The following is a 481,672-nucleotide window of genomic DNA, read 5'->3' on the forward strand; positions in this document are numbered from 1 at the left end:
TAAGCTAGCTGATATTTCGTAAGTCAAGATAACTACATAATCTTCAATCGATATTGCAAAGAGATTGAGAAGTAGACCTGCAGACATTGATAATTATCGAATTAGTTCTCATAATGACTGTTGTCTGAAGATCTACAGTCTATATGAAAATATTTTTATTTTCATTCGTCTTAATGCAACTTGAAGGATTATTGAAACTGCGTATCGCGTCCATAATTCACGGTGGACAACTTATAGAGCACTTTAATTACCTTTGAGATTTGGGAAATAAAATGACATATTTCCTGTCTGACCCAGTTCATGATTTTCGGCTCCCGTAACCAAATTCGCCTTAATTTGACATTAAAGTAAATAAGCAGATGACGGAATGGTAGTGAAAAGCTTTGGTGTGGCAGTTGTTCTGTGAAACAATAATGTGATTCTCCATAGTTTTGGAAAATATGTTGTGGCCCCGATGCTACTAAAAACTTGAATTTACTGACGCAAAAGTTCTGGAATTATTAATCTCATACCGGCTTTGATAAATGAGTGATTGTCTAATCATGCTTCACCGTGAGTCGCAAGCCAATTTGAGGTGTCTGGTGATCCATCATCGATCGTATAAAGATGGCAAAATGTACCTGCCAATAAAACGCTAATCTAAGTAGAATCGGGTTTACGAAATAAAATCGCAAATCAAAGGAAAGTGTTACAAAATTTCTATACCGTAGAACCAGGTCGACAGTAGATCCACATTTTGTTTTGTTTTCTACCTTTAGGAACCAGAAGAAAGTTCTCAAAATAATTATTTATTGCTAAGGCTAACAACAGTCGCACAAAGAACAAAACTCACGGAGCCATTTTTCAATACGTTCATTCTTGACTGAATGATATAATACCTATTGTGTAACGAGTATGCACATCTGACACACGATATTTTTTCCAACACCTGTTCGGAAAGTTCATTTTTTGAAACCTCTGAAGCGGTCGTAAAGGTCGTACTGTGTGTTTAGAGTCGTAACCTCTAAACAATGTGGTAATACGACGTTGGCACATGCGCGCAAGCAAGATGCTATATCCTACACACTAGGGTTTTCTTTGGCACATTTATACTCTGGAATAACTACTTTTTACGCACTGTAATTATAAGTGTAAGTTGTCTGATCCAAGTTCTGCGCGATGTCAGGCGCACATTCACCTTTTCTCGAATAAAACTTTTCATCAAAAGTGTTGGGAAAAACAGTAAGTAACATACCTGCGGATATACGATGTCTGACTCGTGTTATTACAGCGCTCGTCTTGGCTTATGGTGCGTTCACGCTAGTATTCGTGTAATTCCTGTACTAACCTTCGACTCGTGGCGCCAACTTCACATTCGTATTCATGTAATGAATATTTTTAATCCTATTTCTGATATCAGTATGACACAATTAGCAATCAGGGTTTGCTTGGGTTATAACCGAAAAGGTCCCTCATTTGTTGCAGCCAAACGTTAAGGTCATGCGGTATTCCTACCCTTACTGACCGAGCAAACTCACTCTTTCTTTCTATATTGAATAAAAAGACGAACGGAAAAGATACAAATTTCGACGGTACATCGCTCTTTTGGAACGGAATTCAGGAAAGTGTTACTCGCATCCGGAAAATCGTCAAAGAGATGTGTGGTATTTTGGCACGTGTTACTATTTCCATATTTCTCGCATTTTGGGGGAAAAAGTGCGTAGCTAAAATACATACTTAGCGCAATTTTCAAAAGAATGAGGGGTAAAATGAGCCATCCTGAGACTGTTTTTATGCAATATTGAAGTTGCCAGACGAGAACTAGCAATTATAATAATTTCGTAAATACATAAAAGGTACTCTCACGATGAGCCGAGCCCATTGCCGAGCATTTCTTGGTTGGGAGTAACTTGCTTATAAGTAACCTCCCTGAATTCCGTTCCATAGGAGCGACGTATCTTCAAAATTTGAACCCTTTCCGTTCGTTTGTCTATTTAATATGGGAAGAAAAAGGGTGAGTTTGGTCGGTTGGTGAATGTAGGAGTACTATATGACCTTAAGCTAAAGAAATATCGTGGCAAAAATGTATTTGATACAATGAGTATATTGGACAAGTAAGTGTTCTCGTTCCAAAGTCTTGAGACAGCCGGCTGTACAATGACATGAGTTGGCTCAGTAACCGCAAAGACAGGGGCAAATAATGAAACAGTTGAAAACGAATATTGAGTGGTCCAGATGAACGGCATCAACTCTGCAGGGTGGTATAAGGGGTGAGAAAGCACTTCGCTACTCTCCCTCCCCCCTCCGCCCCTCTTTTTGAAAAGAGTCGTCCCTTTGTGCACATTAAATAGTCATAAGTATAATGTAACATTATACCGAATGGCCAAGACGGCCGTTGGAATACTCTCGTCCCTCGAAGAGATTGAGCTGTGACTTTAGAGTGACGAAATCTCTCCAACTCTGTATGGTATTCACCTTCCTTTTCACATGCAAACTAGTACCATACACATGAACAAACTGAAAATCCATTTTGAAGTTGGCGTGAATGGTTTAACGTAAATCGAAAGTCAAACATTTATATTAGCAGTTTTCGAACACCGATTGGGACGTTTTTAAGAAAAGTTTAAGAACTGATATGCCAAAAACGAGTTATTCAAAGAAACATAAAAAACATTTCATATAGGGTTTCGGCAGTGCGCGATGGTGGTAAAAATATAAAAAATGTCATAATCAATCGTTTATTGAGTTGGTTCGGAACAGCCCGTGTCAACTGTTATCTTTTTTAAAATTCCGAAAATTCCCCGAGTTATACGGAATGTTTTACTGAAAAATGTAACAACATTATATAAATAGCAGCACTGCGACCGGTCACAAATAATTTCTCCCCTAGTTATTGGTGTGTAAAGGGCCTTTCGCATCGTTTCAAAAAAATTTCCGACAAAAGAACTGCCATGCCTTCCTAGGAAAATAAAATTGCGCTGCCGTTTTCACTAGTTAATGAAGAATAATACATTTCTAACTTAACAAATCGGGATTAGTCATTGAAAAGCAGTAAGAAATTATTGATTTTGCTCTATTAAAATAGGTCACCAATTTTTATCTACGAATTTACGACCTGTACACGAGTATAGATATCAGGTTCTTACACGTCTATGTCTACCCTGGTGAAAATGATCTCTATGACAAAGTAGGAAAAAGGGCAAGACGTAACAATTCTTTAAGAATTGTAGTTTTTACTAATCGTTTCATCCAAAACTAATGCTCTAGGAAAATTTCACCCTGGTGAAAATATTTGTATGACTTTCTTTGAAAGTTTCTATGCAAAATTGTGGATCTAGGCTGATTCATAGTTTATTATAATATTCAAGATTATAATCTACGAAAAACTACGAATTGTCAACAGATCCAAGTTCATAAACTATGAATAGGCCCAAATCCTACAATTTTGCATAGAATTTTTTAAAGAAATTAATAGAATTATTTTCATTAAGATACAATTGCGTACATCCTGCTAAGGATGAAGTCAGCCTCGTATTTTTTATCAACGCTTACTTTGTTCTCGCGCTTTAGCGTACATATAATCAGGATTAATTGTTTGCGTAATGGCTGTATTATCTTACCGTTATCGACAGGTAAGAAGAGCGGAATGCATTCAGATATAACTGATCACCGACCAAAGATCGATTGGAAAAACGAAATGGTCTGTTACGGTGTCAAGGCTCAAGATGAGCGCTTATCAGTCATAAATAAATTACCGATCTTGTAAAAAATGCTGTTTAGATAACACATATCACTGCGTGCATATTACATATTTACATAATGCATGTCTAATGGCATAAGGTCGTCTTTAGATAATCTGTTGTCATTTGAAAAGTTGAAAGGTTGTATAATTTTTTCCGCAAAGTTAAAGGTATTCACATGAGGAATATTGAAATACGATCTTTCGTTTCCAACTTTAGAAAAGTGATCTGAACTTCCATGTTTTCAGTACTTATTTCAAATGAAAAAGTTTCAACTGCACACGTAATACGTATTTTTAAAAACTATTGTGAGATATTTATGAGATTTTTGACAAAGATTGACGAATATGTCTGTACATAAAATATTTTATTCTTAGTCAAACTGCAAATCATATACTACCTACGTAATGATGGCGGCAAGATTTTGACAACAATCGTCTGTATAAATTTTTGACTCACCTGTAATAAACTAGTACATAAAAATTCTTTCCTCAAAGCGGAAAGTATATATATTTTCGGAACAGAATAGTTTTGAGAGAATTGAATTGGACTAGCGTTGTCCTCCTCACCCTTACAACAGAGCATAAATCATGCCTGTTATTAAGATTGTTAGGTGACGAGATATTTCAGCGATACGAAGCTATCGCCATTTGATCATGTCAAGAGATCTTGTGCAACAATGTAAGAACTTTATCAGTATTCAAACAGGTTGAAAGTATCGAAATAGCGGATGAAACAGTTAAGTTAGTGAACGTTCGTTTCGACCAACACGCTGAAAATGTGGATTTCAATATCTTCATATCTTCTCGGCTGTTTCATACCACGAACCGTTGTGGTTTTTTTTCGCCCGCCATAATATTCACAAGTAGCTAAATTTATTAGGCTATTCGGGATTGTAGATAGATTCATCGAAATATTTATACATATAGAAACAATTATGTTGTTGTTTTGACTGATACATAAATTTTAATCAAGAAAAGTATTTCCAATTACTTGAATTATATTTTCACTGACTTTGATCAACAAAACAGGTGAGACCTACAAGATATAGATTTGTCTAGACTAATCGTATGAAAGTTGAGTTGTTTAGGCTAAGAAAGTTAATTTGTTTAGTCCAATCATCGGAATTTTCTGACGGTAGACACATTTGCTATTCAGTTCATTCAACCATAAGTATTCAGCAATGTATAAGTGAACGAAAAAAAATAAAAGTCACTTCGTTTGGGCAAACTCATTTTGTTTACTGAATGACGTATAGGAGTTGATTCAAAAAGGTTGAATTTGATTCCGAAGATTACTATATTCTTCAACGACATTAAAATATTTCATTGATGCAAAGGCACGCACTCAATCGCAGGTACATCTTTCTTCAACCGGAACGTTCGGGTTAGTGCAACTAAACATTGTTTGGAAACGTCAAATTTTCAATGAAATCAGCTGAAAGTTGAAATAATTCGTTTAGCTTAAATCGATTTGGGTGATTCTACGATTTTTTTTACTCCCTGTGTCACACTATACGCATATCTAATACATGCCATCCGCAGCGTAGATTAAGGTACCGCTGAACTGTTTTGTCATTTATATATTCCATGACGTCACAAGCGGGGAAATTTCCTCGTTGAAGTGTGCGATAACGGGGGTACGAATCTAAGTAGGAAAATTTTTAAATCGTACCTTGAATAAAAGTGTACGTCCCTAATTCAGTAATTGCTCATCTAGGCTGCTGATAATGATTATTATAAATAATGATGAATAAATAAAATTACGTCATATCAAACATAAAAGACTGGAATGTTCGACTTGTCGAACGTTTACTATTTCTACGATTTCAGAATGTATTTCACTCTCGACAGAAAGTCAGGGACGTATAATAACACCACGCAATTCGGGAAAACCTATTCCATCGGTTAGCTTTCCGTAAATATGGCACGCTTTAACGAGAATTTTTTCCGGTGACTGGAACCCTTTCATGATTTACGTCAATTTTCTGGTACAACACGATACTAAGTAATTTTATTGGACTATTCCGTTAGATCCGACCAATCAAATCACTTGTTGTTAGTGTCGAGTCATTAAGTTCAATTTAAACGTCCAGAAGCACTGTGGTGATTAAGACGTCACGTAATATAATATAACAACCCAGTTCAACGGCGCCTTAAGCGCCTGTCTACTGGCCACCGAACATACTAGTAACCACATATTCATGCGTTTTAGCGCGCACTGGCAAACGGTAATCACCCAGTGAAAGGATAATTAGTTCAATTTCTTTGGCACGGAGCGTTAATAAGACAAGGGCACTTCACATCTGCAATGAACGGTAAGGTAAAAATTCATCCGTTCAAAAATTCTGCGCGAAGCATCCGTCGAAAAATGGCATCTTCAGTACGGCGATGCTTAGAGTGATATGGCGATGGAAATGGGTAATCAGCTGATCGTTTTAATTGGATTCTACAAAAACATCGAAGCACAGAGAACATTGTGGATACTATTGGACCTTCTTCATATGACAATCAGTGAATGCAGTGTGAAACATGCTATGAACATCCATTTTCACTATTAAATATGACTTAGGTAATGTAGTATATTTACTGTCACCAGGTAACGTAACGTCTGTTGTGCTTAAGGGTTACTGGCTATACATTCTCAACCAAAAATGAGTTTCGTCGACAATATTGAATACTTTATGATAAGGTGAGAAATGGAAAAAAATCAAATAATGCTCAAAAATTATGAACAAATTTTTTAAAAAAAGCATTGCCTGACAAATTTTTAGGGATTTTTTTTTTTTTTTTTGTCACATGAAATGAATTCGTTAATTCTTCTGGATACACATCAAATTTTAATAAATTTTTCCAATATTTTGAAATTTTCGTATACGAAACTTTTCGTTCAATACTCGGGAAACTTTTTAATTGTAATGTACAACTTTTTTACGGACACATGTCCAAAATTCGGTATTTTTTCTCTATTTTTAAAAAATTCGAAATTTCGAAAACAGAAATTTCAAAATAATGAGAAAATTCTTTGAAAATTCATGTCTATTCACATGAAACAATTTTGTTAAATTATTGCATACCGGCAGAGATTTCAATAAAATTGATGAAAGATTTTACTAATTTCGAACGATATGTCGAATACGCTCGGTGAAAGAGGAATTCTTGAACCAACAAAATGGATTTTGTTGAAGCTCATTCTCTTCAATCTAGTATCCCTTATTTGTTTTAAGTACGATGACTTCTATTCAACAATTTTGATTTAGTCAGTTTGTTAAAATGATTTAGTCAAGCGAGTTCCTTGATTCAACGAAAGCCTTTCTCGTCGCGATCGAGTGAACTTTTTTATGTGTTTCCGGAATTGGGTCTACTAAATATCATTTCATTTGAAGTTTATGTATTGTTCCTCCGGGCCGCATGTTCAATGACAGAAACAATTAGTACTTCAAATAAAATGAGTACATGAATCTAGTCAACAAAAAGTTTACATCGATTGAATGCAACTTAGTGGATCCAATCGGAGCTTGTTTGGCGTAACTGGTTGAATTAGTAGCACTAATTTGCTTACGAGGTAAAAGAAACACTACATGCTTTGAAACAAGTAGAGAATATACTCATCGTAAACATCAGTATACTAGTACTGTAAGCGGCCACTAGGCAGTGAACTTTCTCGCAACGGAAGCAGCTTTAGAGATTGTTATAAAACGGGGTAGTCTGCCAGGAAGTCAGATACAGATAACATATGATAAGTTTGCTATCAGACCGGTTACAAACGTACAAAGTATAATATCAAGATTCGAATCATCGAAATTGATATCGACCACATATATACGAATCTACTGACGGATGGTCAATTTTTACTTCTTCGTATAAATCAATAAGTTTTCGCGTTTAACCCGATTACAATCAAGTAAATCCCACAAAATTTCGAGTCAACAGAATTACAAATGATATCATTCGATGAATGCGTTTTGTGCGCTTGAATAACTCTAATGTTCAGTTAACACAAGTTTCATTACCTGCTTCAACCATTGAACTTTTGAATTTTCTTGGTACAAACTTCACATTGTTGAAAAGAAACCCAGCCGTGTTATCTTGAATAAATTAATATTCAGCATAATCATTCAAAGACTTGATTCAATTCTATATTACGTTGTCACAAGTATTGCGTTCGACATAACTATTTTGTTGAATTAAGTAAGTATTGTGTTTGTCACATTTGACTATGACATGTATGGGAATCAAACAAATATCACTTGATTTAAATAATCCTTTCCTTCCGTGAAATTGTAGCTTTGTGTCTTTCCTAACATTGGGTATTTACCCATTCAATGCTGATGTCACGTTGTTTATTTTGTTTATAGCCTGACATTCCCAAACACAAAGTATTACAAGCATCGAGAAAAAGTTGCGATCGTCGCTTAGTGCACGTTGCGGGTCGTTTAGATGAAATCTTTATCGCCAACGTCGGTCGCCCCGCGAATATGGGGGATCCTCATCGTCGCAGCTGATGGGACATCAGGCGACGCCAAGGACTTTACTGCTTTGTGAGGAGAAAATCCTCCACCTCGGGGGCGTGAATCTACGTTGTCATACTCTCGATGATCCTGCAGCAGCCAAGAAAAACTGGTAAACAGTATGGACGCTGAAAGATTTGTAGAAAACCTTGCGAGCTGAGGTTGACGGAAGAGATTGCGAGCTACGATGGCTGGACGAAGAGAGACGAGCCTTCCCTCCGGGGATCACTTCTTGTCCTCGTCGGACTGTCAACCTGGTGTGAAGACAAGAAATGGCAAAAGCACAAAGAGGCTGTCTGTGTTTATACGTGCAAGAATACTCGGGCGTAAAAGAGGCGCATCCATGCCAGGTGTATTACTTACATAGACTTCGCGGGGAGATGGAAATATTCCTACGCATACGGCAGAGGCGAGGGTAAAAGTACTGGGGAGATTTTTACTCCGAGGCTGCTGTCAGAATCTAGCTCCTAAAACAATGGTGCGAATGCCATGCACCCCGAATTCGTATGCGAAATACAAATAAGTAGAAAAACAAAAAACTCAACAACGGTGAATTGGCATACAAATGTATACAAGGGATGAAACAATACCGGTGAAATAATAATTCTTTGTTTACTAAGGTTTTAATTAAAAACGTCTCATTTTTATCTCTCCTGCGCCGAATGCGCTTTAATACACGGAGGGAAAGGATTATTTGAGTCAAGCGATATTCGTTTGATTCAACTAAATATTATAGTCAAATGCGGCGAACACTATACTTGCTTAATACAACAAAACACTTTTGTCGGACAAAATACTTGTGACAACTTAATATAGAATTGAATTAAGCCTTTGAATGATCATGCTGCCTATCAGTTTATTCAAGATAAGAAGCGAGAGATCTTTGCAATAATGTGAATTTTTTAGTAAGCAAATGTCTGATTGAAATGACTAAAACCTTGATTGAACGTACCTCAATCGTTTTGTTTTAAAATTATGAAATTATATCAAAACAAATTAAACTTGTTCTGATTCATTTTTGTTGAGTCAAGAGTTCAATGGTAGAAATATGTAATAAAATATAATGGAAAAAAAAACTTCTGCGTTGACTGAACATTAGAGTTATTTTGAAGCACACAAAACGTATTCATCGCATGATGTCATTTATGTTGTTGACTCAAAATTATGTGAGATTCGCTCGATTGTAATCGGGTAAGACTAGTAAGCTTATTGTTGTATATGTCGAAGTATAACTATATTTTATATTAATTTATATCGAACATGTGTCAAAAGTATTTTCTTTTTGTGTTATTAATATCAAATTTGATGACTCGAAACTTGATATTATGCTGTCTTAGTTTGTAATAGGTTTGATGTTAAATTTATATAACGTTATTCGTATCTGAGTTCTTAACTCACTACTCGGTTTTATAACTATCTTTGAAGCTATTTCCGCAGCGAGAGAACTCACCGCCTAGTGGCCGCTCATAATACTAGTACATTGATGTATACGATGAGTATATTCTCTACTTATATCAAAGCATGCGGTGTTTCTTTCATCTCGTAAACAAATTAGTGCAACTGATTCAGCCAGTTACACCAGACAATCTCCGGTGAGATCAACGAAGTATGTCATACAATCGATGTAAATTTTTGGTGGCTAGAGTTTCGTATTTGTTTCATTCGAAACACCTAATCGTTTGTGTCAACGAACCTGTGACTTGGAGGAATAAGACATAAACTTTAAATGAAACGATATTCAGTTGACTCAATTTTGGAAACACATCAAAAGGTTCAGATGAATCAATACTTCACTCGATCGCTACAAGAAAGATTTTTGTTGAACCAAGAAATTTGTTTGACTAAATAACTTTGACAAACTAACTCAATCAGAGTAGTTTAATTGAAGATACCGTATTTGGAACCAATGAGGGATACTAGATTGCCGTGAATGGGTTTCAAAATCTATTTCGTTGGTTCAAGAATTCTTTTCCTTCGGTGTATGTGCTTGAAAATATGGGCGTGCCGAACACGAAGTTGTTCTAATGAAATAGAGGTTGCTCAGAAGTCAGGTTATACAGTACTTGACTGCAGAAACTGGGTTGTACTCCGTCTGTAGTAGTATTGCGTGGACTGAAGTGAGTGAAGCCGTTTATTTGCAAAGATCATAATCAAGTTAGGGTGCTCGAAGCAGCACGCAAATAAAATCCTTGGCAGCGGAGCCTCCGCAGGACCAGCAGCAGGCCGCGTCTCTTGGAGAGGACCAAAGCTTTCAAACAGCCACATAATATAATTACTGAGGTTCTGCCGTCGAGGCTTCGAGAAGCAGTGGCAAGTAGTCAATGCGGGAAGCCTGCTGCATCCCCTTTCGCTGGGCTTCCGCTGATTTCTCTCTGCTGAAGCATTAATAAATGCGTTTCTCTCTCTCTCTCTCTCTCTCTTCCTCTCTCTCTCTTTCTGCTGGCAGGTTGGTTGGACGGACGTGTCAAAATGTGCTCTATGCCTTGTAGTATATATAAAAGCACGAATTACTGTAAAAAAGTTTTGGAGTGTACCATCGGATGGGTATAAGTTGTGCGTTTCGGCTATCGTGATCTCTCCACACTAACAGTGCAATATCAGTGAAATGCAGTGTTGAACTTTCTTGTTTCGAATCTTTGTGATGCGTATCTTGACGGACCGTTACTTTATCGTAGGTTATCGATACTGTTATTGTTGGTTTGCATCTGTGTATGAAATTCTTAGAAGACCGCGATTGCGTTGAGACTGCATTATTCCTGGAAAAAATTTGGTTTCACTACCGTATTTTATATCCTATAAAGAGTGCTTGATGCCATCTAAAATCGTATGATTTGAAAATTTTAAACTGATTTTACTGTAGCTCTTGTCATTTGGAAGTGTGCTGTCACTTGTAGTTTGTATTTGACCTACCTCTCTTTATAAATTTTGAAATCTGACGTGTATATCCCTGCCGGATTTTCAATTCTACGTGCGTGAGCTGGTATGTGGTGAGCGCCGTGCTAAGTTTGACGTATATGTATATTCCTGTTGGCATCTAAATTCTATCTATGCGCGTGTTTAGATGTGTGGTGGGTGAGTGTGTGTTGGACTTTAAGTGGACACTGACCACGTGTCTATCCGGCGTGTATCTTGTTAAATACTCTGGTTACTCATCTTTTTAAACTGTCCCTGCTAATACCGTGATCTGCAGCCTTGATTGACGAACTTCCCACTACGCAGCCATCGTCATTGCCCATTTTCTGCAGGGGCTGCGAAAAGGAAGTCAAGACCCCCAGTGTCTGCTTTGCTTGCTTTGGTCGCTATCATCCAAAGTGTACGGTCTTTACAAAAGCTACTGTAAATGTAAATCTTTTTAAGTGCAAAACATGTACAACAGTGACACTTGCGACTTCGCTGTCATGGAAAATGGAAACCTTATAGGATCACTTCGTGGTTCGCCCGTCTGTCTGTCTGTCTGTCTGTCAGTCTGTCTGTCAGCCAAGACCTTTTTCTCACGAACGGGTAGAGGTATCAACTTGAAATTAACACCAAAATCTAAGGTCTACGGTACTTCAGAGGTTTAAGAAATGTTGAGATTAGGATCAGTATTCCTACCAGAACTACTTGTGATGTAATTACAGCCTGAGAAGGAAAAGACGGGACACGCGGAGACAAAGCTTTTATAACAACGCGTATTTTTTGTTCAAGAGAGAGAGAGAGCAGGGTGGCTAACGGCCTGATACAAAATATGATTATATTTAAACTGGTTACAACCCTTATAATTAGATGTTCTCAAGATTTCAACAAGAAATGCAAGCTTCTAAGTCAATGCAATCAAAATATATGGCCATTTATGTCACATATTTTGAGACTGGTAAACTCACTCATCAAAACTTATAGTGTACTTCCCATTAGCCTAAAATCATGTAATTTGGGAAAAAGCAAAGTCTTACAGCACAAGTGAAGGAAAAACTTCGAAAATAGTTAATTTGTAGTGTAAATATTTGTTTTTGTATATATTTGAATTAATGGACGACATAAAAACAAATGTAAATAAAGGGACGGTTAAGAATTTGAGTCTATGGTCAAATGTAAAACGGACAAGCTTACAAGAAAAAAAAACGAGAAAGATAATAATTGTGACATTGAGATGAATAAATTAAATATAAATAAAATATAAATAAAATTCAAATTAGATCTACATAAAATATAAATATAATACAAAGAAAATATAAAGAAAATATAAAAACTCTTTAAATCCCGTCTATTGTCATAATTGTCATCGTCATAAATCATGATTAAAATTACACATTCAGGATATAAAATTGTCTGTGATGATAACACAAAAGCTTAAAAGTCATAAATAGATTAAAAATCACTCATGCCTTTGTTTTATATTTGGCAGCAGCTCCGTGGTGTAATCATCCAGGTGATATTAAGAATTTTGCGATGAAGTTTGAAGTCTTTTTCGTGCTGACTCAGCGATGTGATAAAGTTTAAAATTGACGATTCCGTCGATTTCGTGACTTCGTTTTATTATTTATTATTAAATCATACGTTATTGTTATTACAGAGATCAACTGGTAATAACGATGTGTTAAAATTAATTATAATGGTATTAAAAATGACTAGACAATTTCTATGGGAAATCGAAGATCGGTCGGCTTGGCGTATTCCCGTAGAGTGTTGCAAATTATTAGCCGTTTCTCCCACCTGACGCCTAAATCTAGATGGCTGTGTGGCGCAAAATTTCGCGGGCACTTTTGAGATCACCTAATATTGTCACAGTAGTTATATCACATGAAAAAATTTATTAAGTTTGTACGGAACCCTCAGGGCGATAGTCCTGCTCGTACTTGTCCGGTTTTTCCTGAATGCCGGGATTTATTCATTTCCTTTTGCACAAAAACTGAGTTTCGTATACTGAAAGGTTTTGAATCATGAGCGTTTTCATTATATTGAGCCTTTGGGTTTGCTGGTCTATTTAACAACTGTTCTTTAATTTGTATATAATCACTATGTTTTCTGTCGAGAGATAAATTATGTCACTAGAAGATAATATATCTTTCTCAATAGGTGTGTTTCTGTACCGTAACGAAGCTGAATGTGAACATTTTTTGTCCGATTTTACCTTTTTAAATAAGTTCTGTACTGTCTGGACATATTTTTTCATCATTCCGTTGAGTCCGGGCCAAAGTGGACTAGATGTTTCATGTTCAAAATCCCCATCTTGAGTAAAATTTTGAAAATTGCACTGATCAATTGCACTGCCCATTATCTGAACAAACTACTGTGGGTATTCCAAATCTTGATAAGTGACTTCAAAATTGTTATAATACTGAACCATCTGTGTATCTCAATTGAAAAACTTCTGCATGTTTTGAAAGTAATTGATGACTAGGAAATGTTCAAAGCCTTTGCAATTAAAAAAAAAGTGTGTGTGTCAGCTCCGACGCACGACTGGAGTTTACACTTTACGAACGATAATTATGATATATATCGAATAGAAAAAGACGGTGAATGAATGCATCTTCCAAAATGATAAGAGAAACAAACATATATCTGTAATTATTCGGATTATTTATATTACTTCAAAAATTTCCAAATTTTGAGTGCGTATTCGTAATAAGTGACCGCAATAAGTGACCCTGAGTACCAACTTTCGTTCCCGTCAAACGACTTTTTACATTTTCGGTCAGCCATATTGGATCCGCCATCTTGAATTTCTAACTTTTGAGTGCGGATTTATAATTAGCGACTCCGAAAATTTTTGGGTGCTAACTTTTGCTTTCGTGAAGCGACTTTTTGCGTTTTGGTCCGCTATATTGGATCCGCCATCTTGAATTTCTAACTTTTGAGTGCGGATTCGTAATTAACAACTCCGAAAACTTTTGGGTGCCAACTTTTGCTTTCGTCAAGCGACTTATTGCGTTTTGGTCTGCCATATTGGATCCGCCATCTCGAATTTCTAACTTTTGAGTGCGGGTTCATAATCGGCCACCTTGAAAATCCCTGAGTACCAACTTTCGTTCTTGTCAAACGACTTTTTGCGTTTTGGTCCGCCGTATTGAATCCGCCATCTTGAATTTCCAACTTTTGAGTGCGGTTTCATAATCAGCGACCCTGAAAACCCCTGGGTACCAACTTTCGTTCTTGTCAAACGACTTTTTGCGTTTTGGTTGGCCATATTGATTCCGCCATCTTGGATTTCTAACTTTTAAGTGCGGATTCGTAACGAACGACTCCGAAAACCTTTGGGTGCCAACTTTTGCTTTCGTCGAGCGACTTTTTGCGTTTTTGTCTGCCATATTGGATCCGCCATCTCGAATTTCTAACTTTTGAGTGCGGATTCATAATCGGCCACCTTGAAAATCCCTGAGTATCAACTTTCGTTGTTGTCAAACGACTTTTTGCGTTTTGGTCCACCATATTGGATCCGCCATCTCGAATTTCTAACTTTTGAGTGCGGATTCATAATCGGCCACCTTGAAAATCCCTGAGTATCAACTTTCGTTGTTGTCAAACGACTTTTTGCGTTTTGGTCCACCATATTGGATCCGCCATCTTGAATTTATAACTTTTGAGTCTGGATTCGTAATCAGCGACCCTGAAAACCCCTGGATACCAACTTTTTCTCTTGTCCAATGATTTTTCGCGTTTTAATCCGCCATATTGGATCCGCCATCTTGAATTTCTAACTTTTGAGTGCGGGTTCGTAAGCAGCGACCCTGAAAATCCCCGCGTACCAAATTTTGCTCTCGTCAAACGAGTTTCTGCGTTTTGGTCCGCCATATTAGATCCGCCATCTTGAATTTCTAGCTTTTGAGTGTGGGTTCGTAATCAGCGACCCTGAAAACCCCTGGGTACTAACTTTTGCTCTTGTCCAATGATTTTTCGCGTTTTGGTCCACCATATTGGATCCGCCATCTTGAATTTTTAACTTTTGAATGCGGATTAGTAATCAGTGACCCTGAAAACCTCCGAATACCAACTTTCGCTCTCGTCAAACGAATTTTCGCGTTTTGGTCCGCCATATTGGATCCGCCATCTTGAATTTCTAACTTTTGAGTAGGGGTTCGTAAGCAGCGACCCTGAAAACTCCCGCATACCAAATTTCGCTCTCGTCAAACGAGTTTTTGCACGGTTGGTCCGCCACATTGAATCCGCCATCTTGAATTTTCAAATTTTGAGTGCAGATTCGTAATCAGCGACCCCAAAAACTATCGAGCACAAAATTCAAGTCGATAGTAAGTAAGGAAAAATGTGTGCCGCGAAGGGTTAATATAAGTAATGAAAATAATATATAAATATAAAATATATTAAATCAATTAATCAAAAATAATAAAAACACTAAATAAAAGATCTAGTTGTTCGTATTTGAAATGTATATTATTCATAAATGTAAACGATAAGCTTACCAATCAACCGCAACCATTTGTTTTTCGAATTCCTCTTCATTATCATCTAAATCAATTTCTTCCATATTTTCAAATATTTTGACGTGATAACGTCACGTCTTATAAATTCATACGCAGGCACACAACACACACGTACAAGCATACGCACACATTCAACTCTCAGGCCAGAGGTAGTGAGACTATACCGTGAGACTACGAAGCACCGCACAAAGAGGAGACCCCGAGTATAGGGTACGCTGTGAAATGTATTTCATCTCAATCTTTTGCACGTTCAATATATATGTTTGTCTCTTTCTATAACGCCTCAAGTTTTCGTGATATGGAACTGCTCTGGGTAGTCTGGGTATGAGAATTTCTTTAACATTCCTTTTGTAATATTTTAAAGATGCACGAAAATTTCAAACCATATCATCAATCTCTTTGGACATGAATGGCCAATACAATATTTCTGTAGCTCTATTCTTTCAATTTTCTAGACCTAGATATCCTGTAGAGTGTGTTCTTTCTATTATTTCTGCTCCTAAAATTGCTAGTACAACTAGTCTATCATTTTTGAATATCAAATAATCCATTATGGTCAAATCGTTTGGCAATGATGTAGTACTTTCTAATAGAACGGGAAATCAATTGTTTATGTGCAGGCCAACCATTTTTAATATAACTTTTAACCACAGGTGGAACTACATCTTTGCTGGTTTCTGTTTGAAATATTAATTTTTTCTCTCTAGATGTAGAAAAGTCTTACATTGCCATACGGACTTGTTCTTGTATCTTAAATTGGATACCACCATATATATTTCACCTTGCAGGTATGCTTTTGATAAGGCATCAGTAAGTAATAATTCTTTGCCTGGCTTGCACTTTACTTTAGTATTATATCTCTGTGTCGTCAGGCTCATTCTTTGGATTCTAGGCGGTGTTTGATTTATTTGTTTGCCAAATATAGATTCTAATGGCTTATGGTCACTTTCAACGGTTATTGTTTTGACAGAATATAATGATAGAGTTTAGAGCATGTAAATACTACAGGTAATGCCTCTTTTTTTTATCTGGGGATATTTACGCTCTGTGTCAGATAAAGCCTTACATATACTTGGGGACAATGTATCTGAGATGGCTAATTTTTTACACTAGACAGTTATGTTGGCAACACAGGGAATCCTACATCGGCATAGTCAGCCGAGCGCAAAACAACCTCAATTTCAATGAACGTAACATAACCCATGACCGTCGAATCTAACCTTAGAATACCGCGGGGATAATGACACATAATGACTTGATGGATTGACACGTCAACGACGGTCGTGGGTTATGTTATGTTTATTGAGATTGAGTTTGTTTCGCACTCGGCCGACTATGGCGCTGTAGGTTTCTGTGCAGCCAACATAACTGTCTAGTGTAAAAAATTAGCCGTCTCAGATTCATTTCCCCCAAGTGTATATACGCAACTGGTAAATTCTCCTGTAAAAAGACTGCACCGAGACCATTCTGTGATACATCGACACTCAATGTTACTGGTTCGTTTATGTTATAATATCTTAAGACTGATGCTTTCATTAACAACTCTTTTGAATTGGGAAAAGCCAACGTTCCATTTGCATGCAATTTCATTCGCTATTCTTCTTGGTTAGATTTCTTAACACTGAGTTGACTTCTAATAGCTGTGGTATGAATTTTCCAATATATTTAATCATACCTAAGAAAATTAGCAACTACTCTTTGTTCTCTGGTGGAGAAAACTCTACCATGGCTCTCGTTATATGATCACTCACTTGTATGCCTTTTCCTGAAACTACGTGATCTATGTATTGCACTTCTTCTTTTCTAAATTGACATTTTGCTGACCTAAATGTAACATTTCTCTTACGAGCTCTTGCAAAAATTTACTTCAATCTTTTGTCACGTTCTTGTTCGTCTTTGCCCCATATTGAAATATCATGAATCAGAACAGCAACACCTTTAATATCACCAAACATATCATCAAAGCATGACTGCAAAATTTCCGTAGTGGACGAAACCCCAAATGTTATTATTTTGAAATTTAAATCTACTAAATGGAGTTATAATTGTTGTATATTTTGAATTACTTTCTGACAATTTTATCTGCCAGTGTCAGTATCTAAAGTGCTAAACACTTTTGCACCATCCATTTGTGATGTGTTTCCTCAAAACTACGGATTACATAATGTTGACGCAGAATACACTTGTTTAGGTCAATGGGGTCTATCCATATTATAATTTTCCAATTTTTTGTTTAGTAATGAAAAGGAGATTTCCCCACTGTGTAGGTTCACAAATTTTTTTCAATAATGCCTTTTTCATACATACGTTTCAATTCAGAGACGCGTCTGAATTCTGCCATATACATATACATATAGTGCCTTTGGAGCCTTCTTTGATTTTCTACATTATACTCAACATTTTTAACAATCGTTCTGTTAAAATAAACATCGTTGTATATTCAGTTATATCACTATATTTTGGTTTATCTATGAAATATACTATTCTGATAAGATCAAGTCTTACTAGTATAGGTAGACCTATGATGGTGCGGAATTAATCTTTACCTTCTGCTGTTATGACATATTTTACCCAAGTTCTCTACTTGAAAATTTACACTTCAGTTTACAATCTCTCACTCCTCTAATATAAGAACCCACCATAGAGGCCTAACCTAACTGGTTCCATTTTGATTTCATCTCGTGCTGGACGAATTTTATTCTGTAATTCTTTCAATGTAATGAGGTTACAATGAGCACCTAAATCAAGCTTAATATTTAGTTTATATCCATCTATAGGTATGGTTTCATACCAGACACATACTTGGTCTGAATCATTGTTCTGGTTACTTACTGCATCTAGACATAATATATCCTGGCATTTTTCTGGCTCACGTTCAACATTATTAACATAATTTTTATTTTCATACGTGTAAAAAAATGATTTACTTTATTACATAAGTTACATGTTTTACCAAATGCAGGATACTGTCTTTTCGTGCGAGTTTTGCCGCACTTGTTGCATACTTTGTTCTGGAACTGTGAGTTCTTGGAATTATTTATTTCAACTGAAACTTACAGAATATTCCTTGAAATCAGTAGAAGGTTATTAGACAACTAATCGAGAAAACAGTCGAACGTGCTTTACTTGTCACAAAACGTGTATTTGGTGTATTTTCAGTTTAAATACGTATGCGTTATTTCTTTTAAACGTAACTATGTTCTGGAACGTTTCAATTTTTAACTTCACACTCGTAACAATTTATCCATATTTCTATACGCGACGACAAAATCCTACTTATCGTTGCTGTGCAGTTTTATAAAGTCGATCACATCAAGCCGCACACCAAGAATCTACAACAAGGGACCGCGCAAAATCCTTATGGCAATTGGCTCTCACTGAAATTGACTGGATTTTTAGTATGCTAGAGTGCATATCTTCCCGAAGAAAAGTTCTCATGAACACAAGTTCCAAAAATCAGTGGTTTCCGAAATACAGGATTTGGCAGAAAGGTGTCGAGATTTTTTATATGTATGAATCACGCGAATTTCACGAATAATATAGCTCCAAGGGGACTTGAAATCAAACAAATCACTCAAAAAGCTGCATGGTTAATTCTCAAAGATGGGCAGAAAGCTGTGATTGATTTCATCTGTGAACTCGCTTGTTTACCGGAAGGAGATGCAACGTCAGATTTCGCCGAAAAAACGAGACCCGCCGACGTTTGCAAAAATCGACTTGTCTTGTTTTTCACGTATCTGCAGAGTCTCTGCGATTCGGCTGTGCAGTTTTTGAGTGATATATTCGATTTCAAGTCCCTTTTGAAGCTGTGCAATTGATAAAAATCACGTAATCCATAGATATCAAATAATAAGTACACCCCCCTTCCGAAGCCTATATCTCAAGCACCGCTAATTTTTGGGACACGTGTCCATGAGAACTCTTCGGATCTGAAGGATATGTACTGTACCATACTAAAAATCCAGCCAATTCGACCGAGAGCCAATTTCCATCAGGATTCTGAGGGATCCTTGGCGGATATAATTACAATTTGGAAAAATGCAGGTGAAAATCGAAAGATGTTGTAATGATCTGATGTGTATCGTACAGCTGTGCTGTGAGATGAGACGTATCTTCCTGCTGTTGGTGGAGCGCGTGCAAGCTTCCCGTCGCATCGCGTAGAAGTTCCTACATTAAACTTTGTCTATGATGCGTCTCATACGTGCGTTGACCGCGGCAGACGCGATGGTAAGGGTATACAGAAACATTCGCGTCTCAACGGATATTCTGCTGTGGGAGAATGGTGAAAGGACGCCGGTAGGATATCAAGAGAGCGGTGAAAGGAAGGGCTAAGCCTCATCATCCTCCACTAATATTTACCCACGTAGACACAAAGGCCTGACGACACAAAACCGGCGCGACGCGACGCTTTTCGCGAAATCGCTCACAACTCTCCCGCGGTGTACCGGGCAAACACGCTACCACACACTCGGACGAGAAGAAAAATGCAGACCAGTACATGATTTTTTGATTTTAACTCTCTACTCAGAGAGATAGGGACCTTCACAATTCGAGACCATATGCAAAGAATTTCAAATCAATATTAGATGAATTTGTACGTCCATGTATACAAGAGGACAAATATTTTGCCCACCGATAACGTGACAAGGATTGGACTAATTTAAATATTATTTCGTCCGCTAATTTGACTCCACTTGACTTCAAGCTAATCAAATTTTGAGCAGAGTTTCTGAGTCGTTCGTAAAAATAAAGTATTTGAGCCATCAAAATGCTGGCAATACCATGTACCATAAAGCCAAAGTGATGGGAATCTGGTTAAAACTGAGGACATTATATGTAAAATTTGGTATAACGTTATCAGACTGCTTCAGGGGCCGAGATCAAACGATGAAATTCTAGAAAAAACTGTGTTCGTCAGTGGCAAGGTGAATCTCTCGGTTTTCATAAGATACGTACTATCGAACAGTGTATCAGTAATTTTTTCACGCATGCCGGTAAAAAGTTGCTGAACTTGCCAATAGCGAGCCATCAACATGCTGGCGACGCTACGTCCGGCAGTGGCAGGATGATGGCCCCTCGGTTGTGGTGAGGTACAGAATGTCCAGCAGTAAATCCGTAATGTATTGCGGAGACCTGGGAATTAATTGTTGGATGCTGGTAGAAATGTACCGTATTGTCACATCCTCAGATGTACTGGCGAAGCAAATGCTTGCCTATGCCTTCACATTACCCGCCCATGCGAGTCTGTGTTTGCTGAGGACTGTCAATTTGTTTGTTGACCACTAGTAAGTTCGGGAATGCTGCATTACTGAACTCCGATGAACACATCGCTAGCGAGTGCTGAAACATTACACTTACCTAGAGGGTAGGCAGTCAAAATGGGCCTTAGTGGACAAAATGGGGCCGCTGTATAATCAGATGGGATTTCAAAAAACGCCGATAACGATTAAAATGTATTTTTAGGCCCAAGATAAAAAAATTGCCTTGCCGACATTGGTCTAATGTTATGCCTCCCTCAAGGTTCCACGTTACCCATCTCTCCCCTAGTCCTAATAATATACAATCCTTGATATCCTTTGTGATCCTCATAATACTTTTGTTTCCTTCGTGTTATATTTGTAATATTTAAAATATTTGTAACAGTTGCGATCCTTGTAATCACCTATCGTATTTGAAATTCATTATGATCATGTAATATTTCTAATATTTAAAATCCTTAAAATCTTTGTTATCACTTGTAATATTTGGTATCACCTACTATTTTTATAATCCCTTGTGATCTTCTGGATTTCGTTCATAATTTTTTTAATATCTTGTAACGGTGTACCGTCCTGTTCGATTGGAATTACCGCCTTCGGTGGTGGTTGCAACCCCCTCCAGCTCGATGCTCAGAGTCAACCAGGGTTAATTTTAGGAAGGAGTAGAGTATTTGTAATAATCGGACACTTGATCAGTATTTGGATCGTTGACATGGGATCCGCGAATTATTGATAGATGGATATAGCGAGGAAGCGGGATGCTTATAATAATCGATTGCTCAGTAAAAATTCTTTATTTGAGAGAGATACACAGGTGATGCGATATGTATAGCGAGAGAAGAGAACGATAACTGACGATTTACAGGCGAGAATACACATACATTATACACAGATTTCGCAACAGTATAGAATAGGACATGGGTACAGATTTGAAGTAGAGACGGACAGGTAAAATAAAATATTCTTGAATCAAGAATAGTTTTCTGTGTGTGACATTATTGTGAAATAGTTATAAAGGAAAGGAAAAATATAGAAATATGTAAAAACGTCTGTATAGTTATTCGTTATTACTGTCGGTTGTCGTTTTCTTTTTCTTACGGGTGGAAACATCAGTCGTTGAGTGTTTCGATTTGACCGCAGAATTTCTAGCTTCAATTATTTTATCGAGTGTCACGAATCGGAAGTTGTCGAGCACGTCTGGAGTATACTATTGCTGGCAAAAGGCAGAACTTTACGCTGCAACAATGTCTTCGATAGCACGTCAGGTTTTCAATTCATTAGTGTATTCTGCATTGACCTTGGCAAGTAGATGTCAAACATCACAATCAAATAGTCAGTTAGGTAGATCAGTGTGCGGTAAAAGTCATCGGTAAGTTTGTAATCGTGAGTGGACGAAAGATGGAAAATGATTTTCCGAAGAATAGGTTGACAAAACACATTGAGAAAGGGACGGTAAATAATAATTCGAAGAGATTGTTAGGAAAATACGGTGTTCTGAATTAATAAAACGTGCATGGTAGTTAGTCCGTCTGAAAATGAAAACAATCAAGTCTATGTAAGCAAACTTGATGCCATTCTATTTACCTCAACCTCTCCCGCTGATAAGCCGCCAAATTTTTCCAACCCTGGCCCTTTTTCTTACTTTTCCGTAACACTTTCCTTATCTTAGTCATAGCGAATGACCGATGAACACTTATCAAGGAGTTTTAGATACTTTACTAATATTTATTCACGAAGAACACACCGAATAACGCTCACGGCTCGCGGTTTGAATTACGGGTTTGCACGTGTTGAATGCAGACTGCTGCTATGGCCGTTAGTTCGTACGACGGGCGACTTAAGCCAGAGATGGCGCTAGCAAGCAATCGCTTTTCGCGGCGAAAATCCGATGTTTCATGCTTCAGCTCGTGCAAGTTTTCTCGCAACTCTTGAGTTCGACTTTATTGCTCTTAGTCCTAAATCAAAGGTGAAGGATCTATCTGTGTCGTGTATTTCGTAGAATTGTGAAAAAAAAATTCGTTCTTGTTTTATTATAACGGGAACTTTTCTCACTTTTAGTGCTGTTTTTTACGACTCTGAAAAAAAAAAATTGAAATTCGGAAAAATACACGACACAGATTGCTCCTTTGCCTTTAAAATGCTTCTAATAGAAGTTCGATATCTTTATAAATGACGGAGAAAACTTGCATCGCGTGAACGTCTGCAAGCAGCAGATCCGCCGGGAGTAGGCAACGTCCTTAATATATTAATATACATACGCATAAAACGGTGTTAAAATATTTTGATACGATTATAAATCGCTAGTAGACGGTGGTGGCGGTATTAATATATAAAGGAACAGTCTGAAAAGCATACGGATTAAACGATTCTAACTGGACATACCTACTATAGTCTAGTATGTTGGTAAGGCCTTACATCGGCGGAAGGCCGGTCCGGAAGCTCCCATGAGTTTACGGTTTACGCAGCCATAATTGCTAACATATGATTGCGTACACCAGCGTTGTCAACTTATCCGAAGCATATTTATTTGATTGGCGCCAAAACAATTCCTTAGATTTCATATTTACGCGGCACCACAATAATTCTTCAGATGTTCTAATGGTGCCACAATAATTCTTCGTATTTTTCATTCACAAGAGTGTTATTTGACGGTATTGGAACTCAATTCATACAGGAATACATGATATATTTCATTCTTCGCTTTATAATATGAACAATTTTCCTCACAATATATAATGATAAATAGCCAACGAGGTAACACAGAGAGATTTATATCATACAATCTGAAATGTAAGTATGAATATATTAGAAACTTTTACTTATGTGACGTGTTTTTATTTTTAATATCTAGGACCACCAATTTGTTTAATAAAGGGCGTTTGAAAATTGCAGACGCTATCTAATCGGTGAATATGTTCACAGTAACCTCACAATTCGTTGATCTCGAGCCTGTTGTTCTCGATCACAGACCATATTTAGAGAATTCGCTTTTAGGCAAGAGATTTCGTCAAGGATCTTCTGATTCTGGCCCGAACAACGGTATTTCTTATAAAGAAAACAGCTTTTCTTTTTCGAACGGACGCTAATTTCTATAGACCTAAAGAAACTTCAGGGTTGTTAACCGCTGTCGTACACCTCGAAGCCATGGCATAAAACGATCGACACTGCGAGGTGGCGGCAGCTGGTCCGTTTCGAGAATCGGTAAGCTGGCTGCCGGCTCGGCTGACAATTATCTCGTCGCAATCTTTGTAATCTTTTGTAAAATTTTGTCATTGTTTTGTATTTTTCTCAAGTTTTCTCTGTAAACCTTGAAGTCGTTGTAATTTGCCGGATGGATTGCAATGTTTTCAACCACAATTATAATCTTTTTTAAATTCTTTTGTATTTCGCACGTTATCCTTGTAAACCTTAATTTTCTGGCAATTCTTGTAATCGCTTCCCAGATTACACAAAAGGCAAGATGCCTGTACGTGCAGTCGACGTTTTTAAGTCACCTCTTATTCGACTTGAATCTTGGTAAATAATCGACTTGCGGAGTCGTCTTTCATTTGAAATCTAAAAATTTAACTAATGTAACGCATAATTATTATTTTTTTTTTTTACTATTTGTACCAACAGTGGCGTCAAGCGTGCAAAGTGTAATGTACAATCAATAATCGCGAAATTATCAAAGAGCTTCAGGAAGTTCCAGTTCAAGTGTACTCAAGTGTCTGTGAGTGTTGCCTGTCTGAAGATACTTCCGAAGCACATGAGAATTATTATTCTAGCTTACTACGCGGCTACGCAACAATCAGGATAAGTTTTTTCTCAATTGCAAAAACCTCTTCTCGCGTGTCTGCAATATGTTGCTTCCCGTGAATTTGCGATACACAAACCTCGGGTTGCCAATAAGGACCGTCAGCACCATCAGTGAGGGTAAGTGAGAGAACCGGGAAATTGTTATTTTGGAAAATAGTTCTTCTGAAAAACGTTAATTGAAGTCTTACCGGCGAATATTTTTTCTGCTGCAACTTCGCCGTTTTAAGGCCAGAACGGGAAAGCGACGTCGAAAACAGTCGAAATCCGACTTTTTTTGCACTTACAGGAAGTGGAAATTCGTCGAGATTGTATGGTATGATGTGACTTTTTTCTCATATATCAGCGCTAATGCCCACTAAAGTCTCGCGGTTACCCATTTCTTTTTTAACATTATTACTTTTGTAATAAAATATACTGAGAACGTGTCCGAAACACGTATATTTTAAAAGAGAAAATCCACCCTGTTATCGGCACGGGTTTGAGTTGAGATAAAAATCTGAAAAAATTAGGCCAAGGATTTGAATTATTTGAAATTAATTTAGGGAGTATGCCTGAAAAAACCCTAAATATGGGACACCCTAATCTCCACGTTACGCAAAAACTTCCTAAGCCAGTTAAAAGGCTAGACTAGAGAATGTTCTTCACTAGTCCTATTAAATAAACACAATAGTAGATGGTCACAAAATTTTCCGGAGAATGGTATTCTATGAGTGAGACGGACAGATTAATTTCTACGGTACACTAAACTGTTTTTTTCAGTTAGTGATCCTTCTTTAGACGATATTGTTCAAATATTGAGTCAGACTATTTATCTCAATTACATTAATGTAAATAATAAATGAAAGAAAGTCTTGATTGCCATAAACCAGACCTGGAAAATATCGTAATCTTAGAACTCTGTAAAGGTGGCATTTGTTATTTTGTGAAAAAGGGCATCCGGATCGAACCTGTATTCACAGAATTCTATTGCCTGAAAGAACCTTAGGCTAACTTCTATACTTTTTGTTGAAACCGCCGCGCGCCGCCATTGTTTCACTTTTGATAAAAAAAAAAAGAAAAAAAGAATCTTCATAGCAAGATAGCGGCTTTCGTACTGATTAATAATCTTTTTAGAAATTTTGTTTCAGACAATATTTACGGCCATAATCGTGTACACCGTGAGGACTCCTTTTTTTCTAAGTCATTCACAGCCTTATAAAATAAACATAAATAAAATGAAAATAAACGTATGAAAGTTTATTTTCTATTCTTCACGAGAGCTTCGATTGGGCATACAAAAAATCAGACGGATCATCGTTTTTTATCCATCGAAAAAAAAAAAAAATCGCGAAAATCAGCTACTCTTCGATCCGTTACACTAGCATGGTCCCTCAAATTTGTCTATGATGAGAGAATCGAGATGGATATTCACCCACATCAAATGTGTATCGAATCTGTAACACGGTGATGATTTTATTAATCTGTGGTCGAACGCACGTTTCGCCCCCCGCTTCGTAAGGGGCATCGCGCATCTATCAGGAAGCGCTTGCGCGACGTCGTCGCGGAACTGACGCGCGTCGTCGGCGACGTCGGAACGCCGTTGACGCTCACTTGAATTCCCGTCGCGCGTCCGTCAGCCAAACCACTCGGTGAGCCTAGCCAGCTAAGGACGAGCATGTCGGGATTATTTTTGGCGCGTCTTTTTGCGAATTTCATAATAACTTGAAGAATATTTTCCCACCCAAACTTTTCTCCCCGATTCAATCGTTCGTCCGTTGCACAAACTCAGTCTTCCTGATAATTTATTCGCGTTTGTTTAAAACTTTTCTTTTGCATTCTTCGCACCTGCATATCAAAATCGAATATGGGAGTTCATGACTCGCGGTGTGTTTCGCGTTCAAATCTTCACTTGTTTGTTTTGCATTTGAATCAAGTCACGCGTCCTTATATCACTGATCGTAATAAATGTATATTGTTACCAGTATAATAAACCTTGAAATTGCTCATCGCTACTAACTTTGTAATTGTACGGAAACTAAGAAAACAAAATTAACCAATCCATATCATTATAAGTATGCGGGCTTGTTGCGGTAAAATATTTGAAATTCGTTAGCTGTGGAGCAGTATTGGTACATAACTTATCTCATAAATGCTGTGGAATTGAAATCAAGTTAATTTTGAAAACTGTGTAACGTTGTCTTAATAAGAATTGGCGAGAAGAGAAAAAAAAAAGAAGGGAGAATCGATGAGTATTCTGGTGATGAAGTATTTTGAAGTTGCCGTTTCCCTGATGACGGAAAACCCGGAAGAAAGGAAACGCGTTTAATGTATGAATAAGTGAATGAATATCGCGACACGCAATAAGACCCTATATGCCCTTGTTCTACCATATCACGCAAACGCTTTTATTTTCGTTATTATTGTCTGAAATGCCTTTGTCCGATTACTTTACATTGGAGTGATAAGTTACAAATGATCGAAAGTTTAACTGTCGAAAAGTGAAATAGGAATCAAACTGTTTTACACGACGCACGGAATGGAAGTTTGATCGACGAGCTACCCCCTCGGGACGTTCTCCGTTTCAATCACAAGGTAAATTATCAATCGATCACTATTATTTTCCCTAATATTATCAGAATATACATTCCAGGTTATCGAATAGAATGAGGTTTTTTCCTTATTATTATTCTTCTGCCGGCTCTTCTATATATTTACGTTCGTTGGATAAAATCATTGAACTCCATTTCGGCTAAAATACCAAGCTAATTGATTTGAGTTATATGCCAAATTTGGTGAAATGGTACGTTGGGAGTGACAAGAATGAAACGAAAAGTAGCGATCTGACAATGCGATTTTCGATTTCAACGATGTAACTCATGTTATGTTTCATGTATTCTCCACGTATACTCAACATAAATGAGAGGTCTACTTTTTCAAGATAAAATTTTTCTCTGGTGTGTATTAAGTTTGTGTAAAAATTGGCATTCGGATTTTGATGGTAGATTAGCAGAAAATTCTTGTTTTCGTGGAAAAGTACGAATTTCGAGCATTTGTTTGCATGTGCTGTAATTGCAATAAGTAAATAAACAAAATTTGAATTTTTTTAGACTCACAATCAGAAATATTTCGGGGACCACGTGGTACCAAAAAACTGTTGTTACCAAAAAAGTAGTTTGAGAAATAAAAATTGATTGAAATGAATTGGAAGGTTAAGGACACAGTGACATTTTCGTTACAATTCAGTCAAGGTGTACTTTATTAATTAATGATTTCGCGTTTTGGGCGAAAATATTAATGATACGTGAAAGACGTTGACGAGTTTGCGTATCATCATAAAACGCTTATTCAAGCTTTAATTCTCACAATTAAGATTTTGTATTGTGATAGAATCTCATTATTATCCACTTCTTAAGTCTTATGTTCATGATAACAAGGGAGTTTCGATGCAGTTAGCACGCAGTTAACTGAGCGGCTCAGGCCTAATTACATAGGGACAATAAAATTAAGCTGAAGTGTAAGCACGCCTCAAGCGCGTATTATGCTCTGCCATCAGTTAAAATTTAAATTAAGTTCTACTTAAATTCGAGTCAATACGTTGAAAGAGGGTTGGGGTAAAAATATAGAAAGATCGAAAAATTGACGGGCCAAAATATCGAATTTTTAAAGAAGCTAAATCTTAATTCATAGAATTTAAAAATGTTGAAGGTGTGGAGAAGTAAAATAATAGGAAGGTCAGAACATAGAACGCCGAACTGTAGAATCATCAGAATCCCTCTCGATACTAAAGAATCGTGTATAGAATCTCGATTTTGTCGTTCTATGTTTTGTCGTACTGTATTTCGACTTTCTGTACTTACAATTTTCTATACTAGGACTATCCACATTTTTAAATTTTATGAATAAGATTCTTGCGTGATAATTTTCTTGCGTGTATGAAAATTTAATATTCTGGTCCTTTTGTCGATTGACAATTCTAATTTCTCACTCCTTACCGAAAAGTAGGTTTCAGCAAGTTTGCATTACGGACGTATTTGCAAAATTGACAGAAGTATAGATAACGCATCGAATTCATCAAAACTGCGTTCACTCATTCCGAACAAGTTTCCAAAATTTTGCATAGTTTCCATAGTTTATTGTTATTGCTTGAATTTACACCGGATTTATAATTAATATTGACACAGTCCTTCATCACATGACAGACAAATGTTTGTAATCCAACAAAATCTATATTTTACATTATTTTTTCGGTATTCATCGTGAGCGAGAAAATGTTTGTGGAAGACGTCGTTAAAATTCAACATAATCTCATACAATTCATTCACAAAGAACGAATATTGAAAATCAAATTAAATTCTGTAAGGCATGAGAAAAAGTCCTCACTCGTATAATTTTCATTGGTTCAATTGAACGTCTTAGAGTCAGCAGCGTGTTAATTTTTAGACTATGATCAAAATATCAAGAGATGAATCGTTCTTCGCAGTGAAAATCTGTTTTATTTTGTGAGGAATAAATTGTTAAGGTATTATTTGGAGTAAGCTGTATCGGAAGACCTGACATAATTTAGAATTCACAAAACGATCAACCAGACTAGAGGTAATGTCATTTCTGTGATTGAATGCCACTGTGAACAAATTTGTCTATGTATAGGATTAAAAGTTACGTATTAGGTACATCGTGTTCTGTTCAATATGTAAGGCGCGACGAGGAGAACGTATATTATTCTGGAACAGTTGTCGGAACCGTAATATCTATGAAATCACATTAGGCGGGTGTAACCACACGGAGGGAAAGAATTATTTCAGTCAAGTGATATCGTCTGATTCAAATAAATACTATAGTCAAACGTGGCGAACACGATACTTACTTATTTCACCAAAATACTTTTGTCGGACGAAATACTTGTGATTTAATGTAGAATTGAATCGAGTCTTTGAATGATCATGCAGACTATCAATTTATTCACGACACAACACGGCGTCAGTTTCTTGCGATAATGTGAATATTGTATAAAGAAAATGTGTGGTTGAAATGACTACAAATTTGATTTAACGCACCTCAATCTTTTGGTTTTAAAAGTATGAAATTGTCGTGTCAGAACAAATTAAGCTTGTTTTGATTCATGCTTTGTTGAGTCAAGAATTCAATGCTGCAATCGTTGAAACAGGTTGTGAAATTTATTCTTACAAAAATCTTTCGCACTGACTAAACATTATAATTATTCAACTATTGTTGAATCAAGGGTTTCGCTTGACTAAATTATTTTTACAAACTGACCAAATCGAAATTGTTGAATTGCAGTCATCGTATTTGGAACAAATAAGAGATACTAAATTGAAGGGAACGGACTCCAACAAAATCTATTTTCTTCATTCAAGATTTCTTTCTATGTACGAATATATACTTAATGCAGCTACCTCTCACTCACTTTTGTTTCCAAAATTTGAAACAATTTCGTCATTCAAAAAAGAAGGAAAGTGTGAGAAACACGCAATGAATGTTTGGACTAAAAGATTTATTGCTCGAAAAACTGCTGATTTTCCGTCCGACATTAATTACGTATTCCATAACGCTCGCAAAAATTCATATTCATGGTAGTCATGTTTTCATTTCTATTTTTAATTCATTCGAAATAAAGAATGCGAGATATTTGCGGGATAATTTCTCTGAAGCGCTGAATTTTCCGGCAGATCGAGATATAGCAGTGAATGCAGTAATATCCATTACGCTCACGGCGTATTTTACGCATGAGAAACCGTGGTGTTCGTGAGTAACGAATCGGCTAAAAAGTGATATCGCGTGTTTCAAATTTTGGAAAATTTTCGGTGTACAATTTCTAAAATCCACGACCCTGAAAATCGTAGAATTGGATAGTATGCCATCTCAAACAAGATTACTGTCAATTTTCATCTCTTATAGACTAAGTCTGAACAGTTGTGTCAATATTCGAAGAGAAGAAATACTTTGTGAACATCGGATATAAACGAAAAATAATGGATAGATAACATAAAAATCATCGTGGTCTTTGAATGTTTTTATTCATTTTCGTTTACAGTGTATTTACAATTTGAAATACTACGAATTAGTATCGCAACTTTCATTGCAAAATAGCGTGTTTCTCTTATCTATCAAAGATACTGATATAGTGATACTTACCTCATGTGCTCACTTCAAATCTTTCAGTTTTTTGTTATAAAATTCTTCATTATGTTTCAATTATCAGTTGTGGCGAACGTCAACAACAGAGAAGAGTAGTAATATAAGGCCGCTTCTGGCTCAGTAATTTTTAAAGAATTTTAAATTCAGGGATATACTTTAAACATTCCATAATATATCTACAAATAATCTGGAACCAAAAAAACTCGGCAGTTGTTACCAAAAAAGTATTTTATTGAATAAAAAAATTTGCAAAGAAAAAGGTGGGACGCTGAGCACCTCAGGGTGCATTAAAGGATTAAGGGCATGTACACAAAGGATTATTTTTTCCGAGAACAACATATTTGAAAAATCGATTTTTACAATTCACATAGATTTAGTCAACCCTTTATGTTAAATAATGGAGATATTTCTGAAAAGTGGGTATCATCGAAGAACAAAGCTTACGTAAGGATTCTGAGTTTAAATCCATAAGGATACCGAATGATTTGAAAAGGTGTTTGATTTCGATGTCAAAAATTGAGGTTATTTTACGTTACGCGTAAATAATTTCTACGAAAATTGGACGACTTGCCACGTTGGAGGAAATCAAATAATCTTCAAATGAATGAAAATGAAATTGAATTCTTCTAGGATATATCAATGAACAAACGAACATTGTTCACCTTTTATTGCTGGTCGAAAATCTGTTAATTCACACAATACTTAAGTCATGCTGTGTTGACGATAGATCTTACTTAAATGAGAGTAGCAACAATAACAATGCGTTCAGGTTATAAGAAAATTAGAAGTAACAATTATTCGAAATATTAGGTAAACCAAAGTTTTATATGTAGTGCAAATCAACTAAATTTAAACTGCAATAAATACAAATAAAAAATTTCTACCCTTAAGGTTGATAAGTTGACACAGAATAATGGCTGAAGTTTAAATACGTTTGCGTGATTGTGTAAATGCGTGAAAAAAACGCCGGAGCGCTCAGCGTTTCTTTTTTCTCAATGCGGCTGATATGAACTTGGCCAGGAAACATTGAAATATACAATCTGCTCAGATACGAGCTGCAAGCTTCGTACAGGAAGCTGTTATAAAGATATATGTCATTGCAGAGATTATCAACTCGCCGATCTTTCAACAGGGGAAGTTATTGTAATCTACCCCGAAAATAAAAAGTTCGTTTTTCACTTGAATTCTTTACCCGACGATATTTCGAAAACTAACAAATGGATTTAGATGATCTTGATCTCAATCGATGTGTTTCATTCCGATTTGGAACTGAATAGATTCCGATTAGAATCGGTCAAGTGGCGCCCAGGTTATTTGTAAAAGTAATTTTTTTTTCAACAATAAATGGAAAATGATCAGATCAATTTTAATGAAATTTCATTAATGGCTTCGACTTTGATTAATTTACAACTGATTATTTTTTTAGTAAAACTGGCAAACTGCACAAGTTATTTTTTGCAGGAAACCTCTTGTTAAACAGCAGTAACATTAACTAAAATTTCAAAACATAGTATGTACAATATTATACTGTATATGGGGCAGTCCATAGCATTTCGACCTGTGTCTGACCCTTAACCTCTTGGATTTGCCCCGCGATTTTTATAAGATTGTTCTCTCTTTGAAAGGCACTCGATTTTTTTTTAGGCCTTTTTAACACGACTTCAATTCTGAACAATTTTTTAAAACCATTCTATTGATTGATACAATTTAAAAATCTGAAAAAAATTCTGAAAAATCATGTGTCAGATATCAATTTTCTTAAGCTTAGAGCCGGAGTATAGAGATTTTTCCTTCTTACAGTTTTCAAACTTTTTCCGAAAAAAAAAACATAGTAAATTAGAAGCGGAAGTCATTCTACTATAGATGGCTGCTGAAACAATTTGATGTCACACAAGATTTTTGAAAATCGTTCCAGATTCTTAATTTGCGTCGATCAATAACATGGTTTTGAAAAATAGTAGAAGATTAAAACTCTGTCGAAAAAATCTTTAAAAAAACAACGTGTACCTTTCAAAGTGAGAACAATCATAAAGAAAACCGCGGGCCAAATCCGAATGGTATAGACTGTCCCATATAGATATACATCATCTCTAGTAATTAGTTGTTGCCCATCTGTCTACAAACAGCATGGTCCTCATTGTGCTATAGCGATCAAATTAACATTGATATGCATAGATATCGTTCAATTCACGGTTAGATTTACGCTCAATGCGGTTTGATTTACCATGTATAAAATCTCTCCTGTTGACTACGTTCATTCATACTGTACGGAAGTAAAGGAATTCTTGAACCAACAAAATAGATTTTGTTGAAGTCCATTCACTTCAATCTATAGTTAGGAAGCTGGCTGCCATTTTGGTAAATGATTTCTTCGTCTTTCATATCGATAGGGATGAAAGTTTAGATTAATACAAATCGGTTTGGGCCAGTTAATTAAGGTCCTACATCCCTGCGTTTTTGAGTTACAGCGCTTCAAAAATTTAAAAAAAAGGGGGTAATAAATCATGTGTCCGTGTCTGCCTCTTGGACTGATGGTCAGAATCGTCCTCAGAACGTTGAAAATCCAGAGGCAGACATGCAGGGCCCTGCATTATCACGGGACGTAGTTGTAAAAATGTAAAAAAAAAAGCTCTACTAAATCAATTGTTCGTCGTTCTAGTTGCGTCCATTCGATTCAATAGGGCTACCCGAATACAAAAAAAAGTTGGCAGACATTTTGGTCACTGATTTTGAGGTGTACCATTTTTTGAAGTTCACGCTGAATCAAGGGAAAGTGGGTATTACGGCTATTTATTGTTGGTATTAATAGTTGTAGTATTAATATATTGTTCAATCTTTTTTATTGAATCCAATTAAAAAAATGAAAAAAAAACAGTTTATTACAACGTTAGAAGACGCAAATAAATTTAAGGATGTATGTCATTGAGCGTCCCAACCAAAAATTGTATACGATCAGACTTTTCGTACTTTGTTACTTAATAAAAATCTGAAAAAATTAAACAACATTCGGCAAGCTATGAACAACAATCATCAATAATAATATTGCCCAAAAGTTATTAACAAATTGTTTAAACTAATAATTATTTAACAATTTATTATATATGTATAGGTATATACCTGCACATATATCTATGTATGGGTATGCCCCAACTCTCTACGAGTTATAACGATCTCACTTTCTTCTCTCTAAGAAAGAAAGACAAACTATACAGTTCATTTTATACCTGCGGGACGGCAGGTAACAGATTTAGAACCCGAATATTTGAAATATGTTTTTATAATTGTTCCTATCGATTGCTTGTATGTAACATTAATTATTTTTATTAACATTTTGTAGGCGCAGAATTTTTTACTTGTGGCTTGGCGCGAGCGTAGAGTTGAAAAAAAAATTTATATTCAAATGGTCTGCCTTTGGAAAATCAGGGGTCTGGATGTCTGTCTCTGGATTTTCAACGTTTTGAGGACGATTCTGACCATCAGTCCAAGAGGCAGACACGAACAAATGATTTAGCACACCATTTTTTTTACATTTTTGAAGCGCTGTCAATTGACAACTCAGCGCTACCATGGTGGCAGAACATTTTTCTGTGGCCCTTCACATTGTTTTTAATCGAACAATTCAGGTCTGCCGAGCGAACATTTCATATACTAGTTTTTAAATCATAAAAAAAACTTATAGTATATTACACTACTAGGGCCGAAAGTATGAATTTCCTGCACTGCGCGGAGTAGGGCCCGAGGCGAAGCCGAGGGCTCCACGGCGCGCAGTTCCGGGCTTTCATACTATCGGCCCGTGTGATGTATACTATTTTTCTTCATAGCCGGTCGAAAGTACGATAGATAAATATGCATATCCTTTTTTAATGCCTGCCCGACATTTGTGCACGAGCAAAGCGAGTGCTGCTGGTCGGGGGCAGGCATCAAATACAATTATACTGGAAGAAAAATATAAATTTGAACAAATATCTTTATTAATGAATTAAAATTATAATTATAAATAAATAACAAATATATTATTTATTGTATTAGCATAAAAAAGAATGAAATTATTAAATTTATATGATAGTACTGTTATAAATTATTATTTTTGTCATCTTTCTATTTATCGCAATCGAAATAAAAGTTGTTGATGATATTTCCATGAAATGTACAGTTTTGATGAATATTACCCGGATTTTGATCAGTAGTTGGATTAAAAGAGATTGATTGTGACGTTTGTTCGCTAATACAATAATCGGTTCCGATGATTTTAATCGGATTTTGCGGTAGTTTATTGTCTTTGTTTTTTGAAAAAACCGAAATTGGTTGTTTTTTTAAATGACGAGGTTTTATCATTTGTTTATTCCTAGGTTCAAGAATTTTTTTGTTGCTCGCGGTTCTGAAAAACACCTGTGGTGACTTCGATATTTCAGGTTCATCAAGTTCATCAATGCTAGCAAGATCCTCATCATCAATTTCAAAATCGTCAGAAAAGGTGTGCAAGTCTACTTTAACATGTGAAGGTTCATCAGAATTTTTTGGATTTGTTATTTTAACTGAACAGTCGTTTTTCGCTGAACTTGTTTATGGTTCTGGATCAGTTACAGTGGATGCGGCTATACATATAGGTTATGCTTTCATAAATTTTTTCTCGATTTTTCATCGAATTCTCCACGTATCCTATAAAAAGTTGAATAAGATTTTCAGAAACAAAATAAGTATCATTTCAGTACCTATTCAAGAACTAAATATGAATATAATAAACTCATTTTTAACGATCATATTATAAATAATCTGATTAAAAAAATAACCTTGTGCAATATTTATAGATTTCCATCCTCCTAACTGTTTCAGCATTGTTATATTAGCACCTGAGTTAGATAATAATGTCGCGCTAGTTCTCCGAAAACAATGTCCAGTATACTTTTTAGAGTTGGGCAATTTTAAATAAGATGCTATCAAGTAAGGCGTTTCACCGATTTTTTTTGTTACCGATGACTTGCTTCAGGCATTTTCCATTATAATATTTGATAAAATATCTGTTGGTAAAAGGTTCCTCAGGTCTCAAAGAGCTGTATTGCTTGACCTTGGGATAAAAATGTTCCCCAATTATAAATTTACGAGGAACATCATTTTTCGTTTCGCTAACAGAAACAAGATACTTATCACCAAGATCTTCGATATTATCCAATTCAATTTTACTAAGCTCATCACATCGTATGGCCCCACAAATGCCAAGTATAAGAATCACCTGAAATAATAATAATAATTATTATTATAAAAATGAGATTTTGATTTAATGAAGAGCTTGATAAAATTAATTTTAGTACCTACCTTTGTAACTAAATGTGTGAGGTCTGGTGCATTATTTATAAAGTCCATTATTTGATTCCACTCAAAGATTAATGACTTTTTAGATTTATGTCCTTTAGAATTGTTTTTAATAAAACTTGTCAAATTTTGAAATTTATTAATGTCAATATTTTCGTTTGCACTTAAGGTCTTTTTTAACATTGATCGAAAGGACCATAGAGTTGGAGGACTTAACCTCTTACTCAATTCTTTAAAATATACAATCAAATTAGTCTCTTCTGAAGTTGACACAGAACTTGTATGGTCTATCTTCCATTTTTTGTACGCATCGTAGACCAATTTGTACCTGTCTGCTGACTTGTTTGGTAATGTGCCGGTTTGTATTATTAAGTCAGCCTCTGCATCAAAATTTCTGATCACTTCTTCCTCGTCCATAGATTCGTCACTCGAGGTGATTTCACTCGTTGTATTTTATTTTTGAGTATCTAATTAAAATCTAATCAATATAAATTAAAGAACTTTAAGGTTATCTCTCGATCCTGCGGAAAAACAATAAAACAGTTATGGTTAACTATGTGGTAGTAGCCAGCAATGACGGCAGTTGTGGCAGTCTCGCGTACCGGCATGCACGAGAGATATGTTTATTTCCGCTGTTGTAGAGGGCGCATCCATAGCGTTAGCAAGGCGCAAAAGTTGGACTTTCTGCCTTGAAATCAGGGCCGAAAGTACGTACTTTCGACCGAGGTATGAAGAAAAAGTATTTTATTGAATTAATTAAGTATTGTGTTAGCCGTCTTTGACTATAGCATTTAGTTGAATCAAACGAATATCACTTTAAACAAATAATCCTTTGCCTCTGTGAATCAATGGTGCATCGGAGAGAAAAAAATCTATAAAGGATTTTCTTTAAATGGCGTCTCGGTGATTGTGCTTTTTTGAATGGAATGTAATCCGAGACCAACATAAGGATCGGTTGGGCGAATTCGATTTGGTCATAGGGTCTTGATAGGATAACTCGATTGGAACCTGCTTTGTAACAACGTAATGCGGAAATGGCAGGGTAAACCTCGTCAGGTTCTCGTAAGGTTATTCAATTTGATTCTCGTAGAGTAACCCTATCAGATCAGTACTTGTACGTCTGATTGAAATTCGGAGATACAATGAATCTTACAACTAAACTTCTGAAAGTGCAACATACTTGATTTATTTACATCTGTACAGAACGACTCCAGATACGGCATGACACCGTATAAACCGCATTTGGGAAACTTCATCACAGTCGATGTCGAATAGAATGTCTTACCTGGGACGAGACTTTACCGAGTTTCTAAACGACTTCAGGCTGACTTCCGGAAATCACTTGAGCACAGGCTTAACGGCCGTGTGAGCCATGCGAGAATCAAGGCCCGGACATGACGCGTTAGCAAACACCCAAAACTAGATGATATAAAATCAGTCAACTGATGAGAAAAGAAAGAGGCGGAGAAAATTGTATGGAATAATAGTGTTAGGTGCAAGGCAGAATTGGGCAGCAGAAATTACTTTCGTCATTTCATTACCCGTAAATTACAATTACTGTGAATAACTGTAATATTTAGTAACTAATTACAATTGCGGGAAATAATTATAAATTTTGATTCACCAATTACAATTAGTATAAACAATTGTAATTTTATGATTATCAACTACAATTACTCTAAATAATTGTAATTTTTTTGTTGTCAATTAAAATTACTTGAAAAAATTGTAATTTTTTTGCTATTAATTACAATTACTTGGAACAATTGTAATTTTTCTGTTATCTATTACAATTAATGGAAATGATTATGTTTTTTTTTCTAATTTCAATTGTTTTTCATAATTTATTTAAACAAATTACCTTTGGAAACGTAATGTCGAATTCTCAACATAATTTCAAATTCCGAAAACATCGGGAACTTCATGGAGCTTACATATTCACATTGACTGGTCAAGCAAATTATTTAAACAAATTAATTTTTCAAAGTAATGTGAAATCCTCGATCAGCTACCCAAAAAACTTTGGTAACCATAGCCCATTCACATATTGACTGTAAAAGACTCGTTCCGATCACACCATTTGAATACTCCAAAAACGGAGTAAATTTATTTGTCTATTTGTTATTATTTCACAGGAATAACGTTAGAGAAAAAAATTCAATTGGACCACATCGTGTGGTTTACAATTACTCAAAAGAATTTTAATAATGTCTGAATTAATTACAATCACTGAGGATAATTGAAATGATTTCTAATTAAATTCCAATCACTGAAAGTAATTTTGATAAACTTTGATTAAATTCAAATTACTCAATGTAATTTTAATGAAATCCAATTCAATTACAATTACTGGAAATAATTTCGATGGACTCTGAGTCAATTACAATTATCAAAAGTAATTTCACTGAACTCCGATTCAATTATTATTACTGAAAATAATTTCAATGGAATTCGATGTCATTAAAAATTATCCTTAGTGATTTGTAATTGTTAATTTTTTATTACAATTTTGCCCAACACTGAGTGCAAGGATTTTTACTTTTCAAGTTCAGAGTATAAAAGTAAAAAATTACTCAATACTGATCAAATTATCGATTACCCAGTGCAGATGGATTTTGTATTCAGCAATGCAATGAGTACTAAGTAATGATGTGCTTTGTATTTATAATTCTAGTAATTTCAAAGTACTGCGATATTGATGTACTTGGTACTTGTCAGTGCTGTAATTACAAAGTACATAAATAGAAAAATAGGCTGACTTGGTAAATCCATTTTTTTCTTTCAAACATGATTACATGTGATCTTATCATTTTAAATTTACGCGGTTGTATCGTTCATGCTAGCAGCTGTTTTATTGATGTATACATAAAATTTCAAATTAGTTCTGATATTCACCATATTTGCCGGAGAAACTTTAAACTTCTTCTTTATTATTGTTATAATTTCTTGATCATTTGTGTTTTTACTGTTATATTTTTCAGAAAATGAACAAATTCTTCCCCAAAAATGTACGTTGCAACTAGTTCGAATTTACAGCTGAATATTTTCTCATATAAAATAATCTTCAGGTATTTAAGAATGTCACAAAATGCTAAATTAGCATGTTAGTTTTTACACTAATTGTACAACTTTAATTACTATTTCCTAATTCACAAAGTACAAAATATAGTTGCACTTAGTAGTTTCTATTTCAAAAAGTCCGATATAAATTTGTACTTAATATTTTGTATTTCATAAACTGCGAAGTACATCAGGACTCGATATTTAGTCAATTTCAAGTACATAAGTATCATTCGTAATTACTGAGGGTAATTTAAGTACAAATGTACTCAGAGGTTGCCCATCCCTAGTTGGGTGAAACGCACAGAGTGCCAACGATGCAAAATCAAATGAGTAGGTAATAATTAAACGAAACTATAAAAGATCTCGAAAATGATGCCGACCAATGTGTACTTGGGGATAGGACTGAAAGGAACACACGCAAAAAAACTAAAACTAAACGAAATTTGTTCGAGGCTAACGGATCTTACAGTATCTTGTACAAACAGGCTCGTGAAAGGTCGATAATATAACATAAAATTCACGGTAACTGACCTTAATAACTAATACAAAAATAACTTGTAAAACATAACTCACGATAAAAATAACTTGTGGCAAGAATAACTCGTGACAAAAATAACCTGTAATAAAAACAAACTTAACCAAAAATATTATTGAATAAAAAAGAACCGAAATCACAACGCACCATCCCGTGCGAAAGACGCGGAAAGTGACTGTCGCAATGCAAAGGTTAGATCAAGTTCGGCCTCCGTATTAATATTGTTGGTTAAGGTTCTTTTTGTTGAAGATTATTTTGTCATAAGTCATTTTGATTGATCTAATATGGCGGACTGAAAATGTGAAAGTGATCGGAATGGCTCGAAAATGCACACTGAGGAGTCTTTTCAGCCACCAAATATGACCCCAGAAACCCCCGAGTAACAAATTTCAATTGAATAGGATCAAGTTTTGTACTTTCAGTGCAACATATTGGATCCAGCATCTTGAATTTTGAATTCCTGACGTTGGATTCGTTTTTGGCAACCCCGAAAACCCAATATTACCGAGTTACACTTCTCTAGTCCACATAATCTTCCCACAATTACATTTATTCTGTCAAAACAGGCTTTCAAGACTTTTTTATTTATAGCGCTCATTATATTCGCGGAATCTTCATAATATCTCTTAAAACCTCAACATTGACATCCTAGAAGCTCAAATATGCAAAAAAAAAAAAAAACGCCAGCAATAATATCTCAAAAATTAAATGTAAGTTTTGAATCACCGATTGAAAAAAGTTGTCTCATATATATATATATATATATATGAGACGCTGTTTCGCAAAGGGTTAAGAGGATGCTGCAGTCAGGTAACTTATTTTGACGATCATCAAAGCCTACGTATCACGAATGTAAAACTGCCATAGTCAGCGCAATTTCATGTGCAGTGCCGAATGAGAATACCCGAAAAATGTTGCCAAGAAGTGTATTCCTGTACCATATATTATAGGAGTACGGAAACTACAGAGTTTTTGGATACACTTGATCGGCATTTTCACTTTATTGGTGCGTAGGCCTCGATGATGCCACGACAAAAGCAGTGACATTTTACTCTCAGTAAAAACTGACTGTAGCATCCTCTTCAGAGATACACTAGCTTTCACGTTATCACCAGACAGAGGTTTCTCCCTCTAATCCTTTCTTCGTTCCACTCCCTTCTTGTATAACTCTCTCTTTCTTTCCTTCTTCCTGTCGCCTTTACTTCTTTTTCTTTCTTATCCTCTTGTGAAATTATACGTACTTGATTGAGTTTCGGTGATCGGTGCCAGGAAATGAGACTCGGGCCAGAACCATAAAGACCTACCGGGAAAGAAGATGACCGTCCAAGCGAAGGGTAAAAAGCACGGCGTGAATCTGAAGAAGGGAAAAACAGCAGCGAGTGTGTGTCTGTGTGTATATGCGCGCGCGCGTGTGTGAGAGAGGGGGGCGGGGGAGAGAGAGAGAGAGAGAGAGACAGAGAGAGAGAGAGAGAGAGAGAGAGAGAGAGAGAGAGAGAGAGAGAGAGAGAGAGAGAGAGAGAGAGGAACAGATTTATTCGACGCCCTGTGACAAAGTCCCCTCAAGCGCGTAATCCTTGTGTGCAATGTGTATAGACAAGTTTTGTAAAACATAGTATCAAAGAATATACAATCTTACTGCTGCTGTATAATAGATAATAAACTATAAATAATATGAGCCGAGGAAATATATTAGTCATACTGCAGTAGTGATACAAGATTTCGATTACAACGTTCATGAAAATATTATAAAATAGTAATAAAATTATAAATAAACGATTTGAATTGGAGATAATGCAGGGTAACGAGAGAGGTGCTCACTTATATCCAAATTGATACGTCCATACGATACAATATGAGATCAATAAAAATATTATAAAAATATTATCAGAGTAGTGCAACTCGTGGAAGTCGTGAAAATCGTGAAAATTATGAATATGATGAATATTGGATTTCCGAAGACATTCCGATACCAGTCGATTTAATGTGAATCGTACAAAACAGAGTAAACGAGTATAAAAATAATTGCATGGATATATTCAAAAAGGCAGGGCATTGCAAATGGGAGAGGATAACCAAGACATGGATAGGAGCCCCTGTCAATGCAGGTGCAATTACGGTAATTTCACACGTCGATGGATTGCAGGAACGATTTCGTATTCAATTTCTAATAGCTTCATTTTTTAACTATTTCCAATAATTTAATTTCGAAAATTCAGAAAATCGCGTCAACGATATGGTACACTTAACACGTGAATCCCAGAACGAAAAAATATCCTCGCTAAGAGCTAATTACACTTGATAAATCTCGGTTTGATACAGATTTTCACCATGAAAAATTTCGTGGAAAAAAAATTAAGTGTAAAGTAGAAAACACAAAATCTCATGCTATTGTTATGGCGAAAGAGTCGTGACACAGCATAAGGAGTTGAAGTAAAAATCCGAAAAAATTTGGGACGGTTTTTGAATTATTTGGGATGGATTCGAGGGTCCAGATGAAAAAATCATCAACAGTGTACTTAAAGACCATCCTAGTATAGATGTTATTCAGAAAATCTGCATGATCTATGGAATATTAAATTCATGCATTTGATCATGATTCATCTATCATTCCAGTCTACAAATTTAAGAAGTCAATCAAAATGTTCAACTTTTCGTACAAAAAAATGTTCCAAAAATTATTATTTTGCACTTCATTCATAAAGCGGCAAGTATAAGGCTATATCGTACTACAAGGTAAACCGTAGTACTATTCTTTAGGAAATGATATATAGGTTAGGTTATAGTAGGTTGGGTGAGATAACTATTAAAGTAATGTATTTACACGATACAGCCTACTCTCTCTTAAAGGCCAAAATATATCTAAAAATATCGAGTTTTCAATCTATTTTCCGTGATTTTATTGAAACTCACAAAGCATAGTTTTTTTGAAAATTAAAGTATAATATTTTAGTCGCAGAAAAATAAAAAACTTCATCTCTAATACGTAGTTGCTTGGTAGTTTGTGGGATAATCCATACACTCTCGACGCAAGCATATGACCGAGGAAGCGTGTGGATGAAACGATATATCAAGTTTGTGTTTTATTCAAAAGCAATCTACACGATATGTCGTTCGTGAAGCGAATTTGTCGCGTCCCAGGTTCATTAATCCGGAGAATACAGCGAGCCTTTCGCAAGTGAAGCGACCGAGTTGCCCCTGTGCTGTAGCCGGAAAATCTCCAGCGTTAAAGCAATAACACAAAAATGTAATTAGCGCGACGATTAATCTGTGATTACAGTTTCGAAGCTCGATGCGAAATCGCCGATAGATATACCGACATATTACTCAGCTACGTCTGGGGCTAAAAAACATGCACCGTGGACGTTGGCCGGCGAAAACAATTTATAACTCTTGGCCCTCCAGCCGCTCGCGTGTCACCCTTCTTCTTGCATGCTGCGTCGGAACCTAAATGCTTTTGCCATTTTTCATTCCCTTGCCGTTGACGCGCCGCGAAAGATGGATTGCCTATTTTTCTTCTTGTCAATATCAATGTCTGCACATTGAAATACACGGCGTACAGGTGACAGTTTTTGTCCTTCAAATTGTCAACTGATGGACGGAATCAATCCAGCGTTGATGTCAATTGAATCTTGGGGTATAAAAATCTTTTCCCACGGTAGGGTCGAATAAGAATCAGATCTAACCTCACTACCCATGATAAACGAAGGTAAAGGATTATTTTAGTCGAGTGATATACCTTTGATTCAACTAAATGGTATAGTCAAAGTCGTCGAACGCAATACTTACTTAATTCAACGGAATACTTTCGTCGGACGAATTACTTGATCGAATGGAAATAAGCCTTTGAACGGTCATGCTCTGACTGTCAATATATTCATGATAACACGGCGCGAGTTTCTTGTAAGAATGTGAATTTTGTATCAACAAAATGAGTGTCTAAAATTACTGAAAATTTGATTGAATACACTTCAATCGTTTTGTTTAAAAAATGTGAAATAGTTGTATCACTACAAATTAAGCTTGTTTTAACTCATGTTTTGTTGAATCAAGAGTTCAATGGTTGGAGCAGATAATAAAATTTGTTGCTGCAAAATCCTTTTGCACTGACTGAACGTCAATGTTATTTAAATATAACGTGTCCGTCAAATCATATCATTCATAATTCTGGTGACTCCAAATTTTGTGAGATTTAGCCGACATTGAATTGAGAATACCCGAAAACTCACTGTTGTACATGGAGAAGTATAAATTATAACAACATATATAGTTTTATAATAGTTTCTGTTCATTCGTCGTCAATATCAATTTCAGTGCTCGAAACTTGGTTCTAAGCGTTTGACTTCGTAGTAGACTCCCCGGTCTTAAAACTATCTCTAAAACTATTTCCATAGCGAGAGAGTTCACCGCCTAGTGGCCGTTTATAGTAAGCGTATACCGACGATTACAATGAATATATTCTCTACTTATTTCAAAGCATGTGTTGTTTCTTTTAGCTCGTAAGCAAGTTAGACTGACTGATTCAATCAGTTCTGCCAAACAAGCTTCGGTTAGATGAATAAATTATGGCTTTCGACCGATGTACATTTTTCGTTAGATTCATGTACTTATTTTATTTGAAGTACCTAGTCCTTTCTGACAACTAACATGCGACTTAGACGAACAATGCATAAACTTTAAATGAAATGATATTTAGTTATCTCAATTTTGGATACACATTAAAAGGTTCACTCGAATCAATACTTCATTCGATCGCGACAAAAAAGGTTTGTGTTGAATCAAGAAACTCGCTTGACCAAATCATTTTGACAAACTAACTAAATCGAAATTGTTGAACTGAAGTCATTATGTTTACAACAAATAAGGGATACTAGGTTGATGTAAATGGACTTCAAGAAAATCTGCTTTGTTGATTCAACAATTCCTTTTCCTCCGTGTATTTGCAAGGAAGGAAATGAAGCCGCACAAACTTTGCCCGTAGAAGTCGTTAGTGGTTTTTGAGCTGCTCTGAAATCAGAGCTGAGAAAATTTAACGGGATATGAAAAGTAGCATGGTGAAAGGCTCTCTAAGCTCCGCGGTCAAACCTCAAAAGGCTACTTGTATAGAGGATGCTTGGCAGAACCACAATAATCTCTTGCAAACTGTCTGACGAAAGAACAGAAGTCTTAAGAGGATCTTGGTCACTAAATCTTCGCTATTTTAATAACGAACTTGCATGTGTACTTTCGGACACGAAGAGAAACAAATCGTTAAATCAACCAAATCGATTTGGTTGGGTAAAAAATTGTTACTTCAGTCAATATTTTGTGCGAATAAATATACCGTATTTGACGTAATAAATTCTGCCAGATCAAATCAACTAAACGAGTTATTCGGACCATGCGGTTAATTAGATTGAAAATTTGATAGGTCCAAACAATATTTATTTGTGTCAACTCAATGATCCTGTCGAATAAGAGAGTACTTGCGGTTGGATGCGCGCAATCGCTTCAAGTAAATATTTTTTTTATTAAAACAACTTTGATCCTCTTGAATCAACCTATATATGTGATTCAGTAAATAAGTTCATTTCGTCAAACTAAGTGTATTTTAATCTTTCCGTTCAAACTTATGTATCATTGACTACGTACGGTTGAATGAACTTACCGTGCTTTTTGTCAGGAACTTTTGATGATTGGAGGAAATAAATTAAGTTTCTCAGTCAAAATAAATCTACACCTTGCAGATACCACTTGTTTCGTTTCCAAGTCAGCGAAAATAATTCGACCAACTGCAAATACTTTTCTTGATTCAAATCTACGTATCAGTCGAAACAACAACACAAATGTTTTCATTGCAAATAGTTCAATAAATCCATCTGCAATTACGAATAGGCTAATAAATTTTGCTACTTTTGAATATTTTGATGATCGAAATAAAAACCTCAACACCCACTGTGTGAAGCAGCTGGAAAACATGAAGGTAAAGAAAATCAAGTTTTCAGTGTGTTAGATCAATCACATAAACGAAATATTTATGTCGAATAGATATTTTGTTGATCGGGGGCATTTCGTTCGTTAAATGAACTATTTCATCTACTTTTTCACTGCCTTAAAATTGTTGAAATACTGATGCAATCGTTGTATTTTTTTATAAAATCTTTTTATGTTATCTGGCAATAACTTCGTATCACTAGGATAAATATATCTCATCATCTAAGCGAGCAAAAGTTGACCCGAAGTCTGTGCGATAGTCTGGCGTAGTGGCTAATCGGAGATTGAAAATGCGTTTTATCTGACTTACGAAAAATTATATTTGCAGGTTATTCGCGTTAGTGTAAAATCTACCAACTGCCGTAATTAGGCTAAAAATTTCAATTTTATTTTTGATTATAACCATTCCAAATGATTGCAGGACTTCCTTTAATTCTATTTAGTCTCGTAAATCGAAATTTATAGTAATCCTAATAGAACATTACCTTACTTCATAACCTGAGGATTTGTTTATCCGAACGATATGAGACTACAGTCAGCAAATAAGTTGTTTCAATTAATGATTGAAACACTATGCTGAACTGGATGTTTAATTGCTTGTAGATAACGGTAATTTTTTCAACCAAATATTCAGTTCAGTTAACTGAGATTTTTTTAAACTAACAGAACATGATGTTGCGTTGATCGAACATTTGACGGATAAAAAGTAGGATATTCAGATCGTCAAAATGATTTTCATATCAACTATATAATACAGCTCGTTCAACTTAATATTTCGTTGACTGAACATCTTCCTATTTGTGTTAGATAATAATTTGGTCAATAAGAGTAGTTGGCGCAACTTATAAATTGTTGTCAGAACCAAATATTCGTTCCGCTACCCGTGAACGCCGCATTAACTTGATCGAAACCAATTTTTTTTTTCTTTTTTTTTTCTACATTCACTGATTTTTTTCTCTCAGTGTAGGCATTCGAAAAGGTTTTAAAACCAACTACGCAGATCTGCCAAAATGCGTCGCATTAAATATTAGCTCAGTATTCAACTTTTCATTGAGCTTCTTAAACTTGGAGTGGAACTAAGTCGCGTATATAAGATTAGCACCGTGCAGAAATGAACGTTGTAAGATTTAACTGTGTAGGATTGAACAGTGTAGAGCATTCCTTTAATCACGTGTAGCTCGAATTGCGCGTGGAACAATTTTGTGTCGGATTAAGCATCTAATTTGATGAATTATCAATTTCGAGTTACCTACTTTTCTCGTAAACATAATACTTAATGTGATTTTTGTGACGATATATATTACATTTTTCGTTGAAAGAAATTTGCATTACGCAGTTTCAAGCACATTACCTGCGGCAGAAAAATTTAGTTGGTAACATTTACTGAAATGTGATACAGAGTTCATCTGGTAAAACATGTGGAAATGATGGAGATTGACAAATGCAGCCCGCTATCGGAACGATTGAGATTAATCTGGCGTGATTAAAAACAGTTAGGACAGCCCTGTGTCTGATCAGAAATGCGCCCACGCAATCTCCGTCCCAGTTGTATCCACCGATTTACCCCTTTCTACGGCATCGGATTCTACCACCTTGTATAATGATCGCACCCTTGCACCGGAGGTCTCTGGTGAAACACGGAGGGAAAAGAATTCTTGAACCAACAAAATAGATTTTGTCAAAATGATTTATTGTTAGTCAAGCGAATTGCTTGATTCAATAAAAGCCTTTCTTGTTGCGATCGAGTAAAATATTGATTCGAGTGAACCTTTTTATGTGCTTCCGAAATTTTATCAACTAAATATCATTTCACTTGAAGTTTATGTATTGTTCTTCTAAGTCGCACGTTTTGCGATAGAAATAATTGAGTACTTTAAATAACAGAAGCACATGAATTTGGCCAAAAAAAAATTTACATCGATCAAATGCCATACTTTGTTAATCTAACCGAAGCTCGCTTGGCGTAACTGGTTGAATCAGTAATTTGAAATAAGTAGAGAATATATTCATCGGAAACATCGGTATACTAGTACTATGAACGGCCACTAGGCGGCGAACTTTCTCGCTACGGAAGTAGCTTCGTAGATACTTATGACACCGAGTAGTCTGCCAGGCAGTCAGGGACGACTAATGTAAAATAAAGTCGATATCAGACCCGTTACAAACGGATAGAACATAATTCCAAGTTTTGAGTCATCGGAATTAACGTTGTCAACTGTATGTGAATGTTTATTATCGAATTTGGTCGAGAAAAGATTCAGGAGTTGCAACAACTCGTTGCACAAGGAAGGAGATTCAAAGGTCGCTAGTTGTGAAATTTTCGAATTATTCGCTTTTATGCGCTCTCTATTAAGACGCAAATAAAATTACTGGTTTAATAAAAATGTGATTAATTTTAAAATTATAATTATTGAGCATTGGTTTTGTTCTGAATTGTGTTGTTACATGGTGTAACATATATACGAGCACGCGCGTAGGCTCCGATCGAGCAACTGACTCAGAGGTCGCAAAGTAAGGTGGAGTAACTTACAGTTACATCGAGAATCGATATATTTTGACGCGGAAATGCAAAACTTCGAATCTTATACAAAATACGTATACGAATCTTATACAACGACAATAAATAATAAAAAAAATTTCACACACATTTAATTTATGGTTCTTCATACACAATCATAAACTTTCGAGTTCAAGCCATTTAGGGGTAAGGCAGATTTTTAAGCATTTTGGTCACAGGGATACCTAATTAATAGGGTTCCGCATTTTTGGTATTTTATTAAGTGTATATTGAACTTGTTTTTTTAATCAAATTTTTAATAAATCTATTCAAAATTAACAAAGATATGGGCCTTGACTTAACAACTAATAAAAGAAATTCCCCTCCATCGTGGCGTCGATATATATATATATATATCTCGGTGAAGGGCTGTCTGAAAATAAAAAACAAAATTTTATCAATATCTAAACAAATATAACTGTGGTTGTCCGTGGCCGTTTTTTCTACAAAACAACGACGGATTAGAATTTTTTTCCAATTTCCGTTTTTTTATTCAACCTGTTGCCATTTTGCAAATAATCGAAAAACAGCCACGTACGATAACTACATTTGTATAGATATTGATAATATTTTGTTTTGTATTTTCAAATAACCCTTCACCGAGATGTAAATGCTACGGTATAGGGAAAATTTTGTTATTAGTCGGTCGTTCAATGCCCACATCTGTTAATTAAAAAAAAATTTCGATGACAATTTATATAAAGCAAGTTTGATATACACCTCATAAAATACCAACAATCGGATGCCAATATTAATCAGTTATCCCTGTGAAAAAAATGTTCACATTCGATTATTTTTTCAGTCGTTATAGTCGGCTTCTCCATTGAGTATCGGGTAAATCCCACAAAATTTTGGGACCTCATTTTGTGCGCTTGAATAAGTTCTGATGGTCAGCACTGCAAAGATTTTTGTAACAACAAATTTGATCAACTGTTTCAACGAGTGAACTCCTGGCTCAACAATACATAAATAAACAAGCCCAATTTTTTTTGATACAACAATTTCATATTTCTAAAGCAAAACGGTGGAGGTACGTTCAATAAAATTTTTAGTCATTACTGTAACACATTTTCTTGACACTAAATTCACATTAATGCAAGGAACTTACAGCGTGTTATCTTGAATAAGTTGAAAGTCAGCATGATCATTCAAAGGCTTGATTCAATTCTTTATCAAGTTCTCCCAAGTATTTCGCTCGACAAACGTATTTGTTGAATTAAGTAAGTATTTTGTTCGCCGCATTTGACTTTATAGGATTTAGTTCGATGAAACAGATATCACTTGTATCAAATAAACCTTTCCATCTGTGTAATTTGTTATCACATACTGAGTTAGGTGTTGTTGTCGTTTTATTGTCAATAAAATGGAAGTTTTTAACGACTGAGAGAATATGTAGGTAGCATAGAAAAGGGATGATTTTATTCTCTACAGTTTTCACCATGAGCACATTACACTGCCCAGTTTCTGCGGCCATGATTAACATTCGACTCATTTTAAAAAACATGCGGAACGACCGATTGTTCCCGCTCAGCTTTCAAGTTCACATATGAGGGATTCTCCGTCAACTCGGCCACTTTTTTTTCGACCATCTCAGATCTGCCCCATTAAAAAAATGAAGCCACACAAATTCTGGCGATTTTTCGGCGATATTGTCACACATATTGGAAGACTCTGTAATTTTTGCAGTAAAAAAAAGGATCCTTTTTGAATAAAAAAAATTATTTCTTCCATTTTTGGTAAAAATGCAGCGTTACCGGAACGTAAAATTTTTTTTTAAAAATTCCTCTCGAAAGCTAACAAAAAACTACAACTTTTATGTAGACTCATTTTTTTTTTCAGTTACTTCAAGTTTCCGAGATATATTCATTTGAAAAAAAACGACAATTTCTCAAATAATGAATTAAAAAATCTGAAAAAATTCACGTAGAGTACCTTTTAGTAGTACTTTGATATAACCAATTATGGGGCAGATCTGAGATGGTCGAAAAAAAAGTGGCCGAGTTGACGGAGAATCCCTCATATAAAGTACACGTATAACGTTTATTCGTAGAGTAAGTGTATAAAATTCACACTCGGTTTTTGCCATACTCACACACGCAACATTAGGTCTCACGTCTTATTTTAGCAATTTTCTCATTAAATGTCGTATTTTTTCCAAGTACGTTCTCAAATTGCTTTTGCACCGTTAATTCGGATGCTTTGAAACTAAGGCGGAGGAATTGTAAGACAAAGGTCTGCGAATAATTGAACAAAATATGTACGTAGGTATACAGACGTTGGTACACGGTTAGAAAAAAAAGTAGAAACTGCAGGTCTACTCAAAGCTTTGGGTTCATTCAACTACTTTGCAATGTATTACCGTGTGAACAAAAAGTAAAAATTATAAATTGAGTTTTGATACCACAATTTTAATGTTAAAATTTCAAAGAAGTCTGTCATATTCAATAAGAGAAATGTAAAAAATAATGCAAATATAGTGGACCAGCTGGGCCATTATGTTTAGTTAAATTTTTCCAACAGTGTAGATGTGAAACAGAATCAACTCATTCAGCAGTTTTCCCTCATTTCAAACCCATATTCCATGTGTTCCGAATCCCGTTTCACGAGGAAAAGGGTTGATATTCAATCTACACAGTACAGCTTATAAAGTCTGCCCGGAACTAAAGTTTGGAGGCAAACATAAGAGTTGTGAATTATGGGCTTTCCAGAACTGCACCACTGATGAAAGGTCATGTCGAATGTTTTCAAGTTGGGGTGGCTTGGGCCACCCGTCATTCCATTTTACCCGCGATACTCAGAGTCTGTACGAATATATAGATCGCAAAATTGCTACTGCAGTTGCAGATCCAGCCCCGGATTAACCGTAAGACTAAAAAGGCTATAGCCTTAGGCCCTCGAAATCTTCGGCCCTTCAATTTGCAAAGTTAAATCTTTCAAAATAGTACCTGGATTATAAAAAAATTGGGGTAAGTCCGATTTCGAAAAATTTCCCGCATAAAGTTCGAGAATTTAGTACAGATGTGGACAAAATATCGTGAATGGCCAATCTTTTCCCCAGTCGATTACGTTGGCAATGCAGATTCATGTAACTGCATGCTGAGTCTGCATTGACAATTTAATCGACTAGGGAAAAAATTAGCCGTTCGCGATATTTTGTCCAAAATGTGTACGGGTTGAAACGGAACGCTTTCTCAAACTATAGCGCAATAAACACGAATTCAGATTACACGGGCAAGCCTCGAGCTAAGAACACAAACCTTGGAACACAAAAAATGTGAAAGATGAAATTATATTAAACAATCATTATTCAACTTAATACTCAATGTTGTAATACAAAATATGTTTCCCAATACAATACCATTTTATCCAAACTTAAGTACATACGAGAACTATTATAATAAGACGTTTTTCTTGACCTCAGTGGATTTAATTTTCTGTCTGTACTTTTTAAATTTAACTTATCGGACCTTGCACGACCGACTTTCGGTCTTTTTTTTTTTTTTTTGTAGAGCAGCCTTAGGTATCGTGCCTCCTTAATCCAAGCCTGTGCAGAGCTCAGTGTTTTCGAGATAAAATGCAATTTTGATCCGGTATTATCTGTGCACGCCGGCAAAAAAATGGGTTCTTATTGAACTACCAAAACCGAATTTTTCTTGAATCCCGGACACAGCTTCGAAATAACATTTCAATGGTCCTTATCCAATTGACGCCCGAACTGCTTGTTCGAGACAAGAACGATTTTTCGTCGAGCTTCGAGATATTTTTATTATAAATTAGTTGGATTGAAAAGAAAATTATATTACAAAGTATCTACTTTCAAAATTTTTATATTAGTATTGTAGTAGATGAAAAAAACTTCTCTTTCTTATCAGAAGTTTTGATAAAATTTAAAATAATTCCATGAAGCAGAATAGTAATGTTACCTAAGTAAGTATGAAAAGAGTTTATTTATTATACAATATATGGTAAGCAAAGCTAGAAAAGATTGTAATGCTCAATCCCCGACTTTGCGGGCCTGAATATTTTTAATTTTTTTCATGATTGTCCTCACTCCAAAAACCACAAAAAATTCGATTTTCAAATATTGTTTTAAAATTATTCAAGTTATCGCAAAAACAACAATGACTTAATTCTTGAGAATATTTACACAAAACTTATGATAAGAAACGATGATTGCAAAATGAAAACGCGAGTGAGCTGCAATTTTTTCTGTTTTTTCCAGAGGGGTATGAGGTTTTCATGCTATCAATTTTGAGGTAATTACTAATACAGTTATTTTTTCAACACCTGCTTGGAAACTTCAATTTTCGAAGCCTCTGAAGCATGCGCGAAATGCTCCATTTTCAAACAGTGCCGTTGCTTTGGATTTCTCGAAATTGAGTAATATCGCAGCACAGAAAAAAAACTTTTTTTTTCAACTAATTATATGAACCGAGATAAAAAATTTCAATCCTTTCGGAGAAATTCGGAAAAAAATTGACTGCTACTATCGTTATTGTCCTAAAATCGTCGTTTAATAACGTGTTTGTGTACATTTTCTCAAATATAAAGTCAGTGCTGTTCGTGAGGGAACTAGTTACTTAATTACTAAAAAAATAGTGTCCAAACAAAAAATTATTTTCTGCAAACTCTCGTAGTTCTTGGAGCGAGAGCTGTCATCGATCAGAACAATGAATAAAGAAAAAAAATCCGAAATAGTCAAGGTCATAAAGTGGGTGGTTAGGAAAAAAATGTTTATTTAGAATTATCCTGATTTACATTGAAATAATGTGACACGAATAATAACATGCTACAAATATGATAACTGATACGTCAGACTCTCTAGAAAACTTGCCAAAAATCACTAGTTTGTATTCATTAAGGCAAACTTCACTTCTCCTTTAACCCTTTAAGTCACATATTATTTGCCGAGTTAACTCTTACAACAAGATAGTAATCCATGGTTTTTGGGTCGCTGGTTACGGATATGAAATCGGATTTGAAAAATTCACGATGGCCGATCCAATATGGTGAACGAAAATTTCAAATTTGATTGAATACGGTCAAAAAACTTTATACAGAAATTATTGGGGCTACTGATTCGATTCATCATACTGAATTTTCAAAATCTGATTTCAGATTCACAATCACTGGTCAGAGTTATATGGTCCATCATATTAGATCCGTCATTTTGAATTTTCAAAATCTATTTTCCAATTCGTAATCAGCGACCCCAAAATCTTATAATTTATGTGAAAAGTGTATTTGTGTAGAGGGGTAAATTTTAATTTTCACCATTTTTTGTCATCATTTTGTTTCTAACAATAATATTTTACATTATATCGAAATAATCACTCTTGAATATTGGAAACCTACTATTACACTATCAGAAATGGCAGAAAACCGCAAAGAAATATTTTGAAAACTTTTCTAAGTATACAAAATATGGGTATAAAATAGGTAAGCATACTTAGCACTATTACTCAAGGGGTTAATTGGAAGTTAATTGTCTTATGTACGTATATTGAGTTTTCATTTCCACGATGCAGCCATGCTCTTTTGAATTTTCCAGTCCTTCGCCTTTCGCCGCCACTCTTCCACCGGCAATCTATCTCCGCGCTGGAATTCAATCAACTCTGAGCAGCTTCCTCTGCAAAGTAAATAAAAAAACGTTATCGACAGTACATCAAATTATTTGTAATTGGGAAGGACTGGGAAATGGACGGTTTTACCCGGCATCGCCTGGAATTCCTAACCTGCTTAATAAACCTGCTTTTCTCCCCAACACTACCTTCTATGCTGTTCTTCATCTCAGCTACGAGATCGTGTACCACTAGAATAAAATTTTCTTATATCACGCAAAACTAAAAGCTAGGATCTCTTGGGCCTTTGATCGATCATTTTATATGAACTGGAATTTTCGCCGAAATTTTTGAATCTGAAATAATGATAGCCTGAAACTCTTAACCCTTTTATGCATAAATTATTCTTTACATGCAATTCTCTTAAAATTTTGCATGCATGAGCTTTTGGGGTCTCTGATTACGAATCTAACCTCGAAATTCGAAAATCCAAAATGCCGGATTCAATGTGGTGGACGTAAATTCAAAACGTTGTTTGATTTTGATAAAACCTTATGTCACACGGTTTTTGGGGTCACTGATTACGAATCTGAACTCGAAATTCGAATATCCAAAATGGTAGTTACAAAATGGCGGACAAATAAAAGTAAAAAAAAACAAGCAGAAAAATGTTGAATAAATACTGTCAAACTTTTTGGTGCGTATTAAGTTTGTGTAAAAATTGGTATTCTCATTTTCATGGTAGATTAGTAGAGAGTGCTTTTTTTCGTGGAAAAGTACGAACTTCGACCATCTGTTTACATGTACTATTTTTTCAATAAATAAATAAATATATTTTATATTTCTTTTAGACTTAAAAGTGATTCAGGGACCATGTGGGATCAAAAAACTCGAAAGTTGTTACCAAAAAAGTAGTTTAATAAACCAAAAGCTGGAAAAAAAAGATGACAGGCTGAGCCTCCTGGCGTGAATTAAAAGGCTAGAATAATCCCGTAAAGAAAATATCCTGAGGTAACAATGATTCAAATATAACCGCGCAATGAGCACGAAACGAGCGGATGAGGTCAGACCCAGAGAGTGGAACACCTGGTCACAAATTTCAAATTTAAGAAGAAGGAGTTGCTTGGTTTGCGTCTCTCTAGGAGGAAGGAGATGCGGAGGTTCCCATCTCCGAAATTGAGCATTAACAGATCGAAAATCGACGAACTTATAAAAAAAAAGTAAATTTAAACCACGAAGAAGAAGATTTAAAATTAATTATTGTAAACTCCGAAAGTCAAGTCAAATTTAAAGAGAGACGATTAAAACGAAGAAGCAACAAAAAACACTACGAAATCCAAGAATATAGTGCCTCGACGAAACACAATTATTTACACTTATTTATAATTTTAACAATATACACCATTTTTAAACAATATACACATGGAGCGAATGAATTGTGGAATGGATGAATGAGTGAATTTTAAACCAAATGACGGCTCGTGTTTTAATATATTCATAAATAAATTAAATTGTACTCTGCTATTCGTACCTTATAAAATATATTCAATATTTAGTAATTGATTACGCACAACTTTCAAATTTCAGAAAAGTCTTATAAGGTGTTCGAGCAATTCCGGAATAAAAGTTTCATACATACTAATATGAAGCGCGGAAAATCTTAACTTTCTATATTTGTCAGAATAAATGATTGAAAACTGTTAAAAAGTGGAATTCTTATTCTGACTAATACTTTCATAGCCGATATTGTTCATTACCACTCACACGGCGAACTTCATTTTATCTGCTTTGAAACTTGTGAGGCTCGCAAGATCGAAATTATTATTATGGAGTACATTGCACTCTTTAAAAATTTATTATTGTCGGGTCAAGATGCAACAACGGTCGAAAAGCAATAACCAACTTCGATTGTGTTAAAATAGTACAACAGTGATGAAGTAGTTTCAAAAGTAAGATTACCATTTATCGAACGTGATTTAGAAAATTCTAGCTGCTACCACAAAAATAACTGTCGACAGAATCGTGCGAAACTTTCAAGTCAAAGCCAAAAGTTCAAAAACTGCCTCAACTTATAATATCTCAACACCGGCCACTGTGAAACAATAAAGTATTTTTTTTTTTGCGTAAGCGATTTGACTCCTCGTTAACATTTGCTCAATTAAGTGATTCTTATCAATTCCCCACCGGATTAGATGAACTAGAACAAATTCTGAAAAGTAGTACGAGTATCGATGCACCGAGTCGAGAAATTCGTTAATTTGAAGGCTCATAATGTATTCTGTTTCTCGGAATTCCTTTTGTCCAAAACCAGCGTTTTTCTTAGATTACGCTATTATTTAATTATAAATAACTTTCATCAGCTACTGAATACAGATATCATTTGGTCCGCGCAAATCATTGAATGAAGACTTGTCAGTTTTTGCTCTTATTGTTAGAGGAAAAAATACTTCAAGCAATCTCGCCACAAAAAATATAGTGATTCGATTTGTGATAAAGAACTTGTTCACACCATTGAATTGCGTTGAATAATTGAAAACTGTTGTCGACATGATTCGTTTTCGAATCGCGCACACCAACTGTTGACGTAAAAATGTGAACAGTTGGTCACATTTTTTTGGCGTTAACGAAATTGAGCTCTTCAATTTGCGTGATATTTCGTAACAACTATCATTGAATCTGCTTATAATGAAAAGGTTCATCCGAATTTTCGACTGCTCGATGATTTTGCAGTCAGTTGCACGTTCGGGCGCAAAGTTTGAATGATTTATTGGACTAATTAGAATATGTTATAACAAAATGAATTCAAACGTAAAAAATATTTTGCCTGCTTTGAAATTTTTCACTATTTTCCATTGAATTTAATAGTAAACGTATTTTTACGGCACATAGTTATTCAGACATAAAATAACGCTGGCTAGCAGTGGATAAACTTTCCAATAAAAGTTGGCATTTTCTTGAACTTCATCTGATTCAACTAATATAGCTCTACCTTTGAATTATATTTGATTGTTTGTTTTGTGGATTATTTTTACCCGGCATTGAAACGACGGAACAGGTACCAATCATAATGCAAAATACTTTCACCCTTTAATTCACACTGGGAAGCTCAGCGTCTGAAATTTATTTATTTATTTATTTATTGCAAAAATATTATGTGTAAACAGATAGTCGACATTCGTACTTTTCCACGAAAAAAAGCATTTTCTGGTAATCTACTATGAAAATCTGAATACCAATTTTTACACAAACTTAATACACACCAAAAAGTTTGACAGCATTTATTCAACATTTTTCTTCTTGTTTTTTTTTTTTTATTTGATGGCCATTTTGTACACACCATTTTGGATTTTTGAATTTCGAATTCAGATTCGTAATCAGTGCCCCAAAAACCATATGACATAAAGTTTTATTAAAATCAATCAACGTTTTGCATTTGGCTTGTAAGGGTCTCTTTCGTTATCGCGGTTTGCTCCGACCAGGATTCAACTCCAACTGAGGAGCCTCTCGCAATTAACAAAATCATCCGCTATCAATTTACTTTTTATTGGTTTTTTTTTTATTTAAAACGGAATTTCGAATGTTCGGTATGACCTAATGACATGCATCTATAAACTTAAAACCGAATGAAAGAAGCGTATCACATAAAAGAAAATGATAGATAAATTGTATAAATAAAATGGGCACGGCGGACATCTATGACAATAACAATTCCATAAACGGTATACTCGTAAAATTACAAATAAAAAAAGAACAGGTCAGAATATAAAAACTTATCATAAGTGTTTCTTTTTCTGTGATTTGCTTCACATTCCAGTTTCCATTTTCCATGTTGCACTCGCTAATTCCGTGCCCGGTCAATTGGACTCCCCTCGTCCGTCATATCCAGGTGGTTTTCCTTTATCGGGAATCCTTAAAAGATGGGTCGCTGCTAATTTTCCTTCGTTATCGCAAAGGTTATCCGTACGCATTTTATTTCATTCCGTCAATTTTATCAATTCGTTCGATATGATTTCTTTTTTTTTATAGCACACTCTGATAACGATCGACCGCTCAACCGTCGTCTATAGCTTACACTTCTCGATTGATTGATCATACATATATCATATAACCGCTTAGGCGAAGGCCCCCCCCCCCCCCCCCCCTACGGACCTACCTATTACTGAGTCCCGTAGTCACTGCTTTGGCGGCTTATTCGAACTGTTACAGGCTCCGCCATTTTGAATTTTCGATTTCTCGTTTAGATTCGTAATCAGCGACCCAAATGGCCCATAGATGCAAAATTTTAGGAGAATCGCATGTAAGGAAAAATGTATGCATGAAATAGTTAACTATCGTACCTATAATGCGCGTGCCTTACAGCAGACCAAACCGAAAAATGTGGTTGTTACGAAAATCTGTCGAGAGACAGGGCTTTTAAGGGTATTACAATTGCTCGTAAAACTCGGCATCAATTTCCACGTTCGTTAAATTCTTTCAGAATAAGCCTGATTGCGAAGTATTTAATTCAGTTAGTGTCGCATGTTGGGAGAAATTTGTGTTACGGATATACACCAGTAGCTACGATGGTGGGGAAAGGCCTTGAGTTATACGACGGGTTCAATTATGGAACGTTCTAATTTCAGGACGTATGTCCAAGGATACGAAAATATCGATCTGCTATAGAATTTCTTTCTTCCCCTTGCCGTGATATCGCTGCACAGACAAGGCTTTTTTCCCCGACGAACCCTTGACGCTATATAAACATCCGGTAGACAAAAACGATCCATGCAAGTTTTCGAGCCAACAGACAGTCGACCCACGGCGTTGTTTACACGTCTGGAAACGAACCCAATTTTCCGATTGCGAGGGAACCCCTCATTTTCAGACCAAAACGTGATGTGATTATACATGGTGTGCCTAGAACTCCTACGCCCCCTTACTTCGAGATCAAAGTCTTGAAAGAATTTTGTACCAACTGTCTGAAGAAATCCCCATATTGTTAGGGAATTATTTATCTGGTGACCGCTACCCTGCTGGACAACGCTATCGTCATGGAGACTAGAGGTAAGGAGGCCGAACGCAATGCTGGCAAAATGACTGTGAAAGTGATGAACGATCCATGGATTGTACCAGCCTGGCGGCCCTCCCACTGCGGGCCCCATCAGCGCGGTGATTTTGAATCTTCGACCCTCACGTATGTATCCTATTCGTAACCAGGCGCTGGTATCGCTTGCGGATACATGCCGAACTACAAGATCTTTCATCACTTTCACGATCCACTTTTCGACGATTCCGCCATATGCGTTCGGCTTCCTTACCTCTAGTCTCCATGGCTATCGTGTAGAGTACACAACACACAACGGTCATTACAGTTTGACGGTTATGTGTTATGCAACATACGGATTGTTCGTGATGTAAATCAAAAATAGATTACTTCAAATGTTAATTGTAGATAAATAGTAGACTACCCCTTGGCACAACTTTTTTTTCATTCTCCCGCTAATTTGGTTCCAAGTAAATGGAAAAAAATTTTGAGCCCAATCACAGTCCTCTATCATTTATTTAGAAACAAATTAAGGCACGAATGAAAAAAGGTTGTGGTAAGGGGCAGTCTGATGAATAGATATAAAGTTTATAGTGGAAATGGTGCATTCGTGTATTATGCAATGTTGCGGAAATAATTGTTCACATTGGGTAACACTTAATTTCTGTAAATTCATTTTTGCACCTCGCACTAATATTCGAATTATTAATGTATCGAAAGATAAACATATTTTCCACGGACGAATCCCGTAACATTATCGCTACAATTCAGGAGCTACTTAAAAGACCTGCTCAGCTCTTCACCACGCAGATTCAACGTCACAAAAATCCACACCACCAATCTAGGTTATTTTGGCGCCGTTGGTACCGAATTTACTCAAGTCCGGTCCACCGCGAGAGAAAAACTTTTTTAGAGAAAGAAGCTGCACTCCTAGGCACACCATGTATATCCACGACACAGGCCAAACTGATAGTTCCATCAACAGCCACTCGGATCACTACGTAGGCAGGGGTGTAGTTTATGATATTCATCGTTATCTTGACGTTTTACAATGACAAATCGGAATCAGCGACTGTTATCCTACACAAAATAAAGCAAAAAATTGTGTGATCGAGTTTCAAAGTGATCGAGTAAAGTACAAATTGGATCTTTTCTAACGACTTGCCTAAAACCTGTACACATATTTTCACCAAGTAATAGGGGTTAAATGAATATCAAGGTAACTGGGATCAACGAAGTTAGCTTTTCACAGATTGTTCAGCTTTCGGCAATCCTGTTTTACGTTTATATTACTAATTGTGAGACTGGCACCGTGGTTGACAGCTTCTTTATGAACACTAAAAATACGGTCATAGACGTTTGATGGCAGAACATGCATACCCTTCAGCACTTTCCGCGGCCAGAATATGAACGATGTAACTAGCCACAAAATAAGGACCTCCTGCACCACCTACCGTTTCCAAACCTGCATACTAGACATGGTTAAGATAGGCAAGGCTTTAGTTTGATTGATTCTTCGAAACTGGTCAGCATTCGTGGTGGATACGTGCGGATATTCAAATGATAAAAGTGTTCGATTTGCGATAAATAAATTTTCGCAATATTCATTTGACATTTATTACGACCTAAAATTGCAAGATATCTTCTACAAGAATCTAATAATAAGAGTAATGGAATTACTCTGAAATATGCATTATTGTAAATTACATGTATTCGACCGTAAATGGAGACATAACCTGCAATACTGTTGTTACAATTAACACTATCGATGGCGAAGATTTTTACACAAAACTGTCCTTGTCAAGAAGTTACAAAAACAATTAAAACGAGGCATTCAATTTTTCTTTCGAACCATTAAATTTTTTCGTAAATAGAACGAATATTTTATACTTACATGGGTTATTTATTTTCACGTCAAATCAGTTGCCTATCGTTTCAAGCTCATTCCGAAACCTGTCACACTATCAGAGCATGTGAAATTTGTAAATTCATTACTTTTCGAACAAGAAAAGCATTATGAAAATAATTGTTATGTATAGTGCAAATATTCGATAGACTTTATGAGTGAAACTACTGGCATTCAAATTATTATATTGGATTGATACTTTTATTAATAGTTTTATCCTAACTTTCTAAGACACATGTGTGAAACATATGCACGTATTTACGTTATACTTGAGGTAATTCAATGAAAAACTCATACGGATTGTGTACTACGTAAGACTGTGCGTATACCATGGTTACCATCACGAGTCAAGTACAGTTTGAAGGTCCCACAATAACTTACAATTCAATGTCAGCGATTAATCGGAACGCTATTTTCCAGGGACTCTAGGCTAGAACAGAGAATAAATCAATTCCACCAAAATTTAACATACAAGGACCCCGTAGAACCCTTATGGAAATTGACTCACGGTTGAATCGGCTGGACTTTCAGTATGTTATACTACATATCCTGCCGATCAAAAGTTCTCATCGGCACAAGTCCCAAAAATAAGTAGTTTCCGAGATACGGACTTCGGGAGAAACGTGTCCAGATTTTTTGATATTTATGGATTTCGTGATTGGCGCAAATTATAAAACTTCAAAGAGACTTGAAATCACACAAATCAATCAATAAACTGCACGGTTGATTCTCAAAGATACCCAGTAAGATGCGATTGATACCATTAGTGTATTTATTTCATCCATGAACTCGCTGGTTTACAGGAAGGAGGAGCAACATTAGATTTCGCGTAAAGAACGAGACCCTCCGACTCTTGTAATAATCGACTTGTCCTGTTTTTCATGCGTGTGCGGAGTCTCTGCGAATCTGCTGAGCAGTTTTTAAATAATTCATTTGATTTCAAGTCCCCCTTGGAGCTTTGTAATTGATAAAAACCGCGTAATCGATAGATATCAACAAATCCATGCACCTCCTTTTCAAAGTCTATATCTCGGAAACTACTGATTTTCGGGACTTGTGTCCACGAGAACTTTTGATCGGAAGGATATGTACGATAACGTACTGAAAATTGAGCCAATTCGACCGGAACCAATTTCCATAAGGATTCATCGTAGTTCGAAGTCAAATTTGAAACAAGCTATATTAGCTTCAGTAGCGAAACTGTAACTGCGACGGACCATCGCGATCATCCATCATACCGCTCGGAAAGCTCATGTGTAACTTGCTAACTGTAAAGTCATTAAGTCCACCCTCGCTTTGACGCCCAACGTTTTCACGACCAAAGCCTGCAAGTATCCCGCAAGATTAAGTCTGGGCAGCGATCCGCCTTCGACGAATGAATCGCTCTTCCCTTGTACCGCACCCTCTTGGAAGTCAAGGTTCCCTCCTCCGTTCAGCTGGAGCAGATGAGCCGACGGCTCCTTGTGGAGGAAACGAGGCATTTGATCGACGGCTATCGAGTGCCAGCAATCCCGATCTCGGGGGCGAGGCGGCTGGACCAGATTCTCACCGGGTTGAGACTCGGCAGTCGTGAGAGTTAACGTCTCGAGAAGTCATTAGCCCAGTCCTCGCGCGACGACTGATCTGTAGGACCCTTCGATGTCGGCTCGTCTCAGGATTTTGACACCTCACCCGCGGCAACAGCCTTCGCTCTCATCCCTGCAAGCACCCCGCGTTTGCTCGATTCACCGAGCCCATATTCGCCTGTATCATGGAGTTAGCCACGCATGTGGCTCATGGAAGTCTCGTACGCTATGAGGACACACGGAGGGAAAAGAATTCTTGAACCAACAAAACAGATTTCGCTCGAGTCCATCCATTTCAATCTAGCATTCCTTATTTGTTCCAAGTACGATGACTTCGATTCAACAATTTCGATTTAGTTAGTTTGTTAAAATCATTTAGTCAAGCGAACTCCTTGATTCGACAAAAGCCTTTCTGGTCACGATTAAGGGAATTATTGATTCGAGTGAATCTTGTTTCCGAAATTAAATCAACTAAATATCATTTCCTTTGAAGTAGATGTATCGTTCCTCCAAATCGCGTGTTTGTCGACAGAAACAATTAGGTACTTCAAATAAAATAAGCATGTGAATCTAGCCAACCAAAAATATACATCGATCGAATGCCATACTTTGTCGATCCAACCGGAGCTTGTTTGGCATAACTGGTCGAATTAGTTGCGCTAATTTGTTTACCAGGTAGAAGAAACACCACACGCTTTGAAACAGTTAGATAATATATTCAACTTGAACCTCGTACTAGTACTCTAAACGGCTTTTAGGCGGTGAACTTTCTTGCTACGGGAGTAGCCTCAGAGACAGTTACAAAACCGGGTAGTCGGCTAGGAAGTCGGATACGGATAAGGTAAAATAAATTTGACCTGTTACAAACGAAGAAAGTATCATACCAAACAAACAAAAACTATTGACACAAGTTCAGTTCATACTTCTACGTATACAACAATAAGTTAACGGGCTTTATCCATCAAATATTGAGTAGATTCCACAATATTTTGAGTCGACAGAATTATAAATGATATCATTGTAAAAATACATTTTGCGCGCTACAATTACTGTGATGCTCAGTCAATGCAAACATTTTTTGTAACAGCAAATTTCATCACCTGCTTCGACCATTAAACTCTTGACTCAATAAAACCTGAAATAGAACAAGCTCAATTTTCGTTCAATCAAATTCTTAGTCATTTGAATCACACATTTTCTCGATACAAAATTCGCACTATCCCAAGAAACTTGCGCGTGTTATCTTGAATAAATTGATAGTCAGCATGATCATTCAAAGTCTTGATTCAATTCTATATATTAAGTTGTCACAAGTATTTCATCCGACAAAAGTATTTTGTTGAATCAAGTAAGTATTGTCTTCGCCGCATTTCAATATAGCATTTAGTTGAATCAAGCGAATATCACTTGACTCAAATAATGCTTAACCTCCGTGTAGAGATAGGAGTACGTTCGTTCACCTTCACTTGTAATAAAGTCTGCTCATCAACCGGGGCATTTCGCCAAAATAATTAAGGGACCGAGATGAAAGATGATAGATTACGAGTCACGCTATTCACTGCACGCAGATGTCTGTATAATGTACAATAATGTAATCTTATAAAAGATTGTTTTAAATTAGGACAATACATAATTTATACTTTTCAGCACCTGTGGTCGTACAGGAAAAGTGTTGGTTTTGGTCAAAAACGATTTCTTCGAGTTCTGATGATTCTATACGTTTTCGGAACTCTGGTGTCCGGAAAACTGGTTGTTAGAAAAATGTCAATCTGTCTGTCTCCTGCGATGATATCCAAAACTACTCGATTAATATAATAAATAAATATGTTAGTATTTTTATTAAAATAAAGCTAGTCCACGTTCAAGCATAAAAATGGTGTATTGTGTAACAAGTCTTTGGACTTTTATATGTTATACGAAACAAACGAATGGAAATCTCCTGTGAAGTTTGTCATTTGAAATATACACATTTTTGTTCAACTGTCATTGTTAGTATACGGACAAGTTGTCCCAAAACTTCCGGAACTGCTGTATAACTTGAATACTTGGAGTCTTAGAAAAAAAGCTGACTACCAAGTTTGTAGAATTTTTCCCTGGCTACCCAGTCTCGACGTTGGATTTGACGTTGAGGATGACGTTCAATGTCACTTCAAGGTCAAGGCGATTTTTTTAAGAGGGATTCTATGTTTTTGACCACGGAAATGAAAGGAGCGGAAAATTCAACGGTCGTCTATAACATTGGGCACTGCAAATCGTGACCTCTGAATCTGGTCCCATGAAACCTTCCAAATTTTGTACGAGATCTTGTCTTTTATCTCATTTCGTTTCTATCAATGAGATATTCACCTAAGGAGATTAAAACCGACCACTCTATGCAGAGTTCCATTGTATTACTGTCCTGATAACACAGATTTGCAACCAAAAAACTGCACGGGTTTTTTTTCATACTGTCTCTTACAGATTTTCACTCACTGAAACTGGGAAAAATACTCAAAAAGTTCCATCACGTCAGGTTCTTTCTTGAACTCGTGTTTATAGTTTCATTTACAGTGAAATTTGAAATATGGTATCCTATTCTTGGTTCTAAGAATTCTATACAAAAGCGATCGAGAATAAATACAAATAGGAAAACAGAAAATAGAAAGCGGACGCGTGTTCAGAGGTTTATCAAGGAGAAAAAAAGGTTTCGTGGTCGAAAAGAATGAGCACGGAATATCAAATACATTTCATAAAGAAATTGTGTGTTTAATTTGATAAGAAATATTGTTTATTTCGTTGTAATAAAATGGTCGTTTTTTAATTATTGTTATGCTTTTTTTATGCAAACACCTTGTATTGTTCAAGAATACTATACGTGATGGAGGAAAATGGAAGTCATTTTTGGATTCAGCACACTCTAAAACATAACGTGTACCAGAAACATTCCATGCAGCTGAAAAAAATTTTTGTTGCAGACCCGTGTAATTCCTTCTTGACGATAAACCAAATGGCTTACAATCACGTGAACAGAGTCAATTCAACGTATATGTCGTTTAAAAATGTACTTCCATAGTTTATAATTAACTCGTGAATTAACCATTTTCAAACCGTCCGATTGTGACGGCGTATAGTAAATATTGACCATAATGAAAGTATTATGATTTTTAAGTGTTCTTCAATAGGTTCTATGAAATTAAAAGTGAACACTCAATCAAGTTAGCCTTATTTTTTCAGAGTCCAGAGATCTGATGACCAACATACCGGTTAAAACTGAATGATCTTGGCATGGTTTTTCCAATCGTTACAGACTTTGGAAAATAATAAGGACTTTCATGTTTCATGTGTTCGAAAAAACTTCCCTTTATAATATTTGCTTCGATAAGCGCAGAGAAAGTGGTATCGGATTTCTCTTTCCTTTTCCTTAGATTTCAATCTGCTGTACGAGGGTGTCGTGCCATATCGAGCTTAGAATTTTTCACCAAATGAGTGCGTGACATTTATCACACGGTATTATTGAAATAATGATAGATCGTTAGGAACGGATAGGATTTCAAATCGCCTACGAAACAATCTCCAGAAAGGTAGAAGGTGGAAGTTAAATACGTCGTGACTAACAGCAATTATATGCGTGTAGAAATTGGCAGTAATAAACCACCTGTAACTAATTAGGGAGAGCAATGTGACCGTAACCTAATTGATGTGAAGTTAGTTAGCATGTGTTGATGCTTTATTTGATGAAATATTACGTTACGGCTAACTATACTAGCATATGTGCGCGTCTATGATGGGTGTAGAAATTGGCAGTAATAAACCACTTGTAACTAATTAGAGTGAGCAATGTGACCGTAACCTAATTGAAGTGAAGTTAGTTAGCATATGTTGATGCTTTATTCAATGTAACATTACGTTACAGCTAACTATATGACATACTATCATACGTGTGTGTCTATCACCGACAAACGAGAGTAAGCTATTAGATTGGGTATTCGGACGAGGGGCGGATGTAGCCATTACTACCGGCAGCAAATACCTTTTACCTTTCCTGCTGAAAAGCCAAGATAATGAGCTGGTTAAATTACGACGTCCAAAGACACTTAATGATCACAGGAGGACAAGATATTTATTTTCTAAAATGCACTTCTAACTTTTTTTTACTAATTTGGTGACCCCGATTACGAATTCACTATTCGTTTTGTCGTATCACATCAGGTTTTCAATAAAATTGATATAGTGATAGTTTCCAGTTTTTTCTGGAAAATAATTATTTTTTAATTATTATTCAATCTATTGAGTTTTGGCGCTTTTTCCACGAGTCAAAATACATCAAAAGTATAGAAACAAGGTACGAAGGTCGATGGAATGTAAATATGATGGCTGATTACTGTTGGTCCTTAAAACGTGATATTCCAGATAAAATCCATAAAAAATCACGTAATGTGGCTTAAAGGCGTAATGATATGGAAAAACACAAAGGATATCGCTCACTATCAGAAAAATCGTAATTTAACAATTGTAATTGATATGTTCTTTGTAAATGTTTGAGTATTTGTAAATATATTGTTGACTAAATAAATTGATTTTATTGTTACACTCGCGTAGGTTGTCTATTCCCGAACGGTAAGGAATAGCTTGGTTCGGCTTCGTTTCTACGTTCTAGGACAACCGGAGGTTAGGATGAGGGTTGAATAACTTTCGGTAAGCTCAGAATATGAGTTATATGTTTATTGTGAGAAACTTGACGAAACAGTAGAAACGAAATGTGCAGTTCGGAAGGTAGGTAAGGAGTCTATGATTTGAGGTTGTTGAAAGTTAGAATATGAGTGAGTTACAGACAGAACGTATGTGTCCAGGGAAGGTGTATAAATACAGATGGAAAGCAATGGAATTAGCTGAGTAAGTGTGATAACGAGTAGCGTGAGTCTGGATGGAGTAGTAGGACAGGATAAACACTGTGGGGCTAATATAAAAAATGTGAGAGAATTAGCAAGAGTAATAGACGGGTGGCGGCCCGACGTAACATTATCTTAAAATATATACGATAAAGTTTTTTTTTTAATTTCGTAGAAAAATCAAATGTGATGGCAAAAAAAATTCGGACACTTCTGAATTCAGGATACGTGAAATAAAGAACAATAGCTGTTAGAATTGAGTGTAATGGAAGGCATTTTCGGACAAGATGCTCAATTTCGTTCATGTATGAATTGGAAACAATTTGAAATATTGCTAGGGGATGATACCTAAGAACAATAACGAGCTCACTAATATTTTTATGACTAAAGTGCATAATTTCATGCTGGGTCTTCTCTCTTTTCGTTTAGTACATTTGGAGTAAAAAATTATGCGACGCCAAGCGAGCTTTTCAAATCACAGAGTTACTTAGCTCGACTCCGAGAGCTCATGATTATTTAATGATTAGGTAGGTACGAGTTATTAATCTGCCTTCGCAATTCCCATATCCTCAAATCGATTGTATACCCGTGTGGACTCTTCTACTTTGGGTTATAATTGCTTTGTTCCCGTCGCAAACTTAATTCATAGTTTATTCGATTGAACCTATAACTGAATCAAATCACCCTTTTGTAATGTCGGATGTCTCGTTCACGATACGTCAATTCTGAACTGTACAGTTCTACTGCGCAATTCATTTTTTGCGATCCTGATCTGGAGTTAATTTTGATTTCTATCACAGCCAAACAACTTGCTCCGTTTACATTGATCCGCGTGATTGGTCACCTCCGAATGAATACTGAATAGTACTTTCCCGTCTAAGTATAGATGGTTTGCATTTATTGTGACTTCCGACGATCTCGCAAATGTGACAAAATATTACATCAAGTACATCACTTCAAGTGTACTCAATCATTGAAGTACGTTGACCCTTCAGTTTACACCGGGACGTTCAACGTACCAATTTTTTTTTCTTCTTCTCTGCAGTGATTTATTTATCAAGCTACTTTTTTGATCACAACTGCCGAGTCTTCTGGGACCACATGATCTTTGAAATATTTCTAAGTCTAAATACGAATACAAGAATTATTTATCTCAAAAATATCATATGTAAATAAATAGTCGAAATTCGTATTTTTCCACGAAAAAAAGCATTTTCTGCTAATCTACCATAAAAATGCGAAAGCCAATTTTTACAAAAACTTAATACACACCAAAATGTGTTACAGAATTCTTTAAAAATTTTTCTTCTTGTTGTGTTCATTTGTCCACCATACTGGATCCGCCATTTTGAATTTTCGATCCAGATTCGTAACGAGCGTCTCCAAAAATCCACGCATGCGATATTTCAAGTGAATCGCATATAAGGTAAGATCTATGCATTTAAAGGGTTAACTGTTCCACGGGCCTTCACGAAATTGCTGAGAACTCAGGCCGTCGATACGATCAGGTACACGCGTTTATAAACTAATTTTATGTTAAACCTTGGCCGGTTGTCACGTCAGAACGAAGTGCGAATGCATGGAACAGTATGACTAATGCGTACGGTACACTTTTCAGCAAAACTAACTGCCTTCTTTCGAATGCAATACGCCACACGATGAATATCAAATCCTGTAACGCGTATTCGTTTCAACAGCAACACATTTTGGACAAACGTGTTGAGGAGGTTGGTTGGCAGAAAATCGATACTTTTCATCAATTTTGTATCAGCTAGGCGTACGTTGAGTATTCATATAATTGCCATATTTCTCAGTTGCGAAGATCTTTCCAAAGGGAAAAAAGTATGAAACTCTGGATCTACAAACAAAACACTCGATATCAATTCTACATTTCAAATCACCTCAAAATGGTTAAAAATTTAGTATAGTTCCGTTCGATTTAAGGTAGTACCGCGATAAATCACTTTTTTTACAATATCTTTCAATTTTTGAATACACATAATTTGAAGTGTTCTTTATACGCAGGAATTTTTTCTAATAGTCCTTGCGGTACTAAATTTTGCAATATTAGCGATCAAAAGTCGTACAACTTACATGTATTCCCTATCCCGACCGTAGTTAGAGTGAGCATTTCATTTAATAACAGCCATACTTTTCTTAGAATTTTTTTTTAAAACTGAGAATTATCAATTGAGGATATAACAAGTAATTTTTTTCAAAAAAAACATAAACAAGCAGTATTCATTTTTTTGTAAATAATTCTTAAAGTTTGTTGCTTTTAATGATTTTCAAACTTTCTCTCATAACCTGACCCGTAAGAAATAGCGACTTGGCAACGTTGCCCTATGCGGGAAGCTTAAAATGCCATAAAGGCCCAACGAATTGAAATAAATGTCAGAACTTTGCGGATATAGGTTACGGTACAGGTTTTAATCGCGAAGTCATTGTGTATTATTTTCAGTCTCCAATTATAACTAACCTCAAATTGATTTCATAACAATACATTTCTCTACAACACATGCTTGAGGGGCAAGAGATACTGAGTTAGAATGCAACGTTGCCAAGTCAGAAAAAAGACGCAATGGGAAAATTTTTATACTTCTGCGCATGTGAGAGGAGGCGCAAAGGTGTACTGTATCTCAACTACTTTTTACTTTAGTTATAATGTTTTATACAGGGGATATTTTTCTGGAAGTTGAGGACTGCTGCTATCACGGTACTACCTTAACTGTACGATGTCTCACTATACTCGATTTACTATTTTCTAAAAATTTATTGTAACGATTTCTCTAACATGTTGGTATCGTTAAATAATCAATTTTACAACATTGCACCGATATTGATTGTGATCAAAAATGACATACGGTATTGAATATTCAAGTGACCGCTAAAAAAAATGTGTTCTAGTGACTTTGTACGAAATATTATTCTAAACAAAGTGAACTGTCGTGAATCAAATCAAACGAATCTGTTTTATTTTCAACCATTTAATCTGCAGCGATTTGAAATGAAGCATCGATATCTAATCATGCGTTCGCAATTGCAATATTTTTTATTTTTTGCATCCGCGAAGAGAACTTGACTACAGCTTACGAATATATTGATTTGACGAATACTTAATCTGAAACTATCCTGTAATAAGATAATAAAACGAATCGACTTTTGACGAACCAACCTCCCTCAGTTAAATACCAAATTCCGTAATGACATAACATTCGTTGTTAATCGTAAGATTCAGGCTATGTTCAAAAATAGTTTTGCGGTGAATTCATTGTATAATTCGTCCAAGCACAGCAAACAAGTATTTACAACTTGCTGGAGTCTAGGATACAAAGGTTTACGACACATCAAAGCGCGCGCGTCGACCAGCCGCCTCGTTGCGTGCGAATGCTCGATAGATTGCGTGCCCATCGCTCTTCGACTGCAGGAACTCCCAGTGTGCATTGATTTACTCCGAGTACCTCCCCGCGCAAACTGAATTAACGCTTGTATATCGCTGGGTGAATGCTGATTTCGCCTGAGTCAAATTATATCCTATTTTCATTTCCAGATGTCAAGCGCAGTAACTCAGGCCAAACATATAATATGCATCTCCAAGGCTGATCTCACCGCACACCTATAGCTTTGAAACAACTGTAGTTAACAAATCAAATCATTACTGAAGCCTACGAGAGCCGTCTTAAGCGCAAATTCTGATGAATATATTGGTCGTATTGGATATTCTAACAATTTTTATTTATTTATATTTTTTTTTGGTCTTTTTATGGAGTATATTAGTGTACACGGAAGGAAAGGATTTCTCGAATCTACGAAATGGATTTTGTTCGAGTCTATTCACTTCACACTCGTATTCCTTCTAAATGCAATGATTTCAATTCAACAGTTTCGATTTAGTCAATTTGTCAAAATGTTTTGGTTAAGCAAATTTCTTGATTCAACAAGAGCTTTTCTTGTCGCGATTGAGTGAAGTATTGATTCGAGTGAATCTGTTTCGTGTATTTCGGAAAGTGAATCAACTAAACGTCATTTCTTTCAAAGTTTATGTATTGTTCCTCCAAGTTGTATGTTTGTTGATAGAAGCGATTAGGTAATTCAAATAAAATAAGTGCATGAAATTAGCCAAAAAAAAAAAATTCACATCAACCGAATGTCATACTTTGGTGACCTAACCGGAGCTTGTTTGGCGTAACTGGTTGATTTAGTTACAGTTATTTATTTACGAGCTAAAAGAAACACCACATGCTTTGAAACAAGTAGAGAATATATTTATTATAAATATCGGTATACTAGTATTATAAACAGCCACTAGGCGGTGAGTTCTCTCGCTACGGAAATAGCTTTAGTGATAGTTACAAAACCGAGTAGTCGACTAGGAAGTCAAATACGGACGATGCAAGACAAATTTGTCACCAAATCTATTACAAATGAAGAAAGCATGATACTAAGTTTCGGGTCATCGAAATTAATGGTGGCAACAATTAAATAAATTCTGTTGACACACGTTCAATTCATATTCCAACGTATACAAAAATAAGTTTACTGGTTTTAACCATCAAATATCGAGTAGATCCCACAAAATTTGGAGTTGACAGAATTATAAATGACATCATTGGAAGAATACGTTTTGTGCGTTTCAATAACTCGTATGTTCAGTGAATGCAAAAAATTTTCATAGCATTTGAATCACACATTTTCGTGGTAGTTACGATTCCTTTCTACATTAAGTTGTCACAAGTATTATATTTCGCCCGACAAAAGTATTTTGTTGAATTAAGTAAGTGTTGTGTTGACTCAAATAATCCTTTTCCTCCGTATACTAATCAATTAGCGAAATCGTAATTTAGATTAATGAACTTGGGTAAAGATTGATGCCAGAATTTAGAATCAGACTTTCATTTTTAAGCAAAACAGTATAATGGAAGCATTCATTCGACAATGAAAAACGTCGGAAAATTAACTAGATACGTTGACAGAAACTAGTGTGCTCGGATTCCCCTTCAAAAATGTATGCTTGACAGTAAACGGCCTTGCATTAAAGGTTTCGTTACCCCACATACTACTCAAAATGAAAAACTATGCGAAGATATTTCCAGTTCTAATAAATATTTGGCGATGAATTATTCGGCTAAATACAAAGCACTTCTTCTATTCTGTTAACGTTTATGCAATAATGTTCGAAATGTGAAGACCAATCACCTCGAATAAAATTATCTTACGAATCAATCATTCATCATCATCAAAAATAATTATACAGCCACAAAAATAAAAAAAAGTTTCTGGTCCGACAGACTAGAGCACCATACCTATGTGTTTTTGGATGTGTTGAATCTAAATCCAGTATGAGAATTTCTCCGTCACCCCCAGTGTTATTATTTTTTGGGTAATAACCCCTATGGATAATTCCTAATACGAGGGTAATCGAGCTATCTGACATCGGATTTCGATTCGATATCCAAAAACATAAAGGGGTATTACTCATCAAATTCTGAGATTTCAGGTTGGATTCCAACAACATTTTTTGTGTTGAGCAAAACATTTTTATCGCAGACATCCGAAGTTTTATTAAATGACTTCTATGTAAAAGTAATGGTCTTGCATATTTTTGTTGATATCATATAGAGAAACGAGTTTCAAATAATTATAAAATATGGAAACAAGTTCTTTTGCCTTGCCATTTTGTTCGCTATATATCTGTTCATAATTACAAAATATGCTACATAAGCCGAAGAAAAACAATAAAGAAGTCCAAACGACTATTTTATATTAAGTTATTAACATATAATATTGCACAAGTCATTTGTTCATACAATCCTCATCCCCTCACCTTTAAATGCAATGAGGGAATGACCGTGAGGAAATGCTGAATTCGAACAAAAGGTGCAGAAAACACTGGCAAGTAACGTCAAATTGCTTTAGCATTTTATATGTATGCATTTTACTCCCCAAAACGCAATAAACAGAATTAAAAACATATGCATATACATATACTGATTCACTTTTGTATACGTACAGTGAGGGAACGACAAATAAAAATGTAATTCTTGAATAATTTAAACCAAATGCTTTTTGACACAGACTCATTTCAATGGTGAAAAGAAAACGCCATACTGACATATTATGTGTGTTGCCAAGTTTTAGAAACTTAAGGCTGCGTTCACAAATCTCATTCGATACGATCATAAATCGAATGTTCATAACACGGTGAGGGAGTGATTTTATTTTGCGGGACATATATTTAAAATTGATCATCCGTTTTATGTATTCGTCGTAGTGCGTTAAAAGCTTTGACATACAATTAACACTTATTTTCGAATATTTTAGCAATATTAAATCAATAAGAATATTGTTATATTTGAGATGAATAGCTTTATTACTATTGTTCTCGGACTAAGGGACAAGGTCAGGGAATGAATTTTAGAGCAATAATTTGACAAAATTTTGTTTTTTCATTACGATATCTCGGTTTTAATTTTTTACAATCTTTGTGCCAATAACTTGCATTTAAATAAAAATGTGACATCAATAATAAATGCTTGTGACTCAGCACTAATGACTCGCGACTTAAATTTCGGAATTTGATGAGAAATAGCCGAAGATATGGTGGTCTATTTTATCGCGCCTTAAACAGAATCGAGCACCCCATAGATACTAGCTCGTAGTACTCAAAATCTAAGTGTGATGGAGCAATCTTCACACCATATTTAAATTGGGCATGTCCAAAGACATATAACAGGTATGGTGGTCTCGTTCGCTGGACCAGAGACCTTTTTTTTATTTTCTGTGTCTGCGTTATTATTTCAAATTTATATTACATCTATAAGCCTCGTGAAAGACGGTTTCATTGAATTTTACAAGGGAAAGTCATGAACCAAAATGCTCACTGACATAGAAGTCTTTGTGCTACATCAAAAGATGTATTTTTGCACCTGAGAAAACTTCGCCTCACATTAAAGGTGTAGTAGACGATAATAGACCATATTGATTTAGTAAAATTACACATGAGAATGTGTGGGCACGTTATACGTGTGTACAGAATGCTACAAAGCAGGTAATAATATTAAACAAAGCTACGTTTTTCCAGATTTCAGTGAGTGATAATAACCGAAAAGAAGCGACGGAAAAAAACAGTATAACAAAACCTGTTCAGTTTTTTGGTTGCGGACTTGTGTTATACAGTCGAATGAATGCATCGTCGATTAAATGGAAATGGAAACTGAAACCCACAATGTTATTCCACCCTGAAGTCAGAACATTTTTGATTTCTTTGAATTTATCTACGAGCATGAGTCGCGATATTTTGAATTTATCTTCGAAAATACCAGCAAGAATATTGAACAAATTTAGAAATCTACGATCGTTCAATACTCAGGTTTTTCGTGCAATCGGTGTGTATATAATTAAGTGTCCCATACGGCTGTCGGGTTTTTGAAATAATATTTGGGTTAAAGCTGATGTGCGAAAAAATCCGCACCGGCCAAAATTGAATTTCGGGTCAAAGCACGTTCGGTGATGTGGCCCTGTAAAAGTGTACGGTTCGGCTTTTCTTGCTGAAAGTTGCTGCTCCCGTAATTATGCCATATCGAATATTTTTATCCGCTCGTGTACTCAATCCGCTCGCTTGGGCCAAAAGAATTCGTAAATTTCAATTTCACGTATCGCTGGTTGAATATGAGATTTCATTTAAACAGAAGAAAATATGATGTTAGTTATGATTTCGTTAGAATCTTTTACTTCTTTCTTCAGGCGAACAATTTGAAAGATCACAATGACTTGTCCTATCGGAAAAAGTTCAAACAACAAAAAATTTCAGGCAACGAACTCCGATTTAATAATTCTTGTAAGGTTACGTGGTTATAATACAAATATAAAAGGTATAAAGAAGAATGGAAGACATTTGACGGAAAAGAAATTATGCGCATTAGTAAAAACAACAACATTACTGCTTACAAACGAAACGACAAATAATCGGAAAATAAATATGGCAACGTCGCATGATTTTTTTGTGTTGTAGTCTGCTTGAACCTTCGGTTATAACCTCGCTATACTTTTATTTTTGTGAATAAGAATGTAAGATCAGTTACGATTTAACGGGAGATTCGCAAAAAATTAAAAATAAAGTATTGTAGCAAAACCATACGCTGAACAGCATAAAACAACTAATTTGAATACCGCGCGTAATGTGCATATTTGCGATGTTGCCAAATGTACAACCTAAACGAAATTACAATCGGATTTTTTTCGGATATTAATCATCAATTTCACCTTATTCAATATTTTTTCCTGTCCTAAACATTCTATTCGAAAACAACCAACTCGAAACTGTCAGTTTTTATCCCAGTCCCTATCTACTCAATATAAAATAGCTGAACTTTGAAAGCAAAAAACTCAGAAACTGAACGGTAAACCACTTTCGAACTTTATAGGATTGTTTGCAATTATTCAAAACTCACGAAAATTAAAAAAACCTTAAAAAAGGGGGTCAAAACAACTGGCCGACGGTCGATGTTTTTCAGATCCAGGCAAAATGGGATAGATTTATTATATCACTATGGATATGGATTTGAACGATATGCACAATGCCTTTTTTGCTGTGCCAATATTTTATTGATCTTGTTTGGCGTGAAGAATACGTATGATGTCTGTTTTGGATCTCACCAAAACATACCAAGACGTATTGAACTGCTTCCCCGTGAATGATATATCTGACGTCAGTATTGATGCGACGACGACCTACATTGACGATGTGTTGTGTATCCAGCAAAATTAATTTGACTTGCTTCATGAGAATGACTTCGTGCAAATGATACTTGGGTTTAACGGAATTTATGTGTGGTATGAATGAGTGATTCGGTAATTTAATCAGTATGATATAAACAATCGGAAAAAACAAAAGAACATGATTTGCAACTAAAACAGCACAATTATCGAGATAACTTGTCAAAGTGATCACATTATTGAATTTCATTTGGAATGATGCAATTCAGCTCACCCACTAAATCGGCTCCAAACGATTCAAAAATAATTCTCATATTTTTTCAGATTTTCATCTCAACTCTAACTCGTGCCTACAACAGGGTCGATTTCTTCATGTAACCCCTTTCAATGGAATAATAAGTCAACCAAACGGATTTCGATCGAATTTGGTATAGGAAGATTTCTTGGGTCGCTGACTACGTATCCGAACTCAAAAATCAAAAAATCTCAAAAGTCACTTGCTGTTGCCGTATCGGATCCACCATTTTGAATTGTAGTTTCAAGTTCAGATTCGTAATCAGCGACCTCGAAAATCCTCTAACACCGAGTTTCATCGAAATCGAGTAACTTTTTGGATTTTAGTCTTCTATGTTGGATCCTTTATTTTGAATTTTCAAATTTCGAGTTCAGATTTGTTATCAGCGACCCAAGAAGCCCCCTGTACCCAATTTTGTCGTAATCCGTTCGGTGGATTGTGACCCTGAAAGGGTTAAATCGGGAAATCCACCTCCTTACGGGCACGAGTTAGAGTTGAGATAAGGATCTGAAAATATTAGAGAATTGTTTGAAATCAATTTGGAGGGTGAGCCGACCAAAATTCAAAAATAACCTTTTTAAGCGGAAATATCACGTGGCTAGATGAAAGAAAAGGGTCATTTCTCCAATTTATTTAAGATAAATGAATTGATAGTTTTTAATTCTGTTTTTCCGTACATATTAACATGAGTCTTTAAGTACGCAGAAAATTTTTTTTTAAATTACTTGAAAACAAAATGCCAGTGGAATGGCTGATGAAAGCAAATTTGTCTTTTTGCACGGTTACCATCCGCAACAAAAGACGAAAAAGATTTCAAAACATGATGCCAAAATCTAGGGAAGTACGTGGGATTTTTCGAAAATATTAATTTTTACAAAAATGGCGTCAATTTCAAGGGAAAAGCTTTATTAAATTTTCTCACTTTTTCCTTCAAATATACGTTCCCAAATGTACAATTCTCCGTACACGGAAGAAAAAATTCTGTTCGGCGAGCTGTATTCTACAGCTCCAGTAACTATACGCACTCTACGGTCTATCTTGTAGTTACAGCAACTATATATTAGTCAGCTCTGATAGCTGCAAGTTGTTCAGCTCTCACAGCTGAATGGTTTTGCTCTAAGAGCTGTAAGTTGCGCTGTGCTATGGTGCGTTGACATATTTCATAACCTTCAAATTTCATGAGTATGATTTAAATACAGTTGATAGATAATTGTTTAAATAGTCCATTCAAATGTGTAAATGACACTGAATAAATAATGATAATAATGATGAAAAATAATACTAATAGCAATATAATTGTACTATTTAACAATAAGCGCTGTGAGCGGAGCCGAAAAATTCTGGTCTAGCTCTTCGAACGAAGCTGTTTAGCTGAGAGAGCTGAACAACGTACAGCTACGACAGCTGACTAACAGTCAGTTATACGAACCATGCAGTGCTCTTCCAATAACAGAACGTTTAGTTCGACGAACTGTTTACAAGTAACTATCTAATATTTAGTTCCACGAGCTGAATTTTTTTTTCCGTGTACCTACACCGACTAACCACTTGCACAATAGTATCGGATTCAGTGAAATCGAGCCCGTCCTGGATCCGCAGCACGAGGATGGTGACATCTTTTCTATTGTTGATGGGATCTTAAAACGAACCTTATGGAATAGACAGTATATAGGGGCTTAGACCCACGCAACGATGCCAGGAATCGCGGCAGAGAAATCCAGAGATAGGCGCGCGCCAATCACTTTGCGTATCTACGAAAGCTCGGCAGCTTTACGCCGTAGTCGGAGCTGACTCCTGACGTTCGTAATCTCGTAATCTGAAGACGGAGATCCGTTCTGCGCGCGTTTGCTCGAGGCGTATAACACGAGAGGGAAGTTGGCTTCCCGTAAACAGGCCGGTTCCCAGAAGCCCCTGAGCCTTGAGAGAGATAACGAGGCCCAAAATATTTGAGCCGCCTCGATTTTTGGTGACGGGGATCAACGAAGACTCGCAATGCGCTTCGAAATAAAATGTCGCGACGCTTTTATCAGGCAAGAAAATTCGATTTCACCACTCGTCTTCGCTCAATTTCTACGTGTAATTGAACCTGCCAACGTGCTGCAACGAACTCGGGTCGAGTTTCTGAATTGCTGGGGCGAAAGCGCCTCGCGTCATCTCTAGCCTCTGAATTGAGGTCCTTGCGAGTTTGAAAGGGATGAAAGGAAAATAATATTTCCACCTCTCCCAACACATAACCGTCGCTTCGATTTTGACTTCGGATTCAACACTCCGTCGTACACGTCAGGCATTATACGCATCGGTATGACGTTGTAAGGGTTAACCTTTAGTTGGCATCTTGCGATCGTTCGTGACCTAAGTGTCTTGAATCGAGATTTTTGTAACTTGAAAGTTTAAAAATGTGACTTATAACGTCATTTATTGACAGATGACATGTACCACTTCCCTCGAGCGTCATTCAGGTAAGTCTAAGTACGTCAGTCTTGCTGTAGCAGTGTCGCAAAGTAGAGAGGGGTCGTCAGCAACCCCAAGGTGCCAGCTGTGTTAAAAAAGTGTGTTTTTCTCCAGAATTATTTGGTCTAGTAGTGTGTATATATTTTTTTCATTATTTTAGGTGTCGTATAATCTACGTTCGAATTTCCATTGTGAATTATTATAAAAATGAGCTTTGGAAACAATTTCCGTGACAAGCAGACTTGTTTTTAACAAATAAATGCCTACCATTGGAAAAAATGATTATTTTTTACACCGAAAATTTTTGATTTACTTTTTCTAAATAAATACCTTTTTTCGGCTGACATAATAAGCCTGAATTTTTTTTAAATGTTCTATATTTTGACTGTATCCAGCTCATTTTTTACCTCTCAATGTAGACAGTTAAAAAAGTTAGTAATTTCTTTTTAAAAAACGTCATTTTTCATTATATTTTTTTGTAATTTTTTAAATCTTTTACTACCTTAAAATTGAAAATTATTGTTGCGACCCTTTTTATCTTCTCAAAGACACTTGAATGAATACCTCCAAAAACAGTCAAGTTAAAATATCAAATTGCTTCGTTACAGCAAGCAACTTTCGGTTGGGGTCTCAAATGACCGCAAGATGCCAGCTAAATCTTAATACGAGTGTGGGCACTGGAGCGGTTCTGATATGGAGTTGAAAAAAATTTCATGATGGAGCGTGTCAAATCGCTTCCAAATAGTGAAAAAAAAAATTCCTTAATTTTTTCAGAATTTTATTTCATTTCCCTAGTCTACGAATTTAAGCGGGAAGTTTAATATTATTTAAAAATATGCTCATTAACTATATTCCGTACTCAATTTTATTTCAAAGTTATTCGTAGACAAAAAAATCCATATTTTCGAATATTCAGTTTCCATTAAATAAAAAAATCGTTTTGCCTTCCAGACAGAATTTTTTTTTAACCTAATATAAGGACCACCCTAGTAATCAAACACATGTCGCAGAGTAGGAGGCACTTGGCTCAGTGAGGATTGCGGTTAGGCAAGTCGGTCATCAAATGTTCACCTGTTAAGACTCATTATCAAGCTTAGCCAAGTATAGTGAAGAAAATGAAGAAAAAAAAAAGCATCATTGTTCTTGTCCTGGTTATTCTACGAGTATATAATAATAATATCGACTAACCCTGTCAAGAAGTTTAAATAAGAAGTGAACGTGACGGACTCCACGATGAAACCACATTACGAAGATAAGCCCACATTTCTGTTGTCTGTGGAGTTAATTTATGTACGAAATTATCAAAATATATGGTTTGTAATCAGTAATCATCCCATAATTCGATTGATTAAAAAATAAAGCAATGTCGATGTGAAAGAAGTATTGATTGTGTATTTTGTTTTTCGTGTACCGTGTCATTGTAAGATTAATAAAATCATCACAACGTTACCTTGTAATGGTTGGTGTATAGTTTCGCCGTTCGCCAAGTTTTGCATGCTCGTTGATTTCCCATCGGTAGTCTGCTAATCGTGAAACGATATTCCAAATACTTTTCCAGAGTCTTTCTTTCCATGTGTGTTCGGTCTGTTGAGTTGAAAATCTCAAATAAATATTTGGTAAGGCATGATTCCTAAATAAATAAATCAGGAACTCCTACGAGATCTTTTTTTTCCAGACGTTTATATGTTAAAGGTCATGTAGTACTCCTACCCTTACCAACCCAGCAAACTCACGTTTTTTCTTCTCATATTAAATAAACAAATTAACGGAAAATGGTTCAAATTCTTAGTATTTTTTCGCTGAGCACTGCGTACATGTACTTGCTGTATGATTAAATTTTCATTACTTTTGCTTGTCAAGGTTGCAAAAAAAAATTCTTGATCCGTCTTCATTCTTTTCAAAACAGACGAAGCGATCGTACTGAGAAGTTTTATAGATCGATGAGTTTTCATAACCATCAATTATGCTAACTGCGGCTGATAACAACTCACGAATTGCGTGCTGAACGCACATTTCTCCGCGCAAAGATATGCTCCGATTGCTTTGCAAAGGACACGGCCTCGTAACAATACAACGATTCGCGGAAAACAAGGGTTTCAGGGTTGAATACGAAGAAAGGGTGGAAAATCGACATTACTAAGTCCTGGATCGAATGACAATTTGCAACCACAATCAGAAATAGGCAGAAGACTAGCATCAGCCTTGAAAGTATTTTACAATAATCTGAAACTCTGGTACATGAGGTGAAACTATATCATTCGCTAGGCCTGTGCGATTAATCGGTTTATCGGAAACATCGATTAACCCTTTGATCCACGCTGGGACGCTCATTGCCACGCTTTTTTTGCAGATTTTTATTTATCAATCTACTTATTTGGTAACAACTGCCGAGTTTTTTGGTTCCATAGTGTCCCTGAAATATTCCTAAGTCTAAAAAAATACAAAATTTATTTATTTACTTATTGCAAAAGTAGCTCAGTAATACAAATGGTCAAAATTCGTACTTTTCACGAAACAAAGTATTTACTGCTACTCTACCATGAAAATGCGAATACCAATTTTTACACAATCTTGACACACAGCTAAAAAATTTACGGAATTTTTTCAACACTTTTCTTGTTTTTGTTCATCCATGTAGGATTTTCTGTTTTCGAGTTGAGATTCGTAATCAGCGACCCCGAAATATTATGCATGTAAAACTTCAAGTGAATCGCGTGAATAGAAAAATGTATGCATGAAAGGGATCTTCCAATTTATTGGACAATCGATTGCTAGAAAAAACAAATAATTGAAAGACCCGATAAATTGATTGATTCCAAAGCGATAGATTAGAAGTATAATACCGATTAATCTATTACTTAAATGAAAGAAAAAATAATCAGTTGACGTTTATTATTAGCAACAGCATATGGTTGATTCCGCCAATTGTCGTTAAGCCGCCAGGGCTGAAAAGTTCTATTTCGCTCTAATTTTGTTATGTTATCATGTGTACCGAGGTATAAAAATCCTCCGAATTTTAGACATCTAGGCCATATCCTTGACGAGAAGTCCGTTGATGATTTTTTTACTTTTTTCGATTTCAGATATTCTACTTCGAATTTTCAGCACCTCTTGTCGTGAGAAAAAAATATGGACCATATGGACTCTGTTTTTTGTATAAAAACATTTGATCCTTCCAAATTTTGAATCCATTTTCGGATAGATCATCAGCAGCAAGCAAATCACATCTTTTTCAAGGTTCTGCGGACGAATAATATTTTTAAAATTCCATTGGGAAACTGGGAATTTAAACATAGTGACAATATTCTTGAATTATCCTCATGATGAACTTCTGCAAGCAATAATCAATTTCGATTCAAATGCATCTTGTTATCTCGGTAAACCAACGTTGATCTTGGCAATTGATAAAGTTTAACAATTCGATGAATGTCCATCAAAGTACAACCATCATAGTCATCGACGGATACTTATAGAAATACGCGATCGCGTCATGGTCACGAGTCTGTGTATTAGGGTGGTCCTGAAAAAAGAAATTTTTGAATTTCAAGCGGCTCACCTGTCAAATCAGTTCCAAATAATTCAAAAAAATGTCCCTCATTTTTTCATATTTTGATCTCAACTCTAACCTGTGCCCGTAAGAGGGCGGATTTCCTCATTTAACTCTTTCAGGGGCGCATTAGAAAAAATCATAGGAAAAATTTGAGAAATTATTTTTCAATTATTTTGAGCCGATTTGGGGGGTGAACCGGTTCAAGTTCAAAAATAACCTTTTTCAGAACCGTCTTGGTGTGTATATTACCTAATTACTCTTGCTGTTGTTCACAAAGTAATTCCATAAGGGTTTTAGTATTGTTACCGGGTTACAGGTTTCCCCCTTCGAATATGTATGTATTTATTTAATTAATCAAAATGAAGATCTGATGTTCCCTGACAACAAACGTTTTTTGGAATTAACGAGTATCTTTCTGGATTCCTAGAACGGACTTCAAACTACACACGTCTCCTTGTACTTTTGTTCTAAAATAAACCGCCCCAGTCTTTTTGAATTCTCCTGATTATTTATTTCGCCCTCTTACGTAACAGTATTTTAGAAATAACGTACATATCGTGATTATAAATATGCACGATTGGAATAAAAGTTTTATTATATACTACATATTAGACTGGGCCAAAATAACGAAGAATTTTTTTTTTCAATGGTACTGTAAAAACATTGTTCATGACGACAAATAAAAATTATCCTGAAAGTTTGAGCCCTTAATATTAATATTAAGGGGTGTATCGTTACAGCTATTGATTTTTTAACAGTTACCGCATTTTATTACCCAAAATCCGTCAATTATCAATCTGAAAAATTTTATCAATCCATATTTTTGAAGGAAATTAAATTTCCTACAAAAAAGCTCTCTTACTAAATTGACGTAGTCAAGCCGTTTCCTTGTAATCGTGCCTTAAACATCGATTCGTTCGTTCAAAATTTTTGTTTGAATTTTTGATTTTTGTAATTACCAGAAAAATCAATATTTTCATAGATCAAACCATTATTACGAAAATCAATCAATAGTAAGAGAGCTTTTTTGTAGGAAATTTAATTTCCTTCAAACATATGGATTGATAAAATTTTTCAGATTGATAATTGACGGATTTTGGGTAAAAAAATGCGGTAACTGTTAAAAAATCAATAGCTGTAACGATACACCCCTTAATATTAATATTAAGGGCTCAAACTGTCAGGATAATTTTTATTTGTCGTCATGAACAATGTTTTTACAGTACCATTAAAATTTGGCCGAGTCTACTACATATATGACTAAACCTGGATATATGTACCTGTTCCGGAACCTGTCAGTGAAAATTGTTTCGCGCTGAACAAAGCGTGGCAAAAGCATTGATAAGAGAATTGGTGAAAATAAGTATGCAAATGACGCATCTCCGGTTGGATAAGAGCTACTACGTTGCAGGGTTAAACGAAAACAGCTCGGAACGGCCAGCCAACCAACCGAACTAAGTTCGCCGGGTGAGAGATAATATCAGCCGAACTTTCCGAACGTCTTAAAGGTTCGCGAGGTCTAACGATGGTGGTCCTGATTAGCTGAAACTCTTTGAATTGTCTCATACTCTGCAGTGACTGTTTCAAAGACGCTCGATCATCATGTTAATATAGTGATCACGACCTTTCATCGGAACTCATTATCGTCCGATTCAGGAGTCTATAAACTTTTTAGAGATAATGAAAAAAAAAAGTTTATTTCCATGTTGTTTATAAATTACCCTCTTCAATTCCTTCGTATAATACATAACCCATAATAACAAATTTTAATCGTATCTTAGCTGTAGGAAGTTGCACAGAGAAAACTTCATTTGTTACAAGTAGTAAAAAATTTTATCAATAGACGTATTGTTACAAGAATACTTTAAATATTGTTGGAATTACTAGAAAATATGATACTAGATAACTATATATGCTGCCGTCTCTTCTATGCCAGGAAATGAATCGCAAGATGGTACTTTTTAGGTATGAATCTGGAAACTTGATCTGAGGGTAAATGGATTACGCTGAATCGAATGATGATGATAATTTTACAATCAAGCCCCGAGATCATTATAAAACAAGGATTAAACCGTTTAATTCGGAAACTGATAAATTTATCAGTAAATATGTTCAACAAAAGTTGTTGAGGAGAAAAGAAAAGAAACGAACAAACGGATTTAGACTCGCCACGAGCCAGCCCTCGATCTTCCCGTTCTCACACTGCAGGATCGAAGGAATAATATCCAATTCTGCTTTCGAACTACAAATTCAAATTCGTGATTAACGTTTTTAACGCCCTCGGGTGCCATATTACATGAAAGTGTGACGTTTTTTTTTAATTTTGAATCACTATAATGGTTCCATCATTACAAATTTTGGAAGTCTGACCTTGTGTTCGCTATCGGTGACCCAGAAAACCGACGCCTACCCATTTTTACCAGAATCTAAATATTATTTTCTATCATATTAGATCGTCCTTTTGGATTTTGCAATCTGTTTTCAGACTCGTGATTAGCGACCCAAAAAACCTTACCGCACCAATTTTCATTCAAATCCATTCATCTATTCTCAAAATACTACCATTTATATTTGTTTCCTTCTGGTATTTTGTTATTTAAATAATTGAAAAAGTACTGAACCGATCAAGACCAACGTCTAATCAGTCATAAGTTTGAAAAAGCCGCGTCGATTGAGACCAAAATAATTTAAATCCGGTAACTTGTTCTCGAAATATCGTCCGAAAAAAAAATCATCACTTATATGCATACAAACACACACAGTCATCCGTCCAAAAATGGTCGGGGATGATTCTCTGACCTTGAAACGTCAAGATCTCAGTGAAAACTCAACTTTTCATTTAAAAAGCGATTGCAATAACTTCGTTTTTTCTTTGAAAACGGGAAGTTGAAAAAGTATATCCTATGTTTATCTTCGTATCTCCAAAAATAAGGAAGAAAAAGGCGAATGAAACTTCATTTTTACACAAAATTTCTTTTCAGTCGAAGCATCACGAGAAAGCTGAAGACAAACATATATCTGTCTCATACATACGAATTTAATAATTCATTTATTATTTGAAATTTTGAGGTTTTCGCCCCCCATTTAAATGGTTTTTCGTTTTTTTTCTCCCTTATGTTGGACGATACGAAGACGAACATGAAATACTTTTCTGTTTTTTTTTTTTTTTATCCCCAGCAACTTTTGTCGGACTTGTTTTTTGATAAAATTATTAGGTTCCGAGTAAAAGTCCACTCTATTCAGCGTCATCGAATTACCCTTAGATCAAGTTGCCGGATTCATACCAAAAAGTACTACTTTGCATGATTATTTCCTGGTCTATTTGAGCTCTCTGACGTATGTCCTCCATCGAGACTATACAAGGAGCTCGAACTTCATGTATACAAATCGTTTCCAAAAATAAGAGGGCACTAGTCTTCTATAAGTACCAAACCGGTGAGAGGGGGAGGTATAAAGCGATGGTGAAAACTTTCTATGCAAGATCATCGATTAGTCGATCTTGGGCATCCTTGTAATTGATGACACTTCGGTGCTACAGGAACACTAGCGACGCTAGTGGTACAAATAATAAACCTAATGTGTACGATTACTGTGACAAGTTTTGTAAATTCACTCATTTGAATTCGTGCTCCTTGCGTAGTCTCCACGATGTCGTCCATCAATGTATACACCAGTGTTGCCCACCTATCAGACGAATATTTCTTTAAATGGCGCCAAATCAGTTCTTCAGATTTCTTATTTGGATGGCACCACAATAATTCTTCAGATGTCCTAATAGTGGTACAATAATTTTTCACATTTCTCATTTACAAGAGTGTTGTTTGTCGGTATTGATACTCAATAAATACAAGAATACATAATATTTATATACGTTTTTTCACTTGATAACACGGACAATTTTCTTAGAAATGTATAATGATAATTACCGAACGAGGTAACACATACAGATTTATATCCTATAATTTGAACTGCAAGTATAAAGATATTAGAAACTTTTACTTGAATAAAATGTTTTTATTCTTAATATGTAGGACCAACAACTTGTCAAATAAAGTGCGTTTGAAAATTTCAGACGCTATTTAATTGGTGCATATGTTCACAGTAACCTCGCAATTGGTTCATTTTTAGTCTGTTGTTTCGATTTCACAGTCCATTTTTAGAGATTTCTCTATCAGTCTTGAGATTTTGTCAGAGACCTTCAGATTTTCTTCAGATTTTCTTCAGATTTCTGCCTAAACGAGAATATTTCTTAATAAGAAAATAACTTTTCTTTTTTCCTTGAACAGACTCTAAATACTTTAGATCCAAAGAAAATTCCTTAGGGTTGGCAACGCTGGACTATGCGCCTGATGGTTTACTGAATTTCGTAAAACTCTCTTTCAGTAGCGAGATAACGAGTTTTTCTAAAAATACATCGTTAAATCAATGTCACGAACCTCAATGTTATTCGGAATTACATTTGAAAGAACATAAGCTATTCTGATATCATGTGCAAATTACGCTCTTGCTCATGGTTCAGAAACTTGCAGAAGGCAATAAAGCGAATGTTTACGAATTAAATGAATAATCGTTCATCGAAATTATTCAAATGACACAGTTTTGGTGCTGGGAAACCGTTCAGTAATTCCATTTCTCCGAGGTTGTAAATTACTAATGATTAGAAATTCACATTTTCGATTATGTGAACTCGTCCTACGGATATTTACAAGGAAGTCTCGCGAAGGTGGCGAATCAACTTAATCAAAATATGCGCGAATTTGATGAAAACTGGTGTCTCCACATTTTATATTCAATTTTTGAGATATTGCCGACATTTTTTTTTCCACGATTGGACTTCTAAGATATCAATGTTGATGTTTTGAGAGGGATTATGATGATTCCGCGAATATAGTGAGCGCTATCAATAAATAAAGTGTTGAAAATTCCTGTTCGTACAGAATAAACGTAAATGTGGAAAGGTTATAGGGACTAGAAAAGTGGATCTCGGTAATCTTGAGTTTTTGAGGTCGCTAAAAACGAATCCGACATCAAAACTTCGAAATTCGAGACGGTGACTGTGACAGACCGAAAATATAAAAATTGATCCTATTCGCTCATATTGGTTCCGCCATTTTAAAGTTTCTGTCGGATCTGACCCCGATTTTTTAAATCAGCAGCCCCGAGAACCATTTTATAAACAGTTTCAAGGAATTTGACTGCAAGGAAAAATGTATGTTTCAAATGGTTATTTTCAATTGCACCCATTCAACCTTTGTTTCATGTTTTGTTGTTTTCAATCGTACCCACAGATAAACGAAAATTACTGATTTCTTTCCAGAATGCATTGGAGATGACGAGGTATTAAAGAGTGGGTGGATTGGGATCGGATCCGGAGATTTTGGGAATGGAGGTGAACGGGACCGAGAGCAGCCTAAATGGCACCGAAAACAACCGGACAGTTACTTCCGTGTACACCATCGGCACAGATTTCATCACAAAATGGTGAGCTGCAAAATTTATCGCAAACACAAGCTACCAAAGGCAAATGTCATTTGCTATGAACGTAATTCACTTGGCCCGGATTTTGTCGCAGATCGAGATACTTTGCATGATTAATAATAAATAGCACAGTGTCATACAAATTTGGTTCCAGAAAAGATAATTTTGTTTCGTCAAGCAGTGGAGATACTCGAAACTTACAGTATTGACAAAACTTCGATCGTCGAAGTGCTTGTGTCAAATTTTTATTACGGACTCATGGTAACTTTCGAGTTACGGAATCTTGGGAGCGCTGTAGCAGTTTAAACATTCCAATTCGTAATGCGGCCCCATAGAGAGCAGTTATTTGAAAAAGAAAGAAATTAAAAATTATTTTCGGTAGCGTTAAATAATTTTGCATGTCACTACGTCCAACTAATTTTGCACGTTTCAGTGCATACGAATTCTTACAGAGCCGTGTAGGCAGATATCCCGAAATGTTATCCAAAGTATTTTCCTTTCAATTTCATATTTTCTTACGCTTTTATCCAACATTTCCACTGTTAACACCTTCGCCGTCTTCGGGACAAATTATTTGACCTGCAGCTATAAGGTACAGTTTTTTCTTAACTGACCATGAATTCGTTACCAGCGACTATAGAAACCTTGTAGTACCAATTTTTATTAAACTCCGTTCACCCATTCTCAATATGTCATCATTTATTTTTTCTTTCATAATATTATTATTCGTGTAAGAATAATCAAAACTATGGAGTTCTGCCCGACAACATCCTTAACTAACGACACGAATGAATTTACGGAAAATCTCTAGAACTAAATTACCTGAGACGATTCATCAATGATCGAATGATTATGAATGAAAAAGTATATGATATCGGCGTTAATTTCTTGAGCTAAAAGAGCGTCAAAATTAGAAAAGAAGTGGCCTAGTGTCTAATAAACCCGCTTACGAGTCTGCAGTTATGAGAAAAAGGAAAAACCATATTGTATTTACGCTGAAAAAACCTTCCTTACATACTTACAAATGAATGGACTAAATGACTTCAAAACGAATGCTTCATACAGGCAATCTTCAAGTCCACGTTATACGTGCCGTATATACACATGCTTTTAGACCCCATATAGATCAATAATCTTAAATGATGATAGCCAGTGTTTAATTGAATATTTCGAAGTCATCTTTAATGTGAAGTGTAAACTAATAAACAGCTAACATCCAACGCCTGGAAATTAATTTCTTGAACGAAATTTGGTTTGTTTCAAACATTTTCCAGAATTGGTGCCTTGTGCCAATTATTTTCTGATACAAAACCGCCACGCCTCAAATAGATTACCACTTTACACGAAAATTTATCTCAACCAAGATATTGTTTCTTTCAGCTGATTATTATTACATTAACAAATTCCCAATTTGTTACGCATTTGGCTTTTTGTTAGGTTATAAAAATTTGTCTACATTCAATAGTGACTCGTCATTATCTCTTTACCTAAAGTCCTCTACTCTGTCAAGGAAAATCAATTTAGCGTCCCTCTCCGATTTCGTTGCAACTCTTATATGTTGTAGAATAGAGTGGTTCACCAAAATTTTTTTTATTCCAGAGCGGATTACTCATGAAGCTGTTGTATATGATGAAAAATAAAATCCCTGTAAATTTCAGTTCGATCGGACAAGATTCAGAGGTCTCGTTTGCGAATTTTCGTGTTTACAGTAAAATAACACGTAAAAAAATACTTACCTTAACTCATCGTAAATTTCGTGTGAAAATATAGCCGAAAATCAAGAAGCTGCACTTGAAGGCAACATCAAGTGATTTATAGGATTTTGGTGCTCCATTTTGAATTATCTAATTTCAAGTTCAAATTTGTAATGAACCAACTCGAAAACCCTTAAGCACCGAGTTTCATCGAATTCAAATGACTTTGGATTTTGGTCCACCATATTAGATTCGCCATTTTGAATTTTCAAATTTTGAGCTCAGATGCGTAGTGAGCGACTGAAGAAACTCCCCCCCCCTTTATACCAAATATTATCAGAACCCGTTCGGCAGATTTAATGTGCTTCTGAATGGGTTAAATGAGAAGTTGAGACGAAAATATGAACAATTAGGGTAGTAATTTTTCAATTATTTGGAACCGATTTGGGGACAATACGGTCGAAATTCAAGTATCACCTTTTTTAAGGACGACCCTAGTGTGCCCATCTCTGGGAGTCGTTCTCGACCCTTTAACCGTTCATGTCGATAAATAAAAATACGATGTTTTTTAGTTTTCAATGTTTTAAAACATACATAATTTGCAACGAGTTTGAAGGAGGATACCAAACTGGTGTTCTTTGTGAATGAATTTCATTTTACGCCCGTCTTGTCGTACAAATATTTAACGGATTATCTTTCAGTTGCCTGCCATGTGCTTAACAACTTACGGCAGCTTTGAGTCATTTGCAAACTGTATAATTTATTAATTATCGGGAAAACTTTTTCTCGTTCCTCCAAAGTTAGTGCTACGATTTCTAGTATTTGAGTAACGATGTTGCTTTCAGTGAGTTATTAAAGTTTGTTCGCACGAATTATTATTGACTTCGTTTCTGCTGATTTTCATGGCTATTACACTTAACTATTTAAAAAACATCGCACTACGCGAAGTTACTCTCAATTACTATAAAGATATTAGCTGTACAATTTTTGGAAATTCATTTCCATTATTTCGAGCGTGTATTAGACTAGAATATCTTCGGCATTTTTTTCATTCGCAAACGGGAAATATTTGAAATCAGTAACTTCCTAATGGCAAACGATAATTTAATGTATGCATCATGATTATAGGAATATTGATCAAGTCTCATATTTGCACTCAAGAACTGTCATTAGACCATTAACAAAAATTCCGAAAGCATTTTCTTTCTACACATTAAATCTGTTGAAACATGCAATTGCTCCACGGAAAAAGGTTCTCACGTGTGTCCCAGTTTTTAATAAAAACGATTAAAAGTATACAGAATGCTACAAAATCTGTAGCTACAAAAATACTTAACGTACAATTTCTAGCACAATAAAGATCCAGACAACGTCTTCATGTTTTTATTGCGTCTGGTGTGTAGTATACCTATATTTATGGAATTTTATGCCCTACATGCATGTATATTATACTATGAATCTCGTTCTGAAAATCTGAGCACTTATAAGCGTTGTTAAATTTTCACTCGTACCACGAAGTGCTTGAAAATGCAAATTGCAAGAGATACATGAACTATAATCTCGCGGGTTCTTCTTGGGCTGTACATGGTCGTTTTTTTGAATTCATAAGTAATGAGCCAAGGTGCCTAGATAACAGAGTATAGCATTTACGGGCCGAATTTCACAAGGAAGTCATATCTAGGAGCTTTGTTCGGTGCTGGAATATTCAAACTACCAGTGAAATACTACCTTCGGTACAAGAAAATAGAAAGATATAAGAAAGAAACAAGCGGTGAAAAAAATGAAAAAATCGTACAACTTGTTCACTCACAAAATAATGAAGCTATAGTACAACTCAAAGCTCACGACACCATGAAATTTAGTTTTTACCAGCGTTTTTGCAGTGGATTAACAACAGGAAAAGCGTTTTAAGCCTTTCGGTCACGCAATTCAGTTTCTTTCTTTTTTTGGCATGGAAGTGCAATTATACGTTTCCTATGTATTTTTCAACGGTGAATGCATGTATATAAAATATCGGTATTTCATCATATACGCTCATGGACCGCACTTCTGTTTTAAAAAAAAAATTAGAAATAAATATCGGGCCACGCGTGGAAATTGTCCGATTTGATGACAAAAACTGTTTCATGTCTATCACGAGGGTTGCAAATACAGCGATGCCGAAATTTGATGAATGAATGCGACAATGCCGTATTGGCCGCCACATCACTCGTGCACCCAAAATAACAAAATTTGGTCGTATCCCACTGTATGCGGTTTCATTCATTAACCTTACAGTACGATTTCAAGAGATCAAATCAGAGTATGAAAGGTAATGGAATCTTTTGACAGAAAGGAATTCTGTTTAATTCAGTCGCGTTGAAAGTTGTTGAAAAATGGTTTCTGTTGAAAAGCATAATTCAAATACACCGCGCTCTCGATATACGGAGTATTAAACTTCTGTCGTACATTATCGATACTCTCGATTCACCGAACTTTTGGTGCAGTTACTACTCATCCCTTTTCTTTTTTCTCTGTGTGAGTACAAAAGTTCCAACAAAGAAGAACCAAAAGTCACAATCTGTCGGTCTGCAATTATTTAAGCCTGCAACACGAGTTCTCCTCCAAACTTAAAGCGAACCGCAAGTGAAATTCTAGCCCTACAATACATATTATAGGTATATGCTACAATGCCACTGATTTTTTTTTTTTTTTTTTTATACATGGTTTTGCGTAAGAAATGATGTTCTACGTCTAAAAATAATTCCAGCAAAATCTTTGCCATTTTTAAAATTGATATTTTTGAACTAAGAAGAGTGTCGCAAAATCCATAAGTGAAGTTGTTCGAAATAGTTAAAGGACATGTGAAAAAATCAACGAATCTTAATATCAAGTATCGAAGGAGGAGATACGTTTTTAAGTAAATAAAAACCACTAAAAGGCCGTTTTTCGTACTAGCAAGCTCCTCAATTTCATGTTTTATGACTTCGCATTCTTCGTCGTTCAAAAATATCAATTTCGAAAATAGCGGAGATTTTGTTGGAATTATTTTTCAACGTGGGACATCATGTCTTATTCAAAACCATGAACAAAAAAAAAAAATCAGTGGCTTTGTAGCACACGTGTATCGTAGGGCTAGAATTTCACTTGCGGGTCGCCTTAACAGCTTTAAAAATCCAACAATGTTTGCGAACATGCGATTATTATTAATTGTCGTCGAGTTTTCACGTCTGAAGAGCTGTGAACAACGTGTACGCCAGAAACCTGTCAGTTTCTGAGATTCTATGGGATATCTGCCGTGTTCGCCTTCCGGTTGACAGAGCGAAGTACGAATTGTGAGAGAAAGGTGGATTCCATCCCGCAGGGCATACCTCGGCTGTACTAACAAAGAAAACCTGTCGTATGACACCGACCACGCAAGTGTCTCTAATTAAGCCGAGTTTCGGGGGGATGCGAGGGAGTGTCGTTTCCATCATACACTCGCGTTATGCAGGATAAGTGCGGCTGATTGTCATACGAGGACTGAGCTCTACAGACAGCACGACAAGTAAAAACCTCTGTACAGTGGCCAATCATATTTCTGTGATTTCGTCGCAGTGTTGCCGTTTCTAGTACAATTGTACTCTTCTGTTGCATTTCCACCGTTGTTAGTACGCTGGTACACTTTATGTTTTCTTAAGACGTGTTGACACGGTGATAGAAATCGGACCGATTTCTCGGACCGAGAAAAAATTACCAGAACTCGTATCGTGTATACAGCAAACTCGGACGTAATTCCTGGATCGAAAACGCGGATGAAAAAATGGATCGCGTCCCATTATTCCGTACTAGTTGCTGCATTCACTCCTGTTCTGATTCAGGCAGCCAATCGCAGATGATTGCAGAGTTTGCATCACGCATTTGTGAATTTCAAAGGTAAATATCAAATGTAAAATGAAAATATATTTGAATGAATACAAATTGAATAGATCTTCGTTACTTTTGAATACATAATTTCTCTTCCTTTTCGACAGCATCAACTTTTAACGCAATAGCAAGCACTTTTTTCAATTTTTTTTTTTTTTATCTGTCATTTCATATGATACAGTATCTGGATCCACATGAAAATTCCAAAATAAATAGAATCATTAGAGATGCATTAATTAATATATAGGAATGGGAAATTGCAATATTAAACAGAAAACATTCAAGTTACCTTTTCGAGCACAATAGAGGTTATGATTCAATCGCTTTATCTATTTAGGAGTCTGCACTGTTGGTAGCATGTAAATAATTACCATTCAACTTCACGTTTTCGACCGCAGCGCCGTCTGGATTCCGCCGAGCGCAAAATGATGGTGAAATTTAAGTTACTAAACCTGTATCCGAGAACTCGGACCGATTTCTAGCACCGTGCCAAGCACGTCTTTAGCACATTTGGAGATATTTTAGTACGCCTTGATTATTTTAATACAATTTTTGAATCGTGGTTTTTCTGGGCAATATTGAATTTTCAATTAAACCACTATCGATGTTACATGCCGTTTATGCCAATGTAAAACCCTACATGTCCCTACATTTTAGAGACCATATTATAAGGTCGTATGTTTCCCTCCATACGGTTCGACATCATAACCTGGGCGTAGATAATATGTAACCTAGATGGGGCATGAGCCTGCACGGAAAAAAAAATTCTGTTCGGCGAGCTGTATTCTACAGCTCCAGTAACTATACGCACTCTACGGTCTATCTTGTAGTTATAGCAACTATATATTAGTCAGCTCTGATAGCTGCAAGTTGTTCAGCTCTCACAGCTGAATGGTTTTGCTCTAAGAGCTGTAAGTTGCGCTGTGCTCTGGTGCGTTGACATATTTCATAACCTTCAAATTTCATGAGTATGATTTAAATACAGTTGACAGATAATTGTTTAAATAGTCCATTCAAATATGTAAATGACACCGAATAAATAATGATAATAATGATGAAAAATAATACTAATAGCAATATAATTGTACTATTTAATAATAAGCGCTGTGAGCGGAGCCGAAAAATTCTGGTCTAGCTCTTCGAACGAAGCTGTTTAGCTGAGAGAGCTGAACAACGTACAGCTATGACAGCTGACTAACAGTCAGTTATACGAACCATGCAGTGCTCTTCCAATAACAGAACGTTTAGTTCGACGAACTGTTTACAAGTAACTATCTAATATTTAGTTCCACGAGCTGAATTTTTTTTTCCGTGTGCCGAAAGATACCTTTCAGTGGCCTGCCTCACTGAGAAGTGCGAAAAGAATGAAAGCACTACCTGGTGGCAAAAAACATAACCTCACAATATTTTAATACCATTCGGTACACTCTACTGCTCATCTAGTAAATCTTATTTCACAGAGTTGCTACATTCTCAATTACCAGAGTGGCAACACTGGTTTTCGCCTACTTCGTTGGCCTCTTATGTAATCCTGTTGGCGAAAGCAGCCTAACTAACCTAACTTTTTCCAGCCATCCCGTGACCCCCCGCCAATTTCCACCATTCTTCATCGCGTGGTCAAAGACGTAGTCACGTCATTTCTGAGGTCAGCACGACATCTCGCGCTTACAACGAGGGTAGAATTTTTTTCTGATATCCGACACAGTTCAGCCTGCCTACAGTGCACGTAGGAATATTTATTCGAATTACAATGTCGGACAAGTTTTCCTTAAATAACCTGGTGAAATACGAGCCGTTTCGACTCCTCCCTGGGTCAAGGTCGTCTTCCAGCCTGGCCGCTGCGGGTCTAAATTAACCCTGTGGGTAATCACGGGGTAGGTGTAGATCGTCCACGGAAATCTTTTGCAAACTTTGATCGTCCCACCGGATCAAAAGTTTCGTCGGAAAAACGAGTCGACCTTGCGATTTTTGGAAAAATAATTATAGCCAATGAGAGAGAGGCCAACTATAAAGATAGACGTAAGACTGAGTTCACTCTCTGGACAGTTGTCTGTATTTCTATCGTCTTCTTCGTTAGAGCTATTTACATACTTATGTATATACCTCGGTATTACCAAAATGCCCTCCAAAGAGGTAGAGAGTGGAAGATGACCGTATACAGTGAACAGCGCCTCTACTGTCTTGGAATCCTAACTATTCTGCCTCCTCTCTCTCTCCTTGCTAGATTTGTAGTACTTGAGTAGGGATTAATTATTATTTTGCATAGAGAATTTCTAAAATAAAACTCGTCGAAAAAGTCCGACAATAATGAAAAGATTACCAAATTTTGTAGACCAAAGCAAACAAAACCAGAGTAATTAAAAGTAATATATTTGAGTAGTTTATAATCAACTGCTTGGGAAATAATTGAACAGCCTAAAGAGAAAAAAGATTTGTTTGTCAACAGTTTTATGGAAAAATCTTACATCCAAAGAGCAATAACAAAAAAGAATATTTTCATACATAGGTACTATTATCGTGTTTCGGTAACATCTACAAGGTTTTATTTTATATGTTGACGGTTATATAGAAATTTTTGAATTTGTAACTCGTTAATTGTATTAAATCATCCAATATTTAGTTTATATAATACATTCAGGTTTAACGATTTTAAATAAAATAAAAAGATATAAATTTCATTAAGTACCATTTTAATTAAACAATTTTCAACTTACACTGTAAATATATCATACATCTTCATGTAATGTAACATGTATGCATACAGTGCAATAAAATGAGACCGAAATAGTATGAAAAATATTTGTATTAATTATATTGATTTGTTATTTTATTGGACCATAAATTCTAGATCTGAGATTTGAATTTTAGCACTACATTCGACTTTAGTTATGTTACTGATACTCCACACAGCGCAGAAATTTGTATACGGAAAATTGCATAGCTGCCTTATGGCAGCTTGCACTCTCTACTATACTCTTTGACGCCATCAATAAAGGATAAATAGACGCTATGCTAATTGTATCGGTTTCTGCTTCTTGATACATCGTAATAAATAAATCTTCAAAGTTAAAGTATGCCATAAAAGAAATCCTCTTCCATAATTCATCTTTGCTACAGCGATTGCGGGATCAGAGGGATCGTTTTTACGGGGTTTGACAATGATCAAACATCTAATCCAAGTTTGACCCACTCGCTAGTCTTGGGTACTGATCTTGCCACGTGTCCTATAGATTGCACGGCGGGCTAGTACGAGGTATTTATATACCAAACAAACGTCGTGACTGAAAATATTATGAAACCAAACCACCACACGTCACCGTCGCGAATCTTTATGTCACGAAAGTCCGGCCAGAAGATTATGGCTTCGAGATTTTCACCTTAATCGAAACAGCTGTGGTTTCAGATTGGGATCAGTGAGGCATATAAGCTTGAATTCGTGGCGACATAAGCCTTGGATCTATCCCATTTATTTTTCTAGTGATTTCGCGTACAGCTTCAGGCAAGAATTAACATTCAAACACGTTTTAACCCACAATCATTCTACTGCATGAAACCAATCTTTTATGTCATCGAAACGTATTGTGTAGGCAAAAATTTAATGTTATATAGAAAGGGTTCAAACATACAACCATCACATGCCCAAGGTTTTATTCCGTTAATAGATACAACAAATCTGTTAGTACCGAGCACGTAGTCCCCCGATTCTAGCTGCCAACCTCTGATCTCTAGGGAGTTCCCGACTGGGGAACTCAGACAAGGAATTTAGCGTACACTACAAGATACTCAGCCTAGATACTTATTTTTAACTTATAATGTAATGTGATCATCACGAAACATGTGCAACGAATACAGAAGTCTATTTCGAAAACTGGATATGTTCCCAAAAAGTGGTTTGTGACAGATATCAGCGAAATAAATTGAAGTCAATTGAAAAATAGATGCGATGAGACCAAGCAGAAATTGAAAATTCCCTTTGCATGAATTTACGTCGAATTACTTAAGGGGGCCACGTCCTATAGAATGCCAAATCGTAATCGATTTTCGTGATTTTTTTTGGGAGGGTAACAAATTTATATATCTTTTGAGTGTCGTATGTATTTTTTATTAAATAATTCTAGTTTTAAAAACGGCTTTTGCTGCTATAAAAAATGAAAAATGGTGGAGATATAACTAGTTGCCGTAAAGCTATCTGGAAGGGTGCCCGAATGAGATGTACCCTCCAGTACCTCGTAGGATTGTCTGGAACAGTCTGCGCAAAAAAATTGATTATTACATACATAGAACAAAAATGTTGATTTTTCGGAAAAAATTTCAAACTTTGATCCAGCCAAAACCATGCTTCTATTGATAATTTTTAATCGGTCTTAGGTTCATCAATTAGACATAAGTATCATGAAAACGTGTGCCAAATATGAACATGATTGGTGAAATAGTTTTTGAGTAATTGTGTACACCGATTTTCGAAAAAGTTTCGCGATAAACGCATTTAAAGTTTCGACAAGGGCAAAACGTATGATTCTGTGACTTACCGACTAGTCAGCTCTTCCAGCACCATATAATAGTCCTTCAGCTTCCTCGTAATTCTCATTTTGCGTATTCATCTCTTCTCTGTGTAATTTACGGACCTCTTTTGTCGCCAACTAACTGTGCTTCTCTTGCCACTCGATTCGTTGCCGATCGGACTTGATGGCGAGATTCTACGCTTGCTTCCAACATGCCTCTCGGAATGTCAGTTTCGATAATTGACCAGAATCACTAACTGCATCATATTCTACAGGTTTCAAACAATAAATTGAGGCAGTAAAAAAAAAAATGCATTTTGTGAAGCCTCTGCAGGGAGTGGTCCCCATAGCTCCGTTTGGCCTGTCACATTTGATCATTATAGTTGAGTTTTGATAGCTATATAAAGGCGATCGATGTGTTCATATCAATACCTATGTAGGTAGGTACAGATGTAAAGGGATAGCGGCCGAAAGTGGCGACTCAATGACGTGCCTCCATAAACGATAACCGAAGTGTAGAACTAGATGAAAGGGCGGTTGAAGCACCTCTTCCACGCACACTGAGCCCAAAGCTTATGCCAGATTTAGGGGCGCGTTATAACTCAAGCCGAACGGAGGCTACCGGCTAGGCTATACGTCCCGCATGACCCACGTGGCCCCTTCTCGTGTCTCGCTCAAGGGTGGAGGGCGCGGGTCGCTTTGCCAATATTGACGCAAACATATCTGTACAGTCGCGTGAACACCCCAGAGACACCCTGTGCGACACGTTAATCAACGCGCGAACGATATTCCCGGCTCTTTGGGGCTCCCTGTTCAACCTGGGATTCGTCGAGGCACCGTTGGAAAATAGGCCAGCACCCTTCGATGCAGGACCACCGCACGTACAATTTGCAAGCAACACAATTTCGCTAGCGATTCGAACTGCGACGAACTTTCCCAGTTACAAATACCCAAGATTCAGGATCTATTGCTGTTACCGTTTGAATGTCAATGAAAGTAATTGGGATTAACAGAGCATTGACAGAGGTGCGGAATTAAAATTAAAAAAAAATTAAGCTTAAGGGTGTACTAGCTGTACGTTCTCAACCAAAATTGAATCTCGTCGACAATAATGAATATTTTATAATAAAATAAAAGGAGGAAGAAAATCAACTACAATAAAGACGATTAGAAAATTAAATTTGAATAATAACAGTGCCCAGAAGTTGTCAATAAATTGTTCAAACAAAACATTATTATAACAAATTTTTAGGGAATGTTTTTTTTTTTAGTCATTTAAAATGACTTCATTGATTTTTCTGAATAGACATGAATTGTTGAAGAATTTACTAGTTATTGTGAAATTTCCTTTTGAAAATTTTAAACTTTGCAAAATAGAGGAAACAACGTGAATTTTGGTCTTGCTTTTGTAAAAGCATGGTACATTACAATTAAGAAGTTTCCAGGGCATTAACAGAATAGTTTCGTAAATATATCATTAACAAATTTCGAAAACGAAAATTTCAAAATAATGAGAAAATTTTACAAATTCATGTGTATTCAGACAAATTAAAGCATTCATTTTACATAACAAAAAGCGATATTCCCGAAAAATTTTTTAAATAATGTTCTGTTTAAACAATTTATTGACAACTCTTGGGCATCATTATTATTCGAATTTGTTTTTCTTAACACCTTTATTCTGGTTGGTTTTTTCCCCGATTGTCATTTTATCATAAAGTATTCAATATTGTCGACGAGACACACTTTTCGTTGAGAACGTACAGCCAATACATCGTTAATTGGGGAAAACTTATTCAGAACAACATCGCGTAAAAGTCTGGACAATTTTTCATTCCGAGATTTAACCCAGTAGCAACCGATTTTATCACTATCTTTAGGGTAAGCATAATGTTTTACGAATTTTTCACAGATTAATCTACCTGATCTCAATTTAGGTGGTTTATTAATGTGTCATGCACATATTATTATCGAACACACGAAAAACCTTACTTTAAAGCAAGTACGCGAGACTCATTGGGAAGTATGCATGAATTCTGTGAAACTTGTAAATGATTGTTTTTATTTTTGTTTTTTCCTATATTCTGATTAATGTGGGAGGTCAAAAACATACGTCAATAAGGGGAAATAAATAATATAAATAAGGGGACGGTGAATAAATTGAGTCTATTGTCAACATAAAAGAAAAAATATGAAATCAATGGACAGGCTTATAAAAAAAATGACGAGTACGATAATAAATATGACACTGACTATAAATGGAAAAAATAAAATATAAATAAAATATAAATAAAATATAAATAAAATATAAATAACATAAATAAAACGTGAATGAAAAATAAATAAAATATAAAGGGAATGTAAATAAAATATAAATAAAATGTAGATGAAATGTAACTAAAATATAAATAACATATAAAAACTCTTTAAATCCTGTCCATTGATCTAAAGATTAAAATGACACATTCATTCCAAATATTCACAAATAAATTAAGATAAAATACGCCGGAATTCACACTGGGATATAAAATTGTCTATAGTGATGATGTAAAAAGTTGGTCAGTCATAAATATATTAAAAATCACTTATCCCTTGATTTAATACTTGGCAGCAGCTCCGTCGTGTAATTGTCTACATGATTTTGCGAATCTTTTGATAAAATTTGGAATCCACGTCTTCTTGAGTTTTCTTCGCGGCGGTTCTGTAATGCAAAGGAAACTGTAAAACTTGCTGCTTCCTTGGATCTCGTAACTTAGCTTTGTTTTTTATTTTTTACTGACACGTTAAGATTCGTACGGATGTTTAATGGCGAGGTCGATGTGTTAATTTAATTTCAATTAAAGTTTACAATGATTAAACAATCACTATGGGGAATTATAAACAAGATCTAGACAACAGTTTTATCTCATCCCACTGGCGGATAAAAAAGGCCTTGTTATACAGAATATATGGTAATAAAAAACATGACACGATGACTTGGAATTTTCGTTTATTTGCCAAGTGTTCTTGTCCCAAATGGTCACTGAAATATTTCCATATCTAAAAAAAAATCAAAATATAAAATTGATTTATTTATTTATTGCAATGATACCGCATGTAAACAAATGGTCAAAATTTGCCCTTTCCCACGAAAAAAAGACATCTCCGGTTGTTACTTTTGTTTGCCCGCCCGTTCAGATTCGTAATCAGCGACCCTGAAGGGTAAAGATTTAGAGGAGGTCTAAGAGAAGTAGGTGCTCCCACATAGCTGAGTAAGTACATGATAGACATGTGCGAGTCCGAGAAAACGTAAGAGGTAGATGGACAAGGTATGAAGTATAAGGTTACATATGCATTTGAAAGATGAAGGCAGCAATCTGGAACACTGTCCAAAGTAACAGCTGTTGTGAAAAAAAAAATTTCGTACAAAAAGTGCAGTTTCTAGTGAAAATCTGCGTCAATGATTTGTAATACAAAAACGCCTTTATCGGTTCGCTATAATTTATACACATACTGCGGGTCTGCTTTGACCCAAAGTACGTTCATGAATTTCAAAGTGAATTGAGCAGTAATTCAGAAGTTACAAGTGATAATACACATGCTACTACGAGACTTTTTTAGGCACAAGTACCGTGTTTTCACCCTACAAACTTATGGAAACATTTTGACAGGTACAATGAATTTGAGCACAAGATTGAACTTTTTCTTGATATCTAGATAATGTTATTCAGAAATTCACATGTTATAAATTTTAATATAATCCAACACTGTACCGCCGATCACGATACCTATCATAATTTTTTCCGTAACTATAGCGCCATTAAAGTTAGGAGTGGTTTAAGAAACGTCATAGTGACACGTTTTACGTTACTCGCAACTTCTTAACTACTACTGAATCTACCTGTAAATTTATCGAAAATCTTTAGAATCAACAAAGACATGCAGCATATGAATTTCAGCCAAACCGATTCCGGCATTTTTGTGTTATGAAAGATTTCCGCAACTTTTTGGTTACGATTGTTTTCTAAGAGTGAAAATTTTTTTTCTAATATTACTTCAACACTAAACAAAACTGCAAAATATTTGTACACAAGATCAGTTTTTCATCGGTCATCTCTTTTCATTAGAGCTACATCGATAGAAAAGATAAATAAATCACTGGAATGTGATTTTTTGGTTAAGCGGCGCGGGAAAGTCCGTCATTTGAAAAATTCGAAAGGATCCGTGACTAAATCTTTCAACTTATACTTGAATTGTGTAGAATGGAGAGAAGATTAGAAGTAGTTAGAAAAAAATTCATACGTGTATATGATGTGATCTACGTTTGAGAGAATCGAATGCGTCTCGAGTGCATACTAAAAAATTCGCAGGCACTACGATTGAATTGTTTCACTCGATTTTTAGACCGCTAGCGCCCAGTCTGCATTTCGCCGCATTCCATGTATCTCTTATTGAATTTTGTAAAGTTCAAGAATCTTGAGGCACTCGTATCTGCGTGTATGTTCGTGCAACCGACGACGGCACGATCAGTCTAAAGTTCACGTACGCTATATCGTGAAGCCTTGAGGGTAATACAGTTTCGGGAAAAAGCTTCTTCTAGATCAACGCGTAACTTTCCTTCTAGAGACAAAATGCGGAGAATTGTAGGTAACATAAAAAAATTAGAACATTTCCAGCCAAACTTTTGATACAACGGTATGCCTGACACAGTATCGTCGGGAGTGGACCTTTTTTTACAGAAATCGTTCCTCAAAGTTCGTTTCTACAAGAAAAATTGCTCAAATAAGATCAGAATTATTCAAACTCTAGAGAAATGAACGCTGCAGAACCAGGCAGTGTGCGATTATTTCAACATTAGAAATGTCTAGGCAGAGGGACTCTGCAAAATTTGTTATGTCATCGGCCCCGAATAGTTATGATTACATTGGTAACGTTTAGGTGGAGGTATTCTGCGCAATTGGTGATGTTCATCGGTTACGAAAAGTTATGGTGAATCGATCTGGTACACATCATGAATTTTAATATGACGGCGGTGACGCGTGCAATTTTTATTCAAGATGGCGGTGATGATGCGTGGGATTTATAATCAAAATGACGGCGATGACGCGTGTAATTTGTATTCATACAAATCACATTTACAACTGTCCCTGACCGTGCAAATTATGCAATTCATGTAAATTTTCTCTGTAAAAACTAACTGTGTAGAAACTATTCCTGTAGAAGAAATGTCCTCTTGTATCGCCAGTGCTGTGTGACGCTGGAAGCGCGCGCTTTACGGCTATGATTCACACCGAGGAAGTGTCTCGGGTATGTGTGAACTTCGTTCCTTGTTTGTCTTTCCAATAAAAAAGCTTCGAATGGTAAAGGTTAGCTACTGTGCAAGATATTCACATTTTCCTAAAATGGCTAAAATTTCGACAGGTGGTGGTTAAGTGAGCAAAGTGCATATCTTTATCACTTATCTTGTTACTAGACGCAGTTTTAATCGTAAGGTGAAACATATGTGATAAAATGCAAATTAGAAATCAATTTTAAATTGGGACATAACTTACAAGAAAGACGTATCCGCTTAATTATAACAAATCGAACGAGATTAATAATCCGTCAGTGATACGTACAATATCATGGGGTTGTGTTATTGTCTTCACCTAGAGGAAAAAAAATTCTGTTGGCTTTTCGTCATAATCGAAAAAATCATATGGATAATACAGCTTTAATGCCAGGCTCACAACCAACAAAGAAAAATACCGATTTGTCGTCGATTTGAAGTTGAGCTCGCTTCAGCTAATTCAAGTCCAATAACGCCGTCCAAACCAATAGGCCGTGAAATCCGATCCGTCTACTTGATATTTGAAGCAAGTATAGGTAGCTAGGAATGAATTTATGATTGATAATTTTCTTACCAATTGTAGAGGATCATCCCATGGCAACGGAGGAGGACGAAAGCGAGGATACGATAGGCAGCAGAGAGGAGATGAGAAGACGCAGAGCAATCTCAGTCAAGCTCTTGGCTCGGCAGCACACAATCAATATCTTGAAATCAAATCCGTTCCTGAAAGACTGCGAAGTGAGATTGAGTGACCGGAGAATATGGAGGTATTAGGTATAGGTATAAGAGGAACATTGCAATTAGCTGCAGCCGATTCTTCGCTGACACAAAAATTAGGAATTTTCACCACATATGCAGAAAAATCACCGTTTCGATCATATAGATGAAGATAACATAGAGAGGATATCTAATGTTGGATGGTTTGGATCGTTGTCAAGCACGATCTTGACATACATTTTAATCGAATTTTCAAAAAGAGCAAACTTTGATACGTATTTTCATATTATATTATTTTTGTTTGAGATTTTCCTTTGGTCTTTCGGGTTTTGTATACATTGCCAAAGTCGAAGATCCTTGTCTTATACTCTCAACTTCTGGCAGTTCTAACATGCTTTGGCAAGAACGTGAAGTTCTACATCTCAAACAAATCTTCAATGGCAATTTTTCTCCGCGCAATAATTCATGAGGCATTGAAACAGCGTAATTAACTTTAGCCGGTTGAAAGCAATATATGACGAAGAATTTTAATCAAAAGGATCTGTTTCGTCGGTAATATCCCACGCTGCAGATATATTTACATGAACAGAACTTCGGCAAGGGATGTAACATAGCGCTACGATTACTATTTTCAGGATTCATTTAATGCGATCATCGATGTTCTGAACCACGGTGTTGCCTGACGTTCCAATAATCTTTGTTCATTCACGTTCTCCTTTGTATTATCATCCAAGTCTTAATATTTATAAAAATTGATATAAAAACGTCAGCTTCACAGTCACCATCGTAAGTGCTCATAAGATTTCAACATATACATCTTCACAAGGCAGTTTTTCGTTCATGAAATAAAATTCCATTTCCAAGCTTATAATCTACTAAAATCTACAAAAATTGGCCTCCGTAAAAGTAATAGTACAATATTTCCCGTAAATACATTAAGGACGTTGCCTACTCCCGGCGGAACTGCTGCTTGCAGACGTTCACGCGATGCAAGTTTTCTCCGTCATTTATAAAGATATCGAACTTCTATTAGAAGCATTTTAAAGGCGACGGAGTAATCTGTGTCGTGTATTTTTCCGAATTTTAATTTTTTTTTCAGAGTCGTAAAAAACAGCACTGAAAGTGAGCAAAGTTCCCATTGTAATAAAACAAGAACGAATTTTTTTTTTCACATTTCTACGAAATACACGACACAGATAAATCCTTCACCTTTGATTTAGGACTAAGAGCAATAAAATCGAACTCAAGAGTTGCGAGAAAACTTGCACAAGCTGAAGCATGAAACATCGGATTTTCGCCGCGAAAAGCGATTGCTTGCTAGCGCCATCTCTGGCTTAAGTCGCCCGTCGTACGAACTAGCGGCCGTAGCAGCAGTCTGCATTCAACACGTGCAAACCCGTAATTCAAACCGCGAGCCGTGAGCGTTATTCGGTGTGTTCTTCGTGAATAAATATTAGTAAAGTGTCTAAAACTCCTTGATAAGTATTCATCGGTCATTCGCTATGACTAAGATAAGGAAAGTGTTACGGAAAAGTAAGAAAAAGGGCCAGGGTTGGAAAAATTTGGCGGCTTATCAGCGGAAGAGGTTGAGGTAAATAGAATGGCATCAAGTTTGCTTACATAGACTTGATTGTTTTCATTTTCAGACGGACTAACTAACATGCACGTTTTATTAATTCAGAACACCGTATTTTCCTAACTCTCTTCGAATTATTATTTACCGCCCCTTTCTCAATGTGTGTTTTGTCAACCTATTCTTCCGAAAATCATTTTCCATCTTTCGTCCACTCACGATTACAAACTTGCCGATGACTTTTACCGCACACTGATCTACCTAACTGACTATTTGATTGTGATATTTGACATCTACTTGCCAAGGTCAAAGCAGAATACACTAATGAATTGAAAACCTGACGTGCTATCGAAGACATTGTTGCAGCGTAAAGTTCTGCCTTTTGCCAGCAATAGTAGACTCCAGACGAGCTCGACAACTTCCGATTCGCGACCCTCCTCAAATAATTATAATTGAAGCTAGAAATTCTGCGGTCAAATCAAAACCCTCAACGACTAATTATTACCCGTAAGAAAAAGAAAACGACAACCGACAGTACTAACGAGTAACTATATAGACGTTTTTACATATTTCTATATTTTTCCTTTCCTTTATAACTATTTCACAATAATGTCACACACAGAAAACTATTTTTGATTCAAGAATATTCTATTTCTTTGATCAAGAGTATGCTATTTTTTTAATAAAAATATCACATATTCTGGAATGAAGAATACTCAGCACTTGATTCAAGAATATTTTAATTCTTGATTTAAGGATTGTTTTCTTTGTGTGTAGCCCATTTTTTTATGTTTTGTATTACAAATCAACCCTCGCATGTATATCCTGCTTGTTAAATTTTCATTTTTTAGTTACAGCCCATTCGAAATTTTGCACGGATAGAACACTTTTAATTTTTCCTGGCATGGTTGAGAGGTTGGGACGGGATAGGGTGAGTCTCTGCATCGCAGCGACCTCCACGTGGTGAGACCTGGGTCATTGATGGCATTGTATTTAGTAGGGATGCTTGATATCACCCATCCCTAGTATTTAGTCATGAATTAGCTAACTGCTGTTTCGGGTAATTTCGCTTGTACTATTTTTCTCTTTACTGCAACGAGTTATGCAATAGATCTCTTGAAAACTCGAAGATTATTCAATGATTTCTGTAACTTATCATTATTTGCATAAGCAATAAATATTTGAAATAATATGGATACGTGCCAACCTCTCCTTGGATAAACGTATCCTAATCTCATCAACCACGCGAAACTCATACGGGCTTCCAGTTATATTCCTCGCACGTCAGAACTTCAGAACGTTCAAGTGCAAGCGGCCTGGTCCCAACGGAGTGCAGAGTGGGGGCCCATAGCACCCGAGGGGCATAGACTTAAGTCCCGCCCACTCTTGGCTGCCTGGCTTGAGTCGCGCGGAAAGCCAAAGTTCCCGCGCGAGTTCAGTAGGCAACGTCCTTAAGGGATCGTCTCAGTGTGACACTCCGAAAAATCACTGATTTTCGCGAATTTTTTTTTTAATGTTCACATAAACTAATCGGTCCTGTTTTTTTTTCATAAATAAATATGTTTCTGAAGAATACAAAATGATTTTTTTTAAGTTTATTTATTGAGTGCATCATTGTTGTATAAATTGTTGTAATTTCACGTGAAAAAAAAGGCGCTGCACGGTTTCCACGATGACGGCCGCAATTTTGATCTGAAAAAAAAATTTCAAAAAGATTATTGATCTGTAGGAAAGTCACTATCGCGCTATGGAGGTTTTTTTTTTCAAATTTGACAAAATGGCGGCGGTTTGAACAAAAAGTGTCGAATGTGGCCCTTTTTTTCGACAGTTTTTCGTAAAAAAAATAGGAAGTTTTCAAAAAAAAAAAAAAGCTTCCATAGCGCGATAAAGAATGACGTTTAAAATGTTCTCCCGAAATTGGAACTAGATATCTTTAAAACTCTTCCTTTGAGAGTGGAAACCGTTTTGGAAAACACCATTCTGAGAAAAACGCGTTTAAAGATTGAAGTTGGAAAAGTTTATATAAATCGTTTACTTACGATCAATCGGCGATGCCAGGTCTTGATTTTGTCCTTGGGGGTTTCTCTCGTACGTCTATCCGTGGTGGATGTCAAAAACGAACTGAAATGCTTGGACAGTTTATTCTGCAAGGTTATAGAACCTAAGCACCTTAGTACTCGCGCAGGTAGAAAACCCGTTCCCTGTCTACAAGAAACGCTGTAGCGACCGTAATAATTTGAATTTCGATTTAAGAATTTGAGAGAATGTTTAGAACAGTGTATACTATACGATAATGCAAAAAAAAAAAAAAACAATTTTTTGAAAATTTCACACTGAGACGATCCCTTAAGAGGGAATAATGTGCTACTTTCGTCCCCCTTTTCAGGTAAAAAAGTAACCATTATAATTGAATCGGGAATAAACTTACGTTAGGCAGATACTTCTAACCCCTTGAGTGCCAAGTCAATTTTATAAAATGTGCCCAAAGTGCTAAAACTTAAACTTAGAGCAATTCACCTGAAATTGACCACACGGAGGTTCTTGGGGGCGCTGACCACGAATCCGATATCAGATTTGGAAAATTCCAAGATGGTGATCTACTACTGCGCATGTGCATTAGTATGACTGGCGTATAAACGAGGAATCAATCTGGAATTGGTCACTCGGGGTTCTCGAGAGCGCTGGTCGCGAATCCTATATCGGATTTACAAAATTCCAAGAGAGGGCGACCGACTACGGCGCATGCGCATTGGTATGGCTCATGTATAATTCAGGATTCGCTCTGGAATTGTACACTCTGTGTGCCCGCAAACTTCTGAATCAACAATTCAGGTATACCAGTCACATTCCTACGGAATGTTCTATCGCATATGTCCATTACTGGGTCACGATATTGAAATTTTGTGAACTATATTACATTCCCGCGATCAGCACTCCCAAAAACGTCCAAGTTCGAGGTCAGCTCAAATCCTCGACTATAAAGGTTTTTTTCTAATGCGCATGCGCAGTGGTGAGTCTCCATTCAATTCCTCAATTATACGCCAGTCATACTAATATGCATGCGCAGTAGTAGGTCTCCATCTTGGAATTTGTCAAATCTGATCTCGGATTCATGATCAGCGTCCCTGAAAAACCCCGAGTGACCAGTTTCGGAGCAATTCCTCAATTATATACCAGTCATACTAATGCGCATGCGCAGTAGTAGGTCGCCATCAAGGAATTTGTCAAATATGATTTCGGATTCATGATCAGCGCCCCCGAAAACCCCCGAGTGCCCGATATCTGATCATTTGGTGATCATTTCTCCCGTCTACTTGACTTCTATGTCAGGACAAAGATTTCTTGGAAATGATAAAAACTATAACTTTGTAAGCGCGAAATTAGCTGCCTAGCATGGGCTATCAGGAAATGAATGATGTGATCCTTTTCAGCATGGCCCAAAATATAGGAAAATGCGCTTTAGTTACGGGTGACATATTATCAGGCGTTGCTAGGGCACTTATTCATTGAACAAAGATTCGTGATTTTTCTGCACTGTGGGCCAAGTCGAGAAAAACAAAGATCTTTGTCCGCGGCACTCAAGGGGCTAAGGATGTACTGGGCTATACATTATCAGCCAAGTGAGGGAATCTCGGCGACAATATTGAATACTTTATGATAAGATAAAAATCTGAATAATAATTGCCCGAAAGTTATCAATAAATTGTTTTATACAAAACATCGTTTAACAAATTTTTAGGGATTGCATTTTTTTTTTTTTTTTTTTTTGTCAAGTGACATGAAATCATTGTTTTTTCTGAATACCCATGAATTTTTAAAGAATTTTCTCATTATTTTGAAATTACTGTATTCGAAAATCTTTAAAGACTGTGTACACGAAACTATTTTATCATTGCCCCGGAAACTTCTTAATTGTACTTTACAACATTCTTACGACAACGTATCAAAATTCACGATTTTTCTTCCATTTTTCAAAATTTAAAATACTCGAAAACGGAAATATCAAAATAACGAGAAAATTCTTTGAAAATTCATCATTCACAATGTATTGTTTCACCAATTTATCGATAACTTTTGGGCATTATGATATTCAAATGCAATCATCTTATCGTCTTTATTGTGATTAATTCTTTTCCGATTTTTATCTGACCACAAAGTATTCAATATTCTAAACACAACTCACTTTCGGTTGAAAACGCGTAGCCATTACATACGTCTAACGATAAGCCAGTGACCTACTATCATTATGAGTAATTGACGGGCTTTTCGAACGCATATCTGGTTAGTGATATAAAGGGTGACAAGGTGCGTTTCATCTTTCGAATTATACCAACGGGCGTGAATTTTGTAATATGTACACGGACGGAAGCGTGACGTTCCATTATACACACGCGTGTGTTATGACACAATGATACTAGACCACAGCTCGTTTACACTCTTAAAAAATCCAATTTCCGACAAGGTAACGTCTTCATTGATTTTGCCAGTATGTCTAGATAGCTTCGTATCAAGAAGCCGATAAGCAGACGAGCTACGGATAGGAAAACATTATGTTTCACGTACCACACCGACAGAATCTAACACTATTGATTGATTTTCCGAAAACATTAGAACCGATGAATAGTCAATTAGGAGCTTATTAACAATTAGCTTTAAATCTTCCTTGGACTTTCTCGTCTTACTTCTTTTGAATTTTTGAATTCATGTTCTTTTGAATTCAACTTGTCACTTGTTCTAAACTACACCGGATACATAGCACTGTTTTTACCGATCAAATTAAAAATAAGTAATGTAATTTGAATTTCCAAGATTTATTCCCCAGTTTGTTCATTTGTCAAACTAAAATGTCACAAAGAAAGTCGTATCCCGGAAGTCAAAATGCATAATTAGCGTTAATGCTTCATGCGCAATCCTCTTATACGCGCTGCCGCGTATGCACCTTAATAAATCTACATACTTTACATTTTTAAGGACAATATCAATGCATTAGAGAGTGATTTCACTGTCTTTGTTGATCACATGCACTACGTCTAGATAATGTATTAATCGCTTATATTTTGTTTTGCAGCATTAATCATGGTTAGTCTACTGTTATAAAATTTAGCTACACTCCAGTACGCGGAGTTACTGAAGATAAAGTTTTCTCGAAGGGTTTCGTGTGAAATTTCAGAAAAACCAGTACTCAGCTCTGGTACGATAAGCTTACCGAGAACTCATCAAAAGAAGTTAAAATTAAGTTTTTTCTGAGCTTAACACGAAGCCTGGAAAGAGGTCTTTTGAAGCCAGAATTGCTCGGAGAGTATTATGTACTGTGACATTCCCTTACGAAGATATCTAGCGAGTAATAATCATTTATGTTTTATATCCATTACGTGTTAACAACGACCAATTTGGCAATTGGAAAGTGAATGTAATAATTTTATTGGCTAATAAATGGTGTGGGACAATTTTTTCAGCAGCTGAAAACGGTTGATCAAATGAACCTAAATATGAGATGATTTATAAAAAAAAATCGTCCGGGTTCCAGAGTCTACATACTATTTTTAAACACGAATTTTTCATGAGCTGTGTGATCGATCAAGTCTTCTGTAACATTCGAGAATCATTCAAACTCGCAGTTCTACCCCTGGATTATTCGTAGGTACATCAATTATTCGAATGAATAATAGAGTGACGGAAACTCTCTCATTTGTGGATCGCTGCAGGGAATTGGAAGAACTTGTTTAATTACTCTGCACCATTCAACTATTACGCTTTACCATGTCTATTCTTTGTTTTCCTGTCACCGTTCTGGTGGTTCGCGAAATGGTTCCTCTTGCAAATCGTTTACCCGAGCTACTTCAGCCACATGGTTTCGATACTCTATTCCATGTTATAAGTCGCGGGAAAATATCATTACCGCCTCTGATGATATACCGGGAGCCTCTTGACAACCATTTCATGCATATAGTTTTCCTTACATGCGATTCACTTGAAATTTTGAATTCATGGGCTTTTGGGGTCTGTATACAGTTGGTTATATACTCATCAATTATTAGTTGATTTACAGAAAACGGTCTACTTGACTTTTAAATACTCTGATTGTATCGCTATTTCTACGGCAATCAAAGTCGACAATATTGTCATAAAATGTGAATCAAAGCTAAATAAATTCACTTGAAATTTTGCATAAATGGGCTTTTGGAGTCGCTAATCACGAATCTGAACCCGAAATTCAAAGCGGTGGTTCCGATATGGCGGGCGGACAAACATAACGAAAAGAAAAGTCTTTAAAAATTTATATAAATGTTTTTAGTGCGTATTAAGTTTGTGTAAGCATTGGCATTCGGATTTTCATGATAGTTTAGCAAAAAATGCTCTTTTTCGTGGAAAACCACGAATTTCGACCATTTGTTTACATGTAATGTTTTTGGATTAAATAAATAAATTTTATATTTGTCTAGACTTAGAGATGTTTCGGGAACCATGTGGAATCAAACTACTCGGTAGTTGTTACTAAAAAAGTAGTTTAATAAATAAAAAGCTGCAAAAAAAGTGGGACGCTGAGCGTCCCAGCATGAATTAAAGAGTTGTCGTGCCAGTTCCGTGCCACGCGCATACCGTCAACACATGCACAAGTTTTCGTTCATAGCATTTGTCTGCTACATTCGGCTCACGTAAAAATTATTCATGCCTTGGCGCTGGCGTAAGTTGGTACTTTCAGCAGAGACTCTCTGAAATCAAGAAAACATTTTCTGATTCTAACTTCTCTTATTGATAGCAAGTATGCGCTGTTTTTGTTATACGAATATTTCACCGATAACACCGGTCAACACGAATTTTCAGCCTGGCTTCCAGATGCCAAGTTTTAATTTTTTCAACGTAACTAATAAATGGAAGAATAGTTTTACTAGATGAAGTTGTCTTTTGTAGAAACCAGAACGATATTTTTGATTTTAAGAAAAATTGCCTATTTTCTCAAACATTTATTGTAAATAACATTTAAACAAACTTCAGTTTCGCATTTAAATCACTTTTACTTAAAAATAATAATTGATCACAGGTCAGGAGAAAACATTTTTTTTGGTTGAGTTTATAATTAAATAAATGAATTTTAATTTTATGCTCGGAATAATAACCAAAATCTTCATTTATTACTTATAAAGTTTCTTGAGTGGTCTTAACTATCAACCAAAAACTTCAAGACTTATTTATCAACGCAAGAAAGACAAAAGCAAACTTAAAATGAAGATTTTGATTATTATTCGATGGGTAGAAACAAAATTTATTTATTTAAATATAAATTTAAAAGAATAATGTTTCTGCAGACCCGTGGCATAATTCTTTGAGGAGATACAAACAAAAAGATCACCAACGATACTACTAATTATACAAAAGTGCACCTTCTCAGACTATGAAAATCCATTTTCTTGCGTAGTCACCCATAAAGTATCATCGAGTCGCCTTTTAAATGGCACGGCGAGGATTTTAATTCAGAAATTCTCCACCCCCCTGTTCAACATGTTCTCTTTTTACAATATAAACCTTCTCTCCTCGGTCTATGGTTTAAAATTGCACTCACTGGTTAACAATAACGATTGACGAAGGAAGCATTCTGCCCTAATACCGTCGACTGCCAATTAAAATTTAGGTACAGATTGTTTTGTCATTATTTTCATGTATAATTATATACTAACTGATTGGTTGTAATCTTGATTTGACGATGTTCCTTAGTTTCGCTTGCGAATGTTCCTGGGGATCTCGGTGTTTAGCAAATTGTAATTAACACTTCACTGCCGTCACTCTCCTCATCTATTTCTTGCTCTTTTGCTCTTTTCCTTACATGTGTCCTTGGTTTTAGTCGTACTGTCTTTGCTACTAAGCCAACCCGCGTGAATGGATTTGTAATCTGTATACCCTACTCGTGTATCGGTACAGATGGGGTATACATATACGTACATTACTTAGAAGCACTCGCAAGTGACTGTAAAGAGCATTCACTGCCGTGGTGTGAGTATACATAAATAAATAATTCCCTTAAATATAGAGATTTCTTTAAACAGTTGGTGCAAAATTAATTAAACGCCTTGATCTCGAAGAAAGGGGGGTTTCAAAGGAGTTCTAGGCACACCATGTATAGTCACACCACGCTCCCTATGGTATTATACCTTTTGGCACATGGGGGGGGGGGGGGGGGGGGGGATCCAGGAATTCCCGGTAATAGAAATTACCATGAAGAGATTGAAATCACTAGTTTGCAGACTTTGAGAACGGCGAAAATGCCATTTCTCGTCGCTGAAAATTCTTGCGGTGGCCAAAGTATGTCCTTAATTGAATAATTCAAAATATCAAGCACATAGCAGTAACGGACGTTTAATTGAACCTTGCGCCGCAACTTGTGGATTTCAGGTTATTTGTACACCTACAGAAGTGAATTTCGATGATGCTTGATATCGTCTGTTACCACCCACTTAACCTATGTCGCAGACGACATGGGTGGCCTTGAATCCGTCAGAATCCACCCCTCGCTGCAGAATAAATTTGTACTAAAATATTGAAAGTCGTCTTAGTGATTAGAACGATTGAATTTTAGATAGTATTTGGATTTTGTGCAAGTCGGTGCAGAATCTATATTTTTACCCTGTTGGTATTTATTTGACTTATATGAACTTGGATATTTTTTATCTAAATGGTTTAACATTTTACTAACAAAATTCTCCAACCCATCCAGAATTTTGTGATTTAACAAATTGAGAAGCTTCTCGGTATTCACGATCTCTATGTTTTACAACATTGCCAGCACTCATTTTCAGATTTCATCAACGTAAACAAACAACTATTACAGCGCGCTTAGCAGCATCATCGCCTCGCTATTTCGTGTGATGTAAGCATCATAATCTACTTTTCATCTTCAACACATCAATATTCAAAATTGATAAAAGTGAATTATACGAGCCTACACGGAGGAAAATAAATTCTTAAACCAACAAAGTAGATTTTTTTTTTGAGTATATCCACTTCAATCTAGTATCCCTTACTTGTTTGAAATACGATGACTTCAATTCAACAATTGCGATTCAGTCAATTTGTCAAAATGATTTGGTCCACCGAATACCTTGATTTAGAAAAAGCCTTTGGTGTCGTTATAGATTCAAGTATTAATTTGCGTGAATCTTTTGATATGTTTCCGAAATGAAGTAAACCAAATATATTTTCATTTGAAGTTTATGTATAGTGTCTCAAAGTCAGAAACAATTAAGTAATTCAAATAAAATAAGTACACGAATCTAGCTAACATAAAATTTACATCGATCGAATGCCATACTTTTTTGATCAAACCGGAGCTTGTTTGGCGTAACTGATTGAATCAACAGCACTGTTTGGTTATCGAGGTAAAAGAAATATCACAATCTTTGAAACAAATAGAGAATCTATTTATTGTTAACATCAGAATACTAGTACTATAAACGGCCACTAGGCGGTGAACTCTCTCGCTACGAAAATAGCTTCAGTGATAACTATGAAACCGAGTAGTTGACTAGAATGTCTAAAATAGATAACATAAGATAAATTTGTCATCAGACCTATTACGAACGAAGAAAGCATAATATCAAGTTTCGAGTCATCGACATTGATATAGACTATAAGTAAACAAAAACTATTGACGCACGTTCAATTTATACTTCTACATGAACAATAATAAATTTTCGGGCTTGAACCATTAAATATCAAGTAGACCCCACAAAATTTGGAGTCAATAGAACTATAAATGATATTCAAAGAATATATTTTGCGCGCTTGAATAACTCTAATGTTCAGTTAATACAAGAAGTTTTTGTTGTCTTAACCTGTTTTCTATATTTCAGTGTAGTTCTCATGGGCGACGGAGACATGTACAAATGAATACATTGAATTCACTTATACAAAAGCATAAAGCATGTACACACGTGTAAAAGTAGTCGAGTCACTTCAATATAAAAATTCGCATATCCAAGCGCAGTTGTGTATATATGGTACACTGTTAAAGCTTAGGCAGGAAGAGATGTGTGTTATGTTGAGTACGCTCAACGAAAACATATGAAGTTTTTTAATGTGGCATGGTGCTGATGAAGTGAGAAAACAACACAGGCAATCACTGTTAATGCTTAAATTAGTGTATCCGAAGTATTTCACTTTGCGTTCAGTAAAGGCGGGGTCAACTAATAAAACGTGATACAGACTCTCCTCTCCGGGAATATAGCAGGTGCTACAAAAATTTTCGTCTTCATTGAATGATCATCTGCTCCTATTAAGAAGAATTCTCGCATTTGTTGTCCCTATTAGGCGGTACTGTACTAGGGCTTGGAGCTTGTACGTAGGTATCTGTACGTTATCAAAACATATCAGGTTATTAGGTTTAGAGGTTAACCACGAGTATAATTCAAGACTTAATGACATATTAATGCGCTCCAGATCGTAAGACGCGCACGCCTCTGTATACTTTTGTATAACTGTTGCACTGACCGTACAGAAATTAGCGTTATGTTCCGGATCAAATGCAATATTGCGGTTTTCAAGTACACTCTGAATTTGTAATATCTAATTGTGTTTACTCGAGTCTTTGTGAGCCCTCGAAAAATTGAGCAGATTGTTAAAACAAAGTTCCGGCAATCTATTGTCATCCATATTTCTGAGTTTCTTTATCCAGTTAAGTGTTCTTTGCAAAACTTCACATGATAGAGGGTGTATTTGTAGACCGTGTCTGATTGCTTGGTTTGGACAAGAATTGGGTAAATTGAGTATCCTATTATAATAAGTAGTTTAAATTTTGTTAACTTCGTGTAAATATCACAATCCATAAATTTTAATTCCATAAAATAGAACACTTTCTACCAGATATTTGGACAGTAGTAGTTCTTTCATTTTCCAAGTATTAGAGTGAGCGCTACTTAAAATGCCTAATACCGAACTCACTGCAATTTCTGCCAAATAAGTCGCAGCTTTCATTGCGTAGAGAAAGAAACAAGATATGTGAATTCACTCACTATTTCAAGAGGTTCATTGTCACATACAAATTGATTATAATTTTTGTTCAGCTCTTCTTTATGCAATATGAGTATCTTTGACTAGGCCTTGTTTATTTTGAGAGAGTTTATTTCACAGTATTGTCCTACCATTTTCATTTTCTTTTTCATGTTTACCGAAGACTGGACAAACAGAGCCAGGTTGTCGGCATGGGCATAGAGAATAAATCATTTTTATGGTTAATCGAGATTGTCTTTACCACTCTGCTTCTAAAAAATCTGTCAAAGTCGTTTAAATACACAGCAAATAGCAGCGGGCTAAGGATTTTGCCTTATAACACCTTTTCGGTGACCTCGACTTTTTTGGCTATGCCTTCGCGGTTGGCACTGCTATGGACACGTTATCATATAGACTCTTCATAATTCTTATAAATTTAGAACTAATACCAATTTCCAACAACTTTTGTCACAATAGCGAGTGCTTGACAGAGTCAAATACACGAACAAAGTCACTGAAAAACGAGTACACTTTGCCTTTCAGTTTACTGACAATGAGATGGTTCTGAGAAATCACGCTCAAAATAAAAATTGTGTCAATACGAGGTCTTTTTCTTCTAAATAAGAATTGCAATTCTGGCAATGCTTCTGTAAGCTTTGTCCATTCGACTAGCCTGTTGTATAAAATATGAGTCAAAATTTTAATTTTGGAATTGACTAGTGAGATGCATCTATAATTGTTCGGGTTCTTGCGATTTCCTCTTTCTTGAATCATGGATGTATGTAGTTCTATCCAGTCAGTGGACAGTCGCTTCGGGTCAAGTAGAGTTGCCAATTCTCGGGTAAGTTCTTACAAAAATCGTTGTTGCGGCCATTCGAGCCGGGCGCTTTAACCGACTTTGTGGTTTTAATCTGTTTCAACTATTGAACTCTTGACTCAACAAAACATGAATTGAAATAAGCTCAATTTGTTTTGCTACAATAATTTCATATTTCTAAAACAAAACAATCGAGATGCCTTCAATCAAATTTTTTTTATCATTTCAATCACACATTTTTTTGATACAAACTTTACATTATCGCAAGAAACTCGCGCCCTGATATCTTGAATAAGTTAACAGTCAGCATGTCGTCATAAGTATTTCGTCCAACAAAAGTATTTTGTTGAATTAAGTAAGTGTTGTGTGGGCCACATTTGACTACAGCATTTAGTTGAATCAAACAAATATCACTTGACTCAAATAATCCTTTCCTTGCGTGTAATATTCAGGAACCTTCTTACAGGGTTCTCCCATTTTCCGTTTCTAAATGTAAAGCTTCGAGAGTGATTTATAACCACCGCGGTCGCTCTTTCTAGCAAAACATTTAAGAAATTTGATATTAATTTCCGGGCATTAACAGTTACAAATACGCGATGTCAACCTCAGCAGTGAAGTCGTGCCAAGAGTCGCTCCGAAGGGTGACCCTCCTTGCATGCTCAACCCCTCTTCGAGGAGGTCGTCAGTCAATGTCATCAGGGTTTTTCGGACATGTCGTAAGGCCACCAGTCAAAGTCTTCTGCTTACGGCCATCTGCCTCACATTTTCGCGAGGGAGTTCTCGATCGCCCAGGCGACACCCCGAGCGCGAATCTGTTCAACGAATCTTTAAGTAGGGGTCAACGAACGAAACGTCGCCAGTTACTAAAAATATAGTCCAGATGGGTACGATGAATCAATAATTTACAATGGCATCTTTCTTCATTTTTCTTTCGAAGCAGTGAAATGAAAATCATTCATCAGTGCTGGGAAAATTTGTTCTTCTTACAGTAAGTTTGAAATTCTAGTGAAATGGGTATTCTGATAAGGATGGTTCAAATATTGTTGGAATCGCAAGAAAATGTGCTGCAAGTAATAATTCAGTGTTATTATTGGAAAATGTCCTAATGACGACAGAGCCTGGTTATCGGCGCCATTTTATCACCACATAACCTGAGTTTTAACTTTAATGAAAACAAATCGTAATTCTTGGGGTTTTAAATTACTTATATCCCATAAATTAATCAAACATAATCAATAATATACCTGTTCTACCATCCATATGCGAAAAAACACGGTCAATTGTTAGCCGGGTTGCATTAGTTTGATTTTTTTCCACTAGATGAGGTATTGCAAAGTGAAAATCCCAATAGTTGCCAATCCTATAGAACAACAACAACAACTTGGTTGAAGGGCGGAAATAAAGTATCTTGGATGTGACGTTCAGTTTTATATCAAAAAATTATATGTTTGTAACGTTTCAACCGAAGCATGGCCAGCCATCCTCAGATATGTAATATAGTACACTTGAGGACAATGAATCTGAGCAGGCTAATTTTTCACACTAGACACTTATGTTGGCAACACAGAGAGACCTGCAGCGCCACAGTCGGCCGAGCGCGAAACAAACTCAACCTTGATAAAGATAACATAACCCATGACCGTCGAATCAAACCTTAAAATACAGCGGGGATAATGACTTGTTGGATTGACACGTATTCTAAGGCTAGATTTTACGGTTATGGGTTATGTTATCTTTATCGAGGTTGAGTTTGTTTCGCACTCGGCCGACTGTGGCGCTGTAGGTTTCTCTGCGTTACCAACATAACTGTCTAATGTAAACAATTAGCCGTCTCAGATTCATTGTCCCCAAGTGTACATTACAATAGAATCGATAAGCCGGTTAGCTTTACTATATAACATCTTAATAAAAGAGTTAATGATCACAAGTACAGTATCAAATGCAAAGATCCTAATAAATCTGCATAACCAAATCATTGCTCAACTATGGGTCATAAATTTGGTTTGGATAACCCAAAAATTCTATCTCGTGAACCGAAGTACTATCACAGGTTAACTCTTTGAGTCACACGTTATTATGCTAAGGTAACTTTTCTAACAAGATCATATTCTATTGTTTTGAGGACGCTGATTACTAATCGGAAATCAGATTTTCAAAATTCAAGATCGCAGATCTAAATGGCGAACGAAAATTTCGAATTTCATCGTACACAGTCAAAGAACTCTACGCACGGGTTTTTGCGGTCGCTGCTTGGATTCGCCATACTGAATTTTCAAAATCTGATTTCAGATTCATAAGAAGTGACCCCAAAAGCCCCTGGGCAGAATTCTCTCTTCGGATTCGATAGAATTTGAAATTTTCGTCTGCCATATTGGATCGGTGGTTCTTAATTTTTTAAATCCGATTTCAGATTCGTTTTCAGTTACCCCAAAAACTAATAATTCATCTGAAACATGTATACGTGTAGAGAGGTGACTTTTTCGGAAATGAATTATTCTTCAAATTTTCACGATTTTTTTCAATAAATTTGTTTCTAACAATAATAATTTACATCGGAAGCAAAGGATTGAAAGGGTAAACATAACATCTACACACTACAGTCTCCTTACATCGTGCATGCAGAGAAGAAATTCTTACTCAATAATAATTGACATTATATCGCAACAATTACTCTCGGGTATTAAGAACCTATCAGTTTAGTATCAGTATTGCAAAATCCCCCAAAAAAATACCTTGAAAAGTTTTCTAAATATACGAAAATGGATATGAAATAGGTGGTAAGAATACTCACCACTATGACTCAATGGGTTGATCAAGGGAATGGTTGATACAGTAATGCCCCGCAATAATCAACTCATCGGGACCTTTAAGCCCCTCAGCAGTCCGCATCCCCACCCGAATAGTCGGAACTCTCTCATACACACAGTCTCGAAGACCGCGCATGTGCCACTGGCGCCACAGTGGTTCCAAATCCCGAATCGCTGGCCAAAAACCGAAAAATGAAGCTTATATTCAAGGAATTTTACCTGTGGGGTCAGGTAGAGAGGTATTTCGGGGAACCTTTTCAAGGGTCGGTAGGTTGCAGGTGTTGCATTTAGCCGTTGGGATCTCATTCGTAACGGAGCGCTCGAGCTGGTATAGTTGGTCGTGCGCTACGCTAGAAAAATATTGTTGTGTTTAAAGTGATATATCTTCAAGTAGAATTCAGTTATTTCAATTCTGCAAAATGGGGTCTCTTCCTAGATGTAAGTACACTTATTATATCATTGTGATTTCTTATATTAATCATACACCGAGCAACAAAAATTGTGAACATCTACGGTAAATTTTCGTGCTCGCTGCGGAAAAAAGTTATGTTCACATTGAGTAAGAGTTAATAATTCTAAATAATTCTAATACTGGTTAAGTGCCACGTTATTGTATACACTCTTGAGTAATACCTCACCAAAAAATTAGGTGCACCGAGTTGCCCCTCTGGTTATGGTGAATTTTTTAACGAATGGACGCGGGAATTCAGGCAAGGCGCGTGCTGGCGCGGCATGTATACTATACTGTGCGAAGTGCACCACAGTAGGGTGCGAATTTGAGTGATTTGTTTTTCATAAATATAATTATTATTGTACCGGATTCGACTATCATTTTCATTAACAAATTATTGCAGATTCTTAGAAATTTTCTATTATTGTCTAATAGTACAAGATAATTAGGTTTGAAAATGGCAAAAAGGACTTAATTCTTAAATTTTTTAGGACAAGTAGAGGGTCATTAGAGATGCCTTAAACCACCAAAATCCAAGAAAATTTCCTTGTGTTGGGTCCGCCATCTTGAAAAACATGAAAAACAGGTAATCCTCGATATCTCGGCTCCTATTGGTCGGATTTTCGTTTCTTTTTTCAGTTTTGTAGGGAAAAATATTATCTACAACTTTTATTTGAAGTAATTTTTTATAGCTGCAAAGAAAAACATTTTACGATTCATAAAATGTGCCATCAATTTATTGTTAACAATGTTCATTGGCGATTATACTGCCCCCGTAGACAACAGCCCGTAGATACGTGCTACTATATCCTTGGTATTACATGCCGACTACTGTGCACAAACTTTTAATTCACGGCGCAAAAATAATAGGGGTTTCCATGTTGCCGATACGACAGATGTCCGAGGAAGCCCAGGAATCTTGCAATAAATATATAAAATCATTTAGACTAGACTTTGCTAAAAAATTTAGTAGGAAACAAAATATGGAGGATGTTTTTGCGCGGCTTTTGATTGCATCTGACCCTGTTATTTCAAGTTTGCGTAAACTACCAGCTAAGTCAAGCAAATCATTATCGCGTGAAGCCATGGCTTTGTTGGAATCGCCAACTGCAAACAAACCAAGAGTAGTTGCAATGTCTGACTGCAGCGACTCTAGCGACAATAACGATAGCGATTCGGATAGTAATTGGAGCCCTTAAGTTTGAATGCCTTTACGTCATCTTATTATATGAATGTAATATTTAATGTAATTTCTTAATAAATAAGTATTTGTATTCAAATTCGTATTAACATTTATATACTTTCCTAATCTACTATATCCTACACATGTACGTAATAATAAATTATTTCTATTCAAAACCCCTTGGTACCTAATTCCATAGAGATTGATTCAAGTTTAAATAAAATTATCCGCCATTTTTGGGCCGCCATTTTGTTTTTTGGAAATTTGACTTCAGATTCGTGTTCAGCGACCTCAAAAACCACCTGGTACCAAATTCCATAAAGATTGATTCAAGTTTAAATAAAATTATCCGCCATTTTTGGGCCGCCATTTTGTTTTTTGGAAATTTGACTTCAGATTTGTGTTCAACGACCTCAAAAACCCCCGAGTAACAAATTTGATAGCGATTCGATAGTACCTTCTATATTTGGCCACCGATTCGGGATTTGGAACCACTGTGATGACGGCAAGATGCAAACGTCATTGGCGAGGTATACTATAGAAGGAGAACCTCGGTAACTTGTTTCGGGGTCTCGTAAGGGAAAATTCGTTTACTGTTGAGGGGTTTCGATTATTTAGGGGTTGACTATTGCGGAGCATTACTGTACTTCACAGAATATCACACAAAAAAACACCCCAATATTGTTAATCTAAGTAACTTGTATTCTTTTGATTCTTCTCGCTGTCGTGATTAGTCCATTTTTTCTCGTTTCGTTGATCGTTGAGTACGACAAGTTTACCACGTCCATCGTCCCAGCGCATCTAAATGTCGTTAATCATGATGTTTTGGTGTCCTACTTTTTCGTGTTGCCCATTCTGCGTATGTCAGGTCACTTTCACAGATAATCGGTTTATTTTCGACCAGCCTTTTTTTTTTAGGATTTCTAGTACAGCCTGGAAGTTGTGTAGGCTTGTCTACACGACTTTCCTACCCGTGCCTACGGTTTTAACTCCGAACACGACGTCGGTGAGTTCGAACTGTTTTACTAGGAAATCGCCGATTTCTTTTTTCAGGTCATTGACCTTAAGGTTCAGTCCTTTGATAGTAATATTATTTTTTTGGCTAGTTTTATTGTGCGCTCCAATATTGCGCGGCAACACGTCGATCTTGCGCGCCATCTCGTCGCTGAGCTTTGCCGGAGTGGTTTCGATGGGAGCGGTTGTATTTTTTAGGTTAATTCCAAATATGCTACCCGTTTTTTGAGCTCTAAATCCCTTTGAGATGTCAGCGGGTCTGCCATCTGATTTTTGAAGCTTGTCTATCTGTTATTTACCGAAGCTTGCATTTTCTTGCATTCGGTGTCCTTGATTTTTAGATCTTCCTTCAGTTTGTGAAGTTCTCGGCGGAACGCCGAGTTTTTGGCCGACTCTTTCGCTTTCAGTTCATCAAATGTGTTCTTATTTTCTTGTCTCATTAGATGCATTTCCCGCAGGATATTACTGAGTCCCGGATTTTGAGTCTGCTGTGTATCAGTAGGCTCCTGTTGCTTTAGAGAGTTGTCCTCCTGGCCGTTCATTATGCTGCTGTTGCTTTGCTTTTTCCAAGCTTGCTGGTTCGGCGGCGGTGTACTTCTTGTGGCAGCAGATTCCTCTAGGTTTCCTTCCTCCGAATTTTCAGTGCCTACTTGTAAAAACATACGTTTTCGAGCGTCTTTTACGGGGATGGTGGAAATTCTGTTAAGTATCGTGCTTTTTTTGGGCCTGTCTCTTGTTGTCTTGGCGCTAGTATTTGCTTTTCTATTAATGTTTGGAGCAGTAGATGTAGACGATATCGGTCTTGGATTTACCGATGGAGTTTCCGAGATGCCTAATTGTGCCAAGGTACTCATCGAGTCCTGGTAGATGTCACCACTTGCAACTACAGACCGCCAAATTCTCCGGCACCTGGAGGATTGTTGATTAATATATTCAGATGTCTGACCGGGGACCTCGGGAACCTCGGTATGACAACCTAGGGTTAACACCTCAGGCGTAAATAAAAGTCAAATATTGTTAGTAAAAACAACTAGTATATGATAGTTTACAATTTTCCTACTCAAAATGGTTTTCTCTATATAACTTAGTTGATCTCTTATGAAGTTCAATTTTTGTACCTGCTTAATTCGAGTCTCAATGTAAAATGGGTTTTCTAACCTGCAATGTACCGCATGTTCCTACAATGGAAGAATATTATACCCCACGGAATATCATTAATTTTCTGTATTAGTTTATTTTTATATCATTTACTATTTATATGTAATATTTTTTATATTATGAACATGTTTATGGTAGAGCTAACCGACTTAAGTTCAGCATATACTGCTTCTCTATTCTATTGTAATGTACTTATATTACAGATCTGAAGGTCACCGGCCATGATTCGGTTGAAATGTTATAAATATATAATTTTTTTTATGTAAAACTGACCGTCACACCCAAGATACTTTATTTCCCCTATTCTACTACGGTCGAGAAAATTTTCAAAATTAGTTAAATACATTTTTTTACTCAAATAAGGCTTGAACATCAACTTATTTTTGTATCAACCTCAAATTGTCGGCACAGATTTTCTAGTTATAGCTACGAAAATTTTTCTTTCCGTGTATGCACGTATCTTCTCGTATCAGAGAATTCAACATTAGTACTATATCGACCATGATCCGAATCATCCTGAACTTATAAATTTGCGTTTCACTTGAATCGCTTTTGTTCCTTTCAATCATAAGCAGCAACTTACAAATAGCTTAAAATTTTGAAAACATTATGCCGTCTGTACCTTGATTTAACAATGCAACTTATCCAAATCTCTTAATTAGATTTTCGTGGAACATAGTTGTAACCTAATGTTCAACTATTACGACAAAATATGTAATATTCTTCATTTGTGTCTGTGTCAAATCAAAGTCTTCTATCTAAAATTCGAAAATCAACCACTTTTTCTTCTTCTGAAAATAACTATAGAAGGCGAATTCACCAAACTATCAATTTTTAAATACGAATGATTCTCTTTAAAACAATCTTTTCAATGCAACGTTTCTTAGTGATCTACACCAGCCCTTACGGAAAATACATAGTCGAAGGCTGAAGTTAGTAACGTTAACATAACGAAATATCATGGAAAAAACAGTTAATGTACAATTTTACAACGACTTTCAAGATTAACTTTTTAAAATATGAACATGTTTTCTTTTTTATTATTTACTAACTCAATTTCCGAAAATCCTAAGGTTCCAAGTAACGATTTTTTCTGAACATGCGTCGTTAAAGTAACGTTACTAAATTCAATTTGATAAAATAGTTTGTTGAGGTGCATGAACGCTCTCAAAAGAAAGCCATGAAATTTGAATGGAAACGGAATGGGACGATGATATTTCAGGAAGAACATAGATGGAAGTTGAAGGTAGTGATTCTTTTCGATTCTGAGGTTATTGATCCGGTCTTTCTTGGATACCTAAGTTCCTATTTCTGTACTAAACACGAAGGTGGATTCGGCTTTTGACTTTTAACATTGGTAAGTTGGCAAGTTGGCAATCGATTGTTGGCTGGTATCGATTTATGCACCTGGTTTTACCTTGAAGATGGGGCGACAGTGACCGACAGTCCATTCAATGTATGCGGCCAGTTCCTGAGAGCGTAGTAATATTAAAGCAGTGTAAAGCCGTACCGCATTGATGACCCGCGATGCCCTCTGCTTACCAGGGTGGGAGTAAAAACTAGAATGGCGGATCGATAGAAGGAATAAAATATTGAATTTTCAAAAATGTGAAAATGTGAATCGTTGAATTATTAAAATTTAGAAAGTCCAAGTAAAGAAAATTGAAAATACAGACAGGTGAAAACATGAAACGACAAAATCTAGACTCTGCAAAGGATTTTCTATTAAGGGTTAACACCATTCTAGGATTTTTGAAATTTTTTTTTGTTTCTTATTTTAGCATAAACAATAGTTCAGGGTCATACAAACCATATTCAGTTGATTATATAGTGAAAATTTTTTTTCAAAAGGTTCGATTCTCGATTTTCCCACAGTGCCTCGGAGAACGCGCTGAGTGCTCACTTTAATCGCATTTTTCTCAAAACCACTTACAGTGCAACTTTCGAATAAGACCGGGCTCGGGCGGTTAGGGGAATATAATTCCGAGAACTGAGTTACCCCCACCCGCGCTCCGAGTTCGCCACAAAAAATTCTCGGCTCAACCTCCAAATACAGTGTACATATTGTCAAGGTTTTTTAGGATTAGCTCCTCCAATTTGATTCTGATCATGTCTATTTTGTGCAAACTTAGCAAGCTTTTGAGCCTACACTGATAACTTAAATATTCCAGTTTCTTATCACCGTTAGTTTGATCATTCTTCCAGACTTTGTAGAGTTTATTTTTAACATTAATGGAATTTATTAGAGCAGACGTGATCCAGTCTTTGCTAGATTTTTGTATTTTAGGTCCGGTTTTTAGTGATCTTTGATGTATTCTAAGTATTTTGTGGACGAGTAGTGCAAGCGTTTTATCATTATTTTGAGTATTAAACAGTATTGGATGAGTAACTGTGTTAATCATTGATTGATAGCCATTTTGAGTTGAAAAGTATAATCCTCCGCTTTTTTATTAAACTCCAGCAGATCGATATTCACATCGCCCAAGATTAGATGATTGGCGACTTTTTTATTAGCCATAATAAGTTTATTATGCTCACTAATAAAAGAGTCAAAATGAAAACCATGACATCTACAGAGACCAGATATCTTATACATACTTTTATCATTTAGTTGAATTAATAAGCTTGTTATCTTGAATTTGCCATATTGCTCAGACACAACATCATAGATTATTGTGCTTTTTACAAAAAGGGCCACTCCATCTGCTTTGTTAATTCTACTATTATTGTCTAGGCGATTATATCCAGTTAAATTTACAAAACTAATATTATCTATTAACCAAGATTCTGAACAGATTATTACATCAGGTTTTAGCGTGAGAGAAGGCTTCAGCAAGGCTTCAAGTTTAAAAATATTATTTCTTAAGCTTTTTATATTTGCATGTAGGATCAAGAGTTCAGACTTGTCAAAATACTTGTTGTTATTGATTTCGTCACCCTCGTTAAAAATTAGTTCATCATTGAGGTTATCATTTTCTATGTCCACTGATTTTCAAATATTTAAAAACTATCAAGTAAAAGTTTTTCTTTACATATTTGTTTCTTCTAGAAATAGTAGTATTAGGTTTATAAGGAAGTTCAGGTTTCAGGTGTGATTGGTATTGTTAATATATTGTTCCAACTTAGCTTTGTAAGTTTCGCAGTTACTGACATCATAAGCTTCATGATCTGTTGATCTTTTCTTGGTTAAATCTGATTGCACTTATGCAATTTATACATCTCTTTATATCAGATTTGCATGGTTTAGCCTCAAGGTCACCTGAACATTTTAAACAAGTTTGCGCCCTTTTAATTTTCTCCTTGCATAACTTGAAGCTACGATTATAATCACAACAATTTTTACGTCTATTAATATTGTAACAGACTTTTGCACTTAGAATATTGTTATTTTTACTATTTAGGGTTTGAATAATGGCTTTAGAGTCCTGTGTATTACTACACTTTATATAAACTGTTCCATTTTCAACCTTGATCATTTTCAGCATTTTAGCATTTGTTTTGGTAGAGAGTTGCTTTCGTATTAATTCTGACGTATCACCATTGAAACTTTCAGTTGGCTTGACTATTAACTGAACGCTTTCTTATTTTAATCAGGGATTTGCAAGGGCATTAGCATAAGTAGCTACAGTTTGCGATGAACTATTTTCGATTGTTGTGGCCAAAGATCTTATGAATTTGTTATGCTTCCTCAATTCATCATTTCACTTGATTAGTTCATTCTTCATGTTCTTCTCATAACTTAGTTTTCTTAAGTATTGTAGTCAATCGTCACACTCTTTGTTTAAATTCTTATATTTGGCGTTGTTTTTTGTTTTACTTTTTTCACTTGAAATTAAATAAATATCTTCATCTTCATATTTGTCATCATAATGCTCCCCAAATCCAACATCTTGAATAATATTTATACCATTAGCAATGTTTTTCAGGTGGTTTTGTAAAAAGAGTAGTTTTTTATTCAATATCAGACTTTCCACATCTTTATTTTGATCACATACATCAATCGCATCAAAAGTTGAGTTAGAGTTCACCGTACACACACCAATATATCTTGTGACAAAAAAACGTTTTCCGATACTTTACATACAAATTCAGTTTTGAAATATCCATTATCACACAATAAATATACTACAATCTTGATTTCTCTGGTTGGATAATAAATTTTTTTAATATAATCCAGAGGTGCATCACACATATTTTTACTTGCCCATGTTATATTGATATTCATTTTATTTAATGTAAACCTTTTTTTATAAAAGATTTATTGCTTATTTTTAAGCCAAAAATCGACTCAGTTCTTTAAAAGTGCACCGTTTCTGCAAAATTTGATAAAAAAAAATCCTACGTACTTCCATAGGAAATATAATGTATAGATTAAACAATTTTTTGGTTTTTTGTTCCAGGTCTTATACTTTTCGAAAAATCCATCCTCCCGTGAAGGAATTAAGAAACAAAAGATTCGCTCTTTTTTTTCATACTTCAATACGTGTAAAATAAACCCTCTGATAAGAAATCCTATTCCTTTTTCCACACTCCAAAAATAAATTGTCAATGTTAAGCCTTTTTTTCGGCCATTAGAGTGGCGTTACCCCTTAACGAGACGAATTCCGATGGTTCTATATTTTGGCATTCTATGTATATTCTGACCTTTTTATTTTTTCACGTCCCCTTACTTTGGTTCACCACATTTTTAAATTCGATAAATTAAGTTTTCGCTTCTTAAAAAATTCAATATTGTGACCCTACTATTTTTTGATCTTTCTATACTTTAACCCCCACCCGCTTATCGTATCTGTTATATTTTATACCTGTGAATTACCGGCAGCCCTTATACAAACATGATGGTTGATTCTGTCCTGCTTGCGAAGCTGCCGCCTCTTCTACCCTCTTATTGTGATAATGCAAAATGATAACTAAGCATTAAAGTTGTTATCAGCACCCCATTACCCAGGTAATAACCCCTTTTGTTCCCAAACTCGCCTGAATCTCCGGTATAGATCACGGGACGAGAGCCACATCAGCGTCCCTCTTCCGCTGGCTGACGATAGCTGACTTATTAAGAAACTGGCACTCTGCTTAAGCTAGAAGAACCGTGATCTATTTTTCGTTTACGTTCAGGTCTTATGGGCCGGATTTCGGTTGGATATTATGAATTTACGGAACACCTGAAATCGCCACAATAATCTGACGCTTGTACAAAGACAAAATTCCTAATCACGATTTACTTGAGATGAACGCGGAGTTTTCCTCTCTTGGTTGAGATTTTGAAATAAAAGTTTTCACTTACCTTTCGTTGATCTTGACGATTCGGGCTATAGGCGGCTCTGCGTACTCGACGATGACTGGATACGATATAAATTGACAATATTTACGGTTGATTACTCTGGTTTCGGCAACCGAATTATTGTCTTTATCTGAACGCATGAAATGTCTGCTAATACTTCGAAACTGTTATTTACAACAGGAATTTGTGGACGGGTTTTCCAAAAGATAGAAAGGTGATTCTCCAATGCCAAACAAACGCCGGTGGATTAATGAATGATGCAAGAGCTATTGAAAACTGAGTTAAGATTAGAATGAGTAAATATTGTTATGAGATTGTGATATTTAAATAAGAAGATAAGTACGGAATTTCTTCAGCGTTATTTAATTCGTGAAGATACTAAACATACTGTGTGTACTACTCTGATCAAAGGACTGCTTACTCCATCGCTCCTTAGAGTTCATTCTTTGCTGTGCAATTTTCTAACGTGCTTCCTAATTGGTTCCTTCCGTTTTTATGTTAAGAAGACCAATACGAAAGGTCTACGTATGTTTAGATGATATTTTGGGCCCTTTTGTTAACCCTGAACTACCCCTGCTCTCTGGTTCCAGTGTAGAGGATTAGTTACGCCCACTCCGGCTTTTCCCGCGGATGCGGGTAAGAATTTACGTACGTGCATTATATATACAAAGATAACCTATTCTGGCCTTCGGTCGTCATTTTCCAGACAGACACCACTTGAAAAAGGTTTTACTACGCTGCACGTGCACGCCGGTTCCTGCATGTCGGAAAATATCCTAATGTGATTTTCGGGCGTCTGGCTTGCCTTAACGAACTGTTGTTTGACGCTAAACAGTTGTTGCTCAAGTGCTGATTATATCATATCATTGTAACAGAGAAAACGCTTTGACCATTAGTTTGCAATATTGAAAGGATACCACGCGTTCTCTGGTCTGGTCCTTGCGGTACGCGCGTGCACGTACGTCTGTTTGGGTTCAGACTGCCGTTAATATTATTTGACTGTGAGGTTAACATAAACAAGAATAAATGTTACTCAAAACGGTTAGAAGATTAAAGGAATCGTATACATGCAATGCATATGGAAATAAGAATGACTTAGTTATAAGTATGTGAAAAGATATTATCAATCAGTGGGATTGAATGGTTAATGCAAGATGAGGCTAATATTCAGGGGCGTGGACATCGAAAAGGTGACACAGAAACATTATTTGCCGATAGTCTACTGCGTGCAAAATGGATTTTTTATTTTAAATCTATGTCGATCAGATAAGTCTTGTCTCGTTGAATTCAACTCATTATCCAAGTCATGAGCACCAATTCTAGGCTTTCCGGCACCGAACCTCAGTCCTAATTCCTAATCACTCCTAGGACATTGATTAGCTCCGGAACCAGCGCATTTAGTCGGTGAATTTGCAGGTCTAGTCAAGCATAGAACTTATATGTATAGTATTACAGGTTAGGCATTACTCTTACCGGTAAACACGTACACGTCCGTGTATTTAGAGTTTGTCGGTTAATGAGCAAGATTGCGCAAATGGAACCACTTGTACAGTCTATATAGATAGTCTTACAGCCGGAAAGGATATGCCGAGGCGACAACCCTAATCAGGAACTTATGCAGACTCCGACTTGAGTATGTACCTCACAATCAGTTACTGAAACTGTCACTTTGCTCGTAATCTCCATACCTCGAAAATGTCGCAAAATTGTTCAAACTTCCAATCCATAGGGGTTTCAAAGAAATTCGTAATTAAAGTCGTTTCAGGGCAAGGTTTCAACAAATTCTGTGGGGTCAAGGAAAAAACATGGCTGGATTTGTAATGATTGGTAAATGGTTTCAGCGCTCGTAAAATCTTGTAGGTTCATTGATTTTAAAAGTTTCAACAATAGGTTATCATTATTCATGAAATGATATTCTTAGAAGCAATTTTTCGGAGTCCCTATGTCTCTGCATGTATTACGTTTTATCGAATAGAAAATATTAAGAAGAAACTAAATGAGAAACGACGCTAAGTCACTAACGTGAGAAATCGTTATAATGTTTTTGTAGAAGTTTAGGTGTTTGAACGACTGTGAATAAAATTTTTACGGGTTTCGACTCGAAGACTAGAAAGATAAACACGATGAAGAAGAGATCGGTTGATTTTAATGAATCTTCATTCGAAAAATTCGTAATAAAATACATCAATACTCTTTCGAAACCCTTATAGAACTAGAATGCAATTTTTTAACAAGTCAAAGGAATGTCAAATATTGAAGCGAATTTGGCTTCTGAAACAATCCCTGTAACGCTAAATCGATGATAGACTCGTGGGGTGAATTATTATTGTCGAAGATCAATTCCATCAATTAGGAATTTCCGTCATCGGACGGTAAATAATTAAGAGGGAGCTGTAGTCGAAATTACGGACCTCCAGAATTTATTTGAATATCTCTGAAACGATGCGTTCAAATCGTTTGTCTTCGCTGCCTGGAATGTTTCCCGACGAATAGATTAGACAGATAGGAATAGAAGAGAAATCGAAAAACGATTTCGATGCACGGTTTTTCAGATATTCCGAAAATTCGTAGGGCCCGTGATTTTGACTATAGCCCTTCCTTTAGATGAAAACTAAAAGGTGATTCTGCAAAAAATGAATCATTTCTCTCAGAAAACAACTATAGCTGAAATAACAAGAAAATTATAGAACTTTAGAAAATTTCACTCACAGAACACATTGCAGCCAACTCCACTCCGCACCCATCCCCCCAGAAATTGATACAGAATACATCATAGCTGCCTTCATAAACTATTTTGCACTCCTGGCACGATTGCGAAAGTATTGATTGAAAAATGATGCATTGTCCATTACAAACATAATGGGTAATGCATCGAAACTTTGTATTTACTTGAATAATTGACAATGGATGAAAACACAATTGCAAATTACAAAAGTATTGATTAATTGATTGGAAGTCAAATAATCATGACTGCAGTAATACGTGTGGATAAATGACAGAGTTGTATTTTTTGGCTATTTTTTAAAATAACCTACTAAGCATATTATTAACTCAAATGCCTTCTATTTTACTGTATTTTTTATTGTAAATTTATAAATGAAATCGCATTTTGTGGCTACACGGCAAATGGGCCTAAAATTTTCTTGATTTAAAAAATTATATACCTACAGATAGTTTGCTAATGAACCGATAGGATTTATTTCTACGCACAATATATAAAATATCGTGGATTAGTTGACTGCATTAACGTAGTGAGAAAAATGATGTTATTAAAAGGCAATATTAATGTTTACTTATAGTTCATTTTTTTCTGCCTTTCATTAGGTAATGCACTATATTTACTTGAAAAATACCTCTTTGTTGTGGAGGTCAGAGTAAAGACTGATAACATCCGGAATAAATCACACTGAGTACTTACACTTAAATAATTTTCAAATAACTGTTATATTGATAATTAAGATTCATAAATTTTAAAAATTATACATTATTTTTTCACCGTATTAACTATCAAAATAATGCATAATGGGGCAAAATATATTATTTATTCGAAATGTAATGAATGGTACAGCGATGTCCCATTACACAGCTCTACAAAATGAAAACTTTTTTTTGTTCTCCTGATTTTCTATGAATTCTGGTGTTTGAGAAGGTAGAATCCACATATTCTCGATGACTCAATGTTTGGGGCCGAATAACTTTTAATCGGTTAGAGTTAGGACAATTCGATCTTGGTACTTTTTTGTAGAGCGTTAAATTTCTCATAAGAATCGTTATAAGTTTATGAGGTAAACTATTGACGGGAAAAAGGATTAAAAAATTTCTCATTTTTTTAACGTATTATTTAAGTGGAAAATGGAAAAAAATCAATATCAAGAGCTTATATTTGGTTGAAATATTCTATTCAAATTTCGATGCATGTTCGAAAAAAACTTTTTTTTTCCGGAATACCTTATAGTAGCCCCCCTTTTGACTAAGCCCGTGGTGCCCTCTTTTTCATGGAGGAAGCAACAAAGCATTACATTATCTATGTTTTTACACATTTGTCTGAATGAAGTAAGTACAATCAAAGCTATTGATAGTATTTTTATTGACAAATAAAATATTTCTCCTAAAAATTGCTGGTCTTAATTATATGTTACGTCCCGCGTATCGCCACACGTCACCCTCATCTCGTCACTCTCCCACGATCCTTACAGTAACTTTGTCATCTCATTCCTGTCCTCCTATTTCCATTCTGGCTCACGTCACTCGCTTTTTTCCGACTCTGCTAATTCTACTCCCCACCATTTGCGCACCTTTCGTGCACTCCTGCTCTTTACCTCGGGACCATTTCTATTCCAACGTTCGACACGATCAACTCTATTTCAATACTCAACAAACTCACGTATAACTCTTCTTACCGAAGTATTGTGAACTACACACTCTGTTTAAACTATTCCACAAATTCTTCAAACAAATATATAGTTGATATCTCAAGCATCCAAACAGTCATTCAACCCTTATCCCAAGTCCTGATTGTCCCGGGACGTAAAGACGAAGGCTAACGAGTTTGTTCCTTAACGCTTGGGAATAAACGACGTTCACGGAAGTAATATATATATATATATCAAAGTATAGATGAAGTAAAAAACTAGACCCATTTTCAAAAAACTACGCGTACTCCTAGGGTCGTTGAAATCACATCTTTCGAAGACCGCTCAAATATCAAAGTCAACAAAAGCACTGTTGACTAGTGTTATTAACTATCAAAATAATGTGTAAAGAATAATGCAGGGATGTTCCATTAATAATTACCAAAATAATGCATAATGGAGAGATATTGCATTATTCATTTGATGTGTATTGAATAATGCTACGATGTTCCATTATTAATTACCAAAATAATGCATAATGGGGAGAAATTGCATTATTCATTGAATGTGTAATAAATAATGCAGCGTCTCCCATCATAAATTTTGAAAAAAATGCAGAATGAAGAAGGAATGCATTAATCATTGCAAAATTAACGAGTAATGAAATAGATAATGCATTGACAAAACAATGCATTTTTCACAACTCTGATCCCTGGGCGTATTTGCTGACGTAGCTAAGAGAACGGAGAAACGTAAGATCAAGTGGTTTTGTGATGGAATGGACAAGCAAGAATTATGTCCCATTGTCGTGAAATGAGACCGCGCCGCGGAGAAACTCTTCAATTGATACCGATTCTTTTTTATCGTCCCCGTTGGTGAAAGGCTCAACTGTGGGAGGCCACGGGATGTGGCTTTCATGTCTCCTCGACGATCCTGGCGGGATTGTTCGAGTCCCCGTCACCTTGCTATAGCTATATGGTTGGGACTCGATACACTTTAATACTCCCTCGGGACCGATCAGGCATTTTCGGTTATCGACCACCGTGCTTCTGTAGAATCAAGAGACACACACTCATGACGAAAAGCAGCTTGGCAAACTTAGGTTCACTTTTGGTACAAGTATAAATCTGAAAGTATGAAGTACATATTTGACGTATTCAAATGCAGGAGAAATGTTGCTAATAGATTGAAAAGGAGAATTGAAAAGGCTATAAGTGCTATTCAAAGAAAAGAACATCGGCCTCTTGGCAAATACATACTTCTATTTTCATTCTATTTATTCCTCAGGTCTACAATGGAGAACAGACCACATATGAACTAATTACATACGAAACATAAGAATGCCTTCCTCCCCCCTGTCTCTCCTATTGTAGGGTGTAACTCGGTCTACAGGCCTAACGCAATCCCAAGATGATGAAGGAATTGTTTTGATTTTAAGGAGTTTCTTACTTTGCTGGTTTACTGGGTATAGCTGAGAGTGTACTCTTTACTTGTTTCTTTTAATTTTAGTTTAGCTTTGAGGGGTAGGGGGGGTACAGCTTGGACGATCTAAAATCATGGCTATTTTTAAGAGTTTTTTTTAAAAGAAAATGAAAACACATAGAACAGTTTAAGTTTGAGGGCTATATTATTTATATTTTCAAGAACATTTTAGAATTTTTTTATTGTAATTATCTAGAAAACGGTGGCATGGCGCGTATACGTATAGCAAACGCTGACGTTTTTAATCCGGCGACGCAGATTCCTCGGTCAATTTCTATCCGATCAACTTGAAATTTTGACACAATCTTTAAAACTTGCCTATCCATTTGGAATAATGGCTAGATTGTTGAATTTGATTCGAAAAATTTTTTTATAAAATTTTTTATAACAATGTCTTATTCATAAGCATAAACATTTGAAAAGGAATTTCTTCAAACATTTGGGCTACGAGCTCGAACCCGAAAAGGTGTTTTTAACCCGAAAATAATTGTCCATCCGTTGCAAGTTGAGCAGTGATGTCAGGAGATGCTCTACCGCAAAAGCCCTCAAGTTCGGAGTCGTTCACTACTTATATGCGCCATGCTGCCATTTCGTGATTCATTTCACTAAAAAAGTCTAAAATATTCTTGAAACTATAAGTAGTAAAAACCTCAAACTCAAATCGATCTAAGAATATTTTATTTTCTTTAAAGAAAATCTAAAACTAGGCATGAATTTAGACCGTCCAAGTGGTACGGCCCCTCCCCCCCCCCTCCATAGTTTTATTGATGAACGGACGTTTTATCAGTACACTGACTACCAAATTCAGTTCGATACGCGGGTACTTAAGTAGGTAATTGTTTCTGTTTTGTTGACTGCAAACTACGAACCATACGTGGGTAAAGTAGATGTACAGACTTAGAATTATTTCTGGACTTCCACTCGTTACGAGGCAGGAGGATGATAGCTTGAACCACCAGCGCTCCAGGGCGGCAAAGACTTGAAACCCAAACAGAAGTACATAAAAGATTGAAAATAAAGAATCGAAATGTGGATAACAATATTAATTTTGATTTGCATTACTGTTACATGCAAACGGTTGACTCCTAACCACGTCTGTGGCACGATTTTTGACAGGTACCTCCCGATGAGCTGAAAGGTACCTGGTTTGGGTTGTTCGCTTTGTCAAAGTGCCAAAGCACACCTGTAAGCTCGAGTTCCGCTTTCTGAAATCAACCCTAGATACTAGCAGAGATGAGCTTCGTAGCGAGGGCTGGAGTTCGATTTAAGTTTTCTATTACAGATTTATTCAATGAAGATATAGATTTGTAATAGGGTGCACCTTACAGAGGTAATTTGCGAATTTTGACCAACTCATCCCCCAAATCAGCTCTACATAGTTAAAAAATAATTGTTTAATTCTTTTAGATTCTTATCTCAACTCTAACCCATGGCACACAGTGAGTGGATTTCCCCATTCAACTCTTTCAGTATCGCATCAAATCTGCTGATCGGATTTAGATTAAATTTGGTACAGGGGGATTTCTTGGGTCGCTGATTACAAATCTAAATTCAAAATTCAACGTAGTGAATCCTATATGGTGGACCAAAACCATAAAAGTCACTTGATATTGCCATATTGGATCCGTTATTTTGAACATTCAAATTTCTAGTTCAGATTCGTGATCAACGATCCAAGAAACTCTCCTGTATTAAATTTCATCTAAATCCGTTAGGTAGGTTTGATATTCCCCGAAAGGTTTGGAATCCACCCACCTTGGGGCATGGGTTAAAGGTGAGATAAGAATCTGAAAAAATGAGAGAATTATTTTCAATTTATCTAAAGCCGTTTTGGGGGGCACGCTGGTCGAAATTCAAAAATGACCTTTTCAAGGACCACCCTAATGTATAATGTATGTATTTGCATAGAGTGACGATACATTGAATATGGATTAGGTACAATATTTGATCCCGAAGAAAACAATAAATAGTTGAAACAATTGATGACGAGCAAATGGTAGATGAAAGGACAAACGTCTAGGTAAAGAGAAATTTAGGTTAATGAGTGAGGAGGTCGTGTGCAGCGGGGTCGTAACGTTTTACAGGACTGTGACCAAAGAGTTCACACGATTTCCCGTATAGCCCGATCCCGGCGGAAGAGATCGTTGATTCCGTTCTGTCCAAAACCGGTGACTCGTGGATCCCTTCTTACTCCATAAGCAAGGCGTGAACGAACTTGTGGACTGCAGGGAGCTTGGTGAGAACTTTTCTCTACCGCCTCCTCGATGCTGGCTAACTTTTTGCTACCGACACAGAGGGAAAGGAATTGTTCCACCAACAAAATAGACTTCGCTGGAGTCCATTCATTTCAATCTGGTGTCTCTTATTTGTTCCGAATACAACGACTTCGACACAACAATTTTGCTTTAGTTAGTTTGTTAAAATGATTTAGTCAAGCGAAACTTTTAACGTGTTTCCGAAATTGAGTCAACTAAATATCATTTCATTTAAAGTTTATGTATTTTTCCTCCAAGTCGCGTGTTCATTGACTGAAATAATTCGGTACTTCAAATAAAATAACTACATTAATGTAGCATACAAAAAATTTACATCGATTGAATGCCATACTTTATTGATCTAACCGGAGCTTGTTAGGCGTAACTGATTGAATCAGTTGCACTAGATTGTTTAGCAGGTAAAAGAAACACCACATGCTTTGAAACAAGTAGATAATGGTAAGTTAACTTCCCATGCAGTGTTGTAAAAAAATTTTATCGTAAACATCAGTATATCAGTACTGTAAACGGCCACTAGGCGGTGAACTCTCTCGCTACGACAGTAACTTCAGAGAGAGGTATGAAACCGTGTAGTCGGCCAAGTAGTCAGAAACGGATAACGTTAGATAAATGTGACATCAGACCTATTACAAACGGAGCAAGCATAGTACCAAGTTTCGAGTCATCGAAAATCATATTATCTTCAAATAAATAAAATCAATTGATACATGTTCAATTCGTACTTCTATATATATACAACAATAAGTTTGCGGATTATATCCATTAAATATCGAGTGAATCTCTCAAAATTCTAAGCCAACAGAATTATACATGACATCAATCGAAGCATACGTTTTGTGCGGTTCAATAAATCTAATGTTCAGTCAAGAATACACAAGATTTCCGTATCAACAAATTTCATTAATGGTTAGTCATTGAACTCATTAGAACAAAACATAAATTAGAGCTTAAGCACAAGCTTGATTTGTTTTGAAACAACACTTTCATAGACTTAAACAAAACGACTAAGATGTGTTCAATGAAATTTTTAGTAATTTCAATCACAAATTTTCTTGATTTCAAATTCACATTACCGCAAGGAACTCGCGCCGTATTATCTTGAATAAATCGATATTCAGCATGATCATTCAATGGCTTGATTCAATTTTATTTGTAAGTTGTCACAAGTACTTCGTCCGTAAAAAGTATTTTATTAAATTAAGTAAGCATTGCGTTCGACGCCTTTGACTGTGGCATTTTGTTCAATCGGACGAATGTCACTTGACACAAATAATCATTTCTCTCCGCGTGGATTCGCCTCGGGTCAGCTCGATTGGCTTGTCATAGTGGAATGTTGGCTTTGATCGGGGGCCATTGGGCAATCGTGCGCTTTTCCACCCTCGATATGACATTGCTTAACCAGGTTGGTAGTTTGTCAAATTAAATGAGCCACCTTCTGACTCATCTGCAAACGTTCATTCTGATTGCCAGCGGAACTCGCTGAGGCGGCAGTGGAATAAGTGGTTCATCCACGGCCGTGCAGTCACGGAGCTGGAGGCTCGTTCGTAACATTACTACTAATGACGATTTATAAATGATTAATTAATGAGTATCAGTTACTGCTTGCCAGTCGATGCGTTTATTATTATTATCCAAGTCCTCAACTTTCTCTTAATTAACTCATACCGGCAGTCTTAACTTTTTCAAATTATCGTGTAGACTATTAAATACACGTGACGCACTGTAATAGGCATTCTTGCCTACATTTAGCTTATTAATCGGCAATAGTAAGGATTTGTGCCCAATACCACTCTGGCTATCGTACATTATTCTCAGCTTACTAAATTGCATGAGCAAAGCATTTAAGTGGTTGTTTAGGTTTCGAGGATTAAAAAAAAACGATTTTTTCAGATTTTTTTTTTTCAACTGTAATAAAAGAATATTATATTCAAATTTAAGACATATGAAAGAATAATATTTGAACGATATATCATAAAAAATTTATCCAAAAATTTTGAAATTCAGCCGCCTAGAACCTGTTTGCGGACACCCAGTATTTCCGCGGTGGATACGATAACTCAGTTAGCTTTATCTGAAATCAAAAAAACAAATGTTTTCCGTTAGTAAGTACGTGATTATAACTAGTAATTAAATGAAGATTTTGAACGAAAATTGAAATTTGAATTTTTGCCTGAGTTTCGTGCAAAAAAGTACGATTTTCGGTATAATTTACTCCTTGTATTGCCTTATAAAATAAGTTGTAATCGAAGAACAAAAAATCCTGTGTTCAATCACTGGCGATACTCAAACAGAAAATATTTGATTTCAGATAAAGCTAGCATGAGTTATCATATCAACCGTGAAAATACTGGGATTCCGAAAACCAGTTCGGACGGCTGAATTTTTTAAATTTTTGGATGAAAATTTTATGAGATATCGTTCGAATATTGTTCGTTTATATGCCTTGAGTTTGAATAAAATAATTCTATTAGTATAATTGAAAAAAAATTTAGAAAAAAATGTTTTTTCAATCTTCGAAATTATATTTAGAAAAAAACATCAAATTTAATAAGATATGTTTTTTTTAACCTTCCAAACCCACGTAACCATTTAATTAATAAGCTTGTACAAGTTTCATGTGACCTTTTATGTGTAAGCTAAATTTATTTTTTCCAGACAAGATTACTTTGAGTACTCTATTGTAAATGGAGTGGTAACAATGAATATAGTATTATACCTCGACCCGCACGCCGTACCGTAAACTGTAATGTTAGGAAATAGGTACAGTAAATTATGAAACGGATTTTCCTTTCTAATACTCTTTCAACGTACTAATTGGAAGAACTAGGTATTTGCAAGGTTTACCTATTGAAATAGTGTGTGCATCCCACTTTAGATTTCAATCGATTAATAACCCTTTAATTTACGCTAGGACGCTCAGCGTCCCACCTTTTTTTTTTGGAGCCTTTTGTTTATTTTAAATTACTTTTTTGGTAACAACTGCCAATTTTTTGGTTCCACATCTTCTCTGAAATATTTCCAAGTCTGAGTAAATATTAAATTTGTTTATTTATTTATTGCAAAAATATCACATGAAAACAAATGGTCGACATTCGTACTTTTCCTCGAAAAAATACATATCCTGCTAATCTACCATGAAAATCCAAATGCTAATTCTTACACAAACTTAATACTCACCTGAAAATTTGACATTTTTTCAAAATTTTCCTTCGTGATGTTTTTCTTTGTCCGCCATATTGGATCCGCTACTTTGAATTTTCAAATTTTAGGTTCAGATTCGTAATCAGCGACCCCAAAAACACATTTATGCAAAATTTCAAGTGAATCGCATCTAAGGAAAAATTTATGCATGAAAGGATTAAGCCAAGGTATTTAGCTTTAGAATCATATTTCATGACAAAATTAAAATCAATTTCAAGTCTATGTTTGCAAGTTTCGACTACACGTAATTGCTTGAAAGTAAGAAAATTTATATTTCATTGTATTAGTCAATTATTTGAATTGAATGTGGGACACAATATAACAATTTGAAAACTCTCTCTTGGTTCCACTGAAACATATCCTCATTTGCTTGAGCAGATTACTTTTTTTTTAAAGTCACAATATAATCTGATGGACAATATCGTTTTTCTGAATGAACATTAAAATTTACATTGTGAGAAAAATTCTTATTTCAACATGTTAGACATTTTTTGATGAGATTTATCACCGATTACTTCTAAAAACATAAATATCTCAGCAAACGCGGAATTGTTGTTTCCAATCTCTCGGTACGTTTGAACCAACGTGTTCAGGGATTGAAGAACTGTTCTTTCACGAATTAAATGAGGTTGATTGATACAAGCGACGGTATCATTCTAAAAGTTCTAGTTTAATACACTGGAATATAATAATACTGGAACCAACAGGATGACACAAACTTCACCTTCCACTTTCTTGTTTGAAATCTTATGAAATTCTATTACCATAGCAACAAAAATATATGTTGAAAAATGAATGGACTAGTAAGAGTGGTAACATTGATTATAGTAGTAACAAACAATCGAAATTTATTTGCTTTTCCATCTCGAGAGTGCGCGGGGAAACATTGTGTTACCAACGATCGTGGGGGGAAACTGAAAAATTCTAGTAACGTTTGGTTACTTCTTCATTCCGCTCGATTCAGGTGGTAATGTTTTGCAATAGGTTATGGAATAAGGGTCGTATACTAAAGTATTGAGTATCACCCTACTGGCGTGTGCCACCAGGGGTGAGTGCTGCAATCGCATGAGTCATATATCAGCCATCCGCACATGTGATACACGCTATTTTTTCCAACGTCTATGATGGTGAGTTTCATTGGAGGAGCGACGAAGATGGCTCTCACAGTGCGTGAAATTGAAGTTAGGTAACTTATACCCAATGACACAGAGCGCAAAATTAAGTTATTCGAAACTGCGGATATCCAAAATCATATGGAAAAAAAATCACTACCATTCCATCATGCATTTGTCATGAGGCTATGATTTCGCTTGGTAATCCCCTTGAAATGTTTTCATTTAAATTGGCGTCACAGGAAACCAACTATTTTCATCTTGTCGTGGACATTATGTACGTGAACATAACATACCTGTAAGATTAGATTGTATTATGCTTGAGAGATCACTATAGGTTTTCTCATTTTAAATGTTCCTTCTTCGTTGCCGCCTTTTTGTATAGGATGAAATAGAAGAACATTGGTTATTTTTTTTTTTTTGAGTATCGCAACTTGCAAGAAAAGCATTTTTAGAAAAAAAATTACCTTCAGAGCCTTTAATATAACAAACATTATTTTTTAAGGTGAATTATACATAGTTAATATATATTCGCAGCATATTATATTGGATTTATCTGTGGGTCCTAATACTTGGTCATCCAAGGGTTAGGCCAAGCACTAGCTTCATACCGAATTTCATCCAAATCGGGAACCCAAGATATGAACTGTCAATTCAAAGCTAACCAATGATACCAAAACAAATTGTAAACATATCGCGCTTTTCTTCGAGCATATAGGTATTAACTTCAGAAACTTGGTATTATAATTTGTAGATGACACATAGGTCGAATGTAGTAAATATTTCTACCGTATACGTATACTCCTGTATATGAAGATATGATATGAGTGTGAGACATGTCTGCAAGAAGCTGGCGACAAACGGGCTTACCAAGTCTCCGACAATGCCAGCGGTACTCAAATTTCATATCGAGAAATTCGGTACAGCGTACCAGTGACGAGAAGTGTAATCATCTTGTTGAGCCACGGTGTGGGGCAATGAAATGAAATGGATGGAGGAGGTTCTGTGTTCTCGTTCATCCAGTTCCCGAGAGGTCACTGAGGGGTGGAAACGACGCCGTGGGAAGGTTTCAATCTGGAGAAAGCGTCAAGTCGATGGAACCAAGTGACTAAAAAGATGCGAGTAAGTAATCTTAGTCCGCAATAGAACGAGTCGTTGATGTCATCCTGGTCCCCCTTGGCTGACGATCCTTCTTTTAGGGCTTCGGAATGCTCGTAGAAATGGCAACAACTTTGGCTGCTGTGTTGTCATTATCAACTGACGGTGTCTTGGTCGAGATTGCTTGAGACGACAACCTTTAGACATTGTATGAGTTGACATTTAACTAACGAAATCCCTTACTTTATGGGTTTACTGGATTATGGACACCAATTTTTCCCCGAATTGCGTCCTTCTCAACATTTATGCACAATTAGACAGTCAGATATTCTACGATCGGTTAGTGTCGAAACTTGAACAATGTTCGATGTGAAATCGATGTTTCACAATGACATACAATCAGACAGTACAATTAGGTGTATATGAGTGGTTTGAGCCTTAAGCTACGTATTATATACTCATAGTTTTAGATCATCCACTTCCTTCTTCTTCCGGTACAAAGTTTTCCTATGCGCACGTTCTTAAAATATGATAAAGTCTTAACACATCTAATCGTGAGACACATTACTCAAAATTGTTTCCAAAAGCCTCAAATCCAACAGTCAGTACTCAAGAATTTGTGATCGACCGATGGTCAAAACGTTTTGCATACGAAAATTGCATGGCCAAACATGTCTTGTGCACACAGCTGGTCACGAAGCAGCCCGCATGTATTGCAAAAGGGCAGTATAGGCAAATAGTCAATGGATAATCACATTGTGGATAAACGGACGCCTAGTAATTGAATTTCGAATGATCAAATCTATTGAATATGAAAAGAGTTGAACGAAATGTGACATGACACGATATTTTCAGTAATAAAAATTTTTGTAAACGAATTGATTTATGCAGAAGATTTGAAGAACGAAAATAACGAAGGTCTGCTCCGTATTTTCCTGCTCTGAGTTTATTACAGTCAGTTTTTTCGAGAAGCCTATGCATCATCGATGATTAGACATCAATTCTGTGGCCTTGGCAATTGATAAATAATTTCTTGCCAAAAACAACTGCAGTGAGAAAAAAAAGTCAACGATCACTCAGGCTGCGAAGTACAAGATATACAGATTCTTAATCGAGTCCTCGAGTGTGATTGATGACAGAGAAAGCAGAGGGGAGATTTCGCACGGCTGGATCGAGTTTCTGGTTTCTCCTGAAAGCTCAATGCAATCAACCTTAGTCAGGATGCCCTGACTTTCTAAAAGCTGGATACAAGAGAAAGTTAGCGTCACTTTTCCACTATTTAAATATGAAGTCATATCGTCACCAAAGGTGTCAAACTTTTATTATTTAGTTTTTAAACGATAATTATCACAGATTACAAGAGTTTATAGAGAAGCACAATAACTTCATCGATCTCTTCACCTTACATATCGTACTGTATGCGAGAAGGAAGAAATGTACTGTTGATCCATCCACATCGATCTAACCACCTGTCAAATCTCAGGATCTCTAGTGTTTCTTAGAGATTAAAAATCAACCGTTTATAAATTGCATGGAATCAAATATTTGTTTCATTTCTTCGCGGCACAGTTTTATCTGAAGCAGTACATACGTATAAAAAAGTGTAGTGTAGAAATTTTGAGGGATGGTATAAATTTGAAATTGAATTGTTGAAAATTACTTTTGTGGTGATGCCGGCTAACATTCAAAGAGATGATTTACCAAGTAAAAACTAATTGTGTTGTTTCCTTATTTACCATTATAATAACCATTACGATTTGTTTATGCAAAACAAGTTATGTTGTTTCCTTATTTAAGTTTTTACGTTAAATGCAAATGATTTATTTTTATTTGAAATAGGCGAAGAATCTGTTTTCAATCATTTCTTTTTCTTTGTTCCGCGAACATTTCGTTCTCACTAAAGAAAAACTCAATCAACACATAAATCAATCATTCAATAGTTTCCTAAATCAAAACAAGTCATTTCTTCGGTCTCAGTATGGATTACCTAATTTGAGTGTGATGCAAATACGATAGGAATGATTTATCGGAATTTCATTTAATTCACTAACCTTTGGCATATGTAATTATTATCGCGAGAGAGTTTAAAGAAAAATTTATCCACGGCACTCAATACTGTGATTTGTCAAGTTATATTAAATCGACCGGGCACCTTTTGTATAAACAATTCGTATTTATTGGTAATCACTATGCTGTATATTGATTAGTGAAAAGGTTGGCTAGCCCAAAATCGATACCATTTATTTTCGTCACAGCATAGTCGTACATTGAGTATTGATCAAATCATTACATGCGCAAGCGACAAAGGTCTATTTGAGAATAAAAAAATACTAAAATTATCATTAAAAAAAAACTCAGATATCTATCCATGCATTATTCTATATAGCTCCAAACTAGTTGGAAATCTAGTATATTCGTTCGATTTCACTCTAAGACCGCTCATTTTATTCTATTTATCGATCTATCTATCTACATATATTGAAGTTTGAGTTTATGGTTTTAATTACGTTTCAAGTAGTTCTTAGTTTTGTATTTTCAAATAGATATTCATAGATGAGAATATAATCATTGCGTTTTATACTCAATGTACGTCTATTTCGAAATAAAATTTATGAAAAGTATCAGTTTTAAACCTCTAAGCCTCCTTAAAATCCATTAATAATGTAATAAAAACCTGATTAAATGTACACGTATAAACCACCTTTTGGTTTGGCATAACGCAAATATAGCCTAAAAAGATGATGACAACACTTTTTTTCGTGCAGCGAGACTACATGATCCATGAATGGAAAAAAGAAATTTGCGGTAATGAGGTTTAGAATGTGGTCGAATTGAAGGGAGCAGCCCCGTATATTTGTGATTTATAGTACCTCCTTTGTGAACAAACCGAGGAAAAATGCCGATACAAATAGACGTGACAATCTTATCGTAAGCCCCAAGTCAGCTTGAAATCTGCTATCCATAAATTCCGGCTTATCCCAAACCGTGTAAAGGGTGGTCGATTCCCAGAGATGGACTTTTTCTTATCTGCACATTGAATTTCGGAGTATCCCTCGCTCTCGACCGTCTTTGAGGGACCAAGTGTAACTTTACTATTTAATATGTTCTGTGGTGGACATTTGTGTCTCAGGATACGCGCCGGTGGTATGAGCATACATGGTATACCTAGGAGCGGAGCTTCTTTCTCTAAAATGGTTTCTCCCTTGCGCTGGACTGGACGTAAATTCGGTACCAACGGCGCCAAAATACCCTAGATTGGTGGTGATCAATTGTTGTGACATTGAATCTGCGTGAGGAAAATATGAGCGGGTCTTTTAAGTACGTCCTGGGTTGTGGCGATAATTTTACGGGATTCATCTACTGGAGGATACACTAATTTTTTGAAACATTAATTAAGTCGAATATCAGCGCGAGGTACAAAAATTAAGTGTTCCGTAATGTGCACGTTTACTTCCGCAACACTGCACAATACACGAATACACCATTTCCACTATGAACTTTACATTTACTTGCGATTAAAATTTGAAATATTCTATTTTCAATTCGCAACATGAATAACCTTTGTGTTGCACAATACATAACCGTCAAATTGTAATGACCGTTGTGTGCTGTGTACTCTACACCATGGTGTTACCGAGCAGGGTAGCGTTCGCCAGATAAATAATTCTCTAACAATATAGGGATTTCTTCAGACAGTTGGTACAAAATTACTTAAAGGCTTTGATCTCCAATCAGACCACGCCTGTGGCTACTTGATCATTCATGATAGATAATATTAGGAACTGCTATCTGTCTCTACGTGACTTTTACCAAGAGGGGTGGGAATGATTTTTGTGCAAAAACTATTCTGAATAAAACGAAATTTTAAAAAAGGTACGTCAGGGCGGAACAGTGTCATATGACGATTTGATCAATGATTTTGCTTCGTCAAACTGTCGACGGTGGAAGATGTAAGCCTTACAGGTTAAGAGAAAAAAAGTTCACATTTATTTCACCATATTTGACGTTTTGTTTTAAGAGATCAAACCCAATACATGTCATATTGATTAATGGATACAAATTATTAGTACTTATCACGCCCTTTTAAAAATCTACCAGCTATTTGACTTTCATATTGTTCACGACCAACTCGTGAAACACCACTATAACTTCGACCCTGACCAACGCGCGGGCCCGAAAATTTGAGCCGCGGCTGGGATATGAAACCAACGATCTCACCCATCCACAGGACAGCTTTGGTATCAGACAGACAATAAAGCCGAATCGTGATTAAACCTGTAGTATATATGTAAATAAATAAATGATAAGGTACACATTAAACATAAACCATTAAAAGTCTCGTCTTTGAATCAGCAGCGATGACTCCCCTCCATGCGGCTCGGTCACAACGCTAGTGACATCTAGCATACATATTAAGATCTCTGAGACCGATATGGTAAGCAATTGTCCGAAACCGCTACTGCACACAGTATTTATAACGAAACAAAAACGGGAACTGCAAAGACCATAATGCCATTGATCAATAACGCAAGAACTCCTGAAATTGAGCCCCATAAAAACTACTCTACACGTAGTGAACACAGTAAAATTTCCCTCGATCGATGCGCACCCCATCCCTTCGCTGTGAACGTCGTGATATAATTTTCCTCGGTGCTCAAACGCTTGACCGAACCAAACATTTTTTCTGCGTTTTTTTTTAATCAATGTCATGGCAACCGATAAGGTAGGTAAAGACTATCGTATAACATGCAAATATTGACTTGTTTTCAGTAAGTTTAACTATAAATTTTGACGCTTTCGAATAATGTACCGTCAATGTTTACTATCGAAATATCAAAATCCACACTTCAGATTATTAATTTGTAGCCAGTACGTAGATCAGTACGTACTTCCATTATTCAACCAATATAGTTTGTTGTCGCAGGGTTAAGAATACACTGTTCTCTTGAGAAGATGTGAAATTTTTGGTTGAGCGTGAGAATCTGCGGAAACAATCTGCCACAGAAAAAAGCGTCTGCGAACTAAGCTTTGTAGAAAAATTTAAAAAATCTATCGTTATTTTATACATAACTCAGCTGAAAATAAAAAGCGAGAAGCTCCCGGTACTCAAGCGGAAATGCAGGCTACACCGTGGCTCCCTATTTCCCTAAAAGTACCCTATTCCTTTTTCTCCCCCTGTAAGCACTCTAAAACTGGAGATTTCCCGTAAATGTACAGTAAAACAGTCAATTTCCCCCTAAAACCTCCCTATTTTTTCAAGTCAGTTACATTTTCTTTTTATAAACTAATATGGACTGGAAAAATCAGGTTGTTCGCGCCACTTTATTATTATTATATTAGTTTTGTAAATTTATCATAGCAATACTTTAGTTTCGTTATATTTGTATGTTGCACCTATTTTCCACGTATAAGGTGACTAAAGAGTCACATACAGTAGATTTACTTTCTTATTCCACATGACGAGTAGTTCAACGTTATAGTAATCCAAATTACGTACTTATTGCCCACGTCAGAAATTCGTGAGCCGATACTCGAATCGGCAGTTACGTACGTTCGCTTGGCCGGTGAGGGCGCAGCGCAAGTTAGTTAGTCTCGAGCGCTCGAATAGGTAGGACGCGTTAGGTTTTCCTTTAACACGGTCGGGGGGGACGTGTTTCACCCTCCGGTTGGGCCGGGGGTGTCGCGTCTCCCTGGGCGAGCGTCATTGCTTCAGCGTTGGTTCCCGAGACGTCGGGACCGCTGTTTGCACGGCATTGGGCCACCTTGACGCTCCCCACTCCCTGCTTCCACGAGTGCGTGGAAGTTGCGGAGCACGGTTTCTCATGTTTTCCTTAGGACCGCGTCGATTATTTCGTCTCGCGTAGTTTTAAGATTTATCGGCTTAACACGGTCGGGGGAGACGTGTTTCACCCTCCGGTTGGGCCGGGGGTGTCGCGTCTCCCTGGGCGAGCGTCATTGCTTCAGCGTTGGTTCCCGAGACGTCGGGACCGCTGTTTGCACGGCATTGGGCCACCTTGACGCTCCCCACTCCCGGCTTCCACGAATGCGTGGAAGTTGCGGAGCACGGTTTCTCATGAAGACTTAGATAAGTTGGCTTAAGATCATTGAATGATCATTCAATCTGGTTGACAAGGAACGCACCAGCGGCTGTATTATCCTGTTTTATGATGATCTGATTGGCAGTTAATAAACACTGGTCTTGCTTCGGCTTTTCCCTCTGCATCGTGAGGGTTTTTATGCCGAAGCAAGCGTCTTGTCTTTCCCGCGAAATTGTGTTATTTATTTATTCACCCTCTCACTCACTCATCCCATCCCGATTGAAGTTAGAGAAGAACTCTGGTCAAACGACCAAAACAAGGTGATGCTTGAGAAAAATGTTTATACTTCCAACTTCACGCAGGGAAAAAAAAACTGATTCTCAAAACTCTCTTATATTTCACAAAACCATAATTTTTACGGTTCAATTGGGTGTCGTTATCTACGGAATACCACAAATTATTTTGTTTCATTATTTAATTTAAAATATAAACATTGTTCTCAAAAGTCAAATTAATAACAAAAGTAATAAATAAGCATTAAAAATTTAAATATATTTTGCATACAAAATTTTACCCGAATATTTTTACATTTGTAGGGGATTTTTTTTCTGCAATACGAACATATTTTTGTCGTGCAAAAATATTTCTAAATGACCCAAGTAATGAAATACCTCTTAGTATGTCAGTATTATGAAAAAATGTTGAAACCCTAATACGCCACTATTTTTACGAAGATTTTCCCTATTTCCCTTAAAATTACCTGTCAAGCTTGGAAATGGCATTTCTTCTGAAGAGAACGGTGACTTACGAAGGCAAATTTGCCGAACTATGTACCTTCAACCGTACAAAAACCAATTAGTATTGCTGTAAAATGTACCAGCATTTCCATCTATGTATACTGCCCATACAATGAGTGATATTATACAATAATAATTCAAGCTTATGCCTAGTCCTTTACACGTGAACATGCCAAGTGGTTGAGTCGTGTGCCTAGAACTCCTACGACACGCTCCTTTCTTCGAAATCAAAGCCATTAAGTAATTTTGTATCAACTGTCTAAAGAAATCCCTATATTGTTAGGGAATTAATTATTTGGCAAACGCGACCCTGCTCGGTAGTACCATCGTGTAGAGTACAGGACACACAACGGTCATTACAGTTCGACAGTTATGTAATGTGCAACATACAGGTTATTCGTGGTGTAAATCAAAAATAGATTATTTTAAATGTTGATCGCAGATAAATATTAAGCTTATAATGGAAATGGCGCATTTGTTCGTGACATCTAATTTCCGTAATTTAATTTTTGTACCTCGCACTGATATTCGAATTATTCAATGTTTAAAAAAATAAGTTTATTCTCCAGGAGGTACTTGAAAGATCCGCTCATCTTTTCCCCACGTAGATTCAACGTCAAAACAATTAGTCACCACCGATCTAGGGTGTTTTGGCGCCGTTGGCACCGAATTTACTCAATTCTAGTTCAACGCGAGAGAGAAACCTTTAGAGAAAGAAGCTGCATTCCCAGGTATGTCACGATGTGTACTCACACCACGGTACCAAAAACTAAGCCAGGAACGCTGCGTTCAGGCTACCTGCAGCTCGCGACAGCGCTATTTTCTTTTGTTCTACAGTACAGACCTCATGCTTTTTACTTAATATCAGGTTTTAACGTTTGAACAAATTTTGATGTGGTAAAGCATATTCCAAGTAATCCGTAAAAGTTATTGTTTTTCACGATGATCTACTTATATCCTTGGCTCGATTTTTGTCTCTGTTATCACCAAACACTTTGAACGAATATAATTTTGCTTCCATTCTTACAAATTCTGACACTATTTTACCATTTTTTTCATCATTAATTAAACCGAGTACTTTTTTATTTACCAAAGGCATTCCGTAGATTTTATCGAGTGGGTAGTCAAAAATGTCACATTTATCCAAGTCCTGCTTCGTACATCCGTACATGTTAGGAACGATGACTTCGTATATCACATTATCCGTATCGGTGTACAAATTTGCCTGATTTGCAAATTTCGTTCCAAAATAATTATAGTGAAAATCGTAAATATAAGTTTTTGAAAGATTTAGGATGGAAAAGCCTGCAAACAATGGTTCGTTTAGCTTTACTTTCGGTTTACCTAATCCTACTATCACCATATCTTTATCAAAAACAGTGCAACTATGGGAATTTGGTTCGGCAATGGTAACTCTCGCACCGTACCTTCCCACCCATTTCATAATCAACCTGACATTTCTCTACTTTCTAAAATTTTCCATCGTTTTACCGAAAACCGCGTTATTCGTTAAGTTGTAGAAAGTTTTCTAAATATCATTGTTTGGTATTTCTCGGAAATCGGTATTTAAATCTATATATTTTTTGAGCCATGGTGTTTGTCGAAATTTCAGAACTCTGTGAATTTCAGTCAACTTCAAGCCTAACTGTAAACATTATTTGAGAACTCGACCCTGAATAACATCGTTTATTTTGGGATTTTGAGAAACCCAAATTAAGCTCTTGTGCATTTTAGCATTGTGTCAAACGAAACACCGGATGCTGTGTAATAATGTAAAGGATCCTGTTTGTACGTTGTCCAGCAATTTCGTTAAAAATTTCGAAAAACATCAGCTAACAGAGAAACGATAGTTTCTAAATGCAAATCCGAATAATCTCTCAACGTTTGAGCATTGAAGGTTTGCTAAATCTTAGACGCGTGTGCATAATCGTCATCTGATGTATCCGGATCGTATAATTTTGAATAAAATTGTTCTTTGGTTGGTAACTGTCTAACCTCGAGCTTCCTCCAATTATCTATATAATCGTATTGAAAAACACCTTTTCTAGTCAATAACTAAAATTCATGCAAGCTACTGCAAAAGTTGCGTGTAATTTTTTTTCTATTATTGTTTAAATATGTTGCCAATTTTTCGAGACTGCTGGGCATTAAGCGGAACGAATCTATAAATCTAAACTCGACACCCGTTGCCTTCGCAAATTTTATGAAAGAATGTGTTTTTCTTTGTTTACGATTGGATGTTGAACAATACCTTCGAAAGTTGCAGCCAATGCTTTAATTAAGAAATGCGAATCGTAGCCTGACAGATCATGGAATATCACGGAAGTCTAGTCAAATAAGGATTTAACCTCGGATCGAAAGAAGGAAAGAAATAAGCTATTAACTTGCATAAATCTTTGTTTTTACATTTTATAAGTTAGCTCAAAAGTCTCATAGAATGTCGTGTAAGCGAGTCAGTATATTCAGAGTCAAAGATCGCGAAAACCGTGATTTTGTAAATATCTCGTTTCATTGGCTCTAAATGACATTTGAAGTTATTAAAAAAGTTGTAGATTATAAAATTCCCTACAAATTTGGTCTCAAGCAATATTTTATTATGAAGAAACCCTAGTGATTTACTAATTAATACATGATACTTATAGATATATAATATAGTTAACTAAATATTCTTAAACGGATGTCTTATGTACTAATATATCCATGTAAATGGATAGAACGAACATCAGGAGTTCCATATTTTGACCCGAAAAGACACCCCTAGAGGTCTTAGCAAAATCCGTGATCTGGGGGTCGGATGCTGTCCTAGTAAGTGCCACCATTCAGGTTCCTAGGTTAGGCAGGGGTCAAATTGTGTATTTCAGTTATTCATGTCTGTAAACGTGAGGTTTTTTTCTGTCAAATGTGAACGCATCGATTTTGCTCTGCAGTAACCATAATCCGTGCAGCGGTATCTGTGAAGAAGATGTCTTTTACCCCTGAGCAAATCCCTTTCTCAAGCCACAATGAAATCCCCTGTGGACCGAAATAAAACGTAGATATCGCCCTATAAATCATAATGGACTCTGGAGTTCCCCTGCGGCATGACATTCTAGAAACTCACTACCTCAGCCAGATCTTCCCGACCGAGAATTGTCGAGAAAACGCTTTGAGCTTGCATAATATATACACCATACACCTGCTGACGTCTTTATCTACGTTGTTTGTTGTCAAAGGCAAGAATAAACTAGCAAATCCTTTTCTCCCTGTCCCTAACCTACATCAATCGCTATTTATACATATACTCGTACATATATTAGGGTGGTCCTTAAAAAGGTCATTTTTCAATTCCGACCGGCTCACTCCGCAAATCACTTCGAAATAATTCAAAAATAATTCCTTCATATTTTCAGATTTTTATCTCAACTCTAGCCCGTGCTCATAAGAAGATGGATATCTCCATTTAACCCTTTCAGGGGCACATTAAATCTTCCGAACAGATTTCGATATTTGGTTTAGGGGGGTTTCTTTGGTCGCTGATTGTGACACCAAAATCCAAAATGTCATTCAGTTTCGATAAAACTGGTGCTCGTGGATTTTTGAGGTCGCTGATTACGAATCTGAACTTTAAATGATAAAATTCAAAATGGTCGATTCAATATGACAGCATCAAGAGACTTTTGAGACTTTGGTCCACCATATTGGATCCGCCATTTTCAGTTTTGTAATTTCAAGTTCAGATTCGTAATCAGCAACTTCAAAAGTCCTTGAGTACCGAATTTTATCAATATCAAATAATTTTTTAGATTATCGGCTACCATATCGGAACTGCTATTTCGAATTTTTTAATTTTGATTTCAGATGCGTAGTCAATGATCCAAAAAACTCCCGTAAACCAAATTTTATCGAAATCCGTTCGGCAGATTTAATGTGTCCCTGAAGGGGTTAAATGGAGAATCCACCCTCTTGCGGGTTACGGGTCAGAGTTTAAATAAAAATGTGAAAAAATTAGGGAATTATTTTGGAATTATTTGTAGCTGATTTAGGGTGTGAGCCGGTCGAAATTCAAAAATGATCTTTAAAACAACCCTAATTCACATACATATATATATGTATATATATTATCGTTTATTTGCTTCGGATAGTATACAATACATACAAAAGGAGTTGTCACGCAGCACATTATACGGTTAATGTAAAAAGGATGGAATAACATATTGAATAACTTGACATAACATAATTTAAATAACATAACATGTAATGTCGGTATTTGTTTGAAAAAACATGCTATTTACCTCCCCCCCCCCCTCCACCTCCTTTCATTCTGTCCTGCGAACTTCTTCATTGATTTCCTCAGCACTCACTTCGCTAGCGTATTGCGAGATTCGAGTGCCTTTAGCACTGCGGATGATTTCATTCATCACCGCAGTACAATGACAGCTTCTTCTATTCCTCTGATACCTTGCTGGACGCGCTCACAATTAGTGAAGCTTTCAGGCACTTTTCATCTGAGACTTGTGGTGTCGATGATATCTGGTCGAGGAGCCCAATGTGATTCTCTGCAGGCAATTCTAACTCTGATTCTACTCTTACTTAAGGGAGCACATCTACCTGGGGATGTTGAAAGTTTCAATTCCTTAAGAGTATTGAATTCGTTTTTGTTTTTATACGTCAATGCCATTTATTGGAGAAAACAACGTTGAACTTTTTGTTCACGATTTCATAAGTTAATAAGAAATGTGTTACCCTTGTCATTGCTGGAATACAATTCGAGACTTTTCACACCGAAAATAAAGCACCTTTGTAGAAACTCTGAATGTATATAACTATCTATTACAAGGACAGATAGCTATCATGAGATGCACAGTAACGTATAGCAGTAACATTATTGCTCTTGTCACTGAAAATTAGTATTGAGTATTTATTTACCAGCAATAAATTACAGATGTACTTGCCAGAAGTACAAATGTAAGAAACCTACAGGAGGTTATAAGACCGCTGTGTAGGACTGGTGTTCGAATGATAAATAGAAAATCCTAAAACAACTAACTAAAAGATGAACAAAAAATTATTATAAATTAACTAATTAAAATACTTTAGTACTAACAAGTAGGCTAATCCAAGATTAACCATATTTGTATTTCATTGTAGTTTTCACATGATATGCAGGTTAACATGGCACTGAATTAATTGTGCCATACACATTACCTACTATTCAATGCTGTATCTTAGTGTTCAAAGTTATAGTATTTAAACACAATATTTTTTAATCATTTGGTAATCCATTAAATAAGCTGATAGCTACCACATAACTTCTTTTATTATTAAACGTTTTAAGTCTTACAATAATTATCTCACTATTTTCAACAATATGAACGCTAATGTAAATAACAACACCATCCGCTTTATTAATACTGCTACAATTATAATACACGTGTAGTCTTGTAGCGAACAAATGGTATGATGTTCAAGTTTCCAAGTTTCAGTGCATCCTATAACGCGAGGTATATTCATCAGATTCTAAATGAAAACTTTAAGCTTATTAATATTAGTATTCAAACTTCTACCGTTGACATAAGGTATAACTTCATTCCTAAGATTATTAAATTTGTTCAGAATTTCAATATTATTAAAATCTTTTTCATGTGATCATTATGCTGTGCAAGTTCTCTGCTAACTCACAATTTTGCTCCATTATAATTTTCAATAACAAAAAAAAAAGTAATATGTAAATACAGAAAAATATGTATAGATTTAAAAATAGATCTCAACTTGTATAGCAGACGACTGGATTCTGACTAACGTCGTATAACACAAATATTGATGTCCTCTCTCTGACCTTCTCCGACAAAAACTTGTGCACTCTTTTGCAGGTATGAACTGTTACGAAACGCGCTTCTCAGTGTGTTCAATCGGTAATAGCTTCCTATTAAAATGCGAAGCATTATTTTCGCAGACAATTATAAATAGTACACATCACAAATGGAACTGCAGTTTGGTTCACGTTGGAAAAAGCTAGGTTCGCGATGCATCATGAATACCCACGCCACGTTGCACCGAAGTGCGCACCGACCGGATAAAACCAAAGTGTAGATGTTGCCTCTCGGCTACCTCTCACTGTGTCCCCCTTCTCCCCCACTCCACACCATCCACTAGTGTTCGTTCGCGTCCTCTTCTACCCTGCCGTCCCACCCCTGATCCTCCATCTTTCTCTGTGCAACCGCATGATCATACCATTCCACCGTGATGGCCCGCTGCTCAGCGAAGCTCACAGTTGCCTCCTACAGACCATATGAAATAAAACCGACCACTAATATCATCGGTGAACGCGTTCTTCAACAGCGTGCGTGCCTTCGAGTACCTCTCATATCGTCACCTATGAATATGTTACAAACTTATACTCCTGCGGGACGTAGGTATTTGTGCCTTGGTAACGTCACACGAAAACGCACAATTTGTCTGGCACGAGAATGTTTCCACTTCTATGAATTCTTTCACCCGTGTTTCAAACAATCCGTCCCACAGTTCTCCTGGCAGTACTTGCAAATAATAATTTCAAATGAATGTGCAGCCTGAAAATATCTAACCACACAGATACTTCACTCCGCAGGGATGAATGAAACCTGAAAGTTTTTATTATGCATATTTGTTATGACTTTTTTCAAATACAATTTTATTCGACCTGGAAAATTGTATCATCGCACAAACAGAAAAGTATTCTGGCATTCTCCAACATGTATGGGTTTTTATGTATTGCTGAATTTCGGGGGTACATGACTTTACCGATTTAAATGAAATTAGGGGAGACATGAAGTGTTTCATAGAAATGATCCACGAAACTTCTCAAGATTTAATCACCACCAATGACAAAATGGAGAGGGTTTTTTTGTCTCAATATTTGCTAATTATTACGCATATGGGCAATTCCACTTCATTTTCGAATCGATCGAAACTTTTTTTGCACAACGTATACGTAAAAAGAGATGTTACGGGGCAGAGGGGAGAATATCTCCCCTATTGACCAGCGGCTGTTAATACGTCTGTACTTATACCGACCCGAGATGTTGTTTCGGATACCTTTGGGTCTGATCTCGTTGCTGCTCTTGAGTCAGGAAACGGAGAAAGAGGTGAGAATTGATGTAAGGAATTTGTGAATGGTTTATTGAAATAGTCAGGAAATCAAATGTGTAATTGAACGAAGTGGATTATTTGAATTATAGAATTAGAGTTGAATTTGTGTTATTTGTAGGATGAAATGGAATTTAACTTGTTGAAAATAGATTAAAAGTATTCTTGATGAGAGCTGGACTAGACGTGTATTCGATGGAAATTGGCATAGTAGTGACTTTGTAAAAAAAATATGAGCACAGGAAAGGTGCGAGAATCTCAAACAATGGGAAATACAATTATCGGAGTAAGGGCGATAACGAATGGCGTGAGGCTGGATGGAAGTCGGACAGAATCAAGGTAGATACTTGATTTTGTTAAATCATCTTTTTATTCCAAATTCATCCTCCTTAACCCTGATAACAATGTTCACACCGACTAATTCCGACTTCAAGGGCAAGCATTGTAAGATGCTCACAAACCCCATAATCGTAATCCTGCGGTCAGAGGACAGTTAGATTGTCACACTGTCCACTCGATTCGATCATCTACAAAACTAATCAACATTAGGATTTAAAGATTTTCAGAGGGCATTTTCAGCTACTATCCACAATAATAATCTTAGATTTCTGACCCCACCTCACTCGTGGTTAGTTACTTTGCTCTAAACAATTTTAAACAACTTATTGTAAGTGTGGTTATAGCTCACATGTAAAGGCACTACTGTATTCTACACCGATTGTGTGGAGTACGTATATAAGGGTGATCTGCGTACAGATTCCGATACCGAACTTTTACCGACATTTTGAACTGCTTCACAGCTCACACACAAGCCTTATTTCAGATGGATTTTATCACCACACTCGTCAACTTTATCGATGATATCGATGAACTTTATGGATAACCTATAAAGTTGACTAGTGTGGGGATAACCTCCACCCGAAAAAAGGGTTTGTCTCTGAGATGTGAAGCGGCTAAAAATGTCGGTAAAATGTCGGTATTGGATACTGCAGAATCGCCCTTATATATGTACTCCACACAATCGGTATAGAATACAATAGTGCCTATACATATGAGCTTTCACTACACTTACAATTAGTTGTTCAAAATTGTTCAGAGAAAAGTAAATAACCACTAGTGAGGTGGGGTCAGAAATCTAAGATTATTATTGTGGATAGTAGCTGAAAATGTCCTCTGAAAATCTTTCAATCCAATCTTTTTTTCAATTCTATCTTTCAATTAACCAATCCAACAAGTCATTGTTCCAAGGTTAGATTCGACGGTCATGGGTTATGTTATGTTTATTCAGACTGAGTTTGTTTCGCGCTCGGCCGACTATGGCGCTGTAGGTTTCTTTACATTGCCAACATAACTGTTTCGTGAAAAAAATTAGCCGTCTCAGGTTCATTGTCCCCAAGTCTACCTACACCATGTTGTATTAGACGTAAATGAACTAAACTAGAATCCAAGTAAGCCACTTCAAAGAGCACACACATACATCTACAAAAAATCTTATTTTAAGGACTATTGTATCATGATGAAATATTTAAGCCGCTCAGTTTAACTACTGTCTAGAAAAGTCAGAACTTTTCAGTGTATCGCGAAATACGTTTATTTCTTATTTTCCAACACTTTTTGACACTTTTCAGTTTTCTGTGTCCTAGATCATTCTCTAATGCCAAGCCGCGTTGTCGTTCTCAGGATTCATCTGAATTCTGTTCCCGAACGTCACCGATGGACACTCTCACCGCCGTGCTTCAAGCATAAGAAAATATCCTCGTGACGTCAGAGCCTGGTTGTCGGCACCACTTTATCACCATATATCCTAAGTTTTTAATTTTAATGGAGGCAAGTCGTAGTTCTTGGGCTTTCAAATTACTCATGTCACATAAATTAATGAAACGTAATCAATAATATGTCTGTTCTACCATACACACGCGAAAATACACAGTCAACGGTCAGCTGTCAGCTTGGTTGCATTAGTTTGATTTTTTTCCACCAGATGACGCATTGCAAAGTAATAATATAAGGAAACGCTCTACCGAATCGTGTTCAGTTCTTGATCAGATTTTACGAGAGCAATGCAACGGACTGAAGTCAATCTGTGTATCGTTCATGAGTGTGTTTAAAAAATTAAATTAGCAATCTTTCATCGATACACGACCTTCCTTCAATTGTTTATTGTGCTGTATTGAGTACAGTATATGAAGTGTCATTTTGCATTCAATGATCATCACTGAGCGAATACTATCTTATTTGGGTGGTTCTAGGCCAGAAATTCACCTTCACAAGGCTTTAGTCAATTCTCAACCTTGCTGGCTACCCTTTAGTCGCTCTCTGCCTTGAGGTCTAATCTTCCGCGTATCCAGAAGCTTTTGGATTATGGTCTCATCTGTGAGGACCAGTTACTACGCGATTTCACAGATAGACCATCTGACAAAGGGTTACTCATTTTCTCTTAATTCATTGCTTTTACATTTGCCTCTCAGCAGTTCCTACAGCCAACCCTGAATCCTAATAGTAAGCCAAATCTTCGTGCTATTTGAAACAATTACAGTTTATTACTATATTTTTTGCACAGCTAGATCAAAAAGAAGTGTAGTTGTCGTATCGTACGGATCGTATCATATGTGTGTTTTTCAAATTTCTATCTCCCAGCAATGAATTTTCTCGTAACTAATGATACTGCACATCGGCATATCATTTATTAGACGGCTTTGACCGTCTTGCGTGGCTTCCCATCAGAAGCGCAAGATTCCAACACGTAAACATTCATCTACATACATTCTTACATCGGGTGCTCAAGAGACGAAAACTTTCTATTCACCTATACCAAGCACAAGAAAACAAATTTGAACTCACTGGTGATGAGAGGAGTTAACGACAACAGAGTCAGGGCGGCTAGGTGATCTAGTGGAGTAAGGCTCCAGTCAAGCATCTCTAGATACCAGGTTTGATTCCTGGCTCCGTCGTTAATTTTTCGAAATCACCAATTTTTCAAATTTATATCTTCCATAAATTTTTAACGTTGGTTAACCATAAAAACGAATCAAATAGTCTGTCTATAAACTGTACTTTTATAAAAAATGTGGTGCACAGTTGATTTCAGCATATTCAAAATCTGAAGTAGATTGATAGTTATTTATAATTGTATACATCATAATATTGTTGATTTTACGATATTTTGATGGTTATAAAAAAAACTTGAAAAACTGTTAAGACTACAAAACATATTCTTGTACACGAAACTATCTACATACTCGTATAGTAAGATGAACTATCGTCGTGGGGTTAACTGCACCATCGTCATAGTATGAGAAACTATGAATGTGTTCCCAATTCGAAATGCGTTTTTCATCGTGCGGAAAGATGAATAAGTCAAGCAAATTTCTTAATACAACAAAAGCCTTCTTGTCATGATCGAATAAAGTATTGATTCGAGTGAATCTTTTGATGTGTTTCCGAAATTGAGTCAACTGAACATCATTTCATGTGAAGCTTATGTACCGTTGCTCCAAGTCGCATATTCGTTGACAGAAACAACTAGATATATCAAATACAATAATTACATAAATCTAGTAAACAAAAAATTTACATCTATTGAATGCCATACTTTGTTCGGCGAACCGGAGCTTGTTTGGCGTAACTGGTTGAATCAGTTGCACTAATTTGTTTACTGTATAAGACGAACACCATATGCTTCTAAAGAAGTAGAAGGTATATTCATCGGAAACATCAGTATACTAATACTACGTACGGCCACTAGGCGGTGAACTTTCTCATTATGGAAGTAGCTTCAGTGATAGGTATAAAACAGGGTAGTCGACTAGGAAGTCGGATACGGATATCGTAAGATGAATGTGTCATTAGACCTATTCCAAACGAAGCTAACATAATACCTAGTGTCGAGTCATCGAAATCAAGATTTACGATGGATAAACAAAAACTATTGACACATTTATTTCACACTTCCGCATATACAACAATAAGTTTTCCGATTTTATCCATTAAATTGTCAGGTAAATCTCAGAAAATTTTGAGCTAACAGAATTATAAATGATAAACTTCGAAGAATAAGTTTTGTGCGCTTGAATAACTTTAATATTCAGTCAACGCCAAAGATTTTTATAACAACAAATTTCCTTACCTGTTGCAGCCATTGAACTGTAACAGGAAAATAGGATAATCGTATCTAACTCAACGTCAGAGTCGAAATCCCTAATTATAAGGTATCCGTGGTTAATAAATAGCTTCCGAGTCACTTAAAGTCATTTAAATATTACGCGCCCTTACGCCATATTGACTCGAGTCGAAAAGGGTTACAGACATTCAAATTCAGACTAGCGCGCAGGCGTCAAATTGTCGAGCGAATTATCGATCCAAGCCACGTGCGGCAGGAGCCGGCACAACCACTCTTGCGTCAACCCCCGTATATAGTACATAGTTTTGTAGTTTGACTCTTGTGTCAACTTTCGCACGTAGTATTTCGTTATAATAATTTGGCTTCTATGTCAGCTTCAGTGGGTAGCGTTCGCGTGATTTGACTCTTGTGTCAACCCCGTGCCTATTACACGATTTTGTAATTCGACTTTTGTGTCGACGTTTGTACGTGACAATTACATAGTTTGACTCTTGTGTCAACCTTATTGTTAATACAGTATATTTTGTGACTCGACTATTGTGTTAATTCCGTACAGTTTGACTCTTGTGTCAACTAGTGCGTAGTATTTTCTTGTAATTTGACTGTGGAATCAATTCCATCGTAATTGCGAGAGTCGGATTTCGACAACAATTTGTAAGTACAAATAAACTTGTATATTCTGTCCAATTCTTTCTTATATGCTCTTGGAAATTTGGATTCTCCCTTCCTCGGGTCCCCAAATGAACTCCCTTGCGAATAGAGTCTATGAATAAAACTATTATTGTTATTTGTTAGCCAACTGAGCTTAGCCGTTATTTCGTTTTCGTTAATTTTGATAATTAACTGGCGCCCAACATAATATAATAAAATTGTCTGAGTCTCGACAGCACTTGACCCAGGCCGCGTTGAGTAGAAGCAATTCAAAATAAAATATAGTTCAGTATAAATCGTCAATAATCTTGATAAATTGTGAAACAAATAGAAGGGAGTGAGTTGCTTCTGTCTCAATGGCGCCCAACGTGGGGCTAGTTTGGGAAAATTAAGTTAAAATTGTATATAAATTAAAATTGTTAAAGTGTTCTTTGTCTAAACTTTTGAATCGTAGAGCGTTGGAAATTGAGACCCGGCATAGCAACAGTATAATAATATGCCGAGACACACGGCTTAGTCTGAAAGTAAACAAAGTCATCGCGGAGATCGCTTCTCTCTGTTTCCTCTCTCTCTTTTCTATCTTTCTTATAATACCTCTGTTTATCTTTCTATATGTTCTCTTTCTGTTATTTATTTTATTTATTTTGTAAAACTGTTATATCGTATATAAGTGTACATGTCTGCTAATTCACGTCACCGAGTTTAGATCTTGCTCTGACCCGTTGACGGATTAGTTAAATAAATAAAAATCGCCTATACAAAGAATAGTGCGAGAGTTAATTAGTAACATCGGCTATTCGTCAAAACGAATCAAAGTCAATTATTGTCAATAGATGGAGATCTTGCTCCCGTCTGTTGATAATTTCTCAACAAAATAGAATATTGTACATCGTTTAAAATTCTCGTTGTTATTTTGTAATACAGGAAAACACTGCTTGACTCTGTGGTTTAAATCAAACAGTAGCAAAACCTAGCTTAAGAATTTCAATAAACAATTATCGGACTAGATACTGGCAAGAATCGTACGGCTTAAAGGAATTGAATCAGCAAATAATGCCTATAACTTATTCACCACCTGAAAGAAGGCGAAATAAAAATCAGATTAAAAAAGGTAGTGCAAATGCAATTGCAAACCCAACAAGCTCAGCCGATTTGTCAAACGAAAGTACCGTGTTAGAACAAAGCGAACGCGTTATAACAGGCGGCATTCGTCACAGCCCGAATATGAATCAACACATGCAAGGTAATGTTAGCCAAGATGCCCCCGGAGCAAGTTTGTCACGAGCGATATCCGAGGGAGGAGGGCAAGGAAGTAGAGTAAACACGCCCCCTCTCACAGTCGAACAATTAGTTCAGTCGCCGTTATCTAATCAAGCCATGCAACCTATAATCAATCTTATGAATGCTATGGAAGACGCGATCAACACCATCTTAGATAAAATTAACGGATTAGTAAGCGGGATGTTGAATAAAGAACCAAAAAGAAACAATGCGACTAGAAAAGCAGGTAGTCATCCCGACAAAGATGAAACGGATTACTCAGCGGATGACGAGGCGATAGAATTAGATCAACAAAGCCGCGGTAACCATCAGCAAGTGCCTGTTTCTATACAAAATTACCAAGCTAATCAATCGTCTAGCGCATTTGTTCCGTATTCTCGTAGCGTAGGTCCGACGAATTTTTCAGGCTATCGACCAGTAATTGAAAATACGTGGATTAATGAAAATTTACAGGGTCAAAGATCGAATCCGTCGATAGTCACAAACGGTTCCGTTGAAAGGGAATTACGTCACGTACATTTTCACTCAAGCTTAGATGCACCAACGAGATCAGGTTCTCTAAATGCAAATATTCAGTTATCACGTGCAGCAGGCAATGCTGGGCAATTTCCTGAACAAACAATACCGTACCTTATTAAAGTTAAAATCGGTCAACCTTTACCTAACGGTCAGATTATCGACGAAGAAGTTTTTGTTAGCGAACAACAATATCGACAAATGTTAAACCCATCGGTAGATTTTCAAAATCCGCTTATGAGCTTGCGAACCACAACACAGCCAAGTTCGAATGATCGAGCCCGTAGCGTTAGTTGTACGTCGACCTATTCTTTTAATTCGAATAATTTAGCATCGTCAACACAATCCGCGGGAATCGACTGTCAATCCTCTAGATCTGGAAGGGGAAATTTGTCTTGGAGGTCGAGTGATTCCAGCGATGATGATGACCAAAATAATCGTCTAGTAAACCCCGCCTTTAGCTTAGGTATACAAGGCACACAGACCGCACAGCATACACCTCGCGGTAGAAATAACAATCATTATCCGAATTCTAACAACAGTTACCAACCTTCAACGTTAAAAATCGGTCAAGTTGCCAATTCATGGAAAATATCTTTTCCTAAAACAGAAAAGATCCAGAGCAATTCTTGTTAATTTTGAAAGATCTTTTATCGTCTAGCGGCATACGAAAGGACTTATTTGTTCTTTGTTTGTCAAAATTATTCGAAGGTCCTTATAGATCATGGTATCTCGTAAACAAGGCATCGTGGCATTCGTGGAAAGATTTTGTAAGAGCTTTCCGTGGAGACTGGGTAGTTAAAAAAGCCGACGCCAATCTGTTGTATGAAGTGCGCGACCTGACAGTCGAAAAAAATGAATCATTAGCCGAATTCGCTTGTCGAGCTCGACTCATTTTCGAGCGTATGCAAACACCTCCTCTTTTTAAGGAACAGCTTAGACAAATTCTGACGAAATTCAATCCGCGGTTAACCTGCGAAGTTCTAAACCTTGGTCATGTTAATTATACACAATTCTTCCGTTATATCAACGAGAGAAGTTATCTGTATCAAAGGTCTAACGCACAAGTCAGTCCTTACGGATAATGGCACCGAGTATATGAATAAAGATGTCAAGGCATTTCTAGAAGCTCGTGGAGTGGAACACCTCACAACACCGCTAAATCACCCACAACGAAATCCGGTTGAACGTGTTAACCGTACAATAAAACCTATGATTGCGGCATTCGTGAATGAAAACCACAATGAATGGGACGAGCATTTGACAAAAATTCAATTTGCGTATAACACAGTACCTCACGCAGGCAGTCGAATATCGCCTTTTTATTTAAATCACGGTCGTGAAGCAGTATTCAAGAATATACGTAAACCGGTGACGACAGTATACGAACATCCAACGAATCGGTCGAGCATTGGATCAAAAGATTAGGCAAAATTGACGAGTTCCATCACAAAATTGAAAATCGATTAAAAACGTACGCGGATAAAACTCTTGCCAGATCTAAAAACGATAAGCAAACGTCTGTAGAGATCAAAGTAGGGACCGAAGTATATTATCCCAATAAAAAATTTAGCAATAAAGCAGAAGGTTATTCAGAAAAATTCGCCCATCGTTTTATAGGACCCGTTCATGTAAAAAGAGTACTCGGACCGATGGTCGTCGAATTGGCAGGCAAAACGAATAAAATTATTGGAAAATACTATGTCACGGATTTAAAAATACCCCACCGTAGTTTACGAAGTCAATGTACCCCTTCACAGGACAACGTACGCGAGGTTGACGTACATGAACTTGGCTCGCCAATTGTCGAAAATGTGAATTCGGACTATTGCATAATTTGTCGTTAATTATCCGTAAATTAGTCGCGCGACTTATTTTTTTGTCGCACTAAATTTTCAAAAAAAAAGCGGATGCCGTTCTGATTTTTCAAGAATTCAGCCCGCCAACTACCAAAAAAACGCACAGCGAGCATCATGCGTAATTCTGATTTGGTTGATAATTTGCCGTAAATAAGCCGCAAATTAGTCGTCGAACTTTTTTTTTTGTCGCAATCAATTTTCAAAAAAAAAAGCGGACGGCGTGCTAACTTTTCAAGAACTTAGCGCGCCATCTACTAAAAAAACGCACAGCGAGCATCATGAGTAATTCTTATTTGGTTGATAATTTGCCGTAAATAAGCCGCGAATTAGTCGTTGAACTTTTGTTTTTGTCGCACTTAATTTTCTAAAAAAACGCAGATGGCGTGCTAACTTTTCAAGAACTTAGCCCGCGATCTACCAAAATATCAAGGCGGGAACCGAAAATTCCAGGAATAAATGGGATAAAAACAGACTCCTTTTCATAGGAAATAGGGAAATAGATAGGTGACTGATCCTAATCTTCTTAAGAAACAGCTCACCCTAGAGTTTTGGAAAGACAAATGTGAATGATGGTATAACAATTCAAATTCACTAAGTGAATTTGGGAGAATACACGAATAAAATAAATTAAATATGTATTCAAATGAAAAGCAACGATCTTATTTGAATCTTGTCCGTGTATTTCTTCAAAATAAGGCCACCAGTCATCCTCGGGAATCGGGGAAGGTTGGAAGGAAAAGGCTGTGTCAAATAACCTGAATAAGTGCTCACAAAAACTGATACTTAAGGTTAATAAAAATGTGAAAATCAAGCAATCGCTCATCGACCTCGAAAAATAATCGTGGCTCTATTCACATTTCAAAAAAAACGAAAGCCTATCAGACACAAAACTCGATTCCAGAGAAGAAGGTTCTAGAAAGAAAAAACCGAAGAAAACAAATTTCGAGTTGATTAGCAACTCAGAAGTAACAAACCACTATCAAGTTTTCGTAATAAGAAGAAACATGTCTAAAATCCACAATTTAATAAACGCCGGGATATTAGCCCAAACCCTTGACTTCCAAAATTTTGGAAAAGGGAAAAATGGAAGGAGTTCTCTTGTGGATATTTCGACGGAAAAGTTGAAAAAGGAAGACCCGGGTTCTTATGTCCATCATGTTTTGAGTAAGTGGAAAAGTAAACATAAGAAACGAATTCTCTTCATTGACCTTTTATTAATTTTCCTATTCTTGGAAAGTTCCAGTCCTGAACAACTGCGATGCCAGCTGGATCTTCGTGTAACTTTTTATAAGGACAAGACTTTTTGCACAGGCTGCAAAGACAGCCTCATTTTTATCGAAAAACCGACCGAAGGATGCAACGAATGCGAGTCCGTCAAAACGGAACTTAAAGCAATTATCAAAACCGCTTTTTATTTTCCAATTATCTAATTTATAATTTGAATATCTATTCTAATAAATTCCTTTAAAAACAAATCTTCAATAGAAATGTTTAGTATTGAATTCAAAAACTTAACCCTGTTCTCGTGACATTGCAAAACGGAAATTAGAATAAACTTGGTCGCCTGTAGCTTCTGCATTTATAACCAAAACAGGAGCCGATAAATAAGGAAAGGTTTGTTTCACTAGCCTAACAGTATATATAGGAATGTAATAAGGATTCAAAAGGGTAAACACATCATCTACACATTACATTCCTATGTATACACTGTGCTTGAAGAGACGAAAATTCTTATACATTCATACCAGGCATACGAAAAAACAAATTCGAACTCACTGGTGATGAGAGAAATTATCAACAGAGTCAGGGCGGCTAGGTGGTCCAGTGGAGTAAGGCTCCGGCTGAGCATCTCTAGACGCCAGGTTCCTGGCTCCGTCGTTAATTTTTCGAAATCACTAAATTTTCGAATTGTCAATTTTCAATATTTGCTATCATTTGATCAACGATCAGCACACAGATAGATAGAGAGATCTGTTATTGTATGCAGAGTTGTGAAAATAGTAATGTGAAAGTAATGCATTACTCATTACGTTAAAAAATGTGTATTGGATAAGTTCTCGATTATAAATTACAAAAGTAATGTGTAATGGATGAGTGTTCCATAATAAATTAAAAAAAGTAACGTGTAATTGATGAATGAACCATTACAAATTACAAATGAAAAAAAAGTAATTCGTAACGGAGAGTATTCCATTACAAAAGGAAAAATTGCCGTACTCGCATAACGATTTGTGCGAAACAAAAGCATGCAAATTAAAAACTTGTCCATATTGCTACCTCGTCATTTCATTTCAGTCACTGAATGTTTCTTCTGGACAGAATTCCGCAATTTTATCGATATGCATGATGCTCGCTGTGCGTTTGGTAGATGGCGCGCTAAGTTTTGAAAAGTTAGCACGCCATCCGCTTTTTTTTGAAAATTGAGTGCAACAAAAAAATAAGTCGCGTGACTAATTTACGGATAATTAACGGCAAATTATGCAATAGTCCGAATTCACATTTTCGACAATTGGCGAGCCAAGTTCATGTACGTGCGAGGTTGACAAGACAACAAGAAGACCAACAAAGAAATAAGCAACGAGGCTAACTCCGCCGACGGACCGCCCGTCTACGCGGAAATGTTAAAATGTTTAGAGATGCTGGCGAAAGAAAAGGCCGACCTTGAAGCCAGAATGATCACTTTGACGAAAAAGGTGACCATAGCTCACAACGAGAGTATCCCAGCTTCAGCATCGTCGATGACTCATTTCAGACTCGAGACTGAAAACGCTTCAGGGAGTAATCCGAATCCAGTCGACGAAGGAACACCACCTACGATCAAGGTGACAGACCTTGAGGAATCGGTTGTCTCAACTGCAGTTCAGGTGAAGTCTCCGACAAAACCTGAAACCCTTCGCTTTCACGCCGGCATCGACCACACTGGAACTGAAGTAGAGCGGCTTATAAAAGCAATGAGAAACCTACCACCGCCTGAAGTAAAATTGACGATGTCAGAAAAGGTTACCGAAAAGCAGTCGTACCGGGAAAATGTGCTCAGGAACCGAATCCCAACTAGTCAACACCCGTTGAGCAAATCATCGGTTACCGGGAATCCGATCAAAACAACTGACGATCCGGAAGCATTGACGGCACCATCAGTAACAGTCCAGCCTTTACCTGCGTCGACGCTCCCAAAATTTGACGAACTACTACGGGAAGTGGGACTTCTCAAACCCAACGAGGCCTCAACCGGCGAAATGAAATACTTCGTCGATTGCCGGATTTTAAACGATGATGTTTTGAAGAAGCTCATCATGAAACGCGCGGAGATGCTTGTGATCAAGAAGGAGGCCAAATTAGTCGACAGGGCCACGCAAACGTATGTGACAATCGTCGGCAAACAACACGTCGTTGGCTGTATTAATTGTCGTTCGGCCGAACATCATTTCAAGGATTGTTCACTGCCCTACCGGCCCGGATTTTGTCAAATTTGTGGTGCTGAAGGATTCGACACCGAAGATTGTATCTACCCTCACGGCATCGAACATGAAAGAGCTGTACACCGCTGCCCTGGATGCTCGCGAGACCTGAATCTCTACTGCCCGGAATGTCCAGACTGCAATATTCGACATGCAGGACACAGCGACTGGCTACGCTTAAACTACGCAGCCTGGCCAACTTGGTTGATCCCACAAGACCACCGTTACTTATTCGACGAAACGGACAAGGTTCTTAAACGTAGAGTGAGAGCCAAATTTACTGACCCTCAGAACTACCTGAATAAAGTCAGAGCGTTCCTAATAAGGGAGAACGCCCTCCTGACATCGAGGCCGAGCAACCCCAGAGCTAGCTCCGCCATACAACTATCGAAAGAAAAACGTCAGCAGGCCCTTGACGCCTTATACAAGCCGTTGACGATGAAATCACTAGACCACATCATGGAAGAACGGCCCGAATTGAAGGACGGTGAGGAGGTTACTGTCATCGTTCCGACCAAGTATAAGAAGCTTTCGACAAAACCAAAGCAGGGTGAAGGTCAAGTTCGTCGCCAATCCTCGGACAATCCATTGACAATTTCCTTTATCATATAATTCTAAAGCTAAAATATTTTTTTATATATTTACATTCTGTAATACATTGTCAACATTGTCGATCCTATCACGTGTTGATTTAATCATACACATGCCCAAAATATAATACAGCCAAAATGGGTTAACTATAATCTCTACTTGTGTTATCGTCCATCTAAATTTCCAAGTAGACAGATAACTTGAATTTTCAGTATCATAATTCCTGATACGAGTTGGACAGAACTACAAGTCGCAGAATCAAGTAAGTGGTGAACCCATTTATCATCAAAAGAAAAGGGTAATAATGTAACGTTGAAATTTAATAACTTAACCTTACAAATTGTCAACCACCGACGTTGAGTTTAGAAGGGGGAGTGTGTAACCGGAAAATAGGATAATCGTATCTAACTCAACGTCAGAGTCGAAATCCCTAATTATAAGGTATCCGCGGTTAATAAATAGCTTCCGAGTCACTTAAAGTCATTTAAATATTACGCGCCGTTACGCCATATTGACTCGAGACGAATAGGGTACAGACATTCAAATTCAGACTAGCGCGCAGGCGTCAAATTGTCGAGCGAATTATCGATCCAAGCCACGTGCGGCAGGAGCCGGCACAACCACTCTTGCGTCAACCCCCGTATATAGTACATAGTTTTGTAGTTTGACTCTTGTGTCAACTTTCGTACGTAGTATTTCGTTATAATAATTTGGCTTTCATGTCAGCTTCAGTAGGTAGCGTTCGCGTGATTGGACTCTTGTGTCAACCCCTTGCCTATTACACGATTTTGTAATTCGACTTTTGTGTCGACCTTTGTACGTGACAATTACATAGTTTGACTCTTGTGTCAACCTTATTGTTAATACAGTGTAACACTTTATTTAACCTGAACAATTAAGAACCATAAATAAATAAATTATAAATAAAATAGTCGACAAAATTGTAAAGATAAAACCGTAGAAATAAAACAGTTCAAATAAAAAGATTGCAAGAAAAGGTAGAAATAAAAGTGTGCATTAAAAAAAAAACAAAAGCTATACATTCATTCAAACATTCACACATACACACCATTTAGGAAATACGCCTTCGATACACCATATGTTAAAATCAACTGGTTCTTTGTCTTTGTCGTTGAATACAGTTGAAACCGATAAGTCACTTGCCAATCCAGATATTCTTCTCTTCTTCACTCTCGTTCGATGGATAATTAGAGCTCTGTTGTTCGCCTTTAAGTTTCGTCGTTTACCCACAATGAGATGGGGGATGAGAGCAACTTGGATCGTGACGACATCGAAGATTCGGTGAACTTAGTATGGTGTATATGTGACTTTGTAAATCTTATAACTGGCTAGATTTTCTACTTCTGCGGAGTATTATTATTGTAGGTCTGTACTGGTTGGCGTCTTTCCGCAGAGTCCCTTTCGCTTCTCTGCTCCGGATCTGTTGCCGGTTCCGCCAGACTGGTCAACCGCGCACTTTCCTTGCGTCCGGTCAAATCCGAAATATTGCCGCCCATATTCGAATGCATGTAATCGTTACAACAGTATATTTTGTGACTCGACTATTGTGTTAATTCCGTACAGTTTGACTCTTGTGGCAACTAGTGCGTAGTATTTTCTTGTAATTTGACTGTGGAATCAATACCATTGTAATTGCGAGAGTCTGATTTCGACAACAATTTGTAAGTACAAATAAACTTGTATATTCTGTCAAATTCTTTCTTATATGCTCTTGGGAATTTGGATTCTCCCTTCCTCGGGTCCCCAAATGAACTCCCTTGCGAATAGAGTCTATAAATAAAACTATTATTGTTATTTGTTAGCCAACTGAGCTTAGCCGTTATTTCGTTTTCGTTAATTTTGATAATTAACTGGCGCCCAACATAATATAATAAAATTGTCTGAGCCTCAACAGCACTTGACCCAGGCCGCGTCGAGTAGAAGCAATTCAAAATAAAATATAGTTCAGTATAAATCGTCAATAATCTTGATAAATTGTTAAACAAATAGAAGGGAGTGAGTTGCTTCTGTCTCAGAACTCTTGACTCAAAAACAACAAGAATTAAAACAAGCTCATTTTGTTTTGATACAACAATTTCATATTTTTAAAACAAAACGATTGAGGTGCGTTCAATCAATGTTTTTGTCGTTTCAATCACACGTTTTTTTATATAAAATTCACATTACTGCAAGGAACGCGCGCCATGTCATCTATGCATATATGTAAAAATGAATGTCTGTCCGTTTATCCCATATGCATTCTTCTATCATTTCGAAGGTTTATGAATTGGTAAAACCATTATAAAATAGATGACGCGCGAGTCATTTCAACATATGAACGTATTTCGTATATTTTCCAGAACGTCTGACCCGAGTTCGATTATTTTTTTTCTGTGAATAGCTATAACGTCTTTCAAGGATTTAGGCTAAATTTCATTACAACCTGATGGATCGTTTTGGAGAGGTAACGATATTTCTAAGTCAAGTCATAGCAGGATCACACACTTAAGCGCACGCTGACTGAACTCTTAGAGATAGAGATTAGGTTAGGTTATTTTATTTTATCGCATTGGATGCGTGCGAAGCCGCACCGAGTAGCTAGTCTTGAATAAATTAATAGCATAATCATTCGAAGGCTTGATTCCATTCTGCATTAAGCTGTCACAAGTATTTCGGCCGGCAAAAGTATTTTTTTGAATTAAGTAATTATTGTATTCGCCGCATTTGAATATAGCATTTAGTTAAATCAAATAAATGTCACTTGAGTCAATCCTTTCTCTTCGTGTAAAGTTACGAATAATCTTTGAACATAAATCTGTCTAACGCAACTACACCGTTCGTCTTACGATGCGCGTATTGTTCAGCCGGATCCCATGTCAAATCAACAACAAAATTATCGTACAACGGACCATACCTTTAGTTCATGTGGAATACAAGTTTACACCTCTACACGCATGTAGTACCTGCCAACAACAATATTAGGTATAGCAATCCATATTATAAGACTATAGTCATTTACAACAATAGAATATAATTATCACTTCCAGTCACCTTCTTTTTTTTTTAATAAAACACGATAAGTTCGATTCTATTTTTGCAAGAATGTGCTAGGCTAGCCTAAACTATACGAAACTCCATTGAAATGCTACTCAGAACGACCTTAATTTAATGGAATTAATCATAATGTGTCAAATGAGAATATTTAACACAGCCGCACGGTAGCCGAATATTGACGGACGCTAATGATTCTCAGCGAAATTATCAGTATTTAAGTAAACAAAACAAAGTAGTCAATTGCATATGCATTTTACGATTCAATAAAGACCCTTGTTTCAAACAATTTCACTCTCTTCTGCAGGTCACAAATATGAACAACCATTATCGGTTTTTATTTTCCCCGGTGCGCCGTATAGATTGGAAATTGAAATAATAACCGTGAAAATATTCCACGTACTTCAATTAAGGTCATGTAGTACTCCTACCCTTTCCGACCGAGCAAACTTACCCTTTTTCTTCCTGTATTAGATAAACAAACGAACGAAAAAGGTTCATATTTTAACTTTATATCGTTCCAATCAAGGAACGCTTGGCCGGTCACCCGCTTGATCGTGAGAGCACCTTTTATCTGCGATATTATTGTAATTCCTAGTTCTCGTCTAGCGACCTCAACATTGCAAGAAAACAGTCTCACGATCGTTCATTTTGCTCTTTATTCTTTCTGGAATTGCGCAAAGTATTTGAGGAAATATAGTAAATGTGAAAATAACAAGACGTGTCAAAAAACCACACATTTTTTTGACTCTTTTCCGGATATGAGTAACTTTCATAAATTCCTCTACAAAAGAGCAATGCACCGTTGAAGTTTGAACCCTTTCTGTTTGCTTGTTAATATTTATAGAAAGAAAAATGATAATTTTTTCCGGTTGGTAAAAGTAGAAGTAGAACATGAACTTAATATCCAGATTTACACATGTAATTGTGATACAAAATGTTGGTCCAGGCGATCCGGAAATAGACCATCATAGTTTTAAGTATTCTGTTTTCGTCTTTCACAGGAAATCGAAAAGGCAGCGTGAGCGCTTGTGCCGATATGTTTACAACCAGATACTGACTGCAAAGTGTACGCAGTTCAATGGCTCCTGGCCCGAACCCGATGACCCGCGGTGGAACAGCGGCGAATACGTGGACCTTCTGCCAGATTGGTTCCCGACGAACGCTAGTAATGCGACGAACGGTTCGTTTCCGGAAAACGCAACCGTCGCCACAATACAGGGTAAGCATGAACTCACAAGTATTTTTATTTAAAACGAGCATGGTTTACGCATTTTTCCATCCGTGTTTTCCGTACACAAAATACCCGTTTCTATGACGGCGGAGTGAGTCTGCGTATGTACATTTGGGGACAATGAATCTGAGACGGCTAATTCTTTACACTAGACAGTTATATTGACAACACAGAGAAACCTACAGCGCCATAGTCGACTGAACGCGAAACAAACTCAATCTCAATAAACTTAACCTAACCCATGAGCGTCGAATCTAACCTTCTAATTGGATTGACACGTCAACAAGTCATTATCCCCGCGGTATTGTAACGGCTATGGGTTATAGTATGTTTATTGAGATTGACTTTGTTTCGCGCTCGGCCTACTATGGCACTGTGTATTTCTCTCGAGGGGCTTACCACTCTCATAATGACTGTCCCAAGTATGACACCATTGCATATGTATTTCACATATTACATAGTTATTACACTGGTATTACATGTATGGCATAGGGATTACAATAGTATTGCATGTATTGCATAAGTATCCCATAAGTATTGCACGTATTCCACAGATAGTGCACAAGTATTACATACGTATTGCATATGTATTACACATAGTATTACATGAATTACATGACCATTGCATGACTATTGCATACTAATTATACAACTATTACAAGACTATTACATGACTATTATATATTTATATAGATACACATTATATTACTGTAAGATGAGTATTTCTCAGTATACCTATTAACAATGGTTTTTGTCTCACTGTCATTAATTGCATCCCTGAAGTCTTGCTTGAATTACATTAAATAGTTTATTGCAACTATTTTTTTATAACCTCTTTTACCCTCTAAATTTCATAATAAAATTTGCAAATCAACCTTTAAATATAGTAAAGAATAATTCAACGCAACCATAATTTATATATTATAATAATATTCTCTGTATATTTATGCTAATAGTACTCTGGAGAGGTTAACGATACATAATTATATATATTTTTTAGCAATTGAGACGATCTTCAATTAACTTTTAAATCACAGCGTACTCTAACAAATCAGAATCACTGAATACATGATGACGTCTTCGGTCAATTTTCGGGTTGCTCAGAATTAGCTTTATTTGATCTCCTGTTACATAACTTGTATCGTCCACATCTGGAAAAACGAATATGGAGCTCGACGAATTCGTCACTTTTCGCATGAATTTGACTTCATAATCTTCCTCGCAATCTCTGTCTCTTGATTGGATACTTTTAACAACGCCGATGTAGTATTTTTTGGTTTTTTTGGTGAGAAATTCGATCAGCACAAAATTTCCGATATTTGCATCTTTACCTGAAAATTCAAAACGTTGTAACCAGACGTGCAATGATTTCAAATGAAATTTTTTCACAGCAGTATTACCTTGGAGTGAAGTTGTAGGAATAATCTCGAGGATTAGTTTCAAAACTAAATCCGAATAAAAAATATGCCCATCAACTATCTGTGGTGTTGGTAAAGTTCGCATATATCCAGAAATGCATTTGTAATCATGTGACCCCACTGGTGCCGGACGGAGACTAGAACTTATTAATCTATACCAGGTACATAGTACGCCAATACTTTCATTATTGACGTCAGCGCTTAATCTGGAGTATTCTCTTTGTGGGTCTGTTTTTCCAGTTAGATAGACGAATCCAAGAACAAGGCCTACTCTGTATTTCGTTTCTGCCTCAGTGTCTTCTCTAAAAAGCATCCATGTCCCTATACTTATTTCCGGATTCTCTTCGACAGTATTTGATCTAGTAGCTGATTCCTAGAAAAACAATAACATTATACGGAGAACCAAGAAGTTGAAAATTAACACTTTTTGTAGTCATCACAACGACAGGATGTGCCAATGATGGAATCTAAAAAATTTATGAGGTTGAAGTTCGTAACGTTAACGTAACGACACATTATTTGAAAAAAAACTATGTTTTTCAACTTCGTAATTGCTTTACAGAGGCTGTAGTTCTGATGTGGGTTGACTTTGCTTGATTCAAGCCACTATTTATTGATTACTGCATTTCTAAAAAATTCTAAAGTTGCAAAATGGCGATTTTCTTCAAATTGTATCGTCTCGTTAACGTTACGAACTTCAACCTCCTAAAAATTTAGAATCTCAACCAATTGCCGCATAAATTATACAACTCTATTCGTTGGGGTTATACATTTACCATAGAATAATGCTGCATTATATTTTTTTTCTAGGTGTAGGTAGGACATTTTCCGCAGTATTTTAATGAGTCTGGGTCATAAGGAAAGATATTCATTACTTATTTAGGAAGAGTTAATATCAAGCTAATAAGTACCTTCTTGGACAAATGCGGCAGTTCGATTTCTCGTACTCTCTGAAGTCTGTCGCTACTTAAACGGTGCTTGGTTTTATTAAGCAGCCAACAAATGGACGATTTTCTAACGACGTATTCGGCTTGCGACGAATCACGCACGACTGCAAATGGACTCGTTTCATTTAGTTGAACTGTTTGGGTGGAGTAATTTTTGAGTTCCAAAGTTCCTGTTACAGACTGCAACGTAATCATATCATGTTCAAGTTCTGCAGATATAGTGTCTTCATTTGCGCTCTCCGTTTCCTCGCTGATTTCTTCGCTGTCAGATTCGTCGTCTGAGTCTAGTTGAATAGACTTTGCAGAAAAAGGCAGTGTACATAAGATATTGTTGAAAAATATACCAAGGTTCCCGAGATCTTCAATAGCTCGACATTTCGCGTCTTCAACGGTTTTCTGTATTTCTTGATTAGAAGGTAGTGGATATGTGTTGACATTGATTACACTTTTTCTCTCCCTAAATCTTGGAAATATAATATTTTCTGACTCTTCGATGATGATTTCATTTTGTACTTGAATTCTATTGAGACGATGAATGATGTCCATCATGCTGCAGTTGACAATAGTCGAGTACGTGGATGACATTGAACGGACTTGTCGGAAAAAGCTTTCACATGGTTGACTACTATATAAAGATGGCAGGAAGAGTTCTGGTTGGTCCGAATCTCTCAGGCGTATGATGACGTCAATAAGCGTATGAGCATTTATTTCAATGCATGTGTAACAGTTGGAAGTTATAAAATTTTTGCCCAAAGTGTAACTGTCATTTGCCGAAATCCATGCACGCCACATCCTTAAACAAAACACAGAATACCAGATGCTAAATATTCTTTCCAACGGCGTTAATTCAGAATCGATGTATGAAACTACGGTGTTATGTAGTATTTTCAAATACTGACATGTTCCTTCGCTGCCAGGTACTGTATCATTGAGTAATTTTCTGACATTTTCTTGACATATTTTTTGAACAGAAGGGAAATTCATTTTATCCTTTGGGTCCAAGTCAGAATAAGTTATCTGGTGTTTGTCTTTAGATTGTGACTGTATCAATAGTTTCAGGTGACTAACAGTCGCTATATTGTTTCCCATCGGCAGAACAATTGAGTTTTTGATGAAGCGATTTCTTAGCTTTGTACCAATGTGTACAGTATCCTGGCAAACAAAGTACTCACTGCAAAATTCACTGTTGAACCATGTCCAATTTTCTTTACCAAAGAGTAAATCAAGATTCGAAATACCTATTTGGCTTTCAATCCTCATCGCTTTTAACAATCTTGGATCACCATCCGAAGAAAATCCTAATACTCTTATTCCGAATTGCTGACATTGTTCGTAAATAAATTGGAATCTGTTAAGCACGTGTTCGGCTGTGAATTTATTGTCGGTTCCAAATATGCACAGACAAAATGACGCCGCATTTTTTTGTAAAGGCTGTGCCATAATTGTGTACGCCAAAGAAGCAATTGGAATATTTTGCATCGTTTCTTCCATTACTTTTGGTGACGTTGCCATGAAAGATTTGCACTTAGGCATTCCATTTTTATCTGTTGGTAATACCAACCCAATTAATTGGTTAGTTTTTGGGTCATATTGCACGGTGCCAGTAATACGCGTCGCATCTTCGCTTACCCATATGACTAGAGGCAGGTCGGCCTTGATTAAGTAATTTTTCAATTCCTGCAATCGAAGCTGCCCTTCAATGATGTCTGGTCCGTTTTCTAACAAATACCGACTGACAGATGAGGGGGATGGTAGAGGCAAGTTCGCGCATAACGTTTCGTACGACAATCTTCCACCAATCATGAAAATATACGATGCAAACTTTTTCACTGTGCAATCGTATCTGTTCCCGCAAGATTCGGCCTGACTTTGTTTGTCAGAAATTCTCATCAATTTTCGTACTAACAAGTTACTTTTACTGTTTTCATTGACTGTTGGACAAGACTTCGTTAATTTTTTCGATGCCGATTGTGCTAATAAATTTTTCACGCAATCCTTTAATTCTGCATTATATTTCAACAGCAATTCCATTTCGTTCAATGTTGGAAAATAATATGGAATCGTTCTCTCTGTAGTAATACTCTTCACTCTTTGTCGGTAGGATTTGTCACTTCTAGTTCTTAGATCTTTTTTAATTTTTTTTTCACAGTCGGAACTTTTTGTATCTATAGTCTTAGTATTTTTGGTATTACTAGTCAATGGGGTTGATAGAATTTTCTCGGAACAAAGAACCCCTTTTACATTATTCCGAGGTTGAATTCCCCCTGTAACTCATCATTTGTACTTTCAACTATCACAGCTTGTGATCTAACATCCGATTCATCATTTGGCTTGTCACGTGCAGATACTTCGAGTTCTTCATCGCTTTCAATTCGATTTTTCGACCGTTTAGTAGGTTTCGCTTCCGTTTCGTCATCACTCTCAATTTCTCTAGTAATATGCCTTTTTCCCCTGCTTTTTTCAATTTTAATAATATCCCTTCTTATTTCAACGGGTGTGACTAATTTCACGTCTTCGATAATTCTTGGTAAATTTTGGCCGAGCTTCTGGTTCTTGTTTGCGATACTGTCGCTCAAACTAGCATTTGTATTCCAGTTATCATTGTCATTGGTGCCTTTATCGAATACATCCGTAATAAGTGGTTGAACCTCGGGTTGAACCTTTTTACAACTAGAAGTAAAAGCTGTAGTGTTAGCGACGACGTTTTTGAGAACATTTGCTGTATTTTTTTCCGCCTGACCCGATTTTGTATCAATTTTATTGCTATTGTTATGCTTGCGAGGAAATAAATTTTCCTTCGAATTTTCCACAGGGTTCAAAGTCAAATGTTTTTCCTTTACGTGCTTCATAAAATTTTGACATACCCAACGAGTTTTCCTCGGTACTGATTTCCCGTATTCGGCTTTATGCGCGGTAATTTTAGTTTTACACAGGCAACACGATATTTTCCCCGAATAGGTAATTTCTTCGTCAACGTCTTCTTTGACAGATACCTCTATATACCGATTTTTAGGGCTTTCTAAATAATCTTTGAAGGTTTCTTCACCATCTGGTTGCTTAGAAAACCAATTTTTAATGAGCATGTATAATTGATCTTCTTCACTCAATAAGTCCTGTGATTTTCGTGACTGTGGATCTGATTTTTTTCCCGATACAGCTTTTAGCGTTTCCTTGGTTTCTTTTTTTGCTTTGATGTTAGTTAATTTTTCATTAATATCCTGTTCGGCCGTAGCAAAATGGTTCAACCCCTTTTCTATAATATACTTCTGAATTTCGAAGAGGCAAAACCTATGTCCTCGTAGTATGCGGAATTGTTCAGGTGTATTACTGTAGATACCGAAGAAGTCTGATTTTGTGTAACCATCTTCGCCTAACAATCCCAGCATGTCAGTTTGGGCAAATTTCTCCATTTCTAGAAAGGCTTCGCTTGAAAGGTTTTTCAGAGCGGCCGCTGAATCGAAACCCAGACAGGTGAGGAGATGCTTCAGGTACAACGGTGGATCAACTCCAAGTTCCTTCCTAATTACGACCCAAAACTTTTGTTCTTTAACATTTCCAGCGATGGTCTTCGCCATACTCTCCTTTTCTGCCTTGCTCGCTGATTCCTCCATGCCTAACTCCAAGCTAGTTTTAGATCAAACATCACAGTTACCTGCTGACATTGTGAATGTCAACTAGAGTGATTGATTCCAAAATATAGTACAATTTGTGACACTTCTGGAATGAACAATGAGTAAGGAACCAGGACAAACTGATAGAGATCTGATTTCTTAGAACTTTCAACGAAATCGTATGTTTTCATGAAGTCAATTGAAAAACGCATAATTATTGAATCTATTTGGAATTTAATTGAAATAATTGATAGTGTGTCACAATTTTTGAGCACTTGTAGATGATTCTGTCCTGCACTATGCGACAGTTAGGATTTTTCTTTTATTTTTCATTTCATAAATTGGTAGGTGGTAAAAAAATTAGGTCATATTCTTTCTTTTCTCTTGGATTGACGCAAACTTAGAAGCAATACAACGGATCGGAAATTACAACAATATCACGTCACCCATGCTAAGGTATATTTACTTATATTTATATAACAAAAACCGCTGAAATTCAATTGCCTGTAACTTTTGTACAGGTCAGCAAGAAATAATTGAATATTTGCCAGATCTAAGCGACAGATTAAATTAAGTACGTACCTTTCCGTCATTCACGTGTTGTAGCCGGCAGACTCACACAATCAAGTCGAGAAATAACGGTCCATAGGTTATACAAACAGTTGCCAATACGAATTTCAAGGTTATGTCACGAATCCGGTAAACACTGTAAAGCGCATGCGCTTGGTACTGCGCGCGCAGGTATTACATGACTATTACATGCTGTATTACACAGGTATTTCATGGTATTTCATGACTATTGCAACCACCATTACATAATATTACACGACTATTACATGGTATTTGCATGATATTGCATGACTATTACAGGGTATTACATAACTATCGCACAGTATTACACGGCGTTACACTACTATTGCATGATATTACACGAATATTTCATGGTATTGTACTGAGATTACATACCATTGCATGGACATTACATTTGCAGCTGTCCCAACTATTACATGAGTGATAAACCCCTCGATTTCTCTGTGTTGCCAACATAATTGTCTAGTGTAAAAAATTGGCCGTCTTAGATTCATTGGCCCCAAGTGTACATACGGGGAGTAGACCACTTTTATTTCCTAGGACTGAAACGTGGTCTCTCTGTACTGCGCGCATGCGCTGTCGCGAACAAATCTGACATTACGCAACTCTAACCTCAATTTCGTACTTTGTGAAAAAACGCGTAATATACTCTTGTAATAAAGAAATAATCATGTGCAACAAGGAGGCAATGGACTTTTCGCCTCGCGTATTTGCAATATTCGTCTTCGGCTCACCTACGACTCACATTACAAACTTACGCTCGACCCTAAAAGACCGAGCTTGCCTCCTTGTTAGACAATATACTTGTTAATTCAGCGTAGGGAAGATGGTACCCTCAACTGCAAGACAATTCAGAAAATAATATTACACCGTCTTGTAAACTCCTAAAGCGTTTTATAAACCGTTATACATTTTCGTTATCAGCCGAATTGTAGTCATTAGAAAAGTAAGTAAAATCAAATGGCACTTCGGCGTGATTGGTTTTTCAAACGTATCATAATTAATACTAGTGTTAAATTCTAAACTAACCGGACAATTGAACATTGGCCAGTACATACTCAATCAAGATGATGTAAAATATTAGATTACAAGATATATTTTTCAAATTTAGAAGAGCAACGGAATCACTGTAAACCCATTCTAACAATTTACTAGTATTTAACGAAAAATGGAAAACATAATATATAATACCGTTGTCACTACTAATTGTAAGAGCAGATGATTATATGAAACTCACCCAGTCAAGAAATTACAACGATGATTATTTCATTCTTCTTTGGTATAAATTTTTTTTCAATACAATAAATATTCATTCTCACATGGACCATTTATTTTCCCATGCAATCAGTCACCTACAATTTCTTTTCGAAGATTTGAGTGACTTACAGATCATTTCGAAACTTACCATTACGTAATATGCTGAATCCATCTCAAATGATGCAAGTCAGCGGAGGTCATATTCCAGAATTGCTCGTAACTGAAGTATGTTACTTCTTGCGCAAAATAAACGGAAACGTATATTTTATTATAGGCCAAATCGATTTGTCACGCCCGATAACGATTTGTCAAGATTATAAGGCAAATATGGTTTTTCCCTGATATTTAACATGTAATTTCCGAAAAACGACCGCCAATTTCACAATTAACGAGCTTTTCTAAGAATTCTTGTTTTGGAATACGTAGAATCTCACACTCTGTCAAGTGCACGTTAGACTAATAAAACGAAAAAAAGGTCCCGAAAATTATTCTACAAGCTTAATCTTTATGATTTTTTTTTTTTGCTTTAATTCACGCTGAGATGCTCAGGGTCTCACCTTCTTTTGCAACTTTTATTTATTTAACTGCTTTTTTGGTAACAACTGTTGAGTTTTTTAGTTCCATATGGTCCTGAAATATTTCTAAGTCGAAAAAAATATAAAATTTATTTATTTATTTATTGCAATAATATCACGTGTAAACAAACGGTCGAAATTCGTACTTTTCCACGAGAAAAAGCATTTTTGCTAATCTATGATTAAACTCCAGATATCAATTTTTACACACTTCATACACACCTAAAAATTTTACAGAATTTTTTCAAAATTTATCTACTTGTTATTTTGTTTGACCGCCATATTAGATCCGCCATATTGAATTTCGTGATCAGATTCGTGATCAGCGACCCCTAAAGACTATGTATGCAAAATTTCAAATGAATCGCATTTCGGGAAAAATATATGAATGAAAGTCGAGATGAATGGTTTAATGTACAATTTGCAACAGTTTTCAACACCATCAAATCCTCGCTTTTCCACACTTACCTAAAATATAAAAAATTCTTGTTTTGCATTCACCATCCAAATATCTAGCCTTCTGTTTAAAATGATTCAGATGAGATGCTGAGTCCCGTACTTCCGCCGTTCGAGTTGTGGCAGACAATTTTAATTGCTCTCTCGTTGGCAATCTGCATTGTTCTGACTGTTGGGGGGAACATCTTGGTTCTTCTAGCGTTCATCGTCGATCGTACAATCCGCCAGCCTAGCAATTATTTCATCGCTTCCTTAGCTGCTACCGACATGCTTATTGGTGAGTATAAAAAGAAATTAATCTTAACTTTACAGGCAGAGTTAACAGCTGAACATGCTGACGTTTTTCGAAATAAGGCAACGAAGCTCAGCACTCGAAATTTCATCAAATTTGGTTAGAAGCTAATATTGTTCTAGTATTGCAGTTGTAAACCTGTACTACATTAGTAAGTTCCAAAGGAGTTCAGCGCATTTGGCTCTTAACTTTGGCTGCTAGATTCAAATTCATTAAAATGCACATTAACATGTTCAGAATAAATTTATTGCATTCCAAATCAACAACTTTACTTCAAACAATTTTCCACTGCATACCTAAATAATACTTCACGATGTATATGTGGAACAGTACAATAGTAAAAACATTTGCGACGTCACAAAAGTATTTTGTACGAATTATTATTACTATTAGAAATACTAATAAAACGATAAAGACACTTAGAACAGACTCCAGGTTAGCCATTTTTTTTTTTTTTTTTTTACAGTTTTTTTGTCGAATTGACGCTGAAACCCTTTCCCAACAAACCTAGTCCAGAAGTAGCTGCTTTTGCAGCGTTTGCTCACGGATTGTGATTGATTCAGAATAAAATACCACAGACCAAATCATGATCAAGCCTAATCGCTAAGTCTCGAGATTGTTACGTGGGGGTGAGACGTGTCTGAGTGGTGGTAGTATAATTATAAATAATCAAAGATGCTCCCACCCAATGACAATGAACAAAAATTAAACCTAACAAAGACCTACCTTTCAATAATCTGGTAATGTGGGTACGTTGCTGCCTAGTCCTATACAGGGCCGTGAGAGTTGCTTAAATGGTTGAGGCTAATTTAAAATAATTCAATGGGATAGGTGATCGTTCAAAATAAATGTTTAAATATGATTTAAACTGGTAAAGGATAGCGCATATTCATGAAACAATTGATGATGAAAAATTAACGATAACAAATAAATGATATAAAAATCAAATGCAAGAAAACATAATTATTAAAGTGTGTGAATTTAAACACAGATAACGTCAAAGGAGGAATTTATATTCAAACACGGAGAACCTGTAGAACTAGTATAATTCGATCGTTTACGCTCTTTAGCAAGTGTTGTATTATCTTAATGATAGTTAGGTACACATATAATTGATACCAAGAACATCTATGCTAAACGATTATTAATTCTACTTTTGCTCCGACGGGCTAAGTCTGAGGCTTACGTCTAAGCACTTCGCGACTTAACAGGCGAAAAACATGACATCTTGGGCCTAAGGGTCCAAAAGCCTGCAGCTATAACTAAGTTATCCAATAATTAGCCAATGAGGTGTGAGGGCGACCCCCTGGTGCCGCTCCACATGGTCAGCATTACTTTGGAATGCGACTCGAGTGCTCCGAAGGTAGTCAATCTCGTCAATCATACAATTAAAATACTAACTAAATATATTTTTATTTAGTTCTCACACATTTATACATACTGCTTTCTAAATAACCTATTTTATTTTGATGTAAATTGTATAAGTGGTTTGTCCAAATCATTGATGATAATTTTAACTTGAAAAGTGAGATATTTCCAGGCTGGGCATCATTGGTACTTGCTCAGCAATCTCTTACCTCAGTTCTTGGTACTAACTAATCTGATACAATGATAAACCTAATACTGTGGACCACACGTTACTTTTTCTAGGAAGTGTGGAAATGATTGTTATGTGAATATGAGAATAAAATAATATATGGTGTGATATCCTTGTTCGATTTTTTGCTGAAACTGTTGATGACATACATGCAGCAACGTTGTTGAGTCGAGCATTAGGTTTATTGAAGTTTGAAAAATTTCTGAAATCTAAAGTAAATTTGATATTATTCTGCGCATGCCAAATTACTAAAATTCCAGTGATTTTCTATCCTCCCGGGAGACAAACAACTTACAAGAAACGCATCAATATATTGTGCTACAAGTGCGGAAAATAGGTGATGTCCGATAAGTGTGAGTACTAGTGTGAAAGCAGCATAAGTCAGGGCGAGCACTGTAATCACCCGAGTCAGATATCGCCAATTTTCACGTGTGACAGACGCTACTTTCTCTAATACCTGTGAAAGAAAGTTTGATTTGACAAGCACCAAAGGTGCCACTAACAGCGCGTAAAATATGGGTTAGGTAACTTAGGCCCAATGCCCTACGCGTGAAAATAAGTTATTCGAGAGTGTGCATGCACCAATTAAAGTCCTAGTACATAAATTACAGCATTTCAATTTTGCGCATGTGCCAAAGTCGCTTTACCGCATTGTTCGGAAATGTGGCATCGTACGCACGCTTCACAGGCTTCAGAAATATACCTTTCTAAGAAGCTGTTAGGAAAAAAATATCTTGAGCTCAAATATGATTCGAAGGTCTGATACTTTCGATGTGTAGTTCAAGCAATTGGACTTTCATTCTCTCAATTCACGATGTATCAGGTTGACGGCAATTTACAATTTATATTTCACTATAACTCCAAAATGATGATATTTCCTTTTATACTTGAACCCATGCGAGTCCGTCATCGAAACTTAAACAGAGGTCGATGAAAATTAATATTCGATGCAAAAATACAAAACAGGTTTCTTTTATTTAATATAACCAATTTCAACCGAAGTGAAAAAAAGGTTCAATTATTGGAACTCCGCATCAGAAGCACTACATTTTAGGTGAAAAAGCTCCTAAAAGTTTCAACACCCCCGATTCGAACTAGCTATGCCGCTCTAGACTGATTATTCAATTCCACATTGATGAAATTTCCAATGACCTGTAAAACTATCTTTCTAAATCATCTTGGGTTATGATCAATGATAATTTACTTACTTGTGCCGAAGTTTCGATCAAGCCCAGGCCGTCGTCGTCGGACTATACAACGTAATAGTGAACATAAATGCTTATTCACTAGACCAACACTACAAATTGTACAAGTGCAAGATTAAATCTTCACCCTTGAATTTCCGGCCATGTTACCAAATATTAAGGAACTTTATCATCACAATATTACATGTTAAAAGTTACATAAGTTATAACGGTTACAGGTATGAGTTGCGTTTCATAGGTAGGAATAGACTCATTGGATTATTATTCCTTTAGTATCAATTTATGATTAAAGGTTGCATGTTGCGCATTAGATGTTAAAGGTTATATGCTTGTTGATGAAGTGATCAAATGAATTACGGAGAAAATAATGCCAGAGCATAGATAACTTACCGTTAGATGTTGAGTGTCGTTTCGTTTGTTTACAGTGTTTTCCTTATTGATGTGAAACACCTCCTCAGTCAGCCTATTATATAAATCGTTTTCAATATCTAGAATTTTTGGATTCGAGCGTCTGACAATGAGTGAGGGCGCAACCAGGGCAGGTCTAATTTACCTATGTCCAAACTTTTGAGATCGTATCATCATCGTTTTACCATATTTTTGAAATGTTAAGAAGACGTTCCTACATAACTTTTGTAACAGTTTTTACAATTTTCCAAATCCATTGTTTGAGTTGAGGCGTTCAACGCCTGAGAAGTTAATGCTTTTAATAACTTGTACTTCATGCGTAAATTGTACACTCTTCAAAAAGTATAGTTGAATCTAAGCTACCCAACTTTAAAGACGAGGTACTCTGAGCTTTTTTCGAAATCTCTCTCGGCAACGATAGAGAGCTGAGTCGTCATATTTGGTGCGAGCTTGCTGAGTAAATGTTACAAAATGTGATGAATATTTCAAAATAAATGGGAGTTTGGGATTCACTGGCACAACTTAATGAATAACAAAACACTGTCGTTGTGTTACAGGAACCGTTTCCATGCCATTCTACACCGTCTATGTGCTGATGGGATACTGGGATTTGGGGCCATTACTTTGCGATCTTTGGCTCTCAGTGGACTATACGGTGTGTCTGGTCTCCCAGTACACTGTTCTGTTGATCACTATTGATCGGTTTTGTTCAGTTAAAATCGCTGCCAAATATCGAGGCTGGCGCACAAAGAACCGGGTCATATGGATGGTCACGATCACCTGGATTATACCCGCACTTCTCTTCTTCATCAGTATTTTCGGATGGGAGCATTTTGTAGGATATAGGGACCTTCTTCCGGGCCAATGCGCGGTTCAGTTCCTAAAAGACCCAGTCTTCAACACCGCCCTAATTATCGGGTACTATTGGACGACTTTGATAGTCCTCTTCATCCTCTACGGAGGGATATACAAGACGGCCTATGACATGCAGAAAAAGAGCGAAGCGAAGCAAAGAAAGATGCAGTCAATGGTTGCTCTGAGTGCCGGTGCAATGTCTGGGATGGCTGGACGAGCAGCTGGGATCGGAATATCCAAAACGCAGAGCACACTTCTGAGCCAAGACAAGCCAAAGGGAACAGGTTCACCCACTGGAGCTCAAGTTGGATTGCAAATACCTTCCAACGTTGGTGCCAGCGGGGGTAATAGCAGAGTGGGTGGTGAAACTACAGAAAGTCAAAGAGCATTGACCAAATCCACTCACGGTGTTTCTGTCCCAGAGGCTAGTACAAAACAACAGAATGCCGCGAATGGGCCGGCGGATTTCGAAAAATCTGAGAGATCAAGTAGTCCAGCCTTTGACTCAGACGAAGATAGCACCGTAGGTCTGACCCATCAGCCCATTTATACAAGAAAACCGAGATCGTCGTTGGCAGGGCTTGTTGCCAAGTCAGGTGCTCTTCAGGTAGTTGGTGGAAACAACGAGAAGGTCAACGGTGCTGTACACATCGCATCGGACATGGGTACCCCCAGTAAAGATATTTCGCTAACGATGCCAACCCGTGTTATCGAGAGCAGCGTCAATATCCAAAAGTCTCCGACGCTGCCCAAGATTCAAGAGCAGCTTCCCATCGACGCTGAAAAGTCAAGCAGCACAATAACACCAGAGCAATCATCATACAAAGAAACACGACCCCGACAAATGACTAGCTCTGAAAGTCGAGTTTGCAGTGAAGACTCATCCGAAGTGACACCATCGGCACAGAGGATGCATCGGACACACGGAGATCAATTGACATCTCCCACTGAGCCTGGAAACATCGTTCCACCACCTTCACAGTTTCAGAGCAGTCCACTACCCTCTGAAGGTTCTCCAATTTCGTCATCATCGGACAAGCCAAGAAACTTTCAAACGCCTGCCCCTGCTAATGCATTCTACGATGTCCTGACAGGACTGGATGGTGCAGATCTAAGGTACATGGATGAAAGTTCAGTGATAGTTCCAAGTCCTTCATACGAAAGTCCACCGTCGTCGTTCTCATGTAGTCTGGCCAACCCTCTTTCGACGGCTCCACCTTCTCCGCTCTTAGGAAATTCTGGAACATCTGCGGCAAACACTAGTCTCCTGCAAGCTGCCCTGATAAGAGCGACGGCTCAACAAGCCGAAGTGAACCAGTTTCCGACCCACCATCAGCAAAATCATCCTCCCCAGCAACGCCAATCTTCGCAACCACTCGTCACACATGCTTCGAGTCAGACTCATCCACCGCGAGTGTTCATAACTCATCAAAGCAACGCTGCCTCGCAGACTTCGCCAACTATTAGCAAAGTTAATACAGAGGTAACAGTAAAGGCAGAGGATACTCGGAAGCAGCCAGTAACGACGGTAATAACCGCAATTTCTCAACGAGAGTCCTCAAACAGTGAGACTGAGAGGTACTTGGATCACCCTACAAGACTTATACCACTAGCTCAGAATTCATCGCCCAGCAGCGCGGTACCAACAATTTCCGGTACGACAAGTGCAGAGGCTAAAAGGCAATCGAAGAAACGAGAATTTCAAGCTGATGGTAAGGAGTCGGGCTCAAAGAGAGACTTTGTCCAGACTATTGGAAAACGTCTCAAAGTTAAGACGCAGAAGAAAGATCCGACCATTGGCCGACAGAAATCAAGGACCGAAAACAGAGCTCGGAAAGCTTTTCGGACAATCTCCTTCATCCTCGGGGCCTTCGTCGCTTGTTGGACTCCCTACCACATCCTAGCGCTGGTGGAAGGGTTTTGCGCCAGCCCGCCGTGTACCAACGAACACCTTTATATGTTTTCCTACTTTCTCTGCTACGCTAACAGCCCCATGAACCCATTCTGCTACGCACTGGCGAACCAACAGTTCAAAAAGACTTTTACCAGAATACTCAAAGGTGATCTTCACATGACTTGAAACGTAAATAGCGTAGCTTGTAACTGCAATTTTAACCAACCTTCAGTGTGCGTACCCAAGATACGTTTAGACTTTCAATTATAAACAATTCCACGTGACGTATCAGGTTAACTTCAGGATCGCGTTCATGAGATCTTAAGGTAAGATGATTCGATAATTAGAAAACAATGCAATTTCACGAGTGCCCTTCAACTTCACATGTCTGTAAAAGAAAGGCTGGATACTGGTCCGATAAGGACTGACGAGGTCTCGGTTTATCTTTACCAATAAACTCGAGTTCAGTGTATCTATAGTATCAAAACTACAAGTGATTCGACTGCACCCCAGCCTCTGTGGTTATTTCGTGGCTTTTGCAGTTTCTTTCACCGCTTAATTTCGGAGATAACGAATCAAATCGCCGTTTTCTCGATAGTTTATCAAAACCTTATGACATTTATAGGCTGAATCTATTTCAAATTATGCAAGCCAGCGGAGGTCATATTTCAGAATTGCTCGTAACTGAAGAATGTTCTTCCTCGCACAAATTAAGTGGACATGTATATTTTATTATTACCCAAATATATTTTTCACGCCCGATAGTAATTTTTTAAGACTGTAAGGTAAATATGGGATTTCCTGATATTTAACGTTTAAAATTTTCATTTTCTCAAAACTCTTGTTTTGGAATACATAAAATTTCACACTTCGTCCAAACAGATAGCAAAATCCAAAAATTTGGCCAAAAAAATATCAGAAAAAACTTATATTCACCGTCAAGGCCGGATTATCCATAAAGTAGTTTAGGCAACTGTCTAGGAGCCCCGCACACCGAGAACAAAAAATTTGAAAATGTTTCATCGAGTGAAAATTTAATTTAATGATTTGTATCCTCAATAACAATGTTATTGCTTTTATTTTATATTACGTCGTCATATTTCAAATTATTATGGAATGATATTCCATTTTTTCGCGGCGCTTTTAACGCCGACTAATCAGAGAAAAAATGTATTTTAGGAAGTTAGAAAAGGTTAAAGGGGCCCCGAAAATTGCAATGTCTAGTGGCACCGACATGCGACATGGTTAATCCAGCCCTGTTCACCGTATAATCTTAAAAAATCGGTATCGGGCGTGAAGAATTTATTTGGGTAACAATAATGCATAGGTATCCGCTTATTTTGACCAAGGAAGAACATACTGCAGTTACGAACAATTATGGAACATGACCTGAGCTGGCCTGTATCATTTGAGATGGATTCAGCCTGTAATAACTTTACGTACTTCGACTGCCCCTGGTAGGGGCACTTAGGTAAAAAAAAAAAATTAATCACAGTGCTAAACTCTGTCGGACATCTTGTGTTTCTGTTGCCACATTTTAGTCCGAATTATATCTATGTATGTATGGGTATTTGCATTCATATTTATATACATATTGTAGGTATATTACGTAGTATGTATAGGCCTGGACAATAATTTACGTTTATAAGGAAATTAGAAATTGGTACGAAATATAAATTACTTAACAGTGTCCGACACACATAGTACCAGTACAAAATCTGCCGTTCTGTACATATATTATTGCGAATTAGTGCTAATTTTGCCTATCAGACTGTGTAAATAATGTATATGTGTGAATATCCACTCGTTCATAGTTGAAAATCGATAAATATCCACGTATGAACATGCGCAAGAAATCCCGAGCACGCATTATTGGCACTTGTTTGTACGCAAATAATTTAGAGTACCTGTGACCTATTGTTATAATATGATACTTAAGATCAATCAATAGGAGTACAGCTTTAAGTGGAAAATGGAAATTTAAAAATTATTACTAGCTTGTATTAGACGTTAGGGCAATACTTACCACAATGGGCTGTAATTACGTTATAATCTGCAGATCTACGACTTACGTGGAATGCACAGCGAAAGACACAAAGTGATTAATTGAGTGTTGCGTACTAATTCTATTCATGTACACACGCACGATACGTACATATGTATAACTACAAGCGTACATGAAGTACTATAAAGAATAAGGCACCGAGTTCTAGTTCTGGTACTTTGCAGTGTATGTGTAAAACCCCTAATATGCGTCAGTTCACGAAACTTTTACCATCACTGTGATAGACTTCAACGATCACTTTTCTTCAATCATTTTTTACAGAGTCGGTACTCTGGTGTCAGTTTTTCATGGAGTACACAATTAAGGACCGATGCAATTTATTCCCTAGCCAATCCTTAACGGTGAAAAGTACTGATAAAAACTAATCACAGCAGCCCCCATTTCATTTAAACAAACATACGTACGTGTAATACTTTAATGATTCACTTTTGAGTACTTTATTGAAATTACCTCGAATGGAAGAAATCACAATCCATTCTTCGTCGCACGAAACTTTATCGCCCCGATTATTTCTGTGCGTATCAGATACCTATCTTACAAAATCTGCTTTGGGCTACAGCTATCTGTAACAAGCAAGTGTGCGTTGATTGTAGCCGTGTTGTGTATTAAGGTGGTTCTTAGAAAGGTCATTTTTTAATTTTTATCGTTTCACCCTCCGAATCGGCTTGTAACAATTCAAAAATAAATTCGTAATTTTTTCAGATTTTCATCTCAACTCTAACCCGTGCATGCAAGAGGGTGGATTTTCCCATTTAACGCTTTCGGGGTACATTGATCTACCGCACAGATTTCGATTAAATTTTGTGTAGGAGGTTTCTGGGGTCGCTGATTACGAATCTGAACTTGAACTTACAAAATTCAAAATGGTGGAGCCAATATGGCTACACCAAGTGACTTTTGGGATTCTGGTCTGACTTTTGAGGATTGGATCCGTTATTTTGAATTTTGAAATTTCGAGTTCAGATTCGTAATCAACGAACCCAGAAACCCCCCCACACCAAATTTCATCGAAATCTGTTCAGTAGATTCAATGTGTACCTGAAAGGGGAAATCTACCCTCTTGCATGCACGGGCTAGAATTAAGATAAAAAACTCAAAAAATGAGGGGATTTTTTTTGGAATTAATTGGAACCGATTTGGAGCGTGAGCCGGTCAAAATTCAAAAATAACCTTTTTAAGGATCACTCTAATGTGTACACTTATATGTATATATACGTATATACCGGAAGATTCTTATGAATCTCGTCGATCAATATCAGCAGATAGGCAATGGAAACTACATTTTGTATTCCGACATGTTTGAAATGTAGCTTTGATCGCCCACCTGCTGTGGTTGAGCGAGGAGTTTCACAGAAAACTGCCGGTGTAGACAATTATCCTGCGGTGTGCATGAGCCTAGAACAAAGTACCACAAGGAAAGTGACCACTGAACAAGCAATATCCTGCACGTTTAGCTACCCACAAGCTATGTATCTGTACATAAACACACACACACACACACACACACACACACACACACACACACACACACACACACACACACACACGGGGCATTCCATGACATCTCGATCAAGATTCTACATCGACGTCTCAGATTGGCTGTATAATTTTTTGTATGAAAATATATGACAAAAAATACAATTGCACTTTTTTTTTAAATTTTCCGACCCAGCATATCTAAAGTATGATTTAGAGACTGAAAAAAACCCACTATCTAAAATCTGAAAAAATTCAGAAAAATTTTATAAATACACCTATTAGAAGATGGAGATTTCATAACTTCAAAAGATAAATAAGAAATTTTTTTTTTCCAATCATTATCATTGGATTGCATTTTTGACATGGGATGAACATAAAAGCTCATTTTATAATTTTATTTCTTTTTATTTTATAATAAGCTTTTATGTTCATTCTTATGTCAAAAAAGCAATTTAATAATGATATTTTTTTTTCTCATTTTTATTATTTATATTTTGAAGTTATGAAGTTTTTTTTATTTTCTGAATTTTTTCAGATTTTAGATAGTGGGTTTTTTTTCAGTCTTTAAATCATACTTTAGATATACTGGGTCGGAATATTTAAAAAAAAAGTGCAATTGTATTTTTTGTCATATATTTTCATACAAAAAATTATACAGCCAATCTGAGACACTGACGTAGAATCTTGATCGAAATGTTATGGAATGCCCCAGATACATGTACACGTTACGTAGAGATATAGGTAGTATGTACATAAATACCTTCCAGCAAGGACGCTCTCGGGTAGGGGTGGACTAGGTAGGCACCTCACCGTACTGACAACGAGCCCCTGTCGGTGCGGCCTCTTCCTCCCTTACATGCCCAACCCTGCCCGACGCGTACCTGCGTCAGTTTTATGCTTAACTTAACTCTGCTCGAAAAAATCGATGCTAGAGCCGTTATTGTAAAAGCAGCTGCAGCCGTGCTGACAAATTTTTTCTATGCGGTTACCAGTTTATGAAGCGTGAAAGCCGGAATCCGACGATTATCTGGTTGTTCTTTATTCCACGTTTTTTCCTCAAGTTTCGACACGTTTTTCATTCAATATTACACACAGCGAAAGGATTTGTTAAATTTATCCACCATATTTAGTTTTAAAAAAAGCATTACCTACATTAGGTGTTTTGTAGTTTAATAAAATGAATCGTGTTTTTTTCTGTCAGAATGAAGTAGAATATTTTGAACGTGAAAAAAAAATTCGATTCGTCATATTTTGCTGCAAGTCAAACAAATTTCAGTTTCACCGACAAATCTCTGCTCTCTACGTAGCTATTTGCATTAATAAGGAATTTCTATTAAAAAAATTCGACAAAAATAATGATTATCAATCCAGTCGTTACTAATACCTACTCGTAAAATAAGACACGATTGTTGCCGCCACAGCCACTGCTATACAACCATATTGTTAGCTACCATACCATCATATTATATCGTACTATTATATAGCACATACGCAACTATGCATCATTATGGTCATCGACTTCATTATATAATCATATACGTCATTATCCTGGGTCTCATTATTTCTATCATTATTATTATCATTATAGAAATAATGAGACCTAGGTTACTCATGATAGAGTTAGTTATAGTCGTACTCTTGATGTTTGAAATGCATTGGCACTTTCGTACCCAGAATGAAACAACTAATTGCACAATGTACATAATTCTTATACATGGATATAGATGCATAGAAAAACTGTATACCTTGTAGATTATAAACAATTGATAGAGAAACATTCAATCGTAATAAATATATTACAACATCGCAGTCTTTTTATTATAACCGTTAAAACAACTAACCGTAATTATTTCGTTAGCACGGCATAAATGGCGAATACTCAAGGTGCCCCTACAGTAAAAGGTTTGTAGTTTCATCATAATTCAAAATTTTCAGGCTGTATCGGACTCCTGTTCGTTTGTTTTTGAACTTGGATCACTAAATGTCTGCCGAAATCTACTCGTCAATTGAAGTACCCGAGTACAGCGATTCAAGGAAAATCCAATGTAGAACTGAATTGGAATACTCAAATATCGCATCCACTTCAACGCAAAATTCTAAAACAAAATTTAACTATAAATCAGAAAATATCAGAGAACTATTTCTGAAACATACAATCTGAAACAGCTTTGCTGGGAATAAATTTTCAGTCGAAATGCCTAGTTTAAGAATGGATGAATCAAAAATTTAGGCGAATCAACCCACAGCACTAAAATCCCATTTGAAGTTTAACCCAAAGATTATCGATGAAAAATTTCTAACTTCACTTGAGCCGTAATTGCTAACAAAATTTCGTTACTATTGATCGTAGAATCAATATTATCACATAAGTAGCAAAGCAACGCATTTGAATATCGACTAATGATTGCTAAGGTTTCAAAGTTTCATGAATATCTCTGAGGCCGTTAACATTCTTTTCCTTCAAAGGAACACCTGTCAAAACTGAAATTCGAAATCCCACTTCGTCGATTACATCTAAAACCATTTTCAACTATTGATAAGGTCAATTGCAGGTCTTACCTACAGTCGAAATAACTGGAATACCACGCACCGTCGGTACAGAAAATGGAACCGCGAATGTTTCGATCGATTATAAATGTTATAACGATAGAGTAATACGATCGGTATACTGAAACAACCAATAGTAGAAAAAGTTTAGAAGATTCTCCTGGTGGTATGGACACTGCAGATAAATTGGTTCACGCTGTTTTCAGCGGTAGGAATAATGAACCAATGAATAAAAAATGGCAACCAATGCTTCCAATAGGCTAATCTGGGATTTGCCGTTGAGAAGACACAGCGCGCCTCGCGCAGCATTCAGCGCGCGGTATAAAATGCGCAGAAATCAATGCCCTTATTCCCGAAGCATGCGCCTGGGTGGATCAGGAAATAATTCAGCCAGAAATACGGCGGACGTATATCACAAGAGAATCTTAACTAAGATTACGTATTATGTGAGATAATTAAGAAATAAACTGCTTATCAAGTGAAACTTGTGAAGATTGTATCTAAACTTCATATTAAAACAACTGAGCAAACTTGTCGCAGTTTATTCAGGGATGTGTTGAAACGCATGCTACTTTCATTCGCCAATTCTACACAATATGGATGAAAATTTGAGCAGAGGATACGTTCAGCTGGGCAAAGCTCGCGGTATGAACGAATTCAAGTTTACAAATGGTTTCGCTCATTTGTCACCTCCGGTCGACAAGTGCAACTTTGTGTATCTTGCCCTGGTATTGGCAGGTGCGGGATTCTTATTGCCGTACAACAGGTAACTCATCATTTATTCATTTGATATGTCATAGCAAAATAAAATGTTTAGGATTTCCGTGCATCCTCATTCCTTGATCAAAGTCTCATTATCGCCACAGTAATCGCTATGTTGCAATTTTCGTAAAATTAACACATCTTCGCATGTTATACCTATAAGTCTCTGGAGCCCCGCCTGATGTATACATGCAATGCATACCGCAGAGCTCATGTCAAAGACGGTTTATTTTTGTCAAAACATACCTGCAATGGTTAGCTAATGAATTGGTTTAATGGGTGAATCGTCTGTTTCAGCTTTGTGATCGCTGTCGATTATTTTCAAGCGCGATATCCTGGAACTACAATCATTTTTGACATGTCATTGGTTTATATAACGATGGCCTTTTTCGCGGTGTTTGCAAACAACGTATTGGTTGAAACTTTGTCTCTGAACACCAGGATAACCTTTGGTATGTATGTGCACTTCAGCATTATGCAAATATTCCATAATATATTAAACACGTAACACTACGAATCTGAAATTCAGAATTCTGCCGAGATCGGAGAGAATTCTGAGATTCACTGTTCTTCATCTTATTTTTATTCATGAATAATATTGTTTTCGATCACTTTTAACGTTATAAATTGGAATAACAGGGTACCTAGTGTCCTTTGTGACATTGAACTTTGTCGTTATTTGTGAAATCTGGTGGGAACTATTCGGCGTTAAAGCATCATACACTATCAACTTGGTTGCCGTTGCTGTCGTGTCTTTGGGTTGTACAGGTAAGCGGAAATATCCCAAGCAAGGAATCAGATACCTGTGCTCACGTTCTGTAAATATACCTATAAGCATTGACATTATTGGAAGAAATTCGAGAAAATTCAGCCCAAAAGGGTCTTTTGCTCCTAAAAATCAAGTTTTTGTGTACATTTTAATTGCAATAATCTTCTGCAAGGTCTGCGTTTGTGTTATTATTTTTTGCGTAAAAAATTTCTCGACTAAACGAGAGTAACAATACATCTCTGAAATACTGAATTGGGAACCGTGTTAAATACGATCTTATTTTCCTTTTACTTCAGCAATCGAGTTTCTACGAAACCATGTTAAGAACGATCTTATTTTTCTTTTAGTTCAACAGTCGAGTTTCTACGGTTATACTTCAATGCTCCCAAGTCGGTATACTCAAGCCGTCATGGCTGGAGAAAGTAAGTAAAACAAATCACTACTATTGAAATAGATTTGTCGTTACTTGTTGTTGATACAATTTGCTCACAATTATCGTTGTCACAAACGACTGTCATTCAAGACATCTGATCTCACGTTCATCCCCAAGTGTTTCTATTTTCTTTATGTTTACAATATTTACCATTAAAACACAGTCATTAAAACGACTCGGAATATTTCGGAATGGTTGCTTGGTAGACTGTGTTGAATATGATCACAATGACGTAAGTGAACTTCGTTTTACCTAGGCGCTGCTGGTTTCTGGGTGTCAACTAACCGTATAATAACGAAATCCTTGGTCAACGACGAACGTGGTAACACATCAATGTTCTTTGTCTTATCCATCCTGACAATAGTGATGTGCTTTGTGCTACATCAGGTTGTGCGGCAGACGGATTTCGTCCAGTTTTATATCACACTGTGCCAAGAAAGGTACAGAATAACCTTAGAGCCCGCGGAGGACGTTGGTTTGGTGAGTAAATAAAGAATTTTACGTAAATCAGGTATTAATCGCATTATCAATGAATATCCCTGATTATTAAAGAGACCGGCCTGGTCAATATTTTGTGAATTCACGCTGGAACTCAAGGAACCCTCATCTAGAATTCATTAGGAATAATTCAATTATAATATAAAATGCCGTAAGAATCACTTTCGTTTTACACTAAAACAAAGGGGAATGCACACGAATCAGAAGAAACTAAAAAAGGAGCTAGAGCGAATTTAAAATATTTTGGCAGTCGAGATTTATCCTTCAATAGGAGATACATTATACTAATGTTAGTTTAATTCGTTCGATTTTATACATCAGATTGTCTACATCGTCCGAGTTAATTTTTGTCGAGCCTTTTTTTTAAAAGAATTTCAAGGACTCTAGCATGAGTTTTAATCATTTGTTAAATCAAATCTATCGTATATATGTGAGAAATCAGCCAAAAATAAAAAATAGTCTGCTCCACTTGACACTACCAGGGTTAGAGACAAATATGTTCTGTTAACCCTTCAACGAAAAAAAGATTAAATTAGCTAATCCAGATGGGCCAGACTAGCAATAAGAATTTCCCACTCGTTTCCGTTTTGAACCCATAAAAAACTCAAAAATGAAAATTAGATCTTTTGTTTTTTAAATTTTGTTATTCAAATAACTCGTTAATCTATTCTCAGGACATAATTTTATTATTCGGATAACTCGACTAATGAAATCCAAATTTGATTCAGTTCTGAGCTAAGAAAAGCTGCCTCAATTGAGACCGATCGTCAAACTCTGTCGATTCATTCTCAGGATATTGAGAACTTTGCTGTACAATCATCAGGATATTGGATACACGCATGCAGGCAGGCACGCATACACAAAAGTTGATACACGCTCGAGACCTTCAAAGTCAATGTTAATCAGATCGGTAACGTTAGTACTTTCATTAGTGAAGCACTCACGTAGTGACGGTAAGCTTAAAATGCCTATTCAGCTGGTTGCTTGAACGTCATCGATCAGAGATTATCCGAAACCTGCGAGCCGGTCGGTACACAGAATATCAACAGAGATATCGATTTTAAAATGTGATGCATGATGCAATGTGCTGCCATAGTGTGTCAGGATGTAAACACATAAAAAATTTGGATTTAGGTAATTGTTTCCCCAAGGGGAATGCTACGCTATGGTAGCACATATATATCACGCATCACATTTTAAAATCGATATCTCTATCGATATTCTGTGTGCCGACCGGTACCCACGGTAGGATAATGTCGTGCTACTATTCTATTCATATTGTTCCACGCGGGTACGTAATTTCGTGGACCGGGTTCTTAAGAGCGTTGGTGATCTCTCAACTCATATCTGCTTCGGTCAACTCTTCGACGAACATTGCAGTCTACGGCTGTGTCACATTCACGTTTAAGAGGTTGCTATTGTAAATTTTTACTGACCGAGTAAAATTTTAATCACTTTAACTATTATCCTGCACGTTTACTCATCACTGATGAAAAAAAAAACTGCAGACTACAAATATCCGAAACAAGGTTTGTTTCACGCAACAATAATGCCAAGAAATCTATTCCTGTAATTTAATTACGACTTATGCAGGAATACATTTCCTGGTGTTATTCATGCAAGAACCAAAAAAAAAATTTGGAATATTTTCCTACGTTAATTCTGTGTCATTTGTTATTTTCACGTTTAGTTTATGTTAAAGGCTGTATATAATGGTCGGTAGATGGTTCGGCTGTACGCCACGTTTTACGCGTCCACTGATTTCAGAAGTTTCACGATCATTTCATCACTATTCATGAAATGATATTTTAGGGAACTTTTCAGAGTTCTCCTATCTCTGACGTATTTCGTCCTGTCAACTAAGAAATCTCAAGAAGAAACTTGACGAGAAATGATCCGAAGTAGGTGTATGGAAAAATCCTCACAAGATCTTCTAGAATTTCATAAGATGTTTTACCGATTTCAAATGAAATTCTTAGGAGTCCAAACTAACAATAAGTACTTAGTCAGAACTGCTATAAAGAAATAATATGTTGACTTCCCGAATTTTGTTTCAACAAATTTGTAATTAAACGCGACAAATTATTCTTTTACAACACTTACACGGCAATCCGTACCCTCAGCAGATGCAACTGGCTGTACGAACTCTGTTTTTTGCGGCAGATGGATCCTTTGGACCACGTCGGAGATCCATCGAAAGGTCAGTATGGCGTTCTGAAACTCCAAACCAGCCCCCTGGCTACCGACTCTGCTGCCGCCGAAAATGTCGATGCTGCGAGTAACGGTTCGTGCACAGCATAATAAGTATTTCATAAAATGATATCACTTCGTGTGATGAACTAACTAATATACAGTGAAAATGATGACGTCTCATCGCGATGTAAGCTTTTCGAAAACCGGTACTTTATTATTCAACCATTTCAAATAAATAATAATCAGTGAACTACCTTTTGGAAATATTAGCAGAGTAAGGCATAATAGTCGGTTCTGATTAAAAAATTTCTAGTACAAGGCCTAATGGAAGATGTAACAGCATTTTTTAATTCTAAATGCTTGCTCTCATCAGCTCCAGTTTTTTTATGCAACAAAATTATTCGAAACTAGCTTCAAGAAAAAGGTCAAGAATACCTTGTCTTCAGATTGACCTTGAACTTCACCAGCAGCCGAGCCTTAACAAAATGTGCTCCATATTTTTACTGAATTTCAACCCCTTATTTAACGCGCAAGTGACAGGGAACGATTTCGTTTTTATTAATTTTTCCTAGAGATTTTTATTTCTGGCTTTATGAAAATTCATGGATTTATCGTTTAAAAAATAAGAGAAAGAATTCAAATCTCGCGAAATTAAAAAATTGCCCATTTGAAATCTGGAGCACTTTTTCGAAAAGTGCCAATCTAAAACCATTTTTTATTATATACAGCTTCATTTACCTTGTGGAATTATAAATGATCAATTTTATTTCGGTGCGTTCTTCTTTAAAACATGAAATGAAGTTTCATTCTGTTAAAAATGCCACCGTAAATTTTATTGAATTGTTTTTATTAGTACTTTAACCCTTTGAAGCGTCATTATTTCCTTGCAGTCAAATTCTTTGAAACGGGGTATACAAGGATTCTCGAGGTCACTGATTTCAAAGACGGGGTCACATCTGAGGAATTTTCAAAATTAAAAATCGCGGATCTAATACGGTGGACTGAAAATGTAAAAGTAATCGCAATGGCTTGAAAATGCACACTTAGGTGTTTCTTCGCTCATCAAATACGATCCTGAAATCCCCGAGTAACAAATTTCAAGCGAATAGGATCAATTTTTATATTTTCAATTCGCCATATTGGATATGCGATCTTTAATTTTGAAATTTGTACATCAGATTCATTCGTAGTAACCACAAAAACCTAAGATTACCAAGTGCCCCTTTTCTAGTCCCCATAACCTTCCCACAATTACATTTATTCTATAAAAACAGGCAATTCTCAACACTTTATTTATTTGTAACGCTCACTGTATTCGTACTGTATACTATACAATGTATACACTCGACATCTTAAAAGTCCAATTATGCAAAAAATAATGATAGCGTATCTCAAAAATTGAATGGAAGTCTTGAATACCCGATTCAAAAAAAGTGTCTTATGTAATGCCGCAAAGGCTTAAGTGCAACTCTATATTAACTTGCATTCAAATGCATTCTAATTTACGCCGTACATCGTTCACATATCTACAGGACAGTATTCAGCCTTTTCATTCAGCAACCCGGTCTACGAGCCCGGCGCACCATCTGGAAATCCTTCCAACAGTGCTGGTCCAACCTACAAGGTTGAAGATATCGTCGTTCGTGCTCGCGGAACCTGCGGAACCCGAAACAACAGGCCATGGTCTGGAATTAAGAGTAAGTGCTAGCCAATGCCATAATGAACCATATAATGATATACCTTCGTGGTAGATCTAGGTAGAAATGGCCGTTCCCCTTTCCACCGAAAACTCTCGAGTTACAGCACCAGGGTCTAATTTAGGAAAGGAATGTTTACTGTGGGCTAGTAAAAAATCACACCATATTATATTTTTAGGAAATGTAAATCAAATCGTTGTTACGGATACTCGAATTGCAGCTCCGGTTCGCTGACAGCGGTGGAATCTCTGAAATTCAGAAATCAACTGTCTATAGATCTTAAGCTCTTTGCTCAATAGTGAATTAATTATGCCCAGCATACGCGTGTCCTAAAACTATAATGGATGATCGTCAGTTAATACATTAAATCAAATAGACAAGTTTACAATACACCGTCCTGTTTTCACAATACCCATCATAAATGAGTGAGTTTACAACAATTGGTAGTGCTTTCTGCTGTACTTGACACACATCTCAAATAATGTTTTTTGTTCTGATATTTATCATCATTGTAATGGACACAATTTATAAATCTTTTAGGAGGTCTATTGGCACGACTAGAAGTTGCAAAATTAATCTTTCCATACATGACAAGCATAGGAGTTGCTTACTTTGTCACGCTCTGCCTCTACCCAGGAATAGTTTCAGAAATTATATCCTGCAAGTTTGAATCGTGGATGCCGGTGATTTTGATGGCCGCTTTCAACGCAGCAGATCTTCTGGGCAAGGTAAGAAACCACCTATAATCAACTTCATATAATATCCTTTAAATCATAATTTGTAATTTTTTGAGAGTCATCACAAGCCGAAATTTTAACTCTTTGCACGTATAAGCATTAAACTTTGAAATTTTTAACCTTAAAAAATTCAGAGCAATGAAAATTAGTCCTGTTTGGACATATGAGGTTTGACTTAGCAATTAAGCTGCATTGCGACCTACATTAATTTCCGTCTATAATTTATACATTAAGATATTAATTTTGTCATTTTTTGTAACACATATCAGTGAATCCGGCATCTCACTTGACTGTGAACGATCTGCCTGCAAAATCTTCCTTTAATTTCTCATCAAGTTTTATCTCTTAAGAAGGTGCTATAGTTACTCCTTATCAACTTACAAAGAGATTAGGGAGACTCGATGTCGTCAATCGGTTTGTACTTGCACGTGGTGAAACGTGAAAACCCCCAATTTAATATGGTTTTTTAATTTTAATCCAATAGCTCTTGGTTGCTGATATATTGGGGTTTGAAATTTTTGCATTCTCGGGCAGGTTTCGGCTCGTGCTTAGAGTATGTGGAGTAGGGCGTTTCAGAAACGGTAAAAAAAATCGCTCACGCGAAAGGGCTAAGCAGTCAAAAAAATTTGACTACTGCCTCAACGACGTCGAATTTTCGAAAAGAATCTACTATCGAGAAGTTCAAAATTCGGGGGCTACATTTTGTATGACGAAACGAAAGTTTTTGTAAAACTTGACATAGATGCGACTTTTTTAGTGACATTTTTTTTAAATTCGTAAAGACTAATTTTTCTAACTTCCAAATATTAAAATATGTCAACGTTTTTGATTTCTATTGTTGCTTTATGGTGAACAAGAGCTCGCATGAAACAAGAGGAATATCAGCCATTATTAATTACTACCTCATCAAATTATTATTAAAAGAATTGCGACATCTTTTAATATTAAAAAATTAGGAAAATTAATTTTTTTCGAATTTCAACACAAATTCCGCAGTATTAAAAAAAATACACCGATCTTAAGTCTTACAAAGACTTTTGTAACGTCATTCGAACCATAACCACCGAAGTATTTCAGGATATCTCAATTTTAAAATTCTCATGAATACCCTTTTTTCGAAATTTCAACGTCGTTGCGGCAGTAGTAAAAAACTTTCGTGAGCCCTTTCGCTTGAGCTATTTTTTAGTGAAAAAATGCGTGAATCCTGGAGAAGAGCGAAGTATAAAAAAAGACCCATTTCTGAACCACCGTGATGCACGTACTTATAAGCGCGAGCCGAAACCCGCCAAAAAATTTCAAATCGTGAGATTTTAGCAACTCATTGGATTAAAAACCAAAAACCACGCTGAATCAGGAGCTTTCACCTTTCACCACGTGCAAGAACAACCCGATTCGCTACCTCGAGCCTCCTTACTCTCCTAGTGAGTAAAATTTAACTATTTTTTTTCTCACGTGATCCGAAGGCTATAATATATAGTAGTAATGTGAAAATGCCGCAGTCAGCAAAATTCTTCACGCAATGCGAAACAAGAATATCAAAAAACGTTTTTATTTGATTCGATAATAAGGCCAGGAAATGTATTCCTAGAAGAATTGATTCAGACAATATAGCAACCGGACGCGAGTACGAATAACACCGCGAGTAGCCAAATTTGTCCCTATCGACGAGACATGCACTAACGTTGACGAATTGTCTGGCGGTTATTTGTCATCATTTTTTCGAAAAAACACTAATATTTGTCAAGAAAAAATGCTACCTCCCGGTGTAAGAAAGTGAAGGTTAATCGCTGCGCTATCAGTTTCAAAAATACCGAGTAAACCGTTATTTACTAAACCTACCGGGGTAACATTCTACATGATCAGTCCACATGTCAAAATTAATGCGATGTGACAATGGCATGGCATTTTCATCGACGGGCCATATTGGAACTCAATATCCAAGAGCAACCTGCCTGTCATACAGCTGCAACATGGTTTTTCGACATGGCTTCGTACACTTCGTAATACTAACGCTGAATGGACCTTGTTGCTGCAAAGTTGCACAATGCGGTAGACTCTGTATAGTTGCACCTTGTATAGTTGCACATTTCCCTCACACCGACTCTCACTAGTCAGCGAGCGCTCTCCCACTACCGCGCTTATCCACACGACCCGCACTATACTGCAGTTAGAACCGTCTCACGTGTTCGTACACGTCCGATTTAATCGCACATACTAGATATCTGAAATTCGAATACCTAATTCTTGGTTTTACGATAGTGTTTGTGAATTAGTGAATCATTATATGAAGTTAAGATCATCTAGAAGCCTATGACCTGAGCTATGGAGGCTGTTGAACTAGCTGATGAGAAAACGGGCAATAGGAATACTGGCAAGTGTGGTTATAAAAGAAAGTCTACTCATCTGACGGTACAAGAAAAATTAAATTTAATCAAAAATGTGGAAGGCCGTTCTATATCAGCTATTGCACTTGAATACCAACTGGATCCGTCCACGCTAAGGAAATAGCTTAAAAATCGACCTGAGATTAAAGAGTGTTGTAGTAAGTGGCCAAAAAAACGAACAAATCAATCAACTCCCAATGAAGAAAATAAGGGCTACATTATTTCCAGTTTTTGGTCCCATTTTAAAAGGTAAGTATCATTATTGTTTTGTTCATGAACCGATATATTTTCTCTTTTTAGAGAAAGTGTGTAAAAAAGTTTTAGGAAGTTTCTCGCGTTTGTATTTCTATGTCCAGTTATCCGATATTCTTCCCTTGTCGGTGGATTTTTATTTCATCTTGCTGACAGATATCACGTTCGTTTCAAGAATAGTACAGTAATGTTAATATAATGTAGTTGAAATATAAATATATTGGACGACTTGTGAATATTGTGTGTTACGGCAACAGCCGTTGAGTTCCACGCCCAGATTGGGGATACAGACAAATTTTATGCAAGTGATGGCTGGCTAAGTGGGTGGAAATCAAGTTTCCAGATTCGACAACTTTCAGTCGATGGAAAACTTTCTGCAAGCACTACATCGGCCGAGAAATTTACGTCGGATTTTTTAGCACCAATGGATCAGGGAATTATAGTAATAAAAAATAAATACAGATGCTTACTCTTATCATCCACTTCGAATAGCCAAGAGAATAATCTTTCAGTTTTCAACCCACTTGAAATCTCTCAATATGAAAAATGTTTTTGGGTGAGCGAAGCATGGGACGAAGTCTCACCTGGCACGATACCCATGTGCTGGAACGCACTATTGCCAGAGAAATCATCTATTACCAGTACAGAATCCTCATCAGAAGTGAATACAGAATCAGTTTTACGCATTCTTCGGCGAGTAACTGATTACGAGTCAGCAGCCACAGAAATAACTGAAAATTGGCTAAGTATCGATGATAATTTACTTTTGGTGGAGCCTTCAATCGAAGAAATCATATCAACCATTCGCGATCGAAATAACAATATTGACCATGATTCAGTAGGTGAGAAATATACTTTTATAAAAATATGATACCTCGAATTTGTCCTGATAAAAATGTTTATAATAATTAGTACGATTGATACGAGTATTAGATGAATTATTGAATATGCCTTTAATTGATATTTTTAGAGGCTAAGGGTAACGTCATTGGACAATGCTTCTGTGACTCCAAAAGATGCCGAGTTAGGAGCGAATTGTTCCATCGATTTTTTTGAAGAAAACGGAATCATTTCAAAATCTGATATGGCAGTTTTGAGAAGACTGAAAAACAAAGTTATAACGGAAAAGCTTAATATTTAAGATAAATAAAAAAACAATCTTACACTACGAAGATTTTGAAAATTAAAGAAAAGAAATTGTCAGAATAAAAGTTGGATTAGTACTTACAGATTTTGGTTTAACATTTTAGCGATAAAATACTTTTTTATCGTTACTTGTGTCTCATATAGATCTCTATTTTTGTCAAATATCTGCAATAGATCTTCAATTTACTCCATCTTTAAGTCGGTACGTACATACAAACTTTACCAAATTTGAAGAAAAACATATTCATTTTTTGTGCGTGAAAGTTTATGTGTTTGAATTCCGCGCGTCCGAGCCATGTACACGCGATTGGTCGAGAGGCGGAGTCGGCAAGCCATAGGAATGGGCGCTGTACAGTTGCGTTTTTCCGAGAATTTTACGCTCCTACAGCTCGAGAGCGTGCAACTATACAGTCTACTGTAGATGAGATAATATAATGCGATCATTCTGTAATATTCGAGAAACAACTGAAACTCTGGAATTTACGAAAGTAGCTGAATACAAATATATCATAAAGTACGTTTCACTGAACTCTAATATAACTGGAAGGCTTGCTGCGGTGGTGGGGGTTCAGCCGAGAGAGATAGCTCACTCAAATTCAAACCGACTAGTTTATTTCACTGATATATAACTACACTGGATTGAATATTACCGCATACGATACGTCTAAGCTCGTGAATCCAATTGAACAGCTGAATTTGCGCTACCTTGTAGGGAAAGTTGTCACAAAAAGTGCGCCAGATTTGAATTGCGTAATATAAACTATTTAGATCTAACGACATATTCGTCGCACAAAAACAAGTTTTCGACGTGTAAAATAATGTTTGATACGTTAAATGAAGAACAAATCATTTCTTCGAAAGTAAATTATTATTTACAATTATATGATGGAAAAGGTCATTTACTAATATGGTGAAAAACTTGTATTTAAGCGTAATTTTTCGTGGTGTTCAAAAGACGTCTTCAATTCTGTGAAGTTACCGTCCATTATCCTTTATCCTATGGTAGGCTGAATTCCATATGGATTATTCAAAAATTTGTATAAAACCAATTCAACCGTTAGGGAATCACCATCCATTGTTCATCAAAGTAGAGCTTAAGACATGTAAAAAACGTTTTGAATTAGATCATATCGAAAAATTATAATTTAATCACAGAGTCAATAATACCTGAAGTCTCAATTTCATTTATAATAAGTCGGTTTATAATTTAAATATAGTGAATTTTCACTTACACGATTCGTACGCTATAATACTCGTTAAATATAAATATAATTCGTATTCTGATATAACCTCTACAAGTTGTCATTTGCAGAACGATACAGCGTTGTATACTCACTTGTAAAATGATCGTCCACGATCTTTTTTTTTGTATTACAAGAAAGGCATCTACCCATTTTTGTGTCAATAATTGTCACTATAATTTTCCATCTTCACAACAATTGAAATTACTGCTAACTGTCCGCGCTCGCGTGACTTTGATTATATACATATATAATAATAATAAGATGTTTATTTGCTCCCATAATTTGAGGGGTACATCTGCGGACCCTCGTTCCGCTTACATAACCACTCTTAACCTACTACTACACGTATACTCTATACTTACAAACTATTTACAATTTTGTTTTACATTTTTTTCCCCTTCTTTTTCCTCCTCTTTCTCTTCCATTCTCCCTCTTCACTCTCTCAAAGTCAGATTCTCCCACCCTCACAGGGGGAAAAAAAATAAAAAAATAAATAAAAATAAAAAACCGCTATCTCTTCACTCACACCTGCATCTTTCACACTCCAGCCAAGGACCTCCGTTACCGCTACACTTTTCTACTTTCCCTATTACTCTGCTTTTTCTCCCAGACCCCCTCTTAACTTCTCTATTATTTTCATCCATCTTTCTCCTTGTCCCTTCTCCCCCAAATTTTCCCCTCTCATCTCTTGCCAGCCTCTTTCAATGCCTAGCCCCGAGAATCCCTCCCACGCATGTTCCCATGTCTCCTCCTCCATTCCATATATACCGCACACCTTATTTTCTCTATTCTCCCAATAACTATATCCCTTCAGTTCATCTCCTAGTCTATTTTTTGCTATCCTTCCCCACCTTTCTTCACTTCACCCTTTTTCAAGATATTCTGGCACTCCCTTTCCCTTAACAAACTTACATTCCTTGTTGCTTCTCGAACCTACAATTCTTTCCCATCGCTCTTCCTCCTGCCTCCTTCTTTCTACTTTTACTAAATCCTCTCCTCTCATTACACCCATCTCCCATCTTCTCTCCACCTCCACCTCATATCATCCAACTTTGCCAACAACGCCATGTCATCTGCATACGCCAATGCATATACCTTCTCCCCCCCCCCCCCCCCCCCCCAACGATAAATCTATTCCACCCCACCTCCCTTTCTCTAGTTCGTCCTCCAAGTCCGCTAGAAACAGTACGAATAACAAGGGACTCAGTGGGCAGCCCTGCTTTACTCCCTTTTTCGTCCAAAATTTTTCCCCATTTCTTTCCCCACTCTGACCCTTCCCCACGTTTCTTTTAGCACCTCCTCGCATCTTCTTACCAATCCTTCCCTCACCCCTCTCTTCCTCATGTCTTCCACTAATTTACCGCGGTGGACCGAGTCAAAAGCCGCCTTGAAATCCACATACATTATTATCATTTTTCCTTTATTTTTAGCAATTTCCCTATTTATCAGATAATTTAGCACATATATTTTATCTATCGTTCCCCTTCCTGCTCTAAATCCCGCCTGATTTTCCGGCAATAACTTTTTACTCTCAACCTCTTCCTTTAACTTTTTTTCCAGTATTCCCACATATATTTTATACGCCATCTGTGTTAACGTAACTCCTCTATATTCTTCTACACTTTTCCCTTCCCCCTTTTTCACTATTGGTACCACCACCCCTTCTTTCCAGTCCTCTGGCCACCCTTCTCCTCTTCATACCCTCTGGCACACTCCCCACAACTCCATTGTCATTTCTGCACCCCCATACTTTCAAGCTTCATTAGGGATCCCATCCTCCCCCATCGCCCCTTTATTATATTTGAACTTTTTCATGATTTCTTCGACCTCCCGTAAAGTAATATCCCCCTTCTCCTCTCCCGCTGACTCCTCCTCTCCACTATTACCTTCTCTACTTCTCCTTTCTCTCACACCTCCCAAAACTTCTCTACAGTGTAAATCCCATTCCTCCATCCTTATGTTTTTATTTATCCCCTTTCTTTTCTTTCTCCCTTCGTTTACCCCCCCCCCAGATTTGTCCTTCTGTCCTTATACTTCCTACGCAAGTTTCCCATTTTTCTCTTTCCTTTTTCTTTTTTCCTTCACACAGTCTACTATATTTCCTCTTTTCCTCACAGTACACCTTCCTATCTATTTCCCCGTCTCTAAACTTCTGCAAGGGCTCCCTCGGACTTTTTTTTCCTTCCCTACACTCTTCATCCCACCATCCTGATGCCTGTTTGCTCCTCACTCTTACCTTCTCCGTTTCCCCGACAGCCTTTCTCACCCACTCCTTTAGACTTTCCCACTCCACCTCTACACTTCCCTCTCGTCTAACCCCCTTTCTAAATTCCTCCTCACATTTCTGTGCCCCCTCCTCCGTCCACACTCCTCTTCCTATACTCCCTCATCTTCCTGCCTTGCTCCTCCAACTTTTAGACCCCCTGACTACCCCAACAACAACTGGCATATGATCCAATTCAATCCTTTCCTCTACTTTCAACTCCACTATACTTTATTTAATTCTTTCATCAATCAATACCAGATCTATAACTAAACATCCCCTCCCCCCTACAAATGTCCATTCCCCTTCTTCATCCCGCCTCACACACCCATTCGCTATTGCCCACCCTCTTCCATTGATGAACTTAAATAACTCTTTACCTGCCTTATTCACTACTTTATCTTTCGACTTTCTACCCCCTTCGTCCTGTTCATTATATTCTATCCCTCCTTCTGTCCCTGTCCTAGCAGTAAAATCTTCCCCTTTTATCACTCATCTATCCTTATTAACTTCCTCCATCCATCCTCTCATTAACTTCTTTTTTCTCTCCAAATCCTCATTTACATATACCCCTCCTACCCACCACCATTCTTTCCCTAGTTTAACTTCTCTTTCCACTCATCCGTCAATATCCCACTTTCCTCTTTTGCCTACTTTAATATCCTCCTTCACCCCTAGTACTGTACCTCCCTTTGCCCTTCCTCTCCCTTTTGGTATAATCGCTTCCTGTATATTCCATTTGAAACTTCTTTTCCAATTCTTTCTTATCTCCTCCTATTTCTTCTTACCCACCCATATCTCCACTAATATTGCAACATCCCAATCTTTCAACCCTTCTCAGAAGTCTTTTCTCTTGTTCCTCAACCCCGCCACATTCCAAAAACCTATCCTATATTTTCTCTTACTCTCATACTCCCCTTCATCTCTCTCTTTCCTATCCTTTCCCGTCCCCTTTTTCTTCTTTTCCCCCCTTATTCATTTCCCTGCTGTACTCTCCAATCTCCTTCTACTTCATCCCACAATCTCATTTCTCATCTACCCACATCTTCATATAACCTACCTTTACCCTTCTCCCCTTTCCTCTCTCGTCAGGTTGTCCTCAATTCTTACCTTTTCCCTTCTTAACCTGTTTTTCGACAACATCACCTCTCTTTTCTTCTCTAGTCCCTCCAACTCAATTAAAACCATTCCTCTCCCTTCTCTATCTACCGTCCCTATTTTTCTCATACTTTTTTTCACCCCCTACAACTCCTATTTTTTCCCAGATCCTTTCAATTTCATTTTCCCACCTTACCCCCGTTTTCATTTCCACTCCTTTAACTCTAACATTCTTCCTTCTCTCCTCCCTCTCCTTCTTTTCCGTTCCTAGTTGTAATTTCCTAATTCATTTTTCAGTCTCTTCATCCATCCCCTCCACCCCTATCTGCACACCATCTCCATTTTCCCTGCTTTTTTCTGCTGCGTCAATTTCTAACTTTTCCAGCCTTTTTTTCATCTTTTCTAATCTATCCCTCAACACTTTTTTCTCCTCCTCCCAGATCCTTTTGAACTCATCTCTTTCTCTCTTTCCGTCTTCTCTTAGTATGCCCACACTATTTCCTACCCTTCCACATTCCTCTTTTATCCTACCATCTATCTCCTCTAGATTCCTCAAAATTCCTTCCATTTTCTCCTTTTCCTCTGGTGACCTCACCACAATCTTACTTCTTTTAAAAACCTCTTTCTCTTCTAGGTCTCCCGCTACTTTCACTTCCCCCTCTACCTCTCTCTCCTTCCTCTTACCTCCTGCCGCCACTTCACTTATATCACCTGTGGTAGCCGCTCTAACTATCCCTACACTTTGCAATTTAAATTTTACCACCTGATCTACCTCTTTACCATACGACATACTCTACTATCTATACTTACTACCTACCTTATCCACCGCCGTTCCCACTTTACCCATGTACTCACCGCCCGAGTTACTTTCACTCGCCCCCTGGCACTACCGTCGTTCTCTCACCTGCCCCCTTCACCTCTCCACCCCTCACTGCCGCGCCGCAACCTAACCTCCTAACTACCACCCCTACTTCATACCCCAAAAATACAATTTGATTCTATTCCTCCATCCTCTTTCATTCATTACACTTTAACTCTTACCTATTCTCTTTCACCTATTCACGAACACTCCCCTGATTCTTAAACCCGAACCTCTAAAAATTGAAAACATTATTGCACTGGTCTATTTACCTACTGTAAACAACGTCACCGGAAACGGATGTCTTATATACATATATATACATAGGTATATATCTGAAGTGACAAGAATCCCTACAAAATGGCTACCGTTCAATTGCCCTCACGGCAGCGCGCTTATATCCAATCCAGTGTAGTTATATATCAGTGGATTGTCCGGAAAAGAAACAGAGTAGTGGCGACAAACCGAAAAACAGAAGTAGTTTGCAGTCATACGTACTTGTGGTCGCGGGAAAGAGAGCAGATCGATGACTCGGAAAGAGCGGGTCGGTATCTCGGAGGGACAAGTGAGGCGTCTGCTCGAGGTCGATAACCCAGAAGCCTGAATTGGCGACAGTAAGGCTTCTCGACATATCTCGCATCAGCGCGAATGGTTTCAAACTCTCCGCACGGGCATCGTTGACACTGTTGTGCATGGCAACTACGTTGAGTGCAAGATACAAGGTAAGGGGAATATAAACCTTGAAACGGTTTTTGACGGTCATTGGAATCGCGTGCGAATAGAAGGTGTACTATACATATATACGGAAGTACAGAAAAACCTACTTTCCATGGGTGCGTGCGCCGAGAAAGGTTGTTTTATCGGGTTTGACAATGAATGCATGACAGTATCATTGAAAGATGAGACAATTATGAACGGTGTAAAACAAAGTAACGCAATTTATCGAATACTCGATCGCGTGATGTTACCGAAAGAAACGATGGGTTCTGATGTATTTCAACGAGAGAAATCGAAAGTGAAGAATAAAAATTTTCGATATCTCGCTTAGTTTTCGAGATATCGATACCTATCGATTATTTTTGTTTTTTGAAATATCTTGGTAAATATGACGTTTTCGAAAAAATCATAAGGAACACTTTTTGTAGGAAATTAAATTTCCTATAGAAAAGGTCCTATGCAAATTTTCGATAAATGCGCACCCGTAATTCCACGCACACATCGAGGTGCCCAGCACGCACCCTGTGATTCTACGAACCCTGTGATTTACGTCGCCCCGGAAATCGTACTCTTGCCGGAAAAGCGCATCGAAAATCGTATCCAGGAAAATCGAGTTCGCGCGAAATGGAGCCGGGTGAGTGCGTCCATACTGATGTACGTGGACCGATTCAGAAAAAATCGCAAGGAGGTGCAAGCTACTTCGTAACGTTCACTGATGAAGCCCCGAGTTTTTTCCATGCTTACTTTCTGAAACATAAAAACGAAGTGTTCGAAAAATCCAAGATTTATGAGCGGCTAGTCGAAAACAAGTTCGGATCAAGACCGAAGGTAGTGAGATCGGATAACGGGCGTGAATATAAAGATACAGCGATGACAGCGTACCTTGAAGCACGAGGAACACGTATGGAAAATTCGGCAGCCCACACACCACAACAGAACGGAAAGGCAGAGAGGGCGAATCGAACCATCTTTGAAAGCGCCAGACTGATGCTCCAAGAAAAAAACCTTCCGGAGATGCTGTGGGCTGAGGCTATTAACACTGCTGTGTATATGCTAAACAGAAAATCGCACTTGGGCAGATAAGAACTCAAGACGGCATGCGAAGATTGGACCGGAAGAAAACCGGCGCTATGTCACGTTAGAGTCTTCAGATCGACAGCATATGCTCATGTTCCCAAGCAGTTTCGTGAGAAACTAGACGATAAGGCGAAAAAGTTAATACTAGTGAGATATCAGGACGAGTCAGAGAATTATCGTTTGTGGGACTCGGCAAAGAGAACAATTGTGGTGTCTCGGGATGTCGAGTTTAACTAAACGGAAGCTGAATAGAGTACAAGCGTGAAGAATCCAGAAGAAAAATCAATGAAAATAACACAAAACGACGAGGTTATCGAGTTTCAGACGAAAATGTACCGGACGACGCAGCACTGCATCAGCAGGAAGAAGGAGTCGAGGTGCAGAACGAGCTACGCGAGTTAGTGGCTAGAAAACAACTCCGAGATCGAAAACTGATTTAGCGACCACAAAGGTATCTCCACGAGATCGATTACGTAGAGCACCGACTACGCTGCAGGAAGCGGTGAGTGGACCTAATTGAACAAAATGGTTGAAAACGATTATTCAGGAATTGCTAACTCATCAAAATAACGAAACTTGGACAGTGGTCAGAAAGAAGCCCGGCGATAAGCTAATAGACTCGAAGTGAGTCTTCGAGGTCGGTCAGGGGTCATCAGCCGGTGAGTATCAGCGACAATTTGTAACGACAAAGAACGCCTGTGTGCGCGAGGCATTTTTCAGCGATAAGGTGTGCAATACAACGAAACATTAGCACCTGTTATCCGGTATGATTCACTCCGAGCACTGTTGACGAAGATAACGCAAGACTCTACGAGCTGGCTCAGCCTGATGTTTAAACTGCCTTCTTATATAGCAAACTGGAGGAGGAGATTTTTATGAAAGTTCCTGAGGGGCTCGCTATCGAAGGAGGTCTGGATGTGCTAGAAGACTACGTGTGCAAATTAAACAGGTCACTCTATTGCTTGAAGCAGTCACCCAGATGCTGGAATCGCAAGTTTAGTGATTTTCTAAAAAGGTTAAACTTTGCTCAAGGCCATTCAGATCAGTGTATCTTTAAAGGACGTGTCGATGGTGTGAATATCCTTCTAGCATTCTTTGTCGACGATGGCCTTATGGCTTCAGAATCGAGTGAAGTGCTAGATGCTGTAATGAGTTGTCTGAAAAGTGCGTTTGAGATAACTACAGGAGATGCGTCACGATTTGTATGTTTGCAAATAGAACGAAATCGTGTCGAGAAAACGATATTCATTCCTCAATCCGAGTATGTTGACAAAATTCTTGTAAGATTTGGTATGTCGGACGTAAAATCTGTATGTGTGCCTGCTGATCCGGTGGTTGAATTATATCCTGTCGGAGACGAAAATGAAAATGAGAGTCTATGTAAAATATATTCCCACAAAATACCAAAAAGCTGATATATTTACAAAAGCGTTGCCCAAAATGTAATTTGGCTTATTGTGTGATATGTTGTAAATAACGAGTGCTTAAACGGTGAATGTCTTGGATAGATGAATGTTTATCGCATGGTGTAAGGACTAAGGTGTGCTCGATAGAGAACCAATTTTCGTACAAGGTTGCGTATTCCACCAGTTGACGTCACGGCAAGTCATAGTAAGCCTACAGCGCATGCACGAGTACAAATTACAACATACCGGCAACTATTACTTCGATAAACGTATAAACAAACGTGGTGGGTCACGCAACGCGTTGACGCGCATCATTTCACGAATTGAATCAAATGTTCAACTGTTCGGTTAAGGGCTGTAAGAATCCTACTAGGACCTGCAGAGGAAAAAGTATTCACATTTCCGCTATGCGTGAACTGAAGAATTCAGTCAACGTTTCATGTGTAACATTCTAATCTACCTTGAATCTTCCGACAGTTTTGAATTGACCGCCTGTTGTGACGTCAACTGGTGGAATTTTTCTATTGGTTGATCCGAAAAGCTGCGCTGTAGCACACCTTAATCCTTACACCATGGTTTATCGCACTCGTACCTCCCCGCGCCTGCGTGCGCCGTTTTTGCAAAGGAGAAACTATAATGTGATCGCATGCCGAAAGGAGGCGCTAAGAGAAAGAAAAACTTTATTTCATGCCCATGCGTCTCCTATGTATTAAACGTTTTTTTAGTCTCGTGATGTGTTCTTGTCAATAAAACTAAACTTTCTTAATCCATTACCATCAGCGTTTCAGCTGATTCTCAGATCCATGAAACTATTCCCTCTGACACCTCACAAATCTTAACAAACTCGATTCCAATGCATCGATTATTTTTGGCCAAGTAGCCATTTTTACTACTAACAAGACTGAGCTTCTGCATACCTCATAAGTCTCATACTTACCAATGAGTCTTACGTAAAAGTCCCAAATCCTCAACAGTGATAATCAAACTACTACTCATGAACACGAGACTGAGTTTTTTAAATCGTTAGTCCCAATACAGGCCGCTCCCGTAATAGTGCCACTCCTAATAATACCGCTTCCCCTCATTCTCGCTCGAACGTAACCCCCACCACGGGCTCACTTCGGGTTTCATATTCGTCTCTGTCAATAGTGCCAAACGCTGGCTCAATGAAATAGCGTATAATTTTCTGCTTTAAATTCAAATTATTGTCATTATTTTTTTAATAATGTTATTTCGTCACAAAATTCATAAAATAGTAATCATATTGTTTCGTTCTCATCATTAATTCGCGAATCCCACGTCGATGATCCATATCTTTTTGCCTTCTCTCTAAACATTTTTTGGTCCTTCGAGCCGGATCAGTCGCGAATCGAATCGGATCATTCGCAAATCGAGTCGAATCTTTCGAATCGTTGCGACTTACGGGAAAACGAATTAGCTAGTGAGTGAAACGGAACTATCGCGTGTACATCAAGTTGTGAAAGTTCACGTAATCAAAGTGAACAATATCGTTATCGGTGAAAACCATCACCAAAATCAGTCGCGTCCGTTAAATTCAAACGTGCGGTGTCCTCTGTAGTGACCGTGACTAAGATCTGAGCGTCAACAACACCGATCTCTCGGAGTGTGAATCGCGTCGCGCTACTATCAGTGTATTTGTGTCTCGTTCGTGAAAACTCAGTTCGTCGCGTGAGTTTAAATCCTCTCGTACATCAACATGTCGATCGAAGAACATATCGAACGTCAAAACGACTACATTTGGCGCATCTCTCGTGCCGTCGAAAAACTGCGCAAGCTCGGCGAGGCAAAAATCACTTACGGGCAGGTGAAGTCGCGGCTTAATGCCTTAAATTCAAGTTGGAATAAGTTCCAAGATAATCACGAAAAGATCAGCGAGATCAAGTTCGCAGCAAAAGGTGATCAACTCGACGCGATCAAAAGGCTTTCGTACTTCGCGAAAGATCATTACGGACTGTGTGAAGAGCACTTCTTGAGTGGCGAAGGAGTGATGTTTGATCTTTTCGAATCGCTAAAGCCTGCGCCTGCAGCAACCGCGCAAGCCGCTGCAGCTCCTCAAGACGCACCAGCAGGAGGATCATCAAAACGGTTACCGCGTATCGAACTGCCCACTTTCGCGGGCAGCTACTCAGAATGGAAGCCGTTTCACGACCTCATCTCGTCGATGGTTCGCGAAAATTGGCAACTTTCGGAAGTGGAAAAGCTGCACTACCTCAAAACCAGTGTGAACGATGAACCGTTACAACTCATCAAAAACATTTCTCTCACCGCAGAAAACTTCCCTCGAGCTTGGGAAACTCTCGTCTCACGATACGAAAACAAGCGGCTTCTGACTGATTCTCATCTCGCGACACTTTTCGCGATTCCTCGTGTCACTAAAAAATCATCATCGGAACTAAAGAGCTTGCACAGCAACACTTGAGAAGCTCTTGGCGCGCTCGAACTTCTCGATGGTCCCGAGAAATTAGAGGATCACATCATCGTGCACATGACGATTCGCAAGCTCGACCCAGCATCTCTCAAAGAGTGGGAGAAAAGTGTTAGCGAGAAACTCGAGCCCCCCACGTTTGCGGAGCTCAAGGCGTTTCTCATCGGTCGCATCCACACCCTCGAAGCCGTGGAGCAAGCTCATGCTCACAATCAAATAGCGACGTCGAAACCGCACTCATCGCAAGGAAGGTCAAATCTTCAGACGACAAGGTCACATACAGCGCAATCAAAGGAACAGTCGTGTGCTTGTTGCAAAGGCAACCACTACAATCGCGTTCTGTTCGACCTTTCGCGAAAAATCTCTGGATCAAAGAAGGGAAGTGGTTTCTGCGAAAAAGCTTTGCTTCAATTGTCTCGGTCCACATCAGCAGAAGGGCTGTCGATCCAAAAAAACGTGTCGCGTGTGCAACGGTCGACATCATTCCTTGCTGCATCAAAACTCTTCCTCAATCTCGACAGCTGCCAACCGCAGCACACCTCAAGGACAGGCCGCAGTAGCGCAACCTGCAGTGCAGAACGCATCGATCTCGAACAGCGCCTCTCAGGTGAGCAACCACTCAGCTCAGCCTACAATGATCAAGCGCTCTCCAGTTCTTCTCGCCACAGTGCAATTGATCGCCTCGAATCCGGAGACTGGAGTGAGAATCATCGCTCGCGCTCTACTCGATTAAGGATCCGAAAGTTCATTCGTCACGGAGTCGCTAGCGCAACAATTGCGATTACGTCGGCATCAAGCAACGATACCGATCATTGGCGTCGGAGCTCATCAATCGGCAGTGACTCGCGGCATCGCGACATTGCAACTCCAATCTCGTGCTCACACCTCGTTCTCGTGTCAGGTGGAGGCACTCGTGCTTCCACGACTCACATCGTATCTACCCTCATTTCGACTTCTCGTCGAAGACTGGCCTCATCTACGTTTTGCACATCCCAGTCAAATCGACGTAATTCTCGGAGCTGACATCTATAGCAACATCACTGGTCAAGGAGTTCGAAGAGGAACACCAGGAACACCAATCGTGCAAGAAACTCAGTTCGGTTGGGTCCTCTCCGGCTGCGTTTCAGAGGAAGCAGCAAGCCCCTCGTATGGCTCAATCCAAGGCTTCCAATGCTCCCTCGATCACGAACTGCTCGATCTCGTGCAGCAGTTTTGGAAGCAGGAAGAAGTGTCGAAACTTTTTGCACTAACTTCCGAAGAAGAGCGTTGTGAGCAACACTTTCGCGAAACGGTTTCTCGAACTGCGTCCGGTCGTTACGTAGTTCGGCTGCCGCTCAAGGACAATTTGGTAGAGCTCGGCAACTCGCGGAATCCCGCGCATCAAATGCTCCTTCGTTTGGAGAAACGGTTCGGTAGCGACGCGAAACTCAAGGAAGCTTACTTGAGCTTCCTTCGTGAATATTGTGAACTCGGGCACATGCGTCGCGTTATCAATATACCTGAAGACAATTCCCGCGTGTTTTATCATCCCGATCACGGTGTAGTTCGCGACAGCAGTTCAACAACAGTTGCGTGTCGTGTTCAACGGGTCTCAAAGAACCAACCTCGGACTCTCTCTCAAAGACAATCTTCTCGTCGGTCCAAAAGTGAAAACCGACCTCGCGGACGTTCTCTTACGCTGGCGACAATATCCAGTCGCGTTCTCATCAAACATCGTCAAGATGTACCGACAAGTTTTGGTCCACAATGATGACCAAGATTTTCAGCGAATCCTCTCGAGGGAAGAACCAGAGCTACCGATTGAAGAATATCAACTGATTATGGTAACGTATGGCCTTGCAAGCGCTCGGTATCTCGCGATCTGTGTTCTTCATCAACTCGTTCAGGATGAAGGTAAGCAGTATCGCTTTGCGAGCCACGTCGTTCTCGAAAACACGTACGTCGACGACATCCTCTCAGGAACAGAGGACGTTGATCAAGGTCGCAAGGAAATCAACGAACTCAATCAACTGCTCAAGGCGGGCGGCTTTGAACTTCAAAAGTGGACTTCAAGCCACCCAGAAACTCTCGTTGACATTTCTCGAAACCATCAAGAGATCGCGGTGCATCTACATCTCGATCAAAGTCCATTCTTTCGGGCTCTCGGTCTTGCGTGGAGACCAGACATCGACGCGTTCGCGTTCTCTCCACAAATTCATCAAACTCGGGACATTTTCACGAAACGAAAAGTTCTCTCACAAACCACGCAGCTCTTTGATCCTCTCGGATGGCTCTCGCCGATCACGATCAGAGCCAAAATCTTTATGCAGGAATTGTGGGCACTCGATTTCGACTCGGACGAGCCGCTCTCAGCTTCATTGTCCTGGCGATGGATCGAGTTTCTACAAGATCTTCAAGGCATCTCAGCTATCACCATCCCACGATGGATCGGGTTAAGTTCAGCATCTCTCGGGATAGAGATCCACGGTTTCGCGGATGCCTCTCAAAGTGCATTAGGCGCAGTGATCTCCGCGCGAACGTATATCAACACTCACGAAGTGCGCGTTTCACTAGTGTGCGCGAAAACTAAAGTAGCGCCGCTAAAGAAGGTGACAATTCCTCGTCTCGAACACTGTGCCGCGAATCTTCTCGTCCGGTTGATGTGTCATGTGGAAAAGACTCTTAATTTCGAAAATACCCCGGTTTATCTGTGGACGGATTCCACAGTCGCGCTCGCGTAGATCAAAAGCCACCCATCGCGGTGGAAAGAATTCGTTCGTAATCGCGTAACGGAAATCCAAGAGTTCGCGCGCGCTCGTTGGTATCACATCTCGGGTTCTGAAAACCCCGCTGATCTTGCGTCTCGTGGTGCATCTCCGGAGCAACTCCAAAAATCAGAACTTTGGACCTTCGGACCATCCTGGCTCTCGAAGCCTTCTGTCAATTGACCATCCTTATCTCCGCGACCGGAAGAAAACATTCATCTCGAGGAATGAAAAGGGCTGTCGACCCACATCGCAACAGCTAAGCTGCTACAAATCTGAGATTTCGTCGATCGCTGTTGGGATATTTCGGATGAGAAGGAAAAGGTTTCCGTATTAATTAGTATGACGATAATGTTCGGATGAAACTCGATAATAAACTTTATTGATACATAAGCAAACGACGTGGTTACTCGCTCCCCTTCGCCGGAAGACTAAAACGCTCTACGCACATCCGTGCACACCAGCGCTCCTCTCGTCGACCACACACACTGCACCTCCCTCACAGCGCACGCAGGCACGGGAGATACGAGTTTGATAAACTCACTTTCTCAACAATCGCTACTCAAAACTATCGACTCTCCTCAAGGTCACATCATTGTGTAAGCACGCAGCAAATCGGTTCCTCGCGAAGACGACATCTAATCACGTAAACACGTCTATCACTGTCGGACCGATCTCTACTCTCGAATTGAGGGACGCCCAACTATTTTGGACCAAGGTGACCCAGCAGGCGTACTTCGCAGAAGAAATTCGCCAAATCGAGACAAGCTCAAGTCTCACTCGAAGTCATCCACTATCGCGACTCACGCCGTTCATCGATTCGAACGGATTCCTCAGAGTCGGTAGTCGACTGAATCACTCATTGCTTTCGTATGACGAAAAGCACCCGTTCATCTTGCCTCACGAATCATCGTTCTCCACATTGATCATCGATCATCATCATCGGTTGACGCTCCACGGAGGTCCGCAACTCACTCTCACTACAATCCGACAGCGGTACTGGATCCTGGGAGGAAGAGTACCGATCCGCATGTTCATACATCGTAGCGTTCCTTGTGCGCGTCATCGCGCCACTCTCAACAGCCAACAGATGGGCCAACTCCCTCAGTCTCGAGTCACGCAATCAAGGCCGTTTCTTCACTCTGGCGTTGACTACGCTGGTCCATTCTCGATTCGAGCCTCCCCCGGAAGAGGAGCGAAATCATGCAAGGGATATATCGTTATCTTCATCTGCTTCACGACCTCGGCTTCACATCTCGACGAGGAATTTGTGCCTCGATCGCAAGCGGTTGTGGAACGAATCTCGTCGGCGCAGACTCAGAACTTCGCCGTCTTCTCGCTGCATCGTCAAAGGAGTTCTCAGAAATCGCAAACATACTCGCATCACACGGAACCCAGTGGCGGTTCAATCCTCCCTCCGCGCCTTATTTCGGTGGAAAATGGGAAGCCGGAGTCGAATCGGTCAAATTTCACCTCAAACGAGTCATCGGAGATGCGACTCAAACGTTCGAGCAATTCGCGACGTTTCTCACGCAAGTAGAAGCCACGCTCAATTCTCGACCACTTTGCGCCATCTCGGACGATTCACGGGATCTTCAGTGCCTTGACTCCAGGACACTTTCTCGTCGGCTCAGCATTAAACACAATTCCTGAGCCGTCACTCATCGAGGTGCCAGTTCAACGGCTACCGCATTGGCAACACTCGCGTCAAATGCTGGAGCATTTTTAGAAACGGTGGAGTACGGAGTATCTTCAGTCCTTCCGAAACCTCTCGAAATGGCAGACTTATTGCGGGAACATCAAAATCGGATCCATCGTTCTCGTAAAAAACGAAAATCTACCTCCATCTGTGTGGCCCCTCGCGAAAGTGATCGAAATGCATCCGGGAACCGACGGTCTCGTTCGCGTGGTGACCGTTAAAACGAAATCCGCTGTGTTAAAACGTCCAATCGTAAAATTGTGTGTGCTTCCGGTGTCCTCTCAAGACAATTATTGACTCTAAGAATGAATAACGCACGGCGGGCGGCATAATCTAATTTCGCGATCGTTACCGATAGCGAAGCGGGCGGTATGTTTCGGCAAAGTATCGAATAGTTAAATGTGTGTCTCGCGACACTCGAAATCGTCCTCGCACATGTACGTACACTCGCGTGCAATGTTTACTTGTCGTCTCTGCGTCAAATCTCACCACTTGCCCGTGTCACGACTCAAAACCTATCAGCTGTATCTCATGTATTGTCTACTGTCTCGAAATCATGTATGTGTGTAATCTATGTGTTCTCTCGCTCGGTAAAATCTTCACTCTCTGTAACGTTCTCTTGCGATACGGTCTGTATCGCCACATCGAAACCAATAAAAGTCTCGTTTATCGGTAATCATTATCTCTCTCCATCTCAACATCATTTTCGTTTCATTTACACTCGTCCTCATCACTAATTCGCGGATCCCACGTCGATGATCCATATCCTTTTGCCATCTCTCTAAACACATATCATTAAAAAATTCTCATAAATTTCTATTATTATCATTGAAATAATAATTGATTTTATTCTAAGAAGTAGAGATTATATACATTTGATGATTTTACTGTATCAATATGTTTTTTTAACACTTTCTGTGGAGTAAATGGGGATACGTGTGAAAAGTTTTCCTGAAATAACGAAATTTAGAAAAAGAAATTGAATTTCGAAAATCGGATTAATCCATTTTTTTATGATAAGGAAAACGAATGTAAATATACCCGAGTAATCACAGTTTACCCGGTGCGGCGGCACTATTACGAGAGCGAGACGAGAATTTCGACGGCGTGAACGCAAGTCAGTGGTGGGGGTACCTGAGTTCCAAGAAAAATACTCCGCTACTCCCCCATCGCCGGTACTATTATGAGAGCGGACTGTATTTATGCTACTTTTCCTCAGGTCTTAGCCTCGATCCCATACGAGTGGACTCGTACACAGCTACTATACTTTTCTGGAGCACGTGCGATTCTCATTCCCCTGTTCCTGTTGTGCGCTATTCCAAGACGAGCGCCGATTTTGTCGGGCGAAGGCTATCCGTTATTGTTCTCGCTACTCCTAGGCTTGACCAACGGAATTGTTGGAAGTGTACCCATGATTCAAGCACCCAGCAAGGTACCCGAGGAACACAGAGAATTGACGGGTAAGAAGCTATGTATATAACACCTTCTAACCGATGGATCACTATTACATGTACATACAGGGAAGGCCTGGTCAATGGACCCAATCTGATCCACTCAGTACGCCTACCCCACACATGCACAACTCTTACGTGAGCCGAGCTAGACGGTCAATACTGCAAACTTGAGAAAAAATACGTTCCGCTAGGGAATCTTGAGCCCGCGACCGTCATGGTAACCATTGGCGTCAGTGTCGCACAGAGTAGTCAGAATTATGTGAATCACTAGATCGTGATAAATTCACGATACAAGATTATCACTTTAATTAGAAAACATGGTAAAAATAAATTGACTAGAAATAATTATTCCATTCATTGGGAATTGTGATTCTGGAATAATTAAATTTAGCGGATAATGTGACGGTGCAAAAAGTTAAGGATATCAGAACAACATGCGACTGAAACAAAGTTAAATGACATGAATTTTATTACATGTAAATTAGTAACAGGAGGTTGGAGAATCCGTTTAATGATAACACCGGTTAACACAAATTTTGAGCCTGTGTTCTAGATGTCAAATTTTGATTTCTTCCACGTAACTAATAAAAGAAAAAATAGTTGTATTGGATAAAGGTTTGATATTTCAAGGTACTGCTACCTGCTGCTTATAGTAGCAATCATAAACTTCAATACTTATTCAACAACGTTAAAAAGACAAAAGCAAACTTTATAAGTAATAAATGAAGATTTTAGTTATTATTCGATGTATAGAATCAAAATTTATTCACTTAAATAGAATTAAAAATTTTTTTTTCTTTTGTTGTCTCCTGTATAATTTACTCAACATTTTAACTATTCAATCAATTTAATGTTAAATTATCTAAATTTAAAACCTAAGACTACGCACGTTTCTTAATTTTTTAAATAATCATTTTACAAAATCTTAATTAGAGTGACATAAACGCGATCAAGTTACTGCGGTCGAAGCGGCTAAGCTTGCGAATTTCATAAAAAAATGCGTAGATCAACTCGCGAGATGTCACCTTTCCAATTTTTAATTACCTCCTCCTATTTTTCGAAACAAAAACAGAAAAAAGGACGTTAATATAATCACCCCAAAAATTCAAAGTTGACCTAGCAAACACACCGTGCTGGACCATTGCCAGTTTGATATAGAGCCGCTGCACTGAAGGCTGATGCAGCAACAACTTGACTATGTAAACGATCAAAATATTTTTCCAAATGTATTTAATCAGCCTAATGTAACTTCTATTATATATTTTTTAAATTAATATCAACTTACATTAGTCAAGAACCCTTAAAACGCAATTTTAGTTTCACGACAAATCTGACGCTTTCAAGATGGGATTCGATCAGGGACCACTGGCATTACCAGTCGCACGCTCTATTCATTAGGCTACAGTTTGCTTTACAAAACAGGAAACCATTTTCCTACTGATACACGACTCCGATCAGGAGATGGAATTTCGTGCTGTCATAGAATATTAAAAATTATCTCACTACAGAACACATATCACAGAAATTTTCATTCATGATTGTATCATCATCAAGACTGTCAGGTGATTAACATCAGTATTTTGGCAAAAATTTGGTCCCAATTATTTTCAAGATACTTCAGAGAAAATATGGCCCTATTGCTTCATCAAAGCAACATATTTAGATCAACGATTACCGTCAACTATAAATTTTGGTCGGTAAACTGGTCAACTACTTAATTTTGCATACCATGTATCTAGCAAGAACTCCATATCATGAATAGATGAAAATTGCTTTCATCGGACGAATGATGGCATATTACCATCATAAGCCAGTCTGTATTACCTGTACTGAATCGTCAAAATGCTAGCAATGTCATGTACCATAATGCCAAAGTGATGGCAATCCGGTTAAGGTGGCTCTAACACTCAGTGCCGATTTCTGTGGGGGCTCAAGCAATGCCCTCAATTTTTTTAGTAATATACATGTTTGTCATCGTACAGTGGCTCGTCATCAAGTTATTGATAATTTGATGTAACAATTACTCGTTGTTTGTGGATAAATAAAATCCAGGGATTAGAAATAATTTCACATTACGGTACTGCATACAGAATACCAGTAACGTCGCAATTGTCTATTTCATTCCCACCGCCAATTTGTTCGTCGCACTCATCGGTGACCATCACGGACTTATGGACGGAGCGTAAGCTAGGCTTGATGGCGAGGGGCATGCGCCTTGCGGAGAGTACATGTGGTAGCACGTCGGCCATATTGATGAGCCAAGTTTTCGGGCGCCACGTTTGAACGATTCACTTTAGGCAGTATTAGTTTTTCGGACAGATTGTTATGATAAACTATTTCCTCGAACTGTATAGGTATGTACGAACACAGCTTCAATTCTTTTTGTATAAAAAACTGTGCAGGTAAGCACATTTTTTTTAAATCCAATTTTAATTCCGGCGTACATTCTATAGAAGTGCAAAGCACCTGTGCATAGAACCAGAATAATACTGAGTATAAATGTAAACGAAGAAAAAACCAAAAAAAAATATAATACAATGACAGAATGAACAGAAACACCGCGTTGAATAATTCGTAAATTTTTGTATATGTATAGAACCTACATAAATAAATGATTTATATTCACATGCTGAAATATATTTGTATTCAAAAACTATGAATTGAACTCACATTTGGTATAGCATCTTCTTTCAGCCTAACTTTGAAAGCAGATGTTCGATCGAATGATTCCGGTGAAAAATGACATGAACATAAATAAGCATACTTTGGGACACTTGCTTCGTCAACCCTATCGTATAAAGCCATATCCTACGCCTCTCAATATTTTTCGGAAAACTTGAAGGAATGTAGATACAAATACATTACTTGGAATCACAGCATTCACCTTATTTACAGTTCCAGAAGCGTTACTTATACTTACAGGTGAAATATAGCCTTATTCTGTACTTCGACCTCACATTGTTTTTGTGATTTTGAGAAAGATCTGTTTTTGCAGTTAGGCGCTACACAATAAGGCATGCTGTATTATTCTGAATTCTCAGTCCGTGATCGGTTACCGTCTGACCTAACCTATACAATAATAACAAACATCTGCACGTGCATACACATCCGCGTGCGTTCGTGGTCTGTGGTATACGTATATCTATTCAGCTCATCAAGATGGGCGACGGCTCTGATTCCCCTTCCATCTTTCGCCGCATCCCCGCACACAAAGGCTCCGTCCATAAGTCCGTGATGACCATGCACTAGCCTAACCCCGTAGATTGTTCTCACGCATGCGCCCTGGCGTTATACACATACCACGTGATATCTGCGACGCTACCGATTCTCGAGGCAGTTACTCAACATTTCTCAACTACCAATTTTTTGACACTTCAACAACCAATATCTTTTCATTGTTGTTATTGACCCTACACTTTATTGTTGTATTTTCAATCCTCGTGATCTAATTAACATTACTTCAGTTTTTCATCAACATCTGTTCGATAAATGCATAATATTACTCGGCCCATGTCTCGCAGGGGTAATTCTCCCATAAGCCCTGTGTTAAGAATCCGATTTTCAACTACTTCTATCTCTCTTATTTAGTCGTTGACCTGGCTTGAAATTTCGCTTCGATGAGAATGAGTACTTTATCTATAATATAATAAAAAATTATTTTTCACTGTTCACAAGCCGTACGTGTTCGAGTAACTTTAAAGCTGTGGACATTATATCAAAATTTGATATTATGTTATTAGACTGCCGGAGGGGCCGATATCAAACGATAAAATTGTAACAAAACTGTATTCGTCAGTCGAAAGGTGGAGGGCACTCGGTTGTCATAAGATAGGTACTATCCAACAGTGTATCAGTAATTTTCGTACGCACGCCAGTAAAAAGTTGCCGTACTTGCCAATACCGAGCCATCAAAATGCAATAAAAACTACGCCCGGCACGAAACGCATTCCACCGGAAAGTTCTTAGACTGGCCTCATCAAGATGGATCAAATTAACTATACTCTATTCGGCGAGAGATCGACTCAGCGTCGCACAGGTTCAGGAGGCTTATTACGGTTCTCAGGTGAGCGCGTAGTCACTGTTCACATTCTCATCACACGGGAATTCGCTCATCCAATTACGGATCTGCCGAGTGAAAATGTGAAATCACTAGGACACCTCCGAATAGTGATCTCACGCCATTACAGTTTGGAATGGCTTGGAATGTACATACACTTTCACTGTTTGATTATTCATTATTTTTTATTTTTATTGTGAATATTAACATCAAAGAAATATATCTATAAACCTAGAAGTATTTGGAATTGTTCGCCTGTAAAGACTTCGAAATTCATTTTCGGGGCTCATAAATGGATTTGAGGCATCCCGCAATCTTCGTTGAATTCTTTATCATCTATTATTTCGATTTGGCATGAAAAATACGACCATTGAATTATTCATTTTATTTCTTTTGACAAATGTTCAATATTTGTGACTTGCTTGTGGCTTGTTAGGTTAACCGTTACTGTGCAATTTGCGTCTGTTGCTACACTAGCGCCACGACTGTCCTCAAACACGTTAACTCACTTCAATCTCACCTTCTCACATCCAATTTTGTGTCGAGTTAGCTCGCGCGAAGAGACACGCACTTTCACGAGGTGAGATTAACCGTAATAGGGTGAGTCGCTCACATTCGTCATTTCCACCCAATCCGAAAACCGTAATAAGCCTCCAGGTGGAGCAAAGGTCAAGTGGGGATAGTGGAGCTTGATACTCATAATCAGTATCGTACCTTCAATTTCGCACATTGAAAATTCCACGCTCTGTCACAGGACTAATGGATAAAATAATATGAATATCACGGTCTCATTATATCTTACTTGAAATTTCACAAGTCCGGATTCGCTCGCTATTTTGTAACGACTGACACTCGAAGGTTTGAAATCAACCATAAGGTTTGAGTATCTGGGTACCCTTGTCGGCGGTAGCCGGGTATGGCGAGCTGCGAGACCCGTTCGGTAACCTGAACTGGGTATAGTGAGCAGCGTATTAAACGGAATCTGACCGAAATGGACGCGTTTGGCTTCGTAATTGTGTTGATCTCTCGCCGGACAGAGTACACATTATTTTTAATGTTGTTCATCAAATAACTCACAAACTATCAGACTGATCATATTCAAAATATAATCACTTTTCTGTTAAGAGAAGCCCCGAGACCAAAATCATCTAGATCCATTCATTCATTTCCCAGATATTGCCAAACCAAAATTGATTACACATACGGGCACGCACGTACACACACACAGGCAGTCGTCCGAAAATGGTCAGAGGTGATTCTCCAGAGCTTAAAAGGTCGAGATTTAGTTAAAACTCAACTTTTCATTTTCCGGTTGATTATAATAACTTCCTATATTTTTTTGGGTTGTCCAAAGAGCGGAAAGTTCAATGATGTGGAGAGGTTCTACAGATCAAAGTATTCAATTCGATTGAGGGGTTGATCCCCTCGAAATCTGATGTACATCAATCAATAAATTTTTCGAAATCCTTATTAATCTTGTGTAATCATGTGAAATTTTTATGAATTATGTAATCTTGAAATCTGTTCTACACACCAGCTGATAAGTATTGGAAAATGTCTTCATTGCCCCTGAACCTGATTATCGGTGCCATTTCATCGCCACATAACCTAAGTTTTCAGTTTTCATGAAGGCAAATTGTAATTCCTGAGGTTTCAAATGACTTATAAGAGATAAATTAATTAAATATTATCAATAATATACCTTTTTTACTATCCACAGGCGAAAAAGACAGTCAACGGTTAATCGTCAATCTGGCTGCATTAGTTTCATTTTGTTCCCACTAGATGACGCATTGCTAAGTGACAGTCCCAATAATTCAACTCTTTGTCCAGCACCAATACAATTTCGAGTTTGATATTAAGTGATAAATTATGGCAATAACATTAATTTTACGGCCGCTTAAGTATACCTTATCTATTACAGGCAACATCATGACACTCTCTTACACGACGGGACTGACCGTTGGATCTCTACTGGCATACATGCTTGATGCTTGCCTGGGACCCCCGCTCCAAACGAAAGACATATGTCCAAAAGTCCGGAAGATCATATCAGCTACAGTCAACTCTACATCATCAATCCTCATGCAAACAACTACAATGGCGACAATCACTACTGGCCTTCCAATGGTAGATAGACTGACGAGAATTCCTGCATTGAAAACTATCACGACCGCAGTCACCGCTGCCATAGCAACCACGGTATTTTCCAACGACACAACAACGTTTTCCAACACCAGTACACTCAACGCTATGACAACTGCACTACCAAAATTTTTGGCTAATGCAACCGCGGCGAGCAACGCAATTTTACCACATTAAAGTAACCTGCGGCAGCTAACATACATATATTGCCTCATTTGACTCTCCGTTTTCATACTAGATTTCCACGACCCAGAAATTTTTGAATTAATAGTATATTATGTAACAAGAGAATAATTTCCTTTGATTCCTATTTTACATATAGGACGTTATTTCCGACTCAACTCTGGTCACATTATTAACTTGAAAAGAAAGGAAGAGAAAATTCAAACCACGTTTACAAGTAATGCATGGATGTACGACGGCGGGAGTGAAGGTGTGGGAGCAGGGGGGGGGGGCGGGCTCCACCTCCTAAAAAATATATGTTCTAAATATAAAATAAAATTTTAGAAAATCTTAGAAATACGCTGAAAATAATTGTGCGGCATTTAGTGTATATTAGTAGCATCAACAATTGAAATGATAATCAATGCTAATACGGAAAGATGTAGTTCGAAATGGAAAAGAGAGAGAGAAAACCACAAAAATTGAGCAAGTCTTACAGTAGTCGCTAATGATGTACAACATCTAACCTGCGTCGTGCTGATCAAGTTAAGGTTAGCAGAACTAACAGTTGATAGCCGTGTCTTCTTTCTCTTTATTCGTCTCTCTCTCTCTCTCTCTCTCTACCTCTCTTTACTATTTTTTTTTTTACTATTTACCATTTACTATCTTTATATTGATACGAAACTTCTGATATTTTACTCTAGTACCTATGTTATCCTATTTTTATTTTTAGGACACCTATCCATTGTATTGTATGGAGTTTGCATGTGAGGTAGTTTTGTTTGCAATATTATTTATATTTGATATGCTTCTCGATATGTATATGTGGGAACGAGAGTGAGCCGGCTTTTTTTGTTTATATTATTAATTTCTTATTATTTTCATATTTATTTCTGAGATACCTGCTTGCGCTCACCGTGTTTACTTTACTGTCTTACTATTTCACTCTTATAACTTTTATCCTATTTTTATCTTTCAGACACCTGTCCACTGTTTAATATGAAAAGTATGTGTAAGACAGTTCTGTAACATTATTATTTTACATTTTGGTGTGCGTCTCTAAACCTATGTGTGGGAAATGAGAATGAGCTGGCTTTGCTCTATGTTGTTTTATACTATTATTTTTATATTTATTTTGAGTTATCTGAGTGCTGTAACTCCATGTGTTTATCTTAGTATCTTATTGTATTGTTTTACACTATTTTAATTTTTTTTTTTTTATTTATGTTTCCTCTGTATTTCTTATGTTTCATTTTTCGGTTCTGCTGTACATATATACATGGTTCTAGCCATTTGGCAGATGTCAGCTTTCGCTTAGTAAATTTTCTTTGTCAGTCAGTTATCAGTCAATCTCTCTCTCTCTCTCTCTCTCTCTCTCTCTCTCTCTCTTTCTCTCTCTTTCTCTCTCTCTCTCGACTCTCTCTTTCTCTGTGAGTACATTCTGTTATCTTGTTTTTCGTTCCGCTGTTTTCTTGACATATCTCTGCTGTCTCTTGCCCACGGGCGTTCTTTTTTGCAGAACATAGCACGCACAAAATTGCTATTCACCTCCATAAATAGAATTCTTTCCTCGGTGAGCTGTTTTTGGGAAAAGTGAGGTGAAAAGCATTTGGAATCCTAACCCTACTTCTTCTACGGCATCGTCAACAATTGCTGTCTCTCTCTCTGATACTGGGCTATGCGCATGCGTCAAAGCTTGGATGCGATTGGAGATCGTGCCTGCTGTCTTGTTTCTGCTTCTCCAATGATTGCGTCGTGATCTACCACTCACTGTTCGATGATTCTGCCTGAGCTGCTTGGTAATTACTACTAATAGTTATCTGCTATACTGACTGTTCCACGGCTCTACTGAGCCGCGCTGTCAACTCCTTCCGCGCTGTCGAACGTGCTAAATTCATACAATAGATCAGCGATATGAATTCCATCGAAACTCCGTCAGAGATATCGGCATCTTGTAGCAAGACTCTTCTCAGAACAATATTCGATTTACTTGACAAGAATAACGCCAAGTTCATGTCGGTAATTACAGACTTGAGCAACTCAGTGAAAATGTCGGCGAATAAGCTAATCGAGATTGCGAATTTAGTCAATGTAAATCAAAAAAATATTCATCGTCTAGACCAATGTTACGTCGAAATTTCTCGTCAGATAAAAGAACTTCGCTTGTCCGGACCGTTAGTGTCAAAATCAACAGAAGCTGGCATAACCCTATCTGGTATTCCCGTCTCAATTGATGATACACCGAATGAAATAGTGGGAAAAATTTTCTCTTCTCTAGGGATACCCGATCTAATGGGAGAAATTGTTGAGATCCGTAAAGTTGCTCGTAAGCCAGCCTCTGTTGATAATGAATCACAAATTCAATTGCCAATAACTTCTAATTCTCTCATTGTTATTCTTAAATCGCCGAGGGTACGTGATCGCATCAGTGAGATAAAGCGCGCCAAATTAAACCTTGCGGTCGGCGAAGTGTTTGAAAATGAAAATGAGTATGGAAAGATTCTTGTAAACGAGTTGTTATCATCGACGAAGTATAACTTACTACGTAAAGCGAAAGCTAAATGTAACATTGGTGGATGCAAGTATTTTGGTCTCGGTCTGGGCGTATCTTTGCTCGCAAAGATGATGGATATGCGCGGATCGAAATTCTCACTGACGCTGATATCGATAAACTTGTATAATTTATTATGTACACTGTTTTGACTTATATTTCTTTTTGACTACAGCTTTATTTTTACTTCTCGTATTACTCTTTATTACTGATCTGAGAATTTATCCGCCCATCCACGTGAATTGGTTGTTTTTGTTTTTTCTATTCATCTAAAATTAAATTCAAACTTGTATATTTGGTCGTTGTTGTTTCTACTCTTGCTTATATCATCTAAAAGAGAGCATTACTATTTCACGACTATGTATCTATATATTTTTCTTTACAAACTGTTTTACGATTATCTTTAATTTACTTCAGCGTACTCTGCATGTATGACATTACAATAGTTAAGTCTTAGCGCTGCGTATTTCATTTTGCTAATTCTTTTTAATTATGTTTCTCATGCTTATTCATATGTTATTCTTACTGTGTGCACTATTAATGTACTTCATTGTTTATTTTACGTCTAGCCCCAAAGCTTTGCTAGGGCTTAATTAAATAATCAAAATCAAATCTCTCTCTCTCTCTCTCTCTCTCTTTCTCTCTCTTTCTCCTTTCGCACCTAATGAAAATGTTTGTGTTCGCCGTGCTCGCTAACACGCTGCAGCACACACGCCACCTGTAGGCCACACCGAAGAATCATGTAGTAAATTGAGTAAATCGAATAGCGCGCGCATTTCCCTACTTCCTGTTACACATTTCCGTCGCATTCACGAAATTAGTCCCACCCAATGCCACATACTGAGAGCTAAGATGTTACGTCAATTTGCGGAAAATACGAGATCATATTTCCGGCAAATGCTTTAAGAGGGAATAATGTGCTACTTTCATCCCGCTGCTCAGGTTAAAAAAGTTAACATTATGGTTGAGTCGGGAATAAAGATGTTGTTTTCGAACTAAGCGCAGCTCCAATTCTTCTCGCAAGCTAATAATATCGTGTTGCTTAGTTTCATAAATATCTCCAGACATTTCCAAAAAATGCATAGTTTTCGGGATACATGAAATTGAAAATTAAGTGGTGTCGATTCATAATTTTACTAAAGTGTGTAACCGAAGGGATGATTTGTAGTTATTGCATATACAGGGAATTTTCACGCATGCATCGCGCATTATGTCCGATTTTCTGTAAACGAAGACTGTACGTAATAGATGGAAATCAATGTGCACTATTGAAGTAATCATTCGCTGAAGATTTGAGAATATTGTGCCAACATTTCTATGCATCCCAATCGAAGCTAAGCTTATCTACGTCTTCAGTAGCGCTACAATATTTTCATAACACTGAATGCGTGTTTTGATATCACTTAATACAAAACGTTGAGAGTGCTGTTAATGATTGGCTTTTGCTGTCTACATCACCGTTGGGGCAGTTGAGAATTGTATTTCCCGTGATAACGAACTTGCTCAACCGGGTAACCAAGTATGAATATAAAATGCAAGAACTGGCAACCGAACATACCATGACGTATAGTCGGAAGTACACTGTGTATTATCATTTCTGTTGAAATTGGAAATTTTCGTTTTGTACCGTTTGGCTTACAATTACAATTATTATATGATTGGATATATGTATTCTTGCGAAATCCAAAAACCGTGTGATCCTCGAAATGAAACTGACGTAGACCTGGCTTTTGATTTCTTAATTATTAACTATGAAAATATATTTTATGTGAACTGTGAAATGGTGCATTAAATTTCTATCACCGTATAATTATTGTACTATAGCAATATCCTCAGCGCGTTAAACATTGTATAAATATTATGTATCTAATAACGGAAATGTTTAATGTCAAATGCAGGGCTGATTCTCGTGTAATAATGTTGATATAGCGCACGTATAAAAAGTAAGAATAATAATGAAAGTACGTGACGCTGATAGGTAGGTACTCACAATTTGTATATTTTAGAAACTAATAATTGAAAAGCATCTTGTTTCGCCGATATTGTTGAAAATACGACGCTTATACGGATAGTTGAAAAATTTTACCAATATTAATAATCTGCTCATTTAACTATTATAATCATCGTTTCTTTGGTTTCATTTTTTTTTCACTCAATTGATTGCATAACAGTTTCCTCGGACATGCATTTTGCATACATCAGGAAACTGTACCTTTCATAATATTAACTGTCACAACCTGAGTTGTGTTTCGCAAAGTTATTCGAAAATGGACAACAATAAAACACGGCACTAGGAAGCATAATCAAAAACTTTCACTAACTACATATCTGTAATTTTTGCGATGTGCAAATCCTAAGAATCGGCAAGACAGATTTGAAATATCAGTATTCTATGTATCAAATCTCAAATAGATATAAATTTTCATTCATCAAAGGCCGCGCCACATATCATGTGATAATGTAAATAGGGTAGTCATACTGAAGGATTTATCTTACAATCGAAAATTCACTGAGATATAGAGCTATGAAAAATTTGTACAAGCACAGGCTAGAAATTAACAAATTAGTCACTATGGACGTTAGATCAAAATTCCGTTTTTTTCGTGCCATACTGTGTGCAAAAAATGTTACGAATTGATTTTGAAAAATACAAAAGACCGATGTAACGGTGTCCCTGATTTACAAATCAATTCTTCATATGTTTTAAAGACACTGTTCCAAGATCTTGGAAAAATTCAAACCACGTTTGTAATATTAGCAGAACCATGTTGAAAAAATCGATCATTACGGATACCATGATTAGTTGATCTTGAGGTGCTAATTAGGTGTCCTATTCAAAAATTAGGTGCTCGATTCCGTTACCGATAAAAAAGAATTTTCACTTTAAGCTGCTGACACAATGTCATGCTGGCAGTGCATAGTCTAAAAACGCGGAATATTGGCTATGGAAAAAATTGCTTTACGCAGGAATTAGGTGCTCTTTAGGTGCCATATTCAAAAATTAAGTGCTCAAATTCATTATCTTAAAAAATGTATTGCCACTTCGAAATATCATCAAATAATGGCAGTAAAAAAAAATTGGTTGACTCAGGAATTGGGTGTTCTTTAGGTGCTTATTGCGTGGTTTAAGAGCTTTTAAATATCAGCGGTGACAATTTTTGATTTTCAATCTTTAGTAATTAACAAAAAAAGAACCTTTTTTTCGATAACCAATATTCCGCGTTCTTAGACTATGTGCTGCCAGCATGACATTGCGTCAGCAGCTCAGAGTGAAATTTTTTTTTTATGGGTAATGGAATCGAGTACCTAATTTTTGAAGAGGGCACCTAATTAGTACCTAAAGACCACCTAATTACGGTATGTGTAATGATCGATTTTTCCAACATGGTTCTGCTAACATTACAGACGTATGCTCAGATACGTTAGTAACAATTAACGTATAACAACAATTAATAATCCAGTAATAAAATTATAAGATGAGTATTGGAAAATGTTTTCATGACGTCAGAGCCTGGTTGTCGGCGCCATCTTATCACCAGATAACCTAAGTTTTTAATTTTAATGAAGGAAAATCGTAATTCTTGGGGTTTCAAATCGCTCATGACACATAAATTAATGAAACTTAATCAATAATATACCATTTCTATAGCTTAATTAATTGTTTGGAAGTTGGTAAAGTTTGATATTGCCTTGTCTGTGGCTCCAATGATTTTAGTCTATTCTTATTATTCCTCATTATTTCAAGTAATAGGTCTTTATTTTGGGGATGGCGTGCGTCGATAGTGGCGACCGCTGTTCAGAAGCTTCTACAACCTGCTACGAACTTTCAGACTGTTCTACATGTTTGTATTGGCTTCTACTCTTACGTGTTCGATTGTCATATTTATTTAATAGACCTTCCCAGATTTATATTGTGAGAATATTTTCTATACGTGGAAAATTACGTGCACATCAGACTCCAAAATATATAAGAATTGTGTATAGTAATGAAAGTGAAAGTGTAAGATGTTATTAAACGAAATAAATTATCACAATTTCACGGTAAGATGTCAAAGTCACTATACTATTTTATCGGTACAGTAGGACAAGAAACAGTCATTTCTAAATTGTTTCGAAATACTTAACTCACGCAGCATTGAACATCTTTCCAATATTCAAAACGTATGCACAATGTGCAAAATACATGCCATTGTGCATTGATTGTTTGCCAAATACACAAGTAGACATTCAATTTCTCGTATACATTTTATTGATACAATTATTGACTGCAAATTAACAACGACCATGATCTTTTGTACTTGCATACTAATCTTATTGAAAGTTGATCAATTATTTGGTATTTTCAACTTTCAATCCTACGATCAAAAGCATCGTACTATGCGAACTCTCCTACATCGGAGTCTCACAAGACGAGTCAGTATCGCAGAATACGAGAATTACTCCCGTGCCCGCTTGACTTCGGCGAAAAATTACGAAAAATAACTCAAACCTGGCAATTTTTTTTTTATACTTTATACATGTCCAGTCAACACTTACTGCAAGTAAATATACTGAACCTTGTGAGTTATTAGCAGTCAATAAATACTCAATAAAAAGTGGGGGACTAAATAATTTAGTTGAACATAATACAATATCATACATAACGGTGAAGTTCGTAAGTATTTGTCCCGTTTATTTGTAATGTTTTCAAAATATCCAGAAATTATTCGAACCTTACAGGGAATCATGCATCGTAGTTATAGCAATGAAGATGGAGTCTCATAGAAGCGTTCGACCTGCAGGCTATTTGAGGCATGAAAAGTTGGAATGTTCTATGAGTTATCAGCCCACATCTAGGTGTCGCTAGTGGTACCTTTGCTTGTGTGGTTCACATAGAGAACTCTATACTAATGCGATGCTAATGAGTACAGTCGTTGATACAGTGACGATGTGTTTCGGCCATCGGTAGAGCCACCCTACAGATTGACGAGTCGCGGAAAGCCTTGCTTCAAGCAGTCCATAAGCTGTACGATTGTATGGAATTCCATCTTCGTTGGCATATATGGTGGCTTTCGAGTCAAATCTACCTTACCACAGTAGCGGACTCCAGGCGTTTCCCACATGCCGCCAGTATGTTATCGACAGAAGTGACAAAATTGGGGCATGTCCCACATGCAACCGGTATGTTACCGACAAAAGAGTCGAATAACGCATGTAATCATTCAAATTGAAAAAGTTGGCTTGCGATCTTCGAATTTCTCAAGAAATTTCTCCTGAATTGCTATAAATTGCCGTCTATTTTTTATTATTTGCTCTCACGCGGGTTTTGAAAAAATCGAAGAAAGCAAAAATGCATATCCGGCATTGGCCAGGGGTTTCGTGAATTTTCGAAAACCGTGGAATTTCCAGGAAATTCATGTACCGTATAATTACACCTTAATTACTCTTAATTGCTCCGTGATTTTTGTTATTTGTTCCCGCGCGGCTTTCAAGAAAATTCAAAAAAACAGTTCACATACCGTCGGTCGGTAACGTTGCCTGTAAAATAACGCCAAATTTAAACAAATGTTGATGACGAAACGTCCGATATTCCATCGGAATAGGATTAGCTTTGTATTGCTCCTTATGGCTCTATTACTTTAATGCATTGGTTCTGCATAGTTTTCGAATGGATCAGAAACAACCGAAAAGGGGTTTTCGCATGGCGAAGTATAGTCGAATTTGTTTTGATAGATCTCTTAGACGAATGTAGTGAATAATCTGATAACTGCTCCTAATTGCTCCTCAATCGCTGTTAATTGCTCGGCAAATCTCGTAATTTGCTCCCTCATAATTTTCGATGAAACTGGAAAAACAACACAGCATCTTATTTGTAGGTTATACGTGACGGATTCAAAATAGCATTTGAAACAAAAAATGTCAATTCGTCCAAGTGACATTTGTTTCTAATTACTACCCGATAACTAGGAAATTATATACCAGTTTTGTTATTTGCTGTTGAACCGTATAATTTTGAAAAACTGGTAAGTTCGAAAAATTAACGACGGAGCCAGGAATCGAACCTGGTATCTAGCGATGCTTTACCGGAGCCTTACTCCACTAGACCACCTAACCGCCCTGACTCTGATGTCGTTAATTCCTCTCATCACCAGTAAGTTCAAATTTGTTTTCTTGTGCTGTGATAGTATGTGTGAATGTAGAAAGTGTTCTTCCTCTTCGAGCACAACTTGTAAGAATGTCTGTAAGTGTGTTTACATTTTGGGATCTTACGCTTCTGATGCGAAGCTCGTAAGACAGTCAATGACCGTCTAATATTGAAATGCGGATATGCATCATCAATATTAATACTTTGTTATTTGCTCCACCACATATTCCAAGAAAACTGAGAAACACGACGCCCACTTGTTGCGTGACGAAGGGTCGGATAACAGCAATTTGAACTCACGTATCCATTAAAAAAAATTTATAATTTGGCACAGCGCAATATTGCTCCTAATGCTCCGTGATTACTTGACATCTATCGACCAGTTTTGTTATTTGCTCCCTCATATATTCCGAGAAAACTGAGAAAAACAACATCCTCTTGTTCCGCACCGGCGGTTAGAGGATCAGCTGATTCGAACTCGTATCGTTGTCAAAAAAATGATAACTCGGTCCAACTTAATTATGCTCGTGATTGTTCCTCGATGGTTGATGAGCATACATTTGATTCAGCAATTTGCACCTGTCCACGGAGTTATGGACGGAGCGCAAAGTGGTATTTTGAAAGGGCAATCAGAACGGGAATCATATTGATAGAAGCCATTTGCGCGCCACGTTCAAACCAGATGATTATTGAATAGATGCTCGTTGACTGAAGAATATAAAGACAGTTGCCTTAATGGGCTTTGGTGTGACAACCGAACATCGTCGTGCGCTTGCACCCCCTGAGATGTTCCAACGGTAGAGTTGAGAACTTAATGAGGAACATCAGAGAGTTGCTGATTTCGACATGATGCTGGCTGCATTCACCTTCCGAGTAACACAGTCTTCCCAATGATAAGCCCAAGTTTTAAATTATTGTAAATTAGTGTTAAAGTTCCCAACCAAAGTTTGGATGTTCGGATCTTCGGATGTTCAGAAATGACGTCACCCAAAATTTTTTGTCTCGCGCCGTCATCGATCTATATAGACGAAAATCAGCTACCCGAATTCCTCAGTCTGGAAACAACTGCACAGTAGAGAGGACGTATGAGAATCGCGCTCCGCAGATTTCGAATATCGGGTTCTCTACCTCCGTGGTTTCTGCACTCCGGGTTCGCTTCCTGGTGCAACTCGACTGCCAGGACAAGCGCTCCGTAGTTTCTATGCTCCAGGTCCGCTACCTGGTGAAACTCGAGTTCCAGGACAAGCGCTTCGTAGTCTCTATGCTCCAGGTCCGCCAGCTCGTGAAACTCGATTTCCAGAACGAGCGCTCCGTAGTTCTGGCTGTCCAGGTCCTTGACCAGGTGACTTTTGACCTTCAGGACTAATTTTCCGTAGTTCTGGTTGTCCAGGTCCTCCACCTGGTGAAACTTGACTTCAGGGACAAGTGCTCCGTAGTTTCTATGCTTCAGATCCGCTACCTGGTGAAACTCGACTTCCAGGACCAGCCTTCCATGGTTCCGGCGCTCCAGGTCCACTACCTGGTGAAACTTGACTTCCAGGACAAGCGCTCCATAGTTTCTATGCTTCAGGTCCGATACCTGATGAAACTCGACTTCCAGGACAAGCGCTCCGTAGCACATTTTATAGTATTTTCTCATGATCTTTTTGGTAAAATGTGTCAATAAAAAAATTGAATTAATTCTCGCACAATATTTTTGATGTGTTTAATTACTAAAAATATTTATTAGTATTCGAGGTATAACCCGAGGTTGTTAGCGGTGGTCGTTGGAGCTGGTTGTCGGTGGTTGGAGGTGGTCGGCGGTGATTAGAGGTGGTTGCGGCTGATCGAAGTGGCTGCGGAAGGGACGAGGAGGAAGAAGACAAAGACAAGGAGGAGTACCAGGTTGACGAGGAGGACGGAGGTGGCTGGAGGTGGTAAGAGGTGGTGTGGAGTTGTGAAGGGTTGTCGGCGGTAGTAGGAGTAGGAGTGAGAGTAGGAGTAGGAGTAGGAGTGGGAGTAGGAGTGGGAGTAGGATCAGGAGTAGGAGTAGGTGTAGAAATAGGAGTAGAAGTGGGAGTATTAGTAGGAGTAGGAGTTGGAATAGGAACAGAAGAAGTAGGAGTAGGAGTAGAAGAAGAAGTAGGAGTAGGAGTAGGAGTGGGAGTGGGAATAGTAGTCGAAGTAGGAGTAGAAGTAGGAGTAGAAGTAGGGGTTGAATTAGGAGTAGTGGGATCAGAAGTAGGAGTAGGAGTAGGATCAGGAGTAGGAGTAGGAGTATGAGTAGGATCAGGAGTAGTAGTAGTAGTAGTAGCTAGCACCACCACACCGAAAACTCATGAAGGGAAAACAATTTCATAAAAAACTGCTACGTCCGTGAAGGGGGTTTACTCCCGAGCAGTAGGAAGAAACAGGTTCGGCTTCTCTTTTACGTACTAGGACAACCGGAAGTTGGGATAAGTGTTGAATAAACTTGGGTGTGTTTGATATATCGATTGTATGTTCATTGCGTAGAAGTTGAGATAGCGGTAGGAATGAAGTGGGCTGTGTGAAAGACATATAAGAGGTCTAGATGTGACGTTGTTGAGAGTTAGAATAAGAGTGTTTCCAGAAACGAAACGTACGGGTGCAGAAAAGGTGTGAGGATGTTGAAGGAAGGGAATGGAATTTCATCAGTAAAGGCGATAGTGAGTAACGTGAGGCTAGGTAGAGATAAGAGGACAGGACAGAGTAAGAAAATAGAGAGCGGTGATACGCCGAACGTAACAAAACGATGACGTAGGAATTTTAGGCTCATTTCCGTATCTTCATACGCACTCGTCCCAAATTTCGTAATTCTGAAAAAAACGAAAATAAATAGTACCTATAGGTACTACGGTAACGTTAAACCAGCACCACCACACCTCGCACCACCAAATTCTCACATAATCACTTTTTCGAAATTCTTCCCCGTTGTTTTTTTACAGCATGATGGTACTGACTTGACGTCAATCTAGTACCGATTCGCGCTTTTCTCGTATTTTTCGGAAGCGTAAAATTCGCGACTGTCGTATATAATCAGCCCGAAATGAGCCTAAAATTCTCACATAATCACGTTTTCGAAACTCCGCCTCTTTCCCTAGTTTTTGGTATGGTTATGCTGGCCTAATGTCAGCTGGCTCAACGCCGGCACTAGTGCCGTATTTTAAAAAGTATTTTCAATCATAAACATTCCTCACGGTAACATTTCACGTTTCACGCAAATTCCTGCGTACTCATTTTCTAGGGATTGTTTCCTCTGTCCTAATTTTAGGTGCGGTGGTGCTAGGTTAACGTTAACCCAGCACTACCACAGATTTTTTCGGTTATTTCAAAAGCCAGAAATTTGGAACGACTCCATATGTCGAGCCTAAAATGAGCCTGAAATCGTTACGTGATCGTTGTTTCGAAATTCTTTCCTCTTCCCTAGTTGTCGGTGTCGTGGTGCTGGCTTAACCTTGCCGTAGCACCTTATAACGCTAAATTCTATTAGCCACAGATGAGGACTTACCGTTGACACTTTGGCGCGATCCTCCACTTACTCTGAACACTAAACTGTAACACAATCAATTACGTTGGGCACCGGACGCGTTAGCGTGGAATTTCAAACAATAATACGAATTAATAAAAAAAAAACAAGACGAAACAATACGGAAATTAACTAGAGAACCCGTTGTACGGCTGACTAGGCTCAGGTACTCACACGAACTGGTAGAGTGGCGGTATTCAAGGCAGCTAACGCTAATTAAAGAATTAAAGAAAGTTAAGAAATAAAGAATGAACTCAAGTTAGGGAAACTGAACGGGTCAATCAGTCTGTATTGTCGAGTAGGTTACAGGTTTAAGACAGTCAAATTAAATGGCAACGATAGCGGTAGTTAATAAAACTGGCCCTAGTCGTTCACAGAACTTTCGATAGAATAGAATTAAACGGTAGCTTTGAAACGAGAGACGATAGGGCACAGCGAATAATGAGCGTAAGTCAGGAGAAGTGATATAATGCAAGAATTTACTTAAAACTACATGTCACGGGGCGACGTGATCTTACCCAAATTGCAAAGAATTACGCTACGCGAATTATTATTCTGTTAATTACAAACGAGAGTGAGAACTTTATGGCAATCGATAGAAAACAAAATGGCGATAGCTCGGGAGATAATAACGGAAGAATAAGACAAATTTACTATAGATTCTAACCAGTATGAAAGATTGACATTCATTAATAGTTTACAAAAATCGTTGGCGTAGACGATAGACTAGAGTCAACGGTAAAGTACGAGGGATAATTTACGAGAGAGTTATTGATAAATGATAGAATCAATAATTTATAATATTTAGGAATTCGAGGAATTATACAATGAAATCTCAAAATATAACTTCGAGAGAATACAAGATTACGAGAGAATGCAAAATTATGAGAGAGTGAGAAATTCAGAGAGTTTGCTAAATAAAGAAATATACTAAATACACCTGAGTACAATAAAATCAGGGATAATACGCAAAACTTAAATTAACACAGAAATACGGTATTGCGGAAAGATACAAAGAAAATAATATAAGGTTGTCAATAGCAACAGGAAAGGTTCAGTAGTATTTAGCGACTAATTCTACGCTCGGTTATACTCCACGGAACTCGATTTACGATACAATAAGCATAATATAAATAAAATTAGATAAGTAATACAAGAAATAAAATATAATAAGCACTACTATCACAGAAAATTAAGAAAAGAAAGATAAAGCCAATATGGCTCCAGATACGGTAGAAATTACAGAAGCAGATTAATAGAGATTTACTAATAAGCAAAGACGTTCACAAATGCGAAAGAATAATTATTCGGTAGTAACAAGGTCGCTCAGACACGGAATTTGTTAATTACTGAAACCATTCAGTCACACGGCGGATTAACGCGACTCAAAGCCGTGGACCATGATTCACACAAAATCGGCATCACACGATGCAACCAAGAAAAGATGAATACAATAAGAAAGAAAATAGAAATTATGAGCAACTTCGTAATGATATAATACAAAGGCAGAAGCCTTACCTTGATAGGTGACTTCAGGCACACATTTAATTTATTTTAAAAGAAACTTAAAAATAGCAAAAGAAAACGAGAAGGCCGGAAGGTAATTTAAAGGAAAGGATGAAGCTAACGGCAGTACAACGATAGGGGGTGGTGAATAAACGGTAGATAAAATAACGATAGAGCGATAAAGGAAGAAAAGAAACGGTAGACCAAAACGAGAGTATATATTGGGAATCGTAACTGTCTCCTGGCGGGTCAAGCGTAGAATAGACGGAGGTTGGAGTCCGGATTACCGATCTCGCCGTTGTCGTCACGCGGTCCTTCTTCTATTCGATTGGTCGTTTGTTGACCCACCATAAATGGGTCATCCCTCTTGTGCTGAATATTGGTTATAATTACGTAACACATTTTCGAAGATTGCCGATACATGATACGTAATGTCCTGCCCGTGATTTCGTCGTTGACACCAACCCGTACAATTTTTCAGCTGCTTGACCTTACTGTCCAGGTTGCCTATCATTTACGATTCCTTTGACAGAGGCATGTACGGAGGATGCCTCCCGGTCAAAGTTACCGAGTGGAAGGCGACGACTTACTGTAACTTAATGTTCGGTTCCACCGGTTTCGTCGTGTAGGCAGTTACCAGCTGCCCACGATATATCACGGAGACCGTGCAGTCACACGGCGACTTAATGCAACTCTAAGTCGTGAACCATGACTCACATGATTATAGTCCTTATTGATAGGAAGGCTCCGTCGATCCTCAGAATGAGAGCCTTATCAAACTGGACGTAGTACTTTAGGGGTCGGTACGGCACCTGGCCGGTAAGTCGGAAGATGGCAGGCTACGGACTGCCCTGTATGCCATCCTTACGGCATTCGGGAAAGCGGGTGGCTGGTTTCTCCTTGACAAGTTGGTCCCTCGGCTGTCCGGAGGTCTTTACATCCATGTACGCCGGCAACCGAGGTGGTACGAGCGGTTCGGATGGGTGCTAGCCCAGGTATTTCAGAAGCACACCAAGGTAGCCACTGTAATCTTATCAGACCATCGTGTCGGTAGACGAAGTCATCGAGAACTGGAAACGGTAGTCATCGGTCCCTTGGTGCTCGGGATCGTCGTCGTCCGTGTACCTTGTTAGCTTGCGCCGAAGCGCGAAATACGGAATTTGCAAAGAAAGAATCAGTTGCTAGTAGTTATTGCCTATTTTGTATCGAGTTCAGTTGGAGTACCCCGCCAGGGACGCCGTTTCCAAAGGTTTCCTTCAGGTTTGTGCCCTTGTGACGGGCGATTCTAAAACCCCACGTTACAATACAAATGCACGATTTCTTATGTATAGCTAAATATTTATTTTGCCATATTCAAATATACGATTTGTTAACAGTAAAAAAATCCTGCTCACTATAAAAGGACTCTTTTCTCAGTGTAGATAAGTTAGAAAAATTAAACACCCGTATAAAATTACACTTGTATTTATTCCAATGATGAGACATGAAGGTAACTTATTAATCCATATTTACACCAGCTGGGAACTGTTGCTTACAAATACGAAGTCTTGCTCGACTACCAAGTCAACAAATACGTTGTACAAGATGGATGGTTGAATGCCGTTCAAAGACATCCCTGATAGTCAGAGAGCCACCTATTCTTGGATAAAGATTTAGCAATATATAAGAAGTTGCCCTGCAAGTTATTCTTAATTGTTTCAAGCGATGATTTAACTCATCAATCGTTAGTGGGATCCGTATAAAGTTATAAGTATACGTAAAACCCTTTGTTAAATTATCAGATTTGTCAGGTACAAAGATCATTTCATAAATGCAAACATAGAAAATACCGGAATTATTAAAAGAAACCGATGCCTCGTATCAAATAATTTCGAAATGGTGATACATTTATTAGATTCACGATTATACTCTACTTTGGTTTATTTTACCAAAAGGAAATCTTTCTCGATGAATTGATTGAAATGATTTTTTCCACGAAGTCGCATCGTTGAATACTTAATTCAGAAGACGCCTGCGATTGCATCTAATTATTATCGATAAATATATATTATTATTGAGAATAAATTTTTTCATTTGCGTACCAATACCATAAACCCAATTCATTTTGACGACTCCGGCTGATGCACCGAATTCGCAAATTGCTTCCACCGTAAGGATTAGAAGCAATCAAACGCAGGCCGTGACTAAGTCTTATTGTGTGTCATACACCATGGAAAACATGAAATAGAAATGGTTAATCTCTTCGCTTTCACAATTTCTGAGAAGTTGCATTGATTGTCCTTTTATGGTCACTAAACTAAGAGGGTCACTGAGGCAAAAAGCCCTACAGGTATAATAAAATGGCAGATTCTCGCAGCTTTCCGTCCCAATCAACTCTGGATTTGAGGTATTTTATGGTACCCTTTGTATACTCCCTACCTGCGATAGTAGTATAGCTATGAGAGTTCTACACGCAGATTCCTGTTACCGACACTTACTGACCGAGCCGCACCCCAGACGCAAACCCTTTTCCGCGATGACGTCACAGTCTGCCGTACCGGCTTGAGGTCAAAACCGTGCAACCTTACCGACAGTTGTATCGATCGAGGGTCAAAATCGTGCTGTTTTACCGACAATCTTACCGACCGAAGGTCAAAGTCTGTAGTGCTCGCCTGCCAACGGTAGAGGGCGCAGCGGGGGCGAGAACTTTTTTACCGTCCCGCATTCTTTTCCCACGATAGGACTGCTGATGTGTAACATTAACCACTCCGATTTCCTTTCCCACGGTAGGACTGCTGATGTGTAACATCAACCACCCCACATTCCTTTCCCACGTTATCAGCCACATGACATTCCAAAATTAATAGTTCCGAGAATTGTTTTGTCTGAAATTTGTTCAAGGTCAGAGCGAGTCTTTCGGAATTCAACGTCGCACCGAAATCCTTTGACCGTATGCCGCTCGCCGTCAAGTCGAAACTTGTCGAACACATTGTTTTGTCTAAAATCCTTTGACCGCATGCCGCTCTCCGTCGAGTCGAAACTCGTCGGACGATTCCGAGTATGGTTTTCGTCGAACGATTCCGAGAATTGTTTTTCACTTACTCGGATGTCGGTTTGATATCCAAAGTCGACCGATAGCCGCGGTACATTCAAAGCCATGGATCTGCGGTGTTGGGTTACTATCGCTCTGGGAATGCTAGAAGGTGCGCGCGCATACACAAACATACGTACAGCTGCCCCATAAAAAGGACGCTCATCACTGCAAACGATCATTAAGTCACAACTTGTCAAGTATACGTAAGGAAAAAGCTCAAGATGGAATCCGCGAAGTGTTTGAGATTGATCGATATTATGGAATCGGCGTACAAAATCTTGGGCAAATCATCATCAACAGCAGAGATTCAGAAATGGATAAAATTTGGAAGTCAAAATATTCGGCTTCTAAACAAAATTTTGCGAAAGGCTTCATCGATTGGAGAAAAGATGAGAATTATCACAACGATCGGAATCTTGAAAGCGCTCGCGGAAAAATTCAAACGTCTTCAGAAAACGGGTGTAGGTACGCGGAAAGTAAGAAGAAGCGATCGAGTTCACTGGGAAGATTTGGAATCAGCTTTCGAGGAGAGAATTCGAACTGGATCCATCGTCAATTTGAAGCATAAAGATCTGGAGAGATTTCTAGAAGACGCAAAGGTACTAGCTGTGACGAGACTAAAAAACGCTCCGAAGAAAGACAGGAGCTGGAAAGCCAACGTTATCCTGGCTTGTAAATTTGAAGTTAGAAAAGATGATCGCACGGTGGAAGAAATCAAATTTTTCAATACGAGAAATGAAATCATCCTCCAGACAACGGATGTCAATGAATGGTTCATCGAAAACGCGACGGAGCGTTTGTTGAAAAAGGTGGAAGATTTCCAGGAAAAGGATTCAGGCTGGTCGCTGACGGAAATAATCAATTTGACTGTGAATATCAACAAGTACCTGCCACTACGAGGCGGTGTCTTCACATACACCCCGTTACCTGAGCATATCAGTGATAAGAAGGCTGTAGTAAACATAAGAAACAACGACTCTTACTACTTTCTTTGGTCGGTCACCGCAGCTCTGTTCCCAGCCGACAACACCATCCTAACGCGACCAGCTCGTACCCGCATTTCAGCTCAGTGCTACGGTATGATGGTATAAAGTTTCCTATGTCTCTAGACAAAAACACATTTTCAAAATTTGAGAAGCTTAATGGCCTTTCAATTAACGTTTATGGTATAGACCAAGGTGATCGGAAAAAAGTGAAATAGTACCGATTCACCTGAGTCAGAATGAGTCTGATAAACCTGTAATTCATCTTTTGGCGATAGAAACTAAAATCACTGACGATGACGATGATGATGATGTCGATATGGAAAATTATGAAAAAAATTGAATCTTTCATTTTACTTGTTTTCAAAATTTGTCTCGATTAACAAGTTCTCAAATTTCTAAACGTAATGGTCGTACTTGGTTGTGCGATAGATGTTTGACTTAATTTCATTCTGAAAGATGTTTAACAAAGCACAATGTGGATTGCATGAATTTAAACAAAACCAAAGTTATTCTACCTACAGATGAGGAAAAAATACTGAAATTTAAAAATTTCAAGCACAAAGAAACCGTTCCATTCTGTATTTACGCGGATCTCGAATGTTTACTGGAACCTACGCTCAAAAAGATGGGTACAAGAACAATTTATCAGAAGCATCTTCCGTATAGTATAGCTTACTATCTACATTGTGCGTTTGACGATTCGCTTTCAAAATTTTAAATTAATCGTGAAGAGACTTGCGTTCAGTGGTTTGTGAATGAGTTAGCGGAATTGGCACATTCGTTAGAAGTTTATTTCAAAACTATTGTACCGATGGAACCGCTCAATTTCAATCAAATCAACGAATTTGATTTATCGGCGGTCTGTCATATTTGTGAAAAAACCGTTTACGCCCACAGACGTGAAACATCGGGATTACTGTCATTTCACGGGAAAGTACCGTGGTGCTGCTCACCGAGGTTGCAATCTAAATTACCAAAATTCGCACACTATCCCAGTGATATTCCACAATCTGTCGGATTACGATTCACATTTTCTGATCAAAGCCCTGGCTACATCGTTCGAGGGCAGAATTGAGCTTCTACCCGTAAACATAGAAAAGTACATTTCTTTTACAAAATATGTCGAGGGGACAGATATAAAGCTTAGATTCGTAGATTCGTACCGTTTCATGCCTAGCAGCCTCGATAAATTAGCAACGTATCTCGGTGATGATCAGAAATCAATCACACGAAAATTTTATCGTAGCTCAGATAAATTTCAGTTATTGACCAGAAAAGGTGTCTTCCCGTACGAATACATAGACAGTTGGGAGAAGCTCGAGGACAGACGGTTACCATCCAAACAACAATTTTACTTAAAATTGAATGATCAGGATATATCAGACGACGACTATGCACATGCATGTAAAGTTTGGCAAACTTTTAACGTTCAAACTTTGAGAGAGTATTCGGAGTTATATTTACAGACGGACGTGTTTTTACTGGCTGACGTTTTTCAAAATTTTCGACAGAATTGTTGGACGACGTACAAACTGGACCCGTTACATTACTACACAGCGCCCGGTCTGTCGTTTGATGCAATGTTAAAATCTACAGGCATCGAACTCGAGCTTCTCACCGACATAGACATGGTTATGTTTATCGAAAAGGGTATTCGAGGTGGTGTGTCACAGTGTTCAAACAGATACGCAAAGGCCAACAATAGATATATGGGAGAGGAATTTGATCCTGAGGTCGAAGAATCTTATCTCATGTACTTTGACATTAATAATTTGTACGGTGCTGCTATGAGCTTTGCTCTGCCATACAGTTCCTTCGAATGGTTATCAGACTTCGGACAATGCGACGTTCTTACCATCTCGGACGATGCGGAGTTTGGTTACATACTGGAGGTGGATTTGGAATATCCTGCGGAACTGCATGAAATTCATAAGGATTTACCACTGTGTCCGGAGCACTACATACCTCCGATCTCGAATAGTAAGCAACCGAAATTGACACCCACGCTATTTTCCAAGAAAAACTACGTTGTTCACTACCGCGTTTTGAAAGAATGCTTACAATTAGGCTTAAAATTACTCAAAATTCACAGAGTTCTCAAATTCAGACAAACCCCGTGGCTCAAAAAATACATAGATTTGAATACCGATTTGCGCAAAAAATCTCACAAACGAATTCGAGAAAAATCTTTACAAACTGATGAACAACGCAGTTTTTGGCAAAACAATGGAAAATGTTAGGAAGTATAGAGATGTCACACAGACATCCCAGAAATGGGATGGAAGATACGGTGCTAGAGCTACTATAGCCAAACCCAATTTTCACAGCTGCACCGTTTTCGACAAAGATATAATTATCGTTGAAATGAGTAAGACGAAAGTCAAGTTAAATAAACCGTTGTATGCAGGTTTCTCCATCATGGATCTGGCTAAAACATATATCTACGATTTTCATTATAATTATGTTAAGCAGAAATTCGGCAACCGAGCAAAATTAATGTATACGGATACCGACAGTTTGATTTACAATTTTACCGTCCCCGACATATACGAACCCATGAAGGAGGACTTGCACAAATTCAACACGTCGGATTATCCGCTTGACAACGTTTACGGAATACCTCTAGCGAACAAAAAAGTTCTTGGCTTGATGAAAGACGAGAATAACGGAAAAATAATGCTGGAATTTGTAGGATTAAGAGCCAAATTGTACGCATTGAGAGTCTTGGGAGACGAGAAAGACAACAAACGTGCCAAAGGTGTCAAAGGATCAGTGTTGAGAAAAATAACTTTCAACGATTATTTGGAATGTGTTTTGAACCGTGAAAATCTATCCTCAAATCAGCATTTGATATTGAGTCGAAAGCACGAGGTATACACCGTAGAACAGCAGAAAGTAGCACTGAGCTGGAATGACGACAAGCGGATCGTGTTTCAAAACACGACCGACACGCTTCCGTGGGGTTACAAGCCTGCACCGTAGCTTTATAATTACCGTATCGTAATCTATGTAGGACTTAATTTATAACTGTACCATGATGTATAAAGTATTATTATTATGTAGGGCTTAATTTTTACAATTGTACCATCGCGTATAAAATATTATTATGTAGGATAGTGAATAAGAACGCTCCTAAATATAAAAAATTGTACAACGATGCATATGTCTGTCGATTGTCTAAAAAATAAAGACGCATACTTGTTATGTGACGGGTATAAAATAAAGAGGGACATACGTTTCTAGAAAAAATTCATTTATTTAAATGTTACATATCCGATTCGTTTATCCAACTGTTGTGCGTATTGTCAAAACCTAACCATTTAACGTATATTTTTCTTCCACGCTTCTTGAGCACCTTCTCCACCAGATAGATATCCGGATGTTTAACCTTGAGGAGCTCTTATTCGTAGAAACCACCAGCAATGGGTTGATCTCGGTAGTCTTTGAGCTTATACGTCACAGGATCAGTATTTTCCACTCGACTTATCGTGAATATTTCAGTCGTCCAATTAGGAGTGTAACCTCTTTCGAAGACATTTCTGAGTCTGCTGATTCGAACTTTGTCGCCGGATTCGGATTTTGCCGAAACTACAACCTGTAACTAGCACCATCAAAATGCAGCTCCTACAACTCACCGACTACTCAGAGGCACGAATCACGCAATGCAAAGTAGAGATACATCGATCGATCTTTCAGTGCGGAATGCATTCGCATATTTCGGCAACTAGCAACGGACAACTCGAATATATACACTTTGTATCAAAAGAAGAATGCATACAATTTCGTAGATTTATTATCGTTTTTCACAGATTCATTGGATTCACTTGGATTTATCGCAGATTCGTCGTTATTTTTCATGGATTTATTGGAATGTTTCGTAGATTTATTATCGTTTCTCACGGATTCATTGGTTTCAATTGGATTTATCGCAGATTCGTCGTTATTTTTCATGGATTTATTGGAATATTTCGTAGATTTATTATCGTTTTTCACAGATTCATCGGATTCACTTAGATTTATTGCATATTCTTCATTATTTTTCATGGATTCATTGGAACGTTTCGTAGGTTTGTGATTGTTTTTCACGGATTCATTGGATTCACTTGGATTTATCGCGGATTCGTCATTATTTTTCATGGATTTATTGGAATGTTTCGTAGATTTATTATCGTTTCTCACGGGCTCATTGGATTCAGTTGGATTTATCGCAGATTCGTCATTATTTTTCATGGATTCATTGCCGTATTATATGCATTCGTCGGGATATATTTGATATTTTGTGGGTATATTCTTATAATTAACGGTTTCTTTTGCATTCTCGCTTTTGATTTTAAAATTCTGGGTATCTGATTCTGAAGACTCCTCTGTTTCACTCATTTCCTCCAGGATTTGCGGTGGAATCCTCAGCCTTACTTCCGAGTCTGACGTATTAATTGCATAAAGGTACGCTTTACTACCTCGGTTTGCCACTAACGCGTTCCCTATGTAGACGTTGTCACCTGCGTCTAACAGAGGTACGTACCCTTCGGTTTACTCAGTTTTTTAGAGATTGATACGGATGCCAAGCTGTGTCCTCGATGGAATTACGATAACATCTTCCGGATTTTTGACCTTTTCCTTTCCTTTAAGAGGTTCGGAAATTTCCGTCTTTAAATCGGATTTTGTATAACCGAGACACCCGTTAGATTCTACATCTAGGAGCGGTAAAACCTCGGCGCTTAGTTCGGTCTCCGCGAGTTTGTCGCAGTTGCCAGTCTGCGCTCTATTCCGAGTCGTTTTTTCCTGCTGGTTTAGAAATAGGATTTGTACGTTACCGAATTCTAATGTGCCTTTATCAAAATTTATCTGAGCTCGCTTTTCGCTGAAGAACTGGGATCCTATTATTCCGTCCTATGGGATTGGTAAATTTTCCGGAACTATATGGAATTGAGCTTCGGTTCCTATTACGTTTATGGGAACTTCTCCCATAGCTTCTACGCACGCGGGGACTATTCCGCTAAGATTAAATTTTTTTTGTTCGTTTATTTCGATTTCTGACCTTACACAGTTATTTTTCATAATGTTCAGGTCGGAGCCTGTATCCAACATGAAAGTACTCGGATTTTGTAATTCGCTCGCTTCTAATTTGATCGTAGGGATTATACTCTCTGGATTTATGATCGTGTTGATTGATTTGTTATCGGAATTTTGAGGCGGATCTATAATTATTTGTTCCATATCGCTTGTATGCAACGTCACTAGTTTTCTATCGGTACGCCCTGTATAATAGACAAGGTGCGGTTGGGTGTTTTGAGAGCCTCCGAGATCGCACCGTCGTTCGGCAGGCTCTCCCCGTTTCCCGAAAATGAGACTCGATTTTCTCGCGGTATTTGATTTAATCTACCATTTCGCTGTTTAATTGGACATTCGCTGATTAAGTGACCGTAGTTTCTACAATATCGACAGTATTCGCGTGGTTGTTCTGTCTGGTATTCGTCAGGTCAGTTCGAATTGTAGGGCTGATAATTTGTTTGTGGAGTATAACGCGTTTGTCTAATTATTTGATTATCGTCGTATTGATTTGGACGCTGATTTCATTGTCTGAAATTTGATTGTGACCTCTGCGGGCTAGGGTCCCTTGAATAAGTTCTTTTACGGTACGAGTTATTGTTGGGATAAACGTTTCCGCGTTATTGGTTGTTCCCTTGATAGCGATTTACGCGATATTGATTATTTCTAGGATAACCTTGTTGATTAGGGGAGTTCGACCTTCGATTACTGTAATTGTCTTGGTTACTAAAATTCGGAGGTCCCTGTTGTCGATTGGGATGATTTTCTCTTGAATCGTAACCGGGTTGCGGTTGGTCATTTGTTTGACGATGTTGATGTTTCGGAAATTGATTTCTCGAGTTAGTATTATCTTGCAGTTGGTAGGTGTTCGAGTTACGTCGAGAATCCGAATAAGCATCTCTCGAATTATAATTATCCCGATAGTCTGCTCGATTACCTTGGATAACATAAGTTTGATTCCGAGGTTTACGGTGATCGTAATAGCTTTTATCTGAATTATATTGGCAATCGTATTGATCGTGGTCGTTTGCTCCGCATACAACGCAATTACATGGTTAAAACATCGCGTAATTTATCGTAGCGTCTTGAATTGTGCTAGGTTGATCTCCTCGTCTAAGTTGGATTTTAATTTTCTCCTGTTTCTCTACTTTCATCGCCGCGTCGACCAGTTCTTTTAGAGTAACGGGTACTGTGGGGATTTTTCCGTCGATTTCGGGTCTTAATCCGCGCAGAAAAGCGGCTTTGCCGTCCGTTTCGGTATTTCGCGTAAAAATTTCGAAATCATCTTCACGTTGTTTCTGCAAGAATGCCTGTCTTATATTTTCCATCGCTTCGCGTACCCTTGATGCGTACGTCACGACATCTTCATTCTGTCTTTGGAAAATTTTCCCTAGTTCACCCTGACAGAGATTAACGGATTTGGTTGGTCCATAAAGCTCATTTATTCGCGCGGTTAATTCGTCTACGGTATCGAACCGTTCGTTCTCGATCACACGTCGAGCTACTCCCTTGATTTTATTACGTATTATTCGCGCGAGGCTTAATTCGACTTGAGGCGGAACCATTTCGCGTGCATCCTTGCATCCCTGCACAAAACTTCTAACCTGGACGGATTGCCGTCAAACACCGGGACTGCCACTAAGGCATCCTTAATTGAGATATAATGATAAGTCGGTGCGGGTAAGGCGGTTGCGCCTGTACTTACAACGGGTTCGCTTACCATTTTAAATTCCTGAGGAATCTTAATATGTGTTTGGGATTGGTTTTCGTCGTCAGACAGGTTCGATAGCGGGGAGCTTGAGAGTAATAATAAAAAAATATTTTTGACTCGTTTTTATGGATATGTATAACGAGTTGGGATGCTGTGATGTTCTGAACAATTCTCCTTATTTTATGGGTTTCCGGTTCAATAACCGATGCGTATGTGATGACTGAATTCGAATTTTTGTTAATAAGGTTTATTTTAACTTTTAGATTCCGTGTCGGAGGAAAAGGAGGTGGAAATCGTTGAAAGTTTGAACGGGAGGTATTCAGAAATAATTTTTGCCTTTTTCCTAATCTTTGCGTCTTCTTCGCTAATTGTTCTGGGTCGCGTTGGGGGCTCGAACAGCTTATTTCTTTCTTTTATTCGTTTTTCTGTATCTCCCGTGTAATAGCAAATATCTTCAGAAGTTCCGATGGTATGGTTAGAATTCTGCGGTTTATTCAGATAAGGCTCCTTTACAGAGTCCGGGATTTCGTGCGGATCGTTTAATATAATCGACTGAGTATATTGTTCCCAAAGCTTCACTACGGTTCCGCGTTTTCCTCGATTTATTTCGTTCGATTTTGGGAGCATTCGTTATGAGAACAAAGGGTATTCGTCAGGGGTTTCGATTAAAGGTTGGAATCTTGGTTCGACAGAGTATTTCGATAAAAACGAGGGATCTCAGTGATACAAGATCCCAGTAGGTGCGATATTGAAGAAATATTTGAATGGAAAATTTCCAGAGCGGATGGAAGAATTCTTGACTGACTCATTGATTTTTACAATTTTGGCGAGTTAACGGGTATTAAAATTCAGGTTTGTTAAGTTATTTTATTAAATCGAGCGAGATTAGGATGATTTACAGTTCGTGTCGGTAGCGCGCAAAATTTCTGCCATCCGTCGGTCGCTACTCGCGTCGCAAAAAGTTTTTCGCAATTATAACGTTTGGCTTCCCGGCCAATGCACCAAAAAATTTTATATGTGACGTCGGAACAGTACCTGGTGGAAATTTCCAGATATTGGACACCGGAATCGTTCACACAGCTACAGTTAGACTCACATCAGTAGTTTGGATCACCAATTACCGATAAAGTATTGAAATACACCAGACAACGGGCATTCTGTCGCTCTAATCGAACGAACCGAGGAAGGAGTAATTATTGGATAAAAGATTTAATTAATTGGCTTACCTTTTGAGAATAATCTGGATATGATGACTTGCAGCGTAGATTGGTGAGAGAATTTAACGGAATGACTGATTTTAATATATTTGGATACTTTGATTAACTTGGATTTATTTTATAAGTTCAATATTTCAAGTCACAAAAACGGAGTTACTTAGTGTAAGATCTTAAATTAATATGACAAAATTGAGCTGAAAGCTCGCTGGACTTTTGGGCAGAATAACGTTGTATGAAAAATTTAAATGGAAAAGGCAGAAGGATTTTACCGCGAGACTGTACCGGAACAAGATGACGAATCTGGTGGTAGAAACCAAGAGGAAACCATTCTTAGGTGTTTGTGTTATAACTATCTTAAGAGATTTATGGTATTTAACAATTTGATAATTCGTAGTTTTAGAGCAGGTTTACATGTGTGCTTTCGTATATAATTCTCTTCTGTAATTATTACTTCTCATATTGATATAAATCGGCTTGGAAGCTTCTAGAACGTTTTTCTTATGTTTGTTGGTTGCCTGTTATTGGGCGTTGCCACGTATGCATCTTTGAGTTTATTGCGAGTTGATTGACCTTCAATCGTTTCGCCGTTAAGTTTCCTAATGTGTTCTCTAGATGGAGCTCTGTATGGCTCCACATTGGAGATCTGCATTGCCTTCAAACGCTGTGCGCGCTGCCTACAATCCAGCGTTACGGAGAGAGGTATAATTCATGCCGGATAATTGGTATTCATGGTTTTGAAGGTTTTGCAGTCTCTGGTTTTATGGATTATTGCAGCAGTGCTATCTTTACAATATATTAGTTACACACTTATCTATGGTTTTACAGTCTTTTATACTCCAGGCTATATGGTATAGCGTAAGTTGCTTATAGTGTAGCTCTGAGCTCCGAATGCACAAATGGCATTGTCGAGTATTATATAATAATTGGATAAAATGGTGTTAGTTAATTATGGTGTTAATATGACAATGATATATAATAACGTATAATAATATTATAGCTCAGTTTTTCAAAAAAATTATACGTTTCAACAAATGAAAATTGCCTCGTGATTAATATTAATATTGATGATGCATATCCGCATTTCAATTTTAGACGGTCATTGACTGTCTTACGAGCTTCGCATCAAGAAGCGTAAGATTCCAAAATGTAAACACACTTACAGACATTCTTACAAGTTGTGTCTCGAAGAGGAAGAACACTTTCTATATTCACACATACTATCGCAGCACAAGAAAACAAATTTGAACTTACTGGTGATGAGAGGAATTAACGACATCAGAGTCAGGGCGGCTAGGTGGTCTAGTGGAGTAAGGCTCCGGTAAAGCATCGCTAGATACCAGGTTCGATTCCTGGCTCCGTCATTAATTTTTCGAATTCACCAGTTTTTCAAAAAAATTATACGTTTCAGCAAATGAAAATTGCCTCGTGATTAATATTAATATTGATGATGCATATCCGCATTTCAATATTAGACGGTCATTGACTGTCTTACGAGCTTCGCATCAAGAAGCGTAAGATTCCAAAATGTAAACACACTTACAGACATTCTTACAAGTTGTGTCTCGAAGAGGAAGAACACTTTCTATATTCACACATTATAGCTCTTTGTAGTGCGAAGATTTCGTAACATGGTTTTTAAGCTTCGGTTAGTGAATGTCATAGTTATTTCCATCTAGGGATATTCCAAATACTTAGACAGTTGTTTTAATTCCTTATGGTTTCAAGATTCTCGTACTTCGGGTTTGGTTAGTTCATAAAAGTAACATGCAGTAATAATAGTCGATAAAACATACGGACGTTCCGGTCGGATGTTACATGAGTCTAACTATAACTGTGTAAACGATTTCGGTGTCTAACATCTGGAAATTTCCACTAGGTGCCGTTCCGACGTCACAACTATGAAGCAAAATAATCGAGTCGGTCGATTCATGGAGTTTGAAAAGTAATCGGTTACACTCGATTAATCGGGAAAACAAAATTCCATTTAATCGAAAATCGATTTAGTGCTCATGATGGCACGACCGTCTTTGCACTTATGAACCGGCACCTTCACTCTGACATAACCTAAGTGATTAGTAGTTGCGAATTTAGTTACGAATACCGAGACTTACCGTTCGGCTACCTCGCCTAAACATGACGGTTCCCAATTCTAAGAACTCATTTCTTACCTCGCTCGTAGTAAGTGTTCAATATATTTACGTAGGTGCAGTCGAATTTGGTTATCAGCAACATTACCCGGGTTTGTTGCTCTTCCGTGAACTGTAGAATCACTCATGAAAGCACATATGATGCTCATAACCACATTTATCACTGTACTTAATTTTTCACACAAATTTTTCATTTCATTCTCTAATAGCATCGACAACAATATTCAGTAAGATCTGGTGTTATGTTCAATACCATTTAACCATTGCTGAGATCTGCAAACTTTTCCTACATTACCTTGGCATCCTTTATTATTGAATTGTCTATTTTAGCATTCAATAATTCCTTAATATTTCATCATCTTACTTATAGTCTGGCGGTGCTGCAGGAACTTTTGTAGATGTTGCGTTATTCCCGCTAGATACTTTAAAAACTCGGCTGCAGAGTCAGAGGGGATTCCTGCAATCAGGTGGTTTTACGGGGTTGTATCATGGAATCAAACCAGTTATACTTGGCTCAGCACCAACCGGTAGTTACCTAAATGACTTATATTACATTTTAAGTTGGTTATTACAAAGCCCATTACAAAATCTTACTACAGAAAGTGATTAATCGTTAAATATTTCAGCTGCATTGTTTTTCGTGACTTATGATAGTGTCAAAATATTCCTAAAACCAAAAGTTGATGAGAGGCATCACTTTCTCATTTACATGGGAGGTGCCACTTTCAGTGAAATGGTAAGGACAGTAATTAAGGCTTTCCATTGGAAACAAATTTCCTGTTAGGATAAAAATTTCCCAACAGGATACAAATGATTCTATACCACTTGCATCAATGAACAATAGTCAAGCATTAGCAGAACAAAAAGAAAAAAACAGAAAATAACTTCATAATATTACATGAATTACCAAATAATTGAAAAACGCTTTTTTCTTAAACCTCACTAGAATTGCTTAAAAAATTTCACATGATTTTATGTTCTGTGAAAAGGGACAACGTAGTCAATTTGGAATACTATTTTGTTGAGACCAATTAAACGCAAGGTCAAAGTTTGAAACATCAATAGCACAAAATATGTAAGGAGAATTCTAATCACTCAACCAACGTCTAACCCTCTTCATTTCTGGTTTTATTCAAAAATTTTTATTGTCTCAACTGTAAAACGGCACGCTGAATTTTTTCATAATTTTTATTCTACCAGTCAATTATTTATAAATATTTAAAGCTATTTTAGAAAAGACCATATTTGAAATGCTGAAACAATTCTTAAAAATTGTATTTTCTATCCCAAACATTTCAACACCGGTCCCATGATGGAACGATTTTTTTTCTCTATTTTTTATTAGCTTTTTTGATTTTTGATGAACTAAAAATTGCTAAAAAAATATCTAAATTTGCTAAAATTTGACAAAACGTTTCACTTCGAACATTTCTAAACCGGTTCCATCATAGAGCAAGATAGAAGTAGTCAAAAATTGTTTTTTCACATTGTTCCATGATTGAACCAGTCTAGAAATGATTGGAGTGAAAAATACATGTTTTTGGGAATTATCAGACCGTTTAATATGTTTTAGTTGACCAAAGAAATTGAAAATGCTAGCAAAATATACAGAAAAAATCGTTCCATCATGGACTGGTCTTCAAATGTTTAGAATAAAAAATAGAAATTTTGAAAATTTCAAAGATGGCCGTTCTTAAAATCGTTGTCGATATGAAGCAAGATGGCGAAAGACATGGATAACGAGAGTTCAGAAGAGTGCTTCAATAGCATATGTAATTCATCAATATTTCTGTACAGGCGTTTGCCCAAAGCAGTTTAAAGCGGGAGTTGTTCCAATTCACAAAGCTGGCAAAGAATGTGATTTTTAGCCAACTACAGACCGATATCGTTATTGCCTATTCTTTCCAAAATTTTCGAAAAATGGCTAGCAAAGAGATTAATGAGTTATCTAGAATATATAGGAGCACTAAACAACGCCCAATATGGATTTCGCAAAGGTGCATGTACCAGTTCAGACACAGCTAACCTCGCGGACAGTGTATATGGAATGCTTAATTTGAGAAAGAGAGCAATTGTTGTACTTGTTGACCTTGCCAAAGCGTTCAACACACTTCACTGACGTGCTGCTGAATTAGCTAGAACAATATGACAGGGGGTATGTAACTGCTCCGCTTTGCTCTGGCAAACACTGTTTCAACGAAATACCTTGGAATGTTATCAACCAACACTTTTCACGCAATTCCCATGTTGAGCATGTTTACGACAGATACTAAATACAAAATAATTATATCAAATATAATACGCTCTCGTTGAATCTACACTTTCGTATGGGGTTGTCGGGTTGGAAGGTGCTAGGGATAACGTCCTAAACAAGCTGCAGTCTATTCAAAATTGTATTATAATAGTTATGTTGGATTATAACAGTTATGAAAGGATAGACTGTACCACACAGATGTACTGTACAAAAAGAAATCAAATGAACGTGGGGCAGAAATTTTGCTTCAGTACGATTGAGCAGTGTCAGGGATAACTAAATGCCCGGTAATCCGCAGCAGAAGTATGAGGATTGCAGCAAATAGAAATATAACGGAGAACCGGTGCAAACAAAGTATAGGCCAGCACTCCTATGGATACATTATGGTGAGGATAATGAACAGCATGACAATAGACCAGCGAGAATCAATATTGAATTCTAACAAAAACGTACGGAATAATGTACTGAAAGTAGTGGTAAAAACATTTCCGGTTTGACACTGAGAATAATAATGTAGTAATATAAGTGGCAATATTATTATCTAGATCAACAGTTACCTATATCTATATCTATATCAATAAGAGTGGTAATAATCCTTATCTGACAGACGCGATGGATTATATGAGATGTGATAGAGAACTCTTTTCTTACTATTTTACTTTTTTATATTTAGTTAATAATGTTTGTTCAATAACTGTCTAGTATCTAAACTCTTATGGTAGTTTGGGTTATAAAGGGGTTGCAGATAAGTGCTTGCAGCACTTATGCAATCTTCATACTTACCAATGGGTGGGCTGCTGTGCGGCAATGCCACATTTTATATTGCTAATTATTCACTACTAATTACTGGGGGTAGTAGACACGCCTATATATGTATGATATAATGTATTTTACAACGCAATCAATAAATTGAAATTAATTAATTTATAAATAATTTACGGGGTGTACAAAAATTCTGAACAAATTCCGGTTACTATTTTAGAGTTAGGACAGTTGCATAAAAACTTTTGAACAAAATCAAAAATTGTGAACGTATCAGACATAGTTCCAGTTGGTATGGAATGCCGCATAATCACAAAATTCAATTACATCATCTGTTATTGATGTGTTAGGGCATAGCAAAGAATAAAGTAAAGCACTACTAACATAAATTCAATTTCCTCCTTTTTGTGCCTTCTCATAGATTTTGAACAGTGAGATTGGTTACATTTTTTGTCTTTCCTTTATTCACTAACTTTCTTTTATCGTAATTGATCAAGCCACTAATTAGATGACATCATATAAAGTCATAACATGTTTATAGTTAAATTCCATAAAACTACAGGTAGCCTGTTTAATAAGAGTACCAGTTGAAGTAGTGAAACAAAGGAATCAAGCTCTGCTATCTGGCAAAGAACGTCTTGGTATAAAGTTACTGTATCGTGGCTACTGGAGTACAGTTTTGAGGGATACTCCATTTAGCCTGTTACAATTTCCACTGTGGGAATATTTCAAACACAGTTGGAGCCACAAAGTCGATAGGGAATTAAAACCATGGGAGGGAGCCGTGTGTGGTGCGGTTGCAGGTACATACTCCTTTGAATGTGGAAAATTATTACATCCCCCCCTCATTTGTTTCATATGAAATGTTCCCGGATTAAAACGAATTATATTTCTAGGTGGCATCTCAGCAGCAGTAACTACACCACTGGATGTAGCAAAAACTAGAATAATGCTTTCCAGTGTAACAGTTGGTAGTTCTGAGTTGAAAATTTTCTTTGTCCTTAGGGCATTGTACAGAGAAAAAGGAGTGCAAGGGTAATCATGAATTATTATTGCCTGAATATAAGGAAATGTGACAAGTGCGGAAAATATTAATGAGATTCAAATGTTCGATATTAGCTCACTCCTTGCAAATAAATTCTTTTATTTTTAAGTGTATTCGCCACTATTTGTGTAAGGTAACAACTGTATACTAATTCTGGATAAAAATTTCAGGCTATTCGCTGGTATTTCGCCACGCGTCGTTTGGATAACTGCTGGCGGTTTCATATTCTTTGGTATTTATGAGGAAACAAAAGTTATAATGGGAAAATTATTTTCAACGAAAACCAGAGTACCTAATCTATAATTGAACTTGTAAACACGGTTGATGGTAAAAATTATGCGGTGACATTGAAGCACCTCTGTACATTTCTTGGGAATGCATAGAATCACGTCGCTGAAACATCCATGCCTTTGTCCATACAATTTTGTTGAACATCCACGCTACTCTCAGTAAATCAGGTATATTATAATATATACCCTCAACACACGATTTACCAAGACAAACTTTATTGTGAGGCTTATGGGAAAATTGCAGTTTTTGTCAATTACCAACTTTGATTTATATTAATCAGGAAATAAATTGCTCAGGATTGACCCAATTATGAAATTCAAATATCGCTGCGTCAAACTAGATGTTGGGTTGAGGCCGCAATGTAGACCAGCCAGGTAAGAGAAGCAATTCACTTTGACCAGAGACGCTTTGGTGTTGATTACATTATATATTCCTCATAGAGTTGTACACAAATTTTCCATTTACTCGTTTATTACTATTGAATTGAACTTAATTTGATCGTCGACATAACGAAATTTGAATATGAATTTTAAATACAATTAAAAATGATCTACTGTTCATCAAACCCTCTGGAAATATTTATCACATATAAACACAGATCGTCGTGACCTGTGGACATTGCTCATCAACGAATGACATCGACGGTAACAAATTGTAGATCGATTATGCTATTGTCTGTTAATCTTCGTTGCCACTTTAGTTAAGTTCAGTACATAATAATATAAGATTTGTTTCATGGTATACTTATTATTTTTTCTTCGAAAGCTCTATTAAACTTAGCTTCACCCATTTAGTTAAATTAGAGTCCTCGAAAAAATAGAATTTGAATTTCATAGAACTAAAGCCAATTAATAAAATCAACGTACTAGGCCAATTGGTGCATTTTATATGAATGATTGTATGACGAATGAATATGATATAATGATTTATGCCAGCTCATGAAAATCTTTATATATATATATATATATATATATATATTATATAATATATATTGCAAGTTAAATAGTCTGTTAAGTTGTGCAGCATTCTTTTGATAAATAATTGACGCAATTTGTTTAATGTGTTTACGCGTCATCATCGTGAAATAAATAATTCATCAGATGACAATTAAATTGTTACAGTCAGTGTAGGCCGTCAAAAACAAATCACACTGCATATGTAAATAACAAACACAACATAATGCTTTATTGATTGTAAATATATAAATTGACTCCAGTTGATGTGTAAAAAAATATATCATGTATACATATTTCTATAGGATATGATTTAAAATATTTTTAATTAAATCCTTGCTTATTTGTTTATATAAAAACGTTTTCGTTTCACTTTCTTTATCTAATTATAGATTATATTCTTTACTTTCGAATTTTTTTATTATTTTATTATTTTTTACTTTTCGAATTCATTTTTATTTGTATGAATCATGATTTATCCTCTCATTACTTGACTTTATTTGGAAATAAATTGTGAGATCACGCGCACAAATTACAGGTGATCATTTGGTGAAAAAAAATTTAGGCAGTTCACCTCTTCTATAATGATGAAAATCAATTAACATTTTCTTTCCGTTCAAAGCTTTGATTTTAATCTATTCATCAAAGTTTCCAATTTCATTGCTTTCTGAAGACTACCAGTAATCTTCAGCTTGCCGGTCATAAAAGCTGTTGCAGGTTTCAGTTTACCTACCATAGAAAAGTTGCATTCAGTTTACAATTCTGATATATTATCATTCAAACATAGGATGCATTCAACGAAAATCTAGGTGCTTGGTTAATTGTGAATAAAAATTAACGTGTATTTCAATTGCAATCAACTAGGTGTTGAATTACTTACCACCAAACATTGCAAAAAAGTTTTTCGAGTCCATAGTTAATGTAGCGTCAGCTGGTTGCCCAGGCTCACCTTTGCCAGCTGTGCCTTTACCATTTTTCAGATCTATGAACCATGTGCTAGCTTCGTCTCCTGTTAAACAGAAAGAAAAAAATGAATCAAACATGACGGGACTTTTCAACCTTTGAAACTGAGGAGTTTGCAAAAACCCAATTACCGTATGGGTTTGTATATGAATTAACGTTTTTAGCGCTACTTGTAAGTCCGGGAACTAGTACTTTGCTTATGCACGAGTTTACCTTCACAAGTATGTTGGAAAAACAATTATTGAACGCAGTCTCAGATACACATGTCAAATGATATTTAAAATAATACTATATTGGCTGAATCAATCTCAAGTCATGCAGGCTACCGGAGAAAAATTTATTTGGGCTATAATAAAATATACGTGTCCGCTTAATTTGGACGCGAAAGAAAATACTTCAGTTACGAGCAATTATGGAATATGACCCCCGCTAGCCTGCATCATTTGAGATTGATTCAGCCTATTTTATCCATGAAATATGGTTGGGAATATTTCAGTAATTACGATATAAAGATATAAATTACGATATAAAGATTTAGAAAGTGTTACTGAATTTAGTCATGTTATGTTCAATTTGAAAGCATTTCCTGAGAACACAAAACCATTTTTACAAACCGTATACTGAAAATCATAGATCTCAATTATTTACAACTTTCCGAAAGTGACATTATTAAACGTTTTTTTTTAGCGATGAATGGCTATCATTTTTCTGATTTTAATGAATAATAGCTCATATAATTAGAGACGAATTCCTTGTAAATCGTCTGAGTTTTTCCAATAAAGCATATATTCATTATTTGTAACCCATCACTTTGAACTGCACCATTTTCTTTTTATTAACTGATCAGTTGAATAATGATGTCGTTATTCGACGGTTTGTATGGGAAACGGGTTGCAAACAAAATGAACTATGTGATGAGCTAATGATTTATCAAAATTGGACAAACAATAAATATGTAGCTTTGAAATTGTAAAATGCTAAATTTAATATAAAGTTACAAATAATTAGGCACTATGAGTAGAAACTTTCGATATCATTTTTTTTTATCCTGAATGGATGTTGTTCCAATCGAATTTCCCTCTACCGTCAATTATACTATTAAATCTTCGTATTATAATTTTTGGTATCGACACTATTTTGACCAATCCATAGAAACGGTACGTCCTTATTAAGCGATGGTTTAAGATGCCGGTAAAAAGATAGCAATAGGGTAGCTTTTACAGTGTTAACTTTAAGTCTTTGAATTCGTTACATCAAAGGATAATATTTTAATGAAAAAAAAAAGTTTATATGGAAAAATTGACTTCGGTCTACCTTTGACGTTAAATTGAAAAATTGCTCCAGTCTTGTTTACTAGCTCACTGCTAAGGTTAGCTTGTATAACTGTAAATATCTCCTGCACTTTATCGCCGCCTGAGTCAGTCACCTTGGTATCTTTACTGGCAGCTTGGTCATTCAGTGCTTTGGTTGCGCCTCCTTTTGCAAAAGTTCCTAAGATTGTGACTGGATCAATGTCTAAGAAGAAATCTGGCATCAGCTTGTCCTTGTATTCTGAAAATGTCAAATAGCATAACATGAAACGAAGATAACTATTGATATGATACACTATTTTCGTCCATATGTTAAATTAAAATATCAAAGAAACAAGGTTGCGCACCACTCATTTATATCTACATTACATTAATTTTAACCACAATTGAAATATGATCAAAGCTGCTCGTCAAATTCATTATATCATACATGTCAGGAAAAGAAAAACAATGTATAATGTTGCACCAATTAGCACCAATAAATGTTTACATATTGTTTATATTGCTAAATTCATTTCACTAATTGAAACGGAAAAATTGACATTTGAGTGCAGAAGCTATGAAATATTGTATGCTTTCATATTGGTTGCATGATTCCTGCTATTACAACTGCAGTTTCATTATGGTAAAACAGCTGTGCATTGTGTATAATTATTAAATTCGATAACTTTTACTGGACTGATTCAGTTTCACAATTTTGTAACACAAGTTGCTCCTAGTAATCCCACACGTTTAACAATATTAGATGGAAAAAGTTTTAGATGTATTTTTTGAGCACTCTCAGACCATACATTCAGTAAAAAACAATATTTATCAGAAAGGTATAAATCACCTGGGTTACACGCATATTGTGTGAAGTCTGTGACACCTTCATTTCTAAGATAATCTTCATCTACAAAGAATTGTCCTGTTACAGACCGTGAATCTCTGCAGAGTAGACTGTAGACAGTGTCGGCAACAATTTCTGGTTTTCGACTGTGATTACTAGAATCCGGGCCAGTCAGCATTTCAATAGCTGCAGTATGTATAGCTAAAATAAACAGAATTAGTTATACAAATGAATAACTGTTATTTGGCTCGCAATTTTTCACGTATCAATCTGAAACTCAAATTGCAATTAATTGTATTTTGAAAGTACCTGTCTTAGGCCATACTGCATTTACTGCAACTCCATTTTCTTTGAATTCCTCCGCCATACCAAGAACGCACATCGACATACCGTACTTGGCCATGGTGTAAGCAACATGAGGAGCAAACCAATGAGGCGCCAAGTTAAGTGGAGGGCTTATATTAACAATATGTGGATTTGGGCTCTTCAATAAATATGGAAGACATATTTTAGATCTGAATTATACAAATGAAACTGTCATTTTATTGTAATTCGAATCCAATAAACGAAAAATCTGAAATCTGATTCAAATGAATTCAAGTCTTACACGAGAAATGTTCCTCTTGTATTGATGTTGTGCATTAAATCATATCGCTTCATATCTGTGTCCAAAGTCCTCGTCAGAGAAATAGCACTGGCATTATTAATGAGAGCGTCTATCCCACCAAATTTTTTTACTGCATTCTCTACTGCCGAAATGACCTGTGTTTCATCCCTGACGTCTACTACACACGGCAATGCTTTGCCACCTGCAGCTTCGACTGGAAAGTTGAATTATTCAAATATTAGTACTGTCTACAAGCATTGAATTACTACTGTTCCTGTAAAAATACAATAATTTAATTATTATAGCAGTTAGTTCTAGAGGAAAAATGTCAAACATTCTCAATAAAATACATATATAGTAAAAACACATTATGAAAGTGATAATAAGAAGATGTAACAACAAAGAGGAACAAATGGAAATCCTATAATGCAGAATTTTATATTTCATTATCACAAAGTTGAAGTAAATACGGTTGGATACACTTAGGAAACTTTTTACAGGTTAGTTCTACAATCTGAATGAATAAAATACAGAATAAAAAATTTGAGCTAAATTATCGACAAGTAGCAGCGATATAATGTATACTAATTGAAAAAAGATAATTCAAATGATATTCTATTCGTGACAAGTCCTAAAGCTTAAGTAATAATTTAGTAATAATGCAACTGACACTATATCACTTTGCTTGTCGCCTGCTTGAGCGGCTCTCCCTTACCCGCGTCTTGCCTTTGGTAACGAATAAATGACCATTATATGTATTATATATTGTATACTCGTATGTGTTATAAATTAAATCTCTTACGCACATACTTTTTACATTACATATTTACTTTCTTTGGCAGCACTATAAATGGTTCCAGGTAATTTTGGATGAGGATCAGCAGTTTTTGCAGCAACAACAATATTGGCACCATCTCGAGCTGCCTTCAGAGCAATTTGTTTTCCAATGCCTCGCGATGCTCCCGTGATAAAAATCGTACGCCCAGCGAGTTTCCTTTGAAAAGTAGGCAAGATTCATGTATGACATACAATATATACATGACATATGGTAGGAAAAATTTAGCTATACTGTAGAAGTTTGTTTTTATCAACAGAAGCGGTTCGGCCCTTCAAAATAATTAAACAATTCTAGAGTGAATTCTTATGCAATAACCAAGGCCAAGACACAATGCCACCTGTTGTGATCAAAACTAACATACATACTGTACAGTAACACTATTTGGGCCTTAGTCTAGTTGTGACCGTCAAACTTGTATAAGTCAAAATAAATATACGAATAAAGTGGAACCTAACGGTATTATTATCGTCAAATCCTGTCTCCGGAACATTACATCCTTCACAATTCATTTCTAATGTAACAATTGACTTACTTTGCGATATACTCACAATCATGAAAAAGTTCAGATTAAAAGTCTTAACCAAGGAAGTAGATCGATTGTTGTTCGAATTAGAAATTTTTTTTATCTATCATCGTTCAAAGCTAAAGCTGCTGATCAATGAATAGGGAACTTTGTAGCGCACGAAATTTTAGTAAAAGATATTAGGAAATCAAGAATGACCTCTATTATCGTGTTTCTATATTAAAAATTTTGAAAGTGTACCGAGGTATGAGTGTAAAGAGATTCGAATGTTTTAAATCTCCAACATAGTATAAGTCTATTTATGTTCCAATGTTGAATAAAACATTAAGAGACTGCAATGCTTCATTTTGCAACACAAATGTTTGTCATTGTTTTGTTTTTCAGTGTTTACTAAGCAGATAAGAAATTATAATGAAAGTCACCTTGTATACGCCAATACGATTAATAAATCAAAGGAAAATGTGCAACAGCTCGTTAGAAATTAGTTAGAGTCTATCGAGATGTTTTAAATGCTTATCTAATCTCATAAACAAGCAATTTATAAATAACCAGTTTAAAAGATGTCCTACTGGATCAGAATGATTGTGATTAAGTAATCTGACTAATCTTGATGTTTGCATGATCATTATTTCGAAGTAAGAACAGCAGTAATACATAAGTTTATTGGTCAAAAATGCACCTTGGAACAATTAAGATTTTTCTTGAACAATTCTTCAAGTCAAGTGGGTAGAAGATTTACTGATAAGGAATAACACATACTCATAATTCAATTTAAAACTTGATCAATTCATTCAGTCTTTATAAGTGGCACAATATCCGCAGTTCAGACCTTAATTTAAAAAGTACCTCCTACTGGTACTAATTCATCTGGTTTTATGCGTGAGACTGTTAGGAAATATTAATATGTCTTTTTAGACTGAAAACGCGACTGATGCAATGAATGTGCCTAGTACTTGAACTTTGTATTGTAGTCCCAGTAACAAACACTCAAGCTAAAGTAATGAGTAATTTACTTCAACGATTCCAAACAATAGTAATAAAATGATTGTGAATGTCCCGAGTTCGAGTTGCATGACTATATTTTTGTTTAAGGTGGTATGAAATCATTGCCTTGAAATTATGGACCTTATGGAATGTATGTAAAAAAAAATTTCTGAAATCTATATAACAAAATTTGAAGGTAATTATAATACTTAGTTATCTACGAAAATCAGAAATGGTCTGCAAATTATTTTATTACCAAATAAAAATGACGAATACATACAGTTATTTACTACATCAGTTTTCATTGCAACGAAATCGTAATTCGAATCATAAACAGGTCGAAAATGGTTGTAGTTTGACTACTTACCCCGTATTAGTAATCATTTTTTCGTAGATTGTCAACTTTGGCAGAATGTAATGTGTACTTCTCGATTACTCCTAGCAATTGTTTCGACCCAAGTTGAATGAAGCAACGGCTCCGGCTCTGAATACTTGATACGTATTCAATTAGAATTTCCGATTATGTCAATTCCAAAGGTCCACTACAATCTTTGATTACATATTCAACGGGTGTATAATACGCACGGACGTTACGTCCTACGGGCAAGAAGATTAACGTTACCAGATGCCCAGGCGAATAATATTGTATTCGGCTGAGCAAAATTATCGTGCAATTATCGTATGTTGGTAACAAGTTTTATCGTACTAATTATCGTACATTATTACGGATAACGTACAACATAACCATACTTTTTCTTAACGTGAAATAAATTTACCAAGTTAAAACATTTATCCTTTGGTTCTTACCAATAATCAATGATTTTTTCTAGTAGAAAAGCATTGAGATTATATAGGTATTTATAGCCCATAATGCTTATCGTGCTTATATGCCTGCGTTGCGTTCCGAAATTAGCTGGCAACGATAAAAACTCTCTAGAAAAAAGGCGAAGCTAAGCACGAACTCGGCAGCGCAAAAGAGATAAATGATTGCTGTCGGCACTAGCGCTAATATCAAAACGCATCCCTTGACATCCCTTGACGGAGCATCTCAATGGGAGACTCGAAAGACTGAAGGCTGTTGACCAGCGTACATCCTGTCTCTCTCACTTTGAACGGCGATCAGCTAACAATAAGTGAGAGCGCAAGAGTATAAGCGTGAGAGAGATGGCATATTCTGGCTGAGGAACGGAAAATCATACACTCGCGCCCGTTTCCTTCGACTCATTTTAAACTTCGATTAACATTGGAAGAATCGGGCTTCGGTAACAGATGACAGACAAGCATTCTATCCACTGAATCATGGGAATACTGGAACCAGGGTATGGACACTTAGACCTCCCCTCCACTCCTTATTCAAGCGCAGTGGACCAGGGCCATACCACAACAATAAGATGTAAAATTCCCATATATTAAGTTTAAGTGGTATCACTGACATATCGAGGCGTCCTCTGGAGATTTGATAATTGGCTTGTATGAAGTTAATGTTAATGATAAACTGTTTGAAGGAGGTTTGATTATTGTTTGTAAGTATCAACATAGGTCGTCGTAATCAACATGTACCAACTATTGTGGGAAAAAATATGAAATTCCTATAATTTTGTTAGTGAAAACTGTTATTATGTTGGCTATAGCCCAGTCCACACCGACGAATAATTTGCCTCAAAAACTGTTGAGTGTCCATACCCTGACTGGAACGCTCGCCATAACGTAGCGGGTGCAGCGGTGCCTGATAGATAGCGTTTTCGAGTGAACGCTCTCAGAGCACTCCAGGAGCGAGTTTTGTGTTCGAGTGAAAACCGAGCAGGTTGAGTGTAGCGACCGCATGTTCGAGTGACGGTTGAAATACTAAATTTTGATTGGTCTATGAACAAAAATCTGCTCGGAAAGCAGGGGTCAGAGCGGTTCGAGCAAAACAAGTATGGCAGAGCCAGTTCATGAAGTGCGAATAATCGAGGAGTTATTTTCGTCAGAGAATTCCGATGATGAAGAAGATATTTTGTTATTGCGGAATATCGCCAATAGAAGACGAAAAATTCCGCGCATCCAAAATTACATCGCTGACGTTGTTAACCACTATAACGATAAACAAGTACGTACATAACCTCACAATATCTTTATTTATTGAACTATTGAATTCCAAGGAAGTTGGATGCTTGAACTACAATTGTTTTCTTTTTTACAGTTCAAAAGTCATTTCAGAGTGTCGCGAGAAACTTGCAATTATTTAATAGCTTTATTCGAACAGAGCGAACATTATCCCAAAGGACCACCTTTCGGTGGTGTGAGAATAAAAACTGCTGAAGAGTACATTCTATGTTATTTATGGTGAGTGATAATTAATGATACTTTGTTTTTTATTTTGCGATGACTTATTAATTTTTTTGACTTAATAGGTTTGCAGGTAACAAATCTGTTTACCGCATTGTAGCTCAACTCTTTGGTTTGAGTTTGTCAACAGCGCACGCAATGATAGAAAGTGTAACGACTTATTTAACAGATGAATTGGGTCCACTGGTTATCAGATTTCCTCGTACCTTGCAGGAGAAACAAGACATTTGTGAGGAATTTGAGGAGGTAAGGTAGCGAATATTTGACTAACATGTTAAAACACATCTCCTCTGCATTGGTCTGAAATATTCAGGAAAATTTTTTCCAGATTCTAGGGAATATTTTCACCCAGGTATAATTAGGGGCAGCAACGAGAACGAGTTTCACAATACATATAAATTTCAGATTGCAGGATATCCAGGAGTATGCGGATGCATTGATGGTACGTTTATAAACATCCGTACACCCGCACATAAAATTAAGTCGACCTACGTTAATCGTCACGATACAACGGCATTGACTTTGCAAGGAATATGCGATGCGAAGAAGAAGTTCCTTGATGTGTTTACTGGAATACCAGGAAAAATTCATGACGCGAGAGTATTTACTTTGTCATTTATTCGCCCTACCGTGCTATCAATGGGCCCAGATTTTCATATACTCGGAGATTCTGCTTATCCGATATGTGAAAATCTGATGACACCGATCCGGGATTACGGAAATTTAACAGATGAACAAAGAGAATATAACAGGCGATTCTGTTCAACAAGAGTTTTAATCGAAAATGCTTTCGGGCTTTTAAAGCAAAGATTCAGGCAACTAATAAGAACAGATATGTGGGGTGTTTTAAAGACATCGAAATTTATACTATCATGCTGCGTGATGCATAATTTATGTATCGAAAGAAACGACTTCTTGGATGGAATTGAACATTACATGGCAGAACCTGAGCCTGAAGCAGAGTTTATTATAAACGATGAAGCTCGGCGTTTAGGTGTATTGAAACGCAATTTGCTGTCCAGGCAATTCATGTAAATATAGAAGCACTGCGATTTGTAACGTACATCATTTGTCAATTTATAAGATTTGTAAAAAATAATTACTGTAATGTCTGATATGCTGCATAAAATATTCACCTACCGAAAATGTTGAGGTCTAGATCATTAAAGATGAAAAATTATTAAAATTGATGGTTGAAAAATTATGATGTGGAGTTAATTAACAGAAATAAAAATACATTTTATAAAACCTTGTCGTTGCTTATATTTTTTGACTAAAAAATTAACCTTATCAAACATTATAACGAATGATAAGAAAACATCACAAACAAATATCACAGGATACATTATCACAACATTGACGTGACATGATACCGATAAATAATCTCACTGGTTTGATTATTCTAACCTGAAGTAAGTTTGTCGTGCAACAAAGCTCGGTTCGAATATTTGTCGGGGCCACATCTCTTAATGTTCAAAATCAAAATACCGCAAACAAGTATCACTGCAATTCCTGCAATTTAATTTGAGCTTGGCCCTTTTTTGGATATTTTTTAAAGTGCGAATTGATAATGTATCCAGTGATATTTGTTTGTGATACTTTGGATGAGACTTATTTTAACAGGTTGGGAGTAAATATCACATTTTTTAAGTTTGAACTAATAATATAACAAATAAATTTGAAGGATATAACAAAAAAATATAATATTAATGTGATGATCATACGTAATATTATAATAGCTAATTCGACTGGTTGCACTGGTGCACACAGAGTATATCATCATATTTTTCAAAAGTCTATGGCAGAAAAGGATGAAACTGCACTTGGTGCACGCCAGTGCAACCAGTTAATTTTCTATAAATATCAGTTTTATTCACTTTGCTTCTTCAGACAATATTCCGTGAAGATTTTCATTTTCTCTTGATGCCGACGTTCTTTGTTTTCTTCTTTTTTTTCTTGCAATTCAACATACATAGCGAGCAGAGGATCTTGTTTTTTTTTTTTAGTTCCACCTCTTGCAGCATCTTCTTTTCGTTTTTGTTTCAATACGCGGGTGTTACCCACAGACACAAGAACTTCAGGCTGAACACTGTCGTCTATACTTCTGATGTTGTCCATTTCCTGCTGGTACGGCACAACCTTCGCGTCGTTGCCTGACTGCTTGTTATGAGTAACAGCTAAACCTTTACGATTCCTTACAGTTTTAAATCGTGACTCGCATTGTTGACCATTTACATATTTACTGAAGGTTGTTGAAATGTCAACCGCAATGTGTTCCCACATCTTTTTTTTTGTTTTGAACTTTTTGAATGGTCCAACGTGGTTCAAGTTTTCGGCGTACAGATCGAGCATCATTTTGGTATCATGGTCATCCCACTTCACAGTAGCATTGGAGCTATTGAACGTTGGCAGCAATACATGCGAAACAGTCCGAATAGCAGTCGTGCTGCCAGATGCTTGTATACTAACGTCACGTTCTAGGTTATCCCCGGAAGTATCAACTGTTTTGGACGAGCAATTTTCTTTATCTATAAAAAAACGACTGTCATTCATGTATTTGTCATCGTTATAAGGTAAAAATTTTTTTACAGTTTTCCAAAAACTCACCGTGCAAGTTCTTAGGCAGTTCAATACCCAGGCTTGACAGAAAACTTTTGGGAACATATGAGATGTTTTTTGTACCTATGGGCAAGAATAAATGAGTGTAATGGTCATGAATTGCATTAATAAATTTATCATTTTATAGTATTCTGCAAATTTCATAAAAAGAAATACATTTTTGTACCCTCTTACCATTTATCATAACCTCGCATAACACGCCGGCATCTGTTTCAATACCTGCCTCGTCGTCATCTAACACAATCCTCCTGAACACAAATGGAAGTTTCTTTTTTTTTTGTTCGCTCATGTTGTGTTTTTTTTATTGGATATCCACTGTTAATTTTGATGTACAGTATCAATATCAAATTCTTATGAAAAACAGAAAAATATGATGCTTGAGATAACAAAATGGCCGTATGTAAGACATATACGTAATATGTAAGACCGTGGCGAGATCACTCCGAGATCGCTCGGACAGAATTCCAAGAGTGGGGGAACTGCTCTCAGAGCGTTCTGAGAGGGGATCTGGAGTGTTCACTCGAAAACGCTAAGAGTCTCTTCGAGAAAGATAGAAAATTGGGTGCATTGTGTTCTTCTGAGATACTCGTTTTTGATTGGCAATGAAAGAGATAGGCAAGGGAGTACTCCATTTCTCGTTCGCTAACGAGGAGAATATTTCCATCTTTGTTTAACCTAGCTATGGGTGCACATATATATAGATAGTGGGGATAGACTGGCGGCGCGGTCTTTTGTACACGGTGCGCGTTTCAATATTATTATATTTCACTGGTTCTAGCCCTAGGTTCTAGCATTCTACACTGTGAATATCTATACAAGGACAAGGGGCGTAATCATGGAACTTATTAGAAATTCTGAATTGCTGACATGCCAACTGGGGAACAATTCGGTGCAGATAACGATAAAAAAGATGTGTATGGTAAGCTCCGATGATTATCGTACAAAAAATTGGATCTGACCCTCTAGATATAGGGAGCTTTCCAGCAACGACACAGAGTGACACAGAGCGACACTGTGTCGAACATGGTGCTTTCCAACAACGACACAGAACGACACAGTCGGGCACAGCCGCGGAGTATTGCTGGACACTGTGTCGGATTCATTGCTGCCAATTTTTTAGTTAGAGATTTTATTTTCAACGCATGGTATTGTTTATATTTACTTATTAAATGTAATGATAATCTACACGCGTTTCACAAATGTTTTTTTTTCCTGGAGCGCTCAATGATCCTAGATTTTTCGTATAATGCATGAGCGGACTCTAGTGACTGAATTAAGAACCTCAAAGCGTTCCAACAAGCACCAAGGCACAGTGTTCGACCGTGTAACACAGTGTCACACTGTGGGTATGTTCCGATATACACTGCGAGCACTGTGAGGTGTGTCGTCAATTTAGTATACTGCGAAGCCGTTCCTTTATAGTTAGCTATACTGGTTACTGCTTAAAACGGAATGCAGTACAGTATACTGTGATCGACATTTTTTGGCGTTACTTTCATTTCATACATAATATTTGTTTCACATTGCAATAAACACAATTTATTCAAATCTTCCATTTTTGTTTTTAACGGCCGGTATTTTTAAATGACAATATTCAATAATAATAATTATCAATAGTGGAAGCTGTTAAATTTCTGAACGCTGTTGATCACGTGATCAAAGCACTGAGAGCACCTTACCTCGAAAGCACCAGTGTTCACAGTAGAAAAATGGCGACGATTTATGACGTCATATATTTCCCTAGGATACTGCGACTGTATACTGTCCGTCTATAACGGAACGAATTTCTCCCCAGTAAGAGCACTGAACAGTGCTCGCAGTGTATATCGGAACATACCCTGTGTCTCCTTGCTGGAAAGCTCTCATAGCTAATAATTTTTCAACCCACGATGTTGGGTGAGCATCGTTTACACTGCCGGCTGCACGCCGCATACTCTTTTTTGTTTGCTCCTCGGCCTGAGGCGCGCGGTACTGTCAGCAATCTTTCATCTCTTTTGCGCTTCCAAGTTCGTGGATAGCTCTGACTCTGTCCTAGGGAATTTTCACTACTGTCAGTCAAGTTACGAACACGGCCTAAAGTGGGTAGCGTTTATCATAACAATAATAACAAATGGAAATTTGCTTCTCGAGAGTGCGCCGCGAAAATATTGTAGTACCAATATACGTGGGGGAAAACTCAGAAGTTCTACTGATCCTTGTTTGGTTACTTTATCACCCAGCTCGATTCAGGTAGTAATGTTTTGCAATAGGTTGTCGAATAAGGGTGTGTGCTAGAAATTGATTCGATCATTCATAATATCAGAAATCAATCAAAAGTGAAATAGTCATATTTCAAACACGTGTTTCGTTTATTCGAAATACAACTTGAATGTAGTGTATGTAACTGTATGTAGTGTACTGACTTCAACCGTGGCGTATGTAAGACCGTGATATTAATTCACCTAATTTACTAGTACTTTCAAAATAGAGGTAGTGAATCTATATTACATTAGTGGACTGAAGTTCCAAGCATTTATTTGAATAAAAATGTACCTAACCTACAGCATACCAATTTTTTTAACCAAATTTTCTCAAACTTAATTTACAAATTTATCATTCATACTAAATCTCAAGAAAACTCTTGTATACAGTGAAGAAGTTTTGCGAAAACTGCAGATACATATTATATTAATGCTGCAGATTTCAAGTTCACAAGGTTATAAAAAGTTGTTTAGCTGGACGAGTTAGCATAGCAAATGATCATTTTATCCGGGTAATTGATCATTTCAAGCTTGCAGTATTAATTTGAGGACGATTTGTGCCTTGTAGTGAATATAAATATTAAGTTACCGTTACATTGTACTTATTTCACTGAAAATATTAAAATATATAACTAAATTCTTTAAGTCCAAGTCTTCAATTTAGCAAGCATATTTTGAATAACTTATATAATTGATACAAGTTTATCACCTAGGCTTGATACATGCAAATTCATTAAACCATTTTCTTGATTTCAGCAAGTAAAATTTGAGAGATTGCTAACGATGGTTTTTTATTTTTTAAACCACATCACCTGTGAAAATTGTGAATAACTTGAATGTAATCAATACAATGACAGTCAGGATTAAATAAGCAAGTGTGCAGAAAATCACATGAGGCTGAAGTTAGTAACATCAACGTAACAAAGCATCAAGAGAAAAATCATATTGTGCAATCTTAGAACTTTCAAGGAGTCGGCTTTGATTTTTTATGATGTTTCACTTCAATTTCAAATATTCCTAAAGGTGCGAAGTAACGATTTTTCCTGAATATGCATCATTATAGTCACATTACTAACTTCATCCTTGTAAAATCATAGTCATTCAATTCGAATATCTTTGATTAATATGCGATTTCCAGAATACAATAATCTAGAGAAAAATGCATTGCCATATGTTCAAGTTCAAGAATTTGCAAAAAATCACGAGGTATTGTCTCATCTAATACTACCATCTGACAATTTCTACAAATCGTAGTCCAGTTAGTAAAAAACCTCTTAGATATAGGGTACATCGACCGTTCGTGTCGACGGTTGGTTATGTACATTTTTTTATAATCAGCGTTAATGGTAATAGTAGATTGTGAATTTTGCAAACAATACGACAAACTTGTAAGTAATTGAATGAAACAAAAACACTAAAAGTACTGTTACGCAAAAATATCAGAAATTTCATTAATGTGTGGCTGACAAGTTGTACCAAGGTCGCAAAGAAAGAGCACTCTTATCTTAATGCAAATCTAATGCTGGTTGGCTAGCTAACAGACTCTGTTTTTTACAAAAATAGTTTGCATAAAAACGTGTGCCCCAACGGGAACTTACAGGTCAGAATGAAATTTTAACTGGTTGTAAATAAAGACATAGTGTAGAATTGAATAAAATATTGATAAATAAGTCAAATCAGAAACAAACGAACTCGGAAGAATACAGAATATTTTTGTACATTATATTTGTATGAGGGTGTTCTTGGAGTAAGATTAAAAATTTTTATTTCATTATTGATGTTTTGGCTTTGATGGAAGCCCTCCTAAGACTTTATTTTGAACCAAACAAAACAGGTAGGAGTAAATTTACATAGAGTACATTATACCTTGATTATTCTAAATACAATAGGATATGTCTCAAAATTAAGTTAAATAAATTCAAGCTATATCCTCTCACCATTAATTCAATGTTTAAGGTAGTACCGTGATAAATCACTTTTCTTATAATATCTTTCGATTTTTGAATGCACATAATTTTAAGTGTGTTTTATACGTAAGAATTTTTTTTAATAGTCCTTGCGGTACTAAATTTTGAAATATTAGCAATCGAAAGTCGTACATTTAACATGTATTCCCTATCCCGACCGTAGTTAGAGTGAGCATTTTATTTAATAACAGCCATATTTTTCTTAGGATTGTTTTCAAAAACTGAGAATTGTTAATTCAGGATAAAACAAGTAATTTTTTTCAAAAAAAACATAAACAAGCGGTATTCATTTTTTTGTAAATAACTTTTAAAGTTGGTGACTTGCGATGATTCACGTGAGTGGAAGTAAGTGAGCGATAGTCGGTAAAGAAAGACAGCACTAGTGAGTGAGAAAGAAAACAATAGCCATTGACTATTGGTGTCCTTTACATGTCACGGTACTACCTTAAAAGGAGAACGGATGAAATGTAATCAATGCTTTAATGAATCAACATTTGTATTTAGATTGAATTGGTTAATCATCATGATTATTGTTCTGATGGTAAATTTCAAAAGTTCTATAGGTACGAGTATTGTGTACATTTTCGTGATCAATTTTAGGTAGTATTTGATGCTGATATAAATGATACAATTTATACTTCTGTATGAATAACATGTATGTGGAATAATGTGTAAATAGAAATAATATGTATCCCAAAGACAACCCCTGGAATCATGGAAGAGTGACTGATTTCTCACAGCGGCAGTTTTCGATTATAAATCATTCAAATGCAGAACAGACTGATGATCACTGGATATACGGTCATCCGAAATCCATTGTTTCTCACATTGGGATATAGAAAATATACAAGCATCCATAACAACCAACCAATCAACTATAAATGTTTTAATTTTTAAGCATTTCGAAGAGATATTTTTGCCAGATGAATTGAAAACTCGTTAATGTATTAATTTTTACAAATAATATGCACGATAATAGTCCATGCATAATTGACGAACAACTTCTTGATGGAACAAAGCCATGATGAAATGACGACTTTGTAAGAACTGTTGTTGATTTGATTTGTGGCAATAACTGGTCTCATTTTGACTGTTTTAAACAATAATGAAGTATTTTAAAAAATACGAATTTTGGAAAATAATTTACTAGATCTTTTTTTATAACAATTCAGCATATAAAGATTGCCGCTTCTTGGTATAGATCATGGCAAGAAAAAGTATATACAAATTCGTGTTCTCCCAAACTTTTTCATGCTGCGCGCTCATAGAAATGCTAGAGGTTCGAATCCGTCATTCAATTACACTCACACCACTTTGCCTGTTCTCGTTAATCACAATAACAATATGTACATATAATAATAAAATCGCACTTTCTAGACAAGCTAGAGACATTTCGGTAAATCCTATGTTGTCAATAATTTCACTATTAACCATAGTCACACTTGACACTGTCGCAATTTGCACTCCAGAAGAGACAGTTACCTACACCGCTATAACATATTAGGAATACAGCGGCCAGAAACACAACACTACAAATGGTGCATGGCTTTCTTTCAAGGAAAAAACCAATTAAATACAGTATCATGAACATGACATGAGTCTGAAGTAACGCAGGATTCACTGGTTTTGGTATTAGTAAAACAGGAATCAACCATTGTAGGCAATACATTGTTTTTTCCAGGGACAATGATTTCACCTTGAACCACAAATCTGCTTCCGTTGTTTAGAAACGTCAGATGGTTGAGCCACTTTGAAAGTGATAAACATTTAATACGTTTCATCAACGAAGTTTTACATCGTCACTTTTTTCGCGTTATATTTTTCACAACATACGAGGTTAGTTTTGGCAAGTGATTTCACATTTGCGTAGTAGTCAGACTATCCACGCGTGGATGACCGCATCATACGTAAGAGACAATTGCGATTTTCGATTGTCAATTATCACACGTTGCGAAAATTATTCACGGCTGCTCCAATCCCTATCTGGTGAGTCTCGCACTGGTATCAAATTTACCCACCTTTTGTACTTTCCAATGATTATAATTAGTTACGGAATTCAAGCTATTCTCCGAACATTGGCTTGCAGAACCCACGGACATAGTAGGTATGTGCAGGTATGTGCCGATATACACTGCGAGCACTGTTCAGTGCTCTTACTGGGGAGAAATTCGCTCCGTTATAGACTGACAGTATACAGTCGCAGTATCCTAGGGAAATATACGACGTCATAAATTGTCGCCATTTTTCCACTGTGAACACTGGTGTTTTCGAGGTAAGGTGCTCTCAGTGCTTTGATCACGTGATCAACAGCGTTCAGAAATTTAACAGCTTCCACTATTGATAATTATTATTATTGAATATTGTTATTTGAAAATACCAGCCGTTAAAAACAAAAATGGAAAATTTGAAGAAATTGTGTTTATTGTAGTGTGAAACAAATATTATGTATGAAATGAAAATAACGCCAAAAAATGTCGATCACCGTATACTGTACTGTGTTCCGTTTTAAACAGTGACCAGTATAGCTAAGTATAAAGAAACGGCTTCGCAGTATACTAAATTGTGGACACACCTTATAGTGCTCGCAGTGTATATCGGAACATACCCACAGTATGGTGGCAGCCTGGTGACAGAAAAAGTTTCCCCGAGCCGGCGAAAGAGAGGGACATAGTATCTGAATTTTCGTCTAATTCAACTTCACTACGATCCTTATCATCTATGTATATCGCTAACGATGTAGTCGCTATAATTATAGATTCTTGGTAGCAGATCGTCGTTCCATAACAACTGACGGGTCACCCTTTTTGCCCAATCTGGCATGACTCTATTGCATATTACAACAATAATATTACCAGCTCGCTTTATTTCTAAAGTTCGCATATCTAGCTGAAATCTATCAGTGAATAGTATGATCAATTTTTCCTGGTTTGCCAAGAGATTCATCTGCAAAATTGAAATGTTGATGTAGTAGTTGAAATCGTAATTTTGACGAAGGTTGTTAATTGTGAGCGGGTGGCTTTTAGCGGGGAATTGTGTGGTTGGATTTGTGTCTTATTGGAGTAGGGGAAGCGTGAGTTTTAAAATTTCTGGAGTTTCCTCCTAAAGAAACGATTTGAGTTATAAGGCCTGGTACGAAAATTTTGTGTGGGGTAGAACCAAGTGTAACATTCGGAAGCTTGAGGCATTAAGTAGAAAGAGACAAACATATATATCTGTAGGATTGAACGTGCAAAAGAATGAGATGGGATACATTACAGAGCGTATCCTATACTAGGGGTCGCCTCTTTGCGCGATGCTTCGTAGTCTCACTGTATAGTTCACTACCTCTGGATTGAGAGTTGAATGGGTGCGTATGTTTGTACGTGGGTGTTGTGTGCCTGCGTATTACGAAGTTCTGCCGCAACTTGTACGCTGCTGCTGAGTACAGGGTATGCATGCTGTGTAATAAATATAAGCTACCGCGATACATATAGTAGCATTCATTGTATAGATTCAACGTACGCAACAGCAACCTAACCATCAACTTTTAATATTTTGATTTTAAAGTTTTTTTGTACTTCTATGCATTGATACGTGTATTTTATGTATTATTAAACAAATCATCTAGTGATTAAAGTTAAAATAATCCGAATAATTACAGATATATGTTTGTTTCTCTTATCGTTTTGGAAAATGCGTTCATTTACCCTCTTTTTCAATTCCATATATATCATAATTATTGTTCGTAAGGAGTAGGTAAACGCCAGTCGTGCGTCGGAGCTGACACACACACGCACCTTTTTTCTTATGGATTGGTGCGTAGCGATATTGTTTCGTATTTATTGGCTGTTCGTCGGTTGTAGTTATTTGATGTTTAATTATCTTAGTGCATCCTAAATTATCGCCTAGTAGGTGAAATATATCTGCGCTTGCTCGGATTAAGTTATAGACATTCTCTTTTTCCTCGGTATTTAAGTGTTCTAATCTCAATAAGGATTCCAAAAGCTCGACCCTGACTTTGACTAGGTCGTCGTGGGAATTTTGAACCATGAATAATCGTTTTATTTTTGGGATATTTATTTCGTTAGGTTGATTCGTGTTTTGCGTAGAGATATTCCGTGGGATTGCGCACGTTATCTTCCTTTTATACTCATCTTCGGCTGTTTTCGTATAGGGTTTAGGTTTGCGGATTCGCGTAGACTTCTTTATTTCTTGTCTTCTTGTATATTTATTTCTCTTGGTTTTTATTGCATTGATTTATTTCTTCTTTAAATGTCGAGGTGTGTTTATTTATTACAGCCTTGTTGGCGTTGTCAGTAATATACGGTCCCATTAATTTCATTTCGTTTAATTTACTCGTTGTGGGTTAACTGGGTTTAGTTTTATTCTTCTGAGATCTATCTTCTCGTTTCATGGATTTATTGGATTCACTCAGGTTTACTATAGAATTATCATTTCTTATGGATTCGTCGGAATATTCATTATTATTTTCCTCGGATTCGTCGGAATTACTTTTACACTTGTTGTTCGTAGTTTTATTTTCATACTTCACGTATTCATTGGACTCACTTGGTATTATCGTAGTTTCATTATTATTTTTCATGGATTTATCATTAGCTTTCATAGATTAATTGGATTCAACTGGATTTATTGCAGATTCGTCGTTAAATTTCATGGATTTATAGGAATATTTCGTAGATTTATTATCGTTTTTCACGGATTCATTATCGTATTTTATGCATTCGTCGGGATATATTTGATATCTTGTGGGTATGTTCTTATAATTAACGGTTTCTTTTGCGTTCTCGCTTTTGATTTTAAAATTCTGGGTATCTGATTCTAAAGAGTCCTCTGTTTCACTCATTTCCTCCAGGATTTGCGGTGGAATCCTCAGCCTTACTTCCGAGTCTGACGTATTAATTGCATAAAGGTACGCTTTATTATATCGATTTGCTACTAACGCGTTCCCTATGTAGACGTTGTCACCTGAGTCTATCAGAGGTAGGTACCCTTCGGTTAACTCAGTTTTTTCGAGATTGATACGGATGCCAAGCCGTGTCCTCGATGGAATTACGATAACATCTTCCAGATTTTTGACCTTTTCCTTTCCTTTAAGAGGTTCGGAAATTTCCGTCTTTAAATCGGATTTTATATAACCGAGACACCCGTTAGATTCTACATCTAGGAGCGGTAAAACCTCGGTGCCTAGTTCGGTCTCCGCGAGTTTGTCGCAGTTGCCAGTCTGCGCTCTATTCCGAGTCGTTTTTTCCTGCTGGTTTAGAAATGGGATTTGTACGTTACCGAATTCTAATGTGCCTTTATCAAAATTTATCTGAGCTCGCTTTTCGTTGAAGAACTGGGATCCTATTATTCCGTCCTATGGGATTGGTAAATTTTCCGGAACTATATGGAATTGAGCTTCGGTTCCTATTACGTTTATGGGAACTTCTCCCATAGTTTCTACGCACGCGGGGACTATTCCGCTAAGATTAAATTTCTTTTGTTCGTTTATTTCGATTTCTGACCTCATACAGTTATTTTTTATAATGTTCAGGTCGGAGCCTGTATCCAACATGAATGTACTCGGATTTTGTAATTCGCTCGCTTCTAATTTGATCGTAGGGATTATACTCTCTGGATTTATGATCGTGTTGATTGATTTGTTATCGGAATTTTGAGGCGGATTTGAATTTTTTTTAATAAGGTTTATTTTAACTTTTAGATTCCGTGTCGGAGGAAAAAGAGGTGGAAATCGTTGAAAGTTTGAACGGAAGGTATTCAGGAATAATTTTTGCCTTTTTCCTAATCTTTGCGTCTTCTTCGCTAATTGTTCTGGGTCGCGTTGGGGGCTCGAACAGCTTATTTCTTTCTTTTATTCGTTCTTCTGTATCTCCCATGTAATAGCAAATATCTTCAGAAATTCCGATGGTATGGTTAGAATTCTGCGGTTTATTGAGATAAGGCTCCTTTACAGAGTCCGGGATTTCGTGCGGATCATTTAATATAATCGGCTGAGTATATTGTTCCCAAAGCTTCACTACGGTTCCGCGTTTTCCTCGGTTTATTTCGTTCGATTTTGGGAGCATTCGTTATGAGAACAAAGGGTATTCGTCGGTGGTTTCGATTAAAGGTTGGAATCTTGGTTCGACAGAGTATTTCGATAAAAACGAGGGATCTCAGTGATACAAGATCCCAGTAGGTGCGATATTGAAGAAATATTTGAATGGAAAATTTCCAGAGCGGATGGAAAAATTCTTGACTGACTCATTGATTTTTAGAATTTTGGCGAGTTAACGGGTATTAAAATTCAGGTTTGTTAAGTTATTTTATTAAATCGAGCGAGATTAGGATGATTTACAGTTCGTGTCGGTAGCGCGCAAAATTTCCGCCGTCCGTCGGTCGCTACTCGCGTCGCAAAAAGTTTTTCGCAATTATAACGTTTGGCTTCCCGGCCAATGCACCAAAAAATTTTATATGTGAGGTCGGAACGGTACCTGGTGGAAATTTCCAGATATTAGACACCGGAATCGTTCACACAGCTACAGTTAGACTCACATCAGTAGTTTGGATCACCAATTACCGATAAAGTATTGAAATACACCAGACAACGGGCATTCTGTCGCTCTAATCGAACGAACCGAGGAAGGAGTAATTATTGGATAAAAGATTTAATTTATTGGCTTACCTTTTGAGAATAATCTGGATACGATGACTTGCAGCGAAGATTGGTGAGAGAATTTAACGGAATGACTGATTTTAATATATTTGGATACTTTGATCAACTTGGATTTATTTTACAAGTTCAATATTTCAAGTCACAAAAATGGAGTTACTCAGTGTAAGATCTTAAATTAATATGACAAAATTGAGCTGAAAGCTCGCTGGACTTTTGGGCAAAGTAACGTTGCATGAAAAGTTTAAATGCAAAAGGCAAAAGGATTTTACCGCGAGACTGTACCGGAACAAGATGACGAATCTGGTGGTAGAAACCAAGAGGACGATCGTATGATCGGTCGCCGTTTTTATAGGGGTCGATCGTTGCGCAGAACGATCCCCTTCTTTAGATTTTGACATCTTTTGCGCACCTCCCCCTTTTTCTAGGAATTCTAATTAGGGCACGAAATCTTCGCCGCATGCACGCCTGTGATCTTAGTTCTTCAGCTATTACTATATTGCAAGTTTTTACATACCTATGGTACAACGCTGCACTGGTGCGGTGGTGTAGGTGCGGGGTCGTTGTTCTGTAATTTTCCATTCTGCGTGGGCTTTGTTGTTGGGGCGCAAGCCCCCCTTGGCTCCTCGGCTACTGTGCTTCTTCCCCCCGCCTCGTGCTTTCGGCAGCTATTTCCTAATATGGTAATCGCAGTGCGTATGCTCTAGTGGTGACTCATGTTTTATGTTAGTGCTGTGTGCATTTTCGGGGTCACGATGCGCTGAATTCTAGTTCCTGTTTACTTCTTATATTCTTACTATCCTGTTCGTTACAAAGTCTATATGTCATATTGGTTACTCGTCGTTTGTTAGTTTTATAGCGTGTATCTATATAAAATTGCATATGTATTACAATTGATTACTGTCGTTATTGACCTGGAGTACAATAGCGATTGTTCATGAGACATAGTTGTTGTTTGCTAAACATTATTAGAATCGCGCTGCTGCGAATATTCTTAGGTGTTTGTGTTATAATTATCTTAACAGATTTAGGGTATTTAACAATTTGATAATCCATAGTTTTAGAGCAGGTTTACATGTGTGCTTTCGTATATAATTCTCTTCTGTAATTATTAATTCTTATATTGATATAAATCGGCTTGGAAGCTTCTAGAACGTTTTTCTTATGTTTGTTGGTTGCCTGTCATTGGGCGTTGCCACGTTCGCATCTTTGAGTTTATTGCGAGTTGATTCAACTTCAATCGATTCGTGGGTAAGTTTCCTAATGTGTTCTCTAGATGAGGCTCTGTATGGCTTCACATTGGAGATCTGCATTGCCTTCAAGACGTTGCGCGTGTTGCCTACAATACGGCGTTACGGAGGAAGGTATAGTTCATGCTGGATAATTAGTATTCACGGTTTTGAAGGTTTTGCAGTCTCTGGTTTTATGGATTATTGCAGCAGTGCTATCTTTTTATTATATTGGTTATACATTTTTCTATGGTTTCACAGTCTTCTATACTCCAGGCTATATGGTATAGCGTAAGTTGCTTATAGTATAGCTCTCAGCTCCGACTGCACAAATGGCATTGTCGAGTGCTGTATAATATTTGGATTTAATCGTGTTAGTTAATTATGGTGTTAGTTTGATAGTGATATAAAATAACGTATAATAATATTATAGCTCTTTGTAGTGCGAAGATCTCGTCACATGGTTTTTTCAAGCTTCGGTTAGTGAATTTCATAGTTATTTCCATCTAGGGATATTCCAAATAGTTAGACAGTTGTTTTAATTCCTTATCGTTTCAAGATTCTCGTACTTCGGGTTTGGTTGGTTCATAAAAGTAACATGCAGTAATAATAGTCGATAAAACATACGGACGTTCCGGTCGGATGTTACAGGTCTATGCGTACTAAGGCCGTGTTCGTAAATTGACTGAGAGTACTCAAAATTCCCTAGGACAGAATCAGAGCTATCCACGAACTTGGAAGCGCAAAAGAGATAAAAGATAGCTGACAGTACTGTCAGTCAATTTTCGAACACGGCCTAAGTAGGCCTCTCCCTCACTAGCGCTAGCGGCGAAAATTCACAACATCGGCTTCATTTTTGAGCACGGTTTACAGTCGGAGTTCCCAGACCTGTCTATTAAGACCGTGCTTTTAACCAAAGAGTATAGGGAGTATAGTAACGTAGCAAGCAGCCAATGAGAGCATATTGCTGTCGCTGCATCCCAGGTGTTTGCTGCACGTGGGAAAACAGCTTAAAGCATTAGAGCATATACTGTGTATTATATATGCTCTATGATACCGCCACGGCGATAGAAGGGACGCTGATTACCCTAGTTTGTAACGCTATTTGCGGTTCGGTTCAAGCGTGTAGTTAGGTTAGTGTTAGGTGAACTTGACAGACCAATGTGTGGAATATATTGTTCCGTGTCTCGTAGAGAACAGAATGGTGTCTCAAAGGCAGGAATTGACTCGAAAAGCACTGAGGTATTTGTTTTTTCATATCTTCACGCTACGCAAATTAATTTCCAACAAATTTTACCACTACTTACCTCCCAGTATTTGCTGAAGGCAGATGACTACGTACACACGAAAGTTTGAATTTTTGAATCGGGCATCTGGAAACTTTCAAATACCACATAAGAAAGAGAAACTAACGAATCTGTTTAATCGAATTGCTGGTCATAAAAAAAAACCATGATCCGATATACACATGTAAAATCTACAGAGCTGATGGAAATAAAACTTATTGTCAGTAGCCAAACATGCTAAACTTTCTTTGAGCAAGACGAAGCGAATTTGTTTTTCATTTGTCATTCTATCAAAGTTTTAATTTTATAAGAGTTTTCACCAAATTGTAACTATTGTGCTTCACCGTGTTGTTTTAAATAATATCTAGCTAGGTTTAGCATTACACTTGGCGGGGGGCTTTGGTAACACAACAAATGTTAGCAAATTAATTTTATTCACTGTAATATATCAAACTACTCAGAATTACATGGCTACCAATGTATTCCACGTAGAAATCTGTGACCGAAACTGATAGGAGATTTGTTATTTGCTCATTACAGTTATTGAAAATTGGTTAATCTGATAGCATCTGTAGGTTGTGAACAGAGCTGGCGGATCGACATGCACTTGGCAGTTGTCCTATTACAGCTATCTTATAGGGCGTTAGCCTGAGTCACGCCGTATATTGACATATTTTCAAGAATACTTCATGATCTTATTCAAATGTTACTTTCTACATTTAAGGCGGTCCTCTAGTTTCTCGGCTGTTTTTTTATGGCTTTTTCAACAATTTTTTACGGGCAAAGCATCGAAATAATCAATCTCATTGTTTTTGCATAATCTTTATCAACATTTAAATGAGCTTTACAAATTTTTTGAAGTCAAAATATATAATAGAATAGCAGCTATAGTGGCCGACAGGAAGACATCAAGTAGAAGAGGTGCTTGACGGTAACCAAGATTGCGGCTGTTCTGCTTATCTGAAATCAAAAAACCAAACGGCATTTTAATCTTCATATTCAAGACTAGCGATTGAACTAGAGTGAATTTTAAATTACAAAAATTGACATTTTTATACACTTTTGAAAATTACATTCTATTTTTTACTCATTTTTTCTTAGGTTTTTCACTCGTACGAAAAAAACTATCGAAGCAATCATGATAATTCTAGTTCAATCGCTGGCTTATAACATATTAAAGATGCTGTATAAATTTGAACAAGATCGGTGCAATAGTTTCTGAAATATCGTGGTTACCGTTTCGAAAAATGGTGTTTCGAGAAAAACGCGTTTGAAAGTTCGCGCATGTGATTTATACTAAAAATTCCATCTCACCGTCAATCTGCTATGCCTGGACCATACAATAGGCCTTCCTCTTCTTCTTGGAGGTCACGCAGAGCTGCTCTGTCTTCTCTTTTCGCAATTCGGGCCTGTTTTACAACATCGCTCGTGCGCCTTTCTGAACGGTCGATCCGAGAGCTATCACGCTGTTGAACATATCCTTTAGCTTGTGGGCCGATTTTCACTCCCATGGTTTCCAAGGTCTTCAGGATAGCTTCGAATCCTTCGTTGAAGATTATGACAGCGAGAAACGTGGCGATTTCAACCACTTTTGGCCCAGAATGGAGGTGCTTCGGAGCAAAAGTCCAGATTTTTGGGCATGAATCTATTTCTTTTTCTTTCTCACACTTGCACGCCATAGAAATTTGAAGCCCAGTCCTCGTATATCACGTTGATGGAAAGTCACCGTACTTTTGCACTCTTTACAAATAACAGCCGAAGAAATGGTTGAAAATACACTTACAAAATTCAAAATACAATACAAAACAGTCTGTTCAACGTTCACTTCAAAATTTTTATTTTGACGAAGTTTCGTCGCTGACGCCGATGTAAACGACTTGTCTTGTTCAAAAGTGTGTCGGTTGCCTGCGAATTTTCGCTTTTTAGGTCGATCGAAAAAATCAGCTACGTGCGACTGGCAAGAGAAAATATAGTACGTTCGCAACTGCCACAGCAAGACTGAACTAAAACTTCACGGCGTCTTAGTCAATATTCAAAAGCGTCTGTCAACGGTCTCGGCTCCCCTTTACTCGGGCCTAATTCACAAAAGGTTCAGGTAGCAGTTAGATTTGGGGATATCAATCCAATGGTCAGCGCCGCTCGGCTTTCGGAGCAGCCCGGCGCGCGCTCCTGCTCCGTTCCAGGGCCATAACTTGTGAACCACTTCGAATATCGAAAAATCCTTTGGCACACATTTTCTACACATGTTGTAGATGTGATTTATGAAAAAAAAAAAAAAATCGATTTTTTTCGACCCGAGAAACTAGAGGACCGCCTTAACCCTGTGTGGTCTCAATGTAATTTAGCTATTTCCGCAGTCGCACTGGGTGCGCCGTCCATGTACAGTTGTCAACGTGTTAAATTGCCTAAGAAGTTCTAAAAAAATACATGAATACTCTTGAATCTTTCTAAAATCGAACCCATAATTATTTGAGTACATAAGTTATTGTATCTTATACTATGCATTAGTATCTGAACGAAAACGCTAGAAAACCATGTTTTGACCTCAATTTCAAGAAGTAAAAAATGTGCTATACTGAAAAACAAATTACCATGGATTGTTGTCATGGACACCCTAATGTTCAAGAATAATTGAGTTTTGATCGTTTCTGCCCCAAACTATAATTATTGGATAGCTTGGAAATGCACAATTTCAAAGAGATGCAAATTAATGATTTTTATGAAAAAGAAATCGACAAACATTTTTTATTGCAAAAATAATATTATCTTTAAGCAAACACGAAATTAGAAATGAAAACTAACACTAACTAAAAAAAAAATTAAATGCTCTTTTGGAAAAGAATGCTTATACCTGTTGTTTGGACATAAAGAAATCAGTCAATTAAGACATTGATTTACACACTTTAATGCACCATTAGAAGTCTTTTAAATAAAAAAAAGATCAAAAAGACTTTTAAATCCCAAGTTTTACTCAGACGTCGGTTGCACTGGGTCGTTTTTGTCCCCTCAAGTTTAAAACGCTGTAGCTCAAGAACAAATGGGTGGAGGACGGCCAGAACTTACCTGTACGAAGTTTTTTTGGAAATGGAAGCTGCGCCTTATTCCTTTTCGGTTTGTCGGGAATTCCCAAGTATAATTCTGCTTGGGACAAATTGACCTAGTGTGATTGCCCAGGGGTAATTGTAAACAATTAAATTTGGTGAAATCGCACAAATATAAATATTTTTGGAATATTGAATAGTTTAATTAATGAGTTTATTCTTGCAATGCAGAAACTCAAGTTAAACTAACTTAAAAATTAAAAAATTAAAATAATTAACCAGGAGGAGCGTTGAATACATGGTAGTACCGCTTTTCTAAGACAGAATGCAGATATAAGATTTGTGCCTTATACGTACTTACATTAATTATTTCACTCGGTGCCATGTTTTGCGGTATACACGGAATCTTAAAAATGGCTCAACCAATTTATTTCAACTTTGGAAACAGTGTAATTGGACAGTTTATCCTCAACATCACGACCTTTTTGTGTCGTTAGCATAATTGTGCCCATTTTAAGTTGAAATTCTATTTTTCAGCCAATATCTAACTTTTTTATTGCCTTAACAAAAAAAGAAAAAAGAAGATTAGTACAAAGGTGAGATTGTGGTAAAGTGGATAAGCTATTTGAAAATAGTTTCCTCAAATTTGAAATAATTTGGTTGTACTATTTTAGAAATATCGTAGATACTACAAAACATGTCTTGGAACAAAATAGTTGACGTTATTGTCGATAGCAATGCTACCTATCAATAGATTCCAATGAAAAACTCATTAAATCAAGCTTGATCTATATATTTTTGAATAAAAGACACCCGAATTGATTTGTATAATTGCTCGTGAATATTTGAATTCCCTAATTCACCCGCTTATTCACCCGTCTTCTCATTCATACCTCCTTATTGTGAGACAATTGGTATTGTATAAAATAATTATTTCAGTGGACAAAGTGCAAAGATGCAATGAATGCCAGAGGTCCTGATGGAACTTCGGAACTCTTCCGAAGATTAGCCAAACAGTGGGACGGCCATTTTGCAGCGAGCATTTTATGGATGCAAGGAAGAAACCCTGTCATGCAGCCATGTACAGATTCTGATGTTAATGGTAATGTCCTACTGTGGAATGGAGATGTTTTTAATGGCAATTTGGTGAGTGAACACATTAGCAAATCAAGAAGTTTTGTGAAAGTATGAAGCCTTTTGTTCTGAATTCTATTTCCACTGTTTCCATGACTGGAATACTTGCAGTAAAACGAAACTGCAAAATTATTTGTCAATATCATACGTTGTTCCCGCCACAGGATGAAGGGCATCATGCGTTTATAACTAGCCCACACTCTGTTCTTGAACAAGATTATTATACTAATGAACAATAAAAAAAAAAATGCCATAACATCTCATATTTATTAAACTTGCTTATACTGAAACCTTCAAGTAGTTCTTCCTACCGAAGAGATTTGGTAATATTTTCTGTAACAATGTGTTGTACTTGTTTTCAAAATTTATTAACAATCAGCTGATGGCAATTAACCCTCTGAAGCATACATTTTTCCTTGCAGTCAAATTTCTTAAACCTCGGTACATTAGGGTTCGCCACATTGCTGATGTCAAAAATGTGGTCAAATCTGACAAATTTTCACAATTCAAAATGGTGGATCTAATATGAGTGAATAGGATCAATTTTTATGATTTCAGTCCGCCATCTTGAATTTTGCAATTCTGACATCGGATTCGTTTTCAGTGACGCCAAAAACCCTTGAACTAACAAATTTCAAGCCAGCATGATCAATTTTTATATTTTCAGTCTGCCATATTGGATCTGCTGTTCTGAATTTTCAAATTTTAATATCGGATTAACGAGTTCCACTTTGCTGGTTCCCACAGCCTTCCCACAACTACATTTATTCTGTAAAAACAAGCATTTTCAAAACTGTTTATTTATAGTGCTCATTGTATTCGTGGAATCATCATAATCCCTCTTAAAACATCAACATTGACATCTTAGAAGACAAATTAGGCAAAAAAAATGACAGTGATATCTCAAAAATTGAATATAAATCTTGAATAACCAATTCATAAAAGGTGTCTCATATGTAAGATGCTGTGCCACAAAGGGTTAAGTCGGGGAAAAACCAGAAATCACTCAAAATTGGACAACAACATTAGTCGCAAAATACTAACCTAGACAAAAATTCCAAAATTTTATCTTCACTGTTTCCTTAATTGTCCGAGATAATATGGTAACTTTCGGGGAATTGAATCATTTTAATCGTATATTATACTAGGTGAAGAAAATTTGGCAATGATGTATGCCAAGGTACACGTCTCAATGTGTTGCTCAGAACATTTTTTGTAAAATGTACGAAAACTATGTTACACAAAAAATCCATTCCTTTCTTTAGGCAAGCGATACAGAGTGTGATACAACGACACTGCTAAAAAGGTTCAGTTCTTCCCAAAATGTTGTCGCAACACTGTTGGAGGTCCAGGGACCTTATAGTTTTATATACTTCAATAAGTCAGACAATTGTTTGTACTTTGGGCGAGATTCGATCGGTAGACACAGTCTATTAATAAAATTGAACGAGGACAAGACTTTGCTGACATTGTGCTCTGTTGGGAATAAAAATGTGAAAAATATCACAGAGGTACCAGCAATTGGAATATTTGTAACAAACTTAAACTGTGAAGAGTTCAATTTGACTTGTTATCCATGGAAAGAACCAAATCTTAGGTTCACAGATATTATCGAAGATCTTGAGACAAGTTTGAACATGGATATTGATGTAAAAGAAACCATTGTCAAACCAGAAATTGATAATTCAATTCTATATCTAGATCCAGAGATCAAAGATGTCCAATATCTCAAAAACATTGATTACAATCAAAATTTCAGTCAAATAATGGAACAGCTGTTAGAAAACAAGGAAGTATACCAAAGAGTGGAAAACATTTTAAGGTTTCTGAGAAGTTCTGTCGAAGTTAGAGTTAGAAAAAAACCTAACTACTGCAGGAATTGTATAAGCTTGTATCTGAATGGTGAAGAAGTAAACTGCAAGCATGCCAAAATTGGTATACTTTTCTCAGGTGGATTGGATTCTGCAATTTTAGCTGTTATCGCTAATCAATTTGTCCCAGAAAATGAAGAAATTGATTTAATTAACGTTGCTTTTGAGAAAATAAAGAATCCAAATTCAAATTGGACAAAGGAAGCTGCCACTATCAATTACGACGTACCTGACAGAAAAACAGGCAAACAAACTTTTACTGAACTTGAAAGGATTTGTCCTAATAGAAGGTGGAACTTTATACAGGTTTGTTGGTTAACTAATAAAAGTATTTTAAAAGGTTACAGGACTCTTGAAAAGCAAAGCGAAATGGCATATGTAACAAAAAATTACAAATTGATGAAATGAAGTACCGACCTATTTAGTTTCGAATTGACATTCCGATGAGTAGGTGTATTTAGTCCAGTCAAATACAACTTGAAAATGACAAAACGGATTGAAAAGCCAAATTTTTTAGGACGAGTAGAGGGTCATCTGAGATGCCCAAAAACACCAAAATCCAACAAAATTTCCTTGTGCATCGATCGCTATCTTGAACAACAGATAATCCTCTATATCTCGGCTCCCATTGGACGGATTTTCGATTATTTTTTTGTTTTTTTTTTTGGAAAAAAATATTGTCTACAACTTTTATTGGAAGTATTTTTTGATAGCTGTGAATGAAAACGTTTTACAATAAAAAAAGTGCCATAAATTGATGTCTAATAATGTTTATTGTCAATTATATTGCCCCCTTTAGATGTTATCAATAAATTTTTCATATGAAAGTTGTAGAGTACTAAATTCTGAATAATTTTTGTCTTTACAATTTTGCGATTACTCGAATATTACTTGAAATAGAGAGCGTCAAAGTTGTCTCTGTCTGCATTCTACCTGTAAAACTTATGGACACAATAGGCGACGGAGCAGCTGCATACGAGAGGGATCCTTGGCGAGGCCACCAGCGGATATGATGTTTTTGGGTGAGTTAATTTTTTTTTTTTTTTTAACTTTTCTTTTCTTATAAGTTTATTAAAAATTATATTATATATTAATTTATTACAATAAAATATAAAATAATAATCATAAATAAAATAAATTTATTGTACTAAGTTTTTTATATTAACTTTTTTATTTATCAAAAATAAATTAAAATTATGATTTATATAAACAAATAACAACAAAATTTTTACATTATCTTTATTGAATATAAATGGAGGTAATTAAGTCAAATAATTTAATAAATTAAAAAAATCGTCAATTTCTATAAATTATTCATCTTAAATTGATGGATAATTAATTTTTGAAAATTAAAAATATGAAATTAAAAAATTAATTATTTATCTATCTGTATGTTTTCTTTAAACTTTTCAATAAGCTTTAATCTATTGTATAAATGATCCTAATTATATATCACAAAGTACTTTAGATGGCATTCTTTTATTGATTAATATTTTTATAAATTTATTTTATTCATGATTATTATTTTATATTTTATGGTAATAAATTAATATATATTATAATTTTCAATAAACTTATAAACAAAGAAAGATTAAAAAAAAAATATATATCTTACATAAAAAATCATTTGAATAAAAGATGTAGAAAATATTTTTCTCTGAAAAAGTGAAAAATAAAGAATAAAATTCAAACAGTAGAAGCCAAGATATCGACGATTATATGCAGCTGCTCCGTCGCCTGTGTGTCCGTAAGCTTTGCAGGTAGAATGCGGACAGAGACAACTTTGACGCTCTCTATTTCAAGTAATATTCGAGTAATCGCAAAATTGTCAAGACAAAAATTATTCAGAATTTAGTCCTCTACAACTTTTATATGAAAAATTTATTTTTAACATCTAAAGGGGGCAATATAATTGACAATAAACATTATTAGACATCAATTTATGGCACTTTTTTTATTGTAAAACGTTTTCATTCACAGCTATCAAAAAATACTTCCAATAAAAGTTGTGGACAATATTTTTTTCTAAAAAAGTAAAAAAAAAAATCGAAAATCCGACCAATGGGAGCCGAGATATCGAGGATTATCTGTTGTTCAAGATGGCGGCCGATGCACAAGGAAATTTTGTTGGATTTTGGTGTTTTTGGGCATCTCAGATGACCCTCTACTTGTCCTAAAAAATTTGGCTTTTCAATCCGTTTTGTCATTTTTAGCTACTTTTCGGTCTAATTTGACTGGACTAATTACACAGTATCTATATCATTTTATCTGAGAGAATTGGATACATAAAAAAGGTATGTTCGATTACTTGGTATTTATAGGAATAATTTAATTATGTCTGTACTCGGCCAAAATCTGATTTTTGTGCTTACATTCAAATCAATTTAATTTACTAATCGCGTTAGTTATAATATCTCTTGCCTATTAACATTCAGAACACATCCTCCAATTTTATTTTGAATATCCGGAAGCCCAATTTCTACTAAAAAATATAAAAAATGAAAGAAATGACATTTTTTTACAAAAATTCCTTGTGTTGAAGTAAACAATTTTGTGAGGTTTTTTTTTATTTTAATATTTCTAACGATGCAATTGAATTATGGTGATTGATTCTAAAGTGTTTGAAGAATATCTGAGAATTTTTTCAAGTTGATCGGATAATTTGTTTTGAAATGGTGGACCGTGAAAAAGTGCAGAGAATCTTACAGACCCACAGTGTGCTCTGTGATAGAAAAAATAGTTGTGTGCTCTGAGGGTTAATGAAGATACTTCTTAAGATTTCATTGTGTATTGTACAGCTACCCCATAAGATATAAAATACGAATGATTATTAGTAGCTATCTTGTCAGAATCTCTTGGAACTGCATAGCATTTGTTACAGATTGTCAGGTTTATAAGCTCATCATTGATTCACAATTATTATTGCTATGCTTGTAATTAATCATATTTTCAAGTTTTATTGTATGTACAAGAGTCAAAACAATGAAATTGTATTAAAATAGAGAAACGGCAGATGGAATTTTCAAGAGTACTGTACCCTAGAAAAGTTTTACAAAAAGTTTCAAGGTCGAATAAACGTCAGCAAAATTTTAATTAATCATTTTAGGTAAACGTAATGCAAGTAGAGCTTCAGAATTATCGTTCCAATCATATTTGTAACCTCGTTTATCCATTGCGCACTGTATTGGATGAAAGCTTGGGGTGTGCTGTATGGTTTGCCAGCAAAGCTAAGGGTGTGCTGATGCCAACTGAAATACCATATGAATCTTCGTGCAGAATACTTCTCCTTGGTATGGGAGCTGACGAACTATTTGGAGGATACATGCGGCACAGAACGACATTAAAGCATAAAGGTTGGGACATGCTAGCACAGGAATTAAGTGTGGAACTAGAAAAGATATCTGAACGAAATTTAGGAAGAGACGACAGGGTTGTATCTGACCATGGAAGGCAATCTAGATTGCCATACTTGGATGAAAATTTTGTCAAATATGTCCAGACCCTCAAGCCATGGGAAAGGTAACTGCTGCAATACAAATTGTATTGTGTTTCAATACATAATTTGTTAGATGGTAATGAGTATTGGAACATGTCCTCATGACGTCAGAGCCTGGTTGTTGACGCCATTTTATCAGCAAATAACTCAAGTTTTTAATTTTGATGGAGGCAAATCGTAATTCTTAGGGTTTCAAATTACTCATATCACATAAATTAATGAAATGTAATCAAAAATATATCTGTTCTACCATCCACGTTCATTACTTTATATCCTGGTTCATTACTTTGATTTTTTTCCACCAGATGATGCATTGCAAAGCGATAATCCCAATAGCTAAAAAATTATGCAAAACAGTTTGGTTTTATCGAAAAGTTATCTTAACTATCAGTTTTATTTATACCAACATTGGTGGTGTGATAAAGAAATACCTCTGAAAAACACCACCAACTTGAATTAAATTTTACTGCTAATATTTTTTTTTCAAATGTGTTTATTTTTGATATCTTACAGGTTTACATTTAATTACTTTTTGTTTGGCCTATCGAAGCGAGTGTTATGTAAGGCTCTTTGATCCACACGTTTGTCTGACTTTAGCCTCATTGTTAGCCTTTACCTTCTCACATCACATATCACATCCCGTTCGTGTTCTTATTACCTGACTTTACCTCACAACTCATCAGCTAAATCCCCTACCGTGTTCTTAGTTGTGCACTGTACAAGAAAAGATGCAACTAATATCAGTTTCCTTGACCGCGTATTTAAGTGAGAGTGGTAGTTCACACTGTTACAGTATTTACTGTTTCATTGACAGCTCTAGTGTTGAGTTGCTGTGATAGCAGCACTAAAACAGCTTAGTATTTTCTATGCCATTTAAGTGATGAATTCAAAACTCTGCTGTTTATTTCAAATTTAATTTACTTTGACAAACACATACACTATTTTGACAATTAACGTGTATCTTCTACATGCAGGTATGAAGAAACTAGTAATCCACTTGAGTTGTTCACTGAAGTGGCACCGAAACACATTTCAGTATCTAGCTTGATATGCACAAAACTTGCAAAATTTTGAATCTGGCGTGGCAGCACCATCACTAGGTCGGATTTCGAAAGAGAGTTAAAAATGCTTTAAGCAACTCTACGTAGCCTCTTCCCTGACAACTGTACCACACTCTACACTCAACTTCCAAATTGACTTTTAAACCAAACTTTCAAACCATCAACTTCAAATCACCTTCTACTAATCTCGATTCTCTATTCATCATTCAATAGTTCCCAACTTGATACACGACCAATTTATATACAGGGTAATTTATCGAATACTGATAACAAGTGCAACTGACACAGCCGATTTTATCTGAGACTTGCATAACTGGCTCTCTTACTCAAGGGTCGGGTGGCCAGTATTCTGATGAATAAATAGATTTCCATAGGCAGAATGGGATTGAAAAAATGAACTAGATGAAAATTCAACCTTAAAATTTTATCCAATTGAAACAAAAAATGCCTTGTATATGCAAACTTGACTGTGAAATTATAGTACTGAGATACCCGTACACAAAATACATGCGCCACGAATTTTACTTGTTCTCTGTTACAAAAAGAGATTATTAATTCTATATCTTGTTTCAGGTGTTACCCAACTGATCAAATGCCAGTTGGATTGGGTGATAAACTTCTTTTACGACTAGTTGCACGTCGAATTGGTCTCCAGAGCGCGGCTAATTTTCCGAAGAGAGCTTTCCAGTTTGGATCGCGCATTGCTAATAGTAAAGAAAATGCCAAAGATGTATCCGATAGGTTGTGAACTGTAATTAATAAATAGTTACTTTTAATCGCTAAACATAATATCACAATAATTCATCATTCGCGTACATCAAATGTCATGCCATTTTTGCAATGTTTATGATAAACCTCGATAATCAAATGTAATACACTACATTATTATTCGTAGGTATAAAGGCTAAACCAGGGTTATTGCACTATAGGCTACCGATGTGTTTCTTGTGAAAATTTACGACGGAAACGTTTCTTACTTCTTATGGGAAATTAGTTGTTTGTGAATTACAGTCTTTTGAAATAGGCCAATCCGGTAGCTTGTAACGGCTCACAACAGCTGTAGAGTGCATCATCATGAAATGATAATCTGTCAGCCCTGTTCTGAGCCATCAGATGTTACCGGATCGGCCAGTTTTAAACAGCTGTATTCGCAAATAATAAATGTCCCATCAGAAGTAAAGCGTTTCAGTCATAGATTTTCACAAGGAATACATTGGTAGCCTATGAGGCAATGGATTGGGGTCACCCTACATATTTTCGTAGTATTATGGAACATTTTAAATGTAATTTTTTATATTATGCACATGTATTTAATTTATTGCATAGAAATCATGTTTTTATATTCAAGAGAATTAAAAGGATATGATTCTGTAACGATGGTCTCTCACTTCATGCTAACACCTTGTAGCCATATGAGTAGAGAAATAATCTTGCATGCATCACTGATGATTATGTAGAGCTAAATCGCGACAACTCTCAACAGCTGATTTTACACATTAGCAAGGCTGACGATTTAATCAAAAATAGAGATAATTCTAGTGAATCTAAACACAGTTGGAAGAATCGCGAAACCAATGCGTAAAATCTTGTCTAGAATAGATGTAAATAACAGTCAACTTATGAGATTTGAGAAAAGTATGATAGAAAAATAAAGTCAAAATAGGTAAGCGAGTTAAAAAAATCTAAGAAGGAGCCTTTAAAAACCTTATTCAACGATCATGCTAACGGAAGATTCTGGAAGGAATTAAAAAATATTAAAGAAAGTAATGGTGGCCATAGGTGATGGAAAACTGACAAGTAATGAAGAAGTCAGGGCAATTTTGAGGCAGTACGGAATAAAAAAAGGATAAAGCTTCCCTCATCAAAAACCAAAATCCTAATAACAATTTCTTTCCATGTGCTCAGTTCCATGACTCAAATAGATCGTGGACGTGTTTTTGAATACCCATTGATTCGGAGCTTTATTTATTGAAGATCATGTATTACTTTTACCTTTACCGACCGAGCTAATTCCTCTTTTTTTTCCTATATTAAATAAACAAAGGAACGGAGAGGATTCAATTTCACCGCAACCAAGGAACGCTTGGCCGCGCGCCTAGCTAATTGTGGGAGTATCGTTTGTTTACGAAATGATTGTAATTCCTATTTCTCATCTGGCGACCTCAATGTTGCATGAAAACAGTGTGACTCATTTTATTTCTCATTGTTTTCGGAGTTGTGCAAAGTATCTCAGTTATGCACTTTTCGGCCCCTGAAATACGGGAAATGTGAGAATAGTAACAGATGTCAAAAAACGACATATTTTTTTGACGATTTCCGGGAAATAGGTAACTATCCTGAATTCCGCTACAGAAGAGCGATGCGTCGTGGAAATTTTAACCCTTTCCATGCATTTGTTTATTTAATATAAGGAAAAAGCGTGAATTTGGTCGGTCGGTAAAAGTAGGAGTACTACATGATCTTAATATTTGAATTTCGGAATTAAGTCGGGGAAAAATTATAATTCGGTTAGGGAAAATCGGGGAATTTCTGCGACTATTTTTAGTGGCCACCATGCCTGAGTATGGTACCAGTGTCATGTGGGATACCGAATACATAAGCTTATAACGATGCTACACTAATACACATGAATGGAAAGAATGATATTCATAAATAGAGAATTGATCAAAAAATTAGATAAGCTCTGAATGAAGGAAACCCAAAATGACAAGATCCAGGAGGGAAAGAAAAAAAATTGGGAGAATGGTCCTGAACCCCAAGATAATACATGGCGTAATGAATATTTAATATTTATAGAATATATCACTGGAGATTAAGGCAGAATACTGGTACCGCTCTTCGATCTGCTGGTGAAAGGCGTTCTACTGATAGAGTGCAGGAAACAGAAAACTCGCATTGGATAAGCAAAGAGTGCAGAATATCAGAGAAAGCTGAAAAAAACTTGACGCAATTGTCAATAAGCTATACTGTAGATAGCATAAACTGGACAATGGCAATCCCGAGAAAAAGAAACACGCTAGTTGATATTAAAAAGAGCAATCGAATAGCCCGATAAATTTAAATGTACTTATAATCGATCATGTCACAACATTGGAAATGACATGATTAGACTATAGGATCTATTTAGTTTTATTATAACGTTTTTCCATGTTGAAAGCACCAAACAAAATTTATTCCTACATGTCATAAGAAAATTGCTATCCCTAGTTCAGAATTACTTTATAACTAAATGACTATGGCCCTACATTGTTGGCAAGATTACTAATTGCGTTCACCTCGAAATATCGAATTCTGACAAGTAAACCCCCGATATCATTGACCAATTATTAGTCAGCTATTGAATGCGATGAGTAGTAATTCGGGTAATAAAATACTTTCACTGCTAATAATTGTAATCATAATTTTCATTTACTTTTCTGAGTTCTGACTAGAGTAAAAAACAATTTCAGGATTTTTGAAGAAATGAAGTTCTTTACTTAACGAAGAAATTCTAAAAAAATTTGCAATAGTATACAATTTACTTATTGTCTCTGAAAATGTACAATAACTGACATATAAACTATTTTTTTAAATAAATGCTAGCAAACTTTAACAATTCTAAGAAAAACAAGGTCAATTTTATGTGACGAAATCTATTTTACATCAATTTTCATTATTTCAGAGCCTTATAGATTCGTTTTCAAATATTAAATCACTATCTTACCTACATACAGTAAATATGGTGATCAGTAGACTCGTTTTAAGATGAGCAACAGATGTCACTTTATTAGTTTTAAAGCAATCGGAGCTACTTGCTAGCTTCATGAATCCAGCTTTCTACACGAAAAACGGGTATCATATATTTCTTAAAAGAAATTGGCATTTAAATATCAATTTCTTTGTACAATATACTACCAGAATAATTCTGTGATCGTTAATTTCTGCTAAATACTGTTAGAAGTGGCAATTGTCATTGTGATATTGGCGTTATCAGTTATATGAGATAACAGGGGTCAAGCAACAATAATGAACGTATTTTGCTGCTAGATAATCCAGCCAGTCGTTGAAAAGGTAACGGAGCATAATCATTAAACAGCTACATGTGAATCAAAAAATATAATTCGTTTTGTCTAAATTGCTTTATTAAATTGTTGTATAGAGGAGAATGAGTATGTTAAAAGAAAGTTTAGCTGCTGCAAAAAAACATGATGTGTTTTTGGCGTCTCCACCAAAGAATTTAAAAAAGGAATTTGATGCTTTGTTTACGTTGGAAGCTATCGAGTTTTTGGTAGATCTGATAACAGAATTTGATGACAAAGTTGATCAACTTTACTACACGAGATTTATAAAAAAATATGAATTGAAACGGAACCCGAAAATACCAACATTCTTAGAAACTGACATTACAAACAGTGATTGGAAAGTAGCTCCAGTGGGTACGTAAAATTATAGCAAACATCTCTGACGATGAATTCATTCAGTTTTAACATCAAAATTTTTTACCACATATTTTGACAAATTATTACCATCACATTCTATAGTAACCATGGTGAAAATTTCTACTTCTACGAATTTTTACAGAAATTGGGTCATTTCGTATTATTTCGTACAAAATCGTAAATATTCATAGGTTTCCGTGAAGAATTGTTAACTTTATTTAAAAATTGCAGTAGCTGGTAGATTTTTTTGCTGAAAAAATATAATGTTTCATGAAAATTTACAAGTTTATATGAGCAACCATGCTTAAAAATAATTTTTTATGAAAACAATTTGTTGTCAAAAATTGTACGAAATGTCCCAATTTCCCGAAAAATTCGTAGAAAATTGCAGAAATCATTTTCACCAGGGAAACTTTTCTCTTTTATGGCAATATCACAATTGAATATAACTTCTTATGATAACGACTGCTTTAATTCTCATTGTGTATAAAATATGTTAATGTTAATACCAAATTAATAGGGAAAATGATTTACGTATTTAGTAATAAAATTAAATGAAAGAATTTCAAACGTTTGCAAAAATTAAACGAAATAGTCTACATTTTAATAACGAGTTTACACTGTCGCGGTATGTGAAAAAAGTAATTTTTTTCCAAATCATAAGCCCCATAGGCTACCGATGCGATGTGTTTCTCGTGAAAATGTGCTACTAAAAATTTTTTTACATTTTCTAAAGAAGTTGTCGTTTGCGTATAACATCCGTTTGACATTGGCTAATCCAGTAGCATTTGATGATTCAGGACAGCCGCCGAGCGTACGACGATCAAATGACGATCCGCCGATCCTGTTCTGAACCATTTGAAACTACCAAATTACTAGTTTCAAACGGCTGTAATCCGCAAAAAACAAAATTCCTATGAGAAATAAAAAGCGTTTCAGTCGCAGATTTTCAGAAGTAATCACTGATATACAACTACTCTCGATCGAGGATTGCTTATTAAGAATGACAAAAAATAATCGATTTCCGATTAAATCGATTACTTTTTTCCGATTAATCGAGAATAATCGATTATTTTACGTCACAAACGGTTTTCGTTTTTTACTCCCATGAACGACGCAATACAATATCAATTTATGTGATTAAAGTATCAATCATTATCAATGTCTTACTTATTAAGTACCTGTTTGACATAATAACTGAAAGATAAATGAACATTTTCACCTGAAATTGAAAAATATTTTGAATGAAACTATAAATTGTCAATTTTCTTTTCCGCTACGAAGGCTGCATACTGAAATTTACAAAATTTTTGTTCTAAATGCATCGATTCAGGAAAATACAAAAAAATCGATTAATTGATTAATTTTTAGCGATTCAATCGAGTCGTGTTCGATCAATTTTGGGGGTTGATTAATCGATGCATGGATTATTTTAGCTTACGAATAGTGGCCATCGTTATCGCCTATACTGTGCATGCTAGCGACTCGGATTTGAACTCGAAAATGGTTTATAAAAGTATATTCACGCATTAAACCGAATGAAAAAGATCTCCATAAATAATGAAACTATTCGTGGAAGACTACTTTAGTGAAAAATACAATTGTTCTACCATATACAGGGCGTTCACTAATATTTATTCGAAAATAATCGTAGTCTTTTGTAAGTTGTGTGTTTTATCTGCTCTAATACGGACAGTTGATCAATCTCGTCTGTGCTGATAAATACCACTAACAAATATTTAAAAGTATATTAATGTAGTACTCGCTCTGTCTTCAGGCTATTAGATACAAGAATTCTTGGAGATCCATAATAATTACACTTTTACATCATCAATTACTGAAGAGCAGGTTTATACGAATGATACGACAAGCAACATTATAATTGTTAATCGATAATTATTTTTATAAAAACAATAACATTGTAGTTTGTTTGGCTAAAAAGTATTCTCTTCTTATGGATGAAGCACCGAAATTGATGCTTCATACCTCCATCTATGGAGGGCAGTTTCACGCCCTTAAAGTGTTTTATGGCCGATAAAAAAATACGTATTGCTTCGTTTTAGATGCACCACACACGTATGATCTAGATTAAAATCAAAGAGATCGACCTGGTATACCTTCCCTGTTAGAACGGCGGCACCAATCAGCGAAAAGTACATGCACATATTGGCCATACTGTCTAGATATACTCTATGGATGCCTATGCGCGTACCTATCGGAATAGTTCTGACTTTTCACACTAATTGTAAGTGAGAAATCCCCTGCCATGCGAGTTTCCAGGCCTGTGTATAAGACCGTGGTAATTACTGATCTCGTTTTTGCGACTCACGCTGCAAGATCGCACAACTCTCACTCATCGGAAATTTCCCGCCCTCCGCACTTGTAATACAACATATACTTTCATTATCTTGGAGTATATGAAATTCAAAAACAATTAAGTAATTGATGAACGAATATTGTGATTTGATCCAATGCGTGGTTGCTTGAACCGAAAAATTATTCGAAGTAATCGTATTGATAGTTGAAAAATTTGGTCATTTGATTTACTGACTTTTTCTCAGTGTGAAAATCGTGAGAAAGCGAACATATAGGGTGATTTATTCGTTGCTGATCACGAGTGCTACTCCCTCAGCCATTGCGTTGTATCGTAGTGTCCGCAGAAGCTGCTCTTTCTCATCCAGGTCTCGCGTTCGGTAACGAATGAATGAATCTGTACATGGGTGAAATATTTGTTGATTTTTATTGAGAAATTTCATGCTGTATGGGCTATTTCAGTCGACCTACCAATTATCATAACCGCATGCATAGCGGCAAAGGATAAGTAATCCATCTAACGGAGACATTGTCCATACAATAATGATGTTCGTTGTTTATCTAATGGTAATGGCGGATGAATGTGGATTATATTAAACGTCCGCTATTTAATATTCTGATAATTTTTCTAGGTAGACGACTGCAAAACCGGCATTTAGACCTTGGCGATGTCAGTCCATCAAATTTGGATCATTTTACTAAAGCACTCGGCTGCAATGTGGAGGGCATACAAGTAGATTTTGATGATGGCCATTGTCCAACATGGAGAAATCAAATAGTAGGCTTGTACAACGTGTATAAGGCGGTTCGAAATGAACTGTCCAATGTTCTTCCAATTTGGAAAGCGCCGATTCTTATGCTGCGGCCAAGAGCGTGGAACATGCTAGAGCACAACGTCACTGTGAATGGGAAAGAGGTCCCTGGACCTCTTCTAGATTTTGTTTTACTCACATTTCACAACGCAAACATATTGCGATACTGTGAAAGCGGTCCATATTTTTATTTATCAAAACTGGAGGGTGCTAGTGAAGCGAAACTCTGGGACGATATTTTCACATGGACAGAGTCGAGGCTTGACATGCCTCACGGGACAATAAAAGCTTGCGTTCTGATTGAGAATATTTTGAGCGCATTTGAAATGGATCAAATATTGTTCAACTTGAAAGATCACTCATTGGGACTAAATTGCGGAATATGGGATTACGCGGCATCGATAATAAACAAATTTGGCAACAACAAGTCTTTCATCTTGCCTGATAGAAACAAATACGTTAACATGAATCGTCACTTTCTCAAGTGTTACATGGAGCTTGTGGTCAAAACTTGTCACAGACGAGGTGCGCATGCAACTGGCGGTATGGCGGCTTTGTTATTGCCAACAGAAGATGATCCAGATGAGTTTCACAGAGTCGTGGAAACAGTAGTAAATGGAAAACTTGCAGAAATTCAAATGGGCGTGGATGGTTTCATGGTGTTTGATTCCGGGCTTGTCCCCTACATAAATAATCTATGGAAAAATTACGGAGGGCCAAGTTATAATCAGATAAAGTATCCTGGTACACCAAATGACATTTCGGAAGCTGACTTGCTTAGACTGCCAACCGGAGGCGTAACAGTAGACGGGTTGAAGCACAACATATCGATAACCATTTTATTCATCTTTTATTGGTTGCAAGGTGTGGGCCATTTTGCATATAAAGGCGCTGTGGAAGACTCCGCGACAGCGGAGATTTCAAGATCGCAGATTTGGCAGTGGATAAGACACGGGGCGAAGTTTGAGGACGGAAACGGAAATTTACTAACGAGGGGATTAGTAGACAGTTATGCCTGTCAAATCATTGACCATTTATTGGAAGAGTATTGCTCTAATTTTCAGGAAAAAATCAATTTACATACAGCTCGCGATTTGTTTACGGAAATTGTCAACCATAGAGAGTTTCCTGATTTTATTACAACCTACTTGAATGATGCACATGTATTTCGTAGACTACATCATTCTCGCTTGTAATTTTAAACAACGTGTGCTTTTTTGCTTATTTTTTTTTTTTTCAAGATGACATGCACATTTGGGTGTTTTGTTTCAAATGACATTTTTCTACTTTGATCTGAAAACCTTATCGTACGTAGCAGAAAAAGAATCCCCCTGGAACGATAGTACTAAATTTAATTTTAAGAGACTACTTTCAGAATTCAAAATTTTCCCATTTAAGAAGGGACTTCGCCGAAATTTTTATTATACAGAGTTTTCCGGTATTGAACTGACCGAAAAAGATGTAATCGATAATTCCTTCCTACAAGATGCAACTTGAGATACCGTATGTCCTGAAAAAAAAATTTCAATCCTCTGTAATCAAAGTATAGGTATGCGAAAGCACTTATTTGTATACGATTTCCTGCACACCGCTGCCAAAAATTATTACGCATAAACTTTCGTCGTAAAAGATTGAAATTTTTTCCGGTACACATGCTACCGTTACCAAAATCTAGTAAGAAGCAGTTTTTGATTACATTTTTTCTAGTCATTTCAAAAGCGAGAACATCGTTTTCGTCAAAATTTCACCGAAATCCTCTCCTTAAATAACAGAGAAGATGTTACTTTTTCTCAATTGTAACAACTGAGCTATATTTATTAATTCAAACGTGATTCTCAAAGCATTTTTTAGCGAATTCAGCCTTCAACTAATTTGTCATTTAAACTTTTTTGTGAAGATAGTAGTTTAGATATAAAAAACGATTGAAGGTTAACTTTTACGTGAAATTGACTTTCGAACCAAAACTTATTTTAACTGTTTGAGTTATGGGTTTCGCTTTGACTTTATCAAATGTTTCCAGGATTAAGTCCGTATTATTTAATGATACTGAGTACCAAAAAATTTAGGATTATAGTAATTAACCCGACCCAACAAGACGAATCGTTGTATTCATTACGAGGTTCATGTTAAATTTTACCGAGATTTAGTGGAATTTCAAGCCGAATAGCCACAGTCTCACGACACTTTTAAATACAGCTCCACTCATCTTATGTCTAACCAAATTTTTATATTACATTATATGTAGTTATTGGGAATAATCAACATTTTTTCATTGCGATACGTGTATAGCCTATTTTAATAAACAAATTTGTTAAGGAATAACCTGAAATCTCTCTTGATTTTGGTATAGCAATATGTACACAATCATAATATTGGAAAATGACCTCATGACGTCAGAGCCTAGTTGTCCGCGCCATTTTATCGCCAAATAACCTAAGTTTTTAATGTTAATGGAGTCAAATCGTGATTCTTGGAGTTTCAAATTACTCATGCCACATAAATCAATTAAACATAATCAATATACCTACCTGTTCTACTGTCTACGCCCGAAAAAGACTGTCAACGGTCAGCTGTCGGCCTGGTTGCATTAGTTTTATTTTTTCCAGCACATGACACATTGCAAAGTCACAATCCCAATAGCATTTCTTTGAGATATGTCTCCTGAACTAATGCACGCATATCAAGAGCTAATGAATACTCAAATGAAACTATCATTATCCGAATGAATCTTTCAGGAGTCGCAAAGATTATAATGATCCGAAGACGTAATGCGTCTCCGTATACGGTAATTTCATATAGGCAGACTGCAAACTTGCCGAAAATAACCTCAAAGTCCGTCTAAAAGTAAAATAAATAAATAACAAATCTGTACGCTATTTACTCGGCCCTAGCTGGACAAACCGCACTTTCTGACAATAGCATGCGATCATTTTACAACAAAGTCCAAATCGCTTCGAAGTTGCAAGACAAAATTGTCCCGATTCTCCAATGCTTAAAAGTTATCCTTAGGGGATGAGAGTTTATTTACGAATAAAATTTTACTTAATATATAATTTTTTTAAAATTTTTGTCGGGTGCGTCGTAGTTAAAAAAAAAAAAAAAAAATGGAATGTCTAAAAAGATTTTTTTTTTTTGAGGTCATATTCATTGTACAATTACGAAAATTTTTGTACACGTATGAAACTCTATTTGTCGTTACATATGATAACAGATAACAGGTTCTGTCAGTCATTGACCTCGTGTCACCTTGAATTATTTGTACCAAAATTGCAAAGTGATGAAAAAAAAAGACAAATAAAACCTTTTCTTTTTTGAGGTTATAAATTTTGTTTCGCGTTGGTAATTTTATTTATTTTTTTTTACAAATGCACTATAGTGATATCTACAACATATTAAAATTTCAGCCAAATCGGTTAGGTCATTCAAAAGATACGATTTTTTTTTTGATTCTTCGAAAATAAATTCACACCTCTTTAGGGTGAATTTTTAAGAGTTGATACTTGGCAAATCGTAATCTTTGATCGTTGCAACTACTAAAACAAAAATAACACAATCCGTACTGGGGCATCCCACCCATACTTGTCCTCCTATAGCCTTTATCTTTAGTTATTTGGAATTCATCACCATCTACATTTGTATATTGAAGCGTAATGGCAACTGGACACAATCGCATTAAATAAACAAGCGGCTCAAAACGAATCGATTAAACGTGTCACTGCTATGGCAGTCGTGCTAAAACATTTTCCGGTAATATTAATTGCTAAATCATCCGAAATTGCAGGATATGACTTTCACGATATTATACCACTCGTTCCGTTTTCAATCGACATAGCAATTGCCTTTATTCTCAGGATTTTGATATATATATTATATGCCGCAATTTCGGTTTTAAATCCTTATTTTTCTTTCGGCCCGGCCGGGCCGCTATTTTCCATGTCGTTGTCAGGTGTATTTTTTTCTGTCAAGATAGCTGCTGACTTCGTCCCATTTCACAGGTCGACAAAATTCTTTGACTCGAAATGTACTCATTCAAAAGAATGTTACTACAAAAAATTAGGTTAACGATGAAAAGCAGTCTACGAATTTATTGGGAACATAAAGTCCTTGAGAAAGAGACTTCAATTTTTTTTGAAATCATTACATGCACATTTCAATGCATGTTTCAGAAATATGCAAATTCCAAGAATACTGTTCGACTTCGAATACTGTACAATATTTGGACTTTTTATTTCACGACGGTGAAGTGAAGAATCGCATTGCATGGGCATTCTTTTGAAGATCAAATAAATATATCATCTTATACCGATTTCTTTTGAAAATTTGCATTGTGTCTTTTCAGCGAATTCGAGTTACAGATCTATACGGATTTAGAAAATAGACGTATAAAATATTTCCGATTTTGGAGGTCCGTAATGATTTTGTCTTTGTAAATGGCTTACAAATATCTATTTCCTTGAAATTTGTATGTTTCCGTTTAACGCTTTCAGTCACAGTGGGATGCTCAGCCTCCTACCTAAAAAATTTCCCATGTCCCTGCCTTATCACAGTTTATTTACCACTTCAAACGATCTTTGTTACTTCGTATAACCCCAAAAAGTCCAAGAAACCCCGAGTGCCAAATTTCGGACGGAATCATCGAATTTCGATAGTTTGTTCGATCTTACATCCGCCATCTTGGATTTAAAAATTATAAAATTCAGCCATCAGATTCCTGGTCAGTGACCCCAAAAACCGAGTGGCACAATTCAGGCCAAAAGATAGAGTTGAAAAATGTGTGACTGAAAGTGTCAAATGTATTGAAACGTTCAGATAACAATGGACATTATTTTTCGAAAAGTGTGTCCAATTTCTCACTATTGTTTATTTATTCATTCTTGGTCTTCACTTTCGATGATAGAACAGCACAAAAAAATACCGACGTAAATAAAAAATAGTGAGAGTTCAAATAACTGAATTTCGGGTGGAATTTCCCATGCATACATATTATGAATCGTTATTTTAAAATTCTTCTACCGCAGGATGTTGTTTGGTGTCTTGGTGTCTCGGTGTAAGTTTGAGGTTAGTTTGCTATAAACGCGAGGTGCGAAAAAACACGGTGCTACTCACAGAACGAATTGTTTGAAACACCCAAAAAAGTGTTTTCGCGTGAAATCTTGATCGAGTTAGGGCTAATCTTTGTTTGGCAAAAAAGCGAATCATGAGAAATTTTACAGTAATCCGTGAATTGTTACGCTAGTTGAACGTTACGATATTGACAAAAGAAATCGGCGATTTCTATACGCAATTTATAAGACAAAAGTGATTCGAATAAATTACAACGTTATAGATTTGATGAAAGTTTACCTCACTTTCCACTTGGATTGCTTCCCATTATTGGATGACAAAATTGTCACGATGAAAATTGTTTTTACCGCCTCTTATTCCTCGGATATCTTTATGCTATTTCACTCTGGAAAGAGAAAAGAAATATAGTAGGAGGGATAATGACCCGGTGTTATGGTTGTCTAGAATTATGCAGAAGCAAGCACAACGTAGCCACCACAAAAACAAGGAAGTGACAGCAAGTTATAAATTTATGAGCTCTCTATCTGCGTGGCACGTATCGTTCACTTTTTTCTTGTTGCTTTATCGTACAACTTATCAGAAGTTGTACACATGTCGATATCACGGAATAGCTAATTACCAGTACCATGATTATCCAGTACCTAAACAAAAATGGATTCACAATAGATCCTTTTCATATGATTTTGGAATTAAATGGAATGAAAAGTATCATCTATGACATCTCTAAGCACTGTTTGTTCTATACCAAATCCTGTCCAAATTGAACAGTATGAAATTCACAAATTTGGCTTTGTTCTTCTTTACCAAATGTGAATACTGTAATTACTTTTTGGAAAAAATACACAATCATTATTGAAACATTTTATCGTAAACACATAGTGAAACATCTTAGTACCTATATAGATTCGCCTATGTTTATAATTGAAGAAATGCAATCTATTCCTGAGGAGCAAGTATCAGTTCAACAATTTTTATCACGATTTCTTCAGCATGAAATAGAAGTTATTGGATAAATAACTCAAATTACATAAAAGAATCATTCGATGTATAAACTTTTTTCCAGAGTTTGTAGAGAGGCAAAAACATTCTATTATCTTCATTGCAACTATCCTAGCAATTAAATTGCTGATACTAGACATTTTTTTTGACGAGTCACAATCAAATAGAGTACAAATGGAATATTTTAAAAACTAGTAAAGTAAAGATGAAAATGCTTCGTTTTTTTGCAATGAGCACGACCACATGATGACTTTTATAGGTCAATGCGTTTGCTTGGTATAGTTTTTACAACGTATAGGAATCGAATTTACGTTGACTTTTTAAATTGATCCAGTTCTTTTTTTCGGAATTCAGGGTGTAAGTAACGCTATGTTAACGTAATATTACATGTTTTGTTATATTGCACAATGAAGCAGGCATTATTTTACGTTTAGATGTGTTTGTCTGTCAATAAGATGTGCCGATTGAAAGGTATCTTCTAATTAGCAAATAAATAATAATTATTCGCCCTAATTATTCTTGACAATTACCTACAATAAGTCCAAAAAGTGTTGGAAAATGTCCTCATCGCGTTAGAGCTTGGTTGTCGGTGCCATTCTATCACCACATAGCCTAAGTTTTTAATTTTAATAGAGGCAAATCGTAATTATTGAGGTTTCAAATTACTCATGACGAATAAATTAATGAAACGTTACCAATTATAGACCTGTCACATACCATCCATACGCGAAAAAACACGGTCAACGGTCAGTTGTCAGCCTGGTTGCATTAGTTTGATTTTTTTTTACCAGATGACGCATTGTAAAGTGACGACACGAATATCTAAACATTGAAAATAATTATGGATTTGCTACACATTTGCTGTACAAAAGAGTTGTCAATTTACAAAATTAGGTTGCAAATCTACAAATTCGGTGCAGTGACGTAAATGACTATTTATGTTAAATTTATATATAAATATTTATATATTGATCAAATTATTATATTCGTAACTTACGGAGATTTCTTTGAACGTACAAAAATATGAAGTACGGAAATTACCAACAGTAGCGTAACTATCAATGCCTTATTCCAAATTGTTTCAGAGTGGTTGAAATTCTGTTAGATTTATTAGATTTCGACGCAACGGTGCTTAATTTTTTTAAAAAGCTAATTCCCGTCAAAGTCTCTAAAATGGATTCATTTTTCTAAAGTTGACTCGTCAAAATAGGATTTGTCATGTGTTGATCGTAAAATAAAATATTTAACGATACAATGACGAAAGAAACGTGTTTCAGTGAATTTGTAGGAAATGAGCCATCGTGAAGTGAAATTGAATAAATGTACTAAATTTTCAATCATTTTGAAGCAATTTCAAACGAAGCATAGATATTTGATTCTCTGTATAGTTCCATTATTGATCGATTTCGTCGTTTTGAACAGATCTTATTAGCTTACGAACATAATATAATTTTTTAAATTAAACCAAATGAACGAGTGTATCTATAGTAATAGAATCAATTAAAAAAACTATCTAACTTAAGTCGAACAACCTCCTTAAACCCTTATTTATTATATTGAAATTTTCCATTGACTGTTTTTTTTCGACGTATCGATACAGCGGCTATAGATGATTAAAATCGATTGAAAATTCGGAACGCGCGCGCTTCAACTATTCTCGCGTAACGGTTTTGAGAACGTTATATAGTCTCGTTGCCTTGCACCAAAATTGGATACTGATTGTTGCTTCCTGGCGTTGAGACAGAGGCTCTGACAATGAGTTGATTTAAACTCTTACAGACGACAAGGAAATTGGTAACCGATGACGCGTTCTTTTGACCCGTTCGCTGTACAATTGAAGGAATAAGAGGAGGCTAAATTGTACGAGTAAAGCCCGCGAGATAAGCGAAAAACATTCACAATCAGCGCGTTTGAATATGCATTCTTCAGACTCGTGGAAGATGAGGTTATATTGTTTTTTGTATAGATGTTGCACGTATGCTGATAACAAGATTCTTGACCTCATATACTTAATTGTGAAGAAAAATCAAGGATATGTTGGTCAAAAGTGTACGCAGGACATTTTTCCGACGTTACGTGTATAGGTACTGTATTAGCGAATCAGCCAACCTTTAAATTGGAGATTATAGAATTGTGAGCAAAAAAGTGAAGCCGAGTATTCAGCCTGTTTTCTCGCGTTCTCCCACGATTGATGGCAATTGAACGAAGCTCTAAGGCGAATCACGGATAGGCGAGGTGGGGGAATATTACTCTTGAACGGTCGCAAGACTGGACGTATACTTATTGTTAGTTGACAGTCTTCCGCATCACAGGCAAGTTTATTCTATTCCGCAGAGATTCGGAGATTTTGAATATCGCAATCGACGCCGATAAGGGGCGGTCTAATCGGAAGTTATCTACTGCTATTCAAATCGAGTCGCATATCGGTCAAATTTGGAAGTGATACCTATTTGATTGAAAGGCAATGGAAGTTACACGGAGAATAATGACAAAACGAGTGTTGACAGATCGCGGTTAAGCATGTGATTTTGTTTATAAAAACGTTGTACTAGTGGTCAAAGGACATCGATAGTCGAGTTCTATTTCAAGGGTATTAATTTGATTTTTCAATCAAAAATACAACCAACTCACACATGCGAAGGTTCTTCGGTATATTCAAAGGTAAATACACTTTTGTTTGACCCTTTCACGCATGTATTTTTTCTTAAATGCGATTCACTTGAAATTTTGTATCATGGGCTTTTGGGGTCGCTGTATGGAGGATAGAGGTAAGGAGAACTATGTCCGTGTATAGAAAGTGTTCATAAAGTAGAGTACATATGAGATGGCGTTGCTGTAGCGGAAGGGACACATTTAAAAGAAAGCGCCAAAAATTGTTAGAGCAGGATAGAATTAAACGGAGATAGATAGGTATACACTTTGTGAAGGCGCTGTTTTCAAAACACTTATTAAATGACATTTTCAAGTTCCAATTAAATAAAGTTATTTGTTCCATTTATTAAATCTATCGTCATGAAATTTTGAAATTCAGGATCGGGCATCAATAATGTCTTGTGGCAAGTTTTTAGGTTATATTGAGTATATTTCTATTTCACTACGTTAGCGGTTGACCATTGCATTTAGGGCACTTTTATCAACTAATCTAGTCATTACATCTACTTCTATATATTGCTACTTTCCTTTGACATACTTTACTTCATCTATAAAGGCCAAGTTCAAGTTGAACCCTTATTGTTTATCAGCACCATTCTGGTGACTTATTGAACCACTATTTGGAACATTGTGGCGGACAATTTTCCAGTTGAAAATCCATACGACATTGTCTTCCTCTCCTGTACCCTCCATAGGTCGCTGATTACGAATATGAACTCGAAAGTCGAAAATTCAAAGTGGCCGATCCAATATGGCGGATAAACAAAAACAACAAGATGAAAAATTTTTTGGTGTGTATTAAGTTTGTGTAAAAATCGGCATTTAAATTTCCACGGTGTATTAGCAGGAAATGCTTTTCTTCGTGGAAAAGTAAAAATCTCGAATATTTGTTTACATGTGCTATTTTTGCAATAAATAAATTTTGTATTTTTTTTAGACTTAGAAATATTTCTGGATCATGTAGAGCTAAAAAACTCGGCGGTTGTTACCAAAAAAATATTTAGATAAATAAAAGGCTGCGAGAAAACGTGGGGCTCTGGCATCCCAGCGTGAATTGAAAGATTAATTATATACGTGTAGTTACGTTTAATCAGCTTCGGTAAATAGAATTCACTGGTAAATTTGACTATAAATAGGATTCCATCCCCGCCCGCTGGTATAATAAATATATTACAACAAAAGTTTGCAAGTTTTCCCAGTTTTATTTGAATTGCGAGATTGGATGTACAAAATACACAGTGATTTTTAATAAGTAACAGTTCTGTACTTATCAACTGAATGTTATGCCGTAATTTTCACTCGTAAGGAGTATCATAAAATATATGTAGATTGAGTATTTATCGATTTACTTACAATACTCATAAACAATGAAGATCTCTTTAAAATTATAGATTCAGCAAGAACGGGAATTATAAACAAAAACTTGGATATCGTTGGTTCATTTCAAATCTTTTAAAAATTGTTAAAAATATGTGAAATCCTCAAATTTAACTCTACGATGGCTCATTTCATTCAAATACCGACTTCATACAGTGAAATGCTATTTTTTTCACATATTGACATTGTTGAATATTTAACTTCACAGCATTGCACCGATATTTCTTATGATCAATAAATGATAATATTTTATTGACTATTGGAGAAGAAGAAACTGATCCAGTAACTTTATTGAAAATGATCTTCTGTATAAAATGCGCCATAAGCCAAAATCGAACCAATCTACTAGATTTTCAGCTATGAATTGAAGCGATTTGAAATGAAGTATCGATGTCTAAGTTTTTGTTTATAATTCTAGTATTTATTGTTCTTGTATTTCAAAGGAAATCTTCGTAGTTTATGAATATAATAATTTGATAGATATTCAATGCACAACTATATCATAATAAAATTACAGCAAAGTATCGATTTTTGGTCAGTCAATCTCCTTCAGATGCTCTGGCATAGAAAAAGTCTTTTTAGTACTAAAACGTGTATTATATTGACATATTTTTGCCTGTAGCTAGATTTCGTCTTCTACCATTAAGGGGGGGGTACACCATGCAAGCAAAAAAAAATACTGCAACTTTGCGATTTTTTTTTGAAAAAACGGATTTATTTATGAACATGCGGTCTTGAATACATTAATATATAAGTCTTTGAGAACTTTAAAAAATTTTTTTATTGTCGAAAAATTTCAAAATGGCGTCGTGACAGTTGGATCCCCAAAGCCGCTCGGAAAAATGGGGTGCGAGATTTGGTGGAGTCGTGGATAGTCCTAGAACACACAAATTACAAAAAATTAGTTGTATATTATGTTTTCTTGTCCACTACGTACCACTTTTTTGATATCTAGTCTCAAAAATTTTTTATGATTGTTTAACTGACGATTTTTTTTTTTCAATTTTTCGACCACGTTTTTACGACTTCAAACGGTCAAAAAAAATTTTTCAGACTAGATATCAAAAAAGTGGTACGTAGTGGACAAGAAAACATAATATACAACTAATTTTTTGTAATTTGTGTGTTCTAGGACTATCCACGACTCCACCAAATCTCGCACCCCATTTTTCCGAGCGGCTTTGGGGATCCAACTGTCACGACGCCATTTTGAAATTTTTCGACAATAAAAAAATTTTTTAAAGTTCTCAAAGACTTATATATTAATGTATTCAAGACCGCATGTTCATAAATAAATCCGTTTTTTCAAAAAAAAATCGCAAAGTTGCAGTATTTTTTTTTGCTTGCATGGTGTACCCCCCCCTTAATGAACGTTCCGTGACCAAGCGTCATATCAACCATTATTTAAGATAAAAAGCGAAGCTTGAGTCGTTTACATTGACCGCGTATAAGTATAATGACTTAGCTATAAACATGAACTACATACAGGTATTCAGTTTATTACAGTTATTGCTGCAATGGAATATATTGAAAGCTATATCGGAATATTGTGTACGTTTTTACTTGAAGTCGTCATTTTATGCAAACGATAAATTTATATACGAACCAGAAATTTTCTTCACCGGGTTTGCCATTTACACGTAAATTCTACATATTACGTACGTATAGTATCGATCTCAGTATAGGAAGAACAAGGGTGAATTTGCTCGGTCAGTAAAGGTAGGAGTATTACACGACCCTAAGATAAAAGCCGCATCTTTGCAGTTTACTTTTATACAAAGAGAAGTTCAAGTCTCACAAAAAACACACTTCATAATGTACGGTTTCAAGGGAGAAAGACGATGCTGATATGAGTCGGCTCGTGGAGTGTACCATTGTTGATATTTTGCAAGTGACGTTTGATCTTACACGGGGAACAGGTATTTTGGATACGAGTAGCTAATTAGATGTATTCAAAGACGTGAATAAAGAAATCAAAGACGTTTAAATTCTTTTTATAAATGTTTCTCGAGTTTGTCTTTCCTTCCTTCTTAGCTTCTACACGTATGTTTTGTGGTTTACTCTCAGCGAAAAGCTTTCTGGCGGCTACAAAATTGACGAATTTGAATCGATATAATATTTTTTATAATTCTGGTTCGGATCATGAATTATTTTGATCACAAAAATTTTAGCAAGAGTGAGAGTAAATGAATAAGTGCGGACGTTAAGGTTAACGAAAAAAACAAATTGTTTCTCAAGTCTTTGAATTCTTCTTTGATCTTGCTCTAAGCTGCTCATACCTAAATTACGCGTTTCCTATCTTAAATCAGACTCGTTTCTAAAATATTCACCTGAGGTGATTAAAATTGACCACCCTGTATATTACAATTATAACTCGAGAGTAAATAGTACATGCTGATCAAAAAGTTGCGTCATTTTCAATTATAACACGCCTCGTGTGATGAATGTGCAGGTATGTCTATACTACTTTGAAAAATCCCGTAATACCTTTTATGAACTGTGACAACTTATTGAAAAATTTTGAAAATTTAGATCAATTTCACTGTGATGTTCAACCGGGAAATTTCGTTACGTTATGTGTAATTAGTTGATTGCTCAAGAAACCTAAAGAATTCTACTTTAAATTTCAATTTCATACATGATGCTTATTTCAATCAATTGAACTAGTTTTGCGAGCATCATTTTTTCTCACGGTCAGTCGTAGCCTCAGATCCACTGAAACGAGACTGAGTTTACCGTTTTTACTTAGCGTTGAAACTAGCTCAATCTTTTTTTACTTGGCATGATAAAAGTCAAGCTACAATTTACTGGGTAGAAAAATGACAAACGTTAGAATAAACAAACCGACGGCCAATAAATAAAGATCCATTTCTCAGTCAATTTGTGTCCCGTGGAATCACGCGATAAACTTTTGCCGAGGAAGTATTTTAGCACTTTGAACAATAACGGAGATATTGTCGTGGGAATTCTAAAATGGAACACCTTGTGTGTAATTATTATACATTTTTTTGGATGATGCACTGGTTTATACCTTACATGTGTCGGCATTAACGTCGCGATCACCATATAAGTTTGCATAATAGACGTAAATGCGTTCGTCTTCAACTGTTTTCCTCTCGTATATCCAGGTATTGTATATCTAGGCAGGTAATGCCGGCTAGAGTGAAATCGTCTTCATTTATTACGTGTTCAACTGTGTAAGCTGTATATAATATTCATTCGGTGCACTGTCTGCGTTAACTAATACATAATGCGATTATACTATTGGTCAAAATGTGTTTCTTTGAAATCAAACAAATTTATTCATTTCAATCATTATTCGTTTACATAACAATGGGCAGATGTGAAATCGCCCGTGAAAATTTGGATCGATTCGATAGGACTTCATTCATATGACGTGAATTATTTATATTGATCAACAAACCTGTCTGCTGCTACAGTCTCCAGACAAACAGATCACACTCAAAAAGCAAAATAGTCAAACGACGAAACGAGTGTCTTAAATTCATGATTGAAAAAATTTTCTTCCTCTGCAAAGAGTTATCTATAACAACTATATAAAAAATATAACAGAAAACGACAGACCGAGCATGATACTAAATTCGGATGAAAAGTTTTTTTGCCATGCTAGTCCGTGGAGGTAAATGAGGTAATTGACTTTTCAATTCAGGTAATCGTCATTAATGTGATAGCGAAAAACTCGATGCTTTTTGTTTTGTCACGTTTCACTGGAGACAGTGCGGATAAGACAATTATAGGAATGGCCATTACACGAAGGAACAGGATTATTTAAGTCAAGTGATATTCATTTGATTCAATACTTACTTAAATTATCAAAATATTTTTTTGCCCTACGTATGCGTAATATGGGATTTTACCCGTTTTGCGGGTGTAAAACCCCGTTTTGCACACTGGTATGTGTAAGATGAAAACAGATCGAAATTCTCCGAATCGTTGTCTCTCGCACTCATAGTTGTCGTTAGGTTGATTCTCAGAATTGTTATTCAGTTTATTGCCAGGAGAATTATTATTTTTTTATATTTAATAAAAATTTAATATCATTGTTACGTGTTCGTCCGGGGGGGGAGGAGGGGCGAATTCAGTGAATTTGTTTGTTGAGTTAAAACCTTTCTGTGGTAAAACCAGAAATTTATATTATCATTACCTCTAATAAATATGAATAAACATATTTTTTCACAATGTTTGTACAATGTCTTCTAATTTTACGGCTCGTAGGGCAAAAAATATTGTTTGCATCACCAGCGTAAGAATTTACACCTTCGTGCGATCTCGCCGAGCACTCGGGGTATAAAACCGTGTTTTACGCTCTAGATACGAAAACTGCTATTTTCAAACGAAATACTTGTGGCACCATAATATAGAACAGAATAAAGTTTTTGAATGATCATGCTGACCATCAACTTAGTTACGATAACACGGTGTGAGTTCCTTGAGATAATGTGAATTTTTCATCAAGAAAATGTGTGATTGATATGACTAAAAATTTGATTGAACGCACCTCAATCGTTTTGTTGAAAAAATATGAAATTGTTGTATCAAAACTAATTAAACTTGTTCTAATTCATGTTTTGTTGAGTCAAGAGTTCAATGATTGAGCAGGTAATTAAATTTGTTGCTTCAAAAATCTTTTGCATTAACTGAACATTAGGTATATTTAAGCGCACAAAACGTATTCTTCGAATGAAATCATTTACAATTCTGTAGGCGCAAAATTTTGTAGGATTTACTCGATATTTAATGGGTGAAAACCGAAAACTTATTGTTGCGTATATCAAAATATAAATTGAACATGTTCACTTTTTATTCATTTGTAGTCGATATCAATTTTGAGGACTCGAAACTAGGTATTATGCGTTCTTCGTTTATAATAAGTCTGATGATAAATTTATCTTATATTATCTGTGTCTGACTTCCTAACCGACTACCCGGTTTTATAAGTATCTCTGAAACTCTTTCCGTAGCAAAAGAGTTCACTGCCTAGTGGCCGTTTATAGTACTAGTATACTGATGTTTACGTTGAATGTATTCTATACTTGTTTCAAACTATGTGGTGTTTCTTTTACCTCGTAAACAAATTAGTGCAACTGATTCAACTATTTACGCCAAACAAGCTCCTGTTAGATCAACAAAGTACAGTATTCAATCAATGTAAACCATTGAAGTTTAGAAGAAACAAGCCGTAAAAATATTATTTTTCTGATACTTTGTGGATAATTTTTTTAAGGGTTTACAATTTTTTTTTGTGGATATTATCGAAATATGTGCAGGTCTAATTGTGAGATCGGAAATGAAAGCTACTTGAACACAAATTATCTCAGTTGGTGGACTTTGCATAAATTTCTCACTCCATGGATAGAAAATCATTTTTATTGATGCGATAAACTATCTAATTTGTAATACGATGTATAAAATCAACGGTCAAACGGTGCGATCAAGATCAATAGTAACTTCGATAGAATAGTAGTTTGCATACCAACGCCGTAAAAGGAAACTTTTATTCAGCTGAGCAAGGATCGCGAAATCCACGAAAAACCGGCAAGTTATTCGGCCGTGGTGCGAACATTGTTTTTCGGTATAGCAGCCGTAAAGTATGCCACATGGTCTCGCCTCCGGCCGTAAAGTGGGAGTCAGGGTGTCAACACATGTAGCGTAACTTGCATATCTAGTGATTCTAGTAATTTAACAGAAGTTACACCACTCTCAAAGTCGGCATGCAACCAAGGCGTATTTGATTGAATTACGCGTAATGCGTAACTGATACAACCAAATAACCAATTGTGGATCAGAGTTTCTGCTATAAACTCAAATGAAAATGCTATGCAGATTTGCGATTGGTTTTTGTAGCCTACGCCTCTCTGAACGTGCGCGTACTCTAAATACGAGTATGTGTGAAGCGAAATATAATATGAAATATTGTACAAAATAGGGTTGAATTTTTTTAGGTTATGTTGTACTGACGCCTTCGCCTTATGCTGAATCTCTTGATCTTGATATGCCACTATAATATATGACGTATGAAGATATATCTCCAAACGATATTGAATCTGTTAGTGTAATAAACTCATTATAAAACTAGTTTTTATGACATGCTTACTATACTAACACAAGTACATCTTGCAAGCAAAGTGCGTAAAATAACTAGGCGTAAGTTGCGCGTACGCAAGTTACGCTCCATGTGCTGACACCCAGACACGTGTCTGTAAAATTATACTTTACGACCGGAAAACGCAATCATAGTGGCGTACTTTACGGCTACTATATCGAAAAGTATATTCCCTTGTTTAGGAAACCCATTATTTTTTTATTTGAATATAGTACCTACCCCGTATACCTACGTATAAAACCCTCTAGACTTTCGTGACATACCGATAAAGTTGTGATAAGTAAGCATGCCTGTTGAAAAATATCGTCTTACAATTAAATTAAAATGTATGTATTCTTACGTTGCAGGGACCTGACTGACTCATTACCTCGAGTACGATGAGATACAAAGTAAGTTTTTAATCACTTAATAAATAAGCCTACTCGATTTATTCACACATTTTTACCAGTTGTCTGGATGTAAAGACACTTTAGAGCATATAGGCATGAAGAAAGCATCCACGCTGAAAAAGTGTCCCCAAGTCAGTAAGAGAGAGGGACGTAACACTACTTGCGCTCTCTTTCTACGGCAGGAGCGTACCTATCGTAATTGAGTGCCCCGAGCATTGCATTGATGGATCTGACTGATATGAATACATATTAGTATCTAGTGGGTCAAGTTATTGAAACAAACAGTCAATAATATCAATGTTTAACATATTTTCAAATGAAACAATACAATTTATAAATATGGAATGGGCATTTTCACGGAAAAATCTGATACAAATGCGAGGTTTCAACGGCATGATTTTAGTAAATAAATTTAACTTATTAGACAACAATAACAATACTCCAACGTCTTTGTTAGATACATTCTGACACATTCGATAACCCTAGAAATTTTACGACCCAAGGTGTTGGATCAGTGTGTTGGATGACCGTTTGCGGTGCCGGACGTACACCGCAGGCTCTTTTTTGTTTGGTGCTCATCCAACACCGTGGGTCGTAAAGTTTCTAGGGTTATCGAACGAGTCAGAATCTATCACAGGGTGCGATCTGGAATTAGCAGCGCTGAAAAATCACTAGGAAATAGACAGAGCTACTCACAAACTGGGCAGCGCAAAAGAAATAAAAGATTGTTGACAGCACTGGGAGCTAATATCGGAACACAGCCTAAGTGTCTGTACTATACATCACAACACATGTACGAAAAATTCAATCGTGAATCGCTGAATTAAGTACCTCTTCTTTTCAAATGTGATCCTAATATAAATCGTATGGATAATTGCGAAGCACTACAATTCATTGCTATCCCTTATCATGAACTCTGCATAAACATGTAACTTCCCGTTATGAGTGCGTTTTACTCATCCGTTTCATCACTCTCATGATAGCAAGATGTACATAACGCGCATCCTATTGGTCAAGTTGCAGATTTTAGGATACCGTATTGGTACCTACCGAATTGAAGTTTCTTCGTGTAGCTAGCTACCTATTTCTCATAATTCCCCTCTTTAATACACCCTTAGAGAGTACGAAGTTACACGATGGTGGCTGATGTGTATTACTCGACATATATTTTCTACCGATGGTCTCAATTCAAAATTATATGAATTGATTAAAAGCATTGCAATTTCTTTGTACTCCAGTTGACCAGTGAAAGTTATTTGTAAAACAAGATTTGAACTCTCATTTGCATGTTAGGACAAGTGCGCAACAAAATGTATCCATCTATCACCATCAATTTTCTTCTTACTCTGTATCTGGTACCACTTATTTTAATAAGAGAACCCCATTTCACTAACATTTAGGAATATGCCAAATTTTTGTGAGGTTATGTACACAAAGTTTTATGAAACTAAGCTTCACTGACTTAAGAGGATGCTTTCCATCGCGTTGAATGTCACTTATTCTGACGATTATCAAAGCCCATGCAGAACTCGTGCGAAAATGCCACAATCAACGCAATTCTACATGCAATCCCGAACAACGATATTTAAAAACTTATCTGTTGCATGCGGGAATAAGGTCAGGAAGTGTATCTCCACGACCAGTGATGAACCAATTATAGGAATACATTTCTTGGCATTATTGTTGCGTAAGACAAACTTTTTTTTAGGCGATTTTATTCGGTATTGCATGTAGAATCGCGCTGATTCCGGCATTTCGACACCAGTGATGCGTAGACTTTGATAATAATCAAAATATATGTAATGTTTAATGCAGTAGGTAAAGACTGAGTATAGCATCCTCTCAAGAGTACAGCACACTCTTCTTTACCGAAAAAAAACTTACTTTACATAGTTTGAACGGAACAAGTGGTAACTATAAGCACAATTTTACATGCAATGCCGAATATAAATACTTAAAAAATGTTTGTTTACGCAAACAATGACGGTAGAAAAAGTATTCCTGTGATTGAACCATTAATCGCAGATATACCATTTCTGGCCGTAATTTTGCATGAAACAGAAATATTTTTCAATATTTCTGATCGGAATTGGCTTGAATTGCGACATTCAAGGCATTTCCATTTCAGTGATGCACAGGCTCTGATAGTACTTCATATGATAAGTAAATGACTTTTTGCAACGGTGCGCGTGAAATTCGTTTTTACGATTCGATATCGGGTTGATGCTGTTTATACAACAGTATGCGTAAAATGAAAAATCTCGGTCCAAAGGAAAAAACACGATCCAAATTGAGTAATTAAAATTATGTTACTTTCGTGGCTTTATCTTTACACCTGCCAGTGGACATAACTCAAACCACGTTGGATTTTGTCAAATATTTTAATTTTTTTTAAATCTATTATATATTCTATAAACAAACAAATAACTCCTACGTTAAAAAGTAGATGGACATTTTTTGGCATCTGCTGCCCACTTTGTGAGAGATTCTATCGTTGACATTTTGCTACAGTTTGTGCTCGAGTAGGTATTACTAAAATTCCCGAGTTCCTCAAAAATGTTGGGTTTGCCGAAAATTGCGGAGTTTTCGAAAATTTTGATCGCGGCTATTTTCGCTTCTCCAAAAATACCGGGATTTCTAAAGCGAACAGAGATTTTCGAAAATTTCGGACTACCCGAAGTTTTCGGACTACCTGAAGTTTTTGGACTACCCGAAGTTTTCGGATTACCCGAAGTTTTCAGATTACTCGATGTTTTCGGATTACCCGAAGTTTTCGGGTTTGTCAAAAAACCGGACCCGATGCAAACCCGACCCGGATCCGAGTTCGAGTATCCGAAATTTTGGGTACCCGCATACCCCTAACTGGTAATATATAATTTGCCCCCAATTTTAAGGGGGTCGTTAAACATTTCACTTGTCCAAAATAGTGTATTCGTTACAGTAGAAATTACCACAGCTGCAGTACCATTAGCTGTGATTTGTTTTTCCCTGCAGAGGTCATAACATATTTTGTTGTCCTGATGAAACGACCTTCTTGTAATTTCGAACGAGAGATCGGTATACCCGAGCACAAACTGTAGCCTACGAGTTTTTCGGGTAACCCGGAATTTCCGGGTCACTCGAGATTCTTGGGTAATGCGAAATTTTCGGGTACCCGACCTGAAAGTAATCCATTTTACCCGACCCAACCCAACCATAAGAATTTCAGTACCCGCACACCCCTATTGCCAATAGATTTGTGCGCGATAAAGCTTACCCTGATATAATTAATCAAGATTAATTGACTGCATCTAAGTTGAAACCCAGAAATATTATGATTAATTCAATGAGTCATGAGTACAAATTTGGAGGTATAACATTTTGTCGTCGATTCGACGATAATATCAAAATTGGCAGATTTAACTTAGAAAACGCTTTGAGAACATTTTTTTCCGGATTTTACTTGGGGCATACTAAGGATTAACGGAGTATCAGTATCACTAGCAGTATGCTGATTTTATCAATCAGGTAACTAATTGAGGCCTAACAAATTATAATTCTTTCCTTAACAATAGGTGAACGACCCGGAGAATCATGCTGGGCAAACTGAACTCACCAGACAAGCATCCAACGCATCGTGGTACGTTCGTTATTAACGAATTTACGCATTTGAATATTTTAGTCCCTGGAATTCTATTGTACCATTAATATTTATTGTGCTGTTATTTTTACCCAATGGTGTAAAACGCCCTCACATTATTGAGTTTTGATGTTTATTTTTACACAGCAGTTCGTGAAAGATCGATTTATACATAATAGGTACATTCATTTACTTTTTTCCCAGGCAATACAATAGGAATGCAGATACGATGAAATCGAGGTCAAAAGAAGCGATACTGATTCTAGTCGCGGGGCTGTTGACTGTGGCCGTTATCGCACTCGTAGCTACGCTAATCCTGCAAATGGCCGTATTCAACAAAGAGGAATATAAAGAGATGTGCCAGAGCGAGGAATGCGTCAAAACAGGTGATCATAATAGTATATTGTGTTACAAGCGCGGAAAGTGGGTGATTTCCGATGAGAGTGAAATTTGCAGCGTGATCCGCAAAGGTGAGTGCTGAAGTCGCACGAGTATTAATAGGATCGCAGCATGAGCCAATAAAACCGCTGTACTAACGCGAATAAGATCTCGCCCATTTGCACGTTGGACATACGCTAATTTTTCCAACACTTACGAAGGCGACTTTGACTTAAAAAGCAAGGAAGGTGAAACCGATAGCGCGTAAGCTTGGGGTTAGGTAACTTACGCTGAATGACGAAAATTCGCATGCGTGAAAGAATGCCCGGATCGGTAAGTACTGTATTTCATTAGTGCATATGCGCCAACGTAATTTTACCGCACTGTTCTGAAATTGGCCTCTTTACGCATGCTCGTTAACTGACACGGAGTTAGGACTAGAGGGAGTTGACCTTTGCGCCACCTATGGTGAGCCTTCGTCGATGGAAACTACTGATCTAAACAAACTCAGAACCTCGACGTTACAAGTTGCATACGAAACTAACCTGCCTAATCGGGAATTCCTTTAATTTTTTTTTATACGCAATCGGCGATTCGTATCTCAATCATTTCCTCGCCCAGAAGCTTTAAGGTTATGGCCAGCACACTTGCACTGACGTAGGCATTTATAGATTCTTTGAATAAAGTGCATAGAGGGATCACCAACGACGGCTGACCGGTATCGTAGTGTGCTGTATGTGTGGATTTTTCCCCTTATGTCTCCCGTTTCACTCTAAGTACCTACCTAAGCACTGATACTCCGTTGAGCGAGAAAACGACACAGCATCGCGCAGGTTCGGGCTGAGCAGGTGCGGGGTGGGGGTAGTGGAGCTCGCTACTCACGACCAGTATCGTATATTTATGCTCTGCACCAAAAGTCCACGCTCTGTAAAATGACTAATAGGTGGAATAATATGAACATTGCGGTCTCATTATATCTCGAATACATTTGTTCTACTTCCTCGTCCACATTTTCTGCCATCGGATGTATTAATGAATCAGAATAACGAAACCAAATTCAAATCTTACCCGTCCGAATTCACTCGCAACTTTGGAACAACTGACGCTCGACAGTTTGAAACAATTTGAAATTAGTCATCATGTTTAAAATCAACCGTTAGGTTTCAGTACCTAGGTATGTTACCCTTGTCGGCTATAGCCGGATCTGACCAGCTGCGAAATTCGTTTGGTTACCTGGATTCACCGATTTCTATACAAACTAGATGACTGACAAGCGACCATGGCCTGAGCGATTAGTAACAGACGATGTCACCAGCGCTTCAATAGCCTCCATAGAACTAACGAATCACATGGTTCACTGATGTCATTGGTTAAAGTGACAGAACCATGTGACTCGATCTGTTCCTGATAGACTATCACCCTCGTGACCCGTTAGTTTAACTTTGGGTATCGCAGCACCAGTGTTGGTTTTTGGGGCTTCTAATCGGCACAAGCTGCCGTGTGCAGGAAGCATAGGAGTCAACCATTCAGTTAATATACAGATCAGTACCTGGACTGGGTAAAGTAGGTGGCGCATTGGGTGGGAGCTGATCGAACTGGGCGCGTACGGTTTCGTAAGCGTGTCGTTCTCTCGCTGAACGGAGTATAGTCGTCCGTCTATAAAAATATTTAGAGCAGGTAAGAGATGGGTCTTCATGCAAGTGAGAGCGTTCGATGAATAGAGAGAGAAAAAATATCCGGGAGCTCTCTACCCTTCTCTAACAACGGCAAGTTCGGGTAATAAATATATGTATATTACTTCCTGTATTCAGGCAGCGCCTATCCTCGCTGATACGCCAACGTGACCTGCTCGACGAAATTGCCCTATGAATTTGCCCCATGAATTCTTTGCCTTACCCTGGACTACTCTAATATTTCACGCACAAAACACCATTATGTCTCTCTTAATGTACACGCTTTACATATATTTTTCCTAACTTCGGTTGGTATGTGTATAAGGGATTTGTCCCAACGTCACAATAAACGTTATTGTTATTATTATTATTATATCGTTCCATATTATATGTATAAAGATATTGCCGCCCCCCGAACCTACCCGAACTTGGCCGAAGTTACCCGAACCTATCCGGAAATACCCGAACCTAACCTAACCTAGACTGACCCCAACTTAGCCGAAGTTACCCGAATTTGCCTGAATCTATCCGGAAATACCCGAACCTAACATAACCCAGCCTAATTCGACGTGAAAATGAGGGATAGCGCGTGAAGCGCGCAGGGTGGTGAACCCCCCCTCTTATGTATATATTGCAACGTACCGGTTACCCGAGCATACACGTAATCGAATATACGCATGATCGAGAAACATAGAAGAACCAAGTTAACGTGAGCGGGATAATCTCTACGTCTACGACGAGGCGACAACACCGAGGGATTAAACCGACTATACCTATAAGGACCACGCTGAGCAGTAATAATCTCACCAGATAGTTTCGACGAAGCAGACGAGGCAAAACGCCCGCCTGACTCGAGAGAGGATAGTAAATTCAAATAAATCCAAACTAATATTGGCTATTAAATTTAAAAATTCAGATGAAAGATAGATTCGAGTTAAAGCGACAATTTTAATCAAATTTGAAAAAAAAAACGTGATTTCGAAAGCGAAATTCAAACGATAAAATGAAAAGCAATGAAATAGGGAACGATATTCAAACTGATGAAAGCTAATTAAATTCAATGAATTAGGAAAAAGGAAAAAGGAGGCGATAGCACAGTAATAAAGACAGCTTGGCGGTTAATAGGCCAGGCGGCAGGGCGATAAAATCGTTCAAAACCGTAAAAAAATGTTGGCAAAGCTTTTATTGTTTTAAATGGTTTACTAGGGTGTGATTATCAAGAATCTAGGTTTTCCCCACACCCTTAAGGCCCGCGTCGATCTCCGTGAGGCTACAAAGGTACACATTTTTGATTTTTCGATAATACCTCGTTTTCTCTTTATCGTACGGCCAAAATGGTCCTATATGAAATTAAAGGTGACAAAATTCTGTACAAAATAGTCACCAGTCCGAGAGAAGAGTGAAATTCGGTAAGAAAAAATTGATATTTACTGCATTTGTCAAAACTCGCACAACTTCGCGCGGCTACTACTCCGAAACTATAAGTCCCATGAAAAAATAACACCGAACTATTTTGTACAGAATTTTGTCACCTTTAATTTCATATAGGACTATTTTGGCCGTACGATAAAGAGGAAACGGGATATTACCGAAAAACCAAAAATATGTACCTTTGTAGCGTCACGGAGATCGACGCGGGCCTTAAGGGTGTGGGGAAAACCTAGATTCTTGATAATCACACCCTGATAAACCATTTAAAACAATAAAAGCTTTGCCAACATTTTTTTACGGTTTACATTATTTGCCGCCTGGCCTGTAAGATTATACATATATATTATATATTGTATATTTCGTGACGTCACAAGCGGAGAAATTTCCGCGTTAAAGTGTGCGAAAACGGGGGTACGAATCTTGACGGAAAATTTTTAATTCGTAGCTTGAATAAAAGTGTACATCCCTAACTCAATCGTTAGCATAGATCGTGACAATGTTCATTATGAATAACGATGAATAAATAAAATTACGTCACATCAAACATGGACGATTGGAATGACCGATTTGTTACATATTCATCGCTTCTACGATGTCAAAATTTATTTCACTACCGAAAGGGAGTTAGGGACGTATAAAAGCATACACGTAATCCGGAAAAACCTGTTCCATCAGTTAGCTTTTTATAAATATGGCACGCTTCAACGAAGAAATTCTCAGGTGATATTTAGGTAAATTTTCTGGCACAACACGACACCAAGAGATTTCATTGCCTTATTCCTTTAGATCGGACCAGTCAAATCACTTAGTGTCGAATCACTTCATTCGACGTTGAACGTCCAGAAGCGCTGTAGTTTTTATGACGTCACGAAATATAATATGACAAGCCTGTTTAGCGGCACCTTAAATTGACTTCTCTAATCGTGTCATGTCTTCATAAATTCTAGCTGCACGGGTTATAGAGTCGATGGACAGATCCTTTGAGCCTTGTGATGACTTCTACAGATTCGCCTGCGGTGGTTGGACTAAAAACAATCCCATACCGCAGAGTCAAACTTCGTGGGATCAACTGAGTTTATTGAGAGAAGAGCTCATGAGAAACCTCAGAGTTTTGCTTGAGGAAGATAACTCTCCAAATGACCTGAGGCCGGTAAAATTAGCCCGGGCACTCTACAGAACTTGCATGGACACAGGTCAGTAGTGACGATAGACATATTATTCTTATTCTTAATTAGTCCAGTCCATATGTACAGGCATTCGACCAGCTTCTATTTAGGCATGACGTAAATTTAGCAATTTTTTTAAAAATTATTTGGATGTCCGGCATTACAATCTAAAATTTTCGAACATAGCTAAGTTTGGGTTGGGAAGAAAAAAATTATTTCAAATTGATAACGTCCCGTTTTTATGCTACTTTTTCCACTTCTACACAAAAATCACGTGGTATTGTTAGTTTAATTGTAATTGGTGAAAAATCTAAACGAACCAGAGTTTGGTTTATTTCATTTGACTCTGTGAATTAATAAGAAAAGTGAAAACGGAACATGTTATAGTTATAACTAATACGGTTCGAAACGGAATTTTTTAATAAATGTGTTGTTAATATAATCGAGAAAAAATTGAAATTAACTAATAATACCTTCGCCATAATGATATGACGTCGTATACATCCACTTCCGTAGCGTTTTCAAGGTAACACGATAGTTGATGTAATGAGAAACTCTTATTTGCGGCAGTATCATTGAATTGATGAGCAAAAATCACGCCAGATTGAAAAAAAAGACATTTTACGATGCTTCTTAATGGATATTAATTAAAATGTAAAACCAGGTAATATCTTCTGTTCTAATAAAAATATTCGCACGTTCTTTTTTCAATAAAAATGCATTTCGAAAAGGTCGTTCAGAATCTTGAAGGACCTTTCCAGAAACTAAAAAATTGGCCAAATTATTTTTATTCGTTTATAATTCAAAAATACTACTTCTCCAAATAACGTGTTTTTGCAATAAAAATCAATTTTTTTTTGGTAAGTTTGGAAAGTAGGCACCTAAAACTGTAAACACGATTTTTCTCAACCTATCAGACCTCGCACTAGGAATGAGCAATATACATCACTGTTTTTTTTTGCGGGAACATCGATGTTTTTTAAGTCGATACATCGATAGTCGATGGAAAATATTGAACTATCGATACCGTCAAGTTGGGAGTAAATTAAATTACTGTGCAACATCTGTCGGTAACTTATCTATAAAAAGTAAATACACATTACTTAGTTTGATAATGAATCTTTATTTTCTACTATATATCTCAATATTAATCAGAATATTCAATTAATTTAATTTTAACTCGCTCAATTTATATTAAATTCTCATATCTTATACTTATTTTTAACAGTGCTGATAGTTCGAAATTCCAAATTTTCGCGCCCATCTTTCTTTTTAAAATTGTAGCGGGAATTTTCATAATCTTCGAGTTTGTTCTCACCATCGATATTAACAATCGATGTTTCGACGTTTTCAGAAGAACATTGATACTTCGATGATACGGAATTGAAACAATCGATAATACGATGTCGATATTTTTTACTAACATCGCCCATACCTATATCCCTACCTTGCACCCAAAAGAATACAGGAAGGACGGATTTTCGGTGGTTGCTTGTTATTTTTAACGTCATTTAGTACTTCTACTCTTACCGACAGAGCAAACTCACCCTTTTGCTTCCCATATTAAATAAACAAACGAACGGAACGGTTCAAATTTGGACGGTGCGTCGCTTTTTAGTAGCAGCTCTCAGGAAAGTTACTAATATCCTGAAAATCGTCAAATAATGTGTAGTTTTTTGACACGTGTTACTATTCTCACTTTTCCCGTATTTCAGGGACCAAAAAATTCTTAGACGAGCGTTCTTGGTATACTTGGTTGGCCGTGCACTCAGCTGATAGCGAGAGCATTTTTTATTTATGAAATCATTATAATTCCTAGTTCTCGTCTAGCGACCTCAATATTGCATGACAACAGTCTCACTATGGCTCATTTTACTCTTCATTCTTTCCGGAATTGCGCAAAGTATCTAAGCTACACACTTTTTCGCCCCTGAAATGCGGGAAATGTGGGAATAGTAACACGTGTCAAAAAACTACACATTTTTCTGACGATTTTCGGGATATGAGTAACGTTCCTGAATTCCGCTACAAAATAACGACGCTCCGTCGAAACTTGAACCTTTCCGTTCGTTTGTTTATTTAATATGGGAAGCAAAAGGGTGAGTTTGCTCTGTCGGTAAGAGTAGGAGTACTAAATGACGTTAAAAATAACAAGCAACCACCGAAAATCCGTCCTTCCTGTATTCTTTTGGGTGCAAGGTAGGGATATAGGTACGGGCGATGTTAGTAAAAAATATCGACATCGTATTATCGATTGTTTCAATTCCGTATCATCGAAGTATCAATGTTCTTCTGAAAACATCGAAACATCGATTGTTAATATCGATGGTGAGAACATCCGTTCATTTGTTTATAAAATATAAGAAGAAAAAGGGTGAATTTACTCGGTCGGTAAAGGTAAGAGTACTACATGACCTTAAATCCTACGCGGCGTGAATTGGTAGCGGCTACATTGAAATCGTGTAGCAAGGCAACATCAAATGTGCTCTTTGGAGCTATGTGAGCTAACCATGATGTGCCCAATAAAAATAAAATATTAGGAAATAATTAAGTTGTGACGGTGAATGGGTATTCTACAAACCTTAAAATTTTAGGAAATAAAGTTTTGCGCAATCTTGACGATGTATCAGGTGTAGAGAATTATGAAATAATGACTGAACAGGCGCAAATGAAATTGATCAAGATAAATCGGTCCAAAAAGATGTCTCTTCAATGTACAAAGAAACAAAATAAAAACCAATGGATTTAGACGGTAAGATCCGAAATATCAACATTTTTTCAGACATCATGCTATCCCGCCGTTTTACATGAAAATACCGTATCGACGTATCATATACTTAATTTCAATAGATTTGACTCTCTTTTCTTATGACTGAATTATCCACTACTAACCGAGTTTAAAATTTTACGTAGCTTTCAACTGAAGAGTGCCTGCTATAAAATCAATACTTACAGGTTCCATGGCCGAATACAATGCCTAAACTAAGAACTTATTTTAAAATATATTCATCTTGGCAAAAGTATTTGACAGAAAATTTTTACAGAATTCATTTGCCAATAGAATGAGCTATATTCACTAAAATTAGACCAAGTATTCGAATTGTTGGTATTAACGAGAGGTGCAATCGAAGCCATCTCAGATTATTGATCCATGAACCACTTTTTTTTTAATCGTAGCTTTCTATTTTTTCTAAATTGAGCGGATACATTTCTAATACAAAACTTATCAATATATGATTATCTTACATTAGTTATTGATAAGAAACCTCTCCTCAGTACCTACTTGTTACGGGAAACCAGAAATCTTTGAAAAACCCGAAATGTGGGTTACCCAACTTATCTAATATTTATAATGTTGGACAAATACTACATACTAACTGCAAATAGTAAATAGTATATCCAAATAACATCAATATTTCCAGTAAAAAGGTATATCACCTTTTATCGGGGGATCCGGGAATCTCGAATATTTCGAACAAACTGATAATTTTGGGAACCCTGATGTATTCGGAAATCCCAACATTTTTATGAATCCCGATGTTTTCGGGAATCCCGATATTTTCGTAAACCGCAAATTTTTCATCAGGCTGAAGTGAGTAACGATATTATAATGATAAACGTTCCGAAAAATCGTTATTTCACAATTTCAAGAATGTCTGAAATTCAGTAAATCATAATGAGGCAAAACGTATTCGTATTTTGAAAACTTAACTACTTCAAAGTCACTATAAATTTGCAAAATAGTAATTTTCTCCCCAATCTTTCGTCACGTTAGCGTTACTAACTTCAGCCTCAGTTTTCAGGAATCCCGAACATCTCGGGAACCCGACCGAAACTAATAGATATTTCCTGACCCGATCGGACCCAAAGAATTCTGGTACGCACACAGCCCTGATAATTGTCGATATCAAATATTGATCTTAAACTTCTCTTTCTTAATTTTCTAGTTTTCACAGTTTTTTGACTGTACTGAACACCTGATAGTGTCATAAGAATGGTATTGAAAGCAAAAATACAAATATACAAGTCTAGGGTTATATATATATATGTGTGTGTGTGTGTGTATGTATGTAGGTGTCATTTTCGTATCCACGCTACTATTAACAAGTGTCAATCGGGTTATGGCATTGTAGACATATGTATATTCCATTTCTGTTCGTAGAAAGCGTTGAAGAACTGGGCCTCGAACCAATATTTGACGTTCTATCTCGATTGGGCTTACCCAGAGAACCACCCCTGGGAAATGACATCGAACCTCTGAATTTAGCCAATTTATCCGGAGTTGTCCAGAGAGTACTGGGGCTCAATCTCTTTGTAAATTTCTACATAAACGAGGATGTCAGAGACACGACAAGAAACCGAATGACGGTAATACACGGAATACTGATAATTCATGAATATACAGAATACCCTCGGAATAGGGCCGCTCGTTTAACTTCGAAACAGGGCTGCGTATTCCTAACCAGACGTAATTGATTAAACACCCGTAAACAGAAACATATAGGGGGGAAGCGCTCAAGCGAGGATTAGGTGAAGCGGCCTTATTTAGAGGGACCCTATTCGGAGGGAATACCGTACCTATATAAGTCGTCGTTACAACTACCCATGAGAACTTATAGTACGATAATTGATTTCGGCATCATTTATTATTCTATAATTTTTTCCCCATGTGAAGCTTGATATACGTGCTTAACCCTTTAATTCATGCTGGGATGCCCAGCGTCCCACCTTTTTTTGCAACGTTTTATTAAATTACTTTTTTGGTAATAGCTTCAGAGTTTTGTAGTTCCATATGGTCTCTAAAATATTTATAAGTTTAAAAAAAAATATTAAATTTATTTATTGCAAAAATAGCATGTGTAAACAAATGATAAAAATTCGTACTTTTCCACAAAACAGCATTTTCGGTTAATCTACCATGAAAATCCGAATGCCAATTTTTACACAAACTTAATACTCGTAAAAAAAATTTCTTATTGATGTTTTACTTTGTCCGGCATATTGGATCCGCCATCTTGAAGTTTTGAATATCGAGTTCAGATTCGTAATTAGCGACCCTAAAGCCCATGTATGCAAAATTTAAAGTAAACCGCACGTAAGGAAAAATGTATACACGAAAGGCTTAAAGGCCAAATACTTTCGAAATGTTAATTGAGAATAAAATTCATGTGTTTTGTATTTTTTAACAAAGATGGAACAGGTTTCCCCTGGCTTTAGCGAAAGATATCTTTTGGAGCCTTCACGTTTCCAATCGGAGTTGAAGGAATATAGAAAGTATGTAACATCGATGATGGAGTTGGCTGGCGCTGGCAACAAGAGTGCTGCATTTGCTAACGAACTGATAGGATTCAGTACTGAAATTGCGAAGGTGAAAGTCGTTGATTTCAATATAATTCTTATTCAATCACTCCAAACCATTCTTTAATTTAAAAATCGGTTTATTGCAACGTTCCGCGGGTCATTGAACTCCCGCGGTCATCTATGCGGAAAACAATAGTCATTGACTAGGAATTGTAAGGTTAAAAAAACTGAGCGCAAGATATTCTGCTGGTAGCCGTATTTAATCTTACTAAACTGTCCTCTGTATCAATAAATCACATAATACCCAAACAAAAATTTACTGTACATGCAATTTTACTATTTATTATTGATCGATGAACTCCAAGTTAATCCTAACTTACATAATAGATATAATAATTTTTATTAATAATACTGATGGTCAACTTCCGTTGATAATCTTCAAACTCTTTTTCATATCCCTATGTTCTGCTAATTATATTACAAAAATCAAAACTGACTTCTATGATACTACAAATGGATAAATATCGTAAAACCAAAAAGACAATCCATGTGTATATCATTAGTCATTTGCTTCCCGAAACCCGTCAACACGTTCTTTTTTCAACTTTCAATTTTCAACTTTCTGAGATGTATTTTGTAATTTTCGGAAATAATACAAGCTCATTGCTAACAAAATGTGTGTCTTATCATTCTACCAGATTGTGACAACACCAGAACAAAGGAGAAGCGTAAATCACTTATTTCACGATATTACTGTCACCGAACTGCAGCGTCTGACGGATCTGTATGCTCAGCAGGTATGAATGTATACTTTGTAGTATGTAGTATTTTCTTTGATAAAGTTGGTTATATTTTTCCTTCTATTTGAGGGGGGGGGGGGGTAATCACAATTACGATTACAAGTATATCAAGTTGATACTACTTCATAACAGAGCATGGCGAATAGATTGCTAAGGATGAAAAATTATACGGATTACAAAGTGATTACACAGGGTAAGAGGATTACAAAAAGAGTGCTAGAATTACAACGTAAATACGTAGATTACAAAGATTATAGCGATTACAAAAATATCTCAACGATTACGACGATTAGAAAAATTATATGATATTGCAAGGGATAATGATATTGATTGATGATAATAACAATGATTACGTAACGACTACGAGGCATACGGTACGACAGATTACAACAGTGATTAACCTTTCGCTTCTGCTGAAATGTATAATGCAGCCATGTGACAGAAAATTTCATAAAAATTGCCTGCAAACACGAATCTCCCCAGCCTGACTGTCTATTATTAATATTAAAATAAAGGAATAATTATACCTACAACGGTTTCAGTGGAATTGGACAACGTACTTGGGTGCTGTTTTCAATAATACAAATGTTACAATAAACAATGACGTGGACCGGATCATTGTCATGGATTTGGAGTACCTTCGAAAGCTGCCAGGCTTATTGGCAAATATACCCCCAGCAACTTTAGGTGACATTGTAATTTTTTTATACGTTGTTAGATGATTCGTACACTATTTGGATTAGAATAAATGGATATGATGCTCGTGAAAAATTTTCATAAAGAAAAATTCTGCATACGGTATATATTGCAATTGGCGATAATCTCACGACATTACAAATTTTAAATGTTCAAAGAGTTTTGGTACGTTTCGCTAACTCCCTATGTCTCTTACTGACAATGAGTTTCAACTTGCTCCTTGATGTTGGAATATCTTTTCAGCAAGGTACGCATGGTGGGGTGTGTATTCAACAGTTGCGCCACTGACGCTACAAAAATTCCGTGATCTTGGATTCGAATTTTCTCAAAAACTGTTTGGACTGAAGGAGAAGACTGCAAGATGGAAAGGGTGTACTGGAAACGTGAATTCTAATTTTGGAATGGCCCTCAGTTACTTATATATACAACGACATTTCAACGAACACTCCAGAGAGAAGGTATTATCATAGATTTTCGATTTCTCATTCACTTCACATTTTTGCTAAACGGAATCATCTTTTTTTATTCCTAGACAACAAACACGAAATAAGTAGTTCAAGTTCACTGTAAAATCTAGTCATTTTTATGAATTTATCTGAAGCCAATTTCTCGATGCCGTATTTGTGGGGGTGTCGATTATGATTTGACTATTTAAAGCTGGCATAAAATCAACAAAAATAAATTTCGTAAAAAGTTGGTAAAATGCTGACTGTCAGTTTCCTGAGGCCATGGTATAGTAATTACCAATAAGCCGATACAGCCAATACTGTGTCCACGAATGTCTTCGAAAATGTCGCTATAAAAAGACAGTTAACAAAGAAAAAGATTGCAATATAGTACGTGTCATTGCACTATTCATGAGAGGACCAACAACATCTCCTCAATATTAAAATTGGAAAGTTTCCCGTCACTGCTTTTTAATTACGGCATTAATTGCGAGATCGTTACTTCTGTGCTATTGACTCTGTAGTTGACGATGTAGCGGGCAATTGTGGACTTATGGTTGATCTGATACGTATACGTACTCCGCTATTAGCTTCATATAGCCCTTTTTATCCATGTCTTGAAATTAGTTGGCTTGATATTTTACCGCTAATAATTCAAATATTAGTAAACTGTATGCTACTTGGGTTGTAAGGAATGTTGCAAGTTTTTAAGTACATTTTTAAATTGATTATATATTCAGCTACAAATTACTTTGATAATGTGTAATTTTAAAAATTTCAATCACCAATTACTTTCGCAATGTAAAATTGAAGATAATTCAATTACTTCCATAACAAATTATTGAAACGAGTTCGATTAAGTATTGCTGTGATCATTTGTGAAAAATGAATCGAAAGTTCATTTTTTACTGCTCGGATTATTCATAAATTGAACGATAAATTTGATTTCACGCACTGATTCAGTATTATTATTCTGCATTTAAATAATTACCAGAATCCTAACCTAACCCAAATAACGCAATGTGTTTATTTCACAAGTGAGTTATATATATTACTATTTCAAAGCGCTTCGATAGATTTCGAAAATGGTTGGTGCTGAAAGATGTACTGGCTATACATCCTCAACCGAAAGTGTGTCTTGTCGACAATATTGAATACTTTATGATGAAATAAAAGTCGGAAAAATCAACCACAATAAAGACAATAAGAAAATTAAATTCGAATAATAATAATACCCAAAAGTTATAAATAAATTGTTTAAACAAAACATTGTTCAACAAATTTTTCGTGAATTTTTTATTCTGCCATGTGAAATAAAATTGAGAATTTTTTTGAACACACATGAAGATTCAAAGAATTTCCTCATTATTTTGAAATTTCCATTTTCAAAAATTTTAAATTTTGAAAAATGGAGGAAAAATCGTGAATTTTGGATACGTTTTCGTAAAAAATTGTACATTACAATTAATAAGTTTCCGGGGCATTGAACGAATAGGGTCGCAAGTACAGCCTTTACAAATTTTCGAAAACAGAAATTTCAAAAGAATGAGAAGATTCTTTAAAAAATCATCCGCATTCAGAAAAATCAACGAATTCATTTCACTTGACAAAAAAAAACTGCCTAAAAATTTGTTAAACGACGTTCTGTTTAAATAATTATTTGATAACTTTTAGGCATTATTATTGTTCAAATTTAATATCCTTATCACCTTTATTGTGGCTGATTTTTTTCGATTTTTATCTTATCACAAAGTATTCAATATTGTCGACGAAACTCACTTTTCGTTGAGAATGTATAGCCAGTATATCCTTAATTAATTACTATTTCTACAGACGGTCAGATGATGATGTACAACTTGGAGTTAAGGGTGCCGAAGACGCCCGAGACGAAGACGAGTGAATCATCGACTCATGAGTATCGTTTTATGTATTAAATTTGGGATTTTTAAGGCATTAGAAATGCTCTCGGACATTAAAGACGCATTCGATGAAATGGTCGCGGAGCTGGACTGGATGGATGCAGGTACAAGAGCCACAGCCCACAAGAAATTAGCAGCTATAAGACCATTTGTCGGCTTCCCGGAATGGATAACCAATCCAGACCGTCTGAATGAATTTTATAATGGCGTAAGTGATAGTGCATTTTTATTCATTAGGATATTGTATCATCTGTCAGCTCGTCTAGATTGAATGTGTAAACTGAATAGTTAAGCAGCTGGTTAGTTTCATTATTAGTTAGAAGCAAAACGTGAAAATAGTGTTTTTCGCGTTACTTTACATTACTAAACAAACCAATTAATGTACTAGTAGTACCATCAAGTATGATCAAAATCTTCTGTCGTTAAAACTTTCTCTTTTCATGAAATTTTTTCTTATTGCATTATTTTATTAGTTTAATAGCAATTCATATCAAATTTTCTCTCAACGTCGTATGAATTGTGTCTGACTATTTCTAGTTTTATAAATTATGTTCGATAGTAGCGTACGTTCGAAGAAAACAGGACATGGCAATTTTTTATGCTCATCATTTGAATGTGATATCATATACAGTTCGAATTTTTACTTTTCATCATCTTCGGTGACATAAAAAAAATATTGGTTTCAATCGAAAATCACTTTTTTAATTTCGCCTAATCTTTACGTTTTAGAACCTCTTAAATCCGAAAGACTGGTTCTTAGAAAATGTCGGTCTGTCGGTCTGTCAGTGTGTCTCACAAATTCCCACGGTGGTCTCGGAAACAGCTCGATGAAAAAATTTGAAACTTACAGGATTCTGTAATCAAATGATGGGCATGAGAAATCGCCATGTCCCGTTTAATTTAAAGTTCCGGTTCTACTGGAAATGAATTGTTTCTCAATGTTTAATCTAGAGACCTATACCTTTTCTTACTTATGACTTTTTCTAAGTAAATGATTATATTTTTCCCTGTTTATACATTTATATAAAAAAGTAATTTTTAGTTTTTGGTTTTTCAGAATTTTTTTTTCCTAGTTTTCTTTTCAAAATTTTTCATTTGGCTGTAAAGTCCTATCTGTTACAGATTTTTCACCCGGCCGTTTTTGAAATAATCGTGGCAGTTTGTCGGACATACCAACAGACTTTTCCCTTCTCCTGGTGGTGAAAAGTGTCGCGAAAAAACTGTTTTTCCGGCTTGTTTCCTTATTATTACTTTTTCTAAATGAACGATCATGTTTTTCTGAGTTTGTTTATTTATATCAAAATAAATTTACAAATTTCTTTATGAATTTGTTACGGGATGGATGATTGTGATCGCGACGAGCGGATATCGATGACCGCATCCATACCCAGGCGTGATGTTATCACGGCCTATTTCGAGTTCGTTACCCGTCGACTATGCGCACGTGCGCATTGAGGAGTTGAATGTTTGAGTGTGTAATTGATTTATTGTCAAAAATATGAAGAGTACAGTGAGAAAATGTGGAGGAGGAAAAAGGGAAGAGAGGTGAATTTACATCTTGACTAAATGATATATGACTTAATAGTGAGTATATAGGGAGAGCGGAATGAAGCGTTGGCGAATGCAAAGAACGGAATACATGATTAGGGTTCCGGGAACGAGAGGAGATAGTTGGGTGAAATTGAGAGTCTACTAGATAAAAAGAACGAAGAATAAGTTGTGAGTACGAAGAGAGACTGAGGACGTAGCAAATTTTTTGAAATCTTTTTTTCCCTCTCTCTCTCTACCAATAAACCTATATCTTTCCTTTTTTCATTAAAAGTATCGCGAAATATACTATTTTCCGGCTTGTTTTCAATCCACGAAGATGGGCTGTTCGAATTCATGCATCGATTACTGTAATTTTAGTTGTGATTGAATGATGTTGTTTTTTTGTTGCATCAGGCTGAAGTGGTGGACAAGAGGCTTTTTGAGACGTTCTTGAAACTGACCAATATTGGCGTACGGAAGAGTTTGAATAGTTTGAGAAAGGAGCCTGATAAAAATAGGTGGATTTCAACCGGAACCACCGTGAACGCATTTTATAGCGCTATCTTAAATTCCGTCAGTAAGTAATAAATAATATAATTCATGGACCATTTAATAAAATAGTATCGAATGAAACTTCACGATTGCCGTAAACTCTTTCAATTAAAGAGTATAATGTCATGGCATGAATATAAACATCGCTTTCATAACGAATCTACCCAAAAAGCAAAAACCGTGAAAATCTTATACCCTGAGATTTTGAGGAGATGAATCACTCCAAAGTCAGGTACCATATCAAGAAGACCAGGAGACCAATCTCCTATCGAAGCCCGTAGTTTCAGGTGGGCCAATATATTGCAACCGCTTGGCGGCGCTGCTAAGCGTAGAATACTTGCGCAATCCGACACTACGCATCTCCACATTCATCTGTTTCAAGGTAGGAAGAGAAACTCGAATTAATTTTAATTATTTGATTGTGCAATACCGCATTGCGCAAGTATTCTACGCTTAGCAGCGCTCACTGATATCTATACTAACCGAATGGCTGACTACAGCATCCTCGGCTTGAGTCTATTAGAAGCAGACGAAATCGACACCAGCGCTTCAATAGCCTCCATGGAACTAACGAATCACGTGGTTCGCTGTGTATGTCATTGGTTAAAGTGACAGAACCACGTGACTTGATCTGTTCCTGATAGGCTACCACCCTCGTGACCTGTTAGTTTAACTTCGCGTATTGCGGCTCTAGTATCGGTTTTTGGGGCTTGTAATCGGTACAAGCTTCTGTGTGCTGCAAGCATAGGAGTCAGCCATCCAGTTAGTATAAAGATCAGTGATAGCACTGCCAGGTGACTGCCATATACAGGCCTACCCTCACCACCCGAATTCGGTCTCTTGGTCTCTATCGTTTTCCACGGTACATCCATGGAACGTCTCTAGACGGTTCTTTGTGTTGATTAGTGATATACAATAGATGCCTGATATCTTCAAAATATCATTTTTAAATTATCAAATAAGATATGAAAACCATCCTGAAATGTTTTCTAAATATTTCCTTGGTTTTTGCTGCCTGGAAAGGTTTCTCAATTTCCACTTCTGGTTTACCTGAATCATTCTTTAATTTCAGCATTTCCTGCTGGCATTTTGCATCCACCATTCTATGGTAACGGAATAGAGTGAGTTGAAAATTTTCAAGTTGTTAAAGTTAAGTAAAATAATTTAAGTGTTTCCAATCACTAGGTCAAATTTACTGATAGAATAACCGTCATGCTATACCGATGGATAAAATGCTTTGTGAAACTGTTATTTTTGAAACATATAACAGATGTTGTAAATATTTTTCAACATTTTTTGGGAATATTCAGAAAATCCACATTCATTTTTTTATGAAAAATGCAACAAGTTTTAGAAAAAACAAACATCATTTTCTGAATGAAACTATAATTTATTTATTTCTAAATCTTGCAACCTTTTTTAATTGTTGTAGTCTTTCAAAATTAGGAGTTTATCAAAAAAATGTATACAGAATTTTTTTCGGCACAAATACTATATTTAAATAGCAGTATTCGTTACAAGGGCGTGAAGTGGGATGAAACACGAGTCTGTGAAATCTTACGCCTGCGTAACGATCAAAACCGCGTCCTTTACGCACACTCGTGTACGAAAACTCAATTTTAGGTGTCTCACGTCAATAATAATATAACCTCGATACTTTTCTTCACTTAGATCAATTAATTATGGAGCGATGGGAGCCATAATGGGTCACGAATTGACGCACGGCTTTGACGACCAAGGTAAATCAAATTATGAAAACGGTGGTAGCCGTTTAAATTAGCTTCAATATAATAATTAATACAATTGTGTGTACTTCTTGCCTCGTCCCCGAGATCACGAGATAGTCCCCCTACTCCAAGCCAGATAGTGCCCCAAGATTTAAAGTTAGTAAATAAACTTATTTTAATAATGAATTTCATTCGTCGTGCGCTCTCTAACTGGAGCTCCATTCTTTTATTTTGTGCCGTGCAAGCGGCACCGGATTTGGGCTAGAAATGTTTTGTACTCCTATAATAGAAAAATTCAAGGAATCTAGTTCATTATCTGAAGATAAAGAAAACAAAATTGATCTCTACAGAAGTTTGGATATTGTGGAATTAAAATTGATGGACAAAGAAAACCGAGATCGTAGGCAGAAATATTCTCAATACTTACTATTTTTATTTCTAGTTATCAAAACGGCTGCTCATTTACAACCTTAGAACAAGGCTGCTGTGTGACAATATGATGCAATAATGATGTCTATGTATAGTAATGTTCATTAGTGCTTTTGGCTTCCGGCTATCTTGTTTGCGGTTCGAAACAAAATGCAAGTTCGACTGACCTCTGGTATAAGCGCTTTGTATAAGTAATAAAAATGACGTAATAAGTCGCGCGACTCGTACGAAATTTATGTGAACGTTTGAACTCTATGATGGCGAAAATCTGAACAGCTCTGTTGGGAATAGAATTCAAAGCTAATTGGGCGAATTTCAAATTCTATCCTAAATTCGGATTTTCCTCCATAGCTCGTCCCAAATTTAAGACACGTTGACCCGTGCTATAATAGCCCATGCTATTTACACGCGATCCAAATCTGTCTGTAACTATTCTTGGTGTAAATATTTTTGCAAAATTAATACCGGCATTGGTTTCCAAAAGGCAACCAAAACAATGTGCCAAAAATTGGTGTGGGTATGGTGGCAAAGTTTTTCAATAAAAATGAAAATTCCGCCGTAGCCGAAACACACGAAGTGACAGTCGGCGGGTAAGTAATATTTTATACCATTTATATATTTGAGTATATCATTATGGTCAAAGTTCCTTAGATTTGATCGATAAATCGTGGCTGCTCTTTCATATATGTGTGTCATTCATTAAAATTCGAAACAAAATTTTATATGAAGTTGTCGAAAGTGTATTATAACCTCAAATAGAATCTAAATCGCAGTCTTCTTCATTTATTGTATTTTTTATATACCTCTGTATATCCATGAGAGTGTACTGAAATTATTTATTTATTGATATCAATGAGCATCTACATTTTCCACATGCAAGGTGTTTCAGTATGCGGGGAACACCGGACACTTACGGATTTCTCGCAAAAAAAGACTAAAATTACTCTTGACAATTTTTTTTTAGAGCAACGGTGTTCGAGTTAGAGCCGATTGAAGTCCACCAATCAGGGCGTAGATGAACCACCGCTGCAGCGCCTCGCCGGGCGAGAGGGTATCGTTTCTATAATAAGTTGTGGTCCTGCTACTACTAGATTGGTTCTTAAATCAATTCGGGGCTGTATGACGAAATTTCCCAAGACGATGATGATCTGCCAACGTGCACCATAAAGGCCATTCCCCCGAAATGTATGCCACTCGTCCAGCCTTGTGACATTTACAATTATCGTCAAGTAAAAAATTTCATCAAACACATATAAAATTGTTCATACCTGATCAAACAACAGCAGGAAATCACTTCGTGCGAAGAATGGATAAAAATACATTCGATTGTGCATCATCAATTGTCTGCACTAGCTTTTGCTAATGTACTGCGATAGGCATGGTGCCCCCGCTGAACTTTCCACCGAAATTACACTTTTAATGAATTTCAACGCAATTCGCTTTCCAGTCGATGTACTGAAGACTCCCTATGCCTTCAAGAACCCCGCATTCGTGAGGTGTTCGAGATACCGATGGTTTTCTGTGTTTTTACTACGCGTATCACCCTGGATCTTGCTAGACTGATTCTAAAGGTCATACTTCAAACAATTAAATTTTACTCTTCTGTACTGTATTCATTACAAAATAAATGAAAGACATTGATAATAATTCTTTTTAAATTTCACATAATAAATCCAAAAAAAATTATAATTATTTTTGGAAAGAAAATATGCATTTAATGCTGATCTGTTGAGGTGATTTCCATAAGTCTACAATGTGAGCAATGCAGGAATTGAAAACGGATTGGAAGATTGAAAAAAGTCACCCCAGTGAAACGTGAACCGGCATATTCGTGATTAATAAGCTTTTCTTCACTGCGCCATGGACGTGCTTGTTGGACAATAAACATACGAGCAGTATGAACTCGCTCAGATCTTTCAAATTATATTTTCGAAAACGGCTGTCTATCTGGAGTTGCTGTTTCGAGCAATTAAAGTTCGAGTCATGGCCTACACGTGACATAAGTTTCATAGCAATCGGTGCATGGCAGATCATGCCCTTTTCTATCAGACACTCAGTTCGCTGGATCAAAATGATTTGACAAAAATATGGTATTGATACCGAGATGTTTTCAACTTATAGTGCACAACATGCATCTCAGCAACAAAGCGAAAGGATATAAACATTGATACCATCCGCCTAACAGCGGGATGGAAAAAAACTCAGAAACTTTCGTAAAATTTTTCGACTTAAATTTGACGAACGATAATGATTTAATCGGCAAAACTATCTCACGTTTACAAAAGAAATGAATATGATTTTCTTGACCTTGATAATGACGAATAAGCATTTGTTTCTTGGATATGCAGGTCAGAGAAAAAATACGTCAATTTGTTAACCTTTCGGCCCGGGTGGGGACCCTCCTCAGAACGAATTTTTTTAATAATCTGGTGCGATAAGTTTTTGGATAATAAAACTTGATATGGACAGACTTGGATGAAACAGATTTGCAGAATAAAATTTTAAAATACACTGCTACATTACAATTATACAGTGCAATACGAAACTCCCAAGCACGCATCTTGGATCAAATTTACTGGCAAGGAACGACGGACGTTGAAATTAGATGACCGTTAGAGACGTTGAGACAACAATGGTCCGCTGGAGCGTTGGACCGTTGGACCGTTGTTGTCTCAACGTCTGTAACGGTCATCTAATTTTTATTCTGTAAATCTGTTTCATCGTCATGTCCGTATCAAGTTTTATTATCCAAAAAATTCTCGCACCAGATTATTAAAAAAAATTCGTTCTGAGGAGGGCCCCCCCCCCCCACCTGGGTCGAAACGTTAACATATTGACGTTTTTTTTCACTGACCTGCATATCCAAGAAACAAATACTCATTTACAAAATGAACCTTTGTTTGCGTTATGTCTCTTTCATCTGACTTATTATCTCATATTTACCGTAACCGATTATCTGCCGTAACATTCTTTAAAGATCTACCTTGTGATCTCGAGGAAGAGGCATGAACTACAATTCAACGATTAGACGAACTTGCCTATAAGTGAAGTTCTATCGCAATTGTATGTAAAGCCTCTTCCGAAGATATCAGTCCCACCCGAATCCCGTATAACCCTTTGGTTGCGGCAGGACTTTAAAGAAAGGAAGTCAGAGAGCGCCCGATGGATATAATTTATTATAGTAAGAAACAATTATTTTATTTGTTAACTTTAAACCTCGTGGCGTCATCCGGCATTGTGGTGGCCACTGAAGATTTCAAAAAAATGTCCCAATTTTTCCCTAAATTTCCGGTTATCCTTGACCAGTGGCCACCATGGGCATGGAGTAGGGGGACCACTTTGTGATCTCTTTAGAAGATACTCTACATTCAATTCCAATAGAACTGTACTTACAGGTAAATACGTTTAATCATCAAACAAACCAATGCATAAGTATGGTTACAGGTCGCAGATACGACGAAAATGGAAATCTGAGGCAATGGTGGAGTAATGAAACACTAATCCACTACCACCAGAAGGTAGAATGCATAATAAAACAATACAGCAACTACCATGTACCGGAATTGGGCGATCATTATACGGTGAGTCTCGTCAGTCTTATTAATTCAGTTGACTTGAAAGCCGACGTTAATGCTTCGTCAAATAAATGAAATAAACTTTGTATGCCTGAGATAAATTTAGGTATAACACCTATTGATATGATAGGAGCAAGAAATAACTGATAGTTACCGTTGAGCAAAGTACATACGAAACGGAATTACACCTTAGTTATTTAAATGCTTGTAGGTTAACGGATTGAATACCCAAGGAGAGAATATAGCAGACAACGGCGGAATAAGAGAAGCTTATCGTGCTTATAAACGTTTAACCATGCGGAACCCGAGTCGTCAGCAAGCCCTGCCAGGATTGACGGAGTACACCCAGGACCAATTATTCTTCCTGGGCTTCGCACAGGTAAAAAACTTGAATTCCTTCTCTAAATTTCAGGCATAGAATGCATCTGGTAACGAATCTGAAATTTTCGCGTTCTCTTTGCAATATTTGATTAGACAGCATTAAAATAATATTTTGCAGCTAAACAAATCCACGTTAAATACACGTCAAGTTTACCTATAAATTGGCACATCTCAATAAACTAATCGTCTTTTTGGCGGTACTTATTAATACGAAAACCAACGAAAATCTTTTGCCGTTTCCTCTTTCTTTTCTTCGTAAAATGGTTTCTTTGTATGTCATCAGATTTTTTCCCACTAAAGTATTTTTAGAATTTTGTTTTTAGTATTTGATTCGTTTGACAGTAATTTCTATAAAACTTTAAATAAACGTCGTAAACTGCATCGCAGTGCGTTTCCAATCGATAGTTTATATATGAGCCCAAGTGCTCTGTACACTTGAGGACAATGAATCTGAGACGTAGAATTGACGTGTCAATCCAACAAGTCATTATACCCGCGGTATTTTAAGGTTAGATTCGACGGTCATGGGTTATGTTAAGTTTATTGAGATTGAGTTAGTTTCGCGCTTGGCCGACTATGGCGCTGTAGATTTCTCTGTGTTGCCAACGTAACTGTCTAGTGTAAAAAATAAGCCGTCTCAGATTCATTGTCCCCAAGTGTACATTTGTAACTTCTCCGACGCCGATTCTAACGAAATTTGTGGTAAGTGTTGGCGATGAAGTGGACTTCAAGTCGTTAAAGCTAAAACACCCACTACGTAGCCCTTTTCGAGAAAATCAACTTTGAAGAATCCGAGTTAGTTTAAATCTTTTGTACGTGCGGCGAAGTTCAAACAGTGCCGTGGCGTAACAGATAAGTAGACGGATTAGTGAGCGGTGGATTGCCGGTTAAAATCCCTCCCGGTAACTTTTTTTCTTGTCTTTTCGACCTATTACAATTACATCACTATCTTTGTAAATATATGACAATTACGAATTGGAATAAGCACGTTTTGTAGTTGGTACTGAGAAACGCATGAAACTGTATTACCTATTCCCGCAGCGTTGCCAACCCTAAAGAAATTTCTTTAGATTTATATTAGAAAGAAATTAGAGTCCGTTCAAAAAATAAAAAATAAAATTAAGAAAATAGTGATTTTTTCCCAAATGTTTCGTTACGATAACGTTACGAACTTCAACCTCGTATAAATCATTGAATATGAGCAAAAAACAAGAACATCTGTTGGATAAAGCCTACTGTGGATACAACAAAAAAAGAAAAAAAAAAAAACACGCCGCTTTCTTTACCTTGTGGTGGTGTTTAAATGAGTTGACTTTGAATTTTTGTCGTAGAATCAATCATTCAGGAGTTATTTTGAAAAAAAAGACATTTTTTCGTATCTTTAATCCAAGATGGCGGACGTAGCTAAACCCTCCCAAGGTCGAAAGCTTGGGTTTTTCATCGGGGCCTGGAACTAAATAATATATATAAAATCACTGCTACACCACCTTTTGTAGGGCAAAAACTCCTATTCATTGGACTACATAGTGCACACGATACTTTATGCAACAAAAGTATGGTTTTTTAAAAAAAAAATTTACAGCGTAGTATATGAAGAGCACTTCTAAGTACCAAAGTGCACTTTTACGTACTCCGATGCTCTTTTTTTCGTACTGTCGTAACAAAGATCACTTTACGTACGCATAAACGCAGGCAAAAAAAAAAAGACGTGTAAACCATACTATGTTACATGAAATGATTAATTATTCAACTGACAATCAGTGGAATAAGAGAAACCGAAGATTTAAATATTGGAAAGATCATGTTTTCGAACTTTGATGTTTTACAATAAACTCCAACTTGGTAAATAAATCATTCAATGTTTTTACCATTAGACACACTACATTCATTGAACAGTATCATTCAAATAGTACCCTGCTAACGTCCTTATCGAATCCAGAGTATACCAAATTACAACTACCCTTCCGGTGTATCTATCCTTTAAATGGAAAGAACCAAAATACGTTCAATCATCCATAACAGTTGTACATAGTTGTATTTCTCGACTACTCAAAGGCTTATGATTCTGTTGATCACCAAATCCTACTCTGCAAATTACACCATACAGGCATAACGGGTATATCTCTAAAACTTATTAAAAGTTATATACAAGATAGACCTCAAGTTGCAAAGGTAAATGGTGTTAAAAGTCAACCAGTATATACAAATTCAGGAGTTCCCAAGGGCTCAATATTGAGAACACTACCGTTCTTCGGTTGTACCAATGAATGTACAATCATGGATAGAACTGTCAGTCCGAATGTCCAGCAAACTAGATCATATTTTCGCCTGGCTCTACCAAAACAAACTTATATTAAGTCTAAAAAGATCTGTCTATGTCACCTTTGGAAATGATAAAGACCCTGTGCCTGAAAAACTGTATATATTACTTAATGGTAGTCAGTTGAAGAGAGTACTTACAATTAGCTGTAGATACCTAGGTGAAACTTTTGATTCTAATATTAAGTGGGATTTTTATGTTAATAGCGTAGTCAACAGAACGAAGTATCTAGTATATGTTTTCTACAGACTCAGGCAAGTACTATCTAGAAATCAGCTGTTACAAATTTATTACGGGCTTTTTCGTAGCATTGCAGGTATTATAGGTTGGGGTGATATCTATGACACTACTTTTAAACCACTACTGAGACTTCGAAGTAGACTCATAAAAATAATTGGAGTTGGTCAACAGGATCACGATAGACCTTGGATCTCAAGCAAATTTTTTCCGACTAATTGGTACTGTACCTATACAACAAATTTAGAATAGAAGGCGCACGAAATACTAAAAGTACACGCTTCAAAAGTATACAGCTATCCAGGCATACTTTGAACATTGGGCAAAGAAACTACGAAGATTATAACAATAAAATATTTCAATGAACTTCCAAATGATCATAAAGTGTTAGCTTTTAGTCATAACCTGCTAAAAAAAAGTTAAAGGATAAAAAATAAATCTTGTGATAGACTAAACTGTTAAAAACTATAAAAAATATATTCGCTGTGATAAAGGATACTCCTATATAATGCAAAATTTTAGAACTACACACAATATAATTGACTGTTGATCTGTTATGTTAATATAATCTAATGAGGTATTGTCTCGCACACTTCATTGAATACTTTGAAATAATTTATCTATTTATTTTATATTCTTTATTATCCTCTTTCTGTCTTTTTTTTCTTCTCTCTCTTTTTTTTACCTCATTTTATCAGAACCAACCTATGTATGGGCATTTATTGCCCTCTATACGTCCTTCTTATGTACACTTTATACATGAAGGAAAAATTGGTAATAATAGATAAATAAATAAATGACAACAATGTATTTCACAGGCAAGGGTCAATAATTCACGCACGACGATTACAGTACCAAAAAAATCTTGGAGAAAAATGAACATAGTAGCATTTAGTAGCAACTGTTTAAAACAGCGTCAAATAGAGGCAATTGTCAAAAGTAGTGACAAAAGAATGTAGCATTAGTGGCACGCTGAAAGCTATGATAATAAATAAAAAGTAACTATTTAATGCCATTATAATTATGAATGTTACATTTTCTGGTTTTCGCAATGTTAAATTTATTTATGTATTTTACAATTTCTCAATTGAAGAAAACCTCAACATCAATTCATTGTTGCACCAGCATTAAATTGGTGACCATAATCAAAAAGAATAATAATACATACTGAATTTTCTTGTTACAGCCACAAGACTCATTTTTATTTTGTACCCAAAACTTTCTTTATCTTTATAATTTGAAAGACTGATTTCAAATTAATGCAACAATTTCCTCACAATGATATACCTTGTTATATACTTCAAGATTTCTTTGAAATCGTATTTTCGAACTGATTTTTCTAAAACTAACAAAAGAAGCTAATACTTTACAAATATGTTATTCAGGTTTGGTGTGGCAATTATACGACCGGCGCTCTGAAATCAAAGCTGATAGAAGGCGTCCATGCGCCTAACCACTTCCGTGTCATAGGCACACTTTCGAACAATGCAGAATTCGCAAGAGCATGGCATTGTCCGACTGAAAGTCCGATGAATCCACATCATAAGTGCATATTATGGTAGCTTGCAGGTGAAGAAATATCCTAACAAAATCAGCTCCGCAAGAACACTGAACAATCAGGATATTATACGATAAAACCTATTTCAGAGTTCAATTTTCTTTCGCTTTTGTTTGTGAGAAGTTTTATAATACACCTAGACGAATCTAATTTAGTGGTTCCAAGTGAATGCAAAATGTCGTTTCTAATGGTGCACAGCGTTATTGTGACTGATATGATCTTGTTTTTTTCATTTTCAATATAAATTCGAGAAGCAGAAATGAATGTTTCTGAAAAATTATATATTTGGGTAATTCTGTAAAAGTCGAGGACACTTCCCGGCCTCATGGTTTTTAATTCGTCCGCGAGGGGCTGTTCACCGATAGTGAGTAATTTCTCTGTGAGATTTGCATAAGAAGATAAAGACTGCTGAGAGACGACGCCGCGACGCCAACGACGTCGAAGGTTGCCAAAGCTTTCAGTAGCGATCGTGTCGTCTTGGATACTTATATGGAGCCTTATAGCTAGGGAGCTCGGTGCCAAAATTTCTATATGATTTGTTCGTCTGGCAAACATTATTAATATCAAATTTTGTACCATAAGAAACATTAAGGACCGGGTCTGCCACCATGACAGGCCTGCGTTGTCAATTGACAGCGCTTAAAAAATTAAAAAAAAAAGGTATGCTAAATCATTTGTTCGTGTCTGCCTCTTGGACTGATGGTTAGAATCATCCTCAAACCGATCAAAATCCAGAGGTAGACATCCAGACCCCTGATTTTCCAAATGCAGACCGTTTGAATATAAATTTTTTTTAACTCTACGCTCGCGCCAAGCCGCAAGTAAAAAATTCTGCGCCTACAAAATGTTAATAAAAATAATTAATGTTACATACAAGCAACCGACAGGAACAATTTTAAAAACATATTTCAAATATTCGGGTTCTAAATCTGTTACCTGCCGTCCCGCAGGTATAAAATGAACTGTATAGTTTGTCTTTCTTTCTTAGAGAGAAGAAAGTGAGATCGTTATAACTCCGTAGAGAGTTGGGGCATACCTATACATAGATATATGTGTAGGTATATACCTATACATATATAATAAATTGTTAAATAATTATTTGTTTAAACAATTTGGTTAATAACTTTTGGGCAATATTATTATTGATGATTGTTGTTCATAGCATGCCGAATGTTGTTGATTTTTGTCAGATTTTTATTAAGTAACAAAGTACGAAAAGTCTGATCGTATGTATACAATTTTTGGCTGGGACGATCCGCGACATACATCCTTAAATTTATTTGCGTCTTCTGATGTTGTAATAAACTGGTTTTTTTTCTTTTTTTTTATTGGATCCAATAAAAAAGACTGAACAATATGATAATACTAAAACTATTAATACCAACAATAAATAGCCGTAATACCCACTTTCCCTTGATTCTGCGCGAACTTCAAAAAATGGTACACCTCAAAATCAGTGACCAAAATGTCTGCCAACTTTTTTTTGTATTTGGGTAGCCCTATTGAATCGAATGGACGCAACTAGAACGACGAACAAATGATTTAGTAGAGTTTTTTTTAAATTTTTACAACTACGTCCCGTGATAATGCAGGGCCCTGTATGTCTGTCTCTGGATTTTCAACATTTTGAGGACGATTCTGACCATCAGTCCAAGAGGCAGACACGAACACATGATTTAGTACCCTTTTTTTTACATTTGTGAAGCGCTGTAACTCAAAAACGCAGGGACGTAGGACCTTAATTAACTGGACCAAATCGATTTGTATTGATCTGAACTTTCATCCTTATCGATATGAAAGACGAACAAATCATTTACCAAAATGGCAGTCAGCTCCCTAACTATCAATGAATAGCCCCTCGTTCATTCGTAAATTTGGGAATAGGTATTTTTTATAAAGAAGGATTTATTTGCAGCTTTTTTAGAATCTTAAAGGTAACCGAAAACAAACGGTTACCTACAATTACAGAGTTCATCTGACGAACAAAACCACAAACTGACAGACCGAAATTCCACAAACCCTATTTTTCGATTTTTGGGAGTAAAAAAACGTACATCAATGTTAAAGTAAGCAGAAATCTTTTATTGCCCAAAGCCCATACTTTTTTTTTTACTTAAATGTTGGAATGTAAAAATAAAAAACACCATTTACCGGAAATAGCGCTTTCCAATTTAATTGGAAAATCTGAAGCTTATGAAGACGGGAAGTGTGGTTGGTTTTCAAAAAACCGCACATTCATTTATTTTTTATTAACAGCAATCTACAATATTTTAATGAAGTAAATTAATTCAAGAAGCCATTCAACTTAATAAATATTGTCAACCTTGAAATGATGGTTAACCCTACGCCAACTATCTGTAACGGTATCGTTACGCCCTGACTTGGGTTTCTCGGTATCTCGGGAGTTTTCCAATGTTTAAAAATGCATATTTGTTAAACAACTGAAATTGTTGTAATGCAAACTATTGGTCCATCAAGTAAAAATTTCACACTAATTCCATGCATTTTGTTAGAACTTTCGTACACTCCTAAGCGGGTTAAAAATGGCATAGAACGATATCGTGATAGATGGCCGGCGTAGCCAAAAAAACACATAATCGGTGCAGGATTAATTGTTAATTGGACTGAAAAACACAATGGGCAATCGATCAATACTGAAGAATATGACTTGTATTTTGAATTTCAGATTTGAAAATTTAATACTTTCTCGACACAATAATATAATAATAAATTCTTTTTAATCTATCTTCAAAAAAATGTACCAGTATGACTGGCTTAAAACTGGCATCTAGTTATATTAATAGTATATAAAGTTTGAAACTACTAATATATGTACTAACTAGTGTTCGAAACTTATCAGATGATATGTCTCTATATGATCAGGGATAGGATTAAGGTCATGTAGTACTCTTACCTTTACCAACCGAGAAAACTCACTCTTTTTCTTTCTATATTAAAAAAACAAACGAACTGAAAAAGTTTAAATTTCGACGGTGTATCGCTCTTTTGTAGAGGCATTCAGGAAAGTTACTCATATCCCAAAAATGGTCAAAAAATGTGTGGTTCTTTGACACGAGTTAATATTCCAACATTTCTCGCATTTCAGAAGCCAAAAAGTACTGTATTTTCTGTCCTCATACTTATATATGCGATTTGTTATAAATCGTTACACTTTTACCGCATCCTGAGGTTAGTTTATACATTACAGTTGTATATACTTTCTCCTAATCTAGCCTAAATTCGAAGTATAGTTTTAATTGAATGTTATTCTCTTGTACAGGGACTAGCAACGTTCTCATAGGGTTGGTGGCTTTTTGTTTCGTAATGTAGACTCAGCTCACTGATTGTTACTTAAGTACACCTAACTTTAACTTGGGACACGTTCCAAAGCAATAGGACATATATCTTACAAGAACCCTTTTAGGATACTATGTGTTTGGCATATTAGATTTTGACCGGCTTGCAAGTAGGAAATGCTCTTTTAACGCGGCCAAAATCCAACACGCTGGGTATATTCGCTATAAAAAGATATTACACGTAGATTTATAGAATAGAAAAAGGTTCATTCGATATTGTGCAAACTACACCTGTGATAAATATATGTGCAAGAGTAATAATGATAAATTTAATAAACGTAGAATTTATAAATGAATTATACCTGTTATAAGCTATTATTATCTAAAGACTGCTTTGTACGTTCTAAGAATAAAACTTGACACTAATCGATACCTACTAATTGCTTATCTCTTGAATTAGATTAGAAGCATCTTATCTCAATAGTCAAGTTAGTCTAGAATAATCTTATTTGAGCAGTTACGTTAAAAAGATATTATCTTAGCAGTTTCTTTAAAATCATCTTATCGATATTTCTGCTAATTTTAGACGTGTTCAAAATAAGATTTAACTAATGACTATAAATCAGGTATGTAATCGATGTCAATGAGATTATGTGAAATTATGTCTCGTGTATAACCTTGCTTTTTTACAATACAAAACTTTCTTGTTTGAGGAGTCAGAGGCCTATAATGGCGCAGTGTGTTACATTCTGAGAGAAACATTGCGAGTTGATTCTGATTCGCTGAGTGATTTAGTTATGCTCTTGACTTACGTATTAGTTCGATGTATATGAATCTCGGAAATCTGCTGATCAGCTCCTCAGGTCTTCTCGTTCAGCTCACCCAAATTCTAAGAGGTTGTTAAGTTTTGGGTACAGCCAACCATCACTATGCGTGATTGAAATAATTATTGATAGCAACACTTGGGTTTAATGCACATTTATGTACACAATGCCTTTCATATTCTCGATATTCAGGTTTACAATTACTGTACAAACTGATGGTGATCACTTATTAATTCTGAACCTCTGAGACTTATTGTTAGTAACAGTTTGTGACTTTAAATTATTCTACGAGTTGATCCTATGATTTCTGGAAAGTTCTGATCTGCACCGTCCTGTTCGACATTTTAATCTCTTCTGCTTCCTGTTCGGAATCAGGGTTGAATTGATGGAAAAGTATGTTGAAAAAAGTCGCGTTTTCTCGCGGGTCTAAAGTGATTGGCTGAGGCTGATTAATACTTGAGGGTAAGGTTTCTGGTTAGTGAGTAATATCATGCCGGGGTGTAGCGTGAGATGATTGATTTAGGGAGGAAAGCGATGAAGCGCTAATTGGTCGCATCGTCGTCAAAACAAAAGCGCTATCCCTAATTCTAAGAAGAAGGGCTTCTGTGTTTATGAACTATGCATCACTTCTCTCCACGCGCTTCCTGTGTTTAGTCTATGGTGTTACCTTAAATGAGTGATGAGATCACGATGAGATTGAAATCTATTCCAAGTGTTTATTACTTTAAGTCATTGCAGCTAAGATCCTATATTAGGGGTTTTATGTGCAAGCTAATGTTGAATGGACCATGAAAATTGTATATGCGCTGCTTAATGCTTTATAGATACGAACTTGACTGATGAAAAAAGACTGGCAATATAGAGTGTGAGAACTATCGATACAAGGGTATTGTACGTTATGACGGTCATTGTGTATGTCGGTAATGGTCTAAGAACTATGATAAGAGTACGTAAGGCTCTTTTATGGTAACTGCACGTTGGTAAAAGTAGGGCGCAGAGAGGGTACCATTGTAGTTATCGGCTAGGACGTAACGGTGTACTATTTGTGATTTTATAAATATCAACTTTTGCATAACTTTAAAAATGAATGAAGCAAATAGCATACACATTTTAGGAATGTTTATACACATTTGCAATTTGTGTATTCACTACTCTTTGTCAAACACATCTTTTTTTAACATAAAAATTATAAATTTGGCACGCAAATTAGTCATTTCTGAAGTAAAGTAAAGTTTAGTAAAAATAAATTGTTTGGGGCATATTTGGAGATTAATAGCAATTAACTTTTTTCCTGCAAATTAGGAATGTCAAGTCTTTGGTGTCGTGAAATAGTAGAAAAATCATAGTCATTTTCAAGGAGGTATGCATAGTGTCATCATGATCCATCAAGGGGATGCATATTCCATTTCTAAATGGGACTTAAATATCTCTAAATATGAAAACGCACAAACCAGGAATGCAAAAAAAGGAATAACAACAAGATCTGTTTGAACAAAATCACACCAATACATTCCGATTTTACGCAAAAATGTATTAGTGTTTTTGTTTGGAATGGCACACAGAATATGGCTTTCATACCCTTTTTGTGTTGCAATGCACAGCCTTTGATAATATCCAAATTCCAGATAGAAGACATTACCACAGTAGGTAAGGACTGACTATAGCATCCCCGTAAACAATATGTGCATAATAAAACCATGCGACTAATGTGTTGTTAAACTTCAGACATTATAGACCTGCAGTGGAAGTTGCAGGATATTATTACAATTTTGTTAAACGAAGCTAGTGTTAAAGACAATTATTGGTGTTAATTCAAGTAGTTTCAAGTTCAGGTATTATATTCAGAATAGATACATAACAAATACACTTGAATAATTATTGACGAAAATTTACTGATAAATTACTTCGATCATGTGGGAATTTAAATACAAAACTCTGACCTGAACATGAATATAAATCGCTACAAAGAGTAGCAAGTTGTTTACACAGCATACACTTCGAAGCGGCAAAAATACGATTTATTCTTAAAGAACATTTAGATAGGATTATATTATCCAGGAATGAACTCACAGTTCGGAGTTACGCTATTTGGTGTCTAAGCTTTGATTCAACCGACATTCATTTCCGAAATTTGAGAATACCAGAAACCGTGGCAGAAAGTGCATTAAAAATATTAAGTGACTTATCGCAAAATGCGTAAAATTATTACTCAAACTGTTTTTAACATAATTGCTGAAATAAGATGTTTCTAACGTAATTAAAGAGATAAGCTATTTCTCTTAGCAAGCATCACAATGTTGTACAAGAAAATGTATACAATACTTGGAAGAACAAAAATGATACTTTATTCATACAATACAAAATGTCATATTATTGTCTCATTATTTTTCTTTTTTTCAACTTCTTTGACGCTTTTTTAATTACTTTCGTTGCAGGGTTCAATTTCGTAAGGCTTTTTCTTTTTTTAGCACTAGGGGATATTAAATTTATTGTACTGTTTAGATCTGGAATTTTTTCCGCTTCCTCTTGTTTCTTTTTTATTTTAATTTCTGTATTTACCGAATCTTTCGACATAGTTTTTGTATTGGTCGCGTCTAGTACAGAGTTTTCAGTCTCTTGATGACCCTGTAACTTAAGTTTTTTACTATCTATATTTAATGCCCCCTTATTTTTTTTTTTGCGTTCTGTAAATGGAGAAACTTTTTCAATAATCTTTGATTTTTTTCTTACGTTCTGGGATAAACTATTCATCTTTCGAATATCTGCTGATGTGACAGATTTAGATTTCGGATTCCGTTTTAAGTTTTTGAAAGAATTATCCACTATTTCATTCGAAACTTCATCATTGTCAACTTCTATGATAACTTCTTGGCGAATTTTGAAAATATTTTTCTTTGTTGCTACAGTCTGATTTTCATTTATAATTGATACTTCCTGTTTAACTTTCTGGTTAGCAAACTTCCTTGCTAATACCATACAAGTTATCCTCGCTCCACAATTCTCAGTCGCCAATAAATTTAAACTGTTTTTTGTGAGCCTCCACACTTTCAATTCGCCAGAACTAGATGAAGTTGCAATAATATCATCAGAGCAGGCTATAGCTTTCACTCTAGAATCATGGGCAATTTTTAAATAACTTTTTGGAGGACTCTCCCAATTGTACAATTGAACTTGCCCGTTATCATGACCAATGATAATCAAGTCATCGTGAAATTCAACGCAAGTGACCCTACACTCAAATTTCGCTTCGTGAATGATTCCGGCGTTTTCAACAGAATACAGAATGAGCATCAAATTTGTGGCAATCAGGTACTTTGTCCCATCTGGGCTCCACTTCGTCACTGTTATATTTTTTGCATATGGTCCTAGCTTTGGTATTAAATTAGTCGCATAGGCTTGTCTGCCTTTAACTAAATTCCAAGTCCTGAGTACACCATCACTACCAACGGACAAGGCAAGTTTACCCGACGGATGAATACATATTGTATTGACTGAAGAACCTTTGTGTGCATTTTTCCAATGTTTTTCCAGCTTCCAGTTGCCACAGCGAACTGCCGCTATGCTTCCATCTGTACTACACGTCAGAATGTGCGAAGCATTTGGTGTAAACGCAATACTGTTCACTGTATCTAGATGTAACAGAAACAATATATATCAGGATATATAGGTCCATCGATGAATTGTGTATCTCAATGGCAAATATCTGTTAACGGGATAAATTGTCTTACTTTATGAGTTAGTAAGCAAAATTTCATAAATAAATTTTTATGCAATAATAACTGAAGACGTAATGGATTTAGGGGTATGTCAAACAATGCATTCTTTCGGGAATTTTCCGACTGGTTTAGACAAGAAATCATATTATACTTTGATGATACGAAATTTGTTCTTCTGAACCTATTATGATTAATGTTAGAATAGTAAATTAATGGTAATAGTATAGAATTTGTTATAATAATGTTTAAATTCCATTGTAATTTATCATTATTGAAATTAATGTAATTTACCATTGTGATGAGTCAATTTGCCAGTTTCCATTCTGTTCTGCATATTGTACAAGTAAATTGAATCATCAGCTCCAGCGGATGCTAGATAATGTCTGCTGCTAGCAAGATCTCTGATGCTAGCCTGATGAGTATGGGTAGCAAAATTGCGGATCAATTTGAATCCCTGAAGCGAAAATATTCAGAAATATTTTAATTTACTGACTAGGGCAGCTCCTCAAGTACGCTTTGTATAAAACTAATCATCCCATGAGACCTTTTGATCACGACGACTCTGAGATTGGTAATCATTTAAATATCCCCAGCTTGTCCTCCTATAGAGACTACCAAGACCTACTATTCCGATACAAAGTTATTAATAACTAAATCGATTCTACTCCTGAGAATTCAAGATGTTTCACCTTCACATTCCACATGCATTGGCTATGAGAAACAACATCATTTTCCAGGCATCAGTCCTGTTTAACACCTACCTGGCTAAGTCCATTTCGGTGCAATTAAGCAATTTAGCAAATACGAATAGCATATGGATTGATCTGGAGAACATGTCTATCTCCTTCTTTAAAAAAATTGCTGTGGATGCCTGTTTTGATTGTCTGTAATCCTATTGTTTCTGTTATTTCTATATTCTACTACCTATACATTTTATAAATTTTGTTCAATGGATGTACGCTCGTATACAGACAATAAATAAATAATTTAATGAAATTACATGAATTTTGAACTAGATTGCACCCAAGTGTCGTAAAAAATATTTCAAGAAATGCATTGATCTCACAATCTTAATTTAACTAGTTCCAATCTAGTTCTGAAAGTACATGCCGTGATCCAAAATTTACACATATATCCATTCAGTTTATTTTTCAATGAACATACCTAGCACTAAATTATCTATTTCAAGTCATGACTTTCATCACTGAAAGGGATGCCTAGTCGATTTCGACGTTGATGTACATATCTCCAAATATCTCACGTATCTCAACCATAAAAAAGGCCTCAACATCCCCATTCTATATGCAATTCTGAACAAAAACACTTCCCTGCATTTTCATTTAAGGTAGAAATAAGGAAATGGCATGTATTCTACGAAATCGCAAAAGTAAATTTGTAGAATTTATTACACTATTTTGTTTCTGCGTCCAATAAAAATACTTCAGTGTTTTTATTCAGAATTGCGTATAGAATGGGGCTATCAAGCCCTTTTTTGTGTTTGAGATACATGAACTTCGACATTTCGAAATATGTAACAATACTGAAAAGCACACAGTGTACAAAAGACGTGCCGCCAGTCTATCCTCACTATAACGCATATCCCAACGTAAAGGTTAAACAAAGATAGAAATATCCTCCCCAATTGGTGAAAGAGATGGTGTCCTCGTAACTCCATCTCTTTCGTTGTCAATTAAAAAAAAGTATCTGAGTAGGACAAAATCCTCCCAATTTTTTATCTTCTCGACGACACTATCTCGAGCAACGCCGCGTTACGGCAAGCTTTTCAGTATTAATATATTTCAGGGGTCGAAATTGACGAGCGCACCGTCTTAACCTAAAAAATGTTGACATGCCTTAATTAGGTCAAGTTTACTCACATCGTCACTGGTTTCTACTCCGTAACCTAGTAAGAACTGTTCGTATGTTCCTATTATAATTTCAATATTATCTAACGTCGTCATTTTTAAATTTAAAGCCTACATGTGACAAACGTAACGTCTGTAACAACTGACAACAACTGATATTGCTCTCACTCACGTGGCCCTCAGCAGCGGCACGACCAGGCACGACCATAGACATATAATAGACCGTGGGAGTACGGAGATTGCCCATAGAATAGACCGCGTGACCGGGCTGAGAACTCTGAGAAGTCTATGGCAGAATAGAAAGAGAAAGTTGCGTAGTGCACCGCTGTCTTCGTTTAGTCGCGCATGCGTGGGGCACGCATACACTACTGCGAAACTTCGGTTCATGGAGACTAGAGTAAAGGAGTCCAGACGCATATGGCGGAATCGTCGAAAAGTGGTTCGTGAAAGTGATGAAAGATATTGTAGTTCGGGATGTATTCGCAAGCGATACTAGCCCCTGGTTACGAATAGGGTACGCTGACATAGCCCGCAGTGGTGGCGCTGCCAGGCGGTTACAATCCGTGGATCGTTTATCACTTTCACCGACCATTTGGCTAGCATTGCGTTCGGACTCCTTACCTCTAGTCTCCATGCTTCAGTTATTATTATATAGTCTAATTAACATTTTACCGTGTTCGAAAATTGACTGACAGTACTGTCAGCAATATTTCATCTTTTTTGCGCTTCCAAGTTTGTGCATAGCTCTGACTCTGTCCTAGGGAATTTTCACTACTGTCAGTCAATTTACGAACACGGCCAAAAGTGTAACGAACGTCTAGTGACATTTGTAAAACGAACAGCGCCACGTCCGACGTCACGTCCGCTAAAACGAACGCGCAAGTGTACACTCCCCACCAAAGTGTAGAAAGTGTAGCTAGCACGAGCAAGCCTTATGCTCCCCACGAAAGTGTAGAAAGTGTAGCTAGCACGAACAAACCTATGGATTCGAAAATTCCTGAAACCCCTGGCCGCTCCCGATTATGCATTTTAGTTGTTTTTCGATTTTCTCGAAAACCGCGTGGGAGCAAATAATGAAAGTATAATGAAATTAAGAGCAATTTGCGAGCATTTTTTTGGCAAAAAATTTTCCAAGAAATTCGAAGGTCGCAGGCCAACTTCACATAGATTGAATTTGGGGATTTGACTGACCGCTAGTGGTGATTTGACGTTTAGAAAACATGACAATAAGTTCTTTGTACTTTCGTAGTAGGACCACTAGTAGGACAGCCGCGAATGACTTTAATCTTGGTATTTTCTCTATGGCATCCGTCTTTTTCCCCCCACCACATTACATGACACTACTCACGCATAATGGCGGAGGGCAGGGCGGAGGGTAATGATAAGGAAGATTCGTCACAAGGATTTTCGAGTTTTCGCTCCCAGCGCAAAATGTCATCTTCATCCGAAGATGAGAATATTCCTATTCCTAAGCGCCCCGGGCCTGACCTTGGAATTGGAGGCCAACCGCTGCAATCTGAAAAGGAGAAGACCGGCGCTAGTCATTCTACAGGTTAGGTTTGATGCTTTGTTGTAATCAAATGCGCGTTATTTGCAGATGACAGATCGAGTTCAAGGCGACTATTAAACAAAAACGAAAGCTAATCATAAACTGGTTATCTAATTATAACGAATTGTTTCACTTCGTATTGTCCTCAAACATTGTCAAGAATGTTATATTAACTTAATTATCAAATAACATCCATTATGATAACTTTTTAAAGCTATAAATTTTATGTGCGAACGAGTTTTCGTAGGTTGTTTTTATCGTGAGTGTTTATACTATTATCTTGAATTTACCAATCTTGTTATATTTCAATGAAATGTTTATACCAAAGGACCCGATTCAACCATCTGATGCAGACTACGTCATCTTCTGTGTTGAAATTTTTTTTTGTCACCGGAATGACTCAGATGGTGATAAACGACCCAGACTCGTAGAATCAAATTAATTACATCGATCATATTTCATGACATATTCAACCCTATGAATTGTCAAGAAGGCGAATTTTTTAAAACACATTTCCACCAATCCTGTCTGACTTACCTAGTCATGCTAATTTCAGATCTTCTTAGATCATTGTTATAAAATGGTTTCGATTACAGTGAGAAGTATTCAGCAACTTACACTGACCCAAAGTAAATCAATAGAATTCAGAATCAAAACTGTAATGTATAGTTCTTTAATTTTCCATTCATATGATTTCTCAAAAGAATGCACAATCCTGTATTATCAATCCTATTTTCTGTTTGCAGCATCAGATTTGCCCCGCAAGAAAGAAAATCCATTCAGTTTTAAGTACTTCTTAAAAAGTGACTTACACACAAATCATCAACATACAGGAGCTAGACCAAAAGTCTACCTACCGTCTTCAGCTAAAGCCGAAGCAGTTTGTTCGAATAACGAAGCAGGAGTATATCCAAGAAATCCAGTCGAATTACCAGACTTTGTACAAGATCATTTAGTTATTGAACAATGCTATTTGAACCACGATGCAAACGTTCAACCAAGCTTGGAAATCGACAATCTTCCAGACTTTGCGTTGAACAGCATGGAACAGAGATCCAAGAAGCAGTGGAACGACCCAAAAAAACGTCAGCTTGAAAATCTGGGTGATTTATCCCTTGATCTTACAATCAGTTTAGAAAAGGGGGAACGGGGAGACAGAGAAGAACGAGGACAACCCGAACTACCTGTTCCCAACGCGGCAAGACCCAGAGCATTGAACTTGCCCAATCTTGAGAGACGTAATGTCGACCCAACCACTTGGTCTGGACCTGTTGGTTAGTTGTTCATTGTTATTGCTCTGTGAGAATAATTTGCTTTTATTTTTTGGTGTATGCAAATTACCTCAGCAAGATTTCTCATTGAGAAATAAAGAATAAGTAATTAAGGTATGCGCGACAAAATATAATCTGGAAGTCAAACAAAATTTTAAAGACGTTCAGCTTAAAATATTTAAAAAGACTGTTGATCATGAATCTGATCTTCCAAAGGGATAAATAAGTTTTGAATCTGGTCAAGTCGTTAAGTCTTCTACCTTTTTTCCTATTAAGAAAAAATTGAATATTCACTGATGATGCAAATGATTACGTATTCGGATGGAGTCCTGACACAAGGTTTACCGACTGCTAAATGAAGGAAAAATAAGATCTAGTATCCACATTCATATCATGATAGATAAGCTTTATACATAAAACGATTAGGAGAAAACTCGTGAAGTTAACAGTTTTGAAACGTACTGATGATGTTACAATAGTTAGTCGATTTAGTATGCGCCAACAACACTACGAAATTAGCGTAATTCACGTGAGTACAAATGGGATAGATGCTGTTGAAGCTTCATTAGTCGTGGAAAAGAGAGACGGGAAACACCAAATATCGAGGTGTAAAGCCCCAAGTCCGATCATAATGTGACAAGTAAATCCATGGATTGACAATACAGAAGTACTGTCAAAGTTATGAATTTGCCATTTTCACCAGATAATGTTAACAATTTAAGGTTCACAATTATTTTCACAATTATCTAACTTATATTTTTATCAAATACGCCATTTTGTTTCAAAAATATTTTCTCCAAACTTGTCTACAATATTTTTTACTTTGTCGTGTCAGAGTCCTGAATGCGTAATTAAAACATCTTATGTAAACTGTGCTTGAAGCCACTTTGGAAGTTTGAACTGAGTTGTCCAAAGAGGAAATAAAGTAACTGATAGTAACTACGAATTTAATATTGCTTATATTTACTTAAAGTGTTTCTACATCAAGATAGTTTCTAAATATTTTGTAAATTTTGATTAAATTTGTGTGAAATGTTGGATCTACTGAAGGCATCAAAAGCAGTGCCACAACTCCAGGTTTTTTTCTTTTATTATAAGTAAACAATCTCTTGAAACCCTTTACATATATGTAAACAGATCCTTCCTTAGATAAAACAGGTTGTAAAATGACGTGACACTTTTTTTCCAGCCACATACTTTACACAAGTCTCATTGTTCTCAGGATTCCCATTCGACCTGCAATTACCCTTGGTCGAAGCTAATGTTGGCAATACCAACGGGGCCTTACGAAATAGTTCTCAAACCAGTGAAACGGAAGTCACAAAGTCTTTGCCTGACTTCTTGAGCGATGGTCCAATCCATAACAGAACTAGTTTACCAGTTGAGAATTGCCACAATCCAGGTTCCCCCGAACAGATTAATCAGAGGGTAAGGATTTGAATTCAATTAGACTTACAATCCATTTTTTTTTTAAATAGTAGTACCATTTGTGCTGTTTGCTAGTGACGTATCTGTGCAAGAAATTTGCTATCATTTTATGATGCATAAATCTAGCTGCATGTGAAACTAAACAACTCAACCAAATTTCGTTTATAAAAGGAAAGTTTGCATGGTTTTGTTTCAGCTTATTTTGGAAAATGAACGACTGAGGAGAGAACAGGAAATCATGCAGAGGCAATTAGGCGAGCAATCCAGAAGGTAGTTTAAGTTGATTCAGTTTTTATAAATTGTTTTTTACCTGATACAAAGCATCTTAAAACCCTAGAACACATGTATCTTTTTTTCTACCTTCTAACTCATGACTCATGAGTCGGGTCGACAACAACCCCACACATTTCTTTTTCTTAAAATCGTTCTGAAAGCAATAATGGGGTTCGTAAGTATATAAATATTTTCGTTTTTTTTTGTAACGAAACGAATGGTGAAGATTAAATTTATTTTCATTAAAGTATAGTTGGTTGAAAATTTGATTAACTACTTTAAAGTGTTAAAAAAACGGCGAAAACATGGTTTTTCGAAATTTTTTTTTTTTAATGAACCTATGTCCAAATTTTAATCGAGATTTTGAAGAGTATTTTGAATTTGGAAAATCTGATTTTAGATCCAAATTCAGCGACATCGAAAACCATAATACTGAGATACAGAAAATCGATCGAATTTTTTTACTGACACAAAAGCGGCACGGAAATCTCATTTTTGCTACACTGCTAAGGGCTTAAGTAGCTTGAAGTCTGCAGTATCTATATGTAAATATTGTTTCAGAATACAGTCGTTGGAATCAGAATTAATCTCGAGGGGGTCTATTGATCACGAAGAAATGGCAGTTCTTGAGAAAACGATTGAACAGGTGGAAGATAATCTCAAAAGAAGTACTGTGAGTAACACAATACAATGATGATCAAATACAATAATTACTGGAATTTCGACAATAGAGATTTGAATACTCACATAGAAATTTAGGCAACAAAAACGAACTTTGCAACATCCATCAAACGAAGTCACACAGATAGTCAGAATTGCGGCTGTGCGTAGCTTTTTCAGACCCACGTTTTATTTGTTTCCCTTTTGGCTGCACAATTAATGAGTTTCATTGTTTTGTATTATCTAATATGAGTTGTATGATAACAGTTCCTTCTTTTGGCTCTTTCATCCTCGATTCCTAAACTAACGATTGACAACTGCTATCACTTTTGCTAAGTGATCAAAAATAAACTTGTTCTTGACTATCGTTTCATGATCTGTTACTACTTTTGCTCTCTTAGCTGCACCTTGCCTAAAACTTTATTACACTAGGATGCTCACTTGATCGGAAGAAGAGAAAATCAGGGAATAGGCATGATAATTTGAGTTCCTGAAATGTACTTGGGTTGATTTTTTTTTTTTAACAAAATCTAAGAATCTCTCTAAGAAACAGGAGTATTCTACCTTACAGAGTGGTTGCCTTACATACTCTTTAATCCTGTAATACGATGTTTTTGTTTGGATAATGTAAGATTTTCTAACATTGAATTATCCAAATTACCTGTAGTCAAATAATTCTTCAACCCTCCTTAAAAAGTAAAATGTTTTTAATTCCAGAGAAGAGCAGTCAATGCAGAAAGTGCTGTCACATCTTTGAAACAGGACATAAAAGTACTGAGGGTAGGTTTATTTATTTATAGGGTGAATCCTTTTAGAATGAAACTTATTTGGTTTTTCTCTGTATCTCAGGACTACGAAACCTGCTGAAATAATAATTATTTAATATAGTACCCACGTGCATCTTAAGCTATGTGTACAGGGTACGTCAGTACAATCTCTGAAAATAAGAGGTGCTTAGTGGGTCTATGGGCACTACCTTGCACCCAATTAGACGAACCACGTTGAAGTGACATTAATATTGATATTACCGTGGATAAGAAATATGTCCATGTATCAGTAGATACCGTAAGCTATCACTTTTGTATTGACCAACATATCTCTCAATTTAGACAGTTTTCTTTGGAATCTTGAACACCAGTGTTTAAATACGTTTCGTTGTCATTGCAAGTAGTTTGGTTGTCATGTGTCATTGAAATTTTACTCTGATATCAGTATAGTCTGGTTGATTGGCTATGAGTGACGCCTGTCGAGCAACTAAGCTCCTTCTGTTCTCAGGGTTGTTACTGACATCACATGTACGCATTATTTTGATTCGGTGCAGACTCATCTAAATTCTTGGTCGGGAGTGTTGGGCATAAAGAATTTGTTTACTTGAATTGTGAAATCAGATAAATTACACTATGTAAGAGTTTAAAATTTTGGGTATTTGTAGATGCGAATATCTTGAAAGATGTTACGTAGAAAGAAAAGTAAGTGTTTAATTACGTCAAGTTCAGAATCTTGAAAGTTTTTTTACGCACTACTTACACATTAGAAATGAGAATACTCGGTATTTAAAAAAGTTGAAAAAAGTGTCCATATTAATTATTCAAAAAACTGCGAATGTGCTTTAATGAGTTTGTGTACACTTTCGTTTATAACTCATGAATGATGTTTTTATCTGTACAGTTTACATGTAACTGTGTTTAATTAGTTTCTGCTTTGATTTAGGCAGAAATGCGGACATTGAGGTTGGAAAATGAAGAACTTCGGTTAAGGATGGAAACTGGATGTGGTGGTAGTGATGTTTCTAATCGAGGTATGAGGAGAATAGCTGACGACCTAAAGACTGCGGCATCTACGGCTGAATTCTCGTTAAGGTATTTGAAATAATTGTACAAGTACAATGAATTTGGGATTCTACATTTCGGTTTATTGAAATTTTTGTCAGGGATAAGGCAGGAAAAGCCTATTAATTTTTCTACCCCGACATTGAAAGTTTAAAAGTAAATATATTGATCACTTATCTACTTTTGTAAAATTTCTATAAAGTTTGGTATGAGACGAAAATAGGTAACATCCACCTGAGGAGTTTTACTAATTGTTAATCTAGTAAAATTTCATGCCAGAAGATCTGAAGAGCCCATAATTTCCGATGTAATCACTTCTCAAAGGCTGTCATATTTTTAATAACTTGGTAACGCCTAAAAATTCTCTGCCAGTGCTATTTTTGATCGATTTCACACCTTGAAAGCCTGAATTGCGCGTTTAAAAGAGTATGATAATAAGTACTACGTTATTACGCTTATGGAAATTTCATTATAACAGTTTAAACGAGTTTATGTAATGCGCATGATTCAGCGAAAAATTGTAAAATTAACAGTCTGAAACAGTTTGCAGTAAGGGGGTCAAGAAATACAAAGAAATTTGACACAAAACTATAATCTCAGAATTTCAAATGCGTAATACTATGAATTAAGAAAAACAGAATGAAAATTTTTAAAACATCTATTTAAATATCGAATTATTAACATTTCTACGTATAACATGCAACAACTATTATAGATGTAAAAAGAAATTGTATTTGCAAGTGGTCGTTTGATTAGTTAGTAATTCGTTTGGTGCTGAGTCAGTTGTTAAAGATCACATAAATAACAAGATTTTCTTCTTAGAAAGTTACTCCAGAGTTAAAACCTTTCTAAGACAAGCCAATTGTACTCTGATCAAACCAGCAAGTCTGAGGTGATGCCCAAATTTCATGAAAATCGGACTCATAAAGTTTCCGTCCGCTCGTTCTTTCATATCTACACAGCCAAATTGAATATAAAAATAATGACTTGAGATTTAACTTCCTGTTGGTTAAAAGAAAATATTAATCCCTGTCACTACCTGGAACATTTGAAAATTAAGTTCCAACATTAATAAATATTAGATTCAAAATATTGCACAAACATCCAATTCATATGGAAAAAAGTGCTTTACATCAAATTTCATGGCTATTTGGACATTGTGGTACAATTTTTTCGAAATTTACACTTAGACATAGTGTTTTATTTCGTTTATTACTATTACAATCATCATTCTGTTCTCGTTTTCACAAGTGTCACCCCAAAATCATTATATGTGCGTTTAATTACAGGCAGCTAATATCGGGTGTGGATAATTTGAGACTACTTGCCTCAACGATTGAGAATATGGATAGGATACACGATTCATCAAGTGATATTTTTCCTGACATTGAAGACGACAATGCTATAGGTCCTGCATTGTAAAGACACCTCTCTTCTCATGATGTTATTTTAAATATTATTTTTTTGGCAACTGATAGTCACCCATGTCTCGTGAATAAATCAGATTCTGTTCTTTTTTATACCCGAATCCTGATCAATTATTGTTATATATCTTCTCGATAGATGTATATTGTTCCTCTGTAAAATATGACATAATCATATTCTACGCGATCTATAGCAACAAATCGAAGTGAGATAGACAAAGAGCATTACTAGAAACACTTACTTTTCTTGCCAGATGCCCTTGATCAAAGGAGTAATATGTAAGTCTTAGTCGCTGATACTAATGATATGTTGAGATTTGAATGAGATGTAAATACCTGTAATAAAGAACAAGGATCGTAGAATTAAATATACTCTCAAAACGGTCTCAAATCTTGAGCTTTTTAAACATTTTTTTTTCTCTCTATCTAATAATATTACAAAAAAATGTCTTTACCGTGTGAAAATATGGTTTTATTTTCTTGTAAAAGATATCATTATATTAATACCGAATGTTTATAAAAATTTCAAATCGACCTGAGTCTAATCATTAATCTCTCCAATTTGGTTCGAGATTTTTAATATAATTATTTTGACTCTCGAAAGCACTGTTTTATTTATTTATTTTTTTCAAATTCTTTTAATCCATTTGGATTAGCTGTTACGGGATAAAAGGGAGGTATTGACAAGTGGCTATCAATACCACCCAAGATGTTGTTGCAGGTACCTTTGGGTCTGATCTCATCGCTGCTCTCGAGTCAAGGAATGGAGGAAGTAGTAAGAATTGATATAAGGAAGGTTTATGATTGAATGTATAAATGCTTTATTGGAATAGTGACGAATTTAAATGTATAATTGAACGAAGTGGTTTGTTTGAAATTTGGAATCTGAGTGTGTTTGATGGAGGATGGAATAGAAATGTTAGAGTACAAGTGATTTGGGACAAAAAGTACCGTTACGTGAAAGGTGTGAGTATCCAGAATAGTGGGGAATAGAATTAGCACAGTAAGAGTGATAAGGTGTGATGTGAAGCTGAATAGAAATAGGACAGGATAGAGACTATAACATTACTATAAGGAATGTGGAACAGCTAGTAGATAGGGGCAATAGGCGGTTGATGAAGATGGGGAAGATGTGTAGCAAAACACCGGACGTAATATAGCTACAATTTTTTAAAATGACTACTTACCTCAACATAAATTGATTGACACAATTTAAGACAATTTGAGAATGCGAAATAGTTCTGAAAACTCATGTGTCAGAAATCAAAAGTTTTGAGCCTCGAGCCAGAGCGAACCAGCCTTCCATTCTTATTTTATTTCAACTTTTTTTGACAGTCATAAAAAAAAACTAGGAGGAAAAGTCAGTTCATTATGACTAGTTACTCAAACATTTTCGTATGTAATAGTAGACTTTTTACAAAGTTTTCAGCTCTATCCAAAATAATTCAGTATTTTCAATTCTTGGAAATTAACATATTGTTCGACACAATTTAAGAATTTGAAAACATTCTTAAAAATCCAGTGTTACACATACGAATGTTCAAGCAACAACCCATATTGGACTTACTCTACCTTCCACAGAAATTTTTTTTTTTCAATTAGGAGAAATTATACTTAGCCCCTCATTTACCCCGATTGGAGTGATTCTTTCAGAAATCGTTTGTGAATCGTTAGTAGGCGTTTGATAGCATATTTCCGATGTTTGATAATCAATAGTTTATTTATAATAATTAAAACATACATGCCTAGGGAATTTAAATGACGATGGCCCCTCATTAACCGTATTTTTGATTAAATGCGACGTTATGAATATGCAATCGTTTTTCGGTCGTTTGTAGGTACTCGATATCATGTTCTCAACGTTTGGAATCCAGCCGTTTATTTGTAAAAAAATAAACAATTTTGTTACGATAATATTTCTAGCGAGTCTTATCAATTATAGAGAATTTCCCTTGAACTGAATTTAGTGAACTTCTATTTTTCATAAATTTTTATTTTTTTAATGCACAATCGTTCGTAGGTGTTTGATAGTGCATCTACGAATCACCTGCAATCAATTAGGCTTGAAAAAAATGGAAATACTTGACAAATATATGTATACGCTTATTAACGACATAAAATGATATTCAATTACAAAATCCTACCATCATTCAAATACCCTAGACGAATTTGTTTCCATTTTTATGAGTGAACGTTTGACCATCAAACGTTGGAGATGCACTATCAAACACCGTCGAACGATTACGCATTAAAAAAATTAAAATTTATGAAAAATAGAAGTTCAGTAAAATCAGCTATGGAGAAATTCCCCATAATCGATAAGACTACCCAGAAATATTATTGTAAGAAAATTGTTTATTTTTTCACAAATAAACGGCTGGATTCCAAATGTTGAGAATATGATATCGATCACCTACAAACGATTGCATATTGATAACATTGCGTTTAATCAAAAATACGACATATTTGTTTTAATTATTATAAATAAACTATTGTTTATCAAACATCGGGAATACGCTATCAAACGCCTATTAACAATTCACAAATGATTTCTGAAAGAATTATTCCAATCGGGATAGATGAGAGGCTAAGTATATGGAGCTACTAATCATATGATCTTATAGCACTGGGATTACAATGCCAATTATTCATGTACTCGATCTCTTCAACAATCTGGATCAAGTCTTGCCAAATTAGCAATTATAAGTCTATGCAATAATCGACAGAAATTTTTTTCCGTACAGGCCCACCCAAACCCACTTACACGCCGAGTACTGGTCACGAAAAATTTTCCATGGGTCATCGTCTTTAAATTTTTCTGTCGAAGCTGGGATGTACACATATGGAAATTGATTCTGTGAGACTTAATTTTTCTCCGTAGGCGATCACGTTGGCAATCAAGAACTAGAATATAAGCTCTACTTTTTTTTATTTACAAGTTTACTTTTGTCCAAAACAACTCCAAGCAAGTGCATAATTGACTGGAAAAAGTTGTCATATCAACCCTGTGCGTTTGTAATGAAAAATAAGTGCGAAATATAATATACCGGGACAATTCGAATATGCGCACAATAGAATATTCAACAAAAGCCCATGTATGAATAATAGCTCAGAACAAAAGTCAAACAATGAAAACTAGACCAAATTCTTTGAATACTGGCAGGTAAGTAGCTTACAGTTTGTGTATTGTCAGTTTAAAATAGCCTAGTATATGTATAACTATTTACCACTCACAATTAAGGTTAATATTGGATAAGCTGATAAACGTGCTTTATGTAGATTGAACTCCAAATTGTGCTACTGCTAAATGCACAACGTTTAAATAAATGTTGAATGAATACTCTCTTCAACTATCAACATTGTATTTGATCATTAATTAAAACCACGTAACATTATGCAGTGCATTGTTATCATTAAAGTATAGTTACAGGTTAGTTTCACTTCTTCAAGCACATTTGATTCTAGCTTTCAGACCAGTTCCGAGCAGCTTCAGAGTACCCTGTGGTAGACTTTTTACGACTCGCAATAGTTACAAAAAAATGCTCTGCTTGTCAGTCCAAGTCATAATTGAACCACCTTTATATCAGTTATGTAGGTTTTTGACTGTCTGCCTTCACAAATAATTCCCAATACTAGCAAAATATTTCAAAACGCAGCTTGATTTTTGATTTTGATATTGCATACCAAGAAAATAAAGTTGGGAATTTTGTAGAACCATTAAAAATTGTGCAATAGCTGGCTGGCTTAAGATAATAATGTAGTAAGTCTTTACCGACTGAGTAAAAAGTTGCTCTTTTTTTAATATTATCAAAGCCTACATGTAGTACTGATGTGAAAATGTCGCAGTAAGCGCAATTTTACATGCAATGCAGAGCAAAAATATTTAAAATACTGTTTGGTTTCATAAGAAAGGAGGGCCAGGAAATGTATTCATATAATAAGTGATAATTCAATAACAAGAATACATTTTTCGGCATTACTGTTGAGAAGGCTTTGATAATATTCCAAACAAATAAAAGACTGCAGCATCCTTTCAAGGGAGTAATCTAATACTATGTGACCTCTGGTTAAGTTGATCATAATTACTACCATGGACACTACACAAGGAGACCGAACTTAAATGCGAGCATTGACAAAACTTGTCACAGTAATCATACACATTAAGTTCGTTTTTTGTACCACTATCGTTGCTAGTTTTCCTTTGGCACCAAAGTGTCATTGATTGCAAGGATTCCGAACATCGATCAATCTATGATTTTGCAATGTAATTGGTATAAAGTTTTCAATTTAAATTACCGTCTTATACCGCCTCCACTGTTTTTGGTGCACACAGTACACCAGTACTATCTTATTTTAGGGATGTATTTGTTTACATGAAGTTCAGTCTCTTTGTGTAATCTCCATGATTATTACAAAGAATTCTCTGTAGTCATATATTCACGTGGCTTATTAAAATATAACATAATAAAAATTTATAAACAACAGTATGAAATAGTCATTTCTTGTTTCATGTATGCATAAAGCCATCTTTGCAGATTCAAGTATTTTTTGATGTACAAAAGGAAAAATTTCATTTGCTTGCCGTCAAAGATCCGTTCTTTGACCGGCTTTTTTTTTTTGAAAGAATCATTCGATGCAAAGTCGGACTGCATCATACTCAAGCTAATAGGTGCAACCGATTGATGATAACAATTTGCCTCAATAGTTATCAATATTGTTGGATAGCATTAAAATTGGAATTTATATACATCAGATAGTTACTCTCGAAGCCGAGCGAGTCGTTGGGTCAGCTCATCTTGCTCTTGGCTCACTGCTGTCGAAGTACCAATGGAACCCAACTGTCCGGAAGGTAGTTCCATGTTCAATTCAAGACTGAAAAGTGAAATGTTAAATTGTTAACCATTTTGGAACATTTAGAAGTTCGACGAATCTATTATATATTATTGATCAAAATTGAATTTGGCATCAATCCAGCACTTAAAACAAGACCCTGTAATTGTGCAAAAAATTCATATCAATTTGAATTAGCGATAGAAGTATTTTACAGTTACAATTTTTGGTAAAGTGTCGAGTAAAAAATTTCGGAAATACCTGTCATAAGGTGAGAAGTAGTAAGGAATATTAATTTGTGAAAAATACAATTATTTGAATTGATCTAACATAATGTCCATTTTTTGTTCAGTACTGAGCAAACCATTAGTCTAATTTATCAATAAATCTTTTCAAGCTTATCAATTTCTGATAGACTTCAAAGGACCTATGCTGAGTATGCTGACTTGAAGACCTCCCAGGCATACGATAACAAACTTGAGTATAAATATTGAAATTTATTGAAAATATTGGCGCTAAAAATAATCTAAAAACTGCCAGAATTGATATTGCTCACATCGTTAGAAATCAGGATTTATCTTGCTTACAAACTAATTTACTGAATTCATGAGACTGAACATACATAATTAGACCTTTTAAAGTATATTTTTCAGAACTGAACTTTAGAATGTCATCCCAACAGATGCAAAAACACGTTCTTGACTATCAACCAATATTTCAATGGCAATGAAGGTGTAAAATTATTGAGGATTCACGATGTGAACATGATATTACGAGAACTTTTTGTAGCACATCTGACACCAATTCTGAAATTTTTAAAAGAATCATATAACTGCACTCAAAACTAAGGAATCAGAGAAATCACTTCTACCGACTGATCGAATAAACAGAGAAGTTTAGTGTAAGTTTCAATCTTTAAACATTGCGGCTTAATGTTTGTCAGATATCCTTATTTCACTTAAGGCCCTAATCGGTAGTATATTGTTTACCCCGCTTCGTCGGCAACTTGCTGCATCAAAGAGTCGACGTCATTTTGTGGTACATTGGTAGTTGTTGTCTGTGACATGGCATTCTCCATGTAGGAGCTCTGAACATCCAGATCTTCAAACTGGCTCTCAAATTTGTCCATTAGGCCTGAAATTTTCTCAAGATTCATCGACTTCATAGCGGCGTCCATCGCCTTAACTACACCAGCCATTGATTGTGTAACTTTTCTTGTTGTCAGGGCAGTTTGTACTCTGCTTGCGACTGCGTCAACTCGAGCACTCATTCTAAGATAATTCAAGGCTTGATTTTTTTGTCTAATGGCATTTTCAGCATGGATTCGGGCTCCTTCCATGTTACCTTTCTGAATAGCCTTTTTGACCTTGGCCTTCTCCATCTTTTCTTCTTTTTCGCATTTTTTAGAATTTCTTTCCAAATCCTTCACTGCAAACTTGAGATTAAATAAATTCTCTGATCACTTTCTTAAGGAAAATCTGAAGTTAGATTGTACTAATCAAGTAACAACACTCTATGCAATGACAAATAGTGGTACTGATAGTATCAATTCTTTCTGTAACTTATAACAGCATAATAATTATAAAGTTCAGTAATTAAACCAGCAAATACCATAATCAATAGGGTAACAACTGAACAAAAAGGATACTTTCCATCTGAGAGACGGACATAGCTGATTGTTCGGCCCCCGTTGTGATTGATTCACAAATAACCTCCAAAGAATAATGGTATGTATGATGGAATGTTGACCCTTGTAGCTGCTGTAAATTGCCAGCTGATTATGCACAACAAAATAGAAATGAAGGACTGCTAGTTGAGATTAGAAAGTTTCGCCAGAACTTAATGGAGACTTTATTACCCTATGCGTATTATTTACTCTGCTGACAACCTCTAATAATTGACCAAATGTCAGTGGGAGAAAAATGACGTCACCACAATGAACTTCGCAAAGAAATTACTCATTGCTAGTTTATCCTTGTGCTATTTATGAACTATGTATTAATGCCATAGACGCACAAGGATAGTGGGAAAGGCAGCTCTGTGCTGGGATTTCGTAACTCTCTAGCGACAATTATCGCTATCGTTAACGCCTCCTATCGACAGTTGTCGCTAGTGGTGATTCTGTACGACGCGACGTAGTTAACGATATTTGTCGCTTGGTCAAATCGTTAGGTCACGTTAGGTTGCGATAATTGTCGGTCGGCTAGCGATGGATTTGAAAGTCTCCCTAATGCGTAACGATAATCAGTGACATAGTGGACGATAGTTTGGTGCCACAACGTGTCAATGTGTTGCGCGTGAATTATTCTCTAGCCTCCAAAATAGTCTTCAGATTTAAAAAGGATTGAAAACTTTATGAAGTAAGTGAATATGAAGATCCACTTTAACAAGAAATTACTTTTTTCAGAACAATAATATAATCGTTTTAACGTTCTCTATAAATCGGTGTTCACTATCCAAGTGATTGTATAAAATTCAAAAACGTACTTTTAAGGTTACGTTGACTCAATCCCAATCAACCCTCAATCTCAATATCTTTCCAAATATACAAGTTCATTTATAAGATATCCTAAGGGTTGATTAAATAATAGTATTTAATCAACTCTCGATGGCTTTTTAACATAAAAAATAACAAGTTAATTTTTTATTCGCCGAAAGAGTGGTTTCAATATTAATATTTAATGAACTATTTCTATGCCTGAGAAATAGACTTATGAAGAGGGCTCAGTCAAAGTAACCTAAAAATAGGTTTATGAATTTTATACAATTACTTGGATAGAGTGATTCTAGTCATTAATAGATGACAAACAGAGGACATAAATCTTTTTCTATAAATCAGTTTAGTTGAGCATTGCAACATTTATATAGTTAATAGTACTCAAAGTAGCTAAAACGATTTGAACTTTCCTTCGGTGTAACACACAGTTTAACATTTATTATATCTTACTATTTATACATGCTATTTAAATATGACCACAAAAATAATCTTTGAATTGTAGCTGCTGTTTATCTATCGGATGCATACTACCTTTCCTTGAGAAACATTGAACCACTGTGAATTTATTAATGGTTTGATTCTAAATTTCATTCCAGAATGGCTAATGGGTATCTTGCTGTAGATTTAATCAATCTAGAGGATCGCCTACAACGCCTTGAGCAGAGAGTAGATAGACAAGCATTGAGGGAAATAGAAGATCCATTTGATTTGACAGAAAATGAATTCGTACAACTGTACCATCTAACTCCCAACTTAGTATAGCACTTTGGCAGTGAATGACCTGTAAAAACCACCAATTGCTAGTTAGAAAATTCAAAATATAATATTACTGGACTGCCACAGTTCCTTGGCGGAATACACCCTATATGTCGATGCACTGAAATATAGTAATACTAAGGCCGTGATCGTAATTTGACTGCCAGTACTAAAAATTCCCTAGGACAAGGACAGAGCTGTCCATGATTTCGGTAGCGCAAAAGAGATAAAAGATTGCTGACAGTACTGTCAGTCAATTTTCGAACACGGCCTAAAACGCTCACCGTGTACAAAAGATGTGTCACCAGTCTATCCCCTTTAGCATGGATAGGCAAAGGTTAAACGAAGATAGAAATATTCTCCCTATCAGTGGGGAAAAAAAATGGAGTAATAGTAACTCTATCTCTTTCGTTGCCAATCAAAAACGAGTATCTGAGAAAGACAGAGTCAGCCAATTTTCCAATTTTCTATCTTTCTCGGTGATACTCTTTTAGGCAACGCTGCGTTACGGCGAGCTAAGGCGGCGAGCGTTGCAGTATTACTTATATTTCTGTGGCTTATACCATGGAGACTTGAGTAAAGGAATCCGATCTCTATTGGGGAGTATACGAAAAAACCGTCCTCGAAAACTTGTCGTTTAGTAGTTTTAGATTTTATCAAAAGCAGCACTGTCATCGTAAAGTTCCGAAGTGAAGTTGGAAAGAATTGACTATATACATATATATATATATATACAACCATCGATCGTGACCGAAATGAAATTGCCCCTCACCCGAAAGGGAATATCCTTGGGTCTAGTCGTCTAGTCTCCCCAACATTCCGCGGACTTTTGCGATACTAGCGCCGTTCAGCGTCAGCCAGCGCAAGCCTTATTGTACGGATTTTTGTACCGGATCAAATATACAATGATCGGACTCCTTTACTCTACTCTCCATAGCTTATACCGTGCCGTGGAATCACCGATATAAATATATGTGTGAGCACGGACTTATGTGTGAGCACGGGCTTATGCGCGAGTGAGTGGAAATATAGATAATCATGGCGTAATTTCACAAATTGTAGAGTAGGATCTGTCAGTTGTGAACGCGATAAAAAATTACTCATCAAGCTTTGGCGATTGGAGTTAGTCATCCGAAAGAAGAGAAAGAAGCTTGGGTGGAGATTAGGAATAACCTAATTCTCGAGTAATACATCTCGAATATCGTCTTCGGGATCGACAAAGATATTTCAAACAAACGGTCAACATGTTTTCGAGCGGTCCTAACTACACAAAATTGAAGACGAACTTGAGATTGGCGATAAACAGGTTAAAACTATTGGAGAAGAAAAAAACGGAATTGGCCCAAAAGGCCAGAAAAGAAATAGCAGATTATATCGGAGCTGGAAAAGTTGAGAGGGCGAAAATAAGAGTCGAACATATTATTCGGGAAGATTATATGGTTGAGGCTATGGAATTACTTGAAATGTATTGCGATCTACTTCTGGCTCGCTTTGGTCTCATCCAGCAAATGAAGTAAGTCATATCGGTATCCAAATCTTAATATACCAAATTAGCCGTGTCCAGTGTTTAAGCAAACAAATGCAATTAACTATTCTTATCGGAAGAGTCTGCAAAGTTTTTGAATACGTCGAACTGCGTTTGAACACTACTAAATATGTTTCCACTATCATATATTGGTACAAGTACTGTATACACTTAAGTTCAATAATTCCTCACTAGAAAACCTAACTTTCATCTGGAAAACCTAACACAACGTGGTTTGATATAGAAATCAATATCACCTATCATGATTTGTTTCAAATTTAAGAATGAGTCTTCAAATCTATCCCTAGAAATGAAATGTAAAGAAACTATCAATCAAAACTCGTCAAAACTTTCAACTCACAAAGAACTCTAAAATGTTTCAATCCAAACAAATCGAAAGTTCAAGCTTGATTAAAAACTTAAGATGATATAAATACTAAGTTACAAAAAGAAAGCACAAACTTAGCTAGTGCAATATTTTGCGTCAAGTCGACTTATGAAGTCTACTTATCTTTCATTTATCCCTTAAAATTTTTTCATTACAACTCATTATTAACGGCAACCTGAGTTTTTTATGAAGCTCAATGAGTTGAAACTCTAGGTACACAAATTTTGTACTAAGAATGAAATCTACTTACATTTTGCAATATAAATTCGATTCATGTATTTCAAGCTGACTGAAAGTATACTTTTCCGCTTTCATTTGAATTGATAATTTCCATACAAAATTTGACATAAAAATTTTCGAGGTTCTATTTTCATTACTTTTGTAATGTGTACCTTAAAAAACACTGATTATTGATTATTTTTATGTAACAATAGTATGGTCAACACTTTTATCTTTGCTTACGTTCCATATGTAAAATTGCATTTTTACATCCTAGTACTTGAAAGTGCTCTATCTTGTACTTCACTATAAAATAAAATTTGTGAACCACACTTTTGTTACGTTAAATATTATGTGCACCATGGAGGCAATTCTTTTTTACATCGTGTATTGGTAATATTCGTCTTTGGCTTGGGCACACGCTTACCTACAACTCATATCGCAAACTTATGCTCGGCGTACAAAGACCTACTTTGCCTCCTTGGTGCACGATCTACCGTTATAAAGTGTAACCAAAGGAAACTCAATTACTTATTACAAATGTATAGTAAAGCATGGATTATTCACTCTAAGTACATCGATGGGTCCTATGGTAATAAACCTATTTCGTTTGGGCATCTAGAACAGATGTATTTCATCGGGTGGCTAGAAGGGACGTATCTCAGTTGTTTCTGCAAAATGTGGATAGAATTTTGTTTACACTTATTCTAGCATAGGAATGGCCAACTTGAATAGACCTAATATCTACCATTTACTGTCCAGATTCTGTGTGATCTACCAATCTCAAACCTTTACTACAGAATTAAATGAAACATTTTTTGACAGAGTCGTTTGTTTTTTTTTGCCTCGTCATAACTGACTGGCCTAAAACCACTATTGACCGATTGTCTATCCCTGCTGTAGCGTGTTTCCAGATACGTCTATTCTAGTCGCCTGACAAAATACGTGTGTCTTCATAGGACCCGTAGATATATTTTACTGCATTGAAAATTGTAGTGTCAATTGCAAACGTTAATCCTTTTCTTTGCAATATTAAATATTATAAGAACAATGAAATAAGCAATTGATTTAATTGATTATTCATCACAAAAGAAATTAGTCAATGAATTTTGTTCATTACACATTGCAGAAGTCAATGGTAACTGAATTTTTTTCAGTTACAAATCAGAAAAGTATAACAGGTAATGTGTAGTCAAATTTTTCTCAATTATAATTTTCACAACATGAAAAAGTATGAATCATTCTGTCCAGAAATCTAGATGAGGGGTTGGCAGAGGCGATATCAACGATTATTTGGGCAGCCCCTCGAATTCAAACCGATGTCCAAGAGATGAAAGTAATAGCAGATATTTTGACAGCCAAGTATGGACGTCAGTACACTGACGCTTGCAGAGAAGAAGCAGTGCAGTCGATATCAGAGAAATTGAAACACAAAATGAGTGTACAATCACCGTCAAAATTGTTGGTAGAAAAATACTTGATTGAAATTGCCAACAATTACAATGTCGCGTACGAGCCAGATCCTCAAGTTATGGCTGAAGGACAAGACGCTCTTTTAATCGACATAGGAAACAATGCGGGTGAATTGCCCAACAACTTAGACTTAGCCTCTGGAGGCTACCATCCACCACAACCTGTTGGCTTCGTGGGATATCCTCAACCACCAATTTTGCCCAATCCTGAGGGTAGCAACAACCCATCGGTGTGTTTCTTGGTTCTTAATCGACCTGTTTTTCTTTTTTATCTGTCCTGTGGTGCTGTTAAGATCTCAATGCTCGTAGTGTGTCACTTTTTTGTCACTATTCAGCGACAAGTCACTTTTTTTAACTATATCGCAATGATCTAGATTTTTTTTAGTTTTAGCACTTATATCCTCTTTATTACGGTGGAGTGAAAATACCAAATTTTTTAAAACCGGTATGGCCGGCTGTAGAAAAGTTGTGGATTCGCATGTAAGTACAAAAAATTCTTTGCCGCACCGTAAAAGTTGAGATCTTCGCCTCCAGAAGAAGCTTTGAAGTTTTCGTCTTATCGTTCAATCCAAAATTCATGCTTTTTCCGAACTTGTACACGTATGCATGAACATTATGTTGACTTCTTTTACATCAAATCGGGATATTCTAAAATGAACTGGAATTCGGAGCTGAAGATCTCAAGTTTTGGGGTGTGGAAAAGAATTTTCTGTACTTACACGCATACCTACAATTTTTCCACCCCTGAACATATTATTTACAAAAATTTTTCAACTTAGCTTCACCCTTCCGGACAGGCACTCAGTATAATAGGTGTGAACCATGTACTCAGAAATTACATCTATAAATTCTCCAAAATACGTCACTTTTTAATTTCTTTTTGTCAGTAAACGATCACTTTTCACTTGGACTAATTTTTTAACTCTTCTACTTTGTGGTCTCTATTAAATACAAGCTATGGAATTTTGTAAAATATTAATTGATGCTCATTAATCCTCATCTTGCGGTTTTGTAATGCTTTTTTTGTATTTAAATAATCAAAATAGTAGAATCGTCTGGAAAAAAAGATGTATACTGACTGATTAACTGACATTTGGCTTGATCGACAAAATTGTATAGTATTTACTTTTAAGTGGATCACTTTTATTTTAATCAAATGTAGAACATGAAAAATTTCAGTGCAATCAATGTTATTCAGATGAAAATTATTTTCTACTAACCATTAACATTTGAAAATGTGCATATTTGACAAATTAGGACACAATTATTATTCAAACAAGATCCGTTTGAGTATCTTTGTTTCCAAATCTTAGAACAATAAAGTAAAGCTTCAAGATCTCCAGTTTAATGGGTCAAGATTTTTTTACGAATTTGTGCTTCGAGCTGTAATGATATTAATTTCAGAACTGTTATCTTTTATTGTCAAATCGTTATACCAAGGAAATGTTACCTGGTGTTAAGTTTTCACACAAAAACCAAACTATTTTTCCCATCTACCTTTTTCTCCGTCTACCGCGAAGAACAAGGGAGTTCCATGCTCGGTTTTTTTTTATTGTGCATCATTGAGGTTTCGACGATTAACGACATATGATGTAGTAACGTGCATAATTTTCATCAATGTAATTTATAACTGTGATGTCATTAGTATTACTTGAATTTCTGAATGTAGGGCCCTTACTAGTAAATGAAATTTCATCTTTTCTAATTTAATTAATTTATTATCACTGGTGATTGACTCCTTGTATAAATACTATTTCATGACTGAATTTTTGAAAATAATAACAATAATCTTTTTCATTCACGCGTGTCTAAATGGGTGTTTTGTATCTTGGTTTGGTTTGCTTAGGTAAATCAAAATGATAATCCTCCGGTAGGATTCGTATCACCTGTAGCCCCACCTGCAACAGATAAGGATCAAAACACAGCATTCAATCCAGCTGCCTTCTCTTACAACATCCCTCTGGATAACAGCAATAAACATCACCCAAGCGTAAGCAAAGTTACATTGAGTAACCTTATTCTACCTAATGGAGCAATACGTGAGAAATAGTTAGTGCTTAAAATCGACTTATGTTAGTTAAGAATAAAGTATTTTGAACTCTTTCCTGATGTTCGAAGCTCTTTTTGATTCGTATGTACATGAGGGTGGTCCTTAAAAAGGTTATTTTTGAATTTTGACTGCCTCACCAGCCAAATCGGTTCCGAATAATTCGAAAATAATTCGCAAATTTTTTCAGATTTTTATGCCAACTCTAACCTGTGCCCGCAAGAGGGTGGATTTCCCCATTTAACCTTTTCGGGAGTGTATTAAATATACCAAACGGAGTTCCATTAAATTTGGTACAAGGGGGTTTCTTAGGTCACTGATTACGAATTAACCTCAAAATTTGACAGTTAAAAATCGTAGATCCAATGTATTGAACCAAATCAAAAAAGTTATTTAATTTTGGTGAAACTCGGTACGTTAGGGTTTTTAAGGTCGTTGATTACGAATCTGAACTCGAAATTACAAAATTTAAAATGATGGATCCAATATAGCAACATTAAGTTCGATTTCTTAAGTGCGATTTCTGTCCGCCATATTGAACCAGCCATTTTGAATATCGAAATTTCGAGTTCAGATTCGTAATCAGGACCCAAGAAACCCTCTCATACTAAATTTTATTGAAATCCGTTCGGCAGATTTAATGTGCCCCTGAACGGGTTGAATGGGGAAATCCACCCTCTTGCCGACAAGTGTTAGAGCTGAAATAAAAATCTTAAAAAATTAGGGAATTAATTTTGAATTACTTGGAGCCGATTTTCGGGGTAAGCCAGTCGAAATTCGAAAATGATCTTTTTAAGGACCACCTTAATATACATAACACAGTGTATACACGAATATAAAACTACAGTAATACTGATGTCCTCCATATTTGATACTTAAGAGAAAAAACTGGTGAATCTTATTGATTTTGGTAATGAAATGAACATGAACAATATCAGTTTGCTTTGTTTTGACAAGAATATTCTTGACAAAAAACCACAAGTCGTGGCAAAATTTAATTAATTTAAGTCAACGCCCTTCAAACTTTAAAATGCGTGATAGCTTGCAGTTAAATTTTTGGGTATTGTCCAAGAAAATCGTTAGATATGATTACTCAGTGTAAAATCTAAACTCCAACTTACTTGAAATCTTTACTGCTGTTGAGTTAATTTACGTCAGTAAAATATGATTACGCAATGAAAATAATCTTCCGATCAGATTACACCTTTTTTTACCTAATAAAACCACGGAATAAAGATAAATTTATTATGTTCATAGCACGAGGATCTGCCACCTCCTTACGGCTCATTTCCACCAGATTTAAATAAGCAGGTGAGCTTATCCAATTAGTGTATGAGGTACTGTAATTAAATATAAATAGATAAGATGTTTTCTTGAAACATACTGAAATTTTCTTTCGATTCATGGGGTCTGGAACTTGCCGTACCAGGTATACATAAAGTACAACCAATGGAAAACACCACATATGTAGAGGCTAATATGCGTAAGGCTGAATCCATCTCAAATCTTGCAGCTCAGCGGAGGTCATATTCCATGATTGCTCGCAACTGAAGTATGTTCTTCTGCGTCCAAAATAACCGGACATGTATATTTTATTATTACAACTTAAATAAGTTTTTTACGCTCGATAACGCTTTTTCGAGATCATAAGCTAAATGTGGTGTTTTTTTTTTTTACATTTAACGTATAAGTCCGAAAAATAACCAGAAATTCCGCAATTTCGAGCTTTCCTGAAAATTTTTCTTTTGGAATACGTAGAACCTCATACTCCGTCGAATCAGATAACAAAATCAAAAAAAAAAATTGAAAAATCGTAAAAAATATAGCAATTTGCAAAAAAACAGTCATTTTTCTGAAAAAGCCAGATTTCGATTTTTCTGAAAATTTGGTATGTTTTAGTACACTATATATACCATACGACCGGCAATATCGCTTTATTATTATTTTTCGAGATATCGATTTTTTTAATTAATTTTGTTTGGCAGTCGTATTTACATGGTTAGATACGTTCCTGAGTAGTATCAGGAATCAGAAAACCTCCGTTAAATATAATTCAATTCCCCATTTCCCTGCAGATGCGAATTCCTGTGAAAATAATATAATACCAGCTTTTGAACTTCGTACAAGTTTTTTCCCAATCGCTTCGCTACTTAAGATCGTATGTGAAATTTATTTTTCGCCCCGAATATTTTTGAACAAACACGGAGGCCTACATTTGATTGCCATAATTATTTCATATCATTATTTTTTCCGATTCTGCAAAACGAAACACTGGTTTTTATTCTTTTTTTGTGTTTTGATTAGTACTTTTCTCATCGAACTCATTCATTATGATTTTACCATTCGAATTCATCTGACATTAATTATGTACTTTTTGCGATTATTTCATATCAAACGATCCTATTGGTAACGTCATAATGAATGAGTTGGATAAGAAAAGTACTAATCAAAACTCAAAGAAAAGAATAAAAACCAGTGTTTCATTTTGCAGAATCGGAAAAAATGATGAAATTTATTTTAATAATTATGGCAATCAAATGTAGGCCTCTCGTGTTTGTTCAAAAATATTCGGGATGATAAATAAATTTCACATGCGATCTTAATAATTTCACAGAAATTCGCATCTGCATGGAAATGAAGAATTGAATTATCTTTAACGGAGGAGGCCTTCTTATTCCTCATACTATTCAGGAACGTATCTAACCATGTAAATTAGGCTACCAAATAAAATTAATAAAAAAAAATCGATATCTCGAAAAATAATAATAAATCGATATTACCGTTCACTTGGCACATAGTATATACTCTCTACCAAAACATACTAAATTTTCAGAAAAGTCGAAACCAGGTTTTTCAGAAAAACCACTTTTTTGTATTTTGATATCTGATTCGATGGAGTGTGAGATTCTGAGTATTCCAAAACAAGAATTTTTAGGAAAGCTCGAAATTGCAAAATTGCTAGTTATATTTCGGAAATTATACGTTAAATATAAAAAAAAAAAACACCACATTCAGCTTGTGATCTTGAAAAAGTGTTATCGAGCGTGAAAAATTTATTTAAGTTGTAATAATAAAATATACAAGTCTGTTTATTTTGGGCGAGAAAGAATATACTTCAGTTACGAGCAATTATGGAATATGACCTCAGCTGGCCTGCATAATTTGAGATGGATTCAGTCATAATGCTTTTAGTGTGAAAATTTTGTAAATTTTAGTTAATGCCTTGAAATTTTTTATCATTCATCATTGTTATTATTTTTAGTCTGATCAAAAACCAAAACCTCAACCACGGTCAAAGATGCCGATGAACGACTTTAAACTACCTGATTTACCAGTTGTTCCAACGGAGAATGATCAGCCTCCAGGTTCCTCTAATGATGACATAGATTTCGATGATTTAACAAAGAGGTTTGAAGAATTGAAAAAACGAAAGTAACTGAACGAAGGCAGGTTTTCATATAACTGAAAAATATATTTGTCAGTATACAACAGTACTCTGCTTAATTTAAAAAGAAGTCACTTATTTCTACATCATGTGCACATATTTATTCCAAGATTGGACAGTTATTTTGCAAAAATGTTATATTCTCAATCTTCATTTGAAGCACTATCACGCTTACAAATTGTTCAACTATTGCTGCTATTTTTTCATTAAAAGAAAGAATATAATCAAATATGAAAAAGAAAAATTATTACTTTACACGTTTAAGGTTTTTACAGGTGACGTTTGGAGGGTCAATTTTGTAGAATGTAGAACACCCAAATCCTAGAAACTTGACACCCAGCATTATTAAATTTGAACACCTTGAAGTCCAAGTTTTAGTTTCAATTTCCAATAAAAACAATTCGGAATCATTAAATTAATTTACATGCAATGTAGGAAAAATTGATCAAACTTGTCAAACTAATTTGTTACCATAGTTAAGCGATTTGGCGAGTGCTTGATATTTTACGAATGTTACTATATGATTAAACATTTTATTATAATAAACATTCATCTGTAATGTGAATTAGTCACTTCAGGGCTGTACAAAATATTGTGCGCTAGATATATTATATATATGCTAAAATTGTATGATAATAATGATAAATAACCATCACTTCCAGTCCCGCCATACCTTGTAGAATATGTCCCCATAAGTGGATAGCTTGTGCGGGGGAGGGGGAAATGGGTCCATGAACATCATTGTGCGTCTATAGCTATCTTAACCCTTTCAGTCACAGTGGGAAGCTCAGCGTCCCACATCAAGAATCCCCATGTCTTAGCCTTATCACAGTTTATTTACAACTTCGAATAATCTTTGTTACTTCGTATAACCCCAAAAACTTCCGACTAACAAGTTTCGGCGAGAATCATGGAACTTTGATGGCTTTTTTTGATTTTACAACCGCCATCTTGCAAGTCTTGCAACCTCGTACACCCACCATATTGAAGTTAGTAACATTATTGTAACGATTCATGTTAATTCGGATTGTCTGAAATTCAGTAAACCGTAACAAAAAAAAATCATATTTCGTTATCAAGGTTCCTTTAAAATCATCATAAAATTAAGAAAACAGCGATTTTTCCTGAATGCTCCGTTACGATAACGTTACTAACCTCGTAAAAACCCCCGAGTAATAAAATTCAGCCCTAAATATTGAGTTGAATAATGTGTGACTGAAAGGGTTCAGGGATAACACCACTCTAGGATTAGGGAAATTTGATTTTTTTCGGTTTAAACAATACTTCAAGGTCATAAAAACAATATCTAGTTGTCACAGAGTGAAAAGAAACTTTTGAAAGGTTCGATTCTCGATTTTGCCACAGTGCCTCGAAGCGCGCGCTGAGTGCTCGTACAACACACATTTTTCTCGAAATCACGTTTTTTAAACTAGGAAAACAGATTATTTGAACACTGTTGCATGGATCAATTTAAACTGTTGACAGTAGCTTCACAATTACATTCTCTATAGAAGTGCGTAGCCATATTTTTTGAACAATTTACTCCTTATTTTTTGGCCAAAAACCGACTCTTTTTTTTTCAAAACTGCATCATTTCTGCAAAACTTGATTTAAAAGAAAAAAATCTATGCACTTCAATAGGCAATAGTGTATAGATTATAAAATTGGTAAATTTTGTGCCAGATCTTATAGTTTACGAGAAATCCGTCTTTCCGCGAAGGAGTTTTAAATAAAGGTGATTTCAAAGATTGGCTCTGTCACCAACATTTTGCATCAAAATAGTAATAAACATTTTTATTTTCATACTTCGATATGTGTCAAATAAACCCTCTGAAAAAAATTACATTCCTATTTCCATACTCTCAAAATAAATCGTCAAATTTGGGCCTTTTTCCCCCGTTAGAGTGGTGTTAGTCCCTAAGATATTCACTAGAAACGCCCACATTCCATAGGGGACAGGGAAAACTGTAGAAACCTTTGCTCAGTTGTAGCCGGATCGAGTTCAAACCTCAGTTCGCCATTTCGGCATCCAAATGACGTAATCTGTCTTACAATTTTTGTGAGTTGTCGCTCAAGTTCTCACCGACGTGCTGGGGCTTTGAGCTCAGGATCTCCTCCTGTTCCATAGTCACGCACGCTACGCGTAACGCTACTATGGTCGGTGTATACATAAATATATGTATATATATATATATTTTTTTATATATATATATTTAACCAAAATTTAGATGAGGTTGGCATTTTCAATATTCATGCTGAAATATTAAATAACATACACACTTTGAAGTTTCAATAAAACGACTCGTATTTTATGCCATTATGTACTGTGTATATGGTGATTTCCTGTATTATACACGTACTTTTAAGTTCTGTATTGTTTTGAGCATTTTTATCGCATACGCGCGATTTACCACCTGAAAGTTCACTCGATATATTGCAGCCAAGTCTAAGTAAACCTTTCCAGAATTTGTGTCAAAAATAGCAGATAAAAAGAAAAGAGGAGAACAAAATGTTGAGCTTTTAAGATTTGTGATACAGGTATAAACGTTTAATTATAATAAGATTAACTTTTTTCACTTTTACGTTATCATCCTCAGTTTCCGAAATGTTATAATTCAATATACGTTTCCCTTGTGCATCATTGTCATAAAAAAAAGAATACGTGATTCTCAGGTTAAGGAGGTAGTACAGTTGAAGATAAATACTTTTTTGATTTTATTACGAGATGGTCGCATATTAAGTGTTTATCAAAACAACACTTTTGTATAATAGCCTACGATGATTCTCTTTAAAGTGCAAAGAAAAAAAAAATAGAAACCAGAGTTTAGATGACGATCTTCATTTCGAATCACTTTGCAATGGTGAAAAATGTGGTATACTTACTTATTCGTTTTCACTCTGCGACGAATCATTTTATTCAGAACAAAATTCCCCATAATCCTAGCCTGATAATTCGTTTTAATTACGTTAGTTCGTGAATGATTTATTTTTTGAGTATGTACTGATATTGATGTTGATCATCAAATAGCAATATCGAATTTATAGTCGGAGGGCTCATGACAAAAAACGGAAACAGTTTTGTTTAAGGGTGTACATGAGCCAGCACTCATTCGCAATCAGGTAGTGGCACACCTTGCGGCAGCTCACTTTCGAGTACGTTAAATTATGACATGCACTTCAAGTGTTTTGTAATAGTTAAAAATTGGCGTTGAATTTATATATAGTACGAGAAACGTGAGAAAGTAGTTAGACCGCATAGTTACGGAACGTGGCAGTCAGCACGTCACATAATTGATCGCGATAATGACATCGGTACAAGAGTTTTGTAATGGCTGAAAATTTGTTTATTACATAATTATGGAACAGACAGTCAGGTGTTGTTTGAAGTGCAGATATGGAGTGCGCGCGTTAGGATATACGTGTAATCAAATTTCTTGAAATTATTTTATCCAAAATAATTGAATAATAATTAAAATGCTTTGTACTTATATAATTTAACTATAATAATTGAAACTTACATTTATATTTCAACCCATTCAGTCACGCAATTCAGTTTTTTTCGGCATGGACGTGCAATTATACGTTTTATACGTATTTTTCGACGTTGAATGAGAATCTGATGTCGAAATTTAACAAAACTAAACACAACCCCTAAAATGGGGTAAAACCAGGGTGAATTATCAAGATTGCTTTAGAGAGTGGTCTTGAATGAGATTTATTTGAATATTTATTTTGGGATAGTACAATTTTACGCCGAGAATAGGTGCGAACCCCAATACTATCTATATACACCCCTAAGGAGGGTGAAAACTACCCCTATGCATTGAATTTTGTAAATCTAATGGCCATTCTGAGATCTCTGTTTGGCAACCAATGAATTCCAAGCGTTTTTAGTATACGTTTATATCAAATTTCTTCACTAACGAATTATATTCATGAAAATACGGTTTTTGTTTTGCATATATTTATTTATAACAATTATAAACAATTGTGGATTCACAAAAAATCCTAATCATTCTAAAGTTGAAGTATTTTTTTTACCTGCAAATGCGAAAAAATTCTGGATTTTACGTAGAAGATGAAAGAAATAACAAAAAAAAAAAAGAAAAAAAAGAAAGGGTGCTACTATAGTGGCTTTTGTGACTGAAAGAGTAAATATAAACTGATAATAAAATAAATTAACAGTAAATACATGTCGTGTATAATATTCAATTACTTTTTGATTATGGCAGAAAATAAATACGTCTCCACGAAAGTGCCCAGTTTCGTTTGCTAAAATCTGCGCAAAAAATATCATTGAACATCTGTTCGAAAGGTTGTTACGAGGGCGAACATTGTAGCGAAATCTCTGGGTAGTGTGAGCGAGACAGTTTCTGGGACACTTTGTATACCTGGAAACAATTAAATTTATTTTTTTTTATTAAATACAATTATTCTAATAGAAAAATATTCTGTTAATAAAAATTTATAAATAATATTACGTTCATTTGAATTTTTCCAATGAGATCTGTATCACGTTCTTCATCAGATTGACCATCTGTGTCTGAATTCGTTTCATCGATGCCATCTTGTTGCTCAGACTCAGACTCAAAATCTATAAAAAAACAAAAAACACTAACACTAAAAACAACATTTATTCAATTCTTAACCACGTAACCATTTGAACAAGTAAAGATTCACCATTTCATTTTACCTTCATTTTCATTTGGTTGAATCATCATGTTTCGCACAAATGTTGGCAATTGTACCCCATCAATGTCTTGCGAATGGTTTTGTGTTGCTGACATTTCCATTAAAATTTTTTCGTGGCCATTCCTCCAAATATTTGATAAGTATGCGGTACTTTGGAATTTTTTATTTTAAGCTCAGCTCCGCACAGTGATAGATTGGAAGCATTTACATTCTGTTCTCTGATTTTAAATAAATCATCAGCATGTTTGGATGTATAATATACATTTTTGTAGATATTGCGAATCGACCTTCATTCAGAGTGTTGATTTTTTTTTAAACTGTACAATAGGCATACAAATTTTCCTATTTTATTAAATACTTGTATAAAATCGTTGTCGCTTATATTGCTAAAGCCAGCGAAAGCTTGGTGAAATTTCGTTGATGCTTGTAAAATATTGAAAGGACGTTTCTTGCCTTTTTTTTATAAAAAAGCCGGTTTGTAATCACACCCAGTTAATGCATGCATGCGAAAAGGTCACGTTGTACACGTATTTTTTGAACCTTGTTATTCATCACATCTTTCTGTTTTTTCAACGTATTTGAAAACGTTAATATCTCATTTTTTTTTTTTTTTGCATGTTTTTCGAAATGATCGCTGTTTTCAGAGCATTCTAATATGAATGTTTTTTCGTTGAGCATTTCCATTACTTTCCATTTTTGATGAATGTTGCAAATTTCGGTGGATGTAGCTTGGCCGCTTGAAATATTAAAAGGTTCATTCTTATCAATAATTACAGAAAACGGATCCATATTTCTAATAATTATTTCTATTACATTATGTAGCTGTTTCTTAATTTTTTTCATTTCACTCATTTCTAATTCTGACGTTACATCCTGATTTTTTAAAATCCTGTTTATTGTAAAATGTTCGAAATGGTCGACCAATGCTGTGGCTTTTACACCAACTTTGACGAGCTGCCAACGAATTCAACTACGTTTATGTACGTTGCGTAAAACTGAGGCGTTTTTCCATTTCATCCAACGATGGTTTTTTTCTGTACTCTTCATATTTTTCAATAACATTTAACAATGACGGACAATCTATTTCACCAGAAGTTTGTTTATTTTTTACGTAGCTTTCAAGATATAGCCTCATCTCGTCGGTAATTATTTACAGCCAAACAATTATTGAAGTGTAAAATTCACATGGCCAAGTTTAAAATCGGGTGCAATCTTTTGCAGGTGTTAATAAGATCCAGCACTTCCTACTACTAATTAAGCCATTGCAAGTATTATATGCTTTCCAATCTTCAATCGTTCACTTGTAACGCCGTGAATACAATCTTGGGCATATTACCGAACCAACCGATTTTTATTTATACTTCCTTGACATCATTTACACGCACCGCCAAGCAATATTGCATAAAAAAAACAAAAGAATATTCTGTATGTCGCATTCTTCTTCTACGACATTGTCAATAGTAATAGTATTCTGAAATTTTTTGGGTACTATTCCCAGTATTTTTTATCGTAAAATTAATGCTACGTTTTGAACTGCTTCATAAATCAATAATTCTTGGTAATCACTTTCTGGAATGCGTTCCACCCCGTGAGGAACAATGAACGTCTTATTTCTTTCAATGAGTACAATAATTTTTTTACCACAAGTTTGCGTTAATTTTTGCTCAAAACAATTTTTTCAAGTTTCGTGAGCGGTGTAAACGTTTCATGTACTCCTCTGTCAGTCGATCAACGTACATCGTATGCAACTGCTCAAGTAAAACGCATTTTCTTTGTAATCATCAACTTTATTAGTGAATTCATTATGTTAACTTATCTGTTCGCTCCCTCTAGACAAACTTTGTACCTACACTACAAAAAAAAAAAGACAAATTTTTCCCGAACAATAGCTTTTAAATTTAATTTTAAAAGGTCGCTATTGGAATAGTTTCCTTTTTGAATTTCTACCACTCAGCCGCATTTAATGTTATAGACTTAATTCTGAAAGCATTTGTAAAGAATTGAGTTTTTTGTGAAAGTGTAATTTGAAGTTTAATCAGATGTTTTGCCATTAAAGAAGTTCAATTAAGAATGAATTCTTATATACAAAGTTACATGAAATTTACACAAAATTAAAGTAGGAGCAAAGTATAATATTTACATCCTTGAAGATACAGAATTGGTCTACAGACAGTCTTGTAGGTATAAAAAATTGAATTACCTCCAAATTTTGTCATTCAAAATTTTGTTGTATTGAGTGAAAATTTTTTTTTTAATCTTCCCTATATTATTTCAATGAAACAACTTCAAATTCTGAGTATCGCCTATTGAATTGGTTTTATGGAGGCTGGTGAGTCAAAATTCAATAGTGTACCTTTTCATTCATTTCATTTCTTAAATGCCATCTCTATAGACTATGAAAATTTCCTGATTATCCCCATTATTTCCGATTTGTCGCCATCCTGCTGTAAGTGAAATGCAGAATTAAAAAATGACACAATTTTATGATTTTTCTCTCCAGTGATCTTTATTCAAGGGATATTCATCATACTTTCTATAAGTATCTAAATGTATTTGATTATTAAGCCTTGCATGTAGCGTGAGGCCGTATATATATATATATATGGTCTGTATAATGCAATGTGCTTATGGTTGCTCTTTTTTTACATCAATTTTCTTATAAATGTCTGATACAAAGTTATATCATTGCGTATAATATTCAACTGAATAAACCAATGATTACACTTTGTGTCGGTCCATCAGAAAAACATGATTGTGCTCGTACAATACAAAACATGGTGCAGATTAACTTACAGAAGTATAGAAACAATTATTGCATGTTGTCCCAATCTTCGCATTTCTGTAAAAATTTAAAGTCTATTAGCAATCGAGAAATCCGAATAGCTTAGTTGACTTAGGTCATGTAGTGTTCCAACCTTTACCAACCGAGTAACTCCACTGGAACGAGGTTATATTATTAGTTCTTGTGACAATTTCATATGGAAGACACTAACAACGAGTTCTAGATGGGCAAAAAAAAATTGTGCCTCATGCGTCGCATTAAGGTCATGTAATACTCCTACCCTTACCGACCGGGCAAACTCACCCTTTTTCGTCCTATATTAAGTAAACAAACGAACGAAAAGAGTTCAAATCGAAATTGTCACAAGAACTAATAACAACCTCTTTACAGTCGTATCAAAATGCATTTATAATTTACAATTTTAACGCTATCGCTGAAATTAACCTACCTCTTTCCCCTTACTAGCCAAACAATTTATAAGGCTTTGCGAAAACTTGCACTGCTCGTTAAATTTTTCTTCCTGAATCATGTCAAAACAATCCAGAACAGCTTCTTCGATAAAATCCTGCAGCTCCGGGTCGCGGATATCCTGCGTCATAATTTTCGTGACGGCAGATTTTTCGGGAAATCCTTTTCGATCAATCTACAGGTTCAGAAATTGCATGAGAACATTTTTTCAAGTGGCCTTTTTCAATGAGATCAAGATATGGACCATATACTAAGATGGATCTTAGATACCAAGTAATCTGATCACTGCCTGTCTAAATTTTGGATTTCTCCATTTTCTTACAATTACGTGTTATAGGTACATACGTCCTTTTTTCAACTTGGATTTTACTTTGCTATAAGAATGGATGAACAAGTTGGCAACGTGAATTTGATTCCTTTTTCCATGGCTTATCATTACCTAGTATAAAATATTAATTTTCCACATGCACAATCTCTTTGATTGTTTGGGAAAATTTTGCGTAATTTATTCTAGAACTAAAACCCAAAATTTTGCGAGATGAATGGCAGGGCTCACACCTGGATCATTATTTATTTGACATATTGTACCCCGGATCACATATCTCCACTGATTTGAAGGATCAAAAGTCATCAAAGTTCTTTTTTTGTGTCACCGAATTGAGTTTTGAGGTATGAAAAAAAAATCGAAATATTAAGAACTTTATAATTACGAATTTTAACTTTGCTTATTTTTCTCGCAAAGTAATAATTATAGCAAAAAAAATTGTAGGGAACATGAAACGTATAGTTTATCAAGATATATACTTTTTGCTTGAAATTTTTTTTTTCCTTTGAAGCAATATTTATCAAAATGACGTATAAAAAGTGTAGAAATGATCGAAAAATTACCACTTTTCAAGTTTACACGATGAAAGTTACCGGGTAATTTCCCAGCTATATTCGTAACCAACACCTTAAAATACGTTGGTATACGGAAATCCAAAAAATTGAAAGTATACGCTTTCAACGACTGCCTCTCCAAAAAAAAAGACTCGATGAATACAAAATTTTGAGGACCCACAACAAGGTTAGTCGTTATTTAATGACCCATATATTGTGAAACCGAAATTGATTGGTAACTAATGTTGATTCCAACTACTTACCAAGTTTAACTCGTCAAAGAAACACTGAATGACACACTGAAAACAGAAATGCGCACCGTTTTTTTCTCGAAATTATTATGCAGAGCGTACTAATTATTCCAAAAAAGAAAAATATTGTCCTAATAAAAGTTCTGAATTATTGTGACTTTCTGGCAGAAGTCGAACTCGATGATTTACATCACCGGCTCCTAAGAAATCGGAATAAGAGATGAAAAATATACCGTACAGCCTGATTATTCTCATTCGGCCGCATGTTCTTGCGTCCAAAGTGTGCCATGCTGTTGGAGTTTCCACTTGGCAATGTTGTGTTTCGTAAGAATTTATCGTTCAACATCACACCCGGAGCGCCATAACTATTATTACCCATTTTGTTGTAGGGATAAGGACGGGTTGAGCCCGAGTTTTGATCATGCATACTTGAACCACTCCTCTGATTTTCGCTGGAATGAAAAAGAGACGATAAAATTGCACCTCCACGATCAAAAAATAGATCATGCTGATAGCGGCTGTCGGCAAAATGCTTTTATACTCTTAGCATTTTCTTATCTTGCCGTTAACTTTTATACATATAATATAGCCTGTAATGAGATCGCAGAAAAATTCCAAAATATTATTTATAACACAGGTCAACAAAAAATAAAAATAATTCTTTTTTTTGAGTTTATATTTAAATAAGTAAATTTTGGTTCTGTACGTCGAATAATAACCGAAATCTTCATACATTGCTTGTAAAGTTTGCTTCTCTGTTTTTTACGTTGATAAATAATCACCGGTTAACACGAACTTTAAGTCTGGATTCTAGATGTCAAATTTTGATTTCTTCTACATAAATAATTAAAGAAAACATAGCATTATTAGATAAAGTTTGCTTTTGTAGAAACCAGAATGATATTTCGGATTTTAAGAAAGATTACCTGTTTCCTCGAAACAGTTATTGTAAATATCAATTGAACAAACTTCAATTTCGCATTCAAATTCATTGAATGTGTAATAAATAATGCAGCGATGTCCCATTATAAATTGTCAAAAACATGCACAATGAAAAAAGAATTCGTTAATCATTGAAACATTAATGAGTAATGATATGGATAATGCATTAGGGTCATTCCATGTCAAATCGACCAATGGTTGTACTCGACCCCTTTTGTTTCGGATGAAATTTGGTCAGAAGTTTTCATTCATCACATAAAGAAGTTCTGCCCAAGGAAAAAAAAATTTTTAAAAATTTTTTCAAAAGTTATTCAGCTTTTAAAATTCCACTATTTTTCCTGTCTTTTGAACTTATGCTTCAAAGGTCTCGAAAACCATTATAATTACTCCAATGATCTGAGCTAGATTTTCAAGGGGATACTCGAAGCTATCAGAAAAAAAATTTTTTTGAAAGAATTCACGCAGTTTGTTGTTTATATATCCTTATATATCCTTATATATCCTTAAATAAACAACAAACTGCGTGAATTCTAGAAGTACTTCCACCATAGAGATAAATAGAGACCTCTGGAAAGTTTCGCAGTAAATGTCTAGTAGAAAAATTTTAGTAGGAAACATGTAGATGGCAGAGTGTGTCACTTTTTAACTGATACAAATGTACATTTAATTACCAAATGAATTTAAACGACATATTAATTATTTTTTCATATAATCTATTGCTTTAAAATAAATTGTTGTGCCTTAAAATTGAAAATTACAAGTGAATTCATCATTGTTTTATTCGGTCAGTGCCAAAGAAAAAAAAATTTCTTTTTCTCAAAATTCAAAAATTTATATCTTTTGAAAGAAAAAAAACTCCATCTCAAAAATTTCAGGATCTTTTGAGATCAGTTAGAGGTACTCTAGAAAAAAATTGGAGCGAAGAATTTAATGGCGGTCATCGATTTTTACAATGTTGTAAATTTCAAAATTCTGCAAAAAACGATTTTTTGAAAAAAAATTTCAAAATAATTTTTTTTCGGTAACTTCGAGTATCCCCTTGAAAATCTACCTCAGATCATTGGATTAATTATAATAGTTTTCGAGATCTTTGAAGCATAAGTTTAAAAAACAGGAAAAATAGTGGAATTTTAAAAATTGCATAACTTTAAAAAAAAAAATTTTTTTTATTTTTTTCCTTTGGCAGAACTTCTTTGTATGATGAATGAAAACTTCTGACCAAATTTCATCCGAAACAAAAGGGGTCGAGTACAACCATTGGTCGATTTGACATGGAATGACCCATTAATAAAACAATGCATTATTCACAACCCTGGTCTCAAGTCAAACTAACGATGAAATTTGTAGCTGAGATGTGATATGAGACCATACTCGATTACGATATATTAGAATTTTCAGTATGGTTGTTACTTTACTTCACAAAATTAGGATTGCCAGAAAAAATGATTACCTATTGTTGGGTTTTGAACTCTTCATCGGGTTAGTGTTCGAAGTCACGGAGTGGATATTTGTCATAATTTTTTTATCAAATCCCTTCTCGTTGGAATCCGATGCCGAATCTTCGTAATCGTCTTCCGAGTCTGACTCACTCTCCGATGAATCTGAACTATCATCGCCGGCATGTCGATTGCCCTGAAGTACACGACCCTTGCATCGTTGCATAACTTTTTGGAATTGATCGTTTGCCCGGTGTTCACCGGTTCGGCATTTCAAAGCCTGTAAATGACAGACATTATTACATACATGGCTGGCTCTTATTATTAGTTAAAATAGGTCATCGAGGCCATGCACGCCATAATATCGGCAGAATTTTCAACTGATCCGATTGCGATATAATAGTTTACGTATAAAACCGTGCCACTAAATTCGTCACGTTATGCCGAGCTGATTGCTTGGCTTTCCAACCGACTTTCTAAATGAAAAAAAAGCTCATACGTATACCTATACCTCTTTATATGTATAGCATACAAATACATATTATGCACTTCGAAGAGTTGCTGCGAACATTGTTCGTTTTTTGACATCAAAATCACCGATTTTTGATTATAACAATTATGGCCAACTTATATCACTTGCAGGACTTATTTTGTCCAATTGCGATCGCTTCTTTGTCTGGAAGTGCATCATTATTTTTAAATTGTTTATTTCGAATAAATTTAGGATTTTGAGGCAGCATTTTTCGTGAAATAGTTATTTTACTGAACGAAATGATTTTTGTAGTTTGACGAAGTTGTCATCTTATGAGTATCGAATGTGAAAATACAAAATTATAAACCTCGACATTTAAGTAATGGTATCCTGCATACGTCACAAAGAATATAAAGATCCATTATTTGAATACTTGATTTTATGTCAGAATTATCAATAATGCAATGATGATGAAATATGAACAAATGCTGATCAATATACGGAATTCATTTGTCATCAGTAAAAAATAATATAACTCATCAGATAACATTACTTCTGGTAAAATGAAGTAAATTATCGTGAAACGCACTCGTCCGTGGTATGTATTTGCCAGTTAATTGAATATCCGTCAAAAAGCCTTACATACTTAATCAGTTGTTTTGATATTTCACATAACACGATAAATAATATTAATTATAAATTACAAGTCACCCTACATCACAAGTCTACAAAAAAGTTGAAATTAAAACGCTCATTTTCTCAACTCTTTCTAGTTATTTTGATACTATATCATATACTACGAACCGTCCCTTCGTGAAAGCACATAACAAGCACAAAAAACACTAGGAGTTGGGTGAAACGCATTCTTGACAAACTTGGTCTGCTCGGCTTAGGTTGGACGATGAGTGTGACTAATAATGTACTGGCTTACGCTTTCATATATATTTTTATGAATAGCGATGCGAGAAAAATTTACCCGGTGCTATTATGGTGAAACGTGCACATTATACCCACAGTTGTGCATAAAGTGACAGTTTAAGTGCCCTTGATCATTGTTCGAATGGACACGTCCGGACGGACGGAGACATGGTCCATTTACCGCGCCGAGTGTACTTTTTCTCGTTTTTTTTAGGTCAAGAGCCATAGAAATCATCAAAACTTCATAGACGATCCGGTGTATGAATGGCAGGCATTGAATTCACCTGATTGTCAGGTGCATTATGATGCAATCGTGAGAACAAATGGACATTCGCGCTGTGTGAAGCCTCTTCCATTGTCTCAAGCTTTACTATTACGCACAGTGATATGCTGTATAGTCGTGTAGAAACAATAACACCGATGTCACTTTATAGCTTCAATTGTCAAACGTTACGGGGACGAGAGTGTCGAAACAGACGAATATACACTTTTTTCAGGACTTAATTAGGAACAAATAAATGAAAGTGAAAAAAAATTCCATTTGCACAGTGTTTATTAATGGTTTGAATAGTATGAACCAAATTTTTTTTGAGAGGGTACCAATCCTACACGTTTCAATCCTACAAGTGAACAGTTGTACAAATTCCTTCCTACAAGCGGCGGTTCTACAAGTTCGTTTCTCCAGGTTCGTTTCGAAGAAGGAGGGTCAATTCTACAGAAATCAGTTCTACGGGGCAAATATTCTTCGGAATATGTTCTGGAGACTCGTTTCTACGGAAATATTTTTCATGCCGAATGGTTGTGAACCAGATTTCTATCGGTAAACGTGAAGATACTGAAGCGAAATTGTGGACTCAATCTGCAAGTCCTATGACCAAATATCAAGATATGGGTCTAAACTGCAGATCGAAACTCTTGGGTTTATGCAATCATCTGACATAATTTTGAATCCCGTGGAAAAAATGTATCAAAATTACCAATCTTGCTGTATAGCTGTACAATATGCTGTATTAGGTAAATTGCAATTAAAAACAACAGTTTTTTAACATCGTGGATTAGCAGAAAATGCTTTGTTCGTGAGAAATATGAATTTCGACCATTTGTTTACATGTGCTATTTTTGCAATAAATCAATAAATAAATAAATTTTGTATTTCTTTAGACATAGAAATATTTTACACACTATGTGGAATCAAAAAACTCGGCATTTGTTAGCAAAAAAGTAGTTTAATAAATAACAAACTCCAAAAATCATTAAAGGGTTAAACAGATCGTTCAGTCGACCGTGGCGACAATTTTATGTTATGCATTCACGCATGCTTCTAGTGTTCTTTCCAGTTATAAACTGAGCGTAATATGGAGCAGTGCGAACCGATCGGTAAATCGTTAATTTGCTCTATATTACAGTGGAGTACTTATACTTACGATGAGTAGACGTAGAAGTGAAAATCTAATATCAGATTGTTATACTCTGGGAGTGATTGTAAAGTAGGGGATCCGGTCGGAAGAGAGAGTTTGTTCAGAGAGACAGCGAGTCTCAACGTCTCACAATCGTGATTAGTCAATTTCTCAGTGCGACAACTTACGGTCATGATTTCGGCGAAAAGTCTTGTGAGTAACTAACTGACTTAATTATACCTTATTAATAATTCGTGAAAAACAACGTATAACACCAAAAATGGGAAAACCAGATTTTCTAGTCCAGCAAACAAAGTGTTCTCGTGTACGGAGTGTAGAAAAATAACAGATTTCACTCAAAACTGCAGAAAAAGAGAAACACGTCAAGGTTTTGGTAATAAATACCCGTGTCAACTAAATTTTTTATTACAAATGTAATAGTTTTTACTCAGCACACAGCGATTTCCACTGCTTCTATATGTAGTAAATTCTACATTTACGGAGTATATTCTACCAAAAAAAACCGACGTGTCCCTCTTTTCCTGCAGTTTTGAGAAATACCCACTCTTTTATTCTCTCTGTGTGAGAATTTTGGAAGTACGTACAGCAAAATCGAGACCAAAATAGATATCGTAATCCAGCAAGTATCATAAAAAATGTGTCTTGGAGTCCCTGTGTTAACAATATTTTTAACTCGTTCTACAAATCTTTCGCGATTCGAAAACATGATCGCCTAAGCGGAATGCAGATGTAATGAGAGTGCGACTATTGGCTCAAGTTTATCAACACAGCTTCACGTTATACACGGAGAAATTACCGAGAATATTGTGCTGTGTAAAAATGTGCCTTTATCCTATAAGACGTTATCATTTCTGGGTGTTAATTCTATAACATTGTTACTCATCTACCCGCAAGTTTAAATCTCATGTATAAGAATTTCGAAGCAACGTTTGTTGTAAGATAAAAGGTATATTGTGTATACGATCGGCTTTTGTCATCCAATTAGAAACTTTGTTAAAGGTATTCAATCAGTCGCGCACGAGTTGCTTTGACTCTAGTTTTACTAGGATACAAATTCCAATGTATAGTCAACTGGTGCGAGTTAACAATAAGATACAGGCATGGACATAATATCGTGCTGTTTCTCGGTATGAATTGAAGAAAAAGTTTTACCCGAACGTACCGAACATGGACAAAGGAGCAGCAAAAAATTACATACTCAACTTTCTACGAATTTCGATACATAAATTTCTTTACCACAAACTGGATTGAAATGGCCATTACTTAACTCTTCGAGTCATATACCATTGTGCTGAGTCAACTTTTATAACAAGATAGTATTCTAAGGTTTTTGGAGTCACTGATTACGAATCAGAAATGAAGATTTCGAAATTCAAGATGGCGCATACAATATGGTGAACGAAATTTTTTAATTTCATCGAATACGGTCAAAAAACTCTATGTACGGGTTTTCGGGGCTGCTGATTGAATTTGCCATATTGAATTTGAAAAATATGATTTTAGATTCGTAATCAGCGACCCCAAAAACCCTGGATAGAGTTTTTTCACCGGATTCGATCAAATTTGAAATTTTTGTTCAACGTATTGGATCCACCATTTTCAATTATTAAAATCCAATTTCTAATTCGTAATCAGTGACTTCGAAATTTATAAATTATGTAACACATGGAAATGGTAAGGGGTTAAGTTTCTCAAAAATGAATTATTCCTTCAATTTTCACGATTTTTATCAATCAATTTGTTTCTAACAATAATAATTTACATTGTATCTTGATAATTACTCTCGAGTATTGAAAATCTCTCAGTATACTGTCAGAAATAATAGAAACCCGCACAGAAATATGTTGAAGAGTTTTCAAAATATACAAAAAATGGATGTAAAATAGATGGTAAGAATACTTAACAATATGACTCAAAGGGTTAACAAGTGCTCTAATCGTTTTTCTGACAACTTCCATACATATCACATCGTTATCATGCTGCAAGTTGATTTACAAATTCAACTGGGTGTGAACGCTGTTGGGTGTACCGAATTTTTTTTCGATATCTTTGTTTCAAAATATTTCGGTATCAAGATCAGCTTTCAATACCGACGCCGAAATCTTGATATCATCATACCGAAAGTCGAAACTACCGATGACAAAATACGGAAATATCGAAATACCAAAATATTACAATCACAACTCTCGATTGCCGCGACCGTAATATCGAATTGCAGCAATGAAAAAACCGAATATTCCATGCTTTTGCGGCACTTCCTCTACATTGCCTGCTACGAATAATATTCGGATAATATGTATTTTCACAGTAATACTACCATCTTCTTAAATCATAGTAGTTGGTATATTTGAGTATTTGACTACAGTTGACCGGACTTGAAGGGGTTAGTGACAGGTAATTTCAGTTTTTCGGTATTTCACCTTTATTATAATATTTCATCGGCATTCGGGTATCTTATTGATAATTTGGTGTTTTATCGATGTTTTAGTATTTTATCGGCAAAACGATATGTCGATAATCACCGACACGAAGGCAGATAAAACAAACATTTTCGAAACTTTTTTAGACGGCCCTACGGCTGAATTTTTTTTAATATTGGCGAATTACCTAGAACATCACATTTGCCGTCGTGGGGCAGAATTATTCACCGATCTGTGAAAGTTGATGTCACACAATCTGGTTTTACTCTTCAGTGAAACTTTGTCGAGAGCAGCATTTCTGCCCTATTGTAATATATCTCGTCTGTCCGACGCGTTTTGACTCTGATATTACAAGAAACATTCCATGCCATGCGTATAGAATCCAGGAGAATTGCTTAATGCCATAGTCAAACTTTGAATTATAATTTAAGTTGAACACTCTTTAATATTAATTTTTTTCACGCGCTCAGCGATTTTCTCGAAACCCGTTCTTCGAGAGCGTATACTAGTCAAGGAATAAAAAATTTTCAGTTTCCCAACGGCGAAACAAACGGTTTATTGTTCTAATTTCAAGGCAGAAAATATTTGAAAAATTGGTTACCGTGTTCAGATTTTATTCAAGTTTTAAAGTGGTTCGTTTTTTTTTTTGGTCACCCTGTAATGTAGTTTTACCTGAGCCTTAACGGTCATTAATAAATTGCACAAATTCTGTTTTGACATCAAATTTTGACGTGTTTGTTTAAGCTCAACTTTGGGGTGTTCATCATTCTCGTTATCAGGCCGCGAGTTCGTGCAGTACTGGTCAATTATGAAAAGCCATTCCCTCATCGTTTTCCAGTACGCGAAGTATCTCGAGTCGCATTCACGCAGTATTCGGATGTGCCCATGCTGAGCTTGGAAGAAATACAAGAAGGTTTCCCGTTTCTGAAAATACAATCTGATAACGTTGCTGATCGTGCAAATACGAGACGCTCCTTCAATACTAGACCACAGTATGTATTTTATTATGTGCCGACGGAATTCCCCTCAAATTCTGGCGGTATCTCGGATTTCCACCATAGCCATGGCAATCCCAAGCCAGTCCCGGTATCAGATAAACGTTACTCTTTGAGAAATGAAATCAATCGTAGCTTACAAGGTAAAACGGTTCATTCGAAGGAGTTGACAAGAAAAACTGAGCCAGTTATTTCCAGATTTGACAAAAAACTCATAATCCCTAAAGCTGAGGGTTCAATGGGATTCGCAGGTTTATTCAAGGAGAATCTACAGCCACATGAACGATACAGAAAACGGTATAATGATGAAAGAGACAAAGAATTCGAGTCTACTACCAAGACGATTAACAGTGATAATCAGTTTGTATATGTACCGAACAAAAAATTTAATGATAGAGACTTCTCGGATAAAACACACATTTTGCAAATCTCAGAGACTAGAGCCATACCTAATCGATCGTACCCTAGAGTCCCATCTCGTTACGTACAGCCACCAATGGTGGAGTACGAGAACAAGAAGTTTTGGGTAAAGAACAAGCGGAAATCCAAACGACCAACGGTCGACTCGGCCACAAACGAAGAGAGGTTGAAAAATCACAGAAACGCGAGTCAGAAAAAATCAAAAGAAACAAGTCCAGTAAATAAAACCCACTTGAAAAATCACCGTCCAGTATATGACAGAGAGCATGATCCGGAGGAACTCACCGAGGTAACGCATTAAAATGAGACGCACATACCTTACACTTTATAAGATTTAATCAACTTTGTAATACTGCGAGTTACTCGTGGATATACGATTGGAAATTCTCATTCGGTAATATATGAAAAAAAAAAAAAGAAAAACATTATTATTAAGAAGAATCAGATCAATTTATACATCTCTGTAGGATTTTCGAAAATTCATGATCATAGAACTCTGATATTTTACTCGCTGTTTCGCCTTTTACATCTACTATAGTTTGCAGTTCAAGATTGAACCTTCCAAAAATTAGAACTTGCTGAAAATTGTGATAGTACATCAATCAACTCTTATTATTTTTACTACACAGCACGTAAATCGAATCATAAGTCATGCAAAATTGTAGCAACGTTGCACCCGTAAGAATTTTTGTCAATCTATTCGAAAATATTGATTTCTAAAGATTTCCACAAGTATTTTATAATATCAATATACTTATTCTACAACGTCAATTTTCATCGGATTTGGTAGATGACTAAAAAACTGCATACTATGCACAACTGTAATCGTTTCTGTATCCCTATAAATTGAAAACCGACACTGCTGAAAAAGACACCTCGTACAAGATTTTGGAAGGTACAATCTGGGCTAGACACGCCATATACGTATTTGAGAAATGAGAAACCAAAACCAGAAAGAATTCGTACATTTTTGATATCTTAATATGCATATCACCACGTAAGAGCTCAACAAACGGGAAAGCGGAAAGATTGCACAGACGTCCAAAAGAAGATCCCAAAGACACTTTGACACTCTCACAAGATGGAGACCGAGTAGAATTTCAAATACATGGCCACGAAGGACCAGAGACGTACATCTTTGGTTACGATACTGGCGACGGGTAAGCGTCGAGGCGGTTTTTTGTTGTTATCTAACACTAATAAAACTTAATATCATACTTTAAAATGCCAGTATAGTGGCGTATAGAGATCTCGGAAATTAACAATCACGCAAAGCACATGAAAACTTTATAATACAAAAGCAGGGTCTATTATACTCGTACCGTTACGTGGTCACTCAATTTGGTTTCGAAAATTCCCTAACTTTATCCTGTCTCCCTGACTAAAATAATCCTTTTCCCTGAGTTTTTGCCTCGATATATCGCATTTCGCAATTACAAGTTTTCATTACTTTCGTAAACGCTGGAATTGAATAGTTCATTAATTGGAAGCAGATTGTTGTAAATACATGACAAGAAAAGCGGATGCATATAAGGTTGGATGAATGGGCCTAGTGTCTGAATCAAAAGTTAGGAAAAGAAGAATTCATAATTTTAGAAAAGATTTTATTACTAGAACGTTCGATATCATTTTATTCTGGTGTTTCTTAATCGAATTTTAATGTCCTTGGACCCATTTAACTCGCCGAACAGATCTCTACGAATTGTCTGAGAAATCTGAGAAATCTTACATTACAGTCTAGTTATAACGTCTAAATGGAATTGTTGACGAACATCTGCTTGTGCAGTACTCACACGAATGTATTGTTTCCTATCCACTCTAGAGATCTTTACAGTGAAAAAAATACGCCCAAGACCATCAGAATTGGATCAAAAACATCACAGGTTTTTTAAACGGTCTTGCATCTCTTCTCGATTTTTGGGTTAGAAGATAGGGCCCCCGTTCATTCTCAGCATACATATTAACATTGTTCGAGAGTATGCAGCAAGGGCAAAAAGAATTTAAAAACCTTTCCACCTAGCATATGCTAGCGAGAATAATCATGAGTAGCTAGAGCAAGTAATTAAAAATAATTGAAAAATAGAAAGGTTGCATTAAGGGGGAAGGCAACTGTGACGGCCAGAAAAATAACCGATTTTTAAGAATTTTTTTCACAGGGATAACTAATTAATAAAGGGATCAGATTATCGGTATTTTATTAAGTGTATATTTAATTTGTTTTATATAAATTTTTATTCAAACACATTGAAATTAACAGAGATATGGGCCTTGACTTAACGATTAATAAAAAAAACTTCATCGTGGCATTGATATCTCGGTAAAGGGTTATCTGAAAATAAAAAACAAAATTTTATCAATATCTATACAAATCTAGCTATCGTTGTACGAGGCTGTTTTCTTTCCATTATGATTTACACAATAGCGACGGATTAAAATTTTTTTCTTCCAAAGCCCTCTTTTTTATTCAAGCAGTTTTCATTTTGTAAATAATCTAAAAACAAAAAAACGGCCACGCACTACGATAGCTACATTTCTATACATATTGATAAAAAAAAATTTTTTTTCACATAACCCTTTACCGCAATATCATCAATGCCACGACGAAGGGGAAATTTTTTGATTAGTCGTTAAGTTAAAGCCTAGTTAAAGTTTATTAATAAAAATTTATATAAAATAAGTTTATTATACACTTAATAAAATACCGACAATCCGATCTCTTCTATGAGTTATCCCTATGAAGAAAATTTAAAAATATCGGTTATTTTTTCAGCCGTCGTAGTGGCCTTCCCCCTCATACAGTACATTTCCTGGAATTCCAAAGAAAAACTATTATACTACTATTACTATAATTTCCTGACATTTCCCGTAGTTTGAAGTTCTCCAAACGAGTAGCCCTATGAAAGTGTGGATGAATGAGAATAAAAATAATGAAAATTTATATCATTCAATTAAAAAATTATGCATTATAGACACCGGTGCAAAGAAATATGTTGATGGTGCCAACAGTATTGATTATTTTAGGAAGAACAGGCATTTTCGTCTGGAAGAACGCCTTCGAGACGGATCGGTGAAAGGACATTATGGATACTATGATGCAAATGGGAAGTTGAAAATGGTCGAATACAAAGTCAGGCCCATAGGAGGCTACGTAGAAAAACACCACAAATCCAACGATCATGAGTCTGACCAGACCTCAAACACGAAAATGTAACTGTTACATGCAAGTAACACTTGGTGATTTGTTGTATACGAAATTCTAGCTATAGCTTTTGATATGCCTAATAAAAAAATAAATACATAAATGTCCTTAGACGAGAAGACTTCTTCAATTCTTTTCTATTTGACGGTATACAATAATATATTGTGTTACGAGTACGGGAAATGCGCGATTACCAATGAGTCTGAAGTTTGCAACGTAAGCCACAGTGAGGCCGGTACTATATTCATAGAGTCGGATATCGCTCATCCGCACGTCTGACAAAGCTATTTTTTTCTAATATATGTAAAGGAAAGATTGATTTGAGAAGAAACGCAGATATCATTGACAGCTCGTAAAATTGCGGTTACGTAACTTACGCTCGATGAAACAGTGCGTACAGTTGAGTTATTTGAAAGTGCGTCTCAGCTAAAGAAAACCCTAGTGTATAAAATCCTATGCTTTAGTTGTGCGCATGCGCCAACGTTATTTTATCGCACTGTTCGGAAATGGGACACTTTACTCCCGCACCACAGGCTGCAAAAGTCAAGCTTTCCAAACACGTGTTGAAGAAACAATTTCTACTACACGGGCACGAAAAACGCGGGTTTTCAAGTGTATGTGGCGGGCTGAAACTCTTGCATGGCAGTTTCTTGACCGGGAAAATAAAATTCTTGACACAGAAAAAAAAACTCTTGCAAAAGGAAAACAACTAGGAACGTGCTGCCTCTAGCGGATAATCTTGGTGTTTCAATACGACGTTCATGATGTTGCAAAGCGGCTGCACCAGGCTCACTCGCTCGTTTCACAAGACGCGAAAACACATATTTCGAACCACTGAAATAATAATACTGTGACGACTTGCATGGCTAGGTTAGGTATACGGGTTGTTTTCCGGAGAGAGAGGTAGCTCGGAGGTGAAGTGATGTCTCTCTTGCACCAGTACAGTCATTCAAAAAGCTTGTGCACCAAAGATCAGTGCTCCTTTCGTACGTGTCCTCTTTCGTAAAACAGTGATGTTACATTTTTGCTTAGATTGTTCCGCGCATGAGCAGTAACCAGGAGAAAGAATCAACACTTCATCTTCGAGCTATCTCTCTCTCCAGAACCTCACCACCGCAGTAATCGTTCCAGTATTATTATAGTTTACTGTTTCGAACATGTGTTTTGTTAGAGGATTATTTTGTGCATGTTTCTCAACAAAGTGGTTAGTCATATCTTTGGGATACTCATGAAGATGTTATTGTAAATTGCCTAAATACTGATTTCTACACAATTTTTGTAAGCTGTATTAATCGGCGGTCAAAGTATGGATTTACACCGGAAAAATCGTCCTAGATTTCAATAATGCCTGCGTTTCAAACATTCATATATTAAGTATGTTCATAGAAAAAAATAATCATAACTTTTTTCGTTAAATCAAGATTATTTATCTGACATAAATATTTATAAAGGTGTGATTGAAAAGCTGTTTATTTAACCATAACAGTCAATGGTTTAAAAAAGAAATCTAAACACAAACACATCTACCTCTTAACCAGTATCTATAATATGAATATTGTTATATTAATATCAGTAGTCTATACCAAAAATTTATGCTTCTCTGATTACAATCTCTCGCCGTAAGTATTTTGTTCATTGCTAAACAAATGCCAGTCATATCCAACCAAAAATTGCATATTTTTAGGGGGTGCATAGAATGAGTAGAACAGATTGTTATAATCCTGTATCTTTCGGGTCCTCAGTCTCATATTTGTGTTATTCTAAAAATTTCTCTCCTCTTTTCGTCAATTTTGTTTTCATTGATATTACAAAGAATGTTATAATACGTCTCTCGTGGATTTCGATCGCCTGTACAATATTAGTAAATAAAAGGAAAAAAATATCTGTTCAGTCAAATCCCTTGCAATTAACTTAATCAGTTTCATTTTTGGAAATACCATGCCGGAGTTTTGTCAGCAGGACTGATATATTCGAGTGAGGAGATAGAAGCTAAAAATTCTGCATATTATGCTATACATACATATATGTATTGGATACATATTTATAATACGTGCTATAATAATCCAATTCCAACAGGTATCAAATTGTTATATCGCTGTTCACAAATTAATTGCTCGAAATTTCATTATTATTGTGGTATAGTATTGTTAAGAGTTCGAAGAGAAGCGGAGAAAGGCATAGGAAATAAGCGTCATCCTTTTATTTCTCTTTCAAGTTGGTTTGACCAGCTCGATTGCTTGTTTCAAGTGCTGTACCTGCTTTTGTTTTCAATAGTCTGTGATCTGAAGTTCGCCACTCACTGATCGCAGAAAGGAGGGTGGCGCCGCTCTTTGTTTCCCCGCATCTTTTTAAACTACTATCAATATAATTATCTATTCTCAACTGGCAAATATATCTTAATAACTTCTTATATTTTATTTATATATATTTTGTTTCTCTGTTTTGTTCTGGCTTGTTCGATCCAAAAACAAGAACTGTCTATTTGTGTGCTCACTGAGGCTTCTTACTTTCCGCGGATCCGTATGACGAACTTTTGCTTATCTCAGACATTCCAATTGTTTTATACATCAGCAGGAAAACTGCAAATCAATACATCAGATATTTAATTAATCTAGCGGAAAATTTAGAACTTTGTTGGTTGGTGTAAAAGGAGAATAACTTACACAATAGGATGATCCCTACTCCGATGAAAAAGTATACTGTAGACCCAGATAGTAGAAGGTTGACAAGATAGTACAACATGGGAACAAGTACAACAATAGCCCAGAAAGTGGTATTTATGAGAGAGTAATATCTCCTTTCCAGCTTGAAGGACCCTGTTGGCGGTACCCCGCTTGTGGCGAAGAAGTCCCCTGTTTGCATAAAACTCTCTGCCATTCGATCCTATTAAACAAAAAATTGATAAACAAACGCATTAGTCATCATACCTGTTAAAATATTCATAAAAATCTAACAAAATGACAAAGTTAAAGTTAGTAACATCACATAACGAACATTGGAAAAAAAAATCAGTAGTTTACTACTTTACAATCACTTCAAACATGTTAAGTTTTTCAAATACAACATATCTTTAGCTTTCTCATGGTTTACTGAATGTCAAACAATCCCAAAGTTTTAACATCACGATTTTTTCTAAAAATGTATTATTACGACAACGTTACAAATTTCAACCTAATATAATTCATATGCGACAATTCTGCCATGCTATAAATACAGCACGTGACTTTAATTAAATAACAAGTAAATAAGAATTCTTTTCATTGGTGGTCATTTTTTGGATGTGAATTGGCGTTATATTATTTGATAAATAAAAAACAAATAAAAATCACCTGGCACATAAAAACCAGTTGTAGAACTTCAAGCTAATCCCGTTTACTCCAAATATAATCATTTTGATGATAATGAAGTAAAACGCACATACACGCGACAGGAGGGAGTGGGAGCGGCAGGTGTGTTGACTATAGCTTGTTCAAAATAAATTTTCCTTTCTACAAGTAACTCTGAAATGGCTAGACAGATTTTATCCAAAACATACCGAATTCCATGTGTGGTGTACCTAAATTAGCAGTCCAAATCCCAATGCTATCAATTTATGCGTTTTCGAGTTATCGTCGGCCAATAAGTTTATCACACTCACACACAAAAAATTATCATAAATGGTTAGCAAGGTTTCGAAATATGAAATTAAAATGACAATCTGATATCTATTTTCCGGTGTAAGTACAATAATTTTCTTCTACTATAGAACGAGACGTTTATAAAAAAATAACCCATAATACAATTGAAATCACTTGAAAACTGGGTTCTGAATAGAGTAATGCAAATACTTATCGTGGCACGTGACTTACCTTTTTCTGATAGATCTGGTGTAGCCAAGCCGCAGCGGCTTCATCCCCTTCGGGAACTTCAGCGAGCGGAATCCTATTTATGTACATATGAGCTTCTACTTTCTCTCCTAGAAGAAGATTTGTCATAGTTGGCTTAACTACTTCTGTTGGCTTGAATGCCAACTGAATGTCATAGATAGCACCCACTTTCCCTCTTAAATGTGGAAGACTTGCTGTAAATCCTTTTGTGCGTGGGGTTAAATGGTGTTTTAATACTGGTAGCCCCTTTTCATGTGCAAATTTTTGGCTAGCTTCATGTTTCTCTGGGGTGAAACGTGTCCCTTCTGCATACAACAATAGCTGTAAATATTAAACAATCGTCAACGAAATTGCAAACTAATTGAAGAATTTTAGATTATATTCTGAGAGTTATTGACATTGTATGTTTCAAAATGGCTCGACTCACCCACATCGTATCCGGATAATCGGCTAATTCTCTAATTTGTTCACCTATAGTTTCTTTGTCCTTTTCCCAACTCCTTTCTAAGAATACACTTTCCGCAAATTTCCAAGCCCATCCCAGTGTAGGAATATACTGAATTGACTTTTTTGCATAGGCTTTACAGTTCTGCAATCGAATTTACATGCATATTCATTTTGTTACTAATTATTTTTCTACTAATTTAGCTATTTAGAAAATTAGAAAAATAAAAAATCTTCAAATTTACAAACTAAATATTTAACAAAGTTGTATTATTTTATGTGAGTACATCATTACTGTCAAGGTTCCAATTCTCAGCTTACCCCTAGCATTTGAATACGTTCACAGAACATCCAGCCCACTAACCAGTCGATTTCATAACTATGGTTCATTAGTAAGTATCCGTGTTCATTGCCGTAATATTTGTCAAACTCTTCCTTGTTTATATAACATATGACATCTGTACCCGACCACCATTCAGCCATGAATACTAATTCTGTAAGATTAAAAGTAACGACTCAATATTACGAGTACTCAAATAATTCCTGTGCTATTCTTTTCTGAAAGAACCACTACTTTCTTTGTGTGTATAATTATACATTCATTTATCCATTTGTATACAGCCAAATGTCTTACAGTGTCAATATACAAGGTGGTCCGTGTAAAAAAATGAAACTAAAACTATTCTTGGCAATTTTTTTTTTAAAGAAACAGGTCGAGAGTTAGAGCCGATTGAAATTCACTAATCAGAGCGCAGATGGGAGACCGCCAGCCGGGTGCGCCAGCCTAGGGCAAGGCTAGCGTACGCCACACCGGACTGAGAGAGTATCGTTTCTACAAGTCCGTATAGTTAAATGTATATAATAACTTATGGTCCAGCCAGCCTACAATTTAAAAAATTGTTTTGAAAAATTCGGTTGCTTAAACCTTTGTTATAGAATATACAGAAATAACTAACCGTGACTTCCGAAACTTAATATGATTGAAATTATACATCTGTTAATAATTGATTCTTTCGTAAGTGAAGGTAAAGCTGAAAATGAATGGATGGTTGGATGGAATTGTGATCAGTATTACAGCATTCTGTCATATATGATTATATATTTTGATTCTAACGATTCTCAAATTTAATTAACCCTTTGCAGCATACATTTGTCCTTGCAGTCAAATTTCTTGAAACCAGGTATATAAGGGTTCTCGAGTTCTCTGATTTAAAAAATGCGGAGAAATTTAGAAAATTAAAAATAGCAGATCTCATATGAATGAATAGTATCAATTTTTATATTTTCAGTCCACCATATTGAATCCATTATTTTGAATTTTCGAATTTTGACATCGGATTCGTTTTTAGCAACCTCATAAACCCAAGATTACAGAGTTCTACTTTTCTAGTGCCCGTAACTTTGCCACAATGACATTTATTATGTAAAAAGAGGTATTTTCAACACTTTGTTTATTTATAGCGCTCACTATATTAGCAGAATCATCATATTCCCTCTTAAAACATCAACCTTGACATCTTGGTAGTCAAGTTAAGCAAAAAAAATAAATAAAATATTACGGCGATATCTCAAAAATTGAATATAAATCTTAAATAACTGTTTTAAAAAAGGTGTCTCACATATGAGACGCTGTGCCACAAAGTGTTAAGAAGCAATTTGAGACTAAAAATATTAATAATTCAAAAAAAGTAAACGATCATTAATTTTGTAAAGATAGTGACTACCCTAATTTTGAAACAAGCTTTTTCAACATAATAATAAAATTTCAAACTTTGATAAAAAATCTTCAGTATAAATATATTTCTGGGACTGACGGGTTCTATGTAAATTGTCAAACATCTGTAGATAAAAAAAACTTACGAGAGTAAAACGAGTAGCACAGATAGTAATTCAGTTTTCGGTACAGGTATTTTGAGAATGGACGTAAACCAATGTACAATATACATTGGAATAGATTAATAATCAGTCCAGATGTAAAAAATGTGATAGCAAACATCAGGTGAACCACCGAGGATCGCTTCAATGACGCCAAGACCCCCATTTTCTATTATATACTTCTAATATGTGCGTTTTGTCGAAGACATACATTCAATTTTCAACCTGCAACATAAAAAAGATTAGAGTTCATTTTTCGGACTGAGAAAATACGGAATAATCTCACTGGCAACATTAACTATTACACAAACAATAATTATATTGGACCATTTAATGTGAAGCTGATAATTTTTTTTCCTATAGGCATTAATTTTGAAGCACATCTAAAATTCCAATAATAAATTAAAATATCAATGCAATATTTAGCAATCATTTTACCATTTCATATTTTTCAATCGCTTACAAAGTTTCTTCCAATCCACAGAAATTTAATTTCAAAATTCGGTATTAGTGGCACCTTGATTACCTTGATCGACCGGAAATTTATGTGTATTACTTGCAATTAATATCTAGACAGCTATTCAAGCTGAAGTTTTTGGTTCAAACATTTATTTTCAAGATGTAGGAAAAGTGCCATTTTTGCAAAGCAATAAATTGAAGCCACAATATTGAAATTTTCTTTTCACTAGACGTATACAAAGCGTGTATTAACAATGCCAAAATTATCACTATTTCAATCTATTTGTGTTTTAAACTTCTTGGCTTTTTTAAATTAGATAAGATTACTTAATCGTTTTACAAGGTAATATGTTATCAAGTGTGACCACTGTCTAATTTTCGAGAAGTGACGGACTTGAGCTCTACACTAACTCAGACATGATAACTATGACGGGTTGAAAAATTTTACTGTTAAATTTATCAAATAAGCGGAATTTTTCTTGTTCAACACATGTTCGAAATTCTGTGCACCTGACAACAGACTGATACACGTTACCACTGCATGCATCTAGCAAGATAGCATTCATTGTCATATCTTATCAATGCATTCAATTACAATTTATTTCATCTCACATCATGTTTATTATGAATAATTGTAACAACAATGTGAACTTTATCTCATTCCTCAGATGATAACCCTGATTTGTGATAATGAAATCGCAGTTGCAAATTTTTTCGCAATTTTACAATACATTTGTGAATCATTATAATGGAATTCAATTTTCTGTATCTTTATCTGAATTCTAGTCTCAACAATGACAAATAGTTCTTAATCGTATAACGCAAGTAAAATAATTACTGATGCTAAACCAGTGATGAGAGCTGGAAATAATACTGTTAAGGTGTATCCTAGTGATATGCTTAACCAGCAAAATATAATGATATAATAATTGCACGAAATTATAATATGCTGTGGATAAATAACATGAATGCTGAATTTATAAACTTCGGTGAATCCAGTAGGTTGCCTTTCAAGATGGAGTTCAAACATAACTTTTCAATTGTTTTCACTACACTTCTAAACTAGTCGTAGAATTGGATAGTAAAAAAAAAAAATTACTATCTGCAAGGATAAGTAAGAAACATAATTTTGTTTAAAGTTTTCAGGGAGTAAATAAAATTTCATAAAATAATGCTTACAACTTTAATAGATCCATTTACCAAGCCAGGAAATTATAGTACTTGAGGACATAGGTAATGAAAAAACTGCGAAATCATACAATATTGATAAACAATTTTACAAAGTTTGCTAGAACAGCCAATCGGTCAACTATGATGTTCTGATAAAGTGACGAGGCTATAAAATTAAGATCAATAATAAAAATTACCGAATATTAATAAGTTGTTCTTCTTAGCAAGTTTCATAGATTGAGTAAACAAAATGTCCCAAGGCTTATGGAGCATCCACTAATTTAGGAAAATTCACAAAGAAACGTTAATTTGTGATTCAAAACAAATCCATGTTATGGATATTCACAAGAGGCACTCACAACATCAAATGCTAACCTTCACACAATAAAAAAAAAATTCTACCCATAGGTACAATTCTTTACTGTGACCAATAAGGACATGGACAACATGGAATTTACAGATAAAGTATTGAAATTTTGTAGGGTGACGAGTTTCCGAACTTGCCACAACACAGCCTGTCTAATGAGATTGAGAAAGTTTGAAGCTAAAGTGTTTCAACACCGGCATCAACAATTATTGCATCAACATACCTATTTAAAGTTTGTATATCGAAATAGGTAAATAATTGCCCCTACCACACACAGTGACATAGTCTGAGCAGAAGGTTATTTTCAATTTTACGTGCATCAGAGATAAATAACAGAAGCTGATATCGCACTGAAGATCCAAACCTTGATTTTCTTTGATTTAAACTGTATTTCTCTTCGTAATTAGTGATGAAAGGCATATTGGTCTTATATTCTCTGAATAGTTTATTACACCGGTCAATGTTATAAAAAAGATTATGAACAAACTCATATATAAATTATTCACAAGTAGCTGGTAAAAATTGTCATTAATTTATATGCGTTAAGACAGGAAAGCTTCATGAAATTTTTGCAACGAGTGATTAATATAAGTCCTCTGATAATAGTTATCTGCATCAATGTCTTCTGTCACGATAAAATTGGATAAGGTGAATTTGCAATCACCTTTCGTATCAGAGATAAAGAAATGTGTGTTGAATGATTGAAATCATTGCCAAGGAAAGGCCACTGTGAGACTATTGTACAAGCCTTGCGTCAATTTTCAGGTATTATTACAAATTGGAAACAACTAATTGCATGAATCTCAAGTGTACTAGAAAGCAGTTGCTTTGGCATAAATACAGTTATGATAAAAGTGCCTACTTGTATATAAGCTTGTTTCTATTGAAGTATCGAGTCACATTGGTATTCCAGAATATGCGGAAAGTAACCAAGAACTTGAAAGTTGAGTTACAGAAATTGTTGAGAGAGTTTTCAGTGATTCAGCACAATTTGACGAATGAAATCAGCATTTGCCGTTTCATTTGCTGTAGAATTGATGCAAGAATAAAATTATATGTGCATACATACATATGTGTAGTGCTGATAATGAAACAAGTAGTTCTATTTTATAATGTCAAGCTGATTGAATGAAGGTTTCCAAGTATTACGCAGCGGCAAAGATACGGCTGATTCGTAATAAACAATTATTAGTTTTACAGCTTATCAAAGAACAGTCATCCCCTGAATTCGAAGAGTGGAGAATAGTGTTGCGAACGTAGATAAGGTGGCCAAGTCGTGAATAAAGCTGAATATTATAAGTCAGGGTAATAACATAAAATATAGTCATTAATTAACTCACCTATTGTTGCATAATTGATTTTTCTGTTGAGTATGTAGTATTACATTGTAATCATTGATGGCATATATTTCTAACGGAGAAACTACGGCCTTGATTGGAATCAAAACAGTTGAGCGAAACCCAGAACTACAGACTACGATGCACGGTTTTGTATACAGGTCTGGAAACCGCAGGCGGTGGGAGAGGTAAATTCTTCATTGTGAAACATCAAAATACTTGAATATAGCATACAATACCCCTGTCTACATGACGACTGGGTGGCTGTTGATAGAACTACCAATTTAGCTTCAAAATAGGAACTTGATCCCCCGCCGTCGAAAATTTGGGGTTGTTTCCAAACCTGCATTCGTACCCGCCCGTACTTCAAACCGTATAAATACTTAAGTGTGGTGTGGTATTTACACATATGGAAATTGAATTTGTAAGGTCAATTTTCCCCCTTAAGGTGGGATGTCATGGGCAGCAAAGAGCAGCAAGAGTTTAGTAACTTACTAGATGTTACAAAAACCCGTCTACTAGTTTGACGCAGCAGCAGAGCTGTTCATTAAGGGTGCTATTTCATGAGCAGTAAAAAGCAGCAGCAGCAGCAGTTTTCCCCTATCACTTCCGGCGCAAGTTTCTGCTGCTCGCAGTTCAGTAGGTTTGTTCGTACTGCTACACTTTCTACACTTTCGTGGGGAGTGTACACTTGCGCGTTCGCTTTAGTGAACGTGACGTCGGATGGCGCTGTTCGTTTTACAAATGTCACTAGACTTGCGTTACAGTTTGACCGTGTTCGTAAATTGACTGACAGTACTGAAAATTCCCTAGGGCAGAGTCGGAGCTATACATGAACTTGGAAGCGCAAAAGAGATGAAAGATTGCAGACAGTACTGTCAGTCAATTTTCGAACACGGCCTTTGTGTACACTTTTTACATTCGGTCTAGACCAAGTGTAAAAAGTGTAAAAAGTGTAAATGGTTCAATTGGCATGAATGCTACAGGTTTTTCCACCACGTTAGTGAACTGTGATGCGATATACCTTAGAACTCACGAGTGACAACAAACCCATAACCTCACTCTAAATCAGAACAAAGCAGTACAGTATTTTACCAAAAAACAACATTCAATTTGATAACGCTATACTTAAAACATAAGGTATGAAAGATTTCTTCAACAAATTCCAAAAATGCTTTATCTTATTTACTAATTTGTTGTATTAATAAGTGTTTCGAGAAAAAAAAAACATGAGAGCTGTCATGGGACAGCCGGTACGAACGAAGTTCCTTACGCTACAAAGAGACGCTATACTGATGCCGCTTGTTTTCTTTCCGAGCGCTGTGTGAGAGAGAGAGAGAGAAAGTGGGAAAGCTATGAGAAAGAAAGAGAGGCAAAGTATAGACGTACGCTGTGAGAGAGAAAGAGGGGCGAAGTATAGTCGTGCGCTGTGAGTGAGAGAGACCGCTGCTGCCGTCTCCCACCCCAAGCGCTGAGACAGAGAGAGAGAGCGCGCGCACACGCTGGAATAGAGAGAGAGAGAGAGAGGGAGATCGCGCGCACTATAGCAAACGAGCACTATAGCCAAAAAGTGTCGGTTTTTTGGTGTCGTTTTTTTCCGCCTAGCCCCTACGGTGAACGAGCGATAAGGAACTTCGTTCCAAAACGACTGTTCGTAACGTGCGCCATTTTCTTGTCCCCACTTTTCTGCACTATTGCGTTCGCGCTATCTTAACTACAGTCAAGAAGCCGACGTACACTTCCCAGCAATCCCTAGTACACTACCCTAGTTCTTTTTACACTCGTGAGTGTAGAGTGTAACTAGCACGAACAAACCTAGTTTCTGGAGCGACAAGCCACAAGATCACAAGAAGCCACGACCTATTTCATGAGCAGCGCTGCTGCTGCGTATAATTACAAGACTGATGCTAGTGAAAACTAGTAAGTTACTAAACCACTGCTGCCTTTTACTGCTCATGAAATAGCACCCTGAGGGTGCGTTCTGAAATTAGCTGACAGGGCTAAAAAATTTCTTAGGACAGAGGCAGAGCTACTCCCGAACACCGCAGCGCAAAAGAGATAAAAGATTGTCGACAGCACTGGAAATTAATATCGGAACGCACCAGTCGATTGCGTTGTCAATAGAGAACATCAACCTGCAGCTTACCGCCCGAGCCATGGAGACCAGAGAACAGGAGTCCGATCTCTATTGAAGAGCATACGAAAAAATCGTCCTTGAAAATTTATCGTTTAGCAGTTTTAGATTTTATCCAAAGCATTGCTGTCATCGTAAAGTTCCGAAGTGAACTTGGTAGGAATTGACTATGTATATTTATATAAACATGGATCGTGACGTGCTTTTACCTCAATTATCTGCACGGATTTATGGACGCAGCCTCCAAGCGGAGCCCTTTCTTGCGGGAGTTTCCAAAAAGACGGAAGGGGCATCGGGCAAGGTCCCTAGATTAGACAGTTCAAGACCATCTATGGATTTACCCTTTGCCACCTTTTACTCGGATTTAATGTCGGTTGAGGTTGGTAAAGCAATCACTCGGTCTTTACTGGTTTTTACGGGTTTTCACTTACTTCAAATGGTGGATTTTACAGAGTATGTTTATAGCATTGAGGTTTATAGGTGATGATCGCCGCCATCGCCGCCCTTCTTTTTGTACAATTTCACTTTTGTCCGTAGGAGGCGCTTTAACCGCATTCAGATAATTCTTACGCTACCTTAAAACTGGGGACAAGTTTCATCGCAGAGTTTTGTCTACTTGCTACAACTCCGTGGCTGATAGGTAGCAGCTAATTCTCTATGAAGAAGACGAAATAGCAGTCGTTTGCAACACGATCTTTGATCAGGTGTCCAGAAGTGAATGAAATGTCGAAAGCTAAAGTCTCGGCTGAGTGGAAGAAACGTGTAAAGTCGGAGTATATGCGCTTGCGACAATTGAAACGTTACAAGCGCGCAGATGAAGTGAAAATAGCATGGAATCAGAATCGCAAAATTATGACAGGTAAACAAACTTTTCATTTTGAATCAATTTTTGTTACACGACAATAATTAGTCTTTATTATTGTCGATTGACATATTCTATTCGTAAATCTTTTAATTTGTTTGGAAATTACTTTTAGCTAACAAACATCGGAATCCTAGCTTTAATTGTTGAAATATTTGAACAATGAACCTGATATTTTTTTTGCCTTCTCGATAGAGCTGCTCGTCATAGAGCAGAAACGGTGGGCAGATGGAAAGGCTCTATGGCTGGCCATGCAAGAGGTTCCACCTCATGTTTCATGTATGAAGAAAGCAGAGGTTTCAAGCTCCGACGGTGATATTCAAACGTGTCCAGTAAAAATAATAAATGCTGTAACTCCTATACCGACTATGTATACTTGGGCGCCGATCCAACAAAATTTTATGGTTGAAGATGAGACGGTTTTACACAATATTCCATATATGGGTGACGAAATACTTGATCAAGATGGTACATTTATTGAAGAGTTGATAAAAAATTATGATGGCAAGGTAATCATTTTAAAGTACAAATCAATTCTTAGACATTTGTTTACGATCATCTAAGCTTTTTATAACAATGCAATGTGGCAATTCTAATCAATAATAAAATGTACAGATAATGCATCATATTGCGCATTAGAAGAAGAGAGTCTAAAAAAAATTGAAAATTGTGAAAGAAAAGATTTTAAATTTATTATATGTGTCAGATTTTATCTATATTATGTAAGGTCAAGCTTTGCTTGCGAGTTGTGAGTCTTCCAAAGCTCAAAAATCAGAGAGAAGTGCAGAATTTTAGTGCAAAATAATGATTATACTAATTTACAAGAATAATTGGGATTGAATTTTTGGATTTAAAGGTCATGCAAAGGCAATTTTTTCAAGGAATTTCAAGTACAACAATCCTAAAATGTATCATTTTACCAATTGATCAATGTTCTATGAATTTTATGAATTCATGAATATTTTAGGTTCACGGTGATCGAGAGTCTGGTTTTATGGATGACTCTATATTTGTTGACTTGGTAAATGCTCTGATGCTATATGAGAAAGACGACAGAGATAAGGAACCACCTAAGAAATGTAAAGAATCCACAAAAGATAAGGAAAGTTCAAAAGATGATGATTGCGATATAACAGAGTTGGAATGTATGAAAATTGAAGTGAAATTGGAAAAAATTGACGAGGATTCAAAAGATTCTAGGGACAAGGAATCTCGGACTACACCTTTTCCTTCTATGCACATATTCAACGTGAGCTATTTAATATCCCAAATGACGTAAAACAATTGTTTCTCAGATGAGTAGGAATTCTCGACCTCGTATATAATCTATTATTGAATCTTGGTGATCGGTCAATTATGTAAACGTATTTTTAGTTAACGTTTCGTGGCCCATATCCGGGTCGAAACGTTAACTAAAAATACGTTTACATAATTGACCGATCACTAAGATTCAATAATAGATTGTTTCTCAGAACAAATTGAGAATGCTAAATGCTGCTTATCCGCAAAAAAATATGATAAATAAAAATAATGAATAATCTTGTAGAATAATGGATGTGGTTAGTAGTATAAATGTATGAGTATTATCAAAAAAATTCAGCCGTAATTCAGCTTTATTCCTTAGAAAATTATATATCTTCCCGGTAGTAAACACTAGTCAGAGAATTGATTGAAATTTTTTTTTCACCATCAGTTCTAGCATGTTGCAGATATACTGATTGAATGGTTGGGCTGTGTGTTTATTGCTAGATCTTAACTGACAAAAGTTGTAGATGTAAACCTCTAATCTTTAAAGTTATTAATCCAGGCTATCAAAACTTGGCCATAAATAGTTGTTTGAACGAGTTTCTCATGACATATCTGAAGTTGAAATCTTCAAACATTTTTTGAAAGAATGTTATACTTCCATTTTGATTATTATTTGATATTAGGTCGACTGCATTCTTAAAGTATTATGAAACAAGTTTCGAAACTATTTTATAGTTGAAAATTAGTAAATTGAAGTAAAAAGTGTTTAGCATTGCAGAAGTCAGTTTCATCTGTCCTGAGATTCAGTTTGAACAGAAATCTGTGTATGTATGGAAATATGTTTCCTTAATATATTTACAGGCTATATCAAGCATGTTTCCTGACAAAGGTAGACCTGAGGAACTACGAGAAAAGTACATTGAGCTTACTGAAAGATCTGATCCAAATGCATTACCTCCAGAATGTACGCCGAACATAGATGGTGTTAATGCTAAAAGCGTTCCTAGAGAACAAACAATGCATTCCTTTCATACGTTATTTTGTAGAAGGTGTTTTAAATATGATTGTTTTCTGCATCGTAAGTATATAACGATCTTGGAGGATCTGTGCAGTACATAATTTTTTTAATTTCAAATTCTAGTTCAACATTTTTTTTATAAAAATTCAATATGTTTGCAAAGTCTTGATTGTATCTCAGATGCTTGTATTATTCAATATTATTTACTTCCATTTCATAAAAACAAACTGATTTTCAGTTTTTAAATATTTTGAACAGAGCGGTTGGCTACATCGAATGTGCGCGAAAAAAATCTAAAAACTTTTTCTCACAAGGGGATATCGGAATAGTTTATTGATCAGCTGAGAGTTTATCAACAAAAATTTAAGTTCATAATATAAAATATTTAACTTTTCCACAGGAGACAGCCCAGAAAATGTTTGAATATTTTTTTTTTTAATCAACTGACTATATTATTTTTGACAATTCGAACAGAGCCATTGACGATAGCCAAAATTTTTTATCTGCTTTTTTTCTTTAGCTTAAATTTCCTTGCCTTGTAAAAGTTTGAGTTTGTCTTGCATGTCATTGTTTCACTGATATTCGCGAATATCTAAGCTCACATATGATAAGCTTCTGAAAAGCTTTGCAAGATTTTGTATATATTTTCCGCTCTCTCATAGATCTGTGAAATGCTGTTGAAATGCCTAAATCGTTCAGTACGGGTAAATGCTTGCAAGAAAAATGATAATGCTAATAACAATATGACATTACTTTGAGCAAGTCACAATACATTGTTTACACAATGTGTTGCTTTTCACAAAGTAAATTATGATATCTCCGAAATTTTGGTGGCAAGATTATAAAAATTAAATGACTAGTTTTGTGTCCTTATTGGTTGGGATCCATATGAAATCATGTAGGCTCCTAGAGAACGCAATCCTAAATCACCTGAAAGTAAAGTAAATAATTCTCTGACACCCTTAAAGAATTTGATATTTCATGTCTTTTTCAGAATAAATTTCTCACAACACGCTCATGTATTCAAAATTGTTGCAAAAACTAACATTTTTAAACTTCAAAATTTTATTTCAATATTATGATGGCTGTTAATTCGTATTATTTGAAAAAGTATATATTTCTATTATAAAGCAATTCAGCATATTGAAACTCAGTAAAACTATAGGTTTTCTTATGCCGTATAAATCGTCAAATTTTTCAAGACAGAAAATGATATTTTTGAGAAAATTTATGTGCATTTTTTTAATATTATTGTAAGAATCTCCACTGATTATTAGCCGATCGTATTAGAATAAAAATTTTTTAAGTGTCCATGAAATGTAAACTACGGATATCAGGTTGTAACTTATAATTTCGAAAAAATGACATGTATATATGGGTAAAATTTGAATAGCTGCACTATTCATGGTAATTTTTTTCTAAGAAAGTCTTCAAATGTATCAAAGAATTATACAATTTATTTTTTGATGCTTCGGAATTTCGTAGGAGCCTGCATAATTTCAAAAGAATCCATCCTATAATATATATTTATATATTAATCTATATTTTTACACTCAATAATGACAGAATTTATAATTCCTTATTTGATACAGCAGCCAAGGGAATCTCCCCGCAAGGTAAACTTCCATTAAATACAAGAAAATATTTGTCAAATGCTTTTTTTTTTGTTCACTACAGGCATCGTCACTGGAGTCATGAAATTCATATCACTCACAACCCATCTTCACTATCGATTACATCCGTTCTTCTAGATCATCGTCGTTTCTATACTTTGAATGATTGAAACAAATTTATTTTCTTGTTAGGACTTCAAGTTTGTCATCCCGGGCCGAATTTGCAAAAAAGGAAGGGGCCTGATCTGAAGCCATTTGCAGAACCCTGTGGATCTGAATGTTACATGCATTTGGTAAATATCATGTTCATGTATCTCAATTATCCATCAATCACGTCTTGTGTTGATAACAAAACAGACGATTTCTTTAACCTGTTGACCGAACTTGAATCAGTTTGCAAAATGATTGCATTCACTTGCATGTCACTTATAGTTATTAGATTGGGAAAAAATCCCTTTTACAAATTATTTTACTGATTGATGTTAAATTTTGGGAGCTCAATTATTTTAATACTTGAATGATACGTCGATACAAGGGAATTTTATATCTCAGTTACTGATTCAAGAAATTGTATTTCATTTAATTTTTTGGTATTCTTTAATACTATACACAAACTGAGAACTACCGATCTACAAGTATATTGATTATTTCAGGAAGGTATGAAAGAAAAGTTAGCGGCTCAAGCTGCAAATGTGAAAGATGAAGAAGGAGATGAAAAGAGGGGTGGTCCCAGAAAAGTTAGAAAGCAAGCAAGCGTTGATTCGGGCAATGAAGCCAGCAGTGAGGACAGTAATGATAGCAATAAATACAGCCAAGGGGGAAGTTGCCAAGGTAAGAAATACCAAAATAAAAGATGAATTCTATTTTAATTCTGATTAACGACCAGTTCTTAATGCCTCCATTCATTGCAATTTTACTAGATTTTAAACAAAACTTGAACAAGGAAGCAAAACCTTCGATATCTGAAAATCAAGTGCAGCCTGAAAATCAAACACCATTCACGCTGTTGGGCTTTGATAAAGCATCTGAACAGCAAAACGAGTTTTCTTGGACAGGTTCGGAACAGAGCTTGTTTCGAGGATTGCATAAAGCATTTCCTGGTAATCCATGCGCGTTGGCTCAAATTATGTTGACTAAAACATGCCAGCAGGTGTATCGATTTGCACAAAAGGAAGCCTCTGATATCCCAGCTGTTGAAAGTCTCAAAGATTTCACACCACCTCGAAAGAAGAAGAAGAAACATCGCCTCTGGTCAATGCACTGCAGGAAAATTCAGTTGAAAAAAGATTCTGGTATGCAATTTTTAGTTGAATTTTCAAATGTTGAATGCTATATTTCTTGCGCTACAGCTATCCACATGTATTGAAATTATGAGCAGTCTTAGTCTTTAATGTTTTCAAAACAGTTTTTTCTAGTTTGTAGTAATCTGAATCCTATATTCATGTTTGGAATTTAATCCGAATGCTATACCCACGGAATTTTATTTTTTTCCCAAATGTAGATATAGAGACCATGACGTGTTTTCCAATGAAGCAAAAAAGGCTTCAAAATGCAACGTTGTTACCGCATTTTTACTGTATCATGTTTAATAATCCTAAAATCAGTATTTGAATTAATTGAATACTTAATACATGTGATTAAAGATTATGTTTTGCACTCGGAAGCTAAGATATCAATGGAGTCGAGTAATTTAAATTAAGTAAATGAAGTAATTAGTACGTTGTAACTGAAATTTCTGCTCTAGGAAGCTGCTTAAATTGGCAGGCATCTTAGTTATAAAAATTTTCGAAGCACATTTTGATCTCATACTCGATTTCTCAATCTAATTTCATCGAATAAATAGATTTATTCAACTCTTTTGAATTTTACCTATGAAAATTTTTGGGAAATGATAAAAGATTTTTAAAAAGTTGTAGACAAATGAAGAGAAATCGTGTAGAGATGCTATGATTAAAAAAGAATGCTTGTAACACCTTCATGGGAAGTTCGATTTCATGTACTATAGGGGGTGCGCGAAGCGAGCGATTCCCGAAGAGTTTCATAACTGTTAGGTAATGTTTATTCTCGCACACTAATCTGATCAAATGAAGTCTAAGTAGCACCATTGGATGGGACGAGTCTTGACTACGATCGCATCCACTGTGTTGTAACAACACGTCTATGTTCAGATTAGAGTACCACGTTTACAATTTTCTCGAGTTGAACTTCCCATTACAGGTGTTACAAAAAATAGTATACGATACGCATGCGCGTCCGTGATCTTCGCGTAAGAATCATGTACTTCGCGCACTTGTATCGTAACTTATTATTGTATTTCTAAAATATTTTTTAATCGAATGATATTATTTCAAATTATGCGTTTTTAGGTGCAAATCATGTGCATAATTTTGCTCCATGTGATCATCCAGGACGTCAGTGCGATAATTCATGCCCTTGCATCCAGGCTCAAAATTTTTGTGAAAAATTCTGTCAGTGTAGCAGCGATTGTCAGAATAGATTCCCTGGATGCAGATGTAAAGCACAATGCAATACCAAGCAATGTCCCTGCTATTTGGCAGTCAGAGAGTGTGATCCTGATTTATGCCAGACTTGTGGTGCAGATCAATTCCACATCACTAAAATTTCCTGCAAAAATGTTAGTGTTCAACGCGGATTACGTAAGTTCATTAAAACATACTTAATTTGGTAGTCAAGATTTAATGCAAAAGTTACACTCTCACATGATTATTCTGCTTGAAATATTTGTGCAGCAATCGAGCAAATAATAGAAGCAAAAAGCAAGAATAGAATACTACAATCATTATCAGAATTACTTCAGAATTTTCTAGAATCTGCAAATAAACTATAGATTAAAAAAAAAATTGTATCCCCTCGAGGTTGAATCAATTTTATAACGATAATTAATTTTAAGTAAAAGTGGTGAGGAAAACTTGAAGATTTTTGGAAACTTGAATTTTATTACTATATGTTGTTAATAGCATACAAAATTCATCAAAATCTCTGTCAAAACATGTTACAGCTATTACAAAATAACTGGCGTTTCCAGATCTTCAAGGGTAAAATACTTCCATTTAAACAAATGATCTCTGAAGACTTCGAGATGATTTCAATTTTGAATTCAATATTCGAATTACAATAGATTTTGTTGAATGACATAAACGTACCATACTGATATTAAAACAAATCAACCTTGAATGTAAATTGATTTCTCATTCTAAATCTTAATTTTTGTGGCATTGGTTGTTATGTCCACCTATTCTTTTTTTTGATTTTTTTAGTCATATCCAGCACCAAAAACCGTTACTTAAGCCCAGAACGATATGGTATATTACATTCGAAAGGAAAATCAGCAGAATCTCGTAAAACTTGAGATTTTAACTAAAAACATTTAGCCCAATGGAAGTATACTATGAAAAAACTTTTTTATATTTTCAGACAAGCATCTCTTGATGGCACCTTCGGATGTTGCTGGTTGGGGAATATTTTTGAAAGAATCTGCTGCTAAGAATGAGTTCATATCAGAATATTGTGGTGAAATAATAAGTCAAGATGAAGCTGATAGGCGAGGAAAAGTCTACGACAAATACATGTGCAGCTTTCTCTTCAATCTCAATAACGGTATTTAATTTAAAAGAGTCTAAAGTTTGCATGGAAAAGTTTTGATTTACCAAAAAATAGATGCTAACCATATTACAAGTTGAATAATTGATATTCTTAATCAAATTGATGACAACTTCTTTTGGTGTGGACGAATAAAAATTATATATTATATTTTTTTGAGCAGATTTCGTAGTAGATGCAACTCGGAAAGGGAACAAAATACGATTTGCGAATCATTCCATAAATCCAAACTGTTATGCCAAAGTTATGATGGTCAATGGTGATCATAGAATTGGAATCTTTGCGAAGAGAGCTATACAGCCTGGCGAAGAATTATTCTTTGATTACAGGTGAGAAATGATTTGTTAAATCACAGAGCGAGGCACAGAATAAGGAAAGAAATAATTTCTGTGCCCGTGACTGTAAAAATATTTTCTAATAGTAATAAGACTTATTGAATATTAGGAGAATTAAAATAATGCCGTAAGTAAATATTGATTGTTAGCGACCAAAGGTTGCTTTATTTAGTTAACTATACCGATGTATTTCTCGTTTTACAGATACGGACCAACAGAGCAACTCAAGTTTGTTGGAATTGAACGTGAAATGGAATTTTTATAGCAAACAGTTGTTACCTGTGAAAATAAGTAATTCTTGAAACAATTTTGAAATAACTGTTTTTTGGACCGGAGTGTAGGTATGGAATACGTTAATGATGCGAAAAATGTAATCTATTATGATTCACGGTTAATAAACCGGTTTCAATACTTTACACATTTTTAAAATTGGTATGTGAATTCGATATCGTAGAAAATAAAAATCTTGCTATCTGTTTGTATTTCACGTATCTGAATCTTGCATTCAAAGTGCTATGGAAATATGGTTTGCCGATAAAAATGCTGTATCAGCTACGGAAAACATTTCCGTATAACACAACTTATTTACAAATGTAATACACATTAAGAACATTCTCCACGTGTGGTGGACACGTAGATTTTATTGCTAATACATTTGTATGACTATAATGATATTATAACCTGTCTACTTCAACCTTGAACGAAGACTAGGGTAAAACAAGGTTGTTGACTTCTGGTTTGAAAAGTTTATAGAAAGTGTACTACAAAAAAAAAAAAGAAAAGTTCGAACGATAAACATACTTCGTACTTGACATGGAACACACACACACACACACACACCATATATAATGTAATACATTCATACTCGCAGGAAAGGAAGGTTGTTCCAGCTTTTGAAGAGGAAAAAAAAATGATAGGAACGGAACAGATCTTGACCGATAAAGCGTCAAAATCAAGGCTCATTTAAAGATATGGTTTTACATCCATATGGTAGCGATTATTGCTTTCATAACAATGATGATTATAATAATAATAATAATAATAATAATAATAATAATAATAATAATAATAATAAAATAATAAGCATAAGAAAAACTAGGAAAACTAACATTCTATGTGATAAAAAATATAATTTTTAAATAATGTTGAGTTGTTATGTGAGTGTTCTTGAAGTAACTATTTCACAACACGTCAGACACATTCTTCAATTTCTTTGATTTCTCTCTTTTTTCATACACTACGTTGCGTACGTTTTATCGCAATTATCAACGCCTCAGGCGTTGTATATATTTCCAAATGTCTGCTACATATGCCAAGTTATATCATGTATATGTTTGTATACGTGTGCGTAGAGACGTACGTACATATGTAACACATATGCGTTATGGCATCATTGATTTCGATAGTTGCTCAAGGCTCCGCTCGAGATTAATTCAATATGATTTCAAATTCGCCACGAGAACGGCACTACGAGTCCGGTGAGCAATTCTAGGTCAATCCTAAGGTCGGACGATCAAAGAATATATTTGCAATCTCGCTGAAATCCTGGCACTTAAATGTGAAAAGGATTAGGTCTCTGACGAAGCTATATCTCAGTTTTGGTAATTAATCTGCCAGTCATGGTCGCTTCTCACGAGCTATTCGTCAACGTGTGACATTTAGCGTTGAGTAATTGTAAATAACTTTGTTGTCACTACGTACGTGTATTTTCTACACTCCACAAACAGCTGTGAAAAGAACCGTCTTTTTGTGCGGCTGCACAGTAGCAGTATGGGACTTCCTAATAGTGATGGCCAATAAGCTAAAAATAATCGATGCATCAATTGATCGGTCCAAAAAAATAATCGAACACGACTCGATTAAATCGGCGAAAATGAATTGATTAATTGATCATTGCGTATTTTTTTGAAACGGTGCATATGAAACCAAAATTTCGTAAATTTCAGTACGTACTCTTAATAACGGAAAAGTTTTTTTTGATGATTTATAGTTTCATTCAGAATATTTTTCAATTTCAGATAAAAATATTTGTTTATCTTTCACTTATTATATCAAATAGGTACTTAGTAAGTAAGACAATGATAATAATTAATACTCTAATCACATAAAGTGATAATGTATTGCATCGTTCATGGTAGTAAAAAACAAAAACCGCTTGTGTAGGAAAATGATCGAGTCGGTCGATTAATTGAGTTTAACAAATAATCGATTATACTCGATTTATCGGGAAAAAATGATCTACCTAATCGAAAATCGATTATTTTTGGTCATTCTTATTTCTCAGGGCAATCTGCTCGTACTTTTCAATCTCGTTTTTTCTTTTGTTTTGCCTTACACGCCGTAATCGACTGAATTGCTTTACATGTTATATAGACATTCAGGCGAAAACATGTTTTGAAAAATTTGGCGCGTTAAATTGGGAAGAAATGCAGAAATTTTCGCGAATCATTGAATATAAGTGAATGTCGATTTAAAAAAAAAGACATAGATTTTCTACAAGAAAATATATTAGCTTAATGATATTATTTCTTAAACGCAAATTCGTGCCATAATTTATTAATAGAACACTTCAAATTAAAATATATGAGGAACATTTTTTTTCAAGTATTTTTTTTTGGTATTACGCAATGCATTTTGGTAGATTCATCTGTTCAGGTAAATTTTAGAATTTCGTAATCAAACTCGAGCCAAATAATTTCTAATACTCTCAGAATTTCAGGAAGTTTTAAAAGTGCGGTAATAATTGTTGTCAACAAGACGAGAGGGGATGATATTTAGAGAGAAAAAAATCAGGTGAATGTTATTTAAATGATTTTAGTATTGAACTATTTTTAAGTACAACTGTACGAATAAATTAGCAAGGACATGAGGGAAAATGATGACGTGATACCACTTCGTTCAGTGTATATTAATGTGCAGGGGTATGTCACCCTTTAGATGCACTTTTTTGGAAATCCGAAAGATACATTTCTACTATGTTTTTCGCTCTTCAAATTGCAGTTGGTCCGATGAAAATGTGAGCAGTAGTTTTTTTTGTTGTGTCAATTTTATGAATTTACAACCCTATAATTTTCATGAATTTTAAGCCTCCCATGTAAAGCCGCATATATTTTTATTTACTCACGACCAAGATTATGTTATATTCGGGCCCAATGAATTTTCTCAACTGCGATTATACGAAACTTTAGAAATATCCCTTTCGTATTCTCAGTTTGAGCATGATTTCAGCGCCCAAAAACTTTTTCCGCTCGTGCAAAAATACATACCTCTTAAATTTCGCTGGAGAATAGAATGCTAAAAAATTAGCAAAATCAAAATCGGACAACGAAAGACACTTCCTTGTTAGTAAAATAGTTTGTTCCTAATTCTTTTGATGTCGCAGGCTCTATTAAAGCAACAATTATTTAAAGCAACAATTATTTAAACCAAACTCAAACGTTCGAATTAGCAGAATGTGATCGGGTCTGACAAACCTTTGTGATCTTATTTGTGAGTACATTTCGTTACGAGTATGAATAAGGCAAAAAGCTTAGCTGTACGAGTTTCGAACCGTATTTTTTATCACAAGAGCCAAAAAATCGCATAAAATTTGCGATTTTGAAATTAAAATGCTAAAACTATGTTTTTCAGCCGAAAATCTTCCACCTCCACCACCATTTTTTTCTTTTTTTTTTTTTTAATGACTAACAAGTAAACATTATAATTAAATGGTTTGGCATCGACAGATTTTCCTCGCTTTCACCATTCAGAATACTACTTATTCATGAAAATATAGGTTGTTTAGCTATGGTGAATAATTGGATAACATTGATGAAAAAACGGAGCGATCTCTGTTCTTCGAAATAGCTTGCATGGTTCGAAAAAAGGGTTATTTCTGCGGAGCATCATGTTCAGCAGTACAGGTCTTGAAGATCCTTTGGAAATATTGATTGTGCGCGGAATTGTAAACGTTTTTTCAAATTGACAATTATAACGCTTGTAACGTTTTTCGCTTTGTTGACTGAATATGAGACAAGTTGGAACAATATCTTTGCCTTCTATATCCCTGTGGAAATTTTAACTGTCTTGATATTTCTTTGAGAATTCTGGACTCCATAATAATTACGTGTATCCATAACTAAAAAACCCGATACAAAGATGATTCGACTCGAATCGGATACAATCCCGATTATCAACAGAGCGACATTTTAATTGGATTAAATAGATAGGATTAAATATTTGTGTGTTATTATTATACAATGCGTTCGCTACTTCGAAGCCATAATAAACAACATTTTTTGTCGGTTTTAATTTTTTTGTCCAAAAAGGCACAGCAGATGAAACAATATTTTTCGCTCTGTCTGCCGATACGTGCATTATCTTTCAATTATAAAAATAACCTTCATTCATTTGGTGGAAACTTCGAATATATAATAATAACTGAGGAGTCTCTTACAAAGATAATTTGCTGCATTCGTCGAGTTTATTATTTCCAAAGTAACGTGTTTTCCATTTAACTGTAAGATTTTATCGTAATGGCTGATTGCAAAGTGTGGCATTTAGTTATTCTGAGAACCTTTAACAGTGTTGAACGCCTATAATTACATATAAACATAATTTTTGAGTATAAAGCGAACTATAATACCTAATCATTTTCCAATAATTGCGAAGCATAAAATAAACATAAAACTATCTTTTAGCTGTGTAATCGTCGATTATTTGCAGATTTTCCCATGTCAATAGCAGCTATTTAGATATCTGAAACAACCATTGCAATAGCGTGGTTACCTCCTTTCCTTAAAGGCTGAAAACTTAAGCATGATGATTGACTTTCGGTGATAAGATTTAAGAAACGAAAAAGCCACTTTCGGAATTTTAAAACTTTTTGGTTAATGGTCTGTAGTCTTATAGTAGTCTTATACGTACTAAACATCTTTGAACGGATTACACTTTGTCTATAGTACTTTGAAAAGGTTTGACCCTTCCATGCGTACATTTTCCCTACATATGATTCACTAGAAATTTTGCATACATGGACTTTTGGGGTTGCTGATTTCGAATCTGAACTCGAAATTCGAACATTCAAAATTGTGGATCCAGTATGACGGACAAACAAGAAGAACTAGAAGAAAAATTGTGAAAAATTTTGCAACAGTTTTTTGTATATATTAAATTTGTTTAACAATTGGCATTCGGATTTTCATGGTAGGTTAGCAGAAAATGCGTTTTGTCGTGGAAAAGTAAAAATTTCGACCATTTTTTTACATGTGCTATTTTTGAGGTAAATAAATAAACATATTTAATATTTTCTTTAGACTAAGAAGATATGTGGAACCAAGAAACTCGGCAGTTATTACCAAAAACGTAGTTTAATAAATAAAAAAGCAGCAAAAAAAAAGGTGGGACGCTGAGCGTCCCAGCATGAATGAAAGGATTAAATCGAGTTTACGGTGCATCAAAAAAATCACGTCTCATGCTGCATCTGATCGAATGTAGGATCGCGAATGAGACTATTCTACATCAACTATGCGGTAAGGAAATAGATTTTTGAGTTTGAAGTTCGTGACTGTGTTTGTTGTATGATTAAATTTTCGTTGGTTGAAACAGTCAATGATGACAAGATGCAATTCATAGAGAATGATGCTTTTATTACGGCGTTTCGACGTTACGACGAAATACATTTTTGTGCCCTCGAACCGTATTGTTGATAGTTGTACTTACAAATCTTACAATAATATTATGTATTATACTGACGAATTGAAGAGCGAACGCATCCCCGAAAGTTCACTTATCGTGTAATGAACACGTGAATGTGATTGCATAATTGTACGATTTTAATTAGGTGAATCATCTTCACGCGTGTGATCCGAGCTCCGTTCCAAATTTGGGTTGAGTTAAGCATGTGCACGTGTTGTCATTAGCTCTGACATAAGTATTTCCTACAAGTATTATAGCCGAGGATGAAACGCACATATCGGCGCCTACTCGAGGTCTCGAAAGAGTCTCGCTGCTTCCGTAAAACAAGAGCAGGACCTCGAACGACATTTGGATGACCCTGTACACCATACTACCTCATTCTACACAGGATGTCCGCATGTATGCGCAGAGGTATAAAGCTGTTTTATTGTCGCCGATTGTTACGTTCTTTTGCAAGCAACAGCGCCTCTGCGTATCTACGCGGATACTATCGCCGCGCAGGCCGACCTAACCCAAAGTTCTACTCAAAATCAGCCTCAGACCGCAAGAGCCGTGGCGCTGTTGACTGCCGAATTGGTCTGCTCCGGCCAGTAAATGATCCGTTACTATTGTGTAGCAGAAGGATCTACACATGCTTGAAAAGTCCGCCCGGAATACAGAGCGATTTTGCACTCTGTTCGGGCGAAGTCACGCCGCGTGCTCTGTGTTACCTGTCGAGTGCGCGTGTCTACATCGTTATTCGTGATTACCGCATAACTGTTTCGTGTGTTTTTTTAATTTAATTTCATTCAAGTCCGTATCATTGTTTTCATTTTAAACTAATCGATATATGAAATAGTATGGTATCTCGTGACACGTTTCTTCTGACACTAGCCTTAGTGTCCGGATTTTTGGTTGTTTCTATGGATGCTCAATCCTGGGGTAAGTGAATGGTCGTTTCACACACTCAGTCAATTTGCCGAAATACGAATACGCACCTTGCATCTCACACAGGCGTAAGCCGAAAGTGGCCATTCGTACCGTCCCGGCGGTCACGTACACGTTGTATATGGTTTAGCTTCAAATAATGTGTGAAAATGATTAAAAAAACACTGGCTAGTCTATCGTGATAGAAATTCTAACGGTTGTCATTACGTAGTTACCCGGTATTCGACTGTTCGACGGTTAAAATTATTTATAGATGCAATGCCAAAGGATTGGTGCGAATTAGTGCACCGAACTCGGACGTGACTCGAAATTTGAAAGTTTCAACCTCATATACCAATATACCTGTGCTCAAGCGGCGGCATTCGTTATCGTGCGATAAAAAAAAAACACATGTCGTCACGTAATCTGTATTTCCAATCAATATTGCAATACGTTCGTTCATAGATAATTATTAGCCGGCCGAGTGGGACATTCTTTTTCTCTCCTTTTTATGTTTAACTGTTTCATTACGTAATATAAGAAATGAGTCCCAACGACGTAACCTTTGTGTAGATTATGGATTTACTTCGTAATATCTTAACCCGTGATAATCGGTGTATAAACAGACTTGATAAATGAGCCGAATAGAATCCGATTTCGTAAATAGTACGTGTAATCAGTATGTGTGTACGCGAAATTTGTACACATAATATTGTATCGTTGTTATTTCTTAAAACGCAAAAGCTCACCATTTCTTCATTCATTCGTGTTTATTATGGGAGATTTTTATCGGGCTGAAGTTTTTAACGTTATTGTAATGATGCATCTTTAGACAAACTCGTTGTTTCGCAACGAATAACCTGAAATTTAGCAAAGCGTTAATACAGCATCACCAAACTCAGATTTTGTAATTTCAACTTCTTCAGTTATTCCAAACGTGCGAAATAATAATTTTTTGTTTCATCTTTTCGATACATTAACGTTACTAACTTCAGCCTTGTAGATTATTACCTATCTTGTTATGTATTACGTGCAACACTAACCGCAGAATACACGGAGAGAATTGAATCAGAACGATAAGAATTAATGCTAAAGAAATTTATTTTCACTATTAGCTGATTCTTCAACCTGCGCGCAACTTAGATTTGATGCAACGGAAATTGACATTGTAAAGAAAAATAAAATCGCTGAATAATTCACTAGCGTTTACCATCGATATATATATATATATATATATAGATTGCGCGCATATATATATATATATATATATATATAGATACATGATCAAGTTCACTTCAATGCGTAATTTACATTTTGTGCGGTCCGAGTGGTAGGAAATTTTTCAAGTTTTGATCGATATGAATGTATGTGCCTCTTATTTAGATGTGTAACACCATAAACTACGAGGGAAAGATGAAATTATCGTTAGTTGTAAAAACTTAATAAATATCACATAGTCATTATATAAACTGAAAAAAATCCCTTCTAAATATTGGCAATCCTTTTTTTTTTGCAAAAGTGCCGGAACATATAACACACTAATCCAACACAAATACCTATAATAATAACAATACTAATATCTGCTTGAAATGAATGCAATATGAATTATGTATTATACATATACCTGTGACCGAATGACTACATATGTAATATATACATCGTGGATTGTACAGGTCATTTTATTTTTTCCTTGGAATTGCCACCTTGATAACTCTAAAAACCGCCAGTGAAATCTGATTATACTGTGGTCTTTGCGGAGGAAACGAAAATGGCCTGTACAGTGAGCTTTTTCTACTAATTGGGTTAATCGCGTGTGTAGATATTTTGATGGACGAATTATTTATGAGGAAAAAAAATGTGTGAACTTGCCTTTTATTCACGGATAATACTAAATACGATCTAATTATCGATAAAGGTAAAAAAAGGTAGTTTTTTCATTCTGAGAGTTAATAACTGATAAGCGACTGGCTGAATTTTGCTTAAGAAACGAAGTTGGATCCTCTAATAAAATCTTAGGCATCATAGGTTAAACACCTTGCATTATACACGCTGTTGTATGATATGCATTACAATATATAGGCTGACTGCGCTATTACAAAAAATAAATTCCACTAACTCGATGGTAAGAATTGACAAAAGACTTATACATACTTATTCAGTTGTTCATGAATGATACCTACTACAGTGAACCAAGTTTAAAAATGACGCTTTTGAATCCTATGCGAAGACATGGTTTAAACGAGGCTGAAGTTAATAACGTTAAGGTATCGAAACGTTGAAACAAAAATTACTATTTTGCACCTTTAGAACACCTGAATAAGTGAATTTTACAATATCTGAGTTTGTTGATGCTGTATCAACAGTTTACTAAATTTCAAGTAATCCTAAAGTTGCAAAATAACGATTTTTTTCGAAGATGCATCATCAACGTTACAAACTTTAGCCTGGTTCGTTTGAAAAGTATGCGCTTGCGTATGTTGGCCCAAGTTATAAGGATAGATCGCTCGCGAGTGCTCACGTAACTTCAGTTTGTATTCTCGCATCTGAAATGTATTCCGAAATGAGCTGCCGTTACTGAAAATTTTCTTTCAGTGAAACCGAGCTTACCGACAATCCAGCGCAACTGGAGAGATAATGCACTACAATCCGAATCATTCTTCGGCCAATCAGGAAGTTCGAAACCCAGTAGAACGTCTATTTACCTATATGAAACCCAGTAAGGGAGTATACCCTATGTGTATCAGGGCATTGAATAACCACTTTAAGCTTACATATATATGGAACATTCCATGCCAACTCTACATACGATTGATCTTGACCATTTCTGATTGCGTTAACTTTTCTTCACATTTTGGTATCCATTCAAATCAGCACCTATGATTATTTTCAGACTTTCATTTCAATCCCAATTCCGGTCATAAATTTCAAAACAATTTCAACCTTATAAACTTAACCCTTTGAATCACTCGTTATTGTGCTGAGACAATTTTTATAACAAGATTGTATTCGATGGTTATTGGCGTGGCTGATTACGAATCTGAAATCCGAATTGAAAAATTCAAGATGGTGGATCCAATATGGTGGACGAATATTTCAAATTAAATCAAATCCCGTCGAAAAATTCTATGCACTGGTTTTCGAGGTCGCTGATTACAAATCTGAAATTACCTTAAAAAAATTCAAGCTGGCGGATCCAATATGGTGAACAAAAATTTTAATTTGATCGAATTCGATTAAAAAACTCTGTGCAGGGGTTCTCGAGGTCGCTGATTACGGATCTGAAATCAGATTAAAAAAATTCAAGATAAAGAATTCAAGAATTCAATCAGCGACCCCGCAAACCACTGCACAGAGTAGGCATTGACCGGATTCGATCAAATTTGAAATTTTCATCCGCCATATTGGATCCGCTATCTTGAATTTTTGCAATCTGATATCAGATTCTTAATCTGCGACTCTAAAAACATATAATTTATGTGAAACATGTATATTCGTGGAGGGGTAAGTTTATCAAAAATTAATTATCTCTTCAATTTTCATTTTTTTTTTTGTCAATCAATTTGTTGCTAACAATAATAATTTCGATTATATTGCAACAATTACTTCCGGATTTTGAAAACCTATTAGTATGCTATCAGAAATAGCAAAAAAATATTTCGAAAAGTTCTTAAATATACAAAAATGGATATAAAATAGGTGGTAAGGATACTTACCACTACGACTCAAAGCATTAGGATGCCTAACGGTGAAAAGAAGAAATATTGTCAACAGTAAGCATACCATTTTCTTCTACTGCAATCGTATATTTTCACAAAAAAAAATATTCGAGAAGTTATTCAAAGAGCTTTCGAATGTTAATATATTACTTTGAAAAACTGGTGATTTCGAAAAATTAACGACGGAGCCAGGAATCGAACCTGGTATCTAGCGATGGTTGACTGGAGCCTTACTCCATTATACCACCTAGCCACCCTGACTCTGTTGTCGTTAATTCCTCTCATGACCAGTAAGTTCAAATTTGTTTTCTTGTGCTTTGTATGTGTGAATAGAAATCCAACAATGAATTTTCTCGTAACTAATGATACTGCACATCCGCATATCGTTGATTAGACGGCTTTGACCGTCTTGCGTGCTTCCCATCAGAAGCGTAAGATTCCAACATGTAAACATTCATCTACATACATTCTTACATCAGGTGCTCCAGAGACGAAAACTTTCTATTCGTTAATATATTACTTTGCGGAGAAAACAAGTTTTTTCTTCACGTGTAATACCTTTGATTATCTTGATAAAAATATGTATATGATTTTCATCTGAACCCCGAATTTTCAGGACTAACAATGAGGCCATCATATGATTCAAATACCTTCGTCCCAATATTTTACAATATACCAAAAGATCTTTATTCGTTCCCAAAAATAAAAAAGCAGGTATCTACAAAAACTATTGAAATCCAGATCATTGTCAAGCCGATTATAATATTTGCTTGGATGGAAAATTTCTAATTAATTGATGCTATTCATATTGCACATGTAAAGGATTTTATGAGAGATTTTGGAAAGGTTGAAAAGAGTCAAACTCCAAATGTTTAGTTGGTCGTACTTCGCGGGCATTTCTAAAAAAACACTATATAACATGAATTTAAACACGTTTTTCTTTTATTCTGTTTTTATGCATAAATATCTACAATTAATTACTGGCCCACCAAGTACGGCCAACTGAAAATTTGGTGTATTACTTTTATATCTTATCTTCCAAACCTCTGTTGAAACCCATTACAAGTGTATCAATTGCATCAGTTGATGATCAATTTTTCGTCTTAGCAAATGTTATAATCAGCTGAACAATAAGATAGATTTGATTAGTTTATCATTATTTTTGTACAGGAATGAAACATTTTTGTAGACACTTACTTTGGTGTTTTGGGAAATGAATGAAGAATTTGTGGTTTAGCATAAAGTACTGCATTATCGAATACTGATAAAAGTAGAAAGAATTGGAGTCACATACAGAGTTCAGCTCTATAATAAGATACATTTTTTCGAAAATATCAATGTGTCACTCTATGTGAAAATTTTTGTTGAAATTTTTCTCGACCTTATCTCATTAATGTGTGGAAAATTTTCGGTGTCATAGGTCAAATATAGTCAAATCAATTATTTGACGTTTCGGCCCTGAGGGGGGCCCTCCTCAGAAATAACTATAATTTATTACGAAAAAAATTATTTCAGATTATAATCATACGAACATAACAAAAAGAATTTGAAGAAGGGGAAAAACTTACAGTTAAATACAAAAACGTCAAATGGAAGTGAAACTTCCATTACGGAAGAACGTTGAAAACAAATATTAAATTGAAATTTTTAATTTGAAACAAAGTGACGTATAACCGTGAAACCTATTCAAATGAATTATTGAATATGTTTTTCGTATAAGTACGGTTCCAGGAGAAGAAAACCGTATACAGTGCAGTCTCTCAATAAGGCCGCTTCCTCGCCTTCGTACCATAAGACTTCTCTGTAAGTCTATGCTTCGTACTCGGTTGCTATCCTCTACTCCCCGGCCCAAATTTATCTATGAAGTACAACTCTCTCTCAATAAGGACGTGCAGCAAATGCAATGGTTCTGTCATTTCTATTACCATATAAACAAACTTATTCCCATTTAAACACACAATCTTTCATGTAAAACGTTTACATGAATAATTACGTATACAAAAACGAAACGGATGTGTTAATGAAATATTGACACACAAGCATTTTCCCAGGCTAAAATAAAATGAAATGGGAGTCTAACCGGTGTAAACAATGTATTCGCGTGTGTATGAGAGGTCGGCCTTACTGACAAAGAGAGAGTTTTCGACTTTTTCGTGACGTGACGCTTGCGCAAAGGTAATGGGGGGGCTCTGATTCCTCGAAATTCGCTTCCCCTCTTGTACTGTTGCGTCCTTGTTGAGAAAGTGCCCTGTATATTTTGCTCGATATTTTGTCTTATCTTTTACAGCGCAATCTACGACGTAAAACATCAAAGGAATTAGCCACACCACGTTTCTAAGTTCTATGAGTAACCATATACTATCTAACGACATTTAATATTCTGTACCAGATCAAGGGGCAAATTGTAATTCAGACAATTTGCGAGTAGTAGCTGGTAACGCTAGCTTCGCTAAGTTCCTCGTACGCGTCTGATAAAAGCAGGCAGAACATCGTTGATGATGATGTCAGTTGATCGGGCTGGAATTGAAAATGCATATTAACCGGTTATTCTTATGAATGGTGATAGCGCACTATTCAGATTTTTTCATATGCAAACACTGATAAAGCTAATTGTATTTAGTAGAATAGGTTTATTTAAAGTATTGCAGTACTCCTACGTTTACCGACCGAGCAAGCTCACCCTTTTCCTGCGCGCCGAAAGCGCAGCCGGGTTGGGGAGTGGGGGGATAAATCTATAATGTATAGAGTTTGTAAACACTTTTTTTTTACTGAGAAAAAAACGTTATTGGATTTGATAAATGTCAATTTATCATAATAATCCATGCGTTTGTATAGTCCTGAGAGTACATTTATTCAAGACGACAATTTATGTAGTTTTTAACTTAAAAAAGTCGTTTTTAGGATCAATAAAAAATAATTTAAATGAATTAAGTAGAGATTGAGCGACATAACTCACAGAGTTACTCTTGTGGTTTGATATTTTTATCCAAGCGCTGCATGCTTCATGTAAAACAAATTTTCTCTTCACTCAAATGTTTAGAAGGACCGATGGGATATTCTTCCGATCAAAGAAGATATGGCTTTGTACAGAAATAACTAAAATCACAACTCCGTTTTGGATAAAAATTGTATTTACGTAATTCAATGATTCCTTTAATATTTGAGTGTTAATATTTCAGCGTCCCGATGTGTTCAGCGTACTATTCTTTTACGAATTAAATAAGGTTTGTTGATTCAAGCGAACTTGTCGTTCCGAAATTTCCAGTTTAATCCTTGCAAATAAATATGTACTTGTTTGAAGTACATTAAACTCGAAAGCATATAACATTCAAATGAATGCATCAATATGTTTATTAGTTTCAATTAAAAAGTGGTTGTCCTGAGTGAGAAATTGTTTGAACCAAATAATCTGGAAGTAAAAAACAATTAGTTGTTTGGTTCGATAACTTTTTCTCGCAGTGTAGCATTTGTTCGCTGTGTTCGGCTCACGTAAAACTTGTGCATGTGTTGGTCTTGGTGTTGGCAATGGCGCATGGCTTTGCCCTTTCACCAGACTCCCTGTATGCACATATTCCAAGACGATATTCACGTATCTCGAGATTATCTATTGTGTGCCAAACCACACTGAAGTTGCCCCTTTGGTAAAATCCTAACAACAAGATAATTCATGAACGTCTGCTATTCTGACAAGTACCCGATTGACGGTTTTCAAAATATTTATCGTTAGCTGCGCTTGTAGTGCTAGTCCAAGTGCTAGCATTTGAAACTACGGAGCGGGAGGATTCGGGTTCGACCCCTGGCCTGTGAATGAGATTCTGAACGGCAACTTGCAAACGTGTAAGACGGGTCACCCCGTTCAGGCGCCGAATTGGTGTTCGGTGATTTGAGCTCGAGTCCGGCTACACCCAGACAATGTTTTCGTCAGTTTCCCATGTCCCCCGTACGAATGCTGGTGTTTCTACTGCGACTGCTAGCCTCCTGCTTTCTCTTCTCTTCCTGCTTCAATCTAGAATTTAAAAAAATGATTGTAAACAATAAAGTCTACATTGTGCTTAAAAATGGTTAGTTAAAAAATTAATGAATTTGTTTCAAAGTTGTAGGTACACTAAATTTTGGGTAATGTATCGAAGATACTTTCAATCAGTGATTCCTGGAATATATACATACGTTGTTCCTTTCTTGCCTCGTATTATTCGTGATACTTTAAATTTTAGGTAAATATTCTACACATGATCGATATTTTGAAAATTCCAGAGTTGTCTTACACCTCAAGCTCTGTGGGATGAAAATGAGCCATAGCCACTGGCAAATTAATAAATGCGAAAAACACGGGGTCCTCGTTTCTCCCCCGTTGGTCCCAACGGCCCCAACTTTCACAGCAAAGCGTTACGTTGCAGTTGATTAAATGTTGGGCGGTAATTCCTGATGCTCGATTCGGCTGATTGTCGGATACCAAAGAGTTCGCGCCTTCCAATAACAGACGGGCTTAAACATCTTGTGAGATTTCAGAGTAAAATATGTCTGACACAGTTTAACTCTAAAATCTCACTTGTAGGATATTTTTGCATAAGTTTTCATATGATACTCAGAGACGAACCTAACAATGTGTGACTCCCGAAAACCGCTTATCATACACGTCTTATTCTTGTGAACAAATGAAGCATTAAAAATAACATGAAAATAACGTACTGTGTAACAAAGAGGCAAACTCGGTCTTTTCGTGCTGAGCGTAACTTTGCAATACGAGTCGTGGGTGAGCTCAAGGCGAATATTGCAAATACACCAGGAGAAAAGACCGTTGCCTCCGTATTGCACACGATTTTTTATATAATAATAGTATGTTACGCGTTTTTTTCACGACGCACAAAATTGAGGTTAGGGTCTGGTAATGTCAGAGTTGTTCGCGACAGCGCATGCACGCAGTACTGAACCGCTTTAAAGTCCTAGGAGTGAATAGTGGTCGTTTCAGTACTCTGCACATGCGCATTCGCAGCTCACTCCACCGTCATAGAAACGGGTACTTTGTGCACGGAAAACACGCATGGAAATATGTGTAAAAATGCTCGTGTTATATAAATGCTATTTTTCCGAAAAAAATCAGTCCTAGTGAAATTCGGGGTAAACATACCGATATTTTGGTGTATATTTTTATGTTTTGAGGGCTACTGAAAACGAATTCGAGAAGCGTTTTTTAAAATTCAAAATGATGGACTAAAATCCAAAGTTACTTGACTTGGATAAAACTCGGTACACGGAAGCTTTTCGAGGCTGCTGATGAGGAATTTGAACTCGAAATTTCGAAATTCAAAATGGCGGATCTAATGTGGTAGCCCACAAAATGACAAATATCGCTCTGGCTATGAAATTTTTATAGGGATTTTTGGGGCCGCTTACTATGAATCTGATATCCAAGTTTTAAAATTCTAGACGGGGGATCCGATATGGTGGAGGAAAAATCAAAAATATGCTTTTTGACCGTAACATTTCACATCTTACGGTTTTTTGGGTCGCCAATTAGTAATCCGCTATAAAATTTTCAAAGTCAAAGATTGCGAGTGGCAGAAAAATTAGTTGGACAGAAAAAAAAATTCCTGTATAAAAGAGTTGAACGAAATATTGTCTCTAAAACGTTGAATACATATTTCAGTTACATTTTCTGAAACGTGCCTAAAACATTTTTACACGCATGTAAACATTTTTAAAACATTTGCACCTGTGTGAGTCATTTATTAAATTAATACTTTTATGAATATATAATTGACTTAAATTTCTACAGTGCATCGACTTTGTACTGTTGACTGACGAAGCGTTTTTTATGTTTAAAATATTCTAGAACATTCTTCTTTTTGATACGAGGTACTTTTTTTCGACTACGTAGATGTAATAAGGAGCAAATGGATTAATCACAGCCATAGCACTGTTTTATTATATTCAAATCAATAGCTTCAATTAAGACATATGGAATTTTTCTCTCAATTTCCGAGACGTAAAGAGCATGATCCCGTTTATCCATGATATACGTTGGGTATTCCACGAATTCTCAATCAGTAATCCAATATTGAGAAATCGATATGTCTGCTATTCTCGCATCTTAGCCTGCGTGATAAGAAATAGTGTTGATCTGTAAAATATTACGCATTTGACTCTGTCGATCTTTGAGAAGAAAAATGTTCTTATTTCTATGTGTGTAAGCAATTTCGACATTATTCAACGATTTTCACACTTAAATGTAACTTGTGAGAAGAAATAAAAAAAGCGTTTTGATGTAAAAGCGTTCAAATTAAAAGAAAGATTAAATCTTCTATGGGAAATTATCTCTGCTAAAGTTCAGTTTTGACGAAAATACCGTATATTCTCTGCAGATTCCGCAGAACGGAAATCTATTTTTATTTTCTTCCTAAAATTTAGTGTGTTTTTTTAGTGCAACTGAATTTTGTAGATTACGATTCGAAAGGGATGACCAACAAATAATTTTGACCACATTTCTTTTATTTTCTATGTTTATAATTATGCATTATTTTTTTTCCAAATCTTCACTCAAAGTCAGGTCCGATTGATCCCATATTATATAATAATAGTTACTTCCAATTACTTTTAGGATATTAATTACTACGTATATAGAACAGTTTTTATCTGGAAAACGAATAGAATTGAAGCTTACATATACGACATATAATATTACATATAATTTCTATTCATTTCCTTAACGTTTTACGTGACTTTTCTAATTTAAGGGGGTCTTAACCCTCAAACGTATCTGTAAGAACTAATGGCCAACGAAGCTTGCCAATTTTTTTTTAAATAGTGTTAGATCAACCAAATAACATATACTATAGCTCCCCAAAAAAAAAAAACTTGAGTCTCCTCAATTTTTTAACTTTGAGGGAAAATGTGGTATCCAAAATCTGGGCTATTTGATTGTCAGAGTGGTATATTGAATCTACACAATAAATTACTCCAAAAATATCGAAAGTTGCTGAAGTTATACAGTTTAAAATATATACTTTATTCCCATTTATTTTTGATAAATTTGATTCTTTCGAAGCTGCGTTTCAAAGTGAATAAATTTCACAATTTTCAATATTTTTTGCTGCAATTTGGTCTGTACATTCAGTATAAGTACCATTTTATACAATCAGGAGTTCTAGATTTTTAATATCTCATTTTCTCTCCAAGTTTAAAAATCGACTATACCTGAACTTTTCTTTTATTGTGAGAGAGCTATAGTGTACGTTATTTGATTGATCTGACAGCATTACGAAATAAATTTGAAAGCTTCGACGGCCATTACTACTTATCAGTATGTTTGTAGGGTGAGCCCCCCCTCCCCCCTCCTCAGATTGTCCGATGCTGTTTCTCTGTAATTATTCTTCGAATATTTTTTCATTTGCAGCAGTTTGAATTTAGCCTTTTTACAAACTTCACTTTATTATCCGATATTGATGTTTACAGTTTTTTAAAATCTCGCTTATTCGTGAACATGTTGTTACCTATTACAAATTTTGTCGTTGTCATGTAATATTATGATCCAGAGGTATAAGCACGAAAAAACGTATTGACGACATACTGGCTTGTTATCATAACTGGCTGTTGCAAATGTAAATTCTTACTGAAAGAATGTAAATTCGAAAAATTGGTGAATTCGAAAGATTAACGACGGAGCCAGGAATCGAACCTGGCGTCTAGAGATGCTTGACCGGAGCCTTGCTCCACTAGACCACCTAGCCGCCCTGACTCTGTTGTCGTTAATTTCTCTCATCACCAGTGAGTTCGAATTTGTTTTCCTGTGCCCGGTTTATGTGTGAATAAGAAGTTTCTCCTGTCCAAGCACTGTGTATACGGAGGACTATAATGTGTAGATGTTGTGTTTACCCTTTTGAATTCTTGTTTCCGATGAGAAGCCACGTAAGACAAGCAAAGCCCTCTAATGAATGATATGCGGATGTGCAAATCATTTTTTTACGAGAAGAATATTGTTGAAAGAATGTAAATTCGAAAAATTGGTGATTTCGAAAAATTAACGACGGAGCCCGGAATCGAACCTGGCGTTCTTAAGTAAATTCTTACTGCTACCATATATATGAGACACATACTTCCTACTTGTAAATTTGACGTTAATTTCGCTCGCATCTAACCATGTTAAGGTCAAGTACTCCTATCTTTACCGACCAAGCAAACTCACCCTTTTTCTTCCTATATTAAATAATCAAACGAACGAAAAGGGTTCAAATTTCGACAGTGCTCGAGGTCGTTAGACGAGAACTAGGAATTACAATAATTTCGTAAATAAAAGATGCTCTCACAATCAGCTGGGCGCACGGCCGAGCGTTCCGTGGTTGCTCGATCGGTAATAGTAGGAGTACTACGTGACCTTAAGCTTAAGAGTTGTTGGCAGAGTTAACAGCTGAACATGCCATTATTTTTCAAAAATAAGGCTGCAAAGCTCAGTACTCGAAATCTTGTGGAATTTCGTGAAAAGCTAATACTTTTTCAGCATTATAGATGTAAAACTGTACTGCGTTGGCCACTTTCAAAGAAATTCAATGCGTTTGGCTGCTAGTTTTAGCTTCATTCTAACCATCGGTCAGTTAGTTGCAATAAAGAATTTGTAGTTGCACAACATTTCGAAAGAGGAAATATTCATCGAATTGCGCCAAATGAAATATGTTCATCTTTTGGAAAATTTTCACTTTTACATGTGGCAACAAAAATGTAGAAAGTTACTTCGTAGAAAGTTATATATTCAAAAAATATCGTTACGGATTACTATATACACATTATATCGTCAGCGGAGGATCTTGGTCGAAATTTTTTATTATCACAGCCATATAATTCCTTCGGTATCATGGACAATATCAACATCTTTAGTAAATCAAAAATGGAATATTTCTATTAATAGAATGTTAAACGAGGATATTCAACTTTAGATATTTGTTTAGGGTTTCATTGGCGATAGATTTAGACTTGTAAGACTCTTGTTTTGCGTTGTCTCGGCTCCTAAAGAGTGTATCTAGTAAATTTAATAATGCAGGTAAATAGATTTTGTTTCAAATTTGAGTATGTCTAGAAACTGAATTGGTTTCGATCATAGAATTGATCACTTTGATAAGATAGAATTGAACCTTTCATTTCATCTACAATGAGGCGGGAAAGTTCAATCATTCTTTACTCTCACTTGGCCATATTTTATAGAAATTTTTAACAAAAAATACGTATTTTTTTGCACAACAGATAGAATTTCACTTTGCGCATCGGTCTAATCAAATTACTTTTACATTTAAATGTAAAATTTAAACGTAAATGCAAAATTTAACCGATTAATGAATGAGAAACCAACTCATAGAAAACACTGTGATTATATTTTCGTAATAATGAAAATCTGAAAATTCATCACGTAAAATTGAAACGTAACTGGCAATGAATTATTTCTGGCGATATTTTCTCCTGTCTCCTTCACCGTCAATTTTCCAACGCTGAAAGTTCGTTTGTTGTAAAGTAAAATGTTGTAACAAGTGAATTTACAAGCATGTACACATTTTTGTGAATAAAACACACAAAGAGAGAAAAATACAAGAACAATACTTATTGCCAGATCAACACATATAGGCATAATAGCTTTCAAGGTGACGATTTTTGATATAACCATACTAAAATACTGACTAAATGTATTTTTGAAAATCGGCCTCACGATCAGAGGAGGACTTACGGAGAGCTCGTCTATTTTCAAATGTCTAAAATCATCTGTATCAACCTTTACTTCATTATGTGTTTCAGATTTCGCTGTAGCAATTCGTAATCGAATTGATTTTTATTCACGAAATGGAACGCTGACTTTCAATTTGACAGTTGACAAGGATGCGACGCTGAAAGGCCTTGCCTATGATTACGACACTCAAACAGTGTACATGAGTGATTCCAAAAATACAGGTGTTTTCATGTACAGTCATAAGCTGGGCGACAAATCTCCCGTACCATCGTCTGTACTAAAACGTAAGTAGGATTAAAAATAATAATTTGAAACGATCATGTATGTATAATCCATGTGTGAAACAGATTTACTATTATAATATATATCGACAAATCTCCCAAACTTTTATCTTCGAAGTCTGATGAAGTGAATCCATTACTACAAAATCTGCAAGTATAAATTGACTTGGGAAGTAATCAACACAGGTTTTTATAGCCCGCCATCATTTCGGATTGATGCAAAAAATAATGGGGATATGATGACTGCTTCTTTTCTTGCATTTTCAATTACGACTTTTTGGCACGTCACGTTTATCATTTCTATGGCAGGTTATAAATTGATGTGGACCTTACTATAAAGAAATTATTCAATTCTCCGAATCTTGGCATCGCAATGTTTATCACATTTGATATCTGATATTTTCAAAACTCATACAGTTTGAAATTGAAAAGTTCAATACACGATTGGCAACTAGATTAAAAATTGAAGAGTCGATCAATTTGTAAAAATACTTATCGGATTTTAAAATGAAATACTGAGATCTTTAATAGAAAGTCCAGTAAGGTAAGGTGAATGAAAACATCAAAAAATAGAGCCAGAAATGCGAAAATTCATCGAAATTCTTGAAACCATTTTAATGTTGAAATTTGAGTTTTAATGCTTCTACAATATAGTAGCTTTACAACTTTATAAAAACTTATATCCGAAGTTTGTTCAATGCATTTTTAATAATAAAGACGATTTGTGAGTTTAAAAGGCTTGTCCATTTTATTGTTAGCTCGAGTAGCAAAATTTCTCCACTCTGTAGACATTTGACCTGGACTCCCTGTACTTTTTTGAGTTAGGTGCTGTCAGCTTCTATCTACTGACAAGGAAGGTATCCCAGGTGGATCTCTCCGATTTGAATTCTTTTGTAATATGTTTTAGTAGACTAAAAATTAAGTGACACGTGTTTTTTTAAATTTGCTATTAAACACTTCAAGGGGGTGAAGCCACCCTCCAACGTAAGGTATGTCTTTTTTTTACTTTGCCATAAAAAAAACTTGTAAAGACCACTTTTCTTACATGAATTATCGTGAACACCATGTAGGCAAAGTTTTTTCTTTGTCTTTTCTGTATGCGCAGGCTTTATCATGGTCCTAGTTAAATCATAGGCCTTATGATTGCCTAAAGTTTGAAAAGATTCCATTACTCAGAAAAAGTAAGAATTGTCAGATATCATCTACCGTGCTTGACACAGGCCCGGCATGTCCATAAGTCCGTAGTGGAAACGATACACCTACCTGCGAGTTACCAACTCAAATGACAACCCATAAGTGAGTAATGGGTTAAACGGTAGAGGATGCCTCATTCCTACACGGTCAATCCTACACAAAATTGTCCTATACGTATTTCAAATTACGCGTGTTCGAGGCACCCATCATTCGAATCACAAAGGATCGTCATACACAGTCCTGTTCTGAGGTGAGTGTCCAAGTTATTGAACCTGTCCCAATTATTGACCTTTTTTGGTTGTATCTGTTCGGTCCTTAGTTCTAAAATTGCTAAAAAATAAATTTGTAATGCCTAACCCTCTAACAATTGGTCTTAGTCATCAAGAAATTAATAATTTGTACCATCAATTTCTGATTTTGGAAAATAAAAAGTGCAATAATTGGGTCTAAACATGTCAATAACTGGTATACTTAAATTACACCGGTCATTCCTGTGGCGTGCAAATCTGAATAACTCATTTTCAGTTACATGTTGTGTCGAGTTCAGTCAAGCAGATTCTTATTTTTCCACTTTTTATGAGAATAAATTTGACTTTTATCATACCATTGCTACAGTTTTTATGAATTATTGTATTCCCTTGCTATCCGAAACTACACACACACATAAGATAGGAACTACGCTGTCTTTATCACGGCTGTCAAACCTGCTGCGTAGGACTGAACCGTGTATGGGGATGTTCCTCTATGATTTTAATTATGTGTAGTTCGATCACATGTAGCTCGAATTAACAAATAGTACAATTTTGTGCAGGATTGAACGTGTAGGAATGTAACACTTCTCGACCGGTAGGTGTTCCACAAGAATCTAATGCGCTGTCATTAGGATTGCCTGCTCGCAGGCGGGTCGGTGTTCAACTTCAAGGTTATGTAGTACTACTAACTTTACCGACCGAGCAAACTCACTCTTTTTCTTCCTAGATTAAATAAACGAACGAACGGAGAGGGTTCAAATTTCGACGATGCGTCGCTCCTTCGTAGAAGAATTCAAGAAAGTTACTTATATCCCGAAATTCGTCAAAAAAATGTGTGAGCTTTTGATACGTGTTACTATGCCGACATTTCCCGCTATTCCGGAAAGAATAAGGGGTAAAATGAGCTATTATGAGGCTGTTTTCATGCAATATTGAGGTCGCTAGACGAGAACAAAGAATTATAATAATTTCGTAAATAAAAGATGCTTTTAGTATCAGCTGGGCGCACGGCCGAACGTTCCTTGGTTCATATTTTGTTGATTTAATATAGGAAGAAAAAGGGCAAGTTTGCTCCGTTGGTAAAGATAGACGTACTGCATGACCTTAACTGTTAGATGACAGGTGGGTTGCCTGTTCATAGGAGCGTGCGACTTCCGTTTCGACACAATTTTCCTGTAGAAAGCCATCGGCGTTCATTCGAATCGAAATAAAAGTCGACATTTTCACAGGAATGCGTAAACACTGCTTGCCTCGATAAGCTTCAAGATCTTGCCGGGGACATAATAATAGTAGTGTTTCTTTGGGAAATTGACTTTTATGATTAAAAAATAACGTCAATATGTTTATTTTCTTTCCAGCTGAGGAAACCTCGATTTCAGAAGTAGTGGCGATAGTATTCGACCCTCTTCAGAAAATGCTCTATTGGACCGATCAATCACTCAAAGCATTAATGAAAATGAAAGTACCTTCAAAAGAAAATCCTAAACCTACGCCGATTCGGTTGCACAATTTCACAGACCACAATCCTCACGGTATAGCGCTGGATATCTGTAACAGGTAGAGTAAAAAAATCCCCGAAGTGATCGTTGTCGTAATGAGACGTTCTACCATTTCTAACTTTAGTTCGTTTCTTCTACACATATATCTTTCAGTATTTATAAGAATAAATGAAGAAAACGCATTTTTTTCAAATATCTATTGATCATCACCGCAAACCGCGATTTTGATTCGATGGACCTACAAATAACTTGGGGTAGCTAGTAGGAAACAATCAATATTAGCAAACAGTAAACTGAATTTGTGTTGCCAGTCTGTTGTATTAATATTTCCTAATTAATATCGTTCTTACGTTCGTGACCTTTTTTTTTTCTTTATTTTTTTTTTTCCAAGTGAAGTAAATTCGTTGAAGTAGGTATAATATTATAAGTAAGTGTAATTATGATTCTGACATCTAGTTTTCATATAAATGCGCGGTGAGTCGAATGTTATTTCAGCTTCAAGGGTACTATAATACGATTCCACGGCAATTCAGTAAACATTTGACTATAACATTCATTAATTGCGTTAAGGATTTTTCATATGTTACTACGATCTCCAAAAATCTTCCAAAGAAATTGTCAAGCTTATTCAATCTCCCGACTTTACCCTATACATTTTTTTTCCAAGCACTTTTTGAGTTGAGAGTTTTGGTCTAAAAAGAAACAAAAAATTATAAATCCAATGTGTTGGAAAAAGATTGTAAAGAAATCGTTAGTGTTTTAGACAAGAGAAACAATTTGAACAATTAGAAACCAAATCCACGATGCGGTATATACTATAATAGATTTGGATCAGGTATCAAGATAGAAAAATCAATTTGAAAAATAGGAAATCGAATAACAAAGCATAAAAAAACATTCATTTACTCTGAATCTTGCGTGCAAAATGTTTTATTTAAAATTCACTATATTTTTTTTTATTGTTTCATAGAAATCATTCCGGGTATTTTTCAGATGGGTTTAAAAATACATAGGGTAAAGTGGAGTTATGGAAAAAATTTGGAAATATTTTTTTGGAAGGTTTTCAGGGGTCGTACTAACATGGAAGAAATCTGCAACGCATATTTTGAGCCAAAATTTTCATTGTTTAATTTTTCTACATGTCAAAGCAATTGCCCCCACGAGAAAAAAAATTGTAAATAAAAAAAAAAAAATCAATTTCTCGTCATTTTTGAACGTAGCAAAATTCTTGAACGACACCTAAAAAATTTTTAATTGGTTTAAAATTTGGAGAGGGTTCCTCTCTTGTAAAAAACGAACAAATTTTCATACAAGACTGAAGAAAAAATAGTCGCTCAAAATGGGTCACCCCATTACACATTGAAATTATGAATACCAATATTTTTGAACTCGTTTTGTTTAAAACTATAATTGTATTTTCAGGTACATTTATTGGGCTAACAATGACTTCTCTAAACACAGCATAGAACGATCAAAACTGGATGGTTCTGATAGGAGAGTAATTGTTGATACTGAATTGTATCAAGTTTACGGCTTAGCGGTTGATCATGAAGGTGGAAAATTGTATTGGACTGACGACTCAGAAGGTATTGACTATAAAATTGAGCGCAGTGATTTGGATGGAAATGAAAGGGAAATATTGTGGGAGGGTAGTTCTCAAAAACCAGCTTATATCGCGGTGGACAAGGACTCAGTGTATTGGACGGATTGGACATCAGACGCAATATGGAAGATAAGAAAGAACCGTAACACCCAAGATAAACCAGTCGAAGTTGTGTCTTACAAAAAATTGCATCTCTTTCTTGCCGAGAGTGTTATAACTCGGGAGAATACTGGAAATATTGATTGTAAAGCTATATCAGGAAGACAAGATAAACTAACAAAAAATCTCATGCTGACAACGCCTCCTGTCGAGTTCCGTAATAACGCAACGACTAACACTCCAGAAACAACCCAGTTACACTTGAACTGCCAAAACAACAGCTATTATGATGAATCAACTTCATCTTGTCGCTGTAACGAAGGGTAAAATATTATTTCATTGAAAATTTATTACTAACTACAGTAACTACATTGATAGTGAATGAGGATGAAGTTAGTAACGACACTGCAACGATGCATGTTTAGGGAAAATTGTTACTTCGCACCTTGAGGCATGCCGGAAATTTACTAAACCATGAAAAACAGAATATACTCATACTTTGCAAAGTCAACTCCTTGAAAGTCATTATAAAATTGCACAATAATGATTTTTCCATAGTGTTTCGTTACGTCGACGTTACACTAACTTCATCGTCATGATACTGAGCAAAAAGAGTCAAGTAACTGATTTATTCACTCTTTGTCACCACTGAACATAAATAAATAGTTGTAATATTAGATTACGGAAACTTTTATAGATTCATCGGAGCTTATTGCGATACACTATCCCCATGCAATAATTATTGCATCCATGGAAACTGTACACTTGACAATAAAGGCTTGCCTCAATGTCAGTGCCCGAGTTCGTATGCTGGGGAACGATGTGAGCGATATATTTGCGATGGTTATTGCCTCAACAATGGTTCTTGCTCAGTATCGAATGCAATGCCGTTGTGCAAATGTGAACATTCTCGAGGACCTCGTTGCGAATATACTACAGAATTAGATGAACTTTGCTCTCGATATTGTATGGAAACAGAAAATACATTGGCTAGTATTAACATCACATTATGCAGGTAAGCATTTAAAATGTTTGGAAATAAAATCTGAAATAATTTGGAATTGTGGATTGAAAGGTTTTATTATTTATTTATTCTTTTAAATATTAAAAATTATTTAGTACTATAAAGTTATGTCAGTTGTTTGTTTTACTATTGGTTATTCTAATCACGTTACGTTTGTTAATTCCGGTAAAATAAATTTGAATACCCTCATGCTTTTAGGTGTGGCGAATGGAATGAGACGTTCTCAGAATTCTCTTTTTCTGCCGAACAACCTATATCATCCGCCATAATTATGTGGAGTCTTGTAGCTGTTATTGGAACACTGATAATAGTCGTTGGTGTGCTGAGTTACCACATCCACAAACTCAGACGTCGGCCCAGAATCAGGAAACGTTTTGTTGGTGGCAAGCGTGGGATAACTCAGCTTACATCTAGACCCCAAGGACCAACCGACAGTTACGAAATTTCTATAGAGAACTGCTGCAACATGAACATATGTGAAACAGTAAGTATTCCTGCTTGAGACCCATGGTGGAGACGGTTCAAACGGAAATACGGCATTTGAAACTAGAACAACCGATGTGATGTATCTGTACTTTGTTAATTTTTGATACCTTGAAAAATTTGTTATTTTTAACTCTTTCAGTCACGCGCTCAGTTTTTTTTTTTTTTTTTTTTTTTGTCGCGGAAAATTCAGGAATTTGCATGGAATATAAAAAAAGACAAAAAAGAAAAAACAAAGGGTGCCACATAGTGGCTTCTATGACTGAAAGGGTTAATCAATTGTAACGAAATTAACTGTCCCGCATAGCAAATAAGATTACTCATTGCTGGGACGAATTTACGATTCGTAAATAATCTGTCGTTGTGGACGTTGATTGAAGACTGTTAAAGACGGTTATCCTAATGTTTTTGTTTGGTTTTGTGTGTCTTATGGGATTGAGTGTTAAACGTACTGTTAAATGGTTCCTACCGATAAAGAAGCTATCCGATCGCTAATACGGTTTCATGTGGCGCCAGGACCATAGTGGAAATAATACCAGGTGTGCCATTCTGCATATTACCGATCCGGCCAATGAGCGGTTGAGCCGTTAAGTGAGAATGGAGCCGCAGTTTTTAAATATGGTAACATCATTTCTTGAATATCTGCACCTAATTGTGCTGTATATTAAAAATGCAACTGAATATATATAGCAGGATATCATTTCGTAGCGATCATATATGAATGATCCTTTCTTATTGCGTTGTTTACGCGTGCGACGTTTCAGTTTACTGTATTACTAACAGCATACCTATATATATATCCAACATGGCAGTCAGTATCTATGTATATGTCCGGCCAAAGGCTTAATCACGTGGGATGCGCAAACCAAGTCCAATTTGGACCCCCGTATTGTAACACCTGGTATTCTTTCCACCAAGTCCAGGCACATATGTGAAGTTGGCATGCGACCTCCGAATTTTTTTAGAAAAATTTACGCTCAAAAATTGCTTCTGAATTGCTCTTAATTCCTCTCTATTTTTTATTATTTGCTCCCACACGGTTTTCGAAAATATAGAAAAAAAAAAATGCCTTACCGGGAGCGGCCAGGTGTTTCGCAGATTTTCGAAAATCGTGGAATTTCCGAAGAATTCGTGTACCAAATAATTGCTCCTTAATTGTTTCCTAACTTTTATTATTTCCTCTTACACGGTTTTTGAGAAAATCCAGAAAAATGTTTTGGATACTTGATGCCTAGGAAATGGCGCCAAATACAAACAAATGTTTGAAACAAACCGATAGTTCTTTCAGCGAAATAGGAAGAGCTCCAAATTGCTCCTTAATCGCTCTCCATTGTTCTATTATTTTTGCAGATTGCTTCCACATTGTTTTCAAATAAATCAGGAAAAACCAAACAGGCGGTTTTCGCTTGGCGAAGTCTGGTCGAATCAGATTAGATACGTCGCTTAGACTAATGAAGATATGGAAAATATGATAAATGCTACTAGTTGTTCCTGAATCGCTGTTAATCGCTCTACGAATCTCGTAACTTTCTCCCTTATAGTTTACGAGAAAATTGGGAAAACCCAAAGCGTATGCTTTGTAAGTCATGTAGACGAGCGGCGAATTCGTAATTGTATTCGAAACAAAAAGAGGCAATTCGGTCCAAGTGAAAATCGCTTTTGATTGCTACTCGCTTTCTTTTCAGTTTTCTACCGATTTCGTCATATGCTCATAGTTTCCGAGAAAACTGGAAAAAACGATACCGTCTCGTTGCGCAGCGGAGGTTCGAGAAGCCGCAGATTCAAACTCGTGTCGGTTTTGAAAAAATTATAATTTCGCCCAACTTCAATATACTCGTAATTGCTCTTCGATTTTATGAGCACTCTTTCAATTCAGTTATTACGTCCTGAAAAATTGTCGAGAAAACTGGTAAACACCAGAGAATCTGATTTTTAGATTATGTCGTCCAGCGGCGAATCCGAAATTGTATCCGAAACAAAAAAGGGCAGATTCGGTCCAAGTTAAAATCGTTCCAATTGCTCCTCGATTTTTTTTTTTTCACTTATCTACCACTTTTGTCATTTGCTCTCTCATAGTTTTTGAAAAAAACTGGAAAAACTACACAAACTCATTGCGCGGTGCAGTGTCAAGTAGCGGCAATTTGAATACGTGTACCTCATGGAACAATGGTAATTCGGGAAAAGATCTTATGGCTTCTAATTGCTCGTCGATTTCTTGACAACTGTCTACCAATTCTGACATTTGTTTCATCATACCCAGAAAATTGTAAAGAAATCCAGGAGCAATCAGATGCAATTGTCACTTGGACCGATTTAACATTTTTTTGTTTCGGATACAATTTCGAATTCGCCACATGTCGACATAACCTACAAATCAGATGTTCTGGGTCTTCCGAGTTTTCTCGTAAACTGTGATGGAGCCAATTACGAGATTTGTGCGGATTAATCAACGGTGATTCCGAAGCTATTAGTAACAATTATCAGATTTTCCATATCTTCATTAGTCTAAACGACATATCAAATCGAATTTAATACTTCACCTCGCGAAAACTCTCTTTTTGATTTTTCCTCATTTATTTGAAAACTATGTAGAAACAATATAAAAAAATAATGAGTTAATTGGGAACAATTATGGAGCAATTCGGAGCTTATCGTTATTCATTCAATTAATCATCGGTTTGCTTCGAACATTTGTTTGAATTTGGCGCTATTTCGTGGGCCTCAAGTATCCGAAACGTTTTTTTGGGGTTTTTTCGACAACAGTGTAGGAACAAATAATAAAAGTTAAGGAGCAATTAACAGCAAGTAAGAAGCAATTATTTCGTGGACATATTTTTCGGAAATTTAACGATTTTCGAAAATCCGCGAAATACCTGGCCGATCCCGAAAATGCATTTTCGTTTTTAACGATTTTTTCGAAAAACGTGTGGGAGCAAATAATAAAAAATAGAGCGCAGTTTGGGTGCAACATTTTGGCGTCAAATTTTTCAAGAAATTTGAAGCTAGCAGGCCAACTTCACATAGATTATCTAGACCCGCCCAAACCCACTTACCGGCCGAGTACTGGACACGAAAATCTGCCCACGTATAACCGCCCTTAAATTATTCCGTCAATAGTGTTGATATCGAAACGAAACAGCTCCAGTTTCAGTCAGTTAACCTTTATCAAAAACTGAAATTTTCACCAACCCCTTAGTGCATAAATTATGAAAGAGATGGAATAAAAATTCAACATTTACTCAAATAGTTTGACAGTTTGCACTTACCATAGACAGCAAAAAAATACATTCCGTTAGACGAAGAAATGTACAATTAGTATTCAAAGTTGGTTTTGAGAAAAAATGTATTAACTACTGAAATAAAATTAGAAAGTTCAGCCAAACAGTCAAATATGGCTTTCTGTGCAGTAAGGGGTTAACACCAGTTTCTGAGAAAAATGTATTGAGGGGTAAATGAATCTCGGTATCAATCAACTTAGGGTTTAAAGTATTATATATTGAATTGACATTTGTTCCTTTTTCCCCGTCTTACTCAGAACTCTGTTATAGTGAAAATTTGGTTTTCGATTAAAATTTTAGAAGCATAAATGATGCATGAATTAGAAACGAATTTCGTACTTTTGACATTTGAAATTTATGGTATTATGACGATGGCACAAAAGAATCAGGTTTTTCTTTGAAAAATCTCTTCACCTTTGTGAAAAAAATCGATGGAACGAAAACAATAACTCTCTCGTTGAAGATTATTATTTTAATGCTGGCATTTGCTTAATTGATTTATAATCATTTATTTCACAAGTGTGCAACCTTTATATGGGGCATATTTTCGTTTTCTTCCTCTGGTGAACAAAAAAAATTTATGTCGATTTTTAGAGTATGTTAAAAGTAGTGATCACCTTTGGGCTAACATGTAAAAATCTTGATGTGTCTTATAGCTTTTGAGATATCAATTTCGTGTCCACAATGGGTTACCAGAAGGAAATGAGAAAGTTCTAAAAATTAACAATAAATGTTGAATATTATATCGAGGATTAGTGATAAAAAAGCATAACAGCTGTTTTTAGACTCCTGCCAAACCTATTATTATAAGGGCGTATCAGCAAATTCAACATGAGAGCTCCAAAAAAAAAAAACATTAGAATGCGTTCAACTAAAAGAGTGCAAGTCACATTTGTTTATCCCACGATGCTACTGATGGCATCAAGTGAAAACTGACAGTGGATCTTTTGCTTTTTGCTGTATCGGAAATGTTAATGAGGACCTTTGTTTAATTAGTTCTTTACGTTTATAAGGTTCTATAAAGAATTATACATTATTTTATAATATTTTTCAGTAAAATGCGAGTTAAATTAACGTGGAATACAGACTTAGCATGAAATGAGATTACTTATGATCCTTTGACATATATAGAAAGTTAAACATTTTTTTAATTGCAGTCTTTTCATTATGATTTGGCCAAGTACATAGAAATACGATGCTTTTTACTTCTTTTTTTGTTACAAATCATGCCGCACTACGTCATAATTACTGGGAGCACGAACAGTGCCCTTTAGTGAAATATTAAAAACGATAGGTTCTTGTATGCAGTGGTTTTTGTATTTGCATAATTATTCGTAATTGGCAAATACTTCAAGAAGCTGAAGCCGAACAAATTTTGAGTGGACAGTTTTGTTCACCTCATATAGAAAAGTCCGTTCATTTTGAGTGTTAAAAATACATAGGAAAGTTGATGGTAGGTTTTTTGTTGGGCAATGAAAAGTAAATTTCTAACAAAAATCCACCGAATTTTGTCAAACAAATTTTTTTTATATTTTGAAATTGATATTACTAATTGGGGTAGCATAAAGCTGAAGCTTGTGTGTACTGCTTTTCATTAGAATCAAATTATATTTTGAATTTTCAGATCATTATTATTTGTTTTTTTCTATCATCCATTGTAATGTTATCGTGAGCTTGTGATAAACTGTATTATGTGGGAGTTGATGTGTTTTGTATACTGCATGTATTGTTCTATCAGTATTAAATTAAAAAGAGTATTCTCAATTTTCTTCTAGCCTTGTTTTGAACCAAAACTCCGAACTACACCAACTAAAAGTAAGAGTACAAAAAAGGATGAGAAGAATTCGCTCCTGGACAGTATGGAGGGTGCGGATTCTTGCTAGCTGAGACTTATATATTGTACGTTAGACGGCCAATGTCACACGGGTCTTCCTTTGGGACCGTGCAGTCTTAAAATTCAATATAGGTATATGTACATATATTGAAAAAAAACTTAAGTATTGTTGTTAAGTTTGTTAATATGTATGGCGCATCAGCATTGCAGGGTGCATAAGTTTGGAATCATTTATCAGGTCATTGCAAAGGATATATTATCTTTTAAATGATTATTAACCAAAGTAAGTGCAAAGACGATAAAGTATGTGCATACTTTAAAAAAATATGTGCACTGTTTCCAAATTTATGATCTGCAGTCTATCTAACTTGGACTGCAATTTTTTTGGATAACTGTTAGTCATGTATGTACATATTTCCTCTCTTAAGATATTCACAAATAGAAGAAAACATTTTTTAAACGATTTTTTTCTGTCCTTTCCGTGCCCTCTTATTTTATTACGTTACTGTAAAGGGCTTGTCAGTAGAAGGGAACATCAGTGACATGACCAAAAACTTGTCAACTTTATTGAAATGTTATAATTTCAATATTTGATTTTAGTCAGTTTTACACACAATTAGGCTTTACATTATTTACACACTTATTATATGATCTGAATATAATTACTGATGTAACTTTTTTCTCCTTGGAGATCATTCGCTTTACAAGTTATAGCTGTCGTTTTTGTTTCAGGTTTTACTTCTTAATTCAATTTAATCTAAGCTGAGCTACGATTTCTCATAATTAAAGTACATCCTTGATAATTTTCGCATTTAAAACAACAGAAACCAAGAACAATCAACCATTTGTAAATGAATCAGAGATTAGGTTCTTGGCACATGTGATATTATACAACCGAATTGAAACAAAAATCTACAGATGTAACTTTTGTAGGTTTTTATAATAAGATCGTGGTGCATTGCACAAAAGTCGTAGAGAAGTATGTTGAGAACGAAACCGGAACGCAAATAACAATAATAAGAATTCCAAAATTCAATATCGAAAGTCAAACGTATCGTGGTGTGAAGCATAGATGCTATTCATGCATCTTGTACATTGATATGGGCACACGAAATAAGGAAGTGTCACAAGGAATAAAAATAGTGAGTGATATAGGATAGGCTTTTAATTAGGTAATAACATGGTTCGATAGATATTAAACTTATTTACTTATTTACTTAATTACTACTGGATAATTTTCAGAGAAAGTTTACGCGGTATAGTCATCAATATATGCGCACATTTTCTCACTGCAGTAGTATTTATATGTACTGCGTAGAGTGCAAGATTACCGCGCATGACTGTATCTCAGGTATACATACCTCGATACATACCTATGTATAGTTTTACACCAAAAATTATGTACCAGATGATAATGAAAGAAATATAGATATGTTTACTAGACAATTTTTTTTTAACAATCTTTCGTACACCCATATTGTATGTGCAGCGAGAGGCTATTCCCATTTGAAATTAGCTGTATGTTTGGAATCAGTTGGAAGCTGCTCGAAATAAGACCGGAATCATGTGATATTATATTATACATGAGATCGCTTTAGTTGAGTTGATTATGAAATTATAGCTTCAATAGGTTAAAGTCAGTTAAAATCAGTTGAAATCCATTGAAACCAAATGAAATCTGTTGGAAGTGATCTGACATCAACTAAAAACTGTTGAAATGGAAATCACTCGTAATTACATAGGAATCTCCTTGAAATCACTTCGACATTATGCAGAAATCCATCGAAATCGTACAGAATCATCTCGTAATTGTTTCGAAATTATCCTATTTACACTGATTCTGAGATTTTCAAACTCATAAGGCGCATGAGGCCTGCTCTCAAAAATGTGTTAAATTTAAAAAAAAATTTGTGTGGCCCATCATACACGATGATAGGTTTTGATCCTTCCAGGCAAATATCTCGGGAATGCAAAGAAATACAAGAAAAAGATTTATGCAACACTTCGAGGGTTTCAAAGGGAAATGATGACATTCATATGGGCTGATTTATGGATTGTGCTATTTTTTAGATTTTACAAAAAACTTCTGATCTTATATTAGAAACTCGTCTTTAGGGTACGAATAACTGATCGTGAGTTCAAAAACGAATTCAATGCCATGGACATTTTTTTTTTCTCCTCAACCTTACTATCCGCATTTATTCATTGCCCCTTACTGATATTGATAAGTTTTCATGCGTACGAATAATTGAAGTGTTTGTCACCAGGTAAGATTCTTTATATCTGATGATATGGTTCGGAGCATAAATTATGATGGCAAACATTTTAGGAAGGGTCGAGTACAATGAATACGTGCAAAAGTGAAGTTACAAGAAAAAAATGTAAGTAAAAAAACTTCATCTAAAGAGAATTATTTAAAATATTATCAGCATCATTTTGTTGATTAAAATCCTTCGAATCTTGAACGTAACTTTTTCTAGTATTTCTTCTCATTTCCGAGATATTCGCCTGGGGCGATTAAAACCGAACACCCTGTGCGAGTACCCATGATATTGAAAAGTACAATTATTTTCATTAGTTACCGTGTGTGTCTTCGCTGTAAAGCAAAAGGAATTGGAAACGAATGAAAAATCATTCGTCACACCGTCTTTGAATTCTGTTTTGCGTGGACTCGAATCAGAAATCAAATATTTCTAGTCTCTTTCTGTTTGAATAGTACTTATCGAATTCATTATTAATCATGAAATATTCGTACGAATGCGTTTATTCCTTTCAATTCGTGATCCGGATTTAGATGCAAACCCTTGTTTATTCTTATAAAATATATGTGGTCAAGTTAGGTTATAAATTCGTTTGGATCCTGATTTCATCAGAGTGGGTTTCAAATCTCTGGGAAATCAATGGGAGCCATTTTGGATCTGTGTGAATGGGTTCGTGAAGTGAATTCGCCGTAATTCTCATCGAGAAACGAAACAATTCTAGTGCGCAATTACTATACATTTATCTGTTTGACTTCTTAATACAAAATGATATATGGATACTAATTTGTATTCGTAGAAACATTTTTACAGCCGAAAAAAGTATCTTTGAGCAAAATTAATACAGATGGTACCTGTACATTATTTCACCGAAAGTCAATTCGATATCCAAATAATGTATATGCAATGTGTTGTAATAGAGCTTATCGAGAACAAATTACGTGACAATGATTTTTATTTTATAGTTCTCGAAACTAAGACTTTGCAAAAGAAAATTTGTACGTACACTTGTGGACAATGAATCTGAGACGGCTAATTTTTCACAGTAGACAGTTGAGTTGGCAGCACCGGAAACGTACAGCGCCATAGTCGACCGAGCGCGAAACAAACTCAATCTCAATAAACGTAACGTGGCGTGGATTTCGCTCAGTAAAGTAAGCTATAACTCCGAAGATATTGATAGTAGAGAAAAATGTTTCAGACAAAAGTTGTTCGTAATTAAAAGATCTACAACTCTGATGATTGAGAAAAATTTATAAAAGTGAACGGTTGGGGAGGAAATGGCGAAAAATGAAAAAAAGTGAGAAAAAAAGGAAAATTTTTGCCTTTAGGAAGTAATAACTTGAAAAATATTGATGTTGTTACGTCCTCCAGACTTCATATTCCTTTCCCACACTCTTAGTTACCTTACGCTCTGTAGTCTACTCTTATCGTCCGCGAGTCAGCAGATTCTTCTGTAACTCGCGGCTAGCTTGCCTTCTACATCCCGCCAAAGTAGGCAGATCCATCCTAGCGCTCAAGCAAGACACCCATCCCTCTAAACCAAGACCATACCTTGCATACCGTTGCATTGACTACTAATAAACAATCATATACTTTAAATCGTTTACCTTCCCTTAATACCGATCCCTTTCTATTCCATTCACTTCCTGCATTGGGAGTAGTAGCACGCGAGTGCATAGTTGACGTGAACGGACCCTATAATAGCCAAATAACACCTTGGCTGGGCGTGGAGTAAGCTCCGATTACCGCTCATCGGAGCCTACGCATTCTACCCCGTAACAATATTAAAAAAAAAGTTCCGATAAAAAAGTTAGTAAATTTAATTTAGAAGAGAAAAGGTTTCTACAATTTTTTTCCTAACACTAACCGTTCTCGAGATCATCGCCAGCGACTTTCAAAATTTTCGGGTATGGAGTTACACTATAGTGATGAGCGGCAGAGGGGGGGGGGGGGGGTCACAAGTCACAATACATACTTTTTATTATTTCAATGACTTTATTCAGACAACGCAAATGCAGTATGACGCACCTTGTTTCGTTTTATGAATTCGTCTATGAGTTTTTTCCGATTGTATTCAGCGGCTAAGTCCGCATGGACGTAGAGTGTCGCCAAGTTATTCAGACGCAATCGCAACATCCCCGATCTTAGGTATGTTTTTAGACGGCGAAGGGAGGAAAATGATCTTTCTACCGTACACGACGATGCCGGAATTGTCAACAACAGTTTGATCAACCTACAAAATTCGGACAAAAGCTCTGCAATACTCAAGTTTGCTTTTAAGAATGATACGACGTCGTGTAGGGTAAATATTTCAATTTTTCTCTGCTGTAATATATTGAGAAACATGTTTCTGTGCAACAATAATTTGTCAACCTCGAAGTCGTCTCTGTAAAAAGAAAATACCGTCGCACATTCATATTCTCTCCCAACAACGAAATCCTCAAACTTATTAAGGAGAGTCATAGTTTCCGACTGAAATCTGGTATTTAGCGAATCGAGTACCTGATCAATGATATTATTGAAAATATTCTCGAAATACTCTTTTGCCGTGGGAAATGAATTTCAGGCTCGCTTTCCGTTCGAAATTTTCTCGGACGATTTCGGAGTCGAGTGAGTTCCGGGTTATCCAAATCGAGCTCTTTTGCGCCAGTAATCGCTTCGGCCCACACAGTCTCAAATCCGAATTGCCGTGTTGAAAGAAGAGACTCAACGACTGCCTTCACCTTTTTGTGTGAGTTGTTTTAACAGAGGTCACTCTTCTGCAGTTCAGTGTTAAGAATTTCTATTCTTTCCAACACTCTGATGATGACGGTCAGATGGAAGAAGAAATCAAAACTTTCAAGGTGCTTTAGAAATCCTGAAGCTTTCGTTGATGCAGCACTGTCTATTCTCAGATCATCTTTTGATAGAACGGCTCCAAAGTTAGACCTCATACTTTTTAAAGATTTGATCCGCATGCACCACCTAAAGCAGAAAGCAGATTATGAAAAAAATCGCATTGACTACTCTGTTGAATGTACAATAGATAAAACATCGCATTCGCAACCGCATTTTGATAATATTTGAATCACTTATACCTCGTAGGACAAAATTGCGACAATTTAGGTGAGTCTTCTGTTTGGAGAAGTTTGAACTCTGCCACTCTTAGGAGAATCCCGAATAAAATTGATTAACTCCTTGATTACTCCGATGAAATTTATAGCCCATTTAACGGCTTCCATGGCATTTTGAGCAACAAGGTTCGTTGTATGCGCCGAACAATGCGCGTGAAGTGCCCGAGGTTCTTCTTCGTGGATTCGAGCCTGTAGCCCAGTCAATCTTCCACTGACGTTGGACGCACCGTCGTAGCATTGGCCTCGTAGATTGGCAATATTTAAGTTGAAGCGAAGTAAAACATTTTTCATAATTTTAAATAGTGTCTCTACTCTCGTATTACTCGTTGCATAGAAGCCCATGAAGATCTGTTCAATTGATAAATCATCCAAGACAATCCTGATGGAAATGGATACCTGCTCCACTTTAGTAATGTCAGCTGTCTCATCTGCTATGAGCGCAAAATAGGCAACCGATTTTATTTTCCTCAAGAGTTTCTGGATTAAATCTTCAGCCATTATCTCTAAGATTTCGTTGACAGAATCATGGTGCAGCCATTTATAACTCGTCCGTTTCAACCATGCTTCAAGCTGCGGAACATCTTCGGCTCTCATTTTCAATAGTTGGATGAGATTAGAATTTTCATCGTTATCCCATCCTCGCAATGCCAACCCTTGTCTGGCTAAGACGTTGACAGTGTTAAACATCTTTTCAAGAGCTATTCGTGCATCAGCCATCTCTTTTTTCTTTCCGTGTGACAAAGAACTCACAACCGTTGGCTTACTCAAATTGACTATTCCAGTTAAAGCTTCACGATGCAATTCACTTTTCTCGTGCTTCATGAACCGTAGAACGGCGTTTTTCCACGTGTCAAAACCGTCTTCTACCCAAGTACTTTGACCAATTACAGTTTGACTATTCTTCGCTAATGGCAATTTCTTTTGCGTTGCCTCAGTACAGAGCTTACAAATGGCTCTACTGTTTGAATTCAGATCGAGCCATGGATAAGTACTCTGCCACTTACGAAAAGCTTGTGGTACTCCACGACCTGGAATTGACAAAAAATCGTACGTTCAGTGTCGTGGACGCGGAGATTCTCGAAACAAAAACAATATCTGGCTAGTATAAAATCTAATTACTTCTAAAGATTAAAACATACTCTTTATTCACTCAGAACCCATTAATTATTTCTATTCTTTCGTTTTAATTTTCAATTTGAGTATTACCAATTACCAGCCAGCAGCATCTTAAGGGGAGGCCCTGGTTGATTTTTACCGACCTCAGATTTTTTTCCCATATCTCCGAAACGGTGAATCCAAATCGGTTGTCCTCGCGACTTTGAAAATCCGAAAAATTTGGATTCACCGTTTCGGAGATGATATGGGAAAAGATTCTGAGGTCGGTAAAAATCGACCAGGGCCTCCCCTTAAATAAAACCCAAAAACCGTGTGGAATCAAAATAACAAGTATACGAATTTCAAATTACTCCATTTCTGATAATATAAATTTAAGAGTCAATGAGCTGAAATTTCATTGAAAAAGTGAAAAAGAGAAAATTATGAATCATTCGAATTTCATAAAATCAATCTATACCTCATCATCATCAATCAATCAATCATACCTACCTTTTTTATTTTCGATTTCCTCCTTCTTTCTCTGAATCGGGATTTTCACACAGGGACTCGACCAACGGTCGTTCTCTAGAAAATTGAGATTTGGAACTGCCGGCTTCAGGAACCGGATCACCGGTTGCCACACCTGGCCATTTCTTTCTCTCTCTTACTACAATCTTATCCATACCGAATCAAAGGTCGGTTGAGTTCGCTATCCTTCTCTTCGCTTCACAATGAGGCACACGAACACAGAACTTCTCCGCGCATAAAGGTTTAAAGGCACCGCACTATGGCGGGCAGAAGTGAGTCCGCAGCGCGCGCGTGGAGAGAATTGTAACTAATATGAAATATGATGTACACAAAATTTGCTCGACGGGTTTGTACTTTCTTACCGCCGCGCAATGTGCAATCGGCAATAAAATATTTGAAAACCGTGATTTTTTCGTACCGCATCTACATAATTCTGGGTGTGGAATTCCATACCCTGAGTTATTCTGGGTGTGGAGTTCTCCATATACTCCATACGAAAGTCGCCGGCGGTGCTCGAGATATCGAATTAAACGCGTTTTTAACGAGAGGGGCCCAGCTGACCTTCGGAAAACCCCGCAAACTGAAATTTATGCTCAGAATGCACTCCCCTCTCGATCCCTAACAATTTCCAAACTACATAATTCAATGTTTATTTAACCCGTTTTGAGCGACAATTTGACTGGACTATATTGCTTATCATTTCTTTTGTTATTGTCGAGACTTAACTGTGTGTCGGGAGCGAGGTCGGGGGTTAGTTTTCGGACACAAATCACGAGTCAGTAGGGGCCCTCTCTAGTACCTCTCGTACAGTAGGGACCCGCGCAACCAGCGACGTTGCGGAATTTTCCGTAATATTTTGGATTTCGATTTATTTCTTTTGTGAGTTAAGAGGTGAGTTAGTTTTAAGCTAGTTTACACGAGTAATAACGCAAATTACATGGTCTTACGTTAGTCAGTAGAGGCGTTAGTTCGCCACTCTTATTATTTTTTCTACTTTATTTTATTCATTTCGTTATTTCGCTTAGATTGTAAGTTACTACTCATTATCATATTATACCTATACAGTTCAGAACATTTTATTTTACTTGCGCTTTATTTGTAGTAGTGATTCATTTTCTCTTATTTTTTTTCCTAAAGTTTGGTTGTAAGTTGCTGAATTTCTTAACCTCCCCCCCCCCCCCCCCCCGATCTAGAGCCGTCAAGAAGTTGAATAAGTAGTAGCGTATTGGAAAATTGGTGTAGCAATACATGTGACGCCCAATAAAATTATTAGTGACTGTAACATCTGATCTGGGGATCATCGCGGGTGTCAAATTCACGGTCTTATATACAGGTTTGGAAACTCCATTGGAGGGAGTATGTCGCTTATTAAAGCAATTTTTGTGTTCACTAGTCGCCACTAGGTTCGTTGCGATCACGGTCTTACGTACAGGTCTTGCGACTCTGAGTTTCGACGTGGGCCTCTTAACGTGTCAAGCCGCTAGCGTCGCTGCGATCGAGGGATGCCCGGTGCGACAAGGATGACGATAGTCGCGCTCGCGCGTCACATGGGCGTGGAATCAGTCGTCAAAGGCTTATTCAATCATTGTAGGTTATGTTGATGCATCCCTCGATCGCAGCTCCATCTGGATTTTTCTTCAACAGAGGAGCCACTCTCTACCATTGGAATTCTATTGAGTCGCAAGACCTGTATGTAAGACCGTGGTTGCGATCTTATCAACAGCGGCGGCGGGGCCGGGTGGGGTCTAGATAAGCCGTGGTATTCGCATACATGTATATGGGTATTCGCTCACTCACGCTCATTCAACGTGTATTGTATCCTGGTAACTAGACCGCAGCGACAACTGGTGGTGTTGCTAGAACCGAAATTTGCACTCGCTAAGCGACACGAATAATCGTGGCTCCCAGCACATGAGTTTCCAGATCTGTATATAAGACCCTGGTCAAATTATTGTACGCCATAGCTGCCGGCTGTCTGGTTATACGGCCTGGTTCACCGTAGGGAAAAGCTAGATTATAATACATGAATACGCACATACTCATCCATCCGAAAATGGTCGTAGGTGATTCGCTAGACCTTGAAACGAGATCTTGTGAAAACTCAAATTTTTATTTTCGGGGTGATTACATAACTCCCTTTTCTACTACACATGCATTGACAATTCGTGTTTTTGAACGTCTGAAATGGGATGGAAGTTATAGTTTCCTGATCGGGAAAATAAACAGGAAGATCAACTCACCACATAGTTGAAGCAACCGTGCTGACAGTTCCAACCTCGTTTTCATTCGCATCAGTGGAAAATAAAAGAAACAGTATTTTTTATTTTTTCTTCTTGCTATAGTTGGGGAGCTGGCTGCCATTTTGGTAAATGATTTGTTCGTCTTTCATATCGATAGGGATGAAAGTTCAGATCAATACAAATCGATTTGGTCTAGTTAATCAAGGTCCTACGTCCCTACGTTTTTGAGTTACAGCGCTTCAAAAATGTAAAAAAAAAAAAAAAAAAATGGTACCAAATCATGTGTTTGTTTCTGCCTCTTGGACTGATGGTCAGAATCGTCCTCAAAACGTTGAAAATCCAGAGGCAGACATACAGGGCCCTGCATTATCATGGAACGTAGTTGTAAAAATGTAAAAAAACTCTACTAAATCATTTGTTCGTCGTTCTAGTTCCGTCCATTCGATTCAATAGGGCTACCCGAATACAAAAAAAAGTTGGCAGACATTTTGGTCACTGATTTTGAGGTGTACCATTTTTTGAAGTTCACGCAGAATCAAGGGAAAGTGGGTATTACGGCTATTTATCGTTGGTATTAACAGTTTTAGTATTATTATATTGTTGAGTGTTTTTTATTGGACCCAATAGAAAAAAGAAAACAAAAAGTTCATTACAACGTCAAAAGATGCAAATAAATTTAAGGGTGTATGTCATGGATCGTCCTAGCCAAAAATTGTATACGATCAGACTTTTCGTACTTTGTTACTTAATAAAAATCTGAAAAAATTCAACAGCATTCGGCATGCTATAAACAACAATCATCAATAATAATATGACCCAAAAGTTATTAACCAAATTTTTTAAACAAATAATTATTTAACAATTTATTATATATGCATAGGTATATACCTACACATATATCTATGTATAGGTATGCCCCAACTCTCTACGGAGTTATAAGGTTCTCACTTTCTTCTCTCTAAGAAAGAAAGACAAACTATACAGTTCATTTTATACCTGCGGGACGGCAGGTAACAGATTCAGAACCCGAATATTTGAAATATGTTTTTAAAATTGTTCCTATCGATTGCTTGTATGTAACATTAATCATTTTCATTAACATTTTGTAGGCGCAGAATTTTTTACTTGTGGCTTGGCACAAGCGTAGAGTTAAAACAAAAATTTATATTCAAATGGTCTGCCTTTGGAAAATCAGGGGTCTGGATGTCTGCCTCTGGATTTTCAACGTTTTGAGGACGATTCTGAGCATCAGTCCAAGAGGCAGACACGAACAAATGATTTAGCACACCTTTTTTTTTTACATTTTTGAAACGCTGTCAATTAACAACTCAGTGCTACCATGGTGGCAGACCATTTTTCCTGGAAATACTATTCTCGCTGCCGTCCGAATATCCCCCATCTTAAAGTGCTTTGTTTCAATAAGCTTGTTCAATTTTTTCAATTTTAATATAAACCTGTATGTACCGTCTGGTTTCAGTATTAAGAAATACGACGAAACGAACTTGTCCGCACTTTCCTCGCATTTCTCGATTGCCCCTTTCTCCAACAATTTCTTTATCGCTTGTTGGTAACTCTCAAATTGACCGACTGGTATTTTTACCTGAGGCTTTACATTCTGGTAGACCTTGGAGCTCAAAATAATTCTGTATCCCTCAATACAATCTAAGACAAATCTATCATCCGTTATTAGCCTCCAGTTTTCTTTAAATATCTTTAATCTGCCTGCCAATCTACTTACTTTTTCGTTTATTTTCCTCTCCTTCCTTTGAATTTTGGGTTCTGTCCCCTGGCGTTAAAGGGTTGCTGCTTGCCTCTGAAAGACAACCTTGGTTAGCCCTGACTGCCTGATTGAAAATTGCCCGCATAGCTCTAGAACGGTCTTCTTCCCTGCGGGCCCCGGAAGTTCAAATTCCCTGATGGCGTTAGATGACGATTTCCGTCCTTTTGGACGTATGGATGCTTGGGTCCAATCTGTTCCAAGGCCCTGAATTCTTTTATCTTCTCGCTCAAGCGCTTGCCAAATAGGAATGTGTCTGATTTGGTTTTTTCCAATAGCTCCTTCACCTGTTTGCTCACGCTCGGCAAGATAAAGGCCTTTCTTGATTCATTTGTTTAAAATGAATCTCGCTGACCGTTCTGGCCGCATCATTCAAGTTCTCCAAGAATGTCAACTTGTCGATACTTTCATCCTCGTCTAACAGAGAGGATATTGCCACTCCTAGTGACATAAGTGTCGACCCCGCCAGTCGCTGTACCTTCGACAAAAACCCGTCTCTTTCTTCCCGGATTCATTTAATACCGCTAGGATCTCCTGATTCAACTCAGGGGCCGCGAAACCTTCCTTTCTCGCATATTTCTCGAGAAGCTTCACTTTCTCTTCTTTGGGGATTCTATGGGCCAAAAAATGCTTCCACCTGTTCGCCAACAGGGTGTGGAGATCGAAATCTAGTGCCTTGGATGTGGATGGGTCCTCGCCCAGAACCTCCAGGACTGTTAGATCAAGGTCTTTCTCCTTTTCTTCGCTCAAGGATTTGTTCTCTGGATTATCGTCCTCTGTCTTTACATTTTCTTTGTCCTCTGTGACTACCAAATCTGCGTGAGCAAAATAACAAAAACCTAATAAACATAAACAAAAGACCACGCTTTTTTTGTCAATCTTTGCTTTTGTATTTCTCATTTTACTGTGACTCAGCACTATCTATCTATTGTATTGTCTGACATGTCAGGCCTCTCGTGCCCGCTCATCAGCCGAATCTCTGATTTGCCTTATCTTTCATATAAGCTCATCAGGATGATACTACGATCTGTTTTGCCTCTCGTGCAAACTCATCGTGTTTTCTATTTTTTTTTTTTTTTTTTGTGACCGTTGTTTTTTTTTAATTAATGTTGTTTACCTTCCAAGTCGATCTGTCGGCCATCTTCTTCGTCTCCATCTTCCGACGCATTCTCCTCGTTTGAATCTTCATCCAATCCTCTAAGATTTTCTAATGACTCTTGCATTAGTTTTAATTTCTTACTCATCTCCTCAAGCTTCTTATGTCTCCTCTTCGACATTCTCACTTCTTTTCACTTTATTCTTCACCTTATTACCACAAAACTCTTTCAACCTAACCTCTTCACGTTGTTTATTCTAGTCTATTCTATTCAACCATTTTGAATTTTTTAATTTCGAGTACAGATTCGTAATCAGCGACATCGCAAACTCGTTTATTAAGTTTGTCAAAATCAAATGACTCTGGATTTCACTCCACCATATTGGATCCGCCATTTTGAATTTTCAGATTTTGAGCTCAGGTTCGTCATCAGCTACACAAAAAACCCCCAATACCGAATTACATCTAAATTCGTTTGGTAGATCTGATGTGCCCTTGAAAGAGTTCAATCGAATCCACCCTCTATGGGGCACGGGTTAAAGTCGAGATAAGAATCCGAAAAAAGTGGGGGATTATTTTTTAATTATCTGGAGCCGGTTTGGAGGCGAGCTGGTCAAAATTCAAAAATGTCCTTTTTAAGAACCATCCTAATATACACCCTTGAATAATAACGTTGAAAATTTTTATATTTATTTACAATCATTTTACACTTACTGGGATTTCTTGATACTAACACAACGATCGATAGTTGAGTGTTTCTGTTTTTGCAGCGAGTGAAGTAGTTATGTGCCATTAATCAGCTTCGATGAGGTTTGGTATCATACATACGTACTGTTCAGTTTCGACATCAATAGCCATAACTTTTGAATACACATGAACGATTAATGTGATTGATGATCGATGGACACTATAAATCTATCATTATTCATTGGTAAAACTTTCCACGTATGTGGCAACTTTATTTCACCAATGAATACATCGTCAATTGATAAAGTTGAAGCATTGAAAATATTTGCCATCAGGCATTGTAGTGTTTCGTGAATTGGCGCTATATTTTCTGGTTTTCATTTCACAACACTATCGTTCCACTTTTTAGAGTAGCTATGATTTACGGTGTGATAAATCATAAATATGTCCTTTAGAAATACACTAATCAAACACAATTGTATTAATGGTAAAGTGTCAGTGATGCAACAGCCTCACCCAAAAATTGTTACAGATATCTTTCCTGACAAGGGCACAACGGGTCAAACGCTTTTAAAAAAATTATTTTTCGTAGTACGTACTTGACTCCAGCTTCGCCAAGAGTTGGTGGAGAATCACTAGATAAACGTATTTTGTATTGTAAAACTTGCAAAAATTTTTTGGTAAGTTGCTGCTCAACACTTTTCAGTTCATAGACTAAGCTCTTCAAGATGAAAATATTTCATTCGAAAGAAAAATTTGATGTACCGCAAAGAGAACCTGACTGCCTAACGGATTGAACAGCATGTAGCAAGGAATGAACACTGAATCTCATCAACTGAGTGCCATATAAGCTTTCAAACAGCACTGCAAACTTTATCAAACTTTCATCACATTTGTATATTTAACATTTTTAACTCAACAGATAACATCTACTTTTTGTTTCAACACTTTCCCTTGTTGATCAACTTTTAAATCTACGTTATAACGAAAATATTAATGAACTCATTAAACTTTTCATTGTTTTTTCGTATGAGTCCCATTTTTACACACAAAAACTTTAGATGTGTCCTTGGTAGTGGCTTCGTGACGATGTTTGCTTTCTGTTGCTCCGTAGAGACTTGTTTGCTTCTTTTGCTGCCTCGTTTGCTACGATGATCTCCGCTTCAGTTGTGGAGGTTGCTACCACTGCTTGTCTTTGGCTAATCCAGGAAATTCTACCTCCGACGTACGTAACGACGACTCCAGAAGTTGAGCGCCCTGACTTCAGACAGTCTCCAAATTCTGCGTCGCTGTACACTTCCAGAATTTCTTTTTATGTCTTTCTGCTGTAAACTATTCTCAGGTCCATTGTTCCTGCTATGTGCCGGAAGAGTCTCTTGACTCGGACTACATCTTTAGGTGACGGGTCTTCAAGTGATCTTCATATAAATCCCACGCTGTACGCCAAGTCTGGTCTCGTACTAAGCATCAAGTACATCAAGGCCCTTACTGCTTGCCGGTTTGGGAATTTTTGAGATTGGTCATCATTTTTCCCTGTTCTCAAAATTCAGAACTTTTGAGCCTTTTAGTTGAAACTGTTTTGCAATCTGAAAAATTGAAACGTTCTAACATTTTTCTTGCACGAGTCTTATGATGAATTTTTGTTGAATTTTCTTCTTGCTGAATTTCAAGTCCCAAAAAATAAAATGCTTCTTTTGAGATAATTTTAAACTCTGATTTCAACTATCTGATGAAAACTTCCAATTCTTTTGGATCTGTAGCTGCAGCTAGACCACCGTCCACGTAGATCACAAGTACTTTTTCCCACCCCTTTCTTTTATGTATAGGCATGGATCTGCATCACTGGCCTTGCGCCCAAGTCTGTAAAGAAAATCCCCGAGACGCTTATTCCAACATCTTGGTGCTTGCTTCAGTCTATAAAGGCTCCTCTTGAGTTCACAGATCTTGCTGGATTTGTCTTCGTAACTGTTTCTTCAAGTTCTCCACAGAGAAAGGCTGTTGATACAGTGAATTGCTGTAAATGCATTTTCTCACTTGTTGCAATGCTGAGTTTCGCTGTAGTCAATGCCATGATGTTGACTAAAAATTTTACCACTAGTCTCGCCTTGTATTTGTCTATCGTATCTGTAGTGTAGCAGGGTGAGGAAGGATTGATCAGGCAACATTAAATAAATGTAGACAGGTTCACACTGCACTGTGGTATATTATTATGTAACTGATTAGTACACGTGTAACCTTTGGAATCGATACTGATGATTTGGCTGTCTGGCAGCTACTGACTTCATCGAGCGTCGCGCCCGTCTCGTTCGCGCACACATACCTACTTTCATACCTCACTCACACAGACTAACTACGTTGGTACATTACAACTCTCCCCTTTTTTGATTGGACATTAAGAATAATTTTGTGCCAGTCTGGGCGAACGTCGAGGTGTAACTACTACCTTATTTTTGCAATCATTGCTAGTTTCAAATTCAGCTTCACTCCGCAACTCTCCCCTTTTTGAAGATGGATTTAACTGGGAACGTATTATTTGATTTGCATGTCTTTTTGTAATAAATACATCTTCAAATTTTATTTCATACATGATGGGTGAGATACGGTTAACATTAATGGCTTTACTGTTTTTGGTACCATTCTTACGATGATCTTTAGCGTATACAATTTCACCTGACTCAAATTCTATTTGTCTATTACCATGTATGTTTTTATGTTGATTATATTGACTCAATTTAACTGAATTAGTTACATTAAATTTAACTGCATCAAATCTTGTCTTCAGAGTGCGATTATACATTAGTTGTGCTGCTGTTACTCCAGTTGAACACTGTGGAGTATTTCTATAATCTTCTAAGAATCTGTTCAATGACAATTCCAATGAATGACCATCTTTCATAATTTTTTTTACTTTATCTTTGAACGTTCTAACCAAATTTTCAGCTGCTCCACTTGTAGCTGGATAGTATGGTGCTGAAAAAGTATGTTTCATTCCGAATTGTTTTAAATACAATTTAAATTCTTCACATGTTAGTTGTGGTCCATTGTCGCTAACTATATGATCTGGATAACCTCTGTTTGAAAAAATTGTATCTATTTCTTTGATCTGATTCCTAGCAGTTGTGTCATTTTTCATATTCACAATTATTGGCCACTTCGAGTGTGCGTCTATAACTACTAAAAACATGTTCTCATACAATTTTGCGAAATCTATATGTATTCTTGACCAAGGTCTTGTTGGCCGTATCCAGGGGGTCAATGATACTTTATTGGGATACGGTCGAGATTCCAAACAGTTTGTACAAGAATTAGCTACATTTTCTATATCGTCGTCTATGTTGGGCCACCAGAGGTAGCTTCTCGCGATGTGTTTCATCTTAATCACACCTAGATGCGATGAATGTATCATTTGTAGCATTGAATGTTGTAAATTTTCTGGTATTACTAATCTGTGGCCCGAATGTAAACAACCATTTCCGTAATCTAATTCGTGCTGTTTTGCATGAAACTTTCTCCACGTCTGACAGGTCAACAGTTTTTGGCCAGGTTGATTGAATGTAAGTAATTATTAGTTTCAAAGTTTTATCTATGCTCGTGGATTTTGCAATCATATTGAAGTTTATTGTAGGATATTCTTCTTTTAAAAAATGTACACTGGTTTATTCTGTTTCAAAAACTGGTATACCGTTATCGACTGGTAGTCGTGATAATGCGTCACAGTTCCCATTTCATTTTGATTTTACAATTTCTATATCATAGGTGAATCCCGATAAAAAATATGCCCATCTCTGTAGTCGATTGTGTAACATAGTGGAAATGTTTTTCGTTTCGCACACAAATTTGAATGTTGTTTAATGATCTTTTCGTAATTAATGATATGCTGTGACGTGGTATTTCGTACCCCGTCACTTTGTTTAATTATCGCATTCCCCTAGGTGCAGATCTCGCTAAAAATAACGAAAGCACGTCTGAGACCAATACTCCAAAAATGAACGACTAATTATCTTTAAGTTGAATTCTCTTTACTAAGCTAATTGTATGCTATTTTCTAATTCTGTAATGCTCTACGAGAACCATCCGCGAGACCTTCGCGTCAAGATACCAGGACACTGCCTGACAGGGGTCACGTACCAGCTCAACATCAACACCACCGACTACAGACGAACGAATACCGCTGAAACCACTCCCGATGGATGCCTATCTAGTTGTCGAAAAGGGTCGTGCGTGATGCACAAACAGCACCTCCAACTATTTGAGACTTATCGGCCAGGAGCCGAACCACGAACGAATGCTTCTACCGCTCGGATGCATCGTCAGGCGGCGTACAGGGCTGTGCGTCAAAAACACAACAAAGCCTCCCGTCAACGATACTTATCAGCCTGGAGCTGAACCGACCCTAACATCTACTAAGTCGTTGACTATCCAATAGAAGACGGTTTTCTCTTCACGAACCGTCTTATCGAAGGACTGCGGCGTGGAATAGGCTAATGATATGCTGACCACGTGGATCTGGTGGATCTAGTGTGGGGATCCGGGTTGAGGGCCATCACCACCAGATCGTTCCGGCATGAGGGCTTCAATGAGCGAGGGCCGGTATGCAGCGCCGACGAAATAGCTACAACGGGGAGTACCAGTAAAGCAAGGAGTGAGTTACAGTCTGTTGCAAGTCCAGGAGACCGGTGACGTAACATTGCCGCACACCTCAATATCGCAATACCTGAGCAGTACGACCCCCCCCCTCTCACCAACGATACCGCATAGCTGAAGGAAAACATCTCTAACCACCTTCCGACGTCCCGATACCTCGATACCTGTCGTCGAGGGAGAAGAAAAACAAGCGGCGAGGGATTATCGCCGCCTATCCGTGGACCAGGCCACGCGACCTGCTGGTCCAATTAAAATCCCGCAAATTTTAGGAAGAATCACGTGACAGCAGCTCAACGAAAATCAGGATCGTCGCTCATCTCGTCACTCTACGTTCAGTTACTGATAACAACAGACGTGCTTTTAGTAACCGCTCTTTTAGTAACTCTACTGTTAGTTTTGCATTTGATTAATCTTACATTCAGCTTTCGTGAATCATACTAGTGTTCTTGTCATCGCTAATTACCGCTACCTTATCGCATTCTCTCGCACCTGTTATATCTTCTTTTACGTAAGTGAGGTTCCTTTTCTATTTTGTGAAGCCACGAGATTACTTGCAATATATCGTACCTTTACCTTTATCTCTTTCTCTCTTTACCTTGCAGTTGGTCTGCTTGAGCCAATTGGGCTCGTATCGTTTCTCTTTATCTTGCAGTTGGTCTGCTTGAGCCACCTGGGCTCGTATCTTATTCTCTCTTATCTCTTATCTTGTCCCTCTCTCTGTCTTATTGCAAGTAACTTCGCGACTAGTTGACTATTACTTACGCATTGTAGTGACTATTGTTTATCTTATTATCTTTCTCTTCTGGAATATTTGAATGTCTAATATCGCTGTCTAGCAGCGCGTTTCGTTAAAGGATCAATTTTTTTATCTTAGCTATTGAGCATTGCTATTTTGTTATATTTTCTCTGATTAGTTTCTATCTGTCTCTTTATCTATTATCGTTGATTATCGTATCTTAGTGAGTGTACCGCGGGAGCGATCATATATCGCTGCGCGGTCCCACTCGTCGTTCATTTGACATTGGAGTATTGTGCCGTATCGCATAACATCTTTTTTACTATTTTCTTCGCTAATATCGCTGATCGTAGTTGTCCGTAGTCTATTTGGTTTGTCGTACGTTGCATATTAATTATCTTGAATATTGTTTGTCTTATCTTGAATTGCCTTTTATCGTACCGAATATTATCTCTCTTTCTCTCGCACTTACCGCAAACTATAGACTCCGTATTATCTGTTATTCTCTATATTTTATGATAATTTTCTATTTGACCTGTCGCTTGAATTTACCTTGTAACTCATAATTCCCTGTCTGCCTATTTCTGATCATTCTGGTAATGTGATAACTATTGCAATTGTTGTATTTCGCATGTGTTTATAATCGCTTCTCCTATTTTATGATTTATTTGTTTACCGCTTAATTTAAGTACAGTATATCTTTTCTGTTCTGCCTATCTATCTTAAAACCGTGTTACTCATTACCTTTTAATACCTCGAGCTTGCGCATATTTCCCGCTTATTCGGAAAACATTCCGTTATTTGTTAACTCTCTCGCTTAACCTTTCTCTGGCTGTAAATATTGTTAATTATCGCATTTATCGTAATTGTATCGCAACCTCTTAAGCTACTTGCTTGTCAGTAAACTTATCGCTTCTTGTTTAATATATTTGATATTATTCCTGCTTCATCTGTTTCTTATTTTATCTATTGGATTCGACTCCGCCCCTCTACCATTATCTTGTCTCTCTGAGCGAACTGTGCAAACCCGTCGCAGAACCTGACCTTACCTTTATCTATTACCTTTACCTTTACCTTTGTCTTTTTCTCTAATTACCTATTTTTGACGCATGTGCGTCTGGCGCCCAACAATCGTATCTTTCTCCCTTAGTATCTCTCTCTATCTAATTATTTAGGTTAGCGACTGCGCCGTAGGGTAACCAATTATCGTTATATCGTTCTTACCCTCAAACTTATACAAATACTGGTTACAATGCATATCCGCATATCATTTAATAGCCGGCTTTGCCCGTCTTACGTGGCTTCCCATCGGAAGAAAGAATCCAAAATGTAAACATTCATTAACTACATACATTCTTACGTATAGCATTTGGGAGATTTTCTTACCGACGAGCGGTCGGCAGAGCACATTTTTTCTCACGAGAGTGGGGGTAACCTTCAAGGGTTTGCGTCTGGGATGCACGGATTGGCGGATTGGTCGGCTTGGTCGGTAAAGAAGGCGCTTCTACGCAGAACCCCCCTTGTTATACTACTTTCGCGGAACCGAAGAAAAGAAGATTTTGCCTACAAGTATTGATAATACCAATAACTTTTTTACTCACTACAAGCAGATTTACCCTTCAATGTCGAGACTGCTGTACTGTCAAAAAAATAATATTTCCAGAACTCCTACATAATTTACTGTGTTAATGATTTCGCAAAATAACACTTGGAAAATTCACTTTTTTTACTATTGTCATAAAATAAAATAACATATTCTCAAATTTTTGCTCTTAAAACCTTCCTCGAAGTGCCAGGATGTTTACCAATTTTTTACAGAATTGTTTGATAAAAGAGACAAAAGTTTTGACAAAAAATTACTCCTAACGCGAACGTAGGAAATTTGCTACATCAGGCGTTATAGGGTTAAAGATACTTGATAAAAGTGTAAGCATCATTTCATTTGAATTTTTGTCAAATTGCGTGATGAAATAATTGTATAGGCATATTCGGGATCGTGGTCTTCTTTAAAGGTAAGTTCTTCTTTTCATAGATATTCTCTCAAATGAATCTATTATTCACAATACTGATTGCCTTTTGTTCCATCAGATTCAACATAATCAATAGTACAGGGTGTACTGAATTTCGAAATATCGAAAATGTGAAGAAATTTGTAAGTTAGAGTCGTTCGGGTCAAGTGTGCGCACTTAAGGATTTAGGTTCGTGTAAAAATTAAACAAAAAGAAATAAGGACAAAAGAACCCATGCATATGATAAAGCATTTATTGAACTAATAATTAAATTAAGTAATAACACATAAAACTTTGATAATTAGAAAGAAAAAATAGTTAATGAAAAAAATTCAAAACGTGCATTTGGAGATTTGGAGATTTGGAGAAAGTGTGCGCATTGTTCTTGACTAGTTATAGACTTCTTAATAATAAATTATTTTGAAGACTAGATAAATAAATAATGCGAGATCGACTTATTACAATAAAATCACATAAAATCAGATGCCTAAGAATGAACTTTAAGAAATTTTAGAAATTCAGAAGAAACTTTGAAATTAGTTGATAATTTTACGAGGATTATTTGTGGCAGCGATCACATTCAAAACTACCTCCTTCATAAAAGGTACATTGTTCATGCCACGTGGCATTGTGATCAAAAACTGAAATAAAAAAAACATCATTAGTCAATTTTTTTTACAACAACTTCATTGCTTTCTCACATAAAACAACGGGGGTATCTAAGTATGCGAACGCGTACACTTACCCGCGCACACTTGCCCCAGACCGAGATTTTTGTTAGATACTCATATAACTTTTCTCATACTAAACATAACCTTAAATTATATACAGAATAGTAAACTTAAATGAATCGCTAACATAAAAAAAGTTGATTTACCTTGGTGATTATATTCAGTTCGATGTGTTAATATTTGTCAAGATGACAAAAATTATAGTTGGAGCGTCGAATTCTTTTTATTTTTATTCAAAAATAAATGGACGACACGATGTCGCAATCTTGTAGATGAATTAGGTCTTTGTTACCGTACGTTTCAGTTCCCTACGCATATCACGACTTTCCCTTCTGCCCTTCGTAGATAAACAGGGAGCGCACACTTACCCACTGCGCACGGTTACCCCTAACGACTCTATAGAAAGTAATTTGGAAAATATCAAGAAATACGTATTTATTAAACCTTTACCATTGCACCCGAGAGTTTTCATTCACATAAGTGTATGTAAATGGTACCTTCATATTTTTGTACAGCATGCTATAAAATTTTATTTCAAAAAACTGTAGATCAACACTGTACATGCGTTTTTTGCGGGATGATTGTTCAAAGTGAATAAGCATTAAATTCCGCCCGTTCTTTGAAGAATCAACTTTCCGACCCAAAAAAATGCTTCCCAAACCTTTCCGAGTCCCTACCTCAATTATTTGAGAATCTAACCTCGAAAATTCGTGTCAACTACATCGCCGCCAGAAACAGTTTGACAGCTGAAAACTCGGGATGGCCAGACTGCACGAACAGCCGATAAAACTCGCGCATGCGTAGTTGATTTTTAAGTTTCAAGCGATTGTCCCGGTATGTTTTCACATTTAGCGTATCAACGCATACGCAGATGACCCAAGGGTAGTTCGTTTTCCGATATTCTGTGGCGCTGACATAGCTTCTAATTGGCGCGGAACTCTTAACGGAGCGTTTATCGGTTTACATAGAGATCAGTGATTGTAGGAAAGTTCTGGTTAGCAGAAGTTTGCTTTAGGCTGTAAGCACGGATGTCAGTCAATTAAAAATAAGCAAGTTAAATCGCGTATAAGTAATATCTTTACTAGAACTTGTTGGGGACATGATAAACTAATTTTCCTAAAAATTTGAAGCAAATCGAGGTTCAAAAAAGACAGTTAAAGCTATCTGAGAATAACGATTTTTCAAAAATCGGTTGGCTTTTTGTCGCTATATGTTAAAGAAATAGAAGCAATTAATGAAATATGTGGCAGATATCGGCAAAATAGACCAAAATGAAAAATGTCAGCAGTCAGTTAACCCACTACATTGAAAACGGTAGATTTGAGAGCCTTTCAAAAACAGGTAAAATTTCGCAAAAACAGTGACTCATAATCAGTTGGAAGCTCCCCGCCAAGTCGTATTTGAGTTTAAACTGAAGATCTATTTTTTTCTTGAAAATAGAAGGTCAATAGAGAACAATTCCGTTTCGAACGAGTC

The 481,672-nt window shown here is 36.3% G+C and overlaps 21 protein-coding genes and 3 long non-coding RNA genes across 47 annotated transcripts; 13 read left to right on the top strand and 11 right to left on the bottom strand.

Annotated features, from left to right (window-relative positions):
* Positions 1–26,317: 26,317 nt before the first annotated feature.
* On the top strand, positions 26,318–189,195 carry LOC124175504 (5-hydroxytryptamine receptor 2A). The gene is made up of 5 exons (XM_046555841.1): positions 26,318–27,274; positions 87,525–87,688; positions 173,047–173,264; positions 182,214–182,408; positions 186,191–189,195. The coding sequence occupies exons 2-5, from the start codon at positions 87,591–87,593 to the stop codon at positions 188,566–188,568; spliced, it is 2,889 nt and encodes a 962-aa protein (XP_046411797.1). The 5' UTR covers positions 26,318–27,274; positions 87,525–87,590; the 3' UTR covers positions 188,569–189,195.
* LOC124175511 lies at positions 103,397–114,415 on the bottom strand. The gene is made up of 3 exons (XR_006869191.1): positions 114,362–114,415; positions 109,600–109,602; positions 103,397–103,410 (listed from the first exon to the last, which is right to left on the bottom strand). It is a non-coding gene; the product is annotated as an uncharacterized LOC124175511 (long non-coding RNA).
* On the top strand, positions 160,838–170,645 carry LOC124175510. The gene is made up of 3 exons (XR_006869190.1): positions 160,838–161,142; positions 161,958–161,964; positions 170,537–170,645. It is a non-coding gene; the product is annotated as an uncharacterized LOC124175510 (long non-coding RNA).
* On the bottom strand, positions 173,687–181,178 carry LOC124175484. Its single transcript, XM_046555802.1, has 5 exons — positions 181,169–181,178; positions 179,835–180,282; positions 175,606–179,265; positions 174,677–175,067; positions 173,687–174,607 (listed from the first exon to the last, which is right to left on the bottom strand). The coding sequence occupies exons 3-5, from the start codon at positions 177,670–177,672 to the stop codon at positions 174,303–174,305; spliced, it is 2,763 nt and encodes a 920-aa protein (XP_046411758.1). The 5' UTR covers positions 177,673–179,265; positions 179,835–180,282; positions 181,169–181,178; the 3' UTR covers positions 173,687–174,302.
* Positions 189,196–194,852: 5,657 nt separating the features above from the next.
* Positions 194,853–271,442, top strand: LOC124175488 (equilibrative nucleoside transporter 4). 4 transcript variants are annotated; one of them, XR_006869172.1, is made up of 15 exons: positions 194,853–195,239; positions 195,533–195,687; positions 195,875–196,003; positions 196,352–196,426; positions 196,694–196,917; positions 199,099–199,219; positions 200,661–200,825; positions 201,366–201,553; positions 222,117–222,357; positions 228,333–228,610; positions 256,070–256,096; positions 269,698–270,053; positions 270,147–270,289; positions 270,358–270,538; positions 270,698–271,442. XR_006869172.1 is itself a non-coding variant. In XM_046555815.1 (11 exons), exons 1-11 carry the CDS (start codon positions 195,070–195,072, stop codon positions 228,915–228,917), a joined length of 1,788 nt encoding a protein of 595 aa, XP_046411771.1. In that variant the 5' UTR covers positions 194,853–195,069; the 3' UTR covers positions 228,918–235,311. The 4 variants fall into 4 exon arrangements, 2 of the variants coding, with proteins under 2 accessions (XP_046411771.1, XP_046411770.1); XR_006869173.1 differs by lacking the exons at positions 256,070–256,096; positions 269,698–270,053; positions 270,147–270,289; positions 270,358–270,538; positions 270,698–271,442 and adding an exon at positions 222,418–222,580 and having other exon boundaries at positions 222,117–222,329; positions 228,333–228,464; XM_046555815.1 differs by lacking the exons at positions 256,070–256,096; positions 269,698–270,053; positions 270,147–270,289; positions 270,358–270,538; positions 270,698–271,442 and adding an exon at positions 228,876–235,311.
* Positions 256,281–262,453, top strand: LOC124175499 (S-adenosylmethionine mitochondrial carrier protein-like). Of its 4 annotated transcripts, none has more exons than XR_006869175.1 (7): positions 256,283–256,636; positions 256,976–257,132; positions 257,232–257,341; positions 260,184–260,424; positions 260,518–260,656; positions 260,837–261,124; positions 261,201–262,453. XR_006869175.1 is itself a non-coding variant. In XM_046555833.1 (6 exons), the coding sequence occupies exons 1-5, from the start codon at positions 256,592–256,594 to the stop codon at positions 260,658–260,660; spliced, it is 696 nt and encodes a 231-aa protein (XP_046411789.1). In that variant the 5' UTR covers positions 256,281–256,591; the 3' UTR covers positions 260,661–260,700; positions 260,837–260,929. The 4 variants fall into 4 exon arrangements, 2 of the variants coding, with proteins under 2 accessions (XP_046411789.1, XP_046411788.1); XR_006869176.1 differs by having other exon boundaries at positions 261,254–262,453; XM_046555833.1 differs by lacking the exon at positions 261,201–262,453 and having other exon boundaries at positions 256,281–256,636; positions 260,518–260,700; positions 260,837–260,929.
* LOC124175494 (hydroxysteroid dehydrogenase-like protein 2) lies at positions 262,117–268,580 on the bottom strand. Its single transcript, XM_046555821.1, has 8 exons — positions 268,332–268,580; positions 266,450–266,613; positions 265,620–265,833; positions 265,322–265,527; positions 265,016–265,213; positions 264,188–264,424; positions 262,791–262,919; positions 262,117–262,639 (listed from the first exon to the last, which is right to left on the bottom strand). Exons 1-8 carry the CDS (start codon positions 268,346–268,348, stop codon positions 262,527–262,529), a joined length of 1,278 nt encoding a protein of 425 aa, XP_046411777.1. The 5' UTR covers positions 268,349–268,580; the 3' UTR covers positions 262,117–262,526.
* On the top strand, positions 269,883–271,327 carry LOC124175601 (putative nuclease HARBI1). Its single transcript, XM_046556002.1, has 4 exons — positions 269,883–270,053; positions 270,147–270,289; positions 270,358–270,538; positions 270,698–271,327. The coding sequence occupies exons 1-4, from the start codon at positions 269,883–269,885 to the stop codon at positions 271,325–271,327; spliced, it is 1,125 nt and encodes a 374-aa protein (XP_046411958.1).
* LOC124175498 lies at positions 270,957–273,368 on the bottom strand. Its single transcript, XM_046555831.1, has 3 exons — positions 273,086–273,368; positions 272,900–272,974; positions 270,957–272,820 (listed from the first exon to the last, which is right to left on the bottom strand). Exons 1-3 carry the CDS (start codon positions 273,198–273,200, stop codon positions 272,162–272,164), a joined length of 849 nt encoding a protein of 282 aa, XP_046411787.1. The 5' UTR covers positions 273,201–273,368; the 3' UTR covers positions 270,957–272,161.
* Positions 273,369–277,704: 4,336 nt separating this feature from the next.
* Positions 277,705–279,282, bottom strand: LOC124175503 (bladder cancer-associated protein). The gene has a single exon (XM_046555840.1). The coding sequence runs from the start codon at positions 278,785–278,787 to the stop codon at positions 278,545–278,547; it is 243 nt and encodes an 80-aa protein (XP_046411796.1). The 5' UTR covers positions 278,788–279,282; the 3' UTR covers positions 277,705–278,544.
* Positions 279,283–280,020: 738 nt separating this feature from the next.
* On the top strand, positions 280,021–298,215 carry LOC124174725 (asparagine synthetase domain-containing protein CG17486). Of its 4 annotated transcripts, none has more exons than XM_046554143.1 (5): positions 280,021–280,188; positions 290,266–290,472; positions 291,726–292,637; positions 295,438–295,850; positions 297,462–298,215. In XM_046554143.1, exons 2-5 carry the CDS (start codon positions 290,287–290,289, stop codon positions 297,634–297,636), a joined length of 1,686 nt encoding a protein of 561 aa, XP_046410099.1. In that variant the 5' UTR covers positions 280,021–280,188; positions 290,266–290,286; the 3' UTR covers positions 297,637–298,215. The 4 variants fall into 4 exon arrangements, with proteins under 4 accessions (XP_046410099.1, XP_046410096.1, XP_046410098.1 ...); XM_046554140.1 differs by lacking the exon at positions 280,021–280,188 and adding an exon at positions 285,954–286,241; XM_046554142.1 differs by lacking the exon at positions 280,021–280,188 and adding an exon at positions 288,616–289,461.
* Positions 298,216–300,705: 2,490 nt separating this feature from the next.
* Positions 300,706–307,422, top strand: LOC124174726 (malate synthase-like). 2 transcript variants are annotated; one of them, XM_046554145.1, is made up of 3 exons: positions 300,706–300,938; positions 301,027–301,303; positions 304,252–307,422. In XM_046554145.1, the coding sequence occupies exons 2-3, from the start codon at positions 301,033–301,035 to the stop codon at positions 305,625–305,627; spliced, it is 1,647 nt and encodes a 548-aa protein (XP_046410101.1). In that variant the 5' UTR covers positions 300,706–300,938; positions 301,027–301,032; the 3' UTR covers positions 305,628–307,422. The 2 variants fall into 2 exon arrangements, with proteins under 2 accessions (XP_046410101.1, XP_046410100.1); XM_046554144.1 differs by having other exon boundaries at positions 300,706–301,303.
* A 5,063-nt stretch (positions 307,423–312,485) lies between these two features.
* LOC124174724 (endothelin-converting enzyme 1-like) lies at positions 312,486–352,907 on the top strand. Of its 4 annotated transcripts, none has more exons than XM_046554135.1 (17): positions 312,489–313,155; positions 320,995–321,036; positions 324,591–324,655; positions 324,860–325,041; positions 329,085–329,330; positions 333,466–333,671; positions 334,495–334,671; positions 335,303–335,401; positions 335,947–336,091; positions 336,344–336,558; positions 338,497–338,673; positions 340,410–340,572; positions 341,620–341,668; positions 342,219–342,286; positions 346,148–346,284; positions 346,490–346,657; positions 350,602–352,907. In XM_046554135.1, the coding sequence occupies exons 2-17, from the start codon at positions 321,025–321,027 to the stop codon at positions 350,776–350,778; spliced, it is 2,286 nt and encodes a 761-aa protein (XP_046410091.1). In that variant the 5' UTR covers positions 312,489–313,155; positions 320,995–321,024; the 3' UTR covers positions 350,779–352,907. The 4 variants fall into 4 exon arrangements, with proteins under 4 accessions (XP_046410094.1, XP_046410093.1, XP_046410091.1 ...); XM_046554136.1 differs by lacking the exon at positions 312,489–313,155 and adding an exon at positions 320,758–320,811; XM_046554137.1 differs by lacking the exon at positions 324,591–324,655 and having other exon boundaries at positions 312,488–313,155.
* A 2,691-nt stretch (positions 352,908–355,598) lies between these two features.
* Positions 355,599–360,676, bottom strand: LOC124174727 (p21-activated protein kinase-interacting protein 1-like). The gene is made up of 3 exons (XM_046554146.1): positions 360,488–360,676; positions 358,902–359,064; positions 355,599–358,523 (listed from the first exon to the last, which is right to left on the bottom strand). The coding sequence occupies exons 1-3, from the start codon at positions 360,569–360,571 to the stop codon at positions 357,265–357,267; spliced, it is 1,506 nt and encodes a 501-aa protein (XP_046410102.1). The 5' UTR covers positions 360,572–360,676; the 3' UTR covers positions 355,599–357,264.
* A 702-nt stretch (positions 360,677–361,378) lies between these two features.
* LOC124174786 lies at positions 361,379–369,304 on the top strand. Of its 3 annotated transcripts, none has more exons than XM_046554270.1 (8): positions 361,385–362,027; positions 362,771–363,298; positions 364,518–364,723; positions 364,920–364,993; positions 365,558–365,669; positions 366,374–366,436; positions 367,367–367,515; positions 368,775–369,304. In XM_046554270.1, the coding sequence occupies exons 1-8, from the start codon at positions 361,829–361,831 to the stop codon at positions 368,905–368,907; spliced, it is 1,464 nt and encodes a 487-aa protein (XP_046410226.1). In that variant the 5' UTR covers positions 361,385–361,828; the 3' UTR covers positions 368,908–369,304. The 3 variants fall into 3 exon arrangements, with proteins under 3 accessions (XP_046410228.1, XP_046410226.1, XP_046410227.1); XM_046554271.1 differs by lacking the exon at positions 361,385–362,027 and adding an exon at positions 362,097–362,283; XM_046554272.1 differs by lacking the exon at positions 368,775–369,304 and having other exon boundaries at positions 361,379–362,027; positions 367,371–367,511.
* Positions 369,305–372,254: 2,950 nt separating this feature from the next.
* Positions 372,255–375,741, bottom strand: LOC124174787 (charged multivesicular body protein 1b). 3 transcript variants are annotated; one of them, XM_046554274.1, is made up of 4 exons: positions 375,598–375,741; positions 375,388–375,499; positions 374,729–375,194; positions 372,255–373,781 (listed from the first exon to the last, which is right to left on the bottom strand). In XM_046554274.1, the coding sequence occupies exons 2-4, from the start codon at positions 375,407–375,409 to the stop codon at positions 373,667–373,669; spliced, it is 603 nt and encodes a 200-aa protein (XP_046410230.1). In that variant the 5' UTR covers positions 375,410–375,499; positions 375,598–375,741; the 3' UTR covers positions 372,255–373,666. The 3 variants fall into 3 exon arrangements, with proteins under 3 accessions (XP_046410230.1, XP_046410231.1, XP_046410229.1); XM_046554275.1 differs by having other exon boundaries at positions 375,388–375,513; positions 375,598–375,735; XM_046554273.1 differs by having other exon boundaries at positions 375,388–375,710.
* Positions 375,742–377,956: 2,215 nt separating this feature from the next.
* LOC124176875 (IST1 homolog) lies at positions 377,957–388,408 on the top strand. Of its 2 annotated transcripts, XM_046558687.1 has the most exons (6): positions 377,957–378,505; positions 380,376–380,826; positions 382,443–382,586; positions 383,901–383,954; positions 385,906–386,089; positions 386,364–388,408. In XM_046558687.1, exons 1-5 carry the CDS (start codon positions 378,237–378,239, stop codon positions 386,077–386,079), a joined length of 1,092 nt encoding a protein of 363 aa, XP_046414643.1. In that variant the 5' UTR covers positions 377,957–378,236; the 3' UTR covers positions 386,080–386,089; positions 386,364–388,408. The 2 variants fall into 2 exon arrangements, with proteins under 2 accessions (XP_046414643.1, XP_046414642.1); XM_046558686.1 differs by having other exon boundaries at positions 377,958–378,505; positions 385,906–388,408.
* A 4,849-nt stretch (positions 388,409–393,257) lies between these two features.
* On the bottom strand, positions 393,258–398,955 carry LOC124176876 (general odorant-binding protein 71). The gene is made up of 6 exons (XM_046558689.1): positions 398,815–398,955; positions 397,553–397,818; positions 395,399–395,612; positions 395,173–395,208; positions 394,011–394,205; positions 393,258–393,619 (listed from the first exon to the last, which is right to left on the bottom strand). The coding sequence occupies exons 1-6, from the start codon at positions 398,872–398,874 to the stop codon at positions 393,590–393,592; spliced, it is 801 nt and encodes a 266-aa protein (XP_046414645.1). The 5' UTR covers positions 398,875–398,955; the 3' UTR covers positions 393,258–393,589.
* Positions 398,956–399,480: 525 nt separating this feature from the next.
* Positions 399,481–408,322, top strand: LOC124176872. 2 transcript variants are annotated; one of them, XM_046558682.1, is made up of 4 exons: positions 399,481–399,613; positions 403,511–404,470; positions 405,184–405,341; positions 407,203–408,322. In XM_046558682.1, exons 2-4 carry the CDS (start codon positions 403,652–403,654, stop codon positions 407,390–407,392), a joined length of 1,167 nt encoding a protein of 388 aa, XP_046414638.1. In that variant the 5' UTR covers positions 399,481–399,613; positions 403,511–403,651; the 3' UTR covers positions 407,393–408,322. The 2 variants fall into 2 exon arrangements, with proteins under 2 accessions (XP_046414638.1, XP_046414637.1); XM_046558681.1 differs by lacking the exon at positions 399,481–399,613 and adding an exon at positions 400,286–400,538.
* A 512-nt stretch (positions 408,323–408,834) lies between these two features.
* Positions 408,835–417,111, bottom strand: LOC124176873 (1-acyl-sn-glycerol-3-phosphate acyltransferase gamma-like). 3 transcript variants are annotated; one of them, XM_046558683.1, is made up of 7 exons: positions 416,902–417,111; positions 413,551–413,790; positions 412,012–412,184; positions 411,674–411,835; positions 411,229–411,567; positions 410,044–410,263; positions 408,835–409,959 (listed from the first exon to the last, which is right to left on the bottom strand). In XM_046558683.1, exons 2-7 carry the CDS (start codon positions 413,729–413,731, stop codon positions 409,871–409,873), a joined length of 1,164 nt encoding a protein of 387 aa, XP_046414639.1. In that variant the 5' UTR covers positions 413,732–413,790; positions 416,902–417,111; the 3' UTR covers positions 408,835–409,870. The 3 variants fall into 3 exon arrangements, with proteins under 3 accessions (XP_046414639.1, XP_046414640.1, XP_046414641.1); XM_046558684.1 differs by lacking the exon at positions 416,902–417,111 and adding an exon at positions 414,004–414,277; XM_046558685.1 differs by lacking the exon at positions 413,551–413,790.
* A 2,557-nt stretch (positions 417,112–419,668) lies between these two features.
* On the top strand, positions 419,669–428,566 carry LOC124175319 (histone-lysine N-methyltransferase E(z)). 3 transcript variants are annotated; one of them, XM_046555429.1, is made up of 12 exons: positions 419,669–419,891; positions 420,090–420,403; positions 420,862–421,143; positions 422,004–422,220; positions 423,753–423,776; positions 423,966–424,066; positions 424,427–424,604; positions 424,694–425,065; positions 426,140–426,430; positions 427,209–427,391; positions 427,558–427,723; positions 427,934–428,566. In XM_046555429.1, the coding sequence occupies exons 1-12, from the start codon at positions 419,756–419,758 to the stop codon at positions 427,992–427,994; spliced, it is 2,325 nt and encodes a 774-aa protein (XP_046411385.1). In that variant the 5' UTR covers positions 419,669–419,755; the 3' UTR covers positions 427,995–428,566. The 3 variants fall into 3 exon arrangements, with proteins under 3 accessions (XP_046411385.1, XP_046411386.1, XP_046411387.1); XM_046555430.1 differs by having other exon boundaries at positions 423,756–423,776; XM_046555431.1 differs by lacking the exon at positions 423,753–423,776.
* Positions 428,567–433,884: 5,318 nt separating this feature from the next.
* On the top strand, positions 433,885–460,725 carry LOC124175150 (protein cueball). Its single transcript, XM_046555096.1, has 7 exons — positions 433,885–434,326; positions 447,802–448,017; positions 450,818–451,016; positions 452,381–452,983; positions 453,358–453,675; positions 453,883–454,168; positions 459,221–460,725. The coding sequence occupies exons 1-7, from the start codon at positions 434,245–434,247 to the stop codon at positions 459,326–459,328; spliced, it is 1,812 nt and encodes a 603-aa protein (XP_046411052.1). The 5' UTR covers positions 433,885–434,244; the 3' UTR covers positions 459,329–460,725.
* LOC124175151 lies at positions 441,182–442,962 on the bottom strand. The gene is made up of 3 exons (XR_006869105.1): positions 442,625–442,962; positions 442,195–442,494; positions 441,182–442,033 (listed from the first exon to the last, which is right to left on the bottom strand). It is a non-coding gene; the product is annotated as an uncharacterized LOC124175151 (long non-coding RNA).
* Positions 460,726–464,641: 3,916 nt separating the features above from the next.
* Positions 464,642–470,381, bottom strand: LOC124175603 (zinc finger MYM-type protein 1-like). Its single transcript, XM_046556003.1, has 3 exons — positions 470,255–470,381; positions 469,981–470,178; positions 464,642–465,681 (listed from the first exon to the last, which is right to left on the bottom strand). The coding sequence occupies exons 1-3, from the start codon at positions 470,379–470,381 to the stop codon at positions 464,642–464,644; spliced, it is 1,365 nt and encodes a 454-aa protein (XP_046411959.1).
* Positions 470,382–481,672: the final 11,291 nt, after the last annotated feature.

Source organism: Neodiprion fabricii, chromosome 2 (assembly GCF_021155785.1).
Source record: "Neodiprion fabricii isolate iyNeoFabr1 chromosome 2, iyNeoFabr1.1, whole genome shotgun sequence".
Lineage (NCBI taxonomy): Eukaryota > Metazoa > Arthropoda > Insecta > Hymenoptera > Diprionidae > Neodiprion > Neodiprion fabricii.

Coding starts and splice junctions, on each gene's coding strand:
- LOC124175484 (XM_046555802.1), bottom strand. CDS start 177,672: ATGGAATTGCTGTTGAAATATAATGCAGAATTAAAGGATTGCGTGAAA. Junction 175,068..175,605: donor TGCCGCATTTGTCCAAGAAG/GTACTTATTAGC, acceptor TTGTTTTTCTAG/GAATCAGCTACTAGATCAAA. Junction 174,608..174,676: donor TCCTACAACTTCACTCCAAG/GTAATACTGCTG, acceptor TTGAATTTTCAG/GTAAAGATGCAAATATCGGA.
- LOC124175150 (XM_046555096.1), top strand. CDS start 434,245: ATGGTATCTCGTGACACGTTTCTTCTGACACTAGCCTTAGTGTCCGGA. Junction 434,327..447,801: donor TATGGATGCTCAATCCTGGG/GTAAGTGAATGG, acceptor TATGTGTTTCAG/ATTTCGCTGTAGCAATTCGT. Junction 452,984..453,357: donor TCTTGTCGCTGTAACGAAGG/GTAAAATATTAT, acceptor AAACTTTTATAG/ATTCATCGGAGCTTATTGCG.
- LOC124175494 (XM_046555821.1), bottom strand. Junction 265,528..265,619: donor ACAAGAGGAACATTTCTCGT/GTAAGACTTGAA, acceptor TGTATAATTCAG/ATCTAAAATATGTCTTCCAT. Junction 264,425..265,015: donor ACAATATGCGTGTAACCCAG/GTGATTTATACC, acceptor TGACATTTTCAG/AATACAAGGACAAGCTGATG.
- LOC124174726 (XM_046554144.1), top strand. CDS start 301,033: ATGAGTATGTTAAAAGAAAGTTTAGCTGCTGCAAAAAAACATGATGTG. Junction 301,304..304,251: donor TTGGAAAGTAGCTCCAGTGG/GTACGTAAAATT, acceptor TAATTTTTCTAG/GTAGACGACTGCAAAACCGG.
- LOC124175499 (XM_046555832.1), top strand. CDS start 256,592: ATGACGGTTCCCAATTCTAAGAACTCATTTCTTACCTCGCTCGTA. Junction 257,342..260,183: donor GTGCCACTTTCAGTGAAATG/GTAAGGACAGTA, acceptor ATAAAACTACAG/GTAGCCTGTTTAATAAGAGT. Junction 260,425..260,517: donor CGTGTGTGGTGCGGTTGCAG/GTACATACTCCT, acceptor TTATATTTCTAG/GTGGCATCTCAGCAGCAGTA.
- LOC124176875 (XM_046558687.1), top strand. CDS start 378,237: ATGTTTTCGAGCGGTCCTAACTACACAAAATTGAAGACGAACTTGAGA. Junction 378,506..380,375: donor GGTCTCATCCAGCAAATGAA/GTAAGTCATATC, acceptor CATTCTGTCCAG/AAATCTAGATGAGGGGTTGG. Junction 382,587..383,900: donor GCAATAAACATCACCCAAGC/GTAAGCAAAGTT, acceptor TTATGTTCATAG/CACGAGGATCTGCCACCTCC.
- LOC124174786 (XM_046554270.1), top strand. CDS start 361,829: ATGGCGGAGGGCAGGGCGGAGGGTAATGATAAGGAAGATTCGTCACAA. Junction 362,028..362,770: donor CGGCGCTAGTCATTCTACAG/GTTAGGTTTGAT, acceptor TTCTGTTTGCAG/CATCAGATTTGCCCCGCAAG. Junction 364,994..365,557: donor TTAGGCGAGCAATCCAGAAG/GTAGTTTAAGTT, acceptor ATATTGTTTCAG/AATACAGTCGTTGGAATCAG.
- LOC124174787 (XM_046554274.1), bottom strand. CDS start 375,409: ATGTCCGTCTCTCAGATGGAAA. Junction 375,195..375,387: donor GTCCGTCTCTCAGATGGAAA/GTATCCTTTTTG, acceptor GAAAGTGATCAG/AGAATTTATTTAATCTCAAG. Junction 373,782..374,728: donor CAAGTTGCCGACGAAGCGGG/GTAAACAATATA, acceptor TTCACTTTTCAG/TCTTGAATTGAACATGGAAC.
- LOC124175498 (XM_046555831.1), bottom strand. CDS start 273,200: ATGAGCGAACAAAAAAAAAAGAAACTTCCATTTGTGTTCAGGAGGATT. Junction 272,975..273,085: donor ATGCGAGGTTATGATAAATG/GTAAGAGGGTAC, acceptor TCTTGCCCATAG/GTACAAAAAACATCTCATAT. Junction 272,821..272,899: donor ACTGCCTAAGAACTTGCACG/GTGAGTTTTTGG, acceptor GTTTTTTTATAG/ATAAAGAAAATTGCTCGTCC.
- LOC124174724 (XM_046554135.1), top strand. Junction 324,656..324,859: donor CAAGCATCCAACGCATCGTG/GTACGTTCGTTA, acceptor CTTTTTTCCCAG/GCAATACAATAGGAATGCAG. Junction 329,331..333,465: donor CAGAACTTGCATGGACACAG/GTCAGTAGTGAC, acceptor TTCTGTTCGTAG/AAAGCGTTGAAGAACTGGGC.
- LOC124175504 (XM_046555841.1), top strand. CDS start 87,591: ATGGAGGTGAACGGGACCGAGAGCAGCCTAAATGGCACCGAAAACAAC. Junction 87,689..173,046: donor ACAGATTTCATCACAAAATG/GTGAGCTGCAAA, acceptor CGTCTTTCACAG/GAAATCGAAAAGGCAGCGTG. Junction 173,265..182,213: donor AACCGTCGCCACAATACAGG/GTAAGCATGAAC, acceptor AAAATGATTCAG/ATGAGATGCTGAGTCCCGTA.
- LOC124175601 (XM_046556002.1), top strand. CDS start 269,883: ATGGCAGAGCCAGTTCATGAAGTGCGAATAATCGAGGAGTTATTTTCG. Junction 270,290..270,357: donor TACATTCTATGTTATTTATG/GTGAGTGATAAT, acceptor TTGACTTAATAG/GTTTGCAGGTAACAAATCTG. Junction 270,539..270,697: donor TTTGTGAGGAATTTGAGGAG/GTAAGGTAGCGA, acceptor TATAAATTTCAG/ATTGCAGGATATCCAGGAGT.
- LOC124174727 (XM_046554146.1), bottom strand. CDS start 360,571: ATGACGACGTTAGATAATATTGAAATTATAATAGGAACATACGAACAG. Junction 359,065..360,487: donor GAGTAGAAACCAGTGACGAT/GTGAGTAAACTT, acceptor TTTTCGCTTCAG/GGATTCAAATTGATCCGCAA. Junction 358,524..358,901: donor CAAATTGACTCATCACAATG/GTAAATTACATT, acceptor TGTTACATCTAG/ATACAGTGAACAGTATTGCG.
- LOC124174725 (XM_046554140.1), top strand. CDS start 286,161: ATGTGTGGAATATATTGTTCCGTGTCTCGTAGAGAACAGAATGGTGTC. Junction 290,473..291,725: donor ATGTTTTTAATGGCAATTTG/GTGAGTGAACAC, acceptor TCCTTTCTTTAG/GCAAGCGATACAGAGTGTGA. Junction 292,638..295,437: donor GAAGGTGGAACTTTATACAG/GTTTGTTGGTTA, acceptor TAATCATTTTAG/GTAAACGTAATGCAAGTAGA.
- LOC124176872 (XM_046558681.1), top strand. CDS start 400,518: ATGATTTCGGCGAAAAGTCTT. Junction 400,539..403,510: donor TGATTTCGGCGAAAAGTCTT/GTGAGTAACTAA, acceptor TGTTTGTTTAAG/CTCAACTTTGGGGTGTTCAT. Junction 405,342..407,202: donor GGTTACGATACTGGCGACGG/GTAAGCGTCGAG, acceptor TGATTATTTTAG/GAAGAACAGGCATTTTCGTC.
- LOC124176876 (XM_046558689.1), bottom strand. CDS start 398,874: ATGCGTTTCACCCAACTCCTAGTGTTTTTTGTGCTTGTTATGTGCTTT. Junction 397,819..398,814: donor TGTGCTTTCACGAAGGGACG/GTTCGTAGTATA, acceptor TGTCATTTACAG/GCTTTGAAATGCCGAACCGG. Junction 393,620..394,010: donor TGGCTAGTAAGGGGAAAGAG/GTAGGTTAATTT, acceptor AAATTTTTACAG/AAATGCGAAGATTGGGACAA.
- LOC124176873 (XM_046558683.1), bottom strand. CDS start 413,731: ATGGGGGTCTTGGCGTCATTGAAGCGATCCTCGGTGGTTCACCTGATG. Junction 411,836..412,011: donor AACGTATTCAAATGCTAGGG/GTAAGCTGAGAA, acceptor ATTCGATTGCAG/AACTGTAAAGCCTATGCAAA. Junction 411,568..411,673: donor ATTATCCGGATACGATGTGG/GTGAGTCGAGCC, acceptor TAATATTTACAG/CTATTGTTGTATGCAGAAGG.
- LOC124175488 (XM_046555814.1), top strand. CDS start 195,070: ATGGATGAAAATTTGAGCAGAGGATACGTTCAGCTGGGCAAAGCTCGC. Junction 200,826..201,365: donor GCCATGGTCTGGAATTAAGA/GTAAGTGCTAGC, acceptor TAAATCTTTTAG/GAGGTCTATTGGCACGACTA. Junction 222,358..228,332: donor GGAACACAGAGAATTGACGG/GTAAGAAGCTAT, acceptor TATCTATTACAG/GCAACATCATGACACTCTCT.
- LOC124175503 (XM_046555840.1), bottom strand. CDS start 278,787: ATGTATTGCCTACAATGGTTGATTCCTGTTTTACTAATACCAAAACCA.
- LOC124175603 (XM_046556003.1), bottom strand. CDS start 470,381: ATGCGGGCAATTTTCAATCAGGCAGTCAGGGCTAACCAAGGTTGTCTT. Junction 470,179..470,254: donor AGAGGAAAATAAACGAAAAA/GTAAGTAGATTG, acceptor GATTTGTCTTAG/ATTGTATTGAGGGATACAGA. Junction 465,682..469,980: donor CTTAATACTGAAACCAGACG/GTACATACAGGT, acceptor TGTCAATTCCAG/GTCGTGGAGTACCACAAGCT.
- LOC124175319 (XM_046555429.1), top strand. CDS start 419,756: ATGTCGAAAGCTAAAGTCTCGGCTGAGTGGAAGAAACGTGTAAAGTCG. Junction 422,221..423,752: donor ATATGATTGTTTTCTGCATC/GTAAGTATATAA, acceptor TATTTGATACAG/CAGCCAAGGGAATCTCCCCG. Junction 424,067..424,426: donor CTGAATGTTACATGCATTTG/GTAAATATCATG, acceptor TGATTATTTCAG/GAAGGTATGAAAGAAAAGTT.